We start from the raw sequence: 574121 nt of genomic DNA on the forward strand, positions 1-574121 counted from the left end.
GCTTCTTCTAAAGAATAGTACAAAAACTTAACAAAGTCAAACCTGGTATTTGATTCGCTCATTTATTCTAGGTAGATATTTACAACCTAAGATTCCCTGGTGCACACATTTTGTTCAATTTAGGATGAAGAGACTTCATTAATAAAATTGACATGTTCTTCCATTGTCATCCAATCGAAGAGATCTCAAGCATATATACATAGAGAAATCAAAGACATTCTAATAAATTACAAACAAGGAAAGCACAGCTTACATTGCCTTGCTCACACATCTGAGATAGTGTAAGCTGGAGATATAGTGAAGAAATTTTATCACAAACTTCGGTTGTTGTAAGCCTCCCAAGGATTGTAGCAAAATTGGGCATCCATAGATTGAGACCCCGGACGAGCATCAGATGAATTCTTGAAGAATGAGCTAGGGACTTGTTCATAATTCACCCAATTTTCTGGGAAAATATTAATCAGGCCATTGGTGTGAAGTGAAACTAGATCTTCAGAATTCACCCCTTGTGGTATCACAACGTGTTGGTGACAATCAAAGGCCTGGCCATCAATAGACCCTGGATGTTCTAGAGGGAGAGAGCTTGGTGGTGCCAAAAATTCCATGCAGGATTTCTTATTGTGACTACTGTGAGGAGAGACCGAGTCCTCCCCAGTTTCGAGGGGACTCAAAGAGCTTAATTGGTTAGGGTTTGTTTCATGCCATTGTTTTGATTCGTCAAACTGCTTGCCCCACATCTTCTCCCTAGTCCTCTCCCTTGCTTTAGCTCTCTTCATTGCCCTTGACTCTTTATGAAATGTAGCTTTCCGTGTCTGTCTTATCTTTTTCCCCTTCTGATTAGCTGAAACTGAGTTCTCCTTTGATTCGTTATCAATGGTCTCATCGACTCCAGATATGACTTCACAATCTGACGTAGAAGACACGCTCTTTGCACCAACACTAGTTTGGGAGAACCCACTAGCTAGTTTCTTGATGGCTCCCTTAGATTTGTTCAGCAACCAATCTACAGTTTTGCTTGCTTTCTCATAACCCAGCATGTCTTGAAGATCGAAGAACTTTCGGGCTATTTCAAGGGAGAGCCTCATTCTACGGTCTCTCGGACCATGGGCGGTTAAGATCTTGCTATGTCGATCTTTCTTCATGCCTTTCTTTCTATCAGAAATATTAGTGTTATTGGGAATCAAGTTTTGTTGAGTACCCAACACAACCATGTCTTTATCTAGTGCCTTGTTTGAAATTTCTGACGTAATTTCATTCGCCATCAAGAGTGGGTTAGAAAATGGGCCGGAAAGCATATCATGGTCGTGAAGAAAATCGTTTACATGGTCAATGGTGGGAGAAAAGTGGAAGAAAGTGGAGGGAAGGTCATGTTTAGAAGGGTTTGCATCAGAAAAGAGGTATTGTTCATCGTATGCGTGTAGAACGCCGGGGTTGGTGTTTGATGGGAACATTTGAGGTTGGTAAATGCACCCTTGAGAAGCAACTGATTCTATGTATTTAGTCATCTATTGTTTAGAAGAGATTTTAGGGTGAAGGGAACTTACTTGGACGTGGCATAGCACCCTCCATATGTTGGTAGTACCTTTTCCTTGGAAGAGCTCCACTCGTTCTATCTCTTTCAAGGCAAAGGACATGCAAAGGCAATTCTTCTGCAAATAAAACCCTACACTAGATGGCGAGAGAGGGAGAAAGAGAGTACTAGGGCCCTAAAGATGCAAGGGAGAGAGCTTGATAACTGGTATTTATTAAGGACAAGGAATTTTTCCTTTCCTCTTAGTTGTTTTCGTGCAAAAAGGATGCGGTTGGTGTTTGGATGTGTACGTGTGTGCCTGTGAGTGTGTGTAGAGAGAGAGAGAGAGAGAGAGATTGTGGGAAGTGAGTGGATGTTAATACGGTTTGATCTAGCCACTTCACGTGGGAGCAGGTGAGAGATAGACAGCAACACCTTAGCTTTTCAGCCCGTTATTCCACAAAGGGAACTAGGAGGTTTGGATTCCATGTATTTGGATAAATAGAGAGAGAGAGAGAGAGAGTGTGGAATTAATACATAGTACGAGCATGGGTCATGCTAGGGTTAGGGTTTCTTTCAAGGCCACCACCCCTTTCATCCCGCTTATTCCCGGGTTCGTACACATTGATTCGCTTAGTATAAACGACGCGTGTCCTCTAAGAAACCCTAAGGACAATTATTTCACTCAAGGCATATGCTGTAGAGCCTGCTCTTTAGTGCAATACTCTTTATACTCTTTGACCAGGAGCCTCCCTATCACTGTCATGCCATGTTCTTTCCACGCTCTCTCCCTCTCTCTCTCTCTCTCTCTCTCTCTCTCTCTCATTTACATCTATAGAATGTCTATGGCCTTTATTTACAACGCGTGCTCATCGGTTTTTGTGGGTTTTGTTGTTTTGATACCCGCTATCCATTTTAGACCTGAGAAAAAGCTGCCTCAAAACCTCCCTCTCATGGGTCTGTTCGTACTTGCACTCTGCTCTTCACGAGCCATTTTTCAAACCAATCACCTCTTGCCAACTTATTATGAGCTAAGGAGATATGGGAAAATTGCAATAGTCTTCTGCACACTCAAACAAACCCCCTCTCTTGTGATGTCCCTTTCTCTTACTTTCTAAACTATCTTCCCATTTATACATGCCGCTCTTTTGCCCTTATCCATACATATCCACTCACCTTCCCTCCCTCTTCGTGCATTTCCCATCACCTAACCATACAATTATAAGGGCCACATGGACCTTTATTTCTCACTATCAGCGTGGTATCTCCTATAATTACATTTTCTCAAAAAGTTGACAGTGCCATATTATTAGGTGTTTCTGACACTGTGAGCTTGCATAATGTGTCATCCTTAGCCATTCAAAAAAAAAGTGTGTCATCCTTAGGTCACTCACAAATTATTTTCATTTCCCACATATGTAGAGAGAATTTGGTTGATTACCTCGATGATTGATCATTGTTAAGATTGAATCCCAATGATCATCAACCATGGATCGCACTTGGGACATCTGCATTCAATTAGAAACGTTGAGCTAGTGGGCCACCACGAGGCAACAGTCTTAGACCCACCTATTTGTAAGATCAAAACCTGCAAAAATCAATAGTTTGCGTTATCATTGACAGAAACCCTAATGGTGCATTAAATGCCAAGATAATGGTGGGACCATGGTCATAGTCTTCACTCATCTTCACTCACCGTTGTCGATCAAATTAAGGGAAAGATGATGGTACAGGTGGCCCATGCGAGACCAAGGCCTGATCGTTTGAAAAAAATATCTAACACTGATTGTTAGGGTAGAATTTTTCATACAACTAGTAGTCGCTTTCCTTGTAAAGTCCTCCACAGATGCATTGCTCGATTACACATCACTTCCATGTTCTTTCTAAGGCCATTATGCTCCTCAGATTCCATTTGGATTAGAACAACTATACTTAGCATGAGCAAGTCTAGCAGGACCTTCCTTTCCCAATCCCAGAAGCCTAATGTGGTAATTTACATTATTGGACCACAGTTTGGATTGGACTGCTGTACTAAGCAAGTCTTGCAAGACTCTACTTTCTAGCCCGCCAGGCTAAATTGGATAATGTTCTATATTCAGACCGATACTCTAAGGACACCTTGCCTTTAACTTTTAAGGGTCTTGTGACAATGCACTGACTCTTTGAAAAAGTATACCAAGAATACTATTGTTGTTTAGCAATTTGCATGCCCAAGGTTATGATGAAGGGAACTAAAATGGCCACTGCTCAAACTCTTACTCTCCTTTGGAGCATTATGTCTCGACACTCAACAACTATTGCCCCACGCATCTTTTCTATTGGAGTGTAAGTGCACTCGCGGTTAGACGATCTAATTCTAGTTTTAGAAATGTCTGATATTTGAGCGGTTTTTGGCAGCCAAAGCTGCATAGAAAGAAATCAAAGCTACAAGGCTAGACAAGGTTTTTAAATTCTTCTGATAGATCCTTGTTGAGTTAAATTGTTCAATATTTTCCCAAATTTTCTTGGCTAATTACTATAATGTATGTATATTTGGTGTCATTTCCCTATTTAAGGAGCTCCACTTTGGTCCCGACAAATAAGCCGCACCTTCATTAATCATTTTCTAGAAACTAGTTAATTAGGATGATTTACAATGTGAGGAGGACAGATGAGAAGGCTGATTATATCAGGGTCATCGGCTGTCTTGAAGCATGTGAGGAGGGCGGCCAATGAGAAGGCTGATCTGTTAGCCAAGAGAGGTGTGAATAGTGACTCTTTAGAATGGTTTGATTATCTTCCCCCTTGATCAGCCATGTCTTGTTCTGTTGATGTTGTGTATTTTCTATTTCTGCTTGCTTATCTTGTAATATGTTCTTTTGGGCTGTCCCACCTCTAGCTTCCCTTTCCATTCTCATATGATTCACCATTTCAAAAAAAAAAAAAAAGGATGATTTTGAGTTCAGAAGGTTTAACTAATAAATTTATATAGGTATACTAGAGTGATTTTTAGAATGTAATGATTTGTATCACAAGGCATCTAATTGATATAACAAACCGCCCTTAATTATATATAAAGAAATAGAGACAAAAATGGTAAGATTTAACGTAGTGAGTGTATAGGCTATATTCGAATGGGTAGAAAATATTATGAAGCTCTTATAAAGAAAGTTTTCAATTTATGTACTTGTAATAGGATGATTATCTTTAAAAATTAATGATTTCAAACATTACAGTTAATATCTGATCAATTAGGGGTCTAAATTTTCAAGAGTTAAACAGGTTAATATGGCTCTTCTAGGGAAGTGGTTATGGAGGTTTGGGGAAGAAAGGAATCATCTTTAGATAAAGGTGATTGAGGAAAAATATGGAACTCTAGCTTCCATGGAAATGGTAGTCAGACGACATTTTCAGGCATGGAGGTGTTAAGTGTTTGGAGGGATATATCCTCAACCTCTAGGCTTGGAAGATCAGAGTTTGAAGGAACCCCTTTGAGTGGGAGTTAGAGACAGTAGCTAGGTTTCTACAGCTACTAGCGGTTTGTTACATAAGTCAGGTGAAGATTAAAGGGTTTACATAGGCGGTTTACTCAAAGAAGGCTTTACTAAGTCTCAAAAGTATCCTTGAAATTACATAAGAATATATTTCTATTGATTTTACAACCCTAATTGAATAAGGAAGCAACTCATAACAAAGATAATAATCCCAATTAATGCAATATAAAAAATAGTATTTTATGTCAAATTATGGAGAAATTATATGGTTCCCAAGCATGAAGTCTAGTGCAGGCTGCACCAACCTAGATATTTGATTCAAGGGCAGCCCACTTTTTGGTCACCCTGTGCGGCACGGGTGTTTTGTGTGCGTGCGTGTGCGTGTGGGTGGCCGGGAGGGGGGGGGGGGGGATAGAAGTCAAGACATAATTAGAACAAATACATGTCATGTATTTCTCCTCCAGGAGTGCTCTTCTTTTAGAAAACTTTCTGAGATTTGGATTGATAGGATGGATTGATGGAAATGACCCTCCTATATGACATCTATTGAATGAAAAACCAGATGGTATATGCCATATGGCCCAACACTTATTACCTACGAAAAAGATAGGGAATATTCCTCTTGCAATAGATGACATATGTATGTGTAGTTATAATATCTGAAATGTGTGGGAAGAGAACATCTTTCTATTGGAATGCCATTGGTAGAATGTTTACATGGTATCCATATTCCCATGTACAAAAGAAATTACCATCAGTGAAAAATTAGAGAGAAGTGTCTAGGCCCCATTGCGGAGGGACAATCCCCTCATTATTATTTTTTTGAAATGGTGAATCATATTAGAATGTAAAGGGAAGCCCGAGGTGGGACAACCCAATAGAACATATTACAAGATAAGAAAGCAGAAACAGAAAATACACAACATCAACAGAACAAGACATGGCTGATCATGGGGGAAGATAATCAAACCATTGTAAAGATTCACTATTCACACCCCTCTTGGCTAACAGATCAGCCTTCTCATTGGCCGCCCTCCTCACATGCTTCAAGACAGCCGATGACCCTGATATAATCTCGTGGATCTCATCTATGAACGGCAAGAATCTCCAAGGAGGCGCCACTCCCCCCCTTAAGCCACCGAATAACATTTAAGGAATCCCGTTCAATAATAACCTCGTCAAGACAATCACCACTTATTTTCTTGATACCGTAGAATACCGCCTTAACTTCCGCCTCCGAAGCATCGCATACACCAATCGGACCAAAGAAGGCCCATTGAACAATGCCCTCGCCATTATGGCATAACCCTCCCACCCGGGCCGGCTCGGGATTACCAAAAGAAGCACCATCAAAATTAAGTTTGAACATACCGAGAGGAGGCGGTTCCCATCTTTGGACAATGCTAGGCAATCTTTCACTACTAAAACACACTTCCCTCCAACCTTCCCAAAGGTCAAAAGCCGAAACAAATTGAAATAATGGAAGACATCTCGTCCATGAAATCACCAAGGCGATAATGCGCATGTACAGAAAATACGGAGACTTCGCCTTACCCTTAAAGATCCTAGACAATCCCCTCATTATGTTCTCGGATCATAAAATTTATCTCTATGCAAAAAGTAAGATGATCCCCAATCCTCATTGATTGCATTGACCATAACAATACTTATATAAAGCACTTAAGTCCATTGATGATATTGATGTATGTTGCTTATTGTTAGCTGAAGTTGATGACTGGTGCTGATTGCCAAAGAAGATGTTCTTGTTGATGTGTCACGAGCTTATAAAAGCCAATGGATCATAACATATCATTGCCTCAATAGGCTGCGATGTGACTCAAGGTAAGACTGGCCAATGCTTCCAACCGAAGTAGATTGGTGAATGGGCAGTGGTTATGGAGAAGCAGGGTTGGGTGGATGGAATGATGAAGTTTTAAGGTATTTTGCAAATCAAAACCATTGAAGATCTGTGTGTATTGGGCTCAAGATTGAGAGGACATTTAAGAGCTAGCTTTTCTATTGTGGTCAGCGCCAGGTCTGGGTCGGGTGGACATACCATGTAAAAAAAATAAGATGTTTTTACCAAATCTTCATTGATTACATTAACCATAACAGTGCTTGTATAAAGCACTTAAGAGATAAATATGACACTAGAGATACAACAGGGAGATAAGAACAATCTTAATCTTGCCATTCAAAAAAAAAATAGAACAATCCTAGTCTAATCACGGTACATTATCTAACCTAACTACTTAATCTTATCCAACAATGGTATCTTATCCATGTAACACTCTAGAAGCCATTTTTTGGTCCAAAATAACAGTACTTAGAAAAAATATTAGAAATAATAATTCTAAAAGAGAAAACTTCGAAACAAGATATAGGTCACCAAGAGTGAACACTAGATTTCCACGTCATGTTCTTTTTTGGAATGATAATTCCATGTCATATCCTTTAGAATTGCAAATACAAATTTTGTTAGGAAAAAAAGGTGCACCGTCATTTATTTAAATCTTCTTTTTTTTTTTGAAATGGTGAATCATATTAGAATGGAAAGGGAAGCCTGAGGTGGGACAACCCAATAGAACAGATTACAAGATAAGAAAGCAGAAACAGAAAAAACACAACAACAACAGAACAAGACATGGCTGATCAAGGGGGCAGATAATCAAACCATTGTAAAGAGTCACTATTCACACCCCTCTTGGCTAACAAATCAGCCTTCTTATTGGCCGCCCTCCTCACATGCTTCAAGACAGCCGATGACCCTGATATAATCTAGTGGATCTCATCTATGAATGGCAAGAATCTCTAAGGAGGCGCCACTCCCCCCTTAAGCCACCGGATAACATTTAAGGAATCCCCTTCAATAATAACCTTGTCAAGACAATCACCACCTATTTTCTTGATGCCGTAGAATACCGCCTTAACTTCCACCTCTGAAGCATCGCATACAGAAATTGGACCAAAGAAGACCCATTGAACAATGCCCTCCCCATTACGGCATAACCCTCCCACCCGGCCGGCCCGGGATTACCAAAAAAAGCACCATCAAAATTAAGTTTGAACATACCGAGAGGAGGCGGTTCCCATCTTTGTACGATGCTAGGCAATCATTCACTACTAAAACATACTTCCTCCAACTTTTCCAAAGGTCAAAAGCCGAAACAAATTGAAATGATGGAATCTTTTAGACCAAAACTTAAGAAAGTAAGGAAAAAAAAATCCTTCTCTTCCTTTAAACTATTTTTATGTAGGGGCCTTAATTGCATGTATTGTTTTTCTTTTGGGGATATGATGAAGTCGCCACTATTGTTTACCAAGAAGACCCCTTTCAATGGCCGTGACTAAATTCGAGAAATGTTCAATAGTCATAAAGCCACTAGAAAAGAGGGCACATTTATCATAAAGGGTTGATAATTTTCGTTGATGCATCACAAAAGAAGAAAATGAGTAATCACCAGCTTTTGTTTGGGTTTTCCTAAAAGGACATCATTTCAATCCCCTCTTGTTTCCCGTTTAATGAGAATGTCGCTATTCACAAGTAAAGACAAATAAAAGGGGTTGAAATATCAGCCCCCTGCTTGAAAAAGATTGATAGCCATCCACAATTCTAAAAAGATTTTGTAACTTACAAATGTGAATGGAATAACAATTCCAAAAGCGCTTGCAATTCAGGAAAAAAAATTCCCAAAAAAGCTAGTTAGTAACAACTAGAGAGGGTTCGAGAGGAATGGAGGTGATGGGGCCATGATCACACGGTTGTTTCGAGCCATTGATTCTTTCTCAACTAGGGTTAGGGTTAGGGTTAGGGTTTCCGTTTTTCTTGCTTTTGTTGGGCCGGGGCAGAAATGTGGTATGCCAATAAGAAGATGCTTTGTCAGAGGTCTTCAATGCCGAGTCAGCTTCAAACAAGAGGCTGACAGAAAAGGAGAGGTTTTGGAAGATGACACTAATTGAAGGATTGACCTGATTTCAGCTTTTTTGTTTGTCCAGAATTTAGAGTTAAATTGAAAGGGGAATCTTTGGGATTTTTGCAAAGAGCATGCTGGGCTTGGGTTGAGAGTTTTGGGGCTCCATCGTTATTTTCTTTGCACTCAAAACTATTTAATCCTTGAATTTCATATTGATGAAGAAAGTAGCCTAATGATTTTTTTCTCAAAACCACATGGTTAAAAAAGATTAAGCTAGCTTATATATGCAGGCTTCTATAGTGGTTACTGAAATAGAAGCCCGCTGAAACGAGAAGATTTGACTCCAGCAAATTTAGCAGAAATCCAAATTGAACCACTTTTTAGAAGACTGATATTCCAAGGGAGGTTATACCTTCCAAGCAAGGAAGGTTATCTTCCACTGATGGAACATGTAATGGAAATAATCAACACTTAACTTGAGAAATGGGGCATAAATTCATCATTTTTTTTTCTAAGAAAGCACCTAAAAGCTAGCCCGAAGCTTCTATACTTTTTCAAGGCATCTAGTGGGTATTTGTTTGGGGTAACTTTAAGAAATAATCCAGAATGTGTGGTGTAAATCAAGTCACTTATTATTCGACTTCTATTTTCATCGTCTTATTTGTACCTTACTTTTTAAATAGACGGTTGAGATTAACTATTTAGGTCTTAAGTTAGCATTTAAAGTTCCTTTTTTGCTATGATTTGTCAACACGGACATGGGTGTATCGTGTCGACACGGGCACAGAGTGTCAGACACAGCAACCCCCAAAATTTAGGAACGGAGACACGGCTAAAACTCATTCCATAGTTTTCGTGAAAAACTCTAATTTGACAAGTGAAGGAGCCAAGCTCCTTCATCCACTTGAAAGAGCCAAGCCTCTCTCTTCACAAAGAGTATTCCAATAATTTACTATATTCAAATCTTTTTTTCTTCGTCATGTCATTACCTTATATAGATATTTAAACCCCCCAAAAAGCTATGATTTTGCCGACACTTCAAATTTATTGCTGACACACGTGTTCTGCTGTGCCCGACATGACACGTGTGTCCACGCATGTTGACACACCTTTGGACACTTTTAAATGTACTGCTATAAGTTTTAAACTTAATGTGGGTTTGTGTACACATTTTTGCGCCATGTCAGGTGTAGCATTCTCTTTTATTATTACATATTGTGTTTATTAGGGAAGTGATATTTACGCCCCTTTTGATCACCAGGGACACCCAGCGCCAGTGTACATAGCGATCAAACCCACTGGATTTTTCTGACATAAAGTACAATAGGCACCTTTTAGTCATTGATACAACGGCGCTGGGTGTCCCTAGTGATGAAAAGGGCGTAAATATCACTTCCCTTTTGTCTTCTTTAACTAATATTAGATGTTGTATTATATATATATATATATATATATATATATATATATATATATATATATGGGAAAGGTGTGTGTACTCGGTCGAGTAGATAAGCTTATCTACTCGGTCGGGTTAAAAACAGTGGGGGCCCACATTTTTGGGGTGATCCAAACCATTCATTTGAAAGGCCCTTACCTAGATAGGGTGTCCACAAAAAATCAGCCCCATAGGATCATCCTAACCCATCCAACAGTGGAGGGAAAAATGGGCAGATTTGTGGACAAGCTGTGTTTGTCCATTTTTCCCCATTTTTCCCTCCACTGTTGCATGGGTTAGGATGATCCTATGGGGCTGACTTTTTGTGGACACCCTATCTAGGTAAGGGCCTTTCAAATGAATGGTTTGGATCACCCCAAAAATGTGGGCCCCCACTCTTTTTAACCCGACCAAGTAGATAAGCTTATCTACTCGACCGAGTACGCACACCTTTCCCATATATATATATATATATATATATATATATATATATATATATATATATATATATATAATACAACATCTAATATTAGTTAAAGAAGACAGAAGGGAAGTGTGAATAATAAAAGGGAAGTGATATTTACGCCCTTTTCATCACTAGGGACACCCAGCGCCGTTGTATCAATGACTAAAAGGTGCCTATTGTACTTTATGTCAGAAAAATCCAGTGGGTTTGATCGCTATGTACACTGGCGCTGGGTGTCCCTGGTGATCAAAAGGGGCGTAAATATCACTTCCCTAATAAACACAATATGTAATAATAAAAGAGAATGCTACACCTGACATGGCGCAAAAATGTGTACACAAACCCACATTAAGTTTAAAACTTATAGCAGTACATTTAAAAGTGTCCAAAGGTGTGTCAACATGCGTGGACACATGTGTCATGTCGGGCACAGCAGAACACGTTTGTCAGTAATAAATTTGAAGTGTCGGCAAAATCATAGCTTTTTGGGGGGTTTAAATATCTATATAAGGTAATGACATGACGAAGAAAAAAAGATTTGAATATAGTAAATTATTGGAATACTCTTTGTGAAGAGAGAGGCTTGGCTCTTTCAAGTGGATGAAGGAACTTGGCTCCTTCACTTGTCAAATTAGAGTTTTTCACGAAAACTATGGAATGAGTTTTTCCAAAACCTACAAGATGATTCAGTTGGTGCTTGTGTGATATCCATGTAGTGTTGCTACTTGGTGGTCCTGGATTAATTGGTATCAAAGCTTATGTTACACTCATGCATCAATTAGTATCAGAGTGTTCCATTGCGTCGAACTTGCATCACTTGATATCAAAGACACGGGTGATAGAGGATTTCACCTCCTTTGTAATCTTGAGTCGGGACATTAGAGCCAGCTTGCAAAGCTCCATCTACTGCAGATCCTTCAGAGCAGGTTACGGAGGATTCCATCAATTGTGCGATCCTAGGTGAACAGTTTTTGTCAACCAAAGTCATCCCTACTTCATGGTTATTTCTTTGAGAGATCAACAAGAAGCCTTACTTCCTAGCAATTTTCAAGTAAAGTCAAACAGGGAAAGTTTCTTGGCTATTTCCTTGTAAAATCAATAAGAAGAAGTCAACCCACCGAACGTCGCCTAACCAACTTCAACAACAATTAAAGACTTTCACACACAATTAGCACTACTCGAAGCCCACATCTACGGGAAAGATACTTGTGGATCTTATAGTGCCTTCGAGATCCCTTTTCATGGCTACGCATCATGTAAATGATCACAAAAGAAGAGAAAAGGAAAGAAGAAGAAGAGGTTGATGCAACGTCTTTGTTATGATATCTTCATTGAGAAATAATTAGATTTCGAAGATAATGACCTGAAGTTGAGGCCTAGTTTTCTTCAAGCAGGTACGAATGATGCAAAACGTGCAGTGTGGAACACATATGTTATTCTTCAACTTCTATTTTTTTTCCATCTTATTTGTAGCCTATTCTTTAGATAGAAGATTGAGATTAGTTGTTTAGGTCTTGAGTTAGCATTTATGATATTTTTTGGGTTTTGGCTATCTATGAAGAAAGACTTGGCTCTTTCAAGTGGTTAAAAGAGCTTGGTTTCTTCATGTTTCATATTGAAGTTTTCCTCTAAATTGTGGAATGGGTTTTTCAAACCATTACGAGTTAATTTTGTTCCTACTTGTGTATCTCCATTTTGTCTTCTTTCCCAACGTTCTTGCGTCAAGAAGGCTATGTCACTGAGGAAAATCGAGCTCCGCAGAGGAACAAGAAACATTCTCTAGCTCTATCCGTCTAACTTGTCTCCATGCAATTGATATTGAACGGAAACAGACTTGAAGCCTAAACAAGTGTAATGCATGTTGCTTTAGTGGGGGAACAATATACGAGGATTTTGAGGAATTGGTGATGCTAGTGAAAAATCGGAGGTACTTCATTGCCAAGAAGCGAAGGCAAAACAAATAAAATAAAGAAGAAAAAGTACCCTTCAATCTCCATCACAGGGAATACAATACTTCGATCACTGCCGATAGGGATTATATTTACTTTGATCTCGTGAAGTCAGGTTTTTCAAAGCAAAATTGGAAAATACTCTTCCAAGGGCTAGACCTAGTAACCCAAAAGTTCTCAAAGAACTCAAAAGCCTAAAGGCCTTTCATTCAATAATTCAAGGAAGTCCTTTACAATAATTTGATATAATCTTATTTAGAATAAAAGGACCCTAAAATCTAATGTAATACCTAAGCAATTAATATCAGTTGTTCATCTAAAGCTAAAAAAGCCTCTAACAGCTAACCACGGTCAAACCGGTTTGGACCAAACTGGAACCTTTTTACTGTTCGATGATTGATCCAATTTTTAAAACATTAGCCCATCAATTATAAGACACATCTTCTGAGTATCATTGCACTTATGAGGTTAAATTATTCATACAAAAATTACATCCATTTTAACAAAAGTTGAGGTAAAATAGAGAGGTAGCTTAAAATGTGAGGTTTAATACCTACGAAAAAATTTGCATCTATAAGGTAATTAATAGTTATAGAAAATTTTATATGTATAAAATATTTGATAAATTTAAAGAAAATTATAAGTATAAGCTATTTAATATTAAATGAAACTTTTCATTTACAAGCTTTAATTCGCCTGGCACCACCCAAGTTTTCCCTAAAAATGATTAGGAATGGGAATTGGTATATTTATGCACTCTTTAGATACACATATTTGATTTGCTTTTTCACATAAAGGAGAAACCGATATGGTATTGCTATTCTGCGATTATCTTTTGGATTATTTGGAAGGAGACGAATTCACACATTTTTATTTGAAGGTAGAGGCTCCACTCTTACGCTCATAATCAGTTGGACTGGAATATCAGATCAACATAGCTTCTTGGGCTCTTCAATACCATTCTTTTTCAGGATACTCGGCAATATTAACATTAGAAGTTAGAACACAATTTTGAGAGGTAGCATTCCCAAATCTAAAGTGGCTGCAATGTGGAAAACTCCTTCTAGAAACATCATCAAACTCAATGTTGACAATTTCTCTCTTTCCAACCCAGGCAAGGCGGGTATGGAGGCCTTTTTAGGAATTCTTTGGGCAATATCATTTACCCTTTTTGTGACTCCAGTTGGGATCACTAACTCCACAGAAGCTGAGGTGTGTGCCCTTCACCAAGGATTGATCATTTTCATCACATAGATAGAGGGCAGCTTCGAAGAGAAGCTATTCCTCTAATTCAATCTTGTGGGTCAAAGGAATTGGAAGACTAAGCAATCTTGAGATGAAATAAAAGACCGGCATTTGTATGATGTTACATTCTCTCATTCTTAGAAGCATCGATGATTTAGCTGATCTCCTTAGTAAATAAGGAGTTTCTAGGTCTTATTTTTCATGGGGCCAATCTTTACCCCGGAAGTGCACTTATATCCCTTTTTCTGTAATAAAATTTGTACCTATAAAAAAAAGTACTAGCATGCCGTGGGAATATGGGCAAGGAGAACACGATGAAAGCTAAATGTCCTTTTTGCTTTTACAACAGTTGTAGATTAGACAAGGATGTCTTCGTTCTGTACGAAAGTGTTTTGATGGCTTATCCTTTTTGCTTTTAGACTAGTTGTAGATTAGATCGAATGTCTTGGTTTTGTAGGAAAGTGCTTTGATAGCTTACAACTTAGATGACAAAAACAATATGGGGTGTCTCATGCTTATTATAGCAATCAAGGTCCAATCGTTTGTCTTGTACACTATCAAAGCTAAAGATCCAAGGAGAAGGCTTCCTTACAAAGGACAAATCTTCGGTTCAGAGATCAAATTCAGCATGCTTTCGATGGAGTGTTGTTGAATAACTAAATACTTAACAACCAATCTCTACTCTACCTGTGGTCATCCGTCATTGTGCAGTAATCTCCACTATAAATTGTCTACAGCCCAAAGCTGTCGTAATTGAAGATCAGTAGGCTCACATGCATTGGCCTCCAAACCAATGATTAAAACAAAAAATGAGGCAACCAACCACATTCAACTTAGGGAAGTCCAAGATGGGCTAAGGACCGGAGATACAACAATTGAAGATCCTAAGCATATAGACATTGGCCTCCAAACCAATGAGAAGAATAAAAACGTGACAACCAATTGAATCATTACTGGTGATGATGTATAACAATTGAATTGACATGCAATTTTGGAAGGCTTTAATTTGCATAATTAAGATGACATGTTGTTGAAGGGTTTTGGGAATTAATCTTGACCACTAGATCTTGATCATCTATCAATTTGACTTTCTTAAGTTACTTACTTTCTTGGGACTCAAGTAACGTTACTTTCTTGGAACTTAAGTTACCTACTTTCTTGGGACTCAAGTTTCTTACTTTCTTGGAAGCTGGGAAGACAAGTCTCAACCACTTTTTGGAATTACGTAATGCTTTTATTTTCATGTGATAGTGTGTTAGTAGTGCTTAGGAAAGCTAATAGTAATTAAGAAAAGTCAATTTCGGATTTGTAAGATAGGCTAAGTTTTAGTCCATATATCTTCTACATATGTATGTGTTGTTAGTGAAATTTGAATGGTTTTGAATAGCACGACAACTTGGGTTACTTTCTTTGTGTGTTTGGCATCAAGAGAACAATCTTCTTCTCTTGAAACACATCTTCTCCCTTCAGCCTCGTTGGTTTCATTCCAACAAAGTGGAATCAAAGCATAGGTTGAAGGTTGATCATGGCTTCCAAAATGTTGCAACCTCAACTTTCTCGATTCAATAGAAAGAACTACAATCAATGGAGCATTCAAATGAAGTTTCTGTATGGATCTCAAGATCTATGAGATATTATTGAGAATGATGTTGAAGAACCGGAGGATCAAGCGGCTCTCACTCTACAACAACTCAATGAGTTGAAGGACAATCGAAAGAAGGACAAAAAGGCTTTGTTTTTTATCTATCAAGTGGTGAATGAAGTCATCTTTGAACGAATTTCATCGGTGACGTCAACAAAAGAAGCATGGAATACACTCTATACATCATACAAAGGAGAAGACAAAGTAAAGTTGGTAAGATTACAAACCCTTATATGTGAGTTTGATGCATTAAGGATGAAGGATTCGAAATCGGTTGAAGATTTTTACAATTGTGTTATTTCTCTTGTGAATCAATTGAGAGTAAATGGTGAAGATATTCAAGATCGAAGGATTGTTGAAAAATCCTTAGAAGTTTGAAAATTTGAGTAAATTGTTGTTGCAATTGAAGAATAAAAGGATTTAGCTACTTTATCTTGAAAAGTTTGTTGAGATCGGTCCAATCCCATGAACTACGAATGAAGCAATTTGATTCTTCTCCTCTAGAAATTTTTTTCAAAGTCAAGTATCTTTTAGGGGTGACTCTAGAGGAAGAGAAAGATGGAGAAATTCTTTTCATGGAAGAGAGAGAAATAGTGGAGAAAGAAATCAAGAATATGAGAAAAATAAAGGTAGTTCTTCTACAAGAGGAAGAGGGAGAGGAAGACCTTTATCGCAAATTCAATGTTATCATTGCCAAAGGTTTGGTAATACCATGAAGTATTGTAGAAAGAAGATTGCGGAAGAAAGCAAGAAAGAATCTACCTTCATGCATGAGAAGGAAGAAAGTAAAGAGGAAAACACTATTTTTCTTGGTTGTGATGTGTAAGAAGTGGCTTTTGAAGAGAAGTGGTATCTTGATAGTGGTTGTAGTAACCATATGACCGGCAATAAAGGCGTGTTTGTAAACTTCGATGAATCTCTCCAAAGTGAAGTTCGAACGGGTGATGACAAGAGGCTTTCCGTAAGGGAAAGTGGTGATATTCTTGTTCAAACAAATAAAGGCGTCAAGCGCATCTCCAATGTTTTCTATGTTCCCGGTCTAAAGCACAATCTCTTGAGTGTTGTCAACTTCTAATGAAAGGGCACGATGTTCATTTCAAGGAAGATGTATGTGAAGTCAAAGACAAGAATCGTGTTCTCATAACCAAGGTGAGAATGACTCAAAACAAAATATTTCCTCTAAAGTTTCAAAGTAAAGGTCTTCCTTGTTTTAACACCATTGTCAAAGATATGTCATGGCTATGACATCTTCGCTATGGTCACTTGAGCTTTAGCACTTTATTTCTCATGAACAAGAAGCATATGGTGAGAGGCATGCCGAACATCGACTGCCAAGATTAAGTATGTGAAGGATATGCACTTGGAAAGCATCAAAGAGAATTTTTTCTCGTTGGAAAGGCTTGGAGGGCATCAAATCCTCTTGAGATAGTGCATTCGGATTTATGCGAACCTATGCAAACAACATCAATTGGAGGTAATCGATATTTTCTCACCTTCATTGATGATTATAGTAGAAAGACATGAGTTTATTTTCTTAAAGAAAAATCGGAAGTCTTATGATGCTTTAAAATTTTCAAGAGCTTGGTTGAAAAGCAAAGTAGTTTCATGTTGAAAACTTTGCGTTCCGATAGAGGTGGTGAATATGTTTCTCATGGGTTTGAGAATTTCTTGAAAGAGAATGGGATTCGAAATCAACTTACCACTCGGTACACACCTCAACAGAACGGGGTTGCCGAAAGGAAGAATTAGACATTTATGGAATTGGGCTTTATCAAAAAGTGTTCAAGGTACGACTTCTCAAGAAGATTGGAAATTAATCTTAACCACTAGATCTTGATCATCTATCAACTTGACTTTCTTGGGACTCAAGTAACTTGACTCTCTTGGGACTAAAGTTATCTACTTTCTTGGGACTTAAGTTTCTTACTTTCTTGGAAGCTTGGAAGACAAGTATTGACCACTTTTTGAAATTATGTAATGCTTTTATTTTCATGTGATAGTGTGTTAGTAGTGCTTAGGAAAGCTAATAGTAATTAAGAAAAGTCAATTTCGGATTTGTAAGGTAGGCTAAGTTTTAGTCCATCTATCTTCTTCATATGTAAGTGTTTTTAGTAAAATTTGAAGGATTTTGAGTAGCACAATAACTTAGGTTACTTTCTTTGTGTGTTTGGCATCAAGAGAACAATCTTCTTCTCTTGAAACTCATCTTCTCCCTCCAACCTCGTTAGTTTCATTCCAACAAAGGGTGCTTTTGTGGGATCAATTTATGCCAGCCTCTACACTATGTTAATGTGACAAATGATTTCAATAGGAAAAGCCTAAAATAGAAAACCAACGCTAGAAATTGGAGGGAGATAAATTAGTTTAGGAGCCCAGGGGACTAAAGACTTCAACCTGATTTTGTCAGGGACCGAAACTGAGACATGGGTCAAGGCACCCGGCTAATGGGTCTGTTGCGTATCTTCTCTTGTCTATTATTGACCTAGTTGTTGATGCGAAGGTTTTCAATCTATACAACACGGAGTTTCAAGCAGTTTGAAAGGGCTTTATATTTCTAGGGGTTCTTGAATCGATGAATTCCATCTTTGAGACTTAATCAATGTCGAGCATTATGTGCTTTATCCTCGCTGTCTATATCGCAAATCCATGCTACAGCTAAGTCCAAAAGAATCTTCGATTACTCCAACAATACCAAACAAACCCCAAAATTTCGTATACATTGGCTAAACACCAGACCCTAAACCCATAAAGCAGAAGAAAATTTTATGAGAAAAAAACAAAAAACAAAAAAAATAACCTCCGAAGGACCTCAAACCATAAAATTAACCAACCAATCCCAACCATTCCAGAACCAAAGAACTGCGCTCTCCAAAAACCTCATGAATCGAAAACCCAAACCCAGACATCATCCCAATCTCCAAAAATGACTTCAACCTAGAAATGAGAGAAAATTGCCTAGAATCCATGAATGTGCTTACATTATCTCAAAAAAATCATTTTGATTGGAAATCCGAGGACAGCCTCTCCAAGAAAACCAGAAATTAAGGGCGCCAAACTCTACATAACTCTACATCAGAAACCCAATCTCCAATAACCAAAACCATAGCCTCACCCTAATAAATTCACCCTCAACCACCAACATATAATCCATCTACAACATTCCAGAAGAAACCCCAAAGCCTTCACCAATTCAGCTAGAGGTTCAACCCGATTTGAATAAGTTGATATTATCTTCTTTGTTATCATCAGGAGCTGGTATTTCTTTATATGATTGGCCAATAGAAAATCATCTTGTCCTCTGAATTCCTTGAATATTTCCACTCTCTATTCTTCTTCTATCTCTCAAATTGCTCTAAATTTACCAATTTTAACATGTTGTTGCAATTGGTATCAGAGACAACAATCTTCTACCTTCAATCTGCCTGCAAAATGTGTCACAATTGAAGCTCAGCTAAAACCTATGTTCCGGCCCTAAACATGAAGTTAGACACCTCTTCATGGTCAAGGTCGATGGGTTGCAAACCTTTTGATAGGATGTTGATGATTATGGAGAATATCTGCAATTTCACTTTGAAGGTCATGAGGTGCAACTGATCCTCCCCCACAAGGCCCCTAGACCTCCACGGGTCGAATTACAATGGTTTGACGTCACAAACCCTACTGATTGGATTTTTCTCTTAGGGTTACTATCAAATGCAATACCATCACATGATCAAGATTTCTGCAATCCGTCTGCAAGATGCTTAGTGCAATTTTGGTTATGACGTGGGATCAATTCAACTATTCAAGTGCGCTATCTATACTTGATTTGATTCTTCAGACAATGAAAATCTCAGTGGTGCATTATCCAACCTCAGGCAACAATCCACAATTTGACAATATCAAACACAAAGGATAAATCATGGTACAGAGTTCACATCATGGGAATTTTAGAAATTTTAAAAGGAGAAATGAATTAAAAGGGTGCTAATAACTAGTTACACTCCTCAACAAAATGCTGTAGCTAAGCGAAGAAACTAGAATATAGTGGGGAATGCACTAAGCGTGTTGAAAGATACGGATTTTCCCCATAATTTTTAGGTTGGAGATATTAAGATCACTAAATACATTCTCAACACATCCCCTCAGAACAGGACTCTATGCGAGGGTTGGTATAGAAAAAAACCAAACGTACATTTTTTCCCTAAGTTTTTGAATGTGCCAAGCATATGTGGATTGGTGAATCGGGGAGTTTAGTTCTTGTTTCAGGAAGTCAACATACAATGTCTCCTTAACACAAATACAAATGACTGGGTGATTCCCAGATAAGGTGTCAAAATGTAATTTGTAATTCTCAAGAATGTCTAGATTTTATAGACAATTCTAATACTATCTTGAGTTTCGTTAAGAAATCTAACAAATTGTTTAGGAAAAAGAAGTGTGGGATAAGTGCCTAAAGCATTCTTAATTAATGAGCTACTTTGAGAATTCGTAAGCTCCATCTAAAAAGATCTTGGACACATAAAAAAGGGCTGGTAGTGAGTCTTGGAAGACCAATTCAAGAACCACAAAGAGTGGTTTGTAGGTCCTATGTTATTGAGAGACCAATTTAAGAACCACAATTTGTTGCTTGTAGGTCCTATATTATTAAACTCCATTTCTATTGTAGATAAGTTGAAACCAAAACAAACCGCTTTGCCTCTAACATAAAAGAAGGGGAGGAAACCCTAAGACACTAGAAGAGTAGGCGATTGGTGAGCAATGTGTATATAATTTTTTGATGATTTTCTTACCTATTTTCCTTTTCGTCTCAGCAACTCACATGTACTTATAGATGTTCTAAACCAACAATGCAATCTCAAGATCTTTCAAAAGTACTTATCATGAACCAACCTTCTACCGATTTCAAATTAAATATCCATGGACCTATTCTCTAGGATCTTCTACAACTAATGAACTAGTTCTAAGGAGTTTTACTTATTTAGTAAGAAAATACTAAATTTTAAAAACAACCATAGAGTTTAGATGTTCCATGAGAACGGGAAAATTAAGTTCAAAAGAGCATTATTTCAGCTCCCCTTTAACGTATGTATTCTCATACATGTTCAAATTTCTCTTCCATCAAAGGCTCTGTGAAGATATCTACTAATTGGTCTTCCCATAATTCAACTGCATCACACCAATATTAGAAAACCAAGATTTTTCACCTCTTTTTACTTATTATATCCAACGCATTAGCTGTGAGCAAAGAAAATTATACCCCAATTATTAGGGTTTGAAACCCTAGGTTTTGTCTTATCCCAACCAAAAGTAGGGGTATGATATGCTAATCAAGTCATATCTCTATGGTTGTTGAGCCACTCGGTAGTTGACAAGGCATGAGATTAGAACTGTGAGAGTACCCCCCACTTCCCGAGAGAAGATGATTGTTTTAACCTTGAATAAATTGAGGGGTGCACCTATCAAAATGAAAGACAAAGAAGATACATTTATCTATGATTCGTAAAGATTTACTTTTTACCCAGTTGCCTTTTCTGAAGTAAAACTGCAAAAGCAAGTGCACATGCCTGTTGATGGCCTCCAAGTGACAAGTGTTATCACTCTCTCTCTCTTCAAGGTTTTGGATCTCTCAACCTTCAGCTTATTTTCACTAATCCCAGTTATGATGATGGTTTTCTTCAATCCCTAGATATTATCCCATAACCTTGGTGAATAAACTATATCCAAACCCTTGAAATAAGGCATCCGTAACTACAACTTCACTGCTCTCCATTTTTTCCAACCTTCCTCTCTCGAGCCTTCATCTACCCTTCATCCTCAAAACCCACTTCTCAGAATCACGATGTTAAAATAAAAAACCACCATTCCAGAATCTCCACATCAAATGTCAAAACCCTAGAAAGAGGGCAATATACACCCCTCCTCTCCTAGAAGCCTGCTCACTCTAGGGTTTTTTTCGCCCCCATCCTCTATTTCCTGGTCATCTGGGTTTTTCGTTAATTTTTCAAAATCTACTTTTCAAAACAAAAAATCTTTGAAATCTGGGTATTTGTTCCTCTTCAATTTTTCGATGATATGGGTTTTGTTCTTTTTGTTCTTCTTAGGTTCTTGATAAATCTATTTCTTTATTGTAGCCTTTACTCTCTCTTTTTTGGCTATTCAGGGAGTCGAGGAAAGACCAGAAGAGTCACCATGATCAAGAAAGCGAAAATCGAGTCCACTTTATTTCTCCATCTCTTGGCAGATCAGAATTATCCTGGAAGAACTTGGAATAATATTCACTGCTTAGGTAATTTAGTCTCATTTTTTTCTCACTTTGAGTTATTTCTTGAATCATCTGAAATTGTTAAGCCTCGTTTTTCCTTCTTTCAAATTCTACCTTCAGCTTGGATTGGTTAGATAACCTGTTAGGAAATTGTAGGATGTTTATTACACGCCTAAGATGGGGTTAAGCCCTTTTCTCTTTTTTGTTCTTTTTTTTTAATCAGGAAAGGAATTCAGTTAATGTTTATCAGATGAAGAAATTGAGATTATGTGAGAAGTTTCATTTAAGAATGGTGGAAAATTTAGTTAGAAAGACACAAATGTTCCACTCTACCTTCTGGAATACAGGACTTATATAGCTTGAACTATTTTCAGGGATTATCCTCAGATAGTATTTTCAGTATGAACTTGCCCAAGCCTTGATTTTATGGGGATATTTTTAGGGCAGGTCGGCAAAACCTAGGTTTAGGACTCAATGCATAACACTAGTTTAAGGACTTTTTTTCCATTAAAAAATTGATCGAAAGGGAGTAGATGACTGTTTGGGATCAGCTGGAGTGACGTCGGGAGTGCATCAACATATCCAAATGAATGTTGTGTCAGTTATATGATTTTCGGGTAAAGATTTCGTTGACCGACGGATCAACATCTCCAAATGAATGTTGCACCAGTTAGATGATTTTCAGCTAAAGATTTTGTTGAGAAAATCCACCAGGCAAATCCATTCCGATTGTCGAGAAATAGACAGAAAAGGAGAAATAAATACAAGCCACAAGATGAACAGCAAGTTTTTATATGGTCTGGCAAGATGCCTAGCTCCACGGGTGAAAACATGATTTTCCACTACGAGAAAACAATATACAAGGATTACAATGAAGTCAACACACAAACCTGAGAACCTGCAACCCTTGCATTTTCAACCAAAGACCGAACACGAGAAAACCCAAGATAAACCCCGAGAAGAAACTCTCTCTCTCTCTCTCTCTCTCTCTCTCTCTCTCTCTCTCTCTCTCTCTCTCTCTCGCCACCACAAAAAATCCCTCCCCGCCAAGAGAATAATGCCTATCTCCTGCCTTTTTATATCTTAGGTTTTCCAAAACCTTAAAAACACACTTTCACGTTTTGTCTTCCCACCATAATTAGAAAACGTAATTATATTAGGTGACTAGTGGCGGTGGGAAACAAGGCAACTTTACAACAATCTCCACCTTGCCTTGTTTGTAAGTCACCTAAAGATTTTTCGTCGATGTCGCTACAAACCACTGTTGGCCTCCTGAAGAACCAACTACACACCATCGAATCACCTTAGTTCAGACTCCATTCAATTCGATCAATACGACCAATGCACATGTGTAGTTGCCAACCCGTTGACTCACCTAATCAACCCTAGAGACGGATCTCAATGCGTCCTCACCAATGCAGGAAATGTCACCTCGTCATCGTCTGTAACCGAGAAATTTGTCTCTATACCAACTGCTAAAGAGACCTTATGCGTGCACACACCACTCCATTTTCAACCAGCGATAGAGATCTTAGGAACACTAGTCACCGTATTCCTGACCAGATGATAGCATCTAAACTCGGTATCCATCATCTTCTCCGACTTTCCATCTTTTGCAATCAATGCCTTAGCCAGGTCCTGTTGAACAAGGATGTCTTTTACCCTCATCTGTCATAGGGTGAAGCGAACATTTCTGATAAACCTGTCAATTTTAACTTGGCAAATTTGCAGTCATCTCAGATCACCCCCGTTGCGAAGCTCCACCTCGAATGAGGATCTCTTCAACAATCTTTCTACCTTTGACTAACACTCTAACTGTGATCTAATAATGACACCCACAATCGCTCCAACTGCAACCAACGACGATCACTCCAACTTGAGCTTTGATACCACTTGCTGAGAGAATATGTCGGGCAAGTCAGATTTGATCATCTATAAATAAATAGAAACGGGTAAATAAAAACAAGCCACAAGATGAACATCGAGTTTTTATGTCATTTGGCCAAGATGCCTACCTCCACGTGCATGAACACGATCTTCCACATCAAGACAACACACATCAAGTGGGGAGGAAATCAAACATTTTCAACGCCGCCCTAGAGGCTCTCTCCCTCGCTGGCTGATCCGCATCACCGTTCGCCGATCTTCTTACGTGATGGAAAGAGATGGAAGATCCCTCGACTCAACCCATAATCTCATCAATCCATTGTGCAAACCACCTAAGGATAAGGGAGACTCACATTCAACCATTTCATAACATTAAGTAAATCCCCTTCGACAATAACTTGATCAAGGATGTTATTATCAATCACCTTATTCCTTGATGAACGACTCTTATCTCCACCTCATTGTAGTCTACAATCCCAAGGGGGCCTGAGAACGCCTAGCTTGTTCTGCCTTCATGGTTATGAAGAAGACCACCTACTCCCGTCGGCCCCAGATTCCCAATGCTAGAGTCATCGAAGTTCAGCATAAAGTATCCCTCCATAGGCGGGTCCCATAACCGAGCAACGGTCTTCCTCTGCTCCCCGTTAAGTAAACTTCAGTCCATCCCCATCATAAATTATCTGCTGAGACGAATCTGAAGCTGGGTATAGCCCTAACCCATGCAATGTTCAGTGCAATCACCTTAATATATAGTTATTGAAGAGTTTTTACTAAACTCCTAAAAACTCTGGGGTTTCTCTATCTCCATAGATCCCAAACAGTAGTAAGCAATGATACATTTTATAAACTTTTACCTCGTTTTTGCCAAGGACTAAATGACCAATTTTCCAAGAGCTCAGTAAGCTTGGATGGAAACATCCGTGCTAGTCCAAATCTAAATAGAATTTTGCTCCATACATACCTGGTTTTTCTGCAATGAAGCAACCATATGATTTATTGTTTCTCCCGCCACCACACATACTACACGATGATCAATAATCAACTTGTGCCGATTATGTAGATGATTCAACTATTCCACGAGATTTTATCAAAAACTGCGGTCCAAACAAAGGCACATACCCTTTGTACCCTTCGAGGGGCCGGTATACTCCACACTCTTGCCACTAGCATGGATTAGGAATAAAATTTGGGTGTCACATCAATTTAATCCTTCCAAACCCACTTTTCCTTAAATCCAAGAAAAGCATGTAAAGGGCCTTTATGGGCTAGGATTTCATTTGGGTTTCTTTATCAATCGTTTGCCTAGTGGGAGAAGTGGGGCAAGAGTTGGTGATCTTATAGTGGAAAGGAAGGTGTCAGGGGAACAGGTGACAAAATTGCAATGTTAGGATCTTGAAGTCGACAACTTGACAACCTCCTACATATGGAAAAAAAAATGACTCAACAACCCCGAAAAGGATGGACAAGAGCATGATTGGATTTTCATGAAGGTTTTCATTACAACCACTACGTACGGAAAAATAATGACTCAAGTCACTCAACAACCTCATAAAGGATGGAAAAGAACATGATTGGATTTTCATGAAAGTTTCCCTAGAAAAGCTGCACCTTCTACTCATCTGTGATGGAAAATTACATAGCTCAAATTTTCTTGTCAACCGATAAGGACTACCACATAAAAACAGGAAGTGAGTGGGAGATGGCTGGAAATTTGGGCCAGAGTGAAATTAGGATAGTTGTGCATCATCTTTCAGTAGGAGGAATGCAACTAGATGTATCCTTAAGTTTCTTTCCTACCCTATAAACTAGTGGATTCTATCAAATTTATCGCCTGAACTCAAACGAGAGCAAAAAATACTAAATTCATCACCTGAACTCACGCGAATTAAAATGTGATCTTACTCAAAATCACTCAAGGAAACTGTATTTTTCCTGAATTATCTTGCCTGTTGGGATCTATTATAAAATTACTCCCAGTTCTACACTCAAATCCATGAAATTCAAGTCCAAACATAAAATCTTTAGCAATATGCAATAGAACACTCGGTTTCTCTACAGTCACATGATTATAACACTTTTCTTGACCATGAAGCTTGGGATTTTGGGATGATAATTAGTCCTCAAAAAAAAAAAAAGATTCCTACAGATCATTGAAGTGATTTTCCACTACCCTGGACAGATTTCTAGGAGAAAGCGTGGTGAATTTCATGAATCGCAGTTCTTTCTAAGAACAAAAATGGAAGAAATGGTTAGATGGCAGAGACAGCTATGCACAGAGGAAGAAGATAACAAACAGTATCTAAGAATTTCCTATATTGTACGCACTTTTGAGATGAAAAAAGCAAGCATCGCATTTTCTGTCCACGTGGGCCAACAAGGGAAGTGAACTTGCAAATAAAAACCAAGCAGAAGCAAGGAAAAATACTATTCAATGAAAATTTTTCGATCTTTCCGTCAATTTTTCCTTCTGGGGAGACAACTACGACTCTTAAGGTATTATAAGTCCCCTACATACCATGAGGTGGAGTTTCTTTCTCTTTCACAGTCAAATAAAAGAAATCCTTGTCACCTTCAATCAAATTAAATCGGCAAGAAAAACAAGCATGAGGAGATTCTTGGAATTTATTCAAATGTGTGACTTGGTAGATCTTTAGAGGGTGCACAGTTTACTTGATTAAATAATCAATCAAATTGAATTCTAAGTAGGATTGATAGAAAACTTTTTTCAAAAGATTGGAGATCTAGTACCCACACAGTACAACAGGAGCTTCCTAGGCAAACATCAGATCACCATCCTATTTGACAAAAAAAAGAAGTAAAAGAATGGTGGTAGGAGTTTTAGATTCAAGAATGGAAAGGTTGTATGTTTTATGGGAAGTTGAAATTACTCAGAAGAAATACAAGGAATGGAAAAAAGCTTAAATGAAATTTGTAAAAATAGAAAGGAGGAATTCCTCCCCAACTAGTTTGGGACAAAGGCTTAGTTGAGTTGAGTTGAGAAATGAGGAATTCTTGAAGAAAATTGAAAGAGTTGTCCTTATTGAGGAAGAATAAGCTATTGGTGAGAACCAAGGGGAAGAGAGAAAGAATCTAATGTTGACTATGAGTAAATATATTGAGAAGGGAAGAGATTAGTTGGAGACAAGAACATTATGGCTAAAAGAAGGCCCACCTCGGTCCCCTTCCTTTTTAATGAATTCATCTTGCCATTTCAAAAAAAATAAAATTAATAGCTTCTTTCATGGATTGGATTGTGGCATGAGGAGAAATGTCATCTATTGCAGTTTTAGGGTGGAGGAGGTCAATGAAGATGAGGGAATTATGCAAAATTGGTAGAATTATGAAAATTGGTACAATCTTTCTCTAAATTGAGTTTTAATGAATGTGAATGGAGTCCCAAAATTGATGAAATGGAGTTTATAATGTTTAACCCCAATCCAAGTAGATGGCTGGAAAGAATTTTAGGAAGAAGTGAGGATGGCTACTTTTGCCATGAAAAGAGATAAAGATCTAGGCTTAGACGGATTTCCTATGGTGTTCTATCGAGTATTTTAGGATGATATCTAAGTAGACCTCCTTAAATTTCTAAATAAAATCCATGAGATAGAAAGAATGGGAAATAAGAACAAAACTTTTATCACCCGAATCCCCAAGAAGGAAGGAGCTATAATATTAATAGACTTCAAGACAATAAGTTTGATTCATAGGGCTTACAAGATATTGGCGAAAGTGCTCACTAATAGACTCAAAGTGGTTACATAGGTGGGTCATTTCATCATTTCAAGGAGCTTTTGTAATGGAAAAATAAATTCTTGTTGTCATACTTACTACAAATGAATTTGAGTCAAGGAAAAGAGGAAAATGGAGGGATAATGTGCAATATTGGTAGAAAGTATGGATTTGTTTTTGGATCAGATTCAAGGAAAAAATGAGATTTTGATGAGATCTACTACTAGAATTTGTTTATCCATAGACAAACTTATATTTTTTATTTAATTAATTAGTATCTAAGTGACCATGAATAAACAAATATTTGTGACAGATCACTTAAGTTCTCCCAAAGTGGGAAGGACTTGACTCTGACAAGTAGAATTCTGCAGCATTCTGTATCATATCCTCACAAAGTGCACCGCATCCTACCAAGAACACTCGAGCAGATGACGTCACCGCCAACTAACGAGTTACCTCTAGTAAAATTCATGGTAGACCTCTATCGAATGGACATATATATATCATAAAATCCAGCAGGTGACGAATCTAGGATTGCATTCTCTAGCAAGTCTCCAAGGTACGGACGATGACTAAATTCAATCAAGGTCCCTCACACTAGAAAAGCTCTCTCCAAAACTGATTCGCAGTCACTTCGATCCATTCAAAAAAGCAATCACCTCGATCCCCTTCATAGTCAGTCACAGGCTCTCTAGCGTCTCTCGATACATCACCCCTATATATTAGATGAGGAGGTCGGCATCGGCAATGCATTTCTCAGATTAAATACAGTGGTACAATCTTGGAGGTGTGCAATGGGAATGTCGCAAATGGTATCAAAAGGATGTATCATAGAACTATAGGAAGTAAACTTTGTCATGAATAATATGAAGTTTCATTGATGATATTCTTCACCAACTAAGTACTGTCACAAACACCCTAAGCTGTGACTGATCATTTTTGTTTGTTCATCTTATTCGTAGTATGTGTTGTGAGTAATCTCGCGAAGGCGAGCAAGATGAAGTTGTATTTGATGGGGATTGTGTGGGGATAATTTGTGTGATCCGATACAGGGTAAGTAAATTCATCAAAAGTCAAACTTCCAACACTGTCATATAAGATAACCAGAGATTTGAGTCTAACGTTGTCTTTGTTGAGAGGTTCTCCTATGTATGTTACTAATATCTAAGTTTTATTAATTAGACAAATTTTTTTTTCCTTTGGGGATTATGGTGTGAAACATGATTTGGGTGAATTTAATTTCTTTAATGGTTGAACTGTTAAGGTTAGCATTTATTTGAAAACCTTGGCTGTATTTTATGATTTGGGAATATATATTACTGTCTTGTTGAGTTAGAACTCATTTACTGCTTCTAAATTACTAGATAATCATCCACGAACCTATAGGTTTGCATCAGATTTGGATGTCCATGTAGGAACCAGATAAAATCTAGTTTTCCATTACTTTTTGTCAATAATTCTTAATTGAGCACCAGTCGGCTTTTCCAAAGGCTGAAAAGGCCTTTTCATGGGAGAGCAGTAATTTCTTTTTGTAAAGCCCTGTCAATATAACATAGGCTTGGGATCTTCTTTACTGATACTTGTGGTAAAATTATTATTAGGTCAGTCTAGGAATAGATTACTGTAATTTACTTCTGCTATGGTTAAGCCCTATGAAAGATGAAATACATTATTGAAGCACATCAATCCGAAAATCCTACAGTCCTTTAACTCTCCATTTGATTCATGTCACTCTGACTAGGCCACATATGTCTGTTGTAAATATCTAAATTTAATTGATTTTCCTTTGAATAAAGAGCATAGTTTCGGGAAGGAAAATAAACACGTATGGAATGGACCCACTGCATGGGTTCATGAATTTTATTTGTCATCACAAGTCCACCCTATTGCCCTTGATCCCACCCTCATTGGATCAAGGGCATTGATTGAGAAAAAAACGGATGTCTTCAAGGCGTTTACTTGTACATGAATGAGATCTCGGTTTGGCATTAGGACTAGATCCTCGATCTATGGGTCACCTTATGATGGCCTATCAGATCAATGGTCTCTATCACTAAGCACAGTCCATGTGTACGTGCATTTGATCATGGTTGTTAATACATACATGATGAAACAAAGGCAAAATTTAAATATTTATCAACCCTGCCCAAAACCAAGATCTTTACATGTTCTCAAATCATTTGTCGCAAAAAAAAAATCTTATTTCCTTTTAGCAAGACATTTAATCCCCTCTCTCTCTCTCTCTCTCTCTCTCTCTCTCTCTCTCTCTCTCTCTCTCTCTCTCTCTGACAGGGGCATTCCATTTGGCTTCTCGGACATAGTGTATCTCGGGATATTTGATTTATTTTTTTTGGGTTATTTTCAGATTATTTCAGGAAAAATTTAAAATTAAGATATTTAAAATTTAAAAAAAAAAAAGATTAAGAACAAAAATAAGAAAATAAACAGTATAAGAAATTTATCGGGATGTTATTGTGATTTTTCCTAATCGCGAAGAATAGGCAGATCTAACTTTGTTTCCTACATCTTTAATTCTGTAGAAAATATTCACTTGGTTTAATTGTTATAGTTGCACCGAATAGCCTCACATGATTCTATAGAGACATATTTCATCTTATTACCATGTTATCTTCCTAACAAATTATTGAACAATTTCAAATTTATAGATTCTGCTTTGATTGTTCATTCGAAAATGCATATTAAGTTTATAGAATTGAAACATAGATCTAACACCCAAACTAAGCTCTCTCATTTTTTGAGGATTATCTAAGTAAATTGATAAAGGGTTAAGTTGGTATCCTATTACCAACGAGCCTATTTTAACAGAGAAATGATTTCTGCGCTCTATTGTTTTAATAAACATGTGCTCCAACTTTTGTCGTGTATTATTTAAAGGGCTGTCAGAGGATTATTACGGTTCTCAAAAAGCTCTTAAAACCCTTAGATACTACACAAGCATGTCGTGCAGCGCATGTTTATCAAAACATTCAAGGGCTGAATCATTTCCCTTTTTTTATTCTTTTATTACAAAACTATTGGCGGCAAAGCAAAGTTATTCCGTCATACAGATGACGTGATAGAGCATCGGCGTATTCATTTCAAACTTTGCCTTTATCTGCGTGCGTTCGCAAATATCGAGGCATGACTCGCATCCATAGAGTCATAGGGAGAGATCGTTTTCCCATTTGGCCCTATTTTTTTTCTGACTACATCTTCCCTAATAAATGAAATATGGCACATTGGAAGAGAAGTCATTTCTGACTGTCTTTTCATATAATCTTTTCTACTATTCTTTCTGCACTTTCTAGAAACAGCTCGAAGGAACAGTAAAAGTTCCATCATCTAAGACGTTTTCCGATAAAACAGAACTGTAAGATGCAGATGTCATTCAACTGAACATGGGAAGATGGAAAGAAGAATGGGTCACAGGTCCCTAATTCCATATTTCCCCTTGCTCCCTGCTATTTCGTTCTATAACACCAGTAGTTATACCAACAGTGAAAGTTTTTGACATAGTATTTTAGTTTAGGGGGATATTTTTACGTTTTGAAATTGAAATAATTTTCAAGCACATCATTGAAATGTCTTTTCTCCAAAGCTTACATGGAGACGACAAGGCAAGCGCTAAGAAAAAATAGCAACAGAACTTGTACTAATCAAGGTGAAGAACATTCGTAGTCATTGAACATCTATCATAAATTATTTCACTAATACTAATCAATGTCAAGAACAATCAGTCAGAGAACTTCTATCTGAATAATTTCGTAAAACCATTCAATGGGAAGAACGAGCAGTTATATAACTTATAATCAAAACTTCTACTTTTATAAAATGAACCACATAAATCCTACCTCGAATCTTTCTCTGGTCAGCTTCTCATCACACTTCAAATCGTACCCATGTTCGTAATTGCCTGCAAGATGCAAAAGTAAGTACAAAATTTCCATTAACAGCTGCTTGTTTGTCATAAGTACAAAGAGGGCTTCCATTTCTTACATGAGGGACATGAGATTTTTTTAGCATGATAAGGATGAGCTCGATTTGGGAAGATCAATGTACCCATTTGTAACAAAAACCGGGAAAAAATCGTGGGATATAAGAAAAGGCGACGATCTAGTGATGGTAGAAGGGTAGTAGGCTTTTTGAAAGGTGGTTGAGTAGATTGGTGTGGAGCATGTCCTAAAAAATCCAAACACCATAAAAAGCAAAAAAACTGTAAGATCAAGAAGATATCCTGACGTGGGATTTTAGTTTCCTTTTTGATACAGTGAAAGGAGAGATTCAAAAGTCCTTATAAAAGTTTTCCCCGTGTAGCCGACCAAACCACCTGAAATTTCGTGATGTAACAGAAGAAGATCGAGAGTTGATACTAAAAATCACTAGGATCTACGCACCAGTAACAGGGAAATATTACTCACGTTTGTCCTTCCAACTCTCTTCCTGTTCTTGAAATCGTTTTCTATAAAATCTCTTTGATAGAAAGAAGTTACTTTGGTGGTCACATGGTACCGTAGTAACTGTTCTTTACTTGTCAAACCAATTTCGGAACCCACACCACAAACCAAACACTTTTTATCTGTGCTCGGTTAAAACTACTTATGAAGCACTTGTAAAAAAGATTTGAAACGTAGGAAAAAAACTGTAGCCTGTTGACTGATTTAAAACTACTTTACGAAAAAATGGTGATTTTCTTAATGCATATATCAAGATGGGGAAGCTCCAGATGTGTAATTCTTCTCTATCTGATTATGTTGGTTGCACAACTAATTTTTCCCGCCTCAGTTCTCAGCAATCATCTTCGAATTAACTTAATCATCTGGACTGGGTCCCACATCCTTGGTATCGTTTTCCAAAGTTGGGCTTTGCTTTTCAACGGAAAATCTAATCATCGGGCCCAGAGCCTCACTTAATTTATGGCAGCTGGGCCCCACTGCTCCCCATGCATTCGCCGAATCCGATCGCCATCTTTCTCGAATTGGATGTTGACAGCTTTTGTACGATGTATTGTATGCGGAGAGAGAGAGAGAGAGAGAGAGAGAGACAAAAGTTGTGAAGCAAGTGGGGCACAGCTTATTTGCGTTGAGGCCAGGCAAATCAATGCTTTGAATATTCGAACAAGGTGGGGCCCACTATATTTGTTTAACAAGTAAGAGCAGCAACATGCTTGTATCATATAAAAACTAGCATAATGACTCGGGCTTTTTTCTTTTTTTCCTTCCTTCCTCTTTGTTTCTATTTTTTCCGACGTCGATTCTACTATTTTTTTCCCATTTTTCCTTCTTCCTCCTATTGTATCATTTTCTTCTGTTTTTTTTCTTCATCGACGATGGAAGAAGACCTCGCGTAGCTATAGGTCGTCCAAATGGTGAAGAATGACGGAGACAGAAGGCATTATTCATACACTGATATTTTGTTGGGAAATGTCAAAAAGTTGTCATTAAGGCTCTGTTTCTTTCGACGTAAAAATAGAGGTAAAATTTGTTTTTATGTTCATTATTACGACATAAAACAAATTTTACGTCCACTTTTATGTCGAAAGAAAAGGAGCTTAAGTGATTTCTTCAAGACTTCAAAATTTTCTTGTCCCTTTACCTCTCACATATAAAGATATTTTGGTCTTTTCATGAGAAAAAAAAAAAACCAAGGGCATTTTTGTCACGAATTGATGGAATGACCTGATTTGTCAAACTATAAGACTGTTTTTGCAACTAAAGCTAATTAAGTAAAAGATTTTTCTTAGCAAAATCCTCTTCTTTCTTTGACCGGTGGCAAATGGACTTGCAACTAACCTCAATTATACCTTATTTCCTTTAGGACCTGTTTGGATGGCGAGAAGATTTTGATTTGGATTTCTCACATTTGCAGCCCTTTTTGCATTGTAATTTGGATCCGATCAAATTCTTTGATACCCAATTCAGCAACTGACGGTGAAAAAAATCAGATTTCCAAATAAGATGTGCAAATAAGAAATTAGAAATCCACGGATCTGGCAGTTTCCTTCACCCTCTTTGCTCCTCAACCTCTCCCCTCCAATAGGAAGTACCCACGCCCCCCTCTCTCTCCCTCAACATGAGCTGCCAGATCTATTCATTTTATATTCAAAACTCAATTTCAAATCCAAATACAATATATGAGGTATCCAAACGGGCCCTTAGTGTGTGGTGGGCCACATTTCTAGATGGATTGTGGTCACGTAGATTCTCTAATGCCAACTCGAGCACCCCTTTTTTAAAATTAAATGGTTTGGATCATTCAGTCATATAGGCCACACTTTTTTTTTGAAAAATGCATGCAATTACATGCAATACCATATAAAAGCTCCCATGAAAAATCAATTAGATTTTCGTATCTCATGATTCCAAAAAAATAAAAATCAAAATCAATTAGCGATTAACAGTAGGCCCACTCTTGTGAACTTTGCTTGCATCTAGGGCTGCAACAGGGTCGGGTTTTTCAAAACCCTAGCCCAACCCTAGAACCCATTATCTCGGCATTGACCCGCCCTGACTCAGGGTCAGGGCCGAAAAACCTCAACGCATTGCCCGCCCTACAGGGCTAGGTGCTGGCCTTGGCCCGCCCTAATTGGCCCTGATTGGGCAAGGCCGAGCCGGGCCGGCCCTAATTGACCCTACTGCAAATACCTGTTAAGAGTGCCAAAAATAAAGCAACCACTTATCATATAGAACAACATGATCAATAAACAGAGAAAGGGAACAAAATAAGATAATATGAATTCAACAACATGTCGGGCAACATAGACAATTAATAATAATAATCTAAAGAAACATCAATCCAAGATAATAGAAAACATTAGCAAAAGAAACTTGCACAGATGGTTCAATTCTATAATAGAAAACTTAGGGGCGGGCCGGGTCAGGGTACCCGAGGCATTAACCCAGAACCCGACCCGACCTAAGTCAGGGTCTAAAAAATTGAACCCTAACCTGCCCTCAGGGTTGAAAAATCTAGCCCTGACCCTGTTCGGGGTCAGGGCTGACAGGGCCAAACTTGCATCCCTACTTGCATCCATGTATAAGGGTGGCATGTCTAACCAGCAAAACTTGTTAAACATGTGGAGGACCATTCATTAAACCCCGACCGGGAGAGTGCCTTTTTCAGGTGTTCTTCTACCAATTTTGAGTATGTTTATAAGGTTTTATGGGAAGCACGCTTGAATCTTTTATACAGCCAAAAGAGTATAGCGGCTTCCATATGAATCGATGATCAAAACTATTCATTTGGAAAATGATATATTCGCTAACTTTTATTCCCTAGCCACCCCTTATAAATATACTATTTACTAAGAGTGGGCGGCCCGTAGATGTAAAGGGCTTGAATATATCCGTTCCCTGTTCAGTTTTTTGTCCCGGCCATAGATAGGCCGTGCAAAAAAATGGAGGCCATAAGATAATTCTAAACCTTGCTGTTGGTTTTTACATTTGGGCCCTTCAGTTTAGCATTAGGAAAGGGGGAGTGTGATCCGCCCTAAATGTTCAGGTTGCAACTTGGGTCAGGTTTTACCCAACCCGTATCGACACGACCTGAATATCATGGGTCATGTTTAGAAATCATGGGTCTTGGGTAAGGTCTGGTTCAAAGGAAAAAATCAGAAACCCAAACCCAGCCCGGCTCATATAAGCTATTGTGACTTTTTTAAATATCTCTTGAATAACATAGTAAATTATTTTTCAATATATTGATATAACTGTTTTCATTGAGGTGCTCAAGTTTGTGATGTGAAAAGATAGTTTCCTCCTTACACAAATACACTTGATGACATAGAGATTTTTGGTGTGGAGATTTTTTTTTCTACAATCTTTAAGATTACTCACTATCCTATGCTAAAAAATGGGAACCCGACCCGACCCAACCTGAGAAACAATCTCGGGTCGGGTCGGAGATAGTTTCTCGGGTAGGGTACGATTTTGGGAAGCCCGACCCGCCCTACTTGAGTTGAAACCCTACTTAAATGTTAAACTGAAGGACGCCCTTGGAAAAACCAGCTGCAAAGGCCCCAATAGATACACGTATGTGTTAATTTGATAATGACACTATTTGCTCCCCTTTTCCGGACAAATAATGACACTACTCTCTTGTTTCCTTTTTCCGGACTAATAATGAGACTAGTTTCTCTTTCCTTTAATGAGACTAGTCTCTCTTTCCATTTTGCTAGGACTAAGCAAAAAGGCGAAATCTCTTTCCTTTTTGCTAGGACTAAGCAAAAAGGCATTTTGCGGCCTGCTGTTGCACGAGAGAGCAGCCACACTGGCTCACATTTCAACCAATTTTGTCATATTCATTTAATTTATCTGTGGTGGCTGCTCTCTCCCGCAACAGCCGGGCGCAAAATACCTTTCTGCGATGGTCTCTAGCAAATCCTTGATTTCATATATTAAAAAAAAGGAAAATTACATTTACACCCCCTCTAGTTTATGACACATATACTTCTACCCCTGTTGTTCTAAACGTGACAACTACACCCTCGTGGTTTTATTGTGCATTTTTAACTGGACGGACCAGACGGCGAGGTGGAAATGACCAAAATGCCCTCGTCTCCCCCAACTGAAAATTAATGTTTTCTGACTTGAAAACTAAACATTTGGTTTGATTCAAACCCTTGTTTATTTATCAACATAAACTTTCGATTTAAGAGTTTTATTTGTCTTCATTCACACAATACTCATGACTTGCACATAAGCCCTAATATTTTAGGGTTTTTTTGTTTTTGTTTTTATCAATATTTTTTTCTTGAAATGTGGGTTTGATGTAGCCATGGGATGGGGTTTCATTGTCTGTGGTGGAGGTGACGGCGGTGGCTGGAGATGGCGACGGCAGCGGTGATAATGGGAAATGGCATAACCCTAATCCCTTTGCAAATGAGGGTATTTCTGTCCTCAATATTAACCATAGTTAGTTTCAGCCTTTCCGTCAGGTTAAACTGACGGAAGGGGTGTACTTGTTACGTTTTGAAACCTCAGGGCAGCTCTCACGTTGAGAGCTACATGTTAGAAGTGTATGAGTTCGAAACTCGAGGGGGTGTAAATGTAATTTTCCCAAAAAAAATATAAAAAAGTTGTAAGCGTTTCTTTTTGTCTTCGTTGAAGTGCTTTTCTTCTTGTAGCTTCTCAAGAATTACTGATTTTTCACCACACGGGATTGAAAGAGGAGGGTTTCTCCTCTTAGCTTCGTCAGAAAACCATGACGTGGCCGAGAGTCGCAAAATCTGCTCAGGCTCTGTTTGCACATGGCTTGCTCTTATCCTTCACCGTCCTCCTTGTTCTGAAACTTGATCGAGCTTTCTCTTATTCATGGTGGTTAGTACTCAACTCCCTTCCATTTTCTTTCTTAATTTATGAAAAAGGGTTTATTCTATTTTCTGAGAATTTGGACCCTATTTCAGTTTCTGTGAATATTTAGGTCTTGAAGACTATGTTATGTTTGTTTCAATTTCCCCAATTTTAGTCTTGGTTGACAATAGCTGTCCTAAACGAATCGAATTAAGGTTTTGGGTTCAATTCCAGAAGAAAATTGAAATTCTCTTTGCAGATTCAGGAGAAGATCACACTCCTCACGAGTTCAAGAATCTTCAAGAATTTACTTAAATATGATTATTTGCAAATGATGGTTCCAATAGTTTTAGAATTGGTACAGTTAATGGGTCTGAAAAGGGCCATAATGTCCCATTAACAAATAAGATTAAATTAGAATAATCATATTTGCAAATAATGACCAATTTTGGCGACATCATAGAGCGCCTATATCTACAGATTTTTTCCATTTCTGATGAACCTGGATTATAGAATTTTAGAACGGGAGATGATATTGCTACCCATTTTTACTACTTCTTAGTTCTGACCATCTCTTTCTTTTCAATTATTTTTTCCATTGGTAAATTCACTATAAATCATAGAACCAAGTAATAAAATTCAAAATAAAGAGACGGATGGGATGCAGCAGCACAAGTGGGTGGCAGTTCTGTCTCTGTTTTAGAATATATGAGTTAATTGTTGAAAAATGTACCTCTGTTTTATCGCATTATAATTGTGTAAAGTTTCTGTATTTTTAGTAGATATCTTAATCTATTGCGTATATTATATCAACAATTGATCAGGAAACTTGTTTTCTTGAGGAAGTAAAAACAATTTGGGAACACATGAAACATTTCCATCCATTTGGCTGTGCAACCCAGTTGCAGTCTGGGCATAATTCATGTGTAAACTCGCAATCTAAAAACACCCAACTGGACCGCTATATAGGAGAACGAAACACATTTTGCAGAGTTGGACAACTATTTTGGTTAATATTTGGGAAGCATGTTTTCTCTTTGCGAAACAGGCGTGTATCTGTACTGTGTACTATTTGAGGAAGAAGGATTTAAGCCAACGGAATTATCATTGCATCTATCTTCTGAAAATGGTGAACTGTTATAGTGTTTCTTCTACTAAATCAGCCAGCCAAGTATGTCAAAACCATGTTTTTTAATTTTTAATTTTTTTTTTTTGTTGAAAAAGAGACGAACATTATAATATTGCTGACAAAACAATCTAACAAGAAAATTGTCGAAGGTGGTTTTATATTTTGAAGTTTGAACTTTGAACACATATGTACCCATTTGAATGTCTCAATCTATTTTACAATTTCTGATAAATATTTATTATATAATTTTAGAATATTTCATAATCTTTTTAAATTATATTTCTATTTTATTGCATTATACTTGTATAAGATTACTGTATTTTGTTGACATCAATTCTATATACTATTTAAACAATTCGAAGTGAAATTTTTTCTTTACTGGAAAGGAACATTTTTCTGGAGATGGGCAAAACATTTATGACAAAGAATGATACAAGCTTTGCATTATTGGAAAGTTATTTTCATTTAGCACTTGGAATATGTGTTTTCTCTTTGGGTAACAAGTTCTGGGCAAAAAATCCTGTTTATTATTGGCATGTCTAATCTAGACGTTTCTTGGAAATGAAAAAAAAAAATTCATGTTAGTTACCTTTTTTAAAAATGTGAACTACTTTGAATTTCAACTGATTAGTTTATTTCTGTACGACAGCTTGATATCACAGTTGGATTCAGAAGCTTTTATCCTCTTGTTTTTTCTTTCTATGATATTTGAATATTGGTCATTTTCTTTAATCATGCAGGGTGATTTTTGCCCCTCTTTGGCTGTTCCACATGGTGGTTGCACGAGGCAGATTCTCTTTACCTGCTCCATCATTACCCCATGATCGCCACGTATGATTACACTACCTGGCAATGCTATGGATATTATTTCTGTTTGTAACAGCTTTGATGTGCATTTAGTGGTAATAAAAGTTCATTATCTTAATCAAATTTACTGATCTTGGACCGTATATACTTCTCTTGGACAGTGGGCACCTTGTCATGCCATCGTTGCGACACCATTGCTTGTTGCATTTGAGCTACTTCTTTGTGTATATCTTGAGAGCATCCACGGTATATTGGCATCACTGTTGTTAACATACTGGATGGTTAAAAGTTATATTAGGTCTCTTGATGCTCTTGTTCTACCATCATGCAATTTTTATTTTGTTAGTAAACTTACATATCATAGTAAGTACATTCATTTACAAATACACATGTATTCAAACTCCGATGTTTTATCCTGTCTTTATATTGAAGATAAACCATTTTATTTGTGCCCCTTTGTATCTCATTTGTTTTATATGTTTTATTTGCAGTTCAAGGCTATCCAGCTGTAAACCTAAAGATAGTATTTCTTCCGTTGTTGGTGTTTGAAGTTATCATTCTCATAGACAATATCAGGTATTTTCTCATCATTTTAACTAATTGTCCGCATTTGACATTTTTAGTCCTTTAAATGCTAGTTGGTGATGGCTTATTTATCTTGCACTACTGAATTTTTTCAAAAGAACTCCAAATGTTTTGAGAAATTTCATGAAGCAAACAAATTTATTCTCTTATTTGTTTCCCTCAAAACAGAGGTTAACAGCATAAACAGAATTTCCTTTTTGCAACTCATTTGCTTTCTTTTGGACACCCCTTCCTGATTACATATTTGCGGTTTCCTAGATGTAATATGTTAAATTTATCGTTCTATTTCTTGTAATCCTGATAATGAACTTCATTGCTTTCACCTTATCAGTCAAGACTGTTGGGGAGAGTGTTACTTGCATGTAGAACATGGGTGCAAGATTTGACCCATGAACAATGCCCTGCACGCCAACCTTCAAAATTCGAAGAAACTTATTAAAAAAAGTAGAGGAATTTCCTTACCCTGTTAAAGTAGTATTGGAAAAACCTATTGATGGTTTAAATCAAAATTAGTATGTGTTAAAGTATAAAAGATAAATAACGCCTTTCTCCAACAGCTTAAGCTTTTGGAGAAGTTGGTAAGTTAACATGGTATCAGAGCCAAAGGTATCGAGTTCAAACCTCCCGGATAGCAAAAATCCACATGCGTTGGTCGGCCCAAAGTGGGACCACATGTGCCACGTGTTTGCCAAGTGGGCCACACGTGCGGGGGAGTGTTAAAGTATAAAAGATAAATAACGCCTTTCTCCAACAGCTTAAGCTTTTGGAGAAGTTGGTAAGTTATAAGTATGTAACTTTTAGTTATAGTCAGGTTGGGAAGTCAGTGTGAGTTCAAATTTAGTTTTCTTGTCAGTTAGGATTATTGTTTACAATATTGAAGAAGAAGAAGAAAGGAGAGAGAAAGTGTCCATGTGGTTGGCGAAAACCCAACCTATGAACCTATTTTTATTCTTTGCTTGGAAAAGAACCAAACAACATAATTAGGGTCCACACCTTTTAATGTATATAAATGCCTATAAGGTTGCGACTTAAGTGTTCAGGGAAAATGGAAAAATTACAATCTTGCAAAAAAAAAAAAAAAATACACTTCACTTGCGGCATTACAAAGGTGTGGGCCCCATGGCCCCATCCCATCAAACTCCTCGAGCTTGCTAAGAATCTTTTTAAGATGATTTTTAGGGACGACTTGGGCTAGAATGCCGGCTAGCTGATCGTTTGATATGACACTAGATCATGCCTCCACTGCCTGCGTTTTGCTCATTTGCATCTGCATAGTCTTCCACTATCATATATCCTCTCCCAGCATAGAGAACACCTTTGCTAGGTGCACCCTTATGGTATCACAATATCCTCTGTACCACTTCAAAATGTGTAGACCTTGGTGAATGTAGGGGTGGCCAACCGGTTCGGTTCTCGGTTCTCAGTTCATTTTTTTTCGGTTCTCGGTTCTCGGTTCCATGAACAGTAAGAACCGAACCGAACCGTAGTACAGAGTAGGACCGAACCGAACCGGACCGAAAATAATCGGTTCGGTCCGGTTCGGTTCTTCGGTTCTAATGGCTAATTATTAATTATTAATTATAATTTATAAAAACTTTTAATTAAAGTTATAATATAAGTTACTTTCTTATTATAAGAATAGTATTAACTATTACTTATTAATATTATAAGTAATTTATATTATTAAGTATATATATAATAGAATATAAAAATATTATATATATATATATTCAAAGTTCGGTTCTTCGGTTCCGGAACCGAACCGAGAACATTAGACCCGGAACCGAACCGAAATTTTTCGGTTCTTCATCAGTGGAACCGAACCGGACCAAAAATATTTTTTTACAGTTCGGTTCCGGTTCGGTTCTTCGGTTCCGGTTCGGTTCTTCGGTTCTGGTTCGGTTCTGGCCACCCCTAGGTGAATGTATGAATCTACTCCTCTGAACTGCTTCAAAAATGTGTAGACCTTGGTGAATGTATGAATCTACTCACTATATCCATTTTGTAGGAGATGTCTGGACGGGTAATGGTAAGATAAATTAGCTTTCCATCCAATCCTTAATAGGTCCATGTGTCCATAAGTAACTCCCCTTTTTAATTATCCTAGTCCATGATTGGGTTCCATAAGACATTATGCAGATTTTTCTCCCAGCTTAACTGTTTCTTTCACAAAATCAAGAACATACTTCCTTTGAGATAGGAAGATACACAATGCGATTTGGCTACCTCAATTCTAAAGATGTGTTTGAGATGGCCCAAATCTTCTATGTCAAAGACACATCCAAGATGTCTTGGATAATCTTAGGGTCATCACCTGCTATGACAATGGAACTTTGATCTTCTGAGTAGGGCCCATCATGCCATTCCAGATGATAGATATCATTAGTGCTTCAGTTAGCAATGCCGGTGTGGAAGAACTCGGAATTTGAGTCTCAAATGTACAACCATCTTTGACGAGACTTTTGCCTTAGGATGTTTTCTTCTCGGGCCACAGTTTTCTTAAACTCATGGCTGAGGGCTTTTTTAGCAAGGATAAGGCTAGTCTAGGACCAGTGCAAAAGGCAACCATAGATTAACTCTCCAAGCCCTTCGTATATTTGAATTTCTCCAAGCCCAATACCTAGTTCTAGTCTAACTAGGAGACCCATAGACTAACTCTCCTCTTTCTTCGTATATTCTAACGTGTTAAGAGAAAGGCTTCATTTTCTGTTGACGAAATATGTAAGAGGGAATAAAGAAGAGAAAATGAAGGGACGAAGTAGAAGAAAGAAATCTTGAACAATTTGTACTGTATTCTCTATTCTCTTTTTCGTATATTCTAACATGATAAATGGTCAGCTTTGTTTTCTGTTGAGGAATTACGTAAAGTAAGTTTGAGCTTAAGAACTAGACGAAATCTTTTGGGCACATGATTTCCACTGTGGGTGTATGTTGTGTCTCTGGGTGAGTGGCGTGGTAGTGGTGGTGGTTATGGGTGTGTGTCTGGGGGGCATATGCCGGTCAATTAAACATAAAGGATATTTTGGTCTATTTGGAAAAATGGGTGGAGGTGGCAAATATTTTTGGTGGAAATGCCAGCAGCCAGCCCCACTGCAGATCTCTCTCTCTCTCTCTCTCTCTCTCTCTCTCTCTCTCTCTCTCTCCGCCGTATATATATATATATATATATATATATATATATATATATATGGATTTCCCAGGCAATTTCATGGAAAGCTATTTTGTGGCTCACTTTGGCGGAAGAGAACAGCCACACAGGCTCAGTTTTAAAGATTTTGTCTTATTCATTTAATTCATTTGAGGTGGCTGCTCTCTCCTGCAAAAGTGAGTCGCAAAGTAGCTCTCTGCAAAATGGCCTAGCAAATCATCCCCCCCCCCCCCCCCCCCCCCCCAACCACCACCCAGCGCGCACGCACACACTCGACTATATGAGGAGATGTGAAATACTATCCAATGTAGTGCCAGGGGACTTGTGCTGAGAGTGGGAAAGGAGATATGACTTATAAGTGGTCATAGTTTAATCCTTCAGAACTCCTTATTTTTAGAAGAACTCCTCATTCTTATAAATGGTCACTTACAGATAATAGTTTACCTTGTCTTCCATAGGAGAGTACATACTGTCTGAAATTACTTTCTTCAAAAAGGAACTGTTAGAAGGTTTTAGCTTTTTGATAGACAAAGATCTTGGCCTGGATGGGTTATCCAATTCTTTTTATTTTATGGCTGTACTCGTATCAGCTTAGATATTAAATTCTGGTGGTGCTGATGTGGAATTTCATTCTATTCATAGAATGTTCCCCAGTACAAATGTGCTGTTTATTGCTTTTTCACTCATAGTGAGCAATTATTTTTGAGGATAGGGACTTCAAATCTATTGGCTTTGTGAGTGAAATCTATAAATTTCGGCAGAAGTGGTAGCTAGGTGGTTGAGGGCGGTACAACAGTTTCTTAATTCTCCTACTTGTAGAGGAATTTCAAGAGAGAGGTCGCAGATGTGATTGTAATAAATAATACGGGGCCAGACTTTTTTTGTCATTTGAGTTTGGATAAAATGACTGAAGGAGAAGTGTATCCAGTCTGCCTTCTTTTGTTGTCAGAGCTTATTGTTTGATATCACAACTGTGAGACGTGGGCGAGACTTTGAGACTCTTTAGAGTGTAATAGTGCACTTTACTAGATGCGGCATCTCCTTTTGATTTTATAACTTGAGTTTTATATTAGTTTGCAACTTGCATTTGAAAATAACTTCTTCAGTTGTGTTGAGGTCCTAGTAAATAGTTTTCCTTTCTTATTCAGAATGTGCAGGGCTTTAATGCCGGGAGATGAAGTAAGCATGAGTGATGAAGCTATATGGGAGACACTTCCTGTAAGTTCTGTTTCTTTTTTTTTTTTTTTAAATTTCCTGTAAGTTCTTGTCAAACAACCAATAACTCCAAAAGCTTAAGCTTTTAGAGATGGCGTTATTTAATCTTTTATACTTTGACAGTTCTGTTTACTTGATTAGTAGATGATGATACAAAAACTGCTGAGGCATGCTACATTTTAACCATTTGTTTACAGCTTAAAAGATAATTGCATTGATTTAATTTGAATGTTTGCCTATTTATTTCTCTAATGTGTTGTTTCTGAGGCTAAAATTTACTAGATTTTTTGTTGATTTAATATTCATCTGTTAAATGACATACATTTACAGTTGTAGTTGATCTCTCTTTTATCCTTTTTTCTGTGTGGCAATTTTATCATATTTTTGTGATTTCAGACCTCTATGTTTTACAGTTTTGAACTCCAAAACTGTTATTAAAAAATTTTAAAATATTTTTCAGAACTGTAAATGTCTTTAAGCTGGGAACCAACTGTGTCCTCGACCATATGAGCCATAGAATCAACTGTGTCCTCGGCCTTTTGAGTCATAAATACTTTAGGACCATGAAGTTTGGACCACCATAGTTTACTAAAGGTGCCAAGTGTTTTCTGTCATAGATGAAGTTCAACTATCGGATAATTCTCTGTTACCGAGTTTTGATTGATTCATTTAACTAATATTGTTTGGCTAGTTCTCATTGATTGGTAGGCTCATTCTTCTTATATCAAATGCATGATTATCAGGGCACTTGTTACCAAGAGTTTTGGGGAGTCGCGGCACTTGACTTGTTATGAAATGACATGAGATAGTGGAGAACTAGACCATTAAGGAAAATAAGTTTGTTAAGTGGTTGCCACCACCACCTCTCATTATCAAACTCAATTTGATGGGTGCTTATTGGAAAATCCAGACCGATAGGAGCTTTTTTAGGTATGATAAAGGGGAGATAGAGTTGGTGGGAGTTTGGGTGGAGGTTAGTTTTGGTGGGAAAATACCTTATGGTGTTGTGTGTTTTCCCTAAGGAGTTTGGGTGGAGGCTATGAATTAAATATGGCTGGCAAATCCCTTATAATTTTATAATTTCATGTTGCAAGCATATACCATATAGAGTCCATAGAAGAATATATGCTGCATTTTGTATTGGAACTAAGTATGCTGATATTTCTGTAAGGTTGTAACAATCAGATGCCATATTTATTTTGAAAGTAGGCCATTGTTGCTGAAATAAATTGCTTTCCAGTGGAAAATTTCGTTACCCGGTTGTTTCTTTCTTTTTTGCTTAATTGTCGTTTTATAATTCAGATACCTTATATTACTCCCTAATGCTGAATTACCTATATGTCATCTATCTGTCTTTTGTAGCACTTATGGGTTGCTATCTCTATGGTGTTTTTTGTTGCATCTACAACATTCACACTTTTGAAGCTATGTGGTAAGTTGTATATCTCATGATAATATTTAAGAAATTTTGAAGATATAATGTCACTTGAATGGAAGCATTTAACCTTATCCTAACCTGACTTCCAACTACCAGTCTAGCCATTCCTAACCCGACTCCCAACTACCAGTTTAGCCATGACCTCTGATGAGCAACCTAGTGCTCCAGTTTTCATCTGCTATCTGTTTACATTTCTTCCACACTTCTATTCTTTCAATTCCGATATTATCAGTAGTTATGTAACCTTTTGCACGAATTTGAGCAATATGATTCTATCTATGATCTTTTAGTGTAAGTATGGTTTGATACTTTGATGTTATGAAGTTACTTATTGGTAAAAAATCAGTTAGGCACATGAAAATTGGATGCACCAAATTTAATCCCCACGGACTAAAGGTTGCATGAAACCTACATTCCCTAGAACCATAACATAAGTGGTAATTTGGTTACTGAGAAAACTCTGTGGGATTGCTAACTGAAAAGAATTCATAATCAGGGTGCTAGTTTTTCGTTTCATGGAGTTGAGTTTTCATATTGTAATCAGCTTGGATTTGGTCAATCCTTTTTTAGCAAAAAGCAAACACTGCCCCACCCAAGTTTTGCCCTATTCATAATGTATATTTGACTTGTCTGTTGCACAAGGTAAATTTGGGAGCCGTCTTCTGTTGGCTATCCAAATCCTCTTATGCTTAAATATGTTTAAACTAAACTTGTGTAGACCAGTACTCCATCAATTATTGGGTGGCAGTGGATAATGGTATAATTTCAATTATTCATCTTAATAAGGCATTTTCTCCTCGAGTCCTGTAGTTCCTTGCAGCTCCCTCCTTGAGAGGAGGAAAAAAGATCTTGAGTGTCTTCCCCTTTCTCCATCCTGGCTGTAAAAAAGTTAAATAACTCCTTGGCCCTTTATTTTCATAGTATTTATTGAAGAGGCAACATGGTTTCCAGTTTACCTATTAACTTTATGAATATCTAAACAACAACAAGTCTTGGATTGCTTCCAAATGAAGAGGAAAAGACAAAGCAAAATGTTAACCATGATAACCTTAAAGAATGTATTTTCACATTATCGCATTGATCACAGTTTTATCAGCAATCAATTTTATGACCATGTTGATGCTTCCTATCCATGCAATGGCATATCATGGATTTTCAAGTGTGCACACTGTTGAATGCGCTATGCATCATATCTTCAATTTAGAACTATAGATTCTCAGATTTAACATCTGTACCGTGGAACATGTATGTTTGTAAAATTATAACCTATGAAATTTCCAACAATTATATTTACTTAATATATCATGGTTACATGCATGAAAAATAACATGGTATTCTGGTCATTAGAGGAAATTGAGTCATGGTGTTCTGTTTTCTTTTGGTTAGGCATTGCTGAAATGCACCGGTCATGGGACATATATGATATATTTGGATATGATGCTTTGATTACTTATTCCCTTTGTATTATAATACAGGTGATGTAGGTGGCTTAGGTTGGTGGGATTTGTTTATAAATTATGGGTACTGTTCATTTGCTTTATCATCTCTCGTTGCCTTATTCATAGGTATGTGTGCATTCATGTTATATTTTCTTCTCTTAATACAGTATTGCAGAGTGCTTTGCCTTTCTTGTTTGGACAAAGTGGTCAAATCCGGTGATTCATAGACAATCTCATCATAGATATGCAAGTTCATCCTCTACAACCATCAGATATCTTGATTGGAACAGTGACCTTGTGGTTTCTTCAGAGGAAGATCAATACCAAGATAGGTTGTGCGGTTTGCAGGACATTGGGGGCCATATTATGAAAATTCCAATTGTTTCTTTCCGGATCCTGCTTTGTATGCGCTTACAGGTAATTTACTCCTAGGCTTTTATGAAGTTACCAATGTAACAAATATCTCCGATATTTTAAAAATATAGCGATTTTATCGTGATATTTTGATAACACGACAAAATCCTGAAATAATCGCGAGAATTTAAAAAAACATAGCGATATTTTCATTTACCGCGATAATATCATGATATTTTTACGATATTTTATATTATAGATAAATGTATCTGAGCTGAGGTATCCCTCAGATAGCTTATCTGAGCTAGCCACTAGAAATAGGGTAGGTGTCTATGTTGTTTGGGTGATGTTAGGTATTCATTCCATAGGACCTAGCATAGATAGTGTGTTAGATAGTGTGTTCCTAAAAAGTTGTAGGATCATTCTAACCCTTGATTTGTGGAGGCTTAAAATGGACAGCTATAAAATGGGTCCATTTTGTGCCTCTACAAAGCGAATGGTTAGGATGATCCTATGGAGATGATTTTGTAGGAACACCCTATCTATGTTATGTCCTATGGAATGAATTGGTTGGATGACTCAAACCACATGGGTTGATGCCAAATTTTTAGTGGCTAGCTCAGATAAGCTATTTGAGATATACCTCATATACTCCCCCTATTATATTATATATTTTTCTTAATTTATATATTTTAAAATAATTTTATTTTATCATTTTCCCTATATAAAACTTAAAAAGAAAATAAAATCAATATATCCCGAGAGTTTCCATTGCCGAGAAATTCCTGAGAACGATATTTGTGACATAGGATGTTACTTACTGATACATCTGTTAATCTATCCTTAGATTACTACTAAAATCTTCACTCTCAGCCTGACTTATTCTAATTTCAGGGAACACCACCTTCTGCTCAATATATGCCTCTCTCTGTTCTTTTCAGTCCTCTTCTCCTTTTGCAAGGTTCTGGAGTCTTGTTTTCGGCTTCAAGATTGGTGGAGAAGATTGTCATTTTACTGCGTACCGGAGCTGGCACCGGACGATATTTTACGATTTCTGCAAGAACTCGTGATTGCTTTGGGCATCATGGTTCAAGGTAATATACATCATAGTTTTTGTTAGATGCAATATTTTGAGGAACACTGCTGCCTACTTACTAAAATACCTATGAGTATGGTTTTAAATTTCAGCCAAAATATCGAAATTTGGGATTTTGGCCAGGACCAAAATTTAAAACTGAAACCGAAATTTAAAGATTTCGGCCGAAATTATAAGATTTTCCCCGAAATTTCCGCTGAAATTTCATTTTCGGCTGAGGCCGAAACCGAAACCGAAATTTCAATCCTTGCCTATGAGTATTGAGTGTGATGCCAGAATTGTTGGCAATTTGTTCTTAGTGCATTTTGGATCGTCTCATGGTTTTTTAATAATATCAGGCTGCTGGGTTGGTGGTCAATTGATGAAGGAAGTAAGGAGGAACAGGCTCGTCTTTTTCATGCTGGTTCTGCTGGGTGAGTAATTGCTCTGCATTTACTTGTGCCAAGTTATTGCATGAACAGAATTTTTCAATCAATGAACAATTAGCTTTAAACATGAAAGCAAGGTGGATTTCCTTGAACCCTTTTCATTACTAAATGTTTGTAATTGTTTTTTTTTGAGTAGCTGCATGGGGATAGATTGAATTGATTTCCTCTATCGCACTAGATGGGCACTTGCTTTGGGATCTATGTGATCATATCACTCAACAATTAAACATCATCATACTATTATCAGCCCTACTGACCCAGGCAACCCTTTATTTCTTAATATCTTTAACTAACACTACCAACACCCAAGCTACCCTGTGCTTCCTAATATCTCGAACTAACACTACGAACACCCTAAACTCCAAGTCCAGTATTTCATCAGTAATTTTGAGTTTTAGTAAGTAAACCAAGGTAACTCACTATGTAGCTTATTACTGTAGAGGTTGTGAATCAAGTTTCATGAATAAAGACTGGGGGAAAATGATAATAGCAAAACATTCTGGTAATTCTGCAATTTTCACTTGGATGTCTTGTAAAAGATCATTCCTTATAAAAAGTTTCCTTTTTTTTTATTCACTTCCTTAAACTTCTTCCTTATTTTCCCACCATTGCCGTGCTTTCCTTTGCTGCTTCAATCTTATACTCTTCGGCAATTTATAGTCGAACTCCAGCATATAAAACGTGGATCTAGCCAATGAGTAGGTCTCACTGCATTTTTTTTCGGGCGTGCCATTCTAATGACTAACAAGGAATCCGGTCATTGTGGGTTGGCCAATATTGGACATCGGCTCATTGTCGGAGACAGCAAGACCATAACTTTGAATCACTGACTCGCTTCTCTTAGAAGGTTGTTTAATGTTTATTCACACTAGCACATGCACCAGAACCACGCTCTCTCTATCCCCATCAAAACAGAAGAAGCTCATAATGTTTCCCCAGGTTAGACAGGCAAACTCTTTAACAACTTCATATTTCTCAGCCGGGGTATAACTTCAAAACATGCCAATTCTCAGCTATTTCGTGACTTCATCCATTTTCTTGCTCATTCTGCTCCAGCCCTTGCGAAAAAGAATGGGTTTTCATGTTTCTATTTGTTATTTCCTATTGAAGTTAATTGCCCTTCAAAATTTTCTATTGGCACATGTTATATTTCAGTTTGCCAAACCCTCTCTATCATTTTTCTTTTAAAATTTGAATTTACGTTCTCTTAATGAAATTTAGCTTTTCTGCTTCATTTGAAAACTATCATCTCGCTCCCAATTTTCTTTCCCTCGTGTTTTGTTTTCAGTTTTATTATATTGCTCCCACGATACCTCCATGCTGAACATTCTGGTGTTTTGGCCGTTTCGGTGTCCTGTTATGGAAAAGGAACTACGATCGATGGATCTTTTTTATAAAATAAAGTTAAAAATTCAAAAAATAATGGCAAGAAGTCCTTATCTTCAATCTTTAGGTATGGTTTTAGGGATGAAATGAATTCTGCAAGTACAAAAAATAGGAGTTTTGATGTGCTTTTAACCCTCTCATTCGTTTGCAATCATTAAAAGACATCCCTTCAAACAAGTACAAAATTCACTAAAGTGGCTATATAGAGAATATGCAAAAAAAAAAAATGCTTAAAAAATAGAAATATGGATTTTCTGAATGATTTCGTCTGGAGCAGGCAATTTCCCTGTTTCGTCCAGAATGTATCATAAAGATCTAAAACAGACCAGATTGGACCAGGTTTCTCAACAAAATCTGTCGTTATTTGTTTTGTTCTGTTTTGTGAAACCAAATGAAATGTTTCATCCATTTGGGGCCGAACGAAATGGATTTCATAACTAAGATGTTGAGTCTGTTTTTGAGCTCTTGTTTTGTGTTGCGCTGTTGCCTATTGTTGCTAAAGACTAATTTGATATAAAACACGCATTTGTGGGTTTGCTCCCCATAGACGTGAATTCGAGTCCCCTCGGAGTTACCCAATGCACATGGTTTACAGGTGATTGCGTGGATCCATAGGGATTAGTCCCGTTTTAAAATGGAGTGGGGATCCCATTTAAAAAATAAAAAAAAACACTCATTTGTGGTCGTGTTGAACGGACATGTTAATACGTATTTGAGGGTGAGAGTGGGCATGCGATTGTGTTCGGGTGAGTTTGCACAGCCATACGTATTTGAGGGTGAGAGTGGGCATGCAATTTGAAAATCAGTTAACTCATATTTTATCTGGCGTCTTGGATTATCTCTAGATGTTCAATAGTGGGATTTTATATTGTGCATCTATGTGCTTGATTTGTTGCAAGATTTATGTAAGGTCCGTACGGTGTTCTGTATGTATCTCCACGTCTAACTACTCTTTCTGCTGCTCTTTGTGTGTTTTGGTTGTTTGTTGTGCAGGTATAACACTTTCTGTGGCTATCCACCTGAGGTGGTGAAGAAAATGCCAAAGAAGGATCTCACAGAGGAGGTGTGGCAGATCATTCTCTTGATTTTCTCTATTTTACATTAATGTTTGCTAATATTTATTAGCTTTCATTCCTCAGGCATGTCCTTGTACAAGTTTCAACAAATGATTATTTCCATTTTTGTACTCATTTCATTCAAATTTTAGCAAGTGATGAAACTATTATTTACGATGCTATATTTCAGGTTTGGAGACTGCAAGCAGTCCTCAGAGAGCAAGCAGAAATCACAAAATATAGCCAGCAAGAGTATGAAAGACTTCAAAATGTAATGTTCTTAACTTTGACTGATGGTATTCTGCAGTGTGATGTCATTAACCTTCATGCTAGGGGTGAAAAACTTTGACTTAAGTGCAATCCATCACTTTTTATGGATTTCACTCTCAACCATGAGTGATGGATCTCACTCTATTGCAAAGGTGAGTAGAAAGCCTATTTGCACTTTTTTTCTACCTTTATCATTCAACCAAAGTTCAATGCTTTTGAACTGTATGTGGTTGACCATCTCGATCAGTGAAATTGAAAGTATTTACAGCGGGACTGGTCATGGACGCTGGCTTCGCTTCTTCTTCCACAGGGGCTCTAATTTGAGAAGAGATTCACCCAATGCAATTTACAAAAAAGGCTATAGGGGTGAAGGGTAAGTATCTATTAATTCAACCTGAACAAAGCCCCTGAAAAAATGGGAAAAACAGGGAAGTGTTCACAAATTCAACCCTAACAAAGCCCCTAAAAAAATGGGAAAATTTTAGATATGTGTTTGGTTTTGGATTTTGAGACAGTTTTCTTTTTTTGGGGCATATCGGAATAAGAAGGAATCTAGGGTTTACCGCCTATTTTTCTATTTTTCGGATTTTGTTAGAGATAAGAAAGGAGGAATAGATTTTGTTACAGATAAGAAATGAGGAGGAACATGTGTGTTTCGAACATTTCTGCAGTAAACTTCTGTAGGGATATTGTAGTGACATAATCAACCTAGCTTAGATCTATTTCTCCTACAAATTTTCATTCTTTTGGTTTTTTATCCATTGTAAGGTTAGTTGCTGTGATTTTTTCCTGCGGTAATTTATCTCTTAGTGTTTTCAGAGTTGAAATATATTGTTGATTATTGTAAACAAGAGCTCGGAATTTCGCACTGAGGTACCGGGACGGATCCGATGATTTTATTAGAAAAATTCAAAGAACAAGGCCCAAACAGGCTTACAAAACAATGAGGACATGTACGTCTAAAGCTTACTTAAAAACAAGAAACATGATCAACCCTTAAGACGGAGACTAGGAATCCCCACACTATCGCATCTCATTGCTCCTTTTGCCTCTTTAGGAAGATCCCTCCAGAAGAAGAATTGTTGATTGATCTGACTTTGGCATGCTTCATTGGCCAAAGCATCTGCAACTTGATTGCCCTCTCGATATTCATGAGAAATAGTGGGAGTAAGCTCTCGCATTAGGCAGGAAATTTCAGACCAATATTATTGAATGACCCAAGGAATTTGAGCTTTATTTAAGACCATGTCTACTAGCACTTTGTTATCAGATCCATTGACTATTGGTTCATATCTCTATTAGAATTCACATCACTTAGGCTATTGCCTGATCACTGCATTATGTGCCACCCAAAAGAACTGGTTGATCTTATTCTGATTCGTTGTCTGCTTGCGAGCAAGTGGTCCTTTTTTGTTTTTGTATTTGTGATCCAGTGGGCTATGTGGTTTATTCAGCACAACTGGAGGTGTTGTCCTCCTCCCTTCTTATGAGAAAGGTAGTGTCTGTAGAAGTTTAAGTTTGGTGCATACCTACATTATGGCCCATTTAGAAGAAACGGAATAACTTTTGAGGTATGTTTGGTGTCTACGGTATGGCCCGTAAAGAATCAGGATGGGAAGTTTTGAAATTGAACTACTAGCCTACCATTTACAACTTAACTAATTGAGTCAAAAGATGTGAAACAGTATGTATTCAAAGCCAAGTTGCCTCAAATCCACATTGAACTGTGACACAGCTCCGGATCTTCACCATATCTGTCTCAGTATCCACATCTGTGGCCCTCAAGAAAAAAATCACAAGTTCTAGGGTAATGCCACTCATAGCTCGTCATCAGAGCCTCTGAGCCAAATTCTCTCCCAAGCAATGTCAATAGTGTTATGATATGAGGGGCTGATTGATTTTTACTATTTGTTTTGTTCATTCTTTCATTTATCTCTTACTTCCCATAAATGTGCCTTTAGAGTAGTATGGAATCTTTGCTGTCCTTGTGCTTACTTATTCTTGGTGCTGAAATTTGCACAGGAAAAGGTCCTATGTAGAATTTGCTTCGAGGGAGAGATAAGCACAGTATTGCTTCCATGTAGGCATCGCGTCCTTTGCAGGCATGTGTAGCTCCTATCATCACTGCCCTTTTTCCTTTTCGTATAATTCTAATGTGTTAATGTGATGCTTACAGCACCTGCTCTGAGAAGTGTAAAAAATGTCCCATCTGCCGAATATCCATCGAGGAACGCTTGCCTGTACATGGTGTATAGAATCAACTGTATCATTTTGGTTTCCTATTACCACGGCTGAGAGAGAGAGCGTGGAGGGTCCTTGCGTGATATACAAAATTTAACTATCAAAAGATACAGACAGGAGACCTCCAAAGGTGAAAAAAAGCTAGCGGAGAATGCAGTTATTCTGATGCAATAAGATGGGTCTCTTCTACTTGCTGTAAATATCTTACATGCTTATGAATTCAGGTCATTTGTTACAGATTGAGAAGATATAATCCAGTGTCATCTCATTAGCCTTCATCAGCATTAGTGGTAACAGCAGCAGATAGTTGTTATTGATTGATATTGAGGGTTTTATTATACATTTTTACAATGGTTGGGGTCGAAATATTTATGGGAAAAATCCATGGTATGAATTAAATCAATAAGACAAATATCTGCTGAAAAATGAGCGTCTATGGCTGCTCTCTCATGCAACAGCCGGCTGCGAAATGCCTTTTTGTGATGGTCCCTAGCAAATCCCCTGTATGAAATATTTTATGGAAAGTTTTTCCAGGTTTCACGAGGGTTCATATTTAGCTATAAAACATGGTAATTTTTTTGGTCTGGACTTCTTTTTTCATGGAAACTGACGTAGGCCAATGCTGGAAAACTCGGTTCCAAAGGAAATATTTTTCCAAGAAAACTTTTTCCCTAGGCTCGATCCCCTACTTGTCATTGTGTGTTGTGCGTGGGGCCCCACATGGCTGCGATGCATGGGCAGTCCACGTTGGTATGTGTCCGTAGTGATGCAACCTGACAAAAAAGGTCAGACCCACTAAACACCTTCCACAGAAATATTAATAGAATAACGAGATAGGCAGGAGTCATGGTGCCGCTTTGTCTCGGTTGATTTGACACAGAATCAATCCACTACTAATCTATATTGGCCGAAGCACTTGGGCTTCCAAGAAAAACATTTCTGGTGGAACATTTTTTCTTTCCATGATTTAGATGGAAATTGTATGATCATGTTTAATTTAGAGGGGTATCATCATAGATTGAAAGAGCCCCTCTAAATTTAAAAAATAATAATAATAATAACAGAGTTGGTTCAAGTTTTCTTTCTTTGTGTATAAAATAAGAAGGAAATTTTAGAAATATTTTTCCTTCCCAAACTTTTCCGGAAAATTCCTACAATCCAAACAGGGCCTGAGTTTAGAATCTACTTGGTGGGGAAACTTTGTAAACAAATGGAAATTAAAGAGGGTCGGTTTAGTGGGCTATCACCTGTATGTGCGCAGCCCAAAATTTTGTGATTAGCAGATGATTCTAACCATCTATTGTCAGCTCACTAAATCAACGGTCTTGATTGTTTTTCATGTTATTTGAACTATGCAAATGGGAGGGACGGTAAATCTGTCAAAGACACAGTTTAAACTTCTTCAATCATAGTCTTTTGTAAAATGAGAACGTAAGTAAAATGAAGACTGAAGAGACTTGTCTAACCCTAAAAAGGAAATGAAAATGAATGTGTGGCGGATGGCTGGGTGGCCGTGGTTCTTCTCTGCCCAGACACGTCTCATACTAATACTTGTCTCGTGGAACATGCTCGGTCGTAAGCTAGAGTAGATGCAAATGGCAGGGAGGCAGGGACATAAAATTTGTCGGCTTCTGCATCTATCCTCCTTATTCTCTTACGTTCCTAAGTGGTAGCCCACAAGGAATGTGACTAGGTGGGACCCAACCTAGTATGAGACAGGTTTAAACGGCGTAATGCATTCCATCAGCTCTGGAGCTTCTGGCATACGTTATTAACGTTTTTTTCCCTTCCTTCTTATTATGGCCCTGTGTTAGGGTTTTTTTTTCTGTTTTTCCTGTCTTCAAAAAAGGAAAAAAAAAACCTAAAAATTGAGAACAGGGTGAAAAAAAGGAAAACTTAAAGAAAATGTATTTAGTATTTGGGATTTGCTAGCAACCAAAGCATTTCCTAGACGGTCTGTTGCATGAGAGAACAGGCACATGGGTTCACTTTTCAACAGATTTTGTCTTTATTCAAGAGGTGGCTGGCTGCTCTCTCATGGAACAGACAGTCCGCGAATTCCTACTGTGATGGTCCCTAGCAAATTCCTTAGTATTTTTATTCTTAAAACTTGGTGTGTTAATTTAATAATATGGGATTTGGTAGGGCTTTTGGCAGAAAGGCATTTCGTGGTGACTGTTCATGAGAGAGCAGCCACACAGGCTCACTTTTCAGTAGATTTTGTCATATTCATTTAATTTATTGAATAAGAAAGATTTTGTCTTATTCACTTTCGAACACGATTGGTTCTATCAAAGGATAAAGAAAGATTGATAGTGAGACCTACCAAAAATGTCAGAAGAGAAAGGGACTGTTCATGATAAATATCTCAGTTAGGGCTCAAGAAAATGAAGCTTTTTGTGGACCGAAACGTTTTCTGTGAAGGATGCAACGAAAATAAAATAGAAATGAGGGGGGAAAGAGGCAACTATACCTCCTAAAAGCTCAATTTGAGAGGAGCCATGACTCTCCTAAACAAAGTCACCTTTGCTTTAAAATTCTCTTCTTCTCCATTTCATTAGAGGATAACATTTTAAATACAAATATATGCCACTTGGCGCATGCATAATGCAACCACTACTAAAAAAACCACCCTAACCGACTACCACTACTCACATGACATCAAGACCCCTACTTAATAACCACACACCACTACCCACATTTCATAGCACTACTTAGTAACTACACACAACTAACACCATTAACATGCACATATAGAGAGAGAGAGAGAGAGGGAGAGAGAATCTAAATTGTAAACGAAATGTTAGGAGTACCTCTTTGTAAATAATCCTATTTCACTCCAAATGTGCATAGGTTGTAAGCAGAGAGATCTCTAATCCGCCCATTTTTTTTTATCAATCATGATATTTAGCCAACAACCAGATGAGATAAAAAACACATGAACAAACAAAGCAAGAAATAAACAAGCAAGATGCAGAAACCAAGAAAAGATGATACAGAATCAAATGAATACATGAATTTCTATTAAAAACCACCGCTTCTCACAATAATTCCATAACTCCATCTATCGGAAATCACTTAACAAACCAAACGCATAAGACCGTATTTTACAATCGGCATGGGTAAAACTGACATTATTTTTGATGAGCAGATGATCCTAACCATCCTTTTGCGTCTCACCAGATCAACGGCCTTGATTATTTTACTTTTTATTGGTTCATTGCATATGTGTGAGGATGACGAATGTGTCAAAGTCACAGTTTCAGCTGCTGCATCGTTTCCTAAATGACAAAAAAAGTGAAATGACGATACTGGTCTAACCCTACATGAGACGTTTCACTCGATTTACAGGGTCCCAAAAATGGGGAGGTTGATGACAAATGTGTTCTGACCAAGTCCCTCAATTTTTTTAATGAGACGTTACCTGGAATGAGGAAAAATTGGCAATGGGTGACATCAAAATACGAGAATTGCCAATTATCGTCGAAGGGGATTCCTTAAATGTTATTCGCTGGCTTTCGGGTAACGCTTCTCCCCCTTGGCGATTTTTGCCTCTCTTAGAGGAAATAGAGGACAGAGCTAAGGGCTCCTCAATAGTTTTTCGCCATGTCAGGAGATCAGCCAATGCGGAAGCAGACACCCTTGCCAAGAAAGGAGTCTTTCGGGCCGCGTTTGAGTGCTTTGACTATCTACCTCCTTGAATTATTGTACTGCTATCTTTGTATTATCTTTGTTCCTTCAGGACCACCTCGGTTCTGTTTTTACATACACACACACACACACACACATATATATATATATATATATATATATATATATATATATATATTATGTTGCCCTTTTCAAAAAAAAATACGAGAATTGCCAACGGGGGACACACTTTTGAAAAATTGATTGATAGGGACGAAATGGGGGCTATCAAACTCTCAAAAGGGGGTTTCAACCCTCTTTAACAATTTCTCAAAATTGTGTCCCCAGTTGGCAATTCTCATGTCTCCCATTGGCAATTTTTCCTGGAATAAGGCAATAACAGACACGTGGACAGGCCAGACATTGCCTGCAGATGAGACACACGTGTCTTAATTCCCTCTTTTTATCAGTTTTTAAATTCGGAAGTAAGACATTCTAAAAATTTTAGAAAAGTTGGAAATTTTTTTAGAAATTTTGGAAAAAATTTAACAATTTTGAAAACTATATATCAAAGAAAATTAGGAATGATATTTTTGCATTCCATTTTCCACCCCTTTTGTTAAGAAGTATCAAGGGATCACCATCCATTAGAGTGTCATAGGTCCTACATAGGTTGTACACAATTAGGACTAAAGGAAGAGAAGAGGTGTCTGTCAATTTGACATGGGTTTGTAAAAATGAAGAAAACATCCTTAGGAAATGGTTGGTCTATTTTCTCTTCTGTCAAAGATGTAGGACAAATGAAGCTACATATGCGGTCCCCTTGTGTAAATTACCTGTCGAAATTGAGCGGTCCTTCAATGACCGAGAGGACCTATGACAAATCATTGAAGGTTGCTTCTGTTTTCGAAATTGAGCTTTTAATGATTCATAAACATGGATACCATGCAATGATTTGCCAATTATCATTGATTTGCCAAATATCTCTAGCGGATAACATGGATACCATGCAGCACCAATCTCCATCTGACACGTGGATACATAATCTATATATTATCAGGATACAAATGTAGGGGTGCATCTTGTTGACTTTTTATGTGAAAAAAGTCTTTTTGTAATTCAAACCTACAATTGGGTGTTTTGAGTCATTATATGTATGCTTTTGGGCTTCCCTCCAAAAAAACTAAAGTCATGAGAAAACTTTAGTCCTAGATGGGAAGTGTGAGAGGATGAGAGTGGCCATATATATATATATATATATATATATATATATATATATATATATATATATATATATATATATATATATATGAGGAAAGTGTTTCTAGTGGGTAGTGTAGGAAAGCTTATCTACTCCACCGTTATTAATAACCGTCCGATTATAAGTGTTCCGATCGAAACCGTTGAAGATATAAAGATATAACATGAGAAGGTGGGTTTTGTAAACAACAGAAACACGGTGGATTTTGGGTTTGGGTTTTCGACCGAACGACCGACTCTTCTCCCTCGCTGGATTTTGGTCTTCTCCCTCGCTGGATTTTGGGATTCCGATCGACGACCGACGCACGCCTCCCTCTCTCCCTCGAGGTAAGCTTCGGATCACCACTTTTTTTTTTTCTTTTTAACCCATTTCTGTTGGGTTATTGTTGTTTTTTGGGTTTTTTCTGTTGAAACCCACATAAAACCCACCAGAAACAAACCCTCGGTTTTTTGAAACCCATTTCCAAAAAAACCGAGGGTTTCTGTTGCCTTTCAAATGGGATTCATTTGGGTTTTTTGGGTTGAAACCCATTTCTGTTGGGTTTAAGCTTTGGTGATCCAATAGAAACCCATTTCTGTTGCTTTGGCCGGCAGAAACCCACATAAAACTCAATACAAACCCTCGGTTTTTTTAAACCCATTTCCAAAAAAAACGAGGGTTTCTGTTGGGTTTGAAATGGGTTTCTATTGGGTTTTTTATTTTGAAACCCATTTAAAAAAAAACCGATTTTCCAATTTGGGTTTCTGTTGGGTTTTTTTTTTTCAAAACCATTTCTGTTGGGTTTCTGTTGTTTTGAAACCCATCTAGATCACCACTTTTCCAATTTGGGTTTATGTTGGTTTTTTTTTTTCAAACCAATTTTAAAAAAAAACCGAGGGTTTCAACTGGGGTTTTTTATTTTTATTTTGAAACCCATTTCAAAAAAAACCGATTTTCCAAGGTTTTTTTTTTTTTTTTTTGAAACCCATTTCAAAAAAAACCCTTTTAAATAAAATAATTGAATTTTCTCTTTTCCAAGCCAGATGTTCTGTCCAAATTTCTATATTGTTTGTATGAGTCTTAAATCATTGTTGTATTTGTTATTAAAAGGTGCTGAAGTTGTATGTATGTGATGGATAGTAATGTGTCGCAAATTTGTGGGCATTTGATTGATGAAGTCGACTGTAATGGTTTAGTTGTGGTTGATGACAATGAAGTTGATGGCAATCAATTAGATATGTTGAATGAGGGGGAAATTCCGAATGAGGGTGTTGTAGGTTATGTTGATAACGAGGAGGGGTGTAGTGGTGTCGTTACTACTCCTAATAAGGATGATGGAGGGACAAGTGTAGCTAATGAACCCTTTCTTAATCAGCAGTTTGAAACCCCAGAAGCTGCGTACGAGTTCTATAATGTTTATGGTTTGGCTGCAGGGTTTGGTGTACGGAAAGACAAGACCAATAAGTCAAAGAAAAATTTAGAAGTGATAACGAGGAGATTTGTTTGTCAGAGAGAGGGTTTCAAAAATACTAAAGACAAGAGACAGATAGGAAAAGCAGTGAAGTTACGCCGCCCTGTAAGAGAGGGCTGTGAGGCACAGTTGGAGATTAAAAAGAGAAAAGATAAGTGGGTTGTGACTAGTTTTGAACCCAAACATTGTCATGATCTTACCTCTCCTACCAGAAGAGGAATGCATCGTTCACATAATAAATTCGTGAAGAATATGGTTTGTAAGAATTTGATGGAGAAGCTCAGTGACCATGGGGTTAAGCCTTGTAACATTGCTAGGGTGTGTACTTCGGCATCTGGTGGTGGCAGTGGCGTCACAGCAAATCAGGTGGTGTCCCATTTGAGGGTACGTAGGCGTAACAATATGGGGCAAGAAGCATTCCTAATAGCTCGACAGTTCCATGAGAAACAAGCTGAAGATCCAAATTTTTATTTTGCGATGGAGATGGATGACATTGGGAACTTGAGATCTATGTTTTGGGCAGATTCAAGGGCGAGGAATGCTTACCTCACCTTCGCTGACGTAATTGTATTCGATGTCACATACAAGACGAATAGGTTTCTGATGCCATTCGCACCATTCACTGGAGTTAACCACCACAGGCAGTCTACTCTATTCGGATGCGCGTTGCTAGCAGATGAGAAAGAGGACACATTTACATGGTTATTTCAACAATGGTTGAAATGTATGTTTGGGGTAGCTCCGGGTTGTATAATTACAGATATGGATGTGGCGATGAGAAATGCTATTAGAAATATTTTTCCGAAAACCCGTCATAGGTTTTGCTCGTGGCACATTCATAGGCATCTGATTGAGCATTGTGCAGGCATGCGAGATTCTGAATCTGACTTCTGTAAGGATTATAATAGGTGGTTTTATAAGAGAGAAATACCTGATTGTGAGAAAGAATGGGAAAATTTCGTGGATAAATATGGGATTGCTGAAAACAATTGGCTTGCAAAAATGTGGGAGCTACGAAGTCATTGGGTGCCAGCGTATTTTAGAGAGACTTTCACTGCTGGCATGACTTCTAGTTCGCGTAGCGAAAGCATAAATTCATTCTTTGATGGATATGTTAATCAGAGCACTACTCTACCAGAATTTGTGAAACAATGGAATCTTCATTCTTCAGCATCGTTACATCATTCTCAAGAACGCTGATGCGGTCTTCCATCGTTCTGCCTTCGCGTCTATGGTGAAAACTCGACTCCCAGCCTGCCTCGTTCCCATCAAACGGAAGGTCAGCCCAGACGAAATATTTACACGTGTGGCCCTGCATGTTATTGACGCTGTTTAGAATTTCAACTTACCAAAAAAGTTATCAAAACAATGAATATCTCATCTGTAACTCAACTAGGTATCCAGCACATTTGAAGTATGGCCGGCCTTGGTTATTATTTATGTTGCTCCGTGTAATTTTTCGAACTGCTGGCTTATTACAAAAACAATTTATGGCTGTTGGTTGTACGCCATGTGAGATGCCACTAGTGTTGCTTGAAGATGCCATGGTTGATGCGTCTGTAATTAAACAAAAAAGATTCCAGAGAGTAAAATAATAATTTAAGCATAAAGCAACAGAACACCAATAAAAAAAAAGAGGATTCACAGAGAGTAAATCCATTTAAAAAAGAAGGAAGCAAGGATAAATGTTCCTATCATTGATCCATTAATGGACAGCATCCACAATGAAATTAACGTGTTGTTATTGCTTAGAGAAAAGAGACGATCTAAGAATGGAGATAACTTCAACAGTAGCAATTCACAATTACTAGCAATAATGGAGATACCTGCGATTATTTGCTATCTCAGAGGCAATAATGGAGATACCTGCGATTTACACTCTAAACAGAAATTTCAGCAGAGGACACTCAATTGAATTGAAAAAACTTATATGGTTCTAGATGGGTTTCAAAACAACAGAAACCCAACAGAATTGGCTTTCAAAAAAAAAACCCAATTTCAAAGGCAATAGGAAATGGGTTTTAAAATAAAAATAAAAAACCCCAGTTGAAACCCTCGGTTTTTTTTTAAATTGGTTTGAAAAAAAAAAACCAACATGAACCCAAATTGGAAAAGTGGTGATCTAGATGGGTTTCAAAACAACAGAAACCCAACAGAAATGGTTTTGAAAAAATAAAACCCAACAGAAACCCAAATTGGAAAATCGGTTTTTTTTGAAATGGGTTTCAAAATAAAAATAAAAAACCCCAGTTGAAACCCTCGGTTTTTTTTTAAAATTGGTTTGAAAAAAAAAAACCCAACAGAAACCCAAATTGGAAAATCGGTTTTTTTTGAAATGGGTTTCAAAATAAAAAACCCAATAGAAACCCATTTCAAACCCAACAGAAACCCTCGTTTTTTTTGGAAATGGGTTTAAAAAAACCGAGGGTTTGTATTGAGTTTTATGTGGGTTTCTGCCGGCCAAAGCAACAGAAATGGGTTTCTATTGGATCACCAAAGCTTAAACCCAACAGAAATGGGTTTCAACCCAAAAAACCCAAATGAATCCCATTTGAAAGGCAACAGAAACCCTCGGTTTTTTTGGAAATGGGTTTCAAAAAACCGAGGGTTTGTTTCTGGTGGGTTTTATGTGGGTTTCAACAGAAAAAACCCAAAAAACAACAATAACCCAACAGAAATGGGTTAAAAAGAAAAAAAAAGTGGTGATCCGAAGCTTACCTCGAGGGAGAGAGGGAGGCGTGCGTCGGTCGTCGATCGGAATCCCAAAATCCAGCGAGGGAGAAGACCAAAATCCAGCGAGGGAGAAGAGTCGGTCGTTCGGTCGAAAACCCAAACCCAAAATCCACCGTGTTTCTGTTGTTTACAAAACCCACCTTCTCATGTTATATCTTTATATCTTCAACGGTTTCGATCGGAACACTTATAATCGGACGGTTATTAATAACGGTGGAGTAGATAAGCTTTCCTACACTACCCACTAGAAACACTTTCCTCTATATATATATATATATATATATATATATATATATATATATATATATATATATATATATATATATATATATATATATATAGAGGAAAGTGTTTCTACTCGGCCGAGTAGAAAAGCTTATCTACTCCTCCCTTTAAAAAGTACAGTGGGCCCACACATTGTGGATGATCCAAAGCATTCATTTGATAGGTCTTATCATAGATAGGGTGTGCCCAAAAAATCAGCACCAAAGGGTCATCCTAGCCCTTCGTTTTGTTGGGCCTTGTAGAAACAGAATGGACGCATTGTGTAAGATGCGTAAGATGCGTCCATTCTGTTTCTACAAGGCCCAACAAAACGAAGGGCTAGGATGACCCTTTGGTGCTGATTTTTTGGGCACACCCTATCTATGATAAGACCTATCAAATGAATGCTTTGGATCATCCACAATGTGTGGGCCCACTGTACTTTTTAAAGGGAGGAGTAGATAAGCTTTTCTACTCGGCCGAGTAGAAACACTTTCCTCATATATATATATATATATATATATATATATATATATATATATATATATATACTTTTACTCTCTTAACCTTGTGAATAAGCAAGAGGTCATGGGGATCCTACGCGCACAGATCGCCCACTTGGGTCCGGTGGCCTTTTGATCTTACCACACACGCGCGCTGCCCGGCCCGGCACGGCTCGGCCGGCCGCGCACGTGGACCTAAGGCTTTTCTTTTTCTTTATTTATTTTTTCCTTTTAACAGTCAAGAATTTATTTAATTTTGTTTTAACTCTTTTTTTACCGTTTGAGATTCCTTAATCGTGGTTTAGTGACCGTTTGGAAAACGTCTCTCACGCACTAAAAGAGTGCGACGTTTCACCCTAACATGTCGATTACCTTTCTATATAAATCAATTTTAGAGAAAACATAAAGATTTTCTTGACGGATTCTTCTTCTGCTCTTTCTCTTCTCTGGTTTTTTCTCTGGTTTTCTGCTCAAGGCTTTTGGCAAATATAAGCGAGTTCTTAGGCATCCGGGCTGCGTGAGTGCACACCCCTGGAGCGAGAGTTGTTGTATCCTGGAGGCATACGCCGAGACGCCCATCTGCACCGTTGATTCCTCATAGTGGGGGCGAGATTTGCCTTAAAGACAACGAAGATTCTTCGTGCCTCAACTCGATAAGTGATCCAACGATTTCTTTTTCCTTTACAGATTATTATTGTAGAAAATAATATTTTTGATCTCTGTCTTCAAGTTGTGAGATTAATTTGTTATAAGGTATTCTCGAATCCTAAATTACAGATTTGCACATCAATTTTTCTAACACATCTAGGGTTGATTCTTGGGAATTTTGATTCAGCTTTTACCTTAAATTGGTTGGGTTCGGGTTGATGGACCCCTAATCAAATGATCCAAAGGTCCACATTATTGGACTTTTGTTTAATAGATGGTTCAAAACATGTATCTCATCATTTTGATATATGTTTCGGTTTAAACCAAGTGATGAATGGTCTGTATCATAGTAACTTATCCAGGTGTATGATTGAGATTGTTTGCAACATAATTCCCATATAGTACCAATGTCAATTGCTTCTTAATTCCCTGTGTTAGAGAATATCAGATCTCATATGATCTGGCCGTTGGATTGTGTGGTGGTACATTAGGTAGTTGAGTTGGATTAGATAGCTTGATTAGGATTAGGATGATCATGATCTTCTTCTTATCATCATCCCTATCAAGCTAACACCCTGATTGCTGCATTTGAAACAAGGGACGTGTTTGAAATCTTGGCTTTGGCTTTTGGACACTAGTGTTGAAGAATATACGGACATAAATAGACCTGGCAAAAAGGTGGGCCGGGCCGGTCCAAAATTGACCCGAAAATTTATGGGTCACTAATTGGTTGACCCAGACCCACCCGTATCGGCCAAGTGGAGCTGTGACTCTGTGAGTCACTCATTTTTTTTAATGAATTTTTGTTTTTTTTTCCTGTATTTTTTTAAGATTTTTGTTGTTTTTATAGGGATTTGCTAGCCACCTTCGCCAAAGACTACTTCGCACCCATCATTTGCAATTGCATGTGATCATGTGACGATAGCCATTTATGTTGACTTTTTTGGCAAATTAGTCTTATTCGTTGAGGTGGTACAAACTGTAAAGGATGGGGGAAGTACGTTTCTGCAAAGGTGGCTAGCAATAATAATCATGCGGGTAGCGTACTAAGTTTTGAAAAAATTACGTGTAAAATGTTTCAAATTATAAAAACTAAGGAAAAAATACTGAAAGAAGGTACCTCTATAGAAAAATTACGGAAAAAACTACGATAAAAATGCATGAAAATATGAAAACTATGGGAAAAAGGCCCAAAATATATAAAATGTTGTTTTACTCTTCTACAGGCACTCGCGGGTCCACCGGGACCGGCCTGGTTTTTACAGGCCGGGTGGACCCGCGTGTCGTTTTCAAACGGGCCACAAATGAGTGACCCATACCAGGAAAATACGGGCGAGCCGGGTCGACCCACAGGTCCGGGTCACTTCTTGTCAGGTCTAGACATAGAGGTGTAGAGAAAGGTAAAAAGGGTAGAAGATCAGCTTCACTTTGGTGTCTAGTTCTTTCTTTCCCTGTTAAGCAGACCTATGTACCCTTCTCCAATTTACCTTTTTAAGAAGAGCAATAGATGAGACAATCTTCTGAAGATACACTTGTATGATATGGTGGACTCTTTGTTAGGCGAGTGCATCTGTACCATACACGTGTCATACGTGAGTAGGGGTGTAAACGAGCCGAGCTCGGGTTGATCTTAAGCATTCATTTGAAGGGCTCCATCATGGATTGGGTGTGTACCAAAAATCAGCTTCATTGGATCATCATAGGTTGTCCATTTGTGGGGGTGAAATGAACAGATGTTGTTTGTCCACTAATCTGCCCATTTTTCACCCTACAAATGGACACCCTAAGATGATCCAATGGAGCTGATTTTTTGTGGACACCCAATCCATGAAAGGGCCTTCCAAATGAATGCTTTGGATCCCCCCAACAATGTGGGCCCACCTTGTTTTATGCTAATGTTAGCAGAAACCCTTTCCTCATATATATATATATATATATATATATACTAAATCCTTAACGAGCCGAGCCTGGCTTAGCCCTGGTTCGGCTCGTTAAGCTTAACGAGCCTGGCCAGCCGGCTCAACTCGTCTCGTTAAGGATTCGAGCCGAGCTCGAGCGAGCTTTCTAGCCCGAGCCAAAATTGACACCCTTATACGTGAGAGACTATAGGTCCAACTGATGATTGATACCGAATCGGGGTCTGCTCCCCCACCTGCCTGCCACCAAGCCACCAATAAAATGGCTAGGGCTAGGGTTGCCAATGAACCCAGAAGGTCCGAACATTAATACATGATCTGAGGACAACAGTTGGATTCAAACATGTCCATTGGATCCATACATAGCCAAGAAATCCGATTAGGCATCCTAGAACCAAACGGAGGCTGCAAATGTATGAAAATACCCTTCTCATTTTTTTATCATTTACGTCTATTTACAAGGGGTATTTTTGTAAGATTCATACCCATATTATATATGGAAATCAGGACCTAAAAACACTGGAACTGATAAGGGAACTGAACGGATCGTGACCAATAGGCGGATCATCCAAACTCCAGAGTGGGTCCACAAGAAGTCGTAAGAATGGAATAGGACAAGGTATATAAATGCTTAACAATAATTTTCTATGGTATATAGTATTCACGTGGGCCAAGAAATATATACGTTGAAAGATTTTCAAGAGAAAAGACAAGCTATCCCTTGAGCTTTTCATTCAGCAGAGCTGAGCTGAATCACTACTCTTCGATGAGTAAGAATGTAAGATGGACTGGTAGTTGGTTAATGATTGACGAGCCCTTTTCTTGTCTTCGACACAGACTGGGAAAATTTGACCTGTGTTTATTACAGTTGCACGTCATCTCCAAATGAATGCCCCAAAATCCATTCTTCAACATATAAATAAAGGTCCTTTGAAGGCCATAGAAGTACTTGAAGCTTCTAAGCGTAAATAAGCTCTGAGAGAGAGAGAGAGAGAGAGAGAGAGAGAGAGAGAGAGAGAGAGAGAGAGAGAGAGAGATGGGTTCGAGCGTTGAACGATATGGGGTTAGAAAAGGAGCATGGACTACAGAAGAAGACTTTCTTCTAAGGAAATGCATAGAGAAGTATGGAGAAGGGAAATGGCATCAAGTTCCTGTAAGGGCAGGTAATGGGAGTTCCTTGCATTCAAAGCATGATAATAAGAGAAAAGACTTGGTTACTTAATTAGTAGGTTCTGTGATATAGTAATACGTACTTGAGAAATTAAAAATATATATACATTTCATTTTTGTTTGAATTTGCAGGTCTTAGACGATGTCGTAAAAGCTGTAGACTGAGATGGTTGAACTATCTCCACCCCGACATCAAGCGGGGAGAATTTAAAAGCGATGAGATTGATCTCATCATCAGGCTTCATAAGCTCTTAGGCAACAAGTACGTTAAAAGTTCCATGGATAATAATGTTGAAGATAATATTTTTAATCCGAAAGGAATATTTTCGATAATGTTGAAGAAAATTTCCAAGGTCTAGTAGGTTTGCAGTTTTCCTTGAAAACAAGCAATATTTTTTATTTTGTAAAAATAAAAAACAATGGAAAATTAATAAACTCATTTTCCACAAAAAAATTCTTAATTTTTTTTTATACGTTCAGATTTAATGTCACTTTTAGGATCTATTTGGATACCTGGCTTGATTTGTAGAATTCCACATCAGAAAGGGAGAGAAAGTGACTGGGCTATATATGTGGACCTCTCTCTCCATGTGTAGACACGTTTTGAGCATCTCAGAGGACAGGACTAGAACTAGACAATATTTACCTAGGGGGGTCAGGGCGTGACATGCTTTTTGGGAATTCCGGTTGAACTTTCACCATAAAATCGGGTGGGGTTTGGGTTGATTCCAACCCCCAAATTGCACCACTAGATATTTGCATATATTATTATATGCATGTAATCTTATCTGCATACTGTTTGCATGTAGTCTTATCCGCATATATACTATTTTATATCTACGTAAGGGTTACACATAGTTTTACATCTTAGTTAGTAGCTCCCAAAGAGGCCTTAATGTCCCATTTGCACCACTAGATATTTGCATATATTATTATATGCATGTAATCTTATCTGCATACTGTTTGCATGTAGTCTTATCCGCATATATACTATTTTATATCTACGTAAGGGTTACACATAGTTTTACATCTTAGTTAGTAGCTCCCAAAGAGGCCTTAATGTCCCATTTACAAATAAGTGTAACTTAGAGAGATGGCAAAAGCTCCTCACAGAGCTCCTTCCTCTAGATGTTTATCTTGTAACATTCTTTTTTTCAAGGACCATTTTTCTATGGGATTTGCTAAGGACCATCGCAGAAGGCATTTTGCAGACACGCTGTTGCATGCCGCCACATAGGCTCAGATTTTGTCTCATTCATTTAATTCATCTGAGGTGGCTGCTAGTGCTCTCTCATGCAACAGCCGGTCCATGAAATGCCTTTCGCGATGGTCCCTAACAAATCCATTCTTGGAATCCAGAGAGGCCCTTATACCAGTAGAATCACAAGTATAAACTCAATTATTTTTCCATCAGGTGGTCACTAATTGCGGGTAGAATTCCGGGTCGGACGGCGAACGATATCAAGAACTATTGGAATTCACATTTGAGTGAAAAGCTTGCGGCCCGCTCGGACATGGAGAAAGGCAAGTGTATAACCATGAACAACCAAGACAAGAGTATAACCATGAAGAACAAAGTTATAAAGCCTCAACCTTGGACTTTCTCCAGTAATTCGAAGTGGTTGAGATGCCCTGTAAATGCTACTCCACAAGAAACTGTTAGTAATTTGATACCAAAATCGCCTCCAGAAGAGTCTATATTATGGTGGAAGAGTCTGTTGGTTGAGGATGGAGAAGAAGATAAGGGCACATCATGCTCGGGAAGTGGAACAGGAGGGGAGTTGGATGCAGCGTTTGTGCTTCAAGGCTTTGAGGGAGAAGGTGAATGGGATAATTTGCTTATGAATGGGAACTTTTGGGATCTACTGGGCACAGAACAAAAGCCAATAATCTAATGCAATGAGTTTAGTAAATCATTGACTCATACGAGTTTTAGTCCTGACGAGTTAATCAAGAATTCAAGAAAGCTTGGTAACCATAAAAATTAGAAACACATGTACCAAGTTTCATGGCACTTGTGATTTAAGTGGTTTACCAGCAAATGTCAGGAGAATTGGACGAATTAGAATATTTTGTGCTACATCTAGTTTTAGTTCTTTAGATCTCTTGTACTACATCTAGTTAAGGGCTAAAAACTAGCTAGATGACTTTGATGTAACCATCCGCGAAATGCCTTTTGCGATGGACGCTAGAAATCCCTTATTATATATGCTTGTACTTTTTATTCATTAATAAATGAGGAGTGATTCATTTTCTTTTGATGGCCGGGTGTACATGTTGATTTCATAACTTTGGTTTTCATAAATAAAATCCCTTATTATATATGTTTGTACTTTTTATTCATGTACTTTTTATAATTGCACATGTTGCTTCCATAACTTTGGTTTTCATAAATAAAATCCCTTATTATATATGTTTGTACTTTTTATTCATGTACTTTTTATAATTGCACATGTTGCTTCCATAACTTTGGTTTTTATGATAGTTTACTTTACGTAAGACCTGATTAGATTAGAAGAATGTTCTGAAAAAGTTTACAAAAGAAAATATTTTCGAAATTTTATGCTCTTCCATTGTTTAATTGCTCGTGAAAAAAGGTAACCTGAACAGCCGCGTGCGGTTCAAGTTTTATTTACAGAGGCCTTTAAGTTATAATTATATATTTAAAATTTTATCATTTCCCTTTAAATCGTAGAAACTAAAAAAAAATCTTAGGGAAATAATTTTCCTAGATAAAAGGTTTTACTGCGGCAGTGAAGTTTTTTTTTTAGGAGAAATATAGATACACCCACTCAACTTTCTGACATTTTCAACGATAATCCTGACTTTTCAAAGCATCAACGACAACCCTGACTCTTCACCATCTATGAAGTAGACCTCCTGACTTTTTACCCTATAGTTAAAAATTCATCAAAGACCCCGAACAATTTCTTTGTTCCTATCCACCTCATCACGTAACAAGCATTATTGAAAACTAAGGGGGTATCGTTGATTACTTTGAAAAGTCAGGATTATAGTTGAAAATGTCATAAAATTGAGGGGGTGTATATGCATTTTTCCCCTTTTTTTTATGGGTCCTACGGCAGCAAAGTTGTAGAAGCTGCTTTGGTAACTGTGCATTTTCCATTCTTGGTATGCTGAAGTTTTTATAAGGAGAAATGATGTTTTCACCCCTTTTCTTACTTGGGACAGCCCCTCTAGTGTAAAATAGTAGTCATATTTATACTAGAGGGGGCTGTCCCAAGTAAGAAAAGGTGGCGAATGTATCACCTCCTCGACCGTACAAAAAATACCACAACCACAACCAGCTTTCCTAACCAGCTTAGAACAGGTGCATATTAACGTGCCCCACTTAGAATGCTCAAGTGCATAAAAAATGAAAACCAAAGACACGTTTGTGTCACGCTTCTCCCAAGTCCCAACTAGCTTTCCTAATATTTCATATTTGCCATCGAGTGATGCTAGGGAAACCGGTTATTCAACCTATCAGGAAACTGAACAACGTCCAATTATTGTCGCCACATCACAAGTGACGCTCACATGCATGGCGTACGCTCATTGTTGGGTTCTACCATCGGTCTTGCTCTCAGTTACTGACTTACTGGAACATTTTCCTTTGTCATTTTACAAAAGGGACAGCTATTTCTGTTATGGAAGAAACATAATTAATTTAGAGTTGGATGAGTGCGCCGATGGGCTTGGCTGTTAGGAACATGAACATCCTAACATTTGGTTTTGGCTGGACCCTCCCATTTTACCTTCATTAGTAATTGTATATTTCAAGTGGAAAACGATAAGGAAAAAAACGATACCAAGGATTTGATATTTCCACATCCCCTGCTATTACACTATTAGCAAAGGGTCTGGAGGAACTTCCTCCAAACTGTTCTGAAGCCAAGTTTTGTTCGTTGTTGATGGGAGTAAGCCCGGATTTTGCAGGAACCATATATACCAGATTATCACTGTAGAAGGGACCAACCTAATACGGTCCCTAGCAAATCCCAGATTAAGCGGACCCGCTTTTGCATGAGACTATCACAGAAGGAATTTAGCGGACAGGCTTTTGCATCATAGAGCAGCCACCTTAGATGAATTAAATGAATACGACAAAATCTGTTGAAAAGTGAACCTATGTGGCTGCTCTCATAGCAACACCCTGTCAGCAAAATGCCTAATGCGATGTTCCATTTTTTTGTAAAAAATAGTATCCACCCCTTCTTTTGCAACTTATCAGCTTCTTCGTTAGTGACCTCTTCATTCGCTGAAATTGTGGTTCAATTTTTTTACCAGGCCCGGATTTATTAAACATTCCTGCTGTCATCCATGGTCCCTTGGCTTTGTTTGTAGCCCATGCTAAGACATTAGTTGAGTAACCTACTAACCTACGATGATTACAAAGAGCTTAACCTTACATTCATGTACCATCTTAGACCCCAAAGTAGAACTCTTGCTTCGACCTCATTTGAATCACAAACTCCTGCTGGGCCTGAGAAACACATCAACAATCTACCACTAGAATCCCAAACTATGCCCCAAATGCTGAGTTTTTCATTGACGGCTTCGCCAAAAATTTATAATAATTTAATTGAATTTAGGCTAAACCGAATCAATTCGGTACAGTTTTTGCTGTAACATTTCAAATCCCTCCCTCCCTTACCAATAATCCTTACATGTACATGCCCCATCTTTGAAAAGATGAAACCGGTTTCGATCTCGCACCATGATCTCCCTGTCATAAAGCTTGGAGATGAACTTGGTAGCAGAATGACAATCACTACAAACACGTAAATTCTTCACGATCCGAATTGGTGTCCCCGGCTTAGTATTCAAAAGGGCAAAAGCAATTGCCAACTTCTCACTATGTCTATACAATGCATCCTCCTTATCTTCTTCATCAATGTCTAGCAACACTTCCGAGGTTGTCGGAACATAACCAGCATTCTTCAACTCTCTCCCCATCTCCTCCACCATCTCATAGATCTCTTTATATTGTATATGATCCTTATCTCCGGCCACAAATTCGTAAATCTCAGAGTTGAGTTCAATCAAACTGCACCCTGGAACCTTATGAATTCCTCTCTCTCCCATCTTTCTCCTAATCTTAGATTTATTTTCCCATCGGTTCATCGATGCGTAAATGTTTGACAACAGAACGTAGTTTGAACCATCCATGGGTTCGTCACCAATGAGCCGTTTGGTGATGCTTTCGCTAAGATCAAACTTGCCATGGACCCGGCAAGCGCTGATCAACGTCCTCCAGATCACGGAATTTGGCTCCATCGGCATCTCTTGTACGAATTGCAGTGCACGCTCCACAAGCCCGGCTCGGCTAAACAGATCCACCATACACCCATAGTGCTCTATTTTGGCGGCAATGGCGAATTGGGTCCTCATTGAGTCGAAGTAACCACACCCCTCCTTGACCATCCCGGCATGGCTGCAAGCAGTGAGCACGCCGATGAAGGCAACATCATCCGGGATCACACCCACATTCTTCATCTCCTCGAAGAGTGCAACAGCTTCAGTTCCACGACCGTGCATTGCTAGACCATCAATTACCGAGGTCCAAGACACTATGCTTCTGTCAGGCATAGACTCAAACAGCTTCACTGCATCGTCAATCCCACCGCATTTTGCAAACATATCAATCAAAGCATTGCATATAAGAACACTCTTTGGAATCCCACCCCTTTCTATGTAGAGTTTGATCCATTTCCCGACCTCAAGAGCTCCCAAATCAGCGCAAGCTGAAAGCACAGTCAGCATGGTAACCTCGTCGGGTCTAACACCTGCAATCTGCATCTTCCTAAAGAGGGAGATTGCCTCGTTAGACCGACCAGACCGGACGAAGCCACCAATCATCGCGCTCCAACAGACCGGGTTCGACTTAGGCATTCCATCGAACACCTTGCGGGCAATCTCCAAACCCTCACTGCCGGAGCAACAATACATGTGAATCAATGTGTTTTGAACGAAGAGATCATTCTGAAATCCGAATTTAACGAGGGACCCATGAATCTGATTCCCCAGATTGAATTGGGTTGTGAGGCCAGCGCAGGCTTTGAGGAGGAAAGGGAAGGTGAATTTGTTAGGGAAGACGCCATGGCGAAGCATAAGAGAGAAGGAAGAGACAGCCTTGTGTTTCGCGTGGGCGGTGTTTGCATAGCCTCGAATAATGGTGTTGAAGAGAAAGGAATCATAGAGAAATGGAGCGGTGTTATTACAAATGTTGAGATGGGAGAAGACGAGGTTGGCTGCGTAATCAAGGGCATCGATGGAAGAGGATGTTGAAGTGAATTTGGTGAGGACGAGAGGGTTGTGTTGAAGGCCAGCTTTGAAGAGGTGGGCGTGGATTTGAGTGAGCTTGGGGAAAGAATTGCAAGTTTGAAATAGAGCTAAGCACTTTTGCTCGCCTTCTCTTCCTTTGCTCGGTGTTAGGGTGGTGTTTTGCCTGGCGTTGAAACAACAGTACTTCGGAAGTCTTATTCGAATGAATGTAAACCGCATATTAGTTCTCAATACAATTGCAGAGACTTCCAAAATGAAGACGCTTTCGTACAAAGCTCGCTATAAGCGCTGCGGTGCAAATATTTAGGCCACGTTTGGATACCGGCATGTTTTTTAATCTGGATTTGGACTTGAGTTTTGGATCGAAAATACATCAATCATATTCATGGGCATTTTTGCCATTTTGCGTAGTCCAGCGGTAATTCTGTCATTGTAGTCACCCTAAGGGTATCAACACTAGGTATAAATGCAACGTAAAAGCCTCATTTGAGGGATAAACCGTGAACCGAACCGGTCAAAATCGGTTCGGTTTGGTTCGGTTATACCCCCATCAGTTCGGTTACGGTATGGATTTTCTCGAAACCGATGATATCGGCTCAGTTAAAAAAACCCCCCTAAACCGAACCAGACCGAATCGTGTGCAGCCCTAGTTAGACCTGGCAAACGGGTGGGTCGGGTGGGGTGCGGGTCACGCGGGTTGCGGGTCAAAATGACCCACATTCCTACGAGTCAGCAACCAGGTGACCCGTACCCAGTGCGGGTGGGCCGGGTCGATCCGTGGGTTACCCTCATGTTTTTCCAAACAGAGTTTTTATTGGGTGGTGATAAATTCACCCCCTTCTATGTATGAATTCACCCCCTAATTTTCAAAATGGACGGTACAACCTACACCATAGGATGATCCAAACCGTCCATTTGATGGGCCACAACGTAAATAGATCGTGCCACAAAAATCATTGCCATAGGACGATCTCAACCGTTCGATCTATAAAAGTTTCCATATTGTCAGTCCCTCTTTAGATCAGAGGGTTGGAATCATCCTATGCTAATGATTTTTTGGGCACAACCTATTTACATTATGGCCCATCAAATGCACGGTTTGGATCATCCTATGGTGTGGGCTGTACCTTCCAATCATCCATTTTGAAAAATAGGGAGTGTATTCCTGCATAGTAAATTAGTAATCCTCATGAGGTGCTGGAAGTTGGCAGTCCTCAAAAAGTGAGATGTTGCTAGAAGGGCTGATTTCCAAACACAAGTGCACTATTCCAGCTCAAAAAGTGAGATGCTCTTAGCCCTTGATCTCATTTTCTATTTTAAAATAAAAAATGTTAAAAAATATACAAAAAAATTGCGGGTGTCCGCAGGTTGACCCGACCCGACCCGTGTTTTTGCGGGTTGGGTCACCCGTGGATCGGTTTTGGAGGGGCACTAAAACCCCGACCCATGCCCGCAAATTTGCAGGTGGGTTGGGTCGACCTGCGGGCACAGGTCGCGTTCGCTAGATCTAGCCCTAGTTGTAGCTGATTTGGAAATGTAAGGATTTGATCAGGATCCAAATCTCAAATGCGAAATGTGAGAAATCTAAATCTAAATCTTGCGGGTATCCAAACGTGGCCTTACTGTCCAGTAGAGTGGATTGTATAAACACACTATGCTTCAAAAGGAATTTGCTAGTGACCATCGTAGAAGGCATTTGGCGGATGGGATGGGCTTTTCGTGTAAGAGCACACATAGGCTCACTTTTCAGCAGATTTTGTCTTCCTTCATTTAATTCATAAGAAGGTGGCTAGCTGCTCTCACAATCTTCTGAAAAGTGAGCCTGTGTGGCTTCCCTCACATGGAATAGCCCATCCGTAAAATGCCTTCTGCTATCGTCTAGCAAATCCCCCTTTAAAAACATTATGTATTAATGTAGAAAGAGACACAGAATTCTGGAAGGGGATGCACACCATTCTGAAAGGATACACGGTACTGCTCTAAAACTGGAAAAAAATAAATGAAACCCACGTGCTGTTTTTTAATTTTCATGAAGAAAAACAATAAAAATAACTTTTTATTGGGATTTGCTAGCATCCATCGCATAAGGCATTTCACGATGATCTGTTGCATCTGACAGATCAATGCAATTTTCGCACATACAAAATACATCCGTATGATGTACGAACCCTAATGCGGGTGTCCTTAGTTCGGAGGATTAGCTATCCTGCTTTGATAACTTTATCTTGTTCACCATTTGTTTCTACCAACATAATAATAAATCCATCCGAGGATAGAATAAAACCCTTGCTTGCTATACACCCATGGTAAAACAGCCTAATTAGGGTCATGTGATATAGAGTGCCAGTGTAAGAAAGAGTGTTGGTGCGGACAACACATACGTTGTCACCTATACCAATCACATATATTGCGATAAACAAGTAAAAATCACATGAAACACTTGAGAAAAATGATATTTGTCTTTAAGGATAACATAATCTAGGGATTTGCTAAGCGATTTCACCGAAAGCCATTTCACTGTTCACTCATGAATAAGACAAAATTTGCTAGAAAGTGAGCCTACGTGGGCATTCTCTCCTACAAAAGTAAGCTGTGAAATAGCTTCCTGCGATATTGTGTACCAAATCCCCATAAACTATAGTGTCTCAACCTTCCATTCAATCTTATTTTTCTTGTTTTATTCATTTGTTTATGAATTCGAATAATATGTTTGAAATTTTGTTAGAATTTTGGATTTATCTCATTACATCTCAATTAGCCCATTTTGCTAACATAAATAACAAATGTCTTTGCCTCATCCTATCTACAATCTACTTTGATTTGTTGTTCTGATCATTGATGGCGGACTGATCTACTTTGATTTGTCGTTCTGATCATTGACGGCGGACTGTTTCGAGATGAATCAAGAAATAAGAGGGCCGCAGTACGCAGAGGCCCTTTTGTGCATATTGCTAGAGGGACCAATGATGGAATGTGCTGCCCCAGTTTATCAAGTATATGTAAAGAGAGTAGGAGGCTGAGAGATATCTATTTTTTTAAACCAAAACTACAACCCCCTTGACGAAAGAGGCAAAAGAAGTGAGTGTATATTGATCTGATAGGGAGAATATGTGAGTGCTTGTAGTAGTGTCAATGGGGTTGATTCCGGATCGTATCTGCCCATGTCTAGGTCACAATCTACTTTAATCCTCATCGGATCTGCTCCAAATTAAGAATAGAAGGTAACACACTAACACATTCATTTACCCCCTACTAAAAAGTGATAAGCTGATGGCTATTATTGTGGCCATAAGTCATACACCTTACCCCTCATGAGGGGTATGTGACATACGCTCCCGCCAGTCATTTACTGGAGAGTGGCGTGAGTTCCATTTCTTTGACTCATTCAGGTTCAAAGGTGGCAATTGGGCCGTGCCACACCCGGCACGGCACGAATTGCTACAGTGTGTGCACCGTGCCAGCAAGGCACAAAGACGTGGGCCGTGCGGGGTTGAGGGTTTAGGCACGTAGCACGAAACGGCCTGGCCTGGCCTGACACGGGCCACGGGCCGCGGGCCGTGCCGTGCCTAACCTTAGGCTTATTCGTGCCGGCACGGCACGGATCGTGGCCAAATCGTGCCGTGCCGTGCCTAACCTTAGGCTTATTCGTGCCGGCACGGCACGGCCCGTGGCCAAATCGTCCCGTGCCGTGCCTGGCCCGCCGGCCATGTGGGCCGTCAATTTTCGCCGGCACGGCCCGTTTGCCACCTCTAATTCAGGTCAATTAAAAATTGATCAGGTCAATCATTGACTTGTCCAAATCAACTCTGTTTTACCTGGGTCGAGCTCCCATCTGAGTTCAACATTGAATTGAAGACGAGCAAAACTGAACACTCTTACATCATGTTTGGCAACCACGAAAATTTATTCCATGTAACACTAGGGGACCAATTGTGTGAGAGGGGTGGAGGCGTAAGAAGGAGAGAATTGAGTGGGCTCCCCTCACTCCCACCTTCTCAAGTCTCTCCCTCTCCCTCTCCCTTCCATCTCCCATAACGAGCCTGACAGAATATTTTTTCAGGGTTGCCAAGCATGGCCTTAATGACATTAAACAGTTGTGGCTAACTTTAAAAGTCATTGTTTCAAAACACGGATGCGAGTCAAAATGCGTCAAAGAAGATCCTAGTCGACTCGGTATGACGCGGTCGACTACTCCGCTTGACGCAGAGAGTTAAAAGGAGTTTTTATTGACCCTACAAGGAAAACGTGGAACGCGGCCAAGAAAAAAGGGTGTTGACTAGGGGGAAGTCCACAATGACATGGGAGAGTTTTAAAACTATGGTCATAGTTTTATATGAGAGTTCCAATTTTAGATGTTGTCTCACTGAATACCCTCTGGAAAAGCTTAAGAATCTCTAATCCTTGGTTTGAAAGTTGAAACAAACTGAAAAAATCATCAATATGGCAATTTTAAGCAAGTATGTGATGTATTGGAAAATTGTAAATATTTCATTTTGCAACAAATATTGAGCCACCGAATCATTACAAATGATCTCCTAGACACGCATAACATTAGAAATTTTTACAATTTTTATTCCAATCTTGCTTTGTCACCAAAGAGTAGAAAATGGGGAGATCACTTAAAAGTATAGGACTTAATCTTTTATCATTCTCATATATATAAGCTCACATCTATCTTATTCAGAAAAAAGAAAAGAGTCATCCAAGCTCTGTCTAATGGAGTTCACTCTCTTCTTTCTTTCCAATCGTCACATTGAAATTTCGTTAAAGAGATAGAAACAAAAGAATGTCTTTCCTTCACCATCAGTACAAAGATCACATTGTCCCTAGGACAGTCTCATCGAATTCTGATATACTCTCCAACATAGGCTTCCAAACACTGCGGCATCTCCGACCATCAATTCTCCGTCGGCCTGACCGGCAATGCACTCTCTCACATTGGGTTGATGGCTCTACTTTGGGTAGTTGTGGTGCGCAATTTTCAGGCCTACTAATATTACAAAATCTAACTTCTGGTTGCTTGTTTTTGAGTTTGGGCTTGGTTTCTTTGTGTAAATTATAGGTGGGGATGAGGAAATAGATCTTACCCTTTTGGAGCTCAGTTTCGGGGTGCAACAAGGAGGATCTCTTAGCAATGGCTTCACATATTGGTTGAGCAACAACATGCTTTGGATTGGCTTCCATCACCTCTCTAGCCGTGACTCTCCCTGGGTACTCGTCCACGCGCCCGTCCGGGTGTAACACCCTCGCAACATCTAGAGCGCCACAGGGAAGAATACATGCAATGCAACACTTGAAACTATTACCCATCTCTTCCTATAGAGAACCTACTATCCTTCTCCTTCTCCTTGTCCTTCTTCTGCGGTCGCATTGTCTCACCACAACATAGAATTGATGGAAGACTCAAGTGCTTGGCGCCTCTCATGGGCCCTAGTGTTCCCCTTCATCCCATATTTGGCCATTTAAAAAGGGGTAGAGATGGAGAGTGCAACATGGTGTTGGTGCATTTTGAATTCCTCCTTTATTGGTGAACAAAAGAAAGGTGACAGAAGAAGAAGCTTTTGGGTGTGTGGATCATTGTAAAGGCATCATATGGGGCATTTCTCTCCTCTCCACTTTTTCTCTATGTCTAAAATTCGAAATCATTATATCAAACACGACGGAAGAAAGGTTCATTTCTTTCCAAGTACAAAAACAAAGAGGATATATCAAAAAGAGGAGAGCTTTTCCTTTCTTTTGGTTTTGTTTATTAGTTTTGGTTTGTCTTTCGTCTATCTCGAGACATGAAGGGAAAGAAATGTCCCTCACATCTCTGCAAACAGACACGCTAAATTCGGTGGAATGTTTCCACCTTTTCGAGTTTGTATAGCACGATGCTTACAGTCGGTGGTGAGAGGGGATATTGTATTGCTTTTGGTCGGAAAATGGTTGTGGGGATAATAAATATAGAAATGATACTGGCACGGCCTTGTTTTGATATTGGCACTCCATACTTTATTAATCACCTCCTAGGTTGGCACTTGAAAAAGCCTTGGGCCCTGTTTGTTTTGGATTTTTAGAATTTGATTGTCAGTCCACACCTGATTTTTGACTCAATATTAAGGCCATGTTCGTTTAAGACTGTGACAACTAGGGGTGTAAATGGATCGAATTCGAATCGGATATGGCTATATCCGAATTCGATTAAAATATACACTATCCGAATTCGGATTCGGATTTAACAGATATTTAATATCTATTACCGAATTCGTATTCGTCGGATATTTTTTGAATTCGGATATTATCCGTATCCGTTTATCCGGTAAATTCGAACATTTCATTGCAGCACTTTATCTTTCTTCTCCTTCTTACTCCTCGAATAAATTTTCTAAACCCTAAAACCAGACCTCTACCTTCTCTTCATAAAATTAACTCTCAAACCCCAAAATATAAGAGATCCTCTTCTTCCTTTTAAAATAAAGGCAGAGAGAGACGGTGGGGATGGATGATGATGTTGGTAGTGGTCTTTGGATTTTTTTTTATGTATATGATGGAATGGGTTTGGGCTATTTTGAACAGGGGAAGTGGGAGTGCTAATTGTGTAAGATGAAGAGAAATGGGGATGGAGATGGGGATTGGGTTAGAGATGGAGGTGACTGGCGGTGATGTAGGTGGCTGTGAGAAGGTGGAGAGGGGCGGCGGTGGATTTTGGTGGGATTTGAGGCACCAAGGAATGCCGAAGATGGTGTCTCAATCTACTCCTTTCTCCTCTCTCTTGCTTCTCCTTGCAAACCTTAGAAGTCCCCTCTTTTAACTGCATTTTGGGTTTTTATATAACCCTAAGTTAGAAAATTGATCTGAGCCGTCCATTTACCATCAATGACTATAGCCTTTTTGCTCTAGAATTCTCTAGAAACTATGACATCTTCTTTCAATCATCATCATCCATTTGTCTCTTTCATCCTACAGCCCACATTTGTTGCTTCATAAAGAAGCCATGTCAAACTCCAAGAATGCCCTTAAAATGAGAGACTACTTCATTTCCTATGCAAAACACTTTTTGGTTTTTATTTTTTTCTAGAAAGAAAATTCACTTTTCTTTTAGAAACAAAAGATAGTGTGTCATTACTAAAAACAAATATTAATGATATTATTAATAATAAATAAAAAGGATTTACTTCTCGGATTCGGATGTTAAACGGATCGGATATACCATTTACCAAATTCGCATCCGCTAAGAGCCGGATATCTCATAAACGGATTCGGATAATATCCGCTTGAAACGGATATGGATAATATTCGCTTTAAACGGATTCGGATGCGGATGGTAATCTGAAACGAACAGGACCTAATTATTGGACTCAATTTAACACAATTTTGAGTCCAATAATCAGTTTGGGATCCACAATCAGCTGCCATAATCTTAAACGAACAGGGCCTAAATGTAGATTTGATCCAGTAATCAAAATTTGACTCACAGTCTGTTCTCCAAATCCAAAACAAATGGGGCCTTGGGAATTTAACTTAAAGAGTGGAGTGTCATTGAAATAAGAGTGAGGAAATAAATTCCACATATATAGGTAGGGTGAAACTTGGGTCGGTTTTTGGGAATTCGAGTTGGGCTTTTACCATTTCTATCCGCAAAAAGAAGATTTTTTTTTTGAACGGCATCCTAGAGAGAAGATTTCTTTATAGGAAAAAAATGATTTTCCATCCACTTTGCTATTATCTCTCTTAAAAATGACTTCTTATTCACCCCCTTTGTTTGTAACAGTGGGGGTGGAAATATCAATTACCTTACATGCATACAGTTATCACTCATTAGGTGATTGTCAACTTTACCTGAGCAGAAAATGGAACCTCAAAGGCGAAATGCAGATCTTTACTCTAAATGGTGGATTCTATCTGTTTAAATTCACTTGTACTGAGGATAGTGACAAAGTTTTGGAATCTTGTGACCACTCCTATGGGGGGAGGCCTCTCATTATGAAGAAATGGAAGCCTGGCATGCCGCTTGAAAAAATGAAACTGACTTCGGTCCCGATATGGATCCAACTCTCTGGATTGCCGCTTGAATTCTGGAGCACTGATGGAATTAGCAAGATTGCTAGTTTCATTGGTAACCCCCTCTACATGGACTCTCAAACAGCTAAGTCCACAAAACTTAATTTTGCCAGACTCTGTGGAAGTGGGGTAGGGCCCCCATTCCCAGATTTCATCCCAATCCATTCCCCATTTGGTGTTCACAACCAACAAGTAAAGTATGACTTGGAAACCAGTGGCTTGTACTACTTGTAAAAACTTAAGTCATACACCAGAAGCTTGCCCCAAGAGAGAGCATCAGAAGGTGCCAAAGCCTAGACAAGAATGGAGGCCCATCCAAAACTCAGCTGCAACAACTCAAATACCCCAAATCAATCCAGTAAATACCCCTCATGCGTCAGAGAAAGCCCAATATGGAAACCAAGAAGTTCCAGTTATGAGCAAATCCATCCCCCCTCTAGCATCAAATCCTCCTCTTCTTCATAACAGTTTTGCTGCCCTAAACGAAGAAGAAAATGTTGAAACTGAGGACTTCCCTACCTCTACCATGGGTGATCCAGAAGTGCAGGAAGAAACTCTAGATGCAGTAGAACCATTGGCTGATGAGGTAATCCTTTCGAAGGCCCAAAATCTTCCCTATGTGCAGAGGACCTCGACGAGGCGAGGAGCGATGATACAAAAAATCAGATTTCTGATGAAGAAGTTGAGAATGAAGAAGAAAAAAAACAAGAAGATGGTGAAGAAGATCGCCCCCAACAAAAGAAAAAAGTAATCCCCCATCAAAGGACTTCTAAACCCCCAAAGGTTGAGAAGTTGAGGAAGAGCATGAGAGCAAGGAAATTTAGCCAAAAGATTAAAGAAGTCTTTGATCACTAGGGGCTAAACTGGGGACCGGCTCTAGAGTTCTCGTGTTTTCTCTGGTTGTGCATGTTTTAAGTTTTGATTTCAAGGGCATCATGTCTTTGTTTGTTCTACCCCTTAGCCATTTTCCAAAGGATTGGGGGCATCGTCTTCCTCCTTTTATTGTATAACCTTTCTTTATTCAATATTTTGGTAGGGGGTCCGCCTAACCCCAGCTTACCGATAAAAAAGAAGAAGGTAATTGTCAACTTCTTATGCACAAGGGAAAATGTCAATCTCCAGGCATTTATGTGACGCGCACGAAGAAATTCATACACTCAACAAGAAGGCTTCGTTCTAAAAGCTCGGTTTCTTCAATGTAAAATGGCCATAAAACAAATTTTACACCCAGTTTAAGTGGAAAATTGCACATAAAATTTGTTTTACGCCCATTTTACATCAAAAGAAACATATACCAGGAGAGCCAAAATGTCAATCCTCAATGGCGGTGCACTACGTAAAACCAGGTCCATAATGGCTCGTTTGGTTTGCTGATAGCAAAGCATGATAGGGATCTCCTCAACCTTGAAAACAAGTGTACGCATGCATGTTTTTCAGGAGGGAAATGATATATTAGCCCCCGCCTCCTCTTTTACCCGCGACAGCCCCAATTAGTGTAAAAGAGTAGTCATAACTCATAAATACACTAGAGGGGCTGTCGTAGGTAAAATGTAAGGGACAAATATATCACTTCCCTTTTCGGGAATAAGCAAGAAAAGAAGGGGTGAACACGACCCCTATTCTAATTTTATATAAGTACAACCAAACATCAGATGTGCAGAATCCCCGTATCTCCAGTGCTGCCACAGCCCACCCACAAACCAAACAACATCTATAGGAATTTTTTGATAGTAATAGCCTTTGAACTGACTAATATATGTCACCAAATTTCTCTAGTTGGCAAAAGTTGAAGGCCAGTTCCTCACTGATCCAAACTATTTATTTCCTAGGCCTTTCTACGGATCAACGTTTGAAGGTCTTTATATATCGGGCATACGCCCCCACTCCCATGCCGATATATTGGAAATATTCAACATTATTTCTTGAATATTCTTGATATATTGGCATATTGGAGGTTGAGAGGTTCCGATATTGGCATAAATTGACAAACAAACCGATATATAGTGATATTTAAAACTGTGCTACGGAGGGGCCGTGGAGCAAAATCCACAACAGGCTGTCTTAAATCAAAGTGGCAAACGGGCCGTGCTGTGCCGGCACGGCACGAAATTTCACAGCCCACACGGCCCACGGGCCAGGCACGGCACTCACGAATGTGCTGGAGGTTAGGCACGGCACGGCCCGCGGCCCATCTCATGCCGTACCATGCCGGCACGAGAAAACAGCCACATAAAGCCTTTTTTCCACTGTTTTTTGTCATGCCGAGCGTGCCGTGCAGTTTCGTGCCGCTTTTCGTGCCGTGCCGTTTCGTGCCGCGTTCCTAAACCTTCAGCCCGGCACGGCCCACTGTAGCAATCGTGCCAGGCGTGCCTCGGGCCGGCACGGCCCAGTTGCCACCTTGAGTCTTAAATCAAGAAAGCCTCCACAAATTGGAGAGTGGATATCAGATCTGTTGTTCGGAATTGTAACCATAAATCTGATCAAAGGCCAATGAAAACACTTTAACTGGATGATCCTAAGCCATAGATCAACCCACATTTACTGTTCCTTCAAGGAAAAGCTACACTGTTGATTTTGTATAACCGTTTCTGATGGGGCCAAGAAAGCTACCCACCTTCGGTTGCCTATGGCCCAAAAACATTATCAGACAATCTTAGCCGTCTATTATGAGCCACGATAAGGTGCATTTTCAACCAACCGACCTAATGAAGGACAATTAGTGATATGTCCGCCCCTGTTTTTTTATACTTGTGATCTATGACTATGACTATGACTATGACTGGAGCGCGGGGCTGATGTACTTCACGTGGGAAGGATTCAACTTGCCTGATTGTCACGTACATTGTACATGGGAGCTGGCTGTGACGGCTGTCCCATGTAAAGGAAAGGGGCGAATTTATCATTTCCCATAATTTGTATCTCCTTATATATCATGCTGGGAACCTTCCACATGTCTAATGATCATACCGGCACAGAGGCACTAAAATTCTTAACAAGTGTTCAGATTTAACGACGCGCTCAAAAGTACAAACTAAATGACTATCTAGATGGTGGTGACAAGTTCATGACTTGCCTCATCCCAGCTATGAATGGAAGGATTCACGACCTCAAGAAATAATGCCCTGGTGAGGTTCCAAAAGCTTTTGGAGGAGATAGTAGCCGAAGATTCCAACAAAGAATAGAAATAGTTACTTGGATTGGTGCAAATGCATGGGAGAGTGGACTTTGTTGCAATGGTTTGATCTAGAAGACCACTTCTTTTGGTTTTTATTGGCCTAGGAGCATGTTCCTGGCAACTCTTAATTGATTCTATGTAATGCGCAAGTTGGAACCTCTGGTCCCCAATGTACTTTCATAGTATCAATGAAATTATCAATTTTCAAAAAAAGAATGAGAAAAATATGAAATGTGTGTAATAGTTTCAAGAAATTACAGAATTCGGTACTTTTTAAAACAAGCATCAAACACGGGTGATTCTTCAAAATAGCATGGGAAAAAGACCACGGTGTCCTTCTAACATTAAGAGAGCCATCGTTTGTTGCCCTTCCTTACAAATTCACTACCCAAAGTCAATCATTATCTTTAAAGTAACATTTAATTATTTCTCACTTATCTTTTGGGTGAAAACAGCTACGTTATTGAATGCTAGTGAACAACCCGTGCAATCCATGGGGAAAAATATAACTAATTCGCCAAGATTTTGCTAATATACGTAGGATATTGAGAGATACGAACAATTTTGCTAAAATCATGGGACATAGTGGAGATTTTTTCTTCAATAAATAGAAACAATTTTGCTATTCTACGGTATTGAGTAATAGAAACAATTTTGCTAAAAACGTGGGATATGGTGAGATTTTTTCTACAATCCAAATATATCACCTTACATCACCTTACAGAGAGAGTTTTACGTTTTTTGAGGAGGGGTGCCACGTGGTGCACCAACATCCTATAGGATTCTGTTTTACACATCTTTTTTGGTTGAGAACGGCAACATTATTGAATATTTTATTATTTCTCACGTCTATTTTGGCTTAGAACAACGACGTTATTAATATTTTATTATTTCTCATGTCTCTTTTCGCTAAGAATGTTGCCGGATTCTAGAGTACGCCGCCAGATTCAAAGAACACCCACCGTTCAAAGATATCAAGTACGCCGCCGGATTATAGAGTACACCGCCGGAATATCGAGTACGCTGCCGGATTTGCTGGGTTCAAACATGTGTTCGAAACGTATTGAGTATGCCGCCGGATTCTAGAGCACGCCGGAAGAAATAGGGTGTATGCTGGCGGAAGTCAGGGGTACGCCGACAGAAATAATGGGTACGCCGGCGGAATCTCATACAGAAAGATGACAGGTATTGTTACAAGACGCCACTGTTCTATATTGATGCCCACGTGTCGTGGATCCGACCGTCTATGCATATTGGCGACGGCCAAGATTTAAACGAACCCAAGGGACTTTAGGTTCAAAGGAAAATTTCAAATTCAAACCAAACCAGCTATGCACAGAGGTGCCAGCGTTCTAAACAAAAATTAACACGTGTAAAGCATCCATCCGTCTCTAGTTATTTCCGACGGCCAAGATAGAAACAAACCCAAGGTTATGTCGGTTCAAATACACATTCAGACGAACCAAAAGAAGCCTTGTGAAACGTGCCAATTTAATGGGTAGTAATGAAAAAAGAAGCTAAAGGACGTTTCTATTGATGTCATAAGGGTATTAGGGTCTTTTTACCACCCATTTTTGAAGAATCACCCCCGGTGTTTGATGCTTGTTTTAAGAAGTACCTGAAATCCATAATTTCTTGAAACTATTACACACAGTCTGTACTTTATTCATGTCTAATACATGGGCGTTGCATCTTATTATGATGGTAAGAATCGAATAAAAAATCATTCAGTCCACTTTGTACTCCTATTAAGATATTCATTGCCAAATTATCCTTACTTATTTCAATCTTACAAAAATATTAGGCCTTTTATGGATCCTTAATGAGTTTTTATATGTTATCCCATGTACTTTCTCATATTATTATAAAAATACAGTAAGGCCCACTCTATAGGATGATCCAAACCATTCATTTGTTGGCCCCAATGTAAATAGGCTGTGCCCTGAAAATCTTCCACATTGGATAATACTAGCCCTCCGGTCTGTAGTGAGAGGAAAAATTATAGAAACCTCAAAAACTTGGAGGGTTAGATTATCATGTGCAGAAGATGTCCGGAGCAGAAGCTATTAATGTTTGGGCCCAAAAATTGAATAGTTTGGATATTCAGCAGGCCCCGCTATGCATATATGTGGGATACCATATAAAAACTCGGGGTGCAACTCGGCAAACCGAACCTTTTCAACCCGTAAAAAAAAGTCGGGTCTCGTTGGGTATCCTTCGGGTCAAGTTTAGGTTTGGGTTCGGGTTAAGTTTTCCCAACCAGGGTTGAGTTCAAGTCGGGTTCGGGTTAAGGGCTTGGCAACCCGGCCCGAGTGAAAGCCGGCATTTTTTATCATTTTTTTGGTAAGCTTAAAAACTTGGGTTGGGTCAGTTTGGGTAGGGCTCAACTTGGGCAGGGTCGGTTCAGGTTGGGAAAAAGGGTTCCTCTGGTTGGGACAGGTCGAATCTCTTCAGGTTGGAACTCGGGTCGGTTGAGTAAATGGTTACTCGGGTCAGATTCGGGTTGAGGCCAACCCGAACTGACCCGAGTTGCACCCCTAATAAAAACTCGTCCTTGGTAACATTAATTTATACTACTAAGAAGTCCAGTTTACTGGTATTTTTAAAAATAGCATAGGGCCCACTCCATTTGATGATCCAAACTCTTCATTCATTCGGACCCAACGAATACAGGCTGTCCTCCAAAAATCATCCCCTTATGTTGATCCCAAACCTTCGATCTGAAGAGGATTATGTAATCTGCCATTCCTCTACATATTGGAGGTTAAGGATCATCCTGTGTAGATGACTTATGAGCACAACCTATTGAGTTTTTATATGATGCCCAACCGTGAAAATTACAAGGGCAAATCACCTTTTAATTACTAGTAAATTGGTCAAACTGTGAAAATTACAAATTACTAGTAAACTGGTACCCTGCCCCTTGATTTTTTATCTGGTCAAACCACCTCTTTTAGACTTCCCACCTAGATCAAAAGTCAAATGGGCAAGATTTTGACACCTTGCCCTTTTAATTTTCACGGTCGGCCACCGTATAAATTCTCCAACCTGTTTACTTTGGACCCCAACAAATGAATTATTTGAAGGGAAGTGACATATCATCAGAAGATATGTGCTTCATGTCAGGAGATTCAATCGGACTGATTGCCATGTACACTGCTGCTGGGTGTCCCAAGTAATCAAAAGGGGTGTATATATCACTTCCCTTATTTGAATCATCAAATGGATTAGGCCCACTGTAAATTTTTTTTAAAGGACTTACATGTAACCTGTGGACACCATATAAAAACTCCTAAGACAGCCCAATATAATACTCACTTACCCATCCATGTGACACAACACATGATCTAATTACTCAAATTGTAGATGGGCCACGGCTATGGAAAATAACACCCAATCAAGTGGCGACAACCGTTCATTGTTTTAAACTTTCTACACTGGCCCACTAGTTGGTTTTTATACACAAAATACTAAGAAATTTAAAAAGAAGGAAAATTCAATAAATCACTACAGTGGGTCCATACTTTGTTTACACTTTTTTAAGGGCATAGAGATAGATGAAAATGAAGCAAAAACTTATAAAATTAGGAATTTGCTAGCGTCCATCGCAGGAGGCATTTCGCAGATGGTCTGTTGCATTTGACAATAGCCACAGAGGTTCACTTTTTAGGGGATTTTGCCTTCATTAACGAGGTGGCTGCTGTCAGATGCAACAAATCATCCGCGAAAAGCCTTCTGCGATGGACACTAGCAAATCCCATAAAATTAAAGGAATAATAAATGCACTTTGTACTTTTTTAGAAGGACAAATATATTATATATAGGAGGGCCTTTGCAGATGGAGTTTGGCAACGGCATCTTTCAGTTTATCATTCCTCTGATTATGGGGGATTTGCAAGGCAATTTCGCGGAAAGTCATTTCCCGGCTGACTTTTGCACGAGAGAGCAACCAAATAGGCTGACTTTAAAGCCGATTTTGTCTTTTTCATTTAATTCATGGGAAGTGGCTGTCCTTCGTGCAAAAGTCATTTTAAGTGGGTTTTTTAACGTGGCCATTTGTTGAGTTGGTGATACAAAATCACCGGTTGTATTTCATTCTTAGAGTGGGTCTCAGTTGGGCCTTTTAAGTGGAATGTATTTCTCTCTTTATATAGGATTTGTATGTGAAAGAGATGGTTTGAAGAAGAAGGAAAAATATTGTAGAGAGGAGAGAAAAAAAAAGGCTAGGGCAAGGCAAGAGGGTTTTCTCTTGGGAGCCCTAGGAGGCTTTTGTGGTGACGCAAAAGCAAGGTTCTCTTCTTGAGGAGAAAGATATGGTAAGGCTAGAGGGGGTTTCTCTTGGGGGCTCTAGGAGGGCTTTTGTGGTGAAGCAAAAGCAAGGTTCTTATACGCAAGGTTAAAAAGAAAGTTAAGGGCAAAAAGAGGGGTTTTCTCTTGGGCTCTTAGAAGGCTTTTTGTGGTGAAGCAAAAAAGGGTTTTTCTCCTCTTGGTTATCAAGGTATATTCTTCTTCTTCCATTGGTCTTCTCTATTGGATTTTGTCTATTGTAGCACAAGCATTGTGTTGGAGGTTTTTCCAACTACTTCTCAAATGAGGGTTTTTCCATATACTTGGTATAGAAACTTGGAGGTTATTTTGTGGCTACATAGAAGATTAGGGAGAAGGGTTTTATCAGTGAATTTTACCTGTAGAGGTAACATTGTACTATTTTAGTTATAAATAGTGGATTGAATGTTGCCTTGTCCGTGGAGTAGCCCATTGTGGTGAACCACGTATAACATTGTCTTCTTGTAGTTACTTGTGATATGCTCCCTTTTGGTGGTAGTGGTTTGTTGGCATGATTTTCTCCATCTTGTAGTACAAGATCTTGGGCATTTCCGTATTCGCCGGTGGTAGATTCGCAGTGGATCTTGGTCCGCTAACACCATTTTGTCTTTCCTTAGAAAAAAATTGCCGAATGCCTTAAACTTGGCCATTTGGTCTTTCCACGTGCATTGTAGGTGCCACCTAACTTGTGAGAAGGTAACACGTTACATTTTGAGTTTTGAACATAAGTCGGAGCCTTGGGGGAGTGGAGGAAAGCGACCAAAAGTTTGGTTGTCCAAACCTCTCCCGCTTTGCATACTAAATGCGATTGACACACTTTTGTTCGTTGAGAGAGAGAGAGAGAGAGTTCCACAAAAAATGAGTTCCACTAAAAGCGACAAGCCCTCTATATACTAAACGATAAGTTGCTTTCGCGCATCTTATAAAAAAAGTGGAGTGCGGAAATCATTTCCAAAAAATGAGTCTCTAACTCATTTACATGATCTTTTTTTCCCAAAATCGAAAATATTCCCTTTAAACTAGAAGATTGCAACCCTTCTGGACCAATGGAACTTCTCTGCGATGAAACATTTTTTTCAATGGAACTTATTTTCAATGAAATATTTTTTCAATAATTTCTTTTGGGAAATGATATTCCCACTTGCTTGTTTCAACTATTTACATATTTTAAATTGGTTGTTGAGATCATTTTAGGAAATAGGAAATGCAAAAGCTAATTAGAAAAGTATAAGGGATGATATATACTTCAAAAAGCCAAAGACAATTCACAGAGGAAGAAAATCGAATATTTCCAAGGATGCAACTATTCCTCACCATAATTCTCTACTTTTTCCGATGTAGAGAGTCTAGAGACTGAGAAAAAGGGGAAAAAAAGAGAGAAGAAAGACAGAAAAGCAACTCGTGTTCTACAAACACGACACGCAGAGCCTTATTCTCCATATCCCGTCAAAATACCATGGGAGAATCAGATATCTACTCGGTTTATGAAGATTGGTGGAGTCACTCTGGGCAATTCTTAATCCTGCAAGAACAAGAATCATTGCCAAAAACAACCTTAGATGTATGTTGATCATCTATGAAATTTATCTAGATTATTTTTAAATATTCAAGTTTTGACCGCAGTGATAACACTTAGAAACTACAATCAGTCCCATTGGTACACCCACGATGGGGCATATAGATGAACTGTTTGGATCATTGTCATTGTCGGTGAGAGGGTAACTAAAGGTCCTTTTTATTTAACAGTTCCTCATCATATATTAATATTATGCAAGGATTGGCCCCACCCACAATAATATCAACAAGATCTAGACCATTGATTCAATAGGACCCACCATTCAATAGCCCAAAAAACAATCTAATTGAACGAAGTTAACCATTTTTCATCAACATCATGCAAACGTAGATGGTTAGGCTTGCACAGCCGAGTGTGATTTCATGTTATATCTTCTATGGGACCACCAGATGAACGGTCCCGATCGTACTAATCGATCTCTCATGAGTGAACCCAATCACATTGTCTCAAACAAGTGTGTCTATATATCTCCCTCTTAAATATTTATGCTTAATTAAAATGTACGTGATACAATACCCAAATTCAATAAATAATTAACCTCATCATCCCTCGGATCAATATCCAACGGCAATGAGAAGTTGACATTGATTAATCATAGATCAAAGCAAGTGGGACCCACTTCAATAAAGTTCACAAACTAGGAAGCTTTACTTTGGAGTACTGCCAAGTCTTCCCATCCTCACACGTTAGGAGGTGTGGGGTGCGTGATAGAACGGTGGTTGGTCACGATAAATACGAGCCACCCACCACCACCCCGTCCAACGAAGATCACTAAGGAAACAGCCCAACACATGCATATAAATACAAGAGCCCCAACCTAAAACATGCAGGGTTAAACAATACACATGTGCAATCTCCATCATGATGAGCTTTTACCCAAGGCTAGTGCTTCTTCACACGAAAATGAAGAAGAAGGAAGAGGAGAAGGAAAAGGATTCATCCGTCTCTAGTTATTTCCGACGGCCAAGATAGAAACGAACCTAAAGTTATGTCGGTTCAAATACGCATTCAGACGAACCAAAAGAAGCCTTGTGAAACACACCAATTTAATGGGCAGTAATGAAAAAGGAAGCTGAATGATGTTTTCGTTGATGTCAAAAGGGTATTGGGGTCATTTTACCACCCATTTTTTTAAGAATCGCCTGTGTTTGATGCTTGTTTTAAGAAGTACCCGAAATCCGTAATTTCTTGAAACTATTACACGAAGTCCGTTCTTTATTCATGTCTAATACATGGGCGTTGCATCTTATCATGATGCGTACGAGTCGAATAAAAAATCATTCATTCCACTTTGCACTCCTATTAAGATATTCATTGCCAAACTATCCTCACTTATTGCAATCTTAACAAAAATATTAGGCCTTTCATCGATCCTTAATGAGTTTTTATATGTTATCCCATGTACATTCACATATTATTATAAACAATAAGTAAGGCCCACTCTACAGGATGATCCAAACCATTCATTCGCTGGGCCCCAATGTAAATAGGCCGTGCCCTGAAAATCTTCCACATTGGATAATACTAACCCTCCGGTCTGTAGTGAGAGGAAAAATTATAGAAACCTCAAAAACTTGGAGGGTTAGATTATCATGTGCAGAAGATGTCCGGGGCAGAAGCTATTTATGTTTGGGCCCAAAAATTGAATAGTTTGGATATTCAGCAGGCCCCGCTATGCATATACGTGGGATACCATATAAAAACTCGGGGTGCAACTCGGCAAACCGAACCTTTTGGGGTCAACCCGTAAAAAAACGTCGGGTCGCGTTGGGTATGCTTCGGGTCAAGTTTAGGTTTGGGTTCGGGTTAAGTTTTCCCAACCCGGGTTGAGTTGAAGTCGGGTTCGGATTGAGGGCTTGGCAACCCGGCCCGAGTGAAAGCCGGAATTTTTTATCATTTTTTTGGTAAGCTTAAAAACTTGGGTTGGGTCAGTTTGGGTAGGGCTGAACTTGGGCAGGGTCGGTTCAGGTTGGCAGAAAGGGTTCCTCCGGTTGGGTCAGGTCGAATCTCTTCGGGTTGGAACTCGGGTCGGTTGAGTAAATGGTTACTCGGGTCAGATTCGGGTTGAGGCCAACCCAAACCGACCCGAGTTGCACCCCTAATAAAAACTCGTCCTTGGTAACATTAATTTATACTACTAACAAGTCCAGTTTACTGGTATTTTTAAAAATAGAATAGGGCCCACTCCATTTGATGATCCAAACTCTTCATTCATTTGGACCCAACGTATAGAGGCTGTCCTTCAAAAATCATCCCCTTATGTTGATCCCAAACCTTCGATCTGAAGAGGCTTATGTAATATGCCATTCCTCTACATATTGGAGGTTAAGGATCATCCTTTGTAGATGACATCTCGGCACAACCTATTGAGTTTTTATATGAAGCCCAACTGTGAAAATTACAAGGGCAGGGTGCCAATACCCTGCCCCTTGATTTTTGATCTAGTCAAACCACTTTTTTTAGACTTCCCACTTAGATCAAAAATCCAAGGGGCAAGATTTTGACACCTTGCCCTTTTAATTTTCACGGTCGGCCACCGTATAAATTCTCCAACCTATTTACTTTGGAGCCCAACAAATGAATTATTTGAAGGGAAGTGACATACCAGAAGATATGTTCTGATGTGCTTCATGTCAGGAGATTCAATCGGGCTGATTGCCACGTACACTGCTGCTGGGTGTCCCAAGTAATTAAAAGGGGTGTATATATCACTTCCCTTATTTGAATCATCAAATGGATTGGGCCCACTGTATATTTTTTTAAAAGGACTTACATGTAACCTGTGGACACCATATAAAAACTCCTAAGACAGCCCAATATAATACTCTCACTTACCCATCCATGTGACACAACACATGATCTAATGACTCAAATTGTAGATGTGCCACGGCTATGGAAAATAACACCCAATCAAGTGGCAACAACCGCTCATTGTTTTAAACTTTCTACACTGGCCCACTAGTTGGTTTTTATACACAAAATACTAAGAAATTTAAAAAGAAGGAAAATTCAATAAATCACTACAGTGGGTCCATACTTTGTTTACACTTTTTTAAGGGCATGGAGATATATGAAAATGAAGCAAAAACTTATAAAATTAGGGATTTGCTAGCGTCCATCGCAGAAGGCATTTTGCGGATGGTCTGTTGCATTTGACAACAGCCACCGAGGTTCACTTTTTAGGGGATTTTGTCTTCATTATCGAGGTGGCTGCTGTCAGATGCAACAAATCATCCGCGAAAAGCCTTCTGCGATGGACACTAGCAAATCCCATAAAATTAAAGGAATAATAAATGCACTTTGTACTTTTTTGAGAAGGACAAATATATTATATATAGGAGGGCCTTTGCAGATGGAGTTTGGCAACGGCATCTTTCAGTTTATCATTCCTCTGATTATGGGGGATTTGCAAGGCAATTTCGCAGAAAGTCATTTCCCGGCTGACTTTTGCACGAGAGAGCAACCAAATAGGCAGACTTTAAAGCCGATTTTGTCTTCTTCATTTAATTCATGGGAGGGGGCTGTCCTTCATGGAAAAGTCATTTTAAGTGGGTTTTTTAACATGGCCATTTGTTGAGTTGGTGATACAAAATCACCGGTTGTATTTCATTCTTAGAGTGGATCCCAGTTGGGCCTTTTAAGTGGGATGTGTTTCTCTCTTTATATAGGATTTGTATGTGAAAGAGAGGGTTTGAAGAAGAAGGAAAAATATTGTGGAGAGGAGAGAAAAAAAGGCTAGGGCAAGGCAAGCGGGTTTTCTCTTGGGAGCCCTAGGAGGATTTTGTGGTGAAGCAAAAGCAAGGTTATCTTTTTGAGGAGAAAGCTAGGGCAAGGCAAGAGGGGTTTTCTCTTGGGGGCTCTAGGAGGACTTTTGTGGTGAAGCAAAAGCAAAGTTCTTCTACTCAAGGTTAAAGAGAAAGTTAAGGGCAAAAAAAGGGGTTCTCTTGGGCTCTTGGAAGGCTTTTTGTGGTGAAGCAAAAAGGGGTTTTTCTCCTCTTGGTTATCAAGATGTGTTCTTCTTCTTCCATTGGTCTTCTCTATTGGATTTTGTCTATTGTAGCACAAGCATTGTGTTGGAGGTTTTTCCAACTACTTCTCGAATGAGGGTTTTGCCATATACTCGGTATAAAAACTTGGAGGTTATTTTGTGGCTACATAGAAGATTGGGGAGAAGGGTTTTATCGGTGGGTTTTATCGGTAGATGTAACATTGCACTATTTTGGTTATAAATAGTGGATTGAATGTTGTCTTGTCCGTAGAGTAGCCCATTGTGATCAACCACGTATAACATTGTCTTCTTGTGGTTGCTTGTGATTTGCTCCCTTTTGGTGATTGTGGTTTGTTGGCATGATTTTCTCCATCTTGTAGTGCAAGATCTTGGGCATTTCCGTATTCACCGGTGGTAGATTGGCAGTGGATCTTGGCCCGCTAACACCATTTTGTCTTTCCTTTCCTTAGAAAAAAATTGCCCAATGCCTTAAACTTGGCCATTTGGTCTTTCCACGTGCATTGTAGGTGTCACCTAACTTGTGAATAGGTAACACGTTACATTCATCCACCACAACTCAAACCTCCACAAATCGCCTTCAATGTTCAAAATCGAGAAGGACAGTTGTAAAGAAGAGGAGGCGCTTTTTGAGTTTTGGAGATAAGTCGGAGCCGTGGGGGAGTGGAGGAAAGCGACCAAAAGTTTGGTTGCCCAAACCTCTCCAGCTTTGCAAGAACTAGAATCATTGCCTAAACCAACCTTAGATCTATGTTATCATCTATGAAATTTATCTAGATTATTTTTAAATATTCAAGTTTTGACCGCAGTGATAACACTAAGAAACTACAATCAGTCCCATTGGTACACCCACGATGGGGCATATAGATGAACGGTTTGGATCATTGTCATTGTCGGTGAGAGGGTAACTAAAGGTCCTTTTTATTTAACAGTTCCTCATCATATATTAATATTATGCAAGGATTGGCCCCACCCACAATAATATCAACAAGATCTAGACCATTGATTCAATAGGACCCACCATTCAATAGCCCAAAAAACAATCTAATTGAACGAAGTTAACCATTTTTCATCAACATCATGCAAACGTAGATGGTTAGGCTTGCACAGCCGAGTGTGATTTCATGTTATATCTTCTATGGGACCACCAGATGAACGGTCCCGATCGTACTAATCGATCTCTCATGAGTGAACCCAATCACATTGTCTCAAACAAGTGTGTCTATATATCTCCCTCTTAAATATTTATGCTTAATTAAAATGTACGTGATACAATACCCAAATTCAATAAATAATTAACCTCATCATCCCTCGGATCAATATCCAACGGCAATGAGAAGTTGACATTGATTAATCATAGATCAAAGCAAGTGGGACCCACTTCAATAAAGTTCACAAACTAGGAAGCTTTACTTTGGAGTACTGCCAAGTCTTCCCATCCTCACACGTTAGGAGGTGTGGGGTGCGTGATAGAACGGTGGTTGGTCACGATAAATACGAGCCACCCACCACCACCCCATCCAACGAAGATCACTAAGGAAACAGCCCAACACATGCATATAAATACAAGAGCCCCAACCTAAAACATGCAGGGTTAAACAATACACATGTGCAATCTCCATCATGATGAGCTTTTACCCAAGGCTAGTGCTTCTTCACACGAAAATGAAGAAGAAGGAAGAGGAGAAGGAAAAGGAGAAGATCTTATATTTTAAGATCATAACCTTGAGATACAAGGTAAGCTTTCTGCAAGTGGGTTCCTCTTTGGATACCTGTAAATATATTTGCATTTTCCTAGAAAAATCCCCCCCCCCCCCTCCTTGTTTTTTTTAAAATTGGAAATAACTTCATTTTCGCGAAGAGACAAACAAAGGAGGCAGAAATGCAGTTATTTTGAGTAATATTCAAACAAAATGGTGTGGAAATGCTGGAAAAATAGCTGGAAACGTCATTTCCCTTTTTTTATTCTTCTTAAACTTGAATAATAATTATTTACATTATACAACGCTAACCTATATATAATTTCTTTTTACAGAATTACGAGTGGAACACTCATTTGAGCAAGAAGTACATTGTACCTTGTCTTCGTGAATGAGGACAAGGTTTAGAGGTTGCAAGGCCTCAACCTCGGACCTTCACCATCAATTCAAAGTGGTTGAAGGATTTTGGCTTAGCACCAATTAGTATAACAAGCAGTTAGAGGATCAGCGAAAACCGGGAAAAAAACAATGAATCATCACATTTGCAGTATTTATTTATTTATATGGTTTGCTTCTACCAAGGGATAACAAAGCATCACATTTGAAGTATTTATTTATATGGTTTGCTTCTACCAAGGGATAGCACAGCCTCAATTTTGAGTAATGGTGGGATTGAACTGTTTCATATGCTCCAACTAAAGACCATGACAGAGTAGGAAAGGAAAGCGATTCATAGTAGATCACCAAGATTATTTTTGTGAATTTAATGTTTGCTCAAATTGAAGATCATGGCATTGTAGCATATGTATTTGGTACTAGAGTACTAGCCCACCAAGACCAAGTTCTTCCTCTCTTTCTTGTAAAGCTGCAATTGCAAGTTCTTCATGTATTTATGATATGGCAAAGCATCAAAACCAAGGCCAAGTACATTCTTCTCTTTCTTGTAAAGCTGTAATTGCAAGTTCTTCATGTATTTATGATACATCAAAGAGTCAAAGCTTCAGTGCCTTATTCCTCATTCTATATCATTAAAGTTGGGATGACATGTACTTTGTAGAAGAGAGTGAAATTATCTTTCCTCTCTCTCTCATCGAACTTCTTACAACAAGGAGAGAACGCAAACCAGAAATGGGAATTCATGGAATGATAATCTTTCTATTTATGTCTTCGTTTACATTAATTAACTTCTATACAGACTACTCAAATTAAATAAGGGTAGTATAAACAATATCCATAGAATGATAATAGTGGCTTTGATGAAATATAATTCTTACATAGAAGAAGTGCAAGAAGTGCTTCTGAAACTTCTAGTTAATGTTTCAATCATTCATCAGAGGAATGAGAGTTTCTTTGGATCCGCTATCATGGGGCTTCTTCCTTTTGTCATAAAGATCTTCTAGGATATTTAAGGGGAGATCATCTTTCATCGAACAACATTCTTGAGTCTACAACCTTGAAAGATCAATCGTTTACATGCTTTCTATTTACTATTCCGAGAAAGTCGTAGTGTTGGATTTAGTCTTTCTTAGCATGGTATTTGAGCTTCAAGGCTATTAAAGTCCATCACCATTGACAACTCAAAATTAAATCCAATAACAAGAATTTTTAAAAACGAATTCTTAAGAACAAAACAGAACCACATACAGTGCTACGTTCATAGTGGACGGTGACTCCCTAAATGTTATAAAATGGCTGAAGGGTAGCCCACCCAGCCTAGGTGGTTTGAACATTGGATTGATGAGATCTTGGATCGAGTGGCAGGTTCACCAATTTCTTTTTGCTATGTAAGAAGATCGGCTAGCTAGGGAGGGTGCTTCAAGGTTGGAGTTGGAAACCTTTGATTCTTTACCCCCGTGAACGGTTATTGTATTGTACTTGATTTTTTCGCCCTATGTTTCATATTTGTATTTGATCATCTTGATAGCCAGGGTTCTCCCTGTGTTATTTTCTCTTAATATAATTCCTTGCCATTCAAAAAAAATACATCCTATGACACGTCCCATCCTCCTTTAATCCTCAAACCACTCATTTTCAGATTGCGGTATTGAACACGACTTTGATTTTGAACTAACGAAAAGTTATCAAACCATGTATTCTATCAGTAATCTAAGATACAAATTTGAAAATTATTTCAGACCTCTACAATTCATTTGTTTCCCTTAGAACTTCGGTTCTAAAGTCTCCATATCATCAGACCAGAAGAGACAGTTTTATCCCAAGTTACCAACCTCAAATCACCTCTCATTTTTGTGCATCAAGGAATCGGTACAAGTAGATTTGAAGTAATTTCATGCTCTACCAAAGGAGATCTTATACCGGATATGAACTGAAAGGGTGTATGCACGAATCAGTTTGTTAATTCATGTTTCTTTCTCTTAATCATGATAAGAAAAAGCTCATCTTCATGAGAGATGGGAAAGTGCACTCTCCACCCCCAAAACTGGTATTTCCACACCTACAAAGTGTATTTTGCTCGAGATGCAAAATGTACTCATACAAAATCCTATTAATCAAATTAACTCTGTAAATTGCAATTTTAAGGGGTTGAAAATAGCATTACCAACTTATATGCGGTACAATTATACTTAGTTTGGGCCACTGTGTCAACAAGACTGCTAATATGATGGTCCATCACCGGGAGAGCTGGTTTCTGGATGGCCCATTCTGAACAAATATCCTGCCTCCGAGTTCATGGAATGCAAACAATCATAGTTTCTAGTCCAAATCCTAAGAATTTTTTTCAATCTGTTGATTAAAGGGCTAAGATCATCAATTATACACGCGGTGTTCTCGGCCATGCCGTAAAATGGCCATTCAAAATATTTTTTGTCAAATAAGAATTACTAAACAAAAGCCTTGACAAGTCATATACCGGCCGGTCGTCCATCTTTTCTTGGGTCGCTCACCGCAGTAAGCATTCCATGGAAGACTCTGTTATCAGGGTCAGATGGACTATGTTTTACTTCCATGTTTGTTGGGCTTTGAATGTTATGCACAACAAGCTGGCATATAGCTCCACTTGCCTGAGCACTCAAAAGATGTCCCCTTTCCTTCAAGAACAGCTTCGAATCCTGCGAGAGCTCAATATGATCACCGTCGATCACCGTCCAGTTCTCGTATAACACAACATTTGGTATTAGCTGCAATTTTCAATTGAGCAAGTAAGGATGTTGCATCAGTTTTTAGATAGTAAGGAACTTATGGCTGCATCTTTTGTATCAATAGAACACTTGGGAATACTAAAACTTGTTGTGATTAAAATATAAGAACCTCGTGATAAACTCTTGGATGTTGAACAGCAGCGAGAGGTTCCATGCCTAAGATAAAATGATTCAGAAAGACTTGAATGACTGCCGGAATTATGAAAAGACCACCGCTGCCGCCGATAACCCCAGCGAGCTGATTGTCCTGCAACACATTGATTTCATGTGTTAAATTCACATAGTATGAGGAATAATATGGTTAGACTGGTCTCGCTGAGAAAAAAAAAATAGATGCCTTCTCATAGGTGTCCTGAAGGTCTGAAGCTGCAGTCAGAAGGGATTTATTTCGTTTTTAGGACAGAAAGGTCGAGTCTTACCACATCAATTCCGTAGCTCAATTTCTAAAGATCTTGTAATAGGTGTTCTTAGTGCTGACTACAGAGATAATTTGATCTCATCTCTTATTGGTAGGTATATGGAATGCAATCAGTGTGACATACCTTGAGAATGATAATGGGGGTCATGGAAGATAAGGGTCTCTTGTTCGGGCGAATAAAATTAGAAGGAGCAGGAGGAAGTTTGTCCTTGGATGTTTCTGTTGGTGTAGAGAAGTCGTTCATCTCGTTGTTGAGCACGATACCAGTTGAAGGTGAAAGAACCTTTGCTCCAAAATAATAGTTTACAGTAGTTGTCATTGATAACGCATTTCGATCAGCATCAACTATACAAAAATGGCTGGTTCCATGGTCTCTTAGTTGGCTCCATCTGATAAAAGTGTAAACGATTGTAAGGGTGAGTGTGGATATCAATCCAATATATATGTATATGTATATGCATATGCATATCTATCTGTATATGTATATAGGGTCTGAAATTGGTACCGAAACCGAAATTTAAAACCTTGGTCCCAACACCCTGGCATTTCTATCTGATCAAAGATAGGATGGAGAGAGGAAATGCTCCCCACTTTTAGTAGGTGGTGGGATCAAAGAAGGCCAGCTTTCCATCACCATTCGGGTGAGACAGAACAGTGATAAGTTTCAACCATGACAGAGTTAAGCTATGAGTGTTTCACACAAAATCACTTCTCTTAAAACGGTTAAATCGAGATTCAGGAGGACCCAAAAAAGATCAGAAAGGTTGTGCGAGCTTTCTTACTTGGACATATAATAGTCGGCGGGAAATGTTGTGTTGTCGAGTATCTTCTGCTGAAGTTGCTGTGCATACGATAAGGAAAGCATATCCGACACGTACTCTGTAACATTTACAAAATCCGGATCGCCTAAATTCATTCGAATGGCAAACATGTGCTTTAGTGATTCAACTAGGCGATGAAGACCTACTGAACCCTTCGCAGCATCTGATGTCCCATAGCTCTCTAAAATGTTCAGAACCTGGTTAAGACAAAGTTTAGAGAGAATTAAGCATATTGGTAATAAATAACTGTCATATAAGTCATGGTACAGTCTCATAAGTTAACTAATAAAAATTAGACAAACTTCACCCTTTGATTTTGAATAAGACCCCTGCACTTAACCAGTCTTTGAAAATTCGGTGGGTGAATTCTATCCAATGTTTACTGTAGACTTATTAAAGTTAATCCAATAAATTGTTTGAAACACCCACCAGAGCCAAACCAGCAGTCCCACTAGAAGGAGGGGGCATTCCGAGTATGCTGTAGCCCAAGGCATCCACAACCATGGCATCTTTCACTTCAACAGTATACTGATGCAAGTCCTCCATCGTCAAAATCCCACCAGATTTTTGTACATCCCTAACCAAATTCTCAGCAATGCTTCCATTGTAGAAAGCTTGTAGCCCTTGCTCGGCAACAGCCTCCAGAGTACGAGACAACTCAAGGTTGTAACAAGTGTCACCAGTTTCCAGCAACTTTCCATTTGGTGCAAACACAGTTCGTAAGCCGGGGTCGGCCATGATTTCCTTCTGGGATATCTTAATGGCCGACGCCAGATATGGAGCGACCTCAAAGCCATCCCTGGCTAGTCTTATGGAAGGTTGGAAAAGAGTGCTCCAAGGTCGCCTCCCATGTCTCACCCAAGCCGCATGAAGGCCTGCTATCTCCCCTGGGACACCCATTGAAAGTACACCACTGACCTTCGATGCATGATTCTTTTCATACATGTTCTGCCCATTCACCAATTAGAGAATCACACTACAAGCAAAAGAGAAGTAACAAACATTATAATAAAGATCCCCTGATCTTTACAATGATACAGATATTTGCAAAGAGGCAGAATTGGAACTGCAGGGGATTGACTACTGTAAAAAAAGTTTCCCAAGAATGACAGTTTGATTTGGAAAGTAGAAAATATTTCATAGGTGGATATTTTAAATATCTGTATTGTCTTTAGACCTGAACCAATGTTATATGCTAAGCAAGGCTGCATTTCAATAGGAACTTTCACAAAGTTCTAACCATAGTGATTTCCCATTTCCTCAGAAATTATACCGACGATCATTATTGGGCACGCAGTTATAGCAAAATCCCTCTGCAATGTAAATAATTGTACTACTTGATTAAAGAAAAAATCAGAGGCACAATGCCTCACCCTTTCATTTTTGTATATATGGATATAATGTTGAACTCACCAAATAAAGTTCTAAGCGAGAATTGCTTAAGAATTTGTTCTTATTTTTACATTTATACCAGAACAAGTAGAGGTAAATTTCTCAAGTTCCCAACTAATCTTCAAAAATAGCTTAAATCCCACAAAATCATCTACAAAAATAAGTAACTTAAATCCTACAACATCGGACAAGGAACTAAAATTAAGAATTGTGGTATAATATGCAAAATTCTTTTAATACAACCAATGAAAGCACATTGGTATAAAATTGAAAACAAGCAATAACGACATTTTTAGGCATAGATTGGATTCGAGGAATAAATATTGATGGTTTTATTTTGAATTATAGCAATACATTGGGAATAGTTTAAAATTTTGTCTTCTAATTCTACATGATAAATAGGCGCTTTCAAAACTAAAAGTTCTACAGTCGTACATAAATCAAATTTTGAGATATGTTTTACTTCAGATTTAAATGACTAAAAAGCTATGTTAAATTAATATGATTTCTTTATTCCTACAGCAAATGATTATCATGGGTTAGTCCTTTAATAACAAGGCAGTTTTAGTATGAAAGAAAATAATTTTTTCTTAAATACAAAATAGGACATTAAAACTTAATGTTTCACAAGATTGGGAAATTCACATCATCAAATCTCTCTCATGACTTGAGGCTGCATCATTAATAACATCATTTTCCTTAAATGACGTAAAAACTGAAAACTAGGCTGTATTCTTCAACCTTGAGATTAGAGTTTCAATCCCAGCTTACAAACCAAAAAAAGATAAATGCCGTAAATAAGGAAAATGTTATATGGAAGTAAGCATGTACTTCCTTTGAAATAAATTAACAAGCAAAAGTACAAGTGGGCCACCAACTCAATGATTTCTAACTCCAGACAGAAGTCAGATGGTTCAGACCGTTTAATGTGCTAAATTTTGAGGGCATGGCTCATCCGAAGTGGGATATAGCTTAATGGTTTAGGTAAGTGAACAAATGGTTTTCACTTGTACTTTGCCTGCTAACATTTTTTTTTTGTTAGCTAAGCAAGACATTGAGAAACAAAAAATACAACAAGGAGTTGAGGCCAAGGCCTAACAGGGGAGCAAAAGCTTAAAAATTACAACAGAGGACGAGAAGCCAAGATTGAGAATCTATATTGGGTCACTTCATTAGTGTCATGTACAAGAAGATAACTGATAGAGATTGGAGGGGTATGTAATTTCATGGAGGTGCTCAAGGTAGCACCCTGATTCGGGAACCAACCCGCCACAAGATTGGACTCGCTGAAAATATATGAGATCTGCCATTGAGCATATTATTCTTAAGAAAATACATGAACTCTTGCCACATAACATCTAATAAAAATGTTTGCAAATTTTCGATCTAACTCAGAGCAAAATTCATGAATGAATGACGAAAAAAATTAAGAGGAATGATATGGAGAAATTGTTGCAAAGGGAGAATGAGGAATGTCAAATGGAGCTGTTCGTAATTTTATGAATTTCAAAGATAAGATTCAAAATTTATTTAACCTACCGATATTGGCACTACCATGTTTTGATAATTGCACTAATTCATCTTGTCTTTTATTATTTAGACAGCTGTCAAAGATTATTAAAGTTTCCCAAACGCTCTCAGAAGCCATTTAAAGAAGAAAAGACAAGCTGAGTTTGTGCAATTATTAAAACATAGTAGTGACAATATCAGTAGCCTTGTTTTAAGGACAACTTATTTGTAAAGTACCCGAGGAACCATTTCAAACCAAAAAAAAATAAAAACCATTACAAACTCGGCCTAAGTCTCTGTCATATATTTTTATTATTTTTATAGGTTATTGATATCATCACTACCAACATTTTATATAACAAGACGAACATACCTTCTGTCTTTTCTTTTTTAATTGGCTGCTGATACTTATCTCATATCCAAAGGTCGTACGCTAGCTCTACGGAAGCATCTCTTTATCTTATGTTACAATATTAGTTGATAACTTGGTTTAAGGGATACAGGGAGCCCAAAGCAAAGCCCCATCATCCAAAGGTCGTGCTCTACCGATGTTAAAATAAGAGAGGAGTGGTAGTAATACCTGAGAAGCAGCCAGAGGAGCAGTCTCCCTGAAGTCGAAAGCCTGGGGCTTGGATCCAGCCGAAGATGATCGGACGACCATGAAACCGCCCCCACCGATCCCACTCGACATTGGGTTGACCACGCCGAGACACAGTGCTGTGGCTACGCCCGCGTCTACCGCATGCCCACCATTTTTCAACATGGAAGCACCCACGTCCGAGCACCGCCCATCATCGGCCGCCACCACGCCATGCTCTGCTTCCACAACTTCGTCATTGCCCTTGCTCTTCCTCTCCTCTCTCTTCTCTACCTCCTTCCGCCCCCATTGCCCGGCCGAGTTGTAGCCCACGACTAGGAGCACTGCTGCTGCAAAATTTAACACCTTCAGACGCCAAGATTATTAACACATAAAGAAAAGTTGGCATTTATAACGTGAGTTTTAAATAACCTCTAGGGCCATCCAAGTTTACTAAAACGATAAAATTGACCTACAGCTTAGAAAAGGTAAGGTTTTTAATATGTACAAAGAAACTTACATATATATATATATATATATATATATATATATATATATATATATATATATGGTATTCAATAGCTTGTAGCAAAGTTTGGATTCGGAAATAATTCCTCGAGACAACAATTCGAAAAAATTGGGAAATGTGTTTTTCTATTCAAACCACATGTATTTGCTAGGGTCCATCGCAAAAGGCATTTCTCAGCTGGTATGTTGCATGTTGCATGTCAGACCAGCTACCTCATGGGTGGTCTGAATTGCGACATACCAGCCACGAAATGCCCTTTGCGATGGACGCTAGCAATTCCCGTATCTATAATATCCCACTAATTTTCCTAAATAAGACGCATCAAAGGCAATTAAGGCATGTATTGGAGGTTAAGTGCATGTGTTTTATGTATTTGGTTGCTATTTCAATTTTACTACCATATATTTTCCAATTATTTTGCAATTTTTCACTAGACTTACAAACAATATATTAGAATTTGATGAATTCTTCGTCAAATTCAGTTTTAATTAAAGCATTTAATTTGCAAAATGTGGAATTTTTTCAAGGGAGATGATTTTTCAGCACCCTTTGTAGGATAATACGCACCCCTTGTAACGTGAATTGTGGGCAGACTTCAATGATTTTTGGCATCAAAAACACGTTAAAAGGGGTGCGATTTATCCCACAGGGGGTGCGAAAAAATCATCTTCCTTTTTCAAATATGAGAGATCTTCTACGGGCTTCGTGGATTTTAGAATCCAGGTTTTAGTTTGAAAACGGTGTAAAATTCTAGATTTTACAATCCATTATCCTAGATTTTAAGTAAGAAATTCAGGTTTTAAAAATCTCTCCCTGTCCCGAGATTTCTAAAACCAGGAAACAACGGATGATCATCTACTGATATTGGAACCACCATGTTTTAATAATTGCACAAACTCAATTTGTCTTTTCTTTTTCTTCAATTGGCTTCTGAGAGTTTTTTTTTAGAGTGGTAATAACCTTTGCCAACTCTTTAAAAAAGAAAACACAAGTTGGGATTGTGCAACTGTTAAAACAGGGCAGTGCCAACATCAGTAGCCTATTTTATTAACTTATTTATTTATAAAAAATATTTAATTAATTCAATTACAATCAGGATACACAAATATTATATTATTGTCATATGGGATTTGCTAGGGACAATTGCAAAAGGCATTTCACGCCCGGCTGTTGCACGAGAGAGTAACCACACATGATGAATTAAATGAATAAGACAAAAGCTGAGCATATGTTGCTGCTCTCTCATGCAACAGGGGAAATCCCTTCTGCAATGATCCCAAGCAAATCTCTCGTATAATTACGAGTGCACAAAAAATATTTTATTTATGGGAGTTGGTGGCGTCCATCACAAAAGACATTTCGGGGATTGCCCGTTGCATGTGAGAGCAGCCACCTTATGAATGAAGACAAAATCTGTTGAAAAGTGAGCCTCTGTGGCTGCTCTCACGTGCAACAGGCCATGCCCGAAATGCCTTCTGCAATGGACGCTAGCAATCCCTTTATTTACTTATTGTTTTTACACCCCCAGATAAGCCGCAAAGAAATCGGGTCCCACCTTCGGTACGCACCCAAACTCACGTTTCATCTGCTTAGCCACATTTTCTGTACAGAATCCCCAAATATTTTACCTCCTCGTGCTCAATAAAAATATCTACCTTGTGCGACAAGTGCTTAATCAATTGGACTCATTTTCCGAATAGATTCCGAAATTTTTTACTTCCTCCGGTTCAATAAAAATAGGGAAAAATACACTTAGACCGCTCTGGTTTCTGACACATTCAACTTAACTCTTCATGTATAAAAGGTTATACGGTTCGTCCATGATTGAAGGGTTAGGATGATCCTATGGAGCTGATTTTTTGGGCACACCCTATCTATGCCTATGCCAGGAACATCAAATGAACGCTTTCGATCATCCAAACAATGTGAGCCCACTGTGTTTTTGGTAGTATGGTTCGTCCACAGATTGAAGGGTTAGGATGATCCTATGGAGCTGATTTTTTGGGCACACCCTATCTATGTCAGTGCCCATCAAATGAACGCTTTCGATCATCCAAACAATGTGAGTACATTGTTTGGATGATCGAAAGCGTTCATTTGATGGCCCTGATATAGATAGGGTGTGCCCAAAAAATTTAGCTCTATAGGATCATCCTAACCCTTCAATCTGTGGAGGAACCGTCAACTGAGGAGTCTACCTTACACAAATTGAAACCCCAGGGCGTCTACTTGTAACTTTGTAAACATTAGGGGTTAAGTTGAATGTGTCAGAAACCACAGGGTCTAAGTGTATTTTTCCCTAAAAATAAATTTACCAAAAGACGACAAGAACTTGGACAGCTCGACCCTATATGCTATCGAAAATTACAATAGGTGTTTTTTTTTTTTTTTTTTTCAAGATTTTTTTTTTGTCAGAGAGGTTTATTCGTTGGAAAAAGCTAGTTTGATTTTGATATTTGCAACCCCGCGGAACCATGTTCTTATTTCAGACTTTATCTCGGAAGGAATTGTAGCAGCCAATAAGAGAAGTTTCAACTTTAAAATAAAGAAGAGGGTTGCCAAGATAAAAAAGAGGGGCTGCTAATATAAGTTACTTGGGTTTTCACGAACTTAAAAAAAGCATACAGTTGCAGAGATAATTCCTGTGAAGTTGGAGAGATCTTTTATTTTTGTTTTTTGTTTTTCTTTTAATTTCAGAAAGTTAAAACGAAATTACTTTATTAATCTCAAGTCATGAGAAAATCCAAATAAAAAGAGAGGAATTTATGTAAGCAAAACAACATGATCAAATATAGAAAGGAAAATAAGAAGAAAATACACAGAATCAGGAAATCAAAAATCGAGGTATGAGAAGATGGATCGGTGTGAGTAATATAACATGAAGGGATAAAAATTGGGAAAAGAGAGAATTACGAACCTATAATCGCTAGGACTACAATCGAAATCCTTATAATCCGTCTGCGTGAATTGTTCCTGTTCGGCCCAGGATAGCTCAGAAGCGGGTCTCCGAGTCTTCCTTGCGCCATTGAAAGACGAAGAAGGCAAAAAACACAAGGGGCTGAGGAGAGATAAGAGATACGGATCTACCTGGGAATATAAAAATGCATGGTAATGGAAATACCCTCGATTTTGGATGAAATTACGGAAGTATCTATTTGGTAATTTTGTAAATAACTACTGACACTGATTTAGTGATTTTAGTACAGAAATGATATTCATGGTCCACTGTTTGATAATGACACTCTAAACTTTACCGAGAGTTTTAATATGGTTTAAGCCCGTATGGTACAATATTCTTTTCAACAAAAAAAAGTACTGTACGGCCCACACCATAGGATGATCCAAACCGTCCATTTGATGGGTCACAACTTACATAGGTTATGCCCCAAAAATCATTTCCATAGGATGATCCCAACCCTCCGATCTGTCGAGGTTTCTTTTTAGATAATCATCCTAACCTTCTTTAGAGGTTTCCACAACCTATTTATGCGGTGGCCAATGAAATGGATGGTTTGATCAGCCTATGGTGTGGGCCCTACATACTTACAAATAAGGGACTTTATGGGCTTCCACGGTTACATCCTAAAAAATCTCCTTTACCGATTTTCTTGTTGACTATTGCGAGCATGTTAATGGTGTCCCCACATACGTACACGTATTTTAAAAAAATACACTAGGGTCCACATTTTCGTCGCACTAACCATCATTTGTTGGGCCCCACATAACAAGGCCGTGCTGCAAAAATATTCTTCAGAAATGATCCTAACCATCCGATCTAATGAGGTATCTATAATGCACAGACCCTCAATTGATCGGAGGGTTAGGATCATCTTATGTAGATGATTTTCAAGGCACGGGCTGCACGGCCATTTGGATCATTGAATTATGTGGTTGGTGCTGTATTTTTTTATATTAGGATTATTTCATGAAAATGCAGATACCATGATAAAAACTCATACCTAACAGCATTAAAGTCAAATCAGAAAAGTATTTGGATACATGGAGATTGGATTTTACAAGCTAAAAATTTGATTTTATAAGTTAATACCTAGATTTTATAAGCTTAAAACCTGGATTTTACAACCCTAGATTATAAATCAAGATTGGAACGCCATTATTGAAGACCGGATTTCAAAATGGCAAGTTAGAAAAGTAAGTCCTAGATACCTTAGACAAAGAGATTCCACTTTCCGGAAATGACAAAAATCCAATAGGAGTTAAAAGATTCGTCATTCGTATGTGTTTTTTCTTTGTATTTGGTCGTGATTTGAAACTTTATGATAGAAACCTCAACATGCATAGTAATGAATAGGGCTGCAACTCGAGCCGGGTTTTACCCGACCCGAAAATACCCTGGGTTGGGTTCAGGTTTCATGGGTTTCGGGTCGAGCCGGGTTTAGCATTCAAAAGCCCGCATGAATCTTGGGTCGAGCCGGGTTTGAAGGGGCCCGACCCGACCCGACTCGAGTTACATAAGTTATAGTATGTACATTTTTTTCTATTGTTAGTTAAAAGTTAAAAGTGAAAACCCACGCACCCACTGTTACTGTATGTGAGTGTAATTTCTGCTTCTATGAGTTGAGTTGATTCAAGTGTTTGATTCAGCATTGTTTGATTGTAATTACAACATTGTTTGATTACAGCATTGTTTGATTCAAGTGTAGTGTGAGTGTAATTACATCATTGTTTGATTCAAGTGTAATGTGAGTCTAATTTCTGCTTCTATGAGTTGAGTTGCCTTGCCAAACAAGAATTTTCCTTAAAAAATTGCGTCAACGTGAAAAAATCCGACCCGACCCGAACCGACCCGAGATTTATCATGGGTAGGGCCGGGTTTGGGAATCGTGGGTTTTCCGAAAAAAAAACCCGACCCGACCCGACCCGAGATATTTCTCGGGTAGGGTTGGGTTGGGTTCTCCAAAACCCGACCCGCCCGACCCGAGTTGCAGCCCCAGTAATGAACATGTCCTCAAATTTAGATGAAATGACGAGAGTATCGATTGCTTAACTCTGCATATGACTGGGGACCGGGCGAATGAGCTACATAGTACCCTGTTTTGATAATGACACTCCACATTTCATCATCACTTTTACTTATTGGGCACTGGCAGCGTCTTGAAAAATTGTAAGAGGCTTTGAATATTCTCCCCCACCCCCCCAGAGTCCAATATTAGGCAGAAGATCCGTCATTCATTACGTTTTTTTTCTTGCATCACGTAACTAGATTCTTTCACCATCCGTATCTAAATGTACACGTGGCATGACTGCTCACCGTTCATGAGTTTTGGGCTGGGGTATGGTATGGAATGGAGGGCTCACCTGATGAACGGTCCAGATCTCATTCATATAGCCATACGTAAGGTATAGATGTCTTTAGTACATGTTCGTTGTTGATTTCTGCTTTAAGAACAACATTTTATGCCCCATGTGTGCCACGTGGATGTGACCGGATCCAACCACAATTCTGGCACGTTGCCATTAATTTGATCCCATATTTTTCATTATACGGCCTACATTAGGACCAGACCAGTTACGTTGTGATGGTCTCAACTAGTGCTGCACATGGTTCGGTCCAGTTCGGTTTAAGGGTGTTTCTTGAACCGAACCCATCCCATCGGTTTGAATTTTTCCCAAATTGTAACCGAAATTGATGCAAGAAATCTAGGGTTTGAAGAAGCAATCTAGGTTAAAAAAAATACAAACACCCAAATAAAGGCATCAATATTCAATACAAAGGAGTGGAAACTGTTGTGGGTTTGGAGTCCAAACTTTGAACCGTTTGGTTTTGGTGAGGATGGGCTAATGGCAGAAAAGAGGGTTAACACTTTTGCTACACCATAAAACCAGAAGAATATGAGTCGAAGGAGAGAAGTCTAAGTCCACTCTTTTTCCGACCATAATCAGTGAAAATAAAAGAAGCAGTGAAACCATAGTTGAAAAAAGGGAAAAAAAAAAGAAAAAAAGAGAGAGTTGAAGAAGGAAGGTACGAACCTAGTGGGATATATCCGTCAGCGGATCGTCGGCTTGCCGTGCAGATGGTCGGAAAATGAAGGCTTGAACTCTTGAACTCTTGAAGGTCAGCGGAGAGAAGGAGAGTGCGTTGAAATAGAGCTAGGGTTTCTGACGTTTCAAATTTCAACCAAGACGCAAGCTCGGTAACTTTTTCTTATTTTTCTTCCGCCTTTGGCCCACTTTCATGGACCAGTAAGAAACAAGCCTATACCTAGAGCGTGGTTTTGGACCTTTGGTAACAATTGCCGGTTCGGTTCGGTCTTTTCAGATTAAAATTCTCTGAACTGTAAACCGAACCGATGGGATCGGTTTTGTGAATCTGGTAACCGTAACCGAACCGATATGCATAAAAACCGAACCAAACATAACCGAAAGGCCCGATTCGGTTCGATTTATCTGTTTGAGTGGTTTTTTGTGCAGCCCTAGTCTCAACAGCCTCAAATCTCACACATGCATGTTCTTGAGTGGGATTAAGGTCAGCTAAGTGAAAGCCCTAAGTTGGAAGCTTGAAAACTTAAAAAAATGGTTTATATTACACTACAAGCTAAGAAACAAGGGCGGGCCCTGGATTGAATGTTACCAACTTCAGATCAATATTTCTTCAACTGGGTCACTTCCTCCCATTTCCCAATTGATTCACTCGAGTGCGTTTGGATTGCCAGAATAAAGCGTTGGAATAGGGATTTGATTCCAAGTATGCTTGATGCAGGTGTTTGATTCGAAAAAAATAATGGAATTAAGGGGTGCAAATTAATTGAAGGGGAGGAAGAAGAAAAGAGAACGGAGAAGAATGAAAAAGAAGAATCGACACAGGAAAATGGAAGGCGGTAAGCAAGAAAAATCAACGTCGAAAAAAAAAGGAAAGAGCCAGAAAATTTGAAAAGAAGAGGAAGAAGGAAAAAGAAGAATTGACGCCAGAAAAAAATTGAAGAGACAAGAAAAAAAGAAAAATAATAGGAAGAAGGAAAAAAGCATGAATTGATGTCGAAAAAATGGAAGGAACCAGAAAAAATGGAAAAAGAGAGGAAGGGGAAAAAAAGAATCAACTCAGGGTCATCCCATCTGACAAGGAGCCATCGCTCATCTCGAACTAACTCGGGGTCATCTCGATCGACTAGGGGCCATCGCTCATCTCGGTCTGACTTGGAGTCAGTCCGAGATGGGCAATGACCCCGGGTCAAACCCGGATGACCGCGAGTCAAACCGGGATGACCCCGAATTAGACTGGAATGACTCCGACCGAGATGATTCTGAGTTCAGTCAATTCTAAGTATCTTTGATTTTTTCCGTCCACTTTTAATTTTTCCGGCATCGATTCTTCTTTTTCCGCTTCTTTTCTATTTTTCCCGTTTCTTCCAATTTTCACTCGTCGATTCTTCTTTTTTCTTCTTCTTTCTCTTCTTTTTTCATTTTGCGGCGCCTTCCATTTCTTCCAGCATCGATTCTTCTTTTTACCTCCTTTCTTTTTTTTGAAGGAGGCTTTTTTACCTTCTTCTTCCTCTCTTTTTCTCACTTTTTCTGGTCCTTCAACTTTTTTCTTGCATCATTGATTCTTCATTTTTACCTTCTTCTTCCTCTCTTTTTTTTTCCATTTTTCCCGATGCCGATTCTTTCTCTTTTTTTCTTCTTATTCTTCCTCTTCCTCTTCCTCTTCTTCTTCTCTAGAGTTTCAGAGATCAAATATTGGAATAATGAGAAAGAGAATGAGATGATAGTATTCTGTGTTTTATTAGGGGCAAAACACTCTTTTGGACTTGAAAAGACAATACGATACCACTTTTCAATCAAATTGCAAATTGATTTTGGAAGACACGAGGGATTGGTCATCTACCACTTTTCAATCAAATTGCAAATTGATTTTGGAAGACACGAGGGATTGGTCATCGAGGATGTTAATACCAGTAGAGAGTACAAAAACCAAATAGCGAGGACACAAAACTATCAAACTATATACCCCTTGAGGAGGCAGGAAATTAAAAATAGCGAGCCTATCTCTTCCAACCCTCGGCCGAGCTAATCGGACAGAGTTAGCCAATCTTATGCATACTGAAGTATCACTAATTCATTCTCCAGTCAATTGAAAATCTCATCAATCGTGTGTGTAAACTTCCAAGGATAAGGCTGACTCCCACTCATCCAGGTACCTACTAACATTAAGGGAGTCCCTTTCTATTAACAATCTGCTGAGGTTCTTCCTCTCAACGATTCTCATTCCCAGTAAGAGGAATCTAACCTCAACTTTACCTCGGTTTGTGATTCCAATTTGGTTAGGGAAAGCTCACTTGGCTACACCCCTTCTCATCCCTAAGAATGCCACCTAGCCAACGTGACCCCGGGTTACATTGGCTCGAGCCATCAAAGTTTAACTGTAGCAACCTTGGCCTGGGGTTCGCAATCCCAGCTTGGAGTAGGGGTTCCCCCACTAATACTTTTTGCTGCTCATATTTATCTTGGAAAAAATGCACATACAATCCATTTTCAGTTGACAGAATATCCATGTTTTTTGATAAATTAATAAAAATAATGCTATCTATTACACACGACAACATTGGTCAAAGGCTTTGGGTACACTAAATGAGGTTGTTCTTGATATAATTATTCATGTAAAAAAAAATTGCATATATTGTATCCCAATCCAATGCGTTGTTTGGATTGTATTGATGGTTTGGAAAAGTTTGAAAAGGAAAAATATTTCTAGAATTTCATGCTTTTGATTCTCCATTCTTTGATCACAGGTAAAAAGAAAACTTGAACTAGTGTCGTTTTTCTTTTATGGAAAACACTTCTAAAAAGGGGATCCCATACTGAAAAATAAAGAAGGGGAAATAACCAATAGATTTGGTCATTTTCATGATTTTTATTTGCATTTGTGGGCATAAGCACTCTGTTTCTTTTGTTTGCACGTGTCACAATGGAGGACTTCGTGATTTTTTTTCAGCATTAGATCCAGTATTGCTAGCAATCCTCATCCCTCTTCTTTCTTTTTGAAGAGGGATTATACACACCCCATTTCTGCTATTGCACCCTCTTTTTTTTTATTGCCCTGTCCATTTTTTATCGAAATTTGCTGTCATCGTTTTTGCCTTTAATTGCAACCCATCTATTTGTTTTTTTCTCATCTTTGTTGCCTATTCCGACATTGGTTCATCGTGACCCGTTTCTTGCCCATTCCAACATTGGTCTATCGTGACCCGTTTCTTGCCCATTCCGGCATTGGTCCATAAGGACCCATTTCTTGCCCATCCGGCATTGGTTCATAGTGACCATTTTCTTGCCCATTCTGGCATTGGTCTATTGGGACCGTTTTCTTGCCCATTCCGGCATTGGTCTTTAGTGACCCATTACTACTCGCCTATCGAGGCTTGAGTCTTTTCTACCCCATTGGGGCTATGACTTGTTCTGATCAGTCTCTTAGCAGCAACGGCACATCAACATCAACAAGCAACGTCTTCTTCGGCAACAATATCGGGGATATTCATCATCAAATTTTGGCAGTGTGCTTCAAATCAAATGATTCTTTTTTCTTATGGGGATTCTAATGGAGGATTTTATTTTTCAAAAAAGAAGAAGAAGGAAGCAGTGCCAGGTGGACGGCCTAATTGGCTCTCCGCCGACGAATGGAGTTGCTAGGGTTGTGCTCAGCATGTGGTCGGATCAACCCGCTCTGATACCATGACAAAAAGGGAGATGAAAGTCCCCTTTGTTCTTATTTTATTGATGACAGTGAATTGATTTATAGATACAAAAGGGTCCCAAAAGCGAAAGAAGGCAAGATTACAATAAATTACAGTTCTATGTTAGGGGAAAGAATATAAAATCCCAATGCCATGATTTTGGCAACCGAACATAATAAGCACTGACTTCCCTAAATAGTGTAGTTCCTAATACTTTCCTTGTGGGCTTAATTATTTCATCGAGATCCAAATCAAGATGTCATTATCTTGTTGATGGGCCTTTTCAATTCTTTAGGTTTATGCTCTACTCCGGATCCCTCTTCTTTCTTTCCTTGTGGGCTTAATTATTTCAACGAGATCCAAATCGAGATGTCATTATCTTGTTGATGGGCCTTTTCAATTCTTTAGGTTTGTGCTCTACTCCGGAGGATGATAGACTCGAATTCTATTTGCACTCATAGGATAAATAATCACAATACCACTTCTATTTATTCCGATTTCTTTTTTTTTATTTCTCTTGGTTGCCGGAGAACCTTTCGATCACTTCCATGTTGGTAAGTGTCAAAGATCATTACAGCTCCCAAAAAGTTCTTAGAAGCCCGTTAAAAAGAAAAGAAAAGCTAAGTTTGTGCAATTATTAAAACATGGTAGTGCCAATATCAGTAGCCATAGTACTCCCTTCAAATAAGCCATAACCACATCATTTTCTCTATCCTGCAATCCAATGGTGTAAATAAGAGATACACGGACCGATCAGTGCAACACAAGATTTTTGTGGCGGGAGCAAAAGCCCAAAAGAGAGTTTTGACAGGGCTATTATTATACTGCTCAAAACCTCTCATAAATCTCATCTGAGCTTCGACTTTGATGCATGAAAGTGGGTGGCATGGAGCTTGTCTTCCCTACCACCATCCGCATTCCAACACTTCCAAACCCTAATTTCAAGTACAAGAACCCTCTTCTTTTTGTAAATCCCACCCCTTTCAAAACCCATCTCTCCTCTTCCAATCTTTTTTCCAATACCCCATCTTATCCCTCAGAGAATGCTTCAATATTCAGTTTCAGCTCCACAAATGCCTTATCTTCATCGTCAACAGCATCAACGGTCACGGATGCTGTTTCTCCGTGCACCCATTGGGTTGTTGTTATGGAGAAACCCCCAAATGATCTGAAATCCAAATCAGAAGTTGTTGATCATTATGTCAAAACCCTAGCTAGGGTTTTAGGAAGGTGGGTTTCCTACTTAACAATTTTCTTCAATCTCCTATCTTTTTTTTTGTCTCTTTTATTGGTCTGAAGTTTTAGATTTTTTTCTTTTCTTTTTGGGTTTGACAGTGAGAAAGAAGCTCAGATGTGCATTTATGATGCGTCTTGGCAAACCCATTTTGGTTTCTGTTGTGACATTGAGGAGGTTGTATCTCGCGAGCTTGCTGGTATGTTTCCATTCCCCTTTTTGAGTATCAATAAGTCTAGTGATTGGAAATACATATAATGAAAATCCTTTACTATGTGGTGAGTTTTTTCTCGTTCTCTGGGTGCTTTCAATTTCCTGTTCCATGACCAATTTCAGATTCTAAGTCCTGCTAGTTGTTGGCCCAGATTGAATGGTGTTGTAATTCATGAGAGCAAGGTAAGGGAGCTAGTGAGATACATGGATAAAAGGGATTGTGTAGAGTTCCACCAAAAACGCAAATGAAACACCAAAATGTAATCTGTTATATATATATATATATATATATATAGAGAGAGAGAGAGAGAGAGAGAGAGAGAGAGAGAGAGAGAGAGAGAGAGAAGGGTTGCTGCGCTCGAGCACAGAAACAGGGCGTGAGGCCATTGAGGGGGTGATCCTAAGTATTCATTTGGAAGGCCCCATCATGGATGGGGGGCCTACCAAAAATCAGCTCCATTGGATCACCAATGGGTGTCCATTTGTGGGGCAAAAAATGGACAGATACTGTTTGTCCACAAATCTGTCCATTTTTGGCCGGACAAATGGACACCCTAAGGTGATCCAATGGAGCTGATTTTTGGTGGACACCCTACCCATGAAAGGGCCCATCAAATGAATGCTTTGGATCCCACCCAAAATGTGGCCCCACCCTGTTTCTGTGCTCGAGCGCAGCAAATGCATGCTTATATATATATATATATATATATATATATATATATATATATATATATATATAGGGGAAACGTTTTCTGCACGATACCTCAGATAAGTTATCTGAGCAAGAGCTCAAAAAAACATATGGGCCCACATTGTTTGGATGATCCAAAGCATTCATTTGAATAGTGCAAAGATAGATAGAGTGTGCACAAAAGATCTGCTCCACAGGATTATCCTAACCCTTTGATTTGTGGATGTTAAAGTGGGTGGGTATAAACCTCCACAAATCTGTCCATTTTTAACCTCCAAAAATCGAAGGGTTAGGATGATCTTATGGAGCTGATTTTTTGGGCACACCCTATCTATGTAAGGGCCTATCAAATGAATGCTTTGGATCATCCAAACAATGTGGGCCCATATGTTTTTTTGAGCTCTTGCTCAGATAACTTATCTTAGGTATCGTGCAGAAAACATTTCCCCTATATATATATATATATATATATATATATATATATATAATCTCCACAAATCGAAGGGTTAGGATAATCCTGTGGAGCTTATTTTTTGTGCACACTCTATCTATCTTTGGACTATCCAAATGAATGCTTTGGATCATCCAAACAATGTGGGCCCATATGTTTTTTTGAGCTCTTGCTCAGATAACTTATCTGAGGTATCGCGCAGAAAACATTTCCCCTATATATATGTGTGTGTGTGTGTGTGTGTGTTTGTGTGTGTACGTATGTATGTATCGGAGAAGTGTTCTTGCTCGGTCGAGTAGATAAGCTTATCTACTCGGTGTTCTCCCTTTCTCTAACTCTGAAGCTTTTCCCTTGAAGCCTGCATTCTCTACACAAGTGACTTCTTACTTGTAGACTAGGAAGCACGGGTACTCTCCCGGGGCTCCCGCACCCGCACCCGACACGTATGGGGTGCGGGTACGTCCGGGTACGCCCCGGGTACGTCCGGGATACGTACCCCCCTTTTTTGTAAAAAAAAAAAACTAATTTTGCGTGTCGGGTGCGCACCACGCGTACCCGACACGTCCTGCTTCTTCCTGCTGCTTCTCTTTCCTCTCCTGTACTTCTCTTTACTTTCCTGTACTCGGTATTTACATGTAAAAAATGTCTTTACTATTTTATTGTCCATTTACTTAAGATTTACGTGTAAATAACGGAATACCCCCCTTTTGGATTTATTAAAAATAGTTTCAACACCCAAATCTAAAATGAAAAAAAGTCAACTCTCCAGTTCTAGTACAAAATTCAAAGAAAAAGGGTCGGGTCAAAATTTTAACTTTCTTAACTTCCAAACGGTGGGGTATTTTTCAAATTTTAAAAATTCATAAAATCTATTTTGTCCAAACATTATTAAATCCCAAAAGTCCGGTAAAAAAAATCTCATAATTTGTTCTCTAAAAATTATTTATCTTGTCAGGCACTGGTCAACACACTGGTCAACACATTTTTTTTCTAATGAATGATGCCTCTTGTTATGAAATATGGAACTTAATCACTTATGAAATGAAGAGTAATATTAGAATTTTCCATTTTGGTGATGTTATTGTTATTTGATTGCTCTACAATTATTATTTTTTAATTTTTATAAATATATAATAAAATATTAAAATATATTATTATATTCGGCGTACCCGAACGTACCCGCATCCGGTTTTTTTGGCAAATCACGTACCCACGTACCCGTGTCGTGTCGTACCCGCACCCCATACCCGTACCCGTGCTTCATAGCTTGTAGACACAGAACACTCATAAAATAGCTAATAACATTAAACACTGCGGTGTAGTCCCAATGAGTCTTTTAGGTATCCTAAGCAACATCATAGGAACTCCCAATAGACTCTTTGATAATCTAGCCTAAACATCAAGGACCCTAGAAAACGTACAAGGACTCTTCCATTTTTCAACACATAATACCTATCCTAGAATACCACAATGACTCTTCTCAAAACAATCAACATTGATTTTGATTTACAATTTCCAACACTAGTGCTGTTGTTCGATTATAGTAAGGAGGGTGTTCTTTCTTTATTTTCTTCTCTTTTTTAATCTTTTCTTGTTTCGTTGCAGGTCTTCCGGGGGTTCTGTCTGTTAGGCCTGATACGGATTTTGAATCAGTAAAAAAGGACTACAGCGTTTCCAATTTTTTGTTGGGTCATCTAGAAAAGTCGAATGGAGGAACTTCTCAATTGTCTTCTGGAGGGGATTCCAAGTACTGGCTTGTTCGCATGGAAAAGCCGTCAGTTGAAGTGGTTTCAAAGGCACAAATGGTGGATTATTATGCCCAAACTCTAACAAAGGTTTTTGGGAAGTAAGTTATGGATATCAGTTTGGTTTCTTTTTCTTTTCTTTTCTTTCAATTTTTTTCCTTATATTTTCTGAAAGTGGGTTAATGTTTTTATAGTGAAAAAGATGCACAAATGTGCATATATAACATTTCGTGGCAATACAATTTTGGGTTTTGTTGTGAAATTGATGAGGAATGTGCACGGGAACTGGTTGGTGAGTATACATCATATTTATTATTAGGTTATACATTTGAGGTGTTTGTATTATGGTATTGAAACAACCACTCTCTTAACATGGTGCAGGTGTGCCTGGGGTTTTGTCTGTTCAGCCTGATACAAATTTTGGGTCGGAAAATAAGGATTATGGAGGTTTTTCTTTTTGAACTTTGGTTGATTGGCTTTGGATCATTTATACATTCAATGTGTTAAGTAATGTGAATATTCATTTCACTGATTTTTAGCCATCTCAAGGAACTGCTTTGAATAGTGTCTGGGTCTTGCCAAAATCACTCCAATAGTCTCAACCCTACTAATAATCATCACTATTATTGCCGACGAATATGCCACTTAGTGAGACCTTGTAGTCAAGTTAAATGTATGGTAGCTTGTATGATGTGATGGAAAGCATCAATGCCCTTTGTGTTTTCTACAATTCTCATGAAAGTGTTCTGGAAGGCCTTTATTGGTGCTGATTGCTCTCGTTAGGTTCTAATAAACACCTTCATGAGGAATTTAACCTGTTTATGAGTGCATGGTTGTGATAGAGGAGATATAATTGGAGAAACAGTGGAAAACGACTGTGTGGATGTAATGAGGTTCTGGATGTAATTCTTGATTTAGTTGACAAACTTGGTTCTTCTAATAATTCTTGATTTTGTTGACAAACTTGGTTCTTCAAACTAGGATAGTGTGAACTGTGAAGTATGTGCCAGCTTGTATCTTTCCGGCTAAAACTATAATCAAGTACGTATTTATATGACTCTTTATGTCATGTGTTTACATTATTGTGATATGCATCAGATGGTGACACTGTGAGTTGCAACACTAATGTTGAGAAGAGAAAAGAGGCCAGAAGTTTTAGGACTTCCCATAGAGGGAGCACACAGGGTAGTCAGCATTGGGAAGCAGGGAGGGATTTTCATGCAGGATAGTTGCAGTAGACATGTTCTTGCTGACTACATCAGCGATGACCTTATGGCTCTTTGATCCATTTATTGAGTGACCGGTTTCTGTGTAGTAAAATATAATATAACATAACATTGCATTATTTATACATCATAATATCTATATTAATCGTGGATATATTGAGAGCCTTGGCAATGCTCAAATGTGTAAAAAGCATGCACCTTAACAATGACTGCAAGGACTTACTACTATGTATGCAAGCATAAAAGCTTTAGCCCATTCAAAGCATGCAGCCTTTAATGAGAGCATGACAATACCCGTGTGTGGTATAGATTCCTATTTACATGCGTATGAGTTGCTAATTGTCTTTCTTACAAGTTTGTGTTTATTTGACTAATGATACAACATTTCCTGGTGACATTAACTTGAAAGTATATGATTATTCAAAGTTCTCATGGGAAGATATCAAAGTTCCAGTGGGAAGATCTGTTTTGTTTGGCTGTTCCCATACAATGGCATTCAATCTAGCTTATCAGTTACCTATTTTCACAGGTGGGAAGTTAACAAATTTGCCTGATTCTTCAGATACAAATGAGACCCCCATGATAAAAACAAAAAGGCTTTTTGTAACTGGTATGTCACTTACCGTATTGTATTTTGGCCTTAGATCCTTTCAATTATCTCTTTTCATACTTAATCTACATAAAATTTCTTGAAGTGATGCATGCAATCAATCATTTGTTAAGTATTAAATCCAATTACACACATATTTTGAAAATACTGCAGGTTATAATTAGCAAATTATTTGTCCAGGCATGCATATTCTACGTAATCAAAGTTCTTCTAGACATGTTGGCTCTTGATTCTAGCACACAAAAACCACCAGGGAGTCTCATAATGATCTTAACCATGTTTCTCTTGATTTGGATAAATTATTAGGGAACCTAGGTATCCAAAGCCAAGCTCTTTGATCCTGTAATTTGATTTGTGGTTCAGTATATATGCGGCCCTCCTTAATTCTCTAAATTTAGGGCTCTGAAGTGTTCCTTTGATTTCATTGTTAGCTGTGGAATCTAGAATCTTAGCTAGTGATTGCTAGAAATAACTTTGACTCAAGCCTAGAGTTATCATGGTTGCCTGCTTGAGTGCCATGTGATCATATCATTATATATAAAGAAACTGCCATATTATTAACTTAACTATCTTCTCGGCACTGCTCTCAAGCCATAGCATAGATGTCAATCATGTCCCAGCTTGTAAAGGATATGAGAAAGTCTATTCCTTCCCACGGCCTTAGTAAGAATGTTGACAAGTTGATCTTTGATATGACGTATTGAACAATGACTATCTTTGCTGCTCCTTTCTCCCCGAGACACTGAAAATCCACCTCGTTCTCTTATGGAACACTAGATTAGAGGTGATGCGTATAGTTGCTTGAGGATCACAAGGAAGCTTCATGGGAACTTTCAATTCCAATCCCATTTAGCTGAGGAGTCTTGAGCACAATCAACTCACAACTACTACGTAATCTTTAGCTTTGACATTTGACCTTTCTCCAATAAGAATGCAATGCCTTCTAGACTTCTAGTGGGTTGTTTAGCAATATGCGATCAGCCCGGTGTATGCTAGTATGCTTCTCTGTGTCCATGTGCCCATGATTAGTATACTCAATACCTTTCCTGGGTGCAGTATTGAGATATTCAAGGATCCTATATAACTTTGAGATCACATTTTTTGAAGTACACCAACCAATGGTTAGTGTCTAAGGTGGAATGGAACTGGTCATTTAGGAGATAATTCAAAGAAGATGAGGACACTTTCTTCGTTGAGTTGGTGAAAGAAGTTTAGATTTATATCCCCTCGCCAGTCAGATAAGAGATGTTGGATCTGGGTAAATTCGGAGTCCTCTGATCATTTTTGAGGTTTGTGGGTGAATTGGTGAGTGAATGGCATATTTCAACTTTTGGTAAGAAGGGCAAGATCTTCTGGAATATCACCCCTTGGACATTATGTGGGGCATATGAAAGGAGCAGAATCCTATTGAATCTAAGAATTTGCATGTGTGTGTGATCCATCAAGAATCAAAATATCTATCACCCCTAAGGATTTTATTCACAGGTTCATTGGGGTTGTTCCTTGGGAAAAGTTGTAAGCTGATGAAAATTGCATGTAGCAGAAAGGCTACAAGAGAAGGCTTATCGAGGTGGGTTTCACTGCCCCTATTGTGGGGAACTCAGTTTTGATGGTAATTCTAGAGGCAATTTGGATCCCGTCGGTCATGGAGGGGTGCTTAGAAACGAACCAGTTCTATTATCTAGGCTTTTTTCTGCATCATAGGTGGCTGATTCAAGCGAGGCAGAAATCAAGGCGTTATTGATGGCCTTTTCTTCCTCTATGTTCCATCTTATCTGTTTCCGTTTCTCGTATCCCTCCCAGTGCTAACAAGGAGACTAATGATCTTGCAATGTTTGGGACTAGTAGATTGGCTCTTGTTGTTTGTAACTCTAGTCCTATAGCTTAGCGGTGATTGTTGGGTTTTTCTATTTCTATTTTCCTTTTTTTTTAGCGATTTATGGTTTTCTCGACCCCCTCTTGTTTGAATTTGCTTTTCCTCAAATAAAGTCACCTTTCAATAGAAATACTCATTGCGCATCAGTACAGGTTGAGTAATAGTGAAGCAAATTACTCCACCTGCCACTCTTTAATGAGGACCAGGATCACTTGTCTTTAAGGAGAGCCAAGAGCTCTTACCAGCTCCCCTTTTTATCGTGGGTTTATGATTATTGGCTATTGGATTATCTATTCTATTAGCCCCAAACATTCGTGTTTTCTTAGAACATACATATAGATAAAGGCTAATTTTTGGTTTCCTTTAGTAGTCAATATCCCCATTGGGGTATCTCGGCTTCAGTCTTAGATGCTAATAAGATCTCAGTGCACATCCCATGTGCATCTTCTCTTACCTCAGTGAGTGCCTGGCAATCTTTTTTTTTTCTGTAGAAGTCAAATTCGCAAGTTTAGCTCCATTACCAGTACCACAATTCTTATTAGACTTGGGACCACAGCCACATGTATAGTGAAGTTGGTACATGGCAGAATATCCTAACTGTTAGACACTGAATCCAAAGAAGAGAATATTTTCCTAGGACCTTAACCCCTTGCAACTTATTTTCTAGATTCAACCCTACAAGAAATTCAAATATCCTTTGTTCTGTCTCTTTTAAAATCTCAGTAGTGGGAACAATTCGCCGGTAATGATCCTATTCGTCCTTACTTTGCAGTGATCAAAATACTCGAGTCATCTCCCACTGACAAGGAGTCATAACCCCATGATGCGATTGATAAATTATTGGAACATCATCCATAAGAGAGTGAAGTTGAGAAACCTTATCCGAAATTTCTTTAGCAATTGGTGGAAAAGTAGCTCTCGACTAATCTCTTGTCACATTTAGTGTACCAACAAGACATGAAAACTAAATTTTCAGCTTTCAGGTTTACATATGAGGGTTCTTAAAGGGAAGGTTCTTTGATTTGTCTTTTAGTATACATCTTAGCAGATTGTGACCATTCAAGATATAGCTTGTACCATCTAGTTTAATGGTATTAATTTGCTTACCCAGGCTATTCACTGGATCAATGCCCTGATTGGATTGCATGTTTGAAGTGATCATGTGCTGCAATAAGTTGAGTCATTGGCCATTTAAGACAAAATTATGCATAATAGGAGCAAGTCCACAAGAAAAGGAAGAACTTCACAAAAAACCCCATTGATCTTTTGATGCGGTGTGCTTGATGGCAGATGTTATTTGAGATCTTTAGACAGACTGGTCTGGCAACCCGATTTTGCAAAAGGTCACATTTTTGGAGGCCTCACACAAGGGTTTTTTTTATTTCAGTCTTTGGAGAGAGCGAATAAAATCTTTAGAGGGAAAGCAGAGGAGAGGACATCATCAGTGCAAGGGACTAGGTCAATGGTCTGTCATGCTTAGGCACATTTTCACTAACAATTTTTCTTTCACCAATGTAGATGACTTGTTTAGAAGCTGGAAGTCAGTGCTGAGAATTAAGAAGTGGATGTAGTGATGACAGATGACAACTCCTTGAATAAGTCTAATCATGACACTAGTTGGATTACGCATATGACAAATATCAACCTGTTCTCAATATGACGTAGAAGAAGCAAATTACGAATTTCTAGTAATGAGAAAAAAAAAACAAGGCACGCGTAAACCTGTTGGTAATGTAGAAACCTGTTTGAATGTGTAAACCATCACATTGCTGTTTTATCTTAAAAAAAAAAAAAAATTTGTTGGCAACCATGTCTTCTGGGCGTGGGTGCTTCTATTAAAGATGAGGTGGATGGATAGAAGGCAATGTTTTGAGCTTCATTACCCTTAAAGGTTCAAAGTTCAAACTATGTTTACTTGTGCCGTGTTACAAGAGATTGTTTAAACTATTTTTTTAATCATATCATGGGGTATTTCTTGAATGTTGTTGAAGAAGTGGGTGGTGCTCGTAGTGGCAATCAGTGCCTGTAAAAATATGAGGTACTTGAGAGGGGCCTTGGATATTTAACTGCTGATTTTTCTGTTCATCATGTGATATCTCTGGCCAAGGAGTGTGTCCACTAGAGACTAGGTTTCTTGTTTGGGACACAATTCCATAACCATTTAAATCTATATCTTAATGTGCACTATTAACTCTTCTGTTAAATAACGTAATTGGAAAAAATTAAAAAGAAAACACTGCCATTCTGTACTTCTAAGTTATGAGCGCCTATATCGGTTGGGAATGATGTGTTTTGATCAGCACCCTATTGCACAAGTGTGCACCATATTTATTTTCGAGAGGGTTCTAATTCAAGTCATGGGGAAGAAATGTTGCTTATTTCGGTTTTTCCAAGGTATGCTTTATTCATTTTCTTTTTTGGATGCCGGTCATATTATCTCTAGCTCATTATCAGGAATATGAAGGAGTGTAGAGAAATTGGAAAGGAGAATGAGGATAAGGGGGCCGCGGGTAGTAACCCGGTATGAAAAGCCTTCCACCCCCCCAAAAAAGAGAAGAGAGAAGAGTAAAGGGAAAAAGTAGGAAGATAGAGGAGAAAGAAAAAGAAAAAGAAAGATACGATATAATAGTGGAAGCATGGAAAAGAGCTGATTCAGATAGGTTTGGGAGGTGTCAAAGGAACTTAGGCGGGGCTATACCCTAGGAATCCAACGACAAAATAGCTCTATGATTGACTTGTTGATTATCCAGAATTTACATCTTACAGCCATAGGTTGAGAGATTCGTTCTTTCGCTTCGGATTCTCGTATAGATACTTTAGCTCTGTTCTCCCTCCTGGATGTGCTCTATTTTTGGAGGATTGGGGTTAAGACAATCCACTGTTTAGAGCAGGAATGCTGATTCTCCAATGTAAATGTTTTGTTTACTCCTTTTTGTTCTGGTCACGGTATGCCGGTCCAGTTAGTGACAATATTTTGTACTGCAGGATGGTATCACTGGTCCCGATTGCTATCTCAATATTAATGAAATCTGTCAACTTAAAAATAAAATATTATCTCAAGCTCATATTAGTGGTCATATTCCCTGTTTTCCACAATTTAACTTAAACAATCAACTTTAATTGCTGATGATGCCATTTTTTTTGTTTTTTGGCAGGCCTCTCTTTTTATACATCCGAGAAAACTTTACGTGCAGCATTTGAAGGGTTTGGCGAACTTGTTGACGGTATGGATTGTTTAACTTGTCAAGGAATGCTCATACCAATCTATTATTATTTTTTATTTCCATCACTCGGCCTGCAAACCATATTGATACTTTGCTTTTCATCAGTTAAAATTATAATGGACAAGATATCCAAAAGGTCCAAGGGATATGCATTTATAGAGTACACAACGGAAGAAGCTGCAAGTGTGGCTTTGAAAGAAATGAACGGCAAGGTATAAAAAAACCCTTCTTCCTAAGGCTCCAATATTCAGATCTTCTCTTGAGAAAACAACTTGACTCTGTTCAATTTGCTTGCAGATCATAAATGGCTGGATGATAGTTGTTGATGTTGCCAAGACAAACCCGCCTAGATTCAATAGGGACCGACAGAGGCCGACAGTCTGAGATCTCAGATTGGGCAGCATCGATTCGAGCGGATTTTAACTGATCTAACTACAGTTGATACAGCAGGAAGGGGAAGATGAGTATGGGAGAATGTAAAGATTGCCTGGTCCGAATGAAAACGTGTCACCTAGTTCTCATTGTCAGGGGAACTGGGTTGGGGGTTTTGTTAAAAACTCCTTTGTATGGATCTTGAAGATACCCTTCAATTTTATTCCTTCTGATTATAGCTCATCACCTCTTTGTTTTTGTGGCAAATTGATGGAAGTAGAACTGTTTACATTGGATAAATGTAGATTTCTATAACTCACATTTGATGTATGCAGTTTGTCACCATTGTAAATGAGCTGGAATAGCGGCGGCAGTAGATGATCATGGTGAAATACCAAATGGTTCGCCATTTTTTGAACTTGGTCGTCCTTTCTAGCCTGGCTCTCTACATTTTATGCTTGGTTAAGACTTAAGACCAATGCTGCCTGGCTCATTTACTACATGGTCCTACCACAAGCTGGTATGGTGCAACCTGTTCTCAATAAGACAGTAGAAGCAAATTACGAATTTCTAGTACAACTCAACTCAACTAAGCCTTTGTCCCAACTCCCAAACTAGTTGGGGTCGGCTAGTGAATCTGTTAGAAAATTTTCATGAAGAAGGTGAAAGGATCTATCCAGGTCTAATCCTGACACTAGTTGGATTATGAATGTGACGAATATCAACCTGTTCTGAACATGACAGTAGAAGAAGCAAATTACGAATTTCTAGTCATGAGAAAAAAAACCAAGGCACGTGTAACCTGTTAGCAATGTAGAAACTTGTTTGAATGTGAAAACCATCACATGTAGAAACTATTTTGATGGTTGTTTAGGTTGTGTTCTTTAACGCTTCTCGGCTGTGGTTTTGTACTTATTTTACTGCAGAGAATGAAAAAAATTGATGAAAACATGAGAATGGTGTTTGTGAAATCTGGTCCGCTCTGCCCAGTTTCTCTAAATAGGGTGGTTCCCAGCAGCTAAAACAGAGATTCTCGGACAATTCTGTTCAGCCCAGTTCTACTTCCATCAATTTCAATAGTGTTTCCTTGGACTTTATTTTAGTTAGGGATCTAAAGTAATTGAAGAATCTCAACAGAGTAAGTCCTATCTACTTATGCCTGTATAGAGTTAAAGATGTGGCCCACATTTTCAATGAAATAGAGCTTTTGATCTAGTGGGCCCCCAAGTGGAATGTTTGGACTTCCCAAGATGACGCCAATCAACAATCTCAGCCATTCGATTATGCCTTGCAAATAGCAAATATTCATCATTTAATAGAAAAACAGGACCAATTGGGATCATCTTCTGATCATCATAGTTTGTTTTGACAAATCCAACCGTCCATCTTATGGCCTACTAGATCGATGACCCTGATCATGATAAGCTAAGTTGATTTTTCTAGGCCTGGATTGGATGCCGCTTCAGAATGGGACTCGGACAACACAGATGGCCTCGTGATGGTCCATCAGATGAATGGTTCAGATTACATGCATATATACCCTTGTGGGATCTACTGTTGATTGTTAAAGTGTTCCTAACCGTGATCGTCAGCCTGCTAAGGCGTATTCTCATCTCAAGTCAATGCTCCCTAACACGCGCACCTCGCGGAAGTTAGAAAGATCCGTTAAGCGTCGGATCAAATATCAAGGATGGGATGATGTGTACGTGTTCATACGGCCTTTCGTCCTATAATTTCTCGTAATATAATCTGAGTCGTTGCCCAGTGCCCTCAATGGAACAGTGGTTCCCACCTCTAGTTGATCCGAGCAACAAATCCAGCCCACATTGGAACAGTAGGTCCCACATCTAGTTGATCAGAACCGTCTATCTTATAAGTCTTGCTTCCTAAAAATCAAAGTCAATTATCCAATTATAGCATCAAATAATGTATTGAATACGGACGGTCAGAAAATATTCATAGCCAAAGAAAAGACCCCCCCCCCAAAAAAAAAAAAAAAAACAGATGGACGGTTCAGATGAGTCAAAGGCGAGACCCAATTTACAGTGAGGTTGCGTAGTAGTGAAGCATTCCTCCCTTCTGGACACCTTCCTTCATCCCCGCGTCTAATTTTCTACCCCTTGAGAAATATAAAACACAAAACACTCACTTTCTTTTCTCCTCAGACACAGAGAGAGAGAGAGAGAGAGAGAGAGATGGAAGAGAGGCAAATAAAAGGTGTAGTTATAATATCTCTTCCTCCTCCAGATGACCCCGCCCAAGGTAAAACCATCACTGCTTTCACCCTCTCTGACCCACCAATTCATCATCATCATCATCATCATCAACAACAACAACAACAAAGAAATCTTCTCCCCGTTCAAGCAAATGCAGGACCTCCAATCTCCTCCTCCTTCTCATGCAAGAGATTACTCTTCAGGACTACTTTTGGTCTTTTGGGTGCCTTACTTTTCACCTTTGTCCTTTATATTTTTCCCTTTCCGGACTCCCCTTTTGAATTACATCGTCCTTCCGAGGAGGAGCAACGCCAAGTCAATTCTATAGTTTTCACTCTTTATCCCAAGTCTGGGTTCCTGAAGGACGCAGAGCTTAAGCTTGGAACTTCTGTTAGGAGAGATGAGGCCGCGATTAATGGATTGAGCAAGAGGAAGAACAGTGAATGGGGTTCTTCTTCTTCTTCGTCTTCATTCAATTCATCCACCATTTTTCCTGTCAAAGGGAATGTGTATCCAGATGGGTACGTTGGTACTTGGTAGATTCTTTATTTCTTTCCTATACCTGATGTTATGAACTCAAATCGGTTCGCAACATGATTGATCTTCTTTGACCCACTTTGAGGGAAGGGTCATCAGTCCTCCTTTGTGTGCAAAAACACAATTTGTAGAGCATAGATTTCTTAGTTATTACTTGTTTAACTGTAGCCTTTATGATAAATGTAGTGATGGAAAATTTTGCTTCTAAATCATTATCTTCTTAGAGGAATTTAAGCAACTATGTTGACCTTGAAGGGGTATTTAGATTTTTGAAATGTTGATTGTGTTAAACTCTTACTTATCAGCTGTGTTGTGGAGGTCAAAGGGTCATGCCGTCATGCTTCTAGCAGAGTAGTCCCATGCAACTCTTATATGTGTACTAACGCTTGTTTTCAACCTTTTTTTTGAATGGCGGACATTGCTTCTCAATCTTGATAGGCAATGGATCTTTTTCCCTTAGTTCAAATTTTTGCACTGGGATGATGGGCTTTAGCTGTAGGGATTGGGGCAAGAGATCAAAGGTTTAGGGCGTAAGAGAACCGATTTATGACTGAAGGAGATGCACAATCCTTTTAGAATGCTTAATGTAAATATTGTTGGAGATCCTTTATCTCCTGAACCAATTACTTTATGTCTTAGGTCAAGATGCTTTGTGCTAGGACCATGAGAGAATATAAGGAAGCAAAGTGAAGCTGCAAGACAGGACTCTTGAGTCATTACCCACTCGATGGTGGAATAATAATTGTGTACCTTGGTGTACAGACATTACAGTAGAACAGTAGAACCCAAGTTTTCCCCTCTTAGAAAACTAAGAGCTTATCTGACAGGCATCTGTTTCTTCTAATATAACTGAATCTATTCACTATGGTATTTCACATCCTTCATTTGTCATGAGATTATGACACATTTAATTAAAATTACGACTCTTCACATCCTCCATTTGTCATGAGATTATGACACAGTTAATAAAGACAACACTCTTTATGATCCCTGCCTTAAACATTGGTTCGATATAGGTTTGTCAATATACTGATACAGCTGTTATATATAGTTTATAGTATAATGTGACTTACTTTTTTTTTTTTTTTTTTGAAAATGATAGCCAATTTTATTGTAATGCGACTTACTTTTACTTAGTTATATCTTGCGTTTGTATTGCACTCTAGATGATTTTGTTCTTGCAATTTCACTTTTTGAAAGGTATGTATGTATGTAACATGCTTGCTGTCATTTTCTAATTCTAACTGAATTGTGATTGGCTTAGATGCTGTACAGACTGTATTTTGTCTCCATTGTTGTTGGGAATCCTCCGAGACCTTATCATCTTGACATGGATAGTGGGAGTGACTTAACGTGGATACAGTGTGATGCTCCATGCACTAGCTGTGCCAAGGTACTCTCTAATGGGTAGTTCAAGATTCTTATCAAATTCCAATTTCTTCATTTAATTGAAGTTTGAGTGGTCAAACTCGTAAACATTATCTTTTGCCCATGTGGACACTGTGGTGTCTAATTGTGTCAATGATGAATTTACACTTAATATTTAATAGGTCCCTGTGCACACTCTGCAGATGCATGGTCGGTCCTTCTTGTTGTGTTAGGCTTGTACAAGTCTATGCCATATGTTTTTATTTCCCCTATCAACAACAACAACAACAACAAAAAAAGAAGTTCCGAGTGAATCATTGAAACAAGAATTGTTTACTTTGTTTCTTTTCTGTCTAATCTGAGAAGTAAAATGTATACAGGGTCTTCTTGTGATAATTGGTTTTAGAAAAAAAAAAAAAAACATCACCCGTACTTTAATGGCGACAATTATTGTAGGGACCACATCCTCTTTACAGGCCTACTAAAGGGAAATTAGTGACCGCAAGAGATTCTTTGTGCCTCGAATTGCAAAGAAATCAGAATCAAGGATACTGTGACTCTTGTCAATGTGACTATGAGATAGAATATGCAGATAATAGCTCCTCCATGGGTGTTCTTGTAAGAGATGAAGTGCAGCTAATGATTGCAAATGGAACCTTGTTGACGTCAAAATTTGTTTTTGGGTATGGATCACATAATGTTTTATATTTCTGAAGCTAAGTTGTTACACAGGTTATGAAATTAAAGTTAATTCATGTATTTGTTCGCAATATCCATTTATAGGTGTGCATATGATCAACAAGGTCAACTTTTAGTCTCTCCTGCAAAGACTGATGGGATACTTGGACTTAGCCGATCAGCAATTAGCCTCCCTTCTCAGTTGGCAAGTCGTGGTATTGTCAAAAATGTGGTGGGCCATTGTATTACTAGTGATGTAAATGGAGGTGGATATATGTTCTTTGGTGATGACTTTATTCCTCGTCAGGGTATGACCTGGGTTCCCATGCCTAATAATCCTTCTACGTGAGTATTGCTTTTAAAATTTTCATTGATTTATTTTTAATGGAAGCTAACTTTAATAATTTTAGTTATATGTAAAAAAGCATTTTGTGTAGTTGGTCACAGTTTTTCTGTACCTTCAGTAAGCATTATATATTTAAATTTTCAAACGAGCTTTCTTATTTTTCAATAATCATTTCATCATGAATTGTGATTTAGCTCTTCTATTGTGCTGCATTTATTTATTTTATGTGCTATTGTCATACCTAATTCATAAATTTGATGACCTTAGGGGATAGCAAAATGTTTCATGGCCATGTGTATGAATACATCATGTGTGTAGAGACTTTATTTATTTGTATTTTTTTGGTGTTGGTGCCTTTAATCTGGCCAATCATGTCAAGTGTTTCATTTAACCCTTCATTATTTTTTTCTTGTTTGTCCTAAGGTTTAAAGCAGAGAAGCAGGATTCGTACCTGGAGTTGGGGATTCGCGAATCCTCAAATCCGAATCCGAACCCCGATTCCCAATTTATGAAAACCCCGATTCCCACTTTATAGGAACCCTGATTCCCAGGCGATTCCCTGCGAATCCCAACTCCCCAGTGACTCTCAGCGATTCCCCGACGAATCCCTGTCGACTCTCTGGCAAACCCACGATTCCCGCTTCCCACCATCCCAGTAGCCTTCGATTCCTACTTTTGAATCCCGAATCGAATCCCGCTTTCGATTCCCGCCTTGACAACCTTGGTTTAAAGTGCATACTTCTAGTTCTTGTAATCCCGCAAAAAATGCAAAAAAGATAACTCAAGAACTCTTGACCTCTGTTTCTCATGATTGTGTCATATCAACAGATACGATGGATTGTTATATATCATGCTTTTGAAAAAAAATTATTGCATACTTTTGATGGGATAAAGAAATAGTAATTTCATAGGCTTGATAAATGACCATAATCCAGTCATATGGATAGACCAATGCAACTAGGAACATTAAAAAATATTAGATATCTTGAATAGACGAAAAGGAAAAATATAGAAATGCCTAATGTTCCACACCTGATTTTCAGCATCCACCAACCATACGATCCCTATGCTGTTTGAGTTACATGTATTTAAGGATTCTGTGACTTTGTGAGTGTAGACTAATGCAGACATATGTCCAAGCTACCTGTTGTGTAACTGGTCATAGTCTGGGTCTGCCACCTCAAACCCATGTCATCGCTTAGCCAAACTAAATTCTTGTCAAACCACACTTTGTTGGTCTCATTGTCTCATAACGTCATGCAACGTTGCAGTGTTTGGTACAAATCTCTCTCTCTCTCTCTCTCTCTCTCTCTCTCTCTCTCTCTCTCTCTCTCGTTACACACACACACACACACACACACACGTTGGGGCGGATGAAAGAGGATTTTTTGGGTTTTTATGAGTGATAAAAGATCAGCACTCATTAAATTTCACTTAGATAATTGTCTACTTAATATATGTGTCAGGTGTTGAAAATGAATTAGAATGATGGGTTGATGTTTTATTTTATACATTTATTTTGTAAGCCTCTTTTTTTTGTAATACCATTAAAAAACCCCTATTTTTTCTAAAAATTTGTTTCTATTGTCGACTCTATTTAAAAAAATAAAATTAATTACGTTTCTTATCTTCTTCATTTCTTGTTACTTTTGTAATTATTGCACCAAAGCATAGCTTCGCCCTATTTTTTTTTAACTCTGTTTTCTAATACCATTAAAAAACCCTCTTTTTCCTAAAATTTTATTTCTATTCTAGTTTCTCTCTCTATTTTATTTTTTAAAATTTAACTACATTTCTTAGCTTCTTCATTTAATGTTGTTACTCTTGTAATTATTGCACCAAAGCATCATTTCACCCTATGAAAATTTAATTGTTATCTTATGGTGTTAAGATTTATATTAAAACCAAGAGCATTGATCAACCATTCTCTTTTCAAATCTTTCAGAAACTACTATTCTACCGAAATTAATAAATTAAGTTTTGGAGGCCAACAGCTCAGCATTGGTAGGCTGGGAAACAATGCTGGGAAAGTGATTTTCGATAGTGGCAGCTCCTATACATACTTAACAAAAGAAGCGTACAACAGCCTAATCACTTCTGTAAGTATTTATTAGCAGTCCTGGGGAAAAATCAAGAATTGTTTGTTATTCTATCCTTTTGACTATTTCAAAATATCATTGAAGCTCAAAGATATTTCCCCTGAAGCACTTATCCAAGATGAATCAGATCTGACATTGCCAGTTTGTTGGCGAGCTAACTTCGCAATCAGGTATCTTTAAGCTAGTTAATTCGATGCGGCCATATAACATAATGTACCCAAATAACTCAGTACTTGCACTATATATTGTAAATGTGTCTTTGTCAAACTACCATTTGTAGTTATTCTAAAAAAATTAGAAACCTATTTTACTTCTAAGTGCATGCCACAAAATATTAAAATGGTTACAGTTCTGCAGGTCTTTTAAAGAAGTGAAGCAGTTCTTTAAGCCCTTGACCGTACACTTCGGAAGTAGATGGTGGATCAGATCCACAATGCTAATGATTCCTCCTGAGGGTTACCTGATCATAAGCGTAAGGATTCTCTTCTAGCCTTTTGAAATTTAAATTGGGTTTTGCCCATATCCCATCTTTAATTCTGCCTTTTGAATCATCCGAAAACTTTTACCAAGGGTCTTTCTTCGTAGTTCTTACAATATTTTATGGTTACAGAAAAAAGGCAATGTGTGCTTGGGAATCCTGGATGGAAGTGGAGTACATGATGGATCGACGAATATAATTGGAGGTATGTCGAGTTTCTTCAGAACTGTTTGTTTTGAAAAAGTTTTGTATCGTAGTCGGGGGAAATTACCTTTCGGTTGACCCAAAGATTGTCGGGGGAAATTAAAACTTTCGGTCGACCCAAAGATTGTGGTTTGCTATACTGATTTTTCATCTCAATACCACTCCTAAATTCGTTCATCAGAGAAAAAAGTTAGATTTCATTAAAGTCGCTGTCTTGGGCTACTGTTTCTACATGAGGGAGCAACATCTAGAAATTTGAATTTTGCAGGCATTTCATTGCGTGGACTACTGGTTGTGTATGACAATGTTCATCAGAAGATTGGATGGGCCCAATCAGATTGTGTCCAGCCACAAAATCTTAAGAGCTTCCCTTTTTTCTGAGCTGAGTCCTTCAGTCACCATACTAAAGTGAGATCAGATATAATATCAAAGGAAAGAGGGATCAGATGTGATTTGCCTAGTATGTACAAGTTCGGCTACTCTTCTTGTTCTTGGGGGCTATCTTTTATAGATTTTATGTAAATCTCTATGTATATTTTTATCGTTGTTGTCACTAGAAACCACATCCTCACCCTGTACAGTTCATATGAAGAGGATCACTTATCTTTCTTGTTCTTGGTACTCTTCTTGTTATTGGAGACTAGTGTTTTATATGATTTGCAACTGATACTGAAATAGGGTCTATTTTTTTCTTCTTTTTTCAAAATTACCTCTCCTGTTTGGCCTCTGTTTTTTTTAGGAATACTGAAATCTCAGCTAACCAAGATGTCAAAATCCCCCTTCCCTTTCTTCTAGCTATCGGGGACCGAACACACCATAAAGCTAGAAAGCCGGTATTTATTTCCCTAACAGCGAGGCACCCTCTCGTTGAACGGTTGTGATCATCTTGCGTAGGTGGGCCTAATTAGAAGTGAATCATGTGGGTGTAACTTTTCTACATAATTTTTCTTATGTTTGGTTGCAGGTAGTTACATTGTAGATTAGTGGTATGAGTAGTCAGTAGGGACGAGACAAACATTTGATCCCTCTAAAATTTACCTTGTAAAATAGTGATAAGTAGTGTTTAGTTGCCAACCTCGTAGAGTAGTGGGAGGGGGTGTCATTATCAATATAGAAAAAGAAGAGAAGAGAGGGAAGAGAGAGAGAGAAAACACAATTTTTCATGAAGAATTCCACCATTTTTGAGAAATTTGGCATGTAAAATATAATGAGGGAACATGGACGCCATGTCACCAGACAAACAATAATTACCTATGAATCTTGTATAGTAGTCTTCAGGGATTGTGATACTAAATTGGCATCCAAATGCCATAAGGCCACGTTTGGATACCAACAAGATTTTGATTTGGATTTAGTTTATATTTTCAACTAGATCATATCCTTAGATTTCCAAATCGGCTACAACAGTGCAAAAAATTCTGATTTTCAAATCTGTTCTGCGAGACATTATTTGGAAATCAATATTTGTGGCAACTTCTTTCACCATCGCTGCTCCTCAACGTTGCTCTGGCAGCAGCGAGACACTCCTCTCTCTTTCTTAAAACATGATCATGAAGATGATTGATGTGTTTTGTATCCAAAACTCAAATTCAAATCAAAATACAAATGCATGAGGCATCCAAACGGGCCCTAAAGTTACCAAAAAGTCCATTTTTTTTTGCTTGGGAAATGAATATGCCAGGCATGTGGCAGCCAAACAGTCCCAGCTATTCCCAATTTTCGACTCTAGCATTGCAAAACCCCAGAGCCAAACTGAGAATATGTTTAATTTCATTTTTTCTAGGAAATTTAGATTAGATTTTATTAATTTAAAATTTTAGATTAAACATATATAAAGGGCTAATTTATATGAATAAATTGCATAGACATGCATTAATAGTGCGTCTAACTTCTAATTAAATTTCTAACTATGTACCTTGTAAATAAGACTTACTAGACTAGAACACTCAAATGACGGTCCGGTTTGAAATAGATCGTGGGAAGTAGGATCCGAATGACACTCTGAAACAGATCAGACCAATAAGAGATTTAGTTTGAATGGATCCTAACTATGACAGGATCCGATCTGAAATAGAATCGTATCCGTTGACACCCCTACTTGCAAGTAATTAAAATTAGAATAACTCGGGAGATTGCCATAACTCCACTAGCATCTGAGAGTTTTCCATCGTTTGGATTTAACATTTTCCATGAAATATTTTCCAAAAAAATTCTAATAAGATTTCTAAGAAAATTTGATTCCTGCTGAACTCAGGAATTTCTATTTCCATGAAACGTTTTTTTTTTCCAAGGAAATTTTTGTTTTTCCCATAGATCCAAACAACCCTGTTAGAACGCTTAATTTGGGCCACCCACATGACATCATCGTGATCTGGACCCTTCACTTGGTGGTGGTCACCATCTAAAGCAATTGGACGTATGGAAAAATTATTAGCTGTCCTCATTGAACTCCTATAATTAAACTTTTAACCATGTTGGAGCTGTGCGAATTTCTCACTATGTCATCCTACCAAGATGTCATCATGCTGATATCATTTGTGTGGGCCTACTAAATTAACACAATTTTCACTAGTAAGTGCTTCTCATATTATCATCGGTAGGGTTATCAACAGACCTAATTCGGTTTGGGTACAACTATTTCTATGTCACGGTTCATTTGAATCCAAAATTGGTTAGGTCATAATAGGTCAGATCTGCGGATCACACAATCTGACAGCTATTACTCTGATGGTCTGTTGCATCTGACAGCTATTACTCTGTATTTTCACAAAGAAAGATGGGCAGCGATAGGGCTGCAACAGGGTCGGTGACCCGCCCTGACCTTGAGTCAGGGCCGGAAAACCTCAACCCATAACCCGCCCCGGGTATTGTGCTCGCCCTGATTGGCCCTGATTGGGCAGGGCTGGGCCGGCCCTAATTGACCCTAGTGCCAATACCTGTTAGAGTGCCAAAAATAAAGCAACCACTTATCATATGGAACAAAATGATCAATAAACAGAGAAAGGGAACAAAATAAGACAATATGAATTCAACAACATGCGGGCAACAGAGACAATTAATAATAATAATCTAAAGAAACATCAATCCAAGATAATAAAAAACATTAGCAAAAGAAACATGCACAGATGGTTCAATTCTATAATAGAAAACTCAGGATCGGGCCGGGTCAGGGTACCCAAGGCATTAACCCAAAACCCGCCCGACCAGAGTTAGGGTAAAAAAAAAATGAACCCTGACCCACCCTCAGGGTTAGAAAATCCAACCCAGACCCTGTTCGGGCTCAGGGTGGGTCAAGGCTAACAGGGCCAAACTTGCACCCCTAGGCAGCGAATAGTGGTGACTGGCAAATATAATCACAGAAAGGCAAATGAAGACCGAGTCTGATCATTTATGGACGATCTATGATCACCGTAGGGATACCAAAAAACCAACAAATGGGTTTTAGGGTTCAATGTGTGTGCGTGTGTGTATGCGAGTGAGAGAGAGAGAGATTTAGTCCCACTTGATTCTTTCAAGGAAAAATTGTTAGAAAAATGCAAAGTTTTGTCTAAATTGTGAATAAAGGGTAGTGATTTGAAAATTATAAAAAAGGTGTTGACAGGTGAGAGAAGATGGCTTTTAGGACAAATATACCCCTCCTACTTCTTTTTTCTTTTCACCTTTTTGCACCTATCCCTATGCACTTATTACCTTCTCACATACCACCTTCTTCTTCCTCAAGACTTTTCTAATGTGGAAAACTCCATGGAAGGGTTTTGAAGGTTGCCATTTACAACAGGGTTTGGTAATCATGAGAGAGAGAGTCGGACTTCCGAGTCGGACTCTTGGAACAGGTTTGGTAATCATGAAGGTTGCCATTTACAACAGGGTTTGGTAATCCATTTTCTTTGCATTTTTTTATTCTTAAACATCAAAATCAAGCTTCAATTTATAGTTTACCTGCAGGACACTAAGATCACAATGTACATCCCTATTATCCTTCGAATTTTTACTCAATTTGAAAATAAAAATCTTTGGAATTATCCCTATTCTACTGGCTTCCGTCGGAAGTCCGAACAAAACTTCGGACTTCCGAATGGAAGCCAATATACATAACCAAAATATTGGTTCCATTCGGAAGTCTGAAGGTTTGTTCGGACTTCCTAACAAACGTTCGGACTTCCGACGGAAGACAGTTAAACTTTATAGTTCAATAATTGTCATATGTAAGTGCATCATTTTGGTATTTTTTTCATAATTTTAATACTTTGCTTCCATTTTTTTCGTAATTTTTCATTTAAAACTTAGCACTTCAGCCACAAATCCGTAATGATTAATATTTTTTGCAAGTAATGATTACTATTTTTTGCAATTATGCTTTTGCTAGCCACCTTTGCACCCATATTACTTCTGCCAATCTTTGCATCAAAGGATGGGCCACAAGCCGAGAAGTTGCCTCGGCAAAGGTGGCTAGCAAATTCCCATACAAAAAAGGGAAATGTTATCCACACTACTGTATTTTGATGAGGGCACTCCTCATTTAATTAAAAGTACGGTATGGCCCCCCATAGGATGATCCAAAGCGTCAATCAGATGGGCCACAGCCTAAATTGGTTGTGTCCCAAAAATCATTTCCATAGGTTAATCATAACCCTTCGATCTATAGAGGGGTAGGACCAACCCTCTAACATTCTGATCAAAGCGTTAGGATAAACCTACGGAAATGCTTTTTGGGGCACAACCTATTTAGGCTGTGGCCCATCTAATGGACGGTTTGGATCATCCTATGGTGCGGGCCATACCGTACTTTTAATAAAGTGAGGAGTGTCCTCATCAAAATACGGTAGTGCGGATAACATTTCCCAAAAACATCTTAAAAAATACAACAAAAATCCAGGTGACACGTGGGTCAACCCGGATTTTCTACCCCGGAACCACTAAGGAACCAAATTTTATACCTCGGAACCACTAGGGAACCACATTTTATACCCCGAAACCACTAGGGAACCACATTTTCTACCCAAGAACCACTAGAGAATCACATTTTATATGCCGGAACCACTAGGGAACCACATTTTATACCTCGGAACCACTACGGAACCACATTTTATACCCCAGAACCATTACGGAACCACATTTTATACCTCGGAACCATTATGGAACTACATTTTATACCTCGGAACCACTAGGGAACCACATTTTATACCCTCGAACCACTACCGAATCACAGTTTATGCCTCGGAACCACTAGGGAATCACATTTTCTACCCCGGAACCACTAGGGAAACACATTTTATACCTCGGAACCACTAAGGAACCACATTTTCTACTCCGGAACCACTAGGGAACCACATTTTCTACTCCATGACCACTACCGAACCACATTTTATGCCTCAGAACCACTTGGGAACCACATTTTATGCCTCAGAACCACTAGGGAACCATATTTTCTACCCCGGAAGCACTAGGGAAAAACATTTTATACCTCGGAACCACTAAGGAACCACATTTTCTACTCCGGAACCACTAGGGATCCACATTTTCTACGCCAAGACCACTAGGGAACCACATTTTCTACCCTGGGAACCACATTTTATACCCCGGAACCAATACGGAACCACATTCTATACCTCGGAACCACTACGGAACCACATTCTATACTCCAGAACCATTACGGAACCACATTTTATACCCCAGAAACACTACGGAACCACATTTTATACCTCAGAACCATTAGGGAACCACATTTAATACCCCGAAACCACTAGGGAACCACATTTTCTACTCCAGAACCACTAGGGAACCACATTTTTTACCCCGGAACCACTAGGAAACCACATTTTCTACCCCGGAACTACTAGGGAACCACATTTTCTACCCCAGAACCACTACGGAACCACATTTTATACCTCAGAACCGCTAGGAAACCACATTTTATACCCCGGAACCACTAGAGAACTACATTTTATACGCCAGAACCACTAGGGAATCACATTTTATACCTCGGAACCACTACAGAACCACATTTTATCCCCTAGAACCATTACGGAACCACATTTTATACCTCGGAACCACTATGGAACCACATTTTATACCTCGGAACCACTAGGGAACCACATTTTATACCCTCGAACCACTATCGAACCACATTTTATGCCTCGGAACCACTAGGGAACCACATTTTCTACCCCGGAACCATTAGGGAAACACATTTATACCTCGGAACCACTAAGGAACCACATTTTCTACCCCGGAACCACTAAGGAACCACATTTTATACCTCGGAACCACTACGGAACCACATTCAATACCCTGGAACCACTATGGAAGCACCATTTATACCTCGGAACCACTAGGGAACCCCATTTACACCCCGAAACCACCAGGGAATCACATTTTATACCTCGGAACCACTAGGGAACCACATTTATTCCCCGGAACCACTAGGAACCACATTTTATACCCCGGAACCACCACGGAACCACATTTTATACCTCATAACCACTACGGAACCCCATTTTATACCCCGGAACCACTAGGAACCACATTTTCTACCACAGAACCACTAGGGAACCACATTTTATACCTCGGAACCACTAGGGAACCACAATTTTTACCCCGGAACCACTTGGGAACCACATTTTATACTATGGAACCACATTTTATACCTCGGAACGACTAGGGAACCACATTTTATACCCTGGAACCACTATGGAAGCACCATTTATACCTCGGAACCACTAGGAAACCCCATTTACACCCCGGAACCACCAGGGAATCGCATTTTATACCTCAGAACCACTAGTGAACCACATTTTATTCTCCGGAACCACTAGGGAACCACATTATATACCTCGGAACCACTACGGAACCACAGTTTATACCCCGGAACCACTACGGAACCACATTTTATACCCCGGAACCACTACGGAACTACATTTTCTAACCCAGAACCACTAGGGAACCACATTTTATACCTCGGAACCACTAGGGAACCACAATTTCTACCCTGGAACCACTTGGGAACCACATTTTATACTAGGGAACCACATTTATACCTCGAAACCACTAGGGAACCACATTTTATACCCTAGAACCACTATGGAACCACCATTTATACCTCAGAACCACTAGGGAACCCCATTTACACCCCAGAACCACTACGGAACCACATTTTATACCCCGGAACCACTACGGAACTACATTTTCTAACCCAGAACCACTAGGGAACCACATTTTATACCTCGGAACCACTAGGGAACCACAATTTCTACCCTGGAACCACTTGGGAACCACATTTTATACTAGGGAACCACATTTATACCTCGAAACCACTAGGGAACCACATTTTATACCCTAGAACCACTATGGAACCACCATTTATACCTCAGAACCACTAGGGAACCCCATTTACACCCCAGAACTATTAGGGAATCACATTTTATACCTCAGAACAACTAGGGAACCACATTTTATACCCCAGAACACTAGGGAACCACATTTTATACACCGGAACCACTAGGGAACCACGTTTTATACCCCGGAACCACTAGGAAACCACATTTTATACCCCGGAACCACTAGGGAACCACATTTTATATCTCGGAACCATTAGGGAAGTGAGCTAAAAAGGTGAAGGGAAAAAGAGAAGGGAGAGTATTCTTGTCCTTTGGGATTTCTAGAAGCAATGACAGCCCCTATTTCACAAAAAAAAAAGAACGTACCCTTGACAATTTAACCAAATCTTTGCATTTTTCTAACAATTTTTCCTTCTTTCAAATGAGATATTTTTTAGTACTTTTGTTCTGTTAGATGTTACATCCCGAAAATGCCCCATGTTTAGCCAATAAGTTAAAAAAAATGATGGGCATTATCGTACGATATCAAAATATATTTATTTTCTAATAAAGTGAGGAGTGCCTCCATCAAAAGACAGTAGTGCTGATAACATTCCCTATATTTAATTCACTTCAAAATTTCAGACCGAAATTCCGAAAATTTGGGATGAAATTTTGTAACATATATATATGAGGAAACTGTTGGTGAGCTAGCTTGCCCAATCACATGGGTCCCACATTTTGGGGAGTGATCCAAACCATTCATTTGCAAGGCCTTATCATAAATAGGGGGTGTACAAAAAATCAGCTCCATTGGATCATCCTAACCCCTCCATTTGTGGATATTTTAAAAATTACAATTAACCGAAATTTCGGACCGAAATTCTAGAAATTCCAAAATTTCAGCCGAAATTTGGTAATGGCCGAAATTCTGAATTTCGGCAAATTTCGGTTTCAGTCTCCACCGAAATCCGAAATTTCCGTAGAAATTTAAAACCATGCTTCCAATAACAATATTGAGAGAGAGAGAGAGAAAGAGAAAGAGAGTACTTTCTCTAGTTAAATGGTTCTTCCAAGTTCCAATAACAATATTATATTATTATCCAACGACTTTCATTTCGACCATTGACTTGCAAAACGAAATTACATAGGGGGAGTGGGGAATGATTCTCTAACATACGTCATTAGTTCATTACCACGTATCACACACGGCAGAAAGCATCACCGTACCCTCACATTCATCGTAATCTAATGTCGCACACAGAGACACGCGAGAGAGAGAGAGAGAGAGAGAGAGAGAGAGAGAGAGAGATTCTCTAACGGCTCATGCCCCCTTCCACTGACGGAGGCAAGGTGGTCACTCCTTTAGTCTGTTTTTCCAAGTTGCCATGCCACCCTACAAATCAATTCAACACAATAATAAGAGAGAAAAAAAGAAACTAGTAATTCCAATTCCATCATTCCCATAAAGAGATGGATATGAACATAGAGAGATAGAGAGAGACGCACCTATAGACAGGTCGAAGCCGCGGATTTTGAGCTCTCTGTACTCTTGGCATAAAGCGCACCCCTCACAAAAACAATGAACAAGGCAATCAGTACATGGATCAGCTCTCAAGGTGTACTGTCGCCTCAATTTCGACCGATAAAAACACGAGTATATCCAAGGACAACCCGATACAAGCAGTATAAGACAATAGAGCGCGCCAGTCGTTGCGCAAGCTGCATAAACATACCAATCACAAGTGAGAAATCACCCTCAAATTCCCAATTCACTTAGACCCAAATTCAAATTTTTATGTAAAGAGACTTACTAGTTGACCCTCTGTCAGCAATCTCCGCGATCTGACCAAACGTAACACACGGGCACCAAAATGTCATGCAACCTATAAAAGAGCTAGTATAAGAAATTGAGATGATTTTGAACACACCCAACTGGAAATTGGGAATAAAACTCATGGGAATTAAAAGGGGACTACTTACAATTAGGGAAATCTTCTAGGCAACCACAGAGGCCAGTGGACCAAGGTCCTGGGGTCCGGGATTGAATTTCCATGGCACTAGGGCCGGTGTTAGATTAGAATTGGTTTAGAATACAAAAGGAAAATAGGGCTGTTTTATAGAAACACTGGGTAAGAGTGGGGGTGTTTTGTGGTGAAGAGTTTCCTGGTAAATTCCTATCAGTGTGGAAACTACTTCCTCTGGATTAGGTTGTCGTACGTATCTCCATGTGGCAGTTTTTGTTTGGGTATAAATTGCCAATGGGGGACTTCAAAATACGAGAAATGCCAACGAGGGACACACTTTTGAAAAGTTGTTTGAGAGGGATAAAATGGGGTTATCAATGTTGGGTATATAATATAATCCATGTATGTTCTAATATAAGCCCAATACGATAATGGACCGGTGTAGTGGGCCTATTTGGGCTAGAGCCCACTAACCTATTAAAACCCTAGTGTATCTAATATATATAGGGGCTGGAGGCAACAAACTTGGTATTTCAAATTAGATACCTTGGGTGTAATGCTTCAAGCAACCTCTTGCTTGACCTAATTACTCTAACAATTAAGTCTCTAAAATGGGGTTATCAAACTCTCAGAAGGGGGTTATCAACCCTCTCTAACAATTTTCCTAAATTGTATCCCCCCGTTAACAATTCTTGTATTTTGGTGCCCCCCATTGGCAATTTTTCCTTTCTTTTTTATGTTGACGGGCTTGTATTTGCGTGACTGCGTGGGCATGAAGATCAAACGGGCTCTGTATATTAACCTCGAGGTCTCGGGTTGGATCCAGCTTACTACCCAAAAAATGTACTTGCGTGACATTTATTGGGCACTTAATACGTGGTTCACCCCCTTTTCTAGCATTTCCCACCCTTTAATTTCATATTTTCCTGAAAATAAAATCATTTCCAAGAAAAGATAAGAGGGTGAAAAACTGAAAATGCTCAAATAGGAGTGGAAATATCATTTTTTTCCTTTTTATTGGGCACTTAATAGGTGTAGCCGTATGTAGTAATCTGGCCCGTCTATCGGGTGGAGTTCGGCCATCGGTGTCACCCACAGCCCAAAAATCATGTAAATGATAGATCCTAGTTCTAGTAAGGATAGAGATTCATTCGTTGATGTGAACTATATATAGTAAGGATAGGATTGCGAGACTTTGTCCAGTTGTTGTGGGGCGCACCTGATGCGTATAAGACTTGGATGATTCAGGATCTCCGGTTTAGGGTTTTGCGGTTCAATGAGAGAGAGAGAGAGAGAGATATATATATGGAGAGTTGGAGACTGAGACCCACTTGATTCATTCAAATGAGATATTTTTTAGTTTTGTTCTGTTAGATGTTACATACCGAAAATACCCCATGTTTAGCCAATATGTTAAAAAAAATGATGGGTATTATAGTACTATAGCAAAATATATTTATTTCTCGGACACTCTGTCGAGACTTTTTGCAAAGTCCAGGGCCCACCTGATTAATTAACGTGTGGCTATGTCTCGTATGAGACACTACGATGGACCCTGTCATTGTCTATATCCGACATGGGGTTCAATTGTTCAAAGGATTGGATGGAGCGTCTTGATCCATTGAACCGCCTAATAATAATAATAATAAGGGAGAGAGAGAGAGAGTTCTTCCAACCAGGGCTGCAAATGAGCCGAGCCGAGCCGAGCCGAGCCGAGCGTTGGGGTGTTCGGGCTCAGCTCGTTTAGTTTTTATGAAGGCTCGTGTTTGGCTCGGCTCGTTTAATTTTCGAAAAAGCTCGGCTCGGCTCTTTAAGTGGAACAAACCGAGCTTAAGCTCGGCTCGTCTCAAGAATGACAAAAACATATATCTATGGGATTTAAACCCAAGCGCCCCTCTAAATTCAGCGCCTTAACCACTCGGCCAAACTTACATTTGTGACAAACAACCCACATTCTTTTATTTTATATATAAAAAGCAAACATATTCCAAGCTTTAAAGCTCGGCTCGTTTATGAACCGAGCCTAAAAAGCTCGCGAGCTTTTCTGAGCCGAACTATACAAAGCTCAAGTTCGGCTCGTTTATTTGGCGAGCCTAATTTTTGGGCTTGGGTTCGGCTCGTTTACTAAACGAACGAGCCAAACCCAAACATGTTCTCGAGCCGGCTCGGTTCATTTGCAGCCCTACTTCCAACCCTAACAGTGCAGTGATAAATCGACCTCCAAATATCTTAAATCGACCCCTATGTGTCTTTCTCTATCCTCATGGTTAGAGAGACACACATGGGTTGATTTAGGATATATGGGGGTCGATTTATCACTCGCCTAACAATTCTATATTATTATCCAACGACTTTCATTTCGACTATTGACTTGCAAAATGATTCTCTAACAATACTATATTATATGGGGAATGATTCTCTAACATACATTGTTAGGCCTAAAATCGGTAACAGATGCGGCAGTGACGTCAGAGCTGAGCTGGAGGACCCGAGGAGCCATATGTTTGTACAAGTCTATGCCATATGTTTTTATTTCCCCTATCAACAACAACATCAACAACATAAAAAAAGTTCCGAGTGAATCATTGAAACAAGAATTGTTTACTTTGTTTCTTTTCTGTCTAATCTGAGAAGTAAAATGCATACAGGGTCTTCTTGTGATAATTGGTTTCAGAAAAAAAAAAACATCACCCCTACTCTAATGGCGACAATTATTGTAGGGACCACATCCTCTTTACAGGCCTACTAAAGGGAAATTAGCGACCGCAAGAGATTCTTTGTGCCTGGAATTGCAAAGAAATCAGAATCAAGGATATTGTGACTCTTGTCAATGTGACTATGAGATAGAATATGCAGATAATAGCTCCTCCATGGGTGTTCTTGTAAGAGATGAAGTGCAGCTAATGATTGCAAATGGAACCTTGTTGACGTCAAAATTTGTTTTTGGGTATGGATCACATAATTTTTATTTATTTCTGAAGCTAAGTTGTTACACAGGTTATGAAATTAAAGTTAATTCATGTATTTGTTCACAATATCCATTTATAGGTGTGCATATGATCAACAAAAAGACTGATGCATGGGATACTTGGACTTAGCCGATCAGCAATTAGCCTCCCTTCTCAGTTGGCAAGTCGTGGTATTGTCAAAAATGTGGAGGGCCATTGTATTACCAGTGATGTAAATGGAGGTGGATATATGTTCTTTGGTGATGACTTTATTCCTGGGTTCCCATGCCTAATGATAGGGTCCGGACTCAGCACTGAGGGAATCCGGACTCAGCAATCCGGACTCAGCACTGAGGGGTCCGAACTCAGCATCCAATTAGCTTCTGGCACGTGGCCCTCACAAGGACCGTTGGAAGGCCAACACCTGTCTCCACTAGGTGTGACACCTGGACCAATCAGGGACCTCCACCTGCCCTCCTTAGGTATGAAACCTGGTCCATACAGAGGCCACCACCTGGCTCAGAACTACCACCTGTCCTAGACAGGTGGCCCATAATCACTATAAATAGCCTTCACTTGTGCTAAGGTGAGGGTCCTGAAAAACTGAGAACCAAAACTCTAAGCTTTTTGCTCTGACATTGCTCTACACTCCTGCTCATACTGACTTGAGTGTCGAAGCGCCCGTCCGGAGTATCACTCCGGGTTGGTCCTCTGACCCTTTTCCTTCTTGTCTGTACTCTGTGCAGCGCAGGACTCAATCAGCCATTCAGCCGTGGCTCGTTAGCTCGGACCACCCAGCCCTACCATAACCTGTTACCGATTTTAGGCCTAACAGATTTGGCGCCATCCGTGGGACCACGCAACAAAAAGCTGTTCGAAATCTCACCCAGATAAAAATGGTAGGACAGACCGGCAAGCGAGCACCTCCGACTTCTCGGGCTACCCGGGCTACGGCCCCCCGTGAAGGACGAAGTGAGCGTCTGGCCTCACAGGTGGAGGTCGGGGCGGCCGTGGAGCGGACTTCGCCCCACTCGGACCGTTCAGACCCCACCCCGACCCCGAGGGAGATGAGGGCCCTTTTTCAGGAAATGACCGCTGTAGTTGCGCAGTTCAGGAATGCGGCTCCCGCACTCCAGCAACACCCCGTCGAGGTTTCTCGACCTGTTCAGAGGGGAGAAAGCTCCCGCATAGAACGCGCGTCTCCACCCCGCGACCAAACTCGTCACTCCACTCGAAGAGACCACCACTCGTGGGACAGGAGCGTGCGCCCTGAGCCTCGTCGACAGCATCACCGGTCACGATCTCCCTCCGTGCAGAAACGGGGCAGCAAGAGAGACCCTATGCACGGAGAGGGATCGCGGCACCGGCGAAGGAGTCCCCTCAGCCAGTCCGGATCCGCAAGGAGCCCATCAGCCGTAAGGAGTAGACCTGCGAACAGAGGGATGATCCGATGTTACTAAGAATCCAGAAGATCGATAACAGAATCGAGGAGCTGGCTAGAGATCATGGCCGCCCTGCTTCAAGGATCTTCAGTAGCAATCCCCCTTTCACAGACAGGGTACTCGGTGCGGCAGTCCCCTTGGGCTTCAAGATGCCGCAGATCCCGCAGTATGATGGGACCACCGATCCCGTTGATCATCTGCAGACCTTCAGGACCACGATGCTTCTCCACGGGGCGTCGGACGGGTTCCTTTGCAGGGCACTCCCCACCACATTAACCGGAGCCGCGAGAGATTGGTACTCACGGCTGAAGCCCAAGTCCGTTGACAATTTCGACGACTTCGGGGACGACCTGGCCCGGCATTTCATGAGCAGCAGAAGGCCTCGAAAGACGACGGCTTCACTGATGGCCCTGAGGCAGGAAGACGGTGAGGCCTTAAAAGCGTTCGTTGGCCGGTTCAACAGGGAGGCCCTTCAGGTACCCAACCTGGATCCCTCCGCGGCAACGAATGCTCTTCTGGTCGGAGCCCGGTCCACCGACTTCCGAAGAGCAGTCGCCCGGCGAAATCCGCAGTCCTTGGCAGATCTGATGACCGGGGCGGAAGAGTACATCTCCGTCGAGGAGACTCTCGCTGCCTTGGATTCCGTCACCAAGAGAAGACCAGAGGAGAAGAACCCCGCCAAGCAGCGTAGGGATGACAGACCCCAGAGGAAGGAGAGCAGCCCGTCCCGGAAGGAAAGGAGCTCCCCCCGGCCTCGAAAGGAGAGGAGCCCCCCGACGAGGGAGCGCTACACACCCCTCACCGCATCTAGGGCTCAAATTTTGGCAGCCATCCGGAAAGAAGACTTCATCCGGTGGCCGAAGAAGCAGACGCCGGAGGCAGGCACCCAAGACATGTCCAGGTATTGCCGGTTCCATAAGAGCCACGGCCACGACACCAACGCCTGCATTCGCATTCATCTCAAGGAGGAGATCGAGCAGCTGATAAGCAGAGGGTACCTCGGGAGGTACTTAAAAAATAACGACAACAGAAGGGAGCGCCAGGACAACCCGAGACCCAGAGACAGAAGTCCTCGAGACGCCCAACCCCTGGGCGACCGCATCCAGGCTCCTGCCCCGGCCGTTCTCCCTCCTCAGGTACCTCAACCTCAACTCCAACCTCATGGTGTTATTGGTACCATTTCAGGAGGGCCGACCGCGGGAGGGACCTCTTCATCGGCCCGCAGGACTTATGCCCGGCAGGTCAACGCCGTCCACGCCTGCAGCAAGAGGGCCGAGCCAGAAAATGAGATATCCTTTTCGGAGGCAGATCTTGACGGTCTGATCCTCCCGCACGATGATGCCCTGGTCGTCACAATGCTAGTGGCGAACTGGGAAATGAAGAAGATCCTGGTCGACAACGGGAGCTCCGCCGACATCCTCTACTATCACGCCTTCGAACAGATGATGATCGGAGCCGACCGTCTGAAGCCGGCCAACTCAGATCTGTTCGGGTTCTCAGGAGAAGTTGTCAAGGTCGAAGGGCAGATTGAGCTTCCAGTTCTTATCGGGGAGCCGCCCCGCCAGTCCTTCGCAATGGTGACCTTCCTGGTGGTTAAGGCCAAGTCGGCCTATAACGCCATTCTAGGACGCCCCGGCCAGAACCTCCTCCGAGCGATTCCCTCCGCTTATCATCAGAAGATGAAGTTCATTACGCCAGGAGGCGTAGGTGAAGTCAGAGGGGATCAGCCCCAATCAAGACAATGCTATGCGGCAGCGCTGAGAGGGAAGAATGCGTCTGAGTCCCTCCCAATCGAGCTGTACGATCTGAGAGACGAAGCGCAGGTCACAGTCAACGAGCCCGTAGAGGACCTCATCTCTATTCAATTGAACATCGATGATGAACAGAGGGTTGTCCAGATCGGCTCTGCCCTGCCAGAGGCCGCGCAGCAGGATCTCGCTCAGTTCCTCAGGGCCAATGCAGATGTCTTTGCCTGGACTCCTTCAGACATGCCCGGCATTGACCCGTCGATTAGCACCCACGAGCTCGGTGTCGATCAGACCTGCAAGCCCGTGAAGCAGAAGCGTAGACACTTTGCACCGGAGAGGCGGAAAGCCATCAGAGAAGAGGTGGAGAGGCTTTTGAAGGCCGATTTCATTCGTGAGATCCAGTATCCGGATTGGCTCGCGAATGTGGTAATGGTAAAAAAGTCCAACGGAAAGTGGAGGACCTGTATAGACTTCACAGACCTGAACAAGGCCTGCCCAAAGGACAGCTACCCACTCCCAAAAATAGACCAGCTCATTGACGCCACAGCAGGTCACGAGCTGCTCAGTTTCATGGATGCTTTCTCAGGATACAATCAAATCAGAATGTACGAGTCTGACATCCCGAAGACATCATTCGTTACCGACCAAGGGACTTATTGCTATCGGGTGATGCCTTTCGGACTGAAGAATGCAGGAGCCACTTACCAGCGTCTCGTCAACAAGCTGTTCAGAAATCAGATCGGTCGGAACATGGAGGTCTACGTTGACGATATGCTAGTGAAGAGCAGAAGTGCTTCCAACCATATCTCCGACCTCGAAGAAGCCTTCCAAGTCTTGAGGGAACACAACATGAAGCTTAATCCGACCAAATGTACGTTTGGCGTCGGAGCAGGCAAATTCCTGGGCTTCATGGTAAGCCAGAGAGGAATAGAGGCGAATCCGGAGAAGATCAAGGCGGTAATGGAGCTGACTCCTCCCAGCACTATCAGAGAAGTACAGCGGCTGACCGGGCTGGTGGCAGCTCTGGGGCGGTTTATTTCAAAATCCGCCGAGAGATGCCTCCCGTTCTTCAATGCGATCAAAGGTATAAAAACCGCGCCCTGGACTCCGGAATGTCAAGCAGCGTTCGAGGAGCTGAAGCAGTACTTGTCCTCCCCTCCCTTGTTGTCCACGCCGGAGCCAGGAGAAGAGCTGATTCTGTACCTCTCAGCGGGACCCTTGGCAGTTGCAGCAGTACTGATCAAAGAGGAGTCTAACCAGCAAAAGCCGATCTATTATGTTAGCAAGGTCCTCCACGATGCAGAGACCAGATATCAGCGAGTAGAGAAGCTCGTGTGCGCCCTCATTATGGCGGCCCGGAAGCTAAGGCCGTACTTCCAGGCGCACACAATCAAGGTCTTGACAGGGCAGCCTCTCAGACAGATCCTCCACCGGCCAGACACTTCGGGCCGACTTGTCAAGTGGGCCGTGGAGCTCAGTGAGTTTGATATCAAGTACCTACCCAGGCCGGCGATCAAAGCTCAGATCCTCGCTGACTTCATAGCCGAGTGCACAGTTCCGGACCCAGACCTCGGGCTGGTAGCAGTCCCATCTCCAGAAGCAGAGCTGACCGTACCAGAGCCCCGAGTCGTTTCAAGAGCATCACCGCCTCCCGGGACTGAGTCCGTCATCGCGCACCCAGTTTTTGATGAAGAGCCGCTCTGGGAAGTTTATGTGGACGGGTCATCGAACAAGACAGGGTGTGGTGCAGGACTAGTTCTCACCGAACCAGAGGACTTCGTCCTGAACTACGCCCTGAGGTTTGGTTTCCGTGCGTCCAACAATGAAGCAGAATATGAAGCGCTCATAGCCGGGATGAATCTTGCTGTGCAGACCCGTGCTCAGAGGCTAAAGGCGTACTGCGATTCACAGCTGGTCGTCTGTCAGATCCAGGGAGTATATGAAGCCCGTGAAGAGCGAATGATCAAGTACCTGGGGAGGGTTCGCGGTCTGGCCGTTCATTTCAAGGAATTTGAGGTCGTCAGAATCCCCCGAGCAGAGAATGTAAAGGCAGATGTGCTATCAAAGCTTGCAGCCTCAGGTTACACCGCCCTCAGAGAAATTCGCATGGAGTTTCTGAAGAGGTCCAGTATCGATGCCCAGTCCGTCGTGGTGATGCAGATTGACGATGAGCCGTGCTGGATGGATGAGATAATCAGGTATCTGCGCAGCGGAGAGCTCCCTGGAGAGAGAAAGGAGGCCCGTAAGGTCACGCAAAGGGCAGCGATGTTTTCACTGGATGGCGAGACTCTGTACAAGAGGTCGTATACCCTCCCGTATCTGAAGTGTCTTCGCCCCAGTGATGCCTTGTTAGCCCTGCAGGAAACCCATGAAGGAATCTGCGGAGAGCACCTCGGGGGCAAGGCCCTCGCCATTAAAATCCTCCTGAGAGGTCTGTACTAGCCTACATTGAGGAAGGACGCGCTGAGCCTTGTAAAAAAGTGTGAGAAGTGCCAGAAGTTCTCTCCGACCGTCCACCAGCCACCCGTTCCGATGGCCCCGATCATCAGTCCCCTTCCCTTCGCGGTATGGGGAATGGATATCCTAGGCCCCTTCCCGCCGGCCTCCGGAGGCCGCGAGTTCGTCGTTGTCGCTATTGATTATTTCACCAAGTGGGTAGAGGCAGAGCCTCTGGCCAAGATCACTGAGCAGAATGTACAGAACTTCTTCTGGAAATCAGTGGTGTGCAGGTTCGGAATCCCCCGGGTCCTCATAACGGACAATGGCAAGCAGTTCGACTCGAGGAACTTCCGAAAGTTTTGTTCTGACCTGCACATAGAGCAGAGATTCACATCTGTGGCACATCCTCAGACGAATGGGCAAACAGAGGTGACGAACAGGACCCTCTTGCAGGGGATAAAGAAGAGACTGGATGGCAAGGCCGGGCGTTGGGCAGACGAACTGTATCATGTGCTCTGGGCGTATCAGACTACTCCGCGTACGGCCACAGGCGAGTCGCCTTTTAATCTCTCCTTCGGAACAGAAGCAGTGATCCCGGTTGACATCGGCGTCCCCTCCCCAAGGATCGTCCATTTCAGTGAGCAGCTCAACGGGGACGGACTCCGTGCCAACCTTGACTTGCTTGAAGAAGTCCGTGAGGAATCTCAGATCAGGTCGGCGGCCTATAAGCAGAAAGTATCCAGATATCATGACGTCAAGATCCGACCAAGAGAATTCCGTGCTGGCCACCTAGTCCTGAGGAAAGCCTCCGTTTCCCAACCAAGAAGCGTGGGCAAGCTCTCTCCGACCTGGGAAGGACCGTACCGAATCAAAGAAGTCATCCGTCCGGGAAGCTATCGGTTGGAGTCCCTCGACGAACAGATGCTACCACACGCCTGGAATTCTAGAAATCTTCGGATCTACTATCAGTAATTTTGTTTGCCTTCATAGGCTTGTAAAGAACTGCTGTAATCGTCCAAGTTCTGTAATGAATAAAATAAGTTTCCCAAATAATTGTCCCTCTTTGAGTAACTCATTTAGCCATCAGTATATAGCAGCAGTGGTGCACTCCGGCTCATCCTAGTGGCTTGGAGATCAGTTCCAGCCAGGACGCCCGCAGTAGAAACCACCTTCAAATATTTCCTAAGTGTTTGAGTACCAAGCTTCCGGCTCGGTTCTCGCAGACTTAGGACGAGCAGCAGTGGTGCACTCCGGCTCATCCTAGTGGCTTGGAGATCAGTTCCAGCCAGGACGCCCGCAGTGGAAACCACCTCCAAATATTTCCTAAGTGTTTGAGTACCAAGCTTCCAGCTCGGTTCTCGCAGACTTAGGACGAGCAGCAGTGGTGCACTCCGGCTCATCCTAGTGGCTTGGAGATCAGTTCCAGCCAGGACGCCCGCAGTGGAAACCACCTCCAAATATTTCCTAAGTGTTTGAGTACCAAGCTTCCAGCTCGGTTCTCGCAGACTTAGGACGAGCAGCAGTGGTGCACTCCGGCTCATCCTGGTGGCTTGGAGATCAGTTCCAGCCAGGAAGCCCGCAGTGGAAACCAACTTCAAATATTCCCAGCTCGGTTCTCGATGCAGATATTCCCAGCTCGGTTCTCGATGCAGCACAGAAATAATACGTACAAAAAATAAGAATGCTGTACAGACAGTTGAACAAAATGTATTTGTATTCAGTATTCGTATTCGTATTACAAAATTGCTCTCTTCGCCGAGCTGGCTTACAAAGAATAGGCGTTACCAACTGTGCAAACAAAAAACGTATCATCAAAAAAGAAAGAAGGCTGCTGCTCAGGCCTCCTCGTCGGCCACCACCTCGGTGACGACCTCTGCGGGAGTGAGGGCTGCAAGCTCGCCACCCTCCGCCGAGGAGACGGCGGCCACAGTCACCTCCGCATCTACCTCAATAGGCCGGGAGGAGTCCGGTTCGTTTTCCTCCTCATCTTCCTCATCCTCTGGAGGTGCATACGGGACGGTTAGCCCGTCCAAGGAGATGTCGGGGTGAATCTTCTTCACCTGCTCGGAGCAGAGAAGGAAACCCGCCCTGTAGGCCTGGAGGCCTAAGTCGAAGTGCTGGGCCTCCTTCCTCTCCTCAGTTTCCTTCACGGCCTTCTCCACGGCCGCCTTCTCCTTCCTTCCGGCCCTCTCGGCCGCACTTAGGAGATCCTGCACGGCCTGGTTTTTGACCCTCTGCAGTTCGTCCTGTAAGCTGTTGAGCTCGGCCTCTTTGATCTGGACGGCTTCATTGAGCTCGCCGTTCTCCTTCTGGAGCTGGGCCTTTTCGGACTCGATCCTTGTGATCGTCTCAGAGAAGAGATATCGCTTCTTGGCCATATCCCTTGAGTAGACCTGGAGTTGATAGAGGGCGGAGCTGATTGCCGCTTCGCAGGTCTCCGGCACCTCTTTTTCGACTGCTAACCGGTCGCGTGCGAGGACGCCCTTGTACATCAACTCTGTGGCCACCCGGGTATCCCCCAGGCCGGTGTCCGTTTTCTGCACGGCCCAGTTCGGGCGGAAGACGTTGTCGCCTCCAACCGATGCAGTAGCCGGCATACCCAGTACTGCCCCGCCGTGCTTTGACCCTGTCGCCGCTCCGGACTTGGAGCTCTGACCCGTGGTGTCTGCCCGGCTCGATAGGGCAAGCTTATGCGTCGCCCGGCTGCTTTTAAGAGGCTTAGCCAGCGCGACCATCGGCGGAGTCGACTCCGGCACCTTCCTCTTCTTGCCCTTTGTTTGGGGCTGCTCCTGCGCTGGGGACGCGCCCGAGGACTGCTTGATTCTGTCCAAAAGGGACATCTGCTTCACCATTTCTGCAAAAGAGAACGGGGCGCAGTCAGAAATATGAAAGTTGAAAAACACTTCAGAAAAATAAATGTTATCCTATAGTATCTACGCACGTGCCGGCGTCGCATGACTGACCCCGAGTGCGACCAGCTCGGCCTCTTCTTCGAACTCTGAGCAGTGTACTGGACCTCGCTTGAGCTCTTCTTTGATCAGAGCGAAGGTCATATGGTCATAGTCCTCGAGAGCTGGTTTTTTACTAAGGCGGCGAGTGTCCGGCGTTCTCCATTGTAATGAGAACGGCTACTGCGAGCCCGGCGCGGTGTCCTTTACATAGAAGAACCTGTTCTTCCATGTGTGAATGGAAGAAGGTATCCCAGTGATCATTTTCATTTCAGGCCTCTGGCTAATGTAGATCCAGCCGCCGTCCTTATGCCTCTTCAGGTGCGCACACATCCTGAAGACGGGCACGGTGGGGTTCCTACGGAGCCGGACTTCAAGAAGGTACAAGGAGCCGATCAGTGTTCTCCAAGAGTTCGGGACGACCTGTGTAACTGCCAGCCCGTAGTAATTCAGTGCATCCGCAAAGAAGGGGTGGAAGGGGAGCCTAAGCCCGGCCCGAAAGGCCTCCTCATACACGCAGAGGTCTGCGCTATCGTTGCTGGCCCGATCCCCTTCGACAGCCGCCCTCAGAATGTACCGGCTAGGAATACAGTATTTGTCCCTGACGATCTGAAGCCTGTTCGGCCACAGATGGTTCACCTCGTATAGGGACCCGATGTTATACTGCGGGTTGGCTTCCATCTGTGCCTCCGCTATCACCTCGACTGGCATGCGCGACGATTGAGGGACTGCCGCTTCGACGTCCTCATCATCGTCGCTGGTTTCTACCCGGTCCGGTCCGTCCCCACAGGCCGGGATTGTGTCTAAGTCCACACTCATTTCCTCACCGCTCTCCTCGTCTATTATGATCACTAGCTCTTCGCCCTCAACACCGGCCTCCTCTATAGGTGAGGCCGGAACCGCCCTCTCCGATGCCTCGGACCCCGATGCGGTACTGGTCGAACCGGACTCCTTTGAACTGGAGTCCGTCTCCGAACTAGTGCTAGACATAAAAAGGAAAAAAAGAAAAGAAAGGCTAAAAGCTAAAAAAGATTACCGAACTGGAGTGTTGGACGAGGACCTCCGGGCTCACTGATCCGAAGCGGGCAGAAAACTTGAGCAGCCGAACAGAAGAGGAGGAGAGTAAAAGATGAAAAGTAAGAAATGAAGAGTAAACTTCTGTATTTATAGAGAAGCTGGGAAGAGCGGGAAAAATCCCGCCCATTTCCGCCAGCCGGAGTGCGCCACGTCGCCTTCCGCATTAAATGCGCCGCTCGCATTAAATGCGCCGTCCGCATTAAATACGCCGCCTGCATTAAATACAAGGCACAGGTCCCAAAGCGCTAGAGGACAAAAGACCTGTCCGGCTGTCCGGACAGGATAATTCAGGAGACAAAGACCTGTCCGGCTGTCTGGACAGGATGTGGCGCGTTCGCTAGATGACAAAAGCGCTAGACGACAAAAGGCCTGTCCGGCTGTCCGGACAGGATACGGCGCGTTCGCTAGACGACAAAAGCGCTAGACGACAAAAGGCCTGTCCGGCTGTCCGGACAGGATATGGCGCATTCAAAAGACAAAGGACCTGTCCGGCTCTCCGGACAGGATAATTTAGAGGATAAAGACCTGTCCGGCTGTCCGGACAGGATAATTCAGGAGACAAAGACCTGTCCGGCTGTCCGGACAGGATATGGCGCGTTCGCTAGACGACAAAAGCGCTAGACGACAAAAGGCCTGTCCGGCTGTCCGGACAGGATACGGCGCGTTCGCTAGACGACAAAAGCGCTAGACGACAAAAGGCCTGTCCGGCTGTCCGGACAGGATATGGCGCATTCAAAAGACAAAGGACCTGTCCGGCTGTCCGGACAGGATAATTTAGAGGATAAAGACCTGTCCGGCTGTCCGGACAGGATAATTCATGAGACAAAGACCTGTCCGGCTGTCCGAACAGGATATGGCGCGTTCGCTAGACGACAAAAGCGCTAGACGACAAAAGGCCTGTCCGGCTGTCCGGACAGGATACGGCGCGTTCGCTAGACGACAAAAGCGCTAGACGACAAAAGGCCTGTCCGGCTGTCCGGACAGGATATGGCGCATTCAAAAGACAAAGGACCTGTCCGGCTCTCCGGACAGGATAATTTAGAGGATAAAGACCTGTCCGGCTGTCCGGACAGGATAATTCAGGAGACAAAGACCTGTCCGGCTGTCCGGACAGGATATGGCGCGTTCGCTAGACGACAAAAGCGCTAGACGACAAAAGACCTGTCCGGCTGTCCGGACAGGATATGGCGCGTTCGCTAGACGACAAAAGCGCTAGACGACAAAAGACCTGTCCGGCTGTCCGGACAGGATATGGTGCGTTCGCTAGACGACAGAAGCGCTAGAGGACAAAAGACCTGTCCGGCCTTCCGGACAGGATATGGCGCGTACGCTAGATGACAAAAGCGCTAGGCGACAAAAAGTTTCACCAGCAAAGACCTGCCCGGCTGGCCGTTCACAGCCTTAGCCGAGCAGGACCACATGACTTCCTGAACCAAGGACGTCCAGGACCCCTGGCCGCCCAGGCCTCTGGTCAAAAATTCACCCGTGCTGGATAGTCGAATGCCTTCTGCTCGGCCGTACTCCTTCAGGCTAAACGCCAAGGCCAGGCCAGGGCGCCAGGAGTCTCCTGTCCAGCCACTATTTCTCCTAGCTGAGTCTGAGCCCGGCCTCAGCTGCCTGGAGGTCTTAAGGCCGGCCCGACGCTGTCTTTACCTTCTCTTTGCTTCTTCTAGCCACTTTCATGGCTTGAAGAACCAGGGGGCAACTGATAGGGTCCGGACTCAGCACTGAGGGAATCCGGACTCAGCAATCCGGACTCAGCACTGAGGGGTCCGAACTCAGCATCCAATTAGCTTCTGGCACGTGGCCCTCACAAGGACCGTTGGAAGGCCAACACCTGTCTCCACTAGGTGTGACACCTGGACCAATCAGGGACCTCCACCTGCCCTCCTTAGGTATGAAACCTGGTCCATACAGAGGCCACCACCTGGCTCAGAACTACCACCTGTCCTAGACAGGTGGCCCAGAATCACTATAAATAGCCTTCACTTGTGCTAAGGTGAGGGTCCTGAAAAACTGAGAACCAAAACTCTAAGCTTTTTGCTCTGACATTGCTCTACACTCCTGCTCATACTGACTTGAGTGTCGAAGCGCCCGTCCGGAGTATCACTCCGGGTTGGTCCTCTGACCCTTTTCCTTCTTGTCTGTACTCTGTGCAGCGCAGGACTCAATCAGCCATTCAGCCGTGGCTCGTTAGCTCGGACCACCCAGCCCTACCATAACCTGTTACCGATTTTAGGCCTAACACCTAATAATCCTTCTACGTCAGTATTGCTTTTAAAATTTTCATTGATTTATTTTTAATGGAAGTTAACTTTAATAATTTTAGTTATATATAAAAAAGCATTTTGTGTAGTTGGTCACAGTTTTTCTGTACGTTCTGTAAGCATTATATATTTAAATTTTCAAACGAGCCTTCTTATTTTTCAATAATCATAGCATAGCTTCGCCCTATTTTTTTTAACTCTGTTTTCTAATACCATTAAAAAACCCTCTTTTTCTTAAAATTTTCTTTCTATTCTAGTTTCTCTCTCCATTTTTTTTTTAAATTTTTTAACTACATTTCTTAGCTTCTTCATTTAATGTTGTTACTCTTGTAAATATTGCACCAAAGCATCATTTCACCCTATGAAAATTTAATTGTTATCTTATGGTGTTGAGATTTATATTAAAACCAAGAGCATTGATCAACCACTCTCTTTTCAAATCTTTCAGAAACTACTATTCTACTGAAATTAATAAATTAAGTTTTGGAGGCCAACAGCTCAGCATTGGTAGGCTGGGAAACAATGCTGGGAAAGTGATTTTCGATAGTGGCAGCTCCTATACATACTTAACAAAAGAAGCGTACAACAGCCTAATCACTTCTGTAAGTATTTATTAGCAGTCCTGGGGAAAAATCAAGAATTGTTTGTTATTCTATCCTTTTGACTATTTCAAAATATCATTGAAGCTCAAAGATATTTCCCCTGAAGCACTTATCCAAGATGAATCAGATCTGACATTGCCAGTTTGTTGGCGAGCTAACTTCGCAATCAGGTATCTTTAAGCTAGTTAATTCGATGCGGCCATATAACATAATGTACCCAAATAACTCAGTACTTGCACTATATATTGTAAATGTGTCTTTGTCAAACTACCATTTGTAGTTATTCTAAAAAAATTAGAAACCTATTTTACTTCTAAGTGCTTGCCACAAAATATTAAAATGGTTACAGTCCTGCAGGTCTGTTAAAGATGTGAAGCAGTTCTTTAAGCCCTTGACCGTACACTTTGGAAGTAGATGGTGGATCAGATCCACAATGCTAATGATTCCTCCTGAGGGTTACCTGATCATAAGTGTAAGGATTCTCTTCTAGCCTTTTGAAATTTAAATTGGGTTTTGCCCGTATCCCATCTTTAATTCTGCCTTTTGAATCATCCGAAAACTTTTACCAAGGGTCTTTCTTCGTAGTTCTTACAATATTTTGTGGTTACAGGAAAAAGCAAATGTGTGCTTGGGAATCTTGGATGGAAGAACAAGTATTAAGCCATCTAAACTATGAACCACCATAAGATCTAACTGTTTAGACAACTATTTTAACCATTGTTCATAAATTCATTGCAACTTTGACACCGACACTCAATGAAGTACTATTAGATTGTGTGAAGCAATATTTCTACTCTAGAACCACTATTTATACCCTCTAACCACTATTTATACCTCGGAACCACTACATGATGGTAAGTAGTGGTTCATAGGAATAATGAGTGGTTCTGAGTGTTTAAAACCCTATAAATACAGTCATTCTCACTTTTTATAGTGGTTTTGACTGCATAACTTTTTCAATCTCACAATTTAAACTCCCGGAACAAGTATTAGGCCATCTATACTATGAACCGTCATAAGATCTGACTGTTTACACAACTATTTAACCCATTGTTCATAAATTCATTGCAACTTTGACACCCAATGAAATACTATTAGATTGTGTGAAGCAATATTTCTACTATGGAACCACTATTTATACCTCGGAACCATTACATAGTGGTAAATAGTGGTTCCTAGGTATAATTGGTGCTTCTGAGTGTTTAAATACTGATTCCCAGATATCAACAATGGTTCTGAGAACAAAATATTGGTTTTACACATTTAAATAGTGGTTGTAATTGTATAGACATGAGTTTCATCCGAGTTTAATTTAAATAAAAACATATAGGGCAATAGAGAGATAGAGAGATTATGACAATACACCATAGCATTGTAAAGAGAATGATGACAATAACAAATGCCTAACAAAACCATAACAAATTCCTAACAAATAAACAAGATGGTGACAATACACTATAGCATTGTAAGGAACATGTTGAACCTATTCAAATGTATTACAATGGACCCACCAAAGAAGCTTAGGTTTCATAGCCAAAGAAAAATAAAGAGATCCATAAAATCTAGATTTTAGGAGAGGGGAGTTTCACCTCTTTGCAATGGTATTTCAATGGATTTTTACAAGAGATAATGGAGTTTCATTCTGGTGTGGGGAAGAATAAGGTAAAAAGGTCAAAATGATAGGTAAAATGCATTGGGATCCATTGCTTGCTTTCTTGGAGGGAAAATCAATATAAGGGCATTTTTGTCCTAAAACACTCATTGGGATGCGTTTCAACCTTTTTTGAGAATTTACCCAACTTAACCCTTTTTTGAGATTTTCAGATAAGAATCACATTTTTTTTTTTTTGAGAATTTTCCTAAAATTTTCAATGGGAAATGTTATCAGCACTACCATATTTTGATGATCACACTCCTCACTTTATTAAAAAGTACAATATGGCTCCCACCATAGGATGATCCAAACCGTCCATTAGATGGGCCACAGCCTAAATAGGTTGTGCCCCAAAAATCGTTTCCATAGGTTGATCCTAACCCTCCGATCTATAGAGGGTTAGAATCAACCCTCTAATATCCAGTCCCTCTATAGATTGAAGCGTTAGGATCAACCTATGGAAACGATTTTTGGGTTACAACCTAATTAGGCTGTGGCCCATCTAATGGACGGTTTGGATCATCCTATCGTGCGGGCCATACCTTACTTTTTAATAAAGTGAGGAATGCCATCATCAAAATCTGGTAGTGCTAATAACATTTCCCTTTTCAATTTGTGTTTTAACTTTTAAGTAGATAATAGGGAAATGATTTTAGCACAAACATGTTTTGATAACATGCACTCATGTATCTTTTTTGGTTTTAAATTTCGACAGAAATCCGAAATTTCAGATTTCGGTGGAGATCGAAACCGAAATTTCCCGAAATTCCGAATTTCAGCCATTACCAAATTTCGACCCATGTATCTTTCATGGTTTTAAATTTCGACAGAAATCCGAAATTTCAGATTTCGGTGGAGACCGAAACCGAAATTCCCCGAAATTCCGAATTTCAGCCATCGGAATTTTGGTTCGAAATTTTGGTCCTAAATTTCGGTTAATTGTAATTAAAAAAAAAATGTTACAAAATTTCAGAATTTCGGTTTTCCAAAGGCCCGAAACGGTTACCGAAACCGAAATTCTAAACCATGGTAACTTTAGTATTTAAAGAGCTGTAAAAGGTTTATTACGGTTCCCAAAAAAGCACCTAAGAGACAATTAAATACTAAAAGAATAGATACATGAGTGCATGTATCAAAATATATTTGTGCTGAAATCATTTCCCAGATAATATAGTGTGTGTTTTACGAGCTACAAAAAACATAACAGAGTGTAAATTATAAATTCAGCTAACTTAGATTGTAATTTTACCATAGTTATGGTGGGGCACGTTAAACCATCTATTGCCCATTGTCTAGCATATTACATGTGTTGACAACTCCTGTTACTCCTACATTTAATTGTACTATGAACAGATATGAGAGACCCACTTAAGTTAATGCATTCACTTGAGAAAATAAGTAAATTCAACATGATTAAAAATATGTCAAAACCATCAGATGAGAGATCAACCTCCTTGCATGTAGTGACATTGTGCCCCTCCTTGTTGCAATAATTGCATTTGTGTTTCTTTGTCTTGACTGCGATTATAATTGGATGACGTTGTTTGGTGTGCAAGCCTCCCGAGGGAGCAAAATATGTTTACTTTCTAATAAAGTGAGGAGTGCCTCCATCAAAAGACAGTAGTGCTGATAACATTCCCTATATTTATTTCTCCTGTCAGTCCAGCGAACATTTGATTAATTAACGTGTGGCTAGTCTCGACTGAGACACTCCAGTGGACCATGTCATTGTCTATATCCCATTATCCCACATGGGGTTCAAAGGATTGGATGGAGCGTCTCGATCCATTCACCATTCTAATAATTAATAGTTAATAATTGAGAGAGAGAGAGAGCACTTTCATCTCTAAATTGTTCTTCCAAGTTCCGATAACAATCGAGAGAGAGAAAGAGAGTACTTTCTCTACTAAATGGTTCTTCCAATAACAATATTATATTTGTTAAAGTATAAAAGATAAATGACGCCTTTCTCCAAAAGGTTAAGCTTTTGGAGAAGTTAGTTAGTCAACATGCTATCAGAGCCAAAGGTCTCAAACTCAAACCTCTCGGATAGTAAAAATTCACATGGACTCAAAATGGGACGACATGTGCCACGTGTTTGCCAAATGGGCAACGCGGGGGAGTGTTAAAGTATAAAAGATAAAAAATGCCTTTCTCCAACAGCTTAAGCTTTCGGAGAAGTTGGTTAGTTAACAATATTATTATCCAACGACTTCCATATCAACCATTGACTTGCAAAATGAAATTACATAGGGGAAGTGGGGAATGACTCTCTAACATACATCATTAGTTCATTACCACGTATCACACACGGCAGAAAGCATCACAATGCCCTCACATTCATCATAATCTACTGTCACACACAGACACATGAGAGAGAGAGAGAGAGATTCTCTAACGGCTCATGCCTCCTTCCACAGACGGAGGCAAGGTGGTCACTCCTTCAGTTTGTTTTTCCAAGTTGCCGTGCCACCCTACAAATCAATTCAACACAATAATAACAGAGAAAAAAAGAAACTAGTAATTCCAATTCCATCATTCCCATAAAGAGATGGTATGGATATGAACATGAAAGAGAAACACACCTATAGACAGGTCGAACCCGCGGATTTTGAGCTCTCTGTACTCTTGGCATAAAGCGCACCCCTCACAACAACAATGAACAAGGCAATCAGTACATGGATCAGCTCTCAAGGTGTACTGTCGCCTCAATTTCGACCGATAAAAACACGAGTATATCCAAGGACAACCCCCTACAAGCAGTATAAGACAATAGAGCGCACCACCCGTTGCACAAGCTGCACAAACATACCAATCACAAGTGAGAAATCACCCTCAAACTCCCAATTCACTTAGACCCAAAATCAAATTTTTATGTAAAGAGACTTACTAGTTGATCCTCTGTCAACAATCTCCGCGATCCGACCGAACGTAACACACGGGCACCAATATGTCATGCAACCTATAAAAGAGCTAGTATATGAAATTGAGATGATTTTGAAAACACCCAAATGGAAATTGGGAATACAACGGATGGGAATTAAAAGGGGACTACTTACAATTAGGGACATCTTCTAGGCAACCACAGAGGCCAGTGGACCAAGGTCCCGGGGTCCGGGATTGAATTTCCATTGCACTAGGGCCGGTGTTAGAGTAGAATTGGTTTGTCGAACCCACGGGAATGCCGGTCGCATCGAATTGTTCCGACGGTGCGGTCGGCATCATAGGTGGTGAGTATTTCTGATACCCATTTGTGCTAGAGGGATACATGGTTAAACAGAGAGGGATTAGAGAAAGAGAAGAGGGAGAGAGAGAGAGAGAGATTTAGAATACAAAAGGAAAAGAGGGCTGTTTTATAGAAACACCTGGTAAGGGTGGGGGTGTTTTGAGGTGAAGAGTTTCCTGGTAAATTCCTATCAGTGTGGAAACTACTTCCTCTGGATTAGTTTATCGTACGTAACTCCATGTGGCAGTTTTTGTTTGGGTATAAATTGCCAATGGGGGACTTCAAAATACGAGAAATGCCAACGGGGGGGCACACTTTTGAAAAGTTATTTGAGAGGGATAAAATGGGGTTATCAAGTCTCTAAAAGGAGGTTATCAAACTCTCAGAAGGGGGTTATCAACCCTCTCTAACAATTTTCCTAAATTGTATCCCCCCGTTAACAATTCTTGTATTTTGGCGCCCCCCATTGGCAATTTTTCCTTTCTTTTTTATGTTGACGGGCTTGTATTTGGGTGTGACTGCGTGGGCATGAAGATCAAACGGGCTTTGTATATTAACCTCGAGGTCTCAGGTTGGATCCAGCTTACTGCCCAAAAAATGTACTTGCGTGACATTTATTGGGCACTTAATACGTGTTTCACCCCCTTTTCTAGCATTTCCCACCCTTTAATTTCATATTTTCCTGAAAATAAAATCATTTCCAAGAAAAGATAAGAGGGTGAAAACTGAAAATGCTCAAATAGGGGTGGAAATATCATTTTTTTCTTTTTATTGGGCACTTAATAGGTGTAGCCGTATGTAGTAATCTGGCCCATCTATCGGGTGGAGTTCGGCCATCGGTGTCACCCACAGCCCAAAAATCATGTAAATGATAAATCCTAGTTCTAGTAAGGATAGAGATTCATTCGTTGATGTGAACTATAGTAAGGATAGGATTGCGAGACTTTGTCCAGTTGTTGTGGGGCGCACCTGATGCGTATAAGACTTGGATGATTCAGGATCTCCGGTTTAGGGTTTTGCGGTTCAATGAGAGAGAGAGAGAGAGAGAGAGAGAGAGATATGGAGAGTTGGAGACTGAGTCCCACTTGATTCATTCAAATGAGATATTTTTTAGTTTTGTTCTGTTAGATGTTACATACCGAAAATACCCCATGTTTAGCCAATATGTTAAAAAAAATGATGGGTATTATCGTACTATAGCAAAATATATTTATTTCTCGGACACTCTGTCAAGACTTTTTGCATAGTCCAGGGCCCACCTGATTAATTAACGTGTGGCTATGTCTCGTATGAGACACTACGATGGACCCTGTCATTGTCTATATGACTATATCCCACATGGGGTTCAATCGTTCAAAGGATTGGATTGAGCCTTGATCCATTGACCCGCCTAATAATAATAATAATAATAATAGAGAGAGAGAGTTCTTCCAGCTAGGGCTGCAAATGAGCCGAGCCGAGCGTTGGGGTGTTCGGGCTCGGCTCGTTTAGTTTTTATGAAGGCTTGTGTTCGGCTCGGCTTGTTTAGTTTTCGAAAAAGCTTGGCTCGACTTGTTAAGTGGAACAAACCGAGCTTAAGCTCGTCTCGTCTCAAGAATGATATATATATATATATATATATATATATATATATATATATATATATATATATATATATATATATATATATATATATATATATATATATATATATATATATATATATATATATATATATATATATATATATATAGCACCCCTCTAAATTCAGCGCCTTAACTACTCGGCCAAACTTACATTTGTGACAAACAACTCACATTCTTTTATTTTATATATAAAAAGCAAACATAATTCAAGCTTTAAAGCTCGGCTCGTTTATGAACCAAGCCTAAAAGCTCGCGAGCTTTTCTGAGCCGAACTATACAAAGCTCAAGTTCGGCTCGTTTATTTGGCGAGCCTAATTTTTGGGTTCGGGTTCAGCTCGTTTAGTAAACGAACGAGTCGAACCCAAACATGTTCGCGAGCCGGCTCGGTTCATTTGCAACCCTACTTCCAACCCTAAGAGTGCAGTGATAAATCGACCCCTATGTGTCTTTCTCTCTCCTCAAAGATAGAGAGACACACATGGGTTGATTTAGGATATATGGGGTCGATTTATCACTCCCCTAACAATTCTATATTATTATCCAACGACTTTCATTTCGACTATTGACTTGCAAAATGATTCTCTAACAATACTATATTATATGGGGAATGATTCTCTAACACACATCATTAGTTCATTATCCCTTATCCACGGCAGAAAGCACCACAATACCCTCACATTCATCATAATCTACTGTCTCACACACACACACGAGAGAGAGAGAGAGAGAGAGAGAGAGAGAGCACCAAAATATCCTCACATTCATCATAATCTACTGTCTTACACACACACACGAGAGAGAGAGAGAGAGAGAGAGTGAGTGAGAGAGATTCTCTAACGGCTCATGCCTCCTTCCACAGACGGAGGCAAGGTGGTCACTCCTTCAGTCTGTTTTTCCAAGTTGCCATGCCACCCTACAAATCAATTCAACACAATAATGAGACAGAGAAAAAAGAAACTAGCAATTCAAATTCCATCATTCCCATAAAGAGATGGTATGGATATGAACATGAAAGAGAGACGCACCTATAAACAGGTCGAACCCGCGGATTTTGAGCTCTCTGTACTCTTGGCATAAAGCACACCCCTCACAACAACAATGAACAAGGCAATCAAGACATGGATCAGCTCTTAAGGTGTACTGTCGCCTCAATTTCGACCTATAAAAACACGAGTACAAGCAAGAACAACCCGCTACACACAGTATAAGACAATAGAGCGCGCCACCAGTTGCACAAGCTGCATAAAAACACCAATCACAAGTGAAAATACACCCTCAAACTCCTTATTCACTTGACCCAAAATCAAATTCTTATGTAAAGAGACTTACTAGTTGATCCTCTGTCAATAATCTCTGCGATTCGACCGAACGTAACGCACGGGCACCAACATGTCATGCAACCTGTAAAAGAACATGTTAAATTGAGATGAATTGGAACATACCCAACTAGAAATTGGGAATAAAATTCAAGGGAAAAGATGACTAGTTACAATTAGGGACATCTTCAAGGCAGCCACAGAGGCCAGTGGACCAAGGTACCGGGGTCCGGGATTGAATTTCCATGGCACTAGGAACGGTGTTAGAGTAGAATTGGTTTGTCGAACCCACCGGAATGCCGGTCGCATCGAATTGGTTCGACGGTGCGGTCCTCATCATAGGTGGTGAGTATTTCTGATACTCATTTGTGTTAGAGGGATACATGGTTAAACAGAGAGAGAGATTAGAGAGAGAGAGAGAGAGAGAGAGAGAGAGAGAGAGATTTAGAATACAAAAGGAAAAGAGGGCTGTTTTATAGAAAGACTGGGTATGGGTGGGGGTGTTTTGTGGTCAAGAGTCGTCTCTGTAGGTGGTTTCTTGGTAAATTCCGATCAGTGTGGAAACTACTTCCTCCGGTTTAGGTTTTCTTACATAACTCGACGTGGCAGTTTTTGTTTGGGTATCGTTTCTATTTTATGTTGACGGGCACTTGTGTGTGTGTGTGGGGGGGGGGGGGGGGCGGGGGGGGGGGGGATACCACTCCCCACTTGCATGACTTTGTCCAACTGTTGTGGGGCCCACCTGATGCGTATAGTATGGATCAACCAGACTTGGATGATTCCGGATCTCTGGTTTTATCTAATGCAATTAGTGAGACTTAAAAGAGTCATGGCGTATCAGAGGTGGGGTTCACCAAATGAGATATTTTGTCCGCCACCCAAATGATCTTGTGAAGTTTGTACCTTGTACATGGGTTTTAACGTAACGTTTAGATCACCGTATGCCCACGAAAAATGTAAAGTGACTTCACCTTTTTTTAGGTGATCTAAGCTATTGATTTGCTAGTCTTCTTTGTTTTTGAGAAAATTATTAAAAAAATACAAAGCTTACCGTGAATAAAGGATAGATATTTCAATTTTATAAAAAAAAATGGTTGTCATGTGAGAGAAAATGGCTTTTAGGACAAATATACCCCCTTGTTTTTTCCCACCATCTTTTTAGGCTCTAATTCCTACGCTATTTTCACCTACCCACTTCACATTTTTCTTTCTTCTTCCCCAACCCATTCAAAGTGAAAAAACAGTCATTGCAGCCATTGCCATCCTTTGCAAGCTCCAATCCCATTGTATTTTGAAAAAAAAAACACCATTACTTGTCAGAAATTTGAACTTGGGTGATAAACATAGCTCCAAGTAGGTCCATGCTCCTCTACTTAAATAGGGTTTACATCTCCTTTTCATGTTTTCATGTTATTTGTGCTTTGGTTTATTTTCATAGTCTCTACCAGCCTCTTTGTTTGGTTATTACCATGTTTCTCTGTGTGTGTGTGCGCGCGCGCGTGTGTAGAGAGCAACCTGAATGGACATCGTATGTATACTTGGACATCGTATGTATACTTGGAACCATTACTTAGGCCTCGGAACCACAATTTAGTAGTTTCGATTAGGTTAAATAGTGGTTCCAAGACTGTAAATTATGGTTCCAAAGTGGTTGATAAATTGTAATACTACTTTATTGGTTGTCAGAATGATCATGATTGTATCATTAGTGCTTTAAACATCTTGGAACCATTACGTAGGCCTTGGAACCACAATTTAGTGCTTTCGAGAGGTTACATAGTGGTTCCAAGAGTGTAAATTATGGTTTCAAGAGTCTAAGTAGTAGTTAGTACATTGTAATAGTATTTTAGTAGTTGTAAAAGTGACCATGATTGTATCATTGGTATTTTTAACATATTGGAACCATTATGTAGGGCACAGAACTACAATTTAGTTGTTTCGAGAGGTTACATAGTGGTTCCAAGACTGTAAATTATGGTTCCAAAGTGGTTGTTACATTGTAGTACTATTTTATTGGTTGTCAAAGTGGTCATGACATTATCATTGGCTTTTTAAACATCTTGGAACCATTACGTAGGCCTCGGAATCACGATTTAGTGGTTCCGAGAGGTTACGTAGTGGTTCCAAGAGTGTAAATTATGGTTCCAAGAGTGAATGCGGTGATTCCTACATTGTAATAGTGATCATGAGTGTATTATTGTTGTCTTAAACATCTTGGAACCATTATGTATGCCTTGGAACCATAATTTACTGGTTTCGAGGGGTTAAATAGTGGTTCCATGAGTGTAAAGTATGGTTTCAAGAGTGCAAGTAGCGGTGCCTACATTATAATAATATTGTATTAGTTGTAAAATTGATCATGAGTGTATCATTGGTGTTTTAAACATCTTGGAACCATAATTTAGTGGTTCCGAGAGTTACATAGTGGTTCCAAGAGTGTACATATGGTTCCAAAAGTGAATGCGGTGGTTCCTACGTTGTAATAGTGATCATGAGTGTATCATTGCTGTCTTAAACATCTTGGAACCATTATGTATGCCTCGGAGGCATAATTTACTGGTTCCGAGGGGTTAAATAGTGGTTCCATGAGTGTAAAGTGTGGTTTCAAGAGTGCAAGTAGTGGTTCTTACATTGTAATAGTATTGTATTGGTTGTAAAATTGATCATGAGTGTATCATTGGGGTTTTAAACATCTTGAAACCATTACGTAGGCGTCGGAAGCACAATTTAGTGGTTCCGAGAGGTTCAATAATGGTTCTAACATTCTAAAGTGGTTGTAACATTGTAAATGGTGGGCCCATCTTTGAACAACATAGGCCCCACCCATACCACACCATAAGATAATCCAAATCATCCATTTGATGGGCCATAAACGTAAATAGGTTGTGTCCCAAAATATCATTTCCATAGGTTGATCCTAGCCCTCTGATCTAAATAGAAACTACATCTTATGCAGCCTATATAGATTGTAGGGTTGTGATCATCCTATGGAAATGATTTTTGGGGCACAACCTATTTACATTGTGGCCCATCAAATGAATGGTTTGGATCATCCTATGGAGTTGGTCGTATATAAACATTAAGGCCCGTCACAACATAGGATGATCCAAGCCGTCTATGGTTTGGATAATCATATAGAGTTGGTCGTACAATAATATTAAGGCCCAATCGTACACCCCACCGATATTTTTCAAATTGAAGCGTACCGTCCACAACATAGGATGATCCAAGCCATCCATGGTTTGGATCATCCTATGGTGTGGTTCGTACAGTAACATTAAGGCCCAATTTAGGCCCCACCCCTATTTTTGAAAATGAAGCGTACCGTCCAGACTATAGGATGATCCGAGCCGTCCATTTGATGGGCCATAACGTAAATGGCTTGTGCCCCAAAAATCATTTGCATAGGATGATCACAACCCTCCAATCTATAGAGGTTTTCATAATAAGCAATTTCTCTTTATATCTGAAGGCTAGGATCATCATATGGAAATGGTTTTTTGGGACACAAACTATTTACGGTGTGGCCTATCAAATGGACCGCCTGGATCAAGCTACGGTCTGGACGGTACACTGTCATAGTGGGGGGTTGGATTTGGGCACCAAGGAGGAGAATTTTGGGGGCTCATCAACTGTTCATGTTGTGGAGAGAGAGAGAGAGAGAGAGAGAGAGAGAGAGAGAGAGAGAGAGAGAGAGGGTCTAAAGGTGGGAAACGTGCACTAACATGATTCAAGGGGGGTGGGGACACACTACGTCATCAAGAGAGGGGGAAAGTAAAAGAAGGGTTTGAAGAGGGGTAAGAGGAAAGGGCAGAAGTGACGGCTTATTTTAATAACATAAAAGGGTAGTTTCGTCAATTTCACTCTCTGACCGTACCTGACAGCATCTTTTTCATAAATTTCAAATGTCTACTCCTTATTCACAATTTCACTAAAACTTTGCAATTTTTTAATAATTTTTCCTTTGTTTTTTCTTTGTAGGTCATGAATAAAATTTGGTATAAAATGGAGGGCTCAGAATGTTAAAAAAAAGTGAGTTTGAAAACCTTTGTAAATCGAAGGATCAGGACCGTCCAATTTAAAAGATTTTCGGAGCAAGATTTATGTATTGGGGGGCCACAAAAAAATGTTTATCACACAAACAGGTGGGCCCGTTGTGCTTATTTTACCTGTATTGTTGTCGAAATAGTTGTTGGGTATATCATATAACCCATGTATGTTCTAATATAAGCCCAATAGGTAATGGACCAGGTGTAGTGGGCCCATTTGGGCTGGAGCCCATTAACCTCTTCTAACCCTAGTGTATCTCTATATATAGGGGCTGGAGGCAACAAACTTGGTATTCCAAATTAGATACCTTGGGTGTAATGCTTCAAGCAACCTCTTGCTTGACCTAATTACTCTAACAATCTTGAAGCATTAGGGCAAAAAAAAAAAAAAAAAAAAAAAAAAAAAACCTAATTTTTTGGACGTTTGCCTCTTCTCTCTCGTGTGATTTTTTTTTTTCCGTCTTCATCAAACGTTAGAGAATTCTTGGGCGTGTTTTGGAAGAAACGTAGGTTCTCGGATTCTCGTTCGTGAGTTGTAATACTCGTTGGATTCAAGAGGAAGAAGGCACGTTTTCAACTTTCGTTGGATTGAATTTGACGATTTGGGGTTGAGAGTCTTGTGGGTTGGATCTCACGTTTTTTTTTTATTCTCTCGTGGGTTGGATTTCACTTTCCAAGAAATTGAGCTGAATTTGCTTGGGTTATTCTTGGAACCGATTCACCTGCTTCCTTGTTATTTTTGGACCTCACAATATTGTGAACCGACTCACCTGCAAAACCAATTTGGGCGTTGATTCTCTCTGCCCCTCTCTTGGATTCAGAAGCCACAGGGTTTTGTTGGGGGTGACCAAGCCTCAAAATTCGTTTTTTTTTTGTGTGGTGGGTTTCCTGTTTTGGGATTAAGAAACCCTAGTTGGGCAACCTGCATTAATATATCAAGCAAAACCCATCTCAGGGCAGTAGAAGAATTCTTTATCTGCAACAGAGAAGGACAATCCAAGAGAATTTAGAACCCTCTTTCTTGGGCAACTTGCCATTGATTGAAACCCAAAAGAGACGAAATTCATAAAACCCTCTTTGGACGATCTCACTCTCTCTTGAGATTGTTTTGTTTGATCGAAGCCATCCTCTTCTTAAAATTTTTTGGGCCTCACGATCCGAAGTTTGGGGTTGCTCCCTTGGGCGTGAGAAGTTTGGGGGTTTCTCTCTCTCGTAACCTGTTGTTTGGCCGTGCCTTTCACTCCTCCAAAATTGTTTTTTGAGCAAGCATCTTTCGTGGCCGAGTCTTGTTTGGATTATTGTTAGCCGAATCATCTTGGTGTCCAAATACTTCCTGCTGATTCTCGTTGGTGCAACAATTTAGTGGCTTGCAGAGCGACATCTTTGGATTGAATTTTTGCCAATCAGGTGCACTCTTTCCAATTTTTATTTTCCTCTAAATATATATAATGGAAAAGATTTCTATGCCTTTTGAGATGGTCAAACTTCACTCCTTTGGTGGATCTGAGTTTACCTCATGGAAGCGAAAGACTCAATTCAGTCTAAAATACATAAACTGTTTCTACACTGTTTTGAGTACCTTTGCTGAGACGGATGAAGACGTTGATGAATCTCAATGGCTTAGGGATGAGGATTTCTGCAAAGAATACCTATTGAATTGTCTTTCAGATCGTCTTGCAGAAACCTATAGTAAATTTAACACTGCTAAAGCAATATGGGACAACTTAGATGCTCAATTCAAGAAGGAGGAGGAATTGTCCAAGACCCATCTGGTGGACAAATTCATGGATTTCAAGTTTCAAGAAGACAAGGAAATCACTCCTCAAGTTACTGATCTAGAGAATTTGAGATCTAAGTTGAATAATGAAAAAATAGCTATCTGTGATTCGTTTCTTGTGGGTGCAATTATATATAAATTACCATCTGCATGGCATTCTTTCAAAACCGAGATGTATCGGAAAAAGGTGCAAGTGGGACTGGATGATCTCAAACGATTCATTCGAATCGAAGATGAGAATCGAGCTAGGAATAACTTGGAGATGGTTAGACAGCAACAGTCTGCTGCTAACGCGGTAACATATCCCAAGAAATTTCCTCGGAAATCCAAGTCACCTAAAAGTGACCATCCCAAGTTGGAGGCCAAAAAGACTATCTTTCAGAAAAAGAAGGGCAAGTGCCACAACTGTGGGAAATGGGGTCATTTTGCTGCAGAGTGTAAACAACCTAAGAAGGCTAAATCTGACACATCACAAAAGGAAGCTCATATGATGGTGGGCAGTGCTGCGCCTAAGAGCTTTATTGCCATGTTAGGAAATGGTAAGGCCAGTACTTCTTCAGACTGGTGGTTAGATACAGGAGCCACCTGCCATGTTTGCAACTCGAAGAAACTACTTACGGATGCTGTTGGCGTGAAAGAGACCGTTACAGTGGCTAGTGGAGCTGAGGCAGATGTGACTCACACTGGAACTGCGAACCTGGTTCTTTCTTCAGGTAAAATACTAACTTTAAAAAATGTTAAAGTAGTTCCTGCTATTCAAAAGAATTTAATTTCTATTAGTCTTTTAGACAATGCTGGCATGTGTTCATCATTTTTGGGTGGTAGAGTAACTTTAACTGTTAACTCTTATTATTTTGGCTGTGCTTTCTTAATCGATGGTATGTATAGACTGAGTTTAGCAAATGAAACCGTTAGTCAGGTTAGTTCTACTTTGATTAATCCTAAGTTGTTACACACAAGATTGGGACATGTGAACTATAGGAAAATGGTCAAACTTGCTAACACTTATAATATACCTTTAGATACATCGATTAGATTTGACAGGTGTGAAGTGTGTGCACAAACCAAGATCACTAGAAAACCTTTTCGTTCGGTTTCTAGGAGCACACAACTTCTTGAGTTAATACATTCTGACTTCTGTGACTTTAAAAGTTTCACTACTCGAGGTGGTCGGAAGTATTTAATCACATTTATAGACGATTTTTCTAGATATTGTCATATTTATCTCCTAAAATCGAAAGATGAAGCTTTTGATAAATTTAAAATTTTCAAGAATCGTGTTGAAAATCAATTGAACTTGAAAATTAAGCGATTTAGGAGTGATAGAGGAGGAGAATACACTTTGACAGAGTTCAAGGAATTCTGTGCCTCTCAGGGCATAATACTTGAAACTACTGCTCCTTACTCACCTCAATCTAATGGCATAGCTGAACGTAAGAACCGGACGTTAACTGAAATGTTAAACTCTATGTTATTGACAGCTGGCATGCCTACTAGCTATTGGGGAGAAGCAGTTTTAACTGCAAATCACATCCTGAATAGAGTACACCACTCTAAGTTGACCACTACTCCTTATGAGTTATGGCATAAACATCCTTGTAGATATGACACTCTTAAGACTTGGGGTTGTATTGCTTATGTGAGGATACAAGACCCTAGGAGACCTAAGGTAGGACCTAGAACAAACACTTGTGTTTATCTAGGTGGTGCAGAAGATAGTGCTGCTGATCGGTTTTTGGATCTATCTACCAATTTGGTTATAGAATCTAGAGATGCAGTATTCTTTGAGAATAAATTTCTCAGAGATCATGGTTTGAACCTACCTGGCGATACTGAGATGGTTACAGAATCGCATGTAGAGTTTGAACAGAATACTTCTGACACCTGTCCTACACTGATTTCTACATCAGAACCTTTAAGGGTTTCTACAAGAGATAGAGTACCCAAGAACTTTGGTGAGGACTTTGTGACCTACCATGTTGAGAATGATCCATCAACCTATAAGGAAGCGATGAGATCTAGGGACTCTTTGTTGTGGGCAGAAGCCATTGATGATGAAATGAGCTCTCTGCTACAAAATCAAACTTGGCAGCTAGTCGATTTGCCAAAAGGGGCTAAGACTGTGGGCTGTAAGTGGATTTTGAAGAAGAAAATTAATCCTGACGGATCCATAGCTCGGTATAAAGCACGTTTAGTAGCTAAGGGCTATACTCAAGTCAGTGGGATAGACTACTTTGATGTTTACTCACCGGTCTGTCATTTGGCAACGATAAGAATTCTTCTTGCTTTGGCCTCTATTGAGAAGTATGTTGTGCATCAAATGGATGTAAAAACGGCTTTCCTTAATGGAGACCTCACAGAGGAAATCTACATGAACCAACCTGAAGGGTTTGTCATGGAAGGTTTCGAGAACAGAGTTTGTAAGTTACACAAATCTTTGTATGGTCTTAAACAAGCACCTAAATTGTGGCATCAAAAATTTGACAAGGTAGTAAAGAGCTTTGGTTTTCAGACCAGTTATTCAGATAAATGCCTTTACTATCGTTCTGTGTCGAATAAGGTTGCGATTATTTGTTTGTATGTAGACGATATGTTGATTCTTGGTTCCGATCTCTCTGTAGTGAGTGACGTGAAAACCACTTTGGCTCAAGAATTCGACATGAAAGATCTTGGTGTGGTTGACATCATTCTTGGTATGAAAGTAAGTTTTGAAAGGCAAGGGATTACTCTTAGCCAAGCCCATTATATTGAAAAACTACTTTCTACATGGGGATACAGTGAGTGTAAACCGATTGAGACACCATTTGATTATACCAAGAAGCTGATCTCTAATGGAGGAGACAGTGTGAATCAGTTAGATTATTCTAAACTGATTGGTAGTCTCATGTATGCTATGAGTTGCACTAGACCAGACATAGCCTTTACAGTTGGCATGCTGAGTCGTTTCACTAGTAATCCTGGCCATGAGCACTGGGATGCCCTTATGAGGCTGATGAGATACCTTAAGGGTACTCAAGGATATGCTCTATGTTATACTGGCCATCCTCCTATCCTGGAAGGGTTTTCTGATGCATCATGGGGATCAGAATTAGGAGACAGTAAATCTACCAGTGGTTATGTTTTTACACTGGGTGGAGCCGCTGTTGCATGGAAGTCAAAGAGACAGACTTGTATTGCTCTGTCATCTATGGAATCAGAACTTTATGCTTTAGCTTCTACAGGAGATGAAGCAGAGTGGATAAGAGATCTGATCCTGGACATTCCATTGACCCATTTAAAGATTAACTCTTTAAGTTTGTTCTGTGATAATCAAGCTACAATTACGATTGTGAAAAACTCACTCTTTAATGGTAAGAGGAGACATGTCAGGCTGAAACATGCCACGCTGAATTATCTTCTAGAACAAGGTATTATCACTTTGGTTGATGTGAGATCGAAGGATAATATGGCCGATGCTCTTACGAAGGGACTGAACAAAGATCGAATATTCAAAATTGTGGGGGAGATGGGGTTAAAGACTGTGTAGACGTGTCTTAACCTACATTCATATTATTTTGAATTTTTCGAATCTCCCTATCTTGGCCAAGATAAGCACTTGATATGTTTCAATGATGTTTACAGTTATCTTTATGTCATTCCACATTTGATGACATGTCCTTCTTGGGAAAGGTTGTTTCATTCCAAACTTGATGATACAGCTTAACTCAATTTGGATATGATGCCTGTAACATTCCAAATGGAAACATGGAATGGTTCTTTGTAAAGAAACTGTTTAGGTCTGGTTCTTGATTGAAACTTGACATTGATGCTTATTGATATTAATATTTATTTTTCAGCCATTATGAAATTGTACTAAGTTCTTCTGGTAGAACTAGATACTTTTAGTAAAATATGCAAATGATTGGATTCATTTTTTAATGAAATTCATATTGGATAATTTACAGGAATTGGCAAAAATGGAGGAGATTGCCTCAATTTGGATCTTGATGAGGATGACTTACTTGATGAGTGAATCCTTATAGTGCAGTGGAACTATTATTTTCTTTTCCGTTGATTAAATAGTTCACCTACATATAAAACTGATTATGTTTGAGTTTAGATTATTTCTAAAACTCTTGGTTATTCTTTAAAGTATTTTTGTTTTCAGTTGGATTACAAATCTTTATTGATATGGTGATATGGATGATTCAATAATTTTGTTTGGACATCACATTATCTATCTATTGGATTGTGCTATATGTAGAACATAGGAGGAGATTGTTGGGTATATCATATAACCCATGTATGTTCTAATATAAGCCCAATAGGTAATGGACCAGGTGTAGTGGGCCCATTTGGGCTGGAGCCCATTAACCTCTTCTAACCCTAGTGTATCTCTATATATAGGGGCTGGAGGCAACAAACTTGGTATTCCAAATTAGATACCTTGGGTGTAATGCTTCAAGCAACCTCTTGCTTGACCTAATTACTCTAACAATAGTCACCCATATATCATATAAAATCTCAGTTGTGTACAAAATAGATGACGAAGGGAGTCTCATATCCAAATACAAAAATGATTTTTTTTCTTAAAAATGTTTCTCGTGTTGAATACTTCCTCCATAGAAAATCATACGCTTCACTTATTTTAAACAATGATATATTATATACTAGCCCACTAGGGATTTGTCAGTGAAGACCAGATCCTTATAACATATGTTTCCATGTTCTTTTCCTTGGAAAATTTTATTGGACCTTATTACATAGAAAATTAGTTTTTTAGATTTTGTAACCCCTGGAAATAATTTGCCAAAAATAAAAAATTTCCCAATTCCCAAGGAAAATGCAAAACTATAAGGAGCCGTTTGGATACGCTGAATTTAGAATCTTGGATTTCCTCAAAATTGTAGATGGGAGACAAGAGAAGAAAGAGACCGGCCGTTGTTTTCTGATTTCTGGCCATTCTTTCCGACAACAAGAGAGAAGCGATCGTCTCATGTTTCTAGGTTTTACAAATCTCAGGATGGGGGAGAAATTTCTAAAACCTGGACTTCTAGCTTACTTAAAATCCAAGAAAGGCTATCAGGACAGCATACAATAGCTTGATTATGAACCCTCTTTTACATTGTTTTGAAACTAAAACCTGGATTTTAAAATCCGCATATCCAAACGGTCCTTTGGATACGCAGATTTTAGAATCTTGGATTTCCTTAAAATCCTGGGTGGCATACAAGGGAAGAAGGGAAGAAGGAGACCGCCCTGTCGTTTTTTGATTTCTCATCCTTCTTTTCATCTAGCGAAAGAGTAGGAGATTGTCCTAAATTAAAGTTCTAGAAATCTAAAGATGGGGGGAGATTTATAAAACCTAGATTTCTTACTTAAACTCCAGGATAATGGATTGTAAAATCCAGAATTTTACGCCACTTTCAAACTAAAACCTGGATTCTAAAATCCATGTATTCAAACAGCCCCTAATTGGCTAATTCTACCTCATGCATCATATTTGATGCAGTGGGGCAATTGTTTTACAAGCCGTGTATAGCACATGTTTTAATGGGGTGTGGCCCAACATTTTACATCGATGCATAGCACGCGATTAGGGCCACTATTTTACAACTAATTTCTTGATGGGCTGTGCCCCACCATTTTTACACCTTTGGGGTGGGATCCACCATTTTACTTCTCATGTTTTGATGGGTTGGGCTATTCAGTTTCATAACTGATGAAGGTAGACACTATTAAACTTTGCTGCTAACAAAAGCACGCATAGTATGGGTGGAGACCAACATTTTAGATGTCATGTTTTGATGGGGTGATGCATCATGATGTTGTGAAAGTTCAAATGATTAAATAACACCAACTCTAGGGGAAAGTATATATGATTAAATAAAAACATTAACAGCTTAAGCTTTTGGAGTAATTGGTTGTTTCAAAGATGTGGCCCGCACGATCTTGGTTACATCTTGAATGGACATTCCACACATATCATAAGTGACTGCAAAAAGCATCACATTACTGTCACTTGGTAGAACGAAGAAGAGTCTCGATCGTGGCTTTATGAACCAAGGGCCTAGGATCATCCAATCAAGGTGTTTATTGTTGCCGCTCTAGATCAACAGATCTGATTATGCTAAAGAGGTAGAAGTGGCCTCAATATCTGTCATTTTAGGAAGGCTCACTTTCTTTTCAGAATTTGAAGTCAATCGAATTTCATTTCATTTGCTGTTTCTTTCACTAAAAAAATAGCAATGCACATCACATAGAGGGTGTAGGATCATCTGATCAAGTGTCTCCGTCGAGGTTTTTTCAAAGATGTGACCCACATGATCTTGATTCCATCTTGAACGGACATTCCAAGGCCTAGGATCAAGTGTCTCCATCGAGGCTCGATGGATCAAAGGGCCTAGGATCATCCGATCAAGGTGTTTATAGTCGCCATTCTGATCAATGGCTCTGATTACACAAACAAGCTAGAAATGGGCACAATTTATATCATTTTAGGAAGGCTCACTTTCTTTTTAGAATTGTAAGTCAATCAAATTTGATTTTATTTGCTGTTGTCTTTCACTACAAATTGTAATGCACATCACAGAGTGCGCAGTGTAAAAAATCACTCCTACCTCTAAAATATAACATAATGATCACAGACTACACACATACATAACACAAACAGTAACAAAATGTCAATCCAAAGTGATGAGAAGATCGATCCTCGACTCTTTAACGGCTCATGCCTCCTTGCACAACCGGAGGCAAATTGGTAACCCCAGGAGTTCGTTTTTCCATATTGCCATCCCACCCTACAAAAGTAACCAGTAATCAATATTTCATCATTCTGTAAAGGATACATATGAAGTTATGAAAATGATAGAAAGGGGGGATAGCACGAGAGAAGCATACCTATAGACATGTCAAACCCGCGGAATTTGAGCTCTCTGTACTCTTGACATAGAGCACATGACTCGCAACAACAATGAACGAGGCAATCAGTGCATGGATCCTCTGGTAAGGTGTACTGGCTCCTCAGTTTGGATCGATAGAAACATGAATATAAGCAAGCACAACCCGTTAGAGCCATTATAAGGGCATAGATCGCCCCACTCATTACACAAGCTGCATAAACATGCCAATCACTAGTGAGAAATCGACCCCAAACTCTTAATTTACTCTGTTGAAGTACAAATGATTAAATAACATAACTCTAACAGCTTAAGCTTTTGTCGTGGTTGGTTGTTTAAAAGGGTTCAAAATGTGAAACAACTAGTAACTTCAAAAGCTTAAGCTGTTGGAGAAGGTGTCATTAAATCTTTTACACTTTAACACTCCCCCTCAGGTGTGGCCCCTCTTTTTAGGGTTGGCCTACACGTGGCACATGTGACCCCTCTTTTGGGCTTGGCATTGCATGTGGACTTTTGCTATCAAAGAGGCTTGAACCCATAACCTTTTGCTCTGATTCCATGTAAAACTGCCAATAACTACAGAAGCTTAAGCTGTTGGAGAAGGCTTTATTTATTCTTATATACTTTAACACTCCCCCTAACGTGTGGGGTCAACCCAAAGGAGGTTTTGATTTGGATTAAGATGATCTCTAGATCTTATTATTATCTAACACAAACCCATCAACTCCTTGATATTAAAAATCCATGTGTATGGTCAACCCAAAAAACGAGGGGTCACACATGCATGGAGTGTTGAAGAATAAATGATTAGATAGGTAAGGTAACACCAACTCCAACAACTTAAGCTTTTGGAGTAATCAATTGTTTCACATTACTTCTTGACCCAAAATCAAATTTTCGGGTAGTGAGACTTACAATTAGATCCTCTGTCAATAATCTCCGCCATCTGACCGAACGTAATGCAAGGGCAGCAACATGTTATGCAACCTGTAAAAGAGCATGTTAAATTGAGATGATTTGGAACTCACCCAACTGAAAATTGGGAATAGAAACTCATGGGAAATGTGGTATACTTACAGTTGGGGACATCTTCAAAGCAGCCAAAGAGGCCAGTGGACCAAGGTTGTGGAGTTCGGGATTGAATAGTCATGGGAGTAGGACCATTGTTAGAGTAGAATTGGTTTGTCGAACCCACTGGAATGCCCGTCGCCATTAGCGGGGGTTCGAATTTACTCGGTGGTGCCGATGGCATTGCAGATGATGAGTATTTCTGATAGTCATCTGTGTTAGAGGGATACATGGTTGAACAGAGAGAGAGAGAGAGAGATTAGAGAGATTATAAAGAGAGAGATTTAGAATACAAGAAGAAAGAAGGGGAAGGGGTGTTATATAGAGAGAGGAGTGTAATGGGGGTGTTTTTTTGGTCAAGAGACGCCTCTGTAAGTGGTTTCTTGGTAACTGCCGATACACGGTGAGACTGTTTCAGATGGACTATGGTGAACATCGTAGTTCCACGTGGCAGTTGATGATTTGCTTTGCTTTGGTTGTCGGGTGTTCTTTTTTTACGTTGACTGGGCATATATTTGCGTGACATAGCCATCGGCAAAGAACGATATATTTTAAGGGCAGTCATAAATTGACCCCTTTCTATGATGAATCCACCCCTTTTTCAAAATGGTCTGTACAGCCCACACTATAGGACGATCCAAACCGTCCATTTGACGGGCCACAGCGTAAATAGGTTGTGCCCCAAAAATCATTTTTATAGGATGATCCCAACCGTCCGATCTATAAAGTTTTTCATAATAAGTAGTTCCTCTATAGATCAGAGGGCTAGGATCATCCTATGGAAATGATTTTTGGAGTACAACCTATTTACGTTGTGGCCCATCAAATGTACGGTTTGGATCATCCTATGGTTTGAGCTGTACAGTCCAGTTTGAAAAAAAAGGGGTAAATTCATCATAGAAGGGGGTGAATTTATCACTGCCCTATTTTAAAATATTTTGAACGGGATTTCTTTCTTCCAGTTTTTAAAGATGAAAATTAATTTGACCCAGGATTTGGTCATTTCCAACTTCTTTTTTTTTTTTGGCTGCATTTCTTGGGGTCCGAGCTTGTCTTTACACGCATGTAGCACAACGTAGGGTTTCCTCTTTACTTTCCAAACGAAATCCTATTTTGCTTCCCCTCGTGTTTTAAAATCCACTTTTGGGAAAATTATAAATAATACATCGAGGAATGATAGAATGAAGGGAGCCCTTGCAAAATTCAGGTTCAAGGGGCCTCTATTGGTTGATTTCTTCGGAGGGTGGCACTGAAAAAAGTGGATGGGCCCTTAAAAAGTAGAAACTGTGTTTACTTTGCAGAAATCAACCAATAGGGGCACCTTGAATATGATTTTTGGAATGGCGCCCTTTATTCCATTGTGACTTTTTCCTTGTTCAAATTTCAACATATAATTTTTCTTGTTCCAAAAATATGACTTTTTTCCTTCACGTGAACAAAAAAAAGACGAGATGTGCGGCAAGATGTGGGCTTACTACTAGCGGGTAAAATCATGGTTCCTCTCCTCCCAAGTGACAAAAGTCCGCTTATTTTTTGGGTAAATCTTCAACGCAATACCGATGCATCTCTGCTGGTTATGGGCGAGCTATAGTTTGTCCATCTTTTGTTGTGGCGTGTTGGGGGTAAAATTGGCACTAAACGTTGATAAACGACACGTGGCACTTCCGACTAATTAGAAACCCACCTACGGGATAAGGGAATGAAATATTACTCTCTCCTTATAAATAGCAACGTTCATAATCAGAAAACCGTCTCTCAAAGAGACAATATGCTCTAAGACGGTGATTTTCCGAACTAAGGAGACTTATTGTTAGTAACTTAATTGTACAAGGAAATAAGATATTTATCAAAAATAGATATAAACTTATCTTCCGGGGAAGTCAACCAATCAGGAAAGACTCTTAAAAACAGTAAGATTCTAACTATCGTGGACTCTATTCTCTATAAAAGGAGACCCTCACCTTCATAATGGAACTACGTTAGACTTGATCCTCAATAAAAGAGTACGTAGGTAGCTTGGGAAGACCAGGTTCAGTCACAATCATCTACCCTTCTTCGTTGGTAATGCTCCTGAATCATGTCTCCTTCCCTTCAATTCCCCTGTGATTCTGATTTCTAGCTTAAACATTGAAGTATCATACTTCCGATACTACTAATATCTTTCTGTGAGTGCAAGTTGCTTGCAGGAATAACTCTATCGTTACTGGATCGTGTAGAGCGGATTTCGCCATCATTAGGGCCCACCCGATCCTTTATATTGATCAACGTGCATGTATTCCCAATCGAGATGAGTCAATCGTATTCAAATTCACGGCATATCGATGCTGGGTTCTACCAAATGTGATATTTTGATCGCCATACAAATGGTCTTGTTTAGTTGTACGAGTTTTTTTATATGATGTGGGTGTAGGGGTGTAAACGAGCCGAGCCGAGCCGAACTTGGCCAGGCTCGGCTCGGCTCGTTAAGCTCAAAGGCTCGGCTCGGGCTCGAGCTCGGCTCGGCTCGGCTCGGTCAGGCTCGGCCAGGCTCGCGAGCCTTATCGAGCTTGGGTTATAAAGTTTCGCACATGGCAATGGCAAAGGTGGCTAGCAAAAGCAAATAAGAAAAAAAAAAGTAATCATTATCAACAAAAAGTAAAATAGCTGAATTTATAAAGTTTAAAATGAAAAATTACCAACAAAAGGTAGAAAGTGATGACAATTAAGAAAAAAATACCAACAAAAGGTAAAAAGTTATGACAATTACGGGAAAAAATTATTTTCACCCGTTTGATACGCAACTGCCCTCAGTACGTTTTTGCAGATGATGTTGACATGACAACACCAACCTCATGATGAAATCTTTATGCCTACAGCTGTTTCCCTTATTTTTTTCTTGGGACAGCCTACTGTATTATGTATTATATTTAGGACTATTCTTTTATACGAAAGTGGGTTTTCTTAACAAGCCGAGCCTGGCCTAACTCGGGCTCGGCTCGGCTCGTTAAGGATTCGAGCCGAGCTTTTTTTGAGCCGAGCTCGAGCGAGCTTCCGAGCCCGAGCCAAAATTGACACCCTTATGTGGGTGTGTCAAATAGTGTAAATATGCACCCACGAAAATGTAAAGTGGGCTCACCTATTTAGATGATCTACCTTGTTCATTTGTTAGTGGTCGGTGGTGCTCTAAAAATCCTCTCACATATTTGGTGTAAAATGAAGTAAGCTCCTATAGTCCTATATTTTTCAAAAAGTATTATTGTACGGCTACTAGGATGATCCAAACCGTCCATTTGATTGGCCATAACGCAAATAGGGTATGCCCAATAATTCATTTCCATAGGATGATGCTAGCCCTATGATCTATAGAGGGACTGCATATTATGGAAACTTCTATAGATCGGAGGGTTGGGATCATCCTATGGAAACAATTTTGGGGGTGGAATGTATTTACGTCGTGGCCCATCAAATGGACGGTTTGGATCATCTTAGGATGTGAACCGTACAGTGATTTTTGAAAATGAAAGGGCTACATTGGGCTTGCACCATATAAGGTTAAATAAAGTGTGTTTGAAACCTCAGAAGATCAGAGGATAAGGAACCTCGGCAAATCAGTATTGTAGTCCATGTTGCTTAGAAATACAAGCTCCTATATCATAAAAAATTCTGGGCGACCGATATTGGCACTACCCTGCTTTGATAACTGCACAAAGTCACCTTTCCTTTCTTAATTGCATGATGAGAATATTTGGGAATTATAATTGACAGCTGATTAAATAAATAAAAGACATGATGACTCTGTGCAATTATCAAAACATGGTAGTGTCAATCCATCAATGGTTAAAAAGACCATGTATAAAGTTACTCAAACCATACATGGTGCAACGCAATTTTTGAGTCATACAGAATGGTATGTACGTGATATCAGAACCATTGATTATATTATCGGCCGTCTTTAATATACTACATAGTGATCACAAGCTACACAAACATCAAAATATGTTTACATCATCATCATCATCATCCTCATCCTCATCCAATAGACACTAACATATACCAATCCAAAGCAATGGTGAGATAATCGAAACTTTAACGGCTCATGCCTCCTTCCACAGTCGGTGGCAAGGTGGTCACTCCACGAGTCTGCTTTTCCAAATTGCCCTGCCACCCTACAAATTCCAAAACCGTCATCCAAAGAAGATCACCCGGTCAATACAATTACTGTAATAAAAGAAGCAAAAGAATGTTTTGATTTTACAGGGCCGTTCGGATTAAGGATTTTACAAGTGAAACATGGTTGTTATAAGCTAAAACCTGGACTGTAGATTTCCCGAATTGTAAAATCAGAGTTTTAGCTAATAGAATCCAAATTTTAGCAGATAAAATTTAGGTTTTAGCTCGCAAGAGCCAAGAATTTACAATCTTGCATTATAAAATCGATGTACACAATTGATGGGCTTGGCATAACACGCTCCATCAATACATGGGCATTTGGCGTAGCAATTTGTTTTAACTTTCTACACTTCTTAGAAAGTTATAAATTTGAAAACATTTGCTTATGAGAAATGTGAAAAGGCGTTGGAGGGAGGGAGAGAGGGAGAGAGAGAGTTGAAGGGTGTAAAACGTTAGACCATTTTTCTCTAATCTTCTCGTGCAACCAAACAAAGTTATCACTCTTCCTCCTAATCTTCAGCTCTCTTCCATGCTTGTCTTGACATCTTCTTCTCCTAATCTCCCAGCCAAGTTCATCCAATCAATCAGAGCAGAAAGGATAGATATTCATTCGTTGATGTGAACCTTTTGTTTGCCCAGTCAGTGTTAGGATTGCAAGACTTTTTTGCCCATCTGTTGTGGGGCCCACCTAATGCGTACAGTATGGACCCCATTAAAACATGCGCCATACACGGCTTGTAAAACGGTTGCCCCACTGCATCAAATATGATGCATGAGGTAGAATTAGCCAATTTGGGGCTGTTTGGATACATGGATTTTAGAATCCAGGTTTTAGAAATCTCTCCCCCATCTTTAGATTTCTAAAACTTGAATTTAGGACAATCTCCTACTCTCTCGCTCGATGAAAAGAAGGATGAGAAATCAAAAAACGATGGGGCGGTCTCCTTCTTCCCTTCTTCCCGAAATCCAAGATTCTAAAATCCTCGCATCCAAAGGGCCATTTGGATATGCGGATTTTAGGATCCAGGTTTTAGTTTGAAAACAGTATAACAGAGGGTTCATATTCAAGCTGTTGTATGTTGTCCCGACAGCATCTCTTGGATTTTAAGTAAGAAATCCAGGTTTAGAAATTTCTCCCCCATCTTGAGATTTCTAAAACCTGGAAACATGGGACGATCGCTGCTCTCTTGTTGTCGGAAAGAAGGGCCAGAAATCAGAAAACAACGACCGGTCTTTTTCTTCTCTTGTCTCCCATCTACAATTTTGAGGAAATCCAAGATTCTAAATTCAGCGTATCCAAACGGCTCCTTATAGTTTTCCATTTTCCTTGGGAATTGGGAAATTTTTTTATTTTTGGCAAATAATTTCCAAGGGCTACAAAATGCTGAAAAACTAATTTTCTATGTAATAAGCTCCAATAAAAATTTCCACTAGGAAAAAATTTTCTTTGGAAATTTTCCAAGGGAAAAAAAGAAGGAAACGTATGTTATAAAGATCTGGTCTTCACTGACAAATCCCTATTTCAGTGAATATAGGTAAAATAAGCACAACGGGCCCACCTGTTTGTGTGATAAACATTTTTTTGTGGCCCCCCAATACATAAATCTTGCTCCGAAAATCTTTTAAATTCGATTATCCTAATCCTTCGATTTACAGAGGTTTTCAAACTGTCACTTTTTTTTTTTAACATAATCCAAGTCTGTACGCATTAGGTGGGCCCCACAACAGATGGACAAAAAGTCTTGCAATCCTAACACTGACTGGGCAAACAAAAGGTTCACATCAACGAGTGAATATCTATCCTTCCTGCTCTGATTCATTGGTTGAACTTAGCTGGGAGATTAGGAGAAGAAGATGTCAAGACAAGCATGGAAGATGAGGTGAAGATTCGGAGGAAGAGTGATAACTTTCTTCCATCAATAAAATTTTGGCTGCACCCGGGTTCCTAGATAAATTCGGGGTGATAAAAACTAGTAATCCACATTTCATCCTTACCATGTTTTTAAATTTCGTCGGGTTTCAGAGGAGACCGAAACCGAAATTGGTAATACCCAAAACGGTAGTTTATTTTGGCAGAAATTTCGGAGTATTTCACTCAAAAATCTTGTATTTTTTATAATTATTTAATATTATCCTGAAATTTCAGCTGAAATTACCAAAATTTGAAACCATGATCCTTATCAAGGTTTTAAATTTCGGTTTTGGTACCTATTTCGGACCCCACCGAAATCCGAAATTTCGGATTGGTAATAGTTAAAAAATATTATTTAATTAATTTCTTGTAATCTTTATATATATATATATATATATATATATATATATATATATATATATATATATATGAGGAAACTGTTGGTGAGCTTAACCAAACTTATGGTGAGCTAGCTTGCCCAATCACATGGGTCCCACATTTTGGGGAGTGATCCAAACCATTCATTTGCAAGGCCTTATCATAGATAGGGTGTGTACAAAAAATCAGCTCCATAGGATCATCCTAACCCCTCCATTTGTGGAGGACAAAAATGGACAGACACATCAATATAAGGGACTTTCAAATGAATGGTTTGGATCATCCTAACAAAGTGGGCCCGCATGTGATTGGGCAAGCTAGCTCACCATAAGTTTGGTGAGCTCACCAACAGTTTCCTCTATATATATATATATATATATATATATATATATATATACATTTTCTCTAAATTTCGGCCGAAATTACCGAAATTTGGTATTTTGCGAAATTCCAAATTTTGGGAAATTTCGGTTTCAGTCCCGATGGAAATCGATTTCGGCCGAAATTTAAAACCATGATCCTTACTACGTAATGAATATGAACATGAAAGAAAGGGAGGGCAAGAGAGTAAAGATCACCTATGGACATGTCGAACCCACGGAATTTGAGCTCTCTGTACTCTTGACATAGAGCACATAACTCAGAAGAACAATGAACTAGGCAATCATTGCATGGATCCTCTTGCAAGGTGTACTGCCTCCTCAATTTTGACCGATGGAAGCATGAAAAGAAGCAAGGACAACCAGTTACACACAGTATAAGTGCATAGATTGCACCACTCGTTGCACAAGCTGCATATACACATGCCAGTTACATATTAGAAATCAATCTCAAGCTCCTAATTCACTTGAACCAAGATCAAATTCCCTTCTCTAGAGAGACTTACAAGTCGATCCTCTGTCGATGATCTCTGCGATCTGACCGAACGTAATGCACGGGCACCAACATGTTAAGCAACCTGTAAAAGTGTATGTTAGGATGATTTGGAACTTACCCAAGTGAAAATTCAGACTAGAACTTGTGGAAAAAGAGGACTACTTACAGTTGGGGACATCGTCAAAGCAATCACAAAGGCCAGTGGACCAAGGTACCGGAGGTCCGGATTCAATTTGCAGGGCAGTAGGAGGGGTGGTAGAGTATATTTGGTTTGTCGAAGTCACCGGAATACCGGTAGCCAAAGGAGGGATATCAAATTGGTTCGGAGGCTGTGGAGGAAACATAGGTGATGAGTATTTCTGATAGTCATCTGGCTTAGAGGAATACATGGTTAGAGAGAGAGAGAGAGAGAGAGAGAGAGAGAGAGAGAGAGAGAGAGAGAGAGAAGAAGGGGAGATTGGTGGGGAATAGAAGAATAAGAAAGGAGGTTTGTAATGGAGTAAGATTGGGGTTTGGGGTGTTATTTTCTGGTCAAGAGCCGCCTAGGTGGAATCCGCGTGGAAAATGCTTCAGTCGAATTGCAATCGAGGATAGACATGTTTAATTTTTTAATGTTGATTTGGCTTTAGTCCTAAGGAGGTCGATTAAGTGGGTGAAACAACCTATAGAATACACAAAAGACTATTTAAACTGAGGCCTTAATTTGGATTTTGAGAGTTGATTTGGAGTCCAAAACTGATTATTTAAGTTCAAATTGGAGTCGCCCAAGACTTCTTGGTCATCAAGTTTCACGTTTTCTTTTATTTCTAATTTAGAATCAGTTTTTATAGGCTAAATGGCTAATAGCTCGTAGGACTTCTTTTATTAAGAATTTGTTTCTCTATTGGAAGTTTTATTTTAATAGTTTCTTCTAATTTTTTTTTTCCCTGAAAATTCTTTTATAAGGAATGCTAGATTCAAAGGCGCCCTTGCAAAATAAGGGGCAAAGAGCACCCCATTCGTCAAATACCATTAAAAGAATTTTCCTATCATTATTCTTTTTTTAGGCTACTGATACTGGCACTGCCATGTTTTGACAATTGCACTAACACATCTTGTCCTTTATTATAGACAGCTGTCAAATGTTACTACAATTGCCGAAAAGCTCTCAGCAGCTAATTAAAAAGAAAAGAGTCAGTGCAGTTATTAAAAACAGGGTAGTGCCAATATCAGTAGCCTTTTTTTAATGTCATGTTTACAATCCTTCAATTGTTTGGAATTTTAAACTATATTTGTTTGGTTGATATTGATTCTATTTTCATGGAAAATTATTTAGAAGAATAACAACGTGAAGGATGCCATTGCAAGGCAATGTCGCCACAACTGAACACAACCCAAGGGGTTCCTTCGCTTCCCCTTTCCATTGGAAATCAGCAATAAGAAAATTAGTCACACCCTCATATTTGATGAGGGCACTCTTTTCCTATTCAGTGTTAGAAGCATTTACATTCTTCCAAGCTATCAAGTATCAACAACATCCAATAGAAAACATGCTTGAGCAAACAAGCAGACAAATAATGCGTGAGCAAACCAGAAGATTCATTGCTCAATTATAGTAGTAAAGACAAATAATGCAAGAAGAACCCCAACAAGATCAAGCATCGTTTAGTCCAAAGGAAATTAAGAGCCTTCCTATGCAGTAAGGCCTGTACAAACTTGAATATAAATATTGTACATCTTTCTTAACTCGAATAGTTGTTAGTATTGCTGCTCATATCTGCATGTAAGACTCAGATAAAGAAGCCATCTGAGGAAGAGTTCCAGCTACATGTAGATCCTGCATTTCATGCTTGCCAATTGAATGTAGTCAGACAATTGTTGGATAATTCAGAAGTAAAATAGAAAAAAAAAATCCATTCAAAAAATGAAGTAAAAAAAAAATCATCAACAGCCAATCAATACAAGCAGTCTGTATAAAGAAATGCATACACTGAAGAGGGGAGGAGTATGACCCCATTTTCCTTATGAGAGAAACCTGACTGTCAATCAGGAGCATAGAAGCTAGTGAGAAGCGAGGGGGAAGAGAGTGCAGGAAGCAAAGCAGGAAGCATGAGGTTTCAAAAAGAGAAAAAGCAGGAAGCGAAATTTTCTAAAAAAATTCTAAAAAGAGTAAAGATGAAACATGCAAGAAAGGTCATTTAAAGTCAATATGAAGCATTTAATAAACCTCATTGGAACCAAATAAGAAGTAGGGTTATATTAGGTTAGGAAAGGAAGGAAGGGTTAACATAGGCAAGAATTACTCATAAAGAAGACTAGCGACTGATTAGGATTACAAGTTTTAGGGATGTAAAGTTTCACATGTTTTATTCACGTACACTTAATGTTAAGTTTTTAGAAAAAGATCCACATAAGTTTCTTCTGAAAACTTAAGATGGGTTTTTAAATTTTAAACTCTTATTTAAGATGGGTTTACATACGCAAAAAGAATAATGCCTTTTCTAACTACACTTTCAAACCAAACCCATAACTTAGGACAACAAATAATTTAAGAGCAAAATATATAATATTTACGAGCAAAATTAGGACTACAAATAATATCGTGAATGCCATTATAAAAACAAATAATACCGTGAATTTATCACGATATTTTCATGGTAAAAATAAAGTGTGAAGATATCCCTATGATTTTTTAAAATCTCGGGAGAATTTCAAGAGAAAGTTATTTTATAAAAAAATATGGCAATATTTTCGAAAAAGTCAGAGATTTTTGTGACTGGTTCCAGTGACCTAGAATTTCATTTTAATATAAGACTTGTGGGGAAGACAAGTGCAATGAATCATTTAAGTAAGCGAAGGGAACATTTGACAAACAATACCTCCTAATTGAGCTTTTCCCACAGTATGGGCATGTCACAGATGGACCTCCAGCAAAGAGGATATGCGAATCCGCAAGAACATACAACCAATCTGAATTCAACTGATGATGCGAAAAGAGACCCAAAGAAAATTACAGAAAGATTAAGAGAGATGTTATAATCATTTTTACAATTAAAGGTTATGAATGCATGTTTGCATTTTTAAGGAATACTTAGTGACAATGTAGCACCATCTTTTCAATAAAAAATGGACATAGCCGTGCGCAGATTAGCAGGGCCAACATTGTTGATGAAAATCAAATGAGCTAACAAAATGAAAACTGCAGCCTGTGAGAGTAACTGCGAAAGGTTCAGTTGTTGCAGGAATTTGATGGAAGAAACAAAAAATGACCAGCAACACAACTAAAGGAAATAAATGACTTGCCTTTTAATTAATTTAAAGCCTAAAGTATGGAAGATTTCCCTCCAAAACCCAATATGTTATACATTATGTCAGAAATAAAAGGGCAATAAACATCAATAACCAAAAACTTTTCAAAGCTGACCATTTGCAATTTTAAATTTGAAAGGTTGTGTGTAACAATAGGCATATCTGTGGGTGTATATGTGGTGCGTCATATCTGTGGGTGTATATGTGGTGCGTGCGCGGCAATTTGAAGGCACACAATTAATCTCCACCTTTTAAAAATTATGATTCTAGAGTGGCAATCGGAAAAAGAATGGCTACGGAAAAGTAAACAATTACCATCACAAGTCTGGAAAGCTTATGAAAATGTTCATTGGTTTTTCCTCATCAACAGTTTCTTTTTTCTTTTGACAATGGCCTGAAGGCCTCCTTGCTCATGTTCCTTTCTCGCCAGGCACTGCCACCTTTAAAGCATAGAATTAAAGCACTGGAAATGAAGATAACTATCAATGCAAATACTAGGGTGCCTAATTGTATGTGAAGATATGTATCAACCTGACGACCATAACCATCACATAAAGAGTAAGTAAGGAAAAGAAAAGGGCGTTCAAATACACAGAACAAGCAGAGAGACAAATATACAAAATATACAGGTTCCACACCATCTAAAGAAGACATGGGGGGAAATAATATAAAGCATACCTCTTTCAATGCATATTCTTCAAAATCCACTACCCACAGGATGGAAACAGCAGATTTTTCATTTAGAAAACATTTGACCCCTTTTCTTTTCCCCCTATCTGATTTTGCATCAAGCAGATACTTGAAATATCATGCTCTGCCAAAACAGGAATCTCTTATTTATCATTTCCTTAGTGCTAATGGAGGAGTCGAAGGGAACTGCAATTACTCCACTATTGTTTCTTTCAGTTCCATTAGGATCCGAATTGTACAGATTGGCTGCCATGTTGGTTATGGCTTTATGGCAACCGAAGGGTTTCTTCCAAAAACTTCAAAAATCACTTTTGGCAACCTCATGCTTCCATAGATTCAAAAAAACATTCATAATGCAGACAAACAAATTCATTTTTATAATAAAATAACAGGCGAAGTAACCAAGACATCCATCCATAGATTCACCGTCTTACAAAAAAAGCAGTTAATCAATAGTTGAGCTAAGTAGGCCTACAATATGGTATTGAACGGAAAAATTGAAAATCAAAGAAGCCCGATTACTAAAGAGAGGCACCATAATGATCTGAAAAGAAATGGGCTAACCTTTGATCATCAACCCATTTTCCACGCAGCACAGGGCGAAGTAAGATAAATGCTGCCTTGCATGTAGATCCTAGAGCAACTCCACAATATCCATATACAAATCACTACCATCTGGGATGTCCACTTGCCCATCATCTCAAGAAGGCAATCTAAAGTGGCAATCAAAGTAGTTTGGACTGGTTACCTTCTCTTTCTTCTCAAGCTTCTCCCTTTCTATTCGAGCCTCCTTCCTATCTAATCGAACCTCTTCCCTTATTGCTTGAGCCTTCTCCATTTTTTTCTCAAGCGTTCTTCCTTTCTATTCGTGCATCCTCCCTTCCGAGAATTCTCCCTTTCTTATCAAACTTTCTCCCTTCCTAATTGAATCTTCTCTCTTGCAGCATCCCTTTCCAACGGAGCCTTGGCCCTTGCTTGCATAAGATCAATCAAAGTATTCAAGCTCAGTCCAAGGGCGCCTTCAACGCACACTAGATGGACACCACCATACGTTCCAAGAGCATAAATTAACATCTTGAGTATATGCACCAACAGCAAATTTACAACACTCTATACTGTAGGCCTAGAAAGAATAATAGATTATACAAAAAATTGAGCATGCTCCAAGCACACTCTTTCAGTTACAGTATAGGGTCCTTATTCAAGAGCATTAAGTACAATAACAGGTGCCCACTATAGTTAGTTAATTGTGTACATCCCTTCTTATCCATTTTGTCAGAAAATAGATTAGTCAGTCTTTAGATGATTACAGCATTTCAACCTCTAACTAGGAAACCACTTAACATAAATAAGGAGAGTGTAACTGGTGAAGCAACAGAGCTAGCAGTAGCCAGACTAAAACCCCGCATTAAACCAGCATGACAGCGAGCTGATCCTCATCTAGTGAAAAATGGCCCTGAGTACAAACAAGGAAACTGATGACCTGTGGCCTGCCGACAAATAACTATAAAATTCTGATTCCGCAAGATACTGCAATCATATGCATTCAAGGCTAATGCGCAAGAGCTCTTCCAACAAACTGACAACTGCATTCAAGAAATTGAGATCCCTCTGCAATAAGACCTCTAGAGATAGAACCAACCAATGATGAAAATGTTGTTTCGCACACAAAGTCCAACGAATAACCGACCGTGAGAACCCTACTACCAGTTTTTGTGTATACCAAATGCATCTGCCAACATTCTCCATGCAAAATGGCCGCTCATTAAAATTTCTCATATCGTAAAATAAATACTCCTTCAAAAGAATGAATGATTGTGAATATGGCACACCGGGCATTAAATTATAGTCCAATAGCTTTGAAGTTTGCAAACACCAAGATTGACAATGTGAAGGAAAGTACAAAAAAAAGGCCTTCACCAAATTTTCAGTTAGGTTCTCAAATAAGTTCGATACTCTCAATCTGAATAAAATTACAGCTCAAAGATTCCTACTACCAAAAACACAGAAATGAATGTGACTTCACAAGGACTAGAAAAGGCCATGCTAGGAAAGCAATCACAAACCACAGAGCTTCACAAGAATAATAGCAGCCACTCATAGAAGTTGAGGTGCAATTGCATACTATCATCATATTCATAACAAGATCGTAATTACATGAATATTATTCATCACTACTATAAGATTTAAAGATACAATCATTTACATCATAATGACATTGGCATCTTCAACAGCCATGAGGAAAATATAAGCACATTTTGTAGGTATTAAGAATTACAAAACTGAAGAACTATCGCTCCATTTCTTCTTCAGTGGGCACTTAACAGCAAAGTTCACCATGGATGCATACATGTTTCGGTCAGACACAAATGTACCTGTTGGGGGGTTCCACACAAAAGCAAAGATCCCATGTCGGAGAAGTGAATAGATGTGGATGGGCTTATAAGGACTTGGGCACCAACCCTTAACTGCTACCTTTTAGGCTCTGATTGGATGCCACATGCAAGGCATCATCGGGCAATTCCAAAGCAAAAAAATCACTTTTCTTCAACTTTATGGTGCTTGGTTGCCAATGCAGCATCAAAATCCCTAAAAACTACCAGACAAGAAACATTTGTAATAATTGCATAACTAGTGACGTGGCATCACATAACCTTCCTTATGAAATAACCTAAAAAGGAAGAAATTTCATGGGTAATTCTCTCTCTCTCTCTCTCTCTCTCTCTCTCTCTCTCTCTCTCTCTCTCTCTCTCAACTTTGCATCCAAACAGGGACTTTACTTGGATGCTTAAGCATTCTTTGGGCAAGTAAAGTCCATGGAGGGGGGCAGGATTTTAAAACCCTGGAGAGTTTGGATGCAAAGTTATCAGGGAGAGAGAGAGAGAAAGAACGAGAGAGAGGATTACCTAAAAAATTTCTTTTATTTTGGGTTATTTCATAAGGAAATGGTTGTGATGCCACATCACCAGAAATGTAATTATTACACTGAGACTTGTTTGGTAGTCTAAAGGGATTTCGATGCTACATCGGCAGCCAATCACCATAAAGGTGAAGAAAAGTGCATTTTCTTGCTTGAAAAATTGCCAAAAATGCCTTGAATGTGGTATCCAAATGGAGCCTAAAGGTGAGTTCTACACGGATCTCAAGAGTACCGTCAAACAAGTTGGCCACATCATCGCAAGCCTGTTGCATTTTTATTCCAGGAGTCAGAAAAATAACACTATAGATTTATGAACCTTCAACACAATAAATTATGGCAAATTTCACATTCCTCATCCAAATAGTCTTCATTGTCACCAATCATAAACTAATAAATGAAAATTACAGAAGGATTAAACCAACAAAATTCATCACATCTGATCTTTTATCTCATACACAAAACATTAACATAAGCAAGGATAGTTTCTTCATCAACTACGCCCTAAAATACCAAAAGATTGCAAAAATTACTAAAGATTTCGACAAAACTAGAGCACAGTCTGCAACAAATGAGAAGATAAGAAGAAAATCTCAAACCCAACGATTCATTAGATCGTGTCGGTTTATCGTCGCAATAAGATATTTTAAAAGGAAAAAAGAATGTGGAAGAACAGAGATCGCATTTTCTTCATGGATGAGGAAAAAGAGAGAGAAAAAAAAGAATCTTGAGATCGCATTTTCTAAGATCTTGAGATATTTACCTTCAAATCAGTCTTTCAAGATGAATATCGAGACAGCGAGATGGATTTAAGAAGAGGCATGAAGAATTAAGAGAGAAAAAATATCCGACGTGTCAGAGACAGCTAGGGTTCTTATTGTGAAAATACTAGTGATGTAGCAACAAGATTTTTTTAGAATCGATCCTGGGTATAAATCGATTCTTTAATTACAACGGGAACAAAAGGCGAGCTCTTATTTTGTGACACTTTCACAAAAGACAAGGTATTAACACGATTAGTTGCTAGCCCAAAACCTATTCTCTATGAAAAAACACGGGGAGTGATAAATCGACTCGCATAGTCCCATGTATCTCAAATCGACCCCCATGTTTCTATCTCTCTCCTCTTTCTCTCTCTAACCCAGAGGAGAGAGAAAGACACATACGGAGTCGATTTATCACTGCCCTAGAAAAACCCAACATTTAAGCATGTTTGGTTCCTCGTCGCCAGTGAGCACCGGAACGGACTGATGAGATATTGAGATATCAGGTTGATTTGTTCCGCGGTATTTGAGAAGATAAAATCTATGTGTGCATATATATGGCATTCAAGTTGTTGAAGAAGGAATAAGGATGACTCGTGCCATTTGGTCACTCTTCTTAAGAACAGTATTTATCACGGATGATGGCAAAAACTTAAGAAGAATAGAATGTTTTTCCCATGTTTGGTGATGGAAATCTTCTCTTTATAAACAATAGCATGCATAAGAAGAACTTGCTTCATCCAACCATAACTTAATGTGTGTATGCTTGAAGAAGACGAACCGCAAAGTTAATAAAACGGTAAAAAGACATTTGAAACAAATGGTTGCTTAAATGGTGCCAGTTCAAAACATAAAATGTTTCATTTAATATTTAACAGAACATTTTGAGCAGTAAACAAGCTCTTTAGGACGGAAAACAAAAATCCATTTTGGAGTAAAAAACGCTAACTTCATCACAATCACGTGCGTTTCAGGAACACACACCCGTGCCCACGACCTAGCCTGGCATGGGATACTTTCGTGCGTGATTATCTTATTTTATCCTTAAATGGGCTCGCACTACCTTTTATAAGGAGGCAAAATTTTTTTCCACTTTCTAAAGTAGGACTAAACTTTTTTGCATATTGGAATTAAGACATACTCTTAAGTAGCACAACATAGTCTTGGATTTAAGTTTGAAGGCGACAATAAAAAAAACAAGAAATTTAAAAAGAAAAGGAGATTCTTATTTTTGAATCTTCCAAATTTTTTAACCAAAATGCCACCATCATTGCATTAAGCCTCTAGTTTCTTCTTTCGCCATTAGTCCATAGAGGAAATTTTACCGATTGATGGGATATCTTCTTTAGAGCCCTTTTTCAAAGAATGGAATCTAACAAAGCTACTATTTGAGTACCTCATGGCTAAAATTTCAATCAAAAGTTTCGTCAGTAGACAATACAAACTAGTATACATCTTTCCATATAGCCTTCATTTGTATTTGAATCACTTTTCATTTCACTCACACGAACCACGAAGGCAATACAGCCCTTTATTTAGAACACTATATGCTAAGAGCGAATTACTGGCTAGCTCTACTACGGGACACTGATAAAAAAATAACAAAAGTAGAAGAAAATGATGGGAAGAGGGACACAAATGCACGCCGCCTCCTAACGGTACATGCCTGGTGCAACAGAAGGGGGCATGGTGGATCCTGTGTTCATCCTTTCCGCATTGGCTTGCCAACCTTTATCAATGCAAGTTAAAAACAATATCATGTTCAAGGAGTGTCATAATCAAAAGCAGCACGTAATTAAAAGCTTAGAAGCCATGCAAATCATCCAACCTTAACATCTATTAATGTATTTTTTTTTTTGTTATTGAACACGGATGGTCAACATCGACGAATGGGCAGCAATTCAAATTCATTGACCAACAATACATATTCTTAAATGTTAGAGTTTGATGATTATAGGAGATCGAAAGCAAGGCTTATCAAATGAACATTCTTAAGGATTTCAGAGAAGAGCGCGGCTCGGTGTATTTTAGAGAAGCATTCTTAAGGAAATGTTATGATGAGAAATACCATAGCCGAGTTTAGGATAGTTGGAAGTTCCTCCATGCAACCTTTCACACTATATATGCCTTACATTCTATCTCCTATATATAGCTCAAAAATCACGCGCATCATCTAACCAATAATGAAGGTTTTTATTCTAGACGTAAAAATCTACATATAGTTAATGCGTGCGTCGTATTCAATGACAAAAATTACACATTATTGGATGTTAGGATGGCATGATTTGCACGATTTTTCGTCTGATGGTTATAACTTAGAAGTCTACTTGGCAACAAACCTTTATACAAAATTGGATGTTAGGGTTAGATGATTTGGGTGATTTTTCATCTTATGGTGAAAAACCTACTTAGGAAAACATTTCCAAAATGGAACTCCGTTCTGTAATTGAAGACAAAAGTGAAACTGATTGTTCATTTCAGAGAGTTTACATACATGTACATATTGTTCAAGGAGTTGAAAAGATAAATGGGTCAAAATCATACCTATGGAGGGATCGGTGCCGCGGTTCTTGAGCTCCCTATGCTCTTGACAAAGAGCACAGCTCATACAACACCAGTGCACCAAGCAATCAGCACATGGTGATTCCTCTAGTGAATAGAGTGCCCTCAACCTGGATCGATAACCGAACGTGTACAGGCAAGCACAACCAACGCACGCCATCGCATAATACAAGGCCCCGGCCATTGCACATGCTACACGTGTAAAGACAACGAGATATTGTTAGAAACACACATGTAAAAACTGATTATTGGACTTAAATTTGCATTTAAGGCCTGTTTGTTCTGGCTTTGTTCATTTTCGAGTTGTGAGAATTGACTTTGAGTCCAAAACCAATTATTAAACTCAAAATTGAGTTTAATTTTGAGTCCAGAACTGATTACGGACTCAAAATCGATCTTAATTGAGTCTAATAATCAATTTTGGAAGTTAAAATCAATTCTCAAAATCCAAAACCAACAGGGCCTTAATTTTGTGCCCAGTAATGAGTTTTGGACTCAAAATCAATTCTTAAAATCTAAAATGAACAGAGCTTAAGAATGAATGACCCATGCATTTTCAGCTACCACAAAAAGTTCCTGAAAATTTTTTTTTACTTTAAAAATGATTTTTCCAACGTTAGGTAAAATTTAAAGTAGCAGCAAAAATTATCTCAAATAATTGTCATCAGGCAGTTGCTTTAATTACTTACATATGGCTCCTCGGTCGACTATCTCAGCAATCTGTCCGAAAGTGATACAGGGGCAACACCAGGTAGTGAAGCCTTGAGGAAAGAGAAATCATGAAATTATTAGCAGAGATCAACCGGTAAATAAATGGAACATTAAGGTCCTTTTCAAACCCATCTACTAAACCATTTCTAAAAGGGTGATGATATTTTCACTCCCCTGTAGTACTTGCACACCCCCTTATAACATAAAATTGCCCACTTTTCATATCGAATAAGGTTATGAGGGGGTGTGCACGTAATGCAGGGGGGTGAAAATATCATCTCCCTTTCTAAAATTATTATAACCATTATTTACAGATATATCATATTTAAAAATATGATTATCTGTAAATAATCATCATTAAACTTCAAAACCATTGGCATTTAAAATTATATGTAAATAATCATCATCCAATACACCCAAGACGACAATTGGGTGTATCGGATGGACGGTCTAGATTGACTAGATTGACGACCTGACTATTCATGTGTCTAACTACATAGAATCTGCACCATATAAAATGGTGAAAACGAGACATTGGGGTTTTCCTACAAGTGCAGAGCTCAGCATGCAATCTCAGGCCCATGGGCTTAACGGACCCAAACATGGATCCAGGCCACATTCTTAGGAGAAAATACCAACAGTGATTGTTACGATAGGATTTTCCTAAACATAAATAGGAGGAATTAATGAAAATTCAAAAACGTTTTACGGGAAGTTGCTTACAAGTTGAAGGATCAGAAAAACAATCACATAAACCAGAGGACCAAGGCCCAGGAACACCTCCATTAAGAGTCTGGTTTGTCATTACAGAAGGAAACTGAGCTGCTTGCGGGGCAGATTTCTCGTACATCTCGACGTTATTAGAATACGTTGGTAACTCAACTATACACTCCAAATCCCTTTAAAACAACAGAGATGTAGTGAATAGTGATGAATGGAGAAAACAAGAGAATACTACAAAGAAACCAAGAGAACCAGATGCTTAGGGAATTCAAACAGGTTTTGGGTTTTAAATAAAAGAGACTCTATTGATTGCACTTTACTGGTTTTGAAGAGATTAATTAGCTCATCCATTTCCCTTCAGTTCATTGACCATTTTTTTTTTTCTCAACTTGTTCAAGGAAGTGAAATTTTATATTAGATTTCTTCACTTCACAGCACGCACGTTCTGCTCTGTTTGGCAGTGGATATCCTTTTGACTCTGATTAATGAACAAAATGTAAATTTACAACTATCCACTACAAGTGGCAGTTTTTTGTGATGGATGGAGTTGAATTTTTGAATATGTGTGCTGGTATGCTTCTCTCAGTCAAATAACAGCCTGTATGTTCGATGAAGAAGAGTCTTTTTCAAGCTTGTGGCTTCTTTGATAGCTTAATAATAATGCAGTTAGTGCAGAGAAATGGAGCTTTATTTATTTATAATTTTTTAATATTTCTTTTGGGTTGCTTCATTTCTCCAAGTCAAAATTAATTGAAAATTAAACTAATATAAGGTTTTAAGGAATCGATACATCTTAGATTTTAGTTTTAGTTTTAGTTTCTTTTTTTTTTTGTTTTATATTTGAACCCGTTCATAATCCCAGCCATAGCAAGCCGTAATAGATAAACGGTTTAGATCATTTGAAAAGTTGTTGGTCATAAAGTCAACCTACTCATATTCCAATTCCATTTCATTTAGGCATTTTGTTACGGAAAATCCCCTCAGTAGCAACCTACAATTTTAATGGAAAAGTCAAATGAAACAGCCAAACATAAGCAAATACATGAGGATTTATGTGGTTCAGTCGTAAAGCATGCATCCACGGCAGAGGCGACTAGAAAATCCACTATATGAGCTAGAGATTATAAGAGAAAACTGGTATCTCTCACCGAACTCGATCACCCAGAAACCCTAATACACCTTTTAAACCCTTTCTGATCCTTCAATCCCCTTCTGAAACCTAGAATACGTTATAAGCCCTAAGGGGCCATTTGGATATGTGGATTTTAGAATCTTGGATTTCCTCAAAATTCTGATTTCCAGCTTCTGGATTTCTTACTTAATCCCTTCATCTGAAACCTACTTCTCCCGCATCTGCAACCTACTTCTATTGTAAAATCCAGAATTTTGCACTGTTTTCAAACTAAAACCTAGATTCTAAAATCCACTCATCCAAACAGCCGTAACTCCTTATACAAAGTGTCTGGGTCAAAACATGCTTAACCAAATCGGGTGGAACTCACCTAAATAGCGGGTCAGGCCACACACATTTTTCAAACCTAATTGGGTTGAATTCAAGAGACTCAACTCAACACATTCTTTGTATTGTAGGGATTATATGGAAAAGTTGAGAGGGGGGGGCTTTTCTGAAATTTCATGCTTTTCCATTGCTTGATTTCAAATTGAAAAAAAAGTGAGTTGAAACATCAAAGTTCTAAGTTTTACTTCTAGTGGAAAAAAAAATATTTCTAAGAAAACTTTTTCATCAAGAAATATTTTTCGTGAATTCAAACAGGACCTAAGGCCCTGTTGGGATGGCAAGAAAAACATTTCTTATGAAAAAAATTTATCGGGAAATTTATTCTCTTCCACATTGAGAGAGAAATAATATGATTATGATTAATTTAGAGGGATATTGCCGAAATTGAAGGGCCCTCTAAATTAAAATTACATAGGGTTTGTCGAAGATGTTTTTCCTTTCCAGACTAATCCAGAAAATATTTGCAATTCAGACAGGGCGTAAGAGAAGGATTATAACCGTGTTCTCGTTTCTTTTTTTAGCTCTATTTTTTGGTGTATCGTGGGGAGCACTTTCAATCAAGTGAGCTTTTATAAACTAATGGCACATGGGGAAGCTCGCAATCATGAAGTCGTGTCTATACCATGTATGAAGGAAAGAACGCGGAAAAGAGAGGCTACCAAACGAAGTCCACAGCTCCCCAAAAGAAACCGGAAGGAAAAATAGCCTTCCTTACCCTAGCGTTTTGGCTGATGTCCACATCGACATTTTCTTTTTTCAATTCCGCATGAACCTTGAACCATATCTTCAAATTACAATCCGATTACACAAAAAACGTTGGAATTAATGGTGGCCGTAGATTCTAGTTTTCTAAATGGGGCCATGTTTGTTTAATCAAGACCGTTGAACTTTAGAACATCATAAGTCTACCAACCCTAAGGCCCTGTTCGCTTCAGATTATTGTGACAACCAATGGTGAGGGCCCCAACCGATTATTGGCAGACCCTCACCATCGGTTTTCACAATCACGGCCTAAAAGTTTCTTGACGGATCATGAACCTAGGATCATCGGATGAAGGTGTTCTCACCACGACATTTGGCAGTACTTCTGTTTCTGGGCCGACCAATCGATCTGATCAAATAGATGTCGCTATGTTAGGTAGGAACTTATATCGTCTTCTCAGCACTCTCTATCTAGAATTCGAAAGATGAAAATTAAAAAGACAGTGGCTGTTAGGATCTTTCCTAACACCAACTTTCCGAGAGCCCCGTATCTGCCACACTGACGCACGCGTCTTAAGATATGAGCCACACTATCCTAGTAACCAAATTTTAGACCACCTTGATCAAATGATCCTACCCCCTTGATCCATCAAGCCTCACATATAGCTGCCACCAAGATTAATCAATTTTTTTTAGGCCTTCATCTTAAGGATGGGACATCAGTTCGACATGGGAACACGACTAAGTAGGCCTTAATCTTAATGCCAAAGTTTTCCTATCAAGATGCATTCAATACCATTCCTCAAATACCTTAGAAAAAAATGAAATGGGGATGCCCAGGAGGACACCAAGGTCGGGACTCTGTGGATGCACCTCATGTCATCAGCCAGACGACAGGCCACTCCTATCACACCATCTTAGGCCAGATGCACGACAGGAAGTGAATGCCCTGGCCGAGATGGTCTCTGGAAGCCATCAAATATGATAGATATAAAACCGTTGTAACCATTATTTGTGAAAAAAATTATGCAAATGAGGGCTGGGTATATGCAATATAAACCTTAAACTCTCGATTTTAAACATGTCTATCTTTTCCACGTAAAAGATTAGTTATAAATGCACATATCTTCTTTGCATAAGTCATTGTTCGTGCATAGCGAGTGCTGAGTGCTGAGTGCTGAGTGCTGACTAGTATGATATTAGAATTTTCCTTTTCTTTACTACCACTTGCTAGTCAATGTGACAAATTATTGACAGTTGCAAAGTTTGCGGTGGTTTCACACCATCTTGCTTACCAAAAAACAAATAAAAAAACAATAGGGTCACATGCCTCTAACCAAACTTAAGTAGTAGAAGGCTTCTGATTGGTACCATAGTGGGGTCTACCAAGATAAAGTGTACTTAAGATGAAGTCTTCGGTAGTTCGGTTGCAAGTGGGTGAGCCCACTATAAGGCCCAAATTACACGTTAACTAATCATTCCTTCAATGCGCTCGGTTTCAAACTTGATCTCAAATCACACGGTTTCAAACTTGATGCCCAAATTACACGTTAAATTTGGGAACTTGGATTGACAGTCCCGATCACGAATCTCGAATGCCAAGCAATCACACCACCTACGGATCAAGAGAGGCATGTGGGCCCCACCTGGGGCCAACTCATGAACGTGATCCCCTTCCTCTTTTTTTCATGAAAAACCATTCGCGCCCACTACGAAACTCCCTGTCTTATGACTTTTGTAACTTTATATCTATTCAAAGTCAACCACTTCGGTCTACGCCCCTATTCTTAGTAAACCTCTCTCTCTCTCTCTCTCTCTCTCTCTCTCAAGTCTCAACCATTTTTTCTTCTATAAAATCTCCCACATTCTCACATCCCGCAAGCCACTTCACAGAAGAGCAAAAGAAAGAATGGGACGTCCCCAAGGAGAGCAACCTTCCTCTTACACTCCCGAAGACACCCAAACCCAGCCGGAATATGACCCACAACCCCAGTACACTTCCTACAATACGGAAACTGACACCTCCGGCTCTCAAGATGAGATCTCTCCACAAACCTACGACTCATCATACAACAGCCAAGAACCCCAACAAACCTACGACTCAACATACAACAACCAGGATCCCACCCAACAAAACTACGACTCAACAACATACAACAACAACCAGGATCCCCAACAAAACTATGACTCAACACACAACAACCAGGATTCCCAACAAAACTATGACTCAACACACAACAACCAGGATTCCCAACAAAACTCCGACGCCCCACCGCCATTTCCTCCCCAACATGCCCCTGCAACCCAACAAAATCCCCAGCCACCTCCCCTGCATCCTTCCCAATACCAACAACAAACATTCCAGCCACCTCCTCCTCAACCTTCTCAATACCAACAACAAACATTCCAGCCACCTCCTCCTCAACCTTCTCAATACCAACAACAAACATTCCAGCCACCTCCTCCTCAACCTTCTCAATACCAACAACAAACATTCCAGCCACCTCCTCAACCTTCGCAATACCCGCCCCAAAACCCACCAAACAACACTTACAATCAGCAACAATTCCAGCCACCACCCCCTCAACAGGCTCCGTTCCGGCCACAATCTCCTCAACCGGCCCAGTTTCAGCAACAAAACCCGCAAAATAATATGGCTTACCCTCCTCAGGGGGCCACCTACCAACAAGCTAGCCCACAACAGTATCCTCCGAAGCCGGTGAATTTTCCACCGGTGCAACCTATGAACTCCGGTCCGCGACAGTATTCGCCTCCGCCACCATCGCCACACAAACCGTTCCCACAAAATGGTGGTTCTGTTGCACCGGGAGTCCCAGTCCAGCAGCAATTTCCTGCCGGTCAGGTTTATGGCCGGAACGTCGGCACTGTTGCTTGGTCAACTGGGCTCTTTGGCTGCATGGAGGATCCTACCAACGGTGAGGATCTATTTGGGATGTTGTTTTGTAGACAATTAGTGATGGGTTTGAGATTTCAAGATCTAACAAATAGTTGGAATTAGCTCGAATACTATATGAGACTTGATTGTTTGATCATTGTGTTGTAGCTCTTCTCACTGCCTGTTGCCCGTGCGTGACCTATGGACAGATCGCCGAGATTATCGACAACGGCAATACGAGTATGGAGTTCACAATCACACAGCTTTTTTGACTTTTTTTTACATACCCTGATACCCCTACTTATATTGAGAGTTGTTATATTGGACCCTTTTTCTTTCATGGGCCACCCCAATTTGGTATCTTTATGACTTATGACTGCTTTTTTTACACTAGAATGGGTGACCCAGGTAAGTAAAGGGATCAAATATATCATTTTCCCTTGTTATTTTTTTCGTTGACTCCTATATTTTCCACCAATTTACAGACTTTCTTGTTTTGATATTGACACTACAGTTTTTTATTTTATTTTATTTTTGTGTGTTTTTGTAGCATGTGCCACGAACGGGTTCATGTACGCTTGCATAGCTGCTCTGATCGGCGTTCCATGCATCATATCGTGCACATATCGCACCAAACTGAGAAGCAAATACGAGTTGATAGAAACCCCTGCCCCGGATTGCATCACTCACTTGTTGTGCGAGTGGTGTGCTCTCTGTCAGGAATACAGGGAACTCCGTAACAGAGGCCTCGACCCTGAATTAGGTAACACTCTTTCTCCTTATTTTTCTCTATCTTCCTTATTTTCCTTATAACCTCATAAGTCTTCAATCTCTACCATTCACCATTGTTGAGTATATATTTTTTTATTAATTTACATATCTACGTTTTGCAGGGTGGCAAGGAAACCTTGCGAAGTTTCAGAATCAACAAGCACAAGTTGCCATGATGCCTCCAGCGAATCAGACCATGATGCAATGAAAGTTACCATGCAGATCTTCTTCTGATTTTTCCTTCTCGTTATCTCTCTCTCTCTGGATATGCAATCCTTGATTCTCCTTGTATTTTCCTCTACAAATCGCTACTTCTCTTTGGATATTGTGTAATTTGTGATTTGCTTTCGTATTTTCCTTGAGAAAGCAACATGTATTTTATTGTTTTTGTGTACCTAGCGAAAAAGAAATAAATTTGAATTGTAAAAAATAAATGTCCAAGAGAATTTTTTGTGAAACTGCCAATTACTCCAAAAGCTTAAACTGTTGGGTTATTTAATCTTTTTATACTTTAGTACTCCCCCTCAGGTGTGGCCCTTCTTTTTAGGGTTGGCCTAGACGTGGCACATGTGGCACCTCTTTTGGGTTGGCCCTTACTTGTGGATTTTTAATATCAAGGAGTTTTCAACCCAGAACTTGTTGCTCTGATACCATGTGAAACTACCAATTACTCCAAAAGCTTAAGTTGTTGAGGTTGGCGCTATTTAATCTTTTATTCTTTGACATTTAACCCGTTACTCCGGCAAGATGCATGGACCCTATTGTATTTGTATGGGGGGGGGGGGGGTGGAGAGAGAGGAATTTAATTGATGTAATAAATGTGGGAGACAATTTGTCATCATCCTATGGAATTTCATATTTGCCTATTTGGAGGAGAGGTTTGCTGTAATTGTTTTCTTAAATATATTTTGTAGGAAATTCGTCTATGTTAGGCATGCTCCAGGCCATTTTTAAGTGTGTTAGTACCAAACATGAGAGGAAGCACATCTGGGCAACGTGGTCGTAACAATGTATCAAAATTTGAACAGACGAGCTAAGACAAGGTAAAACAGGAAAAAAACTCTTTATCACATTCCAATTGAAAGTTTTCACAATCACAAGACCACAAAAATCTCTGCATTTGGTACTGACCACCATACCTTCGTTGCCTATGATAACTCCCATGTACGGTTGCAAGTAGGATCAGGTTTGATCGGTTTGAGGCTAACCCTAGCCCAACTTGATGTAGCATTACCTCAACCCTAACCCAAGCCGACCCTAGCCTCAGGTTGAGGAAGGTCAACCTTAATATAACCCCTTCTAAATCTCTCAACACTAACCCAACACGTCTAACCGGATTTGTTAAATCAAAGTTCATTAGGGACGGTTGTGTTCAGGTTGACACGGGACAAATTTTTTTTAAAAATACAACATAAGTAACTCAAATAATTTGAAAATCTCATTAAAATTAGTGTGATGAGGTTGGGTTCGAGGTCGGGTTGTCTGACACGTTAACCCTAACTCAACCTGAAATTAAAACCGGTTGGCATTTCCCAACCCTAATCCAACCCGAGCAGAAATTGGATTGAACCTGTCGGGTTCGGCTTGATCCCCACGCAAGTTGCACCTCAACTCTTGCTCGCACCTTCATCTTTTAGGCCATTTTTTAGAGCAATGCAATTTTTTTTTTGTCCAGAAAGAGGTTTCTCCCTGGAAAATCATTTTTCCAAGAGTTGTTTACCCCCCTGCTCTTAGATGGAAATTATTTCAAGTACAATACTGATGATGCCAAAATTCGTACCTGAGAATCGGGCGAGGTTATAGATGAATCCGGCCGTTTGGATTGGTAGAGCCCAGGTCTATGGGTGCCTACGCTCACAGAAAACAACATTAGAAGGGCCCCCAGAGTGGGGACTCGAGGGCACCCTCCGACGCTCAAGTCAGAAATAATGAATCAACAATATCTAAGCAAGAATAATTGAGTGTTAATGGGGTGGAGGAAGATGCGACTGAACTTGGTTTTTTCCAAGTTGCCTAAGTAAATGTGGGAGACAATTTGTGGGAGACAATTTGGGAGAGGAATTTAATTGATGTAGTAAATGTGGGAGACAATTTGCCATCATCCTATGGAATTTCATATTTGCCTATTTGGAGGAGAGGTTTGCTGTAATTGTTTTCTTAAATATATTTTGTAGGAAATTCATCTATGTTAGGCATGCTCCAGGCCATTTTTAAGTGTGTTAGTACCAAACATGAGAGGAAGCACATCTGGGAAACGTACGTCGTAACAATGTATCAAAATTTGGACAGACGAGCTAAGACATGGTAAAACGGGAAAAAAAACTCTTTATCACATTCAAATTGTAAGTTCTCACAATCACAAGACCACAAAAATCTCTGCATTTGGTACTGACCACCATACCTTCGTTGCCTATGATAACTCCCATGTAGGGTTGCAAGTACGATCGGGTTTGATCGGTTTGAGGCTAACCTTAGCCCAACTTGATGTAGCATTACCTCAACCCTAACCCAAGCCGACCCTAGCCTCAGGTTGAGGAAGGTCAACCTTAATATAACCCCTTCTAAATCTCTCAACACTAACCCAACACGTCTAACCGGATTTGTTAAATCAAAGTTCATTAGGGACGGTTGTGTTCAGGTTGACACGGGACAAATTTTTTTTGAAAATAAAAAATAAGTGACTCAAATAATTTGAAAATCTCATTAAAATTAGTGTGATGAGGTTGGGTTCGAAGTCAGGTTGTCTGACACATCAACCCTAACTCAACCTGAAATTAAAACCGGTTGGCATTTCCCAACCCTAATCCAACCCGAGCAAAAATTGAATTGAAGCTGTCGGGTTTGGCTTGATCCCCACACAAGTTGCACCTCAACTCCTGCTCGCACCTTCATCTTTTAGGCCATTTTTGGGAGCAATGCAATTTTTTTTTGTCCTGAAAGAGGTTCTCCTTGGAAAATTATTTTTCCAAGAGTTGTTTACCCCCCTGCTTTTAGATGGGAAATTATTTCAAGTACAATACTGATGATGCCAAAATTCGTACCTGAGAATCATGCGAGGTTATAGATGAATCCGGCCATTTGGATTGGTAGAACCCCAGTCTATGGGTGCCTACACTCACAGAAAACAACATTAGAAGGGCCCCCAGAGTGGGGACTCGAGGGTACCCTCCGACGCTCAAGTCAGAAATCAGAATCAACAATATCTAAGCAAGAATAATTGAGTATTAATGGGGTGGAGGAAGATGCGACTGAACTTGGTTTTTTCCAAGTTGCCTAAGCACCCCTTCTTGAGGATCAAGTCAGACTTAGTTTTATTATGAGTGTAAGAGTCCCCTTTTATACAGACTAGAGTCCTCGATGATTAGAATCTTACTGTTTTAGGAGTCTTGCTTAATTTGTCGACTTCCCCAGGAGATAAGTTCATATCTATTTCTTATTAGATGTCCTATTTCCCTGAACGAGTAGATTACTTTTATTAGAATTCCTCTAGATGGAAAGTTACCGCCTTATAATCATTGCCTTTTTGAGGAGCGGTTTCCCAACTAAGGACGTTGTTATTTTAAAGAAGAGGATAAAATTTCATTATCTTTCCTTCTAAAAATAGGTCGGTTTCTAATTAGACGGAAGCGCCATGTGTCGGCCATCAACGGTTAGTGCTGATTTTACCCCTAACATATTGCCCCCCACTTCCTCGAGCCATCTTTGGGTCAAGGAAGTAATTTAGAGGTTTTTCCAATTTTGTCTGGGATTTATTCGGTACCGATGATTCTGTGGGCTATTTTCTGTTGTAAACGTTCCGACCTTTGTAATACTCAGTTGGTTTCATGAAATGAGGCCGAGTTTCCCCGTCGACCGCATCACCGCCCCTTTCCTTGATGTTGTTGCCACCAATCCTCCGCTTGTGGCTGATTTATAATCTCAGGTCCTTCTTTTCATTGGTTTTATAAGTGATACCGGAGTCCTGAATAATTTAGTCGAATCATTGAAAAGGGACTACCAAATCTTTGAAAATTTGTGTTTCTAGAAATAAATTCTGAACAAATTTTCATCACCCTTAGTTAGGGTGTACATAATTAGTGTTGGGTTTGAGATTTCAAGATCTAATTAGTTGGAATACTATATGAGATTTGAGTCTTTGACCATTGTGTTGCAGCTCTTTTGACAGCCTGTTGCCTGTGCTTGACAGTCGGAGAGATCGCCTAGATGATCGACAACGGCCATATGAGTAAGTCCCTCTCAAGTTTACAATTATGAAAAATTGTAGTCCAGTATTTTTCAAAAGTACTGTACGGGTTACTCCATAGGATGATCCAAACCGTCCATTTGATGGGCCCTCTAGTCATATTTCGAAAGGACTTTTTGTCCTTCTAGTGCCAAGTGGAAATGCATTAATCCAACAGCATCAAGTACATGATAATCAAATAAACCTAATTTCTTGATCCATCAAATCTCGTTTAGGCTCTACAAGGCAAAATATAAACCGTTGTCTCAAGCATGGGATGGATGTCCTTTTGGAATGGAAGCGAATTGCCCCATGATTGTATACAAGATCAACACTGCAGTTTGCACATACATGTCCTCATGCAGTGCCCAAAATTCATACCTAATATTGCTCCTCAAGGTGCCGGCCCACCAAGTCATACTAAAAAAAATAAGGATTTGGTAGGGAATTTTGTGGAAAGGAATTTTGCACGAGAGAAGAGCCACCTCACATGAATAAATAAATAAGACAAAAGTCAGCTGCGAAATGCTTTTCTGGGAAATTTCCTAACAAATCCCCAAAAAAACGAATATTAAGAAAACGAGGTTCTCTTTTTCAATTTCCCATTTTGTCCTCCGTACAAGCTGAAAAACTAGTGAAACTAAAAGGAAGGAAAGGGTAAGGGCTTTTTCGTCATTTCAGCTGTCCTCACCGACAGTAAGCACGCGCACATCGTAGCTGCATTATAAATAACGCGAGAGAGAGAGAGAGAGAGAGTATAAATAGCTGCATTTAGGGGAGTTTGCATGAGGTTTCTTACGAGCAAAGCTTTCCATATTATTGTCTCATCTCACTGCACTCCTTTTCTTCTCAGACTTGGAGACAGAGAGAGAGAGAGTGTGTGCTTCGGGAATCTGAGCAGAAGAAGTTAAAAAGACTGAAGTTAGAACAGGGGGAGAAACAGCAACCGTACCGATACGCTATCTGATTCGAAAAGGACACAGAGCAGATGCTGCAGGCCAAGAAGCAGAAGATCCCTTTTCCTTTTACAGTGAGACCTCTAAAATTTAGAGGCTCTGATGGCATGGATGAACAGGAAGGAGGAGTTTAGGAAAGACGGTGAGGCTTTGCAACTCTCCCTTCTTTCGGTATCTCTTTCCTTCCTCTCTCTTCCATCTTTTTTTATTTTTATTATTTTTATTTTTTATCTTCCATTTGTTTTGTTATTCTCAGGCTCTGATGGTAGCCAGCTAGCCATAGTCATACCCGTCTTTCTGATTTGACGCTAGTCTTGTCAAAAGGGAACTGTTTCTATTGCAGTTCCATTCTAGAACGGGCAATTCGAGGACTGGGGTGAATCAGGAATGGCAGATGCTAGTTCACGCACAGACACTTCCACAGATGCGGACACTGATGAGAAGAACCATGTAGTGTTGATTATGATGTTACTTCATATTTAAGGCAAATGTGTTTTGGGTCTCATTGGGTCTTAGTTTTTGGATTGATTTGTGTTTGTGTTTGATTTCTTGATTATGAATCAATCTTTGATTTTGGTATTAAGGTTTGTCTAGTGCCATTGTTTAAAAAATTATTACTGATTTCTTTTAACTACTAATATTGATGTTCTATTGATCTACATGTTTATCAAGGTTTGCCTAGTGCCATGTTTTGAAAATTTGTTAGTTATTAGTGTTCGATTCTGAGAATGGGATACCAAATCTTTTGTTATTTTTTGTTGGACCATAAGGTTGTTGTTTCCTTACATAAAGGCATCCAAGGCTGAACATATTAGCGTTAAACTTGTATGTTTACATGCCTTTCACTCTACTGTTTCTTTATAGTTTGTTTTCTTCTTTTTTTTCTTAAATTGAAAGTTGCATGTTGCATTTATATGTTATTTTGATAACATTAAGCTTCGAGTGTATTGAAAGTTCTAATGTTCCTTTCTCCTATTTTATTTTAGTTTGTAGGGGCTCAGAATGTAACTTTTGCATCACAGGATAAAATCGGGGATGGCAAGGTTTGAAACTTACAGAACTTTTATGTTCAAATGCAATCATAAGATGTAGTTATTTTTAACATTATGATTGAATTGTTTGACCAAACTTCTTTGCAGACACTTCGTAGACAAGCTCAAAATCGTGAATCTGCACGAAAGAGTCGGATAAGAAAGAAAGTAAGATAATTCGTTTACTTCATCTTTTTCTTTTCTAGCCATTGACAGATGTTCTATGCTTCACATTCAGTTACTTGAGCTCATGTTAACAGTCCACACTAGAAGTTCTAGCCTCTTGATTATGATGATGATCATGTGTAATGTAGCTTTAAATCAAGTTGGGTCTTCTTAACCGTTAGTGTGGAAGACTCTAATGAAAATATACTTATCTATCAAACAGGAACCATCGTAGGCCTCCTTAGTTTAAAAAGAAAATACTCTGAACGAGCGTATTAGTGAGTAGAAAATCTCATGCCTGCCAATATTTTTGGATGCTACAAAGAGGGGTAAGAAACTGTTGAGTTCTTACTTTTTCATCTCCACAATCTGGTTCTCAAGTCCACTCCATTTTACCTTGGTGGATTTCTAGTCCGATTCCAGAGTTTTTCCATACCAAATCAATCAAACTCCTCAGAGTAGATAAAATTTATCCGCATCGATCATTGAATTGCCCTTATAAACTCCCTTTTACAGTGGCCGAGATCTTGTCTGAATCCCATTTTGAGACACTGAGCTAGATCGACCGAAGCCTATCTACACCTGGTTGGCAGATAGACAATGGTTGATAGAAGGCCTAAATGAGTGAGTTGGAGTAACTGAAGAATTACTAAACTGACCTGAATCATGCAAATTGGAGAATTAGATCTCTGCTTCTATTCCTCACTTTGTATGACAATGTTCCTTCACATGCAGTTTATAGGTTTCCACGTTTCCCTCTAAGGCGATTTCCTTGTTTCAGTAAGTTTTAGCTTGTGTCATGCTATTTCTTGTTAAGGGAATTTGTCCAGGCGATCCCCTTCATTTCGAGGTCATGCACTAGAATAGTATGGCATTCATAGTTGTATTCTGTTTTTTTTTTCTTGAATGATTTTATAGTTGTATTCTTTAATATTAGGCAACTGCTGCCTTTCTTTTTCTCTTCTCTGTAGCTACATATATGGACTAAATGCATTCTGTTGGGGCTATTGATAGGCTTTTGTTTTGGATAGGCTTATGTTGAGCAGCTGGAGATTAGCCGGTTGAAGCTTGTACAACTTGAACAAGAGCTTCAACGAGCACAACAACAGGTATGAACAATGGACATATTTTTCAATTTACACTTGCTCATTTGTTATAACTTCGTAAAAATGGTTGCTTTTCTTGTTTCAATTTGTCTTACCAAAACTTGTTTTATTGCAACTAATTCGATTTGGGGCAGGGCATTTTTATTGCAAGTGGATTTTCTGGAGATCAAAGCCATTTAACTGGGGGAAATGGTATGCACCTTTCCAAATGTTCTGATTTCTAAGTGTATAGCCCTGATGCATAGTAGGTAGAGTACGATCTCAAGATTGATCTCATGTTTTCCTGCCCCCAGACTTGCTTGTTGGATGAAGTTGCATTCCAATTCCATAATATAGAGATGTGTTCCGAGAATTTGGTACATGTTTACATCCTCACAATTTTAGAAGTCCAAGGCTGTATTATGTGTAACAACTACAATAGGATGTTTCAAAGAAATGGAAAGGCTAATGATATTTGTCTCTGGGGTTTGGTCCTGTATTTATGCATGATGGCAGAACATGGTTATTGGAAGATCAATACTGGTGGAATGAATTGCTACTTCGAGCTTAAACACTTTGTTTTGGAAATGGCTGCGAAGTAGTCGCGCAATGTGCTGGCCTTCTGTTCGTTCGATCGGTGTGAATAATAGAGGATGGTTTCTATCCAGAACATCCTCTCTAAGTAGTAAGAGAAGCTTGATTTTTTGTGTTAGTTTTTTCAAGCGATAACTGCCAAGGGTGAGATGTCCCAGCAGAAAAAAAGTGTTTCATACAGCTCAATAAAGCTAGCCATCTGCAAGTCTAATTTGCAATTATTGGGAATTTCAGGAGACCTTCCTTCTTGATAATGTTGTCGTAATGAGTTGTTCTCAGGAGTTTTGATGCCTTGACATCCCTCCGAAATCCATATTAGGTTAGTTGCTATGATGGTATCTTTTGAGTTGGTTATTCTCGTATTTGCCGCACAAGTCTATGTTTGATTCTGTTACTAGGAGCGAAGTAAAGTGGTTGAGAAATGAGCATATGTTGATGCTAGACATTTCATGTGGATGAGAGAAGGGATTGAGGTACATGGGGTTGAGAAGTGAGCATTTGGTGATGCGAGTCATGGAGTGCAGTTGAGAATTTTGAGGGTCATCTTGATTTAGCTTCCTCTCAGTTATTTCGTGCATTTTTATATTTTCGTAAGTTTCTTGAAATTCCTAAATATACACATTGTTATTTGTTCTTTTATTGTTGTACTTGTGTGTATAGCTTTCATTATGCATTTTGTACATACCACTAGCACAAATATTAGAGCGATCCTTGTCTGTTCAACATTATTTATTGTTTGTTTTCTCCATTGCTACATCCCTTTGGTTTACGTATACAATGATTTAGTGCCTATAAGTACCCTTATGGTGGGGTTGGGTTTTCTAAACCTATTTAGTACATTTCAATTTCTCTCAGCAAGGGAGCAAAGCCTTTAATTTTGTCCAGAACTCTACATGTTTCAGGAGCTGGGAGTAGTGGTGCAGGTGGTAGTAGAGAAGGTGACGATGGAGGAGGAGATCAGGAGATGGATGCAGAGCAGGTGGTAGATCCTGCAGACTTTGGAGCTAGGATCGCCAAGATGGATTGGACTGTTGGTCATCTCAGCACTCAGATGGGTCAGATGTTCATCAGGATAGATCAGATTGAGACCAAGAGAGCGACTGATCATGTAGAGATGATGAGAGTCCGAGCTGAAGAGTATGTTGGGATTATGATAGCCCAGGCAGCTGATGGTAGAGCCCGTGCAAAGGAGCATGCCGAGCTTATGAGGGCTATTGCAGCAATGCAGGACAAACCCTTCCCGAGCCCAGGCTTCGATCAGCCACCTCCAGATGCCTGAGATGGATCTCCTATGTTTCTTGCTTTCTGTTTCTAAATCTAGCTTGCTTTATGCTTTGACTGTCTAGGATAGTTTGCTTGAGTTTTATGTTGATTTGTATCACCCATGTTGGGCATGTACTAGAGTACTAGTGTTGATGATTGTTTGTTGTTATGTACATCATGGTGGTGGTGGCAACTGACTCTCACACCTTTTGGTGTTCTAAGGGTTTATTAGCACCTGACTCTCACACTTCATGTTGTTGATGGTTTATGTACACAAATTCTCTTCCTTTTTGCTAATCCACCCTTTTTGCTAATGCCAAGAGGAGGTGAATTTGTGTAATTGATTAGATATCCATAGTATATATGCATTTCATGGTTTATATGGTTAATTTAAACTTGTACATATATTGAGGGGAGTAGTAAATCATATTTTGCATATTCTTTCCTTTTTGGAGGCTTCTCCCACCTCCTAATCAATTTGGTTTGTCATAAAAAGGGCAGATTATTAAGTACAGGGTTCCCATGGGTTCAATTAATCACCTTGTTTTGATGACTAACAAATCCGAATTGATTAGGTTTAATGGACCAATGAGTTGCCTTGTAGTGTATCTCAATAGTTGAAGCTTTGTCTCTAAATCTTGAGGACGCAGGTTCGATTCCAAAGTTTCAAACCCAAGCTAATAAGTTTTCGATCTCCATCCATCATTCACTTGTGATGATTTTGAAATCATTTCCTTTGAAACTTGCAATCAAGCTCTATATTTTATCTCTATGTATACGTGGCATGCGATCTGATAATCCTAACCGTCAATTGGTGTCAATTGTTGACCACTTTTTGTTCGAATTCATTTGAAAAGGATCATTTAATCCATCTTCATCTAACTATAATTATTTTTTCTTGGCAGAACCCTAAACTAAACTTGACTGATTATGAGCCCCAGGATCATATCAAGGTATTCTGAACAGCATTTGGACAGACTTGTAGTCGACGGTCGGATCAACATATAAGATCACATCCATGTTGCAAATGTGGGTCAAAAAGTAGCTGTTAGGCTCTTTCCTAACGGCAGTCTTTGTTGGATTTTTCATTCTTACGGCCTGTTTGTTTTGGATTTTGAGAGCAAAACTGATTATCGGATTCAAAAGTTTTTTTTTTTTTTTTTTTTTTAATTTGACTCCAACTATCAGCTTAGGACTTAAAATCCATTCTCAAAATCCAAAACAAACAGTGCCTCAATCAGAGAACCCAAAATCGTTCATATCAGAGCCAACATGCATAGGTTGCCATGATGCCTCCAATGAATGAAACCAAGATGAAATGAAGATCTTATTCCAATTTTTCGTTCTAGTTACTTCTCTTTGGATTTCTTTTATGTAATCTTTGGTTTTCCTTTGTATTTTCCTCGATAAATTGCTACTTCTCTACAGATATCTTTTTTTGTAATTGTTGATTTGCCTTTGTATTTTCCTCGAGAAAGACAGATGGATTCTATTGTATTTGTGTACCGAGCGAAAAAGAAATAAATTTGAATTCTAAAAAAGTAAGGGCCCGTTTGGATGCCGAGAAGATTTTGATTTGGATTTCTTATATTTGCAGGCCATTTTGCGTTGTAATTTTCTAAATCAGCGACTGACAGTGAAAAAAATCAGATTTCCAAATATGCTGTGGAAATAAGTAATTGGAAATCCACAAGTCTGGCAGTTTCCTTCACCCTCTATGCTCATCAACCTCTCTCCTCCATTAGGAAGTACCCCCTTCCCTCTCTGTCTCCCTCAACACGAGCTGGTGGATCTATTCATTTTGTATTCAAAACTCAATTCCAAATCCAAATACAAAATATAAGGTATCCAAATGGGCCCTAAATGTATGAGGGAATTTCTCATCCCATGGAATTTCATATTTTTGATAGGGTACTTTGGAATATGTAATCAGTGATTCCCTTTTTGTATTTTCATCTTGTAAGACACATGGATTCTAATCGTATTCGCCTAGCGCGTGAAAAGGGGGAAAACTTTAATTCAAAGTAATAAACGCGTGAGAGAATTTCTCATCCTAAGGAATTTCATAATTTTTGAGGGGGTTTGCTGTAATTCTAAAGACATTTTCTTAGATATATTTTGTAGGAAATCCATCTATGTTAGGCATGCTCTATGCGAGGTAACATTGCATCAATCCTTACCCAATCCTTACTAGCATAAAATTTGAAATTTCTACACCCTAACCTAACACGTCTAACCGGATTTGTTAAGTCAAGTTGAGTAGGGTCGGTTTGTGTTCGGGTTCACTTGGGACAAAATTTTTAAAAAATACAAAATAAGTAACACAAAAATTTTGAAAATCACATTAAACCTAACCCAACCCAACCCGAAATTAAAACCCCTTGGCATTTCCAAACCCGAACCCAATCTGAGCAAAAATTGGGATTAACCTCGTGTTCGGCTTGAACCCGATGCAAGTTGCACCCCTACTTCTACTCGCACCTTCATCTTCTAGGGTGTTTTTTTACAGCAATGATTTTGTTTTCCGGAAGCGTTTTCTCCTTGGAAAATCATTTTTCCAAGAATTGTTTAACCCCTGCTTTTAATTAGAAATTATTTCAGGTAGAATACTTCAAATGATTTTTACCAGACAAAATGGACCGACAAATTTTTTAAAAATTTGTGCTTCTAGAAATAAATTCAGAACAAATTTTCTTGATTGCCAGACATAACCTTAGCACTTAAAGATTACCATATCAAAAGTTCCAAACTATATATTAAAATGATAGGGTTGTAATGTCCTAATGCAGTCATGTCTCAACACCATCCTGCATTAAATAGTAGTCTATAAAGATATGAGGAATGATAGATTGAAGGGAGCCCTTGCAAAATTCAGTTTCAAGGGTGCCCCCATTGCTCCTTGGCAACAAAGTGTATTCATTAGGGCACAGAAAAATACCGAAATGGCGTCGACCAGTAGGAACAATAAATGCATTTTGTTGCCAAAGAAGTAATAGGAGACCCCTCGTACTGTTTTTTTGTAAAGGTGCCCTTCAGCCTATCATTCCTCTCGAAATATAACAACTTATAGCTGTAGAGAATCCTAATTCATGAAGTTTATAAAATGACTTCTCCCAAGAATGATCAGATCAGAAAACTTGTTTTTCTGGGGTTGGCCCTGGGAGGAAAGGGGGTGAATATTTCACTTCCCTATAAATAATAGTATACTACATTTTATTAATGGGCGATGAAAAAGGGGGTGATATCATCCCCCGTAGGACTATGCGCCCCTCTTTTAGCCACGTTAAAGTCTGCCCACAATTCACGTTAAAAGCGCAGCGCATAATCCTACAGGGAGCGAAAAAAATCATATCCCTTATAAATTTATTGATAGGGATGTCTAAGTAAGCCATTTCTCATAGCTGAAATTGTCTTGTTCACTGAATTCATATGAGGTGGCACTTCACTCAAGAAAAAGAGTGGCTATACAATTCCTCGTGCGAAATTGCCTAACAATCCCTTTATTAATTGGTCCCTTATCATTCTAATCTAGGAACCATTTATTATAACATATGCATATCTTCATATGATATTCTATTGAGAAATGTAAAGGTAAAGATCCCAACATTTTTTTGCCTAATTATATTAACTTCTCGTGGGTTGTAGACAGCTTAAAGTTAGGCAAGGCAGTGTGCATGTTTGTTATAGATAGATGTGTACAAAGTAAAAGCAATTTGAATAAGACAAGATGGCATGGTGCAACTTGCATATAAATTTATGGTTCTCAAGTCGATCCTTATCATGTTTACTTTTACGAGCTGTTCTGAAGAAGTGGGTTTGTTTTATAAGCTTTGGAATAAAAATTTCGTGAACTTTGCTTGGTGTACAAGTTTTCTGATCTAAAATTTGCTTAGCCAAGTTATTCGTGAATCTAAACTTATTAATGAGGTACGTAACCAATGGCTGACCTGAGACCTAACAACGGACTCCATTTAGATAAAATCCACCGTTGTCTGTGTCAACATCCATTTTGAATTGGATTGTTTAAGCGTCCACTACCAATAGTAAGATAGTTTAGTTTGGAACGAATGATTTTTTTATGGTGTGTGCGTGAAGTTAAGCATTTTATGAAAAGTAGAGTGGGGCCCCACCAAAGAGAGTGGAAATATCATTACAAGGGTGTGAAGCTACCTAAACTCTTCACGTCGAAGTTTCCCGTTGTGGCTACAACAAGCCTACAACTAGGGGTGGCAAAATTGGCCGAACCGAACCGGAACCGAGACGACACCGAACCGAAAATTCAGTTTTGGTTTGGTTAAACCAAACCGATTCAAATTTCGGTTTGGTTTGGTTTGGGGATCAAACCGAACCGAAATTGAATATCTCCAATAATTATGAGTAAGGGGTGGTAAAATTGGCAGAACCGAACCGAAACCGAACCGAAAATTCGATTTTGGTTCGGTTTCGGTTTGGTTTTACCAAACCGATTCAAATTTCGGTTCGGTTCGGTTTGAAGGTCAAACCGAACCGAAACCGAACCATTGCCACCCCTACCTACAACCCTTTCTTTGGCACTTTCTCGGTGATCAAATCTTTACGACCACGTTACTTTGTTTCTTTAATCGTAGGGCGTACTTAAAAGGGCTTTTAGTCCCTTTATTGCAACGTGGATATGATCTGATCCCCACAAGTCTGATCCAACGACATCAATTACATGATAATCATCAAATAAACCTAATTTCTTAACCCATCAACTCTCGTTTAAGGCTCTACAAGGAAAATACAAAGCGTTGATTTAAGCATGGGATGGATGTCTCTTTGGAAATTGGAATGGTACCGAATTACCCCGTGATTGTGTACAATATCAACAGTGGTGCCGATTGTACATACATGTCCTCATGCACGGCCCAAAATTGATTGCTGCTATTGCTCCTCACTTTGACTGCCCACGTAGTCATACTTAAAAAAAGGGGATTTGCTAGGGAATTTCGTGGAAAGGAATTTTGCGGCTGACTTTTGCATTAGAGAACACCCACTTCACATGAATAAATTAATAAGACAGAATCTGCTGAAAATTGATCCTATGTGGCTAATTTCTATTGCAGAAGCCAGCTGGGAAATGCTTGTCTGCAAAATTTCCTAACAAATCCCAAAAAAATAGCAGAAAGAAAACAAGATTCTCTTTTTCAATTTCCCATATTGGGTCCTCCGTAGAAGCTGAAAAACTTGCGAAGCTAAAAAATATGGGAAGGGGTAAGGGCGTTTTCGTCATTTCATCTGTCCTCACGAGAGTGAGCCCGCGAACTCTTGCTCCTCTTCTTCCGGTACATTAGAAATAGGTAGATGATAAATTCGCACCCGTTGTAGGATAATTCGCGCCCCTTTGTAATGTTACAAAAAGCATTAAAGTGTACCAAATACCCTCCTTTAATGTGGAGCTAATTATCTTACAGTGGGTGCGAATATATCATCGCCCTATAAATAACTCGAGATAGAGAGACGTAACCTGGTTTAATAGCCTGTGCACTGAGGCAGCGTATAAATGGCTGGATTTCGCGGGGTTTTGTAAGATGTTTCGTCCAAGCAAAGCTTTTACTTCATTGTCTCATCACACCATAACCCTTTTCTCACACTTCGAGACATAGAGAGAGAGAGAGAGAGCTTTGGGAATCTGAAATCCAGTACTAATCAGGCGCAGAAGTCATTAAAAAACTGAAGTTAAAAACAGAGAGAGAAGCAGAACCCGTACTGATACGCTATCTCACTCGAAAAGGACACATATCAGATGCTGCAGCTCAAGATACAGAAGATACCATTTCCTTTCTTCCTTCTCTGATACAAAGAGACCTCTAAAATTTAGATGCTCTGACCGTATGGATGAACAGGAAGGCCAAGATGAGGAAATATGGTGAGCCTATCCAGTGCTTCATGTCCAACTCTCCTTCTTTCCCAATGCACTCTCCCTTCTTTAGGTATTTCTTATCATCCTATCTCTTCTAGTTTGTTATTATTATTATTTTGCTTATACCTGGGTTCTGAACTTCCCTTTTTTTTTTTTTTGTTATTCTTAGAGGCTCTGATTTGACTGAACTAGAACGGTCTACTGGGTTTCATCTTGAGGATGCTGTTAACATGAGCCGAGGTATTTTTCTGTAATGTGTATGACGCTTTGAGGGATTTCTTTTTGTTGGGTTTTTTTTTTTATTGTGTTTGTTTCTCGTTTCTCTATCTGTCTAATGTATTTTTCTTTCCAAGGCAACATTTTCTGTTCGAAGTCAAGCAATCTGGCTGTTGATACCTCCTCTCCTCTGCAGTTCGGGGGTTTAAACGCAGTACTATCTCTCTCGGTTTCTTTACTTCTTCTCTTCTGATTTGTAATTTGTTTGTTTTTGTTAGCTTTTTTAGTCTTTTCTTGTTTGCTTCTTTTGGCAGAATATCAGCTCTTCGGAAATAACTTCTCAAACAGGAATCGAATCTGGTCCTTACACTTTCCAAAAGGGGACTGTTTCTATTGCAGTTAACGGGCAATTTGAGAACTGGGGGGAATCGGGCATGGCCGATGGTAGTCCACGCACAGACACCTCAACAGATATCGACACTGACGATAAGAACCATGTAGTGCTGGTTATTCTGTTGCTTCATTTTTTGGCAAATGTGTTTTGGGTCCTAGATTTTTCTTAAAATTTTTTTGAATGGCAACACTCTATTGGCTCTTTTCACTTGCGTTCCCAGGAAAAGCAAATCCCTGGAAAACAGCTTATTTTTTCCCTGACAAGACCTTGATAAGACAGAATTCTGTTGTTCACTTGCTTTCCAAGGAAAAAAGAATTACACATGTGGAATATTTGCAAATAAGCAAAAAATGACATGGAAAAGCACATTTTCCCACCTTAGGCTCCGTCTGGTTGCCAGTTAAATTTTTGTCCCAGGAAGATTTAGTAAAATTTTGGTCCCATCCCATGTTTGGTTGCCTTTTAGCATTAATCCCACTCTTGTAATGATTGCTTGTGTGGTGAATTTTTTAATCCCACATTTGTAATGATTGCCTTTTCATCCCATCCCAAAATAACCCCAGGAATAAAAATAAACTAAGGAACCAAAAATAAGCTTGAGAAGATTTTTTTTCTACCCAACAGTTCAAGCAACCAAACAAAGGTTTTATTTTTTCCCACCATAATCCGGTCAACCAAACATGGGATTTTTATTTTACCAGGATACTTCTAGGACTTTTTTTTTCCCACCAATCTCCTGGGATTTTTTTTCTCCCACATAAATCCCAGGAACCAAAAAAAACCCGGCAATTGGATCTTTGAACGCGAAATAGAAGCTAAAGTCTTGCCAATATATTTTCATATTGTTTGTGAACGCGACCCTATTGTGGTTCTGTATATTTATTCTGTAAATTTGTTTCAAATTTTGACAATACCTGCCACTGCATTTCTCAGACATTGGTTTCGTTAGCTAGAATTTAGTTTGTTTTTGACAATACCTGCCATTGCATTTCTCCAACTAAGAACTTTGTTTGTTAGTTACATATGCTTAAGAAGTTATTTGGCAGTCTTCTCATGTTTAATGTTCAAACTTGTTTGGGCTTTCTTCTAACTACTTATTGATGTTGTACTTAGCTGGGCATCAAGGTTTGTCCGGTGCCCTGGTTTTAAAATTCATCAATACCTTCTTCTAACTACTAGTATTGATGTTCTATTGATCTACATGTTTATCAAGGTTTTCCTACTGCCTTGTTTTGAAAATTTGTTACTTAATAGTGTTGGAGTCTGACTATGAGATACCTAATCTTTTGTTATCCATTGCTGGACCATAAGGTTGTTGTTTTTTACATAAAGGCATCCAAGGCTGAACACATCAGCCTTAAACTTGTATGGGTACTTCCCAATCAGCCCACTGTTACTTCATCGTTTGCTTTTTTATTTCTTACTTCATCCCAATCACCCTCTCTATGTCAGAGCCCATCAATTGAATGCTTTGCATTCACCCAAATAAGGTGGGACCCATGTTTTTTGGTCGCCGGACTAGAGAATGATCTCTAGTCGGCAGACTAGAAACACTTTTCTCATATATATGTATATATTTTATATATTGTTTTGATAAATTTAAGCTTTGTGTTGATTGAAAGTTCTAATGTTCTTTTTCTCCTGTTGTATTTTAGTTTGGAGGAGCTCAGATTGTAACTTTTGCATCACCGGATTCTTTGGATAGATTACAGGATAGAACAGGAGATCGCAAGGTTTTAAACTTACAGAACTTATATGTAAAAATGCAATCATAAGATGTAGTTATTTTTAATACCATGATTGAATGGTTTGATCAAACTTCTTTGCAGGCACTTCGTAGACTTGCTCAAAATCGTGAAGCTGCACGAAAGAGTCGGTTAAGAAAGAAAGTAAGATCGTCCGTTTACTTCATAGACTTGCTCAAGATCGTTCTTTTTTTTCCTTTCCTAGCCTTTGGGTCATTGACAGATGTTCTATGCATCGCATTCATTTACCTTAGCTCATGTTAACAGGCCACACTAGAAGGCCTCTTGATTATGATGAGGATATTAAAAAAAAAAAAAAAAACTTATATGCTGATCATGAGTAATGGAGCTTTAATTTTGTTCTTAACTGTTAGTGTGGCAGTCTCTTAAGAAAGTACACTTGTCAAACATAGCCCTCCTTAATGAAGAAAAAAAATACTTTGAACAGTCAGTAGAAAATCTCATCCCTGCCTGTGACTTTTGGATGCTGCAGAGAGGGGTAAGAAACTGTTCAGTTCTTACTTTTTCATCTCCACAATCTGGTTCTCATCCAATTACTATGGGGATGAGCCCAATCCGGAGTATGAACAGCCAAAGAAAATACCTATTGAACCAATCACATGAATCCCACTTTCAGTACCTATCTGCCAAAGAAGAATCCTTCCCATGGTATATGCGATTTACCCCCTTCCCTCTACATCTCATCAAGGCGTGGGGTCATGCTACAGTCATGGATAATTATGAGGGTGATATCCTTCCAAATGGGATAAGAGAATTAGAGTTGATCTGTAGAGACATCCAAGGTGCACGTCTATATTTCAAAATTTTGATGTATCTCTATCTGTCTATCGAGATGCATTTTCCCCTTGACTCCACCTCTAGATAAAAATAAAATAAAATGGGAATAAGTTCAAAAAGATAAATGGATTCATTGTCAAATCCCTGCATGATGCATTTTATTCCAATTTGGAATTAAAAAGGAATCAAATGTTATAGTTCATTAGTTGGTAGGTTGGAGGATTGCAAGCATGACTACTGCTTTCCAATTGTCTGTTTATAACATATTCATTTGATACCCATTTTGTAGTAAAAATAATAGAACAATTAAAAATGTACAAATACATACCTTTATGATAGGATATCTGTTATTGTTGGTGAATTAGGGGTGTTTACGGGGTTAGATTTTTGAGAATCTCGAGCAAGAGATGGTGAGAACAGTGATTTTGGGGCTTCAACTGTTCAGTTGGAGGAGGAGAGGGATCGTTGCCGACAAGAAGAGGTCATGGCCTTTTTTCAGGCTATGATCCGTTTTTTTTTAATTCACCCCTTTTATTGATTCAGTGTACTATCTAATTATAAGGTCGGTTCTACCATTTAGACTCATAAAGACCTTATAACTTCTATAGTTCTTAAATTTTATGTTTATTGTTTATATTTGAGAGTGCTTTTTTACTTTGGTTTCAAGATAATCGCTTCATCTTGGGATTGTTTATCAACGTAGCTTTTCACAACTCTCAGTGGCCAAAGTAGACACACGAATATCATGCGAGGCTTGGGTGTTAGTGCTTAGAGCATTGAACGTCTTAAGGAATATCAGTAAGTTCAGGCAAAGGAAAATTGACATTGCAGTGGATAAGAAGTTAGACCACCTTCTCATCAAATCTAAAGCCACAACAGCAGTTTGGCTGGAGGTTTGTGTGTGTTTTTGAGATGCATGGACATAGTAAAAGACATTGAGTAAGGTGTTGGAAAGTTGATAGTGTTGGCACCTTGACGTTATGAGGAGATTCCTTTGGAGAATGGTTCCCATATAATATTTTCTAGGGCCTGTAATGAGAGAAACAAAGAGCCATTTTAAGACTAGTACTTGAGACTTTGAATGTTTATATGGACTTTGAATGTTTACATGTTAGAGCATGGATTTTTTTACCTTTGAGGTCCAAAATTGATATTCATGAAATTAGGTGCCATCTGGCTGTTAGCACTGTAGGACCTTGATATGTTATATAATACTGTATATTTCACTTTCAAAAATTATAATATTGTTATGTTGTTATTTTAGGCTGTTTGACAGCTCTTGACTGTTAAAGAGTAACAGAGGACTATTGAATTGACTAGTAAGTGACGATTAATGGTCTCAACTCTCATGGGTAGTTCTCAATCATGTTGGCCATCAACTCATGTTATCTCATCCCTATTGAGGACATAAAGGAAATGACTGAAATGTTTTGAGATTTTTGAGTTCATGACAATCACAATTTGTGATACAGATAGCTGTTTAAAAACTTGACCTGTCAATTGCCGACACGCTCAAGTCCACTCAATTTTACCTTGGTGGTGTTCTTGTCCGTTTCCGAGTTTCCCCCTCCAATTCAATCAAAACTCCTCTGACAGACCCGAGTGAATAAACATTTGTCTGTATCAATCATTGACATGCATGGGTCAACTCCCTTTTACTGTGGCCGAGTTCTTGCCTGAATCCCATTTTTAAGACACCGATCTATATCTCTACCTAAGCCAATCTAGTTCTGGTTTGCAGATGGACAACGGTCAGTAGAAGGCCTAAATGGTCAGAGGTTGCCGAAAGGACGACAGACATGAATATTTTGGAAATCCAAGTTCCCCCTGGGTTGGCTGTTGTGATGTCCACCCCTCCAAGTCTCTGTTTTTGCAACATTAACCACATGTTTTTTCCCAAGCAAGGTTTCATCATCCCCTTTTTCCTTTAAAAAAAAAAATATTCCCGATCCCTATCCATGGGTTTCCCAAAAAAAAAAGAAAAAATAATAATAATAAGGTTGTATGTCTCTTTTTCGAATCAGTTTCTCAATGCCTTTTTCGAATTAGTTTCTCAATATAAAAGGAGAACTGCCTATGATCACGTGAATGTTTTGGAGTGTTTCAGGCGGAACAGTCTGAACAACTGAATCTAAAATAAATGCATAATGAATATCTTTGTTTCTGCTTGGCCTAGTTTAAAACTGATTCATGTCATTCGAACCTAGTCAGCATCAGCTTAAGTTTTAATACATTTGCAGAACTATGTAGTGTACACCTAATTAATAATTTGATACGGTTGCATCTAATTCTTTATTATTATTTTAATTGTACAATGACCTGATTACTGGACCAAATGATTCAATTGTAGCAACTAGAGAATAACTAGACTGACCCGAATCAGGCAAATTTGAGAATTAGATCTCTGTTTCTATTGATCAGTCTGTATGATCATGTTCCTTCACTTGCAGTTTATAGGTTTCCAAGTCTCCCTCTAAGGCCATTTAATTGTTTCAGTATGTTGCATTTTTCTTGCTATTTCTAATTAAAGGGAATTTGTCCAGGCACTACTCTTCATTTCAAGAGCACGCACTAGAATAGTATGGCATTCATAGTTGTATTCTTTATGTTGAGAAAATCCGCCGGGCAATCTGATCCGATCGTGCACAAATTCAACGAAAAAGAAAAATAACAAACAAGCCACAACATGAACACCAAGATTTTACGTGGTTCGGCCAAGCCTATTCCACGGGCGAGAAACACGATCTTCCACTATGAGAAAAACAAAATACAAGGATTACAATGGATTAATCACAAACCCACAAACCCACAAACCCGCAACCCTTTCCTTACTTCTCAAACCTAAGATCGTACACAAGAGAAATCCGAGAAAACCCGAAAGAAAACCCAAGAGGAACCCGAGAAGAAACCCAAGAAAAAACCCTTTTCTTCCTTCTTCTCCTCTCTCTTTTTCTCTCTCTCCCTTAGGGTTGCCGTCACACCCCAAGCCTCTCGCTCGTCCTCTCTTGTTGTCCTTCCCCTAGAGAAAAGCCACTCTTTTTTAGTATTTAGGTGTTCCCCAAAACCTAAAAAGGTAGCTTTCTTTTTTTGCCTCTTGCCTTCCCACCCAAGCAAGTCTTGTGGGTAGGGAAATAAGGCAACTTTCCCCAACAATCTCCACCTTGGCTTATTTCCCAGTCACCTGAAGATTTTCCGTTGATGTCGTTATCGGTCCGTTATTGTAACAAACCACAATTGGCCTTTTGAAGTACCAGCTACACACCCTCGAATCACCTTGGTTTTGATTCCTCCTGATTCGATCAACACGGCCAATTCACATGTGTAGCTGCCAACCCGTTGACTCACCTTGTCAACCTTGGAGAGGGATCTCAATCAATCATCCCCAATGCAGGTACTATCATCCTCTCACCATCGTCTGAAACCTGGAAACCTGTCTCTGCACCAACTACGAAAGAGACCTTAAGTGTGCGCACACAATTGCGGATTGCCATGTTTCCAATTAGACATTGAGATCTTAGGAACACTATTCGCCGTGTCCCCGACCAGACGATACAATCAGCCACACTTCTCTCCTTTCATCAGAACGATGCAGCCACGTGTGATTTTCATGGCTCCACCTGCAGTTGAAAACCTGCAACCCTTGGAGTTCAACCGGCCAAGTGATATTAGATTCTTCCGTATATTTGGGACATACGCCACACCACCCAAAGTACGAACCACTCCATCAAACATTTTGATCTTCACTGTTCCAACTCCCATGACGTTACAATTAGACCCGTCACCTAAGGACATTACACCCGCCCTTGTCTCCTGGAACGTATCAAAATATTCCCTCCTGGAGCATACATGAACAGAGCACCCTGGATCTAAAATCCACTCATCATGAGGAGAAGTGTGATTATTTGTGGAGACTGTGAGAACATTTTCAAACTCTTCACCATGTTCATCCGTTACCGTCATCACAGCATTCGTAGAACCATTGTCCGCTTGGTCAGCTTGCTTCGGACAATCCCTTTTGATATGGCCATATCCCTTGCAACGGTAACACTGCACGCCCTTTCCACCGACCCTGGATCTTGACCTGCCTTTTCCTGATCCCTTGTCAGACAACCTTCATCTTTGATTCCCACCATGAACAACCAACCCATACGCTTCACTTCCACCAAGAATAGGTTTCTTTCACATCTCATTCGATAAGAGCGACGCTGTGACATCCTCCAACTTTATTGTATCCTTACCATCCAATAAAGTCGTCACCAGGTTGTCATACGAATCAGGAAGAGAAGTAAGAAGCAAAAGGGCCTTGTCTTCTTCCTTCAACTTTTCGTCAACCTTGTGGAGTTGATCCACAAGCCCGTTGAACACCTTAATGTGGTCCAGAAGATCCACGCCTTCCTGCATCTTTAGCCCGTATAATTACCGCTTCAGATACAATCGATTGGCCAAGCTTTTTGACATGTAAAGCTTTTCCAACTTCTCCCATAATTTAGGTGAATCTTCTTCTTCCATAACGTTAAACATAACGCTATCTGCCAGACATAGTCGAATCGTGCCGACCGCCTTCGACTCAATGTCTTCCCACTTGGTACCCGTCATCCTTTCCGGCTTCCCATCCTTTCTCTTCAACGCCTTAGCTAATCCTTGTTGAACTAAGATGTCCTTCACCTTCATCTGCCATAGGGTGAAACTGCCATTTTTGTCAAATCTGTCGATGTTGAACTAAGTAGAACTTGATTTTACCGCCATCAGATTACTACTCCGCACTTCACGGTGTAGCGCTCCACCTCGAACGAGAATCTTTCTTGGACAATCTTTCTACTCTCAAAGATCGCTCTAGCCGCGATTCAACTACAACACCCACGATCACTCCACCCGCCCTCGACGATCGCTCCACGTGAGCTCTGATACCACTTGTTGAGAGAATCCGCCGGGCAATCCGATCCGATCGTGCACAAATTTAACGGAAAAGAAAAATAACAAACAAGCTACAAGATGAACACCAAGATATTACTTGGTTCGGCCAAGCCTACTCCACGGGCGAGAAACACGATCTTCCACTATGCGAAAAACAAAATACAAGGATTACAATGGATGAATCACAAACCCACAAACCAGCAACCCTTTTCTTGCTTCTCAAACCCAAGATCGTACACAAGAGAAACCCGAGAAAACCCGAAAGAAAACCAAAGAGGAACCCGAGAAAAAACCCTTTTCTTCCTTCTTCTCCTCTCTCTTTTTCTCTCTTTCCCTTAGGGTAGCCGTCACACAACAAGCCTCTCGCTGGTCCTCTCTTGTTGTCCTTCCCCTGGAGAAAACCCACTCTCTTTTAGTATTTAGGTTTTTCCCAAAACCTAAAAAGATAGCTTTCCTTTTTTGCCTCTTGCCTTTCCACCCAAGCAAGTGTCGTGGATGAGAAATAATGCAACTTTCCCCAACACTTTAAAATCAGTTAATTGCAGCCTTCTTTATCTCTTCTCGGTAGCTTCATATAAAAAAAGGGCGGCCCAGTGCACGAGGCTCTTGCCATTGCGGGCTCTTGGTAGCTACGTATATGGACTTAAATTTAATGCATTCAGTTTGGGCTATTGATAGGCTTTTGTTTTGGATAGGCATATGTCCAGCAGCTGGAGAGTAGCCGGTTGAAGCTTGCACAACTTGAACAAGAGCTTCAACGAGCACGGCAACAGGTGTGGTTGATGGACATATTTTTCAATTTACACTTGTTCATTTGTTATAACTTCGAAAAAAATAGGTGCTTTTCTTATTTTAATTCCATTTGGTGCAGGGCATTTTCATTGCAAGTGGATTTTCTGGAGATCAAAGCCATTCAACTGGTGGAAATGGTATGCACCTTTCCAAATGTGCTGTTTGAAAAGTGTATAACCTCGATTTATAGTAGGTAGTGTAAGATTTCAAGATTGATCTTATATTTTCCTGCCCCCAGATGGAGTACAAAATGATATTAGTAATGCTTGTTGGACTAAGTTTCATTCTATAATATAGAGATGTGTTCCGAGAGTTTGTTACATGTTTACATGCTCATAATTTTAGAAGTCCAAGGCTGTATTATGTGTAACAACAAATACAATAGGATTTTTCAAAGAAATGGAAAGGCTAGTGATGTTTGTGTGGGGTATGGTTAGTCTGTATTTATGCATGCTAGCAGAACATGGTTATTGGAAAATCAATGCTAGTGGAATTGCTACATCAACCTTGAACACTGAGTTTTGGAAATGGCTGTGAAGTAGTTGCTCAATTTGCTGGCCTTCTGTTCGTGCAATTAGTGTGAATAATCGAGGATGGTTTCTATCCAGAACATCCTCTCTATGTACAAGGAGAGGCTTCATTTTTTGTGTTTGTTTTTTCAAGTGATATACATTATTCTAAAAGATCAGCATTAGACTAGATGAAGCGGCATGAACTGCCGAGGGTGAGATGTCCCAGCTGAAAAAAAGTGTATTATTTGAGTTGTTTCGTGTGGATGAGAAAAGGGATTGAGGTAAATAGGGTTGAGAAGTGAGCATTTAGTCATGCTAGTGATGTGGGGATGAGAATTTTGACTGTCATCTTGATTTAGCTTCCTCTCATAGTTATTTCAGTCGTTTTTTATTTTCTAAAGTTTCTTGAAGTTCCTAAATGTGCACATTGTTATTTGTTCTTTTATGCTTGTACTTGTGTATAGCTTTCATTATGCACTTTGTACATGTCACTAGCACAAATGTTAGAGCAATCCTGTGTGTTCAGCATTATTTATTGTTTGTTTTCTCCATTGCTACATCCCATTGGTTTGCGTATACATTGATGATTTAGTGGGTATAACTACCTAGAGGAAGTTATCATTATGGTGGGGTTGGGTTCTCTAAACCTATATTGTACGGTTCAATTTCTCTCAGCAAGGGCGTAACACCTTTAATTTTCCAGAGCTCTACGATTCTTATTCAAACTACCATTATTATTTTGATAATTTTTGCCGGAGATTCCATGAAAAGTTGCATTCATGGATCATATTTGCGAGGTTTGAGCCGAATGTCTTGATCCATTTGCTGCCTCAAATAAACTTTCAGGGGTCTTGGCATTTGATATAGAATATGCACGATGGCTTGATGAGCATCAACGGCATATTAATGACCTGAGGTCAGCTGTAAATTCTCGTGTGGGAGACACTGACCTACGCCTTCTTGTTGAAGCCGTGATGGCGCATTACAATGAGATTTTCCGGCTCAAAAGCATTGCTGCAAAGTCTGATGTATTCCACATGCTTTCAGGCATGTGGAAGACTCCTGCTGAGAGATGTTTCATGTGGTTGGGTGGGTTCCGTTCATCCGAACTTCTTAAGGTAATTGGTTTCGGCACATTTCATCTGTATATAAATTTATTAGTTTGGCCTGGCTTTGGTTGATTTGATTGTGGAAACCTTGAATTGCAGTTACTTGCAAACCAACTTGAACCATTAACGGATCAACAGTTGATGGGTATATGTAATCTCCAGCAGTCATCTCAACAGGCAGAAGATGCCTTGTCACAAGGGATGGAAGCTTTACAACAATCTCTTGCAGAAACCATTGCTTCTGGGTCTCTTGGCCCTGCCAGTTCTGGTGACGTTGCAAATTACATGGGTCAGATGGCAATTGCAATGGGCAAATTAGGCACCCTTGAAAACTTTATCCGGCAGGTAACTTGTGCATCACTCCTGTTAGTGCATGTGCCTTGCTTCAGGGCATCTTGGATCCCATCAAAATTTGTCCTTTATTTGCAAGAATATTATTGACAAATAGGAGATTTATGAGTTTTAATAAATATCATAGACACTATCTGCAAATAATCATTATTTAACTTTAAAACCATTTGCATGAGTAAGTAAATGATATTTCCACCCCGTTTCCAGTATTTCCACGACCATTTAGTTTTTCTTTATTTGAAAATGACTTTATTTTCAGTAGAAGTTAATTAAAAGGGGCTGGGTATGCAGTCATTTTCAAGAAATGACAAACAGAAGGCGATGGAAATATCATTTTACTTGAGATCATATGCAAGTAAATTTTAGGATTATACAAAGAGTTTCTAGTCTGTGTTGTAAGCAAATTACATTCTGATAGCAGCGACATACGTCCGTTTCAGGGACATCTCAAACTGCACTTCATATTGTTCTTTGTTTACAACATTGCATTAATTAACATATTCTTGTGACAATAATACCCCTTTTTCATGGTATGAAAACCATACCCCTGCTTTGGTAAGGTTGGCAGCATTAGGGTGGTTTCTATGATTTTGGGTTAACACTACTCTCTACCAGCTGCATGACTTTGATTACCAGACCATGATTTATTTGGTATTTTCGTATATACCAGGCCGATCTTCTGCGGCAGCAGACATTGCAACAAATGCATCGTATTTTGACTACACGTCAAGCAGCCCGTGCCCTTCTTGCTATCAGTGACTACTTCTCACGTCTGCGAGCCCTCAGTTCGCTATGGTTGGCTCGCCCTAGGGACTGAGTCAGTTTGGTATCCTTTCTATGGTGGCGTTAGGTAGCACGGCCACATCTATGAACAACTCTATGGGGGCTTCAGGTAGCATGACCACATCTATGAACCACTCTTGGAAGATGGACGTTGTGAAGGTGGACATTGATCAATCATGTGCATTTCTCTCCTTCTCAAAAAAGAAACGAAAAATAAAGAAAGAAATAGAAAAGCTGCATGTGTTTCTCTGCGTGCTGTGCATCACTAAATGATAGGTTGGAATGAATGACTGTACATTAATAGATGTGAAGGGTACCTGTAGTGCTTATTTATATGACAGGTTATGACTCTGTCCAGTAGCAGATGTGAAGGTTACCTGTAGTGCTTATTTATACGACAGGTTATGACTGTGTCCAGTAGCATATGTGAAGGGTAATTGTAGTGGTTATTGATATAACAGTTTAATTTTCTTGTTTAGAGTTTTAATGTATTCATGTGGGCAATTTCATGACTTGTCCCAAAATGGAAATGGTTGAAGCTTGGGACATGGGCTTTGGAATCACAACTTTCATATGAACCTGGTTTCTTTGGCGTAGGTGTCTTCAATTCGCAAGTTTGATTTGCTCTAGCTCCTTCATGAGTTGTACTAAACATTTATGTTCTCAAATCCTTCACATATGGAGAAGGTAGACAAGAACTCATTTTGTTGGATTTCACCATCTGTATTTTGTGCTTTTCTGACTGACTATTAACTATCCATCTGTATTTTTTGCTTTTCTGACTGACTATTAACTTTGGCATATAGCGTCTGTTGTTGTTCACACTTTACATGTGGATCTGCGGATTTTTCAGGGGTCAAAATGGAAAATTTGGTATAGATTCTCCTTCAAAAATGAGTTGGAAGAAAGTTAAAGGTTGAATTGGGTGTTGAACCTTTTACCTTTCATGCCGAATTGTATTCTCAATCTATTCTCAAATTACACGAAACAGCATGTACGGGAATTTTTTTCCTTGATCAAACATAGAACATTGAAGATGTCACATCTTTTCAATAGTTTTGTGTTATCGGAAAACGATTGGCCGTAGAGTGTTTGTAGGTGGCTTTTCAATTCCACAGTTCATTCCCAGGTCTCAAAATTGGACAGGCAGTGGAAAATCCCAAGCTGGAGTACCTCAGGAGCTGAGTACCTCTGGTTTTAAGGACCACTTCGTATGCCCTTTAAATCCTCTAAAGGTTATTTGTTTAAATCTATGTGCAGATACTTTTGGAGATTCGCTAGGCAATTGTGGCTTCCTAATTGATGGAAATTCAAAAGAATCTGGTTTTATTTTCCTGGCAGTAATTCCTTTATATCATGTTTCCGTGTATGTACATATCACAATGATTTGCCATGGCTTAGACCGCCAAATTGCACATTATTTCTTCCATGCACATATATATTCTATTTTCCCAATATGGGTAGTATCTTTCAGAGGTGCTATTGTTTACTAATCTTCTATTCAGTCTTCAGTTACTCTACTACTTGCTTGCAGAGACTCCCATGACAGGTTGCTTTGTTCTGGTTTTCCGCTCTGTAAGTCATAAAACCAAGATTATTGAATTCCATTAAAACAAAGTCTGCACTGATGAATTGGGTTTCTGATAAAGGATGAAAAAAATACGAACCGGTCTTCGATTTCTTTCTCTGGTAATGAGAACATGGAATGAAGACCCCAGTTCCCTTGCTGTCTCTGTCTTTACGCAATAATCCCCATGAGCCGACCTGAAAATTTTCTTATTCTAAGATAATTTGCCTACATCCATGGAGAGAAAGAAAGAGAGATGTTTCTGATGACATATAGTCTTCAAAGTTCTTACATTGTTTGGCTCTTTTCTGGTGGGGCCTGGAGTCCAGTTTTCGTTTTCAGGCCAGAAAAGACCATGATGATCGCTGTTTAGCGTCCAAGGATCAAAAGAACCCAACTGTTATAATTCACAAAAAGTTGTAAGAACTCAGGGAACCTGTGGATTTATGATTTGAAACCAATAGAAGGATTGAAGCTTGCCTGGAGAGGTATTAGAGGTGGGTTTTTGTTGACAGTGATCAGAGATTTGCTATCGAGCACGTCTTCTTCTTCCATCATCAACAACAAAATCTGCCTTTTGATATCAGTAAACATAGCGTCGTCTTCAGATTCAGGATAAGCTTCCATGTCCATGTTCATGTGTGCGTTTGTGAGATGAGAACGTTGATAGCAATAGATGGGCATATATATATAAAGGTTAAAGAGGGAGGCGTTATGTTTGGGGATCAAGGTTAGGTGAATGGCAGTGTGAACTGTAATCTAATTTATTTGGTGAATGGGAGAAGACTTTGTTCAGTGTGTGAACTCTAATCTAATTTATTAAGAAGATTCGTCTGTACTTCCTTTCGTAAAAGATTGGAGCAGTGGGTTTCGTTTGGAGTTACTAGTGATAGCCATTGGGAAAAAGACGAGGGGCTGTATCTACTAAATGTCAGTTTCTCACTTATTCACGCATTTTGGCTGGCTGCCGACGTGGTTTCGTTATTGGTATTTGAAAAAGGGAGTTGATATCCCCACTCCACCTTTTCAATAATACCACTCCAATCTTCACTTTTAACTTTTCTAAATGTGCTTTTAAACGATTTTGCAATTCCCAATATTTGCTTTTCAAAAATGCTGCTCCGGTTGGTTGCCGGGTTTTTTTCTTTTCCTGGGATTTATGTGGGTAAAGGTAGGAGACAAAAAAGGGGACAAGCATTAATTAGAGAAAGATATAATGATGAGTGAAGAGAGAGGGTAGAGAGAGAAAGAGAGACCATCATTTTCAAGACAAGGTTTTGCTGATGTCAGCAAGAAAAGCTGATGTGACCACTAAATATTCTCCTGCATAAATCCTAGGAAAAAAAAAAAACCGAGCAACCAAACGGATACGGATTTTGGGGCTGCCACAACCAAAAGACTGGATCAAATGATCCAAGCCCTTATTGATTGGGTGATTATCTGCCTAATTGTTGTCTTGTATACTTCATAGGATAGGATGATCCAAAACGTTCATTTGTTGGGCCACAACGTAAATAGGCTGTGCCTCCAAAATCATTTCGATAGGATGATCCTAGCCCTCCGATCGATAGAGGTTTCCATAGTTTGCAGTCCCACAATCATGTAGACTGAACGATCAGGGTATTTTTTTGGGGCATAATGCTCTGTTTGGTTGCCGGGTTTTTTTTGTTCCCGGGAGTTATGTGGGAGAAAAAAATACCCTGGGAGATAGGTGGGAAAAAAAGAAGTCCTGGAAGTATCCTGGTAAAATAAAAATCTCATGTTTGGTTATATGGGAGAAAAAAATACCCTGGGAGATATGGTGGGAGAAAAAAAAACCTTTGTTTGGTTGCTTGAACTGTTGGGTAGAAAAAAATTCTTCTCAAGCTTATTTTTTGTTCCTGAGTTTATTTTGGTTCCTGGGGTTATCTTGGGATGGGATGAAAAGGCAATCATTACAAAAGTGGGATTAAAAAATTCACCCCACAAGTAATCATTACAAGAGTGGGATTAAAATAAACCTAGTGCTAAAAGGCAACCAAACATGGGATGGGACCAAAATTTAACTTACTCTCCCACAAAACTCCTAGGCACAAAAAAAACCCGGCAACCAAACAGAGCATAAAAGATTTAGAGTGAGGCCCCTAACAAAGCATTTCTTCTAAAATCTAAACGGTATACCCGGTGGTGACCTTTAGAGAGAGAGAGAGAGAGAGAGAGAGGATGAATAAGGACGTCACATCCTCGTCAAAACCGGAGTACCCGGTGGTGGATCGGAACCCTCCCTTCACAAAGGCAGTTGCTAACTTCAACACCCTCGATTACTTTCGCCTCCTCACCATCACTGGTGTCTCCGTCACCGTTGGATATCTCTCTCTCTCTCTCTCTCTCTCTCTCTCTCTCTCTCTCTCTAGGGTTTATTTCCTACTCACTTCATTCTCATTGACTTATTCCTTTCAATTGCAGGGATTAAACCTAACATCAGAGGGCCATCGATGGTCACAGGCTGTCTGATCGGTCTCATGGGCGGTTTCATGTACGCATATCAGAATTCGGCTGGTCGCACGAAGACAAGGTAGCTCGATGCAAGAAATAGGGTTTACATATGTGAGATTGATCAATATTCTTCTATCAATATTCTCTAATGTTTCCATCAGTATTCCAAGACTTGTTGAATCTGTGAAGAATCCAAAAACTAGAGTAGGATCCATATGTAAAGAAAAACGATTGTTAGATGGCTGATATTCATATTGTGTCGATCTTTGCATTTTGTTGAGGTGTCCATGGGAACGACAAGTGTCAATTCATAGAAATCAAGATGCAAACTAAATGCATGGAGATCTTCTTAATTGTTTCATCTTTAATTCTCTGGTTTGATCCTTAATCCGCATCAGTTGAAATTGGAGATTCCTAAGGCTGAAATTGCGAGGCTATCCCTTTCTATGCCTGCTCAGGCTAACCGATCAGCATTTGAGTTTGCCACCCTCCGCACATTCTCATAAATCACCGAAGCATGTTGACTCCTGCTAGATCAAAATCTCATCAAGCATCTGCTTGAATCTCCACGGATACGGTCTACTCCTGCTCACCCACCTTATTACATTGAGGGAGTCCCCATTTATAATCTTAGTTGCTGACGTCCATGCTCTCTAACCATTAAAAAAAAAAAAAAAAGGTCCATGCTCTCTATGCTCATGACCTGTAACCTCAGTTTCATCGGTCCCGAGAAGGCCCATCTAGTCACACCCTTCTTGCCCCTAAGAACTACAGTAACCCGGCCGGCCTTGGGTTACCTACACTCGATCCGTCAAAGTTAAGCTTTAACGAGCCTTGGCTAGGGGGTTCCCAACTTGGATTTGGGATGTCTGCCTGCTATCTCTCCATTCCCACATAGATCGTAACAAGAGATGAACCTGAAGGTAGGAAGGGTCTTAACCCAAGATATGGTTTATTCTAACCTTGGTATACAGGAATAATAAACTCTTTGTCAACCCCCTGAATGCCTAGCATTTCTTTCTGAAGTTGTGCCCTTTCTACCACTCCAACTCATTCTTTTTGAGTTTGCTAATAAGGTAGGAAGGGTCTTAACCCAAGATGTGGTTAATGCTATCACCTTTGTATACAGGAATAATAAACTCTTTGTCAACCCCCTGAATGCCCTAGCATTTCTTTCTGAAGCTGTGTTCTTTCTACCGCTCCAACTCCTTTCCTTTCGAGTTTGCTGATAAGCTGTGGATGGAAAACTAGGCCCCCTCTATGTGGATGAGTCATTGGTATGTTTCTCAGTATATGTTTAATGGTTGGCTAAAGTCAGGGTATTTATGATGGTAGATTCGAATTAGCATTCAAATATATAATAATAAGAGAATTTAACTGATAGATTAGCTAATATGGGATCATATTTGAACTCCTTGTCAACATGATCCATCTGCTCTGATTCGTTAGTTATTTTTTTACTCTGGTTTCTTGGGTTTTTATTTCTTTTAATATATTAAAGAAATGTGAAAACAAAATTGCCAGGCTTGTCAAGATTGCTGGCACTAGAAATACCCAGACTTCGATCTAAATTGCTGGTCTTGCCTTGTTTTCTTTAAAGATCGAAATGTAATATGGGACTTTGAAATTTCTCAGAATGCGTAGTCGACCATAATTGACCAACAGTTACCCGATCTGATCATTGTGGCATACTGGCATCATCGTTGTCACTTTGGTCTCGAGTTTTGGTCACTTTCAGCCAAATTTGGCAAGAGAGAAGTTTTTTTTTTGGCTGGAACAGACCAAATTCGAATTGTGTGCCCATAAGTTTGTCTGGATTGAAGCATAATAGAAGGATCTTTGATGGAGTTATAAGTCGCTGTGACTGTTGATTTGGTTATATGATCATCATCTCTTCGGCGACCCATCTGTTGGATGTTTTACAGGAATGGAGAGAGATTTGTTTTAGCTTCCTGACAAAAGATAGGATAGTGGTAAGACACTTTCAACGCGATTAATTCCCTAAAGTTGAACTTGAATGTAGAGCATTCCGCAGCCTCCAGGAATTGGAGAAGTGTTTGATGTCAATGAGAGGTGGCAAAGATCTTCACTATTTGGGGTTGCAGATTCCAATGAATTGTAAATGCATGCTATATTCACTGGGTTTCACTTATCCAAATCTGGCTTTTCCAGTGATTTATAGTTTGAAGGCGATCCATCAAATGCATTGCCTTGGCAGAGAGATTATACCGGGCCCTTGTAGCTTAGCTCACTTCATATTCGATATTCTTGAGTTGGGAGCTAATCTTGATATGTGATATAGATGTCTTTTGCTTGGTATGAGGGGGGTTGAGAGGACTTTGACGGTTGGCATGGGGTTCCTCCTTCATAGTTGATGGGGTTCCTCCTTCATGGTTGATTGTGTTTGTTGTTCTTTTGTATGTTTTTCCTTGGGCTGACGTCAAGTACATTTAGGCCCCCTTTAGTCATTGATACCCTAGGCGCTGGGTGTCCCTGGTGATCTAGAGGGTCGTAAATGTCACTTCCCTTTTTGTAGCCATAACGTTTCTTCTCTGGTTTTAATAATGGTCTTCATTGGCTTTAAAAAAATGTTAGTGACAATATTCTAGCTGAGTTACGACTGATGTCCATATTTCGGGATTGGATTTGCTAGGCAATTTTGCAGAAAGCCATTTCGCGGCTGACTTTTCCAGGAGAGAACAGGCTCACTTTTTAGCAGATTTTGTCTTATTCAGGGCCCTAGCAAATCCCTTCTGGGGGTAGAGGTTATCACACCCATGTAATATAAAGTCTAATAACACCTTTTGTTTATGAAGAATGCTTCAGTAGGGCTTGTCTTCATCATAATATAATGTGGTGCTCGGAGCTCTTACTAGGGTCCTAGCTTTGATAAATCCAATATAACATGGTGGGAATAAGATCGCAGTGATGAGTAGGACTGCACACGGTTCAGTCCAGTTCAGTTTAGGGAGGTTTTTTGAACTGAACGAATCCCATCGGTTTGGAAAAAATCCAAACCATAATCGAACCGATTTTGACCGGTTCAGTTCAGTTCACGGTTTATCCAGTTTTTGGTTCAGCTTTAATACAGATCTACGGTTGATACTCCAACCCTCTCTTCACTCCCCTCCTTCCCTTCCCTTCTCTCTATTCTCTCTCCCTCAAACTCTTAGCTCTCTCTTTTGCTCATTCTCTCTCACACTCCAACCCTCTCCTCTCTCTGCAATTTGTAGCTTTCTACCTCTAGCCCAAGCTCCAAAATAAACATTCTCCCTCAAAAAAGGCTTTTATGTTGCATTTATATCTAGGGTTGATACCCTTAGAGTGGCTAGAATGACAGAATTACCCCTAGACTACCCAAAATGGTAAATGCCCTCTAATTAGAAGACAAAAGAAAGGAGGTGCAATTTTGAGTTAGGGGGGCGGGCAAAAATGGGCGTCTACATGGGATGGCCAAAATGGGGTGTCTACAGTTTCTCATCGGTTCGGTTCGGTTCATTTTCGGATTAAAACTAATAAACCGTCAACCGAACCGAATATCGGTTTTTCGGTTCGGTTATGTAAAAGCCTTAACCGTGACCGAACCAGTGTCAAGAAAAACCGAACCATACCAAACCGAAAGGCCCGGTTCGGTTCGGTTTATCGGTTTGGCTGGTTTTTTGTGCAGCCCTAGACGAGTAGGCCTTTAATGTACGGGTATGACTTGCAAGGAAATAAAGCTCGAATCAATTGCATTCTAGACACACCCACAGTTCTTTAGCAGCACCTCATTACCACCAGCCATTACGCTCGAATCTCCAGTAAGCCCCCAACTAGAGTAGAAATTGAATGATTTTCTTTCTCTTTCCTCGCCATCAATAGCCTTAAGAACCATAGGTGCACCAACCGTATGAATGCCTTTTGGAAGCAATTAACATAGGGGGCTGATACTGACTCCATTCTTCATTTACATTTTGTTTAACCAGCTGTCAAAGGCTGTTACAATTCCTTATAATGCTCTCTGCAGCTAAAAAATGTAGGACAAAAGTGATTATGGCCATTATTTGCAAATAATCATATTTCCAATGTCGGATCTATCAGATGGATGGTACAGATCAACCAAAAGGTGGGGCCTATTAAGTGAAACAAAATTTTCACCCATTTTTCCACAAAATGTGCTTATTGTGCTGTTAAATCTAATTAACACTGGCCCCACTATTGGTCCGTTTCATCGTACGGCGCCATTTTGACTAGAAATTTCAAAATGGTTCCGTGGTGTGATAGGTTTGCAAATTTCCTTGGGGAAATTTTTGGTAGAAATTCATGAAAAATTAGTTTACCAGGCTCATAAATATCCATTTTCATGTAAAATTTTGCAAACTGCCTCTTAAGACCTTGTTTGGATTGCAAGAATTTTCAGGAAAGGTTTGGGCATGAAATTTTTTTTCAAAATTTCGCACTTTTCCATTGTTTGATTACCATTGAAAAAAGGAACATGAACTACAACAATTTAAGTTTTATTGACAGGGACCTTCAATTTATAATGATATCCCTCCAAGTAAGCAATGGAGACAAAATTTTCCTACATGAAATGTTTTTCCTGCAATCGAAACAGGGAGCAACTCATTTTCCATGGATTTTTTTTTCCCAAATTAAAGATTCTTCATATTCTCAAGGAAAACTGCAAACCTAGTAGTCCTTGGAATGCTGTTACCTAAATTTGGTTTTCCATGATCCAAACGGCTTTTTAGGGCATGTTTGGCAAGCTTGAGCGCGCACATGAGAGAGAGAGAGAGAGAGAGAGAGAGAGAGAGAGAGAGAGAGAGAGAGAGAGATTCCAGGTAAACTAATTAAAGCTGAATTAAGTGGTAAACCCATGTTTGGGATTAGACATTCTGATTGCTAGTATATGTGTAATTTGATCACAAAAGAGAAGAAGCCTCTAACTTAAGCACATAAATGCAGCATAGAGAATCAGAAAATCGAGTTCTATGGATTAATGAAGGCCTTGATATGTGATATCATATCAAGGGTTCGGGGTTGTGAGAGTGGGTAGTTATGGAGGACTTGGAAAGAATGCCCCACGCCCATGTACATCACATACTCCAATCTCTTTCCTGCCCTTCTCATGGCTTCACAAAACTCCAGGTTCCTATCCTTCAATATATCCATCTCTGAAAGGCACACTAAAACTGGTGGGACCCTCAAATCCTCCAACTTGGTCGACCCCTTAGACAAAGGGTTGCACCACTGATGGTCCCGGTTCACCCCTAACGGCAGGGCTAAGCTCCAATAGACGTCCGACGACTTCAAACTGAGCGCCGAGTTTGATGGTTGCACTGTGTACTTCTCCGAAGATGTTCGCGCCTCTCCACCAAAGAAGGGTTGTATTAGGATGACCCCTTTGAGACATAATGGCTTTAGAGTGGTGGACTCTAACCCAAGCCGTGTGGCTACATTGTATGCTATGGTGCCACCAGCACTGTCCCCACATAGGAACACTTTCGAGAAGTCGCAACGGGTGGACCACCAACTTTGATGATCCCCCGTGCCATTGAGTGATTGTTGCCTGACCCACTTAACAGCACCAATGCCATCATCATAGGCCGCCGGAAGAGGGTTCTCCGGCGCGAGACGATAGTTCACCGACATGATTAAGCAATTGGCCTTGGAAGACAAAGTAGAAAGGAAATCGTGGTAACATTTCCATGCCGCTGAGCCGACACAAAATCCCCCGCCATGGAAGTAAATTAGTATGGGGAGCTTGGATTGGCGTTTGGGCACGTAGATACGTGCCCATATGCCCGTGAAATTGTCTATTGACACATCTTGAGAAGCCACATCGGACTCTACAACTTGTGTACAATCCACATTGGCGACAATTGGGGGTCGTTCCACGTGGCCATCCTTGTAGACTCTAATGAGTCCTTTAATCTCTTCAACTACAACCCCATGTTGATTATGGTCCTTGTCCAAATTGGCGTTGAACCTTGCATCAGTAAGAGAAATAGCTCTCATTCTTCTTCTCATATAAGAAATGGAGAACACAATAAGCTCTTCTTGTTACCCCACTCGAAACTATCTCACTATGGATACAATCCCTACGTTTCTCTCCTTATATTGAGCAAACAAGGATAAGGACAAACCGAAAGTTAGGATGAAGAAGAATTCCAATCTCATCCTCAGACAAGTGGGCAGGTGGGATCCAGCCACATGTCCAATGTGAACGCCCACCCACATTTGTTTGACATATCACCTCCTAATTCACATCACTTTAATGTGTAATGTGAGCTCTGGTCATCTGTGATATGTGGGTGGTTGTGGACCTTTGTGGTTCTTGCTCCAAATAGCTGTGCCTAATCCTTGGTGAATTGGTGGCTAAAATTCCACGCCTTGTTTGTCTTAAAATCGTATGAAAACATTTCAAAACTAATGATGGCCACAATACTTTAGTGGGCGTCGTATGCTAAATAGAAACGTTCATAATTTAAACTTTGCACCAATGTCAACATAACTCTTCGTCCTAAACAGAAGAAAAAAGAGACAAGAAAGGTTCTAACCTAAAAAGGGAGCATCCTAGAAGAAAAGAGTGGTCAAACTACAATAGGAAGATAAGCAAAACTTAAAACATATGGGAAACAGCAAAATTCCTATATGGGCAATCTTATTATCTCATTTCATCTTTGATCGTGGGGTCATGTGAGTCTCTCTAGATTCTATCATCTCTTAAAAAGTTTTCAACCACTGGGATCCACTTCGCCTTATCAAGTATTGGACGGCGATAAAGAGTCTCTCTTTTTTATTTAATTTATTTGTTTTATTTTTTGAAAATTTGAATTTATCTAAGAACCAGGGCAGTCCCTGAGTTTTTATTGATAAAAATAAAAGAAGTACAAGAGGAAGACATGCTGCTTAGCCTTTAAATCCCAACCAAAATGGTAAAGAAATCTACAACAGTACCACAGCATATCGAAATTCTATTGTTAGATTTCTTGGCCGAATCATTTCCCATGACTAAAACCACAAGAGCATGTTTAAATCACAATGTAGATTCGTCAGTTAACTTTTCTGCATGAAAGATGAAGAGCCACCTGAGACTTCATGACTTGTAAGACTTTGTATGTAAAGTCACCATCTCTTAGAATAAAGGAGGTTCGGCACCCGGGCACAACGCATCCCTCTCTCATTTGATCATTGTTCCTCTCTCTCTCTCTCTCTCTCTCTCTCCATGGGTGGACTCTTTATTCTTTCAAAACATTCGATCCTTATATTCTCTTTTTTTATGTCCTTGTAGTTTGAAGATGGAGAGTGGAAGTCATTTCCAAGCAACTGACCAAAATATCAGATAGTCCTTTGTACCTTGTTTGAATCTTTCACTTTGAATCTTTTACCTTCTTTGAATCTCATCCTCAATCGTTTAGACGTCTCTAAATATTTCGTGAGAAAGCATGAATCTTATCTTCAATCTTTCAGGCCTCTCTAAATATTTCCCGAGAAAGCATGGGACAATCAGAATGCAGTGCCAATCTTCTTCGTTTTATTTTATATAGCGTAGCGGAAATCCATGAAAACAAAGGATGCATGAATGCCTCCTGAAGAAGAATAATTGAAAAAAACGAAGGGATTTGCTAAGGCCCATTCGAAGGCATTTTGCGGAGCAGCTGTTGCTTGAGAGAGCAGCCACCTCTGATGAATTAAATGGATAAGACAGAATCTGAGCCTATGTGGCTGCTCTCTCTTGCAACAGCAGCTCCGCAAAATGCCTTCTGCAATGGTGCCTAGCAAATCCCAAAAATAAACTAAAGATAAAACAAGTGAAGGAAAGACTAAACATTAATGAAAGGCTAGAAAGAGAAGAAGAACGTAAAAGCTGGTCAGATGCAGAATAGTGTATGGGTGTAGAATTTGAAATACCCCTCCAAATCACCTTAAAATAAAGCTCTGATACCATACTGACAATCGTCTCAAAAAAAAAAAAAAAAAATCAACAAGAAACACTCTATTAATTTTTTTTTTGAAAATGAAACACCCTACTATTTTATTTTATTTTTGAAAATGAAACACCCTATTTATAAATAATATATTATCTATAAATTAATGAGGAAAGTATTTCTGAGCTTATCTGAGCTCTAGCTCAAAAACACATGTGGCCCCACATTTTTTAGGGCATCCAAAGCATTCATTTGGAAGGCCCTTCCACGGATAGGGTGTGTACCAAAAATCAGATCGATAGGATCATCCTAACCCAATTAAAGGTGGAGGGGGAAAATGGATAGACACTGTGTGTCCATGTTTCTACCCATTTCCCCCCCCCCCCCCACAAATGACAAGGTTAGGATGATCCTATAGGGCTTATTTTTGGTACACACCCTATCCATGGAAGGGCCTTCCAAATGAATGCTTTGGAAAAAAATGCGGGGTCACATGTGTTTTTTAGTTCTAGCTCAGATAAGCTTATCTGAGCTAGAGCACAGGAACACTTTTCTCTAAATTAATTACCTATACATAGCGATAAATCAATATAACATGTAGCCAACAATTTCTAATTAAGTTTTCTCTGCCTATGATTTATAGAACGAGAAGATGATTTTTATTTTTATTTTGAAATGGCAAGGAGAAGATGATCTTAAGCCCTTTTTGTTTTGGTTGGGCTCACATTTATGTTTAATTTGGAGATAATCAGTTTTAAACTCACAACCGGTTCTCAAAATCCAAAATAGATAGGAACTACGCAGGAAGAATCAAAATAATCCTAATGCGGTTTTATTCATTTCATTTTTATTTTTATTTTGAATGGCGGGTTTTATTCATTTCATAAAATCAAAAGAGTCATCACAGGGATGAAAATTGTGCGCCGTGGATTAGAGCGTCTATCACAATAATTCATTCAAATGCAGACAATCCTAACCATCCATTTGGAGGACTTGAATGGACTGTTGCTCTTTTTATTCACTGACCCCTCCTGTGCAGGTGAATTACGAGAAGATTAGAATCATCCAAAGAGTGATTTTCAGAAAGTGAGATAAGCTCTAAAGTATAAATTCAATCCATTTCCAAATAGCCTAGTCAAAGGTCCAAACTTCAACAAGAAGATCACACTCAAGTACATGCTTCATACTTTTTAAAGATTCATACGGACCACCATAACTAATAAACAAAATTATTTGGAAAGCGAATAAATATGAAGTACTTCAGCCAACAGTAGACATTGAAAGTCTTTACACGGAAAAGAATCATTCAGAAGAATGTTCTTTTGCTTTTTCACTGGTTAGTAACTAAAGATAAGATTTGGGTATCGCATATCTTCTTCTTCTCAATGGGTTGAAAGATGAGCATCAGCTGTACTGAATCAAAATTGACCACTAGGGAAAGCAAGTTGAAGAGTGGATTCATCTCACACGTGAAGATAATGGAATGTGTCGGTTTGACTGGTTGTCTGAGAACGACACTGATGTAAATTTCTTCATCTGGGGTTTTTCAGCATGGATGTATATTGTGATAAATCTTTATTCGCGTTGAATACTATTCTTTTTTGCAAAAACTCTACCTCTAGCTCTAGTTCTTCATCACATGAAGATAAGATGTGATGTGGGGAATATATCATTAATTGGACTGGATTCTGTCTTGCCAACAGCACAAAACCCATCTTACTTGAACAAAGAAAAGAAGAAAAAAGGGTTTTCTCAATGGAAGTCTTTGATCTTAAATGATGATAATTTCAATCTGGACCTTATCTAGGTAGTGGTGTTTGCATCTCCTACTTAATGGCGGTGAAAAACAGTAGTTTGCTTCCTAAATTTTAGGCTTGACAGTTGACAATGGAGTCTCTTCCATCTTGGTTTGGACACTCCTTCCTTTCACTTTGAATGATTAGCTTTTCTTAACGAGAAATAAGTGTTGATATTTTTTTGTAGAGGTAAAGAAATTTTATAATGACAATGGAGTCTCTTCCATCTTGGTACGGCTTCCTCCACATGATATGTTTTTGTTTTTAAAGGTAACGAAATTTTATTCATGGTAACAACAGATTACAGCAAGGATGGGACAACAGAACACACCAGGCTCCATTAGCAAGGTGTCCTCCATAGGATACGTGGGACCCAAATAACTAGATGGGGTCCACGCAATCCAAAGTTATCACCAATTTGGTGAAGATTCTTGCATTGTGGCCCTATCCGTGGGTGGCATCTAGTAGTGTGGGCCACACGTGCCAATCATCTGCCACGTGTAAAGATGATAGAGAGTTGGGTGTAAGTGGACTTAAGTTCAGATCATAGTGCTATGATCTTTCACCCACACATGCCAATGAGCACAAATTTAAGTAACCTCTGGCCTTCAATCTGAGATGGATTTTGTGACACAATTAAATATGGTGGGCCCTACCATATATAAGGCCTGCAGTACATGCAACAATAGCTTAACGGAGATCTTCCATATATTGTGGCCATCGGATGATCCTTATCTTGCAAGTCCACTAGGGTAACTAATACGTAGGGGTGTAAACGGATCGAATTCGAATCGGATATGGCTATATCCGAATTCGATTACAGTATACACTATCAGAATTCGGATTCAGATTCGAATTTGACGGATATTTAATATCTATTACCGAATTCGTATTCGTCGGATATTGTTCGAATTCGGATATTATCCGCATCCGTTTATCCGATAAATTTGAACATTGTATTACAGCACTTTATCTTTCTACAGTCGTCCATTTACCATCAATGACTATGGCCTTTTTGCTCTAGAATTCTTTAGAAACTATGACATCTTCATTCAATCACCATCATCCATTTGTCTCTTTCATCCTACAACCCACATTTGTTGCTTCATAAAGAAGCCATGTCAAATTTCAAGAATGCCCTTAAAATGAGAGATTACTTCATTTCCTGCCCAAAACACTTTTTGTTTTTGCTTTTTTCTAAAAAGAAATTTCACTTTTCTTTTAGAAACAAAAGATAGTGTGTCATTACTAAAAATAAATATTAATGATATTATTAATAATAAATAAAAGGGATTTACTTCTCGGATTCGGATGTTAAACGGATCGGATATACCATTTACCAGATTCGCATCTGCTAAGAGCCGGATATCTCATAAACGGATTCGGATAATATCCGCTTGAAACGGATCCGGATAATATTCGCTTTAAACGGATTCGGATGCAGACGGTAATCGAATTTTCGAATATCCATTTACACCCCTACTAATACGTGCAAATGTGGGCATATGGAAAGGGTTGACACACACACAAAGGATTCAGAATGTGTTTAAGGGCAAACACTCGGTAAGAGAGTGCATGTCAAGTGATCATAGGGATACAAATTCAAACAGGGCATGTCTGATATACACAAATTCTCTTTTATCATGCCCAGGACAAAGTTTTGAATTCAACAAAGGCCATCCATGGGAGAATCGTCTGATATAATCATTTGTCAACAATGGTTGCCAATGGAAGTGGAATGAAAATGGTTCGACATTAACTCTATGAAATCATTGTTGCTTGTGAATGAACCAATGTGCATTGATGGTTGAGCTGATAATGATGGAGCTAAAATGTTTGAAAGACATCATACTTAATTTGAATAAGCATTTCTCCAGATAAATATATGTTCTTTTTACAAAGATAAATGTGCATGTTTTTCTAGTATAGGATAAAATGAAATGGGAACCCAAATACTGACCAACTCATGACCAGATTCTGAATTACAAAGAAAAACTTCAAAACTGGAGATAATATTTTGTTGCTGCAGATATGACAATCCATGGTTGTTGTTTTTTTTTTTAAATGATAATCCATGATTGTTAATGAGAAAACATTGGACGTGGCAAATGGTTCTGGGATTGGGATTGGGTCTGATAATCCGACTTGCAGACAGGTCTAATGAAGATGGTGCAAGTCAAATTACTAAGAGAGATTTAATGAGAATGACCTGCATATTTTTTTAACCATTTCAACCTGCGACTCGACTCGTGACTCGATTTCTTAATTTTATGACTCAACTCGACTCGTGACTCGTAAGAGTTTTTGACAAACACAGAAACTTAGTTAAAAAAATATAATCATATATTAAAAGATGAACCATGTAAAAAATTATAAACCAATAGCACATATATGATCCACTATGCCAAAAATATAAATAACCATATGCTTGTAACTTGCATGCACAAAAATAATTATGTTTTGGTTGGAACTTAATCATGGGTGAAAACCCTTCCTTGCTTTAGATTTGTATCTACTCATGATTTATGGTATGGTTGGAAGGAGATTTGTTGTAGTTCGGTTAAGAACCCAAGATTGTCCAAGACTGGGAACCTCCCGCACATGGTTTTTTGAAGCTAAACTTTTACGGATCTATCATGGGGAACCCTGGTCCTGCCGGAATTGGGGGAGTCTTGAGGGATGAATTTGAAGCTATGAAATGGGATTTTGCAGGTCTCCTTGGAGTCGTAGACGCTAATGAAGCTGAATAGTGCGTGCTATCTACCAGGGAATAAGGTATCTTAAGAATAATGTAGTAGTAGAAGGAGACTCACTCAATGTGATAAAGTGGATCAGTGGCTCTCATTCCTTCCCTTGGAGATTTGCCTCTTTCTTCGATGAAATCCAAGACAGGTTAGGAGATGCATAGATTTATTTCCATCATGTTAAGAGATCAGCTAATGGTGTGGCGGCAGTTTAGCTAGATGCGGTGTCTCTACGAAGAGAGTGGAGCTATTTGACTCTGTTTCACCTTGACCCTTGCAGTGGGGCTTGTTCTTGTTTTTGTTTTCCTATCTCTTTATTTGTATATATACCTTCTCGATCTTTTTTTTCTCATTTAATGCAACTGCCTACCATTCAAAAATAATAATAATTAAGTTCTCAGTTCCGACTTCCAAGTTTTTCAACTCGGCTTGACTCGTAAGAGTCTTAGTCTTTCGGCTCAACTCGCAGCGACTCGTAAGAGTCATCAGGCAACTCGTAAGAGTTTTCAACAAAGGCGAATCACCCATGCGACTCGACTCGAAAGCCCAATGACTCGACTCAAGAGTTGACTCGTACAACTTGTAAGAGTTTGACAACTATGTTAAATATCCGGATAATTTAAAATTTCTGGATTTATACAGTAAAAAATCTCCTTCAAATAGGTGATTGAAGCAAGAGGGATTTTAATACAACACAGAGAATTACCATTCAAGAAATACAACACGGAGAAATTTGAGTAAAAAATAAAATTATAAGACTGAAAAAAAATTGTGAATTTTGAAAGACATGAACTGGCAGCCCATATTTATAGATCGTACAATATCCTCAACTCTTCTCTGACTCTAAATCCAAACTCTATCCTAACCTCAACTGCTTTCTTACATCAAGTTGGACTGCAATTACTAATTTAAACTCCATTCGAAACAACCAACGGAAAACACCATTTTTGGATGGGTGACAAATATAAGAGTATGACGCAAAGTGGCAACACCACATAGGTACAACCAATGTAGTGTCTCACTTCACATACCTACGGAACTTCTGCTGTGTCATCGCCCAATTTTCAGAACCTGAACGGTTTGGATATGTGGATTTCAGAATCTAGGTTTTAGTTTGAAACCAGTGTAAAATTCTGGATTTTACAATGGAAGTAGGTTGCAGATGAAGGGTTTAAGTAAGAAAACCAGGTTTTAGAAATCTCTCCCCCATCCTGAGATTTCTAAAACCTAGAAACAGGGGTGATCTCCTACTCTCTCTAGCTCGACAGAAAGAAGGGCGAGAAATCAGAAAACAACGGATGATCTCCTTCTCTCGTCTTCCATCCACGATTTTGAGAAAATCCAAGATTCTAAAATCCGCATATCCAAACGGCCCCTATGTCTTTTAATCAGGTTTATCTTTTTAGAAGTCATATGTAATAGAACTGTTAGGATATTCATATCAAGGATGTTCAAATCTAGTATGCACACAGTTTTCATGACTAAAATGATTATGCTAGCTTCACACGATCCAATGAAATGACTGAAATTACTTGTCTATTGCTTCACTTTGAGACTTTTAGCACCTCACATGTGCACTGTAAGTCACAGATTTGAAATTGATTCACAATTTCAAATACTAACTGAAAATAGTGAACATGTTCTACCTTCAGATGCCTCTACATATATGTTAGTGGATATGGCTTGTGTTTCTTAAATTTTTAGCTCCCTTGCTCTCCTGTTCAATCTTGTAGCTTTTCTTCATTTCTTCCAAGATGGAGTCATTGGTGCTGCCAAGAACAAAAGGGAGATTTAAGATTTTGCATCAACAACAAATTTAGAGAATTTAACTCTATAATACACCCAGTATTTCTCGCTCTAAAAAAGTGGCTAAAGTCATATGCTGACTTCCCAGCTAATTAGGATGCTAATGAGAGGGCATGATAAATGGGGTTGAGTGGCTTTCATTATGAATTTTCCTTTCTGAATTCAAGCATCACCCTTTTGTCACTAATAAATTACTTTATTTATAGATAAAAAATAAGTATTTTGTTAAAAAAAAAAGGTAGTCACATGGGGGAAAGCTCAAGCTGGTGCTTCTGACAGAAACTAATCATGCTCTAGTCATTTTTGTGGTGGAAGCTTGAAAAGAGAGGAGAAGAAGAGAAGAGAATAACCATTCATATTAAAAAACAGAGAAGAGGAAAATAAAGAAAGGAGAAGAGAAGAAGATTTTATGTAAAATGTTGTGTTAGGTAAAAACCATACACATGATCCATATAAGAAGCAATTACAAAGTGTAATAAAGGACATGTCCTTGACAATATAGAGAAACACAATGCGGATATTTACTAAACTAGCGCAACCCTGTGCATTATTGCACCTCCAACTCTAACACTCCTCAAGTTGGAGCATAGGTATCTATCATTCCCAACTTGGATACACATTCACACAATCTAGCGTTCCTAAGAGCCCTTGTCAGGATATTTTCCATCTGTTCTTGGGTTTTCACATGAGAAGTAGCAATAACTTTAGAACTCACATTATCATGGTCAAAATGAAAGCCAACTTCTATGGGCTTGGTTCTTTCATGGTAAACGGGATTGGTTGCAATGTGAATGGCATCCTGGTTGTTTCCATACAATTTCATTGGAAGAGTTTCTCAACAAAGTGCAAATCCCCAAATTTCTGCCCACAACAGCACAATAGCCAGATATCCTATCATCTAAAGATCTAGCCCAATCTGCATCATTGAAGATCTCCGCCTTTGAATGACCATGATTTTTGTAACCTTTCCTCGACTAGACTTCAGATAACAAAGAATCCTATATACACTCTCGAGATGGTTAGTTCTTGGAGAGTCCATGAAGTAACCATACCCGCATCATAGGATATATCAGGGCGAGTCATGAACAAGTAAATCAATCTTCTAAAAAGCCCGACCATACATGCCTTCATCTTTAAGAGGTTCACCCTCTTAACACTAATATGAAGATTTTGTTCCATATGGGAGACAACTGGTCTGGCCCCTAACATGTCAATCTCATCTTGAAGGTGCACAATGCATTCCCTTTGTGATATAGCTATACCCTTCTTAGATATAGCAGCCTCAATACCCATAAAGTACTTTAAAGGTCCCAAATCTTTGAAATTAAATTTCTTCTTCAAGTAGAGTTTTAGCTTGCTAATCTCTTGATGATCATTGTTTGTAACCACAATATCGACAATGTATACTGTTGGATATAGTGTATTGCCTAAGGCCATAGTTGTCATTTTTGTACTTATCCTATTTAATATAAATACATAAGTCAAGGGGAGATTTTCCCAACTCACTTTTCTCCTCTCTATTCTCTCGCAACATGGTATCAGAGCCATCTTCAGTTTGCAGGCTACGCAAGTCCTTGTATGGGCTCAAGCAGTCTCCTAGAGCATGGTTTAGGCGCTTTAGTGATGCTGTCATGCAATTTGGCATGCGGCAATGTGCAGTTGATCATTCTGTCTTTAGTTGTCACTCTGATGCAGGACATGTTCTCCTTATAGTCTATGTGGATGATATTATTATTACAGGCAGTGATACGGTTGGTATACAGAAATTGAAGACCTTCTTACAGGCAGAATTCTCCACAAAAGACCTTGGTCGCCTACGGTATTCTTTAGGGATTGAGGTAGCCTATTCTAGCAGCAATCTATCTCTTTCTCAGCGGAAATAAGTACTTGATTTGTTAGAGGAGATTGGATTTGTGGGGGCAAAGCCTGCTGGTGTTCCTATGGATCCAAACACTAAGCTGATTGCAGAGGAAGGAGACTTGATGGATGACCCTAGAAGGTACCGTCATCTGGTTGGAAAACTTATTTATCTCACTGTTACTCACCCAGATATCTCTTATGCAGTTGGGGTAGTTAGCCAGTTTATGAGTGCCCCTCGTACTTTTCACTGGACAGCAGTAGTTCAGATTCTTCGCTATTTGAAACGTGCACCAGGGAAAGGTTTGCTATTCAAGAAAAATGGGCATGTCAGAGTGGAAGGATTTAGTGATGCAGATTGGGCAGGATCTCCAGCAGATAGGAGATCAACCACTGGTTATTGCAGCTTTGTTAACGGCAATCTGGTATAGTGGAAAAGTAAGAAACAAGAGATAGTTTCAAAGTCTAGCATCGAGGCAGAATACCGACCTATGTCTCATACTTAGTGGGGAACTTCTTTGGTTACGGTCTCTCATGTCAGAGATTGGTTTCTCTGCTACTTCTCCAGCTCAGCTCTACTGTGATAATAAAGCTGCGATTCACATAGCCACCAATCACGTATTTAATGAGAGAACCTAACATATAGAGGTTAATTGCCATTTTATTTGCCAGAGAATCTAGAGGGGCGAAATACATATTTTCTTCACTCGATCTGTGGACCAGTTAGCAGATATTTTTACCAAGTCATTACCTAAGTCAAAGTTAAATGATATTTGTAACAAGCTGGGAATGTATAATATCTACATTCCAGCTTGGGGGGAGTGTTGGATATAGTGTATTGCCTAAGGGCATAGTCGTCATTTTTTGTACTTATCCTATTTAATATAAATACATAAGTGAGGGGGAGATTTTCCCAACTCACTTTTCTCTTCTCTCTATTCTCTCGCAACATATACAATCAGGATAGTAAATAGCTCACCGTTTTTCTCAAATAATGTATGATCCGAGGAGCACCTGGTGTACTATAAGGCAAGAATGACAATGTAGAACTTCTCAAACCAGGATCTGGGAGATTGTTCGAGATCACAGAGGGCTATGCGAAGCTTGGAAACAAGCCTTTTCTCCCTCTCAAGAGGAGCCATATGCACTTCTTGATGTAGATCACCATGCAAGAAGGCATTATTCACATCGAATTGATGGAGAAGCCAGGAATGCTGAGCAGCAAGAGTCAATAGGATACAAATAGAAGTCATATTGGCAACCGGAGCAAAAGTCCCATCATAATCAATGTTGTGAATTTCAGTGAACCAGCGCACCACCAAACAAGCTTTTTATATCTCTCAATAGATCCATCGGAGTTAATAGTATAAACCCATCAACATCCAACCACCTTCTTTCCAGGAGGAGTAAGATCCCATGTGCGATTGCCCTTAAGATGTTGCATCTCCTGAAGAGAAAACCATCTAGCTGAACTTCAAGTCGAGTCGATATTCGAGTTTCTGAACTATGTCGTTAACCATAGCACCATTGCCAACTGGACTAATGGACAAAAATCTTACCTCACAATATTTGATTCCAACAAATATGGCTTTGCACAGACCTAATTGTTCTCTCTTAAGTGGAGGTAAGTCTTTAATCTGTTGTCATTTCCTAACTGCTCCCCTACTGCATGGCTGTAAGACACCAGAAAATACAATGCCTAGAAGACAAACCCATCAAAGCAAAAACAAATTTAGGTGCAGGTATATTTTTCTTAAGGTGTTGTTCTGGCTTTGGGATCTCATGATTTCCAAATGCTTCAGGTCATAAAATAGCATCTTTGTACACTTATCATGGCAGTCCCTTCTGCACTTCTGATAACTAGGAAAACAATACTATTTCTGCATCTTCCACAGCAAACAAATGCCTTCAACTCATATATTAATGGTCCTCTAGCCTTCTACATTTCATTATACAGTATGAAATATAAATGTTTCTTTAATTCTATAAAGTATAAACTTTCTTGCCTCAACTAATTTGAATTGAGTTACAGAATTTTGTTTTCCCTGAGATTGTGTTGCTCGGAAAGTATAAAAATTATAATACATACTTTCTCAAATATGCACATAATATCAGTTCACAAAAAAACAATGAGTACGAGTGACCTACAGGTTGCAAGAAATGTGTGCATTTTGAATACAGAAGTCTTGTCTAACAAGTTCTATAAATCTAGGAATGAGAGAATGGAATGGCTGATTTATAACTCCCTCAATCTACATAAACCCACAACTTAAGTACTCCAATATCAATATGACTGCACTAGAATAAGTTTACAACCAAAATCAAATGTGCCACACTTACTATTGATGAAGGCAGTCATTTAATTCTTTTGCTTGTTTCCGACAATGCCAAACGACAGATATAGTTCTCCCTACAGCACATTCAGCATACTTTGAAGTGTAGCGATCACATTCTTTAAGTGCCTTTTGCTTCATTTTGCTGCGTAAAGCTGGAGATTTCAACAATTAAATGCCAAAGTACTCCATAAACCCAAAAAGGTCAATATAATAATCATAAATGAAAGTAAGATGGATAAAAGATAAATGAACTTGTAAAGTAAAATGTACTTATACCCATAATAGAAACATAAATGAGAAAAGCAGATTGACCTTATGCATCATTAAAGTCCCATATGAAAATGGAAACTCTGTAACATAGCTACTGTTTTCCCTCCCCAATTAGAATACTGAAAAGTAACCAAGCAAGAAACTTTCTAGATCACAATGGAAATTTACCAGTTACAGCAGTTACTACGCCCTGGGCACAATACTGATCACGCAATTATCAACTCTTTGAAAATATTCAATATCTCTTTGCAGCTTAAGAATAGGGCAACAGTTTTTTCTGTTCTTAAATCAGACAATACCTATTTAAAACACACTGAGACACTTTGTAGGACAGGTCTATCAAGAAATCAAAATTGTTCATATTATGAAGTAAATATAAATACATTAAATACTATGTCTTCTTTCCCACAACAAATAAAATTCAAGACAAAGTTTCACGTAGTGATACTAGATAAATTCAAGACAAAGTTTCGCGTGGTGAGACTAGATACTAATATTTTACACAAGGTTCACCTCTTGCTTCTGGTTGGCTGGTTGGAAGGATTGCTATCTGTCGCCTTTTTCTCTCTCTTAGCGTTCCCTTAGAAAACTGGGAAAGCATTTAAGTTCACGTTGCCATAACACTAGGATGGTTTCAAGCAAGACAGGCAAAGGAAACCAAAACATGACCTCTGAGACTCAAGAAGGCAGAAAAGGAAGACTGTGCTAAGGTGCCACAATAGTCATGCCACACCAACCAATGAACTTTGCATATATTTGGTTTGTTTGATTGGTTTGCCTCGGTTCAATTTCGCTCTGATTTGTCATCAGTTTGTCTTGGTGTCACTCTACTTGGAGTGCGTTTAATGACTTGCAGAAAAGTAGTGAATGGATTACCCTCATTAACTTAATATGAGGATCAGTGACTAAAGTGATTGAAATAACATAACGTATGGCAATAAAATAAAACATTCAATAGAAGCTTTTGTGCCTGCATATGTGTAGGTTTAATAACTTAACCAATTAGTGAATGAACAACCCTCATTATCTCATCTCTCACCTTGCCAATGTCATGGCTGAGTAGCTTGTGAAATCTGGTCTGAATGGGGAAAGGATGAATGTTTCAATCACCTTCCCAATTGGCTGATATGTTATGTTTTGTGACACTATAAAGATACTAAATGGCGTGATGTACAAGAACAAAATGTTACTTTCAACCAAGGATTCAAAAATCGATTTCGGCCCGGACTTTGGTCTACACCACAGAAGTTTATAGAAGTCCATGAAAATCTTGTATAAATAATGGAAGTTTAACGCATGATTTCAATATCCTCCTCGGCCAGTGAAGAGCTATTCAAGGCACATTGAATATAGTTATATATGTTCCGAGCATATGCCATCATGTGGAAGTAAGATGTATCTTTATATCCGTCTTTTAAGCATGTAGCTTGCAACTTCTACCTATAGCTTATCTTTATATCCGTCTTTTAATTTAAGAGTGCTTTATACGAGGACATGTTCCTGAATTTCAGCTTCTCTTTCAAGAATTTCAATTTTTCCATGATCTGATGTTAAAAATTGGTGGGAAAATGGTAGAGTTGAAAGTAGATTTGAAACGTCATAGCAAGGATAGCTAGTTGGGAGTGAAATATGGTTCAAAAGACAGTGGGAGCAAGACCAAGATTCTATAGTCGTGGAGGCACCATCAATAGAATGATTCATGAAGAATCAGCGGCAAAAAGGAAAATATTATCAATATGGTATTATGAACATTTTGTAGTAATGAAGAAACAGGTATGCACCACTTCAATAATTTCTTCTTTGATAATAAATTTATATGTTGATATGAACTCAGCTAACACTCCTATCCTAACTTGTGGAACTTCTGGCATCTCCCTTGCAAAAATGATCAGGTCTAACATCCTTTTTTTCCCGCTTTGTGGGGGCACATGGAGCGAGCACAATGCCAGCGATCTTCTCAGATTTTTTTGCAAATCCTAGAGAGTCACATCCATATGGCGCACTTTCCAATAAAAACATTGAGAATATAATCTCCTTTACAATAACAATAGGAATCACCCTTGGAACTGAAGCATGATCCATTGATTTGTGGAATAGGATTAACAGTGATTCCCCACCTTACGCAATGCGATGGACCAAGCGAGGAAATCCCATCTCTTAGCTTTGAAATTAACCATCCTGGCTTTCTAATGGGGTGGACTTCCGATCTCCGCTAGGATGAAAAATTATGGAACATTTCCTATGATGGTAATTTTATTCAACCCTGACCTAATAATCAATCAAGATGAAAAACAAATAAAACAAATCTAGAGTAGCCATCAAGGCAATGAGAAATTTAGGACTTCCATTTTCAAGCTACTTTGAGATGCTTTTTACTTTACCAGAACAATTTCGCATGCCAACCCAGATCAGAATGGAAAGAGAAGAATAGGAAGTTGTGCCAGTTTTTTTCTTGAAAAGAATTATTCATATGGGTCGAGTTAAATAAAATATGAAAACACAAGTAATGAAGAAGCTGCTGAAAATGATAGGGTTTTAGAGGGGAGGGGATATTGAAGCTCACCTTCTTCCACTTTCTTCTTTACTTGATTTTCTCTGGCTTCTTGGACGTATCCCATTGAATACCCACTTCACTCTAACCACCAGAAATTTGCAGAAATCATGTATCAATCAACTCGCAGAAGGAAATTGTTTTACGCCTTGGCCGCCGCAACTGCAAAAGGAAAAGGAAAAGGAAAATGAACGGGTTGGAGAAGCTTAGCAAAGTGGCCTGGCCTAGTGATCTTTTTACATTGGGTTAGCTTTTCAGGAAGGTCCAACGGGATAATCAAACCTCCCATAGGATCCGGCTCGACAATCATGGGCTTGGAAAACTTTCTATCTATATCCGACCTTTTTGGGTCCAAATTGTAGGGTTCAATTACTAATGGGACCCGATGCAAACAAATGTCATAGGGCCCGTGGATGGGCCAAGATCCAAGGGGTGCAACTTGGGTCGGGCTCAACCGACACCCGACAGGTTCAACCCGATTTTGGCTCGGGTTGGGTTGGCATTTTCTCTGGTTAGGTTATGGTTGAGGCCTTGGCAAACTGACCCAACCCGAACCCAACCTTTGTCCTCTTGCCTGAGATGAACTCGAACCCAACCTGACCTGATTTGGAGGCGGATTGGGTTAGGGTTGGACCCAACCTGACCCAAGGCCAACCCTAACTCAACCCGAGTAGCACCCCTAATGAAACTGCCCTTTCTTTCATTCTAGCTGCACTAAAACTTGGTCTAAGTTGATACTATATGGACCATAAGAGATCCAAGGCAACACATTATTGGGTGTCCGCATTACATGATCGTCATTAGGGTTGCAACTCCGGCTGATTTTTATGAATTAGGGTTGAGTTTTGACCATAAAATTGGGTGGTTGGTTGATTATTAAGAAAAACTGAACTAATTCAGAACGGCGGAAATGAGGAAAAGTGCCGGAATCTGTTTGACACCTATTCTGATTAAGGCACTTCGTGGGCTGGCTGTTGCATGAGAGAGCAGCCACATATGGTCACTTTTCAACAGATTTTGTCTTATTCATGAGGTGGCTGCTGTCTCGTGCAACAGCCAGCCCGCAAAATGCCTTGTGCGATGGTCCCTAGCAAATCCAAATTTGATTTTTGATGCATTAATTTTTGTAAGCCTGTTTTGATTTAGATCATGTCATGATGAGCACCCTTGCTAGTAGGGGTGGACATGGTTCGGTTCGGTTCGCTCATAACCGAACCATATATAATCGGTTCCCTGAAATTGGAACCAGAACCGAACCATATATGTGTGGAACCGAATCGAACCAGAACCATATATAATCGGTTCGGTTCGGTTCGGTTATGGGTTTATCCAACCTTCACCAATGGCCCTGTTTATATATGAATTACAAGCACTAACAGTAACAGTAACAGGCACAAATTTGGGCAATGCAAAACTTATATGAAGTATGAAGAAGTACAAACAGATGGGATAATAATGCACAAATTTTGGCAATGCATGAAGCCATGAACTACAAATTTGGAAAATAATAAGGCCCTAATATCCAAAGCAAAGATTACATTAAACCAATTCGGTTCTCGGTTCGGTTCTCGGTTCCGGGATCCCAAACCCAGAACCGAACCGAATTTGCACCGGTTCCCGGATTTCTGAACCGGAACCGAACCGTATAGAAATGGAACCGAATCGAACCGAACCAAATGTGCCGGTTCGGTTCGGTTCCTCGGTTCGAACCGGAACCAACCACATTTACCATTCCTTTAATTTTGCATTTTTTGGCACGGTCATAAATGTGGTTGGGTGAAGTGGATCCAATGGGTGCTGGGTTTTGCAAGGAAGCCCTTCCCTTTAGCATTCATCTTAAGTTCAAGGCTTACAAAAATCAACGCTTCTACTTCTTTTGATGGGTGCGCTTGAATCGTCATCCTACTCCAATTTCGAAATTTAGCTCAAAAAGTGTTGAAATCAAGAGGCAGAAAATGAAATGACACCGAAGTAGAATTAAGGAGGACAAAACGTGGGAATCTATTTCCCACCCAAGACTAGAGGTGGTAGTCTACATAAAAAAAACTTTTTATTGGATTTTTTTTTGAATTAATGTTTTTGAATTCTAATTTTTTCCATTCCGTTTCTAGCAGAATAGAATAAGAATTGGAATAGGATGACATTCCAAATCCTGATTAGGAATCGGCAACTAGGTCTGATAGATCATGGGACTAGGATCATCGATCAAGGATGCCAACGTTCCAGATTTGTGCTCAATGGACCTGATCAAATTCATGTAGCAGCAGAGGTGGACCCATGATCATTATGAAAAAGCTAAAACGCTCACCGTCTCTGTAACATTTTCTTCCTTCCTTCAATAATGCTTTTACAACATATTTTGTCTTATCGATCTGAGGTGGCTGCTCTCTCATTCAACAGCAGGTCCACGAAATTCCTTCTGCGCTGGTCCCTAGCAAATCCTTAATTATTATTATAAATTTATAATACCATCGCTTCCCCCACCTATTATTTTCCTAACTCCGCCTTTGGGCGATGTTATCACTGCTTCCTCCTACCAACTCCCCTCTCGACTTCTCCGCCTCATCTCTTTTATTTCTCCCTTCAGAAACTCCTTCCTTCTCCCTACGTTTTCGGATTTTTTAAAAAAAAACACACACACAGATCTCGATCTCCATTTCCAATTCCATCAATGGCTTCTTCTTCTCTTCTTTCTAGGGTTCCTACCACCCCCACCAAAATCTCCTTCTCCTCTTCCCTCTCAAACACCACCCTCCCATTCCCATCCCGCTCCTCATCCTCACTCCCCATACGTCCACATCGTAAGATCTCAACCGTCCGTGCCAAGATCCGAGAGATCTTCATGCCTGCCCTAAGCTCTACCATGACCGAGGGGAAGATCGTCTCATGGGTAAAATCCGAGGGAGACGTTCTCTCCAAAGGGGAGAGCGTAGTCGTAGTCGAATCCGATAAAGCTGACATGGACGTTGAAACCTTCTACGACGGAATTCTCGCCGTCATTGTCGTCGGAGAAGGTGAAACCGCTCCCGTCGGAGCTCCCATCGGTCTCCTCGCCGAATCCGAAGACGAAATCGCTGAAGCCAAGGCCAAAGCCAAATCTTCCTCTTCTTCAAATTCCCCATCTCCATCTCCTCCTCCTCCTCCACCTTCAATTACCTCTTCACCGGCGCCGGCAATTCAGACGCCAAAAACTCCATCTCCGGCCGCAATTCCGGAAGGTCCGAGGAAGGTAGTCTTGACGCCTTACGCGAAGAAGCTCGCGAAGCAGCATAAGGTTGATATCGGGTCGGTTGTTGGGACGGGACCGTTCGGCCGGATTACTCCAGCTGATATTGAATCTGCGGCTGGGATTTCGCCTTCTAAGAGCGATAATAGCCATGTAGGTTCTGTGAAAACTGTTTCTCCAGTTTCTGCTCCTTCATCTGCTCCTCCTCCTAAAGCTGGTTCTTCTCTTCCTCAAATTCCTGGATCTACTGTTGTCCCCTTCACAACTATGCAATCCGCGGTGTCGAAAAACATGGTGGAGAGCCTCTCGGTGCCGACTTTCCGCGTAGGGTATCCTATTGTTACAGACGCTCTTGATTCCCTATATGAGAAGGTATGCTCTTCTTTTCTCTGATTAGGTTTTCAATTTTTTGTTCAGTTTGATGTTCTGTATGTTATTTTACGTTAAGAATTATGAAATGTTTATTGACATGGCAATAGATTGAGATTGAGTTGTTATTTACTAATTCAGGTGAAGCCGAAGGGAGTGACAATGACTGTGCTGTTGGCCAAGGCCGTGGCAATGGCATTGGCGCAGCATCCGGTTGTGAATGCGAGCTGTAAGGATGGGAAGAGTTTCACGTATAATGGCAGTATTAATATTGCGGTGGCGGTTGCAATTGATGGTGGTCTTATAACCCCTGTTCTTCAGGACGCCGATAAGGTCTTTAATCTGAATAATTGAGTATCTGATTTAGGCAGAAATGTAATTTGGTTTAGTCTTAACTGGGAATTATTCAAATTTTGAATGCAGTTGGATCTTTATCTGCTTTCGCAAAGATGGAGAGAGCTGGTAGACAAAGCTCGGGCAAAGCAGCTTCAACCGAATGAGTATAATTCAGGTTTGAACTTTGGTCAAAGGGGCTTCTTCACATAGCTAATTCTTGCTTTCTGTTTGTGTTATCACCCGAAGAAAACTGAGTTGTTGTTGTTGTTGTTGTTGTTATGTAGGGACATTTACTTTATCCAATCTGGGAATGTTTGGAGTGGACAGATTTGATGCTATACTTCCTCCAGGACAAGTTAGTTGTTTCACCTCAATCAACTATGAGAATTTCGTATGGCTTCAGACATATTACCCACTTTCTTGGTTTTTATGCAGGGGGCTATTATGGCTGTTGGAGCATCTAAGCCTACAGTTGTAGCAGGCGGGGATGGTTTCTTCAGTGTGAAGAGTAAAATGATGGTAAGCTTGGTTTCATGTTCTATATCCTGTTCCCATGATTGCAAACTTTTAGATTGAAAGATAATGATATGCATACATGTGATTCTAAGTGAACAATTTCTGCATAAAATTGGGTTTGGTCTGAGAGCTTAAGAGGTTTATGACTTATTGTGTTATAATTGGAAGTGTACATCTTGTCATGTTGTTTTATCCCGGAAGTTTGATCTGGGGTGCCACGTGATTTGTGATTATGAGTTTCAGTAGTCTGTCTTACTTTTCTTTAAAGTTGAGCCTGCTACTAGTGAATCCTAACGCCATGATGCCAATTTTGGTTGTTTCAATTCTGATAAATTATGTCCTGAGTTTTTTATAGAAGTTATTGAGTGTATTTGGGGCACATTGTCATAGGCATTAAGTTTGTTCATCTTGTCATTAACATCTACGAGATAGTTCAAAAGAGAAATGAAGTTAAGAGTGGACTAATGGAGCTGTAAGAGCAGAGATAATATCTTTTTTCTTAAATACGGATGTTCATTCCCATAGTTACGACTCAGCATCCTTTAATTAGTTCTGGATCAGTCCTAATTTGTTGCATATAAAGCCAACATTAGTAACTCGTATATCTATTTCTGATCCACCTTCCAATTCCTTGTTCAACAGAACCGCAGCCATTTTCATGTGCTGCACTGTGGTTTGTCAACTTCTATTATCTCTTATGATTGTTGATTAGATGTCATGAAGTCATGATGGTGTTCTCTTGAGCATAGTCACAAATATCTCCTATATTTTTTAAAATATCAGAATATTTTGCAATTTTTCATAAAACTATAAAATCCTGAAATTTCCCAAATTTTTGAAAAATTATCTAGATATCTTCATGTTTTATTTTTTTTTCTGCAAGAATATGATGAAAAATAGTGATAAGTTCACAATATTATTTGTTGTTCTAATTTGGTTTTTTTAAATGGCTTGTCCTAATTCTGTTCTTAAATTTTATGCTTTTTATATATTTTAAATAATTTTGCCGACCCCAACTAGTTTGGGACAAAGGCTTAGTTGAGTTGAGTTGAGTATATATTTTAAATATTTATTTTCTAATTTTACTGACAAACTGAAAAAAAAAAAAAAAATATTGTGAGATACACCTGTCCCGAGAAATTTCCAAGACAATATTTGTGACTATACTCTTGAGAGCATGTAATAAACCAACTGCTTTGCAGTGGATCTTTTTTTTAAATGTTCAAAAATATTCCAAAAAAAAAAAAAAAAAGATCCACGGCAAAGCAGTTAGTTCACTAATTATTTTGTGATTAGTAGCAACAATAAACTGTATCTTTCATATCTTCTTTATTAATGACCTAAAAAGAGCTTATTACATCATAATTGTTTTGGGCTTTTGAGTTCATATATTCACTTGCTTTTGGTATTATTTTTCTCCTTTCAAAAAGAGACTTATTCAATTAGCTAACCATGCAATTTCTTGATCATGATCCTAATTAGTTGAGGCTCGTGGATCAACAAAGATAAATTTCTTATTTCTAGTGCAGTGTTTGAAAACACATATTTCGACAAGAACTCACCTAAGCTAACTCGGGTGAGTTGAAGGGTGTTTTTCTATTGGTCCAAAAACCTGGTCGGGGAGTTTTAAATAGTGATATAGTGTACTATGATTTTATCTTTAAAAAAAAATGTAGTGTACTATGATTGGTGAAAGATCCATAACAAGATAGAATTGTTCTTGTTTGGGGAATCTGGAATTTTAGGTGGAAATTGGTTAGATTAATGTGGTCTTGGAGTTTATCTAGCAGATAGCAGATTGCATTGGTATGTAGTAATATTGGTTTATTGTTTAAAATCATTTCTCTGCTGTTGTGCAACAGAACCACTGTTCACAATTAGAAAAAAAGAATGACATTCTATATTATCTTTGTGTTGAAATTGAGAAAGGCTGGAGTATTTTGACCACTGATTTGGTTAACATATTTTGACCACTAATTTGGTTAACACCTATGGACTCGATGTAATTTTCCTCTATTTCTTATATTTATCATATTTATGTTGGGGATGGTTATGAGATAGTCTTTTGACTTGATGTCTGGTCCTAGAGATTCTTTGGAGTTTTGGCTATGTGTTCGTTGATAGCTCTGGTTGATGCAAATAAATTTGCTAGAATGCCATCTAGACTAGAGGGGAGTATTGGATCCTTCCTCGCATACGTAGGCATCATGGTGTTAGAGAAAGAGCTCTTAGGAAGAGAAGATTTATCTTTAATGCAAGTCAAAAACATGAACAAATACTTACAAGTAGTCTAACTCTTAACACAATAACCCGCTAACTCACTCGAAAAATTATATATTGACCAATTCCCCTAGACACTAGCTAATGAGTTATGACTTGTGTATAGCTAGAATGATAATAATATGGTGGACCCATGTTCTGAGGAGAAACCCCCTCAAGCTGCTAAATAGTTGCATACCATGGCCAATTTGCCTGCGATAATAAGTGGCCTTGGTTGTTACATTTTAAAGCTGTTCTTTATATTTCACATATGGGTATGCAACTAACTGTGACCTTTTTCTTGATAAAGTGACAATCTATGTGCTTTGTCCGGTAATGGAGTCATATTGATGCAAACCTAAGGTTCGCAAGTGATTTTCTGGGTACATAGGAGCTCTAAAAGGTTCCTAATTTAGTTTCGTAGTAACAAATAATCACATAATAAAATAAACAACACATAATAATCCATTGGTGGTGCAAACCCTCAAGTTAACGGGTGATTCCTGGGAACCTTAGGAGCTGATGGGTAAAACTTTGCAATTTTAGTAGTTCAAACCATGCCAAATAAAATCAGATTAAAGCATTCGGAAATAACCAACCAGCTAAGAATGCCTACTTTATATTATAACTACTATAAAAATAAGTGTCTGAATGCAATCTGATAATGAAAATGAAAATAAATCTTGGGCCCAAAAGTCACCCACCTATATAGGGAAATTGGTCTCAAGGAGTAAACTGGTGTAGGGATGGCAATCTGAAGGGCGAAGGTGTATCAAAGAGCATAAAACAGGGCCAATACGATGAAGAAAAGGTCTCACGCATGTGGAATTGCCCATCAACCTAAGAACTCACGCAATGGAGGTCCAAGAGAGTGGTGGAGAAATCTGGAAGCCTCTGATCAGTCCCAAAGTCGCAGCAATCAGCGGTGTGATGTGTCTGGAACAACGGATGTAGTGTAGATGTAGGAATGTGCAACTCCGGTAGCAAAGAAAACCAAGAACAGATAAGAATCTGCAGAAAAAATGGTTGAATTGAGGAAAACAGCATAAAACTGTTCCGGACAGCACGACACAATGTTAGGACAGCATAGGAACAGAGGACTGGGGAAAGAAGGGAGAATGGAATGTTGTGGTGAATAACCCTTAAAATAGTACCATATAGCCCTAGGACTGACAGGACAGCAAGATGGAAGGAAGAGAACATCAGAATGAGGGTTAAGGAAGAGAAAATAGGTGAAAGGAAGGGCTAGAAGAGGAGATGATATAAGATTGTTGCAGCTGTTACAACAAATCAGTTTAGGGGGCTGATATAGGGAAGAAAACATAAAGATAAGAAGAAAGGAAAGAGAAGGAACTACCTGAAAGGAAGAAAGTAGGATAGATGTGGAGAGAAGAAGAGATCCAAAGGAGAAGACGAGGAAAGAAGGTAGCAAGAGAGAAGGGGAATTGAAGGTGGGATCCGTACCTGTCACACGTGAGATCCCTGATGTGCTGGGGTTGTTCCATCTTTTCCGCCAACCAGGAGGCAAATATTATTGACCCAAAGTGCAAAGGATCATCAGGTGACCCCTTGATCTGCGCAAATTGTGGGATCCATACCTGACACATTTGACATCCTTGATGTGCTGGGGTTTTTCCATTCCATCTTTTCAGACAACCAAGGGGCAAAGGATAATCCTTGGCTAAATCATATTAGCAGCTATTAAAATATTTGAAACAGAAAGAAGAAAAGGGGAAAAGAAATTTAAGAGAAAGGATAACTGAAGAGTGCAAGTAGATAGAGGAACAGTGGCCACATTTGAAGGGTTGAAGCTCTGTTCCTAGATTTTCCAAATTTTTTTGCCTTCGCTTCGTAATCTTTGGGACTCAGAGAGCCAAGACTTTTATAACTCTGTATTCTCAAGAGTAGTTTCCCAACCTACCATTCCCAAAAAAAAAAAGAAGAGTAGTTTGACAACCTTCATGGTTGGTGATTTTGACTAGAACAAGTCCTAGCCACAGAGAAGTAAACTGTATGCTAAATCCACACCTTCGGAACTGGATAATCTGATGGAAACAGATGACCATATTATACTTGGCATTACGTCTTCAGATCTAAAGAATCCATGCTTCCCTGGAGCGAAACTCTATCCAGATCTCAAAATTGAAGAACGAGCTAGGCAGCCGGCGGGGCCTTGGTGAGACATTTTTCTTTCGAAGCGTTTTGCCAAGAGAGCGAGGATGCCCTTAGTGACAATCTTCGATGACTGCTACCCTAGTGGCCTTGGCTAAAGAAGTCCAGAATGCTTACCTTCCAAATTTCACATTGTCAGAAGCCTAGACATGGGTTTTGAATCATTAATGGCAGGCCCAGTAGTTAGTGGAGAGTCAACTTAGCTGACAATCAAGTAATGCCAGCCAAAGATAACCCATAAGGATCCACATTAATACACATAATCTTACTATGTTATCTCCACTGGCTCAATTCAATTTCATAGGGAAGTAGGAGATGCATCACAATCTAATCCCTGCTGACTAGTTGCTGTTTTTTTCCTTCTGAATCTTATCTTGAACATTGGTGATTTGCTAAACAACATTTCAAGAAGCACTTTTCTATCAATTCCGACGTTGGCAAACATATTTGAACAAGATGTCATTTTACATTGAGCTGCTTTTGCATGTTTGTTTATGATATTTTGCATTGGCTTTATCAAGCTAGAAAAGCTTATTTCACCATGCTTTGTGGATTTCCTGTCTGTGGAAGTTAAACTCAGCCAGGTGTATGATTTGCGTTTAGTTTATCCTGTTAATATGGAAAAGCCCTTTTCTCAATGGAGATTAACAATTCATCTCTGACCCTCAATCTTTATCAGGTGAATGTTACTGCTGATCACCGAGTTATCTATGGTGCGGACTTGGCGGCTTTCCTTCAGACATTTGCAAAGATCATTGAGAACCCAGAGAGCCTAACATTGTAGGCTGTCTTGTTAAGGTGTGCTACTCATTTTTCTTATTGGATGAGAGATAGTCAGGTTTCTGTACGAACTCGTAGCTTGCGGCTGAGGAATTTCATTTTGCAGTAATGTAGAAGCATTCTGTTCCAAACCTTATAATGTTCTGATTGTCTTGTTTAAAGGACAATTTGCTGGGATAAATGTCAGATTTTTGTCGTAAAATACCATCTTTCATGGAAAAATCACATTGGAATTTGCTCAAAAATAATGATGCTGCTTGGTTTGCGGATAGGATGCACAGGAGAAAAGGTGCTTTATCTTTTTTTTCTTTTTTTTTTTGAAATACATACCAAATTTAGGGAGATGATATTTTCACTTCCCTGCATTACGTGTACACTCCCCTTATAACGTTATTTTGACGTTATAAGGGGGGCGCATGTGTAATGCAGGGGGTGAAAATATCATCGCCGCAAATTTATTAAGAGCAAGGATTACAAGTGCACTTCGGGGGTAAAGATCGCCTATGTAGTAGCAATGAGCGAGAGATAGAGAGAGGGTCTCATATCTATTGGGCCCACGAAATTGTATTATAAGAATTGTTTTCTAGTTCGAAATTGCCCTCCATTTAGAAGAGCACGAACTTTAGCTTGCATGGGATCAGTGACACAGATCGGGCCTATAAAGAAGTAGATGATGTCCCTAAAATAATTCCTAAAAACACCTCCAATATCCACCTTGCCTGGGTTGCCAAGGGATTGTCTGACATTGAGTTTTGAGAAGGCCTCCTTTTAGAATTGTGTTCCTATCTAGTATCCTAAGAATTGTGTTTTTATAATTTTAAAAAGGGTTTTGCTAAGGAGCATTAAAAGCTCTCTTTTTTACTCGTTTTTAGATGACAGCCCCTCTTTTCCCACGTTTCATTAAATGCCCGTCACTTTTGTCAACATTAAGAAATTATTGAAGCTTTAGAGGGGTGTCTATATCAAAAACAACTTTCTATTATTAGCATAGCTAAATAGTAAGAATAGTTGCTTTGATATCGACTCTCCTCAAAAGCCTCTCTTTTCTTACCCCTACCTATTAAAGAGAGGAGTGCCCATATCAAAACAAAAGGAAAATGAAAATGGAAAAAGGACAACTTTCTAATATGAACATGAGTCTCTCTCTCTCTCTCTCTCTCCCTCTCCTGTTACCAGAATTGTGAAGAAAGGGACGTCTTTCCCTTTCATCAAGCTTGACGGGATTCTCTAGCTTCCTTCGAGACAAAGGAACCTTCAGGCAATTATTTGAGGTAGTTATTCATTAGGTTTCAATGGTTTTTTTCCACTATACAAGAGAAGATCACAAAAACACTTGCTTAGTTCCTCCTCTTTTTATATTCTCCCTTATCTAGGCAAGTTTAAAGGCAACTAGTATTAAGGTCAATTCTCAAGCCCCTTATATATATACTAGTAAAAAACCCCGTGCGATGCACGGGCCGACAAGGAACTGTATGGACCACATCATAGGTTGATCCAAACCGTCCATGTGATGGAACACAACATAAATAGGTTGTGCCCCAAAAATCATTTCCATAGGCTGATCCTAGCCCTCCAATCTATAGAGGTTTCCATAATATGTTGTTCCTCTTAAATCGGATAGTTAAGATCACCATATAGATTTTTATTAAAAAGGCATAAAGGAGGGGGATAAGATTGAAATTATGTGGCTTTAATGGGTGCCTTTGTTAAAAAGTATAAAGGAGGGGGTAGGATTGAAAATATGTGGATTGAATGGGTGCCTTTGTTAAATAAAGTAAAAAAAATGACGTGTAATTCTCATAGAATTTCCCAATAATTAAAAAAATCATTTCCTTTTCTCTTCTGCTATATTGTATACTAGTAAGACCCGACGTGCGATGCACAACACGGCAAAAAAAGGAATATGATACAAAAAAATAGTTAAAAATATGTAGAAACAATAAGCCAAAAAGTATGCATAACCACTTACCAAGTAATGGAAAAAATGCAAAAGAAACAGTTTTCTAGGCCGATAAAGAACCATACGGACCACAGTATAGGTTGATCCAAACCGTCGATGTGATGGAACACAACATCAATCGGTTGTGCCCGTGAAATCATTTACATAGGCTGATCCTAGCCCTCCAATCCATGCACAGGCCGACAAAGAACTATACAGACCACATTATAGGTTGATCCAAACCGTCCATGTGATGGAACACAACATCAATCGGTTGTGCCAGTAAAATCATTTCCATAGGCTGATCCTAGCCCTCCAATCGATAGAGGTTTCCATAATTGTTGTTCCTCTTCAGGTGCTTGGAATCCGTCAATATTTTGCAAGTTGTCCCGCATGCGTAATATGGTATTATTAAGTACCTTTTCCGTCATCGTCATATGTTTATACCTCTTCTTAGTAGTTTGTTCCGTAATTGTCATATATAGGCACCCTGTGTCGATTATTTTCGTATTAAATGACAAAGCAATTGACGAATTTACCCTCAGATAATTTCTCGCATATATAGATGTTAGATAGCAGCAAAGGGGTTAATGGCAAAAGAGTAATTGTGACATGTAAAGGTGATCAGGATTTGAGGGCAGAGGGGGATTTGAAACTCAGAGGCGTGAGAATGTGAGGGCATATGAGGCATTTTTGTATTTTGGCTGAGGTGTAAATTCGACAGAATTTTGAAAAAATTCAAAAAAGCCTAGGCTTTTCCTCCCAGCTTATTATAGTGTATATATATATATATATATATATATATATATATATATAATTCATTATAGGTTTGATTTCAATTCATTAGATAATCAACCAGTGGAGAACACCTTGATTGGGTAATTTTAGATCTTCAATTCTCAAGCCCGCCAATCTAGGATTTATTATAGGGTTGATATACTTAGGGCTTCTGGCTTGATGTGTTTTATCATGCTTGCACATACATGTACTTAAGGGATAGTCACCATTGATCCTGTCACCTACCTAATGGGCCCCACTTGTATGATGCTCCAAATCGTTCATTTCCAACGGTTTATTATAGAAGGATCATGCCCATAAATCTCTCTCATCCTACAATTCTACCCTTAAACTGAGACTTTCCTAATGTTTTCCAAAAAGGATGATCCTAAATCTCTGATCGGTAGAATGACGCATTAGAGGAATTTCATTGATCTGAGTTTTACATTGAGGACGTCTGAATGAACGGTTTGGATCCTTTGAAAAGGTAGGCCCCATTGTAATTTTTTGAAAAATACGTGTAAAGTATGCACGCCCATCATATAAAAATTCCAGTAGAAAATGATCCGGCTATTATAGGCTCAATCTATGGTTGATATAAGGCCATCATATAAAAACCTCCGTAGAAAATGATCCAGCTATTATAAGCTCACGACTCACCTTTGACACCGGTAGAAAACTCCCGTAGAATATGATCCAGCTATATATATATATATATATATATATATATATATATATGAGGAATAAGATTGTGCGGTCAACCGCACCTAAGCTTGGTGCGGTTGAGGGCCCCAAACTCATGTGGGCCCACTTTGCTAGGATGATCCAAAGCATTCATTTGAAAAGCCCTTACATAGATGGGGTATGTACAAAATACTGGACTCTACGGGCTTACACCATATAAAATACTGGACTCTACGGGCTGTTCAGTACTTTTCGAAAAATACTGGACAGTTGGGGTCTTGTCTTTCTCTGTCATGCTAAGACCCCTCTCAAAAACTCAAAATAAGCCAAAACATAAGCCCCCTTATATACACACTGTGATCAGATAAGTACCATGCAGAAGTGATGCAATCAAAATAGCAAAAGACATGTAAGTGGAGGTCAAAATGGACAGACATCGTTTGCCACAAATCTGCCCATTTTTTCCCTTCACTTTTGGAGGGGTTAGGATGATCCAATGGACTTGATTTTTTGTACACACCCTATCTATGATGGGGCCTTGCAAATGAATGGTTTTGATCAGCACAAAAATGTGGGACCCATGTGTTTGGGACCTCGATCGCACCTAAGCTTAGGTGCGCTCGACCGCACACTCCTTTTCCTTCCCCTCTCTCTCTCTCTCTCTCTCTCTCTCTCTCTCTCTATATATATATATATATATATATATATATATATATATAGAGAGAGAGAGAGAGAGAGAGAGAGAGAGAGAGAGAGAGAGAGAGAAAACGGTTCCTACACATATGTGTAGATAAGTTATCTACACACTAGCTTAAAATACAGTGGGGGCCACATTATTTGGGTGATCCAAACCATTCATTTTTAAGGCCCTCACATAGATAGGGTGTCCATAAAAAATCAGATCCATAGGATCATCCTAACCATTCGAACTGTGGAGGCAAGAAATGGACTAATTTGTGAAGGTTTAAAGACATCCATTTTACCTCCACAAATCGTAGGGTTGGGATGATCCTATGGATCTGTTTTTTTGTAGACACCCTATCTATGTGAGGGCCTTTAAAATGGATGGCTTGGATCACCCAAACAATATGGGCCCCCACTGTATTTTAAGCTAGTGTGTAGAGAACTCTCTACACATATGTGTAGGAACCGTTTTCTCATATGTATATGGGAGACCCACTTTTGTTTTGATATGGGCACTCCTCTCTTTATTAGGTAGGGGTAAGAAAAGAGAGGCTTTTGAGGATTGTCGATATCAAAGCAACTATTCTTACTATTTAGCTATGCTAATAATAGAAAGTTGTTTTTGATATAGACACCCCTCTTAAGCGGGGCTGCCATCTGAAAACAAGTAAAAAAGAGGGCTTTTAATGCCTCGTTAGCAAAACCCTAAAGTGGGCAACTTCATGTCAGATCACATTATAAGGGGAGCGTGCAAGTAATGCAGAGGGTGAAAATATCATCACCCTTTTTTTTTTATTTTCCTCTTTTCGTTGAAGAGAGAAATGGAATAAGAATTGGAATATGAATATGACGTTGATTCCAATTCATAATTCCGGCAATCGATTTTTAATAATTCAGCTTGAATTTTTACCACAAAAAATGCCCAGGTTAGGGTTGAATCCAATTCATTTTTTGGGAAAATCTCACGGAAGAAAAATGGACTAGAGAGTCCCTGTTTGATGCTAGTAAATTTTTACCATTTTCTTGTTTCATGTCTCGGCTTTCAAAAAACTTCCCCCTTGGCAACAATACACCTGGATATTTTAGACACCAATTCTATATTCATGGTGGACCCTACGTTGGATGTTACAAAAATCTCAGCAATAAGGCTGAAGAGGAAAACACTTTGAAAACGGGATTCCGTTTGGAAAATAAAAAAGGGATGGACATGACCGTTGACTCGAACTTTTTAATGGTGTATTTATTGCTTTTATGGGGATTTGAACCCCTTGCTTTGTCTTTTAGCTTACGTGTGATGCACTGCTTTTTTTTTCCCAAAACGGATTCACTATTTACACATTATGTTTGTTTGCAGCACTTCCTTTATTTTATGAGTCCCATGTTCTCAATTATTGCACTTAACGGGAAAGCGTGAAATAAAGAAACGAGTGCCAATATCAAATTAGGAGATGCTTATATCAAATCTCATTTTTCAGATATAATTTTGGCCATTCATAGTTATCGTTGAGACCGCTGCACAGTAAGCAATCAAATGTTTTCTATGTGACTAATACAATTTAAGGATTTGCTAGGCAATTTTGCAGAGAGCCGTTACTTGGTTACTTTTGCAGGAGAGTGCTAAGAAATGAGCCTATAGCAGATTTGCCAGGCAAATTTTGTTAGGCCGGGTTGAAGTCGGGTCGGGTCGGGTTCTGATTGACTGAATGGTTCCTCAGGTCGGGTCCTACAAAATAAACCCAGTACTACTGATGGGGAGGAGTATTTTGGTAAAAATTGTTCAACTTACTAATATAACCCAAAAACTAACTATCATATAGTTGTTAGCGGATATTTTGGTAAAAATAACAATACAGTGGGTCGTGTCACCCGTCATGGGTCACGGGCCGACATGGTCTGTCGCATCTAAACCCTGGCGTAGAGCTTTACTGGGTTGTGACTATCACGGCCCGCGACTGTAGCATGGCCTACGTTGTGCCTGGCTGGGCCCTCCCACTGGCGGCATGACCCATTACCTGGAATCTTCTAAAAATTGATACAGCCACAAAAAATGACCGAATAAGCAGAATCTACTAACCCGTGAATCAACCGATTCACAACAAAACAGTTTTGGCCCGTAATTCACTTCAGCACTTCAGCTAGGGATTATTGTCCTTCGAATCGGTCGGTTCAATGTGAAATTGGATCCATGCCATCACAATAATAACCGCACTCTGATGACGTGGATCCAATGGGAGTGCCCTTGCAACTGATTTTTGAAAGGGCGCACTTCAATTTAGCATTGCCCACTATATAATTAAAAATAATAATGGCTATGCCTCCATACTGTAAACTCACCCGAGTTGTGCCCGAGTCAGCAGTTCAAGCTTCGAGTCGTACGTGCCCTTCTCGTAGTAGTCGTCTTTGAGAAGCAATGTGGGTCCCACTGTTGAAAAATCCACATGAAGACAAACAAAAAAATGCCCGAAGCCAAGTCCTAAGTTCCTAACAAATACATCCTCCTTGCCTGGCCCTTTATCCAACCTCCTTTTCTTCCTTCTTTCCTTCCGGCACGCAAAACTGAAGGAATATTTCTTAGAAAATTTTATAAATAAAAAATATTTCTACCCATAGAAGAAGAAAGTGACCAAGAGGAATATAGTATAAAAAGAAACAAAAGTCCCTTTCTTCTGTTGGAAATAAAACAGAACAAAAAATAACTAGTCCTGACCTTTCACTTTCATCGCCAATTATAAATAATATCATCATTTAAAATAAGAAATGGGCTTGTATTTTTTTCAATTATTATTATTTTTATATTAATCTCTATGTTTCAAGCATATTCAATCCATGTAGACAAGGTGAGAGCAGCTTTCATTGTTTTAATTTTCATTGAAAAAATCTTGATCAGGTGATATTAGGCTCTTGATCCATCTGAACTCGTTTAGGATTCCACAAAGGAAAGCTAAATGTTGATTTTTGTAGTCCTTCATCGTAAGCGTGTGATGCCCGTTCTGGATCGGACCAAGACCATATTAGATGTTCTACCATATCAACGGTCTTGATTTCGCATACCCAAAAATTGCGGGCATTGATTGAGACTGTTTAGTACGTACCTTGTTCTTCTCGTAATAAATGAAGACAACGGGAGACAAGACCAAATAGCATAGCTTCACCCCTAATGCTCTGTTTGGTTGCTGGGTTTTTTTTGTTCCTGGGAGTTATGTGGGAGAGTAAGTTAAATTTTGGTCCCATCCCATGTTTGGTTGCCTTTTAGCACTAGGTTTTTTTTAATCCCACTCTTGTAATGATTACTTGTGGGGTGAATTTTTTAATCCCACTTTTGTAATGATTGCCTTTTCATCCCATCCCAAGATAACCCTAGGAACAAAAATAAACTCAGGAACCAAAAATAAGCTTGAAAAGAATTTTTTTCTACCCAACAGTTCAAGCAACCAAACAAAGGTTTTTTTTTTCCCACCATATCTCCCAGGGTATTTTTTTCTCCCACATAACCAAACGTGGGATTTTTATTTTACCAGGATATTTCTAGGACTTTTTTTTTTCCCACCTATCTCCCAGGGTATTTTTTTCTCCCACATAACTCCCAGGAACAAAAAAAACCCGGCAACCATACAGAGCATAAGGCTGCATTTGGATTGCCTGAATCAGGCATTTGATTCGAAATTCTATTTCCAATGTTTGGTAAAAAAATGGACAAATAAGGGGAGTGGAATTGAAATTAGATGGGAAAAAATTGGCGCAATCTATTTTTTTTTGTCTCAACAAGAGGTGCTATTTGGATTCCGCCTCAAGTTCTTAGCAAATTATATTTTCTATTTACAGGAGAATCTGAATACGAATAAGAATAGATTTATTCCGATTCCTAATTCCCCCAATCTACGGCATAAAGCCAGACCTGGCAAAAAGTGACCCGGACCCGAGGGTTCACCCAGCCTGTCAAATGGGCCGTGCCGGGTGACCCGCGCTGGCCCGGCGGAGAAGTGCAGGTGGTTTTATTTTGGCACTTTTTTTTTTCGTAATTATCATAACTTTAACTTTTTCTATGTATTTTTTTCCATCATTGTCATAACTTTGCTTTTTCTATGTGTTTTTTTCCGTTATTGTCATATTTTAGAACATGCTTTCGGTTTTTTTTTATAGTAATTTTTCTACTTTGCTTCTATTTTTCCGTAATCTCTCGTTTAAAACTTAGTACCCATAATTATTATTTATTGCTACCCACTTTTTCCACATATCGTACTTCGCCAATCTTTGCTATTATTTAAGCTATTAATGTCGATGATCCCAAGAAGCTTCCTGTCTTGTGGGAAAGAGCCCAAAGTCCGTGTGTGGGCTCCCACAGGACTCTTCGGTAGAAGCGAACCGCGTAAAGAATTACGCTCCTCTCTATTACGGAGTCTTAAACCCCAAGCAATCTCTAGGCTTTGTAGAAGGAGAGGATATGAACACAAAGCACGTATATAAACCACATTAGAAAAATCAAAGCAGTGTGGTTTTTTATTTCTTTTGCATTTCTGTTTCTTCGGCTTCTGCTTCTGAGTCTTGCTAGTTGTTACAACCAGTGAGAACATGGGCAGAAAGCTGGACATTCTGCTTGGAAGAAACTTCAAGCTTTCAAAATTGAAGAGCCTTCTGGGCTTGGCCTTATCTCGCTTGACCGTCCTCAAGAACCAGCGCCAAGTCCGCTGCACTCAGGACAGGAACGATGCCGCCCAACTCATCAAACTCGGACAACAAGACCGAGCTCTCCTTCGGGTATCTCTCTCTCTCTCTCTCTCTCTCTCTCTCTCTCTCTCTCTCTCTCTCTCTCTCTCTCTCTGTACCAAAAGGAAGAAAAAAAGAGTAAAGGACCCACGTTAGATTTCTTTCCTTTTGTTGATTTTGTTTGGAATTCTTTTCAGGTGGAGCATGTAATCAAGGCTCAGAACATGTTGGACGTGTTTGTTCTCATTGAAGGGTATTGCCATCTCTTGACAGAACGGCTTGTACTCGTCCAAAACCAAAAGTCAGTTTTCTGATCTGCCATGACCAAAAGTTACTTTTTCTTTTTTTAACTATTCTCCCTTCTTCTTTTTTGTCTTGGGTACTTATTATTGCATCTGGTTTTTATGGTCTGTTTACAGAGATTGCCCTCATGAGCTGAAGGAAGCAATATCAAGCTTGATTTTTGCAGCTTCAAGATTGGGAGAGTTTCCGGAGCTGCAGGAAATTCGTTGGATTTTTACGTCGAGATATGGGAAGGAATTCGCTGCTTCTGCTGTTGATTTGCGTAACAGTTGTGGGGTGAATCCTCAGGTAAGTTTTTTTTTCTTCCTACATAGTTGTTTTTTCTCAATTTGTATTTACCATTTAAGAATTATATCTATCTCTTTTGCATCTGTAGATGATAGAGAAGATGTCAACCAAACAGCCAAGTCTGGAAAGCAGAATGAATGTGATGAACCAAATCGCTTCCGAGAACGGAATTACAATGGAGCTTGAAAAATTTTCTCCTGCTGTGGTAAAACATTAAACCTTATTTACTGCTAAATTTTTTAATTGGAAATTGTTTGTTTATATTTCTTAATCTACAATTTCAGGTCGAATCGAATTTGAGCGAGAGCAGTAATCAGCCTAAGCCTGTTAGAACTAATCCTGAAGAAGATTCTCATCATTTGAGGGCCCGATTGGATAGGGAGGAGCAATTTTCTGGGTCAATGGAAGCAAGGAAAAAGTACACAGACGTTGCCAGTGCGGCTCAAGCGGCCTTCGAGTCGGCTGCTTATGCGGCTGAGGCCGCAAGAGCGGCCGTAAAACTTTCAAGATCTGAATCCCTGGGTAGAGGTTCAGATGATCAGAGTAGTCCTAGACCCAGAATGAGAAACATCTCTGATAGGACTTCCCATGATGGGTCTTTGAGATCTAGATCTGGGTTGAGGGAAACAGGCAATGGGATTCCACCAAATGTAGAGGTTGAATCTTTTACAGGTGGATTGGGTTTTGAGAAGATCCACCCTACTCAGAATTATAGTTCTGAATCAGAAAATGAAGTGAGAGTAATGCAAGGATTCAAAAACAAATCTAAAACACAGTTAGATAGATCCACTTCTTCTTCAAGCGTGGAATCAATTGGAGACACTTTGGAGAAGACAGTGGCGCTATCAAATAAACGAGGATGGACGAAAACATCGGAAAAGGCGGCACTATTTGATGAGAGTGATGAAGATACTGATAAAGAAATGGATAAACAGACTGGCTACACACTTCCAAAATCTAGAGGAAGAACTGGGTATGGATTGCAAAAGCCCAGGCAATTCAATGAAGGTTCAGATGAGGAAATATTGGATAAGAATGATGGAATTGGGTTTCATTTTCCATACCAAAAGAGAAGCCCAAAAAGACATGAAGCGGATTCAGAGAAACAAAGTGTCCAGCGTTTAAACATTGAGAAGAGACCTATTTCTGTGAGGACCAGACGAGGTTCTTAAACTGTTAAAATATTTTAATGGACTATATATGCAGGTGGGTATCGGCGTGTAAAGTTTAGGTATCGGCTTTTTGTAAGTTCCAGTGAGTGTGTGCTTTGAGTAAGCTGCCCAGCAGAATATGTTTTAATTTCTTTGTTCATGCTGTTGTAAAAAACTATGAATAAGTAGTATATGATAGCTCTTTTTGCTGGGACTTTTTTTTTGTAGCACATGTGCCTTCAGCTTGCCCTTTGTTGACTTTTTACCCTTAGTGCATTTCCATTTTGAGTTCCATAAGAAAGAATTTCCCCTCTCACTTGTTTCCCTGTGTATCCCATAATAGGGAAACAACCATGACATGCCAAACAACCTAGGTCAGAGAAACTGAAATCCACCCCAAAATCTTCATCATTCGTTTCCAAGTTCCTCCCAAAAATTTTGGATCCCATAGCAAGCCTGTAAATAGGCTATGTAAAAAGCATGACTCATATGAAGCTCTCTCTCTCTCCTCGTAGACAGCCGTAAATCGTAATCAAACAGCCTTCAAAGTGTTAGAATATGTCAGATCCGTAAGAGATTGTTTGGGTGGTAGATTAGGTTGGTACCCGGACTGATGTTCCAATCATGGCAAACACTGATTGACCTGCTATGAACCATGACAAATAAAAGATTTTTACTATTCCAGAACGATTATAATCAACCTAATAATGCTTATACAGAGAACATAAAGGATTTGCTGGTATCACATGCAACAGCCCATCCGCGAGATGCCTTCTGTGATGTGTGATGGTCCCTAGCAAATAAAGGTTAAACAAGGAAAGATAAATATAACAATAAAATGAGATAAGTGATATATTTGCCCCCTTTTCTTCCCTGGGTTAGCCCTCCTACTCTCCTAGTTTACTTGAAACTACAATTTTACACTAAAAGTGGGTGGCCCAAGTAAGAAATAAGGGTGAATATATCATTTCCAAAAGGGATTATCCTAATCTAAGTTGCATAATCTAACCTAATTGCCTAATCTACCACCCAAACAATCTAATGGCCAGATCTTACCAGAATTAATATATTCGAACACGAGTTGAGAGAAAAAACTCTCCCCCTTGATTTTTGATCCAGACCAAACTCCTTTTTTTTACTTTTACCCTGATAAAAAATCAAGGGGGTTGATTTTTTCTCTCTCCGCCCTTTACATATAAAGGGCGGCCACCATATAATTTCTCTTCTAACACAGCATTTTTCCATCCAACCTTTAAAAAACCGTCACCATCTCTCTCTCTCTCTCTCTCTCTCTCTCTCTCTCTCAATGCCTACATGAACCTTCCAAACCTACCTCCTAAACATTTTTGAAACCAAACTATTCCGGAGAATTAGAAGGATTGATGCGAGCCGAACGAACAGGACATGCTTCGGAAGAAGCGATCTATTACAGAAACATCTTATATTGGGAATTATAAGGGCATCTCTGAATACTCAAAGTTCATATCCGAAGCGAGTTTTAAGAAACTGCTCGAGTTTTAGCGAAACCCGCTCTACGAGGTCGTATTGATTGGTTGAAAGGACTGAAAGAGAATTTTGTTCTAGGTGGGCTGATACGTGTTACATAAACTCTTTAACTCAAACGGCCAATTGCTCCAAAAGCTTAAGCTGTTAGAGTTGGTGTAATTTAATCATTTATACTTCAACACTTCCCAATCAATCTTTAAAATCCAGACTCTCTCCTCTACTTTGAAATCAGAGGTTGATTAGCCTTCCAACAAGATTTTGCATCCTCAACAGTTTCTCCTCCTCTACTTTGAAATTAGAGGTTGATTAGCCTTCCAACAAGATTTTGCATCCTCAACAGTTTCTCTCTCCTCCCTCTAAAACTCTCCATCAATTCTATTTCAAGCGACTTTTAAACTCTCTATACAACCTCTCTTTCTTGCCTTCATGCCACGAGAATGCCCTTAGGTTTAGGATTACCTATGTTTGCCAAGATGGCTTGCCCTTAGGTTTAGGATTACCTACGTTTGGCAAGATCTTTCTTGATAGCTCTGAACCATGTTTCCTGTTTAACCTCTATGCAAATTGCTGGGAATTTAACCGGGTGGAACTCACCCCTAAAAGCTTGCCATTAGAGGGAGGGTGCCCATTCCCTTATAACTCATCCCCATCTATTTCACTTATCCGATGTGGGACTATTTGCTTTTGCGTGGAACCCAAAACAATCTCCCCCTCCACGCGGAAGCAATGTGGACAACCTCACCCCTCCAAGCGACGGCAACGTGGGAACCACAAGATACTACACCGGGGTTTCCGAGATCTTCCCGAGGGACATTCTTGTCCTCGGAGGCAAACCGGGGGAATTTAACCGGATAGAACTCACCATTAAAGCTAGCCATTAGAGGGAGGGTGCCGATTCCCTTATAACCCATCTCCATCTATTTCACTTATCCAATGTGGGACTATTTGCTTTTGCGTGGAACTCCCAACACAAATGAATCCAACTCCACTGCGAAAATGGTCCCAAAACTTGCAAATCTATCCATGTCCATCTCCTTTAAAAACTCATGAAAATCGGCCGAGTTGATAAAACACGAAAATAACTCTGAGTAACATGGCGAGTTGACTCAAATTTCAATTTGAGTAGGGCTGGGTGAATTTGAATTTGCTTTGGCAAATTTAGCACTCTGATGTACTGATGTGATCCATTAGCCCGATCAACACAAGTACACGTCCAGCCCATTGTCAGCCCTTGATCCATCAAGCCCCTTTGTTTAGGGTTCGGAAAAAAGATCAATCGTTCATTTTTGTAGATATTTATCTTATGGATACGATGGTAGTTTGGCCAAGGACTAGGACCATGTGGGTCTCATAATGATGGTCAACAAGACCAACGATCTCAGTTGCACATGATGCACTAGTTTGGGAATCCAACTTTGATAATTAGCTAAGTCACAAATATCAATTGAATTTTGGGATTAGGTCGTTTGAACAAAATATTGCAATAATATCACAATATTTTGAAAAAGTTAGAGATGTTAGTGACTATGATCATTAGGATGGACTCCAATACTGACCCTCAAATTGCGCCCACCCCCTCCCCCCTCCCCCTGCGCTCACACACACACACCCCAATGCACGCGCACGCGCACGCGCACACGCACACGCACACGCACACTTGTTTTTTACTTTAATGAAATAAATATTATAATTAAAGTGCACATCAATTGAGTAATTCTGTCACTTGGATCGTAGCTTAAAGGAGAATTGTAATATCACTTCTCAAAGACAATTTTCAACCAAGGCTCAATTTGCACTAAAGAAATGAGATGAGCGTAATTTAGCCTCCTTAAGAAGGTAAAAATACACTGGTGTTTTTGTCCCCATAACTTTATTTGAAAGAAGTCATTAATATTTAATATTGTGATTAAGAAATTAATGTACCTTGATCAAAAAGATATTATTGAGTTAATACCTAACTTAGCGACCTCAGCAGCAAAACACGACAAACAGTGAAACACTAATCGGGGTCTCTTCTTCACCTTACTGTACTGGAGGAAAGTCTGTGGTCCGGGTTAAATTGAAAATCCAACCCTTAAGTAAGGGTATTTTCGTCATTTAAAATCGTCCTAGTCCTTTATTTCCAAAACCGAGTCCCGTTTTAGAAAGTGTCTGAAGGCCTGCATTCGATCCACTTCCTCCCCTCCCGGCCCTCGTCTCTCTCTCTCTCTCTCTCCGTGATATCTCGTGGATCGGTCCGTCGATCCGATAATCTTTTGGAGTCCGAAATTGCGGTCCGGACGGAGAGAAAGAACGAGATGGCGGAACCTCCACCCTTTGAAGAAGCTGCTCGCTGTGACGTTTGCAAATGCAGTTTCAACACTTTCAGGCGTCGGGTAATTTCATTTTTAATTACTTTCCATCCGAATAATGCAATTGAATTTTTACTCCCTGCTATTATTTTGTATTCTCTAATAATCTCTTCAAAGGGTTAGGGTATGACGATTGTTGTTTACCGCTTCTTTTCATCCGATCTTGTTTTCTCCACATCCAATCCTTCTCAGGAGTTCTATTTCTCTCATTTCTCTGTTGATTCCCTGCTTAAATGATTTGGAATTTCGTATTGATGGCAATTATTATTTTAATTGTTTTTTTTTTTTTTTTTTTGGGGGGGGGGGGGGGGGGGGGGGATTATCTAACACAGACTTTTGTGGCATGCCACCTCACCTAGCCAGCTGGCTGTGAGCTGGCAGATTTGGGAAGCATCTAATCCTCCCTCTATAAATAGAGGTGAGACGCCCTCATTTGGATTAGTTTTTGAGATTGGGAGGAAATGAAGGAAAGAGAGGAAGTTTCTGTATAGAATTCTATAGAAGAATAAGACAGAGATCGTCTTCGTGTAAGGATTAGAGGGTCTCTCGGAGGTTGGAAGAATTGGAACACCCCTTCTTTCCTTCCTCCAATTTGTAAGTTCATTTGGAGCGAAACTTCCGTCTCTGTGCTTAATTTCTGTTACAATCCTTGATAGTGCATTGTAGATATGTAGTCCAACCCTCTACCGACCTTATTACACTTTAATTCTTATTAATGCTTTCTTTGCATCATTGCATTTAAGATTTTCCTTTAGTCTCCTTGATTGAGCATTGCTGCTTTGCTCAGCTACTTCTATTTGGTCATCCTTACTTAGTTCTTCAACGATGCTATGTTCCTTGCACCATTCCATTAAGCTATATATAGCTTGCAGAACGTAAGAAAATCGAGATCATCTTTGTAGTTGAAAGAAATTGTGATCATAATCTCATTTACAATCAAGTTGTTCATTTGATTTGAAACCAGTACCTTCGAGTTACTGTCATCTGCTCTGTTCCAATCTGGTTGTTTTTTCATTGAGGTCTCAACAATTTAGTTGCTAATGACAGTCTTTCAACTGTTCTTCCTTAGTCATTCTAAATTTCCGTCCTATATAAGAAATTTGAACTTGCTGTCGTTAACAGCCGCAAGTATGACAAAATTACATCTGTTTCCAACAAGTTAACTTGTTGATTTGATCTACCTTAAAGCTTTCGTTGAGCTCCACTCTTTCCATTTCTTTTCCTAAGACACATCAGAAGCCAAGGAACATAAGAGCATCTCTTTTAGAAGGAAGCTTCTCTTAGCTTACAGATCCGAGGAAAGTTATATCCTACTCTAGATTCGAACTCAAAAACTTCTCTATTGCTAGATCTACATCAAGTCTTCATAAAATTATTGCAAGTATCTCAAGAATGAGAGTGAACTAGGAGGGAAGTTATAGAGCTATTAATTGCTAAAATCCATTGGTTTTCATTAATGAATGAGAGATTATTAATGTGTTGCCAGGCTATGTTCCTATTAAGCAAATCGGTTTGCAGTTTGGTTAGCTTTAGGCTGCTGAGCTCAACTTTCATTTGGGGTGGACTACACTGGAGTGAAATTGCCTTTTTTATTATATGCTCCAGTGGTGATGGACATGCTTTGAGGGAAAGTGCATGTATTAACAATGTGCATGCATGTTCTGGTTGATAGAACGCTTGGGTGTTTCTCATTACCTCTTAAGAGATCTTTGGCAAAGGGATTTTGTGTTCCCTTTAATTAGTTGTTGTTTGTGATTTAAGCCTTACCAAATGTTCTCTCTCTCTCTCTCTCTCTCTCTCTCTCTATGTCCCTCTCTGTCTCTCTCTCTTCTGTTTTTTCCCTTTTGGAATCGCTGGGATTGTTTAGGGAATATTTTAAATTCTGTTATTAATATTTGAAGTAGGTTGGACTTAGATTGTAGGAGTGGGGCTGCTCATTAAACAGGAAGTTTGCACTTGCTTCATGCGAAGGAAAGGTTTTAATCCTCTCCCGGAATAATGGAAAGTGTTTAGTTGAAGAATGTTCTGGTTTAATTGACTCATCTTTTCAAAATTCAGCCACAAACTTTCTAAGGTGGAAACTTTGGCAATCCTGAGAGTGAGGTGTATAAGCCTTTTAGAGTTAACCTTGATCACATCTAATGGTGAGGAGATGGAGTCGCCTTTTGTGGAAAGTCAGTGAAAAGCCTATGGAACTGGTTTAGGTAAATGACTTTGGATATTTTAAACAACTTTTATTAGCACAAATATGAGTTCATAATAATGTCTACCAGAACTATTTGAGCAAAAGATTCAAGGCTAATATAACTTTGAGAAGGGTGGGTTAAGGAAAATGTTGTTGATTTCTAGAATCAAGGATATAGCAAGATCAATGGAGAGAGGGCTAACATGGGGGTGTGGGGGGGCGCTAACATGTCGAAGGGCTATGGAGACTAAAAGAAGAGTACAACCGGTTCTTGCTCCAAGAGGAAATATCACAGAGACAGAAGTCTCGGGTGAAGTGGTTAAAAGAGGGGGACAAAAACAGCATACTTCCAGGGGATAGCAAGTGCGAGAAGGTGTGGAAATCTGATCAGAGTCTTACATGTGAATGGGGTGGCCTTAGATAACAAGGAAGTGGTAACAAGAGAAATAGTGGAGTATTATAGGTCCCTATAGTCTTCGGAAATGATAGTTCTCCCGATGCCTGAAGAAGTGAGTTTAGTTACTTGGGTGAGTGTGATAGAAACTATTTGGAGAAACCTTTCTCAAAGGAGGAAGTAGAAACGAGGAGGATTTTCTCTTTTAGAAGGGATAGAGCCCTAGGTCTAGATGGCTTTTGTCTAGTGTTCTTTCAAAGCTGTTGAGAATATGCGAGGGAAGATATTCTGCGATTTTTCAAATAATTCTTCGAAGGCATGGAGCTAGATCGAGGTATAGGAGCGACTTTCATTGCTCTAATCCCTAAAGTGAAAAGAGCTTCATTTGTCTCAGATTTCCGCCCAATCAACCTGGTCGGTTGTTTGTACACTGTACTAGCTAAAGTTCTAGAGGACTGCCTTAAAAAGGGTCCTCCCAAGATTATACCTTGTAGCCAGTCTGCCTTTATCCATGGAAGGCAAATTCTGGATTGATCCTTGATTGCAAACAAGGTGGAGGATTTTTATTCAAAAATGAGAAAGGGGGGGATAGTATGCAAATTGGATATGGAGAAAGCTTATGATCAGGTGGAATGGGTCTGTCTAGACTACCTGCTAGATAGGATGGGATTTGGTGCTAGGTGGAGATCGTGGATGATGAAATGCATTTTGTCAGCTTGGTTCTCAATTCTTATCTCCCAAAGGATTCTTTAAGTCGACTCGTGGATAAAGGCAAGGGAATCCGCTCTCCCCCTTCCTTTTTATGATAATTGCAGAATCAATAGGCTGATAGAGAGAGAAAGGTCGGTAGAGCTGTTAGAAGGATTCAAAATTGGGCAGTCCGGAGCGGAAGTATCTCACTTGCAGTTTGCAGATGATACTCTTCTTTTTAGCTCCCCTGAAGTAGTGAGGATTATGAATCTCAAAGCTATAGTAAGGTGCAACGAATTGGTGATAGGACAAAGGTCAAATTTTCACCAATCCAGAGTCTTTGGAATCCATACAAACGCAAAGTTGGTACAAGGGCTTGCAGGGATAATGGGATGTAAGGTGGATAAGTTTTCCTCAACCTATCTGAGGCTGCCATTAGGTGCGGGAAGACCTAAAAAGTTGAACTGGGACCCTACTGTTGAGAGAGTAGGAAGGAGGTTGGATACTTACAAGCGAAACCTAGTCTCTCAAGGTGGTAGAATAATCCTTATAAAGGCGGTGCTGGCAAATATCTCAATCTATAATTTGACCCTTTTCAAGTGCTCTATGAGCATAGTCAATAGTTTGGAACAAATTCAACGATGGTTCTTATGGGGTGTTTCAAGTGATAAGCGAGGTATCTCTCTAGTCTCCTGGAAGGAGGTTTGCAAACCATCAAGGTTGGAGGCTTAGGAATAAGAAAGTTAAAGGAAGTGAAACCCTTTGACTAAAATAAAAAAGGATACTTTCAATATTTATGATGGGTGCAGTCATCAAGTTAAGCCTCTTCTATGATTTGTTAAGGTGGCTCCCATTATCATTATCATTGGCATTTTGTTGTTGAATGAATGGTCAAATAACCTCATTTTACTTGAATGCCCAAAATATTACTCCTGTGCTCAATCTTATGCCTTTGGGATACTTTGCTATCCAGGTTTTATTTATAGCATTGACCATTTCATAGACCACTCTCTTCTTACTAACCAACATCAAATCATGGAGTTAATATGGAAAGTTGCTCAATGTGTGTGGCAGCGTTCGGGGTTGGAGGAGTGTTTAAAGGGATAATTTAATGCTCACATGTTGTAGGTTTTATGAGTTTGGAATCTTGACTTTTTCTTCATGCAAAAGCATGAGCTAACCAATGAGTGTTTACATGCTCACAAATACACACCCGATATCATGACAACACCTGCTTCTATTTATGTTTGGAATTGCAACATATCGCTCTATTATTTTGAATGGTAATATCGCTCTGAATTTATATGATGGTAAAGCAAAAACATTAAAATATTGTTGTTACTTCTAAAGAGCGCTTCATCTTTTCATACAGCATCATTGTCGATGTTGTGGCAGGACATTGTGCCATGAACACTCATCAAACCAAATGGTAAGAATTATAAACCCTCTTTTGAAACCTACCTTTGTTTAGACTTGAAATGTTCTGTTTCGTTTAATCTGACCTCATTTGACCTCATTATTTTCATGCTAAGTTGTTGATTATGGTTTTCAGGCATTACCACAATTTGGAATCCATTCCGCTGTCAGAGTTTGCTATGATTGTTTCAACAATTCCTCTGGGTAGATTTCTATTGTTTCTATATTTGGGCTTTGCTTGATATACCTAAATAAGTATCTATTTTTTGCTTATGAAATTATCATGAAGAATCTTAGCGATTGGCTATGTTTAACATTTGTAGAATCATGAGAGACAAAACTGCCAAGAACATTTCTATAATGATAATTTGTGTGTGAAAATATACGGATTGCAGTTCTATTATTTGGGGGAACATGAAGGAGCACTGCAAAGCTTGGTTGGCTAAGAACTACTTCCATTTTACCATTTTTATTCCTATGATGTTGTGTATTAGATCAAATGAAGTAAAGGGCTATTGGGATCTAGCGTAAAAAAACTTCTTGGAGAAGGATTTTTTTTTTGTCTCACTCACTTTCCATGGATTTTTTCCAGAATAAAAGATAGTCCTTGTTTTCATTGAAAATTTCAACCCTGCTGAACCTTTTATTTTTTTAACATAGTTCCAAATAACACCTCATGGTTAGTGATGATACGTTACACAAAGAAAGATAAGAAAGTACTCTACAGCACTAATAGTAAATGAAAAAATTTCTTCAAAACTTAGAGAAACTCGTCATTTTGCGTTTTGTTGAATTTTGGATGATCTCTTTGTTAGCCTTGTAGAAGAAAGTTTATGTTTCAGGAAACTCTGTTAAGCTATTTGGTAATACTAAGCATGTTGATGGATTCCTAGATCTAAGAATTAGCCACCCTGAGTTAGCTTGCATTGATAATCCATCTCGGGTTTGCTCGCATTGATAATCCATCTCCAAGTTCCACTTTTTCCAATATTCCATTTATCGTTGTACTTTAAGGATAAAAGTTTTTTGTTTCTTATTTTTACTGCCCGCAAGTTTCTATGCATGAGCTGGGTTTTCTAGTCGTAGAAAGTACAAACAGTAGACCGAATTTTGTGTTGGAACACATTTAGAGAAAAAACAGAAAATTGTGGAAGACCTATATTTTTATATCTGTAACGAAGTGGTTGGGTGCAATGCATGATAAGGTACCATATAGGAATTTTGAAATGTCAAATAGAATGAGAATTGGGAAGTATGAAATCTGAATCATCAAAGCCACAGGATTACTGCAAGCTGAGTCGAGAACTCATTCATGGTTTTGTTTTGCTCTTTTAGATCAGGGAAAGTTGATCCCCTATCTTCTCCGAGCGTCATTGACAATGCAACAGAAAAATTTTCAAGATTAGGTGTGAGTGAGGATGTTGATATGCAAGCTGAATCAACTGTAGCGAAGCCCATTCTTGATGTTCATGAGTGCAAGTGTGGAATGCCTTTATGTATCTGTGAAGCTCCAGCTGTAGATCCAGCTCCCTTGCAGGTATTAAAAAGATAACTTAAAAAAGAGGCATGATAGAATGAAGGGCGCCCTTGCAAAAACCAGCTTCAAGGGCGTCCTCATTGGTCAATTTCAGCAAAAGTCAAAGCCGTTCCACTTTTTGTGGCGCCATCCGCTTTTTTCGGTGCCATCAGAAACGCACTGTTGCTGAAATTGACCAATGAGGGTGCCCTTGAAGCTGTTTTTTGCAAGGGCGTCCTTCATTCTATCATTGCTCCTTAAAAAATTGGCTTGATGCTATCCATATATATCCCTTTTATTTGCTTGATTTCTTAGTTGCAGGTGCAGAATGCTTCCACCTCAAAAGTTCAGTCCATTTCAAAACCAAAAAAGGCTGTTAGGACACAACCCACACCAGACTCTGTTTCGGAGAATGTCGATTCTGCTTTGAAGAGCAAGCAGAGGTCTGTTGCACTCAGGCTCCAAAGCCAAGGGTTTGCATTGCACATATTCTAACTTCATACATTCTAAATCTAGCCATTTTACTTTAAATTAGGAAGCTGGAACTGGTGGGCCTTATAAAATCTATCTAGTATGTAACAAATCGATGTTAACTTTTTGTTTTTTAGTTGCATCCATATGTCTTAGCACGGACTCGCAAGTTAATATGTCCAGGATACAATAACGGAACACAATTGGTTGTCGTTTTGTAAGATACTACAGGCTGGAGCAGAAATAATTGCCACACTCGGTGATACTTGAAAATGCGTTAATTGAAAAAGAAAAGAGAAAAAAGACAGGAAGGAAGGCGAATCATCAGTTTAAGAACCATTATGACTAAAAACTAAATTGAATACTCAAGATATTCAGTTAGTCGACCCAATCAAAACCCAGGTTGAATCGTGCCATAAAAATGAGTTGTTTTAAACCCAGAGAAGACTTTGGTCAAGTGCTTGGAAAGCTCATTGAGTTTTATGAGTGAGTTGAGAAATTTGAGTGAAAATCAAAATTCTACTGATTGAAACTCGAGTGTTACACTTTCAGGTTCTGCCCAACTCAATCAAATCTTTAATAAGCAGAATAGGTTACACTCTAGTCTAACACAACTTTGACGCTTCACAATTTTTTCCCATAGAGAGTTGATTTCCTTGGGTTTTAAAGGAAAAAATCCTCTACAGTAGGATAACCCACCATTCCCCAAATTGTCTTGAGTTCCTAAGGGGAAGGTTCATAAACGGGGCAAGCTTATGGTTGAGTTAAAAAATGTCTTGGATGAGATTATTTAGACAAAGGAGAAAATAGAGAATTTCCTGTGAATGGGAGTTTAGCTTTTTTTGGTAGCTAACTGCAAAAACCTTGCAGCTCACCTTAGCCAAGGGGACATACTGTCAAGACATTGAAGGTGGTTTGAAACTCTTTTCTTTCTCACAATTTTTCTTTAAAGTATCAGTTTATGTTTTTATTTTATTTTTTTCTGGTTCCTTTTTGCTGCACTTTTTGATGGTTTACCACATTATCTTAAAAGCTTTTGCCATTTTGGGAAGCCGTGAGGAGGAAGCTTGGTATGCGGCACTTTGATGTCTGTTGAGAAAGAAATACTTTATTCTCATTGACACGGTTGAAATCAGATAATTGGTGGGTGATGCTTCATATGACGGTTTCATCTGAGGTGGCTGTTCTCTTCTGCAAAAATGACCCATGAAATGGCTTTCTGTGAAGTTGCCCAGTAAATCAATACACAAATTTTGGTGGAAATGGGTGTTAAAATTAGGCTAGTCCTATATAAACGAAGAGATATGACTTACGACTTACGACTTTACGAGTAACTAGAACCATATGTATGTATGTGTATGTATATAGGCCTGATATTTTCACCCTCTTTACTAGATGCTCCACCCTCTTAATGTCTTTTTCATTTCTAATAAAGAAGAGGAGGAATTGCAGACTTTAAGGTACACCCTCGGGTTAGCTCTTCCCATTGGAAATTCTTGTGAGAAATTCTTAATGCAAAGGGCATTTTGGTCAAAATGTCAAAACCTTTGTCTTTTGGTTTTTACTGGCCTAGGAGTATGCTCCTGGCCACCTTTAATTGATTCTATGTAATGCAAGTAGGGACCCCTGGTCCCCAATGTTAACTTCATAGTATCAATGAAATTGTCAATTTAAAAATAAAAATAAAAATAAAATGTAAACACCTTTTAAAATATGAAAGGGAAAACCATAAGAGGTTGAATGGACAAAAAAGAAGTGGAAATATCAGTCCCCTATATATATATATATATAATTTAAAAACCTTTTAAAATATGAAAGGGAAAACCATAAGAGGTTGAATGGACATAAAAGAGGTGGAAATATCAGTCCCCTATATTATATATTGTTAACGTACCAACTTCTCCAAAAGCTTAAGCTGTTGGAGAAAAGCGTTATTTATCTTTTATACTTCAACACTCCCCTGCACGTGTCCCACTTGGCAAACACGTGGCACATGTGGTCCCACTTTTGTCGGCAAACACGTGGCACATTTGGTCCCACTTTGGGCCGACCATCACATGTGGATTTTTGCTATCCAAGAGGTTTGAACTCGAGAACTTTGGCTCTGATATCATGTTAACTTACCAACTTCTCCAAAAGCTTAAGCTGTTGGAGAAAGGCGTTATTTATCTTTTATAATTTAACATAAATATATGAGGAAATGGTTTGTGTGCAGCTGCACAGATAAGCTATCTGTGCATGGCTGCACAAACCATGGGGGGCCACATTTTTTGGGGGATCCAAAGCATTCATTTGGGAGGCCCTTCCATGGATAGGGTGTGTACCAAAAATCAGCCCTTTTGGATCATCCTAACCCTGCCATTTGTGGAGGGAAAAAATGGGCAGAAACAGTGTCTGTCCATTTCCCCCTCCAACTTTGACTGGGTTAGGATGATCCTATAGGGCTGATGTGTTGGTATTTAAGCACAATGGTTTCACATATGAGAACCATCATGTTTCAATGGCCAAACATGTTGCATTTTTTTCAAATGATGGGCGGTTTCCTATGCAAAAGCACTTTGTTCCTTGTGTGTGTGTGTGTGTGTTTTCCTAAATTTAAGTACTTTTCTTCAGTATCTGACACTAGCTCCTATCTCTATATCCAAGTTACATATTTTATAGATTCTATTAATTGTAATGGTTGTTACTATGGTTTTCTGTATATCATAACTCATTTAGTATGAATTCCTTTTATAAGCACTTGTGTAACAACTTTGCAGTTTGTTTTTCAATCTTGGTCAAGCCACCCATGGCAGTTCAGATTCTCCTTGCACAAATTACGAAGCTAATGGTGAGGTATATGCTTCTGCAGAATATTGTGGAAAGTCATGCGGCTCAACTAAGATTGCAAAGGAATTTCTGTGAAATGGTTAATCATTGTTTCATTGAATTATTTTGCTCTTCAGGGTTTAAGAGAAGCCATTAAGAACCATGATGTTGCATCTGTAAAAAAGCTTCTGAGTGAGGTATCTAGCTTTACGAGTCCTTTTGTTGATCTTTATCATGGATTTCTATTGACTTCTCTTAATTTTGATAGGGGGTGGATGCGAACTACTCTGACAAGCAAGGCTTTTCTTTGCTACATTTGGTGCGATTTCATTATACCACCATGTTTCTAACTATTTTACAAGGGTTTACTTGGCTATACTTTTTGCTAATAACTAAATATGTTATTTAGGCGGCACTATTTAATCAGACGGAAATCACTTTTATTCTCATGGACCATGGAGCAAGCGTGGACTGCAAGAATGCACAAGGTAATTCCATCTTCAATTACCTCTAATGATTTTCAATTTGGTTATATAAGAGCTTGTTGGGTGATAAATGTTTCCACGAATATTCATGAATGCACCTCAAGTTTAAGAATTTCTGCAAACATAATATCCTTGCTAATGGTAAAGCCCTTTGCCCGTAAGAAAAAAAAAAAGTGTAGCTAATCTATTAAAATTTTCAATACAGAATTTGTTATAGTGATATTATTACGTAGACGTATTAAGTTCTTCAAATTGATTGAAATATACTGCCAAATCCACGAATCCTTTTAAGGCTTGCAGAATTCAACACTTAAAAGTACACGTTATATTTTGAGGCTTGTACATGCACCCATGCAGTATAGCTCCTACATAGTGATTAATGGTAATAACAGAATGCATTAGCCTCCAATCAGGAGTCCTGACCTGTATCTCTTTGATCAGGGGAAACACCTCTGGATTGTGCCCCCACCACATTGCAATACAAAATGCTGAAGAAAATGGAAGGTGTGTAACCCGGGCCTGTTTTTTTAATGAGACATTAATCTTCTTTGCATTCCTTCCAAACACCTCTAAACTCGTCTTCAAATGCTGATTAGTAGTTCAGTAATAATTTCGAGAGGAAATGAATGACTTTTGCTTTCCTATAATGGTAGAGAGTGATCAACCACAATGTGGCCTCATCTCCGTCACAGGGTAACACCATTTTGAGAACATTGTCATTTGTATATGTTTCTTTTCTGTTTTTCTTGTTGAGGAATAGTATATGTGGTGATGTGGCTATGCAGAATGTAATGTAATAATGTATCCTTTTCCCTCTTCTTAAAGGCTATAAAATAAAATTTGTTGTGCTTTAAATTTTGCGTATGTTTCATGTTGTATACTTGAGCATATATCTTTCAACATTGGGATTGGAAGTCACATTTGAAACTAGGATATTTAATGGATTGGAAGGGATGTTTTTATGTTCATTATGATAATCAAAGCCAGGACCTAGGGCACGTTTTTGGGGTCTACCATTTCAGAAATGTTGCAGAACATTTACTGCTAGAATTACAATCCCAGATGTCATCTTGTGTTGTGGGGGATTTGCACCCTTCCAGTGATTGAATAATTGGAATGGGGCGTTCTTTAGCTGAGTTTTCTTTTCACAAAAATCCCTCAAAATGACAAATAACATTTTATTTTCCTGCTTTTTGTTTCCAGTGCTCCTCTAAGCTCTTATTGGGCTTAATTGTGTACAACTTAAGCAGGACTGAAGGACACTCTGAGGGATGGTCCCAATCGAAATGGATTGTGACCTAAACTAAGGAACTAGGATCCGAAGAGCACTCTGAAACTGATCTAACCGATAAGAAATGTGAATGGATCATGACTAAGGTGGATCCAATCCGAAGGAGGTGAATGATACTAGGAGAAGTTTCCCTCGTGAGAACCATGTGAGAAACCTTATTTAATCCGACCTGCATGACAACACTTAATCCAAGGAGAGGAACTATCACTAGCCTACCAATCGAACCCAAGAACGCTGAATGCCCCATCAACGGAAGCACCTCCAAATGAAATAGCTTATACCAACAAACTGTAGGCCACAACTATACAAGTGTGGCCCTGAAAACAATAAAAAATAAAAGATATGGAAATTATCCCCCGCTCCCCCTACCGGATAAAATAACACCCCCCTCTAATGCTCTGTTTGGTTATGTTTTTTTGAGTAAAATAGCAGGGAATGTAATTCTCCTGATTACCCGAGGGGTGTTTGGTAGGGATTTAGCAAAAATTGGAATTTTGACCGCCAGTTATGTCGGGCGATTGTCGGTGACGTGTAACCCTCGAAATTCGCAGGACGAATTTTTCAAAATGAAGGAAAAATGGGAGAATTTCTCAGGGAAATTCTTTTTCACCGTAATTGGCATAACTTTTTACTTTTGCTTGTAGTTTTTTTCATAATTGGCATATGTTATTACATTTTGTTTGAAATTTTCAAACTTTATAACCATTTCTCCGTAATGTTTCATTTAAAACTTTATAACTTATGCTATTTTATTTATTTTTGTAATAATTATTATTTTTGCTTATTTTTGCTTTTGCTAGCAACCTTTGCCCCATGTGCGCATCTTTGCATCAAGGATGGCCACATGCCAAGAAGTGGCATAGGAGAAGTTTGCTAGCAAATTCTTATAAAAAAAGAAGAAAATGAAATGTTATCAACACTACAGTTTTTTTATGAGGGCACTCTCACTTTATTAAAAGTACTGTATGGCCCACACCATAGGATGATCCAAACCGTCCATTAGATGGGCCATAGCCTAAATAGGTTATGCTCCAAAAATCATTTCCATAGGATGATCCTAACCCTCCAATCTGAATGTTAGAGGGTTGATCCTAACCCTCTATAGATCAGAGGGTCAGAATCAACCTATGGAAATAATTTTGGGGCATAACCTATTTAGGCTATGGCCCATCTAATGGACGGTTTGGATAATCCTATGGTGCGGGCCATACCGTACTTTTGATAAAGTGAGGAGTGCCCTCATCAAAAACAGTAGTGCTGATAACATTCCCCCAAAAAATCTTAAAAAATACGGTAAAAAAGCTCCTGCACATCTCCTATCCCCAACCAAACAACGTCGGGGAGATTTGCTCACAATCTCCCCCTTGACTGATTTCCTTTTGATTTCTTTTTTATTTCCCTATGACTTATTCTTCTCTAAATCCCCCCAACATCTACCAGCATCCAAACAGAGCATAACGGTTTCTATTAGAATGGTTCACTGCTTGAGGATAAATTCACCCCCTTTAACATTTTTCTTTGCCTTTAAAACTTACGGCGATGATATTTTCGCCCCCCCCCCCCCCCCCCCCCCCCTCTTGCAGTACGCATGCGCTCCCCTAACTTGATTTGACGTCAAAAAGCATTAAAGTTGCCCATTGTTCATATCAAATCACGTTATAAGAGGGGCGCATGCATAATGTAGGTTGGGTGGGGGTGGGGGGAAGGGGAGAGATATCATTCCCCTAAACGATAATATGAATCTAATGATGGATGATTTAAGCTTAAGAAAAGGGGTTAAAGAACTATAATGTAGATAAATAAATGAGAAGGATTTATGCTTCCCCAATCCGTGCGGTTTGTAAGATTAGATCTGTTTCTATGATCATTCTAGTTGTATGATTTGTACAACTGTACAAGTCTCAAGTGCTCTGATCCTAGAATAAGAGCCAACCACGCAAATCCAAGATCAATAAGCAAGATGATGGAGAACAAAATAAATAAATAAATAAAATACAATAAAAAACTTGAGGAAGTCTAAACTGAAGGGAGCCCTTGCAAAAAAGAGGTGAAAGGGCTCCCCCATTGGCTGCACATCACCTGCATGATGGTGATGTGCAGCCAATAGGAGAGCCCTTTCACCACTTTTTTGCAAGGGCTCCCTTCAGTCTAGAATTCCTCTAAAAACTTTATCAAAATCCTCAAAATGTCCTTTTCTTCTTCTCCCATTCGAACCTATGGTTTCGTTTTTCTCCAACATTCTCTTAATTAGGTTTCTAGTGTGTTTCCCCTTTCATTTTTTGCTTTTTTAAAACTCAAAATCAGTCTCGGAAGCATTTGAGTTTTCTAATTAACAACCAATTGATAATTTTCTAGGAATTTGTTTCTCCCTCCAAAAGCTCATGCAATATAAGAATCAAGGTTTGGTTTCGAGCTTTTGAATATCTGGAATTTCTTTTTCTAAATGATCGTCTCATTTCTAGGCAAATCCTTGTGATTTTGTCTCGAACTGTAAGATTAATCTCAAAGGTGTTACATAATTGAAGCCAGAGGACTTAGGCAAATTTTTATTAGTTTGAAATGAAGGACATCAATTATGTAATAATAAGGTGTAAACACGTAATATATATATATATAAGCTCCACAAATCATAGGGTTGGGATGATCCTATGGAGCTAATTTCTTGTGGACACCGTCTCTATGTCAGGACTCATCAAATGAATGCTTTGCATCACCCAAATAAGGTGGGACTCATGTGTTTTTGGTCGGCGGACTAGAGAATGATCTCTAGTCGGCCGACTAGAAACACTTTCCTCATATATATATATATATATATATATATATATATATATATATATATAGAGAGAGAGAGAGAGAGAGAGAGAGAGAGAGAGAGAGAACGGTTTCTACACACATGTGTAGATAAGTTATCTACACACTAGCTTAAAATACAACGGAGGGCATATTGTTTGGGTGATCTAAACCATTCATTTGATTGGCCCTCACATAGATAGGGTGTCCATAAAAAATCAGCTCCATAGGATCATCCCAACCCTACGATTTGTGGAGGTAAAATGGACGTGTATAAACCTTCACAAATCTGTCCATTTTTTGTCTCCACGGTTTGAAGGGTTAGGATGATCCTATTGAGCTGATTTTTTGTGGACACCCTATCTATGTGAGGGCCAATCAAATGAATGGTTTGGATCACCCAAACAATGTGGGCTCCACTGTAATTTAAGCTAGTGTGAGATAACTTATCTACACGTGTGTAGGAACCGTTTTCTCATATATATATATATATATATATATATATATATATATATATATATATATATATATATATATATATATATATGAGGAAAGTGAAGCTACACCACCGGTGTAGCTAACTTAGCTACACCGCCGGCTTAAAATACAATGGGCCCACATTATTTTGGTGATCCAAAGAATTCATTTGATTGGCCCTCACATAGATAGGGTGTCCACCAAAAATCAGTGGGGCCCCACATTGTATTGAAAACGGTTCCTACACATATGTGTAGAGAGTTCTACACACTAGCTTAAAATACAGTGGGGCCCCACATTGTTTGGGTGATCCAAGTCATCCATTTTAAAAGCCCTCACATAGATAGGGTGTCTACAAAAAATCAGATCCATAGGATCATCCCAACCCTATGATTTGTGGAGGTAAAATGGATGTCTTTAAACCTTTACAAATTAGTCCAATTTTTGCCTCCACAGTTCGAATGGTTAGGATGATCCTCTGGATCTGATTTTTTGTGGACACCCTATCTATGTGAGAGCCTTAAAAATGAATAGTTTGGATCACCCAAATAATGTGGCCCCCACTGTATTTTAAGCTAGTGTGTAAATAACTTATCTATATATTGATGACATAGGGTATTCCCATGCCATTTTAGGGCGGGACTAATCCCTATGGATGAGCGTAAACACCTGTAAACCACATTCATCAGGTTTACTACAGGGGGTGATTCGAACTCGCATCACTGGGAACATACCCATGACTTTAAGCCAAAAAGCCACACCGGTCCGGGTACGGTGTAAACATGTACATTCTAATTAAGGAAATATAAAGGATGCCTAGGAAATTAAGTTTTTTGGAAACCCAACTTTTTTAGAAAATACATGATTTAATGATTCAGTTAGATATTATTTTGCAAATTAGGGACTAATCGGGAAAAATCCCTTAATTCATGTAATGGGTTTCTCTCACGGCTGTGAGCAGATGGATTGTGTTGGGTGGCTCTCTGATTTGTTGGCCTGGGCTTCTCCTCCGCCTATGGTGTCAATGGACCCAAATGATTCAAATATTAATGAACTAGATTTGGGACCCTTACATACGGACAAAACCTGATGGATCGCTCTATATCCTATTAGATGGTGCTAATGTACGGAAATACCCTTCATGTTTTTTTACTGTTTGGATTGCAAGAAAAACATTTCTAATGGAAATTTTTTTCTTGGATATGTTTTTTTCTTTTCATGATTTTAGAGGTAAATGATATAAGGACCAATTACCAATGGGGGACAAACATTAGGCAGAATTATCAACTGGACCCAGGCTTTTCAGAAATTACCAATGGGGGACAAAATCTGTCTTTTCAGTAAAAGCTGGACGAAAATACCCTTTGGCATATAAAACACGTTTTGACTTTGGAAGGGGGTTTTCAAGTCTCTACGATTAGGGTTATTAGGTATCAAAATGGGGTTACCAATTTCAGAATGGGGTTTTCAAGTCTCTACGATTGGGGTTATTGGTAACCCCATTTTGATACTTGATAACCCCAATCCTAGAGATTTGAAAACCCCATTCCAAAACTCCAATACCCTCGGCCAATTTTCAAGGACTTGATAAGCCCATTTAGAAATTGGTAACCCCATTTTTTATACTAGATAACCCCATTCCTAAAGACTTGAAAACCCTCTTCCAAAACTCCAGAACTCTCGGTTAATTTTCAGGGACTTGAAAACCCCGTTCTGAAATTGATAACCCCATTTTGATACCTAATAACCCCAATCGTAGAGACTTGAAAACCCCCTTCCAAAGTCAAAACGTTTTTTATATGCCAAAGGGTATTTTCGTCCAGCTTTTACTGAAAAGACAGATTTTGTCCCCCATTGGTAATTTCTGAAAAGCCTGGGTCCAGTTGATAATTTTGCCTAATGTTTGTCCCCCATTGGTAATTTTCCCATGATATAATTATGGTTAATAAGGATACCATCGTAAATTAAAGGCCCCTCCAAATATTTAATTGAAGGACCAATTACCATTGGGGGACAAACATTAGGCAAAATTATCAACAGGACCCATGCTTTTCAAAAATTATCAACGGGGGACAAAAAAGGTCTTGTCAGTAAAAGCTGGACGAAAATACCCTTTGGCATATACAACATGTTTTGACTTTGGAAGGGGGTTTTCAAGTCTCTACGATTGGGGTTATCAGGTATCAAAATGGGGTTACCAATTTCAGAATGGGCTTATCAAGTCCCTGAAAATTGGCTGAGGGTACTAGAGTTTTGGAAGGGGGTTTTCAAGTATTTGGGATTGGGGTTATCTAGTATCAAAATGGGCTTATCAAGTGCTTGAAATTGGCAGAGGGTACTAAAGTTTTGGAAGAGGGTTTTCAAGTTTCTAGGATTGGAGTTATCTAGTATAAAAAATGGGGTCACCAATTTCCGAATGGGGTGATCAAGTCCCTAAAAATTGGCCAAGCGTACTAGAGTTTTGGAAGGGGGTTTTCAAGTCTCTGTGGGATTGGGGTTATCTAGCATAAAAATGAGGTTACCAATTTCTGATTGGGCTTATCAAGTCCTTGAAAATTGGCCGAGGGTACTGGAGTTTTGGAAGGGGGTTTTCAAGTCTCTAGGATTGGGGTTATCAGGTATCAAAATGGGGTTACCAATTTCAGAATGGGCTTATCAAGCCCCTGAAAATTGGCCGAGAGTACTAGAGTTTTGGAAGGGGGTTTTCAAGTATTTGGGATTGAGGTTATCTAGTATCAAAATGGGGTTACCAATTTACGAATGGGCTTATCAAGTCCCTTAAAATTGCCCAAGGGTACTGGAGTTTTCGAAGGGGGTTTTCAAGTTTCTAGGATTGGGGTTATCAGGTATCAAAATGGGGTTACCAATTTCAGAATGGGCTTATCAAGTCCCTGAAAATTGGCCGAGGGTACTAGAGTTTTGGAAGGGGGTTTTCAAGTATTTGGGATTAGGGTTAATCTAGTATCAAAATGGGGTTACCAATTTACGAATGGGCTTATCAAGTCCCTTAAAATTGCCCAAGGGTACTTGAGTTTTGGAAGGGGGTTTTCAAGTCTCTGGGGTTAGGGTTATCCAGTATCAAAATGGGGTTACCAAATTCCGAATGGGCTTATCAAGTCCCTTATGAACACGTTTTTACTTTCTTTTTTTTTCACTCGTTCTTTTTCACGTTTTTTTCTTTCTACCGTACGATTCATCTTCCTCATCCTCCATTGAAAGGGAGAAGGAGAAATGCCAAACCCTAAAACAAATGAAAAATAAAACCTAGATATTGAAAGATAGATGGGAATGAACTCACGTTTCAAATTTTTTAGTTTTCCCACATCCAATGGTGGCTAAATTATGAAAAAGATGACTGGTAATGTAGAAAAAACAAAGTTGAAAATGAAAAAGTGAAAAAAAAAAAGAGGGAAAGAAGAGAGAAGAGGGAAAAGTGGAAAAGCAAAACGTGTTGCTTAAGAAAATGACATTTTCGTCCAGCTTTTAATGACAAGACATATTTTGTCCCCCGCTGATAATTTCTGAAAAGCACGGGTCCTGTTGATAATTTCACCTAATTTTTGTCCCCCATTGGTAATTGATCCTTAATTGAATAGGGTTTTAGAAATGAGAATTTATATGATGCCCCACCGTCAAAATAGCGAGGGCTAGCCCTTGTAAATTACCCGGTCGGCCATCATATAAAAACTCTTTAGAAATAAAAATTGGTTCAAGTTATCCTTTCTCTGAGTGTAAAAATTAGTAAGTTTGGATTGCAAGAAAAACATTTTGATGAGAAATTTTTTCTTTTCATTATTAAGAGAGAAATAATATGATTAAGGGGATTTGCTAGCGTCAATCGTAGGCTTTTTCGCGGATGGTCAGTTGCATCTGACAGCAGCCACAGAGTTACTGAAAACAAAATCTCCTGAAAAGTGAGCCTTTGTGGCTGCTGTCAGATGCAATAGACCATCTGCGAAGGACCGCTAGCAATTTGATTTGTATGCAAGAAAAGTAAGAAATTTCAGAAATAAAATGATTAAAAGACCATATAGCCCTGCCATGACCGTTTTGGATTTTCTTGAAGATATCCCTGCCAAGAATCTCCCTCCAAACCGTTTGTGCCCCATCATCCTATTCCTCCCCTTCTTTAAAAGACCATAGCTGGAAGAACAAAACACGTGCGCTCTCTGTCTATGTGTTACACATTCTCTCTCTCTGGAAATCATACTCTCTCTCCCTCAAGAATATCTCTTTCTCTCTCAGGATGAGACCCTCACGCTCTGTTCTCGTGTTCTTGATCATCCTCTTTTTCCTTCCATGTACCATTGGCACCTCTAATGAGTACATGGGTCTCACCAACTCTTCTTATATTACCACCATCCAAGAAGAACAAGAATCACTGATTGCCTTTGAGTTTGATACGAATTTTGATCTTGAATTGGGTGATATTAATGATAACCATGTTGGTTTAGATATCAATACTATCTTCTCCTTTGCGTCAGAAAATGCTAATTCTGTCGGTGTAGATTTGAAAGCTGGGAGACCCATGAAGGGTTGGGTCGAGTACAAGAATGAGGACAAGTTGATTAAGGTTTGGATTATCTATTCGAGATTCAGGCCTTCTAATCCGGTCTTGGTAACCCATGTCGACCTCTCTAACACATTCCATGAGTTCATGTACGTTGGCTTCTCTGCTCCAAATGAGCAAGGTATTTCTTTAAAAGCTTAACTTGTTAGTTAGTTGCCCCTCCTCTTTTCTTTTCTTTCTTTCTTGTTTTCTTTTTTTTTCTTTTGGGTTGGTCCTGAATGTGGATTTTCAATATAAAAGAGTTGTTGGGTTTTGAACAAATCACTCCAAAAGCTTCCACAGTTTGGATACAAGGATTTTATAATTTAGGATTGTAAAATCTTTGATTTTACAAGCTAAAACCTGCATTTTATAAGATTTTACAAGGTAAAACCTGGATTTTATAAGCTAGAACCTGGATTGTACATTTTAAGGATTCAAAATCCAGGTTTTAGCATGTAAAATCCAGGGTTTTACAATTCTGAATTATAAAATCCTAGTATCCAACTGTTTGGATAAGTGGATTTTAGAATCTAAGTTCTAGTTTGAAAGTGATGTAAAATTCTGGATTTTACAATCCATTATCCTGGATTTTAAGTATTTTACAACCTAAAACCTGCATTTTATAAGATTTTACAAGCTAGAACCTGGATTTTATCAGCTAGAACCTGGATTGTATAATCCAGGTTTTAGCTTGTAAAATACAGGGTTGTACAATTCTGAATTATAAAATCCTTGTATCCAACTGTTTGGATACATGGCTGTTAGAATCTAGGTTTTAGTTTGAAATTGCTGTAAAATTCTGGATTTTACAATCCATTATCCTGGATTTTAAGTAAGAAATTCAGGTTTTAGAAATCTCTTCCCCATCCTGAGATTTCTAAAAGCTGGAAACACAGGACGATCTCCGACTCTATTGCTCTGGAATGAAAGGCGGGAAATCGGACCATGATGGACGGTCTCCTTCTTCTCTCGTCTCCCATCCAGGATTTTGAGAAAATCCAAGATTCTAAAATCCGCGTATCCAAACAACCCCTTAGAGTTGGTGTTAATTAATCATTTATACTTCAACAGGCATGGCCCTTCATCTTATAGACAAATGGAGTTTTAGGACTTTTAGATTCAAACCCAATTCAGTGAGCAGTAATAACAACAATGACAATCCTGTGGTGGCTGACGACAGTGGATCTGTGGACAAGGGAGAGGACAATGGTGATAGTCTCTTAGCTGAACAAAGGAGAAGAAGAAGAAAGAGAGTATTGGTTTTCGCTGGAGGAACGACGGAATTTCTCTTCTCAATGGCAGGAATAGCTGTGGCAGGTTGGTATATTGTGAAGAAGAAGAGAAAAAATGGGATGCAGAGTTGCAGACTGGAAGAAATAAGGAGAGTTCCTACAAGGGTGCCCTTGCCCTCAAGATTCTTTCTCTCTCTCAAGATGAGATCATCTACCTCTGTTTTTGTGATCTTGATCATCCTCCTCCTCCTTCCACGTCTCTCATCCCTCTCTCAGGGATCAACTCAACGAACTAGCATCACCTTCGTATACTCTCCATCCACCAACATCACCCTCATCGGAGATGCCTACATGAGAAACGGTGCCATGAGTCTCACAAGAGAACTAGGCCCTTCAATTTCAAGCTCCGGGAGAGCTCTTTACGCCCACCCAATTCGCTTTCTTGATGCCACAACCAACGCCCCTGCCTCATTCTCTTCCCACTTCTCCTTCTCAATCTTTCCTTCTCCCTCCTCTCCTTTTGGCGATGGCCTCGCCTTCATTATCACCTCCAACCCTCGAACCATTGGCACCTTTAATGGCTACATGGGTCTCACCAACTCTTCTTCTATTACCACCATCCAAGAAGAACAAGAATCTGTAATTGCGTTCGAGTTTGATACGAATTTTGATCTTGAATTGGGTGATATTAATGATAATCATGTTGGTTTGGATATCAATACTATCTTCTCCTTTGCGTCTGAAAATGCTAATTCTGTCGGTGTTGATCTGAAAGCTGGGAGACCCATGAAGGCTTGGGTCGAGTACAAGAATGAGGACAAGTTGGCCAGGGTTTGGATTAGCTATTCGAGATTCAGACCTTCCAATCCGGTCTTGATAACCCATGTCGACCTCTCTGACACATTCCATGAGTTCATGTATGTGGGCTTCTCTGCTTCAAATGGGCAAGGTATTTCTCTAAAAGCTTAATTTGTTAGTTAGTTGCCCCTCCTCTTTTCTTTTCTTTCTTTCTTTTTTTTTTTTTTTCTTTTTTTCTTTTTGGGTTGGTCGTGAATGTGGATTTTAAATATAAAGGAGTTGTTGGGGTTTGAACCAATTACTCCAAAAGCTTAAACAGTTTGGATACAAGGATTTTATAATTTAGGACTGTAAAATCTTGGATTTTGCAAGCTAAAACCTGGATTTTATTGTAAAATCTGGGTTTTAACTTGTAAAATACAGTGTTTTACAATCCTGAATTAAATCCTTGTATCCAAAGGGGCCCTTAGAGTTGGTGTTAATTAATTATTTATACTTCAACAGGCATGGCCCTTCATCTTATAGACAAATGGAGTTTTAGGACCTTTGGATTCAAACCCAATTCAGTGAGCAATAATAACGACAACGGCAATCCTGTCGTGGATTACGACGGTGGATTTGTGGACATGGGAGAGGACAATGGTGATACTCTCTTAGCTGAACAAAGGAGAAGAAGAAGAAGAAAGAGAGAATTGGGTTTCGCAGGAGGAACGGCAGCATTTCTGTTCTCCATGGCAGGAATAGCTGGGGCAGGTTGGTATATTGTGAAGAAGAAGAGAAGAAATGGAATGCAAAGTTGCAGAGTGGAAGAAATAACGAGAGTTCCTACCAGGGTGTCCTTGACCGAGATAAAAGCAGCTACGAGGGGATTCGATTGTGAGAAGATTATCGGAGAAGGCGCTTCGGGGACTGTTTACCAGGGTGTACTCAGATCTGGAAATGCTGTGGCAGTGAAGAGATTTGGAAGAACGGATAAATTTACAAACACTTTTGCTACTGAATTAACAGCCAATTTGGGTTGTTTGAGGCACAAGAATTTGGTGCAAATACAGGGCTGGTGCATTGAGAAAAACGAATTTCTACTGCTCTATGAACACATGGCTAATGGAAGCCTGGATAAGTTCCTCCACCCACCACCACCACCAGCGCCACCCCCATTAATTCTGTCGTGGGAGAATCGGTTGAAGATTGTACTTGGAGTGGCATCTGCTCTATCCTACCTACACTATGAGTGCGAGAAACAGATCATTCATAGGGATGTCAAGGCCTGCAACATAATGCTGAACGCAGAATTCAATGCGAAGCTTGGGGATTTCGGGCTGGCGGAGCTAAAGGAACATGATATAAGTCCTCAGGTGACAATTCCGGCAGGAACGATGGGTTATCTAGCACCAGAATATGTATATTCTGGGGTGCTGAGTGAGAAGACAGATGTGTATAGCTTTGGGGTGTTGGCTCTGGAGGTGGGGACTGGAAAGAGGCCCATTGATGAGAGATTTGTGCTGGTGGATTGGGTGTGGGGGATGTGGGGAATGGGGAAGTTAGTGGAAGCTGCAGATAGACAATTGGAAGGAAGGTTCAACAAGGAGGAGATGTATAGAATGCTGGTGGTAGGCATTTCATGTGTCCACCCTGACTGTAATCAGAGGCCCAATATGCCAAATGCCATCAAGATGCTCAAAGGTGAAGCTCCTCTCCCACTCTTACCTTCTCACAAACCTGCCGCCATTAGGCTCCTCTCACTTGTCCATGACGACTACGAATGCCAAGGAGACAATTCTTCTGTTCGTCGTTACCGTCCTCCTAATAGTAATACTACTAATGAGGGACAAAGAGGAGGAGAAATTAGAGGCTGCACATCACCCACGCATTGGTTCACCCCTTGCACCAGTTTCTGAGCCCAAAGCTGAATTTCATTTATTTAGATTCATCAAGAGTTGATAAGAGAGAAGTGGGAGTCTCCCCATCAGCCCCTTCCCTCCCCACCAGCCAATTCTATGCCATTTCAAGTACTGGGGATTCTGAATTGTATTGATCATACATACTAAGACTGATAATATTCATTGTTATTCGGTTATTCCTGATTATTTAGTTAATTTATAATGCACAAGTATGCATCTGTTACAGAACTGGATTCATTGCTTCATTCATCTCCTTCATATTGTTAATATGCACATGTATACATCTGTTACACAGGAAATGGATTGATTCGTTCCTCTCTCTCTCTCTCTCTCTCTCTCTCTCTCTCTCTCTCTCTCTCTCTCTCTGTGTGTGTGTGTGTGTGTGTGTTTGTGTTTGCTCTATTTTTCTTTTATGTTTTGTAGAAAGGTTCAAAAGCATAAAAATTATTGTAGTAATAATGTTACAGATGTTAATGGAGGAAAATTACCCTCATATAACGCCACACTTCAAAAATCTATGAAATTATGCTTTCTTTTCTTTATATCCCTACACTTTATGTGATGATCAAGGAATAATATGTGCAGAATTACTTAGAGGGATCTCAACTATCAAACTCCTCCATGAGTTACTCTTTAATCACCAAGAAAAGTTTGAGGTGGATTCTCTGTCCTTGAGCCAATATACCAAGTGTATAAAAAGGAGACCCAGCTTTTAGACCGGGGGTAACTTAGATGCAACTATTACCTCCTCTCTTACATACCCTTTCATCATTCCTGAAACATTCCATTCAATCACAAACACCTCTTTTTCCCTCAGTTCACTTGTTTTCTAGCTGCAGGACAAGAAAAGAAAGGAAAAGAATCTGACGTGGAAAACTAGAAAAGAAAGGAAAAGAAACTGTGAGAAAATTCTTTTTTCTCGTTGTTCACTTGGCCGAGAAAGGAAAAGAAAGTATGCAGGCAAAGTGGTTTTCTCAGGAAAATGGATTTTCTCATCCTTTTGGTGAGAAATTTAGAGGGAAAGTGCAAGAAAGTTGGTTTTCCACGTAATTATTTATATTTTCCACGTGTGTAAATCCACTTTCCCGATAAAACGAGTGAACAGCAGAAATGTCCAATCATGTCCAATCACGAGAAAATTTGGCTTACTTTCTTCTCCTTTCCTTTCTCGAGAAGGCGGGTGAACAGAGCCTATCTACATAGAGAACAAAAGGGTAATTTCAAAGTTTTACTTTGTTAATCTACTCGCATCAGAGCCAATCAAACAGATTAGTGTGGTGGAGTTTTCCATAGGATAAGAAGAAAAATAGATATCTGAGAGTTGCTGTTAAAGAGAAATGAGTTTTGTTCTAGTTATCTCCCTCTGATTCGTTTTCGCCGTCATCCTTTTGTTTTGGCTGCTATTTCCTTGGTAGGGCGAGGGGGAGACAAGATGTGTGCACGAATAAACAGATTAAACGGGTGCAGACCCCACCACCAGGGGGTGTGAGGTTGTATTCTCCCCCTCCAACCCATATGATGTTGGAATATGCAATGAATGTTTGAGACGGAGTGAAATAAAGAACAGAGAGGTCTCTGACTCTCTGCTTTCAAAGCCTCCTTGAGTTGCTCGAGTAGAACCACTGAATTTTCTCTCCGATAGGTTGACTTGTTTTGAGGCCAATTGTTGTTGTAATTCTTTGATGGGTTTTGATTTTTTTGAGGTCTCTGCTTTCAAAGCCTCCTTAAGTTGCTTTAGTAGAACCACTGATTTTTTTTTTAATCTCTAATGGGTTGGTTTGTTTTGAGATCAATTGTTGTTGTAATTCTTTTATGGGTTTTGATTTTTTGCTTTCCTCATTTTCTTTCAAAGGGATTGTGTTGCTTATTCTTTTGATGGAAAACTAAATGAGACTTATCCCGTGCCCACGCATGGGCACGAGATAACTCTCCGGGACCTTGGAAGCTTAACAAATATATTGTGAAAATACGTGACTTGGCCCGTATGATTAACCACCCTCAACTACAGCAACAGAGGAGGTCGGCAAATGAATTAGCTGATCGTCTGGCCAAGGAAGGAGTTCTTTTGCAATCGATTGATTTACGTATCCGCTCATAGAGAGAACCACAATGAACTGATTTAATCTTTAAATTTATGTATTGGTCCTAATGTACTGTCAGTGGGTCTTATATTGTTAATCTGGGGACTTCTTGTCTCCTGCTGTTTCTTTCGATATCATTGTAGAAGTCAATTTTCAAAAAAAAAAAAAAAAAAAACTAGATGAGAAGTTGGGTTATGTGGGTGTAAATTAGTTTAAATAATGTGAGATAAGGACTTCCTTTTCTTATTTTAAAGAAACACCATTCAATCTCGTCAATAGAAGTACAAAATGCAACTACATAACTGTTCTAGTTATCTCTTACCAGTTGTAAGACAAAAGTACTAAGCTTCTGGACAGTAACAGCCGATCATATATAGGAGTAGGCAGTGAAATGAGAACTTTTGTGGATCATATTCTTGGTAACAAAAGTTACTAAACACCGAGGACTGTACAGGAACTTAACCATGAGCCTGCAAGTTAAGCATCTCCGAGGATTTGCCGCCAGTAACAGCCGGTCATTTCAAGATAAAGAAATTCCCTTATGCCCTGTTTGTTTTGGATTTTGATAACCGATTGTGAGTCCAAAACTGATTGTTGGACTCAAAATTTAACTTTGAACGTATCTACTACGAGCCATGGAAGGGGACATGAAGGCACTTGACACACAGGATCTTAGAACTCTGATGTACGTTCAGTCCCATCTCCGAAGACCCCAAAAAAGAGAATGATTTGATCCTTCTAATGAACATTTCCCAATGCATCCTTCTCTTAGCCTCTGTTTCTTTGGACGTTAAATGGGCAAAATGGAAAATTTACACCAATGTTCAAGTGAAAAAATGGATGTAAAATTTGTTGCCCAGAGTAAAAATCTTCCTTGACATGTCTGATGCTGAATAAACCAATGGAAAAAAAAATGCTTTGGATCACATTCAAACGAGCTGCTACGCCTTTAATCTTGCCTATGAAACAGTGTTCAAGTAATGCCTGCCTACTTGTTGCTGCCGCTTCAACCTTCACCAAATCACAAACTTGAACTCGACTAGAACCCCCGTTGCTGGTCAATGGCCAAAACCTCTTTGAATCCATGGATAAAGTAGAGTGATCCTTGGCGACCTTGGTAGGGGAGGCAAGTTATCTGGAAAGATATCAATCATATGACCTGAAGCTGATGTAGTTATATCCACTACATTTACAATCTGATTTGATTCCCCCATTCACATACATCCACTACATTTATAATCTGTTTTGATTCCCTCATTCACATATCTCTCTTCTTTTCAATCTTCTGCTTCGTTCCTTTTTGAATCAACCATCCTCCCTTGTCCTTCAATTCATCTTGGGTTGTAACATTCAAAGAGGCTTATCATAAAATACATCAAGCCCATAATGAAGGTTCATCAAAATGCAATCAAAGCACTTCCAGACACCCTTCATCCTCCCAGTTGGTCTTGGACCCCATTGTATCAGTCAACCTTCATCCATCCATCACTTTCACGGATTACAGGCTTGATTCATCCCTTAGCCTTGTAGATGGTTTGCTACTTTGCTTAGACCTGGGAATTCCAAAACATTTGCATTACTCGCCAAACTTAATTCAATTCGTGCGATTATCTCAATGACAGCAAATAAGGGCCAGTCATTGTGGCAACTTGATGTTAAAAATGCATTTTTGTACGGTGATCTATAAGATGAGGTGTGCATGCAGCAACTACCATGATCTGTTTCTCAAGGAGAGCCAGAGAAGGTTTTCAAAGTGAAGAACCTTTGTGGTTTAAAATAATCTCATTGTGATTCGTTTGAGAAGTTATAGCCCTTGCTATTGCATATAAATTGTGACAAAGCCATGTAAATTATTGCACGTTTAATTGCTATGGAGGTTTAGGTTGATAATATAGTAATAGCATGTAACACCTGAAGGGAGCCATTTTATTGCAACATCTTTGGAACAAATGACTTTGGTCACCTATAGAGTTTTCTTGGAATTGAAGTAGCTAGATCTACATATTGCGTATTGTAGCTAGTGGCAAATTTGTTTTTATTTTTTTGGAATATTGGCAAATTTGTTTTTATAGACAGAGAAGTTTGGTAATAAACTTGTTGATACTCAAGTGAGTCAAAATACCAAGTTTATAAATGATTAAGGAGAGATAGTTGAAGAACTCATTCAAGATTTCCACTTGGTATGCAATTCTTCGCATCTTACAACATATAAAAGGTGGCCCAGATCAAGGAATTATTTTCGAGCCCAACATCCGCCTGAGTATTTAAAGTTATATGCAAGGTTTAAAATTTCGGTTTTGGTACCGGTTTCGGACCATGAAAATTTGAAATTTCGACCGAAAATTCGGTCGAAATCCGGTACTTGACCCGAAACTAATATTTTATTCAATATTAAATTTCGGTGAAATATTAAATTAATATTAAAAAACATTTTTTGGGTCAAATTTCGGAAAAACCGAAATTTCGGCCGAAATAAATAACCGTTTCGGTTTTGATGCATTTCGGTGTCGGTCTCCACCGAAATTTCGAATTTCGGTCAAAATTTAAAACCATGGCTATATGATCCTATTTCGGAAAGGTCTCCTGAAACACAATCAACCATCGGCTATTATACGTCTGTTGGAAGAAAATGAAGATACTGGGAGTTGTTGGGAAGTCTAGTGTGGAGGCATACTACCGAGCAAAGGCCCACACTAGACGTTAGATAACTAAGTTGAAAACAATAATACAGGTGGTGGTATTTAAAATCATGGAACCAACATAAGTGTTTTGCAACAATCAAAGATCATGCAAAGATAGAGGGGGACTGTTGAAGTGCATCTATTAATATTGATCATAAGCCTAGTGATACATTATAATTTCTCTTTACCCTTAACGGTGGGATTAGACTTCCGTCACATCTCTCTCAAGACCTGCTATCCCGTCCCCATTTCCTTTCTCTTCTTCTACTATATTCACTTTCTCTTCCTTAATTATTCTATTCACATGTCGAGGATGGAGGAGCTTTTAGTCTAAGATTTTCAACCCCACAATGGAAAATGGAAGCTGCAGAAAGACAAGCACAGTGCATGCCGGCTTCCTACAAGAATATTGATTTCATCACAAATGACTCTATTTTCGGTCATGTAGCAATCAGAACGAATGACTGAAATTATACCGATACTTTTACATACTACTGGGAGAAATCTCACTTTTTTCGAGGCGGATCTTTAGAATTACCAATGCTTAGCTTTCAATTCGCCTTTTAAATTCTAGGAAGCTAATTACTAATAGTTTAAAACCACAATGAGAAATAAGAAGATGATGATGATGATGATGAAGGGATTTGCTAGGCAATTTTACAGAAATCCATTTAGCGGCTGGCTTTTGCACGTGAGAGCATCCACAGATGTTGAGGTGGCTGCTCTCATATGCAAAAGCCATCAGTGAAATGGCTTTCGGCAAAATTGCCTAGAAAGAACCTAATAATAATGGCCGAAATACTTGGCAATAAGATTTTGAACTTAAGTAGCTTCATAAAGGTTAACGTAAAGCATGTACCCGAAACGTTACTTTTTTCGTTCAGAATTTCGTTTTTCCAAAATTGCAGAAATTTTGTATTGAATAAAATATTACTTTTTTAATGTTTCGTGACCGAAATTTCGGTCAAAACAAATTTAAAAATTTCTGTTTTGGTGGGGCCTGATAAGCATACCGAAACCGAAATTTAAAACCTTGGTTAAGACTTAAGACAGAAACAACAATACATCTCTACTCTAGACACACTGTCTAGATCCAAGCTTTATTGGAAAGTATAAGGCTGTCACGTCGAGGGCTAGGAAGTGAACACACAAAATTTATCTTATGGGCTGGCTTTCGTTGCTGATGAGAACTTTATTATCATCCTCTAAATTCTAAGAACAGAGCAAAATTCATAAACCTCCATTTCAGGCTCTGTTTCAATGTAAAAATATGCTTAAAACAAAATCGGTTTAAATTTATTTTACCTGCATTTTACATCAAAAGAAACGGAGCCTCAAGAAATATGTTCGTTGCAATCCGGAGATGGTCAACCAGCTGAGCTTCCAAAGATGTCTACCCTCAGCAGGGAATTATGCTAGTATCGAAGACAATAAAAAAAAATTCACACAACGCCTTCTAGATAACACCCAGACATAAACATAAAACTTCGAAAATTTCAAAGTATATACTCGGCCCAACAAATTCCTAAAACAATGTTAGTCAGTATGAGTGATGATAAACAGGAGGCAATTGTATTTTGATCATTTTAAAGTAAAAGAATGAGAGGTGGCTGGCCAATATTAAAAACAAGGAGTGGATATCAATATCAACTCCCCCCACCCCACGCCACAAACATAAGCAAAAATAGAGAGAGAACGAGGGGTGATAACAAACCTACATGTAACCACCATTCGAGAGGGGGAAAACAACATATACAACCATTGAAAAAAAAAACAACATATACATAACTAATTATAAGTACATTCTACAATACACACAACGCATGTTCTTTAAGGCATCAAATGGTTATAATACCATGAGTCAAATTCAAAGGTGACGTGTATGGTGAGTAGTAACCATAACCTTACATATATCAATCAAGACAACACACTTTCAAATCTTTACAAGCACAATTCTAGTGCTTCTTAAGCCATATAATCAGAACAGGAGAAAAGGAGTGAATTCAAACAAGCAAAAAAAAAACACAAAGATAATGAATGTCAGTCACTTCAACAAAACTACAGAAACCTCCCTTTTTTTTGTAAAAGGTAACAAAAACTCTTTATGAATAATAAACAAAAGAAAACTCACAAAATAAACAAAAGAAAAACATAACGACTTCGGACACAAACAATGGATTACATCTAAGCAACAATACAGCTACTTGGCTGCTGGAATAGAACCTCAAATGACACTTTCTATACACACGAGAAAACATTCGTTCTGAGAATTCTTGATGAAGGAAAGAAAACATTTTGCTACAATCATGTCGTGGATGTTTGGCAACCATGAGAAAATATTTCATGGAATTTTTATTTGAAGAGGTAGACAGGTCGGTGAGGAAAATGGATTCAAGGAGGTGGTGAGTGAGGAGAGCATGAGTCGGAGCAGGAAAACAGAGGGGGGGAATAGCTAGTGCTATTTGCACCACCATGGTTTGATAATGAGCCGAACTCACCTTGCCCTTCTTGTTTTAATTGGCTGTTGAGAGCTTTTCGGGAATAGTAATAGCTTTTGACAGCTTGTTAAATAAGAAAAGACAATGTGAGTTCGGCCCATTATCAAACATGGCAGTGCCAATATTAGTAGTAAAACAGGAATGGTTTTTTCTGTTTTTGAGCCCATCTCATGCTCTCCTCACTCACTGCCTTCTCAAGTCTCTCACCTGCCCTATCTGTTCTTTCACCTTGGGTAATCAGATTCCATTATTTGTTTATTTTTTTGAATGGTAAAATTTATTTTCATGATTGCCAAACATGCAAAAAAAGGGGGACAAGGGAACTGAAAACCTCTAATACCTATTTAAGATTGGAAGCTCAAGGAGGATGGGTCTGGAGTCTGGACAGCAAATAGTTTAGTGGATGTTGGTACGGATTGGAGAGGGACGGGCACTCCATCTAAAGATGCTTCCCCGGGCTTCACCACCCCACCCTCACCGGTCAAATCAACATGTTCTTTTTGAGTGTTCTGTGTCGAGTTTCATATAGGTCAACAGATTCATCTTTCTTTTTTATCATGCACATCTTACTAGTGTATACAGTGACTAGTGATAGGACTACATGAAGACCAACCGAACCAGTAAAACCCAAGGACGGTAAGAAGTCTACGTAACATTTATTACAGGAAAAATGCAGATGAAGATGAATACTGTAGCGGTCCTGCAGAAATTACTCGGATATACCAAAATTCTCATACATTTATTGGAGAAAATAGTGTCATGACTGATCAACAAAGTTATGTAAAATCAAACAAATCACACACAAACAAGACCCCGCAATACCAACTACCGTTTCAAAGAAAAGAAGCCATCAAAATTACACTAATGATGACCTATATGTGGACACACGGACAGGGATTCGTGTGTCTAACTGTCAAGATGTACCGACAGGTCGACACAGAACCCCTAAAAATCTAGAAATGGCATACGCATACTTGCGTATAAAATTATTGATTACTAGCCATACTTTGCAATAAAATTCATATGGTATTCATTTAACTAACTACTACATCTTAGGATTAAACAACTATAAATCTCAAAGAAACACGAGGAAAACAAATAACAATGCATTCATCAATCTAATCTAATTACATTCGTTCTCAAATGTGCGTCTAGAAAGAGATGCCGGTAAGATGCAGCAAATATAATATTATAAGTATTTGTTTAGTGTTTTAGCCTTTTAGGTTTAGGGGAAAGAGGATAACAACAAATATTAGTTAAAGAAGAGTTTATAATATAATAAGAGTTAATGATAATAGAGGAGATAAACACTATATTCAATAATAAATAGTATCACCTGGCAGCGCACAATAATATCTCGACTCGGCAGCATTAGGTCTGACAGTTCTTGTAGTATATGTGTCTATATGTGTCTATATGTGTCGACACCAACACGCTTGTCTGATAAAAGTTCAAAGTATCGGCTAAATCATAGATGGTGACAAAAGATCTAATAGGAAAGAAATCACATACCTCTCGGAAATGCTTTCAATGCTTTGAAATCAAACCTCTGCTTAAGCAAACAATAAAGTTGAATAAAAGTATTAAACATAGAAAGCTTTGAAATCTAACCTCTGCTTGAGGAAACAATAAAGTTGAAGAAAACTATTAAACATTCACTTATGTTACATTACAGCTATTTTAACTTCTTGCATTTAAAAGGGATATGACCGTAATTGCATTCCAGCTTAATGTTACTACTTGGATCAACTGCATAGAAAGCTTTGAAATCAAACCTCTGCTTGAGGAAACAATAAAGTTGAACACAACTATTAAACATTCACTTATGTTACATAAGAGCTATTTTAACTTCTTGCATTTAAACGGGATATGACCGTAATTGCATTCCAGCTTAATGTTACCACTTGGATCAACTGAATGAGAACAACTATTTCAATGCTTCGTATTGTTTTCCAGTCGAGTGTCGGAAACTCGAGACCAGCAGGCATTGGCAGTGTTCAAAGAGATTCAAGGATGGGAGGTCTCTTGGGCTTTTTCAGGACCGATTGGGGTAGCGGATGCTAGTGAGGCGGAGGTTAAGGCTGCTCATAAAGGAATCACCTCTGTGGATAGAAATAGCTTTGACCCATTGATAGTGGAGTGTGACTCGCTCAATGTGATATGGTGGCTCAAGGGCCCTTTCGTTCTCCCGTGGAAGTTTGCTCATCTGTTTGACGAGATCAGAGATAGAGTGGAAGGCTCCTTGGTTACCTTTGTTCATGTTAGAAGATCAGCAAGATAGGCTAGATAGGGAAGGAGTAAATAGACAGGATTTTCTGATGTTTGATTTTTTGCCCCCATAAGGAGGTTTTCTGGTTGTATTTTTTTTTATCTCAGTTATTTGTCATTGTTATTTATTTCTGGATTTGGGTGGACTTTCTCAATCTCCCATTTATTATTAATGAAAGCTACTACCATTAAAAAACATTGTTTTCCAGTCATACGATGAAGCAAATATGATCCCCGCTAAAGCCCCAAACAAGATTAGTATGCAAATTAATTGATCATTATACTGGTATAAATATGATTCCCACTAAAGCCCCGGGAAATATTGATACACAAATTAATTGATGATTATACTGGAAAGCAGTCACAAACATTGCCTCGAGATATTTTTGCAATGTCTATGGTAAACAGGGGGAAAAAAATGTCAAGAAATTTTGAAAGAAAGACTTTTTTCTTTTTTCTTTTTTTTTAGAATTAAAAAAACATGAAATTTTTATTTTCTTAATATATATATTTTTTATAAAATTATATATAATTTCCTTCATATTTCTCAGAAAGAACAAATGCCAAGACCTTTTCTCCCCATGAAAGTGCCAAGGGTCAGGAACAATTTCTCGGAAAGAACTGTCACTACAACAGTCAGATACTACAAAACTAGACTTCCGTGGTCACGGGAAACTATGTTCACAACCCTCACAGAAGATAAATGAGCTAGAATATAGAAAAATCAAAGCATTAAATATGATCCATGTTACATGGATTCTTCTAAATGGGCGAAGAATTTGTGTCGGACATGTCTCGGATTCCAATACTTCAAGATTCTTTGAGACACTTCTAGATCTCTTTTATCTGTTTTTTCTGAATATCACTACCACAAATTTACAATTACTAAATAGAAATAAAATATTTTGTCCACTTAACCTATTAAAATTTTCATTATATTGCTCGTTAGAATTAAGGTTTTAAATTTCGGTTTCGGGGGGTAATTTTGGTCCTGGCCGAAATCCCAAATTTTCGGCTGAAATTCGGTATAAGCGCTCGAAATGTCGTTTTCTTGGGAATTTCGGTAATTTCGGCTGAAATTTTGTAAGGGAATAAAAATTAATATTTTATCAAGAATTTCGCCGAAATTTCTGAAATTTCAACCGAAGTTTCTAAATTTCGGCAATTTCAGTTTCGGTCCTCACCGAAATCCGAAATTTCGGATTTCGGATTTCGGACGAAATTTAAAACCTTGGTTAGAATCATACTAATATGTAAAAATAAAATATAGAACTTGAGAATTGATTAAAATATTTTAGCAACTCTGAATCCTCTTTTTGAGGTTTGGCGAATCCGACACTCAATACCTGTGTCGGATTCCGACACCCGTATCCGTACTGATGCAACATAGAATATGATCTAAAAACTAACACACAAATATACACATGCAAACGATTCAAGAAGATGTACAAAAATTAAATGCATAACGAAAGAATTGAGCTGGGTTACACAAAAATTAAATAAATAATAAAAGAAGTACGAAGACGATTCAAGAAATAAAAAGAATTGTGTGTTCTCACTATCTACGAAGCTGAGAAAAAGGCAAGTGAGTCCGCGAGATTGATCATCATCAGTGAAAAATGCACCTCCCTAAAGTCATCTGTTTATAAACGCGCCCATTGAATATTTTCATATGAATAATGTGCTTTTATGACTAAATTTTATGAGGTAAAAATGGGTCTAGAGTTGAAAAATAGACGTTATTTGCAACTCCGTCCATGAATCCTGAATGTTTCTGTTGAAGAATGTTTCTGTCTCAACTCCTAAGATCAAGATTCACACAATATGAATGTTTCTGTTGAAAAATAGACGTTATTTGCAACTCCTTCCATGAATCCTGAATGTTTCTGTTGAAGAATGTTTCTGTCTCAACTCCTAAGATCAAGATTCACACAATATGTCTAAGAGGTTTCCCCATCATCTGAGGTGAATGTTCTGTATGTTATCGTTTTTTATTTCTTCCACGCCTGCAATTAACAGTACTGTACTTATAAAGCTTTGCACCGAGAGAAATGATAAAGCTAAACCATTAAACATTGTCATTTTGGAATAACATAAATGCAAGAATCCATTTCTTAGGTATCTCACAATGAATGGAAATTCCTGCAAACGATGGCCGTATAAATTGATTGTTATTTACTGTTAATTTTCTTCTTTTCTTTTTGAATGGTACGGATAGTGGGCAATCATCAAGAGACTTACCGGATCATGCAGTTGCTTCTCCTTCAATGCTGGGGAAGATCCAATTCCAAGCCACAAACGTTCCTTTTTCCTTTTTCCGGTGGTTTAATAGCAATTTAAAGACCCTTCTAGCAGAGGTGGGGTTTTTTTGGAGTTGGGAAGGTTGGAAAGTTAATTGCTGGTTTTGACTGACCTTTTGTTCTTATGGAACAATAGCAAGGAGAACATTTAGAAAATACATATATTATATTAAAAAAACAACGATAGCAAAGATAAGAGTAACCTGAAATCTTATCTATAAATTCCTCGACGGTACAAACGCTACCTTTGTTATTTGATCTGAAGGTGTTATTGGCAAGCACAAAACACTAAATCATTATTATGCACTTCATCATGTTCTAAAAATCATTATTATGCACTTCATCATAAAACTCCATATTTGGTATCTATACTTTATCATGTCCTTAAAATCATTATTATGCACTTTATCATATAACTACATATTTGGTATCTATACACATAATTTTCAAATATTAACACATGATGGTAAGCCAAAAAAGGAAATTGACCAGCTTGCATTTATATCTCACCCCCATGGTTTTAAATTTCGTTTTTGGTCCCAATTTCGGCCTTGGCCGAAACCGACATTTCGGTCAGCCGAAATCCGGTAATAGAAAAAAAGAGTAATATTTTATTATATCCGAAATTTCGGAATAATACTATATTTTAAAAAAAATATCAATTTCCCGAAATTTAGACCGAAATTTGGTAAACCCGAAATTTTGGATTTCTTGAAATTTCGGTTTCAACCGAAATCCGAAATTTTGGCTGAAATTTAAAACCATGCTAACACCATTGTAGGAAAGAACTGATTTTAGGCCAAAAAGGAAGCAATGCTTCATTCAATGACCCGTGATACAGACTTGGTTGGTCAGCCATAGGTAGTAAGTTCGCATGTTTTATAACGAGCTTACACCACTAGTGGCGGGGTTTGGCCATGTCCATCCCAGTGTTCAACTTAAAAGTGCATAACCCAATGTCACAGACCAGTGTGATCACGTGAAATAACAAAATTACACATGATACATCAAGACCTCATGTAAGGATTTGAGGGGTAAGTGGTAAACCAAGAGAGATGATGGAAAAAAAAAACAGTTGTAAACCAAAACAGATGACGAAAATGCAATAGCCGGAGACTTCAGGGAAAAAACTGAGGATCACTTCAGGGATAAAGCAGAGGATCACTTCAAAGCAGAAGGGAAATTGGTTCAAGTTCTAAACCTGGGTCGGGAATGAAATCATGCATGAGGTTGATACCTGAAGCTATGGATAAAGCAAAGGTTGCAATTAACCTGCAACACCACTAAAATTCTAGGTACTAAAGATAATCAAGGCATAAAAGAATACAGCTCCATTATGCTTCCCAAATTCCAAGTGGCAGCCAATTTTTGCTTTGGGTAGTAATAAAACTTTAAGTATATCTTAAACTTTATTACTATAGTTCCTCATATTGCAATGATTGCAGGCTATTTTCCCAACCCATTCTAGCTGTTGTAACGGTTGTGACCTGGTGGTCACGGGTTCGAGCCACGGAAACAGCCTCTCTGCTAGGGGTGTAAACGAGCCGATCCGAGCTTGGCCCAGCTCAGCTCGGCTCGGCTCGGTACGAACCAGGCTCGGGCTCGGGCTCGGCTTGAGAGCCTTATCGAGCTCGGGTTATATTAAGGGCAATGATATGTGCACACCCCTCATCTTCCCTGGACAGCCCTATCTAGTGTAATTTGACTACTCTTTTTACACCACGGGGGGTGGTCCAAGTAACAAATGGGGTTCCAAAAAAGAAGTGACATATTTTGCCGCCCCCTTTCACTCTTGGACAACCCTTTTAGTGTATATATTAATATATAATATATATTTAAATATATTAAATCCTTAACGAGCCGAGCCGAGACTGGCCTAGCTCGGGCTCGGCTCGTTAAGCTTAACGAGCCTGGCCAGCCGGCTCGGCTCGGCTCGGCTCGGCTCATTAAGGATTTGAGCCGAGCTCAAGCGAGCTTCCGAGCCCGAGCCAAAATTGACACATGTACTCTCTGCAAAGCATGGGTAAGGCTGTGCACATCTAGCCCTCCCCAGACCCCGCAATGGCGGGAGCCTCGTGCACAGGGCTGCCCTTTTTATTCTAGCTGCTGTAAAGACGAGTGTGGTTCTGTGATTATGTTAATGCTCATTCAACTTATTTTGGATTTCTTAGCATTTAATATATGACTTTTCAATGGTAAGATTAACATAATATAAGATATTTACACTTCCAAAGTAAGATATTTATTCAATTGGGCCCACAGCCCCACAACCTTTTGTGAAAAAAAGGAGACAATTTACTTGTATTTATAGAGTTATTAGCTGAAAAAATTTAAGGCCCCAAACCGGAGATAACAGCAATTTAATTTAGATTAACCTGAAAGAAATTGATTTAGAGAAATAAATCCTCACATAAATTTTTTTCAAATAGAAGCTGAATCATGAGTATCAAAAGTAGTTTTTAATACTCTTACCCCTTCATGAGAGATTGAGACCTACAGATGTGCTATGGGTAGTCATTATATAATCCACGCTGCAGGGGATACACTCGAAAGAATAACGAGCACAATTTATTTACATGCAATAGATTATAGTGACTAATTGATTACAGAAAGTAAACACTTACCTGGTTCAATGGTTTTACATATTCCAAATAAGTTGAGGTTGCATATGGAGGCAGCACACATGCTCTTAGAAACAATGCAGTAAGGCTCCTCAATCACACATTCACACCACTTCCTAGGGTTGTCAGCAAAAATAAGTACGTTCATTCTAATCCACACAAAAGTAAAAACAAGTCTTCATACTCTTTAAGAAACAAATATTCATATTCTTTGAGAAAACAGCACTAGAGGTGGAGAATTGGTGTTGATTGAACAACATCCCCGTAATTCAAAATAAGATATTGAAAATATCCTTTTTTTTAATGGAAACAATTTCTTAAAAATATGGCAAAGATCGGGAGGCCGGTATGCTCAAAATACAAGTCATATGAAAAAGAAAATCCAAAACTAACAAAACGTCAAGAAGGAAGAAAATAAAAACGCTACAAATTGTGCCTATCTACCATATTACAGGTGAGCTGACCAGCCTCACTAATGGCTGAGAAGCTAACATAGTGAAAGATCACATGACCGCTCTTCTAACAGATCCAGAATCACTTCAATAACCGTTGTTGGTGAGGTTCTCATCATTTATCTCTCTAAGCGCATCCGGTAGATGGTGCTCTTCAAGGTTTTAAATGTCGGTGTCGGTTTCGGCGGTTTCGGCCACCACCGAAACCGAAATATCTCAGTTTCGGTGGAAATTTCGGCCATGTAAAATTTTGAACAAAATTCGGTTTTCTTAAAATTTCCACCGAAAAGTACAAAAGAAATCTTTACATTTCGGTGGAAATCTTTCACATTTCGGTAGAAATTTTGTAAATAAGGATGAAAAACGAAATTTCAACCAATTTCGGATTTTGGCAGGATTTCGGGGAAGTCATGTAAAAATCCGATTCAATGTAATTTCGATTTCGGTCCAAACCAAAACCGAAACCGAAATATTTCAAATGCGAGTTATCCATGAGCCGAGCGGAAGTTGAGATCTTTACTGGATGGAGCTTGCACTCTTCTCATTCAAATGCGAGTTCCTAAGATCTATTGGGGTGATGCCATCCTCACCGCAATGCTTCCTTGCCAATCGGCTCCCTTCATCAGTTCTTGATGGCACTTCCCCATTTGTTGTGTTACACCTCCAGCATGACCCATTTCCTCTCACTCCTCAAGTCTTTGGTTACGTGTGATGTCCATAACCTTGGCCCTAGTCGAGATAAATTGGATCCTCGGGCCGAACAATGTATTTCTCTCCGTTATTCTAGGACTCATAAGGGTTATCGGTGTTACAGTCCTCTCATGCGTAGGTCCTTTGTCTCTTCTGATGTAACCTTTTTTGAGTCTGACTCTTCATCACACCTCAAGAGAGTCCTCCCACTGTTCTTGAGCCGGACATTCCTCTTCATATTCCAATCCTTCCAAATTCCGTAGTCTCACCATTTTCACCTTCTACTTTACAGGTTCCTGAGGTTGTTCTTGTTTGTGAGCCCTCTTCTTCAATACAGGTACCTGAGGCTCCTCCTCCTGCTCCAATGAAGACATATTAGCGCCGGCTAAAATCTGTTGCCCCTCACTCTCCGCCTGCGCCATCGCCCTCTCAGCCGGAGATCACGACGACCACCTCTCAAGTACCTATCATTTCCCATCCCAGTGTTACTACAGATTTTCCATTGCTTCCCGTACTTGCTCTCATAATACTGCTCATCCTATTTCATCTGTTGATTCATAGGACTCTCACTCCTATGTTTCAGAGTTTTGTGTCTTCTTTGTCTTCAGTCTCTTTGCCGCAGTCCTTACCAGAGACTCTTGATCATCCTGGTTGGCATGCGGCTATGGATCTTGAGATGGAGGTCCTTCAGGCCAATCAGAAATGGGACTTGGCTGCCGATGGGTCCGTAGGTTGCCGATGGGTCTATGCCACCAAACACTTATCTAACGGGATTATTGAGCGCCTTAAGGCGCGCCTGATTGCTAAAGGTTATACTCAAACCTTTGGAGTTGATTATACATAGACATTCTCTCATCTCGCTAAGATTCCCTCTATTCGAGTTCTCATCTTTCTTGCAGCGAACCGAGGGTGGCGGCTGCACTAGCTAGATGCAAGAATGCATTTCTTCATGGGTGAGATTACTGAGGATGTTTATATAAAGCAACCTCCCAGGCATATTGCTCTGGGGGAGATGTCCTCCTCAATGTGTCGGTTGAAGCGATATATATACGGTCTGAAGCAGTCCCCTGGAGCATGGTTTGGAAGATTTGGTGATGTCGTCATGCGCTTTGGCATGAAGCAATGTGCAGTTGATCACTCTGTCTTCAGTCATTAGTCTGTTGCTGGTTGTGTTCTATTGATAGTGTATGTTGATGACATTATCATTACAGGTAGTGATTCAGTGGGGATACAGAAACGGAAGGCCTTCTTGCCAGTGTTTAAAAACGCGTTGACTCGGCCGAGTCAACGCGAATTCATGCCGACCGCGTTTCTGAGTCGCGGACTCGGCGAGTCCGGGCCGAGTCAAGCCGATTCAAAGTTTCAAACTTGAATAACCTTTTTTCTCAATTTTTCTTGGATGTGATCAACCGGCAGACGAATCTTGGTGATCCGTGACTCATCTGACCAATTGATCTTCCCAAATTGTTTTTTTTATGAGTTCTTCTTCCCAAATCTTAGCTTCAGAAAGACAATAAAAAAGATATGATTATTCAACAACAAATAATGTGATTTGTACCTATAAATTTGTGCTGGGTATCCCATTTCCTTTCATCCGATTCTGAAATGTCTGATCTCCCTTAGCTTCTTGCGCAAATCCCATTTTTTTGCCTTCGACGATTCAAAGAAAGAAAGAGATGAAAGTATGAAACCCTAAGTTGAAGGGAGAAGAAAGGTTATGTGTTAACTTTTTTGGTAAGAAATGAAGCCATTATTAGTTTATTACTCTTTTGGGATGATAAGATATTTTCCACCCTTTTCTTACTGGGACAGCCACATCTTTGTAATACTTACACACTAGAAGTGGCTTTTCGAAGTAAAATATGGGGGATATATTATCACTACCTTATCAGTTGATGAAAAAAGGGAAATGTTATCAGCACTTCTGTATTTTGATGAGGGCACTCCTCACTTTATTAAAAGTATGGCATGGCCCGCACCATAGGATAATCCAAACCGTCCATTAGATGGGCCACAGCCTAAAAAGGTTGAGCCCCAAAAATCATTTCCATAGGTTGATCCTAACCCTTCGATCTATAGAGGGTTAGGATCAACCCTCAAACATTCAGATCGGAGGGTTAGGATCAACTTATGGAAATGATTTTTGAGGCCCAACCTATTTAGGCTGTGGCCCATCTAATGGACGGTTTGGATCATCCTGTGGTGCGGGCCATACCATACTTTTAATAAAGTGAGGAGTGCCCGCATCAAAATACAGTAGTGCTGATAATATTTCACTAAAAAAAAGGAAAAAAATTCAAAATTGCTTTGACAGTCAGACCCATTTAATGCTTTTCTACCTCCGATTGTGACTCTTTATTTCCTTTATTCTTTCTCTTTTTTTTTAGGATTTGGTGTATCCAGCAAATGCTAAAAAATCAGATGTTGACTAATGGGCCTGATGGAGTAAAATATTGATCGAACGTTTCAAAATGGACTGAGAATTCACATTTTTGTTTTATCTTTTGCTAAAAGGAAAACACTTTGAAAACACAGTCAAAGTAAATATGAAAAGACAAATTGAGCTACAGATAGCCATCCATTGAGGTAATGCCACGTGGGATCAGCCTTCCAAGAAACACTAATGCCATTTATTAAACACAGGCATAGGTGTACTGGGCGGCTACCCATTTTTCTATCAAAAAGTTAGCTGCAGTTAAACTTTCAATGTTGGATAATCCAAACCGTTGGATAATCCCTTGTCATATCTATTTTAATTGGTTTGATCATCCGAGCCGTCCATTTGATAGGTGACAACGTAAGTAGGTTATGCTCAAAAATTCATTTCAATATTTATTACTTTAAATGGCTATAACTTTTGGATGATCTCTTTCTTGTATGGCTTATGCCATAGGATGATCCAAACCGTCCATTTGGTGGGCCACAACATAAATAGATTGTGCGGAAAAATTCATTTCCATAAGATGATCCTAATCCTCCGATACATTGACAACTGCATATTATGGCAAGTTCTATGGATCGAAGGGTTGGGTCATCCTATGAAAATGATTTTTTAAGCACATTGTATTTAGAATTTTAGATGGTGACTCATCCAACGCACGCTTTGGATCATGTTATACTATAAGCAGTACAATACTAATTGAAAAATAATGGACCAGACGTGGCTCATCAAATGGATGGCTTACATCCTATAATGTGAGCCTTACAGTACTTCTTGAAAAATAATACATCTGGTATATTTTTTGTATGGCTCACGCATAGGATGATCCAAACCATCTATTTGTTGGGTCAAAACATCAATAGGTTGTGCCCAAAAAAATGATTGCCACAAGATGATCCTAAATCTATTGATAACTGCATATTATGGAAAGTTCTATAGATCGGAGGGTTGGGATCATCTATGTAAATAATTTTTGGGCCACAATGCATTTACATTGTGGCTCATCCAATGGACAGTTGGGATCATGTTATATTTTAAGCCATATAGTACTTCTTGAAAAATAATGGACTATAGGGGCTTACACCATATAGAAACTCATATAATCTAATCCCTTATTTTAGTAATGACAGTCATCTCCTATTTTTACACTTTTCTAGATATAGTGACACAATGCCGCTTGATCGTGCATGGGAGCATGGGACGATGTCTAATCCACCATCGAGAAAAATGATGGTTTGTATTTATTGTAACAAAATCACTACCGGTGGGATTAATCGCTTTAAACATCATCTTGCTAAGTTACATGGCAACGTTGACGGGTGTCCCAGCGTGCCTGAACAAGTGATGAAAGAAATGAGAGCTGCCCTCGAAAATTATAAAGAGGAAAAACAAGCAGTAAAGAACGTGAACAAACAGATTGCTGAAGAACGAGGCACACAAGAAGAAGACATGCTTGATAGAGATATGCGTGCGGCGAGGAAAGCTAGTCAACGTACATTCTTTATGGAAATGGAAGCACAACGCATCGCACGAGATGGAGCTGGCCCATCATCAGGACCTTCGCGTAGGTCAGATGCAGACCCGTCATTTGCACCTAGACGTAGGTCTGATGCTGGTCCATCTGTGGCAGCACGAAGTTCTGATGTTGGCCCATCAGCGATAGGGCCCACAGGTACGGGCAGAGGTTTTCGTTCAGCCTCTTATCACGAGGTTCCTACAAGGACTGGAACTTTAGACACACTTACGTCTGTACCCCCATCACGACAACCTACTTTAAGAGCAGCATGGGGGAAAGACTTGAAGAAGAAGTTGGGCAGGGTGGTGGGAAGACTATGGTATTTTGCCGGACTGCCATTTCATGTGGCTTCCAATCCATTCTATAGGGCGGCCATAGAAACAGCGCAACAAGTAGGACCTGGAGTTAATCCACCAACTCCATACGAACTTAGAGGTCCCATATTAGATGCAAAGGTTGAAGATGTCAGACAATATGTTAATTATGGCTGATGGCTGGAAAGACATCAATGGAAGGACACTGATCAACTTTTTGGCATATTGTCCTCGAGGGACAGTGTTCCTTAAATGCATTGATGCTTCAAGTGAGCAAAAGAACGCAAAATATTTATTCAAACTATTTGACAAAGTGGTTGAAGAAGTTGGAGAAAAATATGTTGTTCAGTTTGTAACTGATAATGCAGCGAACTATAAAGCAGTTGGAAAACTATTGATGGAGAAAAGAAAAAATCTTTTATGGGCCCCTTGTGTGGCACATTGCATTGACTTAATGCTGGAGGAGATAGGAGACTTGCCAGAATTAAAAGAGTGGATTGAGAAAGGAAGAAAGATAACAAAATTTATTTATAATCATTCACAAGTCCTAAATTGGATGAAACATCATACTGGTCAAAAAGATATTATTAGGCCCGCTGTCACACGATTTGCTACCGCATACCTATCACTTTCTAGCATAAATGAGTGTCAAGCAGGGTTGAAAAGCTTGTTGGCCCCGAGAGAATGGAATGGATCCCGCTATGCAAAACTGGCAGATGGAAGAGAGGTTGAACAAATTATAACAGATCGAAAGTTTTGGGAAAATATTCAGCGAATCATCAAAGTCACACAGCCACTTGTTACCGTGCTAAGAATGGTGGATTCGGAAGAAAGACCTGCTATGGGGTTTATATATGAAGCTATTGATCGTTCAAAGGAGGAGATACAGAAACTAACGAAAAACTTATGCAAAAAGTTGTGGGATATCATTGACAAGCGATGGGCAGCGCAACTTCATCACCCTCTTCATGCAGCAGGTATAAAAGCTAGTTTTTTCTAATGTAATGTTGAGAATTTTGTTGGTAAAAACATCTGAAAATTCTGATTAACTTAACTTTTGCAGGCTACTATTTAAATCCAATATTTCAGTATGGTGGTAGAATGTCCAATCACCCTGAAATTATGGAAGGGTTATTAAAGTGCATCAACCGCTTGGAGCCAAGTTCCTCGAAGCGAATGAACGCATCAATTCAAGTATAAATATTTACCAATCAAACATAATTTATTCATTATAAATTCCTTTCATTAGATTCAATAGTATCTTATGTAGTATTACTGATGCATTCTCTTTTTATTTATAAGATTGTGGAGTTTCGCGATGTTATTGGTAAGTTTGGGAGTGAAGATGCATTGAGATCCAAATCAACAATGGACCCAGGTAATTTATTACGATGTAATTGTAAATAACACATGATTACTATTTGACATGATTATATCAAATTTATATGAATAATTATTTTTTACGTTTTTATTAAATACAGCGGAGTGGTGGAGTTTACATGGTACTAAGCATCCTGAATTGCAAAGGATTGTTGTGATTGTATTAAGCCAAGCTTGCTCATCTTCAGGATGTGAGCGCAATTGGAGTACATTTGCTCACATTCATACAAAGAAGAGAAACAGGCTTGCAGTGAAGAAGATGGAAAAACTAGTGTATGTCCATTACAATTTGAGATTGCGGGAACGAAATGTCAGAAGTGGTTCCAAAGGCCCAATCGATTTGGATATAATTTTTGCTGAAGAAAATGCCGAGGAATGGTTAGTTGAGAAGGAACCACCACTTTTAGATGTTCAGGCAAGTAGACGAAAAGAGATGGAATGTGAGGAGTCACCGACAAATGAAGGTGGGTCAAGTGACAGTTCTGATAAACATCAGCATCGCATAAATGATGAGCCTAGTGATAATGATGATGGTGATGGAGATGACGGAGGTGACTTTGCAGTTTATAATGAAGGTGTTGATGAGCCCAACACTGATGCGCATGGAGACGATGCGGGTCATGAATATTTTGTTGGATCTGATGATCAACATGATTATGATGACCGTGATCCGTATCGACACTACACTGGGGACGTTGACGCTTATGATTTGCATGATGCTCTAGAGATGGATCTGAATCTTGGCTATACATGGCAGCGTAATATAAACACATTTAGCATATTTCCTAAATATTCTGAGAGTAACTCAATTGATAACCATAATTACACCGACCAAAGAATCCATCAATTTCCATATAGCCACTACGAGAGTGGCTATGATCCACACTACTGATGTGCCTACTCTTATATTCATCGAAAAGAAATTGTCTGAGCGGAAGCCCTTGTAAAATTTGGAATTTAATGTAACACAATGCATGTATTGATCATGGGCTATCTTAGGCTCTTTTCCTTTTTGTCACCATATCGACTCTTTGCATTTTTGTCAAATATAATGTATTCATTTTTTGTAGAAAAATATGATCCATTTCACTAATGATTTAGCTACTAATGATACTTTAATACTTATTTTTACATTATTTCTATTTTTTGAATTATTTATTATTTTTATAAAAATCTCATCTGACTTGGCCACGTCAACCGCGTTCTTGACCGCGTCCGCGTCGAGTCAACAAGGATTTTCTTCGGCTGCATTCCGCGTCGAAACCGCGTTTTTAAACACTGCTTCTTGCGGAAAGAGTTTTCAACCAAAGATCTGTGCCGTCTTAGGTACTTTCTTGACATCGAGGTCGCCTATTCCACTAGAGGCATCTCCCTCTCACAAAAGAAATATGTGTTGGATCTTCTTGAGGAGACAGATTATCTTGGGGTGAAACTTACTTCTATTCCCATGGACCCAAATGTGAAACTTCTTCCAGAAGAAGATTTATTAGATGACACTGGCACATACAGGAGGTTGTGGTTGGTAAGCTCATATGTCTTACAGTCACTCACCCAGACATACCATTTGTTGTTGGCGACTTGGCGTCGTCAACCAACATATGAGCTCACCATATACTTCACACTAGGCAGCAATGGTTCAGATTCTTCGCTACTTGAAAGGGGCGCCAGGTTAAGGCCTTCTATTCAAGAAGTATGGGCATATCAAGATGGAAGGATTTTGTGATGCAGATTGGGTACGATCTCCAGCAGATAGGAGATCCACCGCTGGACGTTGTACCTTTGTTGGCGGCAATTTAGTGTCGTGGAGGAGTAAGAAACAGGACATCGTTTCCAAGTCTAGTGCCGAAGCAAAGTACAGAGCCATGTCTCATACGAGTGGAGCGCTTATTTGGTTGTGATCTCTCAAATCAGAGATTGGTTTCTCTTCATCTTCTCCAGCTCAGTTTTATTGTGACAATAGGGCTGCAATCCATATAGCTACCAATCCTGTATTCCATGAGAGAACCAATCACAGAGGTTGATTGTCATATCATTCGCCAAAGAATACATAGAGGCGAGATTCATGTTTCCTTCACTCGATCCGTGGACCAGCTAGCTGACTTCTTCACTAAGCCCTTGAGTAAAGCCAAACTAAATGACATTTGTAACAAGCTTGGAATGTATAATATCTACATTCCAGCTTGAGGGGGAATGTTAGATGTATGTGTGTGTTGTGTACATGCCTAAGTGCATAGTGGTCATTTGTATGTTCTCTCTTTTATATAAATACCTAAGTGAGGTGGAGCACACCCTAACTCACTCTTTTCTTCATTTCTCTTCTCCTCTCTCTTCTCCAACATTTTGAAAGGTTGTTATAACCATATTATTCTCAACTCAACTCAACTAAGCCTCTGTCCCAAACTAGTTGGGGACAGGTAAGGAATCCTTTAGAAAATTTTCATAAAGGTGGTGAAAGAATCTACCCGGCTCAAATTGACTAAGTCTAATCCTGACACTAGTTGGGTTCGTCTACATGGATCATTTTCTTCCATTCTCTCCAATCCAAGGTCATGTTCTCTGTTATGTTCCTAGCCATCAAGTCTTTCCTCACTGTTTCTACCCAAGTTGTTTTCGGTCTGCCACTACCTCTTTTTACTCCAACTAGGCACAAGTCACTTCTTCTCACTAGAGCATCCAAAGGCGTACGTTGTATATGCCCAAACCATCTTAAGCGGTGCTCCCTCATCTTCTCCTCAATCGATGCCACCCCCACCATTTTACGGATGTTATAACCATATTATTATGTTAAGAAAATTAAAATTTGAGCCTTGATTAAAATATTTTGGTGAATCCACGAATCATCTTTTTGAGGTTTGACAAATCTAAAACTCGATAATCATGTCGGATTCCAACACTAATATCCATACTGATGCAACGTAGCCATCAATTGACAGGCTAAATGCCAGTGCAAAGCAAATCTTAGCCACTTCACAACCGAAAGCTTCGCTAAAGATCTGTCCATTGAGATCGACACCACAATTCTATTACCAATCTTTATGAAAACTTCAGTATTCCACGCTTGAAGCGTCACTCCTTAGTTTTCCCACCATGTCTATGAAACCTTAGAAGTCACACCACTCATTCTAAACACTCAATCTTCTGGCCATGTCAATGTTACAGTCCTCTAGATCCACGGCTATTAAGACTTCATTCGACCCCACGAAATGAACTCGTGATCTCTTCCTTAATCTTCTATGCACTCACAAACAATCTTTGATAAGCTGAGCCGATGGCCATCGAACACGATAAATGTTCCAGAAACTCAATATGAAAGAAGGATTGGCTTTGGGTAGCATCCATCCTCACTTTCCGCCCAACCACTAAGAAAGCAAAGGTTGCTCTCCTACTCCAATGGGACAGGCGAAACATCCCTACTACCTTTCAGATCTAAGTTCCTCATAGGGGGAAACTAAAGACTCCATCCGGAGGTTGCCAGAACCACCACTTCCCATATGCCTAATGCTCAACATCACGTTGATATCGGTGTCAAATCTAATCCTAGGTAAATTTCTTACTATGAGTTGATTAATTTCTAGACACCTAATCTGAGAATGGGACTGATTTGTACCAACATACCTAAAAAGTGACTCATTTAGCTCCTAAGGGTTCTTCGGGATAACCGGCGAACGTCCAGTTTTGCACAAAATTACTAAAAGTAGGATGATCAAGTTCTTTAAAACTCAAAATAACACCTTGTTCACTTAAATATATAAAACTACTAAAAATGAATCTGCCAACATAATATGGATTAATAATCGCATAAAAAAACCACGACAAAGAAGAATCACGAGTTCGTTATAGAAGCAGATTAATAAGGTTAAAGATAGGGGCATAGGGCACTTACAGCATATCGTGTAAACTTAGCAGCTATGGCATAAGTAAAATATAAAATACCCTGTTAAACATACCTGTATGCTGAAGGGAATACAGATAAAGAATGGCGTCACCCCTTCTATTTAACATAAAAACACAAAAAAATAAATGGTGACCACTTCATAAAACAAACCATACAATCAAAATAAGATTGGGAGAACTCACTGAGTAAAAACTTCATGCAAAGGCCACGCATCCATCCATCTCCAGTGTAAAAAGCCTCCAGAATGACCAAAGAATGGATCAGATGTGATACACTTTCATAAATGTGGAGGGTAATCATGCAGAAAGAGTTTTTCTATTTATAATTCTGGCAAATCTAAAGATGCATGGTATAGAGACTTATAAATGTGGAGTGTAGAAGTTCAGATATATTTTTCCTGTTTATACTTTAGGGAAATCAAAATATGCATCATATATAGATGCTTCTTATCAATATTTCACTAGTTTCTTTAAAACAAATATGCATGTACATACACACATTGTGTGCGTGTGCATTTATATGCAAAGTCTAAGGGTGATATTCTGGCAAAATCAGAAGAAAAAAATTACACCAATTCATTCAAAGGAGTATGCTATAATCTTCCAGTAACGTCGTGCCAATAAGTTTATATAAATGAAGACAACAATAATTTTCCGGTTGAATGTAGAGGAGCCTTTTTGCTTTTTTAATAAATACTTTATCACCATCATTCAAAAAAAAAAAAATTAAATCCAGTTAGAACATGTCATGAAGTTACTATTCAAAAAAAAAAAAAATCATGTCATGAAGTTTTTAGGTGGTCAAACACAGTAAGCTTCCCAGCAAACAAACCAGGGTACCTTCTTTTGGCTGCCTTATAGCATCTAAAGCAGAGAATTGATTGCCTCATAGCACTGGCAGAAACCCTGAATGAAAAACAGAATTAGACTCTCCACTCTCCAGGATCCAAGCAATCAACAATAGCATAAATGAAAGGACAAGGTAGAAAAAAATAAAATGCGAAGGGCAACAAATCAATGCCGGAGAATGGCACTGCAAAATGTATTGATTAAGTAGCCCAACAACAATTTTAACAAGGAGGATAGAAACTAGATATTCAAGCCTAGCCATCTCTTAAAAAGTCAGGCAATAGATATTTTCAACCCCACAGAAAGTCTAATAACTAAGACTCCAATAACTGATCAGGCATGTAAAGCCTGGACTAAATGTGTGGAATCAAAGTTCAAACAAATAAAGTTCTGAGAAGAGAGAAATTCTATCAATCTTCACAAAGTCCACCATCAAGAATGATTTACACAATTACAAGAGATGAAACGCCTTTGGCAAGTTGTCTTACGATAGAAACAGAACATATCCCACTGATAAGAACCGCCAAGTAGCAAGGTCTCCGGACCTAATATCATCTGTTTTGTGCTTCATCCACGCCAAGAACTCTGTATCCAATGATCTTGGTCCGGCACGGCAAAAATAAAGACAGATAAATGCCCAAAGATTAGATGAGCTGAAAATAAATGAAGACCGTAATGTACAAGCATCTAGCCCAACAGCATTTGTGGACTCAGAAAATCAGCATCTTTATTCACTTGCCCGTGATGAAGGGATGACTCAATGCTTGGGATACTGTCATCCTTTTTTCTGGATCCAACATGAATACTCTTTCCAGAAGATCTTTAAAATTAGCTAACATCTTGGGATCCTCTCCCGGGGAGCTTGTAACTAGTGAAACAATATCTTTCCCCGTTATATTCAGAAGCAGCCGGTTTACAATCTGCAAAATATACAGATTCCCAGACAAATCAGTATTAACAATTACTGAATGTCTCAGAGACACACAAGCACACTCTTGTATTAGAAAAACCTAAGCATCTCACCAGGTAAATGGGTCCAGATGATTGGAAAGTAAATGTTTACCTTTTTTGTAATAGGATCCTCCTCTGTAGCATGAAAATTCAAATCCTGATCGAAATGCTGATCAGTAAATACTCCCTGTTATAAGAAGAACAGAAGAAAATGTTATTTGCAATGACAATAATACCATTTTAACTGTCATTCAAAAAATAATAATAATGCAATTTTAACATAGCATGGGCCATATCCTGATTGTAGGTAGGAATGGCCACACAAGACATTACAAATTCAATACAAGGAGATGAATTTTCCAAGCAATTAAAAAGAACGAAACAAAAGCAGAAATTCATGGCCTTAAAACCCCTGCTAGCCATAAGAAGCTCAGAACAAAGAAAATGAAAAAAAAAAAAAAAAATGACGAAACGCAAGACCTTAACGCCCCTGTTAGCCATAAAAAGCTCAGAAAAAGGAACCAAAAGTCCATTCTCTTTTATTAAATGTAACAAATTAGTCTCACCTTCCGGAGCATCTTCTTTGGAAAAGAGCCCTTCAACTCCATGTGTAGCCTGAGCATGTCATTGTTTGAAGGACCTGGGAAAAGGACCTTCCCTGAATAAAGTTCATATAAACAGCAACCAACTGACCATATATCCATCGGATGATCGTAAGGCAAGCCAAGAACTGCAGCACAACAACCTAAATTACTACATGTGTAGTCAACTTAATAGAGAATCTCATCCGAAAAACATCAATCAATAAAATTAAATACCATGGGGAAAGGATGGACAGAAGCCTTACTTATTTCAGGTGCACGATAAAAACGACTAACCAGGTACGGAGTGATCTCATTTTTACCCGCGAACATAGCATTACCAAAATCACAAAGTTTTAGCACATTTTTAGATTCATTTACCTACAGTAAGCAATGAAGACAAGGTGAGAATCCAATATATTCCTTTAAAAACTTTAACTTTTATGAGATGGGCAACAACAACATAGCTGACTTGAGTATAAACATATAGCTAAAAAATAATGGTAACTTGGCCACCTTAACTATGAATAGTATAGACTATTGAGAAGGTGTACCAGCATATTGTCCGGCTTTATGTCACAGTGCAAGACTCCACAGTTTCTAAGATGCTTCAACGCAATGAACAGCTGCTTTGCATATGCCCTCACAGCAGTCAGTTTAAGACCAATATTACGACCAAACTTCTTTAGAACTTCACGGAGATTCATATGAAGAGATTCAAAAACTAAACAAAGATGATTCCGGTACTTGAAACTGGAGAGAAACCTAACACAATGACGTTTGTCTTCAGGATCTGCATCCGCAAGCTTCTTCAAAATGATCAGCTCTTCCAAACCTGCCTTATACCTTTGGTATGAAAGTACAAACAAAAATGTTCAAATGATCATGAAAATCCAAAAAGATACCAAGAAATAAAGAAAGATGGCTCAGATGGTAGAACCTTGATACTGATTCACTTACATGGTCTCGTTATTGCGTATGATTTTTATGGCTAATTCTTCAGGATCACCACTCCCAGCCTTAAGATCCTTTGCACGAACAACCATTGAAAAAACGCCTTTCCCATGAGCTGCAATAACTTCATATCGACCATCAAGAACTTCCCCAAATCGGTAACCTGGGGTGAAGAAATGTGAGTCAGAAGATAATAAAACAGAAACTCTGATATAAATATGTGCATGAGAGTAATGCGGAGATCAATCAATAAATCTAATGAGAAGTCATTTAACACTTAATGCTTCCGTCATCCAGAAAACAAAGGAAAAAGCGAGGAACTGATCAATCAATGGCTTACTGTAGTATCCCTCTGCATCATCCCAATTATCATGAAGGCCACTCCTATCGACTTGTACAGCATCCCCTTTGCCCTGAAAAAAAGGCAGGCGATCAGCATGAATATGTGCAGTAGAAGGAAAATTTACAACAACGCACTCACTTAAGATTACCATCATAATTCTACCTCAGTAAAACATAATTAAAACATCACATTGCACTGCATATATAAAAGAAGATGCCCAAGAAATATCAAAAATACTTTGTAAGATGTAGACAAGGTCAATTCCAAAATCATGCAACACGCGATACAAGCAAAAAGAACAAGATAAGGAAATCAACCATTTCATGTGACGAGTATCTAGTGCATAGTTGCATTTAGTTACAGAAATCATTAAAATTACATTCCCCATAACAGCTCTACAACCGTCAGACAGCAAGCTAAAAATTAAAACCTTAGAAGCCATAACCGTTAGTTATACAGATAATTAATTTATTTATTCGACATAATGTAAATGTCCTATTATACAACATCACACCCAATATTTATAATTTAGTATTATCATTAACATTTATTCGCATTCAAAATATACCAATTTTGGTAATGTTTTACACACAAATAAAAATAATTATAGCCTATTAAAATTTAAAGAAGTTCTCACTCTAAGTTAATAAGATTATCTAATTTGTTTGACATAATGTATCATCATTGAAGGTTTGCCCGATTGAGAAAATTTTAGACATAGATTCATGGCTTCAAATGTTGGCTGAATTAAGTTGGTTTTGGTCGACATGTGTCAAAATAGGTCATAACCATCACTATCACCATGTCACCACATTGGGAAAGGGATGATGATAAGGATGGTAACATGGGTGGCCCATTGATGGCAATAGATAGATGTTCATCTGCAACTATTGTGAGAAGAGGACAGACGTGGTGGTGTTTCAGGCAGTTTTGGAAAGATGCAACAGTGCCCAACCACCACTAGGGAGGGAGGTTAGGGAAGTCATGTTAAACATGTTGAAGGGAGGCTAGAGATGATAGGTAAGAGAGAAATAAGAGCGTAGAGAAGATCAGGAAAGCTGCGCTAGATACAAATACAAGTCATGATGGAGCGGAGTGCATGGTCGATGATGATGATGGTTTCAAGTGTGTATTTGTGCTTGTTCTAATATTTTCTGAAGTTTCATCATAAATTTCCTTTTTTTTTAATGATAGCCAATAAGATTACTGAAAGGACTGAGATGGTCAGATTACAACAGAGAAAACAAAAGGAATAAAAAAGGGAACAAGAAAGCAAAAGAAAACTCAAGGAGGTAGGTGGTCAAACATAGCTAGCTCATCACTATTCACTCACAGCCTAGCTAGACCATCCGCCACTTGATTCGCCAACTGACAGACATGAATGAAGACTAGGGAAGGAGAATTTCCATTATTTTTTTTATTTTTTTAAATTTTTTGAATGGTAGCCAATAAGATTACTGAAAGGACCGAGATGGTCAAATTACAACAGAGAAAACAAAAGGAATAAAAAAGGGAACAAGAAAGCAAAAGAAAACTCAAGGAGGCACATGGTCAGACATAGCTAGCTCATCACTATTCACTCCAATCCCAGCCTAGCTAGACCATCCGCCACTTGATTCGCCTAGCGACGGACATGAATGAAGACTAGAGAAGGAGGAAGGTGCTCAATCATAAATTTCAATTATTTGCAAGGGCTTCCATAATTTTACAGGATTTTCTTGACCGAAGTCGACATACTTCCACTTCCGTGGCAACCGAACACCGAAGTATATACCAAAACCAATATTTGAAACCTTGCATAGATCCTTTAGGTGTCTATCAATCATGTTCATTGGGAGATGAACCCCAAGGCCAATTTGTTGTTCATGGGCCACTGGTTGTTACATGCCCTCACTCCTCGTTGCACTAGTGTACCATATTATGTCAATGGCGATCTCTTTTCTAATAGAAATTTCTGCTCTTCGAAATAATAACAATATTATTATGATTAATGAGGAATGCTAGATGCAACAATAACAGCAATAACTGCAGTAACAGCAACATGGTGGAAGTTAGGAGCAGGTATGTAGTTATATAAGTGGTTAGAAATGAGGGTAATATATGAATGAAATAAAAAAAACACCAATCGAAAAATGAATGAAATAAATAAATAAATAAGGAAACGAAAAGATGATGAATATAACCCCATAATATTACTTTAAAAAGCCAAACATAAGCAAAATGGCTACGATTAATCAGGAAAGACATTAAAAAGGTATAAACATTGCAGTTACCAATTTACGAACTCCAGCTGGTGATTCTCCAAATATGTCATCACAGAACATATCCGCTGATCTCTCACTCTGCACATGTTGATGAAGTAAACATCCCACAAAACATTAGAAAACGCTCATAATATCTTAACATATTATAATAAGACACAATAAATTGAGAATAAATTTGGAAAATCCAATTGGTGTAATCAATTGCAACTCAACTGAAACATGCTCAGCAAACATCCAATCTAATCTCTATGATTGAAGCCCCGTGATTTTCAGTCAATCTCGATTTAAGGATAGATTTTGTTATATGCAACATATACATTTTGATTCCAACACATATTCAGCTACCGATCATAGGCAATAAAATATGAAAATATCCAAGATTTGATAGATGCTTTGAGTACCTTTGGAGTGCCGTCCCCAAGTCCTCCAGCACCTGGGTTCTTCTCGATAGCTGCAGTTCCATTTTGAGGAGGTGATTTCCCCACTGAGAATGATGAATCAGCAACGTACACATCTGTAGAATCATGCCTATTCTCAAGTCCTTGCAAAGGCACCTGACTTACAGGATTAAAAGCAACTTTGGGAGGAGAAAACTGATCCCCTGGCTTGTCATCAACCACAGATGCTGTCTCCTCTGTGCAATATAGAAATGCAGTGAGAGGGTGCAAAAAAGGCGAACAGAAACCACAAAGATAAGCATAGTCAAATAATGTGAGACAGCATGTTGTGAATTTCAACATCCAACCCACAATGGGCATAATGGCAATTGAGGTTACCTGTGCCAGCTTCATCAGAACGAGCTTCAACATGGAGTTGTGACTGCTGTTGTTTATATTTTTCTAGGATGGCTTGTCTTCGCTTTCTGCTCTCCTCTTTAATTTTTTCAATATCTTCCTCTTCCTGTTCTGCAAGTTTCAATGCAATTCGTTCTTGAAAGTCTTCTTGCTCATCTTCCTCCCTGGGAAAAAAAAAGCATACAAAGTCAAAACAAAAATAAAGCAACAGAACCATCTTGGATAATCAGAAGAGCTACCTTCTTGACTTCTCTTACCTTTCTTCCAGATCATGTTTTGTAAAGCCACCTTTCACAGATTCTTTTGATCTTGTTGTGTCCCTGTGATGCTCCAGTTCATCATGTCTCAGATGTCTGGAGTCCTTATACCTATCTCGACTACCATGGCTATCATCTAGACCATCATATTTATGATGTCTGATAATCCTATCCCTATCTCTATCATTAACTCTTTCACTATCTCTATCCCTCTCCCTATTTCTATCCCTCCGCTTCTCCCCATCTCTGACCCTCTCCCTCTCGCGACTATTATGGCGGTCCTCTCGCCCAACATGTCGACTATAACTACTACTTCGGGCTCTTTCCTTATGTATATCCTCAGCCCTATCCCTATCCCTATCTCTATCTCTATCCATGTCCAAACTGCTATGCTTGTCTTCTTGCCCGATATGTCGGCTATAACTACTACTCCATTCTCTTTCCCTACGTATTGCCCTATCAATATCGATTTTCTTTACCCTATCTCTACTGTCATGCCGGTCCCCCCTATGATATCTAACAACCGCTTCACGCTCAAAATCATTTTTTGTGCTCTCTCTGCAACCAGATGGTATTGTCTGATCACTGTTATCCATGTAAGATTTTGCGCGATGTTCTCGAGAATGTACCGTCTGCTGGAAGTCCCTCTCTGGTGCATCATTTCTGGACAAAGATATCCCTTCTCTTGCATTATCACGGGACCTAGAGTGATTCCCATTGCGGACCTCATCGTGATATCTGTCGTAAGATGGAGAGTGCCCAGCATTTTTGTATTTTTCACGCAAATTTTGAGGAGAGATAGAGCTGTTTTTATATGCCAAGCTGTGTCTGTTAGCATTTATCGACTCTGAATGTTTCCTCGACTTGTATCTCTCTGAGTTATGTCCGACGTCCTCAGAACGATAAACTGCACTGCCATGATCATCTCTTTTCCTGTGTTTTGAAGAGTTCAAACTTTCTGTAGCAACTGGAGATATTGACCTTGTGCGCCTTTTCAAATAACTCGGCTCAACATCCCTGTGATTCTTTTCCTCTCCAGTGCCTTTTACTGGGGACTTGGATCCAGTGTGCCTCGAATCCCCTTCAGATGATTTACTACATATTTCCCCATCAATGCGACCAAGTTTGGTATCAAAAGGGACACCAGATTTCAAATCATAAATCTCCCCTCCCGAATCCTCGACCTCCCCTTGGTAATCATTCGAGCTTCGATGTTGCATAGGCGATACCAACTGCTCGCCAGAATAGCACTCACATCCATTCAACACAAAATCATTAGGGGGCTTCAGCTTACTATTATCCTTCGCTGTTTCATTTCTTGCACCTATGGATGAATTCAGTGCAATATCATCATTTCTTTTTTTCATCGATCGATTTGAGGCTAGATTATTTTCATCTACACCATCATCATGTAGCAGACTGAGATTAAACTCTTCGAGACCTTTACGTAGAAAAGTATGTCCTTCACCATGTATAGTCTGGAATGAACAAACCACAAGTTTCATATAAGCAGTGTATCAATCTGAATGTAAAAATTTGAAGACAATATGTGGTGGAAGGTCTTACATGAAAAGACTTTTCCCCTCTTTCGACAAATAAAAAAATCATTCAGTAAGACTGTGCAATACTTTGATTCAGAAACAAAAGGAAACAAAAAAACGCATGTAGTATCATTATGATTTCCGGATATTGTAATCACGATAACAATTGTCAATCTGAGCAGAACAAATAGCGAAAGTGAAAAAAAAAAAAAACATAGGGTTTGATTTTTTTTTTTGGAATGATTTTAAATAAAGCAAAAAAACAAAAAAACCTAGGGTTTGATAATTGTCTTGTAGTTGAATAAGTACAAAAAAAAAAAACCTAACAAGGACCCGAACGATGCCCTAGCTAGAAACATGGAAATTGAACAGGAAATTACAAAAGTAGAAAGTCGAATTGAAACGCACCGATCGGTCAGATTTCGGATATGAGATCTCTTCGGCAGTTTCATCCGGCTTTATCTCACCGGATTCAACGTCAGAATCTAATTTCCTCTTCGATCTGTCTTCTTCAACTTCTTCTTCCTCGAGAATCTCTCCCTCTTCTTTATCATCTTCCGGCCGAGAGACGAATTTCGAGGCGACAATGGGGAGAGGAAGATCGCCGTCTCCGTCGAGCTTTTCGTGGTCACGCGTGCTACGGTGCCGATGGCTGTGGCTTCGGTGGTGGCTGTGATGACGCTTTCGACGTTTCGATCCCTCGTCGGCTCCAGACCCCCGGTGTTTCCTCCGGGAGGCTGGTTCTTCGCTAGGCATGACCGTTGATTGGATCGTTGAAGAAGACGATGACTTGGTTGAGAAGAAAAGGAAAGAGGTTAGGAATGGGGTTAGGGTTTGGGAAACGGTAGATTGTTTTCTTCTGTCGGTTATTCTTTCCTCCACGTTTTCCTTCTTAGGAACTTCGCGACCAATTTAGTTCATCTGCGGGAGTTTCTTAAAATAAAGTTTAACGGTCATTATGCAAGTGAAGTTGGAACTGGAAGCAATTGCGGGACCTTAAAATATGGGCACAGGGGAAATTTAAGTTTAACGGTCATTATGCAAGTGAAGTTGGAACTGGAAGCAATTGCGGGACCTAAAAATATGGGCACGGGGGACCCAAGTTGAGTTTGGGTTGAGCGCTCGGGCAACCCGACCCAAGTGAAACCCGACATTTTTTTTATATGCGATGATATTTTCCACCTCCCCTGCGGTATGCATTCGCCCCCCTTTTAACGTGATTTCATGTCAAAAAGGTTAAAGTTGCCCACTATTCACATTATAAGGGGGGCGAATGCATACTGGAGACGGGGTGAAAATATCATCTCCCAGTTTTTGTCATTTTTTTTTTTTTTCAGTTTTTGGTTTTGTACATTTAAAGCTTGAAACTTGGGTTGGGTCAGGATCGGGTTAAATAGATGGTTACTCAGGGTTGGGTTCAGGTTGGCCTCAACCCGACCCGATTGTAATACTCTTTCATGCAGCAGCCGGACCGTGAAATGGCTTCTGCGATGGTTCCTAGCATGTACCTCCTTTTTTATTTTCTAGCATTTTGAGAAAAAAGCCCTAATCCCCGCAGAGGGGCAGCTCCCCTATCCGATTCTATTCCGACCGTGAACTACCAGCTATTGATATGGAGTTCGAAGCCAAAACTCTGTGCCGAGATTCATGAGACAGCATACATGGAGATCGGCAACCTGAAGTCTCAGCGCTTCTCTGAACCCCATTTCCACGTCATCTTGATTTATAGCTAGACTTGAGCTATAAAAATAAATAAATAGATAACCGAGAAATAATAGGACAACCATGATTGGCTTTCAATTTATAGCTAAACTTGAGCTGTTAAAACAGAAACTTCAAATGAAACTCCAAAAACACAGGTGCTCAAATAAAATTCAGTTGGATAGCTTCACAATGAGATGATTTGGATCATATAAGAAGGTAGTACTGCCTACTTTTACTTCTACGTGTTTATATTTTTCCTTTGCAAAATTTGCACGTCTGTCATATGGGAACCCCCTTGTGTCAACTGTCAAGGATGACGATGGCAAAGATATTGCTTAGGCTTCTTCCCACTTTTTAACCAATTGATTATGCTACACACTTCCTGGCTTGTTGCAGCAGTATGCTGGACCCGAACTATAAATCTATAGCAGTATAGCAGGTTTACAAGCAGTGAGATCTTCTACGGGTATTTTGCATTAAAGTTACATAAATTAAGATTACAAGAACAGTTCGTGGGGAGTAAGTAGATTGTTAGGTGTTGATGACAGCGGGATTGGCTTTAATCTGTATTTAATCTTTAGCTCTTCATTCACAAGTTTTTTCTTTATTTTAAAGTGACAAATTTATTTGAGCAATGATAGATACAAGGGAGCCCTTGCATAAAGAGCCAAAGAAGGGCTCTTCATTGGCCCCTACCCTAATGCATAGAGTTTTGGGTAGAGATGGTGGGCCCCACCAATAAGGAGGTGTAAAACAACGGCCTCATCCCGTATAACGTGGGTGTAAAATGGTGGGCTCCATCCTATGCATGGGTTTGCGTAGAGATGGTGGGGCCAACCTGATCAACTATAAAATGGTGCCCCACGCACCACCCTATCTGAACAAAACATGAGATATAAAGAAAAGGTTTCTCAATAAAAAATTTATCGAAAAAAAAAAAAAAAACGAATAACAACCAAAAGAAACATGGTGCCCCTACCATATGCATATGTTTGGGTAGAGATGGTGGGCCCACCTGTTAAGTGTAAAATGGTGCTCCCACCCATGGGTATAAAATATTGGCCCCACCCTATTAAAACAAATATAAAGAAAGGGATTTGCTACGGACCATCCCAGTAGGATTTTCGCGGACTGTCTGTTGCATGAGAGAGCAGCCACATAGGCTCACTCTTCAACAGATTTTGTCTTATTCATTTGATTCATCTGATGTGGCTGCTCTCTCATGCAGCAGCCGGTTAGATGAATTTGGTCTCCATGCAATGCATGGATCGAAAATAATGGGTCCCACCCCCATCAAAACATGAGTTATTAAATGGTGGCCCCTGTCTATGCATGTGCTTGGGTGGAGATCGGCCCCACCTGATGCATGGGTTTGAGTGGAGTTGGTTGGACACCCACATTATCAAAAGGGATATGCTAGGGTCTGTCGCAAAAGGCATTTCGCAGCTGGTATGACGCATGTCAGACCAGCCAACTTGTGAATGGAGACAACAGCTTTTGTCACGATTCACGGTGTGGGTGGTCTGCCATGTCACAGACCAGCCGTGAAATGCCTTTTGCCATGGACGCTAGGGGTGTAAATGGATATTCGAAAATTTGATTACCGTCCGCATCCGAATTCGTTTAAAGTGAAAATTATCTGGATCCGTTTCAAGCGGATATTATCCGAATCCGTTTATGAGATATCCGGCTCTTAGCAGATGCGAATCTGGTAAATGGTATATCCGATCCGTTTAACATCCGAATCCGAAAAGTAAATCCTTTTTATTTATTATTAATAATATTAATAATATTTATTTTTAGTAATGACACACTATCTTTTGTTTTTAAAAGAAAAGTGAATTTTCTTTTTAGAAAAAAACAAAAAACAAAAAGTGTTTTGGGTAGGAAATGAAGTAATCTCTCATTTTAAAGGCATTCTTGAAGTTTGACATGGCTTCTTTATGAAGCAACAAATGTGGGCTGTAGGATGAAAGAGACAAATGGATGATGGTGATTAAAAGAAGATGTCATAGTTTCTAGAGAATTCTAGAGCAAAAATGCCATAGTCATTGATGATAAATGGACGGCTTAGATCAATTTTCCAACTTAGGGTTATATAAAAACCCAAAATGCAATTAAAAGAGGGGACTTCTAAGGTTTTCAAGGAGAAGCAGGAGAGAGGAGAAAAGAGGAGGCTGAGAAATCATCTTCGGCATTCCTTTGTGCCTCCAACCCCACCAAAATCCACCGCCGCCCCTCTCCACCTTCTCACAGCCACCTCCATCACCGCCAGTCACCTCCATCTCTAACCCAATCCCCATCTCCATCCTCATTTCTCTTAATCTTCCACAATCAGTACTCTCACTTTCCCTGTTCAAAATAGCCCAAACCCATTCAATCATGTACATTAAAAAAATAATCCAAAGACCACTACCAACACCATCATCCATCCCCATGGCCTCTCTCTCTCTGCCTTTGTTTTAAAAGGAAGAAGATGATATCATGTATTTTAGGGTTTGAGAGTTAATTTTGTGAAGAGAAGGTGGAGGTCTGGTTTTAGGGTTTGGAAAATTTATTCGATGAGTAAAAAGGAGAAAAAAGATAAAGTGTTGTAATAAAATGTTCAATTTACCGGATAAATGGATACGGATAATATCCGAATTCGAACAATATCCGACGGATACGAATTCGGTAATATATATTAAATATCCGTCAAATTCGAATCCGAATCCAAATTCGGATAGTGTATACTGTAATCGAATTCGGATACAGCCATATCTGATTCGAATTCGATCCGTTTACACCCGTAATGGACGCTAGCAATTTCCCTTATCAAAATATTATGTAAAATGGTTGGCCCCACCCATGCTATGCATGGTGTAAAATGATCGGCCTCACCTTATCAAAACAAGGAGATTATAACTGAAGTGTGGCCGTACAAACCCTTATTTTTCACAAGTAAGGTACGGTCGGTCCATCCAAACAGTCAATTTGTTGGGCTACAAGGTAAATAGGATTTGCTAGGGACCATCACTGAAGGCATCTCGCGCCTGGGGTTGTTGCATGTGATAGCAGCCATGTCAGATGAATTAAATGAATAAGACAAATTCTGAGCCTGTTTGGCTGGTCTCACATGCAACAGCCCAGGCGCGAAATGCCTTCTGCGGTGGTCCCTAGCAAATCCGTTGTTAGAATGTTTAGGATGTAAGTTTTGGGCATCTGGGTATCTAAAGTGGAGCTTACTTTGTCGACATTCAAACCAAACAAAAAGTGGGACCCACCATAAGATGGATCCCACGTGGCAGACAGGAAAAACCAAACAAAAGTAGGAGTGTAGGACCCAGCATGCAACACTAGCGTGCCTCGTTTATATTCTGTGAGGGGGAGCCTCTAATCCAAAGTCCTGTCCATTAGGTTTTGCTGGAAAGGCTTGTGTAGGGTCAAAACGCACAATCGTAGCAACCAAAAGACAACAAGTTTTCCTTTACACATCAGTCAACTGATAAGATATACTCAAGCTTTGCCTTTAGAATTTTGTGATTAAAAAGGTGCTTGGGTAAAAAATATATTTCAGCTAAAACTTTTATAGCCTAAGATAAAAATAAATGATTTAGCTTTTGTTGGCCGAACCCTAGCTGAAGCTTGATGGATCAAGGACCTCTGCAGATCTGATCACATATATGTGGCACAAAGGGCCCAGAAAGTATCTGTTAGGAATTTTGTTTTTAACCCCCTTAAAATAGGATGCTAGAAATGGTGAAGCTCCCATTGGTTGAAGCAATGGGACCCATCATCCATTTTCTTTCCTAGCTAAATTAGCATAATTTTATCAGAAAAGTGAAGACAATATGACCAACAGCAAAAGGCAACGCCATGAATTGAAGGCTCTGATCATAAGCGATCACATTATTGGGGCCCCACCATAAGGGACAAATAATATAATATAACATAATGCTTTGTACGGCCACTACAGTCATTTTTGGTGCAAAAGGGAACCCGAAGAGGAAAATAAGGAAGACACATATACTGAAATTTCAGTATATGTGCACAGTAGGTTTCACTTCTTACATTGCTTACATTGGAATTTCTCCGGTAAGAGATTCTAGATGTGGTTACTTCATGGTAAGTGGGAGATGGTGTTGTTTTCCTAGAGAGCACCAGTTGGGGAGGAAGTGGGTCTTCTAAGAAACCTCTTTACAATCATAGACATGGGGAAAAGTTAGCAAAGGAAATGTGAGGCATCTAACTCATGTAATAAAAAAAGAAGCAAAGCCTTCCACATTCTCAGTCTTACAGGTTCTTCTCTGTAAATTCCTTGTTATCTAACTCCACCAGCAACTTAAAAGATGGGACTTCTCATCACTCTTAGTTCCGAGATCATTTTCCAAATCCTTCTCTTTGTCACATAAATAGATAGACCAATGGGCTTTGTTGAGCGAGGAAGAAATTGATTATGTTTAGGAGCAAAAAAACGAAGGACATGAGCAGGGCACATGAAGCCATGTCCCTGATAGTGCGAGCCACAAAGAAGCTGACCAGATTTAGGAGAGAAAAATCCGGCAGCCTTGTTCTCCCCTTAACCAGCCTTGCATCTATTGAGTCTTTAAGCACGCCTCTTGTCAGTGATCTCTCTCTCTCTCTCTGCATTTGTATATAACTATATGTTTCATGACAAACATGCAATGTGAATTAGGAAGCATGGTAATATGATGCATAATGGGGTTGTTCTCCATGAGGATAGCAAGCCGGGGTTTTGTCTCTGGATAAACTTGCTATCCTCTGTTCATGACGACCTTTGTTCTTGGAGAAAATGTTACCATGAAAAATTGATGAATATTGAACAAGATAATTTCAAGAAAAACTTTATTCAAGTTGGATTCTGTCCACATGGAATCATGGGTGGCCATGGACCAGCCACCAACTTAGTTAAAACTTATTTATGTAAATTTTCATGTAGCTATTAAATGAACAATTCTCTATATCCATTAAATATCATATATTTAATAAATGTATGATTCTCTATAGCTTTTAAATAAATTGCATAACAAATAGCTGTAACGAAAGTAAGTAATAGATTATTGTCTACTGGATTATAATATTTTTGAAGGCTACTGATATTGGCAATACCATGTCTTGATAATGGCACAAACTCGTCTTGTATATTTTGGCTTCCTAGAGCTTTTCTGGAACTGTAAACACCTTTGACAGCTGTTTCAATAATAAAAGACAAGATGAGTTAGTGCAATTATCAAAACATGGTACGTAGTGCCAACATGAATACCCTTTTTAAACTATAGGAAAATATTCTATACATATCAACAAAATATCCTGAAAAAGGTTAATTAACTATATGAAAAAATAAATAAAAAACCTAACTATACTGTTCTTTAAAACCTAGGATATTTTGCTACAAATAAAAAATAGAAAAATAGAAAAACGAAAACATGGCTCTCTAAGCCTCGTTCATATCAGATGTACATAATCGAAATTGTTGAAATGGTGTGCAAATTGTCTAGTCCATTGCTGAGGGTCCCAGCAATGGTGTTGTCTTGTGAAACCCATTGCTAGGTGTGCAAATTGTTGAAATGGTGTGCAAATTTTTTGCTACAAATTAAAAGACTCTTTTAATTTTAGTATAAAAATACTAACATGGTGTTGTCTTGTGAAACCCAATTTTGATAATTAAGATCATATCTTAACAAACACAGAAGTTCTTACAATCTCCAATTCTCCATTCACTGCAAGAAAACCCCTTCTAGTGATGGGAAATCAGCGTCACTATTGTTCCCATCACTAACAAATTTTTTTAGATGAATCATTTGTTGTGCATACTGCATAGAAACTTTTTTTTTGTGTGTGTGTGTGTGTGTGTAATTCAGAATTTGGCTGGTGGTGTTGTGATCAGGTTCAAGTGATTGTTCTAAGCGCGGACTTGGCATGTGCAGATTGCCAGAAGAGGGTATCCAGTGTCATCTCCAGAATGGATGGTAACTGTTCCTTCTCTATCCATGCGCCTCAATGCCATTTCTGCCTCCCGATTAATTTATTTTTTGAACCAAAAGCTGGAATTCATCTGAATCGAAATAGGATGCCTATTCTAGTGTCTGATTCCAACAAACCAAAGGCACCCAAAAGGTCCTGTTTGGATTGCTGGAATTTTTTGGAAAAGTTTTGGAAATGAAAAATATTTCTAAAATTTCCTTCCTTTTTTTTACGCGTGAAAAAAAGATGAAACAATCCTATTCAATTTTTATTAGAAGGACCTTCAGTTTCTGATGATATCGCTCTAGATTAACCATAATAAATAATAATATTAGATCCCTCTAAATTGAGGAATGAAAATTTTCTCTTGCAATCCAAACAGGGCATAAGTGTCTTTCTCTCATGCCCATCTCTCACAACTAGCTCCACAAATATTCCATGGAATATTTTTTGGGAAATGATAGTGATGAAATGATTTCTCTCATTTTATGTAGGAGAATTAGTGTATGTTGTGGACAGATGGTGTAACCTTTGTTTGGTTTTTGAATAGCATCAACAGAATCCATGGTGGTGGATGTATCAGAGAAGAAGGTGATACTCACCAGTAGAACTGCTATTGTTAAAAGGACAACGCAAGTTTCCATCGTCGAATCCCACTGTTATCCTCGAAAATCTGGCAAGAAAATGCTGATATATCTCCCTCCTTGTAACTGATTGCTAATTAAATGTAATCGGACAATAGCTACAACCCCGTGTTGTTGTATATAATTGTATTGATGATGCATTTTCTATGTCAAGTTAATTAGATGTAATATGTCAAGGTGATTTGTTTGGTTCAAATAATAAGATTGTGACAAAATTTGTTAAGAGTTAAGAAATTCATGAGAAGTGAGACTGAGTATTTGCATGAATCGATTCATACATTTAAGGGGATTCAAGTGCACATATCATGCAGTTTACTCCTTCATTTTTTAAGAGTTGAAATGCATGAGAAGTGAGAGTGAGTATTTGCATGAATCGACTCATACATTTAAGGGGATTCAAGTGCATATATCATGCAGTTTACTCCTTCATTTTTTTTTTCTTATAAATATATATAGAGCATTTTGAAACAACTTTGGTTGACAACCTAACCACTCGTTCAGCTCATGATAGAAGAGAAGGTTTTATACTAGATTTTGAATTTTTTTTTTTTCATCTTCTATTTCTAACTGCTCTATTATCTTAAAATTATATAAGAATTTTATTTATTTTTACTCTTTATAGTTCAGACTGACCGATTAAAGTTTAATTTTGTCACATTTTAGGTAATAAATAGCCCGAGTTACGTCAACAGATAAATGAGACATTGGAGTAAACCAGAGAAAAGGTAAGGGAAATAATGAACCCCATCAAAGGTTATTTTTTGTCTATGTGATGCATGTAAAAAACCAAAATAACGACGTCTAATAGAAATTTACTATAATACTCATATCACATACAATGACTAAAATACTTTTATCTCATAAAAATGGTCAAAATACAATTTCCTCGTAGAAAGTAACCATAATACACATACCTTATTGGAAATGACCAAATAATCTTATCTCATTAAAAATAGCCAAAACAGCCAAAACACCCTTAATCTCGTAAAATTGATCAAAGTATCACTATGACACCAAAAATGACCAAAATCAATTCCCCAAAACCAAAACGAACAGAGCCTAACTATTCTGCCATGCTTCATTAGTAAAACAAAATATTAATGGGCAGTGATATCCCCCATCCCCCTGTTGGGTATATGATATAACTCATATATGTTCTACTATAAGCCCAATAAGATAATGGACCGGTGTAGTGGGCCTACATGGGCTAGAGTCCATTAATCAGTCATTAACCCTAGTGTATCTCTATATATAGGGGCTGAAGGCAACAAACTTGGTATTCCAAACTTCTGATTTTTAGCAACTCCTGCACGCCAGAGACACTAGTTCCAGTATTTTTAGCGAACTTCATCTTCATCTCTACTTGGAGACGCCCAATTTATCATGAAAAACAATTCTTGCCAGCCAAACATGCCGTTTACAGTAAAAAAAATCCGTTTGTTAAAGTAAAACGTCTTAAACACGTTTTTTTTGCCAACTTACCAACTTTACCCCCTAAGTTTTGTAAGTAACAAAATTTTAAACACATTTTTTTAAGTTTCCGTTTTTATTTAATACGTTTTTTTTTAACTAATACCGTACTAAACTCAATTTTTTTACCCGGTAAGTTGTTACGGTTCTTGAGTGGCGCCTTGTATGTGAAAGGTTTAAAGGGTCTTGCCTAACGTGTTCCATCAGCTCAAAAATGCCAAAGTGAAAGCGGCTAGAGTGAAGTTGCCACAAAGTAGGCTGCGGCGAAAAACAATAAAATGATGGGCCCGAGAGATGGGCGGAGGAGGAGGGAAAGGGCAAGTGTGGAGAAATCCCCAGTTGGAAACAAATTGCAAAAAAAAAAAAAAAAAGAGCACCTCCTGTTTTGTGAAAAAAAAGAAGAAGGGGACATTGACCATTACAGCCATGTCTACCAAAAGGAAAGGAAGGGAGCTCTGATCCTTATAAAGCAACAAATAAATCTTGAAAAGGGTCAAATCAACGGTCGTCATATCAGTTCCATTTTTATTTTCCGCCGACCTGGGAGGAACCAGAATACCACCTCTTGGGGGTGGGCAACAGAGTCCAGTATTATTTCCCCCTCTACTTCGGCCCAATAATGACATTTCTACCCTCTTGATTTCCATTTATTTTTTGAACCAAAAGCTGGAATTTATTGGAATCAGAATAGGATGCCAATTCTAGCATCTGATTCCAACAAACCAAAGGCACCCAATAGTAAGCCTGTAACTTGGGTCTGGTAAACCGCATCGACCAGACCCGAAAATAATGTGGGTCGGGTTTAGAAATTATGGGTCTTGGATAGGGCCGAGTTTTAGGTTTAAAAACCCAACTCAATCTCGGGCCAGACCGGGCCGGGTTTAAAGAAAAAAAAAACCCAGAACCCAAAACCCGACCCGACCCTTATAGTTGTACTATGATTTTCTTAAATTTCTCCTAATTAACATAATAAATTATTTTCAAGTATTACGGTATATTTGTTTTCAATGAGGTTACCGAGTCAGTTTAGTGAAAATTTACTTTTCTTCTTAAATTTATGCACTTGATAACTTAAACTTAGAGATTTTTTTGTGAAGATTTGTTATTCTCTACAAAATTTGAAATTAATCACTAAAGTAAGCTAATTAACATTAACAACCCAACCCGAGAAACTATCTCAAGTAGGGTTGGGCTTATGAATCTCGAGTTTTCCCTGTAAAAAACAAGACCCAACCTGACGCGAGATAATTTCTCGGGTAGGGTATGGTTCTAAAAAACCCGGCCCCCCGACCTGATTAGGAGCCCTACCTGAAAGGTATTTTTGGGATTACTGGAATTTTCTGGAAAAGTTTTGGAAAGAAAAAATATTTCAAAAAATTCCTACATGTGAAAAAAGAGAACTTGAACCAACCTCATTCAATTTTTATTTAGAGCGACCTTCAATTACTGATGATATCCCTCTAAATTAATTGAGGAATGTTAAACTTAGGGACGGCCTTGCAAAAATACGATGAAAGGGCGCCCCCATTGGTTGAAACTTGAAAGCCAACAAAGTGCACTTAGGCCACGTTTCTCAACGATGATTTTTTTCCATGATAATAAACTAATGTCTCCAAAAGGTGAGAGAGGGTTGGGTTGGACGAAGTGACTACATTTCAGGAAACTAGTGTTTCCAAGCAGCGAGAAGTGACTAAAAATCATGAAACGAAAAACTCCTCAAAGCTAGGATTGACTTTTTCCTGACTTTTAGCCACTATACGCACCCTCATCTCAATCATTCCCTCTCAAATCTCTCTCCTTTTCCCACCACCCTACTCTTCTCTCTGTCACTTGGAGATACAATTTATCAATAATAAAAATAAAAAAAATCAGGCTGGCTCACATGGCTAATGGCTTTATGTCTTTGACTTCTATAGTTTTTGGTGCTATAATAAATACTTTTGGGGCGCCCTTTCATCTTATTTACGCAAGGGCACCCTTGAGTTTAGCATCCCTCAAATTAACCATAATAATATTATTTCCTCTAAACTAGAGAAAGAAAAAAAATTTCTGGTAAAAAAATTTCCACCAGAAATATTTTTCTTGCAATCCAAACAGGGCGTAAGTGTCTTTCTCTCCTACGCATCTCTGACAACTAGCCCCACAAATATTGTAAGCTCATGTCTGAAATCAGCTAATCAGTGGCTCAGGTAATTCATGGACATTTAGACTTGGTATGTTAAATATTTGAAAGAAGTCGTGAAAGATTAGGAATAAAGGTTAGGTGAAATATGATAAATATGCAAAATAAGAAAACAATGGGCATAAACAATTTGTAGATGCATTTTTGGAAGGCTTACTGATCTATTATTCATGAAGCTCACTGGACCAAACCATTTGAGTTGGTGTTAAATTGAGCTTTACACATCTCCAGTGATTTTTCTATTTTCAACATTTGAAGAACATGTGACTCCTTTATTTTTCCCCTATAACTCTGCCTTCTTTACAATTCTTGCATTCCATATAAATCCTATATGTGAAGAACAGTGTCAAACTTTCATATCAAACTTAATTTTTACTACAATATTTGGAAGTCTATCTCATGGTTTTCTTCTTTACATTGTATCTTCCAGGTTATTAATGTCTACAATCAAGAATATGAAAGTGTTGCTGCATTTTGGCCACATGTTCATGGCCGCATTATTGCGAGCTTGTTTATATCCCATCTTCTTCTGCTTGGTCTGCTTAGCACAAAGAAAGCTGCTAAGTCGACTCTTCTTCTTCTTGTTCTGCCTGTACTCACAATATGGTTCCACCGGTACTGCAAGAGTCGCTTTGAACCTGCATTTAGAAAGTATCCTCTAGAGGTGAGCTTGCTAATATGCATTATTTTCATTTTTCAAATTAAACATTTCTTGCCAGTTGAAGAAAAATACTTGATGGATTCAGAATTAGCAGTTTCCCAGTCTGTTTGATATGGAACTAGTAGTACCTAGCATTCTATGTTATACAAATGTGGGGTATATGGACATACATATAGATACACATATAATGGGAAATGGCATCAACACTCCCTTGTCTTAGTGATGGCACTCTATTTGTTCTCTGGAATATTTTTTTCATAGTTGCCAAACATGCTAAGTTTTAAGTTGATTGACCTATCCTTATTGAAAACCTTTGTTTAAGATGATGAACTGATTTCTCTTTTTTTATATTAAGCGCCCGACCTATAGGAGAATTAGTATATGTTCTGAACAAATGATGTAAACTTTGTTTGATTCTTGAATATCATCAGCTGAATCCATGGTGGTGGATGTATCAAAGAAGAAGGTGACACTGCAAGTAGAGCTGCTACTTTTAGAAGAAGGACAATGCAAGTTTCGATCGTCCAATCCCACTGTGTTCCTTTGAAATCCAGCAAGAAAATGCTGATATTTCTCCCTCCTTGCAACTGATTGTTAATTAGATGTAATCGAGCAGTAGGTACAACGAGGTGTTTTTGTACATAATTGTATTGATGTATTTTCCATGTCAAGGTTCATTAGTATTCATACAGAATTCAGAATGGCCTCCAAGTAAATCCACTCTATTATGATCCTACAATAATATAATTTATAATATGGGAAATGATATATTTGCCCCTAATCCCCTATAGGGGGCTGGCCTAGGGAAAAGGAGGGGCTAATATATCAGTCTCTTATAACATCTTCTTAAGCCTAGAAAATCTATACCACATATAGTAACTAGAAAACTAGCATTGCTATGAGGCATGAGCATCCCAAAATCTTTAATACTAAAGGAAATCAAATAAATGGGAAATTTGGGCTTGTCATGAACACAAGCACCTAGTTGTTTAAAACCTTATAAATTTTAATCTCCTTATGGCCACAAAAGGAAAATCACACATTGGGCAATCTTGACCATCCGGTTGATGGCCTTCAAACGAACGATTAGAAGCAAAGGAGAAATACAAAATCAGCTGGCGAAATCCAAAAACAAACAACATGCTTCGTTTATTCTCCCTCTGCTCGAACAGAATCAGATTCCATTATTTGCTCCATTACCCATAAAAAAAAAAGAAAAAAGAATCAGATTCCATTATTTGCTCCTCCAAATATTCCACCAGTGGGAGAATCCTAGCCATCCAATCAATGGACAGAGGTACCGATCAAATTTGTTCTCTACCGGAATTTCTAACTGTACCTTCCGTCCATTTCCATCTAAACAAAAGGAAATTCACATCTATGATCTTCACCAAACAGTTAAAAGTAAAATGGTAGAGCCCTAACAGTAGGAAGCAAAAGCCTACCAACTGAACGGTTAGGATCATGTATTGGGCTCGGTTTTTTGACGCATCTATCTATGGTGGGGCCTACCATATTTGGGGGGCCTACGATATAATGCCACCGTGTGGAGTGCTGATAATGAATTTGGGTCGTGTCACTGTAACTTGACTCATTCAGCTTAAAGTAAATTTAGGGGAGTGATATTTTCCCCCCTCTGACGTCTAGGGGTGTAAACGGATTGAATTCGAATCGGATATGACTATATCTGAATTCGATTACAGTATACACTATCCGAATTCGGATTCGAATTTGACGGATTAATATCTATTACCGAATTCGTATCCGTCGGATATTGTTCGAATTCGGATATTATCCATATCTGTATATCCGGTAAATTCGAACATTTTATTGTAGCACCTTATCTTTCTTCTCCTTCTTACTCCTCGAATAAATTTTCCAAACCCTAAAACCAGACCTCTATCTTCTCTTCACAAAATTAACTCTCAAACCCTAAAATATATGAGATTATCTTCTTCCTTTTAAAACAAAGGCAGAGAGAGAGAGAGAGAGAGAGAGAGAGAGAGAGAGAGAGAGAGAGAGAGAGGCGGTGGGGATTGATGATGGTGTTGGTAGTGGTCTTTGGGTTTTTTCTTTCTATTTTTTATGTATATGATGGAATGTGTTTGGGCTATTTTGAACAGGGGAAGTGGGAGTGCTGATTGTGGAAGATGAAGAGAAATGGGGATGGAGATGGGGATTGGGTTAGAGATGGAGGTGACTCGCGGTGATGGAGGTGGCTGTGGGATGGTGGAGAGAGGTGGCGGTGGATTTTGGTGGGGTTGGAGGCACCAAGGAATGCCGAAGGTGGTGTCTCAGCCTCATCCTTTCTCCTATCTCTTGCTTCTCCTTGCAAATCTTAGAAGTTCCATCTTTTAATTGCATTTTGGGTTTTTAGATAACCCTAAGTTGAAAAATCGATCTGAGCCGTCCATTTACTATCAATGACTATGGCCTTTTTTCTCTAGAATTCTTTTGAAACTACGACATCGTCTTTCAATCACCATCATCCATTTGTCTCTTTCATCTTACAACCCACATTTGTTGCTTCATAAAGAAGCCATGCCATACTCCAAGAATGCCCTTAAAATGAGAGATTACTTCATTTCCTACCCAAAACACTTTTTGTTTTTGTTTATTTCTAAAAAGAAAATTCATTTTTCTTTTAGAAACAAAAGATAGTGTGTCATTACTAAAAATAAATATTAATGATATTATTAATAATAAATAAAAAGGATTTACTTCTCGGATTCGGATGTTAAACGGATCGGATATACCATTTATCAGATTCGCATCCGCTAAGAGCCGGATATCTCATAAACGGATTCGGATAATATCTGCTTGAAACGGTCCGGATAATATTCACTTTAATCGGATTCTGATGCGGATGGTAATTGAATTTTCGAATATCCATTTACACCCCTACTGACGTCCCCCCTTCAACGTTAAGTTTTAAAGGAAAAGAAAAACGTTAAAGGGGTGAATTTATCCTCAAGCAGTAAACCATTCTCACAGAAACCGTTAAAGGGAGGATTTTATCCGTTTGAGGGGGGGAATATCATTTCCCTAAATTTAATGCCATGTTTGTTTTGGATTTTGAGAATTGATTGAGTCCAAAACTAGGGCTGCAACCTGGGCCGGGTAAGGTCCGGTTGGCCTCAACCCGAACGTAGGCCAACCCGAACGAACAATGCTTCAACCCTAACACAGCCCAAGTACCAATATGAGGAGCGTCAACCTGAACCTACCCGACCCAACGCTCAAACCAAGGATTCCTGGCTTTTGGCTTTGATCTTGTTACGAACCCAAATTGGTTCGCAATGGTGTTGATCTTCTTAGATGGAAGATCATCCTCTTGACCCACTTCGAGGTAAGGGTTGTTCCTCCTTTATGCGAAACACAATTTTGGAGATAATTTATTTTATTCCAAGTGGGCCACAAGCACGTAACAGATATAACCCCAATCCAATATTCGTGCAGCTAGGGTAGGGCTCCCATTATAGGAGAAACAGAATAGAGAAAGGAATTAGTGAGGACTTGTATTGATAAATCTGGAATTATAGGGGAAAAAGAATAACAGAAAGAATTAGCTTGAAATGAATGAAGGTTTAGACCATATACAGGAGTCACCATGCGACAATTTACCAATTAGCTACAAAACATCATCTACATAAACAAGTTACTGAAAAATCTTATAATCACTAACACCAGCCATATGAAGGAACGATTGCAAAGTCTGCGAACCCAAGTAGAGTGGTTTGAAAATGGCATATGATTTGTTAAACTAATGAAAAGGGGAAAAGAGAATAAAAGGTCCTTAAACTCGGACCGATGTCTTGCAGACTGAAAATTGATATAGTCCAATGGCACTTCAAAAACTCCGAATGGAGCACAGATTCCACTGCTGTCCCAACACAAAAGGTGCATGTTTTTCACTAGCCATTCCCGCACCATCGATCATATCACCAATCTAGGCTGATATTCTTAGCCATGTAAAGTTTATCAATGTACTGTATAACTGGAGTAGAGGCAGCTATATACCTTTTCATTTCCTTTTCTGCTGAGTGGTCTGCAACAATCATGGAAATTTGTCAGTTCTCCAAGAAGAAAAAGTATCCAGAACAAGAGATAGTAACTTGGTTCTGAAATCATAGGTGAAAAAATTAAGATACTACATACAAAAGAATGTTCCTTAGAAAAAAAAAATATAGTAGAATAACTGTATGAGTTTGGCAATTTCGATGACTTTACAAGAAGCATAGTTGTTTTTAAGTATAAGCTAGCAGCTAGCCTGCAATAATAGTTAGTGATGCTTATGGCAATTTGATAACTGAAAGCTGATGTGAAATTTTGGTTTTTGTAGGGAAAGAATATTTTTGAATACAGAACAAATATGAATTTTTTCTAAAGGATTCATTTAGCCGACCCCAACTAGTTTGGCAAAAAGGCTTTGTTGAATTGAGTTGAGTTGAGACAGAACAAATATGTTACTAATGACCTCCTTGGCTGCAAATAAGAAAGGTTCTTGTAAGACCACTTAAACCCAACCCTAAAACTACAATTGCATCAGTTCAAGTCATTCAACTCATCTGAAGTCATTTTGCATGGCAAACTTCAGAAAATGGGATTCATGGATTCCGCAATATATGTTGATGAATTTTAATGATGGTAATGGCTGTATATAAGAACCTTAAAATGTTATATAAATATAATGTTTTATCCTTCTTATAAAATATTGTGATAGTAGACCTTAAAATAAACAGCAAATGTGAGTTAATATAATTCATGATTTAAGGGGAAAATGGAAAAAAAAAAACAAACAAACAAACTAGAAGGTGGCCCTTCACCCCCACCCAAAGCAGTGGCACGTCAGAATTAAAATGCACGTCCAACATAGTTATTTTGCCTCATTTAGAAGAACCCATGAAGTATAAGGACAAAAGCAGTTAGCAACTGAACTCCATTAACAAGAAGGAAGATGATATTTTCACTCCCCCTGCGTTACGCACACGCTTCCCTTATAACGTGATTTGGCGTGAAAAGTGGGCAACTTTAACGCTTTTTGACGTCAAATCACGTTATAAGGGGGCTCATGCGTAATGCAGGGGGTGAAAATATCATCTCCCTAACAAGAATCATGATGCAGAAGGAAACACTTTACAAATCCAACACATCGCAAAGTATTAGTTGGAATCTGAATTTATAATACCATATTCAAATGAGATGCGGCAGTTAGAAGTCTAGGGCACATCAATATTTGGCAAGAAAGTCAAACATATCTCTCACTGTAACCTTTATTGGATCTGATAACAAATGCAAAGGTGTATTTGGATGCCTGCTATCATCTCATGAAGTCCAGCTTGGGTTTCAATGTGTTTATAAATAAGAAATTAGAAAAGTTAAAGCAATGTCAACGCACAATACTGATTAATGATCACTGCAATTTGTGAAAAGTACGATTTGGAGTATATTTTCAAATGTCTAAACCACTTCAATTTTTCAGTAACAAGAGGGCTATTAACTTTCCCTGAAATCCCCAATTTCATTTAAGGATAAAGGCATATCAATTTTCTCCCACATCAATGGTGACAATTTCAAAGGAGAAATAATCTCCAACACGTTCTTATATTTGAAAAATGTAATTTATATTTGAAAAAACAGATGGTTGGCATTTTTAGGAGAGATATACTTGTCTTGCTATGTCAGTACTAGAATATCCTTTATATTACTATTTGACCGTTACTAGAGGAAACTTTGGCCTTTGTATGGCATAGTGTATGTTGAGCTGTTAACACAGGTTATAGTGTAGCCTTTCGGTTCAGTCACGACATTCACATCAAACACTACTTGCTGCAAAGAATAAATTAGTCTGCTCTCCTAAGTTGATCTGCATACAGTATAAACAAGCAGATATTCTTTTGAAAAAGAAATTACAAGCTCACCAGTTTCATTTAGCCTCAATAGAAGTTGTTCCCTTGTTGGAAGAGCGTACATTCCAGCACCAACTGCTTTCCTGATTGCCCATGTGTGATATGGAGCACAAACTTGTGTGTAAGCTGTTGAAGCTGCATCTCTTAAAGAGCAACAACTGAGAGGAAGAAATGGTAAAATTTAAGATGGAATCATGATTGTGCAGAAAGTAAGAGGTGATACTGGTAAATTTGTTGGATCAAAGAATGGTAACGTTGTTATAATGTTTTGACATCCTACAAATGCAAATTGGTGTTATAATTTTATTACATCCTACAAAAGCAACATATGATGGAACAAAATATAACAAAATTTCCATGTTCAATTAAAAGATCAAAATTTTGCCTTTTCTCTTTCTTTTTAGGGAAAAAACTACACGGATCTAACTGCAATATACCTATGTCGTTTACAATAGCAAAATTTAAGGAGACAAAAGGCACTGCAACCTGGATTTTCCTATAAATTAAACACACAGAACAATGTAACCTGATAGAAGAACTCTTCAATAATGCAGCCAAAGTTGTGAATGTAGGAATGAAGAATATTTTAAATAACCTAATTTATAAGCATTGCTCACTTCGGAATTCCATTACCCAGGAGACATTAGTGGAGTCACAATACCTTGCTGGCTGGAAGGTCATTTTCAATAACCTAACATAACAAAATTTCCATGTTCTGGATTTCAGCCGTGCTGGCTGGAACAGGTGAAACATGTCCTATTCACAACTGGTACAGGAACACAAACTGGAACATACTGGAATAATATCCACCCAATTTTATGCAAGTTTTCTTACCCTGCCATTGTGGCCAAAAAGTCGTGAAAGTATCATAAAACCCTCTTCTGCATTATCTTACGCTCATAGAAATTATTTCTGGTGATTTTCTTGCAGCTTCATCTATAGAGTTGTTATTTAGCGAGAGTCAAACCCTCCTAGTTCTTACACAATCTCAAGTCAGGTAACTTTTATATTGTCAGTATGTTTTTTTTTTGGGTGCTTCTGCTTGAAAACTGTTCCTAAAATCTGATACGGACACAAAAAAATATAGGGTCCTGCCATGTTCTAGAAATGTTTACTTTTTCTATTGACACTTTTTTCCTATTTTCCAAAGAAATTAAATTTTCATTACATGCTTTTTTTTAAATGGAACCCCCAAAACAGATGAAATGGCAGAAAATACATCCAACTGTTACTTTTAGGACCCAAGAAGGTAAGAATTTAAATTTTCATTGCATGCTTCTTCTTTTTTGGAAATGGAACCCCCAAAACAGATGAAATTGCAGAAATTATCATCCAATTGTTACCTCTAGGACCCAGGAAAGTGACAGATATCAAAGTCAAGCGGAGAATTTAGGTCCCTAGGTCAGCAGGATCAAGTCACGGTATGTTTCTTTGGCAAGAAGTTCAAGCTTGGACAGATCAACAGGAAGACTATAAAGCTATTGATATTAAATCTGAAGCGTTAGGAGACCAGCAATCACTTAGTCATGTCTTGGTTCTCTAATTAAATCAACAAAAATATTAGTATAGGTTTAGTCGTCTTTTGGTTTTCTAATTAAATCAAGGAAAATATTAGTTGAGGTTACTCTTTTGGGGATTGCAAAGGAAGTTTGGGACAATGTAAATCTGCTATATCTCAGGGAGGTATTAGCCAGGATTTATCAAGGACTTCCAGAGATTGCTAGTCACCAGTGATAAGTTCCTGAGTGACCATAGATGATCAAAGGCATCTAAAGCAAGTTAAAAAGTGCAGAATCCTTTGAGCATCCATATTGAACCAAGAATATCAGTACCTCATCGTCATTCAACCTGACATAACTATGTGATTGGGGTTGTTATAAGGTTCTTTTAGGAAACCAAAAAGGCCCATCTTAATGTTGTGTACAGAACCATTGCTGCGTAAAGTCTTAACTAAGGAAAGGTGCATTTCTCTTTGCTAAACCATTTTGATGTGAAAGCCTGTTATTACAAAGATATTGATATTACATCTGAAGACTACAAAGCTATTGATATTGCATCTGAAGCGTGAAGAATAGGAGACCAGCAAGAAATGCTCCGTATATTAAGTACCAGCCAAAGAAAAGTGAAACAAGAAAGATTATTTACAGGCACCAAAGGTCATGTTGCATTTTTTGTTTATAGGAAACAGAAGCGCTTTCGCTATCAAGAACAAAATAACTTTCTGATAATATATTATTCTGATGTCCTGGCATGAACCATAAGTAGACCACATAACTTTCAATTTGGCCTCTCCCAGAAAAACTTCACTACCAACAGGGGCAGCACAAAATAAAAATGTAGAAGCAAAGTACATTCAAATCATAATATATTAACTCACAAACACATTCCCCTGCATCAAGTCGTGGAAAAGAAGATATCATTACAGTGGTTCCATATGTTAAAAGCTTAAATCGGTAGCTTAACCAGATTACAGTGGCCCGGACTTTCCACAATAAGAAGTCTTAGGCCCTGTTCGTTTCAGATTGCGACAACCAATGGTGAGGGCCCCCAACGATTATTTTTGGGCCACTAATCAGTGTGGGCCCTCACCATCGGTTGTTACAATATGAAACGAACAGCGCCTTACCAGTTACAATGTGATTATAAGATGTCAAAAGGAACTGAAAAACCATCACGATGAGAGAGGGTTGAAACTTACTCTGATGACAGAAATCGCTCGAATAAAGCTTTGATGAGTTCAAGACCCTGCCTAACTCTACGCAAATTACGTGAAAGGCTTCCAGGCTTTCTTACAGTGTTATTTTCTACATCGAGATCAAGTATATCCTTTAAAGTGCCATATATCTTTGATGCTTCCATTAGGTCGCGTACCTGAATATATTAATCGCATCATTAAATCCAGTAACAATACATGATTCTAAAGCTACAAACAGCAGTTTCTAAAGTTAAAACCAAGTAACATGGACTACATTCAAAGTTCATAAGATAAGAATTTACTGAATTTTATTAATCTGATAGAGCATAATGTTTATTAACAATCATCTATGTAATCAAGATTTGGTTATTAACTATACAGATATGGCAGGGCATGTTGTCGAATTCAGAAGAGAGCTCATTAACTGGTCTCACATCAATTTACATTATAAATTATAATATAACAATGGAAAATGGATGAGATAGCCCCAATTTTGTGGTTAATCAAGTTCTTTACTTCATGGAAACAATATTATCAGGGGTGTCATTATTCATACTTCTGAAGCTATAGGTTTGCACATTTTCCCGATATGGAAAGTGGCATCAGATGGAAAAAATCAAGCAGCTGGTTTTCAGATTGGGCTTATTTAAATTGAAAACAAGCTCAAGGATCTGGAGGCCATACACCACTAAGCCTCTGGATGCCACAAAAAATTATCCTTAATTGCAAATAAGATGATTGTAATTTAATCTTATTTCCAAATGACGCATTAAGGCTTCTTTGGAAGCCATTAACTATATTATTTCCAAAACTATTACAATCATTATATGAAAATAATCATATTTTTAATTTATAAACCATTTGCATACAAGAATATATGGATGTAGACCCAAATTGCAATTTGGGTGTACATCCAAACGCATTCTAATAGGGTCCAGAATGATTTTAGACATAGAGTTGAAAGAAAAAAGAAAGAAAGGATGTTTTGGGTCTGATCCTTTACCTGTACAGGGAAAATGATGCCCACATAATCGACAAGCCATTTTAATATAAAGAGCACGAAAGAAAGCATCCAATCCATTTTCAATCCAATCACCGATACTAGAAAATGCCAAAAGAGAAAAAATGTAGATCTTATAGATTTCTGTTTTGAGCTTGATCATCTTGATCGGGACTTCTGTTACTTATGCTACTTATTAATGAAATTCTGATACTATGACATGTATATGTTGTAGTGTATATGAGGTGGTTACAAAGCAATCATCATATGGCTATGCATTTTAGGGTTGCGGGTGTTGGTTATTTATTATGTCACGCAAGTGGGTAAATAGCTTTGTACTTCTATTTAAGTAGTTGCATTTCAATAAAAATGTAGAGAATGTTGCAAGCAAAAAAGAAACTTATGTTTCAAATCAACCTTTTTCCCTCACTGTCTATCTTTTTTTTCGGTTTAATTGTGTTACAGCCGATTAGGCACACAAAAAACGGTATCAGAGCTATCGATCCTGCTTCATGGCTGCATTTTGAGAGATTTTAGATTCTACACATGATGGTTTTCGGGAGATCAAAGCACTTGTTTTGAAATTGATGGAACGGTAACGACGATTTGTGAAAGGCATGAACAAAACTAACATAGATATCAATGAAATGCACAAAGATGAAGAAAAGTTAAATCTTGAAAATGTTATACCTTCTCATGGAGAAAAATACGAGAATTGATGGTGACGAAGATGTTTCAGTTGAACACGCTGCCCTAGATCATTTTGATTTTTTCAACCTATTCAATTATTCCATTATTTCGATGTGGCTTTATGAAAAATCGTATTTCCTTCCAACTTTGATCACAACAGATTTTGAAAGTGAGGTTCAAAAGATCATGATTGCTATCTACTTTGGTGTATATAAGGCCGTTACAAATTAAAATTAATTATCGGTTATGTATTTTATAGGGTTGTGGGTATTAGTGATTGATTATTTATCATGTAAGTGGGTAAATAGCTTTGTACTTCGTTTTAAGTAGCTGTATTTTAATAAAAATATAGAGAATTTGCAAAAAAAAAGAAGGAAATTTGTATTTTAGGAGAGTCATGGTTCCTCTCGAATTGAACGGGAGGTTTGGTTTGCTCCCAATCAAACCTTTTTTTTTCCTTTGAAATGGTAAGGCAATTCATTAAAGAAAGAGACGGATGTGGTCAAGAGTACAAAGATAGAAAAAATAAAGATATAAGACAAGATTAGAGAAAACCAAAGTAGCAAAAAGAGGGTCGAGATCAAGGTGGAAGAAAATCAAAAGGCTTGCCTATCAAAGAGCTTCAAACCCTCCAATCAAACCTTTCTCCACCGCTTTTTCTATCTTTTTCTTTGTTTAATTGTGTTACAGCCTCAAGTCAACTCAACAAATCCTGGGTCTCAAACTATTTGGGGTCGGCTAAATGTATCCTTTAATTGTGTTACAGCCATGGCTTTAAATTTCGGCTTGGTAGCAATTTCGGTGAAAGGTTGCGATTTTAAATTTCGGCCCCGGCTGAAATCCGAAATTTCGGTCGAAATTTAAAACCATGGGACAGAAATTGAAATTTCGCCAAATCCGAAATTTGGAGAAATGGGAATTTAAAAAAAAAAACAGTATTAATCTGAAATATGGGAAATAATAAAACAATACTGTTTTATTACCTCGGCCAAAATTTCGGGATTTCGGGCGAAATTTTGGTTTCGGCCTCATTTCAGCGTCATTTCGGGGTTTCAGGCGAAATTTTGCTAAAATTTAAATCCACAATTAGGCAGACAACATGCTATTAAAAACAGAGAGAAAATTCACCTTGGCGACGTACTCCATCTCGGCAAACTTGAAAGCGATACCGAGGCAACTGAAGAGAATGGAGACAAGGGAACATGTATTGATGAATTTGGCTAAGCGAAGATCTTCCGAGCCCGGGACAATAGTCCTGGACAGCTCCTCGAACGCATCTGCAATGACAGACAAATGCGTCCCTGCGTCCTCAAACTTATCTTCTTCTTCACCCATGATTTCTGTTTCCACACCCCATTAAGCTGCTTCCATGGATGGTTTTATAGGAGGAATGCAATTGGAAGGGTGGGAATTCGAATAAAGAGAGGATAGACTGGAAGCTGTTCTTATTCTTGTCTTTTTTCCCTTTCCCAAAGGTTGAAATGAGAGTAAGGGAGAAGGAAAAAGTGGAGAATTGAATGAGAGGCATTGAATTTGCTGGGTTTTGTGTTTTGTGGGGTGGACCGAAAGTTCCTACAATGGTTGGAGAAAAAAAACTCAAACCATTGCTTTCACGAGCTTTGCTACGCTCGCGCTCTGCCTTTGGAATTATCGACGGGGGATCTACAGTTATGATTTGATAGCGACACCCCCTTAATGTTTCTGATTGGCGATTGATAGCTTCTAGAAATTCTTAAACTTCTAAGAAACTTCAGGCCTAAATAGATTAAGGGGGGAATAGAGAGAGCGGTGCCGTTACTAAATGAAAGAGCGTGTATGTCAAGGTCAAATAAAGGCCACGATCTTTGGTCAACGAATTACAAAATAGAGGCCTTTGCTTCAACAGCACGCCATGTACATCCAGAAGCGTAGTTAGTACTTATTATTCTGAAATAATTCGGGCGATGAAATTTTCACCCCCCTGCAGTATGCATTCGCCCCCTTATAACGTGATTTGAGGTCAGAAAGACAAAAAAGCGTTGAAGTTGCCCACTGTTCACGTTATAAGGGGGCGAATGCGTATTGTAGGGGGTGAAAATATCATCTCCCAATAATTTGTGAAGGTAAAATCAGATCCGTAGGATCATCCCAACCCTACGATTTGTGAAGGTAAAATGGATGTCTTTAAACCTTCACAAATTATCCAACCCTACGATTTGTGAAGGTAAAATGGATGTCTTTAAACCTTCACAAATTAGTTTATTTTTTGCCTCCACAGTTCGAATGGTTAGGATTATCCTATGGATCTGATTTTTTGTGGACACCCTATCTATGTGAGGGCCTTAAAAATGAATAGTTTGGATCACCCAAATAATGTGGCCCCCATTGTATTTTAAGCTAATGTGTAGATAACTTATCCACACATATGTGTAGGAACCGTTTTCTCTTCTTCGAAATAAGGGAAATGTTTTCCAAAATATCAGATCCTTCGCTTTTCTGTGAACGGCGGGTGAGATTAGTGTAATTGAAGATCAGGCTTTTAATCTCAGCCCTTCGTTAAAAAGTGTACGGGCTGATTACGAAGAACGCATACTCACCGTAGACGTGAAATCCACTCTATGGTAACCGAGTTGGGATCGAAGTATGCAACCAGCAAATAAGCCTCTGCCGGGCTTTTTCTTGTTAGCTGTTACCATTACAAAAACATTTTTTTTCTTGTTTTTCAATTAAACCCTCCTATTGCCATGTGATGTGTCCAGATTCGTTTGGCTCTATAGCAGCACTCTTAAAATATTTCTAGGTGTGTCAATGAATCGACTTCAGACCCCATCTACTTATGCCTTTGGTCATGATCCATTCAATTTTTTTTTATTGGTCAGATCCTTTCCAATGTGGGTTTTGGATCTTACTTTTTGAACAAGGGACACGACCCATTTAGAATTGGCGTGTGTGTGTGTGTGTGAGAGAGAGAGAGAGTCATCAAAATCAAAAGCAAAAAAATGAAATGTTGTATGTAGTTTTTTTTTAAAGGTAAATGTTATTTGTGGCTTTTAGTAAGGTTATTAAATTTTACAAAAATGTCAGTCATGAAAAGATATAAATGAATTAAATTATGGAGATGATACTAGTTTATCATGATAACAAAAATTCATGGTAGCCAAATGTGCCCCAAGTCTACAGGGATTTCTATATTGGCAAGTAAATAAGGATTTTTCCCATGGCACGCAACTGCCAAGCAAAATCCCTAAGCCTCCCTGCTTTTGTGCAACCAAACACACCCAAGGGTGTGGGTGACTCCCATCTGACCATCTATAACATTAAGGGGTTTCTCTCCATAAAAAAGATCATCCAAATTGCCAGTAGCCATTAATCTAATGGCATAAAAATGGCCCTCACTTATGCCTCATTAGAATCCTTGATTCCAATAGGCCCAAAAAAAACCCACTTGGTCACGCCATACTCTCTTCTAAAAATCCCCCCAATATGCTAACTGGTGCAAGATTTCCCATGCTAGAGCCATCGGAATTTAGCTCCACCCACCTAGATATTTGAGAAATCCATATAGGGATGGTGATCTCCACTCGATCATTTGTTTTTTTTTTTTGAAATGATGATCTCCACTCGATCATTACTCACACAAATCTCCTTCAAGCAATGTCTTTATGGGATTTGCCAGCATCCATGCAGAAGGCATTTTGCGGATGGTCTGTTGCATCTGACAACAGCCACAGAAGCCTAGGGTGTGTTCGGCAACTATTCTTTTATGAGAATTTCCCCTTTTTTAGGGGTGGAGAATGACGAAAGCCAAAAAAATCTCAAAAATCTTGTTCGGCTACATGACCCTGTAGACACCCCATTTTGACCAAGCCCCAAAAACAAAACAAAAAAAAAAAAAACAACAAAAAAAAATTGAAAAATCCCTGAGCAGCTGGACCCGGACAGGTCCTCGAGAAAAAGAAAAGAAAAGAAAAGAACTAGATAATAATAGCCTATAAATTAGCAGCTTAAGGCTCCGGGGTTAAATCTGGGATAGCTCGAGACCGTCAGTGGGCCCCCATGAAGTTTCAACGAGATTCAACAGAATTTACCTGGGTAATGGGGTTCATTTCGAAAAATAGTGTAGAAGGGGGTCGAATTAGTCAAGTCAGGAGGTGCCCTGGGCAGAGAAAAGCGAGTGAAAAAAATCCAAAAAAGGGTTGTTCTGGGAAAGAAAGGGTACTGAAAATTCGGTTGCTTCTTGGTCAAGAAAACCTCAGCCCACCTATAAAATGCCATTCAATTAGGGTTCTGTGGAGGGAGGCCTCATTTTGAAAAGAAAAAAAATTAAGAAAAGAAAACAGAGAGAGGGAGGAGGAAGAGCCGCCGACCGAATCCACCCACAGCCACCTCCCTTCTTCACCTCTACCTCCACCTCCCTCCATGGGAACCCCACCTCACATGACCATTCTCTGCATCTTCTTCTCCATTTCCTCTTTACCAGCCACCACCCCCAAAAAAACCCCCTTCTCAGCCACCGCAACCACTCCCATCTCTACCCAAAACCCATTTCCAAACCCACTTCGAAGAAAACCAAGATTTGGCCGACCCATTCTCAGCCGCCATCCCCATCTCCTATACCCTCAAAACCCCATTAAAACCCATCTCTGTCAAAACCTCCTCTATTTCATCTTCTCCGGCGGGTCTTGCCGGAATCCGGCAAGCCCATCACCGTTTTCTCGACCACCATAGCTGCCGGCCGAGCTCCACCACATCGAACCCATTTCACGGCCATTACATTACCCATCATCTCCATTTAAAACCCATACCCCACCTCCTCTGCCACCCAAAACCCATTTTCAAGATCAAAACCCATTTCAAAAAAAACCAAAAAACCCAGCCACCGTACCCCATCCGAACCATCTCCTCCACCCTCTCTACGTCTCCACCTCTCCTCTCACAGCCACTATCAAACCCCTTTCAACCATCCCCAAACCCTCTTCTCCGATCCCACTCCGCCGGAGCTCCGGCCAAACCACCATCTCTAACCCCCATCCACTACCTCCGCTATTTTTACCAAGCCCATTTCGGTTTCATCTCCACCATCTTCACCTCCCAAAAACCCACTTCGATTTTCTGCCCAAACCCATTTCAACACCCTAATAGCAGAGAGGGATAGATAGAGGAAAGCTGAGATTGAGAGAGAGGGAGGAGCTTCAGCTCTGTAGTCACCGCCACCATCACTTCTTCGATCTCCGGCAAGACCACATCCTTCTCCGGCCAGCCGTCTCTCTTGCCGCCGGCAAACCCCCACCCATCCACCATCATCTCCATCTCCGTTTCATCTCAGATTTGGGATTTCTTTTTTATTAGAAAAGCAGAGAGAGAGAGAGAGAGAGAGAGAGAGAGAGAGAGAGAGAGAGAGAGGGGGGAGAGGGGAGGAGCCCCATTTCTGTGAGCAGATGAGAGGTTCTCTCATTTGTTTTTATATGTAGAAAAAATTAGAAGGGGAGCTCGAGCTCCACTTTCCGGGCGCTCTCCGATCAACCCTGTTTCATCCGCCGAGGCTCCGTCTCCCCCATTTCGTTGACACCCCATCTCCGATCCAACCCAGCAACTACCGAGATTACCTTCATCGATTCCGGCAATTTTGCCGGAATCCGACCGTTTCCTCTCCTCTGATCTTGGATCTTTCATCATCGTCATCGCTGGTCTTGCATTCAACCCAAGAGAGGTTCTGTACATGCATTGCGTCCTCGCGGCGCGGGGATCGTCTCCGGATCGGCAACTTTGTGCGGCACCGGCAATGGAAAATTAAAGAGTAACTAGCCCAACTCAGGTAATTTCTCATCCTCTTAGGCATTTTGGTCTGAATTCGAAGTAGGGATTAGTTGTCTGGTTACGTTTTGAAGTTTATTATGATCTCTGGAAATTCTTTTGGCTTATTTCTTGAAATTCAGTTCTCAGGTTTTCTCTTTGTCACATCTATTCTCAGTGCTTTATGATCCAATGCACCTTGATTCATAAGCTTGAGCTTATAGTAGTCATCTTCAGATGGTGATTTTCTTTATTTTAGTTGGAAATCTATCAAATGGCTCATCTCAGGGCATTCCTTTTCTCTGCATTCCTGATGATCAACCTTTATCTTCATGTTTCCTCTCTAATGAATTTCAGCATTTTAGTAGTCTTCGCGATTCAGTTGAATATTTTGATTAAGCCCAAACAGGTTTTGTTCGTGGTTCAGATTGCACATTAGCAAAGGTCTCAATTGAATTGTTATGTTTTTGTTTTATTGCAAAAGAGAAAATTCCTTGTACAGTGGCAACATGAATCAGTCTTTTTCAGGGGTTTTAGAACTCTTTGCCTCAAGGAATTTGTCTTTTTCGGGCGCCGGTGTAACGACCCGGATTCTCAGGCTAAATTTTGAGGCAATTCTGAGCCTAGCTCTTTATAAAACAGAGCAAACGAGCCCCGAAAATCCGGATTGCTACGCCTCTCAAAAAAAAATAAAAGAGGCACAAAACACATTCATTCTTTCATACAGCGGAAGTCTTAGTTAAAAACAAATCATTTATTTAATGAAATAGAGACAAAAATAAGGGAAGAGAATTTTATTCCAATACTTTCAATAATAACTCCACAAATTTGCCAAATTAAATATCCATGCCCCAAAGGACTTTGGAAAGAAAACTAAAAGAAATAAATAACTGCCTAAACTATGCCATCTCTCCCCATCCCATTGCCTAGGTCATCTCATCAGCAAATGCTCCTTCGTTTTGATCGATTTGCTGGTTTTCTGGATTTTCGCCATTAAAGTCTGTTGAAAAGTTTTAAAGGTCAGGATGCAAGAATAACGGTTATGCAGAGTAATAAAACTTAACTTAGGCAATTGAAGATGTAAAGATATAATCATCTCATATTAGATGCATATCAAAGAAATTTAGCATATCAAGAAAGACATGGTATTTGGTGCAACAATAAGCAATAATATAGAGGTTTTTCTGATAGCACCTTTGAATTTGCAAAATAGGACTCTTTGTTCAATATGATTGTTCATTAGAGACTATTGCTCTAGTCATTAGAATCTAAGGTTCTAAAATCGTTTAGAGACTATGCTCTTCCCTTTCCTTCCCCATTAATTTCTATACACAATGATACCCATGTAGAATTATAACCTTCGAACTGTTTTTGTACGAGGATACCTTTCGCACTGTTTTTGTACGAGGAGTTCACGTAGTTCTTTTGACCTTCTCGCCCCTTTTTGGGTACGAGGGAAATGGTATCAAGGGTATATGAAACTATGGCCTTTAAATCATCTCCATCATAGGGTTGTGGGTTTTCAATGAAAGCCATGAATTGGATTCAAGAATCAAGAAACAAAAACATAAGAGGTTTTATCTAAATTTTCAAGAACTCTAGTTATAGTGTAGATTACAAAACATAATCCGAAATCTTGCCTTTGCCTTTGAATGGATTGGTTTGATTGATGTGATTGATTACTTGAATTGAGAGAATTGAATGAAGCTTGATGGATCTTGGAGTTGAAAGCCCTTCCTTCTTCTCCCTTTCCTTGAATTCTCCTTTTCTTACTCTCCTTAGGTTTTAGGGTTTTGATTTTATGAAGAACATTAGGTTATGATAGTGTATATATATGGTCATGAATCTTTTTAGGGTTTGTTTGGGTGTTAACTCACCCAAAAAGGATGGAAATCGGCACTTCATAGAGAGTTTGGAAACTCTCGGATTCTCAATCCGCGACATTCTCGGAGTTCCGAGGCATTTTCTCGGAGTTCCGAGAATTCTCGGAGTTCCGAGAAATGCTCTCGGAGTTCCGAGAACCGGATTCCAAAACTACTGTCCGATTTCTCGGAATTCCGAGGTTATTTTCTCGGAGTTCCGAGATCTCTCCAGTAGTTCTCGGAGTTCCGAGAATTATTCTCGGAATTCCGAGTTTTTTTTTTTTTTTTTTTTTTTTTTTTAGGGTTGTTACAGCCGGCTATGACGGAATGTATCTTGAGCCAACCCCTTCCCTTCCTGCCTTAGAGTTTTCGCAGGTTAAGGGATTTCTTCCTCTTTAGAGTCAGTCCTAGAGAGTTTAGGAGTCAGTCTTACCATCCTAGGGTCTAGGAGTCTGTCCTACCCCTGTAGAGTTTAGGATTCTGTCCTATCCCTTCATAAGATTTAGGATTCCGTCCTTCCATCTTTCAGAGTCAGTCTTCATCTTTCAGAGTCAGTCTTCAGCATAGGAGTCAGTCCTTTAGTCTTTCAGGAGTCAGTCCCGTCATCATAGGAGTTAGGATTCTGTCCATCCCCTCATCAAGTCATGTGATTTTTATCCGCTCCTGCAAGGTATAGGATGCTGTCCAACCCTTGCAGAGTTGTTATTCTGTTCATTCCCCCCGCAAAGCATAGGATGCTGTCCAACCTTTGCGGGATATCAGGAGTTTGTCCTCCCCTTATGATGATAGGGTTGTGTCCTCTTGTGTCGAAAAAATAAAAAACATCTGAAAAATCAAAAATCTCAAAAATCTAGAGTCATTAAGAGTAGTTAGGAAATTTTGGTCCGAACTACGGATGGCTTGATCCCTAGCTGAGGGGTAGTAGGCAGCTCAGGCGTGCTGCTTGCACCCTGAGTTCAGTCACTCTTTTTACACCATTTCTTTTTTACACTATTTTCACCTTTTTTTTATCACCATTTTTTTAAATCACCATTTTACAAACATTTCTCACCTTTTCGTCCACCCGAGTTCAGTCAAACCTTTTTAATAAATATTTTCAAACATTTCAAAACAAAAGCAAAAATGGGCAAGGATGGTGACTGCCAGGTCACTCGGAGCCCTCTTTTCATTCCATATCCGGTTTTCATCGTGATTTTCCGGTTTCCATCGATTTTCTGACGTTTTATCGGGTTTTGGGACGGGCGATGACGTAGCGTGGCCCTTTTACAGGGATTGCCCTCGCTGAGCCCAACGATAGGTTATGACGATCGCGAGACTTGTCCGATCTTCAGCAGATTAGGATCGCTGGGCTTGATTCCTTTTGAATCGCCCTCTGAGCCTATCGTGTGTTCCATCTTCTTTCCCCTGGCATTTTTGGTTCTCACGTGCCGTTGATTTTTCGATTTCTTTCTTTTCTTACGCCTTTTAGCTTGCTGTGTGCTTATCTTAGATTTCTTATGCATTCTAGTTTGTTTGCTCTTCTAGTGTGCTATCGATTGCCATTTTCTTAGTCTTATCTCTTGTATAGGCTCGCATGCTAGTGTGTTTACCTTACTGCTTTGATTGCTTAGCTATAGCGTTTATCCATTCGTCTTAGCTTGATTATCTGTCTAAACTTAGATATTTGCTTTCCTTATCTCACTATATCTGTCATTATCTGCTTAGCTGTAACTATGCATGCGATTGTTTATTGCTTTCTTAGATGTGATGAGTTAGGATTAGATGCGATGAGTTAGGATTTGGACGTTCACTTTCTTTGCCCATCCCCGGGTCATGCATGCTTAGATAGACGTTTTCTCGGGGATGATTGTTCCCATTTCACATGATTTTTGCCCAAAACTCTTCAAAGTTAATAATAAATGGCATAAGAGACCAGGTGCTTGCACTTGGGCGAATTGGGGGCGCCTAACCCCTTCCCCATTCGTCATCAGGCACGGACCTTTTGTATCTCTGGTTATCTGTTGCGACAGAGCACAGCATGGGATCCAGGGCCTACTTCCTTGGATGGCGACTCTTTCTTTGTTTAAGGTGCGTCTCGAATCCAGGCTGGTCCCCGAATCGAGAGGTATCTCACTTGACATCGCCGCTCATGCTGTGAGGGGCACTCTTTCGAGAGTTCCTTGGCGGAGCTCTCCTTCACGTGGATGATCCCGAGACTCGCGTGGGGGCACGTCCCCCCGCCTCTCTCGGATCGGGGTCCACAGACCCGCTAAGGTCCGTTTCCAAAATTTTTTGCTCATTTTTCGACTAAAAAATAGGATTCCTTGGAGCGATAAATAACCGTTTCTAAAGTTTCTTATCACTCCGTTACCACCCGATTCTTTAAGTAAGAATGAGAAGTGTTGCCAAACACGCCCTCAGTTTTCAGCAGATTTTGTCTTCATTCACGAGGTGGCTGCTGTCAGATGCAACAGACCATCTGTGAAATGCCTTCTGCAATGGAGGCTAGCAAATCCCATGCCTTATATCTGTAGCCGAATACATCATCTGTGAAATGCCTTCTGCAATGGAGGCTAGCAAATCCCATGTCTTATATCTGTAGCCGAATACATCTTAAAACAAGTGAGGATCCTAGCCCATAAGATGAATAATGTGAAGATCTTCACAAATGAAGAGTTGACAGGTCTGACAAGATTCTTGAAAGTGCAGGCGTTTCTTTCTTTCATAAGACCCATAAAGTGGCCAACAATGCGAGCTTGCAAAGAATCATGCGCCTCCTAACGTGAAAGAACTAGTGAACTACCAATAGGGGAAATCTGATAGACGAATAGAGAAAACACATGAGATCCCAAACTTCTCGAGGATTTTGGAACACACGTATATAGATAAACAACAATGGAGAAACATATGTTCCACAGATTCACCAGCTTCCACACAAATGGCACAGTAATAGATGATGAGCATATGACAACAAACGAAGCTGATCAATTGTATGGATTTTATACTGGAACACTCCTAACTCTTGAAAGTTACAAAGGAGAATAAGAAGCTATGTGGGGGTAGAAAGACTTCAGAGTAAATATTCTAGAGGAGTTCAAGATCCAAACCATTTTGTCTCTTCCTGAGTTCCCGATGTAATGGGTCCTCCAATAGACGAATTGGCGTAGCCGGAAGCGCGAAGAACAAGTCGAGGTTGATTAATTTCAACACCGGTCGGAATAAACCTTCTAATCTACGAAGGGGTGTTCGACAAATCCACGAAGAACAAAGAAAATAGCTATTCAAGAAGCTAAGAATTCTATTTCATAAAATAAATCAATCGTGCAAACAACCTATGCACTTAGGTATATATGGAATGTAAATTTTACCTGAATCAAGACTCCTTGTCAACCGTTGATCTAAGCTTACGGTTGAGATTAACACCTAAACTATCCAAATACCCCAAAACTCTTATCAACTAAATAATAAACTACACTAGGACTCAATAACCCCTAAACGGTTTTTTTCATCTTCCGTAAAAACCATTGTACTCGGTTCATTCTCCTAATGGAAGTAGGAGACGTGTTGTATTGTGCTTCTTTGGACTGGATCCTCCACATGCAGCAACAATCCCATCCTTATCCAATAAGGAGAGTCGTTGGTTGTGGCTACGTCATTCCCCTCCACTTGATGAGAACTCAACCTCGAGTTCATGGGTGTTGTCTTCATAGCATCTCTAACTACAAAGGCTTTAGCACGCTGACGCTTTGCCCTTTCTGCATTGTATTTAGCATTGGACCCAGTGAAGTTCTTTTTGACACCTTTATATTTCGGCTTCCTCTTGGATTTGGCAAGTGACTCATTTACCACTAAACACGATTGCCCATCCACTTGAGAAGCTTTGGGGTCCTTCTCATCCGCCAAAGGTTGAAGTGCATAACTCTTGTTGTTTTGATGAAGAACGAAGACATTATCTCTTCCCTTCTGAATTGAATCCCTGTCAAATTGCCAAGGCCTTCCCAACAAAAGATGACAAGTATCCATATTGATAACATCACAAAGAACTTCATCTTTAAAAGCACCAATTTCAAAAGTAATACGACAATGGTCAGTTACCTTCTTTTCGTTACCCTTTGAAATCCAACCGAGCTTGTAGAGAGTAGGGTGTTTTTCCGTCTTTAACTTGAGCTTCCTCACCATGTCCTTTGACACGTAATTTTCCATGCTATCTCCATCAATGATGACATTGCAAACCCTTGCTTTGACCATACACTTGCACCTAAAGAGATTGTTACGTTGCTTGAGCTCCTCTACTTTAGATGTGCAATCACACAATGTATCACCAAAGATTGCCCAGGAGCACAAGTAGTAAGAATGAGATTATTTTCTTCCTCTTCATGCTCGTTTTCATTTTCTTCATGTTCGTAAACAACGACTAGATTTGTCGTACGCCGGCCACCTTGGGGACACTGATTAGATTTGTGACCCACTTGGTTGCACTTGTAGCATATGATCCGCTACTGGAACTGCGACTCATACGGATCCCGTCGTGGAACTTGAGTCGTTGTCGAAGTAGTAGGAACATCTCCACGCCCTCTTCCTCGTGTCGGGAATGCTTGAGCAGACTTTCTTACCCCAACAAGAGGATCCAAAACTGCCTTTTCTTTCGTCGTCGGAATCGCCGTTTGTGATGTCTCTACCACGGTTTGACTAACGTAAAAATCCCTCTGAGGCGAACGGTCGAACATGGTCTCAACTTATTCCGCCATCTTTACTGCCTCAAACAGTGTCCAAATTGGGTGGACGGCGGTTTGATCATGGATTGCCTGATGAAGACCTCCATTGTAGCATGCCACTAGTTGCGCCTCGGTCTCCCAAATATCGTTTCTAGACGATAGTCGGTAGATCTCTTCCGTATAATCTCAAACCGATTTACTACATCGGCGACAATTTTAGTATTATTGAAAGAGTACCTGATCATAATCAATGGGAAGAAATCTCTCTCAAATGATTTGACGCATCCGTGCCCATGTCTGGATTGGTCTCTTCCCATCCTTGTACGAGAAAGTTGAAGTTGTTCCCACCATGCCGAAGCACCTCCCTTAAGCTTGATTGTCTTTTTCTCCTAGGAAACCTCCATGTAGTCGAAAAATCTCTAGACCACCACGAACCAGTCAAGAAAATCTTCAATGTGTAACTGGCCATTAAATTCGGGCAAATCCACCTTAATACGATACTCGCGATCACGAACCGCGGTTTGCGGAACACGACCATAAGCATGTCTTGGGTGGACAATGTCGTCGAATTCCTCCTCGCTAGAATGGTCATCGTCGGGAGAATACGTAACGCTTGTGCAGGGACGTTGAACTTGATTTAGAGCTTGAGTGTTCCGTTGCCGTTCACCGTCGTCGATTTGGGGTTGCTCGCGCTCAATAGGATTCAACCGTGCCAATTGCTCCGCTATTTGATTAACGGTAGGTTGTAGAGCGTTAAACATCTCTACCATCACGGTGGATTGATTTTCTCGTTCTCCATGGGAAGCCATGAAAAGTAACAAGGCTCTGATACCACCTGGTGTAGCCGGAAGCGCAAAGAAAAAGTCGAGGTTGATTAATTTCAACACCGATCGGAATAAACCTTTGAATCCACAAAGGGGTGTTCGATGAATCCATGAAGAACAAAGAAAATAGCTATGCAACAAGCTAAGAATTGTATTTCATAAAATAAATCAATCGTGCAAACAACCTATGCACGTAGGTATATATGGAATGTAAATTTTACCCGAATCAAGACTCCTTCTCAACCGTTGATCTAAGCTTACGGTTGAGATTAACACCTGAACTATCCAAATACCCCAAAACTCTTATCAACTAAATAATAAACTATACTGGGACTCAATAACCCCTAAACGGTTTTTTTTTCTCTTCCGTCAAAACCAGTGTACTCGGTTCATTCTCCTAATGGAAGTAGGAGACGTGTTGTATTGTGGTTCTTTGGATTGGATCCTCCACATGCGGCAACAATCGCCATCCTTATCCAATACGGAGACTCGTGGGTTGTGGCTACATCACGAATTAACAGAGTGATCATGCGAACTTCCCAATAATAAATGTTCCACCTGAAATCAATTTTCCAGGACATCATGTCCCCTTCCCTCACGAAATAGTCCCCTACGAAAGCTTCTGTGTGGGCGGTCGCTCTAAATAGATCAGGAAAAAGGACAAGAAGAGGCTCCTCTGAGCACTATTTATCTCTGCTGAATTTAACTATGTCCCCAGTGTAGACTCTAAATATGATGCCTCCTAGAAATTTATGCTTCAGCCTCGGAATAACCTTCTATATAGTCAAAGTTGCATATCTATATTTGTCGTCGGATGACAAATTACTGGGGCATATCCCATACTTGATTTCAATTCCCTTCGACCATAGATGGTTCCTTTCCTCACCAAATCTCCACAACCATTTTCCACGCACGAATCTCACTTTCTGAATTCCAATCCTTCCTACTCTGATTGGTTTGCATACCTCCTCTAACTGATTAAATGCATCTTCTTCTTATCGTCTGTACTGCCACACCAAAAATCCCTTTGAATCTGTTCAATTCTTTTGATGACACTAATCGGGCATATAAATAGAGAGAAATGGTAAATGGGGATGTTGGCTGGCGCTGCTTTGATTAGAGTGATTCTTCCCCTAGATATAGATGATTTTGCTTCCAAGTTAACAATCTTAATTCTACAATTTCCACGATCTAGAGTCCTAGACACTCTTCTTGGATCGTTTGATGCCAAGGGGAAGACCCAGGTAAATGGTTGGAAACTCTTCTACCGAACATCCTAGTAAGCCTGTCAATCTAACTTTCTCTTGCTCTTCTAAATGGATGTCAAGCAGCTTCAACATCCTAAAGTTTGATCTCAGCTCAATCCCCACTTCGTAGAAACACGGCTCAGATTTGAGGTTAGGAATCTTTCGTCGTCCGCCTTACTGTCATGGTGTCAGCAAACTTCAGATAAGAAAGTTCCATTTCATGCTCCCCAAGATTAAAACCTTCCATCAATCCACATCTTCTACCTTTATCCAACATTTGACTCAAAGGTTTCCAGAACAATGACAAATAGAAAAGAAGATAGGGAGACGGTCTCCCTATCTCAAGCCTTGAGAAGACTTGAAGAAACCTTTGGGAGATTCATTTACTAAAACTAAGAACCAAGCTGAAGACACGCGCCTCATCATCCAAGCTCAGCATCTAAATCCAAAGCACATATGACCTAATAGATAATCCAAACAGTCTCATTCCACTGTGTCTTTTGTTTTTTCCATATCTGACACAGCACAGTGTATGGCAGTTCTGAATCGACTCACAAGCGGCACCTGCAACAGGAGTTCAACAGTTTCTGGGTTGAGGTAATAGAAGATAGGAAACTAGAGGCAATAATATTAGGATACTAGAAGCACAGTGATACTAATTCAAGAAGAAACAACAATTGGAACTAAATATAGATGAAGCCAAGAGGCTAGCAGCAATAATATCAAACACTTGTAGTTTCAAAGGTTGTCTGCAGACTCAGTTACAGGACTGTTCCTGGGCTCTGTCATAAATGCTGATCGGCAGACTCCTTATTCAGACTGGTTATTAAAGCTTCTGGAATAAGTGTAAATTCTTGTTACCGATGAATTACCTCTTCCCTAATATTGCTCAGACTACTTGACCATATACTTCAAGCTTCCTTATAAAAATAGTGGGCTCTTGACTATTAGCAAACAGGCCTCTACTTGAAGTTCCTGTAGGAAACCTAAAAATACTCTTTGATTTGTATCAAGGAACCCCATCACATTTCAATTTGGAAATTGGCCAAGTAATTGCACAAAACATCAGCAGGAGAAGTGGAATTACAGCCTCAAGATCAACAACTATATTGAGTCTTCTGTACCACATGTGATCTGGCCTTGGAATTGTTAGATACTGAAGTGCAGATGTTTACTTAAGTTCTCAACAGAGAATGGCTTGTCAAACAAGGCATAATGAAACATCTTGGATGAGGCATTCGACAAGCAGATTATATGAAGAGCTTTTACTTCTTGAACTGCCTAACTACAAAGCTGAATAATGAAGGAAAACACTCAGCCAACTGAGCTATCTAATCAGTTGTGTACTCAATTGGATTGTTCTCTGAAGTACTTGACTACCATTCAATGGATCTGATCGAAATGTTCAGAAGCTCATGGAAAAACGATTCAGCGGCTCCATCTGAACTTGACAGTGTTTTCGTTTCCTTCAACCAGATCTATAGCACCTTCTACTACGCTTGTATTCCAAGGATTTCATGCAACGATGATGATCATAGTATGCAACATTCCTTTATTCAATTTCAGAAAAAAATGCAAATGGTGGAACAGACTACAATGGAATTCGCTGAATTTTGAATTTTCTCAGGGATGTTCCTCGGAGTTTGACAACAGCATACTAAGATGGATGAAAAATTCAGTATTATAGACCCAATGGTGGGGACAAAAGGATGCTTACTGAATTTCCAGATTTCAATCCCTTGCATGCAACAAGGTGCTACAGAGAATGTCAGGTGAGAATGTGAATGGCTTTTGGTGTTTGGCAAAGGGATGTATGAACCAGCATTGATACTGCTGCCCTTTGGTGTTTGGCAAACCCAGCATCTTTGAACAAATTTCTTCAAGTCTATCCGCATTGAACTAATAGAAACTCTCTTTTATCAGTCACGTTGTTTTGTCCTTTCCAAAGTAACCTCGGTTGCGTAATTCTTGAATTACCAACAACCAATATAGAAAATGGAAAGTAGTTCCATTATTGACACAAGGGAGTGTGGATATCATTTTCCTATTTTCAACAGAAAAAAAACATATTTAAGACCAGAGAAACTTCTATCAAGTAACAATTTTCCTACAAATTTTAAAATCGGAGGTTGAAAAGTACACTTTGAGCTCTCATAATTAGTGCTCTATAATTTTATAATCTCGTATATCTTGTTGCTTGCTCAGACCAGGGACCAACATTCTTCCTACCTTGGTAATTTATACTCTTTTATTTCCAATGCTTAATACAAAAATTCTAGTGATATTAGATACAAGAGATTACCTTCTTGGAAAACATTGGTTAAAATATTACATGTAGGTACAACATAAAAAAAGGGTGAGAAAAAGAAAATGGAACAGAAAAAAGGCGTCAAAATTTGCATATCCCAAGCTCGCAATCGTATTTCATACCACTAACATTTAGATAGCATTTGAGGGTGTGTGTATGCAGTATGCATGTTTCTAACCCAATGTCACTTGCATCATCATCATCATCATCATCTCCTGGTTGAAACACCATCGGAAATAAATGCTGCTACAATCAATCTATTTTTTTCATTAATTTCTTTTTCAAACCACTCATCTCTCTTCCTCACTCTCCTATTCAAAGCTTAGCATAAATGCTCCTAAGGTGAAGATGAAATGAGGTATAAGAGGAGTAGTAATGGATACATTTTCAAGTAATTAATACTCTCTCTCTCTCTCTCTCTCTGCCTTAGCATTAAACGTTAGAAGGGTTTTGTTTTTTGTTTTTGTTTTTGAAAGATAAATGTTAGAAGGGTAGAGAGAATGAAATAAAGGGTAAGGGTGTTGTGATGGGCATATTTTCTAATAATTAATTTTCTCCATTATTGTATACAAAAAAATAGCCACCAGGAATATAAAATATTAGAGCTCCAACTGTACTCTTTTTCTTAGACTTTAGAATGGGATGAGATGTTGAAGTCAGGCAACATACAAGAAGAGTGCATGAAGCATCTATAAACTGGACCTTAACTAATAAAGAATTTAAGAGTCCCCAGATTTTGAGTACAACTATATCAAAACCAATGCAGTATGTTTAACATCATAGTAAGGTAGGTTGGTAAAACACAGAGGCCTAACTGAAAATTCAGTTAACTATATGCGATGTCTTTCATCAAACAGTGAAGCCATGAAATTTTTTTTTCAAGGAATATTAGTTTGCCAAGTGGTGAGAGAGGGGTAGAAAGAGTGGGATGTTACGAACCCGAATCGGTTCGTAACGTGATTGATCTTCTTAGAGGGAAGATCGACCTCTTGATCCACTTCGAGGGAAGGATCCGTCCTCCTTTGTGCACAAGACACAATTTCTCAAACTAGTTTTCTTCCTTCCTTTTCATTAATGATAACATATGCTTATATAAAGCACTTAATGATAAACATAGAAAGATCTATAAAGATCTTATTATAAGAATAGAAATAGCTAATTAGAGACTATCATAATCTAACCTAACTACTAAATATATCAAGATATGATCTTATTCACTAAAATATCTAACTAATCTATTCCACTAGGCGGGACCCATCTAGGTACGTATCATTCCACCCGCCTTGAAATCAACCTTGTCCTCAAGGTTGAAGATTAAGCACTGGTTGGAGAAAAATGAGATCTTACATCCCTTTCTCCCTCCCTTCATCTTATAATTAGTCATCATTGCACATGTCGTCATCAAGAGTTTACGCAGCTCCACCTTCAAACTAGTCTCATCGGACCGTTCATCAAAGCTCCTTCGTTTCGGTTTTTTGGAACGGTTTGGCAATTGATGCACGGATGGTTGTGGGAGAGGATCTTCACGCTGGTGTTGGATGTGTCGAGAGGAATGATGGATTTTCCGGCGACAAACTCGACGACGCTGAAAATCAATGACGACTTTCGTTTGTGGTTTCTTCAGTTTTTCTTCCCTTTTCTTTCTTTCACTGTTCTTTTCTCCTCTTTTTCTTTTTCGTCTTTTCTTTTTCATCGTGCAAGACTTTTGGATCATCATGTCGATTTTGTTCAAGCTTTCCACAGAGCCATTCCTTCAATTCCAAAACAAGTATTTTGATCTTCTGAAATTTTCATGCATCGAATCCAAAATCTCTGAAGACGTAGCCATGGCGAATGATCGACTGCTTTGATACCAATTGTTACGAACCCGAATCGGTTCGTAACGTGATTGATCTTCTTAGAGGGAAGATCGACCTCTTGATCCACTTCGAGGGAAGGATCCGTCCTCCTTTGTGCACAAGACACAATTTCTCAAACTAGTTTTCTTCTTTCCTTTTCATTAATGATAACATATGCTTATATAAAGCACTTAATGATAAACATAGAAAGATCTATAAAGATCTTATTATAAGAATAGAAATAGCTAATTAGAGACTATCCTAATCTAACCTAACTACTAAATATATCAAGCTATGATCTTATTCACTAAAATATCTAACTAATCTATTCCACTAAGCGGGACCCATCTAGGTACGTATCATGAGGGAGAGAAGTTGAGAAGGCAGGAGGGAGGAGATGATAGGAGGAAGAAGATGATGTTAATTGGCTGAAAAATACGAAAAATAAAACTATATTTTGAGTAGAGCTTTTTCTTTTCCCTGTTTTTCAGCCACATCTCACCCTCTCCTCACTCACGCCCTCTCAATTAAAATCCCTCTCCCACTACTAGATAAACTGATATTCCGTGGAAAAAAAATTCATTGCTGCCAAATATGGCCAAAATTGTTTCATAATTGGTATTTGGTATGGTATTTAGAGATTTATTTAGTAACAAACATTATTATTTTCAAAAAGAAAAGAAAAGAAAAATTAAGAACACATTACTCTCTAACTAACCCTAACCCTAACCCTAACCAGAGAGAGACTACTGACCTTGCTACAGATAAGAAACCCTAAAAATGCCGATATCTTCGCTCTGCCACACCGGATCCAACTCCTCTCTCCCCACCTTCACCCACCCAAACCCATTCTCTCTAAGCACCTTGAAACATTCCGTCGTCCCGAATCGTAGCTCGTACGCCAACAGTATTTCAGTGTGACTATCGCTTAACCCCTTCAAGCTCCGGCACAGATCCGGCACGGCCGATACGTCATAAAGAAGATCCGACATGAGAACCACGTCAAAAGGCCGGTCTCCGAACGCCGAGAGAGTGGACTCTTCATCGTCGCCCCATTCAAGCGGAAGCACTTTAATCTCAGAAGAGAGGGTTTCGGCATTGGCTTCGACATTCCGGCGGAGTCCCGGAAGGAGGTGGGGCCTGTCGGTGAGTGTTACGCGGGCGGCGCCTAGGGTTCCAGAGACGAGGCCCGGTAGGCCGGTGCCGGCACCGAGCTCGATGACGGTCTTGCCGGAGAGGGGGTGGGACCGGGCGTTGATTGGGAGGTAGTGGGCTAGGGTTATGGCGCAGTCCCAGAGACAGTAGCCGAGGAGATCGGAGCCGGTTGGGGGTTCTATGTCGTGGTCGTAGATGACCAGAGGCTTTCCCCCAACTTCTATCTCCCTACAGTTCCCCATTTCACTCAATTCCTTTGGCAGTACAACTCCTTTCTTTCTTTTTTGCGAGGGCAGTGATAAATCGGACCTCACAGTTCCCCTTCTAACCTAAAACGTTAGGGCTGCCGTTAAAACACCTTACTAGTGTACAACTCACTGGCCCTTACCGATTTATCACTCCCCTAATGACAATCCTTCCTAAATTTTTAGGTGTTCCTTGCAACCTTTTTCTTCCCCGGGCCACCTCTTGTAATGTAAAAAAGGAGATTTTATATGGTGCCTGATGGCCGCTGTTAGATCAATCTCTCTGTAAAAAGAGTAGTCATGGACATGGCTTCAAATTTCAGTTTCGGAATGTGGTTCAATCCTCACCGTAACTGAAATTTCGGCCGAAATCTGACGAAACCATTAAAATTAATATTTTATTCCATACTAAAATTCAGCTGAAATTACCGAAATTTCTATTATTTCGGTCGAAGTTTCGGGTAAATATTAAATAATTAAAAATCAAGGTTTTTGGTGAATTTCCTTAAATTTCGGACAAAATTTCAGAAAAAACAGAATTTTGGTCGAAATCATGTAACATTTGAGGTATCCCCAATTTCGGTTTGGGGGGGGGGGGGGGTTACTGAAACCCAAAATTTCAGATTTCAGTCAAAATTTAAAACTATGGTCATAGATACACTAACATGGTTACCCTGGATTATGAGGAGATTTCTGTTTTAGGGTTATTTTACAAAGTCTTTCTTTTAAGTTACGTTAGATGGATAACTGAGATTAATTGCTTAGGTCTTAAAGATTAATTGCTTAGGTCTTAAAGATATGTTTTATGGTTTTGTCATAAGTTAGCTCTTAGGATCTCACCATAAGTTACCTTTTAAGGTTTCTTCTTCTTATATAGAGATGCTATCAAAGTACTGTAAGAGATTCCTTTGAATTAATGAATGAAATTTGGCCTTGCTTTTGATTTTTCTAAAATTTTTAAGTTACTAGGATTAGCCAATGCAAGAGCATTTTCAAATTACAAAAACTTGACTTTGACAAGAAGGTTTGACAAGAAGGAATTGCAAAAACTCGACTTTGATGAGAACGAAGTAAATGTCATTCACTAGAATGTGATCGAAGTATTGTCTTTCCTACAACAATGATTGAATGGCTCATTTTCATCTTTGTGTTGTCTACTTTGCCCCCACAGCTAGGAAAAGATACATCTAGTTTTCTCAATTGCATCATATACACATACATTTCTCGAGTTAGAAGAAATTTGGTAGCGGTGTTTGCATGGATTTCCAATGGTCGTAGAGTACCTTTGATCACTTAAAAAGGACAAAAAATGAGAGGTAACATCATACTAAAAATCAATTCATTATTACTTAGAGCAAGAAATCATATACTGAAAGTTACCACCAACTATATGACTAATATTTGGATGAAGGATATTTAATAGTTGCTGCAATTTCAGATAATGGGTCATTGGCTTTAAACGATGAAAACGTGATCAAGGAATCGCTTGAAGCGATGGTTGATGTGCTCTATGAATTCATGAACGAAGAGGTATAAGAAGTTGGATATCATATTAGATAAACAAATGGAGATTAAAAATAAGGCTAATGGATATTACATTTCACCCTTGTTTATTAAATCCTGCATTGAATATTTATGAATTCAAGTAAGAATTCAAGCCTGTTTTCTTTTTGGAAATCGTTCGAGATCAAGAAAGATTTTCTTTTCTTTTTTGGATATAATGCAGCAGGGTTTCCTTTTGGGACATTATGTAGCAGGGTTTGATCGATCTCGAAAGCTTAACGTTCTTTGTTACTTGACTTACTTCAAGACTTGAGCATGAGTACCTTTTTTAACTATGAGAAAATGAGGCTGGCAAAAACCACCAAGAATGTAATTTCGGAGGAAGTGAGAATAATTTTCTTTGGAAATGAAAATTTTCCCACGTCCCGTTAGAATATTTTTTTTAACAGGTAACATCCAGTTAGAAAAAGAAAACAAGCACTGCCATGTTTTGATAATTGCACTAACTCATCCCGTCTTTTATTAATACAAACCGAGACTACAAGAAGATGGTGATGTTTGGTGAAGCTCAACACTAACTACTATCCATTCACCCCTGGAAGAAAATACAAGAAAGCAAAACATAGAGTGTAAGTACAGACACCATATACACGAATTTGAAGGTTTCAGATTGTCGGAGAGGCCGCTTTCTGAGTCTCACGAGCCATCCCACCATACTCCATGCCATTGTTCCTGTAGCCCGGTCCAAATCGGCTGTTCACAAATCCAGCATGTAGCAGCCCCACATAAACCAGTTGAGTAAACGTCAAAATTATGATAAATGCCTCCAACGTTCTCTGCAATACCACCAAGACCAAAACATAAACATTATAAAATTCCAACATTTCATCTAAAACTTCACAATTTGTAAGAAATCTAGAAACCCATGTAGAATTTCAATTCACCAGTCGTGTCCCTCTGTATCCTATGCTGATCTGCTTACATGCGACACTGCAGAAACCAAAAACAGAAGAACACAGAAAAAAGAAGAAGCTAAGTATAGGTTGAAAACTAAAGGTGGAAAGGAGAAAATTCCAGGGTGATACCCAAACGCTAGAGCAGTGATAGCCCAGGAGATCAAAGCAAGGGACGAAACTCCAGCCAAGCTATCATTCCGCCAAGCACGGAGATGCAGAATGCCAGCAAATACAGAACATACACCGATAACTCCAGCTAACAGAGAGTAGATCAACAGATAACTGGTTGCTGGGTTCCCCTGAAGATCTGCAAAAGTAAAAATGAGAATAAAAGTGAGATATTGTCACTAAAAGAAAAACGGCCTATAAACACTGATTAAGGACAAATCTGAAGAAAAAAGGAGGAAAATCTTTAATATCCAAGGTAGAGATTGAATACTTACGTGGGTGATATTCGCCATTAATGGTTTTGTCAAGGGACCACCCTGCAATTCCAAGGACGATGAGATACATGACTGAGTTCACTATTAGCAGAGGACCCATGTAGTTTCTACCCACCGATCCAAACGCCATGATTTTGGTTTCAAAGAAGCTGGAGATGGAAATGAAGCAGGAAAAAAAGAGATTTTCTTTCAAGGAGAAAAATTGGATACCGGAGCTCGGTGTATATATAACTGTCAGAAGAGGAAAGTGGATATGCACGAGAGATGGGAGTGCTACTCGTGTCCTAGGGCTGCGGTTTACGTGGGTTTTGAAGGGCGAAGTTTGAGATACAGGTGTTGAAATGTGGTAACGTGGAGAGTTTGAGGTGTTGGATACATGCATAGAGCGGGGAGTGTGTAACTGAATACAAGTTAACAAACCCACTTCGTTTGAGTGTTTGAGGTGTTGGATTTATGGTTAGATCAATGGACTAGTATTTACCCAAATTCCGGGCTCGGATCATAGAGTGTCTATGTCTTCAAACTTGAATTGATAAGATGATCCTAACCATCCACTATAACATTAGAATATAACTTCAACTCCTATTACAAATAAAACTTCCAAATAATATTCCACCCTTTACAATCACATACTCCTGATCAAATAAAAGTACCTCACAAACAAATCAATCTTAACTGGCGCCCCCAAATCCCTGAACTCTGCCAATGAAAACCCAGTTTTGTGGCATCCAAAAGGCCCCCCTTTGTTTTCTTCTTTAAAACTATAAAGGCTCAGTTTCTTTCAATGTAAAATGGGCGTAAAACAGAAATTTTTAGTCCCTTAAAGTGAAAAAATGGGCTTAAATTTTGTTTCAGGCGAGTCAAAACAACGAAGTAGGGGGTTTCGTCCCTAAAAGCTACTTCTGCCATATTTAAATTGAGGAAGTCTAGACTGCACATCAACGAAGTAGGGAGCCCAGAGGTGAAAGGGCTCCCTTCAGTCTAGAATTCCTCATTTAAATTTAGGTAATGCCATGTTTAGCAGGCATAAAAGTTTTTTCAATGGAATATTAGTTTAACAAGTGATGGGACTGGAAGAGAATGGAAAGGATATGAGTGAGGAGAGGGTGAGAAGCGGCTGAAAATAGGGAAAAGCTCTTTTCAAAATAGAGTTTTTGTTTTACAATCTCCTCACTCACGCCCTCTCTCACTCTCCCTATTTCAATTGCAAAATTCCTCGTTTGTTACCATGCTTCCTAAAAGTTAAAAAATGGTTTCCATCAAAATGGAAAGGAAGGAAGCGGGTGGACTACAAATTCCTCGCCCTCAAATCAGTCTTTTCCCTGGGTGGGGTATTGTCTTGATGAGTAAGTATCAATCTTTCTTGTCTTGGGTTAAACATAGGATATCTCAATCAGGGAGAGAACGAGGAAATTCGATATGATAATTCAAGTATTGTATACTCCATTAGTCCGATTGTTTGTCGGAACTTGATGCGGACGAAAATGATCAAGAACGTGCCGGCGTGGAGCAAGTTCACTTCGCCCATGAGAAACTCGACTTTGAAATGTACAAAGTAAATCCAACCCCCTTTGACGGTGATCGAAGTATTATATTCCCTGCTGTAGTATAGAAAGTGAGAAACTAGTGTTAAACGTATATGTTTTCTATTCCAATAAACAGATGTATATATACATATTACAAATAATATCAAATCCCTTGATTATGGGATTGACGAGGAAAGAATGGCTATACATAGAAACTTGGAATATACATGAGAAAGGAATCGTGTGAGGCTAAATGGAAACCCATATTGCCATAAGGCATGTGAAGATAAATGGAAACCCACATTGCTATAATTAAGAGATTGTCATATGGGATGTTGCTGTACGAATGCTTGAGAATCTAATCACGTGATTTCCGGATTGCTATGGCAACGGCAACATTTTGGATTGCTATGGCAACGGTAATACTCCCCCTCAAGGTGGTGCATGTATGTCGATCATGCCCAGCTTGCGTATTAGGCGATGAAAATGGTCCTTGCCAAGTGGCTTAGTAAAAGCATCGGCCCGTTGTAGAACTGAAGGAATGAATTCAGTTTTGAGCTGTCCAGACTGAACCTTTTCACGAACGAAATGACAATCAATTTCGATGTGTTTGGTTCGTTCATGAAAGACAGGATTAGCGACAATATGTAAAGCAGCCTGGTTATCATAGTGAAGAAGAGACGGCTGGGGATGAGGAACGCCTAAGTCACGTAGTAAATAGCGCAGCCAAGAGAATTCACATGTGGTGTTGGCCATTGAGCGATATTCTGCTTCAGCCGACGAGAGTGAAACAACTTGTTGTTTTTTGGTCTTCCAAGAGATTGGACTGTCACCAAGAAAGATACAGAACCCAGTAATAGAACGACGGGTGTTAGGACAGCTCGCCCAATCAGCGTCACAGTAGGCTGTGAGTTGAAGAGTTCCATTAGAAGGGAAAAATATGCCTTTACCAGGAGAGTTCTTCAAGTATCGCAAAACACGCATGGCAGCATCAAGATGGGGTCGACGAGGCATGTGCATATATTGACTCAACCGATTAACGGAATAAGTAATGTCCGGCCTCGTTATGGTGAGGTAAATTAGATGACCAACTAATCGTCTGTAAGATGAAGGGTCTGAAAGAAGCTCTCTATCGGAATCACTCAATTTCAAGTTTTGCTCCATCGGAAAATCGCATGTGCGTGCTCCAAGATAGCATCGTCTAAGATTTCGAGCGTGTATTTCCGTTGATTGAGAGAAATACCTTTTCTTGAGCGTGCGACCTCAATGCCCAAAAAATATTTAAGCGCGCCAATATCCTTTAAATGAAACTTGGCATGTAGAAATGATTTAAGGTCGGAAATGGTAGCGCTATTATTCCCCGTGACAATAATGTCATCAACATAGACCAAAACAAAGGTGCGACTTGACCCTTTGACTTTCATGAATAAGGAGTAATCAGCTGTAGATTGGCAATATCCTGCTTCTTGATAATTTGGCAAACCAATTTCGGGAAGCTTGTTTGAGCCCGTATATGGATTTATTAAGTTTGCAAACACGATACTCCCCCTTACGAGAAAAATCCGGTGGAAGTTTCATATACAATTCCTCATGGAGGTCTCCATGAAAGAAGGCATTATTTACATCAAGTTGATGTAGAGGCCATCCTTTGTTGGCGGCAAGGGCCAAAAGGCAACGGACAGTGACTAATTTGGCCACTGGGGCGAATGTTTCATGATAATCCAGGCCCTCCTGTTGTGTGTATCCTTTAGCTACAATGCGGGCTTTGTATCGTTCAATAGTGCCATCTACTCGATACTTAATCTTGTATACCCATTTGCAACCTATGGGTTGTTTGTGAGGGGGAAGTACAGCTAAGGTCCAGGTATGATTATCTTCCAACGCCTTGATTTCAGCAGCCATGACATCTCTCCAATGGGGTTCTTTGATTGCTTGGCTGAAAGACTGGGGTTCAAGGTTAGAGGAAACGGTGGAAATGAAAGCAACATGGGAAGGTGAAATTTTGTCATAAGATAAGTAATTGGAAAGCGGATAAACCGTACCTGAAGAAGGCGATCTAGAGGGGTGAGTGACAACAGTGGAGCATTCATAATCTGCCAGATACTTAGGCTGGATGTGAGCACGTTGGGTCCAACGCAAAGTAGAAGGTGGAGCATCATGAACATGGGAATCAACAGTGGGAGAAGTTGACCTAAGTGGTGGTGTGGAATAAGATGGTGATGTGGGTTGAGGGGATGAGGGTAAAGAGGTAAGGGGTGGGCTAGAAGGCGTGGTGTTTGAAGAGCTAACAATTGGGGTTTCAGGATCAAGGACGGGTAATGGGATGACAGCACGCGAGTCATTATCAATGCCTTGCTTGTAAGGAAATATGTGTTCATGAAACTTGACATCTCTACTAACAAAGATAGTGTGAGTGTCAAGGTCATAGAGTCTATATCCTTTTTGGCCATATGGGTAGCCAACAAAAATGCAACGTCGAGCGCGGTTATCAAACTTGTGCCGGTGATGGATATTATGAGCAAAGCACAAGCAACCAAATGTACGAAGGAGGGTGTAGTTGGGCGGCTTTTGCATTAATATTTCATGAGGACTTTTATTATGTAAAATTTTGGAGGGCATGCGGTTAATGAGATGAGTGGCAGTGAGAATACACTCGCCCCAAAAAGATAATGGCAAATTTGCTTGAAGTCGCAGGGCACGCGCAACTTCAAGTAAATGCCTATGTTTCCGTTCCACCACCCCATTTTGTTGGGGGGTTCCAACACAACTATGTTGATGTAATATCCCATGTTCACGAAAAAACTTGCGCATTTTATCACTAAAGAATTCGGAACCATTATCACTTCGAATTTGTTGAACAGAACGATTAAATTGGTTGTAAATCAAAGCAATAAAGGTTGTTAAAATGGAAAAAGTTTCAGACTTGTAGCGCATAAAAAAACCCAAGTGCTTCGTGAAAAATCATCAACAATAGTTAAAAAGTAATGAGCACCAGAAAGAGAAGGTATGGAAAAGGCACCCCAAATATCACAATGCAATAACTGAAAAGGAACACTAGATGAAATAGAACTATTAGGGAATGGAAGTCGAGATTGTTTAGCCAAAGGACAAACAGTGCATAAGCACTTATTAGAAAAAGAAATAGCATCAAAATTTCTAGCTAGAAATTGTAAACGTTGAAGTGATGGATGTCCTAGACGCCAATGCCAGAGATCAAATGATGGTGATGATGAAACAGAGAAGGCAACCGCGTCTGGATGAAACAGATATAAACCTCCATGCCGTTTAGCCACTCCAATCGTCCTCTTCGTGTGCCGGTCCTGAAAACGACAATGATCAGAAGAGAAGATAACATCACAATAATGAGAAGATGTGAGAGCACTAACAGAGAGTAAATTGTGAGTAAATGTGGGGACACAGAGAACATTTTCAAGATGTAAACCTTTTGGGAAAACAATATTACCAACATGCGAGACAGGTAATAAAGTGCCATTGGGTAGTCGGACAGGTTTCAAGGAAGAAGAGGCATGAGATTTAGAAAAAGCAATAGGAGAGCAAGTCATATGATCGGTGGCTCCAGTATCGACAATCCAAAGACTTGAAAAAAATGATGAAGTGGAAGCCTTACCAGTCAAGTTTGCAGAGTGTGTACCATGATCTATGAGAGAACCTGAACTTTGGTCCAAGGGGTTGGAAGACGATGAATTTGCTTCTCGTGTAGGATATCCATGCAGACCATAGCAAGTGTCGATCGCGTGGCCAAGTTTGCCACAGTGGCGACAACGTGGACAGTTCCGGCGAGCACTATTGTTAGGGTTTGGGCGTGGGGGATTACGCAAGGTGTTAGTTGGTACGATCCGTGCACGTCCAACAATAGCTGCAACAGTATCTAGCTGTGGAGAAATCTGCAGAGCACGCTGATGCTCTTCTTGAAGAAGCAGAGAGTAGGCCTTTGCAACTGTAGGGAGAGGGTCCATCATGAGAATCTGACTTCTCACGGCAGCAAAAGAGTCATTTAATCCCGTCAAGAATTGCATAAGGCGTTCTTGCTTATGCAAATCAGCGATAAGTTTCATGGCACCACACGAACAGGTGGGGAGGGTGGTGTAGGAGGAGAGTTCATCGCATAAAGCTTTCAGCCGGTTGAAATATGAAAGAACGGAAAGCTGGTCTTGCTGCAGGTTAATGAGTGTGCTCCGCAGCTGAAAAATCTTCGCAGCATTTCCTTGAGAAAAACGGTCATGGAGTTCTTGCCAAACGTCCGACGCAACGTCAGAGTAGATGATGGTATCGGCTAGATCACGAGTGATGGCATTGATAAGCCAAGAAAGAACCATGGTGTTGCATCGTGTCCAGGATGTGAAAGAAGAATCTGAAGGCGCCGGTTTTATTATGGTACCGTCGACAAAACCAATTTTGTTCTTTGCTGTAAGTGCAATAGACATGGCACGCCGCCATGTGGAGTAATTCTCACCATTGAAAAGATTGGAAACAAGGATGTTTCCAGGATTGTCAGAAGGATGAAAGTAGAAAGGATCATTGAAGGTGAGGGCAGGAACCATGTCAACAACTGAGGTTGAATTCAATCCATGAGATTCATCAACGATATGAGAAGGGAGGTTTTTGTTTCCATCGCTGGCCATATTGAATGATGTAAGAGGAAATTCAAAGAAACAAAACGAATAGAACTTGCAGGCCTAGAAGAGATGGATCTTCTTTGGCTCTGATACCATATAGAAAGTGAGAAACTAGTGTTAAACGTATATGTTTTCTATTCCAATAAACATATGTATATATACATATTACAAATAATATCAAATCCCTTGATTATGGGATTGACGAGGAAAGAATGCTATACATAGAAACTTGGAATATACATGAGAAAGGAATCGTGTGAGGCTAAATGGAAACCCATATTGCCATAAGGCATGTGAAGATAAATGGAAACCCACATTGCTATAATTAAGAGATTGTCATATGGGATGTTGCTGTACGAATGCTTGAGAATCTAATCACGTGAATCAAATCACGTGATTTCCGGATTGCTATGGCAACGGCAACATTTTGGATTGCTATGGCAACAGTAATATGTAGTGATTGAAGGGCGGATTTAGGATATCTTAAGAGTTACTTTCGTTAGGAGATAATGGAAGCAATCTTGATATTCATTATATAGCTCCTATTTTTTTAGTGATTGTTAGTGGAATAGTTAGGATATTTTAGAAGGATTATTTGTATACGGATTAAAGAATGCATGAGAGGAGATGGAATTTTTTATTTACACAATTTTATACAAAAAAGTGGGTGTGAGCCTTCTGCCACTGTTTGACGGGAAAAAAAAACACGGTTGCCAACACATGGCCTAAATGTTGTTATCATCCATGAAGTTATCTACTCGAAAAAAACAAATCCATGATATCCACACTCCTTTGTTTTGAGGGATTTGCTAGGGAGCATCCGCACAAGGCATTTCACAGCTGAGCTGTTGCATATGAGAGCAGCCACCTCATGTGAATTAAATGAATAAGACAAAATGTGGGCCCATTGATCCCTACCAAATCCCTTGTTTTGACACACTTTTCTATTTGGCCGTTAGTTGATTGCTTTTTGTGAATAGTAACACCTAATTAAAAACATGTGTACGGTTAATAACACCTAGGTCCTAGAAATAGAATTGTTCACTTTTTGTGAATACTAACGCCTAGAATTGATCGTCACCATTGATCTTGATGGTACTGTCTGCGATTTAGTCGAATAGGCCATTGCTCATCTAAACAACGACAACCAGATGAACGGTTTGGATCTGCTCTGCCTCATGCACGATGGTGATCCCTCACAAAATAATACTAGTTGACATTCAACGCCAATGATTGAAATGCTCTAATCACCGTACACGTGTCAATGTTCTATTACCTGATTGACTGTCGAGCATTTTAAGGGCAGACACGTCATTTGTCCTCGCGTCTGTCCATCTTCGTTTAAAGAGAGAAAAAAAGGGTTTATTTTGAAAGCGTCTCTCTCATCTCCTACACTAGAAAGGTATGTCCATAATATCCAATTCATTTTCTTGTTTCCTTTGTTTAGATCTCTGCAAACATGCTTAGATTCATCTCTAGATCTTCGTATGTTGGTTTTTTTTTTCATTCCTAACGCGATCTGATTCCTTTTTTTCTATTGCTGAATGCATTTTCTGTTGTGGGATTTTGGATTTTCGCTTCATGATCTCTCATTTACCTAATCCCTATTTCGATCTTTTATTTCTGTTTGTTTTTTCGACAATGTTCTGCTTATTGCAGATCAAGGGTTAAGTTGGTGCTTTGTTATATTTGGATATTTTCCTATTTAACTTTGTATTTACCCCTGGCTATTTCAATGACTGTCTGTGTCTAGGCTTGGAGGAGTTTGAATGTCTGATGTTGTTTTGCCACATTCTTAATTATATGAATTGGGTTTGGATCTTATTAATTTTCGGGCGTGTTTATCTACCTGCAGAATCACTTGTTAGGGTTACATCATAAACATGTCTCCGGTCGAATCGTCTCATGAGGACAATGTTTACCTGGCCAAATTGGCTGAGCAAGCTGAACGATATGAGGAAATGGTAGAATTTATGGAGAAAGTGGCAAAGACGGTGGACGTTGAAGAGCTCACTGTAGAAGAACGGAACCTTCTCTCTGTTGCTTACAAGAATGTCATTGGAGCCAGGAGGGCTTCGTGGCGGATCATTTCCTCCATCGAACAGAAGGAGGAGAGCCGGGGGAATGAAGATCACGTGGCAGCGATCAAGGGATATAGGGGGAAGATCGAAACTGAGCTTAGCAAGATCTGCGATGGAATCCTGGGCCTGCTCGATTCACATCTGATCCCGGCATCAACTGCAGCGGAGTCTAAGGTGTTTTACCTTAAGATGAAGGGCGATTACCATAGGTATCTTGCTGAGTTCAAGACTGGTGCCGAGAGGAAGGAGGCCGCGGAGAGCACACTGTTGGCGTACAAGTCTGCTCAGGTGGGCCAATGAGCAACAATCAGGAAACTTTGCTAACTTTGTTTTGTATTCCTTTTGGCATTACCTTCATTTCTCTTCTCTTTTTTTTCCCCATTCTCGTAGGATATTACTATGGCAGAACTGACTCCAACTCACCCCATAAGGCTGGGGCTTGCGCTTAACTTTTCAGTGTTCTATTATGAAATCCTTAATTCACCAGATCGTGCCTGCAATCTTGCAAAACAGGTTTGTTTCCATTTTTCTCTTTTTTCTTTCAATGCTTAAGAATCTGTTTTGGCTTGCTGCTATTTGACTATAGATAGAACTTAGCTGATGACAGGGAGGGATTGTATTTCTTTCATATAATTGCTTCATTTGGGGCATTTAACATTCTATGGTAACTTTTACACTATAATAATTCTGCTATATTGTCCATTCATGTATCCTAAGCACTGCCATGCATCGTAGCTGAAGCTGAAATTGCATATGAATACTATGGTGTCCTGCAATTGCTAGTTTATACATGTGACTTTTAGAATATACATTGCTTATGTAGTTTCAAACCTTCTATATATCTAGTTGGCTAAAGCACCTCGACCATTGTCATAGTCAATTATAGGCTATGTTGCATGAATTCTCTGCCCCCCTATGCCAAATCTGTGTCGACACGTCTCCACATGTGAATCGGACATGGATTCACGTGGGACACATCCAGATTCTTGTCGTAGCCATATCCCGCATGAATCCTGTTTTTTCGGGCGAATCCGATTCATCGTTGTCTCTTTTAAAATGCGAATCTGGTATATATGTGTTTTCTTCTAAACTTTTTTTTTATATGAAAGCACAACCCGTACTCTTTTAATAAAAACCCCCGTCCACCTTCGACTCTCTTAATACAATATATATATATATATATATATATATATATATATATATATATATATATATATATATATATATATATGAGGAAATGAATTATGTGCAGCTGCACAGATAAGCTGTCTGTGCATGGCTGCACAAACCATAGTGGGGGCCACATTTTTGGGGGATCCAAAGCATTCATTTGGAAGGCCCTTCTATGGATAGGGTGTGTACCAAAAATCAGCCCTATAGGATCGTCCTAACCCAATCAAAGTTGAAGGGGAAAATGGACAGACACTGTTTCTGCCCATTTTTTCCCTCCACAAATGGCAGGGTTAGGATGATCCTAAAGGGCTGATTTTTGGTACACACCCTATCCATGGAAGGGCCTTCCAAATGAATGATTTGGATCCCCCCAAAAATGTGGCCCCCACTATGGTTTGTGCAGCCATCAGCTGCACATATATATATATATATATATATATATATATATATATATATATATATATTCTTTATTTTGAAAATTTATTTTATTTAAAATTACCGAATATGAATCCTACTTTTGGGGGTTTGCCGAATCCGACACCTCGAATCCCGACACGCGAATCCGAATCCGTGCAACACTGATTATAGGTTGCCGCCAGATACAAAAGTGTGTACTATGTTTTCTTGTGGTTGCTTTGAAATGGTCAAAAGAGTCTTTGCAATGAAACGTTACTTGATTTTGTATAATTTCTGCACTGTTTAGATATTCACTAAATACATATCTGCCAACCTTCAATGGTGAACGGTGAAGAGACATTTAATGTGATGATAGATTGATAGGAGATGCTCGATGTTTACTTTTAGAGATGCTCGATGTTTACTTTTATGTAAGAAGCACATATCATCGATACGGGATCACTATGGGATCTCTATCGTGCTATCTTCATGTGAATACCCGAAACTCATTTTTTCACTTGTTTTGGCCATGTTCAAAGGGTTTTACTCGATTCATAACATGTATATATTAGATTTTGGGATTTTTTGGTTCGTGGTAAATCGCTCTTCCTTCATCAAAAACATAAGTGAATCTTTGGATATGGACACTTATGACACAATTTGCGTAAATCTAGGTGTTATTTATCTGAAATATTTAGGGTGTGTTAGGCAACTATTCTTTTACGGGATTTTCCCCCTTTTTAGGGGAGGAGAATGACGAAAGCCAAAAAAATCTCAAAAATCATGTTCGGCTGCGTGACCCGCTAAGGTCTGTTTCCAAAATTTTTGCTACTTTTTCGACTAAAAAATAGGATTCCTCGAAGCGATAAATAACCGTTTCTAAAATTTCTCATCACTCTGTTTCCGCCTGATTCTTTAGGCTGAGAAGTGTTGCCGAACATGCCCTTAGTTTTTCTTATTTTTTAATATTCCATTATTTAGTGACACAGTTACATGTGTAATGTATTGTTTGATTCTTTTATACATCTATTAGGCCAGATCTAATAAGTTACGCATGCTTTTAATTTTTTTCTTCATATATGTACTGCTTTCTTTATTTGTCATTTCATTTGACATATCTTTTTTTTTAATAGTTGGGAAGCTAGATCTACATGTGTTGAGCATGATTCACATATGTATCGATCTATGTGCCCAATTTTTATCAAATTGTTTGCATTTTGTAATATTTTATATTACTTTTTATAATCATCTTTTTTTATTGTTTGATATTTTAGAAATTTTGACCTAGGTCCATCTGTCAGGCTTATTCTTGTTTGTTTTACTATTTCTTTCATTTTTAGTATTTTTTTATTATGGGACATAAGTGCGGTTGAAGCATTGTGTGATTTGTTTTGGGAACATGAGAATCCGTATCACCCAAGTTTCATGTGTATCCCTAACACGGTTTATACATAGTGTTGACACAGTCAATACGCATCATTCTTACTTTTGGCTGATACGTTGATTTATACTAATATTATGAACCTTGGTATCATTCAACTCAGAATGGAGCTTCAAAACCATTATTAGGGAAGTCTCTTCATGCCAAAGTTTCTTAACAAACTTAAAGTTCTGTTCAACCAATTTGCGGCCTTCCAGCAACCCTTGGATGAGAAGATAAGATTTTCTATTCACTTGCTGGTCTGAGCTATGATATGTCATGTTTATCACCTCTATTCTCACACGATCAACATTTCTCACTTTTTCGAATTGCGGGTACTTCTCCATCATGATGTGTTTTTATTCCCCACAAAGGTAAGTCCCCCACACCACACTCTTCACAGGAAGAATCATTTGAGATCTTATACACAAGTGGATCCTACGATCGTGGCGGTGGTAGGGACAGAGATCATGGTCATGAGCCCATGGGCAATTATACTACCAAAAGCAGAAACAACTAGGGTACTACCCAAACCAACAACAAGATCAAGTGTTCTACAACATGGTCCTCGACCTAGACAGTTCCAACGTCGTTCTCACAAGGCAGTCCTACTCCCACTCATCCCACACCCACTTTATCAGTAGTAGGATTCTTCCTACCTGTGTGCACCAGGCTTCATAACGTCATACCATATCAGTCGACCGATATGCTTCTGATTGCCAGATCTATTGTCACAGAAACCATGCGGCCATTGACTGCTACCACCTCTTCATCGTAGAATACCAACAAAACTATTTGATGACTCTTACCAATGGGAGACCTCTTTCCTTCGACACTCTCAGAAGCTGCTTGGGTAGATCGGGTGCCACACACCATGTCTCAGATGGTATAAGTACTTAACTCACTAGTCCGTTGTTTACGTTCATGTTGAATTGTCATGGGCGATGGGTCATCCTCACACTTGTGGTTCGACATCTGTTTCATCTTCCTTTGGTCCATTTAATGTTCCTGATGTTTATGTTGTTCCTAACTTTTTACGTAAACTTCTATTTGTTTTTCAATTTATTTATTACATTTGACGAGTGTAATTTTTATGATCGCCCTAAAATATTACAATTGCAATTGATGACGTTAGTTTTTATGTTCCCCCTAACATTGGTAGTGAGATTACCATTCAAAAAAAAAAAAACATTGGTAGTGAGATTAAGGAGCCCAGCATGGTATCCGCTCCTACTAGGCCTTCCATGTCTATTTCATCTTCGTCTGCATCAATTTGCAGCACATGTATCATGCAACCATATGAAAAATATTATTGTATAGACACAAGCAGGGCTTGAACATCCAATTTGCTTCATCACCTGTTGGACCATCTTCCTTTGCAAAAGTTGTGGCAAATGAGGTTGCTGCTAGGCAAGAAGAGGTGAATGCATTACATAAGAACAATACTTGGGATGTTGAAGCTTGTCCCTTTGGTAAGAATGTAGGGGAATGCAAATGAGTGCCTAGAATGAAGTATGAATATATGGATAGACATAAAGCTAAGCTGCTTCCAAAGTGTAACAATCAACAATTTGGTCTTGCTTACGAGGAGATGTTCAGCTCTGTAGTCTAGGAGAATACTTATTGGGCTTGTTCTGGTCTTAGGCACCTTCTACAGATGGAAATTTGACCAAATGGATGTGAAGAATTCCTTCCTGCATGGATACCAAAAGGAAGAAGTTCATATGAAGCAGCCAAAGGGTTTTGAGTGGCCTATAGAGACATTTGTTTGTACGCTTAAGAAACCCATTTATGTGCTTAACCAAAACTCCAAGAGCTTGGTTTGACTGATTGAATCAAGCTTTTCAGGCCAGAAGATATGGAAGAAGTGTATGTGACACTTCATTGTTCTTTTTTTTTCTTTTTTTGAATGGCGACACCACTATTCTTCAGACATAGTTAGATACAAATCTCATACTATATACATTGATGATATTATTAATTACTGAGAAAAACTTGACGTGAATGAATTGGGAGAACTTAATTACTTTCTCGGTATTTAAGTGCAGGGAACAATGTATGGTACTAAGTACTAACCCATGAGAAGTGTACCATACAACTCCATTGTAAGCTCATTGCAACTCCAACAATTTACAGCAAAAAAGGCTAACAACAAAGTAGAAAAAGTGATAGATCCAAAAATGTATAGGAGAGTATATCGTGGGAGCTCTCCATTACTTGACCTTTACAAGACCAAGCATCAATGAATTAGGTTTTTCAGTTTGTGTAGATCCTAGGCAAGAACATCTGGATGTTACAAAAAGAACATTAAGGTATGTCAAAAGGAACTTGTGGTCTTGATCAGAATAAAGGAGTAACAGTGTATATCTGAATCTCATGAAATTCTGCTTTGCTGCTGCTATGTGATTCAGCACCCATGCTGTGCTTTCGTGTTTGGTGTGCACACGTAATATTTTGGCAACCACTTTTGTGCAAAATTAGATACAAATTAATCTCAGGTATATCTGAAGCTAATTTATGCTGCATTACTGTTGAACTGAATTTATTAAATAGGAATTTACAATACTAGTCCTTGTTCATTCTATGAAAGACGAGTTCGTCTGCCCAAAACAGGGCCTTCTCTTGAACTCGTGCTAAATTGTACGTGATTCTCATTTCAAAAAAAAAAAAAACAATTGTATGATGCTGATAATTATATTCTTGCAGGCTTTTGATGAAGCTATCTCGGAGCTGGACACTTTGGGCGAGGAATCGTACAAGGACAGCACATTGATCATGCAACTTCTCAGAGATAATTTGACACTGTGGACTTCCGATATTACGGTTGGTCATTTGCTTTGTTGATGATTATTCCCTTTGCTGTCTGACTTAGACTGATTTGTTTGGTACCGTTCACTGCAGGAGGATGCTGGGGATGAGATTAGAGAAGCTCCGAAGCGCGAATCCGGAGAGGGACAGTAATGAAAGAGTGAATCTGCCTTTCGACAAAGGAATGGTTACTGGATTTGCTGTCCAGATGAATTAGCAGTAGAGATTCTATTGGGTTTGTTGTAGGAAGATTTAGAAATGAAAAGTTACTCAACCCTGTAGTGTGTGGATGAATTTAAGTTATATCAAACGAAGAACATGGCGTAGCGATTGATTCTTATGTTATTTGAGTCAATTCCCCTATACTGTAGTCTTCTCCGCTGTGATTTGTGCGGCAAGATCTATAATCTTGGCTTATCTGCAAATGGGTGTTGTGTTTCTTGTTGAATAATCTGGTGCTTACTCTAATTACGCCTGTGTGGAATGTCGATAACTCAAGAGGAAAATTGTATTAAGGATGGCGATGATACCCACGATAAATACCCCTTAAATCCTGCACCATTTGGATCTCAGTGGCATATCAGAATCTAGCTTCACCCAATTGATGGCCATGTTGATATGCAGTGATACATTATCTTGGTATCTTAGTTCATAGGTAGTGAGAGGTGCCCTCTTTATCCAAGACTTTCACCATTGTTTCTTATATCTGCTCCAGAATGCCTCATCTTTGGATTGATTTTGAAGAATTTTTGTATTACTCCCACGTGTATTTAGATTTTGTTAGCTGTACTATACTCCTATCTATAATATTTTGAGGCCTGCATTCAAGTTCCGGGTTAAAAAAAACTACTTGGTTCATTCGATGAGATTTTGTATTTCGAACTGAATTGTAGTTTGTAATACGGTTCAGGACAATATGAAAAATAGCGGCCTATGAGCCTGCATGATAGATAAATATAGATAGGTGGTTGAACGTCCAACTTGACTTTCAACCATATTTCCAACTCCTAATTTTATGTTTGGGAAATGATATAAGCACAACCATGCTTTAATTATTGCACAAACAAGGCTTGTCGTTTCCTTTTAAATAACCTTTTCTAAAGATTCTCATCCCTTACACGTTTAATCGGGCGAGAACGAGAAGCCTTGCCGAACGTGCCCGTAATAACCCTAGACAACTCTTTAAATAATAAAACGCGAGATGGGTGAGTGCAATTATCAAAACATGGTTGTGCTGATTAAATTTCCCTTATATTTTGGGATTTCTATTTTGGATTTTCTAAGTTCAATAAAAGACGGTGAGATCAGCAAGCTAAACTAGTAGTGAAACAGGGAAGACGGAGTCCCTATAATTGTAAGTTGAATGAAGACGCCCCTATACACAATGCTTATTCAACATCTAACACTAAGGCCTCGTCTATTTTGTATTTTCAGCATCCATTCTTCTGAATCCAAAGCTGATTGTTGAGTAAAATAATAAGTTTTGGACTCAAAAAATGAATGCTCAATATCCAAAATGAAGGGGCCTAATAGTTCAGATTCAACAATCCCAATTTGCTTATCAGATAGCCTGAATGGACCATATGTGTCGATATTTATGCACAAGGCTTACTCGAGTAAAGGTATACCCGCATAAAGCCCAAGGACTAAAAATTTTAATCCAAATCCAACTCAAACACAATGTGGCCTCTAACGAAATTCCGATCGGAGGCAAAGCCCAACCCAAGAACATGGATCAAGTAACGCATATTAAATCTAGATGTGCATCCATATCTAGCCTATCCCATACCCATACTTCGCCCATTCAGGTACCCAAACACTGAATATAGAAGAATATTCATATTTGCATTACAAGTGGACATTGGAATAGATTTAAATTGGTAATTATTTATTTACTTAAACATATAAATTATTTGATCTTCGCTATTATTTTTCATAAATATAAACTATTTGTGACTTGCAAGATTCTAGTATACAACAGATACCTAGATAAAAGATTCACTGCCTGTTTGAACCATGCTACAGAAAAACCACAAGCACGATGTAATGCCATCATAATTTATTTTTCTTAAATATAATTTTTCAATTCCAATATAGAAGTTTTTAGAATATCCGCAGTTTCTAGACATCAATGATTAACTTGAAATCAAATGTTCTGATTCATCAATCCACGAAGCAATAGCCAGAGTATGGCGTCCACCACATGCGACGAGTTTAGCAGACCAATGTCCTTCAGCACCCTTGAGATTTGTGGGTGGTGGCAGCTCTATCGGCACCTCCATCGGGTGGCCTGTCGTCACTTTCCTCCCATATCCAAGACGTCCATGGTCTCCTCGCCCAAACTGCCAACAAAAAAATAGACCAGCCAGACAATATTTGCTTATTTTATTAGTCAACATTAAAGAGCAAACCAGTAACAGTCTAATAGCAAATCATGATCATGGACCAAACGAAATCCCTCTTGTTCTTTTGGTCAACCGCAAAGAGCAAAACAGTAACAGTCCAGCAACAGATCATGGTTAAGAACTTGGCAAGAAATAACATAAGTCTTAGAAGTATTTGAGCTAGAATATAAACTTTTGAGCGAAGATATAAACTAAATAGCTCTCAGATGATCCACAAGTTTTGAAGGGTTGGATCAGGTTTAGGTTGTTCTGTTAATTTGCCAGAGTTCAGACTTTGGATTGAGCACCCGGCGAGCCAAATTGGTAAAAATCATGTCATTTTTTTCAAGCACATCCTGAAGGGAAGGGTTTTTTTAAAATATAAAAATAAATAAAAAACATGATCTGCATCACCTGATTTTCAAATTATTTCTGAAAAAAATGGAAGCGATGAATGACTGACTGATGGAAGGATCATGGTTATGCATTTATCGTATAAAAGATGGGATATGAAACACAATTTCCCAGAGCATATAGCCATCTGGGTTCTTTTTTCTGTATTCCTAATGTTTGGGGAGTTAGGAATTTAGGATCATCCCATCAGTGTGATTTTTTGTCTATAGCTCGTACAAGAGGTGGATCAATTGCACAGTCCAGACTCATGAAAATGTGCATCAATTGTGGAATGATAGCATAGCCAATTATACCATATAAGTGCATCCAAAAGTTGGCAATTGCTTGGATGGTGAAGTGGTCTGAATTCAATTGCAATCCATTGGCCAATCTGCTCATGCGTGCACTCTGTGAGCTAGATCGTGAATACTTGCATGAGAATAATGGGCAAGGAAATATTTCCATTAACCACAGTATAGAATAGAAGTTGTCTTAAATTTTCATTTATTTACTAATCTTCTGTGCAAGTGCTGAACTCTTTTAACAGTGCATTCAACTATCATGAACTGAGCAAGGCACATAAATTCACTGCTAAGAGGATATGTTAAGATTACTTACTGAAAACATTCGACCATCACGTGTGCATGCAACTGAGTGAGTGCCTCCACAGGACACCTGAATATAATTAGGGATGGATCAATTCAAAGTCAAGGATGATGCCAAATTGTAGACAAGGATCACATCTTTTTTTCCATTTAACTACTTTGTAAGCTACTAAGACTGGACCAGCAAAGACGCAAGTCGGTTTGAACACAGGTCTTGGGCAGAAGAGCAACCCAGTCTAGCAATAGTACAATTACAAATACAGTATGAGTTGACATGAGCAGATTGGCTTTTTAGAAGTACCTGAACAATGTCTTCCCCAACTAGGAGCTGAACTCTCTGTGGAACCATTTTACTGCTCTTGTCATCTCCAAATCCAAGCCTTCCATGTTCACCCCTTCCCCAAGCATATACCTGCAGAAAAGGATCAGCATGTACCAAATGATCTTATCTCACATATGAAGATTCAAAAAGTGTTTTCCTAAGGACTTGTGGACTATATGAGTCCAATATCAAGGCACAAAGCAGTAGACTAAGTCTTCAGGAGCATGCAATAGTATATATCACAATGCAGACATACTGGCGTGGGTACATACCAGAATATTGGCAGCACCATAGCATGCCATGAGAGAGTTCGATGCATCTCACTAAGAGAAGTGCCTAACACATATTGTTTTGTTAACGATTCATCTTTCATAGGGATTATTCAGTCAATTATATACTTGAACACAAGTTTTCTTATATCATGGTAATTAATATTTCCCCCATAGCCATAATCCACGATATCCAATCATGCAGCCAAGTTCGTGAAGTATTCTTCACATTAGACATCTATGATCTCCTATCATGCAGCCTGGTTCATGAAGTAACTTCAAATAAGACATCCTATCAACAACTCGAGGAAACAATTTTTAGGTGGAATGTGACTCGTCTGTTGTCATTTCTTGGGCCCTTAGCAGTTCTACTGGCCTTTGGAGATTTGCTAACCTGATCATGGGCATTCGAGACAGAAAGAAGGAGAAAAATGTTGATGGTATTCATATTCGTCGATCAGCTAATGAGATCTCTGACGAACTGGCTAAATTTGGAGGTGATTGTGATTTCAGACTTTTATCCTGTTCAGCTTTACCTCCTTTTCTTTTGCTATGTGAGGGCCATCTCAGCCTTTGCTGTATCTTTTCATCCTTGTCTTAATTTATTTACCTTTAAAAAAACATCTGTAGCTAAGTTAGCTACACCGGCGGTGTAGCTTCACTTTCCTCATATATATATATATATATATGAGAGAACATTTCCTCCACACTTGTGTAGGTAAGTTACCTACACACTACCTTAAAATACAGTGGGGGCCCACCTTGTTTGGGTGATCCAAACCATTCATTTGAATGGTCCTCACATAGATAGGGTGTCCACAAAAAATCAGATCCATAGGATCATCCTAACCATTCAAACTATGGAGGCAAAGAATGGACTAATTTGTGAAGGTTTATACACGTCCATTTTACCTCCACAAATCGTAGGGTTGGGATGATCTTATGGATCTGATTTTTTGTGGACACCCTATCTATGTGAGGACCATTCAAATGAATTGTTTGGATCACCCAAACAATGTGGGCCCCCACTGTATTTTAAGGTAGTGTGTAGGTAACTTACCTACACAAGTGTGTAGGAAATGTTCTCTCATATATATATATATATAGAGCCACTGAATTGCAATAATTCTTCAAGAACATGAATTGCAACAAATATACTATTCAACTATGTAAATAAAATGATCACTTTTCCTCAATCTTTAGGAATTTTTTCATTTTTTCTTGGAAATCAAGAAATGAGTTTGATATTCCTGATTGTTTCCAGAACAAAACCTTTCAGAAACACCAAAACATGTCAATTCAATAGCCAACCCAATGCATGCTCAGTTTGTCAAATTCATCACTACTGTCCATTCACCAAATTTCCCAAGTTACATTCATGTTATTGATGCTTCGACGCAAGAAAATTGTAATAAAACAAAGAGAAATGCATACCTCTCCATCACCTGTCAATGCAGTGGAGTGCCATCCTCCTGCAGCAATGTCAACCTGGAGATAATGTATAGGATCAAATGATCAATGCCTTCTAATTTTAAGAGACCTATAGACTCTTCATAAAAAATATAAAGAAGAGAGCTAAATTAACAACTACAAACATTTAGTCACAGCTATATAAACAGAAAACACTGCACATTTCACATCTCAACTAGACAAATTAACCATAATAACAAAAGAAGTGACTTGCTGTACAAGACATATGACAGAAATCAAGATCCGTAAAATATAGGCAATAATTAAAAATAAAAATGACACAGACCAGCCATTTTATTTTCTCTACATCGTTAATAATGGAAGCAGTGTTTTCTATGGTTATCAACTCTCTCACAGTATGAATGAAAAAAATCCAAAAGATGCTATTATGCATCCGAGTTCAATAGCAAACTCATGTATGCAGGGTAATTTTTGCAAATTTGTACGACATATTTGGACTTGGTCCTAAAATATTGGGTATGTTATCCAGGATGATATCACTAGATGAAGTTATTTACCTCCTAGACAATGCATAGTTTGGTGGCAGCCATGGTTTAAAATTTCGGTTTCGGTAACCGTTTCGGACCTTCGGAAAAACAAAATTTCGATCGAAATTTGGTATTAATTAAAAAAGAATATTTAATTCATTTCAAAATTTCGGACCGAAATTCCAAAATTTTGTAACCTTTTTTTTAAAAAAAAATTACAATTAACCGAAATTCCAGAAATTCTGAAATTTCGGCCAAAACTTGGTAATGGCCGAAATCCGAAATTTCGGATTTTGGTCGAAATTTAAAACCATGGTGGCAGCTACTTATTTGTGGTTTTCTTTTGTTTTATGATTCGTTTTCATTCTTTTTTCTTGTTACTCCCATGTGCCTTGTTTCTTTGTACTGTGCCTGTGCCTATAGACCAGCTTGGTCTTTGGGTTTATTTAAAAAAAATGTTATCATCGGAATAAGACCCTCATAAGCCTAGGGTTGTCATCCACCTTTTGGTTAACAACTCAGATTATGCATTCAGCTGTGGACTCCCTCCAGCCAGATGTAATTTTCATCCTTTTTAAAGCTGTTTGAATGCTCAACCAAATGGAAGTGATTAACCTCTTCTTTGTAGTGTTATAAGATGCACTCGTCTATTACTCACATGCATGCCTTTCTGTTTACCATTCTTTTGATAAAATAAGGGTAAGAATTATATTTTCATGTGCAGGCAGAGTATGGATTTGGGTAATTGTTGGTGTAGATCCATGTTTTAGCTTTGTAAGTAGAATACTAGGAGGATAAATCTGTTCTAGTGGTGCACAAACTACCACCATTTAGGTTTACCTAGTATACTTGCAATTAATATAAATTCTCTACAAGGTCACCTAATGAGATCAATCCATTAGTTAATCTCTGAGAACTTTTTATGGAAGCTCAACAACACAGATCGTTTTCAAAGACAGTGTTCTTTTTTTTGGTATGATAACAGAAAGCTTTATCGAAGTTCATTTAAACAGGAAAACAGGAAATATGACCCCACAAAAGGCCTAATAAAGAGAACAAAAGACATAACAACCGAATACCCCTAGGTCCACAAACATAACCTTTACCCTTTTTTTTCACTAAGATTGTCTCGGTGTACAATAGGAGTTGGAGATGGGAAGATACAACATCTTCTAGGAATTTTCATCAAAGTAAAACAGTAGTGGAGAGTGGCTTTTTTGGTAGTTGGTGGGGTGGCTTTTTCGGTATATCACCGAATTATCCTGTTGCCGCTCCTTGGGGAATATAGATTGAAAAAAAAATGAAAGGGTGTTTAGAGACAAAGTGATTTGTTACCATGGTGGACTAATGTGTGTGACATACACAGAGTTGACATTTTTCTTGTGCGTTTATTGGCCGAAAGGAAAGAAAGAAGAGTTTTGAAACCTTAATCAAAGTAGTGAAACTCTCTTCTCCTATGGACGTAGGCACATTGTCCTACCATGTAAATCTTTTTTTTTTTTCATTTGAATATTCCAACCAAGTAAATCTTGTGTTCTTGCTTTGTGTGTTTATATTTTCTTGCATCGCATATTGTCGTAGACTGCGCATCATGTTTGATCCTGTTTTGAGAGATAAGAGAGCTCTAGGTTTCCAACGGGTAATTTGATAGGACTCAGAGAGGACAGTTCAAGCAACACGGAGTTCTATTTGACTCTCAAATAACTCTTTGCCAGGCACATACTTCATGTAATTACATACTAAAATGAAATTTACTTCGCATCCCCAAGGGCATTGTTTATGATATGTCAGAGTTGTAAATCATGCATCCTCATCATATTTAAACATTTCGTGATTGAGAATTTCTGGATACAATTGAACAGAAGCAAATTGTGTTATCAGCTCATATATGGATATATTTTATATGTTACTGTCAGATCATTGAAATTCTTTCATAAATGTTATTGATTCAGTTCAGGATCTGCATATCTATTTTGAATGGGAAACAAACCACTCTATAAATATATTAGTAAATTTAAATGTTTAACCATGTAAAGGCTTGGTCTGATGACTAACCTATCCAAACATAAGTGAATAATGGAATTTCTTGGGTGGTGGGATGTGGTCTAATATAACAAAGCTTGGGGAGCTGTTGTGCTTTCTGAACAATCTTAATATTATTTTCTTCTTCATCAATCAGAAAGTCAATAATTATAAGATTTCTTACAAATGAAAAGCCCATAGACAATTATTTTTCACCGCACATGGTCTGTCTATAGCCTTGTATTTCTTCAGTCAAAATTCAAACGAAGTTTACACATTAAGAAATGGATCAGTTTCATTATTAATTAGTACTTCCTAGTAGAAACTAAAATAAGAAACGGGTGACTGGCTTGAGTTTGAAATACAAACCAAAGTGAGATCAGAAAGGCCTTGAACATGAATAGGTTGTGATCTCGGTTGGGTATCACCAGTTCCAAGTTGTCCATATTCATTATTTCCCCACGCCCTTAACTTTCCTTCCTCTAGGAGGGCCAAGTTGTGGAATGCACCAACCGCAATAAGCCAAACCTTTTCCAGACCTTGTACTCGTACAGGAGTAGATATCTGTTTGCTATGGAAAACAACACTATTCATAATCATACCATGCCTCAAATTGTGGAGAATAATCTCCAGAAGGGCACAGAATGAAAAACATATAAAGAAATGATAGATAATAGGCAAGGACAAAGACAAAGACATACATATCTCCAGGAGGCCATGGTTGGCCCCATGTCCATACATGCCCATCTTGTGTGAGCACTACAGAGTGTGTACCTCCAGCCGCTACCTGAAATATAAGAATAAAATATATGTTAAAGCATTAATCTGGAGCTCCCAAACTCAACCCGTGTTGAAATGCAAAAACAAGAGGTGGGTATAATTTTCGATCCAGTCATGGTTCAGAAAGTAATCATTCAAACAAGGAAACTAAACCAGAAATTCCCAGGCAAGTAACTGTTTCATGTGTTACTGTAATTATTACACTTTTGGTGCTGGTTCTAGACATAAACCAAAGAAATTTAATAACTGGAAAAAACTAGGGGTGCAACTCAGGTCAGGTCGGGTTGAGGCCAACCCTAACCAACCCAAAATAGCATTCCCTCAAACCTAACCCGACCCAACCCAACCCGCCTCCAAATCAAGAAATTAATAACTGGAAAAAACAAGGGGTGCAACTCGGGTCAGGTCGGGTTGAGGCCAACCCTAACCCAACCCAAAATACCATTCCCTCAAACCTAATCCGACCCGACCCAACGCGCCTCCAAATCGGGTCGGGTTGAGTTTGGTTGGGTTGGGGTTGAGTCAGGTTCGATTAAGGTTCATATAGGACCAAACAAAAAAATACAAGAAAAAATATATAATCCTAAGAAAATCATGATAAAATTAGAGGATGGAGGTCGGGTTCGGGTTGCTAAGGCCTTAACCCTAACCCAACCCGAATTAAATCGGGTTGGCTTTTCCCAACCCAACCCGAGCAAAAATCTGGTTGTACCCGTCGGGTTCGGGTTGAGCCCGACCCAAGTTGCAGCCCTAGAAAAAACTGGCATCAGAAACCAAATTAGGAAGACAATGAAAGATGAACTGGGACGGTCCAAGAAAAACTGAACTTTTCCAATACCAGGTTTCTTTCCAAGGCCTTTAAGACCAATGTGGCAAAGTCTACAATTTGTATAATTCACCAACGTCCATAGATGATTCTCATGAATATTCTCTTACAAAGCAACTTATAAGGAGACAACCTGAATATAAAAACAGCAGCAGGAAAATCCCTAAATACTTTGACCCAAGCAATGTGCTAGCATTTAGAATAAATTTCAACAACCATAGTACTTATTACATAATGTGGTGCATTGAATCACCTGTCGAACAGAGAGCTTAGGGGCACATCGCTGAGGAATCACGATGTCCCTTCTCGGAGCCCTGCTGTTATCATCTTTCCGCTCGGATTCCTCCCCACACTGTCCATACTCATTCCCACCTACACAACAACACACAATCATTAACATTCCGAATTCCTCTACCACAAAGAGAAAGAATGTGTTACACAACATAACAAGATACCCCAAGCATAAGCTCGGCCTTGATCATCTACTGCCAGACAATGCCACCCGCCAATCGCCGCCTAAAATAAAATATCCATCAAATCCCACATCAAATATCTTAAAAAAAAATCATCAGAAGGATAACCAAGAAAAAGTAAATAAACCATCGTTCTCTCTCTCACACACGTACACACACCTGAACAATCTTGACATTTGAAAGAGCCTTAACCTGGCTGGGAGTATTTTCGGTTTTGGTTTCTGGGGGATGCCCTAAAGTCCCACGTTGGTTCCAACCCCATGTAAACAGCTATACAAATAAACCCATTAAATGGAAACGCGATTTAGAGAGGAAAGTAAAGGGAGCAATGGAAATATAGAAAAAACAAACCTTTCCATCTTCGCAAATAGCGAGTGAGTTTCTGCTACCGGCAACTAAAGAGGAGACTTTCTCTTTCTGGAGAGCTTTGATACTGCAAACTAAGTCTTTTTCTTCCGAGTTACCGATTCCCAGTTGCCCATCCTCTCCCGAACCCCTGAAAGATTAAGAAGAAGATGAGGAAAAGGAAAAAAAACCCAAGAGATTTTGAGTGGAAGTTAGGGGGACTTGATACCATGCTAAGATGATGGGATTTGGGGTTTCTGTGACCATGGATTCTGCTTATTGGAAAACAGTTGGAACGATGGTGAAGAGAGACTAGTGCAACGTGACTCGCCGTCCTAGTGATAAGTATCTTATATGTGTGTTATGAGTGATCGGATGGGATGATTTTAACCGTCCGATTTATGGTTTTTGATTAACGGTCTTGATTGCTGGTGCCTCGTGTAAAGGATTGCTGGTGAAGTATTTGATGTTCTATGACTCGCGCGAGTCATCATTAGTAGCGTTCTATTAAATAAAGAGGGCAGGATTTGCTTCATTGCTTGAAAACGACGATGGATTCTGGAATTTTCAAAGAAGGCGGATTGTAACAATTGGATCAATGCTGACAATCAATTTTGGGCCCCACAAATGAAGATATATGTTTATAGATCATCCATCGGTGTCTCACATGGATATCCCATCAAAGACTTTATTGATCAAGGGTCAAGGTGGGGACCACAAGATGGACCAGAAATGTGGCCGATGTGGCATCTTTTAAGTGGGTCCCATCCCCATGCTTCAAGAATCTAACATGGAACAATGCCACTTGTCAATAAGAAATAGCCTTCCTTAGGGCATGGCACATCCGTTTAGGTTGTCTTGATGAACGATCTGGATTGGCCAACAGCTCACGGACCTTTACCTACTTGGGTTTGCTAGGGCCGAGCATTGTATAAGTTTTCAACAAGTAGAGATGGATTTCACGAGCAAATATGCAACTTGGTGACTTGTTGCAAGTGAAAAGAATCCTTTGTCATACTTGGCACGAATATGTGCAACCCTATGCCCCATGTATGTTAGCAAAGATAAAAGGCGTTCATAGAATCATAATCCTCAAGAGATGCTCCCGTCGGTAATAAAATTCGGGTTAATCAAAAAGCCTGGTTGAATGGGTAAAAATATAGCGCCACTAAAGCACCTTAAAGCCTAGGGGTGCAACTTGGGTCGGGTTCAACCCGAATTTGGGTTGGGTTGGGTTGGGTTTTTTTTTTTAAATCGGGTTGGGGAGTCGGGCAACCCGACCTGAAACCCGATTTCCAATTCCAATATGTATAAATTTTTTACTTCTGTGTTTGTTTTGTCATTATATAACTCAAATCTAGAAAGAAATAAAAAACTTGGTGAAAGTTGTCCTAATTAACCCTCTTGTTGGGGAACATCTAATGACTAGGATGAGATGGAAATACAAGAATAAAATGGAGAAATCAAACAAATGGTGAAATCGGATTGGGTCGGGTTGAGAAAATTACAAATCGGGTTGGGTCAGGTCGGGTTGGAAAAATGGGTTCCTCGGGTTGGGTCGGGTTTGGCCTCAACTCGACTCAACCCGACCCGAGTTGCACCCCTATTAAAGCCGGGTTGAATGTGTAAAATATAGCACCACTAAAGCACCTTATTTTACAATTTTTAATCGGCCACTAAGAACCAGTTAGGAATTGTAATAGACTTTGACAGCTAGTTAAACAATGTAAAGCAAGGTGACTCTGCATAATGAAAACATGGTCGTGCCAATATCAGTAGCCTAAATAAATTATGTATCTAAGTGAGGGAAATACCACATTCCGATTAGTGTGGATTTGTTGTGACCCTTCACTTTAAGAAAATTTGATTGCCATTTGTAGACTGTGATTGAACATTCTTTAGAATCACCTATTCCGCATGGAAGCTACCATCGCTACAGGATCTCACAATAGCCCACCGGATCAATGGCCTCAGTCCCATTATCTATGTGTCAGATGTTCGATGGGAAGTTCATAAAACATTGATCTTGAGAGATGTCTCATAGCAAAGTTCAACAAAATTCTTTCACATGTATAAGATAGATAGATGCTAAATTGAAGGGCGCCATTAAAAAACCCCAGCCACAAGGGTGCCCCATTGAATCCACGATACCCAAGTGCATTTACAATGGCTTTAATTTTGCATTTTTTGGTGCCGTCATAAATGCAGTTGGGTGGCATGGGTCCAATTGGATGCCCTTGCATATGGGATTTTGCAATGGCACCCTTCAGTTTATCATTCCTCCATAAGAAATAGAGAATTGATAAGTTGCTATAAGATATAGAGGATATGAATCATATGATAAATCTACCCCTTTGTTGTTTCCGGGGCCACCCCCTTTTCGTGGGTTCTATTGGAAAAGAAGTTAGTGATAGAAATACCAAAGGGGGACAGCCTTTATTCTATCATCACCCTAAGATATATTATTCTATTACTATCACCCCGAGATATATCCTCTGTGTGAGAAATTATATGGTGAAAGGGTGTCATTTGATGTTGTTGGTAGAACCAACTTCTCTTCTAGTGTTGTGTAGCTCTTAGCAATTTTTATTCTTAGGCAAATCAAATATACTAAGTAGTTGCAAAGTGTTAGCATTGAAAGCTAAAGGTCGCTGCTTTATTTACTCCATGGTTATTTGTTTACCTATGCTATTACCTTCCTTTCTTTTCCCTCTTTTCTTGAACAAATAGGGAAGCTGGGATTGAAGAATTGACCTCAATGTTGCTCAACTCCTACCTTTTCAATAATTTCAATGTCAAGTTCTTGATTTTAAATGGCTTTATTGTAAAGATTTGTATTCAGGTAATGATCTTAATGATTTCACCAAAGATTGAAGAAAATGTGAAATGCTTTCTTAGCTTGCTTTTTCATAGATACCAGCCAGGCTTCATTTTTCTTTGCATTCATTTTTCACTGGGCAAATCACGTTAGAATGTATAATTCAAATCTTAATTTGCAAGTAAATATGAGCTGTACGACATATACATATGTGTGAATGTATATTAAACATTGTGGCGCCCAAGGCATATAGCCCTAAACGTGCTCTTATACTTAATTTTACTTCAAAAAATCTCAAGAGATTAGCGCCAATTGAATTGTACATGTGGGGTGAGTAAATACTTGGAAAAAAAAAAACATAAACAGCCCCTTTATGCTGAATTACCAAAAAAAACATGAAGAACTCAGCTAATTATCAATTCATGTCTTCCATTACAAAGATCAAATCATACAAGACCAAAGGAGAAAAGAACTGCAATTAAATTCCAGCATCCAAATGCCTCTTACATAGGAGATCCTGAGAAAGACCAATCATTGATCTGAAATTGTGGATTATCACACCTGCTATTTTTCACTTGTTCCAGCAATCTTTTTCTTCAATATTTCAATGTCTGTGGCTAATTCTTTCCGGCTCGACTGAGACAACAAATGTTCAATGTCAGCAAGAAGTGTTTCATGATTAAAGCAACTAGTTCAGATCAGTTTTGAGTTCTGGCATGCATGGGAGTTGACTGTCGATTTTTTTTTTTCTAGTTTCTTATTTTGGTTGAAAGACCAAACATAAGTAAACAGTTTTTTGTTACCTTGAAAAGAAGGTAGCGATAGACAAACCAACCAGTGTATCCAAGCCCAACTATCTCCATAACCTTCGGAAGCTGGTAAGAGGCAAACATTTCAAAAAAGTTTACCAAAAAATCTGTCATGAAAAATAAAGGGAAATGATATCAGCACAACCATGTTTTAATTGGCATGTGAGAGCTTTTGGGCAACTGTAGTAAACTTTGACAGCTCTTTAAATACTAAGACAAGATGTCTTAGTGAAAATATCAAAACATGGTTGTGCTAATATCATTTCCCAAAATAAATTAGCAATTCACTGTTGATCTGGCAGATTCTTAGGACTAAGTTGTCACCCAAGAAATTAGGAGTCAAGATCACCAACCAGAGGCACTGAGTTGATTGCACCAACGACGATGGATGACAGCCAGACTGCAACTATTGCTCCTCCTCCATAGATAATTACTGTAGACTTGTTTTCAAGTCCATCCCACTGTTGCGTCAATGGAGATGAAATAAATTTAGAATCAAGGAGTGAGCACAATCAATACTGCTCATTGGGAGATAATGGGTTCACTACCTTCTCCTTCAAATCTGAGAAGATTTCTTCAACTTGAACAGAGATCGATGTCTCTTCGGAGGAAGTAGCTCTTGTTCGAAGGGGAGAAAACCTCCGTGACTCTGTTAAAAAGAGAAATTGAAAGCATATCACTTATTCAACTTTTATATTGTTAGTCACTTAGAGCTACCCGCCCAAAGCGAAAGGTACCCAAACTACAGAATATATAAGAGTGTTCACAACTCAGCAGGAGGAAGTGCACCCCCTAACTGAGCATCCCAAGAACAAGATAAATCCAACTGAACTCTATGACAAAACTCGTGTATAAATGAAATTTGAGTAGAATAAGCCTCCAAAAGTACACTAAGTAATGTTTTCCACAAATATGGAAGTCATATTCCTACTTCTGCAGCATATTTGCTTGAAGTTGTACCATTCTACATGGTAAAAGTTTTCCTCACGTTTGTTTTCTTGACCATCTCCGTCCCCTGGCCGTCTGGCCCTCTTTTTCTTTAATAAAATTTCACCATTAAAAAAAAAAGGTTCCCCTCACGACATCTCAGAAGGAAAAACATCTCTCATATCAACAAAGGAAAGGGAAAAAAAGATACAGGCTATTCAACACATTCATCAAGAAGAGAAAATTATCTTTGATGATTATTCCCTTCAATACAAATGACTAATTTTTGAATAAATGAGATTTCTTGGACATATTAAATGTGCAAAGAGTGTGTTCTTACCGAACAGGACCATAGCCCAGCAAAGTAGCCAAACATGTCAGAATGTTAAATCTCTGTTTATTAAGAACCAAAGTAGCCAAAGTAACCAATCCATCAATCAAGACACTGCCAAAGAGGTTAGATACACCATAACAAGATTCACCATACAGGACCTTTCATAAGAGTTATTTCAACCACTTCCAAATCTCACCTTACCCTTGGTAGGCTAGACCAAAGAGGCAAAACCCCATCCACCAAATTGTCTGGATTCAGAGGGCCTTCTGTTAGACCTACAGTTTCAGGTCGACCAGCATTTGTGAATGCTACAGTCAAGCAGGTAGTATCTATTGCCAACAAAATCTTTGTGAATTGTGGGCATTTCCTTTTTTTTTCCTTTGAGTGGATGCAAATGCATTTATATCAATCAAATAAGTCTCTTCTGCTCTGCCTATTCAGAATTCCTGTTTCCATCGATGCTAAGATGACAGAAGCAAGATTACAGTGTTTATGTCAGAAAAAGAATTATAGGAGTTTCCCATCCAATATTTCTAAAGAAACCTTACTCTTGTATGTCCATTGAATTGCTGACCTTATTAAATTGTTCTTCTGAGCAGTAGTCAAAATAAGACCCATATAACACTTAAAAGCAGTGTGCTGAAATACCTCTTTCCAAATTTGCTTTTACAATGCTTCCCATTAGTAGCCAACAGGTCATTCTTTCACAAACGAAGCCCTCTCTTTCTTTAGTCCCTTTTTCATTCAACTGTATCCCCATTATCCCAATCCATTGATATTGAGTTTTGATCCCAACATTGATGTGTCCAACAAAACTATGTGATGTCAACCTTTCGTATAGTACAGAACTTGTAAACAACTTGGGGTAAATTTTGATATTTCGCCCAGATTGGCACCCAGACTCACCCTCCGGCCACAAATTAAAAACTGAAGATAATCCTAATTTATGCCTATAAAAACCCAAAAAGTAAAACAACAATAACGAGTCGAGAAAAACATCTCCGGCATTCCACTGCAGTAGTAAAACCCTGTGCCCCTCTCTTCTTCCAGGTGTTTGAAGTAATGCTTGAAAGAAAAAGGAAAGGATAGAATTATGAAAGAAATAAAAGGGCATACCTGAGAGGTGAGAGGGAGCAATGGTGGAGAAAGCTGTGTGGGAGAAGGAATGGCGAGGAGGGAGTAATAGTGAGTGGCGAGACCGAGTCGAAGACGAAGAAAGACTCGCCCCCAACACGGCCGCCATTGAAGCACCTGAATAGGCCGTTGCCATGGCTCGCACAAGCAAAGATCTTTGACCCTCAAAAACTACAGCTATGAGCTTTCTTTCTCTTGCACCCTCTTTCTTACCAGGATCGAAGACCACTACTTCACGGGGCGTGTCCAACCACAAGTCCCTCCATTATCGCCTCCTCTGAAAAATAAAATTCCACGTGGCACTATCTGATTGGCCCTCTTCATATCGAAAATCCACCGATGTTGTCAGGCCTTTAATTTATAGCGACACCCCCTTTTTAGTGGGGCGCAACTTGGGTCGGGTTGAACCCGAATTTTGGGCGGGTTGGGTTGACAAAACTCAGGTTGGGTTCCGTCCGGGTCCGGGTTGGGGTTTGGCAACCCGACCAAAATTCGGGTTGGGGATCAGGCAACCTGACCCAACTCGTAACCCGGCAAAGAATAATATTAACACGTTACTTTTTGACATTTTTAGTTTTTCACGTGTTGTTTTTTCTAGCTTCCAATTTTCTATCCTTGAAAATATAATAGTGTATACTTTATATACTTATCAAAAAGTCAAAAACAAAAAGTAAAGGCAAACCCTAATCTAGAAAGTAGAAATCCTTATTCTCTATTTCTCTTTGAGAGAAGCCAGGAGCCTCCAATCCTCCATCGGACGATCTCTCATTCTTCTTTGGTTCTTCCGCCACATGACCTACAATGTTCTCTCTCTCTCCGATTTTTTTTATTAAGATTTAAAGAGGCATTTGATGGGGCTGCTAATTTAAAGAGGCATTTTTTTCATTAAGATTTCAGCAGAAACCCAACCCAACTTGGGAAATCGGGTTGGGTTCGAGTTAGGGAAAAATCAATTTGGGTTGGGTTGGATTGGGTTAGCCAAGCCGGGTTGAAATTCAGGTTGGGTTGGTTAGGGTTGGGGGTTGAAGTTTTTGGGTTGGGTTGGGTTGGCCTCAACCCGACCCGAGTTGCACCCCTACCTCTTACGCCTTGGATAGGTCGGAATTCATATACGGCAACAGAGTGTGTGGTGTATTATTTATGGGTTTTGTTAACGAGTGCACTCGAGGGGTGCAACTCGGGCGGGTTCAACCCGGAAAAAACTCGGGTTGGGTTTTCTCAACCCAGGTTGAGTTCGGGTCGGGTTTGGGTCGAGGGCTTGGATAACCCGACCCGAGTTCAACCAGAAATTTTTAACTCGAACCTAGGTTGGGTTGGGTTCGAGTTAGGGAAAAATCAATTTGGGTCGGGTTCAAGTTGGCAAAAAGGGCTGCTCGGGTCGGGTTGAACCTCGTCGGGTTGGAACTCGGGTCGGGTTCGGGTTGAGTTAATGGTTGCTCGGTTTGGCCTCAACCCAACCCGCCCGAGTTGCACCCTTACTTGAGGTACATTGAAAATGTACATTTCCAATGCACCTTAACGAGTGCCCGGGGAGTGAAAATATCATCTCCCAATTTACTAGAATTCGTCTCTTTATCAAAACATAGTAGTGGAAGCCTATGTTTGTTATCCCTGTAAAATTAGGGGTGGTTATTCGGTTATAACAGAACCGAAATAACCGAAATTTTAAAAAACCGAACTGAAACCGAACTGATTAAAAATTCGGTTATTTGGTTATAACCGAATAAACCGAATAGTGGGAGAAAAAGAGGGAAAAAAGCAAAATCTTTGTTTCGATCGGAGGGCTAGGATGATCCAATCGAAATGATTTTTGGAGCATAACCTAATTAAGTTGTGATCAATCAAATGGACGGTTTCGATCATCCTTTGGAGTGCCCATATCACATCTTTTTTTCAAAAAATAATGGTTTTTATCATTAATTCGGTTATTTCGGTTAACCGAATTTTTTGTGGAGATAACCGAAACCGAAACCGAATAACCGAATTGCCAAAAAAAAAACCGAAACCGAACCGAAATGGAAAAAAACCGAACCGAACCGACCGAACCAATTCGGTTCGGTTCGGTTCAGTTATTCGGTTTTAACCGAATAATGAACACCCCTATGTAAAATGTCATTAAGCTTTCATTTTATAATTGTAATCTTTCTTGGGAGATTGATATTGCCACCTAGCTGTTACGGTTTTCACACCACCGTCTGGGAATAATCGTACCACTACCTACCAGTACGCCTATAATCATCACATGGTATGCACGAGCATGGTTTTAAATTTCGACCGAAATCCGACCGAGACCGGGTATACCTGAAACTTTACAAAATTTCAACCGAAATTTTGTAAATCGATTTTGTTTGTTTTTTAATTTTTTTTTCCCGAAATTTCGGACACAATACATCTAAGGAAATGCCCATTTATCCTTTTTTTAATGGGTATATTTTATGTTTTGGGAGATGATATTTTCACTCCTTTTCTAGCTGATTTCATATTAGGGAATTGCTGGCGTCGATCACAAAATGAATTTTGCAGCTGGTCTGTCGCACACCAGACCAACCACCTCATGAATGAAGACAACAGCTTTTGTCTCCATTCACAAGGTGGCTGGTCTGACGTGCGACAGACCAGCCACGAAAAGCCTTTTGCGATGGACCCTAGAAATCCCTTCATATTATCCATGTTAACATATGTTTTACATGTTAACATGTGTTTTACACGACAAAACCATAAAACATATTTTTGGCATGATTACTCCTTATAAAAGGCTCATATCTCAATCCTTCTATTATTACAATTAAAAAATGCAATTAATTGTTGAAATAATCATGGCAAACAATCATTAAATTTGAGATATTGGAAGAAACTAATGGAGATCTTTATTGATGGTAAACACTTTACTTTTTTTTTGTGGTCCGAACATTTTACTTCTTCTCTGTTGTCCTGTTGTTATATACTTATATATGAAGCTAAGCATTTTATTTTTCTTTCTGGGTCAATTGAGTTATTTAAAAGGGCGATGATTTTTTCGCCCCCCAGTGATTTGACGTCAAAAAGCGTTAAAGTTTGCCCACAATTCCCGATAAAAGTGGGGCGCATTATGCTACAGGGGCAAAAAAATCATCTTCCTTTTCAAAAAAAAAAATACACTTTTTTTTAACTGGTGAAAATCTATCAAAAAATTCAAAATATACACTTTATACGGTGACAGTACACATTAAAAACCAAGGTTTTAAATTTCGCTTTCGATACCGGTTTCGGACCCCACCAAGAAATTTCGAAATTTCGGTAAAATATTAAAATAATTAAAAAAAACAGTTTTTTTGGGTGAAATTTTTGGGGAAAAACGAAATTTCGACCGAAATTCCGAAATTTCGGCCTGAAATAAAATACCATTTCGGGTAATAGCGATTTCGGTGTCGCTCTCCTCCGAAATCCGGGTCGAAATCGAAATTTAAAATCATGTTAAAAACCAAATAATTGAGGGAGCGAATTTATCAGCCCCAATGTTACTGATGGGTGGGCCCACCAGCTCGAACTAAACTTTCGCATTAGGTGGGGCCCACAATTTTACACTAATATTAGTTAGTTTGCAATGGGGTGAGAGGGGAAAGGAGGGTGGGAGGGAAGGATAGACTTGAGAGGGCGTGGAGATTCTATGCAAAAAAATCATGGTTGCCAAAACAGTCCATGGAAAAAAATGTGTTTTGGCAACCATCAATTTTTGCCATGTTTAAGTTTATAAAAAATCAAGAACAAGAATCGAAAGAATTAAAATCTTTGAAAAAAAGAACACCCATCAAATCAAGAAAATTGAAAAAAAGAAGAAGAAGAAGAAACATCATCTAAAATAAACAGTCTCATCGTCCATTACTATTTTGCCATTACTGTGAAACAACCAATTACTCCAAAAGCTTAGGTTGGTGGAGATGGCGTTATTTATTCTTTTATACTTTAACACTCCCCCTCACGTGTGGCCCTCTTTCTTTGGGTTGGCCTACACGTGGCACATGTAGCCCCATTTTTGGGTTGACCATCACATGTGGATTTTTTGACATCAAGGAGGCTTGAACTCATGACCTTTGCTCTGATAACATGTGAAAACAACCCGTTACTCCAAAAGCTTAAGCTGGCGGAGAAGGTGTTATTTATTCTTTTATACTTAACAATTACTATTTTGGAGGTAGTGATTGGAGTTCAAGAAAAGCTAGGGCATATCAGCTTATCACTACTTTCCCAAATGAAAGGTCAACTGAAATAGTACAGGATCACTTTCCCAGATGATGAAAGGTCAACTGAAATAGTACAGGACATCGGGATGAGATGAAAATTGCATTTGCAGAAGAAGTTGAGAGTGAATTTTCAGAATGTTTTGGAAGAGAGTTAGTGGCAACGATTGGTAGAGTGAGACTTAGTGGAATTCACATACTCTTTCTACACTGGGTCAGTTGGAGGTCTAGGCTCAAAGAGATTAAGATTCTAGTTGTAAAAGAAAATAAATGCCTACATAAATTGCTTGCGTTTTGTCATTTTTTGCAGCACTATCATCTGGATTCATTCGTTTCTTGTTCTTTTTTCGGGTTGGGTTAATGTTGACGTCGAAGTCGGGATGGGTTAATGTGCACATATCAATCAAGGGTTTACCGTATGCTTCCAGCCAAATGTTAGATAGGCCAAATACTTTACAGTACCTCAGCCCATCCAACATACTTCTAGTCTCTGCCAGCAAGTTAGGTCATAAAAGTGAGGAAAAGCAAATAAAATCTCACCTTTATGGTTTCTTATAATTCCTCCTCCACCTGATAAACCAGGATTGCCTTTGGAAGCACCATCCATGTTCAATTTGAACTCATTCTTCTTAAGCTTAATCCACACATCCTTAGAATTTTTGCCGGGTTTGGCATCATGTCAATAACCTCAAGGGCCGAAACTTTGATCGGCGAGCAATCTAAAGAAGGCTTAAAAGAGGTAACAAGGGTCTTTAACCATTCCTTCGCCGCCTTGATAATTATATTTATAGGTTTGGCCTTACCTTCCATGCATCTAGAGCATCTTTCCTTCCATATCTCCCAAGTGATGATGGATGGAATGACTTTCAAAGCAAACCCAAAAGATGTTTTGCTTTTCCTCCTAGACAATTTATAGCTTGATTTTCAATCATAGACACCTGCAGGTATGAAGCAAAGTAGCTCCATATAGCTCTAGCCATATCACTATCCACAAAAGCATGATCAAGATCCTCTTCCTTCGGCCTAGCACAACAAGTACACATGGATGGAACAGAGATAAAAATATCTTTCAATCGATTATCAACCGGGATAGCTTTTATGAAAATCTTCCAAATGAAACAACATATTTTAGTCGGAAGGTCTTTCCAAATGAAGCTCGGCCCCCCTTTTTTTGGCTCCTTATTCCTCACCAAATCCCATGCAAACTTCGTAGAAAAATTACGTGAGTTATTGAGAGACCAAATCAATTCATCTTCTGGATAAGAAAGCTTCACCGTAGAAGTATTATGGCATCTATTACTTCTTGTGGAGGATAGTTCTCTACAAAAGAAAGATCTCATTCACCTGTGTTATTTATCTTCTCGATAAGAAAGCTTCACCGTAGAAGTATTAATGGCATCTATTACTTCTTGTGGAAGATAATTCTCCACAAGAGAAAGATCTCATTCACCTGTGTTATTTATCACCTTCTTTGCTTGAAGCATCACATTTAAACCAGTCATATTAGTAGCAAAATTTATAAAAGGAGTCTTACCAAACCAATTATCGGTCCAGAAAGCAACACTACCTTTGCCAATGATCCACCTGCCACTACTAGATGTTTTTTCCTTTTTTAAAATATCAAGACTTTAGAAATTCACTCCAAAGATTCGGCTTCGTGTGCAAGTTATGGATACTCTTGATTGTAAAAGCATTACTCGAATCCCTCAAGAATTTGATTCCAATGCCTCCCTCCTCTTTTGGCTTACATAGGTTCTCCCATGCAACCCAATGATGCTTCTTGCCATGCTCCATAGTCCCCCACCAGAAACAGCAAAAATACTTTCAATGCGTCTAATAACAACAATAGGTGGCTTTTAAGGAAGACAAGATGTATATAGGGATGAAGGACATAACATGGTTAAGGAGAATGAGCTTACCTCCTGATGATCTAAAAATAAACATCACATAATGTGTATTTAATATCATTAAATGTGAAGCGTTGCCTATATAAAAAAACATATTATTGGATGATTGGGCGACCTTGGACCATTAGGAGATACAAAATAGGGCATACCAATACACGGTTCAGATCAGTCCATGGTAGGTCCCACTATATCGTGGCTGGCCCACGTCATTCTGTTAAGCATTGATTGATAAAATTCATCAAGCTAAGGGCGTTTTGAACATTTCCTATTTCTTAAACAAGAGCAAATGGTGTTTGACAGGAAATTGGGTAATTGTATTTATGAACATTTGATTTACTTTTACTTCTCACCACCTCTCCATTGGTAGTGCTTTATTAGCCCAAGTACCTGGCTATTGAGGAGAAACTGATTGAAAATGAACAATTTATACCCATATAAGATTTAGGGGATTTGCGATGGTCCGTAGCAAATCCCAAGACTTAGATACAGATATCAGAGGCCACACATTCTCTAGTTAGTATTACTAAATTTAAATTAAGCCAATACCACCTCAGCCCATATTACGATTAAAAATAAAAGTAGGTAAAACAAGTGGGTGGCAATACCAATTCCCCCTATTACTAAATTTAAGACACAGACGGAAAGCTTAGAAGAAGAAAAAATCTAGAGATAAATGAGGTTACTATATTTCAATGCTATTTCATAGGGCAAAACCACCTCAGCCCAGCCAATTTATATTTCAACATTCAAATTTTCCTTCCACGTTAAGCAGGCGTATTATTTCTCATCTTTGTTTACTATTTCACTGCATTCACATTTCGTACTCATTCCTGTCTCCTATGGGTAACGTCCAAGACCAACTGATTCAATCTTTGGCCGAATATTTTGGTAGAAAATGCCTCACTGACATGCTTCCGCGCTTCTTTGCCCATCTTTTCTGCCAATTGGGGTTCATTAATAAGTTTCACCATGGCCTGACAGAATTCCTGAGGGGTCGGGTCACAAAGGAACCCTGTGACCTCATGTCTAATCGTCTCCATTGGGCCCCCGCTATTGCACGCAATTACAGGCTTCTGAGCAGCCATTGCTTCCAGTGGAACAATGCCAAAGTGTTCATCCTGCATTAATAAAAAGTAAAAAGCCCAGTTCATTTTTTTCTACAATCCTTTCAATATGGTCAGTAAAATGCAGAAACTACTGCATTCTATGCATCATTCATTACCTTTGGTGTGTAAAGAACACCAATGCATTGGGAGAGCAATGTATTTCTTTCAGCTGTTGAACAAGAAGTGACAAACGTAACATGATCCGACAGTCCTTCCCTTTCAACCAAGATTTTAAGTTCTTCTATGTACTCTACATTTTCCTTGAGACGTTTATCAAAGCCGCCTGAGGTAACAGGAGAAACATATCAGTTCCAACAGATGATCAGAAGCTAGACATCAGATAAGCGAAAATGGTGCAACTTGGGTCAGGTTAGGTTGAATTTTTGCTAAAAAATGAATTAAAATCAACCGCATCCCAACCTAATTTTAAGGTAAAACTCAACCTGAATTCCCAAAAACCAACCCGAGTTGCACCCTAGGAGAAGTGCATCAATTTTGTCACAAAAAAAGGGAATTTAATCTTCTATCAAATGCAAACACCGGGCAACTCCAGCTCAGTGCAGTTTGCAATACATAGAACATTTTAACAGAAGATACCCTTAACATGGAATATTAAATTATCAGAAAAGATGCCATAAAATCCCCTTTCAGAGAAGACCCATCACTATTTAACAAGTCTGGAGGTAATGTTGTACACACACAATCTCAACTATCACCACACCAGGAACACAAATGTAGGCCAAAACTACAGCAATATAAAATATGCAGCAGATCATAATTTGGCAATTATAACTGTTTAAATGACCAGAAATAATTACTATCCTTGAAAAAAAATCATCAAGCAGCACTTGGTATTTCACCAAATGCATTGATTACAACTCGACATCTAAAAACAAATGTCCACTGCACTTCTCCTGTTGCACATTAATTTATGAATCAGCCTCTGAGTTTGATGATAATGTTGAAACACAATCAAGTGCCTCTTAAATCACGAGATGAAAACAAGAAAACATTTCTTCAACATAAAACATTTGGAATCTTAAAACCAAAAGGAAACTGTTACTTGGGGCACACCAATTACTTCAAGACATGTTAAATACTTAAATTTCTAATAACTAGAACCATTTTTATTCTTCCCTATTATATCTATTGAACGAAACTACTGATATGACCGTTAATTAACAAAAAGATTCTGGCAACTTAGCACCAAGAAGAAAAGGACTGTTTACCTGCAAGAGTCAACGAAACTTCAGCCAAATTGTGACCTGCAAGAACGTCTGCTTCACAGGCACGAAGCATTGCAAAAGCAGATATTGCTAAATCTATATTCTTTTTCCTTTCAAACCGGTTGATTGATAGAAAGTTCAACCTAGACAAAAGCACACCAAAATTTGAGATTCTAGATCCATAAATGCAGAAAAAGTTAGTATATAGAGGCATGATTGTTTTAATATCCTAAAGGTGTGTTAAATGATACTAAGAGATATATGAGCATGTCGATTACTTATAAGCACAAGGTTCATCAAACTGTTCCACATTGACTGCAGGGTAAAGAACAGATGGTTGAATTCCTTGTGCATTAAGACGCCTGAATGTATTTGCAAAAGTTGACGAAGTAAATCTGCTATTAACAAGAATCAAATCTGCCATCCCTGCAGACGTCAATAGCCATCCAATCAAAAAATATAGTAAATATGCATTATATTCAAAAGATCATTAGATGCATAGGCATTTCCTTGAAAATCACAGAAACAAATAAGGTGCAGGTTGAAGAAAATAGAGTTGGGATGAACTAGACCAGTGGTTATTTCTTCAATCTTGTCAATTGGTCCACGGTACAGCCTCCTAAGCATGGTTGTGTGTTGTGCCAACAATAAATCCGGAAAATGGCAGTAGAATACAATCTGAAGACGACCAAATGAAAATAATATTTTCACTCTATAGCCACTTGAAACAAATGCATACCAGTAAAAACTATTACCTTTGTCTTTTTTTTAATCTTCAGTAGAGGAATGATAACAGAGACCTGGTCTGCCAGTATAACATCGAATGTGGGCCACAATAGTAGCATACAAAGAGCAACAAAGATGCATCTCATGTATGCGCATAAAGCATGGAAACCGTAGAAAATATGCCGCGGTAGGAAGGCACCGTATACTGTAACAAGGAAAGTACCTGGAGAATATATATTGTGGAAGATAGTGAGTACCATGAACCCAATACTACATGCATATCATGACCGCAGCCAGAATAAATAAACAAGCTTCCATGCGTTTTCCTAAAAAAGGCATTTCTTGTGGACTGCATCTCCACTGGTAACAGCACAAGAATCTGAACCATTCATATGAGAACGGAATGCCGGTTGAATTTGGACCATTGCCCTTTTATTTGTTTTAACTGTCCATTGGCATGCTCTTAATCAAATGATTAGGATCGGCTGATCAGTGCATTTTTTTAAGCCATTGGCCATCCACAGAGGTCCCACTGTATGAACAGTTCAGATATGAACACTGAAGCTGCACCGCTCCACAGTCCTCTATGGAGCATTGCTCCGAAGAAATGTTATCTTTACTAAAACAAGCTCACTAGATGCTGAGAAAATACATTTTTAAGAGAGGCAGGCTACGGTGAGATGTGTGCGTAAGGTCCAGCCTAAAGATGAGCTATTCATAACTTATGAACATATCCTGCAAATATCTTTCCCAGGACAAGGAAGCAACTTGCCACCTATCTACACAATTTCGCATACAGGGTTACAATAAAGCAACTACACTCGCAGAGCAGGTTTTTCAATGTACATACCATGGCACATTTATTAACTTAAAAGCAAGCCTCCTCTTGGTAATAGGCTCAGAAGGGTTCTTTTGCATATTTCATTTGCTCTAGAAATAAAAAACATGTCATCCTGGAAATATACTATGGGGACTCAACACTGTGTAGTTGGACAATGATGTTCTCTGTTAACAGGAAGACTTTGTAGCTCGAGAGGGAGTGTTAGAGATACCACATAAGTCGATATAGTGCATACACAAGGATCTTATGGTGTCACATTCACATTGACTTCTTGTCTTCTTTAGACAGTAGAAGAGATGATTACCATAAGGCAATCAATAATCCCTGCACAGAAAAATAAGGAGCCCTCTCTCCCTCACTGTTTTCGGCCAGACTTGATCACCATTATTTGTTTCATCATTATGATGTCAATCTCGGTAGATTGATGCAAATGAATTTGCTCATCTCAAGCTATATTCAACAATGCTTTTAGAGCACCAGACACATGAGAAACAAGATGGTTTGACTCAACTCAAATGAAACATGATTAAGTGCTGGTCATGTGAACGAAATAACTATTTAAGCAAAGTGTTTAAAAGCTCTTTGAGTCAATTGTCGACTCACCCGAGTCTACTACCTTTTACCATGACAAAGTCCTATTCCAAGTCCAGGTTTTGGCCTACCAGACCAATCAATACTCTTTTAATTTGCCCGAGATAATGAAAAATTGACTAAGTCAATCAGCGACTCACTTGGATCGACTTCATTTTACCTCGTCCAAGCTGTCGCCGGAGTCCAGGGTTTTGAAACACCGATTTTGACCATCAACAGATGCCCAAAAGGGCCAAAAGATGGCAAAACTGATGCTCTGAAAGTTTGATTTGTTTTTCCTTTCTATTTTAAGCTATTTAACCCATTTTTTGTAAGCAGTCACCCACAAAACCAGCCAGAGTACCCACGAATCCAGTTTGGCCCCCAATTAAATTTGTGACAGCCTAATTAACTTAAAACGCTTTAAAGAAAAAACTGGAGGGTGGGGAAAGTACACAGCAATGAAAGAAATTTGAACTCATGCCAGCATCATTAGTTCTAGATAGATACTGATCAAATACAATCACAAGCTCAGAGACACAAAAATTTTCCTGCTATGACACGAACCCTGCCCTGGTATTGACAGTGCAAAGTCCAAAATGGATCTGAATTTGCTTAATGCAAGAACTTGGAACTCATGTCAGCATCATTAGTTCTAGATAGATACTGATCAAATATAGTCACAAGCTCCTTATCAGCGACACAAAATCTTTCCTGTTATAAAACACAAACCTCGGCCTGGGTTTTGGACAGCGCAAAGTTCAAAATGAATTTGCTTGTTACTCCCATTATACTAAATCGAAACCAATCAAAGAAGGTCACAAACTCCTACTTGCTGTCAGCTATCCAACATCTCACATTACATAAACTGAACCCATTTAACCTAGACCATGTTTTCCAAGAATACTCTCCAACGATGGATCTCATTCAAAACAAAAATCATTTGAGACAAATTATTACGTAAAATTAATTTTTCTTATTCTACAGTTGTTATTCTTTATTTGGTCGAAAACAAAAAATTCTATAAAAAAATAAAAAATAGTTTCCATTTGACTGATAGTGTTTCTTCCACGGGCGCTCTTGGCAGCATAGTTTCTGCTTTTAGAAACATGTCCGAGGAGAAAGTAGAAACACATAATCCTCCAAAAAGCATACTAAAATTCCAAAGTCCCATTTCTGTTATCTAGATGTACAAAACTACAAATTGCATTTAAATGCACATCATCCAACCGCTAAAAGAATTAAGGTAAGATGTACTCCAGTGTAGAAAAAGTAAATAGATTCTTCCATTCAAAGTCCACCAATTGTCCTTCCTCTGGCTCCCAAGTCATAAAATGCTAAAGTCAATTTAAAACTCACCAAAAAGAGTTTCCTCAAAACATCTATTCTTGTCATGATGTGCAGTGAAAACATGAACATTGTGCCCATGGGATGTAAGTTGAACCGCCGCATCGACAATCAACCTTTCAGCTCCACCTACGTACAAGCATCATACATTTTAGCAGCAGAACCCCAAGTTGTTTCACAACAAAAATGTAAAAGTGGGAAAAAAAAAGTTATCATGTCTAAATTCAAAATGACTTATCGCGTCATAATCCAGGTGGAAAAATTTCAATCCGAGTCCACAAATATCCCATCTCTAAATTAGAAGGGTCATGTGTCACAACTGTCTTATCAACAATTATGCTTTGCCATGGCTAAGCGTGCGCTTGGACATACTCCCAAACTACAATTTGGGCGCCTCTTCAGATTACAGTTTACCCATAAACTGCAATCTAAAAATAGTCTAATTTTATTATATAACCAGACGTGTTTCGAAGTACAGCCGTAATCCAAAATCAGTAAATCACAAGACCAACACACGCAGGAGAGAGAGAGAGAGAGAGAGAGAGAGAGAGAGAGAGAGAGAGAGAGAGAGAGATTAACCTATTCCCAAATCTGGATGGATGATAGCAATCTTTAGCTTTGGAGTTGCTGTTTTCCCCATTCTTTTGCTTTCTTTCTCTGCCGGGCTTACTGTCTAGGTTTGTTGAAATAGCCACATCGACATAATTTCCTGTGCCAACATTTCTCACTTGAGAGAGATAGAGAGAGAGAGATCAAATAATTAAAAACGTAACCCAAACCAACAGGTGATCGAATGGGAATAAGTCAGTGCGAAATTCACAAATCACAACACAGAATTCCTGTCTTCCTAGCACAGCTCTAGAGCTAAGAATAATCATACAAGAATAATTTTACAAATGAGGTCTAAACAAGAGGGGGACAACCCAACTAGCTCCAAAACAATGCAATGAGGAGTGAAGCATTCAACTTTTTTAAAACACTGCATAGCATGTAAAATGAAATTAAAAAAAAAACATTTTAGCACTTCATAATCCTTGTCAATATGGTATAAAAGTAGCTTTGTTTGAAATTTCCATTGAAATGATGTAAGGTGATAAGTTTGGGGCTTTGGGCTTCCATAAGAAGAAAAAAATAAAAGAAAAGAAAAAACAGCAATCATAATCAAAGGGTCTCTCCTGATCTCAACAAAACCCACCAGTTCATCCCATACAGGTATGTTTCAGGATATGTACACCACGTTCTTGAGACATATCAAGATATTCTGGAAGGTCTAGGGAATTTGTAGCATCCTTATACTGTAAAATTCAATTAGTTGTCAATACATCTATGCATTTGCATGTACTCTGCATATAATAACTAGTCTATTATGATTTTCTTCTACAGAAAATGACACCTTCAAAAATAAAATTCTGTCTTACAGGCCAAAAAGGGGGAAATTTGGGTCGGTTTATGTGGAGCTTTCGCTAAAAGATAAATTGGATTCAACCAAAACCTCGCCAATTTCTAATTAAAAGCTCAATCGGATTCCCCAAAAATGACCTAAAATTGAGAAGCTTCAATACCGTGAAAATCATGAAAAACAAATAAAAGGAGAGTGGTATAAACTTACCGGTTCCAAATAAAGAGGCCGACTTGCTTAGATGGTACGGTTCTCGTCTTCTCAATGCCCCACTAGAAACTCTTTATTTTGTGTTTCATTCGTGTTAGAGATATGGGGGTGGCAGGAAGGGATCAAGCAGCTAGGACTTATTGTGATTTGTGATACTAGTCAAGATTAGGTTAATCATTATTTAGTTAGGGGCGATGATATTTTCACCCTGCAGTACGCATGCGCCCCGCTGTTAACGTGACTTGACGTCAGAAAGCGTTAAAGTTGCCCAGTGTTCACGTCAAATCAAGTTATAAGGTGGGCTCATGCATACTGGAGCGGGGTGAAAATATCATCTTCCTTTGATTCCATTCTTATCATAAGATTTTGGAAAAACTACCAATGGTGGACTCCAAAATACGAGAATTGCCAACGGAGGACATACTTTTGAAAAATTGTTAGAGGGGGACGAAATGGGGTTATCAAGTCTATAAAAGGGGATTATCAACCCTCTAAATGGGGTTATCAACCCTCTTTTACAATTTTTCAAAAGTGTTTCTTCCGTTGGCAATTTTTCCTAAGATATTTGTAGGGTGACGATATTTTCATCGACGCATTACACATGCACTGCCCACATTTCACATCAAATCACATTATAAGGGGAACGCATGCTTAATGCAGGGATAGTGAAAATATCATCTCCCTTTTTTGTATATCTTTCTATGTTTATTTCTTGATTGTCTTAGATATAATAAGAGTAATGCTAGAACGAAGGGAGCCTTGCAAAAATTAGATGAAAGGGCTCCCATTGGCTGCACCTTACTCTAAAATGTAAAAGTCAACAAATGTTAAATGCACTCTTGTGATGTGCAGACAATGGCAGAGTTATTTCATCTCATTTTTGCAATGGCTCCCTTCAGTCTAGCATTCCTCTTGATATAAATACTCATTTGTTTATTTTTCTTCGTCTAAAACATGAAGAATTTTATCTCAAAAATTATATTTTTCCACACAAAGGAGGATGGACACTTCCCTCGAAGTGGGTCAAGAGGCTGATCTTCCCCCTTCTTGGAAGATCAATCCTATTGCAAACTGATTTGGGTTTATAACATGTGGGGGTGGGGGGGGGGGGGGGGGGGGGGGCATAGATGCCTTGCATTTGGGAAAAAAAAAAACTGGGAAAAAGTTTTTGTTTCCAAGAATTTTCAAACAATTTAAAAAAACACTTTTCTTCAATTTGAATTTGGATTAACAAACCAAAGTGGAGACATTTTTTCCAAAAAAAACTTATGTTTGGTTTACCTAGTTTAGAAAGGGAAATATTTTCTCTAAAGCCATGCCTTGCAGCCATGATTTTTTTTTTTTCATGATAAATTAGTGTCTCTGAGTGGTGGGAGAGCGATTGAGGATTGAAGAGGATGAGAAGTGGCTAAAAGAAAATGCTAGGTTTATCATGAAAAATAAAATAAAAATTCATGGTAGCCAAACGTGCCCAAAGGGGATAAATCCTTTAAAACAGAGTAAAAATATGTGCTTCAAAGTGGGGTTTTCTCCCAGTTTTTTCAAAGGATTTTCATGCTGCCCTTACTCCCACCTTTCACTTCTCTTCCTATACCACATCACTCACAACTGGCCTCACTAACATTCCACGGAGTATTTTTTCAATGTTGCCAAACAAGCCGTAATTTTTTTTATTGGGCCCACATTGATATGTATTGTCCACCTAATGGGATCCACAATGGATGGACTATCAGGGAGAGCTTATCTTGGATCAACATTCACCAACAAAAAAGTATACATTATTGGATATTAGGATTGGCCGAGTGCTGGGATCTTTAGGCCATTAGAGATCCAGTATGAAGCCTATTGATGAATGGTCCGAATCGACCAAAAGCCCCACCGTATTAAAGAATTTTTCAGCATGTATTCGAGAAAATCAGTAATCTTTACTTATTTACTTACTTTCGACAGGACACCTTCATGAGGGTATATTTTTGAGTCATGACCAATCCACAGTGAACCCTTTTAGATATGCAAGATGAAAAGCAAATAAATACTACTTCAAAGTAGAAGGGGCACTCATGCTTTAACCCATACCAATCTTCTTATCGACTTTAGTCCATGAAGGGTGACCTCTGTCAAGGAGCCAAACTGAAATATGCAACTTTCACTGACCATTTATGAGATATTGACAAGAATCATCTGCATACATTCAACTACATGCAAAAAGGAAATTTTACATCCGATCACCTTCAAAAAAATAGTAACAAACTTGGGGAAGTAGATTTGTGAGAACCTTGTAGAAAGAACAATAGTTGCACGCTCACAACCAATGCACTAATAAGATACACCCTGATGAAAAACAATGGATACATCAGATCTAGAGTACTTATCTCAAACCTAGAGGTTCCATAAAATTGATTCAAATAATACTTCAGGCAGCACATTATTGGAATTCTACAAGCATATTTTTCGTTGTTGTACAATAAGTTGTCAAGGACAAGCCACACATGGATCTAAGCAACTAAAACTCCTAGATTCTACATAAAAAACTGGATGCTTTGCCAAAACACATGAAAAATGCCCACCACGCTCAGAAAAAAGATACCGTCTTCCAGTGTTGGATGTTACAGTGAAGAAGGTAGAGCTAAATAGTTACTAACCTCTAATAAAAGAACAACAAGACAGTTGCTACTCTTTGATAGTGCTAACACCCAAGAAGATATAAGTCTAAACTAGAATATTCTTTTAAATCGGGTTGGTTTTTTATTCTAATCCAACCCAACCCAAGTAAATGCCAACCCAACTCGAGCCGAAATCGGCTTGACCCTGTTAGGTTTGGGTAGATCCTGACCCAAGTTGCACCCCTAGCTTGGATGATAAATCACAGCGAGAACCAGAACACAGGACATCTGCACGGCATATGTAAATATTCTCTCAGGACTAGGCAATGGCATACTTTGATAATCTTTGTAATGGTTGCAAAATAAATTTATATTTTGCTGTTTGGTCCTCGGATCACATGAATCCTAGCGGACTTGGATACAAATAACAATGGATAGGATCAAAGAGAATCATGATCAGAACATGAGTAGATATTATTTGAATCTAGTCCATTGGCACCTTTGTGCATAACTAACTAACTACCCCCCCAAAACTTCTTAGGATGACACTTTGGTACGCAAGTCATCGGTAGTACATATCCACAAAAGAGAACTCGGAAAATCCGGTTCAAATTGGCAAAGAGCTTTTGAAGAAACTAGTGTTGAAAGTGAACCTAGAGATGGGTCTCTTGGAGGTGGTGAAAGGAGAAGGCAGCAATGAAGAGGCCTTGACTCACTTCGCCAAGCTTCTTTCGGACAAACACAGGCTGAAGAAAGCAAATAATGTTCACTTCAAAAAAAGGGAAGAATGTTACATGAAGTTTTCCTTTTAACCTTGACTCTTTATACAAAATAGCAACAATGAGACAATGTGTGGAAGAAAAATATTAAGGGTTCAATGTTTAGAGGAAAATATATTCGGGTATTTTTTATTTTTTTTTTGAAAATTATATATTCGGATATTTTAGTTATTTAAAAATCTCATAAGATAATTATATTTGACTTTGAAGTAGAAAACATGTTGTTAGCTAATTTGTTCGATCAGGAAAATGCAAAAGCTTTGATAACATCTTGTCAAAGACTCAAAGTCGATATCCTTATATATAATGTTTTGTCTGTCTTCAAATATTTGAACTGGTAGGACCCATGCTTATTCTGTCCTAGAAACAGAGTAGTCCATATCGATCTATCCTTAATATAAAAATAATTAGGTGGAACTCAAAGATCACATTGTTAGCCTTATTGAACTTACTAAGGATAACACTGTGAATATCATGAAGGCTGTCTTGATCAAATAGACTAAGGATGAATGCCACAAAGGACTCGTACTCAGAACCAAGGCCACCAAGAATGTTGAGAACTAGATCTTGTTTTGGAATGGTTTGATAGATAGCATATAGGTTATCTGCAATGGTTTTGGCTTGCTGAAGATTTTCTACAACCTGGGATGATCTTTCGGCAGATTTTGAAACTGCATCTTAAGTTGTAACACATGGGACGTCTCGTGGCTGATGATCTGGGCCGTGATTCCTTCTGCTACAAAGGAATAGATAAAACTAATGAGTAATTGATCATGCCGGTGTAATTTAATATAAGCAGGATTGGCTGTTGGAGTGGAAATTGGTGATTGCTCCTCTGAGAAACTTTTGTGTGCAAACAATATTATCCTCAATAAAACCGATTAAATTGTAGCCTCGTATGAGAGGTAGAAACTGAAACCTCCAGAATATATAATTCGTAGAGGAGTTTCATAGGAAGAAAGTTCTGAACATTATCTGCTGGTAATATTGTTTGAATCTCAGTTCCAATCCACCCCAAGCCTACACTGAAACCCAGTTTTGATCCTTGTAAGACCCGACAGACCTCAGGGTCCATTTGGGTTGCAACCCAGCTGCATTATGGGTGCAATCTCAAAATAAATAAAATAAAACTCGCAAGTTTACACACAAATTGCCATACTACACCCAAATGGATCCTTCAAACTTTTTTATTGAAGATTTCATTGTTGCTTTTGTAAACCTAGGATCAAGGTATTCAATCAACATACATATAAAATATGCCATGATCACAAGCAATAGATCTAATGAAAACTATACTGCAGATCTATCAATCTAAGGATTTAACCATGCAAATTACTAGAATGCAAAGAGAGATTAGAACAAGAAACTTATCTGGCCATGTTATTGATGCTCTGACCGCTGGTGGGTAAGATATCCTTTGTTCAGGATAGACAGCCGGAGAGATCAACCCCGTAGTTATAGAAAAAGCCTCCTAGAGTTCCACCCAAAATAGAACTATATTTGGCTTAATCTATTTAACCAACTACACTATTCAAACTCAACTGATGTAGTTGAATTGGGCTAGACACTAACCAGTAACTCCAGTCATTTCACTCTTAATCTCATTTTTCAATGTAAACCATCGATCTTAGATCAGCGATTGCCCACATAGGAGCTTACAACTTTCTCTTCTAATTATAGACTGAAGATTAAAGTGCAGTCACCAAGCTTAGGAACCAGACTGAAATGACCAACTTGACCACAATACCGTCATATCTATGACTCTGACTGACGGTCCATGAGCAAATGCCACCAAGCCCTATTTCCACAAACATATGGGAGCATCCATTGGAATTTGAATGCCACGACGGATCTAATGAATCAGTCAGAAATTTTTCCAAAATCTATCCTGTGTACTGCCCAATAAGGCAGATACCATCTAGTTTACCACACAGGCCTGCTCAAAATTCCTCCAAAACAAAGGTCTGCAAGCTAGTTATCCCTTCGATCATAGCAGTGACAGAATCATCCAATGGCCAATTCAGACGTCAAATTACCCAAAAGGAGCTCCCTATTGTTTGCCTAAAATCCATTAGGCCATAAATAGAATGAAACAACAGTTACCACAGAATAAAAGTAAATGAAATAATGCAGATCTAGAACAATAACTGAAGAAGAAAATTAATAAGAGGCAACCTCTTACAACAATATTTTCTCTCTCTCTATCAAACTCTACAATACACTATATGACAGATCAATCAAGGAGAGGCATTAAACAATAATACCCATCAAACAGTGGGCTTGCGGTCGAATTCTGGGCCAGGATCTTCGTCCGAAGGTCGAACATCGAGGGCGGTGACTAAGGCAGAAGGGGGTCCTCGCCTGCACCTGCTCTCCATCTCCTGCACAGAGTTGGGGTCCCCGGAGAAAAGGGCCTCAACAGAACCATCTCGTCGGTTTCGGACCCAACCCTTGAGACCCAATTCTCTGGCATTATCTATAGTCCAATTCCGATAGAAAACACCTTGTACCCGCCCTTTAATCAGCACCTTAACCTGAAAATTACAATCCCAATTGCAAATGAAACCCTAATTTTCAGAAAAGGAAAAGGCGAGAAGGATGGAGAGCTTACAGTTTTGATGGGCATTTGTGGGTTTGTTGGAAGCGGCATGCTGAGGCCAACGACAATCGTGTTCATGGGAAACGAAGAAAGAGGAGAGAGTTAAAAATTGGAGGACAGAGGAAGGGAGAAAGTTCTCAGGTGATATAACCAAATCCCCCCCTCAGATGATACTTTCTCCGGAGAAATGGCAAGGAATTTGTGGGAACAATAACATATATTTCGACGTGAGTGAAATTATAACCGTTGAAGCGAGATCTGACGGTGATAAGAATCTCTTCTTTCTCATCATCTGAAGGTTCTAGATAAAGTGACTTTCATTTAGACCCGGCAAACGGGTAACCCGCGCGGGTACGGACCCAGCGGGTACGCGTAAAAAGAATACCCGCGATTCTGCAAGTAGCCATTTCATGTACCCAGACCCCACCCGGGCGGGTACAGGTAAACCCGCGGGCAACCCGGCAAATTTTGGAGTTCTTTTGGTATCACATTCTCCAAGCCTCTAAGGTTACTGGACAATCTGAAAATTGCCCCCATTTGATGGCCAAAATTATGAAATACCCATCAAATAGAAGTGTTTCTAGTGCATGAAAAGTACTATCAATTAAATACATGAATTGTGTGACCAAGAATGCTTAATCAACAAGTAGAATAACAAAATAAATGCAATAAACTTCGCATTGATGGATCAAGAACATACATGTTAGCTTTTAAAAGCATATACCTAATACCTTCAGTCTATTCCAAGTACAACAGGCAACCTAAAAATTCCACTACAACAGGCAACCTGAAAATTCAAAATTGATTGGTCAATCTAAAATAAGATGCATGTGGAAGAGCTCTTATGTGCAATAGCTCCATTCAAAAGTGTTTTTGCTTTTTTTGATGCTACGGGTACCCGCGGGCACCCACAGGTTTACCCGGCCCGGCCCAGTTTTGACGGGCGGGGTGGACCTGCGTGTGCGGGTCACTTTTTGCCAGGTCTACTTTCATTCCAGAATATTCGAGATCCATTGGATGCCAAGAGTAGATAAAAAGACGATCCTGTCCCCACTTAAAATATAAAATATTTCATAGAAAAGTATTCCATGGAAAATAAAATCCAAAGGTTTAAATAAATGGGTTTACTATTTTCCTTGGAAAAGAATCCGCCTCCTTTTAACGCGTGCGGTCAGAAGTTTCCGGGCACGCGCAACAAACCGCCTCAAAAAACACATGTACGATCTGACCGTCCTTATTGCCTAATCTTAACCGTCCATTTACCACCGACTTTCCTATAAATAAAGGCCTAATGTTTCCTTTCTTACGAAGTCTCCCGTTCCCAATGAACTTTTTTAGCAAGTATCCGTTCCCAATAAATTGCATCTCTCTTTCGTTTCTAGGGTAATCTTTGATCTTGCAGGTGGGTTGAGTTTCATATAATCTCTCGTTAGATCTGATATGCGCACGAGATTGAATTTTCTTCGTGTTTTATCGATTGATGGATACAAGAATGATGGTTTTCCTTGAGTCTGATCCCAGAAATTACCTCTTCTACTAGGGATTCTATATTTTTTTGAAAATAAGCTAGGGTTTCTATATTCTCAGATCTTGTTGGCGCGTGGATTTGTAAGGAATTGTTTCGTGTTCTTTTGTTTGATTCGATGGCCTTTCTTCGCTGATTGTCAATTTGCATTGCTTGTGTCTGGAATGCATCGGTTAAAAAGTTTCTTATAATCTTTCGTTGGAGGTATTATATGATCAAGAGATTGGATTTTCTTCTTCACAACGAAGCTGTTGTGTTTTTATGGATTGATGGATAGACGAAGGGTTTTCTTTGGGGTACTGATACTTGGTAGTGACGGATTTCATGTTTGCTTTCTTAATTTTTTTAGAGGGTTGCAAGGAGAGCTGTCAAAGATAACAAACCATATAGTTTCAGAGCGGGTTGGGCATCTTGAATTTATATTTTGCTTATCACAATGGCAAGAATAGTATCTTTTAGCAACTGATTTGTGACACGGTTTTAGACGCGATTTTGCCTTTTGAGTTGTTGTATTAGTAGCATCTGATTTGATTCCGCATGAACTGGGCTGATGGATGTTTTTTCGGGTTGGCAATTATTTGTTGTCTCTGATCTTAGATGACCTGTCTAAATAGCATTTGATACGTTGTCCATTAAAGTGAGTTTCTATGCTTAGAGATTCTTCTGGTTCATGCTATTACCTTTTGGTTAGTTCTATTATTACTATTGTATGATAGTGGTGGACTTTAATGACATTCAATCCGGTCCTACAATTTTTCACGGTTCCTGCTACTTTGTGAGGAGTCTGGATTTCAAGATTGAAAGATGGTATATCTTAAGGCTGTATGAGTTTGTGATCTCTAATCTTGTGTTATTTATCTAAATGATGTGTTTATGTTGCGCATATTGTGGCCTCAGCTGAGCTTAGGGTTATCTTATTGCCTCCTTTTCTTTCCTGTATTCAGATGTGAGATGTCAATATGTACTGGGTTGGATTTTTTCATTCCCCATAAACACCTGATGGATACAAGAAGTGGGGATTTCTTTGAGATATTTATTTTGAATTCTTTATGATATTTTGTCTCGGATTTTGTTTGATTATTTCTTCAGCTCCATCAATGAAGAGCCTTCTGTTTCGTGAATTATTGACTGATGGGGTCGGTATCTTATTTTGGGGTCAGTATTAATAATTTCACAGCGAAGGATTTAATGCTGTTTCCTTTCTTCTTTAGAGAGTTTCAAGGAGAATTGTAGTTGTCATTGGACCTTGGAATTTCAGCGGGTGCTTAGAACTTGATTATTCTTTACCAATGAGTGTGTTTGAAGCTGGATATCATGAATTTCTGTGCTTGACTTTATCATTACTTTATCAATGAGCGCTTTTGAAGTTGAGAATCTTGAAATTGTGGGCAACAAGGGTGTTCGTCAATTAATTTATGAAAGGTGGATAAAGGGATTGTTTTGTCTCTTCTGAAGTGTAATATTAGTAGCATCTGCTTCTTTTTGGGCGAGAAACTTGCCTTTTGTCTTGGCGCCTTTGCATGCCTTTGCATGCGAGGGGATTTCTATGCTTCTAGATGGTTACTGTTTATAGTTTTTTTTTTCTATTTTATGATGAAGCGATTTTCCATGAATTTCAATTGGATTTTTCTGTTTTCTAGGGTTGCTCATTTGTGAAGGATGTCAAGAATGAAAGAAGGGAATCTTGAGGTTATGGGAATTCCTTTTTACTTCTTCTAAGCTATGTTGATGATGTTTTTGTTCTTTATAATGTTGTCTCACCTGAGCTTAGTTTCATCTCATATCCTCTTTTTTCTTTCATGTTCTCAGGAGTGATATGTACAGGTTTTGGATATTCTCATTCTTGTGAAACAATTGATGGTACAAGAGGAGGGTTTCTTTGGATATATATGTTTTGAATACTTTCTAAGATATTTTGTTTTGGCAATAATATATATGTTGCATTTACCGGTTGATTCCAGGCATGATTTAAAGGGGATTTCTGCCTTCTTTATCAGCAAATCGGCATGAACTTGGTGGCTGTATGGCAATAATTTGCATCTGATTATTCGGCATGAACTTAGTGGCTGAATGCCAATAATTTGTTTTCTCTGATCTTAGATGACCTATATGGATCACGTTTGATTCAATTGTTCTGTAAAGAGAGTTTCTATGCATTATGATGCTGTTGGTTAACCCTTTTATTTCTATTCTATAGCAGAAGCTGATTTTTAATGAATTCTATCCGGTCGTACAGTTTTCCAGGATCCTGCTACTACGTGAGTATGGATTTCAAGATTGAAAGATGATATATCTCAAGGCTGTATGAGTTTGCGATCTCTAATCCTTTGTTATTCATCTTGATGATTTGTTTTTGTTCCTCGGATTGTGACCTCAGCTGAGCTTAGGGTTATCTCATTTTCTCCTTTTCTTTCTTTTAAAAATAAAATAAAAAATGGTATCCTTTTCTTTCTTATCATCTTTTTTTGTTTTGTTTTTTAAATGGTATCCTTTTCTTTCTTATCATCAGATTTGATATGTACAGATTTGGATTTTATCATTCCCCAGAAACACTTGATGGATACAGAAGTGGATTTCTTTTAGATTTTTGTTTTGGATTCCTTTAAGATATTTTGTTTCATATTTTGCTTTATTTTGGTTGACTATTTCTTCATCTGCACCAATCATTCCTCATATTGTGGCCTCAGCTGAGCTTAGAGTTATCTCATTTCCTTCTTTTCTTTCTTTCTTTCTTTCGTTCTATTTTTTGTTTTTTAAATTGGCATCCTTTTCTTTCTTATCATCAGAAATGTGATGTGTACATGTTTGGATTTTATCATTCCCCAGAAACACTTGATGGATATAAGAAGTGGATTTCTTTTAGGTTTTTGTTTTGGATTCCTTTTAAGATATTTTGTTTCGTATTTTGTTTGATTATTGCTTCATCTGCCACAATCAAGAGCCTTCTGATTCAAGATTTATTGACTGATGGTTACAATAAAAGTGTTAAAAAAAATAAAAGTGTTTTCTATAAGCTATCTTACTTTGGGGTTTGCATTGATAATTTTGCGTTTTAAGGATTTCTTGCCATTTCCTTTCTTCTTTAGGGGGTGTTCAGAACTTTGCCTTTTGAGTTGTTGTATTAGTAGCATCTGATCCGATTCCGCATGAACTGGGCGGATGCATGCCTTTTCGAGTTGGCAATGATTTGTTGTCTCTGGTTTTAGATGAGTCTAAATAGCATTTGATACTTTGTTCATTAAAGTGGGTTTCTATGCTTAGAGATTCTTCTGGTTAATGCTATTACCTTTTGGTTAGTTCTATTATTTCTATTGTATGATAGAGGTGGACTTTAATGACATTCAATCCGACCCTACAATTTTTCGGAGTTCCTTCTATTTTGTGAGGATTCTGGATTTCAAGACTGAAAGATGGTATATCTTTAGGCTGTTTGAGTTTGCGATCTCTAATCTTTTGTTATTCATCTACATGATGTGTTTATGTTCCTCGTATTGTGGCCTCGACTGAGCTTAGCGTTATCTTATTACCTCCTTTTCTTTCCTGTATTCAGATGTGGTATGTACAGATGTCAATATGACTGGCTTGGTTTTTTATCATTCCCCCAGAAACACTTGATGGATGAAGGAAGTGGATATCTTTGAGATATTTGTTTTGAATTCTTTATGATATTTTGTCTCGGATTTGTTTGATTATTTCTTCATCCCCAACAATCAAGAGCCTTCTGTTTCGTGAATTATTGACTGATGGATACAAAGAAAGGGTTTTCTCTGAGCTATCTTATTTTGGGGTTTGCATTGATAATTTCATGGCGAAGGATTTCAAGCTGTTGCCTTTCTTCTTTACAGAGTTTCATGGAGAATTGTAGTTGTCATCCAACCTTGGAATGTCGGAGGGTGCTTAGAACTTGATTATTCCTTTCCAATGAGTGTTTGAAGCTGGATATCATGAATTTCTGTCCATGACTTTATCTTTTCTTTATCAATGAGCGCTTTTGAAGTTGAGAATCTTGAAATTGTGGGCAACAACAAGGGCGTTCATCAATTAATTTATGAAACGGGGATAAAGGGATTGTTTTGTCTCTTCTGAATTGTAATATTAGTAGCATGTGCTTCTTTTTGGGCGAGAAACTTGCCTTCTGTCTTGGCGCCTTTGTATGCGGTTTAGTGAAGGGCATTTCTATGCTTATAGATGCTTACTGTTTATAGTTTTTTTTTCTATTGTATGAGGAAGCGATTTTTCATGAATTTCAATTGGATTTTTCGGTTTTCTAGGGTTGCTCATTTGTGAAGGACGTCAAGAATGAAAGAAGGGTATCTTGAGGCTATGGGAATTCCTTTTTACTTCTTCTAAGCTATGTTGATGATGTTTTTGTTCATTACACTGTTGTGTCAGCTGAGCTTAGGGTCATCTCATATCCTCTTTTTCTTTCATGTTCTCAGGTGTGATATGGTGGGCACAGGTTTTGGATATTCTCATTCCTGTGAAACAATTAATGGTACAAGACGAGGGTTTGTTTCGATATATATGTTTTGAATACTTTCTAAGCTATTTTGTTTTGGCAATAAAATATACGTTGCATTTACCGGTTGATTCCAGCATGATTGGAAGGGGATTTCTGCCTTCTTCTGAATTGTTTTATAAGTATCGTCTGATTCAATTCGGCATGAACTTTGGTGGCTGTATGGCAATAATTTTCATCTGATTCGATTCGGCAATGAACGTAGTGGCTGAATGGCAATAATTTGTTGTCTCTGATCTTAGATGACCTATCTGGATCACGTTTGATACAATTGTTTCGTAAAGAGAGTTTCTATGCATAGAGATGCTGTTGGCTAGCCCTTTTATTTCTATTCTATAATAGAAGCTTATTTTTAATGAAATTCAATCCGGTCATACAGTTTTCCAGGGTCCCTGCCACTATGTGAGTATGGATTTCAAGATTTCAAGATGGTATATCTTAAGGCTGTATGAGAGGTTGCGTTCTATAATCTTTTGTTATTCACCTAGATGATGTGTTTATGTGGCTCATATTGTGGCCTCAGCTGAGCTTAGGGTTATCTGATTGCCTCCTTTTCTTGGCTGTTGTCAGATTGATATGTACTGGCTTGGATTTTTTCGGTCCCCAGAAACGCTTGATGGATACAAGAAGTGGATTTCTGTGAGATTTTTGTTTTGAATTCTTTTATGATATATTGTCTCGGATTTTGTTGGATTATTACTTTATCTCCATCAATCAGGACCCTTCTGTATCATAAATTATTGACTGATGGAGACAAGAAAAGGGTTCTCTCTGAGCTATCTTTTTTTGGGGTCCTGCATTGATAATTCCACAGCGAAGGATTTCATGCTGTTTCCTTTCTTCTTTAGAGAGTTTCATGGAGAATTGCAATTGTCATCGAACCTTGGAATTTCAGAGGGTGCTTAGAACTTGATTATTCTTTACCAATGAGTGTATTTGAAGCTTGAGATCATGAATTTCTGTCCTTGACTTTTATCTTTACTTTATCAATGAGCGCTTTTGAGGTTGAGAATCTTGAAATTGTAGGCAGCATGGGTGTTCGTCAATTAGTTTATGAAAGGGGGATAACACGATTGTTATATCTCTTCTGAATCGTAATATTAGTAGCACCTGCTTCTTTTTGGGTGAGAAACTTAGCCTTCTGTCTTGGAGCCTTTGTATGCGGTTTAGTGAGGGGGATTTCTATGCTTATAGATGCTTATTGTTTATAGCTATTTTCTCTATTTTATGATGGGGCGATTTTTCATGAATTTCAATTGGATTTTTTGGATTTCTAGGATTGCTGATTTGTGAAGGACGTCAAGAATGAAAGAAGGGTATCTTGAGGCTATAGGAATTCCATTTTACTTATAAGCTATGTTGATGATGGTTTTGTTCATTACACTGTTGTGTCACCTGAGCTTAGGGTCATCTCATATCCTCTTTTTCTTTCATGTTCTCAGGTGTGATATGGTGTGATATGCACAGGTTTTGGATATTCTCATTCTTGTGAGACAATTGATGGTACAAGACGAGGGTTTCTTTGGATATATATGTTTTGAATACTTTCTAAGCTATTTTGTTTTGGCAATAAAATATGCAGTGCATTTACCGGTTGATTCCAGGCTCGATTTGAAGGGGATTTCTGCCTTCTTCTGAATTGTTGTATAATTATCGTCTGATTCAATTCAGCATGAACTTTGGTTGCTCTATGGCAATAATTTGCATCTGATTCGATTCGGCGTGAACTTTAGTGGCTGAATGGCAATAATTTGTTGTCTCTGATCTTAAATGACCTATCTAGATCACGTTTGATGCAATTGTTTCGTAAATAGAGTTTCTATGCATAGCGATGTTGTTGGTTAACCCTTTGATTTCTATTCTATAATAGAAACTGATTTTTAATGAAATTCAATCCGGTCAAACAGTTTTCCAGGGGGTCCCTGCTACTATGTGAGTATGGATTTTAAGATTGAAAGATGATATATCTCGAGGCTGTATGAGTTTGCGATCTCTAATCTTTTGTTATTCATCTTGATGACGTGTTTCTGTTCCTCATATTGTGGCGTCAGCTGAGCTTAGGGTTATCTCATTTCCTCCTTTTCTTTCTTGTTTGTTTTTTGTTTTTGAAATGGTATCCTTTTCATTCTTATCATCAGATGTGATATGTACATGTTTGGATTTTATCATTCCCCAGAAACATGTGATGGATACAGAAGTGGATTTCTTTTAGTTTTTTGTTTTGGATTCCTTTAAGATATTTTGTTTCGTATTTTGCTTTATTTTGCTTGATTATTTCTTCATCTGCACCAATCATTCCTCATATTGTGGCCTGTGCTGAGCTTAGGGTTATCTCATTTGCTCCTTTTCTTTCTTTCGTTCTCTTTTTTTTTTGAATTGGCAACCTTTTTTTATCATCAGATGTGATATGTACATATTTGGATTTTATCATTCCCCAGAAACACTTGATGGATATAAGAAGTGGGTTTCTTTTAGGTTTTTTGTTTTTGATTCCTTTAAGATATTTTGTTTCGTATTTTGCTTTTTTTTGCTTGATTATTTCTTCATCTGCAACAATAAAGAGCCTTCTGATTCATGATTTATTTGACTAATGGTTAAAATAAAAGGGTTTTCTCTAAGCTATCTTACTTTGGGGTTTGCATTGATATTTTTGCGTTTTAAGGATTTCTTGCCATTTCCTTTCTTCTTTAGAGGGTGTTCAGAACTTGATGTTTCTTTACCAGTGAGTGTGTTTGAAGCTGGGAATCTTGAATTTCTTTTCATGACTTTATCCTTTCTTTTTCAATGAGTGCTATTGAATTTGAGAATCTTGAAATTGTGTTCTATTTTTTACTAGGGCAACAAGGATGTTAAACAATCAATTTTGTCTCTTCTGAAGTGTTGTATTATCTCCTTTTTTTGGCAAGAACTTAGCTGATGTCTCATTTTTCAGGTTCGCATTGACAGGTTGTCACTGGTCGTAGACATTGGAACTGTCTTGGCTACTTTGATATGGTATTTCAGTGAGGGAGATTTCTACGCTTAGCGGTTCTTTTTGTTTATAGATATTTCTTTTCTTGTCATGTGAATCGATTTTTCATGAATTTCGATTGGGTCTTTCGGTACCATTGTTACTGATAATTCCTTTTTTAAATCTTCTATGTTTTGTTGATGATGTTTCTGTTCCTTACATTGTTGTGTCACCTGAGCTTAAGGTCATCTCATATCCTCCTCTTTCATGTTTTTAGTTGTGATATGCACAGGTTTGGATTTTGCCATTCTCGTGAAACACTTGACGGTACAAGGCGAGGGTTTTTTTTGATATGTATGTTTTTGGATACCTTCTTGGATATTTCGTTTTGGGTTTTTCAAGTATACATTTTATGAAAATAGTTCTCTTTTCAGTATTATTGCCTCGTGGATGCATGTGAAGGTTTTTTATTTAAGCTTTCTTTTTTGGGTTCGCGTTGGTAATTTTATGGTGAAGGATTTTTTGTTGTTTCATTGCTTCATTCGGGAGCCTTTAATAGAACTATAAGTGACACTGAAGGATTGCATTTTAGATATTTGAGGCTTCTTATTTCACAACCGGCAAAAGGGCCTTTTTAGCGATCAACTTCTGTTAGGGAGGAAAAGGGTGTTTGGCGTCTCTTATGATATTTTTTAAAAAGCATCTATTTTACTTCATGAGAATGTTGCCGGTGTCTGGTTTTTCAGATTTCTAATGATCACATGGTGCTGTTCGTGTGGGTGTTAAACCATTTTGATCGCCTTTGACATGCTATTCTACAAAGGGGGTTTCTATCCGTGTAGATGCTTTGTTTATTATTTCTCTTGCATGGTAAAACAAAATTTTTACTGAATCAAATCCAGTCCTACAATTTTTTCAGGAGTTCTGATATGTTGTGAAGGGTCTGGATTTAAAGAGTGAAGGATGATATCAAGTTTGGTGGGAGCTGTTCATTTTTGAAAGAGGGATGAAGGGGGGATTGCTTTGTCTCTTCTGGATTTTAGTATTAGTAGCATCTGCTTCTTTTTTTTGCGAGAAGTTAAGCCAATGTCTGGTTTTTCAGGATGGCACCGACAGTTGGTCGCTGGTCCTTGACATGGGCATTGTCTTGGTGCCTTTAATATGCTATTCAATGAGGGGGATTTCTGTACTTAGAGTTGCTTTTTTTATAGTTATTTTCTGTTTTATATGTTGATGCGATTTTTCATGAAATTCAATTGGGCCTTTCAGTTTTCCAGGGTTGCTGATTTGTGAAGGACGTCAAGCATGAAAGAGGGGTATCTTGAGGCTATGAGAATTCCTTTTTTATATCTTTTTATTTATTGTGATGATGCTTCTGTTCCTTACTTTGTTTTGTCAATTGTGCTTTGCGTCGTCTTTTTCTTTCATGTTTTCAGATGTGATATGTGCATGTTTGGATTTTCTTGTTCTCATGAAACACTTGACGGTACAAAATGCGTTTCTTTTGATATGTATGTTGTAGATACCTTTTTTTATATCTTTTTATTTATGTTGATGATGCTTCTGTTCCTTACTTTATTTTGTCAATTGTGCTTTGCGTCGTCTTTTTCTTTCATGTTCTCAGATGTGATATGTGCATGTTTGGATTTTCTCGTTCTCATGAAACACTGGACGGTACAAAACATATTTCTTTTGATATATATGTTATAGATACCTTCTAAGATATTTGTTTTTGGTTTTTCTAATTTGCATTTTTAAAAATCCAGTTGTTTTCAGTTTTATCGCCTGATGGATGCATGGTAAGATTTTTATTTGAATTCTGTTTTTTTTTGGGGGTTCCCTTTCGTAGTTTGATGGTGAAGGGTTTTTTTGTTGTTTCATTGCTTCATTTGGGAGAAGTACAAGTGACCTGCATTTGTGCATGTTTGGATTTTCTTGTTCTCGTGAAACACTTGACGTTACAAGACGGGTTTCATTTGATATATATGCTCTAGATACCTTCTAAAATATTTTATTTTTGGTTTTCTGATATACATTTATGAATTCTTCTGTTTTTTGTTTTATCGCCTGATGGATGTATCAGAAGTTCTTTATTTGAGCTCTTTTTATGGGTTCTCTTTCATAGTTTTATGGTGACCGATTTTTTGTTGTTTCATTGGTTGATTAGGGAGATGTACAAGTGACATTAAAGCATGGGATCTTTGAGTGTGTTTGGGGCTGTTTTTTCACAACGGGCAAAAGGGCCTCTTTATCCAGCAGTTTCTGATAGGGTCATAAAGGGGGTTTCACATCACTTTTGATATGTTGTTTTAAAAAGCATCTGATTTTATCGTGTGAAAATGTAGCCAATGTCTGATTTTTCAGGTTTTTCCATTGATCGCTTGGTGTTGATCGTGTGGGAACTATTTAGATCGCCTTTGATTTGTTATTCAACAAAGTGGGTTTCCATCTGTGGAGATGTTTTAATATTATTTTTCTTTTTTGGTAAAGCAAATTTTCATTGAATCCAATTCGGTCATTAAGTTTTTCACGAGTTCTGATATTTTATTTCAAGAGTAAATGATGGCATCGGGCCTGTTTGGAGCAATTAATTTTTTAAATAGGGATAAATGGATTCCTTTGTATTTTCTGAATTGTAGTATTAGTAGCATTAACTTCTTTTTGGCGAGAACTTGGATAATGTCTGTATTTTCAGGTTGGCATTGACAGGTTGTCGTTGGTCCTAGACTTTGTAACCGTCTTGGCGCCTTTGATATGCTTACTGACGAGGGAAATTTTCTATGCTTATAGTTGCTTTTTGGTTATGGTTATTGAGGAATGATAGATGCAAGGGCCCTGTTTATGCAAGGGCCGGAGAAGGGCCCTTGAATAGATCCACATCATTTTTAAAGTCGGTTGAGAAACTGAATTCGCTTGCACCTAATGGCTTGGATCTATTCAAGGGCCCTTCTTTTTAGCCCTTGCATGAAGGGGGCCCTTGCATCTATCATTCCTTGCATGGTGAAGCAGTTTTTCATGAGTTACAATCGGGTGTTTCTGTTTTCCAGGGTTGCTGATTTGTGAAGGATGACAAGATTAAAAGAAGGGTATCTTATGAGAATTGCTTTTTTAGATCTTCCAAGTTATCTGAATGAGGAATTTTCTGGTTCTCTTTGGGATGAACTTTGTGGCCGTATGGCATTAATTTGCATCTGATTTGATTCGTCATGAATTTAGTGACTGTATGGCAATAATTTGTTGTCTCTGATCTTAGATGACCTATCTGGATCATGTTTGATACAATTGTTCCGTTAAGAGAGTTTCTATGCATAGAGATGCTCTTGGTTAACCCTTTTATTTCTATTCTATAATAGAAGCTGATTTTTAATGAAATTCATTCCGGTCCTACAGTTTTTTGCATCTGATTTGATTCGTCATGAATTTAGTGACTGTATGGCAATAATTTGTTGTCTCTGATCTTAGATGACCTATCTGGATCATGTTTGATACAATTGTTCCGTTAAGAGAGTTTCTATGCATAGAGATGCTCTTGGTTAACCCTTTTATTTCTATTCTATAATAGAAGCTGATTTTTAATGAAATTCATTCCGGTCCTACAGTTTTCCAGGGTCTCTGCTACTATGTGAGTATGGATTTCAAGATTGGAAGATGATATATCTCAAGGCTGTATGTGTTTGCGATCTTTAATCCTTTGTTATTCATCTTGATGATGTGTTTCTGTTCCTCAGGTTGTGGCCTCAGCTGAGCTTAGGGTTAACTCATTTCCTCCTTTTCTTGCTTTTTTTTTGTTTTTGTTTTCTTTTTGTTTTTGAAATGGTATCCTTTTCTTTCTTATTATCAGATGTGATATGTACATGTTTGGATTTTATCATTCCCCAGAAACACGATGGATACAAGGAGTGGATTTCTTTTAGATTTTTGTTTTGGATTTTTTTAAGAATTTTTGTTCGTATTTTGCTTGATTATTTCTTCATCTGCAACAATCATTCCTCATATTGTGGCCTCAGCTGAGCTTAGAGTCATCTCATTTCCTCCTTTTCTTTCTTTGTTTATCTTTTGAACCGGCATCCTTTTCTTTCTTATCTTCAGATGTGATATGTACATGTTTGGATTTTATCATTCCCCAAAAACACTTGATGGATATAAGAAGTGGATTTCTTTTAGATTTTTGTTTTTGGATTCCTTCAAGATATTTGTTCTGTATTTTGCTTGATTATTTCTTCATCTTCAACAATCAAGAGCCGTCTGATTCATGATTTATTGACTGATGGTTACAATAAAAGGGTTTTCTCTAAGCTATCTTATTTTGGGGTTTGCATTGATAATTTTGCTTTTAAGGATTTCTTGCAATTTCTTTTATTCTTTAGAGAGTTTCAAGGAGAATTGTAATTTTCATCGAACCATGAAATTTCAGAGGGTGTTCAGAACTTGATTTTTCTTTACCAATGAGTGTGCTTGAAGCCGGGAATCTTGAATTTCTTTTCATGACTTAATCCTTTCTTTATCAATGAGTGCTTTTGAAGTTGAGAATCTTGAAATTGTGTTTTGTTTTTTTACTAGGGCAACAAGGGAGTTAAACAATCAATTTTTTCTTTTCTGAAGTGAGTATTAATAGAATCTGCTTCTTTTTTTGGGCAAGAACTTAGCCGATGTCTCGTTTTTCAGGTTGGCATTGCCAGGTTGTCACTGGTTGTGTAGACATTGGAACTGTCTTGGGTACTTTGATATGCTGTTTAGTGAGGGGGATTTCTACGCTTAGAGTTGCTTTTTGTTTATAGTTATTTTTTTTTCTTTTAAGGTGAATCAATTTTTCATGAATTTCAGTTGGGTGTTTCGGAACCAAGGTTGCTGAGAATTCCTTTTTTAAATCTTATAAGGTTTGTTGATGAATGTTCTGTTCCTTACATTGTTTTGTCACCTGAGCTTACGGTCATCTCATATCCTCTTTTTCTTTCATTTTCTTAGATGTGATATGCACAGGTTTGGATTTTGTCACTCTCGTGAAACACTTGACGGTACAAGCAGAGGGTTTCTTTTGAGATGTATGTTTTGGATTTCTCTCGTTTTGGGTTTTTCTATTATACATTTATGAAAATCCTTCTCTTTCCGGTTTTATTGCTTTGTGGATGGATGAGGAGATTTTTTATTTAAGCTTTCTTTTTTGGGTTCACATTGATAATTTTATGGTGAAGGATTTTTGGTTGTTTCATTGCTTCATTCGGGAGCGTTTAGGAGAACTACAAGTTAGTTACACCAAAGGATGGAATTTTAGATATTCAAGGCTTCTTATTTCACAACCGGCAAAAGGGCCTTTTTAGCGATAAACTGCTGTAAGGGAGAAAAAGGGTTTTGCCGAAGCATCTCTTTTGATTTTTTTTACGAAGCATCTGATTTTATTTGATGAGAATGTTGCCAATGTCTGGTTTTTCTGATTTCTAAACATTGCATGTTGCTGTTCGTGTGGGTGTTGAACTATTTTGATCGTCTTTGACATGCTATGCGGCAAATGGGGTTTCTATTCGATGAGATGCTTTGTTTATTATTTCTCTTGCTCGGTAAAGCAAATTTTACTGATTCAAATCCGGTCCTACAACTTTTTCAGGAGTTCTGATATTTTCTGAAGGGTCTGGATTTAAAGAGTGAAAGACGATATCAAGTTTGGTGGGAGCTGTTCATTTTGAAGGGATGAGGGGGGATTGTTTTGTGTTTTCTGAATTGTAGTATTAGTAGCATCTGCTTCTTATTTTGGCGAGAACTTACCCAATGCCTGGTTATTCAGGTTGGCGTTGACAGTTGGTCACTGGTCCTTGACATTAGAATTGTCTTGGTGCCTTTGATATGCTATTCAATGAGGGGGATTTCTGCACTTCAAGTGTTATTTTTTTATAGTTATTTTTTGTCTTATACGTTGATGCGATTTTTCATGAAATTCAATTGGGCCTTTCAGTTTTCTAGGTTGCTGATCTGTGAAGGACATCAAGAAAGAAAGAGGGGTATCTTGAGGCTAGGAGAATTCTTTTTTTTTTTTTTAATATCTTTTTAGTTATGTTGATGATGCTTCTGTTCCTTACATTATTTTGTCACTTGAGCTTTGGGTTGTCTCATGTCGTCTTTTTCTTTCTTGTTCTCAATGTGATATGCGCATGTTTGGATTTTCTCGTTCTCGTGAAACACTTGACGGTACAAGACATGTTTTTTTTTTGATATATATGATCTGGATACCTTCCAAGATATGTTTGTTTTTTCTAATATACATTTATGAAAATTCTTTTGTTTTCATTTTTATCGCCTGATGGATGCATGGGAGGTTTTTTATTTGAACTCTTTTTAGGGTTCCTCTTCATAGTTTTATGGTGAAGGATTTTTTGGCGTTTCATTGCTTCATTAGAGAGAAGTACAAGCGACATGCTGTGCATGTATGGATTTTCTTGTTCTTGTGAAACAGTTGACAGTGCAAGACAGGTTTCTTCTGATATATAGGTTCTAGATACCTTCTAAGATATATATATATATATATATATATATATATATATATATATATATATATATCAATGGGAGGCGTTATAACAACTTAAGCGCACCAAAAAAATGGTGAGCTTAAGCGCACCAACAGTTCTCTCATATATATATATATATATTTTGAATAGTAGTAGCATATATTAATGAAAGAGCCGCTGAGGTTGTCAAATACAAACAATACGGATAGCTAAGAGGCAGGATACAATATACAAAAGAACACTGAAAGAAAAAGCGTACATCGAGGAGGAAGATCATCAAAGAGGGCTAGAGCTTCCTTGGATACTCCCTCCTGCACAAGTCTATCGGAGATATCATTGGCCGATCTCTGAACATGGCGGAAGACAGGAAGAGAAGGTTGCACGATCTGACCGTTGTTATTGCCTAATCTTAACCGCCCACTTACCACCTACTTTCCCATAAATTAAGGTCTCTTGTTAACTTTCTTAGCAAGTCTCCCGTTCCTATTAAACTTTTTTAGCATGTATCCGATCCCAATAAATTGCATCCCCTCTTTCGTTTCTAGGGTTTAGTTTTCTTTGATTTTGCAGTTCGGTTGTGTTTCTTTTCTGTGAGGAAGAGGGTTGCGTCTCTGGATTTGCAAGGAATTGTGCCATATTCTTTTGTTCAATTCAATTGGCTTTCTTTGCTGATTGTCAATTAGCTTGTGTTGGGATGCATCGGTTAAAAAGTTTCTTATGATCTCTCCCTAGATCTAATATGCTCACGAGATTGGATTTTTCTTCTTCGCAATGGAGTTATTTTGTGTTTTATCGATTGATGAATACAAGATGGATGGTTTTCTTGAGTCTGATCCCAGAAATTACCTCCTTTACTAGCCTTTCTATATATTTTTTTGAAAATAAACTAGGGTTTCTATATTCTCAGATCTTTTTGGCGGGTGAAGATTTTCCTCAGAGAGAAAGTGGGTTGCGTCTTCAATTTTTAAGGAATTTTGCCACGTTCTTTTGTTTATTGCCTGTGTCTGGAATGCATCTGTTAAAAAGTTTCTCATAATCTTTCATTGGATGTATCGTATGCACAAGAGATTGGATTTTCTTTTTCACAACGAAAATGTTGTGTTTTTATCGATTGATGGATAGATGGAGGGTTTTCTTTGATATACTGATACGTGGTATGGACGGATTTCAGAGCGGGTATAGGATCTGTAATTTATCTTCCAAAGAGCAAGTTGGGCATCTTGAATATGTATTTTGATTTTCACAATGGCAAGAATAGGATCTTTTAGCAATTGATTTGTGACACGGTTTAGAGGCGATTTTGCCTTTTGAGTTTATGTATTGTATTAGTAGCATCTGATCCGATTCCGCATTAACTGGGCGGATGCATGTTTTTTTGGGTTGGCAATTGTTTGTTGTCTCCGATCTTGGAAAGCTGTTTAAATAGCATTTGATACGTTGTTCATCCAAGTGAGTTTCTATGCCTAGAGATTCTTGTGGTTAGTTCTATTATTTCTATTGTATGATAGAGGTGGACTGTAATGACATTCAATCCTGTCTTACAATTTTTCAGTGTTCCTGCTACTTTGTGAGGAGTCTTGCGGAGTCTGGATTTCAAGATTTCAAGATGGTATATCTTTAGGCTGTATGAGTTTGCGATCTCTAATCTTTTGTTATTCATCTAGATGATGTGTTTGTGTTCCTCATATTGTGGCCTCAGCTGAGCTTAGGGTTATCTTATTACTCCTTTTCTTTCCTGCATTCAGATGTGATATGTACAGATGTCAATATGTACTGGCTTGGATTTTTTCATTTCCCAGAAACACTTGATGGATACAAGTAGTGGATTTCTTTGAGATATTTTTTTTGACTTCTTTATCATATTTTGTCTCTGATTTTGTTTGATTATTTCTTCACCTCCATCAATGAAGAGCCTTCTGTTTCGTGAATTATTGACTGATGGGTACGAGAAAAGGGTTTTCTCTAAGCTATCTTACTTTGGGGTCTGCATTGATAATTTCACGGCGAAGGATTTCATGCTGTTTCCTTTCTTCTTTAGAGAGTTCTAACGAGAATTGTAGTTGTCATCCAACCTTGGAATTTCAGAGGGTGCTTAGAATTGTAGTTGTCATCCAATCTTTTCATTATCAATGAGCGCTTTTGAAGTTTGAGAATCCTGAAATTGTGTTATAATTTTTAGGATGGCAACAAGGGTGTTCATCAATTAATTTATGAAAGGGGGAGAAAGTGATTGTTTTGTCTCTTCTGAATTGTAATATTAGTTGCATTTGCGTCTTTTTGGGCGAGAACTTGGCCTTTTGTCTTGGTGCCTTTGTATGCAGTTTAGTGAAGAGGATTTCTATGCTTATGGATGCTTACTAGTTATAGTTATTTTTTCTATGTTATGATGAGGTGATTTTTCCTGAATTTCAATTGGGTCTTTCGGTTTTCTAGGGTTGCTGATTGATTTGTGAAGGACGTCAATAATGAAAGATGGGTATCTTGTGAGGCTAAGTGAATTCGTTTTTACTTCTTCAATGTTATGTTGATGGTCTTCCTGTTCATTACACTGTTGTGTCACCTGAGCATAGGGTCATCTCATATCCTCTTTTTCTTTCATGTTCTCAGGTGTGATATGCACAGGTTTTGGATATTCTCATTCTTGTGAAACAATTGATGGGATAAGACGAGGGTTTCTTTAGATATATAGGTTTTTATTACCTTCTAGGATATTTTGTTTTGGGTTTTTTTAATATACGTCCGTGAAAATCCTTCTCCTTTTGAGTTTTATTACATGATGGGAGGTTTTTATTTGAGTTCGCATTTTTTGTTTCGGTTTGATAATTATATGGTGAAGGATTTTTTTGTTGTTTCATTACTTCATTGTGGGAGTTTTAAGGAGAACTGCAAGTGACATTGAAGGATCGAATTTAAGAGGACTTTCGGGGCTTGATATTTTCGAACTGGCAAAGGGGCCTTTTTAGCAATCAATTTTTGATACATAAAAGGGATTTGCCTTCTCTTTTGTTATGTTGTATTAAAAATCATTATTTTATTCTGTGAGAATGTAGCCAATGTGAGAGTGTAGCCAATCTCTGGTTTTTCAGGTTTCCAATGAGCGTTTGGTGCCGATCGTGTAGGTGCTGTACTGTTTTGTTCGCCTTTGATAGTCAGCAAAGGGGGGTTTTTAAGCATGGAGATGATGTTTGTTTAGTATTCTCATGCACGTTAAAGTAAATTTTCATTGAATCCTTTCTGGTCCTTAATTTTTCAGGAGTTTTGTTATCCAGTTAAGGGTCTAGATTTCAAGAGTGACAGACTGTGCCAGATATGGTAAGAAATCTTGTTCATTATATTTATTCTTGTTTACCTTGACATCTCTCTTCCTTGATTGCCAATTTTCATTGCCTGTCAGGAATCAGGAATGCATCAGTTAAAAAGTTTCTTAGATTCTTTCGTTGGATGTATTATATGCACAAGAGATTGGATTTTCTTCTTTGGAACAAAGCTGTTTCATTTTTTATCAATTGATGGATACAGGTAGGGTTTTCTTTGAGATACATATAATCAGTCTCGCCCTAGACAGCTTTCTTTGGGATACATATAATCAGTCCTGCCCTAGACACAGCTTTTTTTGAGATACATATAATTGTTTCTTTTTTAGAGGGTTTTAAGGAGAGCTGTCGAAGATATTAAACAAAATATATTTTCAGGGATGGCATAGGACCTGTAATTTATCTTGCTAAGAGAATGTTTGGAGTTCGGCTTCCTAAATTTGTATTTTGATTTTCATGATGGCAAGAAGGGAGTTTCCTTTACCTACTGATTCCAGACATGATTTATCGGGGATTTCTGGCTTCTTCTGAATTGTTGTATAAGTATCATCTGATTCGATTCGGCATGAACTTAGTGGCTGTATGGTAATAGTTTGCATCTGATTCGATTCGGCATGAATTTAGTGGTTGTATGGCAATAATTTGTTGTATCTGATCTTAAATGATTATCTGGATGACGTTCGATACATTGTTCCGTAAAGAGATTTTCTATGGTTAGAGATGCCGTTGGTCAACCCTTCTATTTCTATTGTGCAACAGAAGCTGATTTTTAATGAAACTTCTGTCTGGTCCTACAGGTTTCCAAGGTCCCCTGCTACTATGTGAGTATGGATTTCAAGATTGAAAGATGATATATCTCATGGCTGTATGAGTTTGTGATCTATAATCCTTTGTTATTCATCTTGATGATGATGTCTGTTCCTCAGATTGTGGCCTCAGCTGAGCTTTGGGTTATCTCATTTCCTACTTTTCTTTCTCTCTCTCTTTTTTTTGTTTTTGAAATGGTATCCTTTTCTTTCTTATTATCAGATGTGATTTCTACATTTTGGATTTTATCGTTCCCCAGAAACACTTTTTGGATGCGAGAAGTCGATTTCTTTTATTTATTTCCTTTGTTTTGGATTCCTTTTAAGATATTTTGTTTTGTATTTTGCTTGATTATTTCCTCATCTGGAACACTTAAGAGCCTTCTGATTCATGAGACTGATGGATACAATAAAAGTATTTTCTCTATGCTATCTTACTTTTGGGGTGTTCATTGATAATTTTCCGTTTAAGGATTTCTTGCCATTTCCTTTCTTCTTTAGAGATTTTCAAGAATTGTAATTTTCATCGAACCATGAAATTTCAGAGTGTTCAGAACTTTATTTTTCTTAACCAATTAGTGTGTTTGAAGCTGGGAATCTTGAATCTCTGTTCATGACTTTATCCTTCCTTTATTGATGAGCGCTTTTGATGTGAATCTTTAAATTGTGTTCTGTTTTTTTTTACTAGGGCAACAAGGGTGTTAAGCAATCAATTCCTGAAAGACGAGTAAAGGGTTTGTTTTGTCTCTTCTGAAGTGTAGTATTAATAGAATCTGCTGCTTCTTTCTTTTTTTACAAGAACTTAGCAATTGTCTCATTTTTTAGGTTGGCATTTACAGGTTGCCACTGGTCGTAGACAATGGAACTGTCTTGGCTACTTTCAGTGAGGGGGATTTCTACGCTTAGAGTTGTTTCTTGTTTATAGTTATTGACTTGTTTATTTTCTTGTAGCATGAGTCGATTTTTCATGAATTTCAATTGGGTCTTTCGGTTCAAGGGTTGCTGAGAATTCCTTTTTTAAATCTTCGAAGTTTTGTTGATGATGTTCTTTTCGTTACATTTTTTTGTCACCTGAGCTTAAGGGGTCATCTCATATCCTCTTTTTCTTTCATGTTCTCCGATGTGATATCCACAAGTTTGGATTTTCTCATTCTCGTGAAACACTTGGTGCTACAAGGCGAGGTTTTCTTTTGATATTTATGTTTTGGATATCTTCTTAGATATTTCGTTTTGGATTTTTCTAAGATACATTTATGAAAATCCTTCTCTTTCTGGTTAAATTGCCTTGTGATCAATGAGAAGGTATTTTTGGTGTTTCATTGCTTCATTCGGGAGCTTTTGGGAGAACTACAAGTGACACCAAAGGATGGAATTTTAGATATTCAGGGCTTCTTAGATTTCACAACCGCTAAAAGGCCCTTATTTAGCGATCAAATTCCGTCAGGGAGTAAAGTGGTTTTGCCGTCTCCTTTGTTATGTTTTTAAAAAGCGTCTGATTTTGTTTCATGAGAATGTTGCCGATGTCTGTGTTTTTAGATTTCTAATCATCGCATGGTGCTGTTTGTGTGTGGGTGTTGTACTATTTTGATTGCCTTTGACACGATATTCGGCAAAGGGGGTTTCTATCTGTGGAGATTCTTTGCTTGTTATTTCTCTTGCACGGAAAAGTAACTTTTTATTAACTCAAATCTGGTTCTATAATTTTTTTCAGGAGTTCTGATATTTTGTGTGGGGCCTGGATTTAAAGACTGAAAGACGATATCAAGTTTGGTAGGACCTGTTAATTTTTGAAGAAGGGATGAAGGGGGGATTGTTTTGTCTCTTCTGAATTGTAGCATTAGTAGTGTCTGCTTCTTTTTTTGGGGAGAACTTAGCGAGTGTCTATTTTTTCAGGTCAGCATTGACCTGCTTCTATTTTTGGGGAGAATTTAGCCAGTGTCTTGTTTCTCAGGTAGGCAGTGACAGTTGGTCACTGGTCCTTAACATTGGAATTGTCTTGGTGCGTTTGATATGCTATTCCATTAGGGGGATTTCTGCATTTAAGAGTAGCTTTTTTTGTTAGTTATTTTTTCTCTTATATGCTGATGCGATTTTTCTTGAAATACAATTTGGCCTTTCGGTTTTCCAGGGTTGCTGCTTTGTGAAGGACGTCAAGAATGAAAGAGGGGTATCTTGAGGCTATGAGAATTCCTTTTTTATATCTTCTTAGTTATATTGATTATGCTTCTGTTCCTCACATTATTTTGTCACTTGAGCTTTGGGTCGTGTCGTGTTGTCTTTTCCTTTCATGTTCTCAGATGTGATATGTGCATGTTTGGATTTTCTCGTTCTCATGACATTAAAGCATTGAATTGGGGCTTGTTATTTCTCAACAGGCAAAGGGGCCTTTTTATTCAACAGTTTCTGATACGACATAAAGGGGGTTTGGCTTCACTTTTGATATGTTGTTTTAAAAAGCATGTGATTTTAATGTGTGATTTCAGGTTTTTCTAATGATCTCTTGGTGGTGATCGTGTGGGCGTTGAGCTATTAGGTTGCCTTTGGATAACAAAGTGGGTTTCTATCCATGGAGATGTTTGTTTATTATTTTTAATGTTCGGTAAAGCAAATTTTCATTGAGTCCAATCTGGTCATTCAGTTTTTCAGGAGTTCTGATATTTTGTAAATTATCTGGATTTCAAGAGTAATAGATTAATATTTGAAAGAGTGATAAATGGATTCTTCTGTTTCTTCTGAATTACAGTATTAGTAGCATCAACTTCTTTTTTGGCGAGAACTTAGACAATGTCTGTTTTTTTCAGGTTGGCATTGATATGCTACTCACGAGGGGAATTTTGTATGCTTAGAGTTGCTTTTTGTTTATAGTTATTTTTTTGGTAGGCTTAGCTTTCAATTCATCCACCTTGCATGGTGAAGCATTTTTTCATGAATTCCAATCTTTTGGTTTTCCATGGTTGCTGATTTGTGAATGATGTCAAGATTGAAAGAAGGTTAACTTGAGGCTATGAGAATTCCTTTTTTAAATCTTTTAAGTTATGTTGATGAGCTTTCAGTTCCTTGCGTTGTTGTGTCACTTGAGTCATCTCATCTTGTCTGTCTTTCATGTTCTCAGATGTGATATGCGTTTGTTTGGATTTTCTCATTCTCTTGAAATACTGGGGGTCAAAAGACATGTGTATCTTTTGATATATATATATGAGAAAAATGATTATATGCTTGAAGCGCATCTGCATCGGTACACTTGAAGAGAGAGAAAGCTTCTTATTGGCTGCAAAGGTGGGCCCAAAAGCGTAAAGAAAAAAAGAGTAGCGGCGTTATGGAGGGTGCGTCTTGGACGTACCCTCGAAAAAAAAACCTTTCTCCTACACGCTCTTCTCTCTCTCTGTTGGGAATTTTGGGCGAACAAAAACCCTCTCTCTCTCTCTCTCTCTCTCCTCCGGCCATCTCTTCCATCTGGCCGAGCTTTTCGACGGTGGAGGAACCCTATCAGGTGCGTTTCTTCCTTCATCTGCTCTTTATCTCTTCTTTTTTCTTTTTTAGCAGCCCTAAATGAAGTTATTTTCATTAAATAGGGTTTACATGAAGATTTTCTTTTTAATTTTTTTACATCAAAATAGGGTTTCTCATTCAAGCTATTAAGGTTTGTTTTAGATTTGTGTATATGCCTCCTTTAATCTGTTTTTTTTTTTTTTTCAATTTTCTCTCTGAAATAGGGTTTAATTTTTACATAAGAAAGGGTTTCTTCTCCTTGAAAAAAGAGGGCTTCATCTTCTAGATTAAGTTGAAAAAAGAGGGTTTCATCTTATTCCAGGTGGTGTTGGTGTTTTTTTTCTGTTCTCTTCCTTTTGTCAATAAAGTTCTTTCTTTAATAATAAAGAGAGATAAATCTTTTTGGAATTAAAAATGCATAACACATTTGTTACTCCACTCTGTCACCTTGTTCAATTGATCATATGAATAACTTTAACCTTGATATCCAGATGGATTTGATTGGAAATTGTTCGTTGTTAATTTTTTTGAGCAATTTATAATTGTTCATTTCTATTGAACTTTAGATTTTGATAGTTCCATACAAAACTGGTAACTGGCCCCTCATGCTATCATCTGAAGTCTCTTTCCTTTTGACATTGATTTTGTCGGAAGGTAAGAACGTGAAAGATCACATATAGTTTTTGACATTGATTTTGTAATACAAGTTTAAAGGTGAAACCCTCTTTTTTCTGGGAAACATTTTATCGAAGTGGGATTGCTGGTAATTTTGTATTTTTCTTTGTTTCTCCAATGTAGATTTTTTTAAATCCAGTGAGGGGAGATATTCTTGGAGTTTAGTCTCATGAAATATGTGTGTTTAGAGTAGCTCTGCTGTATCCTTTTTCCAGAAAAATGTAATCTGATTCTTTTGTGTCGAATTTTTATACTTGGGTATTAAATGAGACCCTTGAGCATGTACTGAGTTAGCAGATTCCTACAACAATAATCACATTTTTTCTTCACATTGGCAAGAATAGAACCTAAAAACACTCATATTTCACAAAAATATTGTTGTAGGAATCTGCTAACTCAGTACATGCTCAAGGGTCTCATTTAATACCCAAGTATAAAAACTCGACACAAAAGAATCAGGTTACATTTTTCTGGAAAAAGGATACAGCAGAGCTACTCTAAACACACATATTTCGTGAGACTAACCTCCAAGAATATCTCCTCACTGGATTTAAAAAAATCTACACTGGAGAAACAAAGAAAAATACAAATACAAATCTACCAGCAATCCCACTTCGATAAAATGTTTCCCAGAAAAAAGAGGATTTCACCTTTAAACTTGTATTACAAAATCAATGTCAAAACTATATGTGATCTTTCACGTTCTTTCCTTATGACAAAATCAATGTCAAAGGAAAGAGACTTCAGATGATAGCATGAGGGGTCAGTTGTTACCAGTTTTGTATGGAACTATCAAAATCTAAAGTTCAATAGAAATGAACAATTATAAATTGCTCAAAAAAATTAACAGCGAACAATTTTCAATCAAATCCATCTGGATATCAAGGTTAAAGTTATTCATATGATCAATTGAACAAGGTGATAGATGCTCCATGGAGTAACAAATGTGTTATGCATTTTTAATTCCAAGAAGATTTATCTCTCTTTATTGTTAAAGAAAGAACTTTATTGACAAAAGGAAGAGAACAGACAAGAGGGGCAAAGAATGCCCAAATACAAACACCAACACCACCTGGAATAAGATGAAACCCTCTTTTTCAGAAAAATCTAGAGGATGAAGCCCTCTTTTTTCTGGGAGAAGAAACCCTCTTTCTTTTGTAAAAATTAAACCCTATTTCAGAGAGAGAGAAAATCGAAAAGAGAGAGAAAATCAAAAAAAAAAAAAAACAGATTAAAGGAGGAATATACACTATTTTGCCCAAATCTAAAACAACCCTTAATAGCTTGTATGAGAAACCCTATTTTGATGTAAAAAAATTAAAAAGAAAATCTTCATGTAAACCCTATTTAACGAAAATAACTTCATTTAGGGCTGCTAAAAAAGAAGAGATACAGAGCAGATGAAGGAAGAAACGCACCTGGTAGGGTTCCTCCGCCATCGAAAAGCTTGGCTAAATGGAAGCGATGGCCGGAGGAGAGAGAGAGAGAGAGCGTAGAAAGGGGTTTAGGGTTTTTGTTCGCCCAAAATTCCCAACAGAGAGAGAGGAGCGTGTGTAGAAGGGTTTTCTTTTTTTTTGAGGGTACGTCCAAGATCGCCCAAAATTCCCAACAGAGAGAGAGGAGCGTGTGTAGGAGAAGGGTTTTCTTTTTTTTTTGAGGGTACGTCCAAGACGCACCTTCCATAACGCCGCTACTCTTTTTTTCTTTACGCTTTTGGGCCCACCTTTGCAGCCAATAAGAAGCTTTCTTTCTCTTCAAGCGTACCTATGCAGATGCGCTTCAAGCGTATAATCATTTTCCTCTCTCTCTCTCTCTCTCTCTATATATATATATATATATATATATATATATATATATATAGCAGAAGAGAAAATGAGAGAATTATTTGAATTTCTCCCAAAATTCTATGAGAATTACACATCATTTTTTTTGACTTTTTTAACAAAGGCACCCATTCAACCCACATACATATTTTCAATCCTACCGCCACCTTTATGCTTTTTAACAAAGGCACCCATGAAAGCCACATAATTTCAATCCTACCCCCTTCCTTTATGTTTTTTAATTTATGAAAACCTCTATAGATTGGAGGGCTAGGATCAGCTTGTGGAAATGATCTTACGGGCACAACCTATTGACGTTTTTGTTCCATCACATGACGGTTTGGATCAACAGATGATGTGGTCCGTACAGTTCTTTGTTGGCCCGTGCACCCCACGGGTTTTTTTTCTTTCTAGTATATATATATATATATATATATATTTATATTTTTAATTATGGAAACCTTGGAGGGCTAGGATCAGCCTGTGGAAATGATCTTACGGGAACAACCTATTGATGTTTTGTTCCATCACATGGACGGTTTGGATCAACCGATGATGTGGTCCGTACAGTTCTTTGTCGGCCCGTGCATCGCACGGGTTTTTTTACTAGTATATATATATATATATATATATATATATATATAGGGCAGTGATAAATCGATTCCCCAAATGGATGAATCGACTCCCCATGTTTCTATCTCTCTCCTCTTTCTCTCTCTGACCTAGAGGAGAGAGAAAGACACATGGGGAGTCAATTTATCAATTTGGGGAGTCGATTTATCACTCCCCTATATATATATATATTTTTTTTTTTTGAATACCTTTAAGACATTTTGTTTTGGTGTTTTCTTCATTAATATACATTTATGAAAATTGTTCTCTATTCAGTTTAAGCTCTCTTTTTTTTCTTTCGGTTCGCCTTGATTATTTAACGGTGAAGGATTCTTTGTTGTTTCATTGCTTCATTAGGGAGTTTTAAGGAGAACTTCCAGTGACATTAAAGCATGGAATTTTAGAGGGTTTAGGGGCTTTGTTTTTAAACAAGCAAAAGGGCCTAATGTTTTGTTTTTGAGGTTTCCAATGGTCGTTTGATGTCATTTCTGTGGCTGTTGAACTATTTTGGTCTGATTGCCTTTGATATGTTATTCTGCAAAGGGCGTCTATGCATGGAGATGCTGCATCGTAAAGCAAATTAATCTTGTTCTTCAATTTTCAGGAGTTTTGATTTTTTTGGTAGGAGCAATTAACTTAAGAAAGAAGGATAAAGGGATTGTTCTGTCTCTTCTGAATTGTAGTATTAGTAGCAGCTGCTTCTTTTTTTGGCGAGAACTTAGCCAATGTCTGGTTTTTCAGGTTGGCATTGACAGTTCGTCACTGGTCCTCGACGTTGGTGCCTTTGATGTTCTTTTCAATGAGGTGGATTTCTGCCCTTAGAGTTGCTTTTTGTTTGTAGTTATTTTTCCTCTTGTATGTTGATGTAATTTTTCATGAAATTCAATTGGGCCTTTCGGTTTTCCAGGGTTGCTGATCTGTGAAGGACGTCAACAATGAAAGAGGGGTATCTTGAGGCTATGAGAATTCTTTTTTTATATCTTCGTTGATGACGCTTCTGTTCCTTGCATTATTTTGTCACATGAGCTTAGGGTCATCTCATGTTGTCTTTTTATTTCAAGTTCTCAGATGTGATATGCGCATGAAATTGGATTTTCTCTTTCTCGTGAACATTTGACGGTACAAGGTTAGGGTTTCTTTTGGTATATTTATCTCTAGATACCTTCTATGATTTTTGGTTTTTGATTTTTCTAATGTACATTTATTAAAATCCTTCTCTTTTCAGCTTTATTACCTCACGGATGCATGGGAAGGTTTTTATTTGAACTCTCTTTCTTTGGATTCCCCTCTCTAATCTTGTGGTGAAGGATTTTTTGTTGTTTCTTTGCTTTATTAGGGGAAAATACAAGTTACGTTAAAGCATGGAATTTTGGAGGGTGTGCGGAGCTTTTAATTTCACAACAGGCAAAAGGGGCTCTTTTTAGCCAATAGTTTCTGATAGGGACATGAGGGTTTGACTTTTCTTTTGATATGCTTTTTGAAAAGTGTTGATATGCTTTTTGAAAAGTGTGAGAATGATGCCAATGGATGATACTTTTTAGGTTTTTACAGTGATTGCTTGGTGCTGATCGTGTGGGTTTTGAACTATTTAGATCGCCTTTGATTTGTTATTCAGCAAATTGAGTTTCTATCCATTGAGGTGTTTGTTTATTATTTTTCTGGTATGGTGAAGCAAATTTTCATTGAATCCAATCAGTTTATTTAGTTTTTCAGGAGTATGATATTTTGTGAAGTCTCTGCATTTCAAGAGTGAAAGATGGTATCTGACATGTTAGGAGCAATTAATTTTTGAAAGAGGGATAAATTTTTTATGGATACAAGAGGTGGATTTCTTTTAGATTTTTCTTTTGGATTCCTTTTAAGATATTTTGTTTCGTTTTTTGCTTGATTATTTTCTCTATCTTGGTTTAATTCTACAAAGGAAGGAGAGATTGAAGAGTATGTAAACCATAGAATAACAGTAGGTTGGTTGAAGTGGAAGCTTGCCTTAGGAGTTCTGTGCGACAGCAGAATCCCTACCAAGTTGAAGGGAAAATTCTATAAGACAACTGTGAGGCCAGCCTTGCTGTACGGCTAAGAATGGGAGTTCTGTGTGACAGCAAAATCCCTCCCAAGTTGAAGGGAAAATTCTATAAGAGAGATGTGAGGCCAGCCTTGCTGTACGGCTCAGAATGTTGGGCCGCCAAGAAGCAGCATGTGCATAAGACGAGTGTAGCGGAGATGCGAATGCTTAGATGGATGTGCGGCCACACAAGGTTAGACAGAATTAAAAATGAAGACATTTGTAAAAAGGTGGGGGTGGCACCAATTGAGGAGAAGATGAGAGAGCACTGCTTAAGATGGTTTGGACACATCCAACGTAGGCCTTTGGATGCTCCAGTGAGAAGAGGCGACCCGTGCCGAGTTGATGGAGTAAAAAGAGGTAGGGGCAGACCGAAAACAACTTGGGTAGAAACGTGAGGAAAGACTTGATAGCTAGGAACATAATCGAGAACATGACCTTGGATAGGATAGAATGGAAGAAAATGATCCACGTAGACGAACCCAACTAGAGCTAGGATTAGAGTCGGGTAGATTCCTTTCACCTTCATGAAATTTTTCTAAAGGATTCATTTAGCCGACCCCAACTAGTTTGGAAAAAAAGCTTTATTGAGCTGAGTTGAGTTTTTGCTTGATTATTTCTTCATATCATTCCACATATTGTGGCCTCGGCTAAGCTGATATGTACATGTTTGGATTTTACCATTCCTCATAAACACTTGATGGATACATGAAGTGAATTTCTTTTAGTTTTTTGTTTTGGATTCCTTTTAAGATATTTTGTTTCGTATTTTGCTTTATTTTGCTTGATTATTTCTTCATCTGCACCAATCATGTAGCCTCAGCTGAGCTTAGGGTTATCTCATTTCCTCCGCTTGTTTTCTTTTTTCTTTTTCTTTTTTGAAATGGTATCCTTTTCTTTGTAATTATCAGATGTGATATGTACATGTTTGGTTATCATTCCCCTGAAACACTTGATGGATACAAGAAGTGGATTTCTTTTAGTTTTTTGTTTTGGATTCCTTTAAGATATTTTGTTTGTATTTTGCTTGATTATTTCTTCATCTGCAACAATCTAGAGCCTTCTGATTCATGATTTATTGACTGATGGTTTGCATTGATAATTTTGCATTTCTACCGAATGGTTTACCTTCTGCACTGCACTCTTATAGGCTTCTCCTAGCTACTTAGACATAAGGGCGTTTAGGGGCCTTACGTGAGAGGGGCGCTGCAACTTTTTTTGAAGCGCTTCAAAACCTTTGCGTGAGAGGGCCCTTACTAATAGGGGCCCCTCTCACGCCTGACTCATAGAGCGCGCAACAACGGCTTCAAAGTGAAGCGAGTCCTATTATACAATGGCCCCCCTACCCCTATAAGAATCCGTACTGAACATCCCTCCTGTATTAGTTCAACCTCCCATCGCATTGACATATTTTGGTTGTACAGTAGTGGTTTCCGGAATGAACCTATCTTCTTTTCCCCTGTATCAGCAGTGGCACTCGAGTTCTTAGTGACAGGTACAATCAGTGCGCTTTCTCTTTATTGAAATCTAAGACTTTCCCTTCTTCAACCCGTGCGTCATCCGTTGTCCAAATTGATGGCCCCTTAACCTTGAGAGGGAACTGAATAGTCAGTTTCTACCCGAAAAAGTCGACTTGATCGCAAGAATCCACCAATTGAGGCACAAACAGGGCTGTGCGAGAATATGTAAAACAGTTCTCAGCGTTGATGTTGGACATCCGGGACATGTCGGAGAAAGACAAGCTCTTTCAATTTCTAGAGGGTCTCAACCCTTGGGCTCTGACTGAATTAGACATCCGGGGAAGAATTGTAATTTTCATCAAACCATGAAATTTCAGAGGGTGTTCAGAACTTGATTTTTCTTACCAATGATTGTGTTTGAAGCTGGGAATCTTGAATTTCTGTTCATGACTTTATCCTTTTTTCATCAATGAGCGCTTTGGAAGTTGAGAATCTTGAAATTGTTTTCTGTTTTTTTACTGGTGCAACAAGGGTGTTAAAACAATCAATTTCTGAAAGAGGGATAAAGGGATTGTTTTGTCTCTTCTGAAGTATAGTGTTAATAGAATCTGCTTCTCTCTTTGGCAAGAATTTAGCCAATGTCTTGTTTTTTCAGCTTGGTATTGACATGAATGACAGGTTGTCACTGGTCGTATACATCGGAACTGTTTTCGCTACTTTGATTTGCTATTCATTAAGGGGGATTTCTACGCTTAGTGTTGCTTTTTGTTTATTGTTATTTCTTTTCTTTTAAGGTTCATCGATATTTCATGAATTTCAATTGGGTGTTTCAGTACTAGGGTTGCTGAGAATTCCTCTTTTAAATCTTCTTAGTTTTGTTGATGACGTTTCTGTTCCTTACATTGTTGTGTCATCTTAGCTCAAGGTCATCTCATATCCTCTTTTACTTTCATGCTCTCAATATTGTGACACTTGAGCTTAAGGTCATCTCATATCCTCTTTTTCTTTCATGTTCTCAGAAGTGATGATATGCACATGGTTGGATTTTCTCATTCTTGTGAAACACTTTATGGTACAACACAAGGCGAGGGTTTCTTTTGATATGTATGTTTTGGATACCCTCTTAGATATTTCGTTTTGAGTTTTTCTAGGACACCTTTATGAAAATCCTTCTCTTTTCGGTTTTAGTGCCATGTGGAGGTATGAGAATGTTTTTTATTTAAGCACTCATTTTTAGGTTCTCCTTGGTAATTTAGGGAGATGATATTTTCACCCCCTCTGCAGTACGCATTCACCCCCCTTATAACGTGAATAGGGGGCAACTTTCACACTTTTTGACGTCAAATCATGTTAAAAGAGGGGCGACTGCATGGGGGGTGAAAATATAATGCCCCTGATTTTATGGTGAAGGATTTTTTGTTGTTTCCTTGCTTCAGTCGAGAGCTTCTAAGAAAACCACAAGTGACACCAAAGCATGGAATTTTGGATATTCAGGGCTTCTTATTTCACAACCGTCAAAAGGGCTTTTTTACCGATCGACTTCTGTTAGGGAGTAAATGGGTTTTGCCGTCTCCTTTGATATTTTTTTAAAAAGCATCTGATTTTATTTCATGAGAATGTTGCCGATGTCTGTTTTTTCAGATTTCTAATGATCGCATGGTGCTGTTTGTGTGGGTGTTGAACTATTTTGATCGCCTTTTACATGCTATTCGGCAAAGGGGGTTTCTATCTGTGGAGTTGCTTTGTTTATTATTTCTCTTGCACGGTAAAGCAAATTTTTATTGAATCAAATCTGGTCCTACAATTTTTTCTGGAGTTCTGATATTTTGTGAAGGGTCTGGATTTAAAGAGTGAAAGACGATATTGACAGTTTGGTAGGAGCTGTTACTTTTTGACAGTGGGATGAAGGGGGTGATTGTTTTGGCTCTTCTGAATTGTAGTATTAGTGGCATCTGCTTTTTTTTTGGCGAGAACTTAGCCAATGTCAGGTTTTTCAGGTCGGCATTGACAGTTGGTCACTGGTCCTTGACATTGGAATTGTCTTGTTGATATGCTATTCAATGAGGGGGGGATTTCTGCACTTAAAAGTTGCTTTTTTTATAGTTATTTTTTCTTTTATATTTTGATGCAATTTTTCATGAAATTCAATTGGGCCTTTCGGTTTTCCAGGGTTGCTGATTTGTGAAGGACGTCAAGAATGAAAAGTGGGGGGAGGGGGGTATCTTAGGCTTTGAGAATTCCTTTTTTATATCTTCTCTGTTATGTTGATGATGCTTCTGTCCCTTACATTATTTTGTCAGTTGAGGTTTGGGTCGTCTCATGTCGTCTTTTCCTTTCATGTTCTCAGATGTAATATGGGCATGTTTCGATTTTCTTGTTCTCGTGAATCCCTTGATAGTACAAGAAGGGTTTCTTTCGATATATAAAGATATAGATGTTTTTTATTTTTAATATACATTTATGAAAATCCTTCTGTTTTCAGTTTTATCGCCTGATGGATGCATGGGAAGTTTTTTATTTGAACTATTTTTTTGGGTTCCCCTTCATAGTTTTATGGTGAATGAATTTTTGTTGTTTCATTAGGGAGAAGCACAAGTGACATTAAAGCAGCTCTTTGTTATCTTTTTTTTTTGTCCGAATGCCCCCTCTCACGCCCTTATTAATATAGTTGCTATTAGTGTTCACGTAGTGCTATAATTTAGAGTCTAAAGGCTCACAACCATCTACTCTGGTCACTGTAGGAATTAGGAGCGCCCATTCAGTCCGTCCAGATAGTACTGAGGAACTCACTTACTACCATTACTTTTAGTCCAAAGTTTCCGATAAGACAAAGGGGGTTTGGCTTGACTTCTGATATGTTGTTTTAAAAAGCCCATCTGATTTTATTCTGTAATAATGTAGCCAATGTCTGATTTTTTCCGGTGATCGTGTGGGTGTTGAACTATTTAGATCACCTTTGATATGTTATTCAGCAAAGTCGGTTTCTATCTGTGGAGATGTATGTTTATTATTTTTCTTGTTTGGTAAAGCAAATTTTCATTGAATCCAATCCGGTCATTCAGTTTTTCAAGATTGAAAGAAGGGTATCTTGAGGCTATGAGAATTCCTTTTTAAAATCTTGTAATTTATGTTGATGAGGTTTATGTTCCTTATGCTGTTGTCACCTGAGCTTAATGTCTATCTCATCTCGTCTTTATCTTTCATGTTCTCAGATGTAATATGTGCATGTTTGGATATTTTTATTCTCTTGAAATGCTGGGGTACAAGACACGTGTTTCTTTTGATATATATTATATATTGGGAGAGATAGATAGATACCTTTATGATATTTGGTTTTGGTGTTTCTTAATATCTATGATTTGGTGGACACTTTGAATTTATTGCCGACACGACACCCGTGTCCACACGTGTCGACACTCTTTTAGACACTTCTAAGTGTACTGCTAGAAGTGTCAGTAACTGTGTATGTATGTACGTGTATGAGTGTGCCACTATTTCTAGATTTTTAGGGGATTCCATGTCAGATACCTCATATCCTTATCGAAACCCGGCACACAAATCTATATCCACAAAACATGATTATATGTACTTTCTATTTTAGCCGTGTCCCCGTTTCTAAATTTTGGGAGTTTGCCGTGTCCGTGTCGACACATGACATTCGTGTCCGTGTCCACTGATCATAGCTTAATATACATTCATGAAAATCCTTCTCTTTTTAGTTTTATCGCCTGATGGATGCATGGGATGGTTTTATATTTGAGCTCTCTCTTTTATTTTTATTTTTTGGTTCGCCTTGATGATTTAAGGGTGAAGGATTTTTTGTTGTTTCATTGCTTCATTAGGGAGTTTTAAGGAGAACTACCACTGACATTAATGCATGGAATTAACAAGCAAAAGGGCCTTTTTTAGCAATCAGTTACTGTTGTTTGGGCATAAAGTGGTTTTGCCCTCTCGTTTGATATGTTGTTTCAAGAAACATCTGATTTTATTGTCTGAGAATGTACCCAATGTCTTGTTTTTCTGATTTCCAATGGTCAATTTGTGTCATGTCGTTGGTGTGGCTGTTGAACTATTTTGATCTGGTCGCCTTCGATATGTTATTCTGCAAAGGGGGTTTCTATGAATGAATATGCTGGTTGTCTATTATTTCTCTTGGATGGTAAAGCAAATTTTCATTGAATACAATCCTGTCCTTCAATTTTTTCAAGAGTTCTGATATTTTGTGGAGGGTCTAGATTTTAAAAGTGAAAGAAGGTAACAACTGTGGTTGTGCGGTAGGAGCAATCAACTTCTGAAGGATAAAGGGATTGTTTTGTCTCTTCTGAATTGTATGATCAGTAGCATCTGCTTATTTTTTTGGCAAGAACTTAGCCAAATGTTTGGTTTTTCAGGTTGGCATGACAGATCGTCACTGGTCCTTGTTCCTTGACATTGGAATTGTCTTGGTGCCTTTGATATGCTATTCAATGAGGGGGTTTTCTACACTTAGCGTTGCGTTTTGTTTATAGTTATTTTTCTCTTTTATGGTGACACGATGTTCCACGTAATTCAATTGGGCCTTTCGGTTTTCCAGGGTTGCTGATATGTGAAGGACGTCAAGAATGAAAGAGGGTGTATCTTCAGGCAATGAGAATATTTTTTATGTCTTCTTAGTTATGTTGATGACGCTTCTGTTCCTTGCATTATTTTGTCACTTGAGCTTAGGGTCATCTAACTTTGTCTTTTTCTTTCATGTTCTCAGATGTGATATGCACATGTTTGGATTTTCTCTTTCTTGTGAAACATTTGACGGTACAAGATGAGGGTTTCTTTTTTATATATATTTTCTGGATACCTCCTAAGATATTTTGTTTTCGGTTTTTCTAATATGCATTTATGAAAATCCTTCTCTTTTCAGTTTTATCACCTCGTGGATGCATGCGAAGGTTTTTGTTTGAACTCTCTTTTTTTGGGTTTCCTCGTTGTTTCATTGCTTTATTAGGGACAAAATACAAGTGACATTAAACCATGTAATTTTAGAGGGTGCAGTTTTTTATGTCACAATAGGCAAAGTGCTTTTTTAGCCAACAGTCTCTGATAGGACATAGGAGGGTTTGACTTTTGTTTTGATATGCTGTTTTAAAAAGCATCTAGTTTTATTGTGTGAGAATGTAGCCAATATCTGATACTTCTCAGGTTTTTCCTATAATTGCTTGGTGCTGATTGTGTGGGTGATCTATTTAGATCGCCTTTGATATGTTTGTTATTCATAAAAGTGGGTTTCTATCCATGGAGATGTTTGTTTGTTGTTTTTCTTGTATGGTGAAGCAAATTTTCATTGAATCCAATCCGTTGATGGTATCACGCGTGTTAGGAGCAGTTAATTTTAGAATGAGTGATAAATGGATTCCTTTGTTTCTTCTCAATTGTATTTATTAGCAGCATCAACTTCTTTTTGGCGAGAACTGAGACAAGGTCTTGTTTTTGAGGTTGGCATTGACAGGTTGTCATTGGTCCTAGACTTTGTAACCGTTTTGGCGCGTTTGATGTGTATTCACGAGAGGAATCTTTGCGCTTAGAGTTGCTTTATGTTTATAGTTATTTTTTTTCTCTTGCATGGTGAAGCAATTTTTCATGAATGTCAATTGGGCTATGATATGGTGGACACTTTGAATTTATTGCCGACACGTGTCGTGTCGTGTCCGACACGACACCCGTGTCCACACGTGTCGACACTCCTTTAGACACTTCTAACTTCTAAGTGTACTGATAGTAGTGTCAGTAACTTTGTATGTATGTACGTGTATGTGTGCCACTATTTCTAGATTTTTAGGGGTTCCATGTCAGATACCTCATATCCTAATCGAAATCTGGCACACAAATGTATATCCACAAAACATGATTATATGTACTTTCTATTTTAGCCGTGTCCCTGTTTCTAAAATTTCAGAGTTTGCCATGTCCGACACTCGGTGTCCGTGTTGACACACGACACTCGGTGTCCGTGTCCACATATCATAGCAATTGGGCCTTTCGGTTTTCCAGGGGTGCTGATTTTCGAATAATGTCAATATTGAAAGAAGGGTATCTTGAGGCTATGAGATTTCCTTTTTTTAAATCTTCTGAGTTATGTTGATGATGTTTTCGTTCCTTGCATTGTTCTGTCACCTGAGCTTAATGTCATCTCATATTGTCTTTATCTTTCATGTTCTCAGATGTGATATGCGCATGTTTGGTTTTTCTCTCTCTTGAAATACTGGCAGTACAAGACACACACACACACATACACATATATATATATATATATATATATATATATATATATATATATATATGTGGAAAAGGATTAGATGGTCGAGCGTATGGAAGTTAGGTGCGGAAGAGCTTGTAATTTGGGTTCTCCTGGACAGACGAAGCTCTCTCCCCCTCAACATACGTGCCTTTTGGGTTCTCCTCGACAGAAAAAACCCAAAAAGGCCGACGAAGCTCTCCCTCCCTCTCTCGACAGAAGCTTGCGATTGGGTTCTCCTCGACAGACGAAGCTCTCTCTCCCTCAACATACGAGCCTTTTGGGTTCTCCTCGATAGAAAAAACCCAAAAAGGCCGACGAAGCTCTCCCTCCCTATCTCGACAGAAGCTTGCGATTGGGTTTTCCTCAACATCTGTCGCTCTCTCTCCCTCAACATACGTGCATTTTGGGTTGTCCTCGACAGAAAAAACCCAAAAAGGCTCTCCGACGAAGCTCTCTCTCCCTCTCTCGACAGAAGCTCCGGCGGGCTCTCTCCCTCTCTCCGACGAAGCTCTCTCTCCCTCTCTTGACAGGTATGTGTTTCATTTTTGTTTTATTTGGGTTTAGTTCTATTCTAGGGAGAAAAAACCCAAAAAACTCAAAAAGCTATGTAATTTTGGGTTTAGTTCTATTGTAGGGGTTTTTTTTTTTCTACGGTTTTTTTTTCTGTTTCTTTGTGGATGTAGGTCTGTAATTTTTTTAGGGTATTGAAAACCTGTTTCATTTGTTTCTTTTGTGATCTAAGGTTTCGTTTTTGTATTTTTTTTTAGGTTTCTTTTGCGAAGCTCACGCCTTGTACTCGTGGTCTTCTCCACAGATGTACGTTTGTTCTTCTTCTTACTCATTTTCTTTTGATGTGCTTCAATTAGTTCTTCTTAATAATTTCTTATCGAATGAAGAAAAAAAAACCCCCTATAACAGTAACAAGATGGGTTTCTTTGTGTGGATTGAGTACATGGATTTAGGATTTTCTTTAACTGAAAAAAAAATCCTCAAAAGAGACCATAAAAAATGTTGGTTTTCTTCCACTTTTTCTTCACTGATTTATGGTTTTCTGCCATTGATTTTGTGTGGATTGAAGACTTGGATTTAGGGTTTTCATGACACCATATTTATCAATTTTTGAAACTGTTTTGGGTTTTTCAATGGTTTTTTAAAGATAAGAGTGAAGGTACTAAGGCTTTGATAGATTGTCTAAATGAGACACAAATGTCTAAATCTAAGATCGCAAAGACCATTAATTCGACCCACGATGGAGTAACAAGTGGGCTCTCAACAAATCAAGTAATTGCCAATTTGAGAGCAAAAAGGAAGAACAATTTGTAGCAAGAAGCAGTCTTAGTGGCCAACCATCTGCAAAAGAAACGATCGGAAGACCCAAACTTCTTTTTCTCGATGGAGTTAGACACGGATGGGACCTTCCGATCAATGTTCTGGGCTGACGCTAGGGCGAGGGATGCGTACATGACATTCAACGATGTCATTGGTTTTTATGTTACCTATAAAACAAATAGACTCTCTTTGCCATTTGCACCGTTTACAGGATTGAACCACCACAAACAGTCAACCCTTTTAGGATCTGCACTGCTAGCCCTTTTGCAGATACGCGTCATAGGTTTTGCGAGTGGCACATATGGAAGCATCTAGTTGAGAAAGGTGTAGAAATGCGGGATACCGATAGTGATTTTTACGGTGATTATAATCGGTGTTTTCATTCGAAAAAAATAGGAGTGTGAGGACAAATGGCAAGATTTGGTGGTCAAATATAAAATTTGTGGGAATGAATGGTTGTCTAGGATGTGGGAGCAACGAGAGCATTGGATGCGGGCAAATTGGAGAACCACTTTCACTGCTGGCATGAAATCAAGTCAGCGCAGCGAAAGCATGAATTCCTTCTTCGACGGATATGTGAACAACAACACCGGGTTACATGAGTGTTTGAATGCTTTTGAAAGGGCACTTGTTCAACGCAGTAAAACCGAAGCCGAAGAAGATTTCAAGTCAAAATATTCGATTCCTAAGATGCAAACGAATAGCCCATTGGAAGAAGAGGCCGGTAAATTCTATACGAGTATTATCTTTAACAAATTTCAGGATGAGTTGAAGGGTAGTAACAACTGTTGGTATGATCAGTTGAGCAGTGAAGGTACAGTGGAAGAGTATTCTGTAGGTCTTAGAAGTGATCAGAAGAGTAGATGGTGCAAGGTACAATATGACGATTCTGACGGAGTGACCGCGAGATGTGAGTGTGCTATGTTTGAGATAGAAGGGATATTATGTCAACATATCCTTCGTATTTTTGACCTTAAGCAATTGAGAATGGTCCCTGAGCGTTACATGTTAAAGAGGTGGTCTATTGAGGCTAGATATCGAGAGCGGGGTGTATTACCTACAAGCACACAAGAGAGTAATGGCATGAATCCTTTTAAGATGTCTCATCCGTCTCGTCGGCTAGCAGTGCAGATCCGAAAATGGTTGACTGTTTGTGGTGGTTCAATCCTGTAAACGGTGCAAATGGCAAAGAGAGTCTATTTGTTTTATAGGTAACATAAAAACCAATGACATCGTTGAATGTCATGTACACATCCCTCGCCCTAGCGTCAGCCCAGAACATGGATCGGAAGGTCCCATCCGTGTCTAACTCCATCGAGAAAAAGAAGTTCGGGTCTTCCGATCGTTTCTTTTGCAGATGGTTGGCCACTAAGACTGCTTCTTGCCCCAAATTGTTCTTCCTTTTTGCTCTCAAATGGGCAATTACTTGATTTGTTAAGAGCCCACCTGTTATTCCATCGTGGGTCGAATTAATGGCTTTTGCAATCTTAGATTTAGGCATTTGTGTCTCATTGAGACAATCTATCAAAGCTTTAGTACCTTCACTCTTATAAAATCGGTTATGGGAACGAAGCATTTTGGTTTTCAGTGGGGAGGTCAGCTCATGAGAATGGATGTCTTCAAAAGTTTTCACTATCCACTTCTCATCTCTATGTTTGATGATCATCCTAGCTTTACAATTTAGTCGCACAATGCGACGCTCCCTCATTTCCTACCCATTAGCTATCTTGCCCTTATCCCTTTTCAGCCCCCCTCTGTCACATACAAACGCCCTCGATATGACCTCATTTGTCTTCGTCGAAGAGGATGTACTGGACTTCCGTATCCCAAAGCTAGTGGCCAGTCCATAAGCATTGTAAAAATGATAGGCAGATTCCTATCTATCAAACGCCTGTCCCACAAAAGGCGTATTCACAACACCCTTCTCACCATCAACCTTTTTGGGTGTACTAAATGTACTAATGCCAACCTCATCTATGTCATTCACATCTGTCTCTGCACATTCAAGATGATCTTCATCCAGATTTACACCATCATCAACCATAAGTAAACTATGAGCATCAACTTCTTCAATAGCTAGGCCACATGCTTGCGACAAAGCATCATCAACCAAAGCACAGGGTCTACCATCACCTCGCTCAATAGGTACCCCACTTGGTTGCGAAGAAGTTGGATACATTTTAGCTATCTAAAAACATGAAAATTTGATAAATATATCCGTCAAACAACATGAAAATTAATCAAAGATACATTAAAGAAAGCAACTTGAAACCTTAGATTTAAGAAACCCTCAATCCATGTCATGATTTAAGAAATCAGTTGGAAGAACCTTAAATCCATAAAGCCATACAAGAATCTTTAAAAAACCATTGAAAAACCCAAAACAGTTTCAAAAATTGATAAATATGGTGTCATGAAAACCCTAAATCCAAGTCTTCAATCCACACAAAATCAATGGCAGAAAACCATAAATCAGTGAAGAAAAAGTGGAAGAAAACCAACATTTTTTATGGTCTTTTTTGAGGGTTTTTTTTTCAGTTAAAGAAAACCCTAAATCCATGTACTCAATCCACACAAAGAAACCCATCTTGTTACTATTATAGGGGTTTTTTTCTTTCTTCATTCGATAAGAAATTATTAAGAAGAACTAATTGAAGCACATCAAAAGAAAATGAGTAAGAAGAAGAACCAACGTACCTCTCTGGAGAAGACCACGAGTAGCAGGCGTGAGCTTCGCAAAAGAAACCTAAAAAAAAACACAAAAACGAAACCTTAGATCACAAAAGAAACAAATGAAACAGGTTTTCAATACCCTAAAAAAGTTACAGACCTACATCCACAAAGAAACAGAAAAAAAAACCGTAGAAAAAAAAGAAAAACCCAAGAATAGAACTAAACCCAAAATTACAGAGCTTTTTGGGTTTTTTCTCCCTAGAATAGAACTAAACCCAAATAAAACAAAAATGAAATACATACCTCTCGAGAGAGGGAGGGAGAGCTTCGTCGGAGAGAGGGAGAGAGAGCTTCGTCGGAGAGCCTTTTTGGGTTTTTTCTGTCGAGGACAACCCAAAAGGCACGTAAGTTGAGGGAGAGAGAGCGACAGATGTCGAGGAAACCCCAATCGCAAGCTTCTGTCGAGATAGGGAGGGAGAGCTTCGTCGGCCTTTTTGGGTTTTTTCTGTCGAGGAGAACCCAAAAGGCTCGTATGTTGAGGGAGAGAGAGCTTCGTCTGTCGAGGAGAACCCAATCGCAAGCTTCTGTCGAGAGAGGGAGGGAGAGCTTCGTCGGCCTTTTTGGGTTTTTTCTGTCGAGGAGAACCCAAAAGGCACGTATGTTGAGGGAGAGAGAGAACCCAAATTACAAGCTCTTCCGCACCTAACTTCCATACACTCAACCGTCTAATCCTTTTCCTCATATATATATATGAGAAAAGGGTTTCTGCGGTCGGTCGAGCACAGATAAGCTTATCTGCGCTCAAGCACAGAAGCAAGGGAGGGGGGGGGGGATCCTAAGCATTCCTGTGGAAGGCCCCATCATGGATGGCGGTGCCTACCAAAAATAAGCTCCATTGGATCACCGGAGGGTGTCCATTTGTGGGGCAAAAAATGGACGGATATTGTTTGTCCACTATCTGCTCTTTTTTTGGCCCCACAAATGGACACCCTAAGGTGATCCCAATGGAGCTTATTTTTGGTGGACACCCTATCAATGACAGGGCCCATCAAATGAATGCTTTGGATCCCATAAAAAAGGTGGGCCCACCTGTTTCTGTGCTCTAGCGCAGAAACCCTTCTCTCTCTCTGTTTCGTGTGTGTGTGTTTTGAATACCTGTATGATGTTTTGTTTCGTGTTTTCTTATTATACAGTTATGCAAATACTCCACTTTTCAGTTTTATCGCCTGATGAATGCAAGGGAAGTTTTTTTATTTGAGCTCTCTGGTTTTAGGTTCGCCTTGATAATTTAATGGTGATGGATTTTTTGTTGTTTCAGTGCCTTCATTAGGTAGTTTTAAGGAGAACTACCAGCGACATCAAAGCATGGAGTTTTAGAGGGTGTTTAGTGTTTTGGTATTTAACAAGCAAAAGGGCGAGCTATCAGTTACCCCTTGGGCATAAAGGGGTTTTGCCTTCTCGTTTGATATGTTGTTTCAAAAAGCATCTGATTTTATTGTCTAAGAATGTACCCAATGTCTTTCTTTTTTTTCAGGTTTCGAATGGTTGCTTGGTGTCATTCGTGTGGCTGTGGAACTATTTTGATCACCTTTGATATGTTATTCTGCAATGGGGTTTCTATGCTTGGAGATGTTGTTTGTCTATTATTTCTCTTGCAGGGTCACGCAAATTTTCAATGAATACAATGTTGTCCTTCAATTTTTTTGAGGAGTTCTGATATTTTTTGAAGGGGGCCTGTGTTTGGATTTTAAGAGTAAAAGAAGGTATCAAGAGATTGGATTTTCTTCTTCTCAACAAAGCTGTTTCGTTTTCTATTGATTGATGGATACAGGGAGGGTTTTCTTTGAGATACATATAATCGGTCTCGCCCCAGACAGCTTTCTTTGAGATACATATAATTGTTTCTTTTTTAGAGGGTTTTAAGGAGAGCTGTTGAAGATATTAAACCACATAGTTTCAGGGCTGGTATAGGACCTGTAATTTATCTTGCAAAGAGCGCGTTTGGAGTTAAGCATCTTAAATTTGTATATTTATTTTCACGATGGCAAGAAGAGTTTCCTTTACCAATTGATTCCAGACATGATTTAAAGGGGATTTCTGCCTTCTTCTGAATTGTTGTATAAGTTTCATCTGTTTCGATTCGGCATGAACTTAGTGGCTGTATGGCAATAATTGGCATCTGATTCTATTCGGCATGAACTTATGAACTTAGTGGCCGTATGGCAATAATTTGTTGTCTCTGATTTTAGATGTTGCCTATCTGGATCACGTTCGATACATTGTTCCGTAAAGATATTTTCTATGCATAGAGATGCTGTTGTTCAACCCTTTTATTTCTATTATATAATAGAAGCTGATTTTTAATGAAATTCAATCCGGTCCTACAGTTTTCCCAGGTACATGCTACTATGTGAGTTTGGATTTCAAGATTGAAAGATGATATATCTCAAATCTGATTCTATTCGGCATGAACTTATGAATGGTGGCCGTATGGCAATAATTTGTTGTCTCTGGTTTTAAATGTGGCCTATCTGAATCACGTTCGATACATTGTTCCGTAAAGATATTTTCTATGCATAGAGATGCTGTTGTTCAACCCTTTTATTTCTATTATATAATAGAAGCTGATTTTTAATGAAATTCAATCTGGTCCTACAGTTTTCCAAGGTACATGCTACTATGTGAGTTTGGATTTCAAGATTGAAAGACGATATATCTCAAGGCTGTATGAGTTTGTGATCTCTAATACTTTGTTATTCATCTTGATGATGATGTCTCTCCGGTTATATAACAAATCCCCCAGATTGATACTTTCTCCGGAGAAATGGCAAGGAATTTGTGGGAACAGTAACTTTGTTTCGACGTGAGTGAAATTATAACCGTTGAAACAAGATCTGACGGTGATAAGATTCTCTTCTTTTTCATCATCTGAAGGTTCTAGATCAGGTAACTTTCATTTCAGAATATTCGTGAGCCATTGGATGCCAAGAGTAGATGATGAGAGTCTGTAAAAAGACAATCATGTCCCCAAAAGGCATCCTTTTAACGCGGGTTTTGAAGTTTCCGGGCAGTCTCCTCAAAAAAGCATGCATGATCTGACCGTACTTATCGCCTACTCTTAACTGTTCATTTACCGCTGACTCTCCTATAAATGAAGGCCTCTTGTTAACTTTCTTAGCAAGTCTCTCGTTCCTAATAAACTTTTTTACCAAGTCTCCGTTGCCAATAAATTGCATCCCCTCTTTCGTCCATAGGGTTTGGTTTTCTTTGATTGTGCAGGTGGGTTGAGTTTCTTCTCTGCGAGGAAGAGGGTTGCGTCTCTGGATTTGTAAGGAATTCTGTCATGTTCTTTTTTTCAATTCGATGATCTGTGTTGGGATGCATTGGTTCAAAAGTTTCTTATAATCTCACGTTTAGATTATGCACACGAGATTGGATTTTCTTCTTCGCAATGGAGTAATTTCGTGTTTTATCGATTTATGGATACAAGAGGAAGGTTTTCTTCGAGTCTGATCCCAGAAATTACCTCTACTAGGGTTTCTATATTTTTTTGAAAATAAACTAGGGTTTCTATATTTGCAGATCTTGTTGGCGGGTGGAGATTTTCCTGGGAGAGAAAGTGGGTTGTGTCAATGGAATTCTGTCATGTTCTTTTGGTCAATTCGATGGCCTTTCTTTGCTGATTGTAAATTTTCATTGCCTGTGTCTGGAATGCACCGGTTAAAAAGTTTCTTATAATCTTTCGTTGGATCATTATATGCACAAGAGATTGAATTTTCTTCTTCACAACGAATCTGTTGTGTTTTTTATCGATTGATGGATAGACGAAGGGTTTTCTTTGAGATACTGATACTTGGTAGTGACGGATTTCATGTTTGCTTCATTTATTTTGTAGAGGGTTGCAAGGAAAGCCGTCAAAGATAGCAAACCATATAGTTTCTGAGCTGGTATAGGATCTGTTATTTATCTTCCAAAGAGCAAGTTGGGAATCTTGAATTTGTATTTTGATTTTCACAATGGCAATTAGTATCTCTTAGCAATCGATTTGTGAGATGGTTTAGAGGCAATTTAGCTTTTGAGTTGTTTTATTTGTAGCGTCCGATCCGTTTCCGCATGAACTGAGCGGATGCATGTTTTTTTTGTGTGTTGGCAGTACTTGTTGTCTCTGATCTTAGATGAGCTGTCTAAATAGCATTTGATACGTTGTTCATGAAAGTGAGTTTCTATGCTTAGAGATTCTTCTGGTTAATGCTATTACCTTTTGGTTAGTTCTATTATTTCTATTTTATGATAGAGGTGGACTTTAATGACATTCAATACGGTCCTACAATTTTTCAGGGTTCCTGCTACTTTGTGCGGAGTCTGGATTTCAGGATTGACAGATGGTATATCTTAAAGCTGTTTGAGTTTATGATCTCTAATTTTTTGTTATTCATCTAGATGATGTATATATGTTCCTCATATTGTGGCCTCAGCTGAGCTTAGGGTTTGTCTTAATACCTCCTTTTCTTTCCTGTTGTCAGATGTGATATGTACAGATGTCAATATGGATTTTTTCAGATGTTATATGTACAGATTTTTTCATTCCCCAGAAACACTTGATGGATACAAGAACTGGATTTCTTTGAGATATTTGTTTTGAATTCTTTATGATATTTTGTCTCAGATTTTGTTTGATTATTTCTTCTTCTCCATCAATCAAGAGCCTTCTGTTTCGTGAATTATCGACTGATGGATACAAGAAAAGGGTTTTCTCTAGGCTATTTTATGTTGGGGTCTGCATTGATAATTTCACGGCGATGGATTTCTTGCTGATTCCTTTTTTCTTTAGAGAGTTTCAAGGAGAATTGTAGCCGTCATCGAACCTTGGAATTTAAGAGGGTGCTTAGAACTTGATTATTCTTTACCAATGAGTGTGTTTGAAGCTGGATATCATTAGTTTCTGTCTATGACTTTTATCTTTTCATTATCAATGAGCGCTTTTGAAGTTGAGAATCTTGAGATTGTGTTCTGAATTTTAGGAGGGCAACAAGGGTGTTCATCAATTAATTTATGAAAGGTGGATAAGGGGATTGTTTTGTCTCTTCTGAACTGTAATATTAGTAGCATCTGCTTCTTTTTTGGCGAGAACTTAGCCTTCTGTCTTGGCACCTTTGTATGCGATTCAGTGAAGGGGATTTCTATGCTTATAGATGCTTACTGTTTATACTTATTTTTTCTATTTTATGATGAAGCGGTTTTTCATGAATTTCGATTGGGTCTTTCGGTTTTCTAGGGTTGCTGATTTGTGAAGGACGTCAAGAATGAAAGATGGGTATCTTGATGCAATGGGATTTTTTTATACTTATTCTATGTTATGTTGATGGTGTTTCTGTTCATTACATTGTTGTGTCACCTGAGCATAGGGTCATCTCATATCCTCGTTTTCTTTCATGTTCTCAGGTGTGATATACACAGCTTTTGGATATTCTCATTCTCGTGAAACAATTGATGGTACAAGGCGAGGGTTTCTTTGGATATATATATGTTTTGAATACCTTCTAAGATATTTTGTTTTGGGTTTTTCTAATATACGTCAGTGAAAATCCTTCTCCTGTTGAGTTTTATTGCCTGATGGATGCATGGGAAGGTTTTTATTTGAGCTCTCATTTTATGTTTTGCTTTGATAATTTTATGGTGAAGGATTTTTTTGTTGTTTCGTTACTTCATTTGGGAGTTTTAAGGAGAACTGCAAGTGACATCGAAGGATCGAATTTTAGAGGACGTTCGGGGCTTGTTATTTTAGAACAGGCAAATGGACCTTTTTAGCAATCAAATTTTGATACGGCATTAAAGAGTTTTGCCTTCTCTTTTGTTATGTTGTATTAAAGATCATTATCTTATTCTGTGAGAATGTAGCCAATGTGAGTGTGTAGCCAATGTCTAGTTTTTCAGGTTTCCAATGAGAGTTTGGTGCCGATGATGTAGCTGTTGAACTGTTTTGATCGCCTTTGATAGTCAGTAAAGGGGGTTAACCATGGAGTTGATGTTTGTTTATTATTTCTCATGCATGTTGAAGCAAATTTTCATTGAATCCTTTCTGGTTCTTAATTTTTCAGCAGTTTTGTTATGCAGTTGAGGGTTTGGATTTCAAGAGTGGCAGATAGTATCAGATATGGTAGGAAATCTTATTCTTTATATTTATTCTTATTTACCTTGACATCTCTCTTCCTTTATTGCCAATTTTTCATTGCCTGTCAGGAATCAGGAATGTATCAGTTAAAAAGTTTCTTATGTTCTTTCGTTGGACGTATTATATGCACAAGAGATTGGATTTTCTTCTTTGCAACAAAGCTATTTCATTTTTTATTGATTGATGGATACAGGGAGGGTTTTCTTTGAGATACATATAATCGGTCTTGCCCTAGACAGCTTTCTTTGAGATACATATAATCAGTCTTGACCTGGGCAGTTTTTTTTTGAGATACATATAATCGTTTCTTTTTTAGAGGGTTTTAAGGAGAGCTGTCGAAGATATTAAACCATATAATTTCAGGGCTGGTATAGGACCTGTAATTTATCTTGCAAAGGGCATTTTTGGAGTTGAGCAGTATTTTGATTTTCACGATGGCAAGAAGAGAGTTTCCTTTACCAATTGATTCCAGACATGATTTAACGAGGATTTCCGCCTTCTTCTGAATTGTTGTATAAGTTATCATCTGATTCGATTCGGCATGAACTTAGGGGCTGTATGGCAATAATTTGCATCTGATTCGATTCGGCATGAATTTAGTGGCTGTACGACAATAATTTGTTGTATCTGATCTTAGATGACCTATCTGGATCACGTTTGATACATTGTTCGTAAAGAGATTTTCTATGCATAGAGATGCCGTTGGTCAACCCTTTTATTTCTATTGCGTAATAGATGCTGATTTTTAATGAAAATTCTCTGGTCCTACAGTTTTCCAAAGTCCCCTGCTACTATGTGAGTATGGATTTCAAGATTGAAAGATGATATATCTCATGGCTGTATGAGTTTGTGATATAATCCTTTGTTATTCATCTTGATGATGATGTCTGTTCCTCAGATTGTGGCCTCAGGTGAGCATTGGGTTATCTCATTTCCTCCTCTTTCTTTCTTTTTTTTTTCTTTTTTTTGAAATGGTATCCTTTTCTTTCTTGTTTTCAGATGTGATAGGTACATGTTTTGATTTTATCATTCCCCTGAAACACTTGATGGATACAAGAAGTTGATTTCTTTCAGTTTTTTGTTTTGGATTCCTTTAAGATATTTTATTTGGTATTTTGCTTAATTATTTCTTCATCTGCGACAATCAAGAGCCTTCTGATTCATGATTTATTGACTGTTGGATACAATAAAAGGATTTTCTCTAAGCTATCTTACTTTGGGGTTTGCATTGATGATATTGCTTTTAAGGATATTTTGCCATTTCCTTTCTTCTTTATGGAGTTTCACGGAGAATTTTAATTTTCATCTAACCATGAAATTTCAGAGGGTGTTCCTAACTTCTTTTTTCTTTACCAAAGAGTGTGTTTGAAGCTGGGAATCTTGAATTTCTGTTCATGACTTTATCACTTCTTTATCAATGAGCGCTTTTGGAGTTGGGAATCTTGAAATTGTGTTCTGTTTTTTTACTAGGGCAACAAGAGTGTTAAACAATCAATTTCTGAAAGTGAGATAAAGGGATTGTTTTGTCTCTTCTGAAGTGTTAGTATTAATAGAATCTGCTTCTTTTTTTGGCAAGAACTTAGCCAATGTCTTTTTTTTTTCAGGTTGACATTGACAGGTGGTCACTGGTCGTACTAGACATTGTAACTGTCCTGGCTACTTTGATATGCTATTCAGTGAGGGGGATTTCTACGCTTTGCTTTTTGTTTATAGTTATCTCTTTTCTTGTAAGGTCAATCGATTTTTCATGAATTTCAATTGGGTCTTTCGGTACCAGGGATGCTGAGAATTTTTTTTTAAATCTTCTAAGTTTTGTTGATGATGTTTTTGTTCCTTACATTCTTGTCACCTGAGCTTAAGGTCTCTCATATCCTCTTTTTCTTTCATGTTCTCAGATGTGATATGCATAGGTTTGGATTTTCTTATTCTCGTGAAACACTTGATGGTACAAGGCGAGGGTTTCTTTTGATAAGTATGTTTTGGATACCTTACTTCTTAGATATTTCATTTTGGGGTTTTCTAAGATACATTAATGAAAATCCTTCGCTTTTCGGTTTTATTGCCTTGTGGGTGCGTAAAATGGTTTTTTTATTTAAGCTCTCCTTTTTGGGTTCGCCTTGATAATTTTATGGGGAAGGATTTTTTGTTGCTTCATTGCTTCATTTGGGAGCTTTTAGGAGAACTACAAGTTACACCAAAGATGGAACTTTAGATATTCAGGGCTTCTTATTTCACAATTTTAGTGATCAACTTCTGTTAGGGAGTAAAGGGGCTTTACCGTCTCTTTTTATATTTTTAAAAAAGCGTCTGATTTTATTTCATGAGAATAATGCCGATGTCTGTTTTCAGATTTCTAATGACCGCATGGTGCTGTTCGTGTGGGTGTTGAACTATTTTGATCGCCTTTTACTTGCTATTCGGCAAAGGGGGTTTCTATCCATGGAGATGCTTCGTTTATTATTTCTCTTGCACAGTAAAGCAATTTTTTATTGAATCAAATCCGGTCCTACAATTTTTTCAGTAGTTCTGATATTTTGTGAAGGGTCTGGATTTAAAGAGTGAAAGACGATATCAAGTTCTGTAAGAGCTGTTAATTTTTGAAAGAGGGATGAAGGAGGGATTGTTTTGTCTCTTCTGAATTGTAGTATTAGTAGCATCTGCTTCTTTTTTTGGCTAGAAGTTGGCCAATGTCTGCTTTTTCAGGTCAGTTGGTCAGTGGTCCTTGACATTGGAATTGTCTTGGTGCCTTTGATATGCGATTGAATGAGGGGGATTTCTGCACTTAATTGTTTTTTCTTGTTTGTAGTTATTTTTTCTCTTATATGTTGAAGTGATGTTTCTTGAAATTCAATTGAGCCTTTCGGTTTTCCAGGGTTGCTGATTTGTAAAGGATGTCAAGAGTGTAAGAGGGGTATCTTGAGCCTATTAGAATTCCTTAATTATATATCTTCTTAGTAATGTTGATGACGCTTCCGTTACTGGCATTATTTTGTCACTTGAGATTAGGGTCATCTCTTGTCGTCTTTTTCTTTCATGTTCTCAGATTGATATGCGGATGTTTGGATTTTCTCATTCTCTTGGAATACTGGCTGTACAAGACACTTGTTTCTTTGTGTGTGTGTGTGTGTGTGTGTGTGTGTGTTTTGGATACCGTTGTGTTATTTTATTTTTTTGGATATTCTTAATATACATTTATAACAATCATTCTCTTTTCAGTTTTATACGACGGATGCAGGGGGAAGTTTTTTATTTGAGCTCCTATTTTTTGGATTCGCCTTGATAATTTAATGGTGATGGATTTTTTGTTGTTTCATTGCTTCATTAGGGAGTTTTAAGGAGAACTACTAGTGACATCAAAGCATGGAATCTTAGAGGGTCTTTAGGTCTGTGCTATTTAACAAGCAAAAGGGCCTTTTTATCAATCAGCTACTGCTCGGGCATAAAGGGGTTTTTCCGTCTCGTTTGATATGTTGTTTCAAAAAACATCTGATCTTATTATCTAAGAATGTACCCAATGTCTTGTTTTTCAGGTTTCCAATTATCTCTTGTTGTCATTCATTTGGCTGTTGAACTATTTTGATCATCTTTGATGTATGTTTTCTGCAAAGTGGGTTTCTATACATGGAGATGCTCTTTGTCTATTATTTCTCTTGCACGGTTAAGCAAATTTTCATTGAATACAATCGTGTCCTTCAATTTTTTTAGGAGAGCTGATATTTTGTGATGGGCCTAGATTTTAAGAGTGAAAGAAGGTATAATGTGTGGTAGTGTGGTAGGAGGAATTAACTTCTGTAGGAAGGATAGAGGGATTGTTTTCTCTTCCGAATTGTAGTATTAGTAGCGTCTGCTTTTTTTTGTTTTGGCGAGAACTTAGCGAGTGTTTGGTTTTTCAGGTTGGCATTGACAGTTCGTCACTTATCCTTGGCATTGGAATTGTCTTGGTGCCTTTGATATGGTATTCAATGAGGGGGATTTCTTCACTTAGAGTTGTGTTTTGTTTATAGTTATTTTTTCTCTAATATGTTGATGTGTTTTTTCATGAAATTCAATTGGGCCTTTCGGTTTTCCAGGGTTCCAGATTTTAAAGGATGTCAAGAATGAAAGAAGGGTATCTTGAGGCTATGAAAATTCCTTTTTTTATATCTTCTTAGTTATGTTGATGATGCTTCCGTTTCTTGCATTATTTGGTCACTTGGGCTTTAGATGTATTTTTCTTTTATATTCTCGGATGTGATATGCGCAATTTTGGATTTTCTCATTCTGTTGAAATATTGGCGGTACAAGACACGCGTTTCTTTTGATATAGATAAATTACATGTGTGTGTATGTGGGAAATGATAAATGCCCCCCTTTTCGTTACTTTGGACACCCAGCTGCAGTGTACATGTTAATCACGTCATTGAATCCTTCCCATTTGTACTACATCAGCCCCTCTGCAGTCATAGAGACACTGCAGCTGGAGATATTTTGTTTTGGGTTTTCTTAATATACACATTTATGAAAATCATTCACTTTTCAGTTTCCCAATGGTCACTTGGTTTCATTCGTGTGGCTGTTGAACTATTTTGATCACCTTTGATGTGTTATTCTGCAAAGGGTTTTTCTATGCATGGAGATGCCGTTTGTCTATTATTTCTCTAGCATGCTAACGCAAATTGTCATTGAATACAAGCTTGTGCTTCAATTTCTTCAGAACTGATATTTTGTGAAGGGTCTGGATTTTGAGAGTGAAAGAGAGAATCTAGAGTGGCAGTGTCGTAGGAGGAATTAACTTTTCTGAAGGAAGGATAAAGGATAACATGAAGCAACGGTCGACATTCAACGATAAAAAGTACACATTATTGGGTTTTATGATTACATGATTTTGAAGCAAAAGGAAGGCGTATCAAGTGGACGGTTCGGATCAATCAAGGGTGGGACATCCTATATATATATATATATGTAGTGGGAACAGCACATTGTATGAGGTATCCATGGTTTTAAATTTCGGTGGAGACCGACACCAAAACCACCAAAATCCGAAATGGTCATTTATTTCGGCCGAAATTTCAGTTTTTCCGAAATTTGACCCAAAAATTCTGTTTTTTTTAATTAATTTAATATTTCACATAAATTTCGACCGAAATTACCGAAATTTAATATTGAATAAAATATTAATTTCGATTTTTGTACTACATTTCGACCGAAATTTCAGGGTCCGAAACCGAAATTTTAAACCATGTATGACAACTATTAACACTAAGGGCCAACTAAATCAATTGACACCTAATAAGAAGATTTTAAAGAGAGCATTTTGTGCACTGTTTAACGCTCATTAAATGGTCGCGATTGCTCATCTTTGTGCACCATCATGGGGCCATAAAAGAATGTCACTTTCACACGGAGACATCTGAAGCTAGCAATGCAAACGGGCTGGGTCAAGGCTCCGACTGCGGATCTGAAATATTAGATATGGGCTGGCCCAATGAGCTTGTATATATGGACTCGGACTGTGTGAGTAGATTGAGCCAAACCAGGCCTGGTACGGCTCTGGGTTCATGATGGGCCCAGCCTTTAACAAAGGCAATGTTCGTTTTGTTTTTGGGCAGTGATATTTTCCCCACCTCTGATGGATAACACCCCCCCCCCTCCCCCTAACAGATATCGTTAGGATATACAAAGGAGCGGAGGAGCCTCCGTTAACTTCGAAAGGCTTAAAAGCTAATGTTTTAGTGTTTTTTGTTTTTTTTGTTTTTTGTGTGTGTGTGGGGGGGGGGGGGGGGGGGAAGGATATCCAAACTAAATGCAATTTTTAGTCACGATGATCAGCTTTGGACTCGAACTCAATTCTCAAAATCCAAAACAAATAGACCCCAACAGACTAGAAGGGCCCATCCTTCTATAGCCAAAACATTGGGCTCAAGCCCAACCGAGAGTGCCACAAGCCCACTGATCCATAAGCCGATCCAGCCCAGACAAATTGCACTCTCCAAGGTAGAACAGAAATATTCTGGGTTGTTTAAAAGAATTGTTTTCTGAGGGTTTTAATTTAAGCTAGGAGAGTTCATGGGCCCTCAAATCATTAGGTTTAGTCCACAAAATGAAAGACCAGAATCTTAGGTCATGTCCGGTTACAGGGTTACTTTTGGTCATGGATCCTGCCATCAAACCCCCTAGCTTAAGCTCCTTACCCCAACCCAGAACTAGGGCAGTCAACTCACCAAAAACGAAATTAAGAACATACACTGTTCAACTTAATCCTTCATATTTCATACTCTCTAAGTTGGTATTTATTAAATCTTACCTCTCAGTCAATAAGAATACATGACCTCCGCCCTTATATTTTTTACACAATATGATACATCCGTAAACAGCAAAAAGAAAAAAAGGTCTAGACACTACATGTAGTTACACCCGGTTCCCAAGCTCTACTTCTCCAGCTTCCTCCTTGGGCCTTACTTGTAAGGGCTTGAGAGTGTACAATTTGGCACACATCACATAATAGACTAGATTGACAACCTGCAACACTGTGATCAACCAATAGAAGTACTCCAGCCTCCCCCTGTTAAGATTGTTATTAGGAAGCCATTCTGTAGTCTTGTGGACTATGGAAACTAAGAAGGTACTAACGTAGCTCCCGGCTGAGATGGAGGTCCAGAAGAGAGCGGCCGCCGTGCTCCTCATACTCTCCGGCGACTGATCGTAGAAGAATTCCAAGTGTCCAATCGACATGAATGCCTCCCCAATCCCGAATAGGCAATATTGGGGAACAAGCCAAAAAACCGAGATGGGGATGATAGCATGTGGGTTATCAAGGAGGCCATGATCGGCCGCAACCTGCTTCCGCTTGATCTCGACAAAGCTGGCCACGAGCATGGCCGGTACCTGTTGAAGTATAAATGATTAAATAACACTAACTGTAATAACTTAAGCTTTTGGAGCAATTGGTTGTTTCACATGGTATCAGAGCTATTGCCTCACGGCACGGGTTCAAAACCCAATAACTCGATATTAAAAATTTCAAGTGTACGGGTTCAAAACCCAATAACTCCATCTTCAAAATTTTCACGTGTACAGCCTATCCAAATGAAAAGATTGGACACACATGAGGGGGAGTAGTGTCAAAGTACAAATGATTAAATAACACCAACTCTAATAGCTTAAGCATTTGGAGCAATTGGTTGTTTCACGATACCAATATGGCGTAGCCGACGCCCATTCGTTGGAGGAAAGTGATTCCACGGTTGAGACCGGTCAAGCGGCGAGCAGTGGGAATGAGGATGCGGTCATAGAGGGAGATTGTGATGAGCATGGAGAGCATGGTGAAGACCGACATGGACCCTGGCGGGATTTCAAAGGAAGGGGTGAGATGCCTGTTCATGGTCCTTGCTTGTTGCAGAAAGAAGGTGCCTTGTTGTGCCCCCGCCGTTATTGCTAGGATTCCGGCCGCCCATATCGGTCCCATTCGGATCACCGATTTCAATTCCTCCACCCTGTGAACCGTGTTCAATCTCCATAGGTTGGGGGTTGTTTCCGGTGATAGGCATTTTATTGCTTCTTCGTTTGTTACAATGGCTGCCTTATCCAAAAAGCTGCAGCACACAAGATGCACATTTAGAAACTTGCCTTGCCAATCATTCACTCATTTGAGTTAACTCAGTTCTGGCTGAGTCAAGTCAATAATACCTCAAAAATTTCGTTAGACTCGCCCGAGTCAATTGTTTGGTACGACACTTTAAAAACTTGACTACCATTCAAATTGTTACCAAATCCTAGGGGCACATTCCGCAACCGTTCTCGTTCTCGCAGTGGATGAGCCAAGAAAAATTATCTCGATTTTTGGAATCCAAGAAAAATATTTCTGTTGGAAAATAAATATTTTCTTGGCAAAATTATTTCTTTCTACAATTTAAACGGGAATGATTTGATTATGGTTAATTTAGAGGGAGATTATATATCATAAATTGATGGTCCCGCTAAGTAAATATTGAATTCCAAGTCACCTTTTTTGTGGAAAAAATTTTCTGAGGAAAAAAATTTCTTTGTACAATTCGAAGGGGAATGATATGATTGTGGTTAATTTAGAGGAATCTTATCATAAATCAATGGTCTCACTAAGTAAATATTGAATCTCAAATCATCTTTTATGGTGTGAAAAAACATAATAAAATTTAGAAATATTTGGCTTTCCAAACTTGTCCAAAAATACCTTACAATATAAACAAAGCTTTAATAGAAATATTTTTTGGCAATGCTGAAAATTATTTAATGGAAAAAGTCCTTTAAAAAATAAAGTGGAAATATTTTCCAGTAAAAAATCACAGCTATAGCATGTGTGGTTTTTTGGCGTTATTTGATGAAATTGAGGATTTTGTTGCGGGTTCGGCTATTATCTTTAATCACGTTTAGAGGTCGGCAAACGAAAAGGAGGATGTGTTAGCTAAGCAGGGAGTTGGGAGGGAGAATATTCTTTGGTTCGATCATCTTCCTCTGTAGTATAATTTTGTTATTTTTTTTGTATCTTTTCTTATTCTTCCCTGTTTCTTCTTTCTTGTTTTTGTTCTCTTGGTTGCCCTTTCTCGGGTGCTCCCTTGTCATTTAATACAAATCGATACAAATTGCCATTTCAAAAAAAAAAAAAAAAAACATGCGTGGATCTTTTTTTAGGGAAAAATTTTACATAAAAAATAGATTACCAAACAATGGAAATTTCATTTATAAGGAAAAAAAACTTTCAAGAAAACTTTTTCGATGTTGCTAAACAGGCCCTTAAGTTTGACAGAAAAAAGAGAGAGGATGTTTTACAAAGAATATGATATGAGCTTTGCTATTCCTCTTTACATTTTTTTCAACTCCGTCGAGTTGTTAGTGAGTCAACTCGTTTTATTGGCGAGTCAAGTCAACTCAGCAGAGAGTTTCACCACTATGTTTGATATGCAGAGGAAATTAATTCAGATTAAAGGGATTGAAAAGAAAGAGAATTACGTTAACTGGTTAGTATGAAGAAGCTTTCCGGTGGCTGATATGGAGGCATCGAGCTTATCGTTCTCATAAAGCAAGTTCGGATCCGAAACCATAGGCAAATTCCTCTTCCTAAAGGCAGCAACAACCACCTGAACCAAGCGGGTGAATGGACTACCACACGGATCAAAGGTCCGATAAAGAGGGTAACCAACTACGAAGGTGATAATAGAGAGAAACATGGCAATAGTAGGGATCCCAAGGCCCCATCCCCATCCAATATTCTCCTGTATATAGACTATAACCGTTACGGCTACGAGGATCGAAAGGCCCATGCAAAAATAATACCAATTGAAGAAATTCGAAGTTCTAGTCTTTTGAATGGGGTCCGTTTCATCAAATTGATCGGCCCCAAACGCCACCACGCAGGGCCGGATTCCACCGGAGCCGAGCGCTGTTAGCAGTAATGACGCGTAGAGAATATAGAGCTGCCATGGTGCCGCTTCTTGGCATGGCAGGTTGCCGGTGCATGGTGGTGGCCTGAACTTTGGTAGAACTGCCGACATGGTCAAGCTTATCATACCCTGTTGCATATAATTTGCACAAATTATAGTCTGGTTAAGGGGTAGGGAAATGATATTTCCACCTTGTTTTTGCCAAATTGATGTCAGTTTTAGAAGATAAAAAATGGGAATTTCTTCCAAAATTGGGTTTTATTCCTTAAATTAAGTATGGCACCGTACAGTCCAAAAGGCTTTTCTGGCCTCAAGTCATATAAAGCATAGAAATATGTTTGGAACAACCCCAAGTTTTCCTAGATGATCCAAAGTTTTCCAAGCTATCCTAATAAGTTTTTTTAGACGACTCCTATTAATTTGAGGCCTTAACCTTTGTTTTTTGCATGAATAAATACAAAAGTACCCACGTTTCTTTATGAATAGCCATAATACTACTCTTTTTGTCTTAAAAAAAATATAGAAATCTCATAAGAGGAAGATGACCCAAACACGTTTACAGACTATAGTGGATAATTAAACATAACCATAAAATTTTCCTAGAAACCAATAGAGATTTCTCACAATCTTTGAGAAAAGAAAATTCTCTACCGGGTGTTCTATCTTAAGCTTGTTATTCTTCATGGAAGCTAAAGAAAAAAAAAAATTTTAAAAAGAAGAAGAAATGATATAGGTGTAGCTCTTAACTATCTGATATATTATCGAAGCTACGGTTATCGTCCAAAAGCGACCGGCAAAGGAATCGGCGATGAAGGCTCCGATCAACGGCGTCAAGCTTGCAGTCCCACTGAAGTTGGTGAGTGTGTTGGCTGCCTTTGTTAGAGGCATGTGTAGTTCTCGGGTTAAGTAACTTATCATGTTAGTTCCAAAACCAAAAACTGCCAATTTCTCACAAACTTTATTTGCTGCAAACCAACAAACCAAAATCAAATCAAAGAAGAAGAGAAAAAGCTATAATATTACTAATATGTGACTCATATGTAAAAAGTTACCAAAGATGAAGGGCATTGTTCTAAGCCCTCCTTTTTTTCTCTTATGTGTTTCATTTCCTTCTTCCTTCCTAACTTCCTCCATCTTTGCCATCTCTTCCCTTCAATTCCAATGCAGAAAAGATGCCGCCAAGGCCACTATAAATAGTACTTTTGGACTTATCATCTGTGTAACCTGTACTGCCAGTTTGTGTCCACATGTATGAAATTTCATTATTGGGGGAGTGGCATTTGTGTAACATAAAGGGGTTTTCTGTATTATTTTTTACACTGTTTGTTTGGGGAGTACAAGTAATTGGGTAGTATTTTTAGTTTGGATTTTTTCTTCATAAATGAGAAACAAACAATAGTGTGGAAAAGATGTCGGAGTAGAATCGTCTGATTCTGGGATTTGGAATCCGAAAAGTAGGCGATGACAGGAAGAAGAGCCGTGCCCTTTCAGAAGGTTTGTGACAAACGACAGCAGCTACACCATACACCCTGCTCTTGGTGCAACTCTCCAACAGTGTAACATCCATGAGATAACGAGATCTATTATTCTTCCCACCTTATTGAATTGCAAAACCTCTCTTCCTCGTTTTCACAATTGTGAAGGTGGAATTACTGTGACAGGTTGGTGATACCTTGTCGCGACCCAAATAGATATGCCAAGTCCTCATTTGCGCACAGAGACAAGATTTCTGGGATAAATTTCTTCATTGAATTTAAGAAAGGCTACATACATGTTATTTATATAAAACCCCTCATCTAGATAACCCTTATCTCTAATACTCCTACATTTACTAAACAACTAGAGAGTATATTTAAAAATAACAAATATCTAAGTAGATTCCACCCGCCTTGAAATCAACCTTGTCCTCAAGGTTGGATTATTGAAGAAAATAATTTATTCTACCGGGAGTCCCAAAATCGTATTGTGCATGATTTTGTTGAGTAATACAAATAACGCTGGACTCCCATCTTCAAAACCAATTGTTGTGATCCTTTGCACTCCACCTTAAAAATTCGTAGTGGTCAAACATAAAAAGCAATAAGATTTTTCATCTTTGTCGGCATCAATTCTCTCACTTTTCTCTACACGAACATTAGTTTTATCAAGTTTCAACTTTACATTTCTTTGCGTATTTCTTCGATCATCGCTACACCGATTTTGTCCAAGCCTTCCGTAAATCGTTGGTGTTCTTCCATCAATTTCAAAACAAGTACATTGATCTTCCAAAACTCATCACACATGAAACCCGCAGTCTCCCATATTGTAGGATCGACCGTTCTGATACCAATTGTTACAAACCCAAACTAATTCGCTACGCATTTGATCTTCTTAGAGGGAAGATCAACCTCTCAACCCGTTTCAAGGGAAGCGGGTTGAGAGGTTGAGTCCAAAACTGATTATTGGCCTCAAAATTAAACACAATTTCAAGAATTGATTATTAGTCCAAAACTGATTATTGGACTAAAAATTGTGAGCAATTTGAGTCCAATAATCACTTTTTGGACTAATCGATACTACAACCATTCTACGTTGGGACCCGGGTAGAATTTGCCCTTATAAGTTGGCCGTTAAGGGGAGGGTGCCCAAGCCCTTATAAACCCATCCACATCTATTCACTTTCCCATGGGGGGATTATTGCTTTTGCGTGGAACCCAACAATCTCCCACTCCACGTGGAAGAAACGTGGACAATCTCTCCCCTCCACGCAAGAGCAACGTGGGAACTACTAAGAGATCTTCCCTAAGGGATTTTCCATCCTTGAAGGCATACCGGGGTTACTGAGATCTTCTCCAAGGGACTTTTTTCGTCTTTAAAGGCACACAAGGGTTACCACGCCCCAAATCTGATACCACTTGTTGGGACCCAGGTAGAAATCGCCCTTATAAGCTAGCCATTAAGGGGAGGGTGCCAAAGCTCTTCTAAGCCCATCCACATCCATTCACGTTTCCCATCATAGCCAAAAGTGCCCCAAACGTAATCGGTTTGGGGTTCACTATCGGTTCTCACAATCTAAAAGGGCTAAAGCATCAATTCTCAGGCAAGTTTGTTTAAGATTATGACAACAGATTCTGAGTGAAAAATTGAAGTCCAATAGTAAGTTTGGCACTCACAATCGGTTGTCTTAATCTCAAACGAATAGGGCCTCAAAATCCAAAAGAAAGAGGGAAAAGGAAGAATGCGAAGCTTTGCTAAAGAGTTGCCGAACAAGCGTATAGGGCAAAACCAAATAAAGCTATCTAATTAAAGACAGTTTTTTCACAAGGATAGATAGTTTGTTCAGGGCCCCGTTTGGAGGTTCACTTCACCCACCCAACTCAATGGGTGGTCCAAGCCCACATCTTACATGTGGCCGATTCGAACCATTCATCCAGCGGGTACCAACCATTGAGTTGAGTCATCATCCTAACCATTGTTTTTATGTAAGCAACGTGATTTTCAGGACATGGCCCCACAAGGGACGAATTCCACAATTTCAAATAATTTAAATAGAAAAGTCAAAGATGCTTTTGCATTGTGTTTAAAATTTGGAGGGAAGATTCAAATTAAAGTTCTCCCTCTCTTTCTTTGAAAACTATAATCAATTGCATGAATGGGGACTTGAACTTAAGACCTTGATGTGTGTATGAACATTGTGCTCTCTAAACCAAGGCAAAATAAATAGTCCCACATAGGAGCTTGAGAGAATTTTTCTCATCCATATAAGATGGAGAGTTGGAGAAAGGCTTGAGCCTTCAAGGGGCTTTAGAATTTGTTGGGTCTTGGGCTTTTAGAAGAGCACAAGCCCACGTGTAAAAAACACACGCGCGCGTGCCTCGCCTCGTCGGGCCGTGCCGTGGTCGTGGTCGTGGTCCGAGGTTTGGGTTTAAATGAAAAGGTTATTTTATTGCAAAAAACCGTTTTAATTTTTACCCTTTGGTTTTGATATGGACACACTACCTTAATTGCAAAGAACCGTTTAAAATCTCAACGGTCACAAAAATGACTGTTAGGAGAAAAAACATTACTGGCCTTTAAGGGTGTGTTTTAATGGTGGCTCTCCCCAACAGACACTTTCAGGTCTATAAAAGGGGACGAGACAGATTGTTTTAGAAACAGAAAATTACACAGACGTTTTTGCACATTCTGAAATTTATAACTCAAGGCTTTCTGTTCTGTTCTTCTTCCTCCTTCGTTCCGTTCATTCTGAGCACAATTCCGTTGGTGATTCTGGGTGGACCAGTCAGCGAGTGCACGTGGACTGGGGCCAATTTTGGCTGTTTTATCTTGGAGCGTCAGTTCGCAAATCCCGGTTGCACCGGTAGGGGGCGGATACGATTCTTAAGGAGAGTGACCAGTGGCACGACTCAGCCTTATTCTTTTCAATCCGATTTTCTGAGGGTTTTCAATCAAACAGATAAGTTCTATTTTATTTCTGATTTTCAAACAGAAAGAGTTTTTTCATTTCAAGTTGCAGATTTTTTGGGTTTGAATAAACCATAGATCAGATCCATAATCTAAATATTTTTCCAACAGTCTTAAGAATCGTATCCAAACAGATATGACCTTGTGTGGACTAGGGCTGTTCACTATGCGGTTAAAACCGAATTAACCGACCGAACCGAACTCGATCGGTAAATTCGGTTTGGTTAGTTGGGGCTTCGGTTCGGTTTCGGTTTCCGTATTTACTCATTTTCGGTTTTCGGTTTCGGCTTTGGTTAGTGTAAAACATATTTCGGTTATCACCGAAAAACCGAATTAACCCACTGGTATAAAGTTATTGCACTTTTACCCCCCATTCAAAACAGCTTAGCCCACTTGGTTTTGGCCTTAATCCCAAAAGGACATGTCCAAAACCACATGGTTTCTAGCAACAAAACAGCTTTCACCAAAATGCATAAGAAAAAAGTAACCTTCTTTTCAAATGATAAAACCGCCTTCCACATACCACATAGTGGTTTTTGGTCTCAAAATCTCACAAAAGTTGGTTGGGTGCGGGGAATAGGTGTACTAGCAATAGGTTTTTTAGCCTTTTGTAGAGGGAGAAGAGTACAAGTCATGGTTCAATTTAATGATAAAAAAAAGTCATGGTTCAATAAACGAGGCATGATAGCGACAACTCTCTATCTCTCTCTCCAGCTGGCTACAGCCTCACCCTCTACAATTAAACACCATGATTAAAAAATTTATCTTATTGACTGTAAAGATTTAAAAACTATTCCATTTTTAGCAAGACAATGATCAACGACCCAGATTGTTCAATTATAGTTAAAGTGATGGCAGTTGGAGGAACTAGCGATGGCCCACAAGATTGTATTAGAATGAGATACATCAAAAGTATACAGCAAAGACCGGAGTGCTAATATCAAAGAAGGGGCCCTTTCCAATTATCCATTCCTTCTCATGCCTTTCTTTCCCTTTCTCGCTCCCTTTTCTAGGGTTGCAAAAAGAAAAAATAAACAAAGGTCCGTTCTTTGCATTTGATTTGATTTGATTTGTCCATTTCTCCCATCACAGAAACCTTAAGCAATAGAAAAAGAAGAAGAAAATGAAGAAGAAGAAGAAAATATATGTTTGCATTAAACCCTACTTTATTTTCATTTCTCATGATTTCTCCCATCATCTCTACAAGGAACCCTACTTTTTTTTAATCTCTTTGTTCTATACTTCTATTTTCAGTTTTTCCATTTTTTTTCACTTGTCTGCTTATCCTAAACCACTGTGTTCAAATCGTAAACCACTTTTCTTTTTATTCTAAATTCACCATTCGGTTCTAACCGAACTAACCGAACAACCGAAATCATTGTTCGGTTTGGTTCAGTTCGTTTATCATCTTACTCGGTTGCGGTTTCGGTTTCGGTATTTAGGTAACCAAAATTTTTCGGTTCGGTTAGTTTTGGTTCATTCGGTCCGGTTTTAACCGAATGAACAGCCCTAAGTTTTGCACTGTGGACAACAAACTCCATCTTCTCAGATGAATGATATCCTAGCTATGAGTTTGTTCAGTGCCCACTTTTCCAATATCTTTTGTTCTATACCCTATCTTTTTACCAGACATGTTTGATTGATATCCTACCGATTTGATTCAGTCCTCACTTTTTCCAGTATCTTTTGTTTTACAGTTTTAATCTTCTTTTGACCAACATGATATAGCTTTTTTTCCCCTTTTCTCCTCCTTTTGTTTCTTCCTGGGTTCTTTTTCCTACTTCTATCTTATTCACATCGAACTTTCCTTTTAAATCTGCCCCGTTTGGATTGCCGGAATTTTCTAGAAAAGTTTGGAAGAGAAATACTTTTCCAAAATCTCATGCTTTTTCATTGTTTGAATACATATGAAAAAAGTGACTTGAGTCCCCGTAGTTCAAGTTTTATTGAGAGGACCTTTAATTTATAAGGATACCCTTAAAATTTATTATTTTTTTCCTCAGGAACTGTTTTTCTTGCAATACAAACAGGGCTACAAATTCACATACATATGACATCATATGTCCACATACGATCAATGCAATCCAACTTGCATTGAAAGAAAGAGAAGAGATGGTTGGGCTACACATGCTTTTGACCCCACCTTCACATGCATAACATGTTTGCTCTCATAGTAGTTAGGGTGTAAATGGATATTCGGAAATTCGATTACCGTCCACATCCGAATCCGTTTCAAGCGAATATTATCCGAATCCGTTTTAAGCGGATATTATCCGAATCCGTTTATGAGATATCCGGCTCTTAGCGGATGCGAATCTGGTAAATGGTATATCCGATCCGTTTAACACCCGAATCTAAGAAGTAAATCCTTTTTATTTATTATTAATAATATCATTAATATTTATTTTTAGTAATGACACAATATCTTTTGTTTCTATAAGAAAAGTGAATATTCTTTTTAGAAAAAATAAAATAAAAACAAAAATAGCCCAAACCCATTCCATCAAAATAACCCAAACCCATTCCATCATATACAAAAAAAAGAAGGAAAAACCCAAAGACCACTACCAACACTATCATCCATCTCCATCGCCTCCCTCTCTCTCTCTGCCTTTGTTTTAAAAGGAAGAAGAGGATCTCATATATTTTAGGGTTTGAGAGTTAATTTTGTGAAGAGAATGTAGAGGTCTAGTTTTAGGGTTTGGAAAATTCATTCGAGTAAGTAGGAGAAAAAAGATAAAGTGCTGCAATAAAATGTTCGAATTTACCGGATAAACGGATACGGATAATATCCGAATTCGAACAATATCCGACGGATACGAATTCGGTAATAGATATTAAATATCCGTCGAATCCGAATTCGGATAGTGTATACTGTAATCGAATTCGGATATAGCCATATCCGCTCCTAATTCGATCCGTTTACACCCTAATAGCAGTGTAAAATGAAAATTAATCGACTAGTTTAGGTATTTCACCAATGATGCCATAGGCAGATAGAATGATTGTTTTTATAGATATAATATTTATAAAGACATTGCATGTGGGCCCAATTAATCCTATCACTTTCTTAAAAAAATGGAACAATTTGGTAAGATGTGGAGGCCACATAGATTAGTTGAAACCTCACGATATTGAATAGGAAAATCCCGACAAATGAAAATAAGATAATGTATGGGATTAGCTAAAATACAAATATAGTCACAAAGGGAGGTCAGTCGGCTGGAAGAGCTTTCACATGCAAGAAGACCCCACCTTCACATTGGCATATAAGACTACTAAACTAGTCTTACTTACAAATAGGGATCAACTTCTGTGTCTTATTTTGGTAATGCCACTCCATACCAACACGCTACTTCAGTTCACACCAAACACTACTAATCACTACTCTTACGAGGAAACTACTTCACTGTTGTTACACATGTTGACTACTTGAGTTCTGGTTCACCCCTACTCTATGAGGTAACTATGTGCAACCAGACTGATAGTGAACAGACCAAATAGACAGAGCTTCATTGACTAGTAACAAATACCCAATATACAGAAGAGCCAATCGTCGGTCTGGATCATTCAACCCATGGGCCCATCCCAAAATTTAACTTGTAATCGGGACGGATCCAGATTTGGGTTTTTTTTTCCCGTTTTCATGACACCCCTAAAATCGCTAACCATTCAAACCAAATGAAATTGAGGACATTGATCTCAAGCATGAACAAAATTAAACTAGAACCAGAATGCACATAATAATTGAAAAATGAAGTCAAAACAAAACCATATGTTTCTAATGAGAGAATTTATATGGTGGCCGACCATCAAGTCCCATGAAGGTGGTACGTCAATAGTACCACCCTTGATAATTGATCCAACAGAAGCCTCTTATAAAGTGCGGTGCTATCGGATCAAATATCAAGGGCGGTACTGTTTTGACGGTACTTGACGGCCTGGTACCATATAAAAACTCTTATCGAGAATTTATGTTGTGGCCGACCTTCAAGTCCTGTGAAGGTGGTACGTCAAAAGTTTTTATATGGTCTGGCACCATATAAGAGTTTTTATATGGTGCAAGACCAACAAGTCCTGTGAAGGAGGTACGTCAAAAGTACCACCCTTGATATTTGATCCAACAGCAGCCTCTTAAAAAGTGCGCTGCTGTTGGATCAAAGTAACATTAACAGAAGAGTGCTGCCGTCAATCTCACCAAGATATTTATGGGCCCATCATCAGCACAAACAGCTAGACCCATATCAATCTTGGGGGCTTTTCCATCACTTGACACAATACACACACCTCTTCGCATGCCCACTTGAACGAGCATCAGCTGTAAAACAATTGTATAGAAATGGTGCCAAAAATGCACATCACCGGTGATATAATCCGGTGCAAACATTATACAGAATTAAAGATTTCCATCACATATTGTGCAAATATATTATTAATTAATGTACTATATCCTGAAAGAAAGAACGAAAAATAAGAAAAGAAGAAAAAAAAGAAAAAGAAAAGAGTTTCTGCTATAGTTCCTCTTCTAGTCCAGTCTATGTACTGATGTTACAACAGCTAAGGACTGGGAAAGGATGAACTCCTAAAATAGTCCGGTTTCCCCTCACACTCTCTTATCACTCAAACTAATGGAAACGATCCAAAAGATAGTTTACAGCTAGCTCTTCGTTCTTGTTGCAGGCAAAGAAGAACTCCAATACAATTGCTCGATTGAACCCCATTGCCTCAAGTAGCCAAAATACATAACGGACTCCTACCAATTAAGATCGCCAGAAAAAACAGTAGAGTTAAAAAGTACAAACCTTAAACATAGGTACGGCATTTGGACGAGAAATAGAAACAAGATTACATAACAAGTATGCTCTTGACCCTAAAATGTATTAACCGACATCGGAAATAAGAAATTTATACACATTATTAGCAGGTTTAGGATAATGTGATAACAACTTGCATTAAACTTAAAAAAAAAAAAATCACTACTTGCATTAGGTACATGTGGCAAGAGACTCATGTTGGGTATATCATATAACCCATGTATGTTCTAATATAAGCCCAATAGGTAATGGACCAGGTGTAGTGGGCCCATTTGGGCTGGAGCCCATTAACCTCTTCTAACCCTAGTGTATCTCTATATATAGGGGCTGGAGGCAACAAACTTGGTATTCCAAACTAGATACCTTGGGTGTAATGCTTCAAGCAACCTCTTGCTTGACCTAATTACTCTAACAACTCACACGTTCGATAGCTTCCCGATCCTCGGGAGTAACTGTCACTGCCTGTAGCATTGATGAGGCCATTTGACTCAGTAGATCGTTGTTCATTGCACAAAGTTAGGAAACCATAAACAACAATTATCACAAACACTAGCTTACGAACATAACGAAGGCTCACCCCTCTTGTCCCTCGATAGGTTCATTGATCAGGCGAAGAAATTCAGCGTAGTGATCTTGAATGAGTCTCATTTTGAGAGGATTTTGTTTTCCTAGTTCTTGAAGCATTGGCTCTCAACTAGAAGGTGACTGTTATAAGACCACACAAATACAACTCAAAGACGAAAAGCAAGGAATTAACAAGATGAAAGAAATAGGATTTGGGGGTTTGCCTGAACCATAGTTCGCAAGGCTTGAAACTGCATGGGGACAAAAGTACGTCAAGTTATAAACGATTGGAAAGTCACTGCACATCTCTAGCTACAGCATTAGCACGTACATTAGTAGGTAGTTACCTGTGGGCTGTTGCGTAGAAAATCCAGGGTGCCAGCACCAGCATTAGAACCAACAGTCGGAAGGCTCTGTGGGCAGAATAATAAAGTTTATTAGCAACTCAATAAGCAGAAAAGAAAGCAACACCAATGCTCATATTAGTTAAAGTATAAAAGAATAAATAACATCTTCTCCAACAGCTTAAGCTTTTTGAGTAACTGGTAGTTTCACATGTTATCAGAGCCAAAGGTCCCGAGTTCAAATCTCCTTGATGGAAAAAATCCACATGCAATGGCCAAACCCAAAAGAGGGGCCACATGTGCCACATGTAGGCCAACCCTAGAATGAGGGGCCACATGTGAGGGGGAGTGTTAAAGTATAAAAGAATAGATAACACCATCTCCAACAGCTTAAGCTTTTGGAGTAACTGGATGTTTCTCAATATTTTCCCAACCTGAGGAAAAAGATCCCTGGGATTCGCAGGAGTAACTGTGACTGCCTGTAGCATTGATGAGGCCTGCTGACCCAATAGATCGCTGTTCATAGCACAAAGTTAGGAAACCATAAACAACAATTATCACAAACACTAGTGTACGAACATAACGAAGGCTCACCCCTCTTGTCCCGCGACAGGTTCATTGATCAGGCGAAGAAATTCAGCTTGGTGATCTTGAATGAGTCTCACTAGGCCAGGATTTTGTTTTCCTAGTTCTTGAACCATTGGCTATCAACCAGAAGGTGATTCTTATAAAACCACACTAAAACAACTCAAAGACGCAAAGCATGGAATTAACAAGATACAAGAAATAGAAGAAAACCTGTAGGATTTGGGGGTTTGCCTGAACCATAGTTCGCAAGGCTTGAAACTGCATGGGGACAAAAGGATGTATAGTTATAAACCATTGGAAAGTCACTGCACATCTCTAGCTACAGCATTAGCAGGTACATTAGTAGGTAGTTACCTGTGGGCTGTTTCATAGAAAATCCAGGGTGCCAGCACCAGCATTAGAACCAACAGTCGGAAGGCCCTGTGGGCAGAATAATATAGTTTATTAGCAACTCAAAAAGCTAAAAATAAAGTAACATAAAAGTTCATATTGTCCCAACCTGAGGAAAAAGATCCAAGTGTGTGGTTGTTCTCTGCTGCAAAAGTGAGACGCCAACCACCTCATATGAATTAAATGAACAAGACAAAATCTGCTAAAAAGTGAGCCTATGAGGCTGTTCTCTGCTGCAAAAAGTGAGCTGTGAATCCAAGAAATTGCCTAGCAAATCCCATAGAAGGAATGTCAAGGAAACCCAGTTCTAGTGGGTTCGCCGGCAAGGTGTTCTACGATAATATTGATCAAGAAATTTTGGCTTATATTAGCCTGTCTAGCGCAAGAGATCCCCAATAAAATTGGTTAAAACAGGGTGCGATTCAGAGAAATTTTGGATTGATGCCATTAGATGTCTCTGAAAATTTCCAGCACTTCAAATACCAGCAGGTCCAAGTTGATGACATTTTCATACATTTTCCAATTTAAGTGTCATTGAGGATAACAATATACATCCAACAGTAAAGTAAATTGCACCAGATTGGAGTGTTACATGTTCAATTGAACCAAAATAACTAAATCCATCCAAACCATACTAAATTGCACGAGACTAGCTTGTTTCATGTTCAATTGATGTAAAATAACGAGATGGATAATTGCAAAAGAAAGTTTTAAGAGAAAACACAAATAAAGAAGATACTATAGACGTAAAATTAATAAGTGCAAGAGAAAGTAAAATAGAAAAAGGAAAAACCAAACAAACAAGAAAATTATGGAAGTCCAAATAATATAATTCAATGCATCAACATCATACCTGGCTCGTAGTCGAAACCGCTGATGTTGAAGCTCCACTTGATGAACTTTGAGTCTTAAAATATTTGAGACTTTGTCACATGGAATATGATACAAGCACACTAACATTATTATGAGAATATGCCAATTTGATGAGATGCAATAGAGCAGAACATAGAGACAACAAGAAGGTGAAGAATGATTCCAAAAAAAAACACTAATAAAGATCAATCACAAATTAGAGATTGAAGTTCTTTTCCAAGCATGCCACATAAAGTACTAACCAAGGCTTGCAAAATTGCCAATCTGAGTCACAGTTGACCAATTAAACTAGTTCTGCTATTACCAGAGCAACTCGTCAATTGAGCAACCCAAGAACACTAACATGAGAAAAAAACAGTTAGAGATCTGTTCGACGTATTTGAAGTACCATTGGAGAAGGAGAGGAAGAAAGGAGAAGAAAAGAAGTAAAAGAGAAAGAGAGAGGGGAAGTTGATAACTCTTTCTCTCATAAACTGTATTATATATGCATCACTAGGGTTACATATGAAATGTCAAGAATATCCATGATTGGTGAGAAGGCACCAAATCAACCTTCGAAGTCAAGCTTGAAGTCCATGGGAAGGCACGGTATCAGCCTTCGGCGTGTAAACGATTTGATCTTCACTTGTAAGAAGATTAGTTAGTGAAGGATTAAGGAGGGGATATCTTCTCTTCCTCTTTATTTTTCTTATGCTTGTTGATCCTTTTAGTTTCCGTGATTTTATTTTGTTATTGCATTTGTGAATTATCTTTAAAAGAACAGAAGTTTATAAAAGCCAAATTCACCCCTCCCTCTCCTCTTGGGTTTCCTACTTGGGCCAACAAAGAGATTGAGACTCCCATGGAGATTGGTGACTTCGTAGATTGTTTCATGAGATGAAGTCACTAAGAGTGAATTTTGAGTCATGTTCTTTGCCTCCTCTCACATTCATAGAAAAGGAAATGACAAAGTTGACAAATTCCTGTTAAAGTATAAAAGAATAAATAAAGGGAAGTGATATATCAGCCCCTTTTCATTACTTGGGACACCCACCTGCAGTGTATCTATGACTGAAAAGGGGCTGTTGTACTTCACATGGGAAGGATTCAATGGATTTGATTGCCAGCATACACTGCAGGTGGGTGTCCCAAATAATGAAAAGGGGTGGATATATCACTTCCTTAAATAAAGCCTTCTCCAATAGCTTAAGCTTTTGGAACAACTGGTTGTTTCACATGGTATCAGAGCAAAGGTCCTGAGTTCAAACCTGCTAGATGTTAAAAAAATCCACAAGCAATGGTCAACCCAAAAGTGGGGCCACATGTGCCACGTGTAGGCCAACCCAAAGAAATAGGGGCCACACGTGAGAGGGAGTGTTAAAGTATTAAAGAATATATAACGCCTTCTCCAGCAGCTTAAGCTTTTGGAGCAACTAGTTGTTTCACAATTCCAAACTTCAAGGCATGTGTAATGATGACAAGTTCTGGAAAACAATGTTGGATTTGAACTTTTGGTTCTTGTTCTTGTTTTTTTTAATGTGTAATTTATTTTCTTTTTTCGCTCTTATATGGCATTGGGGCCGTTTTCCTTCTAATAAGTCGCTATTTCAAAAAAAAGAAAAAAAAAAGATAGAAAAACGTATTCTTGTTATTTAGTTCATAAGTGGGGCATGAAATCTAAATATGGTCCTTACTTGTCATGATAATGTTGGTGCAACGAATTAATTTTAACAAATCTGCAAGCATAGGACTCATAATGGATGATTGGTTCATGAGGGAGATAGCATATACACTTGAGTGTGGGGGTTTGCTATCTGTTGGAAGATATTACTCCCTTATTAAATTGGCCGGTTAGAGTGATTTAGGGCTTGATTGCCTTCACAAGATTTTCATCGAATGCGGAGGAAAGTAGGAAAAAATATGAGGTTTCCGACCCAAAGAAAGAAGGGGAGGTTGGTGTCAGGTGTTTAAGGGTCATGACGTAGATGCTTCTAGGAAAGTGGTTGTCAGGTTCAGAGAAAAGAATGTCAAATTGTGGAGAGAAGTCAAAGCAAGGAAGTAGGGTCAGGAATTGGGAGGAGGGAGCCATAAGATTCTGACCAGATTAGATTAGACGAATATGGGGCATAAAGCAGTGTGGTTTTAAATTTCCACCGAAATCGACACGAAATGACATAAATGTTTCTATTTCCATCCCCACCAAACCGAAACCAAAATGACCAAAATCGTAAGTGTAATAGTCGTTTACTATGAGAAATCATATGGTGTAAGGCCTTACAACAATAAGGCCCTTGTACGGTGGAGGTACCACTCTTGATATTTGATCCAAAAGCAGCATCTCAAAAAGTGAGCTGCAGTTGGATCAAATATCAAGGGTGGCACCTCTACCGTATTGTTGTAAGGCCTTACACCAAATAAAAACTCGTATACTATAATAGTATGTATTATAAAAGGGATTTGCTAGCGTCCATCGCAAAAGAAATTTCGCCGATGCCCTGTTGCGTGTCAGAGCAGCTACATAGGCTCATTTTTCAGCAGATTTTGTCTTCATTCACAAGGTGGCTGCTCTGAAATGCAACAGAGCATCTGCAAAATGCCTTTTGCAATGGACACTAGAAAATCCCATTACAAAATTATATTTATATGAAGTGAACGCAAAATGTGGTGCATGCATTATTTATAAATATTTATATGAATTACATGTGAAATTTGGCAGGTACTAAATTGTTTGACATGCGCGATTATGCATGCCATTAGGTGTTTGATGTTTTTAAACCATTATGGATGGTTGTCTTGCTTATATGATGATTTCTAAGTGTTTATTTGTGCCTATTCTAGCCTTTCCTGAAGTTGCATCTTTAAATCTTTATGATTTGTATATGTTTTAATACGTTTCATTGATTTTACAGGATTTCCACCGAAATTTCCAACCGAAACCGAAACGTTTCCGTTTCCGTGGGGTCCAAAATCGAAACCGAAATTCAAAACCTTTAGCAAGTGGCAGAGGATTTTAATAAAGGTATTCAATTGGAGTTCAATAAAGGTATTCGATTGGAGTTCGATAAAGGTATTCGAATCACAGTGGATTAGGGGAACAGAGTCAGATTGTGGCTACAATCATGGTGCAGTGAGCAACTGTTGGAGCTCCTCGTTCCATCTCTTTGTATGGTTTCGCTAGATAAGGGAGTATTTGTAGCCGACTGCAGTGTTAGATATCATGTTGGTATTTCATGGTAGCCGACATTTCGAAGGAATCTTGTAGACAGTGAGATTGATGCAATGACATCACTTATGAGATAGTTCAGTGATACACATATTAGAAGAAAAGGATAGAACAGAAAGGTCTGTAGGTGTTGTCCGAACATCGATCTACTTAATTAGCATGTCATAATGGCAATTAAGTTTAGACAGTGAGATTATGGTCTAATTTGGACCTCAAAAAACGTTTCCATTTTTGGACAATACGTCTCAAAATGATTTCAAGTTGAACACCTGACTCACAGAAATGGAGAATTCCAAACAAATGTGTGACTTGATGTGTCACAGGCAAAGGAATCAGTTAGTCACATTCTTACTGATTGCTCGGTATCTTACAAGGTAGGACAGATGGTCTTATCTCTTTCACAATGTTGTTGGACAATGCATAAGTGCTTTGAGAGTTCAGTACAGAACTGGGGATTTGTCCCATGGTCAGTGAGAGGGAATCCAGCTTTGAAAGTTAGCTATTGTATGGGCTCTTTGGAAGAAGCATAACAGAAGAATTCTCGATGTTAAAAAGAAAGTAAGAAGCCTTCAAGAAATTATAGTATCCTTAAGCTCTCAAGTGTACGGTCGTAACCATGGTTTTAAATTTCATCCGAAATCCGAAATTTTGGTCCGAAATTTCAGATTTGGGTTGGGACCGAAACCGAAATTTGGCAAAATCCAAAATTTACGTAATTTCAGATGAAATTTGAGAATTAATAAAATAATACTTTTTTATTACCAGATTTCGGCCGAAATTTCTGTTTCTTCCAAGGGCGAAATCGAAACCGAAACCGAAATTTAAATCCATGGTGGTAACTAATCCTTTCCGAGGAAAGGCAAGAGAAGATATAAGAAGGATGTGGATAATAGATTGATTCCACCACCGCCACAGGTACTTGAACTCAATCTGGATGGTTTTAGTACTGGTACTCATGGCATGATCAGTATCAGAGGAATCAATAGAGACGACCGGAGAGTAGAGGGATAGGTATTCTCCAGCTCAGTAGGAGTTAAGGATGCTATTGAAACAGAAGTGATGGCTATAAAGCAACGATTTAAGCTCTTTGTTGATTGTCTTGTCAGTCTGTTGAATTTTTTTTTTTTTTTTTTTGGGGGGGGGGGAATGATCTTGCCAGTATATTGAATGTGGAAGAGGGGATTTTGTATAATGTGATAAGATGGATTCACTTTGAGGACGGTTATCCTTGGAGACAAGCTGAAGTGATGGAGGCTCTGGAGATTATGGCACTCTTCCCATTTTTCTTTAGCATAGTGGGACTTGGGAGGCAGGCTAATTCTAAGGAACACCCTCTTGCAGGGAATGTGGTGAATAGGTTATCTTTAGTTAATAGTCATCATTTTCCTCTATATGTTGGTGAGCTATATCTATAAACGTTTTTTATTCTTTTACTTTTTCTCGTGGAAGTCTAAATCATTTGAGGTTGATGTATTATATTGAGCAAGTAAAACTTCTTATGTTGTTAAAATAAATCAAAATTTAATATTAAAATTAATCTATAGCGTGGTATAGCATGCAAAAATGTTGCAGATTGGATGTAAATAAATTTATTTTGAAAATCAAACTAAAAAGCAACTAACTATACCAATTAGAAAGATGTTTCAGCTACCTCCATTACAAACTAGAAATGGAAATAGGATAATAAAATTACCTCAATAGCATAGAACTCTTACGGTCTTACCTTAGTCAACATAATGACTAGAAAACTATTATCAGAAACATTGTTCTCTTCCAATGTGGTGGTATCTTTAAGGACTTTCTCTCCATGTATAATCATTTGCTGTGCACTGGGGTAAACGTATGGACCCTGGACTATTTCTATATGCCTTTTGACAACAGCAACCTGCAATAACAGATTTTGAAACTTGAATTGGCCTGGTTATATACAAACAAGACAGAACAACCAAATATAAAAAGGAGATGCTAGCACACATGAATGCGGTTGGCCAGATGCCTACTATGCATAAAATAGATTCCTTTTTTCTAATGAGTGACCCACTATCCAACTTAAATTATCAACATAGTAGAAGATGGAGACTGATATGGTTGAAAAACCAAAATACAAGATCCATGGGAAAGACCGTGTCTGTGTGCATGATAGAATGGTAATTCTTGTCTAGCAAACTGACAAAGGAGTATGAATAGCCTCAAATACATGAATTAAATTCTAACACCAAAAAGTTATCCTCTAAAAAGATGGAGATTATTGCCACAAATATAGCTCCAATTACAAATGAGTCAGCCATGATTAGGAGATACTCTTCTGTGGAAGCATCCAAAAGTACAGTATGCATGATGGTACATGATGTGTATCCATTACAAGCATAAAAATTCAAAGGAAATATTATCCACATGAGTGTGACATAGCATTTGACTAGTGTGAGTTTTGGCTTTCCTAATCCCTAGAAAACGTCTTGCATAAATAAAACATAAATATATTACATGAGAAAACAATTACTTATTTATGAAGTAGGTGAATGAGAATTTGAACAAGGTGTCAGAAAGGTGTCTCTTCAGAGACATCTGATAAAATTGGAAGGACACAAAGATGATTAGTATAAAACCTGATGGTCAAAACACATTGTATACCAACGAACATAACATTTGGAATCGGAGCTGGAGCAAGCCTCAAAACGTCTGACGTTGACTATTTGGTCGAAGCGCTAGCGAGTTGGGGCGCAGGTGCTCCCCCGGCGCGCCGATAAGGGGAGAGTCAATGAGAAACATATATGTTCGTTAAAGGGAAGGTAAGTTAACAAGGACAGAATGGGTTGATTGAAGTGTGAGATCAGACAGACCAAGCAACTAGCTGCTGCAGGATTGAACGTCTATCTATCTCACCACGTCAATGACGGCGGAAGGAATGCCCTTCTTTCTTACGGCCCGTTACCACAACGCTCGTTCCCTCCAAGTGTAGTGTCTTTTTCAACAAGTAGTGTATCAGCACTGGCATTATTGAACGAAAGAGATGTCGACTCAGTCAATTGCATTAGGTAGGAGATGCATGACATGTCTTAACCGCAAGTTCATTCGCTATTCGATTCCCTCAATCCCCCCTACCTTATGTATCTTCGGTCGGTATACTTTCTGCTCTATGTCATCATCTCATCAATGAGCGTAGATTGATGGAGATGGCATTTTTTCCGGTCAATCTTATCCCATTCTTCTTGCATAGTTTAGTTGGATCAAAGATCGGCAGGTGATCTGTCATTTCTCCTCTATTGCAGTTTATGCATTCTTCCTTCCACTTGAATCAAGTTCCAAGGCTGCCAAACGCTGAAGGTTCCTCATAAATATATATAAATATAAATAGAATGGATTTGATTTAAATAGATTTGGATAATGAGATTTTTCTTTATTTATTTGATCCCATTTTTTTGGGATTCTTTTCTATTTATTTATTTATCATCGAAATTTTATTTATATATTCCTGATTGATGTGGTCAAAGCACCACTACACCATGTGGTAAGTAAAGAGTATCGTTCGCAGCCTCCATTCCTGCCTGCTCGCTTCCACACATGCCTTGCATTCTGAATGGTTGCCCTTCCATCTCTTCTGCAAGGGTGAACCCTGCCAGAACTAAAACATGCCCTTACTAATAGGGGGCGCAAATTTGATCGCTTATACAGACCTTGACTGCCGCAAATCAAGTCTCACACGCCCTATAGATGAGTAATAGGGGGCACCCTGCTTTTGGTCGTCCATAGGAAGAGAGGGGTCGGCAAGCAGGTGTTCCCCATCTTTACCAAAGGCAAACCGCCCACATGTTATTCAGCGTGGGGAGCCTGCAAGACAAGAGCAGGGAGCAGGCATGGGGCATGGCATGGTATAAAGATCATATCAATCCAACACCACACATGAGAAATGTGATCACAGCAGTAAGTGGGCAAATGTGGATAGTTGTCTACAAGATAAAAATAATGCACACGGCACACCAATCATGGCCACATGGCATCATATATATTATCAAGCCAATACCACACACTTTTCATTGACTATAAAATTCTCTAGGCTCCTCCTCGATTGCATTGTAAGCATCCAGGATTCTGCCACGTAAAAATATCTCAAGGTTTATTTCTTGATTGCACCCCTAACTACGAGCTTCAGTCCAACCACTAATTGGAAAGAGAGCCAGTGCAAATATGTACCACTCGCCAAAAAAAAAAGTGGAGTTATTTCCAACCAAAATCACACAAAACTCACCATATTTTATAGGGGTGTGTTAAATTCTGTGATTTTCACTAATCTCAGATGTATTTTCATTAATAATAGAGATTGCTTAAATAAGCAATTACAGATAAAGATAAAAATAAGGAAAGAGATAAAGATAAGAACAAGAGATGAAGATCTTCCTAATCTAAATCAACTTCCCTAATCTAATCATCTTCCCTTATCTAATCATCCTAATCTAAACCAACTACCAATCTGCCACCATGGAATCCAACGGTTAGATCCACATATCTTAACACTCCCCCTCAAACGTATATAGATTGAAAATCAATATACGTTTGCTTACAATAAAAAATTCTCAAATTGATTATAAGGAAATGTCCCCAACATACATAGCGGCATACTGCCGAATCTTCTAGTGTAACACACATCAAGTTGATGAAGAAGGTCCATTAACGTTGATTGATGCTTCTTGCCAAATATACGTCAATGCCGGTTGCCGAAAGGAAGCCACAATGGGCTAGACGTGACTCAAGGCCTTGATGGGCGAGTCTACATAAAACGGGTCACAATGGTGAAAAATAATAGAAAATTAAATTTCACTAATCTTGGATATTTTTACAAAGGCAGTCAATCGGTGCTTATAAAGAGCACTTACATGATAAACATAGAATCAAATCTAATCAAATCTAGATAACTATGGAAAGATATTATTCCAACTCAATCTAGTTGCCTAATCTATCTAGATTTCCCAAACTAACCAACTTGCCTAATCTACCTCCAAGATGATCCAATGGTTAGACTTTCCCATATCAGATCTGACAAATCTTAACACGCGCCCTCAAACGTATATTGATTTTGCTTATAATAAAAGTTCCCAGATTGATTACAATAAAATGTCCCCAACACATTTAGTGGGCATAATGCCAAATCTTCTAGTGTTACACACATCAAGTTGATGAAGAAGGTCCATTAACGTTGATTGATGCTTCTTGCCAAATGTACGTCGATGCCGGTTCCCGAAAGGAAGCCACAATCAGCTAGATGTGACTCAAGACCTCGATGGGCGAGTCTACATAAAACGGGTCACAATGGACCAATGCCACAATGAGCAAAGAGATGGATCGACTTTTGGGAACGATCCACAAAGAAGTTGAAGACTCTCTCAGGCACACACTCCATAGGTATGAGGCACATTACCTCAATGGACTGAAGTACCTCAATTGAGTAGAGTAGCTAATATTTCAGGCACACACCCCAAAAGTCCGAGGCATATACCTCAATGGATTGAAGCACCTCAACTGAAATAGTTTGGAAATAAATGGAAGAAAAAAGAAGATAGAGAAGAACGGCAACTAGCGGCTTAAGGACAACAATTAGTGGCAACCATCGAACTAGACCTTGAGAAATTAGATAGTGTGCAAAATATAAGGGTGTAAGTATCAATAACGGGGTGGAAGTTATATGGAAGACAAGGGGAGGGCGTTTTGTGTAAAATAAAAGGGTGCAATTACCGGCTCTTTCCTTCCTTCTTATGTCCTTTCTCTAAGGGCATGCTTGAACTTTTGTCTCTTTTGCTCTACTTTACCTATTGCTTCACGGATATCAAGTAGCGTCACAGAACAATCTCAATACCCTCACCATCTCCAATCTTGGATGAATACCGTTGTTTACATCAAGAAAACGATCCCTGAAACAAAAGAGGGTCACGCATTGCCATGTAAACGGTGTGTATGCCACAATCCAAGCAGCAGCGGATGCAGCGAGGGAGAGATGATGCCATGGTTCCAAGCATGGACGTAGGAGCTGTTGCAGTCGATCGATGGTAATCAGCGTTTTCAGCATTGATGAGTTGCTACTAGTAGTCAGACGCAGCACCAAACCAGCATCAAATTGGCACCAAATCGGCAGTCTGAAGGTTTTGCAACCATGCATCGCCAAAGAAAAATCAACGTCTTTGTTACCTGGTAAAAGAAGCTGTGCAATTGGTGGCTTCCAATGTATTTCTGGCAAGGATGTAGGTTCGAGTCAAAGGGAGGAGTCGGGAACTCGGGATTGATACAGCATATGCAATAATAATCTAGGGGGCAGTTTGTAATAACATGAGAAAAGGAGAATCAAGGATGAGAGAGAGAGAGAGAGAGAGAGAGAGTAATACCGTGTCTTGGGGTCTGACTTCAATCACGAAGTGAGTACCCGTCAAAGTTTTGACTAAAACCTTCATCTTGTTGGATGGACTTTGTTAGGCGATGCCTCTTTGCTTGGCTTTTTGGGCTCTGAAGCTACGGAATAATGCCTGCAAAGAGGGAAAGAAAAAGATAAAAGAAAAAAGGGGTCGAAGAATGGAAAAAATTTAAATACTAAACGACAATTAGTGCATCTTATAAAAATAAAAACATTGCAGAGCGCTTGAATCATTTCCCTTTCCGGGCGATGATTTTTTCGCCACCCCTTCCCTTGTTATATTCAGTCTCACATATAATTTCTTTTAAAAAAAAATTAAATACTAAAGGACAAGATGCTACGCGCGCTGAAATCATTTCCCTTGTTATATCCTCAGATTCTCTCCATTTCTCAGGAAGAATGGAAAAAATTTAAATACTAAACGACAATTAAAGCATCTTATAAAAACATTGAAGCACTCGAAGCTGAGAATATAATAACGGAAATGATTAGAGCGCTGGAATGTTTTCATAAGATGAGGGAGGCATCTTGTCGTTTAGTATTAAATTTTTTTTTTTTTAGAGTATGAGAATATGACAAGGCAAGGGGATATAATTTTTTTCGCCCCCCTTTAACGCTCTTTGACGTCAAATTCACGTTAACAGGGGGCGCATTATCCTAAGGGGGCGAAAAAATCATCACCCCTTCTCTATTTAACAATCTTACCGAAACACCGACTCGCATATCTTTCTCTCAACTAATCCTTCAGCCCTTCAGCCGTAGTTCAACAAAAAAAACCCTGCCCATCCATCCTATCCCTCCGATTTGGGATTTGCTAGGCAACGTAAAATGGCTTTTGTCGAGATTAGCTAGCAAATCCCATCCGAGTTTTGTAGTTATGATCCAAACTGTACATTGGATGTAGGGGGGCAACTCGGGTCAGGCGGGTCGGGTTTTGAAGAACCCAACCCTACTCGAGAAATATCTCGGGTCGGGTCGGGTTTTTTTCCAGAAAACCCACGATTCCCAGACCCGGCCCTACCCGTGATAAATCTCAGGTCGGGTTGGGTCAGGTTTTTTTACGTTGACGCAATGTTTTTAAGGAAAACTCTTGTTTGGCAAGGCAACTCAACTGATAGAAGTAGAAAAATTCAAGCATGGCAAACTCTTTAGTGCATTAACTAATAACTAGTCTAAAGAGAATAAATTGATCATTACCAAATGAAAATGATTATACTCGTATGAGATAAACAACAAACTATTTAGTTGAAACTTGAAACCCTAGAGCTAAAGGGGGGAAACAAACAGAAGATGGAAAGAGTCCCTGTGATTGAGTGCGCGCGTGAGTGAGTTTTCACTTTTAAAGTAACAGTTTTAAGAAGAAAAAAAATACATACTATAACGTAAGTAACTTGGGTCGGGTCGGGCCCCTTCAAACCCGGCTTGACCTGAGATTCATGCAGGCTTTTGGATTGTAGACCCGGCTTGTGCAAAAAAAAAAAAAAAAATCATTTCTGTGGGATGATCCTAGCCCTCTGATCTATAAAGGAAGGTTGTGCCCAAAAAAACATTTCATATCCCCATGCACCCTCCTATATATATAGGTTTCCATAATATGGATCTCTATAAATCGGTGGGCTTGGATCTAGGAGTGTCAATGGATCTAGACGGTCCGATGGAGCGTCCGAATCCGAATGTTAATGAAAGGATCTAAACATATAAATAGGATCCATGGGCATATTTCGGACCCTAAAATCTGGGATCCGAAAAAATTTGGATTGGGTATGGGCACAACGCAGATGCTCATTGGACAGTCACGATCCGAAATGTTTTACAAATATACCCTTCAAATTTTGTAAATGCTAACACTTCTATGAAGGGTATTTTGGTCAAAACCTCTCTTATCATTAATGAATCGGATGGGAATGCGAGATTTCGTTCATTTCACTCGTTTCATTCCTACTTTCACAGTTTCACCGTTTCATGAAGGAAAGAGAGAGGCAATTTTAAGGTTTTGGTCTTTTGGCTACCATTAACGACAATAGTGTTCCGAAATCCCAATCTCTCTTCAAGCTGTTAAACTCAGGTAAGGTTTGATTGTGTTTGTTCATAAACTCACATATTACCCCTAGCAAACACATGCACTTAATTTTGGGATTTTACTTTTACCCAAAGGCCATGTTTGGAAACCATGAAAATTTATTCCACAGGATATTTGTCGACCACTCGATCCAATTGTTTTAGAGGGGATGAGGAGAGGGAGAGAATTAAGTGGGTGGAGTGAAGATAACATCGTATACCTCTAAAACCTAGTGAAAAGAACTTATATATTTAGAATTGATTTTTTTTACTGGTTTAAGGAGCTTTTCATTCTCGGTCATCACTTCCATCCTCTCAAGTCTCCATCTCCCGTGCATCTCTCACAACTGTAGACACCCCATTTTGACCGGACCATTTTCCCCAAAATCGAATAAATTTCTGAAATCGAGTAAATTCCTTAATGAAGTTAAGTCGAAACCTCGAAATAAAAACCCCCTTTCAATCAGAAGGGATAAAAAATACATAAAAATCCAAAAACAACAAAAGCGTTTTTCAAAAAGCTGTTTCGAACTACGTTGGCTTGATCCATTTCCACAGGGTACGTAGGCAGCTTGGGATTTTCGTCCCAAGTTCAGTCAAACTTTTCAATAAAATCATTTAAACCCATCAAAAAATCATTCAAACATTTTCTAAAAAATCTTTCAAACCTTTCACACCAAAAATCAAAATGGGCAAGGATAAATGATTACCAAGTCATTCAGAGCCTTCCTTTTATTTCATTTCCGATTTTGATCGTGGTTTTCCGACGTTTTATGGGGTTTTGGGACCGGCGACGACGTAGCGTGGCCCCTTCACAGGGATTGTCCTCGCTGAGCTCAACGATAGGTCATGACGATCACGAGACTTGTCTGATCTTCAGCAGATTAGCATCGCTGGGCTTGATTCCTTAGAATCGCTCCCTGAGCCTATCGTATGTTCCATTTTCTTTTCCTTGGTATTTTTGGTCTTCACATACCGTTGATTTTCCGATTCCTTTCTTTCCCTGTATCTTTTAGCTCATTGTGTGTTTATCTTTGACTTCTTATGTGCTACTGTTAGCTTGCTTACTTTCCTAGCATGAGATTGATTATTATTTTCTTAGCATTATCTCTTACATAGGCTCGCATGGTAGTGTGTTTATTCTATTGCTTTGGTAGTTTACTGCTGTGCTTATCTATCCTCTCACCTGCTTAGTTGTAGCATTTATTCATCTTATCTTGATTATCTGCTTAGCTGTAGCTGTGCGTGCAGATGTTACTGTTTTCCTAGATGTGATGGGTTACAATTAGATGCGGTGAGTTAGGATTTGGATGTTTATTTTATTTTGCCCATCCCCGGATCATGCATGCTTAGATAGACGTTTTCTCGGGGATACTCGTTCCCATTTCACATGATTTTAGCCCAAAACTCTTCAAAACTAATTAAAAATGGCATAAGAGACCAGGTGCTTGCACTTGGGCGAATTGGAGGCGCTTAACACCTTCCCCATTCGTCATCAAGCACGGACTTTTGTATCTCTGGTTATCCATTGTAACTGAGTATTTCATAGGATCCAGGGCCTACTTCCTTGGATGACGACTCTTCTTTGTTATAGGTACATCTTAGTTCCCGGCTAATCCTTGCATCGAGAGGTATCTCATTCATATCGCAACCCATGTTGTGAGTGGCATCATTTCGAGAGTTCCTTGGTAGAGCTCTCCTTCACACAGTGGAGATCTTAGAGGATCGGCGGGGGATCTCGTGTCCCTCGCCCACCGTCCTCGAGATCGGGGTCCACAACAACTAGCCCTACAAATATTCCATTGAATTAATTTTTTTTATGGTGGGGAATATTTTTTTCACAGGGATGGCCAAACATGGCCTAATATAAATTCATAAAATCTAAATTTTTTTCACATTTTTTTCAAAGCCACCTCTGATGAATTAAATGAATAAGACAGATTCTACTAAAATATATATACACATTTTTTTTCAGGGAGATGATTTTTTCATCCCCTGTAGGATTATTCTCTCCCCTTTTAATGGAATTGTGGGCAGACTTAAACACTTTTTAATGTCAAATCACATTAATTATGCGCTCCCCTGTAGGATTATGCGCTCCCTATTCTAGCTCTTTTTAAAAAATATTAATTGCTTACTTAGCTTAGTGGGACATAATAGGACACTCTGATGGACGGTCCGAATTAAAATGGATCGTGATCATGACGTGGAAAGTAGGATACGAAGAACAATCTGAATCCGACCCGACCGATAAGGAATTTGAATGGATCGTGACTGTGACCTAGGTGGATCTGATCCAAAGTGGATCCGTTGACACCCCTACTTGGATCATCTTATGGAAATGATTTGGGGATTTTTGCCAATTAGTCCCTACTTGACAAAATAAATGCTTTATAGTCCCTAAGAATAGCATATTATCCAACTCATAGAGTATAAAAATGATCCTCCAATAACATACCGACAAGTGGCAGAAGGACAGCTAAGTAATTATGCCACCTAATAAGGGGTAAATAACTAATCATACCCCCTAGAAGAAGGTTTTAAAGCAAATTCTGCCTAATCAAAGGTTGACATATGTCCAAGAGTAGAAGGGTAATCTAATACCCAAACTCCAACTATATATCGCCTTTAAAAGCTCAAAGTTAAAGGTCTGAATCCCAAAATTTACTATTCATAGCTTTCACTTTCCTCATATGTGGCAGTGGCTGACTTAAGCATCGGAAGGCCCATCGGTAGGATCCACTCCCAGTTGGTCGTCTGACCGGGTGCTAACTCGTGCAGGTCCACCTCAACTCTTCCTAAGCTATATCAGCTCCTCAAAGGCTACCTTAGCAGATCTCTAATTTTTTACCAGACCTCAATTTACTCAGTTAAAAATTTTAAAATGATAAATTTACCCCTCTTAACCTTGAGGCCATTTTATCCCATCTTGATTAAATCTATCCCAATTTGATTAATCATAAACACCTACTTTAATAGTAAAATACCCAATTAAATAGGGGTGTCAATGAATCCACTTCGGATCGGATCCACCTATGTCTCAGTCACGATCCATTCAAATCCCTTATCGGTCGGATCGGATTCGGAGTGTTCTTCAAATCCTACATCCCGTGTCCCAGTCAGGATCCATTTCAAATCGGACAGTCCTAGTAGGCCCTATTTACATTGCACTCAATTTAAATGTTAAAAAGAAGTTATAATGTTTAGTTGACTATGAGTAAACTACTATCCTTTACTGGATCATAAGATGTGTAATAGACCCCAAATGACTCTTTTGAATACACAAATGATGGAGGAAGAGGAAGAGATGTATCGATGGATGAAAAGGGAGGAAACAGAAAAGTGAATCACGAAATCGTAGAAATGTGAAATTTGTTCGCTTTTACAGAAATACCCTACACATTACAAATGTTAATGGGACTTGCTAGGGACCATCGCATAAGGAGCCAAGTAAAATAATAAAGAACAGTGTTCAATAAACAGTTTTTGATAAGCTTAAGGCATGAAACTAATGGTGTATTATAAATAGTTGACTCCAGATTATCTTGTTGACTCTCTCTAGGGAGTGTGATTCTAGAGTCCAGCTTAAACAGGCCATAAATAGTTGGAGTGATGAAAAAACAGATACTATAAAAACGTGATGGAACAAGTAAAATAATTACCAGCGATTAACATCCTATTTTTTGTATATTCTATGGATAAAATCTGTTGCAGTTTCAAACTGTCAGTATTCACAGCTGGTCCTTTTTCATTACTTTATAAACATGAACTACGATGTGTTGCACTAGAGATTGAAACCAGAGAGAAAGAAAGTGAGTGAGGGAGAATGAGAGGAAGAAAGTGAGAGAGATAACCCTACACTCACCAATATGATATGTGTGCGTGTGTGTGTGTGTGTGTGTGGTAGCAAAAGGAAGGGAGGCGGCTCCTAGGGTTTCTTCTTCTTCTTTTTGTCTAGGGAACAGTAACCCTAGGACTCTGATAACATGTTGCACTAGAGATCCAAAGCGGAAAGAGAGAAAGTGAGAGAGATAGCCCTACTCCCACCAATATGATACATATATATAAGAGTACAGGTTATGGTTATTCTGGTGAAATGACTAGTATACCTCAGCATAACACGATATATCTAACAATATGCATGTGTCTTTTCCAAATATCGGAAAGTTCATATATGCATTTACATTTTCATATTTTTCCAATAATTAACTAATTTTTTATTGAGCATTTTCCATTGAATTCAAAAACATGGACAAGTCAGAACTACTAGCTTTCTTAACAGACCAGTAGAATCAAATCTCACACAGCTACAGTGATTGTTGCAATTTGTGCAATTTGTGAGAATGATATCCAAAGAAGAAATAATAATACTGAGACCACTAAATAAGTATCAGTGCAATACAAGAAGAAACACAAAACCCTAAATGATTGGTTATTCTGTGCTATGCTAACCTGTTGTTCTAGCTGCCGGTTACGATCTTCCAATCTTCTTATTGTAGCCTGTTGATTCTTTAAATGGGCAGCTTCCGTCCTGAACTCCTCAAGTTCAACCTTCATCTTTCGGTTCTCAGTTTCCAGTTCTGACAATTTCAAATCTTGTTCCTACATCAAAAATAAAAGAATCAACACAGAAAGTGTGCAAGCAACATGAATGAACGACTGTTATAGGAACTTTGTAAGAAGTGAACAGCAAAAAAGGTTGGTTCCACTTTCTTGAGAAAAATACTACAATTAGACTAATCCAAGGAAGGGAACGTGGCGGAGCAAGACCAAGAGTTCAGACCAAACAATGGGGAGGATAATCTCACCTCCATATTTAGGCCTTGTTCGTTTGAGATTGTGACAGCCGATTGTGTCCTCCCCCCGCCCCCACAAGGGGCCGCTTATTGGACTCAAAAGTAATGTAATTTTGACCCCAATAATCGGTTGGGGGCTCACAATCGGTGGTCACAATCTCAAACGAACAGGGCCTTAACTCAGGCAGAACAGAAGGTGATTGTATTCAGAAATGAGAAACAAATAAGGCTCAGATTAAACACAAAACCACAAAATGAAGTGGAAGACCTAATGCAAGATATCTAGTAGTTACAGCAATTGAAGCAATAACTGGGTAAGGATCTGGAGCCTCATAAAGCTTTTGGTAGATATTAAGAAATGCATTCTCTCCAAACTTTGCTCTCTTTGTAAGATTGTCAATTTCTTCTTGATAACCCTTGAGCAAAGAATTAAATAGATTTAACTTCTCATCTGCAGAAGCTTTCTTGAAATCTGTCCACAGGAAATAATAGATCTCACAAGCATGCCTTGCCTTTCACTATGAAAATCATAACTTAGTGAGAAGGCAATAAATAAACTAAATTCAAAGCTGCTTTAGATTAAACAAAGTTCCTCATTGTCCAAAAATAAATAATGATTCCACACACAAGAACAAACCAAGGTGGTACAATACCATGCCTAACAAAGAAACTACTATTACATTTACAAGCCCATGGTAGTATACAACATGCAATTTCTTGCTAAAAGTCGAGAACAGAGCCTAAAGAGTATAATGAATGTGACATACCTCGAGTACTCTCTGCAAGCTTCCGCCTGTTTTTCTGGCTGCTTTCCTGATTTTCAGCTATCTTAAGCCCTTGCTCATCCAACCCACTCCTTTCCTTCTCTAAATCGAAGTCTGTAAACAATAAACAGGACCAAATTCATTAAGCATTTAAATGAGTTTATCTTTTCTGGAACAAAACATAAGACACTACGCAATCATTAACACACAGTATTACCTATAAAGGTTTAATGTTATAAAGTAAATGGCTTCTCATATAGGATACGATTTAACTCCTTGCGGTGTGGAACCGTAGCCAAAAGTCCATACGGGTGAAACCTCTCATGGTCCAATCAAGTTGGAAATGATGGAGACAAGGCCCCACTTGCTTTGACTCCTTGCGAGGTGGTAGTAGCTGTCAACTCTCCCTTGAATATGATAGATCATAATGATATTGAAAAGGTAGAAGATATAAATCATGGAGTCAAAACTCAGTTTCTTTCATTGGATTAATAATAAAGTATAAGTTACAACTGATTTTTACAAGGTATTGGACCAAATGACTAAAATATTAGAATCTAAGCATAATGAAGTGGCGTCATAGAAACCAACAAGCATTATTATGTTCCAAATATAGGAAATGATCACATGTGGAAGAGTCATGGCCAAATCATATGGGTGAAACCTCTCACAGTCCAATCACGTTGGCAATGATGGAGACTAGGCCCTACTAGCTTTGACTCCTCACGAGGTGGAAGTATCTGCCAAATCTCTCTTGAATATGATAGATCATAAAGATATTGAAAAGGTAGAAGAGAAAAATCGTGGAGTCAAAACTCAGTTCCTTACTTTCAAGTAATAAAGTATAGGTTACAATTGATATTTATGTGGGACTGAATAAAATGACCAAAATACTCTTATCTTGAATTCTGAACGGTTCTACTACTTCCCCTCAAGCTAACATGTCAAGTAGACATGTTAAGCATGTTTACTAAGTGACGCTTACCAACTTAACCTCATTGGTGAATAAATCAATAGTTTGACTTAACATAGCAAGGAAACTCTTCACCACTCCCCACTTTCTCTCACAAATGAAGAGGTAGTTGATGTTTGGTCCGGGCGTGGAAAACTAGCTTTGATGGCACTCTGGTTGTTAGAAAAAATGGCACAAGAGTGTCTTACTGGAGGTGAAGCTCCTCCATAAGATGTCTCTGTCATGTGAACTCTGCGGTAGCTGTGGCCATTGCTCTGAACCTAGCTTCTGCACTTAATTGGACTATTGTCTTCAGCTTCTTGCTGCTCCAAGAAGTCAAGCAATCATCCATCAATACACGATACAATGTACCAATTACATGTGTCTCAGGATTGCCAGTCCAATCTGCGGATATCCTCAAAGTTTCAGGTTTCGGTTTTGGTACGCATTTCAGTCGTGATGGAAATGGAAACATGTCAGCTTTGTATGAATATTTTGGTGGAAATCCTATAAAACTACGGAAACATATGGAAACATATGCAGATGGACATTTAAGATGAGACTTTATGACGTGCTAAAATAAGCACAAATACAGACTGAAAAACCATCACATAAGCAAAAAAATCACCCATGGTGGTCTAATAACATTAAACAGCTAGTGACATACGTTGTCACACATGTCTTATAATACAATACATACCACATTTCACATTTAATTCATATAAATATTTATATATAATACATACACCACAATTCACACACAATTCATGTAAATATAATTCTGTAACACAAGTTGGTATAGTATGTAAGTAATACACCTACGATTTTGGCTTTGATATGGGTTCAGTTACGGTATGCACTTGGGTGGGGATGAAAATGGAAACATTTCAGACACTTGTTGTCGGTTTAAGTGGAAATTTAAAAGTAGCATTATTAATAGGCAATGAAAAATCTGTAAGCTTTCCTAACAAGCATACTCACACAGTAATAAAAGTTTACGGGGAGGGAGATCTAATAAATCCCATGGTAATTCGGAAAAATCAAGATCAGTCCTCACTTCTAAACCCCTAATTCTCCACTAAATCCGCCTACATGATTACATGCTAATAAATCAAAATTTCCCATCCTCTCCCTACCAACATGATTTAATGGAGTATGAACTCTAGTGCAAAAGGTTTCTGGTCGTTACAAATAATTCTGTAAAATACATGTATACGCATTTTGATCTATGAAAATGAGATATATTTGAATCCCCTCTTCTTTTTCATCTGGTTATGCTCCTAAAAGCAGGAATAGGCGAGCAACGTATCACTTATGGCATTGAATTCGTGTTCATGAATTGACTCAGATTTACCGAACCAACAAACAAGGAGTATTGTTTCACCTCCGTTGCGATCAAGTGCGTCGCCCAGATATCAGCTTTCTCGCTTTAATGTGAAGGGCTGAGATTAAAAGACATGTTTTATAGAGAGGTTAATCTCAGCCCTTTGTGGATGGATTAAAAAAAAAAAAAGGGGGGGGGGGGGGGGGCGGGGGGATTTGCTAGCATCCATCACAGAAGGCATTTTTGTGGATGGCCTGTTGCATCTGACAGCAGCCACACAGGCTCCATTGTCAGCAGATTTTGTCTTCATTCACAAGGGTGGTTGATGCCCATGATCCAAACCATTTATTTGTTGGGCCACAACTTAAATAGGTTGTTGTACCACATAAATCATCTACATGATCCCAACACTAGGATCTCGAGCTGCACATTATATAAACCTCTATAGATCAGAGGCTTAGGATCATCCTAAGGAAAAATTTAAGGGGTACAACCTGTTTTGGTTGTGGCCCAACAAATGAACAGGTTGGATCATCTTCCGAAGTACTACGGGTGCAACTCAGGTCGATTTTTGGGAATTCGGGTTGAGCTTTTACCTTAAAATCAGGTTGTGTCGGGTTGGGTTGATTCCTATTCATTTTTAGCAAAAGCTCAACCAGACCCAAGTTACACCCCTACTATTGAGTGGACCCTACAGTACTTTTTGAAAAATAATGGACTTCATTTCCAATGTTTAGTTTCTATGAATCACACTTCCCATTTTGAAGCTTGAAACAAAACAACCTTTTTACATTGTTCACCCAAGAATGCCACAAGGCAACTAAAAAAGCACTTGCCAGTTGCCACTAACCATATAAGCGGCATCTTTTCCACTGTTTTCTAATGATAATGGCAATTTTATTGGAAACATCGAATTTAAAAGGGAAGTGCCCATCAAATCTACTAGAGAGTAGGGGCAATGCATCTCTACTACACATGACAAACAGGAAATAAGAGATACATCATGATTCCAAACTGTCCTAAAGTCTTGAATGTCAACTCTTCATGAAGAAACGGTAAAGGCAGTACTGTTAAAACTCTTTATGAAGAAACAGCTCTTGGCTCCATTCAGCCTGGAACCAGAGCCCACTGAATCGCCTTGCGGTCCTCACATGGTGGCCCATCAGGTCACTCGTGTTCACCAAATGCGAGCCCATCACTCCATCTCAGTCCCAGTTAATCAAGGACCAATATGTCCCCAAAGCAGATGTAGTCAGAGAAACCAAGTAACAGTTTGAAGCTTTGAATCTAGTAGAAAAAAGATGTGAGGGGACAAAGCCCAAAAAGTTAGAAGCGAGCCATCTGTGGGAGTAGCTATGGAAACAAGCAGTCTGCAGTCATGGTGTTTATAGCTATTTAGAACAACTGGGTGACTAAAAGTAAGATTGAAGTTGGCTTCAGGGATAAAATTTCTGGTCGATTACATTGAGATCAAAGTCAAGGTTGTGGTTGAACCAGTTGAAACAACTAAAGCTCTTCGAAGAATAGGCAAACCAGAGTACGGTGGTGTTGGAAAGAAAGGAGGTGGAAAGGGGAACCAGAGAGGGAGGAAAGGAAATTTTGCTAGCATTTGGGAGAAGCAATGCTTGCCAAGGAGAGGAGTGCGACCTCTGAGGAAGAGAATACCGGAGAGGTTGGGATCAACAGGGATGTCAATGCTATCTGTTCATATGTTGGACCAAGAGGTGACTTGAATGCAAATGATCAAAATATTATGGTAAAGAAAGCTTTGGGTCAGACCTGAAGCAGGAAATGAAAGATCTCAGAAAAATTCCCACCACCATTTCAGCATTCATACTAAAAAAGGAACCTTCAGTGTGTCCTGTTGAGATGATAGCCTTTCCAACAAAGCATCCAGTGAAAGCTTCCCATCGGCCCTACAGTAGAAAACGAAGATTTCAGAAATCTACCATCGCCATTTTTAGCGTCCATGCACGACAAGAAACACCCAAAATGCCCTGTCAAGAGGACAGTTTTTCCTACAAAACAACCTGAGAATTTTTAACACATCCCACATTCTTCATCAGTTTCATTGGTTCTCCCAGTCGTATATAAGTGGTTTTAGTTGCATGACTTGAATATCATCAGAAAAAACTTAAAGTGATCAGCTATCAAAATATTCACACACACAAAAAAAAAAAAAAAAAAAAAAACCTGATCAGCTATCAGAGATGTCAACTATATTGTCTCTATCGGCTCCTTCGAAACAGTATCCTGCAATACTTCTCTTTCCATACCCATCTGAAGCATCTGGCGAGTCTTGAGAAGTAACAGTATAATTGATGCTAGTGCCTGCGGCACACAGTTGGGGCTGCTGGGATGTACTTGGGGGCTCACTTTCATAAGCACAGAGACCTTTCTGATAGTAGTCAATACTATCATTTGCATCAGCCTCGCGTGTGTCAATAAAGTCTTCTACCAAAACACCAGATTTCTGTCTTACACAGTTTATATGATCCATAGCAGATACATCCTCCCCTTTGGTGCTCAGTGTGTGGCTCACAGGTATTGAAATATTTTTGAGGCTACAGCTTGTATCTGAAGCATTGTTTGTCGCTTCAACCTTGAAGACATCACCTGTTGGATTCTTCAGTAGCTTTTGTTTTCTTCTCCTCTCTGTTCTCTTGTTATGTAATGGCTCCATTTCTTCCTCATCCTCTTCCCCTTCATTTGCATACCATCCTTTCCACTCAATTATCACATTGTAATTGTTCTCATCTTTTCTCGGCACATTACTTCCCATATGAGTGGATTTCTTTCCTATACGAATAAATCTCTGCTTCTTCCTAGGCATATGAATTTTGTCAAGATCAGATGTTTTAACATGCACTTCACGATCCTGTGCTTTTTCTTCAGTAGCCCGCAACTTGTCGGGGGAAAGGCTCTTTTGAATGTCCTCACCAGATGGAGGACTGCTGTCTGAATTCCTATTTACATCACTTATGATTGAGTAAAATTTATCAATTGTTTTTAATTTCTGGGTATCTGATTTATCCTCAGAACCTACTGTTTTACGAGCTTTTCGAACACTCTTAGTTGCATGGGTTGACTCTTTAGATTTAACCCCGTCAAATCCTTGCTTACCTGTGAATCATGAAGCAAATTGATCAGAAGCGTCTAGGAAACAAAGAAAACTAATTTTTGGTGGAATGATTCAATAGTAGGTGCTTGTTCCAGTGCTTGTTGCTAATAGTGAGCACGACATAACCCACACCAATAACAGGGATTTCCCAATCATTTCGCAAGGACCCTTCCGGCTTCCACCAATAGAATTGGATGCTCTCGAATTGCAACAACCATGTGTTAGTGTTATCTGCATTTTCCCCTGATTTGTATGTTAGGACTCTTTCAAATAAAGAGATGATTGTGCCTTGGTATGTTTTTAGTCCCAACATTTTGTCAACATCAGAAAATATTTATGTCATTATTCAAAAAAAAAAAAATTATGTCAGAATCTTGGCTTTATCATGGGAACTCTACTACAATCATGAATAAAATTTTGGACCAGACTACAATTATTTAAAATTTTCAGATCTTAAGGCTCTGCCAAATATGAGCGCAAAGAAATCCAGAAGAAAATACCAAATCTTTGTTTTATCATACTTATTATTCCATGAATAGTAAATGACAGCTTTAAGTAGAGCACTCATGACTAACCAATGCTAAAATTAAGACAAATGCTTCAGAGAGGCCATGAATTGATTTTTGCAGATCCAACAGATACTAATATAGCTGACATCGATTGTTACAATTTGATCAGTTCAGGCTTCAGATATCTTAGTGAAGATGATTAAGAGAATAAAAGCTTTTCTTGGTTCCTATAAACATGTTAGGCTTAGACCCATATCTCAGCTGGAAGGTGCTTTGTGTTCCAGGCACAAGATTTGTGGATTCAAGCTCACTACGAGCAACTTGGACGATATTAGAGTAGACAGTAAAATTGGATTTGCTTGATGATGACAGACAGGGATAACAATTTGAAAAACACATTTTCTGTATGCAGAATTCAATGAAGATGGTGAGCTGGTTAATCACGGAAGCAAAACAATCCACAATTCGGTAGTACAGACATGTATACCAGTCAGAGTATAACTACTCACATAACTTTTAGGTCAATAGATCAACAGATTACCCTTGTATATAAACTTACAAGAATCAGAACGTGTGTGGACATTTGAGATAACAGAGACTAGTTAAATGGTTAAATGGCATTCACTCTCAGAAAGAGGTAGGTGTTAGGGTTTTGGTTGTGCCCAGAGTTTACAGAGGCATATTTCCCTGATATTCCTTTTTATAAAGTACTGATACATTCAACTACTCATAAAATGCATGTACAGGTAGAGATACACAGCTTATGATGCCTGGATGTGTGTTCCACTTTGTAAAAATATTTATGCCAATCTTTTGGGAAAAAAAATCATCATGCTCCAGCAATTTGAAATATTAGTATGGGTAGCATAGAAGGATGAAGCAACCAATTAGATAGAAAATGGAGGAAATGGAGAACAGTCATAAGCTATTAGACATGAAGCCATGATTCTCACCTTTTGAACCCCTGCTCGTGTCTTTATACCCAGGTGGCTCTGCTATCTTCTCGTAAATACCAGTGCATGACATTTTGTGTCTATAAGAAACAAATGCAAAACCATCAAGCGTTCGGGAGAAGACGAGGGACAATCCAACGTAGAAGTAGAGCCCCCAAAAGGGGAATGATACATCATGTTAACGTCAATAGTGCGAGGGACAATCTAAACCTAGAAGTAGCCCCCAAAAGGGGAATGACACATCATGTTAACGTCAATAGTGGGTCATATAGTGCTCCATTCAACACAAAGCTGTCAAGTTGGGTCACTTAATCAGTGATTTTTCCTTTTGGTAATGTTTGAGTAGATTTTGATGGGCCCTATTAAAGGAAAGCATGAATAGCACTTTTGGGGTAGAACTACAAATCTTTATAGCATGCAAAGTTTCTAAGATCTGAAATATGTCTTGCGTTAAGAACGTAGGAAAGTTTAGAAACTCAATCTATAAAAATTTTAATAGTTTCTGAAAATTTCAAATTAGAGAAACGAAACTGGCTTATTTTGGGCTACTATGAAGTATAAATTAGGCTTTATTCTTTGAACATTAACAGAAAGCATTTTTTTTTTCTTTTTTTAAAAAGGTAGCCAATTTTATTAAAAAAAAGCAATGAAGACCGAGATGGTCAGTACAAAGATGAGCAAAGACAAAGGAAAAAACCGATACAATAATAAAGCTAATTAAGGAGGAAGAGAATCATAAAGTGCCAGAGATTCCTTGGAGACTCCAACTTTAGCAAGGCTATCCGCGACCTCATTGGCAGAGCAGCGCACATGTTGAGAAGATACCGAGGAAGGTCCCACCAAATGAAACATTTCATCAAGCAAATTATTGAATCTCCACGGCGGCCTCTGACCACCATTAAGCTAGCGAATGACATTCAAAGAGTCCCCTTCTACCACCACATTATTAAAACCACTTCTTGCTATGAGCCTCAATCCTTGGTGCACTGCGCGCACTTCTGCTTCCGTAGCATCCGCCACTCCTATGGGGCCCGCAAAAGCCCACTCAATCTCCCCTCTCTCATTTCTCAGAACTCCCCCAATCCTAGCTGGACCTGGATTGCCCACGCTAGAGCCATCAAAGTTAAATTTCACAAACTCAGGCACAGGGGGAACCAGACTTGAACAACCTTTTGCTTGATCTCCACACTATTGCACACTTCGCCCCACCTTTCCCATAGGTCATAGGCGGAGACAAATCTGAATTGAGGGGAAGCTTTAACCCATGAGATCGTCAACAACAGGAAGCATTCTATTAATGGAAAAAATATAGAGGCATTACAAGAGGGGCAAGGATTGCCCGGCGCAAAAACCTCTCTAAAAACGCACCCTCTTGAGTGAGGGAATCCACTACATTATTAGCCTCTATGATAACATGACCAAGAGAGAAATATTTCCATTTACACACAACAATCCACCTATTCTTGTTCTATACCTTTTCATGTATGAATTCTGCCTATTTTCACATCTAGGATTTACATATACAACATATCTCACCATCAAGAGCGAACTTCTTATTGTTTAGATATTTAGGTTCAATAAATCCATTAAAAAAAAGACATTTAGGTTCAATAAAAAACGAAGGGGATCCATTAGAAACTTGCAAAACAAACAAGGATTTGGTTGGGCCATCCATATGAAAGAGTATACAATAATGATGAATTTGGCGAATAAAAAATCATGGCCTAATAATAAACCATTCTAATTTACCATTCGAAAAAAAAAACCATTGTAATTAGTTGATAATTTTGTGAAAGACTCCAATGAAAGGATTCATTAACACACAATCTTATTAATAATATAGGCTAATCAACATAGACCGACAACGATACCCCCTCTCCCTCTCGATTCCTTGGAGATTAAAGCACATATTTAGGAGAGATCAATGTTAAAAACGTGACGCAGCGTGGAATGTGACCGAAGAAAATCCTAGTTGACTCGGTATGACGTGGTCGAGTACTCGATTGACGCGGTCATAATTCGGGAGAGTCAAGGGAGTTTTTATTGAGTCTGTAGGGCAAAATGCGGAACACGGCCAAGGTAAAGGGAGTCGACTCGAGGTAGTCCACTGTGACGCGAGGGGGTTTTAAAACTATGTGAGAGATGCTTGATATTTTGAGGGGCATCAAGTTCATCTTCTCTCATATTCATAGAGTAGGCAACGCATCCGCCAATTTGTTGGCAAATTGTGGAGGTTTTTGCTCGAGAATGATGTTATGGCATGAGATGCCAAGATGGCACTTTCCGTTTTCTAGATTGTTTGTTATTTTCCATTGTATCATTGCTAGCTTCGGCTAGTGTTTTTTCTTCTTGATTGACGTATTCATTTGTTCGAAAAAAAAATTCTTAGCATTTTTTATTTGATTTTTGGATAAGTTTCAAGTATGCTTTTGTGGCCTTCTGATAGGAAACGAGAATAGTATTTTGGGGGCCGAACTTGGAACGATTCAAATCTGGGAAGTTCCGAAGATCTGAAATCGGTGTCTTTTGTTTTGTTTCACAAATTAAGATGGGTTTAAAGTTTAAGAAAGTTTAGATGGCTATTTTGTAGGGATCTTAATGTTTTTTAGAAGTTTTTAAATAGAGAAAAGTGATAGGAAAGCAACATGTAATAATACACTTCCTATTTTTGTTTTGGGCTGCTCTAAAATAAAAATTATGATTTATTTAGGATGCTTAAGGTCTTATATTGACCCTAAAACAAAAGGTATAAAGCAGGGTCTTAAGATGCTTTAGGTTCACACGCATAAAGTTTATAAATGACTTTGGTTTGGTGTAGTTGATGAAAAGTAACAATTTTCCTTATTATATTTTGGGTTTTACCCTACTACTTTTATGGAGACAGTAATTTATTTGCATCAACATTTAAGAATGGCTAAAGAATTTTACAGATCAACATTAGACGGTGTGATTTAATTTCCTAAATGTTTCTTACCCATGCCAATGACAAGAAGGGTTTCCACAAAACCCGTCATGCCTAACTTTTTCAATACAGTCACTAGCTGAAGGTTTTCTGTTCATTGCCCTCTTGATCAAATCTCCACAAGATTGGCACTGCAAAAATAGGAAATTAAATGAGAAAAAAAGCAGCTGCAGCTCCACCATGGTACTACATTCATAAAGTTCCTAAAGTTGGCATGCTAACTTTTATTTAAGAAATATGAAACCAAGTGATTCGCTAAATATGCAAAAAAGCATAAAAAGATCAATAAATTACCTTCCAGTGGTGGACTCTGTAGCTGTTAACTTCATCGTGAAATGAATGATAAATAGTAACATTGTAGCCACCATTTGGTCTCTACAAGAAGGGTAGAACTATTAATAATCAACTCAAACTACTTAATAATTTAACATGATTTGGTAAAACTAACCTGATAATCAATCACTGAGCTGGAGTTAATTTCTTTCATCAGTTTCTGGAAGTTTGGTCCATGATCGCTGCTTGGCCACAATATGCCATCTTAATCATGACGAATAATTTTCAAGATATGTCAAAAGCAACAGAAAATTTACCTGTGGTCTTGGTTCTTATTCCTAATCCACAAGTATGCATGAATCATCTCATGTAATAAGGTGTTCTTGAGGTCTGCACTTGAGCGAAATTTTAATAAAGGCTCAGAGAGGCGAATTTCACAGCCACCGCCACTTAGATAACGACAAATGCCTGCACACCTGCTTTAGACAAATATTAGGTGAGAAATCACCTTGTTCATTCAAATATTAGATGAGAAATCCCCCTACTCATTTTTTTCATGACACCGAGGGAAAAACATGCAGCAAATGGAATCAATCTACCATCTGGCAGAATAGAATATGAAGTCTAGTGAATTTCTATAAGGGCCCGTTTGGATACCCCTTGGATTTGGATTTGGAGGTGAATTTGGATTTTTAAATCCAAATTCGGCGTTTGGCAAGCCTTTATGACATCTGGATTTGGATTTGAGTGAAATCCACAAGATTTACAAATTCCTCATGTTAGTGTAATTTTTTGGATTTATAAATCCTTTCTGCAAGAGGTTATTTATAAATCTAAATGTGACCCGTAAGGGCTTAAAATGACCAAAATATACCAAAGAAGTGTTAAATGACTAAAATACCCACATGACATTAAAAATGATCAAAATACGTCTTATTAGGTAAAATGACTAGAAAACCCCTGGGTCAGGCAAAATGATCGAAATACCCCTATACCAAGTAAAAATGAAAAATACCCCAGAGTCGTGCAAAATGACTAAAATACCCTTATGACATAAAAATGATCAAAATAACTAGAATTATTGAAATACCCCTATATCAAGTAAAAATGACCCATGGATCATAAAAAATGACTAAAATGACTAAAACTACCCTCATGAGAAAAAAATGATAAAAAATATGTCATATTAGGTAAAATGACTAGAATACCCTCGGATGAGGCAAAATCACTGAAATACCCCTATACCAGGTAAAAATGAAAAAATACCCCCGAATCGTGCAAAATGACTAAAATAACGCTTATGACATAAAAATGATCAAAATAACCTCATATAGGATAAAATTACTAGAATACCCCAAGATTATGAAAAATTACTGAAATACCCCTATATCAAGTAAAAATGACCCATGGCTCATGAAAAATGACTAAAATGACTAAAAATACCCTCATGAGATAAAAAAGATAAAAATACGCCATATTAGGTAAAATGACCAGATACCCCTAAGTCATGCAAAATGACCGGAATACACCTATACTGGGTGAAAATGACCAAGTACCCTAAGTCATGGAAAATGACTAAAACACCCTTATGACATAAAAAATGATCAAAACAGCCCCATATAGGGTAAAATGACTAGAATACCCCTTATCATGGAAAATGGCTGAAATGCCGCTATATCAAGTAATTTAGGGCTTTTTTGTTTTGTTAGATTTCAAATTCAAATCCAAAGAGCATCCAAACAAAAAAAAATTAATTTAAATTTGAAATCCAAATCTATACGAGGTCATCCAAACGGCATTATTTATAAATTTGTGAATTTTAAAATTCTGGATTTTGAATCCATGGATTTTGGAAATCCAAATTCACCTCCAAATCCAAATCCAAGGGGTATCCAAACGGGCCCGTTTGGATACCTCAAATTTTGTATTTCGGTTTGGAATTGAGTTTTGAATACAAAATGAATAGATCCGCCAGCTCATGTTGAGGGAGACAGAGAGGGAAGGGGGTACTTCCTACTGGACGGGAGAGGTTGAGGAGCAAAGAAGGTGAAGGAAACTGCCACATCTGTGGATTTCCAATTACTTATTTCCACAGTATATTTGGAAATCTGATTTTTTTCATCGTGAGTCGCTGACTTGGAAATCCAAGGATTTGATCCGGATCCAAATCATAACACAAAAAGGACTGCAAATGTGAAAATCAAAATCAAAATCTTATCATGATGGGACCGCCAAAAAACCTAAAATTTCAAGCAACTACTTTAGCACATAGTAACATACAGTTCAATTAGGTACGAAACGGAACAAAACATACTAATACAGAACGTAATTCTGACCAAGACATTTTTTTTCCTAGTTTCTTATCTGGTTTTCCCACTGGTACGAAATGTTTCGTCCACAGCGGTCCAAACAAAATGGTATCAATAACTGTGCTCAGTTTCAAATTGATCCACTTAATTGTCTTCAAATAAACTGGTCCAATGCAAGCAAGTCCAGCCACACTTATGAACCTCTAACTGTTAGAAAAATTGATGCGCAAATCTGAAATTTAGGATTCGAGAATACCTTATAACAAATTAATCTCACAACTTGAAGACAGAGATCAATAATACTATTTTCTGTAATAATAATTTGTAAAGGAAAAAGAAATCGTTAGATCACTTATCGAGTTGAGGCACGAAGAATCTTCGCCGTCCTTAAGGCGAATCTTCGCTGTCCTTAAGGCAAATCTTGCCCCCACTATGACGAATCAACGGTGCAGATGGGCGTCTCGGCGTATGCCTCCAGGATACAACAACTCTCGCTCCAGGGGTGTGCACTCACGCAGCCCGGATGCCTAAAAACTCGCTTATATTTGCCAAAAGCCTTGAGCAGAAAACCAGAGAGAAAACTAGAGAAGAGAAAGAGCAGAAGAAGAATCCGTCAAGGATGTCCTTCTGTTTTCTCTAAAACCGATTTATATAGAAAAATAATCAACACGTTAAGGTGAAACGTCGCACTCTTTTAGTGCGTGAGAGACGTTTTCCAAACGGTCACTAAACCACGATTAAGGCTCAAACGGTAAAAAAAAAGTTAAAACAAAAATAAATAAATTCTTGACCGTTAAAAGGAAAAATTAAATAAATAAAAAGAAAAGCCTTAGGTCCACGCGCGCGGCCTGCCGAACCGAGCCGGGCGGCGCGCGTGTGTGGTAAGATCAAAAGCCCACCGGACCCAAGTGGACGATCCGTGCGCGTAGGATCCCCATGACCTCTTGCTTATTCACAAGGTTAGGAGAGTGAAAGTATATATATGGTCACTCTCATCCTCTCACACTTCCTATCTAGGACTAAAGTTTTCTCATTACTTTAGTCTTTTTGGAGGGAAGCCCAAAAGCATACATATAATGACTAAAAACACCCCATTGTAAGTTTGAATTACAAAAAGACTTTTTTCACATAAAAAGTCAACAATCCCCCACTAATTCAAAATTATAAGAAATAAATAAATCATAAATGTAAATAGATTTGATCAAGACAAGATGTGTTATGCATCAGTAGAGGTGTCTTTTGAACTTGAACCTTTACTTAGTGTAGATATATCGAGTTTATCAAGTACTCGGTGATCATACGTCTTGAACCAAGCATTTTTAGTAATAAACTGAGTCAACATACCACACACACAACACAGAAGGCATAAGCACTTTTACTTAGTCCAGCCACACTTATGAACCTCTAACCACTCCAATGGCCAATCCACTCTCCTAAACATGTGTTTAACATTTAAGGGCCTCTTTGGATGCCACCAAAACCAGTCCTTATTTACAAATAAAATTATTTTACATTAATCTGTTCTGCAAACAAGACATAGGTCTCTTTCAAAAACATTTGCATATAACATTATACGAATATAAAGATGAACACATCACTATGCAGACTTACAAGGTCATGCGCTTAGAACTCCAGGACACGATGCAGGATCCTAGGGCGTCGGCAAAGTAGAGCGTGTTGTAATAGCAAAAGAGGGCAAAGATATCTGGATTAGGATCCATCATTTCCGTATCTCCCAATTCCATCCCTTTTGCCCTAATCCTCTCTTCCACTTGCGTTGAATACGGTTTGGAAGAGAATGAAAATTCGGGAATAACTCGCTCCTCTCTTTCCCTTCCTCTCGGCTGGAAACTTTCTAATGTCGCTGCAATCAAATCAAAATTAAGAGTTTGATGGAATGAGGAAACTGTGTTGAATTGTTTCTTATACAGGGATCGAGAATCGGAATCGGTGTCCTATTCTGATAATTTTGGAAAAAGGAACGAAAAATAAGGTGATAAATTCACCCTCCTCTATAATGAATTCACCCTGCCTTAAGTTTCCATAATGTTAGTCCTTCTTTAGATAGGAGGGTTTGGATCATCCTTTAGTGTGGTCTGTACAGTACATTTTGAAAAATATAGGGTAAATTCATCCTGGGGTGAATTTACCACTGCCCTAAAAGTTAATTTAAAAAATCAATAAAAATTTCATTCCGACTGGAGTGGAATCAGAATACCACTGCTTAAGCTGGAAAACAGATTCCAGCATTTCCCCCTCTAATTTTCTGTGCTGGTGTTATTTCCGATTCTGTTCATTTTTTAAACCAAACACCCAATCAAAATAGGATATTGATTCCAACTCCTACTTCCAGCAATCCAAACACTTGTTCGGAATGTAATTAATCCTCCTAATTCTGAACTTTGCAAAATATTAATTTTGGCACGGAGAAATACTCTCGTGGGGAGGAGTCAAAGGAGTTTTGATTGAATTAGCGTACCGTTTGAAATAGCGTTTAAAACGCCATTTTGCAAAACGGTGTTTTGGTACAAAACGACATTTTGCCAAACGGCGTTTTCATGTTTGGTTCGCCAGATCAAAACGGCATTTTAACAACAAACGGAGGTATTGTGTGTTTGGTTGCAAATGCCCCAAAACGGAGTTTTAGTGGTAAAATGACCAAAAAGGCCATTGTTTGGTTGGCCTCAATGTAACTCAACTACTCTCTCATTAGGCCCAATATTAAAAGGTCATTAGGATCTCATTCAAACACTATTAAAATTAAACATCATTGCCACAAAAAAAAAATCGGCTATACCTTTGGGATTCTTCTCCTTCTTTTTCTTAACGGCCGGATTTGACGAATGAGTGGAGGCGCTGAGGTAGTGAGGCAGACGAGTGGGTTTGCAACTTTGCAAAGTAGATAAAGAAAGTAAGAAACTAGGATTTCTTTTAATTCTTTTGTCTTTAAAAAATCAAAATTAAGAGATCATATAATGATATTAATGATATCAGCAGCCCCATTGTTTTGAATTAAATATTAACAATTTAACAAATTTGTGTCCCCAAGAATGATATTAATACCCCCACTTTTTTGGTATTTGACGTAACGCATAAAGTAGCACGCATATATGTAAAAATGAGTTTTGGTGAGGGCAAACACGTAAAAACCCACAGCCCAAAACCTCCATTCAAAACGGCGTTTTGCAAACGGACGTCATTTTGAGGGTTCAAAACGGTTTTTCAAACGGCGTTTCAAACGGTGGCTGCACACCCAAACACTCCCAAACGGCCGTTTGGCCGCAAAACGGTGTTTCAAACGCCAAACGGTGTTTTAAACGGTACGCCAAACACGCACTTAACAGGGCAAGTGAACTAAAGAAGAACTTCACCCAGATAAAAAGAGTCAACTCGGATAATCAACTATTGAGGTACAGAACTTGAATCAATACTTTGTTTCTAAGTTGGCTTAAGAACCATAGTTAGCAGAGCACGGGTTCGAGATCGATGTTTGCGGAATGCTGTTCGGGGCTTTCAATATTCCGATTTGAGAAAGCATTTTTGGGACTGTGCTTCCATACAGCATAGTGGGTCTCATGGGTCTCACAATTGATTGATCCGAACCATATAATTGATAGGCCATGATTTCGATTACCCGTGGCCTAAAACTCAGACCAATAATCTTATCCTAACAACTAATACCATGTAATTTATGTAATTTTTGTTGTTAAACATAGAAGCTTTCAAATATAACATGAAGCAACGGTCGACATTCAACGATAAAAAGTACACATTATTGGGTTTTATGATTACATGATTTTGAAGCAAATGGAAGGCGTATCAAGTGGACGGTTCGGATCAATCAAGGGTGGGACATCCTATATATATATATATATATATATATATAGTGGGAACAGCACATTGTATGAGGTATCCATGGTTTTAAATTTCGGTGGAGACCGACACCAAAACCACCAAAATCCGAAATGGTCATTTATTTCAGCCGACCGAAATTTCGGTGGAGACCGACACCAAAACCACCAAAATCCGAAATGGTCATTTATTTCAGCCGACCGAAATTTCGGTGGAGACCGACACCAAAACCACCAAAATCCGAAATGGTCATTTATGTCGGCCGGAATTTCAGTTTTTCCGAAATTTGACCCAAAAATTCTGTTTTTTTAATTAATTTAATATTTCACAGAAATTTCGACCGAAATTACCGAAATTTAATATTGAATAAAATATTAATTTCGATTTTTGTACTACATTATGACCGAAATTTTAGGGTCCGAAACCGAAATTTTAAACCATGTATGACAGCTATTAACACTAAGGGCCAACTAAATCAATTGACACCTAATAAGAAGATTTTAAAGAGAGCATTTTGTGCACTGTTTAACGCTCATTAAATGGTCGCGATTGCTCATCTTTGTGCACCATCATGGGGCCATAAAAGAATGTCACTTTCACACGGAGACATCTGAAGCTAGCAATGCAAACGGGCTGGGTCAAGGCTCCGACTGCGGATCTGAAATATTCGATATGGGCTGGCCCAATGAGCTTGTATATATGGACTCGGACTGTGTGAGTAGATTGAGCCAAACCAGGCCTGGTACGGCTCTGGGTTCATGATGGGCCCAGCCTTTAACAAAGGCAATGTTCGTTTTGTTTTTGGGCAGTGATATTTTCCCCACCTCTTACGTTAGGATATACAAAGGAGCGGAGGAGCCTCCGTTAACTTCAAAAGGCTTAAAAGCTTATGTTTTAGTGTTTTTTGTTTTTTGTTTTTTGTTTTTTTTTTTTTTTGGGGGGGGGGGGGGGGGGGGGGGGTCGCGCGAGGGGAAGGATATCCAAACTAAATGCAATTTTTAGTCACGATGATCAGCTTTGGACTCGAACTCAATTCTCAAAATCCAAAACAAATAGACCCCAACAGACTAGAAGGCCATCCTTCTATAGCCAAAACATTGGGCTCAAGCCCAACCGAGAGTGCCACAAGCCCACTGATCCATAAGCCGATCCAGCCCAGACAAATTGCACTCTCCAAGGTAGAACAGAAATATTCTGGGTTATTTAAAAGAATTGTTTTCTGAGGGTTTTAATTTAAGCTAGGAGAGTTCATGGGCCAACTCAAATCATTAGGTTTAGTCCACAAAATGAAAGACCAGAATCTTAGGTCATGTCCGGTTACAGGGTTACTTTTGGATCCGAATAGGTCATGGATCCTGCCATCAAATCCCCTAGCTTAAGCTCCTTACCCCAACCCAGAACTAGGGCAGTCAACTCACCAAAAACGAAATTAAGAACATACACTGTTCAACTTAATCCTTCATATTTCATACTCTCTAAGTTGGTATTTATTAAATCTTACCTCTCAGTCAATAAGAATACATGACCTCCGCCCTTATATTTTTTACACAATATGATACATCCGTAAACAGCAAAAAGAAAAAAAGGTCTAGACACTACATGTAGTTACACCCGGTTCCCAAGCTCTACTTCTCCAGCTTCCTCCTTGGGCCTTACTTGTAAGGGCTTGAGAGTGTACAATTTGGCACACATCACATAATAGACTAGATTGACAACCTGCAACACTGTGATCAACCAATAGAAGTACTCCAGCCTCCCCCTGTTAAGATTGTTATTAGGAAGCCATTCTGTAGTCTTGTGGACTATGGAAACTAAGAAGGTACTAACGTAGCTCCCGGCTGAGATGGAGGTCCAGAAGAGAGCGGCCGCCGTGCTCCTCATACTCTCCGGCGACTGATCGTAGAAGAATTCCAAGTGTCCAATCGACATGAATGCCTCCCCAATCCCAAATAGGCCATATTGGGGAACAAGCCAAAAAACCGAGATGGGGATGATAGCATGTGGGTTATCAAGGAGGCCATGATCGGCCGCAACCTGCTTCCGCTTGATCTCGACAAAGCTGGCCACGAGCATGGCCGGTACCTGTTGAAGTATAAATGATTAAATAACACCAACTGTAATAGCTTAAGCTTTTGGAGCAATTGGTTGTTTCACGTGGTATCAGAGCTATTGCCTCACGGCACGGGTTCAAAACCTAATAACTCGATATTAAAATTTTCAAGTGTACAGGTTCAAAACCCAATAACTCCATATTAAAAATTTCACGTGCCCAGCCAATCCAAATGAAAAGATTGGCACACATGAGGGGGAGTGTTAAAGTACAAATGATTAAATAACACCAACTCTAATAGCTTAAGCATTCGGAGCAATTGATTGTTTCACGATACCAATATGGCGAAGCCGACCCCCATTCGTTGGAGGAAAGTGATTCCACGGTTGAGACCGGTCAAGCGGCGAGCGGTGGGAATGAGGATGCGGTCATAGAGGGAGACTGTGATGAGCATGGAGAGCATGGTGAAGACCGACATGGACCCTGGCGGGATTTCAAAGGAAGGGGTGAGATGCCTGTTCATGGTCCTCGCTTGTTGCAGAAAGAAGGTGCCTTGTTGTGCCGCCGCCGTTATTGCTAGGATTCCGGCCCCCCATATCGGTCCCATTCGGATAACCGATTTCAATTCCTCCACCCTGTGAACCGTGTTCAATCTCCATAGGTTGGGGGTTGTTTCCGGTGATAGGCATTTTATTGCTTCTTCGTTTGTTACAATGGCTGCCTTATCCAAAAAGCTGCAGCACACAAGATGCACATTTAAAAACTTGACTTACCAATCATTCACTCATTTGAGTTAACTCAGTTCTGGCTGAGTCAAGTCAATAATACCTCAAAAACTTCGTTAGACTCGCCCGAGTCAATTGTTTGGTACGACACTTTAAAAACTTGACTACCATTCAAATTCTTACCAAATCCTAGGGGCACATTCCGCAACCGTTCTCGTTCTCGCAGTGGATGAGCCAAGAAAAATTATCTCGATTTTTGGAATCCAAGAAAAATATTTCTGATGGAAAATAAATATTTTCTTGGGAAAATTATTTCTTTCTACAATTTAAAGGGGAATGATTTGATTATGGTTAATTTAGAGGGAGATTATATATCATAAATTGATGGTCCCGCTAAGTAAATATTGAATCTCAAGTCACCTTTTCTGAGGAAAAAATTTTCTTTTTACAATTCGAAGGGGAATGATATGATTGTGGTTAATTTAGAGGGATATTATCATAAATCAATGGTCCTGCTAAGTAAATATTGAATCTCAAATCATCTTTTATGGGTGTGAAAAAACATAATAAAATTTAGAAATATTTTGCTTTCCAAACTTGTCCAAAAATATCTTACAATATAAACAAAGCTTTAATAGAATTTTTTTTGGCGATGCTGAAAATTATTTAATGGAAAAAGTCCTTTAAAAAATAAAGTGGAAATATTTTCCAGTAAAAAATCACAACTATAGCATGTGTGGTTTTTTGGCGTTATTTGATGAAATTGAGGATTTTGTTGCGGCTTTGGCTATTGTCTTTAATCACGTTTGAAGGTCGGCAAACGAAAAGACGGATGTGTTAGCCAAGCAGGGAGTTGAGAGGGAGAATATTCTCTGGTTCGATCATCTTCCCCCGTAGTATAATTTTGTTATTTTTGTTGTATCTTTTATTCTTCTTCCCTGTTTCTTCTTTCTTGTTTTTGTTCTCTTGGTTGCCTCTTCTCGGGCGCTCCCTCGTCATTTAATACAAATCAATACAAATTGCTATTTCAAAAAAAAAAAACGTGTGTGGATTTTTTTTAGGGAAAAATTTTACATAAAAAATAGATTACCAAACAATGGAAATTTCATTTATAAGGAAAAAAAACTTTCAAGAAAACTTTTTCGATGTTGCTAAACAGGCCCTTAAGTTTGACAGAAAAAAGAGAGAGGATGTTTTACAAAGAATATGATATGAGCTTTGCTATTCCTCTTTTGGGTTCATTCAATATACTGGCCGTATATTTAAAACCATGTGTTCATTTTACGTTTTTTTCAACTCCGTCGAGTTGTTAGTGAGTCAACTCGTTTTATTGGCGAGTCAAGTCAACTCAGCAGAGAGTTTCACCACTATGTTTGATATGCAGAGGAAATTAATTCAGATTAAAGGGATTGAAAAGAAAGAGAATTACGTTAACTGGTTAGTATGAAGAAGCTTTCCGGTGGCTGATATGGAGGCATCGAGCTTATCGTTCTCATAAAGCAAGTTCGGATCCGAAACCATAGGCAAATTCCTCTTCCTAAAGGCAGCAACAACCACCTGAACCAAGCGGGTGAATGGACTACCACACGGATCAAAGGTCCGATAAAGAGGGTAACCAACTATGAAGGTGATAATAGAGAGAAACATGGCAATAGTAGGGATCCCAAGGCCCCATCCCCATCCAATATTCTCCTGTATATAGACTATAACCGTTACGGCTAGGAGGATCGAAAGGCCCATGCAAAAATAATACCAATTGAAGAAATTCCAAGTTCTAGTCTTCTGAATGGGGTCCGTTTCATCAAATTGATCGGCCCCAAACGCCACCACGCAGGGCCGGATTCCGCCGGATCCGAGCGCTGTTAGCAGTAATGACGCGTAGAGAATATAGAGCTGCCATGGTGCCGCTTCTTGGCATGGCAGGTTGCCGGTGCATGGTGGTGGCCTGAACTTTGGTAGAACTGCCGACATGGTCAAGCTTATCATACCCTGTTGCATATAATTTGCACAAATTATAGTCTGGTTAAGGCGTAGGGAAATGAGATTTCCACCTTGTTTTTGCCAAATTGATGTCAGTTTTAGAAGATAAAAAATGGGAATTTCTTCCAAAATTGGATTTTATTCCTTAAATTAAGTATGGCACCGTACAGTCCAAAAGACTTTTCTGGCCTCAGGTCATATAAAGCATAGAAATATGTTTGGAACAACCCCAAGTTTTCCTAGATGATCCCAAGTTTTCCAAGCTATCCTAATAAGTTTTTTTAGACGACTCCTATTAATTTGAGGCTTTAACCTTTGTTTTTTCATGAATAAATACAAAAATACCCACCTTTCTTTATGAATAGCCATAATACTACTCTTTTTGTCTTTAAAAAATATAGAAATCTCATAAGAGGAAGATGACCCAAACACGTTTACAGACTATAGTGGATAATTAAACATAACCATAAAATTTTCCTAGAAACCAATAGAGATTTCTCACAATCTTTGAGAAAAGAAAAATCTCTACCGGGTGTTCTATCTTAAGCTTGTTATTCTTCATGGAAGCTAAAGAAAAAAAAATTTAAAAAAAAAGAAGAAGAAATGATATAGGTGTAGCTCTTAACTATCTGATATATCATCGAGGCTACGGTTATCGTCCAAAAGCGACCGGCAAAGGAATCGGCGATGAAGGCTCCCATCAACGGCGTCAAGCTTGCAGTCCCACTGAAGTTGGTGAGTGTGTTGGCTGCCTTTGTTAGAGGCATGTGTAGTTCTCGGGTTAAGTAACTTATCATGTTAGTTCCAAAACCAACCACTGCCAATTTCTCACAAACTTCATTTGCTGCAAACCAACAAACCAAAATCAAATCAAAGAAGAAGAGAAAAAGCTATAATATTACTAATATGTGACTCATATGTAAAAAGTTACCAAAGATGAAGGGCATTGTTCTAAGCCCTCCTTTTTTTCTCTTATGTGTTTCATTTCCTTCTTCCTTCCTTACTTCCTCCATCTTTGCCATCTCTTCCCTTCAATTCCAATGCAGAAAAGATGCCGCCAAGGCCACTATAAATAGTACTTTTGGACTTATCATCTGTGTAACATGTACTGCCATTTTGTGTCCACATGTATGAAATTTCATTATTGGGGGAGTGGCATTTGTGTTATTCCTCCCAACATAAAAGGGTTTTCTGTATTATTATTTTTACACTGTTTGTTTGGGGAGTACAAGTAATTGGGTGGTCCTTTTAGTTTGGATTTTTTCTTCATAAATGAGAAACAAACAAAAGTGTAGAAAATATGTCGGAGTAGAATCGTCTGATTCTGGGATTGGAATCCGAAAAGTAGGAGACGACAGGAAGAAGAGACGTGCCCTTTCAGAAGGTTTGTGACAAACGACAGCAGCTACACCATACACCCTGCTCTTGGTGCAACTCTCCAACAGTGTAACATCCATGAGATAACGAGATCTATTATTCTTCCCACCTTATTGAATTGCAAAACCTCTCTTCCTCTTTTTCACAATTGTGAAGGTAGAATTACTGTGACAGGTTGGTGATACCTTGTCGCGACCCAAATAGATATGCCAAGTCCTCATTTGAGCACAAGACAACATTTTTGGGATAAATTTCTTCATTGAATTTAAGAAAGGCTACATACATGTTATTTATATAAAACCCCTCATCTAGATAACCCCTATCTCTAATACTCCTACATTTACTAAACAACTAGAGAGCATATTTAAAAATAACAAATATCTAAGTAGATTCCACCTGCCTTGAAATCAACCTTGTTCTCAAGGTTGGATTATTGAAGAAAATAATTTATTCTACCGGGGGTCCCAAAATCGTATTGTGCATGATTTTGTTGAGCAATACAAATAACGCTGGACTCCCATCTTCAAAACCAATGGTTGTGATCCTTTGCACTCCACCTTAAAAATTCGTTATGGTCAAACATAAAAAGCAATAAGATTTTTCATCTTTGTCGGCATCAATTCTCTCACTTTTCTCTACACGAACATTAGTTTTATCAAGTTTCAACTTTACATTTCTTTGCGTATTTCTTCGATCATCACTACACCGATTTTGTCCAAGCCTTCCATAAATCGTTGGTGTTCTTCCATCAATTTCAAAACAAGTACATTGATCTTCCAAACCTCATCACACATGGAACCCGCAGTCTCCCATGTTGTAGGATCGACCGTTCTGATACCAATTGTTACAAACCTAAACTAATTCGCTACGCATTTGATCTTCTTAGAGGGAAGATCAACTTCTCGACCCACTTCAAGGGAAGCGTCGGTCCTCCTTTGTGCAGAAAGACACGTTTTTTTAAATAAATTTCTTCATTGAATTTAAGAAAGGCTACGTAGATGTTATTTATAGAAAACCCCTAATCTAGATAACCCTCATCTCTAAGACTCCTACTATACTAAACAACTAGAGAGCATATCTAAAAATAACAACTATCTAAACAGATTTATTTCAGCCAAGGTGGGACCCATTTAGTCACGAACATGCCTATGTTAACAAAATGTACTACGAGTCTTTGCCCAATTTGAATTGCAAGAAAAACATTTTTGATGGAATTTTTTTTCTTGGGAGATTTTTTTTTCTTTCCATGATTTAGAGGGAATTAATATGATTATGCTTAATTTAGAGGGATATTATCATAAATTGATGGTCCTTCTTAGTTAGAATTGAATATGGTTGGTTCCAATTATCTTTTTTCCGTGAGTTGAAAAAGTAGGAAATTTTAGAAATATTTCCCTTTCCAATCTTTTCAAAAAATTCCTTCAATCCAAACAAGGCCTATGATAGTGTAGACACCCCATTTTGACCGTGCCCTAAACCCTCCAAGTTTGAGCAAAATCCCATCAAATGAATGAGATAGGACCCCAAATTTCTTACCAAGCTAGGTCAAGGTCCCGGCTAGGTCCCCATAAAATTTCGTCGAAATCGGAGTGCGTTTGCCTAGCGAACGAACCGCGAGAAGACCATAGTGTAAACCAGAAAAAGGGGGGTGGATTATCCTGGCCGAGGCCGAACCTGGGCCGAATGAGACAAATTTGACGGGCGCGCCATAGCAGTTTTCCGCGCGCCCATCAAATGATAGTGCTATTATCAATTCCCCTTTTCCTTATAAAAATGAAAAAATTCGTATGCAGAGAGGAATTCTCATTTTTGGGAAAAAATTTTGGAAACAGAGAGAGAGAGAGAGAGAGAGAGAGAGAGAGCAGAGATCACCTTCTCCGGTCATCACTCGCCGCCGGCCAACGGAATCCAGCTGAATTTTCTCATTGATTTCAACAACAACAAAAAAATCTGATTGGAGGAGGAGGATCTGCAGAGAAAGAGAGAATGAGAGAGATCAAGGGAGAAGGGATCTGTTCAAAACCTTAACTTCGATCGCCGATCGTCTTCTCCGATGAGCTCGTCGGAGTTCCGGCTAGCCATTCTTGTAATTCCTTATCTTGATTTTCTCTCTAATCGATCCTTCTCAAGCAAGTTAGGGTTTCTTTCTAAAATCGCAGAGAGGGAGAAGGGGGTTTTGGTAGCTTTCTTCTCCGATCGATCTATGTTTTCCGGCTAGCCACCGCACTCTTCCATCCCCTATCTTCTTCCATTTTTTCGATCTTCTCTGGCTATTTCTCCGATCAATCCAATCGGATTCCGGTCAAACTCCAAAAATCGTCTTCTCCGACAGGATCCCCCATGCCGGCCGGATCTAGTTTCTATTCTCAGCTATTCCTAACCTCTCCTCTCACTCCCTATCTCTCAGATCTAGACCCTAAACCCTAACCGATCGGTCATCTTTTCTAAGATTCCGGTCAAACTCTGGCAAAAATCCGATCAAGTTTTGGTTTTCCGTCCGGTAAAGCAGGAAAGAGCAAGTTCAGATTCAAGAAAGGGAGCAAGGAGTGCACATCAAAGGATCATAGACAAGTCAAGCTTCAGTTAGTTCTTCTATTGAGGTGAGTTTCGAAATTCTCTTCAATTTGTGTTTTGAAAATGCGTATAATTTGGTTTCAATAGGAATCTAGATGTGATAGTTTCATTATTTCTGAAGCTCGATTGTTCATCTTATAGTGTGTTTTATGTTTTAGATCACTAGATACATGTGGAATGAGAATTTGACTTTTAGTTATATAATCTTATACTCTTGTAGGTTAATGATTTAATCGCTTATAATCACAGTTAGGATTTTTGGATTTTTATTTGATTTTATTATCTGCCTCTTATCTGAAAAGTTTCATCACTTTCAATATTGTCTCTGTCCTGGAATTCAGTTTCGATGTCTGATTTGTAATTTTATGTTCACAAATTGATCACTTGGATACTAATAATATTATGATTATTAATCGCCAGAATGATGATCATAATCTGTTTATTACTTTGGTTGATGGTAATGGAGTATCAAGGTGTCTTCGCAATAGCTGAGACATATATGATTACTGATGTAATTAGCATCACATGATTTACATAATGGTTACAAAGGAAAGGTTTTACTGTCATGTTTTGAAGTCTATGAAGGAACAGGGAGGATGAATTAATTTTATATTCATGTGCTAAAATAAAAATTCTTGTAGTATACTGTGCTGAAATGAAATTTGTGCTTATTATCTTTATGGTGTTGTGACTAAGATAAGGAGTGTAATAGTTCTTGAAAATGGTTTAGTGATGAGAGTTGAAAATGAAAGTCATTTAATTACCCTGTCATGTTCAGTAGTAATACAGCCTTTTGGAAATGCCGTAATTATTTGTGCCTAATTGTAAGATGATAAAAATACTCATTTTACTTATACATTAGGTTATATTTTGAATGATTATGCATCTGCTATATTCTATGAGATTTGGCTACTATTCCCTTTGGGACAATTACTGTTGTGTTCATAATTTGTGTTATTTATTTCATTTCCTCTAGTATTTGGTGCTATTGTCGGCAGAAATTGGAGTAATACTCCAAATAATCCCTACTGTGTGAAAATTAACTTACAATATTTTGGAGTTCCATGATAATACAATTAATTGACATAGATTTTTGTACTATCTGAGTGTGTATTTTGATCGTGGGTAATATTGGTTTCACTCAATCATGTCTGGATTGGAATTATGTTGGTGTTACCACATGGTATGTGGTTTCATAAAAATGAATGGAATGTTAGGGCGATGAAGGTGCTAGCCCAAGCCCATATTTAGAGGGATCTACCTAGACATGGTAGTACCCTCTTTCCCCTTCTTCCTTCTTTAGGTAGAGTTCTTAGTCTTTCTAGATGCATTTAAACACTAGTAGCCCTTTCTTTGCAAAGGGCGATGAAGGAGTTATCCCAAGCCCATCTTTTAGGGTGATGTAAATATCATTTAATGTGTTTCTATAATCTGTTGGAAATTTAATATTTCTCTTTCATCTTATAGTTTTGAGTTAGATTCTGAAGATAAATGGATTATTCAGGTGTGATTATCCCAAAGCTTCTTATACTCATTCCTATTTATTTAAATAAATTGTTAATAGGAAGAAGGAGATCAGATGACTACTCTGTTCGATATTATCGATATGAGTACTGTCTGATCTCAAGGCGGGATTAGAAATATTATCATGTGTATTTGATATCAGATGATTACTTTGGCATCATCTGATTTCATTGGAGTCCCCGTATTGGGGTTTGTGGTTGGTTTTGAAGTGTTTGATATTGTTTTTTACTTTATTAGGCTATCCAGCGGCTGGTCTGGACTAATTAATGTTGTTTATCATTTTATAATTGCTATAGATCGTGTATTATTTTATTGAAAATTTTTCTTTGTTAGTACTTGATTTATTTTTATAAGAATAAAATAGAATTTGTGATTATCTGGTAGACTTTTCTTCTCTCTTTGATAGACTAACACAGTCTTTTAGATTTTTGTTAAATTCTTTAGATACTAGAATTCCTTCATCATTGCAGGGCGATGAAGGCGCTAGCCTAAGCCCATCCTAGGAGACTTGCCCAGTCTTGCTAGCATTTTTCTCTGTCTCATCCTTATGCTGAGGAGATTTGCCCAGTCTTGCTAGCATTTTTCTCTATCCTACCTCTGTGTCTAAGAGACTTACCCAGTCTCATTCTCTTGCTAAACCCCCTCTTTGTGCGTCATTTGGTTTTGGGAGAACACCTTACTCGGCTTGGCAACATACCCCTTACCCTTATGGGTATTGGGTTGCACATTTGTTGCACCCTAGGGCTAGGTAGCTGTCCGGCCCGGCTGGGTGTTTTACCTTTGCTAAATATGCGCAAGTTCTCTTTTTCCTTGTTACTTGTGAGCTTTATCTTAGCTTGATAGTCTCACTAGCACCCTTCTTTATCTCATTTTCTTTTAGGAGACAGGCTTTGTCTCATTAGCACATCCTTCTTAGAATCCTATTTTCAGAGCCAGTCCTTAGCCTAGGAGTCTGTCCTTAGCTAGAGAGTCTGTCTTTCTTTCAGGAGTCAGTCCTATCATCATAGGGGTTAGGATTTTATCCAACCTCTCATCAAATCTTGTATTTTTCTATCCGCTCTTGTAAGGTATAGGATGATGTCCAACCCTTGCAGAGTTGTTATTCTGTTCATTCCCCCCGCAAAGCATAGGATGCTGTCCAACCTTTGCGGGATATCAGGAGTCTGTCCTCCCCTTATGATGATAGGATTATATCCTCTTGTGTCAAAAACAACAAAAACATTTCAAAAATATTTGAAAACATCAAAAACATCTGAAAATCCAAAAATCTCAAAAATCTTGAGTCATTTAGGAGTAGTTAGGAAAATCGTTTCCGAACTACGTTGGCTTGATCCTCTTCCACGAGGTACGTAGTGCAGCTTGGGATCCACATCTTAAGTCCAGCCAAACCTTTAAAAATAAGCATTTTAAATCTTTCAGAATTACAAAAATCTTTCAAAATATTGTTTTTTCGAAAGGATCTTCCTCTAGAGTTAGGTGGTTGTCCTAGTTAGAGAGTTTTGAGTCGGGAGTTGCTCCTTCGTTCGTTGTTTGTTTGTTGTGTGTTTTATTTGTTTGTGTTAGAGTTAGGAGTGAGTCCTAGCTAGGAGTTTTACGCCTCCGTCCGGTCAGTTGGCGATCCACATCGCCAATTGATGACTAGGTCTAAGATGCGATAGATCCTACTGTTTTTCTTAGGATATACAGCCTAGCTACACATAGATTATAGGAACCACCTGCATTAGCTTAGGGCTAACCTGCATTTAGTTAGAGCATATAGGGTGTCTTAAAATCTATAATCCATTGGAATTTAAATAATCACACAAGAAGCTTTAAGAACTAGTCCGGTCTTTTAGAATGAGTCTAGAATAGAGGTCTAGATGTCTTAGGCATCATAGCTTAGAATAGGTGCGAAGAACTACGTTGCCTTGATTCTCGTGGAGGCGGGGATACGTAGGCTTCTTTGGATGAACATTAGATCATCTAAAGACTCGGGCCTAGGTATAGATTAGAGTCTTAGGGTTGTATGGTATCGAGTCATTTTCTATGTTTTGCAGCGTTTTCTTACTTTATTGCGCAGACCTTATACTTTTTTGGTGTGTCATGCATGTGTTTGTTCATCAGAACTTAGACACCAATTTAGGTTTGACATTCATAACCTAGTTATTCTCAGGTGACACTTTTATTTCTTTTATGTGTGTTTATTATTCCTCCGAGACATGCATGATTAGATAGACGTCTTCTCGAAGATTTGTGTTCTCATTTCATATGATTCTCGCCCAAAACTCTTCAAAATCAATAACAAATGGCATAAGAGACCAGGTGCTTGCACTTGGGCGGATGAGGTGCTCTTCAGACCTTCCGAATTCGTAACCAGGCACGAACCCTCTTTTTATAATCTCTGGTTATCCGTTGCAACAGAGCATAGTATGGGATCCTTGGCCCACTTCCTTGGATGGCGATTCTTCTTTGCTTAAGGTACGTCTCTAATCTGGGCTAGTCCCCGAATCGAGAGGTATCTCACCTTTTATATCGCCACTCATGCTGTGAGAGGCACTTCTTTCGAGAGTTCCTTGGTAGAGCTCTCCATTCACGTGGATGATCCTGAGACTGACTCGCGTGGGGGCACACGTCCTCGCGCTCTCTCTCGGATCGGGGTCCACAGATAGAAAAAGAAGTGTGACCTGAAAATGCAGGTTTAAGGTGGTTTTGCTATGGCACTGTTTGTTTTAGCCTGGTTCGTTTTTTGGATTTTGAGTCCAAAACTGATTATTGGCCTCAAAATTAAACACAATTTCAAGAATTGATTATTAGTCCAAAATTGATTATGATGGGAAACGTAAATGGATGTGGATGGGCTTATAAGAGCTTGGACACCCTCCCCTTAATGGCTAGCTTATAAGGGCGACTTCTACCTGGGTCCCAACAAGTGGTATCAGATTTGAGGCGTGGTAACCCTTGTGTGCCTTTAAAGACGAAAAAAGTCCCTTGGAGAAGATCTCAGTAACCCCTGTATGCCTTCAAGGATGGAAAATCCCTTAGGGAAGATCTCTTAGTAGTTCCCACGTTGCTCTTGCGTGAATGGGAGAGATTGTCCGCGTTTCTTCCACGTGGAGTGGGAGATTGTTGGGTTCCACGCAAAAGCAATAATCCCCTCATGGGAAAGTGAATGGATGTGGATGGGTTTATAAGGGCTTGGGCACCCTCCCCTTAACGGCTAACTTATAAGGGCAAATTCTACCCGGGTCCCAACGTAGAATGGTTGTAGTATCGATTAGTCCAAAAAGTGATTATTGGACTCAAATTGCTCACAATTTTTAGTCCAAATGACAACAGATTCTGAGTGCAAAATTGAAGTCCAATAGTAAGTTTGGCACTCACAATCGGTTGTCTTAATCTCAAACGAATAGGGCCTTAAAATCCAAAAGAAAAGGGAAAAGGAAGAATGAGGAGCTTTGCCAAGAGTTGCCGAACAAGCGTATAGGGCAAAACCAAATAAAGCTATCTAATTAAAGACAGTTTTTCCACAAGGATAGATAGTTTGTTCAGGGCCCCGTTTGGAGGTTCACTTCACCCACCCAACTCAATGGGTGGTCCAAGCCCACATCTTACATGTGGCCGATTGGAACCATTCATCCAGCGGGTACCAACCATTGAGTTGAGTCATCATCCTAACCATTGTTTTTATGTAAGCAATATGATTTTCAGGACATGGCCCCACAAGGGACGAATTCCACAATTTCAATAGCACCTTGTGTGGACAACAAACTCCATCTTCTCAGAGTGAATGATATCCTAGCTATGAGTTTGTTCAGTGCCCACTTTTCCAGTTTCTTTTGTTTTATACCCTATCTTTTTACCAGACATGTTTGATTGATATCCTACCGATTTGATTCAGTCCTCCCTTTTTCCGGTATCTTTTGTGTATATCTTACTTTTACCAACATGATCTAGCTTTTTTCCCCTTCTCTCCTACTTTTGTTTCTTCCTCGATTCTTTTTCCTACTTCTGTCTTATTCACATCGAACTTTCCTTTTAAATCTGCCCCGTTTGGATTGCCGGAATTTTCTAGAGAAGTTTGGAAGAGAAAAACTTTTCCAAAATCTCATGCTTTTTCATTGTTTGAATACATATGAACCCCGTAGTTCAAGTTTTATTGAGAGGACCTTTAATTTATAAGGATACCCTTAAAATTTATTATTTTTTTCCTCAAGAACTGTTTTTCTTGCAATACAAAGAGGGCTACAAATTCACATACATATGACATCATATGTCCACATACGATCAATGCAATCCAACTTGCATTGAAAGAAAGAGAAGAGATGGTTGGGCTACACATGCTTTTGACCCCACCTTCACATGCATAACATGTTTGCTCTCATGGCAGTGTAAAATGAAAATTAATCGACTAGTTTAGGTATTTTACCAATGATGCCATAGGCAGATAGAATGATTGTTTTTATAGGTATAATATTTATAAAGACATTGCATGTGGGCCCAATTAATCCTATCACTTTCTTAAAAAAATGGAACAATTTGGTAAGATGTGGAGGCCACATAGATTAGTTGAAACCTCACGATAGTGAATAGGAAATTCCCGACAAATGAAAATAAGATAATGTATGGGATTAGCTAAAATACAAATATAGTCACAAAGGGAGGTCAGTCGGCTGGAAGAGCTTTCACACGTAAGAGATTTTTACTAGCATTTGATCATATGATCGAACATTGATAAGAAGTGGAAATCAGTTGTTCTTTAGTGTGTTAACTATTCAACAAGAGATCATCATCTGTTACTGTCTTGCTGCCGGAGTTCTATTTTTAAAGACTTTTTCATGCTTTAATAGATATAGAGACAAAAATTATACCTTTCAAATTGAGATGACTGTCAGGACGTTGGGCTTCTTTCAAATAGATTCAGTTCACACCAAATGTTATCTTAATTATAGAAATTGTATTAGAAATGGATTCGAAAGAGATCGCCTTGACCATTGGCATATAAGAGTATAAGACAACTAAACTAATCTTACTTACAAATAGGGATCAACTTTTGCGTCTTACTTTGGTAATGCCACTCCATACCAACACGCTACTTCAGTTCGCACCAAACACTACTAATCACTACTCTTACGAGGAAACTACTTCACTGTTGTTACACATGTTGACTACTTCAGTTCTGGTTCACCCCTACTCTATGAGGTAACTATGTGCAACCAAACTGATAGTGAACAGCCCAAATAGACAGAGCTTCATTGACTAGTAACAAATACCAAATATACAGAAGAGCCAATCGTCGATCTGGATCATTCAACCGATGGGCCCATCCCAAAATTTAACTTGTAATCGGGACGGATCCAGATTTGGGTTTTTTTTTTTCCGTTTTCATGACACCTCTAAAATCGCTAACCATTCAAACCAAAGGAAATTGAGGGCATTGATCTCAAGCATGAACAAAATTAAACTAGAACCAGAATGCACATAATAATTGAAAAATGAAGTCAAAACAAAACCATATGTTTCTAATGAGAGAATTTATATGGTGGCCGACCGTCAAGTCCCGTGAAGGTTGTACGTCAATAGTACCACCCTTGATAATTGATCCAACAGAAGCCTCTTATAAAGTGCGGTGCTATTGGATCAAATATCAAGGGCGGTACTGTTTTGACGGTACTTGACGGCCTGGTACCATATAAAAACTCTTATCGAGAATTTATGTTGTGGCCGACCTTCAAGTCCTGTGAAGGTGGTACGTCAAAAGTTTTATATGGTCTGGCACCATATAAGAGTTTTTATATGGTGCAAGACCAACAAGTCCTGTGAAGGAGGTACGTCAAAAGTACCACCCTTGATATTTGATCCAACAGCAGCCTCTTAAAAAGTGCGCTGCTGTTGGATCAAAATAACTTTAACAGAAGAGTGCTGCCGTCAATCTCACCAAGATATTTATGGGCCCATCATCAGCACAAACAGCTAGACCCACATCAATCTTGGGGGCTTTCCATCACTTGACACAATACACACGCCTTCTTCACATGCCCACTTGACATGAGCATCAGCTGTAAAACAATTGTATAGAAATGGTGCCAAAAATGCACATCACCGGAGAAATAATCCGGTGCAAACATTATACAGAATTAAAGATTTCCATCACATATTGTGCAAATATATTATTAATTAATGTACTATATCCTGAAAGAAAGAAAGAAAAATAAGAAAAGAACCAAAAAAAAGAAAAAAAGAATTTCTGCTATAGTTCCTCTTCTAGTCCAGTCTATGTACTGATGTTACAACAGCTAAGGACTGGGAAAGGATGAACTCATAAAACAGTCCGGTTTCCCCTCACACTATCTTATCACTCAAACTAATGGAAACAATCCAAAAGATAGTTTACAGCTAGCTCTTCGTTCTTGTTGCAGGCAAAGAAGAACTTCAGTACAATTGCTCTATCGAACCCCATTGCCTCAAGCATGGTTTTAAATTTCGACCAAAATCCGAAATTTCAGATACCGATGGGGACCGAAACCGAAATTTTCCAAAAATCAATTTTTCGCCTTTTACCAAACTTCGAAATCCAAAATTTTGGTTTAATGACATTATATATATATATATATATATATATATAAAGTGTTACAAAATTTCAAATTTTAGCTCCGAAATTTGAAACCAAATTACCAAATTTCGGTTTTTGGTGGGGTCGACACGGTTACCGAAACCAAAATTTTAAACCATGGCCTCAAGTAGCCAAAATACATAACGGACTCCCACCAATTAAGATCGCCAGAAAAAACAGTAGAGTTAAAAAGAACAAACCTTAAACATAGGTACGAAATTTGGACGAGAAATAGAAACAAGATTACATAACAAAGTATGCTCTTGACACTAAAATGTATTAACCGACATCAGAAATAAGAAATTTATACACATTATTAGCAGTTTTAAAGGGGAGATAATGTGATAACAACTTGCATTAAACTTTTTAAAAAAAATCACTACTTGCATTGGGTACACATGTGGCAAGAGACTCACACGTTTGATAGCTTCCCGATCCTCGGGAGTAACTGTCACTGCCTGTAGCATTGATGAGGCCATCTGACCCAATAGATCGTTGTTCATTGCACAAAGTTAGGAAACCATAAAAAAAAATTATCACAAACACTAGCGTACGAACATAACGAAGGCTCACCCCTCTTGTCCCTCGATAGGTTCATTGATCAGGCGAAGAAATTCAGCGTAGTGATCTTGAATGAGTCTCATTATGAAAGGATTTTGTTATCCTAGTTCTTGAAGCATTTGCTATCAACCAGAAGGTGACTGTTATAAGACCACACAAATACTGTTAGAGAACTGAGGGTACTGTTGTTGATAGAAAACAGAAACGTGTTGCTTCAAGGCGTGATATCACTTTTCTTAAGACAAGATTCGCCCCCACCAGTAGTGTGCAAAGGGGATCCGCGAATTGTCTCCAAGATACAATGAAGCCTAGTAGGGAAGCCCAAGTGCAAAGTGCGCCTAAAAAAGCGCCACTATGCGCCCTATAGCCCACGCCGCGCACTCGCGTGCGCATGTGCGTGTGCGAACGGTTTGTTGGACCGTCTGGCAGGTCCAACCATGGGTTCAACCCAATGTGCAATCAACAAGTATTAGAGAAGTGTAGTGCTTTATAAGCCCTTCTCTTTCCTTTCTCTCATCCGGTACGGGACTATCTTTTCAACTATACTTCTACATCCTTTTCTAAAAGCAAATCTTTCCAAGAAAACATTTTCTTTTTCCCAAACGCTTTTGATAAAACATTTTCCAAAACACTAGAACATACAAAATACATGATTTTGAAATTCCAAAATCACTAACAAATACAACTCAAAGACGAAAAGCAAGGAATTAACAAGATGAAAGAAATAGAAGAAAACCTGCAGGATTTGGGGGTTTGCCCGAACCATAGTTCGCAAGGCTTGAAACTGCATGGGGACAAAAGTACGTAAAGTTATAAACCATTGGAAAGTCACTGCACATCTCTAGCTACAGCATTAGCACGTACATTAGTAGGTAGTTACCTGTGGGCTGTTGCGTAGAAAATCCAGGGTGCCAGCACCAGCATTAGAACCAACAGTCGGAAGGCTCTGTGGGCAGAATAATAAAGTTTATTAGCAACTCAATAAGCAGAAAAGAAAGCAACACCAATGCTCATATTAGTTAAAGTATAAAAGAATAAATAACACCTTCTCCAACAGGTTAAGCTTTTTGAGTAACTGGTAGTTTCACATGTTATCAGAGCCAAAGGTCCCGAGTTCAAACCTCCTTGATGGAAAAAATCCACATGCAATGGCCAAACCCAAAAGAGGGGCCACATGTGCCACATGTAGGCCAACCCTAGAATGAGGGGCCACACGTGAGGGGGAGTGTTAAAGTATAAAAGAATAGATAACACCATCTCCAACAGCTTAAGCTTTTGGAGTAACTGGATGTTTCTCAATATTTTCCCAACCCGAGGAAAAAGATCCCTGGGATTCGCAGAAGTAACTGTCACTGCCTGTAGCATTGATAAGGCCTGCTGACCCAATAGATCGCTGTTCATAGCACAAAGTTAGGAAACCATAAACAACAATTATCACAAACACTAGTGTACGAACATAACGAAGGCTCACCCCTCTTGTCCCGCGACAGGTTCATTGATCAGGCGAAGAAATTCAGCTTGGTGATCTTGAATGAGTCTCACTAGGAGAGGATTTTGTTTTCCTAGTTCTTGAAGCATTGGCTATCAACCAGAAGGTGATTCTTATAAAACCACACAAAAACAACTCAAAGACGCAAAGCATGGAATTAACAAGATACAAGAAATAGAAGAAATACTGTAGGATTTGGGGGTTTGCCTGAACCATAGTTTGCAAGGCTTGAAACTGCATGGGGACAAAAGGATGTATAGTTATAAACCATTGGAAAGTCACTGCACATCTCTAGCTACAGCATTAGCAGGTACATTAGTAGGTAGTTACCTGTGGGCTGTTTCGTAGAAAATCCAGGGTGCCAGCACCAGCATTAGAACCAACAGTCGGAAGGCCCTGTGGGCAGAATAATATAGTTTATTAGCAACTCAAAAAGCTAAAAATAAAGTAACACAAAAGTTCATATTGTCCCAACCTGAGGAAAAAGATCCAAGTGTGTGGTTGTTCTCTGCTGCAAAAGTGAGACGCCAACCACCTCATATGAATTAAATGAACAAGACAAAATCTGCTAAAAAGTGAGCCTATGAGGCTGTTCTCTGCTGCAAAAAGTGAGCTGTGAATCCAAGAAATTGCCTAGCAAATCCCATAGAAGGAATGTCTAAAGGAAACCCAGTTCTAGTGGGTTCGCCGGCAAGGTGTTCTACGATAATATTGATCAAGAAATTATGGCTTATATTAGCCTGTCTAGCGGAAGAGATCCCCAATAAAATGGGTTAAAACAGGGTGCGATTCAGAGAAATTTTGGATTGATGCCATTAGATGTCTCTGAAAATTTTCAGCACTTCAAATACCAGCAGGTCCAAGTTGATGACATTTTCATACATTTCCCAATTTAAGTGTCATTGAGGATAACAATATACATCCAACAGTAAAGTAAATTGCACCAGATTGGACTGTTACATGTTCAATTGAACCAAAATAACTAAATCCATCCAAACCATACTAAATTGCACGAGACTAGCTTGTTACATGTTCAATTGACGTAAAATAACGAGATGGATAATTACAAAAGAAAGTTTTAAGAGAAAACACAAATAAAGAAGATACTATAGACGTAAAATTAATAAGTGCAAGAGAAAGTAAAATAGAAAAAGGAAAAACCAAACAAACAAGAAAATTATGGAAGTCCAAATAATATAATTCAATGCATCAACATCATACCTGACTCGTAGGCGCAGCCGCTGATGTTGAAGCTCCACTTGATGAACTCTGAGTTTTAAAATATTTGAGAATTTGTCACATGGAATATGATACAAGCGGACTAAAATTATAATGAGAATATGCCAATTTGATGAGATGCAATACTCTCTCAATAGAGTAGGACATAAAGACAGCAAAATGGCGAAGAATAATTACCAAAAAAAAAAAAAAAAACACACTAATAAAGATCAAAATCACAAATTAGAGATTAAAGTACTTCTCTAAGCATGCCACATAAAGTACTAACCAAGGCTTGTGAAATTGCCAATCTGAGTCACAGTTGACTAATTAAACTAGTCTGCTATTAGCAGGGCAACTCGTCAATTAAGAAACCCAAGAACACTAACATGCAAAAAAACAGTTAGAGATCTGTTCGATGTATTCACAGTACCATTGGAGAAGGAGAGGAAGAAAAGAGGAGAAGTAGAAGAGAAAGAGAGAGGAGAAGTTGATAGCTCTCCCTCTCATAAACTGTACTATATATGCATCACTAGAGTTACATGTGAAATGTCAAGATCCTAATTGGTGAGAAGGCACCAAGTCAACCTTGAAAGTCAAGCTTGAAGTCCGTGGGAAGGCACCAGATCAACCTTCGGCGTGTAAACGGTGTGATCTTCACTCGTAAGAAGAACAGTTAGTGAAGGCTTAAGGAGGGGATATCTTCTATTCCTCTTTATTTTTCTTATGCTTGTTGATCCTCTTAGTTCAAGATTTTATTTTGTTATTGCATTTGTAAATTATCTTTAAAAGAACAGAAGTTTTTAAAAGCACAATTCTGACCCCCGCCCCCACCACCCACCCCCCTCCTTCCTCTTGGGTTTCCTACTTGGGCCAACAAAGAGATTGAGACTCCCATGGAGATTGGTGACTTCGTAGATTGTTTCGTGAGAAGTGATTAAGAGTGAATTTTGAGTCATGTTCTTTGTCTCCTCTCACATTCATAGAAAAGGAAATAATAAAGTTGACAAATTCCTGTTAAAGTATAAAAGAATAAATAAAGCCTTCTCCAACAGCTTAAGGTTTTGGAGCAACTGGTTGTTTCACATGGTATCAGAGCAAATGTCCTGAGTTCAAACCTGCTAGATGTTAAAAAAAATCCACAAGCAATGGTCAACCCAAAAGTGGGGCCACATGTGCCACGTGTAGGTCAACCCGTGAGGGCGAGTGTTTAAGTATCAAAGAATAAATAACGCCTTCCCCAACAGCTTAAGCTTTTGGAGCAACTGGTTGTTTCACAATTCCAAACTTCGAGGCATGTGTAATGATGACAAGTTCTGGAAAACAATGTTGGATTTGAACTTTTGGTTCTTGTTTTTGTTTTTTTTAATGTGTAATGTATTTTCTTTTTTTGATTTTATATGGCATTGGGGCCTTTTCCTTCTAACAAGTTGTTATTTTAAAAAAGAAGAAGAAGAAGAAAAACATATTGTTGTTATTTAGTTAAGAAGTGGGGCAAGAAATCTAAAGATGGTTCTTACATGTCATGAAAATGTTGGTGCAACGAATTAATTTTAACAAATCTGCAATCATAGGACTCGGAATGGATGATTGGTTGATGAGGGAGATAGCAAATACACTTGACTGTGGTAGAGCTTATCTTCTATGGTCTTTACTGGGACTTCGTTTTTGCACAAGAAAGCCATGAAAAGCACCAAATGACCTAGAAATGGGGAGGTTTGAGAAGAAGCTAAAAGGCGGTTTCCTATCTCTTGGAAGATATTACTCTCTTGTTAAATTGGCTGGTTAGAGTGATTGAGGGCTTGATTGCCTTTGTTAAAAGTATAAAAGATAAATAACACCTCTCTCCAACAGCTTAAGCTTTTGAAGAAGTTGGTAAGTTAACATGGTATCAGAGCCAAAGGTCCCGAGTTCAAACCTCCCGGATAGCAAAAATCCACATGCGATAGTCGGGCCAAAGTGGGATCACATTTGCCACGTGTTTGCCAAGTGGGTCACACGTGCGGGGGAGTGTTAAAAGTATAAAAGATAAATAATGCCTTTCTCCAACAGCTTAAGCTTTTGGAGAAGTTAGTAAGTTAACATCCTTCACAATATTTTCATCGAACGCTGAGGAGAGTAGGAAAAATATGATGTTTCCAACCCAGAGAAAGGAGAGGTTGGTGTGAGGTGTTTAAGGGTCATGACCTAGGTGCTTCTAGGAAAGTGGTTGTCAGGTTTAGAAATAAGAATGTCAAGCTGTGGGGACAATTCAAAGCAAGGAAGTAGGTTGAGGAATTGGGAGGAGGGAGCCATAAGATTATGACCGGATTAGATTAGATGAATATGGGGCATAAAGCAATGTGGTTTTAAATTTCCACCGAAACAGTCACGAAATGACAGAAATGTTTCTGTTTCCATCCCCACCGAAACCGAAACCGAAATGACCAAAATCGTAATTGTAATAGTCGTATACTATGAGAAATTATATGGTGTAAGGCTTTAGAACAATAAGGCCCTTGTACGGTGGAGGTACCACCCTTGATATTTGATCCAACAGCAGCTTCTCAAAAAGTGTGCTGCTGTTGGATCAAATATCAAGGGTGGCACCTCTACCGTATTGTTGTAAGGCCTTACACCATATAAAAACTCGAATACTATCTTAGTATGTATTATAAAAGGGATTTGCTAGCGTCCATCGCAAAAGGCATTTTGAAGATGCTCTGTTGCATATCAGAGCAGCCACATAGGCTCACTATTTAGCAGATTTTGTCTTCAATCACGAGGTGGCTGCTCACATGCAACGGAGCATTTGCGAAATGCCTTTTGCGATGGACGCTAGCAAATCCCATTATAAAATTATATTTATACAAAGTGAATGCAAAATGTGGTGCACAAATTATTTATAAATATTTATATGAATTACATTTGAAATTTGGCAGGTACTAAATTGTTTGATATGCGCGACAGTGCATGTCATGAGGTGTTTGATGTTTTTATATGTCTTGGGGTTTCACTTCGATCTCGAACTGAGTACCCTTCAAAGTTATGACGAAAACCTTCATCTTCTTGGAGTTGGATGGACTTCGTAAGGCAATGCCTCTCCCTCCTCCCATCGGCTTTTTGGGCTCTGAAGCTACGGAATCAGAGAATAATGCTTGCAAAGAGGGAAAGAAAAAGGGGTCGAAGAACCGAAAAAATTTAAATACTAAACGACAATTAGTGCATCTTATAAAAAACATTGCAGCGGTCAAATCATTTCCCTAATATTATATTCTCAGATTCTCTCCTTCTCTATCGAAGAAGAATGGAAAAAATTTAAATACGAAACGACAACATGCTTGGCGCGCTCAAATCATTTCCCGGGAAATTATATTTTCTACGGATAAAATCCCCCGTTGTCCGTTAAGTTTTAAAGGCCAAAGACAAACGTTAAAGGGAAGGGGGTGAATTTATCCTCAACCAACCGGTGAACCATTCTCACGAAAACTGTTAGGTGGGAGGGGAGTAGACGTTAGGGGTGCAACTCGGGTCAGGATGACGTCAACCCGAACCCGACCCAAGTTCCAACCCGACCCGAGGAACCCTTTTTGCCAACCCGAGATTTCAAGCTTTAAAAATATAAAAAAAAATATTAAAAATGTCGGGTTCACTCGGGCCGGGTTGCCCGAACCCTCAACCCGAACCCAAACCCGACCTGAACTCAACCCAACCTGACTCTTTTCCGGGTTGAACCTGTCGGGCTCGGGTTGAGCCTGCCCGAGTTGCACCCCTAGGAGTAGTGTATTTTTCTGCCTATAAAGTGAGCTAAAGAGTTCTTCCTAAGGCCCAATTAATCCGAACACTTTCTAAAAAATCGAACAATTCGGTAGTACGGGGAGGCCACATAGTTTGGATGAAACTTCACCGTATTGAATAGTAAAATCTCGACAAATGAAAATAATATAATTTATAGGGCGGGCTAAAATACAAATATGAATCACAGAAGGGGGTCACTCGGCTGGAAGGAAGCTTTGACATGGAAACAGTCCCATCTAAGAGACTTTTACAAGCATTTGATCATATGATCGAACATTGATAAGAAGTGGAAATCAGTTCTTTACGTTGTGTTCGGATAAAAAATTCAGCTATAAGGGCACGTTTGCCTACCATGAGTTTTTTTTCATGAGAAATAGGTGTCTCCAAGTGAGGTCCCTGGACCTTATTTGGCTTTCTTTGAAAAAACGAAATATGTCTGCAAATGATACTGAAGCTAAATATTATTATTTGCAAAATAATAGTTATAATAATCTTAGAAATGATATTAGAAATAGCTTCGAAAGAGATGGCCTTGACCATTGGCATATAAGACTTGAAGTAAACTGATCTTACTTACAAATAAGGAACAACTCAGGTGTCGTATTTTGGTAATGCCACTCCGCATGAGGAAACTGCTCGAGTTACAACCAAGGTTTTAAATTTCAGTTTTGGCTATAATTTCGAGATTCACCGAAACCGAAATTTCGGTCGTAGAACTTATCGAAACAACTGATTTTTCTCCCAAAATTTCAGCCAAAATTACTGAAATTTTGGTTGAAATTCCATAGAGGAATAAAATAATAATATTATATTGAAATTCCACAGAAATTTGGTACATTTTGGGAATTTCGGTTTCGGAACTTTTCAGTTTCGGTGTCGACCGAAATCCGAAACCGAAATTTGATATTTCACGAAATACCAAATTTCGGCAGAAATTTCAGAATTTCAGTCCGAAATTTCAGTAATTTCGAGAAAATGGCATTTTTTTAAAAAAATAAATGCTACAAAAATCGAGCCAAAATTTCGGAATTTCGGTCCCAAATTTCAAAGCTTAATACAAAATTTCGGAACGAAATTTCGAATTTCGCCAAATTTTCGGACTTCGGTGGGGTCCGAAATAGGTACCGAAACCGAAATTTAAAACCTTGGTTACAACCAAACAATACTAACCACACTACTCTTACGGAGAGACTACTTCACTACTATTGCACATGTTGACTGCTACTCTACGAGGTCACTACGTGCAAACAAAGTGATAGAGAACAGCCTAAATAAACAGAGAACAGATATTTCATTGACTAGCAACCAGTATCAAATACACAGAAGAGGGGTCCATCCCAAAATTTAACATGGCAATCGGGCCGGATCCAGATAAGGGTTATTCTTACTTTCTTTTTCTTTTCTTTTTTAATTTTCTTGACACCCCTAAAATCCCTAATCCTCAAACCAAAGGAAATTGAGGGCAATGAACTAAAGCATGAACAAAATTAATCTAGAAACAGAGTGCACATAATAGTACAAAAATGAAGTCAAACAAACCCGTATGTTTCTAATCAAAATAATTTTATTAGAAGGGTTCTACCGTCACTCTCGCCGAGAAATTTACAGGCCCATCATCCGTGCAAGCAACGAGACCCACATCAATCTTGGGGGCTTTTCCATCACTTGACACAATACAAACACGCCTTCTTTACTTGCGCACTTGACTTGCGCATCAGCTGTAAAACAATTGTATTGAAATGGTGCCAACACTGGGCATCACCGGTGAAATCATCCGGTGTAAACATTATACAGAATTAAAGATTTCAATCACATATTGTGCAAATATATTATTAATTAACGTACTATATGTTGAAAGAAATAACTAAAAAGAAGAAAAAAAGTAAAAGAAGAAAAAAGAATCTGCTATATAGTTCCTCATCTAGTCCAGTCTATGTATTGATGTTACAACAGCTAAGGACTGGGAAAGGATGAACTCCTAAAACAGTCCGGTTTCCCCTTACACTCTCTTATCACTCCTCAAACTCATGGATATGATCCAAAAGATAGTTTGCAGCTAGCTCTTCGTTCTTGTTGCAGGCAAAGAAGACCTCCAATACAATTGCTCGATCGAACCCCATTGCCTCAAGCTGCCAAAATACACAACAGACTCCCACCAATTAAGATCACCAGATAAACCAGTACAAAGTTAAAAAGTACAAACCTTTAACATAGTTACGGAATTTGGACTGACCAGAAATAGAAATAAGATTAGATGAGAAGTATGCTCTTGTGACATTATAATGTATTAACCGACAGAGGAAATACGAAATTTACAGACATTATTAGCAGTTATAAAGGGGAGATAATGTGATCACAACTACCAGTAAACCTTTTTAAAAAAATCAAAACTTGCATTAGGTACACATTGGAAAGAGACTCACACGTTCGATAGCTTCCCGCTCCTCAGGAGTAACTGTCACTGCCTGCGGCATTGATGAGGCCAGCTGACCCAATAGATCGCTGTTCATTTCACAAAGTTATGAACCATAAACAACAATTATCACAGGCACTAGTGTAAGAACATATCAAAGGCTCACCCCTCTGCTCCCTCGACAGGTTCATTGATCAGGTGAAGAAATTCAGCTTGGTGATCTTGAATGAGTCTCATTAGGAGAGGATTTTGTTTTCCTAGTTCTTGAAGCATTGGCTGTCAACCATAAGGTGACTGTTATAAAACTACACAAATGCAACTCAAATACGAAAAGCAAGGAATTAACAAGATACAGGAAATAGAAGAAAACCTGTAGGATTTGGGGGTTTGCCTGCACCATAGTTCGCAAGGCTTGAAACTGCATGGGGACGAAAGGATGTAAAGTTATAAGCCATTGGAAAGTCACTGCACATCTCTAGTTAAAGCATTAGTAGGTACTTGTGGGCTGTTGCGGAGAAAATCCAGGGTGCCAGCACCAGCGTTAGAACCAACAGCCGGAAGGCCCTGTGGGCAGAATAATAAAGTTTATTAGCAACTCAATAAGCTGAAAAGAAAGTAACACCAATGTTCATATTGTCCTAACCTGAGGAAAAAGATCCAAGGGATTTGCATTAGGTCCACTGGGAGGAGCTGCTGGCTGCACTGGTTGAGGAGACTGGGCTGGAGGGTTTACAGCTTGCTCGCTTGGAGGTGCCCGAGCCACGGGAGGGACTTCCGCTTGTTCAGGAATACCCTGATACATGTAAGAAACAATAATGTAAATGAAAAATGATAAAGATCTTGCAATTCATGCAAGTATAATGGAGTATTTAACCATTTCAAAAAAATAATGGAGTATTTAAAGCAGCAAATGGGAAACAAGGACAAGATACAAAATGAGCCAACGCTTTGACATCAGATGTGCATTCAGAACTGAACAGATGGTGAAACAAATGCCTACTTAGAGGACTAAGTAGCACACATATTGATAGCATCTTGGCGAATCAGATTCGATGAGCACAGAACTGCAGAAAATGGGCCTCTTTAGATATACCTCTAAAAATTATTTGCATATAAGAGTAAATGTAGAAGGTTTTTTAGTAAGATTATTTGGAAAGAATGGTTACAATAGTTTTAAAAAAGGATAGAGTTAATGGCTTCCAAAGAGACATTTGCAAATAAGATTAGATTAAAATACTCTTATATGGAAATTAGGACCAATTTTGGTGCATCAGATTAAAATACTCTGATGTGGAAGTTAGGACCAATTTTGGTGGCAGCCAAAGAGGCCCTAAGCCAACTTATCAGTCAAAAAAATAAACAAATAAAAAATTAAATCCGTAAGGAAAATAGACTTTAAAGTTCAAAATAACTACAAAAACAATAAGGTTAAAAAAATTCAATAATTATCTATGTCCTTGTTACGTGGAGACAACTATCAAATTTATTACTTTTCTTCATGCTCACTCTGACTAGCAGTGAGCATGACACCAAAAACAAGGGAGAAAACAGAAGGCCACGAGAAACCTTGATCACATGTCTTAAATAGGATATAGTCTCTTTTACAAATTTCAAAAATCTTGCAATTGAATTATGTTTCAGGAATTTGAATTGGAAATCACATGATCTATCCATGTTGTCATGCATCTACTTCAACAAGATCTCTAATTCAAACAGAGCTCTCACAGTAGTTTTGTAGCCTTGTGACAGCTTGCACATATACAAAATCAAATGTGATAAAAATCCATACATAAAGTTAATAATACAAGTTTACATTCATTTTATAATTAATTGATCCTAAGGCCACATCTAACAACTTCCTCCTGTAGAGAATTTGCAGTGTAGAAAAATATGGGCAACTGTCGCACCTCCAACATAACATGAAAATATCAGTGTCTAAAACTCAGAGAATAGTAATGATCATCCATGAGGAATTTTTCCAACAAAAACATCGAGCAAAAAATTTAAAACTCGTGAAGGAGGCACCAAAACCAACTTTCCACAAAAAGCTGTTGTACCATCCAAGTACTCGCCAAGCACATCATAAAAAGATCGAATGAGAAAGAACCACCATTTTCCAACCTCCATACAGCATCCTGCATTACCTAAACTAGGAATGCATTGATAGAAGAAAATGGTGATGAAAACACAAGCACAAATGTAAGTGGGCAACACCTTGCTTATTATTAGAGAGCTAGTGTACATTGACAGACTCTAAGATGTTAAACAAGGAACAAACCACCTATCGGAGGAGGTTAGGCCAAAATTTCCTAAATAATATGGAAATGTTGTCCCCACTTACCAAACAATAAAAACATAAAGGATAACATAAATATTAAAAACTTTGATAATGTTGAATTATATTTCAAAAAATTCCCTTGAGCAAAATACAAATGGAATTCAATCTAGTCATCATTCGGTTTACAATGTTCTTGATCTCCCTCCCATTGTTTGAAATGGAGAAGGCAAAAAAGGAGGTGTTCAAGTCTCATTAGAAGGCAGGGGGAGGAGTAAGCCTCTTGACACACCTTAAAAAGGGGGGAAATAGGAACTAAGAAGAAAACAATGGTTAATACACTTACATATTGCGAGCACATATATACATTGTATGTGACACAGAAAGTAGGTCCAGATTTAGAATAATTACATTAAATTATACAAGATCATTTAACATTAGTACACTAAGATAAATATGAAAAATAGAAGAAATTACATCCTCCAGCTGTCTTGATCAGAGAAGTTGTTTGCCGCCAGCAGTTATCGGATTTGTAGACATGCGAGCCCCGGAAAGGGGGGACAGGAAAAACTTCTCAAATAACGCTGAAATAAATCCCTCTGTACTTTGACCATCTCGGTCGTAGATTCAATATAATTGGCTACCATTTTCAAAAAGGCTGAAATAAATTGCTCAAATCCAACCCGCCTCCCAATAAATATTCATTCCCAACCCAACCTCACGTACACAGACGCACAACAAAAGGAAAGAAAAAAAATCAGAGAGTAGGAAAAATAGAACAACTAAAGGAAAAAGAAGCAGACTTAACTCAACTCAACTCAACTAAGCCTTTGTCCCAAACTAGTTGGGGTTGGCTAATGAATTCTTTAGAAAATTTTCATCAAGAGGGTGAAAGGATCTACCCAGCTCAAATTGACTAAGTATAATCCTGACACAAAAAGAAGCACACTTACAGAATATAAATACTCAACAGCTCTCTCTGGGTTATTGTAAGCAGCACGAAGAGCACGAACAACAGTGTCCCTGTCCCAACTTCCACCACCCATGTCAAGAATTTGCTGAATGGTGCCCTCAAATTTATTGCCTGCAACAAGATTTGATGCTGCTTGACCATAGACATCTGCTTCGGTACTGCTTCCACAAAACATTAAAGAGACAAGAGAAAGAGGTGATCTAACCAAAACCAAAACCATTTAGAGTAGAGAATTAAAGCATTGATATGAGACAATTAAATAAACTTGCAACAATAAAAAGTACCACTAAAAAAGAGTGTGCAAAACAGATGCTACAAAAAATTGAGCAATAACAAACTGATTTGGGAGGAAAATAGACCAAGCTTTGTATAGTCACACGTAAGTCAAGAGGCAAAATAAGAAAAGGTGACATGAGCCGATGAAGCCCACACATTCTTGTGAAGCTATTTATAGATAGATAGTAAGTGATATAAATATAAAAATATTATATATATATATATATGTGTGTGTGTGTGTGTATGAGAAATTATATGATGAAAGGGCGTACAAACACATACTAGCATCCCAGCCTTGATATTTGAACCAACAGCAGCTGACTTTTTGAGAAGCTGCTGTTGGATGAAATATCAAGGGTGATACTTCCATCGTACCACCTACGTATTCTCTCTCTCTCTCTCTCTCTCTCTCTCTCTCTCTCTCTCTCTCTCTCTCTCTCTCTCTCTCTCTCTCTCTCTCTCTCTCTGTGTGTGTGTGTGTGTGTAAAGTGACAAGTCAGATACCTTTTAACCTGTGTGTGTGTGTGAAGTTATTAGTCAGATACTCAGATACATTTTAACGTGTGTGTGTGTGTGTGTGTGTGAGAGAGAGAGAGAGAGAGAGAGAGATGATTCCCCAAAAAAGGTGCATCTTCCTTTTTTTTCTCTCTTTCACTCAGCCGTATCTGACGATATCACTACCCTATATATGCATTCTTAGTCGCATACACATGCAAACAATCAAATAAGGTCATCATGTCCCGTAGTTGGCTACAACATATCACCAGTACCCTTGTAAATCTCAACTGACATGCATTAATATAAAAAGAAAATTATCTGGGTGTGATTTTAGATTTTAGAATTAAGGCAAATAACATACATTCATGACGGTCCAAGTGACTGTTACATGGAAAAGAACATAACATAACCCAAAGTAAACAGATATTATTTCATTTTAAGGATTTAGAGCAAGAGTGGAACCTTGAATAAAGGATTCCTGTTACAAAGGCACAAAGTGATTTGCATATGCATTTCTACTGATATTACTTTTCAGATATTCTTTCTAATGGAGATTTTACTTATGTAGAAAAAAAAAAACCCAAAAGAACTATCCTAAGGTCCCTAAGTGAAAAACAGTGGCCCACTACCCCATTTACCCTTTTAGGCTTTAGCCTAATAATTGAACCTTTTGGTTAAGCTAAGAAATAGGCAAGTTGGGAAGGGTGGGGCATTTAGGTTTTCTGTGGCGTTGAGCAAGTACACCGCATATAGATGATGCCATCTTCTTTTTTAGTCCCACTTCATGAGCGTTCATTTAAATGTTAACAAAATACACTATTCAGCGCACTCTCAATGAATCATGATTCAAATGCACTCAAAAATTAAAATGGCCTGAGAACTTGATGCACTGGTCCCCCGAATAAAACATAGTTTTTGGCCAGCCAACCAGCAGGACCAAGGAGTATTAATCGTGTTGCCTTATAATCAATTTGCAACAATTCTGAGGGTTTTTATAACTATCAAGCAAATAGGATATAAACCACAGATCCAAATAACATTATCATTGCAAGTATTTTTAGCATGTCCAGTGTCCACACCACTCTCTGATCATGGTAATCAAGCAAAATCAACACCTTTCACAGGTTGAGTCAATGTCAAACAAACTTCAGCTAAATTTTGGGCAACAAACATTCATGACCATGTTAGTTCAACATCACAGAAAATCAAACGTACCATTTGACTAAATGTCAAAAGTGGAATAAAAGAGTAATAAAAAATTCGTAGAATATAAAGAGCATGGGTTTATAATTGAGCAATAATAAATAGAACAAGAAAAGCTCAAGAACCCAGAGCAGGCATGTCTCTTTTCCTTTTGGAATAACTAAGAAACAAGTACGAAATAATACTTGGTCCGTCCAATACTTACTGGAGTTACTAATGGAGCTATACATAGTTCCATGAGCTATACTACAACACCCACATAAGATAGCACAACAACAAACACATTTTCTCCGCCGGGCATTAATAACATGAAGATAATAGTTAAAATCTGGGTGCAGAAAAGTGCTTACAGTTCGGTAACAGTCGTAGACGCTGGTGCAGCTGTGGCAGTTGGAGGAGCTGCAGCAGTTGCAGTTGGAGGAGCTGCAGCAGTTGCAGTTGGAGGAGAAACAGAAACAGGTGGTGGCCTGCTCAATGAAGAAAAATCACATGTTCTTGTAACAGATATAAAAAAGTTGGATACATAAAACCAAAACATGCTAGTCACAGAGTGAATATGTGGAGAAAAACAAACTCACGGAGCCAAGGTTGTCGCAGGGGCTTGAGGTGCTGTTGGTGCTGCTGGTGCTGGAGTTGAAGGTGGTGGCCTGCTCAATGAAGAAAAATCACATGTTCTTGTAACAGATATAAAAAAGTTGGATACATAAAACCAAAACATGCTAGTCACAGAGTGAATATGTGGAGAAAAACAAACTCACGGAGCCAAGGTTGTCGCAGGGGCTTGAGGTGCTGCTGGTGCTGCTGGTGCTGGAGTTGAAGGATTTGCCGGTGAAGAACTTGTCGGCTGTGCCTACACACAAAAGTAATGGCATTGTATGGATTTCAAATAAAAAAATTTTTTTTTTTGAAACTCATATAATGCCGAAATTATGCATTTATCAGAATTACAGAGTGCAAATAGGAGGACTGCACTTTGAAAAAAAAATTTATTTGAATGGTATAGAGATGCATTAAAGAAAAGAGAAAAGGAGATGCAAGAAGAGAATACAATCGAGATTGTCAATAGCAACCCCTCCCTTGCTAGCCTATCAGCTTCACCATGAGCCTATCTTCATACATGCTGGCAAGATATAGATGATCCTGCCAGGCAGTCCATAATCCCATAGATCCAATGAGCAAATCTCCAGGGGTGAGAAAGGAACCCTTCAACCATCTGATAGTGTTTGAGGGAGTGTCCTTCCAGTACCACTCAACTGTGCTTTGAATGTTTAGAGGATTATTTTGGAGTTTCAAGAGATCTTTAAGTAATCCTACATTCCAAGCTTGGAATGATAATCTGGTTAGTATAAAAAGTGCGTATAGAGAATGACGGGTTAGAGGCAAGGTTGTAAAAAAAGCTTGGAATGATGATCCAGTTAGTATAAATAAAAGTACGTGTAGAGAAGACATCATGATTAGATAGGTCTTGCACCTACTAGTAGCTCATAATATGTTGCATGCTTGGTTAGAGATTCAAGATAGAATATTGCACATGGATCAGAGGGTAAACCAAAAACTCTCCCATGCGAATAACTGTGTTTTCTAAGGTGAACAAGGAGACTTCCACAAACCTCCTTCATTTGGTAGAGAAGTCATTAACAATATTTTCCCTAAGGCTGTGTTCACTTGTCTTCCCGACGCTAGAAAGGAAAGGAAAATCACTCATTTTTTCCCGAGAAAGCACACATAGCGTTGTTCTCTTCGTTTCCCGGGAAACTAGTGATAATGACGTGAAAACCAAAATATTACGTGGAAATTCTGCTTTCTTTTCCTTTCCCTCAACTATTTTCCCAACGATTTGATAAGAAAACAATTTTCTCACTGTCGTGAGAAAATACGGGCGACCTTTTCCTTTCTTTTCCATTTAATCTGGGCAAGTGAACAGCGAGAAAACAGGTTTCTCGTCACAGTTTCTTTTCCTTTCTTTTCAATTTTTCCACGTCAGATTCCTTTCCTTTCTTTCTTTTTTCCTGCAGCGAGAAAACAAGTGAACAGAGCCTAAAGAAAATGAGGGCTAATAGTCAGTTGAATCTTACTCCCATCAAAAAATTTCAAGGGCAAAATGTCTCTCTAAAATTTCACAAAGACATATTTTCAATCTATTCTAGTAATTAGAAAATTTGTAGTTGATGTGGCAGATTGCAGGCCATAGTCTTAAACACTTATGTTTCAGGTGTTAATATCTGGTCCTTCAGGTCAGCAAGTCGGCTTGGATGGGCATCTACCGATGTCTCAAACAACAAACACACATACTCTAACACTTACGCTTCAAGTGTTACTATTTGTGTCCTTCAGTTCAGCAGTTCGGCTTGGATGGTCATCTTACAATGTTTCAAGCAACAACAAAAATCAAACACATATATGGCAGGCACCTCAAGGTTTTACATTTAAGTTTCGGTTTCGTTTCGGATGCCAAGAAAACGGAAAGGATTCAGTTTTCGTTGGAAATCATGTAAATCACGAAAACATATGAAAACATACACAAAGGATAGAATTTTAACATGAAAACATATGCAAAAGTTTCGGTCTTCATAGGAAATTTTGGTGGAAATCATGTAAATCATGAAAACATATGAAAACATATGCAAAGGATAGAATTTTAACATGATACGTAAGGAAATGCTAGAATAAGTACAAATTCAGACTTAGAAATCATATAAACAAGACAATCATCCATAATAGCCTAATAACATCAAACACCTAGTGACATGCATTGTCATGCATATCTATTAATTCAGTCAATGGACTCAATACCACATTTCACATGTAATACATATAAATTTGTATACATAATACATACACCGCATTTCAAATGCAATTCATATAAATATAATTATGTTACACATACTGATATATTATACCACTAATGCACTTGCAACGTTGCTTCTGGTATGCGTTTAGATTTCGATATTGCTACGTTAGGGATGAAAACAGAAGCATTTCAGTTGTTTCGTGTCAGTTTCGGTTGAAATTTAAAACCAAGTAGCGCCTTGCAAAGACATCATAAAGAGTTATATAGCAGGAATGTCTAAAGTAAACCCGATTCTAGTGGGTTTAGGCAAGGTGGTGTATGGTAATATTGATCAAGAAATTATGGCTTATATTAGGCTGTCTAGCACAAGAGGTCCCCAATAAAGTGTTTGAAAACATGGTGTGTGTGTGTGTGTGTGTGTGTGTGTGTGTGTGTTGTGTGTGTGGGAAGCATCATTTAAAAAAACATGGCGTGTTGGATCGATGCCATTACATGTCGATAAAAATCTCCACCCCCTCAAAGACAAATAGGTCCAAGTTTATGAAATTTTCATGCGTTTCCAAATTTAAGTGTCATTGCGGATAATAATGTATGCATCAAAAAGTATAGTAAATTGCACCAGATTGGAGCGTTACATGTTCAATTGAACCAAAATAACTAACCTTCCTTATCCATCCAAACCATACTAAATTGCACAACACTACATGTTCAATTGATGCAAAATAATTAATGGATAATTGAAAAAATTTATGAGAGAAAACGGAAATAAAGAAGAGACTTTAGATGAATTAATAAGTGCATGCGAAAGTAAATAGAAAAAGAAAAATCCAAACAAAAAAGAAAATTATGGATGTGCAAATAATATAATTCAATGCATCAGCATCGTACCTGACTCGTAGGAGCAGACACTGTTGTTGAAGCTCCACTCGATGAACCCTTAGTCTAAAAATATTTGAGAATTTGTCACAGGGAATTTGATACAAGCAAGACTGACAATTAATTTGAGAATATACCACTTTAATGGGATACAATACTCTCAATAGAGCAGAACATAAAGATGACGCGAGAAGGCGAAGAACGATTCTCTAATAAACACTAATAAAATCAAAACAACAAATAAAGATTGAAGTTATTTTCTAAGCGTGCCACATAAGGTACTAAACATGGCTAGCAAATTGCCAATCCGGTCACAGTTGACCAATTAAACTAGTTCTGCTATTACCAGGGCAACTCATAAATTGACCCACCCAAGAACACTAACATGCAAAAAACTGGTTAGAAATCCACAGTAAAAAAAAAATAGTCAAATCGTCTGAAACTGAAAATTTGAGGATCATAAGTACTTTTTGGGGGGGATATCTTGCAAAGGTTCAGCTTCTCAACAAAAAATGAGGTTTTGCAAAGATTTCTAGCAATAAGACTATTTTCATCATGTGATGATATATCAAAAAGTGAGATAAGATGGAAGTTCTGTCTTTGGTCTCCAGGACTGTGAGACCAAAGACCTTAGTTGTCTGTGATATTTCCCAGGCATTGAGGCTGCCAGATCCTCATGTGGAGTATTCCTGCATAGAGGAAGTATACAATAGATCTTATAGCAGACAATGGTTATCTGAGATATTTCCTAGAGTACATACACACTAGACAGCTTTAGTGTATATCTATTAGTGGTGTGTATATGTGTATTCGTATAAATTTTCACTAAGTCCCTCATTAAGGACATCCTAGTAATTATATAAGTTCTATATTGAATACTAATTAAATGAAAGCTAGCTATTGTATGAACTCTTTGCAAGAAACGCAACAGAAGAATTCTCAGCATTAAAAAGAAAGTTGTAAGAACCCTTCAAGAAATTATATAATCCTTAAGATATCAAATGTACAATTGTTTCTAATCCTTTCTGGGGAATGGAATGATTCCACCAAATTCAAATCCGTAAGATAGTTAATAGATTGATTCCATTTCCACCACCGCCACAGGTACTAAAAGTTAATCTTGATGGTTTTAGTATTGGTACTCATGGCACAGCCAGAATCAGAGGAATCATTAGATATCACCATGGAGTGGAGAGATAGGTATTCTCTTGCTCAGTAGGAGTTAAAGATGCTATTGAAACAGAGGTGATGTATATAAAGCAAGATTTAAGCTCTTTGTTGATTCTCTTGCCAGTCTATTTTATTTTTTTTCAAATGATCTTGCCAGTCTGTTGAAAGTGGAAGAGGGAATTTGTATAATATGATAAGATGGATTCACTTTGAGAAGGGTTATCCTTGGAGACTAGCTGGAACGATGGAGGAGGCTCTGGACATTATGGCAACCTTCCGATTTTGATTTAGCATGGTGGGACTTGGGAGTGAGGGTAATTCTAAGGAAGATCCTCTTGCAAGGAATGTGGTCAATAGGTGATTTTCGTTAATAGTCATCATTTTCCTCTAGATGTTGGTGAGCTGCATATATCAACATTTCTTCTTCAGAACCATTCAAAAAAAAAAAATCAACATTTTTATTCTTTTTTCCCCTCGTGAAAATCTCAATCATTTGAGATTCGTGTATTATATTGAGCTAGTAAAAATTATTTTGTAGTTCAAAAATAAATCAAGATTTAATATTAAAATTAATACACAAGATGTTATAGCATGTAAAAATGTTGCAGATTAGGTGTAGAACTGTAAATAAATATATTTTGAAAATAAAACTTAAAAGCAACAAATTATACCAACTAGAACTATGTTTCAGCTACCTCCATTACAAACTAGAATTAGAAATAGAATAATAAAATTACCTCAAAGAGCATAGAACTCTTACAGTCTTACCTTAGACAACATAATGACTAAAAAACTATTATCAGAAACATTGTTCTCTTCCACTGTTGTGGTATCTTTAAGGACTTTCCCTTGATGTATAAGCATTTGTTGTGCACTAGGGTAAATGTCTGGACCCTGGACTGTTTCTATATTCTTTTTGACATCAGCAACCTGCATAACAGATTTTCAAACTTGAATTGGCCTGGGTACATACAAACAAAACAGAACAACCAAATAGAAAAAAGATATGCTAGCACACGATGCCTACTACATATGTCTACATGTCTGGACGAAGAGCATAAATTACAAGTGGTGTGGCAATACATTTAAAAAAGAAAAGGTTGGCAATACAAGTGATTTTCGAATGACTGAAATTTATGAGAATGAAATTGAAGCATGGAAATATGGAAGAAAACAATAAAGATTGTGAATAAAAAACTTTCTCGTGGCAGTTGCTATCACATAATTTGGAAAATAAAGCGCATGTAAATTCAAAGGAAAAGGCAATATCCCAATTTGAGAACTTAAAATGACTCTTTTGATTTCAACAAAAAGTAACTCTAAAAACACAAGCTCTGCGTAAACCAAATTTCCATCTTGTATGCCATGAGTGACTCACTATCCAACTTTAAGTTACCAACAAAGTAGAAGATGAAGACCGATATGGTTGAAAAACTAAAATGCAAGATCCATGGGTAAGACCGCGTGTGTGCGTGATAGAATGGTAGTTCTTGTCTAGCAAACCGACAAACGCGCATCAATAGCCTCAAATAGATGAAGTAAATTCTAACAACAAAAATTTACCCTCTAAACAGCTGGAGATTATTGCACAAATATAGGTCCAATTACATATGAGTTAGCCATGATTAGGATACTCTTCAGTGGAAGCAATCAAGAGTACAGTATGCATGCCATAATGTGTATCCAATACAAACATGAAAATCCAACGGAAATATCCATATTAAATGTAACATAGCATTCGACTGGTGTGAGTTTTGGCTTTGGTAGTCACTAGCATGCATCTTGCATAAATAAAACTTAAAAATATCAGATGAGAAAACAATTACTTATCTATGAAGTAGGTGAATGAGAATTTGAACAAGGTGTGTGTCTCTTTAGAGACATCTGATAAAATTGGAAGGATATAGCGAAGATTAGTATGAAACCTGATGGTCAAAACATATTGTACACCAACTAACATAGCATGGTATAAAGATCATATCAATCCACCACCACACATGAGAAATGTGATCACAGCAGCAAATGGGCAAATATGTATAGTTTCCTACGAGATAAAATTAATGCACACCAATCATGGCCGCATGGTATCACAAATATTATCAAATCATTAGCACACACTTATCAAAACTATAAAATTTTCCATGTTCCTCAATTGCACTGTAAGCATCCAGGATTCTGCCATGTATAAACATCTCAAGGTTTATTTCTTGAATGGTTGAAGTCCTCGGAAAAAAAAAATTTGTTGGTGTTGGATTCTGAATATCATTGCATTAGAGAAAATTAAGCAACAAAAGATAATCAAGTAGATTTGGAAAGGTAACTATCTCTGTATCAATCCCAAATGAATGAGTACCAGAGGTATTATATTAATCATAAATAATAAAGTGCATAACATTACCAGACAACGATAGGCTTTCTACAAGGAAACAATGAGGACTATCATTTCCTTGTTACCAAAATACAATCTTCTCACAACACTCTAAAGGGAATAGACTTTAAAAAGATTACCCTCACTGCCCACACAAAAATATGAGGAACAAAAAAACTGAAAAACAATTAGTCCAGGCTCTAGCTATTATGCAGGATCACTGTTTATTATGGCGTGAATCATTCCCCATGAAAGCAGAAGATGAATTGGAAATGGAAAAGGAACCAACGAGACAATAAGAAACGTACAAAAGACATAATTCTAGAAGGCATACTTCAGATCAGGATGGACGGATTTCTACACAAAAAATTCATTCAACAATAATGTGACTTACAGAAACGCACCACGGACGGAGATCAATTAATGACATAGTGCGTGTTTGGCGTACCGTTTAAAACACCGTTTGGCTTTTGAAACACCGTTTTGGGGCCAAACGGCCGTTTGGGAGTGTTTGGGTGGGCAGCCACCGTTTGAAACGTCGTTTGAAACACCGTTTTGAACCCTCAAAACGGCGTTTTGCAAACGGAGGGGGAGAGGTCCGTTTGCAAAACGCCGTTTTGAACTAAGTTTTTGGGCTACGGGGGTTTTTACATGTTTGCCCTCACCAAAACCCATTTTTACGTATATGCGTGCGGTTTTATGCGTTACGTCAAATATAAAAAAAGTGGGGGTGTTAATATCATTCTTGAGGACACAAATTTGTTAAATTGTTAATATTTAATTCAAAACAAGGGGCTGCTGATACCATTATATGATCTCTTAATTTTGATTTTTTAAAGACAAAAGAA

General features: G+C 38.8%; 36 protein-coding genes, 10 long non-coding RNA genes and 2 pseudogenes across 100 annotated transcripts in view; 20 read left to right on the forward strand and 28 right to left on the reverse strand.

Annotated features, from left to right (window-relative positions):
• The window catches only part of LOC143876759 (uncharacterized), a 3095-nt gene extending 1111 nt beyond the window's left edge, over positions 1–1984 (reverse strand). The window contains exon 1 of one of the 2 annotated variants that reach the window (XR_013250466.1): positions 254–1984. Coding sequence is in view for 1 of the 2 variants with exons in the window: in XM_077378455.1 (XP_077234570.1) it covers positions 312–1505 (1194 nt within the window). In the remaining variant the exon portion in view is untranslated. Of the gene's footprint in view, positions 1–15 lie in introns of those variants that run through there. The other variant, XM_077378455.1, reaches the window with a different exon arrangement.
• A 19252-nt stretch (positions 1985–21236) lies between these two features.
• On the forward strand, positions 21237–22137 carry LOC143877780 (uncharacterized). Of its 2 annotated transcripts, none has more exons than XR_013250776.1 (2): positions 21237–21658; positions 21777–22137. It is a non-coding gene; the product is annotated as an uncharacterized LOC143877780 (long non-coding RNA). The 2 variants fall into 2 exon arrangements; XR_013250777.1 differs by having other exon boundaries at positions 21237–21562.
• Positions 22138–36561: 14424 nt separating this feature from the next.
• On the forward strand, positions 36562–53738 carry LOC143877782 (uncharacterized). 2 transcript variants are annotated; one of them, XM_077380003.1, is made up of 14 exons: positions 36562–36808; positions 38651–38741; positions 38879–38963; positions 39209–39293; positions 43599–43668; positions 45028–45097; positions 46579–46624; positions 46710–46959; positions 47791–47990; positions 48331–48405; positions 50800–50869; positions 51052–51132; positions 53154–53211; positions 53308–53738. In XM_077380003.1, exons 1-14 carry the CDS (start codon positions 36693–36695, stop codon positions 53424–53426), a joined length of 1416 nt encoding a protein of 471 aa, XP_077236118.1. In that variant the 5' UTR covers positions 36562–36692; the 3' UTR covers positions 53427–53738. The 2 variants fall into 2 exon arrangements, with proteins under 2 accessions (XP_077236118.1, XP_077236119.1); XM_077380004.1 differs by having other exon boundaries at positions 36570–36808; positions 53154–53233.
• Positions 53739–58376: 4638 nt separating this feature from the next.
• Positions 58377–61219, forward strand: LOC143876760 (protein FAR1-RELATED SEQUENCE 5-like). The gene is made up of 2 exons (XM_077378456.1): positions 58377–58589; positions 59353–61219. Exon 2 carries the CDS (start codon positions 59366–59368, stop codon positions 60911–60913), a length of 1548 nt encoding a protein of 515 aa, XP_077234571.1. The 5' UTR covers positions 58377–58589; positions 59353–59365; the 3' UTR covers positions 60914–61219.
• A 5496-nt stretch (positions 61220–66715) lies between these two features.
• On the forward strand, positions 66716–69208 carry LOC143876761 (transcription factor MYB1-like). Its single transcript, XM_077378457.1, has 3 exons — positions 66716–66940; positions 67080–67209; positions 68362–69208. Exons 1-3 carry the CDS (start codon positions 66814–66816, stop codon positions 68840–68842), a joined length of 738 nt encoding a protein of 245 aa, XP_077234572.1. The 5' UTR covers positions 66716–66813; the 3' UTR covers positions 68843–69208.
• Positions 69209–71306: 2098 nt separating this feature from the next.
• On the reverse strand, positions 71307–73546 carry LOC143876762 (pentatricopeptide repeat-containing protein At4g21065 pseudogene; annotated as a pseudogene).
• A 4504-nt stretch (positions 73547–78050) lies between these two features.
• On the reverse strand, positions 78051–78545 carry LOC143876402 (uncharacterized). Its single transcript, XM_077378102.1, has one exon. The coding sequence runs from the start codon at positions 78543–78545 to the stop codon at positions 78051–78053; it is 495 nt and encodes a 164-aa protein (XP_077234217.1).
• A 17353-nt stretch (positions 78546–95898) lies between these two features.
• LOC143877784 (uncharacterized) lies at positions 95899–97079 on the forward strand. Its single transcript, XR_013250778.1, has 2 exons — positions 95899–96098; positions 96397–97079. It is a non-coding gene; the product is annotated as an uncharacterized LOC143877784 (long non-coding RNA).
• A 1707-nt stretch (positions 97080–98786) lies between these two features.
• GGT4 (gamma-glutamyl transpeptidase 4) lies at positions 98787–107538 on the reverse strand. 3 transcript variants are annotated; one of them, XM_077380007.1, is made up of 7 exons: positions 107386–107538; positions 103943–104286; positions 100891–101409; positions 100423–100658; positions 99765–100029; positions 99332–99469; positions 98787–99201 (listed from the first exon to the last, which is right to left on the reverse strand). In XM_077380007.1, the coding sequence occupies exons 1-7, from the start codon at positions 107492–107494 to the stop codon at positions 98926–98928; spliced, it is 1887 nt and encodes a 628-aa protein (XP_077236122.1). In that variant the 5' UTR covers positions 107495–107538; the 3' UTR covers positions 98787–98925. The 3 variants fall into 3 exon arrangements, with proteins under 3 accessions (XP_077236122.1, XP_077236120.1, XP_077236123.1); XM_077380005.1 differs by having other exon boundaries at positions 103943–104289; XM_077380008.1 differs by lacking the exon at positions 107386–107538 and having other exon boundaries at positions 100891–101437; positions 103943–104082.
• Positions 107539–114867: 7329 nt separating this feature from the next.
• LOC143877785 (RNA-binding (RRM/RBD/RNP motifs) family protein) lies at positions 114868–126042 on the forward strand. The gene is made up of 9 exons (XM_077380009.1): positions 114868–115384; positions 115490–115587; positions 118349–118589; positions 118683–118780; positions 118870–118935; positions 120244–120324; positions 125356–125424; positions 125530–125636; positions 125722–126042. Exons 1-9 carry the CDS (start codon positions 115026–115028, stop codon positions 125806–125808), a joined length of 1206 nt encoding a protein of 401 aa, XP_077236124.1. The 5' UTR covers positions 114868–115025; the 3' UTR covers positions 125809–126042.
• A 1850-nt stretch (positions 126043–127892) lies between these two features.
• LOC143877786 (Eukaryotic aspartyl protease family protein) lies at positions 127893–134375 on the forward strand. Of its 2 annotated transcripts, XM_077380010.1 has the most exons (9): positions 127894–128533; positions 129825–129942; positions 130374–130600; positions 130701–130940; positions 132887–133040; positions 133125–133210; positions 133398–133512; positions 133651–133723; positions 133991–134375. In XM_077380010.1, the coding sequence occupies exons 1-9, from the start codon at positions 127992–127994 to the stop codon at positions 134101–134103; spliced, it is 1668 nt and encodes a 555-aa protein (XP_077236125.1). In that variant the 5' UTR covers positions 127894–127991; the 3' UTR covers positions 134104–134375. The 2 variants fall into 2 exon arrangements, with proteins under 2 accessions (XP_077236126.1, XP_077236125.1); XM_077380011.1 differs by lacking the exons at positions 133651–133723; positions 133991–134375 and having other exon boundaries at positions 127893–128533; positions 133390–133512.
• A 7740-nt stretch (positions 134376–142115) lies between these two features.
• Positions 142116–143178, reverse strand: LOC143876763 (cell number regulator 2-like). The gene is made up of 4 exons (XM_077378459.1): positions 143022–143178; positions 142853–142924; positions 142548–142760; positions 142116–142434 (listed from the first exon to the last, which is right to left on the reverse strand). Exons 1-4 carry the CDS (start codon positions 143092–143094, stop codon positions 142355–142357), a joined length of 438 nt encoding a protein of 145 aa, XP_077234574.1. The 5' UTR covers positions 143095–143178; the 3' UTR covers positions 142116–142354.
• A 2231-nt stretch (positions 143179–145409) lies between these two features.
• On the forward strand, positions 145410–158966 carry LOC143876403 (aspartyl protease APCB1-like; annotated as a pseudogene). Its single transcript, XR_013250379.1, has 8 exons — positions 145410–145436; positions 145726–145952; positions 146054–146232; positions 153304–153551; positions 157847–157871; positions 158323–158476; positions 158561–158646; positions 158834–158966. The product of XR_013250379.1 is annotated as an aspartyl protease APCB1-like (transcript).
• Positions 158967–162458: 3492 nt separating this feature from the next.
• Positions 162459–163741, reverse strand: LOC143876764 (protein PLANT CADMIUM RESISTANCE 2-like). Its single transcript, XM_077378460.1, has 4 exons — positions 163190–163741; positions 163021–163092; positions 162716–162928; positions 162459–162604 (listed from the first exon to the last, which is right to left on the reverse strand). The coding sequence occupies exons 1-4, from the start codon at positions 163398–163400 to the stop codon at positions 162525–162527; spliced, it is 576 nt and encodes a 191-aa protein (XP_077234575.1). The 5' UTR covers positions 163401–163741; the 3' UTR covers positions 162459–162524.
• Positions 163742–165556: 1815 nt separating this feature from the next.
• Positions 165557–166731, reverse strand: LOC143877788 (protein PLANT CADMIUM RESISTANCE 2-like). 2 transcript variants are annotated; one of them, XM_077380015.1, is made up of 5 exons: positions 166472–166731; positions 166311–166382; positions 166007–166219; positions 165775–165894; positions 165557–165702 (listed from the first exon to the last, which is right to left on the reverse strand). In XM_077380015.1, exons 1-4 carry the CDS (start codon positions 166680–166682, stop codon positions 165815–165817), a joined length of 576 nt encoding a protein of 191 aa, XP_077236130.1. In that variant the 5' UTR covers positions 166683–166731; the 3' UTR covers positions 165557–165702; positions 165775–165814. The 2 variants fall into 2 exon arrangements, with proteins under 2 accessions (XP_077236130.1, XP_077236128.1); XM_077380013.1 differs by having other exon boundaries at positions 165557–165706.
• An 11893-nt stretch (positions 166732–178624) lies between these two features.
• On the reverse strand, positions 178625–180373 carry LOC143877787 (protein PLANT CADMIUM RESISTANCE 2-like). The gene is made up of 4 exons (XM_077380012.1): positions 180079–180373; positions 179917–179988; positions 179003–179215; positions 178625–178902 (listed from the first exon to the last, which is right to left on the reverse strand). Exons 1-4 carry the CDS (start codon positions 180299–180301, stop codon positions 178823–178825), a joined length of 588 nt encoding a protein of 195 aa, XP_077236127.1. The 5' UTR covers positions 180302–180373; the 3' UTR covers positions 178625–178822.
• Positions 180374–183958: 3585 nt separating this feature from the next.
• LOC143877790 (protein PLANT CADMIUM RESISTANCE 2-like) lies at positions 183959–187947 on the reverse strand. Its single transcript, XM_077380016.1, has 4 exons — positions 187551–187947; positions 187395–187466; positions 187087–187299; positions 183959–184214 (listed from the first exon to the last, which is right to left on the reverse strand). Exons 1-4 carry the CDS (start codon positions 187771–187773, stop codon positions 184135–184137), a joined length of 588 nt encoding a protein of 195 aa, XP_077236131.1. The 5' UTR covers positions 187774–187947; the 3' UTR covers positions 183959–184134.
• Positions 187948–188945: 998 nt separating this feature from the next.
• Positions 188946–195300, reverse strand: LOC143877791 (uncharacterized). 7 transcript variants are annotated; one of them, XR_013250784.1, is made up of 6 exons: positions 195043–195300; positions 193738–194545; positions 191927–192393; positions 190988–191105; positions 190243–190343; positions 188946–189200 (listed from the first exon to the last, which is right to left on the reverse strand). It is a non-coding gene; the product is annotated as an uncharacterized LOC143877791 (long non-coding RNA). The 7 variants fall into 7 exon arrangements; XR_013250780.1 differs by having other exon boundaries at positions 190988–191112; XR_013250782.1 differs by lacking the exon at positions 191927–192393 and adding an exon at positions 189353–189402 and having other exon boundaries at positions 190988–191112; positions 195043–195290.
• Positions 195301–197694: 2394 nt separating this feature from the next.
• On the reverse strand, positions 197695–199391 carry LOC143876765 (uncharacterized). Its single transcript, XR_013250467.1, has 3 exons — positions 199040–199391; positions 198295–198366; positions 197695–197797 (listed from the first exon to the last, which is right to left on the reverse strand). It is a non-coding gene; the product is annotated as an uncharacterized LOC143876765 (long non-coding RNA).
• A 3763-nt stretch (positions 199392–203154) lies between these two features.
• LOC143876766 (uncharacterized) lies at positions 203155–205379 on the forward strand. Its single transcript, XM_077378461.1, has 4 exons — positions 203155–204196; positions 204325–204396; positions 204707–204919; positions 205050–205379. The coding sequence occupies exons 1-4, from the start codon at positions 203170–203172 to the stop codon at positions 205133–205135; spliced, it is 1398 nt and encodes a 465-aa protein (XP_077234576.1). The 5' UTR covers positions 203155–203169; the 3' UTR covers positions 205136–205379.
• A 5635-nt stretch (positions 205380–211014) lies between these two features.
• LOC143876767 (uncharacterized) lies at positions 211015–214093 on the forward strand. Its single transcript, XR_013250468.1, has 5 exons — positions 211015–211148; positions 211245–211304; positions 212333–212410; positions 212542–212599; positions 213883–214093. It is a non-coding gene; the product is annotated as an uncharacterized LOC143876767 (long non-coding RNA).
• Positions 214094–219765: 5672 nt separating this feature from the next.
• Positions 219766–232934, forward strand: LOC143877792 (transcription factor TGA2-like). The gene is made up of 11 exons (XM_077380017.1): positions 219766–220194; positions 220294–220364; positions 220478–220554; positions 220655–220837; positions 222390–222467; positions 222564–222623; positions 228887–228964; positions 229063–229120; positions 230342–230613; positions 230704–230949; positions 231626–232934. The coding sequence occupies exons 1-11, from the start codon at positions 220100–220102 to the stop codon at positions 231770–231772; spliced, it is 1365 nt and encodes a 454-aa protein (XP_077236132.1). The 5' UTR covers positions 219766–220099; the 3' UTR covers positions 231773–232934.
• A 53-nt stretch (positions 232935–232987) lies between these two features.
• Positions 232988–234196, reverse strand: LOC143877793 (uncharacterized). Its single transcript, XM_077380018.1, has 4 exons — positions 233786–234196; positions 233598–233702; positions 233406–233502; positions 232988–233311 (listed from the first exon to the last, which is right to left on the reverse strand). Exons 1-4 carry the CDS (start codon positions 233987–233989, stop codon positions 233259–233261), a joined length of 459 nt encoding a protein of 152 aa, XP_077236133.1. The 5' UTR covers positions 233990–234196; the 3' UTR covers positions 232988–233258.
• Positions 234197–240601: 6405 nt separating this feature from the next.
• Positions 240602–241861, reverse strand: LOC143876768 (putative carboxylesterase 17). The gene has a single exon (XM_077378462.1). The coding sequence runs from the start codon at positions 241787–241789 to the stop codon at positions 240749–240751; it is 1041 nt and encodes a 346-aa protein (XP_077234577.1). The 5' UTR covers positions 241790–241861; the 3' UTR covers positions 240602–240748.
• A 7888-nt stretch (positions 241862–249749) lies between these two features.
• LOC143876769 (uncharacterized) lies at positions 249750–257325 on the reverse strand. Its single transcript, XM_077378463.1, has 3 exons — positions 257063–257325; positions 254234–254381; positions 249750–249999 (listed from the first exon to the last, which is right to left on the reverse strand). Exons 1-3 carry the CDS (start codon positions 257115–257117, stop codon positions 249900–249902), a joined length of 303 nt encoding a protein of 100 aa, XP_077234578.1. The 5' UTR covers positions 257118–257325; the 3' UTR covers positions 249750–249899.
• A 2215-nt stretch (positions 257326–259540) lies between these two features.
• On the forward strand, positions 259541–266910 carry LTA2 (2-oxoacid dehydrogenases acyltransferase family protein). Its single transcript, XM_077380019.1, has 6 exons — positions 259541–260648; positions 260787–260978; positions 261069–261156; positions 261266–261336; positions 261417–261500; positions 266608–266910. Exons 1-6 carry the CDS (start codon positions 259722–259724, stop codon positions 266710–266712), a joined length of 1467 nt encoding a protein of 488 aa, XP_077236134.1. The 5' UTR covers positions 259541–259721; the 3' UTR covers positions 266713–266910.
• Positions 266911–275198: 8288 nt separating this feature from the next.
• On the forward strand, positions 275199–277465 carry LOC143876770 (uncharacterized). The gene is made up of 5 exons (XM_077378464.1): positions 275199–275547; positions 275694–275797; positions 275916–276087; positions 276176–276292; positions 276372–277465. The coding sequence occupies exons 1-5, from the start codon at positions 275362–275364 to the stop codon at positions 277257–277259; spliced, it is 1467 nt and encodes a 488-aa protein (XP_077234579.1). The 5' UTR covers positions 275199–275361; the 3' UTR covers positions 277260–277465.
• A 3412-nt stretch (positions 277466–280877) lies between these two features.
• Positions 280878–291915, forward strand: LOC143877795 (Ankyrin repeat family protein). Of its 3 annotated transcripts, none has more exons than XM_077380020.1 (10): positions 280878–281119; positions 285737–285793; positions 285917–285984; positions 287116–287317; positions 287612–287739; positions 290527–290602; positions 290713–290772; positions 290844–290894; positions 290985–291063; positions 291502–291915. In XM_077380020.1, exons 1-10 carry the CDS (start codon positions 281042–281044, stop codon positions 291570–291572), a joined length of 870 nt encoding a protein of 289 aa, XP_077236135.1. In that variant the 5' UTR covers positions 280878–281041; the 3' UTR covers positions 291573–291915. The 3 variants fall into 3 exon arrangements, with proteins under 3 accessions (XP_077236135.1, XP_077236136.1, XP_077236137.1); XM_077380021.1 differs by having other exon boundaries at positions 287618–287739; XM_077380022.1 differs by lacking the exon at positions 280878–281119 and adding an exon at positions 281552–281689.
• A 7894-nt stretch (positions 291916–299809) lies between these two features.
• On the forward strand, positions 299810–304420 carry LOC143877798 (L-type lectin-domain containing receptor kinase S.6-like). The gene is made up of 3 exons (XM_077380024.1): positions 299810–300309; positions 301242–302351; positions 302705–304420. Exons 1-3 carry the CDS (start codon positions 299865–299867, stop codon positions 304096–304098), a joined length of 2949 nt encoding a protein of 982 aa, XP_077236139.1. The 5' UTR covers positions 299810–299864; the 3' UTR covers positions 304099–304420.
• A 5663-nt stretch (positions 304421–310083) lies between these two features.
• Positions 310084–338754, reverse strand: LOC143877796 (uncharacterized). The gene is made up of 19 exons (XM_077380023.1): positions 338179–338754; positions 336230–337707; positions 335955–336136; positions 335580–335812; positions 335188–335256; positions 332912–332984; positions 332578–332734; positions 332172–332463; positions 331884–331998; positions 331603–331766; positions 331149–331223; positions 330574–331005; positions 330077–330142; positions 329420–329474; positions 329290–329333; positions 318554–318666; positions 315871–316188; positions 312698–313611; positions 310084–310278 (listed from the first exon to the last, which is right to left on the reverse strand). Exons 1-12 carry the CDS (start codon positions 338524–338526, stop codon positions 330817–330819), a joined length of 3375 nt encoding a protein of 1124 aa, XP_077236138.1. The 5' UTR covers positions 338527–338754; the 3' UTR covers positions 310084–310278; positions 312698–313611; positions 315871–316188; positions 318554–318666; positions 329290–329333; positions 329420–329474; positions 330077–330142; positions 330574–330816.
• A 4697-nt stretch (positions 338755–343451) lies between these two features.
• Positions 343452–346326, forward strand: LOC143876772 (uncharacterized). Of its 2 annotated transcripts, none has more exons than XR_013250469.1 (3): positions 343452–344074; positions 345362–345443; positions 345933–346326. It is a non-coding gene; the product is annotated as an uncharacterized LOC143876772 (long non-coding RNA). The 2 variants fall into 2 exon arrangements; XR_013250470.1 differs by having other exon boundaries at positions 345989–346326.
• Positions 346327–353890: 7564 nt separating this feature from the next.
• LOC143877799 (ACD11 homolog protein-like) lies at positions 353891–362313 on the reverse strand. The gene is made up of 4 exons (XM_077380025.1): positions 361818–362313; positions 359003–359175; positions 356317–356462; positions 353891–354443 (listed from the first exon to the last, which is right to left on the reverse strand). Exons 1-4 carry the CDS (start codon positions 362022–362024, stop codon positions 354337–354339), a joined length of 633 nt encoding a protein of 210 aa, XP_077236140.1. The 5' UTR covers positions 362025–362313; the 3' UTR covers positions 353891–354336.
• A 17679-nt stretch (positions 362314–379992) lies between these two features.
• LOC143876404 (uncharacterized) lies at positions 379993–380631 on the reverse strand. The gene has a single exon (XM_077378104.1). The coding sequence runs from the start codon at positions 380629–380631 to the stop codon at positions 379993–379995; it is 639 nt and encodes a 212-aa protein (XP_077234219.1).
• Positions 380632–382634: 2003 nt separating this feature from the next.
• Positions 382635–383746, reverse strand: LOC143876773 (membrane protein PM19L-like). Its single transcript, XM_077378465.1, has 4 exons — positions 383537–383746; positions 383223–383400; positions 383082–383127; positions 382635–382973 (listed from the first exon to the last, which is right to left on the reverse strand). Exons 1-4 carry the CDS (start codon positions 383664–383666, stop codon positions 382803–382805), a joined length of 525 nt encoding a protein of 174 aa, XP_077234580.1. The 5' UTR covers positions 383667–383746; the 3' UTR covers positions 382635–382802.
• Positions 383747–390962: 7216 nt separating this feature from the next.
• Positions 390963–398002, forward strand: LOC143877800 (14-3-3-like protein). 2 transcript variants are annotated; one of them, XM_077380026.1, is made up of 5 exons: positions 390963–391101; positions 391555–392068; positions 392171–392293; positions 397476–397592; positions 397671–398002. In XM_077380026.1, the coding sequence occupies exons 2-5, from the start codon at positions 391583–391585 to the stop codon at positions 397728–397730; spliced, it is 786 nt and encodes a 261-aa protein (XP_077236141.1). In that variant the 5' UTR covers positions 390963–391101; positions 391555–391582; the 3' UTR covers positions 397731–398002. The 2 variants fall into 2 exon arrangements, with proteins under 2 accessions (XP_077236141.1, XP_077236143.1); XM_077380028.1 differs by lacking the exon at positions 390963–391101 and adding an exon at positions 391112–391184.
• Positions 398003–399621: 1619 nt separating this feature from the next.
• On the reverse strand, positions 399622–408338 carry LOC143877801 (ultraviolet-B receptor UVR8-like). The gene is made up of 11 exons (XM_077380029.1): positions 408184–408338; positions 407961–408105; positions 407769–407879; positions 407592–407652; positions 407390–407508; positions 406232–406317; positions 405900–406101; positions 402985–403038; positions 401261–401371; positions 400973–401029; positions 399622–399919 (listed from the first exon to the last, which is right to left on the reverse strand). The coding sequence occupies exons 1-11, from the start codon at positions 408219–408221 to the stop codon at positions 399713–399715; spliced, it is 1191 nt and encodes a 396-aa protein (XP_077236144.1). The 5' UTR covers positions 408222–408338; the 3' UTR covers positions 399622–399712.
• Positions 408339–411153: 2815 nt separating this feature from the next.
• LOC143877802 (protein CURVATURE THYLAKOID 1A, chloroplastic-like) lies at positions 411154–414216 on the reverse strand. Its single transcript, XM_077380030.1, has 5 exons — positions 413959–414216; positions 412130–412230; positions 411935–412042; positions 411576–411647; positions 411154–411408 (listed from the first exon to the last, which is right to left on the reverse strand). The coding sequence occupies exons 1-5, from the start codon at positions 414110–414112 to the stop codon at positions 411337–411339; spliced, it is 507 nt and encodes a 168-aa protein (XP_077236145.1). The 5' UTR covers positions 414113–414216; the 3' UTR covers positions 411154–411336.
• A 6412-nt stretch (positions 414217–420628) lies between these two features.
• LOC143877803 (uncharacterized) lies at positions 420629–427714 on the reverse strand. Of its 3 annotated transcripts, none has more exons than XM_077380032.1 (9): positions 427526–427714; positions 426496–426643; positions 425929–426045; positions 423188–423381; positions 423005–423110; positions 422711–422858; positions 422436–422575; positions 421323–421489; positions 420629–421218 (listed from the first exon to the last, which is right to left on the reverse strand). In XM_077380032.1, exons 2-9 carry the CDS (start codon positions 426554–426556, stop codon positions 420925–420927), a joined length of 1227 nt encoding a protein of 408 aa, XP_077236147.1. In that variant the 5' UTR covers positions 426557–426643; positions 427526–427714; the 3' UTR covers positions 420629–420924. The 3 variants fall into 3 exon arrangements, with proteins under 3 accessions (XP_077236147.1, XP_077236146.1, XP_077236148.1); XM_077380031.1 differs by having other exon boundaries at positions 426496–426625; positions 427526–427713; XM_077380033.1 differs by lacking the exon at positions 427526–427714 and adding an exon at positions 427112–427198 and having other exon boundaries at positions 426496–426625.
• Positions 427715–433043: 5329 nt separating this feature from the next.
• Positions 433044–433725, reverse strand: LOC143877804 (acylphosphatase family). The gene is made up of 2 exons (XM_077380034.1): positions 433519–433725; positions 433044–433441 (listed from the first exon to the last, which is right to left on the reverse strand). Exons 1-2 carry the CDS (start codon positions 433582–433584, stop codon positions 433175–433177), a joined length of 333 nt encoding a protein of 110 aa, XP_077236149.1. The 5' UTR covers positions 433585–433725; the 3' UTR covers positions 433044–433174.
• A 1101-nt stretch (positions 433726–434826) lies between these two features.
• LOC143877805 (uncharacterized) lies at positions 434827–441146 on the forward strand. 10 transcript variants are annotated; one of them, XR_013250793.1, is made up of 7 exons: positions 434827–436453; positions 436672–436720; positions 436841–436891; positions 436993–437289; positions 438582–439341; positions 439471–439526; positions 439628–441146. It is a non-coding gene; the product is annotated as an uncharacterized LOC143877805 (long non-coding RNA). The 10 variants fall into 10 exon arrangements; XR_013250789.1 differs by having other exon boundaries at positions 438582–440674; positions 440828–441146; XR_013250788.1 differs by having other exon boundaries at positions 438582–440005; positions 440121–441146.
• An 870-nt stretch (positions 441147–442016) lies between these two features.
• LOC143876774 (uncharacterized) lies at positions 442017–448897 on the forward strand. The gene is made up of 3 exons (XR_013250471.1): positions 442017–447377; positions 447466–447542; positions 448103–448897. It is a non-coding gene; the product is annotated as an uncharacterized LOC143876774 (long non-coding RNA).
• Positions 448898–470444: 21547 nt separating this feature from the next.
• Positions 470445–484768, forward strand: LOC143877807 (uncharacterized). Of its 12 annotated transcripts, none has more exons than XR_013250798.1 (6): positions 470445–477726; positions 477850–477896; positions 478035–480594; positions 481288–481655; positions 482033–483638; positions 483754–484768. It is a non-coding gene; the product is annotated as an uncharacterized LOC143877807 (long non-coding RNA). The 12 variants fall into 12 exon arrangements; XR_013250801.1 differs by lacking the exon at positions 483754–484768 and having other exon boundaries at positions 470450–477007; positions 477094–477726; positions 482033–482330; XR_013250802.1 differs by lacking the exon at positions 483754–484768 and having other exon boundaries at positions 470450–476839; positions 477094–477726; positions 482033–482330.
• A 1142-nt stretch (positions 484769–485910) lies between these two features.
• LOC143877812 (protein NRT1/ PTR FAMILY 3.1-like) lies at positions 485911–490789 on the reverse strand. The gene is made up of 5 exons (XM_077380053.1): positions 490131–490789; positions 489826–490043; positions 488648–489207; positions 486858–487254; positions 485911–486547 (listed from the first exon to the last, which is right to left on the reverse strand). The coding sequence occupies exons 1-5, from the start codon at positions 490219–490221 to the stop codon at positions 486071–486073; spliced, it is 1743 nt and encodes a 580-aa protein (XP_077236168.1). The 5' UTR covers positions 490222–490789; the 3' UTR covers positions 485911–486070.
• Positions 490790–497917: 7128 nt separating this feature from the next.
• On the reverse strand, positions 497918–518516 carry LOC143877808 (ubiquitin receptor RAD23d-like). 13 transcript variants are annotated; one of them, XM_077380046.1, is made up of 17 exons: positions 518315–518516; positions 517841–518019; positions 517204–517353; positions 510668–510805; positions 506020–506181; positions 501337–501432; positions 501075–501144; positions 500331–500366; positions 500186–500251; positions 500042–500089; positions 499838–499947; positions 499678–499759; positions 499247–499312; positions 499124–499150; positions 498913–499022; positions 498750–498797; positions 498367–498526 (listed from the first exon to the last, which is right to left on the reverse strand). In XM_077380046.1, exons 10-16 carry the CDS (start codon positions 500069–500071, stop codon positions 498791–498793), a joined length of 432 nt encoding a protein of 143 aa, XP_077236161.1. In that variant the 5' UTR covers positions 500072–500089; positions 500186–500251; positions 500331–500366; positions 501075–501144; positions 501337–501432; positions 506020–506181; positions 510668–510805; positions 517204–517353; positions 517841–518019; positions 518315–518516; the 3' UTR covers positions 498367–498526; positions 498750–498790. The 13 variants fall into 13 exon arrangements, with proteins under 13 accessions (XP_077236163.1, XP_077236161.1, XP_077236160.1 ...); XM_077380045.1 differs by having other exon boundaries at positions 517816–518019; XM_077380036.1 differs by lacking the exon at positions 517841–518019.
• A 2830-nt stretch (positions 518517–521346) lies between these two features.
• On the reverse strand, positions 521347–532757 carry LOC143877810 (uncharacterized). 2 transcript variants are annotated; one of them, XM_077380050.1, is made up of 8 exons: positions 532326–532757; positions 528723–528884; positions 528581–528647; positions 528427–528507; positions 528145–528263; positions 525171–525250; positions 522781–523710; positions 521347–522503 (listed from the first exon to the last, which is right to left on the reverse strand). In XM_077380050.1, the coding sequence occupies exons 1-7, from the start codon at positions 532457–532459 to the stop codon at positions 522785–522787; spliced, it is 1569 nt and encodes a 522-aa protein (XP_077236165.1). In that variant the 5' UTR covers positions 532460–532757; the 3' UTR covers positions 521347–522503; positions 522781–522784. The 2 variants fall into 2 exon arrangements, with proteins under 2 accessions (XP_077236165.1, XP_077236166.1); XM_077380051.1 differs by having other exon boundaries at positions 528723–528881; positions 532326–532755.
• Positions 532758–536011: 3254 nt separating this feature from the next.
• On the reverse strand, positions 536012–540409 carry LOC143877811 (protein NRT1/ PTR FAMILY 3.1-like). Its single transcript, XM_077380052.1, has 5 exons — positions 540253–540409; positions 539948–540165; positions 538771–539330; positions 536954–537350; positions 536012–536648 (listed from the first exon to the last, which is right to left on the reverse strand). The coding sequence occupies exons 1-5, from the start codon at positions 540341–540343 to the stop codon at positions 536172–536174; spliced, it is 1743 nt and encodes a 580-aa protein (XP_077236167.1). The 5' UTR covers positions 540344–540409; the 3' UTR covers positions 536012–536171.
• A 13212-nt stretch (positions 540410–553621) lies between these two features.
• LOC143876775 (uncharacterized) lies at positions 553622–554059 on the reverse strand. The gene is made up of 3 exons (XR_013250472.1): positions 553911–554059; positions 553766–553831; positions 553622–553669 (listed from the first exon to the last, which is right to left on the reverse strand). It is a non-coding gene; the product is annotated as an uncharacterized LOC143876775 (long non-coding RNA).
• Positions 554060–560231: 6172 nt separating this feature from the next.
• LOC143877813 (ubiquitin receptor RAD23d-like) overlaps positions 560232–574121 on the reverse strand; it is a 15107-nt gene continuing 1217 nt past the window's right edge. Inside the window, exons 2-13 of one of the 2 annotated variants that reach the window (XM_077380056.1) lie at positions 571674–571835; positions 569748–569801; positions 566827–566912; positions 566647–566715; positions 566419–566535; positions 564072–564249; positions 561487–561636; positions 561342–561407; positions 561214–561261; positions 561010–561119; positions 560854–560932; positions 560232–560559 (exon numbers count right to left, since the gene is read on the reverse strand). In XM_077380056.1, coding sequence (XP_077236171.1) covers positions 560443–560559; positions 560854–560932; positions 561010–561119; positions 561214–561261; positions 561342–561407; positions 561487–561636; positions 564072–564249; positions 566419–566535; positions 566647–566715; positions 566827–566912; positions 569748–569801; positions 571674–571835 — 1236 coding nt within the window. In that variant the 3' untranslated portion in view covers positions 560232–560442. Of the gene's footprint in view, positions 560560–560853; positions 560933–561009; positions 561120–561213; positions 561262–561341; positions 561408–561486; positions 561637–564071; positions 564250–566418; positions 566536–566646; positions 566716–566826; positions 566919–569747; positions 569802–571673; positions 571836–574121 lie in introns of both variants that reach the window. The other variant, XM_077380055.1, reaches the window with a different exon arrangement.

Source organism: Tasmannia lanceolata, unplaced genomic scaffold (genome assembly GCF_043159265.1).
Source record: "Tasmannia lanceolata isolate RefF3 unplaced genomic scaffold, GAP_Taslan_0.1 ptg000005l, whole genome shotgun sequence".
Classification (NCBI taxonomy): domain Eukaryota; kingdom Viridiplantae; phylum Streptophyta; class Magnoliopsida; order Canellales; family Winteraceae; genus Tasmannia; species Tasmannia lanceolata.

Excerpts from the sequence above, each read along its gene's own strand:
- LOC143877782 (XM_077380003.1), top strand. The coding sequence starts at position 36,693 with ATGACGTGGCCGAGAGTCGCAAAATCTGCTCAGGCTCTGTTTGCACAT. Across the intron at positions 38,742-38,878 it reads CATTACCCCATGATCGCCAC|TGGGCACCTTGTCATGCCAT; the intron begins GTATGATTACAC and ends TCTCTTGGACAG. Across the intron at positions 38,964-39,208 it reads ATATCTTGAGAGCATCCACG|TTCAAGGCTATCCAGCTGTA; the intron begins GTATATTGGCAT and ends TTTTATTTGCAG.
- LOC143876760 (XM_077378456.1), top strand. The coding sequence starts at position 59,366 with ATGTATGTGATGGATAGTAATGTGTCGCAAATTTGTGGGCATTTGATT.
- LOC143876761 (XM_077378457.1), top strand. The coding sequence starts at position 66,814 with ATGGGTTCGAGCGTTGAACGATATGGGGTTAGAAAAGGAGCATGGACT. Across the intron at positions 66,941-67,079 it reads TCAAGTTCCTGTAAGGGCAG|GTCTTAGACGATGTCGTAAA; the intron begins GTAATGGGAGTT and ends TTGAATTTGCAG. Across the intron at positions 67,210-68,361 it reads CATAAGCTCTTAGGCAACAA|GTGGTCACTAATTGCGGGTA; the intron begins GTACGTTAAAAG and ends TTTTTCCATCAG.
- LOC143876402 (XM_077378102.1), bottom strand. The coding sequence starts at position 78,545 with ATGGGTAATAGTTTCAAGTGTTGCATTGCATGTATTCTTCCCTGTGGC.
- GGT4 (XM_077380005.1), bottom strand. The coding sequence starts at position 107,494 with ATGGCGCAAGGAAGACTCGGAGACCCGCTTCTGAGCTATCCTGGGCCG. Across the intron at positions 104,290-107,385 it reads TGTAGTCCTAGCGATTATAG|CAGCAGTGCTCCTAGTCGTG; the intron begins GTTCGTAATTCT and ends TAAATTTTGCAG. Across the intron at positions 101,410-103,942 it reads CTCCTCTGGCTGCTTCTCAG|AACATGTATGAAAAGAATCA; the intron begins GTATTACTACCA and ends GTGAATGGGCAG.
- LOC143877785 (XM_077380009.1), top strand. The coding sequence starts at position 115,026 with ATGAAAGTGGGTGGCATGGAGCTTGTCTTCCCTACCACCATCCGCATT. Across the intron at positions 118,590-118,682 it reads CTAACAAAGGTTTTTGGGAA|TGAAAAAGATGCACAAATGT; the intron begins GTAAGTTATGGA and ends ATGTTTTTATAG. Across the intron at positions 118,936-120,243 it reads GGAAAATAAGGATTATGGAG|GTGGGAAGTTAACAAATTTG; the intron begins GTTTTTCTTTTT and ends CTATTTTCACAG.
- LOC143877786 (XM_077380010.1), top strand. The coding sequence starts at position 127,992 with ATGGAAGAGAGGCAAATAAAAGGTGTAGTTATAATATCTCTTCCTCCT. Across the intron at positions 130,601-130,700 it reads ACGTCAAAATTTGTTTTTGG|GTGTGCATATGATCAACAAG; the intron begins GTATGGATCACA and ends ATCCATTTATAG. Across the intron at positions 133,211-133,397 it reads CGAGCTAACTTCGCAATCAG|GTCTTTTAAAGAAGTGAAGC; the intron begins GTATCTTTAAGC and ends ACAGTTCTGCAG.
- LOC143876763 (XM_077378459.1), bottom strand. The coding sequence starts at position 143,094 with ATGGAAATTCAATCCCGGACCCCAGGACCTTGGTCCACTGGCCTCTGT. Across the intron at positions 142,925-143,021 it reads CCTAGAAGATTTCCCTAATT|GTTGCATGACATTTTGGTGC; the intron begins GTAAGTAGTCCC and ends GCTCTTTTATAG. Across the intron at positions 142,435-142,547 it reads CGGCTTCGACCTGTCTATAG|GGTGGCATGGCAACTTGGAA; the intron begins GTGCGTCTCTCT and ends ATTGATTTGTAG.
- LOC143876764 (XM_077378460.1), bottom strand. The coding sequence starts at position 163,400 with ATGTATCCCTCTAGCACAAATGGGTATCAGAAATACTCACCACCTATG. Across the intron at positions 162,929-163,020 it reads TGTTGACAGAGGATCAACTA|CTTGTGCAACGGGTGGTGCG; the intron begins GTAAGTCTCTTT and ends ATGTTTGTGCAG. Across the intron at positions 162,605-162,715 it reads CGGGTTCGACCTGTCTATAG|GGTGGCACGGCAACTTGGAA; the intron begins GTGTGTTTCTCT and ends ATTGATTTGTAG.
- LOC143877788 (XM_077380015.1), bottom strand. The coding sequence starts at position 166,682 with ATGTATCCCTCTAACACAAATGAGTATCAGAAATACTCACCACCTATG. Across the intron at positions 166,383-166,471 it reads CCTTGAAGATGTCCCTAATT|GTTGCATGACATGTTGGTGC; the intron begins GTAACTAGTCAT and ends GTTCTTTTACAG. Across the intron at positions 165,895-166,006 it reads CGGGTTCGACCTGTTTATAG|GGTGGCATGGCAACTTGGAA; the intron begins GTGCGTCTCTCT and ends ATTGATTTGTAG.
- LOC143877787 (XM_077380012.1), bottom strand. The coding sequence starts at position 180,301 with ATGTATCCCTCTAACACAGATGACTATCAGAAATACTCATCATCTGCA. Across the intron at positions 179,989-180,078 it reads CTTTGAAGATGTCCCCAACT|GTTGCATAACATGTTGCTGC; the intron begins GTAAGTATACCA and ends GCTCTTTTACAG. Across the intron at positions 178,903-179,002 it reads CGGGTTTGACATGTCTATAG|GGTGGGATGGCAATATGGAA; the intron begins GTATGCTTCTCT and ends TTACTTTTGTAG.
- LOC143877790 (XM_077380016.1), bottom strand. The coding sequence starts at position 187,773 with ATGTATTCCTCTAAGCCAGATGACTATCAGAAATACTCATCACCTATG. Across the intron at positions 187,300-187,394 it reads CATCGACAGAGGATCGACTT|CTTGTGCAACGAGTGGTGCA; the intron begins GTAAGTCTCTCT and ends GTGTATATGCAG. Across the intron at positions 184,215-187,086 it reads TGGGTTCGACATGTCCATAG|GGTGGCAGGGCAATTTGGAA; the intron begins GTGATCTTTACT and ends TGGAATTTGTAG.
- LOC143876766 (XM_077378461.1), top strand. The coding sequence starts at position 203,170 with ATGGGACGTCCCCAAGGAGAGCAACCTTCCTCTTACACTCCCGAAGAC. Across the intron at positions 204,397-204,706 it reads TATCGACAACGGCAATACGA|CATGTGCCACGAACGGGTTC; the intron begins GTATGGAGTTCA and ends GTGTTTTTGTAG. Across the intron at positions 204,920-205,049 it reads AGGCCTCGACCCTGAATTAG|GGTGGCAAGGAAACCTTGCG; the intron begins GTAACACTCTTT and ends TACGTTTTGCAG.
- LOC143877792 (XM_077380017.1), top strand. The coding sequence starts at position 220,100 with ATGAACAGGAAGGCCAAGATGAGGAAATATGGTGAGCCTATCCAGTGC. Across the intron at positions 220,838-222,389 it reads ACACTGACGATAAGAACCAT|TTTGGAGGAGCTCAGATTGT; the intron begins GTAGTGCTGGTT and ends GTTGTATTTTAG. Across the intron at positions 222,624-228,886 it reads AGAGTCGGTTAAGAAAGAAA|GCATATGTCCAGCAGCTGGA; the intron begins GTAAGATCGTCC and ends TGTTTTGGATAG.
- LOC143877793 (XM_077380018.1), bottom strand. The coding sequence starts at position 233,989 with ATGCCCATCTATTGCTATCAACGTTCTCATCTCACAAACGCACACATG. Across the intron at positions 233,703-233,785 it reads CACCTCTAATACCTCTCCAG|TTGGGTTCTTTTGATCCTTG; the intron begins GCAAGCTTCAAT and ends GAATTATAACAG. Across the intron at positions 233,312-233,405 it reads GAGAAAGAAATCGAAGACCG|AGCGGAAAACCAGAACAAAG; the intron begins GTTCGTATTTTT and ends TATGACTTACAG.
- LOC143876768 (XM_077378462.1), bottom strand. The coding sequence starts at position 241,789 with ATGAGAAGAAGAATGAGAGCTATTTCTCTTACTGATGCAAGGTTCAAC.
- LOC143876769 (XM_077378463.1), bottom strand. The coding sequence starts at position 257,117 with ATGGGATACGTCCAAGAAGCCAGAGAAAATCAAGTAAAGAAGAAAGTG. Across the intron at positions 254,382-257,062 it reads AAAGAAGAAAGTGGAAGAAG|CTTTACGCAGCAAAATGAAG; the intron begins GTGAGCTTCAAT and ends TGAAATCTCCAG. Across the intron at positions 250,000-254,233 it reads AATGACTGCCTTCATCAATA|CACCAATGACTCCATCTTGG; the intron begins GTAAGTGTGGCA and ends TGTTCTTGGCAG.
- LTA2 (XM_077380019.1), top strand. The coding sequence starts at position 259,722 with ATGGCTTCTTCTTCTCTTCTTTCTAGGGTTCCTACCACCCCCACCAAA. Across the intron at positions 260,979-261,068 it reads TTCTTCAGGACGCCGATAAG|TTGGATCTTTATCTGCTTTC; the intron begins GTCTTTAATCTG and ends TTTTGAATGCAG. Across the intron at positions 261,501-266,607 it reads GTGTGAAGAGTAAAATGATG|GTGAATGTTACTGCTGATCA; the intron begins GTAAGCTTGGTT and ends AATCTTTATCAG.
- LOC143876770 (XM_077378464.1), top strand. The coding sequence starts at position 275,362 with ATGGGCAGAAAGCTGGACATTCTGCTTGGAAGAAACTTCAAGCTTTCA. Across the intron at positions 275,798-275,915 it reads GTACTCGTCCAAAACCAAAA|AGATTGCCCTCATGAGCTGA; the intron begins GTCAGTTTTCTG and ends GTCTGTTTACAG. Across the intron at positions 276,088-276,175 it reads GTTGTGGGGTGAATCCTCAG|ATGATAGAGAAGATGTCAAC; the intron begins GTAAGTTTTTTT and ends TTGCATCTGTAG.
- LOC143877795 (XM_077380020.1), top strand. The coding sequence starts at position 281,042 with ATGGCGGAACCTCCACCCTTTGAAGAAGCTGCTCGCTGTGACGTTTGC. Across the intron at positions 285,985-287,115 it reads TGTTTCAACAATTCCTCTGG|ATCAGGGAAAGTTGATCCCC; the intron begins GTAGATTTCTAT and ends TTGCTCTTTTAG. Across the intron at positions 290,773-290,843 it reads TAAAAAAGCTTCTGAGTGAG|GGGGTGGATGCGAACTACTC; the intron begins GTATCTAGCTTT and ends TAATTTTGATAG.
- LOC143877798 (XM_077380024.1), top strand. The coding sequence starts at position 299,865 with ATGAGACCCTCACGCTCTGTTCTCGTGTTCTTGATCATCCTCTTTTTC. Across the intron at positions 300,310-301,241 it reads CTCTGCTCCAAATGAGCAAG|GCATGGCCCTTCATCTTATA; the intron begins GTATTTCTTTAA and ends ATACTTCAACAG. Across the intron at positions 302,352-302,704 it reads CTCTGCTTCAAATGGGCAAG|GCATGGCCCTTCATCTTATA; the intron begins GTATTTCTCTAA and ends ATACTTCAACAG.
- LOC143877796 (XM_077380023.1), bottom strand. The coding sequence starts at position 338,526 with ATGCCTAGCGAAGAACCAGCCTCCCGGAGGAAACACCGGGGGTCTGGA. Across the intron at positions 336,137-336,229 it reads AAACATGATCTGGAAGAAAG|GGAGGAAGATGAGCAAGAAG; the intron begins GTAAGAGAAGTC and ends TTTTTTTCCCAG. Across the intron at positions 332,735-332,911 it reads TGATGCAGAGGGATACTACA|GTTACCGATTTGGGGAAGTT; the intron begins GTAAGCCATTGA and ends TCTTCACCCCAG.
- LOC143877799 (XM_077380025.1), bottom strand. The coding sequence starts at position 362,024 with ATGGGTGAAGAAGAAGATAAGTTTGAGGACGCAGGGACGCATTTGTCT. Across the intron at positions 359,176-361,817 it reads AGATGGAGTACGTCGCCAAG|GTACGCGACCTAATGGAAGC; the intron begins GTGAATTTTCTC and ends TAATATATTCAG. Across the intron at positions 356,463-359,002 it reads GAGCGATTTCTGTCATCAGA|TTGTTGCTCTTTAAGAGATG; the intron begins GTAAGTTTCAAC and ends TCTTCCTCTCAG.
- LOC143876404 (XM_077378104.1), bottom strand. The coding sequence starts at position 380,631 with ATGGGGAACTGTAGGGAGATAGAAGTTGGGGGAAAGCCTCTGGTCATC.
- LOC143876773 (XM_077378465.1), bottom strand. The coding sequence starts at position 383,666 with ATGGCGTTTGGATCGGTGGGTAGAAACTACATGGGTCCTCTGCTAATA. Across the intron at positions 383,128-383,222 it reads ATCACTGCTCTAGCGTTTGG|TGTCGCATGTAAGCAGATCA; the intron begins GTATCACCCTGG and ends TGGTTTCTGCAG. Across the intron at positions 382,974-383,081 it reads GATACAGAGGGACACGACTG|AGAACGTTGGAGGCATTTAT; the intron begins GTGAATTGAAAT and ends GTGGTATTGCAG.
- LOC143877800 (XM_077380026.1), top strand. The coding sequence starts at position 391,583 with ATGTCTCCGGTCGAATCGTCTCATGAGGACAATGTTTACCTGGCCAAA. Across the intron at positions 392,069-392,170 it reads TGGCGTACAAGTCTGCTCAG|GATATTACTATGGCAGAACT; the intron begins GTGGGCCAATGA and ends CCATTCTCGTAG. Across the intron at positions 392,294-397,475 it reads CCTGCAATCTTGCAAAACAG|GCTTTTGATGAAGCTATCTC; the intron begins GTTTGTTTCCAT and ends ATATTCTTGCAG.
- LOC143877801 (XM_077380029.1), bottom strand. The coding sequence starts at position 408,221 with ATGGTCACAGAAACCCCAAATCCCATCATCTTAGCATG. Across the intron at positions 408,106-408,183 it reads AATCCCATCATCTTAGCATG|GGGTTCGGGAGAGGATGGGC; the intron begins GTATCAAGTCCC and ends TTAATCTTTCAG. Across the intron at positions 406,102-406,231 it reads CCATGGCCTCCTGGAGATAT|CAAACAGATATCTACTCCTG; the intron begins GTATGTCTTTGT and ends TGTTTTCCATAG.
- LOC143877802 (XM_077380030.1), bottom strand. The coding sequence starts at position 414,112 with ATGGCAACGGCCTATTCAGGTGCTTCAATGGCGGCCGTGTTGGGGGCG. Across the intron at positions 412,231-413,958 it reads TGCTCCCTCTCACCTCTCAG|AGTCACGGAGGTTTTCTCCC; the intron begins GTATGCCCTTTT and ends TCTTTTTAACAG. Across the intron at positions 411,409-411,575 it reads ATCGCTACCTTCTTTTCAAG|TCGAGCCGGAAAGAATTAGC; the intron begins GTAACAAAAAAC and ends TTGTTGTCTCAG.
- LOC143877803 (XM_077380032.1), bottom strand. The coding sequence starts at position 426,556 with ATGGGGAAAACAGCAACTCCAAAGCTAAAGATTGCTATCATCCATCCA. Across the intron at positions 426,046-426,495 it reads CCATCCAGATTTGGGAATAG|GTGGAGCTGAAAGGTTGATT; the intron begins GTTAATCTCTCT and ends GCTTGTACGTAG. Across the intron at positions 421,490-422,435 it reads AGTTTCGTTGACTCTTGCAG|GCGGCTTTGATAAACGTCTC; the intron begins GTAAACAGTCCT and ends CTGTTACCTCAG.
- LOC143877804 (XM_077380034.1), bottom strand. The coding sequence starts at position 433,584 with ATGAACACGATTGTCGTTGGCCTCAGCATGCCGCTTCCAACAAACCCA. Across the intron at positions 433,442-433,518 it reads CACAAATGCCCATCAAAACT|GTTAAGGTGCTGATTAAAGG; the intron begins GTAAGCTCTCCA and ends TGTAATTTTCAG.
- LOC143877812 (XM_077380053.1), bottom strand. The coding sequence starts at position 490,221 with ATGGCAAAGATGGAGGAAGTTAGGAAGGAAGAAGGAAATGAAACACAT. Across the intron at positions 490,044-490,130 it reads AACAATGCCCTTCATCTTTG|CAAATAAAGTTTGTGAGAAA; the intron begins GTAACTTTTTAC and ends GTTGGTTTGCAG. Across the intron at positions 489,208-489,825 it reads CTTCGATAATATATCAGATA|GGTATGATAAGCTTGACCAT; the intron begins GTTAAGAGCTAC and ends TATATGCAACAG.
- LOC143877808 (XM_077380037.1), bottom strand. The coding sequence starts at position 500,071 with ATGGTTCAGGCAAACCCCCAAATCCTACAG. Across the intron at positions 499,760-499,837 it reads CCTGTCGCGGGACAAGAGGG|CGATCTATTGGGTCAGCAGG; the intron begins GTGAGCCTTCGT and ends TGCTATGAACAG. Across the intron at positions 499,313-499,677 it reads CCAGGGATCTTTTTCCTCAG|AGCCTTCCGACTGTTGGTTC; the intron begins GTTGGGAAAATA and ends TTCTGCCCACAG.
- LOC143877810 (XM_077380050.1), bottom strand. The coding sequence starts at position 532,459 with ATGGAATTGGGAGATACGGAAATGATGGATCCTAATCCAGATATCTTT. Across the intron at positions 528,885-532,325 it reads AGTTCTAAGCGCATGACCTT|CAGGTGTGCAGGCATTTGTC; the intron begins GTAAGTCTGCAT and ends ATTTGTCTAAAG. Across the intron at positions 525,251-528,144 it reads CCTTCTTGTCATTGGCATGG|ACACAAAATGTCATGCACTG; the intron begins GTAAGAAACATT and ends TGTTTCTTATAG.
- LOC143877811 (XM_077380052.1), bottom strand. The coding sequence starts at position 540,343 with ATGGCAAAGATGGAGGAAGTAAGGAAGGAAGAAGGAAATGAAACACAT. Across the intron at positions 540,166-540,252 it reads AACAATGCCCTTCATCTTTG|CAAATGAAGTTTGTGAGAAA; the intron begins GTAACTTTTTAC and ends GTTGGTTTGCAG. Across the intron at positions 536,649-536,953 it reads GGGTCGGCTTCGCCATATTG|GTACCGGCCATGCTCGTGGC; the intron begins GTATCGTGAAAC and ends ATACTTCAACAG.